Source organism: Lacerta agilis, chromosome 17 (assembly GCF_009819535.1).
Source record: "Lacerta agilis isolate rLacAgi1 chromosome 17, rLacAgi1.pri, whole genome shotgun sequence".
Lineage (NCBI taxonomy): Eukaryota > Metazoa > Chordata > Lepidosauria > Squamata > Lacertidae > Lacerta > Lacerta agilis.
The window spans coordinates 10,690,481-11,176,703 of NC_046328.1; the positions used below are offsets into that span (position 1 = coordinate 10,690,481).

General features: G+C 46.3%; 1 protein-coding gene across 13 annotated transcripts; it reads left to right on the forward strand.

The window, feature by feature from the left end:
• Positions 1 to 18,089: 18,089 nt before the first annotated feature.
• Positions 18,090 to 470,207, forward strand: ARVCF (ARVCF delta catenin family member). 13 transcript variants are annotated; one of them, XM_033135996.1, is made up of 21 exons: positions 18,090 to 18,146; positions 158,385 to 158,465; positions 176,877 to 176,975; positions 187,674 to 187,918; positions 313,759 to 313,917; positions 328,022 to 328,626; positions 344,465 to 344,967; positions 364,025 to 364,208; positions 393,192 to 393,309; positions 396,122 to 396,293; positions 399,055 to 399,072; positions 405,082 to 405,153; positions 441,545 to 441,681; positions 442,492 to 442,642; positions 446,056 to 446,248; positions 450,207 to 450,318; positions 453,158 to 453,248; positions 453,899 to 453,952; positions 457,835 to 457,926; positions 463,796 to 463,909; positions 469,688 to 470,207. In XM_033135996.1, exons 4-20 carry the CDS (start codon positions 187,703 to 187,705, stop codon positions 463,895 to 463,897), a joined length of 2,979 nt encoding a protein of 992 aa, XP_032991887.1. In that variant the 5' UTR covers positions 18,090 to 18,146; positions 158,385 to 158,465; positions 176,877 to 176,975; positions 187,674 to 187,702; the 3' UTR covers positions 463,898 to 463,909; positions 469,688 to 470,207. The 13 variants fall into 13 exon arrangements, with proteins under 13 accessions (XP_032991887.1, XP_032991890.1, XP_032991889.1 ...); XM_033135999.1 differs by having other exon boundaries at positions 441,545 to 441,672; XM_033135998.1 differs by having other exon boundaries at positions 344,468 to 344,967.
• Positions 470,208 to 486,223: the final 16,016 nt, after the last annotated feature.

A 486,223-nucleotide genomic window follows, 5' to 3' on the forward strand; every position in this document is an offset into this window, starting at 1 on the left:
AGAACCTGATAAAAATTCCAATAGCATTTAAAAAAAAAACCCCAGCGAACATTGCAACTGATGTGATATCAAACGCAGAAGCATATAAATGAAGCAAACAAAATTTTTCACAAGTTTGTGAAAACAATGCGATTCAAGATTTAGTACAGTATTTCTATGCATGCATGCCCCTAGTACAGTGGTACCTCCGGTTGTGGATGGGATCCGTTCCGGAGCTCCGGTCGGATCCCGAGGTTTTTGAAACTGGTGGTGCCTGTTCTGCATATGCGCGTGGTGCGGTAGAGCGCTTATGCGCATATGCATGGCACGGTAGAAGATTTCCGCGCATGCGCGTGGCGCGGTAGAACGCTTCTGCGCATGTGTGCAGCAAAACCCGGAAAAATACTTCTGGCTTTGCTGTTTGCGTATCCCAAAGGATATGTAACCAGAGGTGCTCGTAAGTAGAGGTACCACTGCATATGCATTTTGTGCTTGCATTACTTGTCTAGACAACAGCATTGCATAATTTGGCGGAGTGTGAATTCCAAATGATAGCCAACTTTTCTTTTTACGTATTGATCTGGAAGGCACACAGTTGGTGGCTCTCCTTTAAATGCGAACTGCATCCGATTTCCGACCTCTGTCCTCGGATATGTGCAATGCTTTGAAACCTTGTCTCCTTTCCACAACTCTGCCCCCCCTTGGTTCTCCCTCCTCTCTTCCTCTTCAGAAAAGGAACCAAGGATGTGTTGGTGTGGCTGGCACACCCTCCCGCTGCCTCCCCATGTCCCCTGCAGTGCTGAGGATGCTTGTTTTTAATGCCGAGGACGAGGCAGCCCTGTTGCGCTTCATGCTCTGCAGCAGCACACTAGCTGCACACAGAGCGAGGCAGAGCAGCAGGCTCTGGAGCCCCCGTGGGCATCTGTGTGGCGCTATTGGCTCTCTGCATGCTCCTGTCTGCTGAGAAGGAGGCTGAAGGGGAAGCAGGCAGAACGCATGCAGGGAACGGCGGTCTTGGGCCCACAGCTTCCCTCCCATTTCCCGCAGCGTCCGGCTGCTGTGAAAAGCCATCTTCCATCATCGTCAGCATTGATTAAATTTTGATCCATCCCGGGAGCACTAGAGTCTAATTCGGCCGCATTGTCTCCGTGAGCCCAGCTCCTTGACCTGATTGCAGAGGAGAGAAACAGGGGGCAATTTCTGCAAATGGTTTCTTTGTGCCGCTGGATCTGGGAAAACGAAGCCCTCCTCCCTCGGGTGTGTGTGTGTGTGTGTCGGGTTGCGTTAGTGCAGCGTTGCGGTTCGTGAAATCTTGCTCCCTTCTTCCTTTCTGCCATGGACTGGTTGGACACAGAGGAGTAAGCTGGGAGAGTCTGTGGCAGAGAGAAGTCCAGCATTGGAGGCAGAAGCTGAAGCAGGCGAGTGGGATGAAGGAGGCAGAGATGAGTTAGGCTGGTGCAAAGCCACGAGTGTCTCCCCCTCTTGCTGCAACACGCTTTCCTCTCCCCTGGTCTCCCAGAACCAGAAGAGGTATGAAGCGGGAGGAGCAAAGACAGGCACACAGGTGCAGTCTCTGATTGCTTGGGAAAAGCCCTTGAGAGAAGGAGACACAGACAGCAGTGGGGAGGCGGGGCCCTTTAGTCTCAGCAACTGATCCATGAGGCAAGATAGGGATGAGTTCCTGTGCTCATGAGGCCTAACACTCCACCAAGTCTGTGCAGGTCATGTTCTTGCCAAGAAAGAGTTAACTTCAACGTGCACGGTGTGATTTACTGCTGGTTCAGTCCTGCAGCTTTCTGATCCACTCCCCACTGCAAGATCTCCTTAGATCATCCTGTCACCCTTGGGGAAGGGCCGTAGCTCAGTGGTTAGAGCATTTGACGTGTGTGCAGAAGGTCTCAGGTTCCATCCCCGAAGATGTCTTCAGGTAGAGCTGAGAAAGAACTCTGCCTGAAGTTCAGGAGAGCTGCTGCCAGTCAGTGCAGAACTGAACTAGAGAGACAAATGGCTCTCCATGGAACACACTAACTCTTACATTTATTACTGTGCACTAATTTATTTATTTCATATAATTTATACGTATACCACTTGATTGTAAAAACCAAAACCAAAACCCGATAAAGCAGTAAAATTGGGGGGAAATTACAACCCTACTGCAAAAGTTAAAATACTAAAACAGATTAAAATCGTAAGCATCTGGGTAGGCTTTTAATCTGGTGAACCGGCTTCGATTCCCCGCTCCTCCACTTGCAGATGCTGGATGACCTTGGGCTAGTCACACTTCTTGAAGTCTCTCAGCCCCACTCACCTCACAGAATACAGTGAAGGCACCTGCTTGATTTCAATAGGCAGGGAGTTCCAAAGTTGCAGGAGCTGCCACACTAAACAATCGAGTTCTTACATGTGGGATAAGGCTATCTTGTAGAATAGAATAGAATTTTATTTACGGCCATAGGCCCATACAAATAAAAAACACATAGAAAACAGTTTGTGCAAGTGGGAACAACAGCCGCTAAAACCCCACAGTAACAATAAAATACAATAAAATAGAATGGCAAACTAAGCCTTAGCTAGCTTGTAGTGCTCCTTGGCGTCGCTTTTGGGTAAGAACAGCGACCCGGAACCAGGCTATCTTGTAGGTAAACTGGTCCCAAGTTGTTTGGGGCTTTATATGCTAATAGTAACACCTTGAACTTGACCCAGTAACAAATCACCATGGCTGATCTCTGAACACAGGTGTTAATATGTTGACAAGGCTTCACTCCTGTCAACAACTGTGCTGCAGCATAATAAAGAGGATTGGCAAAAATCCTCTCCCTTTTGTGTGTACTTCACCCCTTTGGGGACACCCCACCCCAGTTTAAGACACTGCACTGGTCGTTAGGACACCCCTTCATGTGCAGATTCTCTTATCAGGGTATTTTTCTTAACTAAGCGAGAAATCAGTTTCCTACTCCCCGTGATTTCCTCCTTCGGAGAGGGTTTGGATGCATACCCTGCTATTACCTAGCAACCGCATCACTGCTTTCTGCCACATGCTAGATCCAAGATGGTCCTCCTCGGATGAAGAAATGCAAATGATCTTAAGAACTTGTGCGCACCTCCGGTTCGGAAAGGTCTGCTCTGATTCAGTACTGTTTGCGCTTCTTTTGTTCTGTGAAGAGAATCCTATTTGGTGGGCCTGGTTTCCCCTTTGCTCTCCTTTCCAGAGGAGGAATAGGTTGACTCTCTGTGAGTCAGCTAGCTCAATATAGTTATCCTTGTCTTTGCAGCATCTCTGCAGGGATTCAAATCGACCGTCTTTCCCATCTCTACCTTGAGATGCCGGTGATCGGACCTGAAACCTTCTGCCAGGGGTGTAGCAAGGGGGGGCATAGGGGGCGGCCCCCCATGTTCCATAATGGAGGGGGTGAGAAAATTATCAAGGAACAATTACTGCCCTACTAGGGTGGTTCATAAAAAAACTCTTTTTTTTTTTTTAAAATGCCTGCTCTGAAGGTCTTATCTTACTATACTAGGGATTATATAGCCATATATGAAATTTCATGCATATCGATTAATATCTTGACCCTCCTCCACCAAAATAGCTGTTTACTTGGCTGTTTTCCTATGTCGTGAAGGCTGAAATTTCTGTTCAGTGGAGCACTTACTGTTCCCAACCCTAACCCTCTGGAAAGCCATCTATTTGATTTTGAGATGTTTTTAGGAGGTAATTTAATTACTGTTTGATTTTATATCAATGTTATGTATCTGATGTTAGCCACCCTGAGCCCGACTTTGGCCGGGGAGGGTGGGATATAAATAAAAGTTTTTTATTATTATTACTTGTTATTATTCCTTTGTAAGAAAATATGAAATAATGTAAAACCATTTTTGCAGGGGGGAAATCAATGGGGGGGTGACAAGAAATTTTCTGCACCAGGTACCACCTGACCTTCCTACGCCTCGGGGGGGGGGTTGACAATAATTTTTTTGCCCCTGGGTACCAATTTACCTTGCTACGCCCCTGCCTTGTGCATACACCAGTGGTCTGACTCTGCATAAAGTAGCATTTCCTGTTCACTCAGGATCCTTGATTAGTTCTGGGGTTATGTAATTACACATTGTAGATCATCTTTATTGATGGATATGTTAAAGATTTGTTTCTTCGTTTTTATTACACGCAGCTGAATTTGTCCAATTATGTTCTTCAGAGGCCCTGCAGTGAATGCTGCTGTCATATGAGATTTGCTGGGCTATTTTGGTTGTGCTACACACACACACACACACACACACACACACACATTTACAAATATTGTAAATGTATAGAGTCATAATACATAAGATATAAATTTATATATTATATGCATGCAATTTCATGCAAGCGTGCAATGACTACATGCAAATCAGTGTACTGTATATTAAGAAGGCTTTGATTGAGATGTGACCCAGTTATTTATGGAATATCAGTTGTACATCTGAAGAAAACTGCTTTGCTGTTTTTAGAGTTCGTTTGGATGCTTTTATTATTAAGAGTTTCTTGAAATGATTTTTTTTTAAAAAGTGTGTGGTTTTTCTGCTTTACTTTGGTGTTGTGGCCTTGGCCCAGCATACCTGAAGGAGTGTCTCCACCCCCATCACTCAGTCCGGACACTGAGGTCCAGTTCCGAGGGTCTTCTGACAGTTCCCTCACTGCAGGAAGTGAGGTTACAGGGAACTAGGCAGAGGGCCTTCTCAGTAGTCGTGCCTGTCCTGTGGAACACACTTCAGATGTCAGGGAAATAAACATCTGAAGAGAGCCCTGTTTAGGGAAGTTTTAAATGTTTGATATTTTACTGTGTTTTTAATATCCTGCTGGAAGCTGCCCCAGATGGTTGGGGTATACTGTAAATAAATAAATTATTATTATTATTATTATTATTATTATTATTATTATTATTATTATTATTATTTTGCTTTTAGCATGTATACTGTTTCCATGGCTTTATGCTCCAAAGCGGTCTATAAATTTGTATAATAATAATAATAATAATAATAATAATTATTATTATTATTATTATTATTTCGTAAAAATTATATAACACTTGACTGTAAAAAACCCCATCAAAATGGTTTACAAAAGGATAAAACAATAAAACTGAGACAAATTCACGACTGTACTTTAAAACATATAAAAGTTAAAGTACGGAAGCAGATTAAAATAATAATGTAGCGTCATCTGTGTGCGTGGGGCTTTACAGTGTACAAGATGGCAGGCCCCTGCCCCAAAGAGTTTACAATCTAAAATTTAGCACAGAGCAGACAACAGATGCAGCGGGGAGACAGGAGGAAATAGCTGTATGCCAATTGTTCTGGTCTCTTTGCTTAGGTTGCATTCACACAGCAATTTGTTCCATTTCAGCGACGTTTCCCTAACTGTTTGTTTCTGCAATATATTTGAGCTTTCACCTAATGTGAAAGCGGCTTCCAAAAAAACCTAATGGAATATAGTGCATGTTCGGCGCTCATTTCCATGCTATTCGATTCCAGAGAAAGATCCATTCGTAGCCTTCTTAACCTGGAAAATTGTCGGAGTAAAATGATGAAATTTGGGGTGTTGTCTACAATTCTTTGCTGCTCTTTTCACCGGGGGGGGGGGGGACAGAAGCACACATGTGCAGAAAGGTTGGGGGAGCCGTGACATTGCCCAGTAATGTTCACTGTTGTGTCACACCATTCCCACTGGTGCGAATGAAATCAACGCAGCCAATTTCCATAACATCACAGGAACGGCAGTGTGAAAGCAACATTGGAAAATGGGACAGAAGCACAGCTCAGTTGGTTAGAATACGGTGCTTATAAACACCAAGGTTGCAAGTTTGATCCCCATATGGGATGGCTGCATAGTCTTGGATTGCTGGGGGCTGGACTAGATGACTCTTAGGGTCCCTTCCAACTCTACAATTCTATGATACAGTCGGGAAAACTAGCACAGTATTCCCCTTGTCTGAATGCACCCTTAGCTATGAGCTGAATGACTATAGCCCAAGGATAGGAAACCTCAGCTGCATGCCAGCCAAATGTGGCCCTCCAGGGCTGTTTATCTGGCCCTTGGGTTATTCCCAGGCCATATCCCCTCACTGGCCCTTCATGCCCCCCCCCTGAGTGTTTTTGCCTTGCTGGCATGCAGATTTGAACTCCAATAATGCCTCTTCCTTGCTTGGATGTAGGACAGAGAGTGCATGTGTTGAAAGTGTGCACAGATTTGCCTACTGTAAAAGTAAAGGTAAAGGGACCCCTGACCATTAGGACCAGACGCGGACGACTCTGGGGTTGCGGCGCTCATCTCGCTTTACTGGCCGAGGGAGCCGGCGTACAGCTTCCGGGTCATGTGGCCAGCATGACTATGCTGCTTCTGGCGAACCAGAGCAGCGCACGGAAACGCCGTTTACCTTCCCGCCGTAGCGGTACCTATTTATCTACTTGCACTTTGATGTGCTTTCGAACTGCTAGGTTGGCAGGAGCAGGGACCGAGCAATGGGAGCTCAGCCCGTCGCGGGGATTCGAACCGCCGACCTTCTGATTGGCAAGCCTTTGGCTCTGTGGTTTAACCCACAGCGCCACCCGCGTACAAAGGTAAAAATGGCATCCAGCCATCCACCTGCCTTTGCCTCTGGCCACACCCAACACTGGAATGTGGCCCCCAGAAGCAAGCCCAGAAGGGAATGTGGCCCTTGGACTCAGAAAGTCTCCCTACCTATGAATTGGAAAATTGTAATAAAATAAAATAAAATAAATTGCAATGTGGGCAGAACGCCTGGGAGCATTCCAGAGTTATAAAGTGCTTACAATTCCAGAATACACCTTTCGGAGAACTGAAGGTTGGGATTTATCTCTAGCTTAATGGAGCTTATGCCCTTTACAGTTTTGTGCTAAGTCTTTTTATGTACTGAGGGGTTTCTTTCTTTCTTTCTTTTTTCTTTCTTTTCTTTTTCTTTTTCAAGACAGAGAACCTGGCAGGTAGAGTGCTTTAAAATTATGAGGCTGGACTGTGAAGTGTATGGTTTCACGTACCAGGTTTGATGTGCTCTGTGAGTCTTAAAACGTCTGCAAGGATGCCGCAGAGAATCGAGGAGGAAATGAATAGGGCATTTAAGAGAACTCTTTACCTGCCCAACCGGAATCTTGAGTTTCAGTTGACTGGTGGCTTGCCTTTCGCCTGGATGATATGGATTTCATGCCAGAATGTCAACAGGAAAATTTCGTGCTTTCAGTCCCAAATAATCAGTAGGCCGTGTTGTTGGGTGTTTGCCTCATAAGCCTGGCAGGGATGACTTTTGAGTCTTTCCTTGCTGAGGATCCATGCAGTGGCATAGCAAGGTGAGGTGGTACCCGGTGCAGAAAATTACTCGCCACCCCATCCACATTGAAATTATTAAAAGAAGGAAAAGTAAGATACTTACAGATGCAAGTGTTATTTTCTGGTTTATTTACTTAACATTGTGAGTATAAGAACTTAAAACTTTTTTTTCCGCGATGGGAATCTCTTACGAATGATTTTTTTTTTTTACTTAATTTCGCTATTTTGCAGCTTTGGCTTAATGTACAAATACAAACAAATTGCATGCATCATATCGTTTACGTTACTTACCAAACTCAGTATCATAGAGAAGAGGACGATCACAATGAATCAATGAACTAAGAAATGTAACAAAAATAAATTCAGCACGGCACTTATAAGCTTCAGGTATAAAGCATAACTAACTAACCCAGGTGGCGCTGTGGGTTAAACCACAGAGCCTAGGGCTTGCTGATCAGAAGGTTGGCAGTTTGAATCCCTGTGATGGGGGGAGCTCCCGTTGCTCAGTCCCTGCTCCTGCCAACCTAGCAGTTCGAAAGCATGTCAAAGTGGAAGTAGATAAATAGGTAATGCTCTGGCGGGAAGGTAAACGGCGTTTCAGTGCACTGCTCTGGTTCGCCAGAAGAGGATTTGTCATGCTGGCCACATGACCTGGAAGCTGTACGCCAGCTCCCTCGGCCAGTAATGCAAGATGAGCGCCGCAACTCCAGAGTCGGACACGACTGGACCTAATGGTCAGGGGTCCCTTTACCTTTACCTAACTCAACAGAATGATGTGGGTTGACTGACCGGCACGGCAGAAGATAGGATTGGTTGCGGGTTGAGTGATGATGAGTCACTGGTTGTTTACGCCTCACTCGAGTACAAACTGCAGAGACAGACTTTGGCGAATTGGCAGGAAGAAACACCCTCTCCCCTTCCTTATTCATATGCTCTCCACTACACTGTGTTGTGTTCAGCCGCGTTTCGTTGCGTTTGTTGACTGAACTAAAAAGTTTCAATACATATTATGTTGACTTGTTGAGGTTAATTAATTGTCAGACGAAGTTATTAAAACTCGTTTTAAATAATATTATTGTTTCAAAACTAAGTTTTGTGAGCTCCCTAAATAAAACAGCACCCTAAATAAAACAGTTAAAACCCCATCCCTATTAAAACAATAATTTTATTTCCTGGGCATATTAGTCATTGCCACTGAAGTGACTTGCATTAAAAATAGAAACATATTATGCCATAAAAGAAAGGAGAGAGGAGAAAAGTGATAAAAAAACACGAATCTCTCTCATAATTCAAAACAACCCTTCCTAACATTGGAAGCATCTTGTAAAAAGCACAGATCAATTTATTGGTGGGACTCATCCTAAAGAACTTTTGTATATGATTAGAGAAAGGTGTTGCCTATGACATGCAGCTTCCAGTGGGATAGGGAACTTCAAGCCAAGGGGCCAAATGTTGGCCTCCAGGCATCACCGTCTGGCCCTCAGAACCCCTTCCTAGGGTGCAACCCACTGCCCATGCCACACTCTTCATTGGCCCTGTTGGGTCTCCTCCTTGAGTCCTTTACCTGGTCGGAAGCTGTCCTTGAACTGAGATAATGCCTCTTGCAAAACCTCTGGTTTTTGCATGGCTGGAATGTAGCCTACTATACAAAGCTGAGAGTTGCAGCTATTAACTTTGGCCCCTGATCCCATCCACCAATGGCATGTGGCCCCCACACTGCAAAAGGTTGGTGGCAGACAGGAGAGCCTCTCCTGAGACTACAGCTCCCATCAACCCTGACAATTGACCAGGCTCACTGGGGCTGATAGAATCGTAGTCCACCTGCAGCATCTACACCAGTGTTTCCCAAACTTGGGTCTCTCTCTGTTGTTGGACTACAACTCTCATCATCCCTAGCTAGCAGGACCAGTGGTCAGGGATGATGGGAACTGCAGTCCAAAAATAGCAGGAGACCCAAGTTTGGGAAACCCTGATCTAGAGGGTCACAGTCCCCTGCTGCTACAGTCAACAAGGCCTAGCAACTTATGAGCTGGGCTTTTGGCGTAGTCGCCGTGTGACCGATGAATCTCAGGTGTGCTGATGCAGCACACCTGTTTGTTTGGGGAGGCCTACTGCCAGCAAAACGGAATCAGCAGAACGGGATTATTTTTTTTTTTTACAGAAATGCAGAGTCACCGTTTTATTAAGTAAAGGAATGCAAAATCGTAGGCACAAAAGTGCTGTCGCTGCAGCCATGCCTGTGAAGTTACAGCACACGCAGCCAAGAAGGCAGAAGGAGAGAAGCAAAACCTTGTTAGGTGTGCTTTCCTGGTTGTTCACCCAGTGTTGTCAGGAATTGCCCATTGAGACTTTTGGGTCTAAACCACCAAATCATGAGAAATCCGCTCCACTTACCTGTGGGGAGGAGTTGCGGTGGACCGCGTGGCCGCCCTCTCACTTCTGGGTGAGCGGGGGACTTTGTCCCTCGCTGCCCGGAGGATTCGCGGCCGTGTCAGCAAGCAGCCGGCCAATTGGCTGGCTGGGGAGGGGGCGTGGCCGGGACCCACCTTTAAAAGCAGAAGCGCGAGCCAGAGGGCTTCCTTTCGGCTCGCTTCCTCAATCTCCCACCCTCCCTCCCTGCTTGCAGGTTTTCCTTCAGTGGCCTTGCTCTGGACTTCAGTTGGTCGCCTGCCCTTGTCAGGGGCCTGGTAGGAATTTTTCCACTTGGCGGAATGGCTTGGCCATGTGGTTTTTGCCTACCACTTAGCAACTGTCACAGCTTTGTAAGGTGTTGCAGTTAGACCTTATGATGGGGGAGGGGAGGCCTGGCCATCGCCTGCCCCTCCAAACTTAAGGGTATTCTGTTAAAGGAATCCGGGGGTGTGGATCTTGTCCGAAGCCCGGGGTGGGGCTAGGGCCATGCCATGACCCCTTGGGAACCCAGGGGGAGCTCGAGTTGGTCTGAATCGACGGAGCTCCCCCTACCATTGGTTTACCCTTACTTGACTTCCTGCTCTGCAGGCAGGAGTCAGATATAGTCAGGTCCACTCAATGCCTAAGCCAATCCCGCTCACATTCTGTAACCAATAAAGTTGTGGCCAAATTTTGCCCAATAACATTAACCTTATATCCTGTTTCCTTGTGTGTTTATTTCATCCTCGAGGGGGCGGCCACGGGGTCTCGACATGCAACGGATAGTGTCTCATCCCTCATATACCCAATTGATCGCTGGTTTCTGCAGGAGAAGGCCTCCTGCAGGTACCATCTTCTCAGGAGGCCTGTTCCATACAGTATAGGAATTGAGCCTTTAGCTGGGCACCAGCCATCCTTTGGAATCCCCTCTCTTTACATCTTAGCCAGGTGCCATCTGTTGTCTTTTTGACACCTAGTGACAACCTCCTCCTCCTCCAGCAAGCTTTTTAAGCAGAGATTGTTCCCAGTCCGTGTCTGTTTTTTATCGTTTGTGTGTTTGACACCCTGGGCTCCTTTGGGAGGAGCAGCCTGACACAAATTCAATAATGGACTACCTTGGCAGGTTGTGAACTCTTGCTTTGCTGGAGGTTTTTAAGCAGAGGTTGGATGCAGTGTTTGAAATTCTCCAGGCACCAGGCACATTTTGCACCTGGCTATTAGCCACTTGTGACCAAGTGAAGATGCCCGGGTGCCAGGATGAAGCCTGACGTCTCCACCATCTGGAGGTACATGCCTGGGGGACCTTGGATCTTGACTGTTTCCTCGCATTGGCAACGCATCCTGTGGAATTCTATCCATTGTATTTTATCTGCACAATCGGAACGAATTTCAGGAACCAAAGATTGTATTGAAAAATACGGCTTTTGAGTGGTCTGGCCCCGAAATGGCAACTAGGCATTCCGTTTTGGCAAATGTAACCCTGGTTTACCTTGTCTTTACATGTATAAGACTAGGGTTTCCCCCCTAAAAAATAAGTGTCCAAAATTTGGGGGCGTCTTATACACGGATAGATCTTCCCTCATTTTCTTAAATTGGAGTCTCCCAAAGCAGGGGGCGTCTTATACATGGGGGCGTCTTATAGATGAAAAAATATGGTAAGTAGCCATTTGATGCCTAGCTTATACCTGTATATCTGAGTTTCTAACCCTGCTTGGATGGTCATCTGTCATGGATGCTTCTTTACTTGAGATTCCTGTATTGCTGGGGGGGGGGGTTTGGACTAGATGACCCTCGGGGTCCCTTCCGACTCTACATTCTATGATTCTTTGAATAAAATGCATCCACCCATTCCTGTCCAACAAAAGAAGCTTTTCTCTCTCCCACACACAATACTTGAACCCAGTGAAGCTGAAAGTTGAATGAATCAGGACAGACAGAGGAGAGAGAGAACATCACACAGTCTGTTGTTCATTTGGTCCCAGGGATTGTAGCATTGCCCACCAACTTCAGTGAGGGAGGATGAGAAAACCCTTATGGGAGGATAAGGCTATCCATGGCTACTAGCAACAATGGCTGCGCCTCTCATGTCGGAGACAGTATGCTGGGGATCAGAAACAGGGAGAGTGTGGTTGCCTTCTCTGCTTTTTCCATACGGTGCATAATTTTATATGCCTCCACCACCACCCCCTCCCCTCAGTTCGCACTTTTGTAAGCTGAAAAGCTCCAAACGTACCCTTCCACACACACCCTGATTCTCTTTAGCTGCCCTTTCCCACCATTCAGTTCAGAACAACAAAAGCATTTAAGTACAGAATTCTGTATGATGTAGCTACGTAAGCTTGGCGCCGCTGTTTCTGCAGCGTTAACTGCCCACCGGCTCCCTTATTCTTCCCATCTGCTGTTTGGGAGCTAAAGTCCCTTCCTGCTTAGGCTGATAAGAGTCTCCTGTACATCTGTCGATGTCTGTTTCTGAAGGATAGCTCTGAGTGACGGCCCCGATGACCACGTCTGGCAGCTCCATCTTCAGGCCCTGATTATAAATACGCAAAGCTAACAGGAGAGTCCACGAGTTCCATATTGGCAACATCAAGGGGGCAGGACTGTGTTTCCTCGCTTTGCTTGCAGAACGTGTCCAAGCTTCAGTTCCAAGGAGCAAATGATGGGGAATGCTTTGCTTCAGATGCTTTAGACTAGAGTAAGGGCAGTAACTCAGTGGGATAGCATCTGCTTTACTTGTGGAAGGTCCCATGTCCAGTATCTGGCATCCACCAGGTAGGGCTGGGAGAGGCCCCGTCTGAACTCGTGGTGGACCACGGCCAGTCAGTGTAGACAATGCCCAGTGCCGGATTTACGTATAAGCTAAACAAGCTATAGCTTAGGGCCCCACTCTCTTGCCCCCCCCCCAAAAAAAAATCAAAGGGGGAAAAAGCTGGATGTACATTTCCAAAATATAAGATAAAAAACAAATAAAATAAAACCTACATACAGCAAATGGGATGCGGGTGGCACTGTGGGTTAAACCGCAGAGCCTAGGGCTTGCCGATTGGAAGGTCGGCGGTTTGAATCCCCGCGATGGGGTGAGTTCCCGTTGCTCGGTCCCAGCTGCTGCCAACCTAGCAGTTTGAAAGCACGTCAAAGTGCAAGTAGATAAATAGGTACCGCTCCGGAGGGAAGGTAAGCGGCGTTTCCATGCGCCGCTCTGGTTCACTAGAAGCGGCTTAGTCATGCTGACCACATGGCCCGGAAGCTGTACACCGGCTCCCTCAGCCAGTAAAGCGAGATGAGTGCCGCAACCCCAGAGTCGTCTGCGACTGGACCTAACGGTCAGGGGTCCCTTTACCTTTTTACATACAGCAACAGTGTTTTGTGTTGTGTACGCTCCTATGATGGGCCTCGCCTGCTAGCCTGCTCCCTAAAATATCACTGGTTTGCTCATTTCTATATATAGGGTGCCTACATTCTGCATGGACTGGTTGCATGGCAGCAGGTGCAAACAGCTTTAGATACCTATTAGGTTCATAAATTACCATATAGCATATACTCAGCACAAAAACAGTGACAATTTGTTGTTGACAAAGGACAGCTGGACATACTGGACCTTCAGTAGCTTAGGGCCTCATCAAACCTAAATCTGGCCCTGACAATGCCTGATCCAGTAGGGTTTTTTTTTTTTAAGTTTTTTATGAGACTCTGGAGAGTTGCTGGCAATGACAGCTGAAAATTTGGCTGGGTAGTCCAATTGGTCACCACCTCGCATTGCATTATGTCAGAAGAAGAAGAAGAAGAAGAAGAAGAGTTTGGATTTGATATCCCGCTTTTCACTACCCGAAGGAGTCTCAAAGCGGCTAACATTCTCCTTTCCCTTCCTCCCCCACAACAAACACTCTGTGAGGTGAGTGGGGCTGAGAGACTTCAGAGAAGTGTGACTAGCCCAAGGTCACCCAGCAGCTGCATGTGGAGGAGTGGAGACACCAACCCGGTTCCCCAGATTACGAGTCTACCGCTCTTAACCACTACACCACACTGGCTCTCTGTCAGGCTTTCTGGTTTGCCGAGCACAAAGAGCTGGCTGGCACCTGCTCCAGCCTTTTGCTCCTTCCTTGCCCACTGCATTGCATCCAAACCAGGGGTTATGGTTTGTTTCTCCCCAACTAGCCATGGCTGCAAGGCAGCCTTGAAGCCATGGTTTGTTGTTGGCTACCTGGTTGTGGGTTTTGAAAAGCGACACGGTGCTTTAAATGTATGGCGTGAATATGGCTTGAGAGTCCGCAGAAGAGCACATGCTTTATCAGAACGAAAGGTCCTTCTGCTTCCAGCATTCCATTCTCCCTGCGGCCAACCAGACCCCCCTGGGGATTATCCATGCAGGCCGTGAGCATAATGGGATGCTATCGCCAACCGCAGGAGATAATATTGGGCAAGATGGTGAAGCGGTCTGATCTCACATCTCATTGTTGCCATAGCTCTGAGCATCAACCATTACTTTAGCACTTAAGGGGGGGGGCAGGAAATAAGGCGCTATCTGAAACTGTTCTTGTTGTGCAAGAATGCTACACAGTAATTTGCAGCAACAGATAAAAAAAATAAAATAAAAGAGGGGGTGGAGAGAGAAAGAAAAGGTAAACAAGCATTTTTAATCCTAAAATCCATGAAACGAACACATTAGGCATGTCGTTTTTTGTATACATAGATTTGTTTTGCTCTTGAACTGGTAAATGAGGGTTGTTTTGGTCCGAAGCCAAATAATATATTGAGGCAATTTCATGCCTCATGAATTATAGAAGAGAATGCTTGGTACGTGGAGCTCCAGTCTCGGCTCGGCTGGCTCTCTCTCCCCCCCCCCCAGCTCCCCCTTTTGGTTTAATCCCTTTGGGAATCTCGGTTTTGAACCGCCTTCCAGAGCTTGTGCGATGCTTCTGAAAGCCGGCAGACTGGCCCGACAGAATGGAAGGAATTCTAAATATGAGCCCCTTCCCCCCCTTCACTGGAGCCTTCTCTCCCACCCCTTTTATTTTGCTAACTCCCAGATGGTAGCAAAAATGCTTTGATCTTATCATAATGGTCAGTGCTGCTTGCAAAAGAAAAGCACTTTCCTGAACTCTGAGCTCTGAAAGACAGCCTGGGCACGATGCATTTTAAAATTCCTTCTGGGCTTTTTGGAAATAAAAAAAAAATGCTGCTTGCATCTTTTTCTTTTTCTTTTTTTTTAAGCTGCACTTTGCTTTCTAGGAAGGAAGACTGAATTGTTTGGGCTTCCTCGTTAAGGCGGAGCCGCTCACAATTTAGGATCCTCTGTCTTGGGGTTGAGCAATTTGCTCAGCGCCCAGAGCAGGAATAGATCACAGACCCCAGAGGGCTGCCCCTAATTTGCATGCCTTAGTTACAAGTCATTAACTGAACCTGCATGTTGTTCCAGACTTGCTGGATGTTTTCCAGACTTGCTGGATGTGGAACACTGGCTGGTGGACGTGTTGCATGCATTTTGCAAATTCCAAAAGGAGCTGCTGTGTTAGGCTGTTGTGAGGGCAGAATGTGCCGCGACAATATAGGGATTAATCCGCTTCTAGTGGCATGCCATAGATCTGGAAGCAACCTCATTCTTTTGTGTATACCAGAGTGCATACCAGAACGTTAGATTATTTCCATTGGGTTTGTGGCTGCTGACTTGCGACAGGGCCTTTTCCGTGGTGGCTCCTCAGTTGTGGAATGCCCTCCCTAGTGAAGTGCACCTGTCTCCATCACTATTACCTTTCAGGAGGAATTGGAGTGGAAAATCCTATTTACCCAGGCATTTGGTAGCTGAAGAATATACTGTTCCTGGCAACCCCAAGGGCATTGGATGGAATAATGATTTTAGCTGTAACTGGTTTTTGAAAACTTTTTAACTGTAACTGCTTTACAGTTTAAAACTGCTTTAAAACTGTAAATGTTTTAAAGCGGCATTATTTTGTTTTTAAGTTGTGGGTCTGCTTACCACCCTGGGTTCCTTTGGGAGGAAAGGAGTGATATTAATTCAGTAAACAAACAGGTAAATAGGTTAAAAGGTAAAGGACCCCTGGACAGTTAAGTTCAGGCAAAAGGCAACTATGGTCTTAAGGTGCTCACCTCGCTTTTCAAGCTGGGGGAGCCGGCGTTTTTCCACAGACAGCTTTCCAGGTCATGTGGCCAGCAAGACTAAACCGCTTCTGGTGCAACGGAACATTGTAACGGAAACCAGAGCGCATGAAAACACCGTTTACCTTCCCACCACAGTGGTACCTATTTATCTACTTGCACTGGCATGCTTTCGAACTGCTAGGTTGGCAGAAGCTGGGACAGAACAATGGGAGCTCATTCCATCGCAGGGATTCGAACCGCCGACCTTCTGATCGGCAAGCCCAAGAGGCTCAGTGGTTTAGACCACAGTGCCACCCGCTTCCCTTAGTGAATAAATACAGTGGGTTTAAAGCACTCGGTCACCACAGTGCAACAAATCCACTTTTCAAAAAGAAGCAAACAAGTCCCAGACTTTTTGTGGTTTGGAAAGTGATGGGGAAATACATTGAAATGTGTGGGGTGAATGGATGATTAATGGAAAGAGGTATAAACTCCCAATGGATTACATAGAACCATAGGATGAGTGCAGTTTGTATGTTTGCTGTTGCAGACCCTCCCCATCATTCCATAAATCAAAACGGGTTTTTTTCCGAGCTTCAAAATTTCCGGAAATTTTACATCTCTATCCCCGTCACGTTGTAACTTCCCTGCATGTCACATTCCTCCACCCCCAAACCCCCTGCTGTTTAGCTCTGCAGCTCTGCAAAAATATATATTGCATATATATAATGCAGTTTAGTTATTGTAAAGATCATGTTTCTAAAACTTGCTTCCAGTCCCTGAGGACATTCCCTGGTACATTTTCAGATACTTTTTTTGCATCCCTTGGGGACAAAAGCATGCTTGTTTTTTTAAAAGTGAAATACTAGATTCTCTGAATTACAAGAAAAACCTGCTTTGGTGTCACAAAAGTACTTTCATGGAAGTCATCAGTGTGGAACCTTTGACCCGCTAGACTTTGTTGAACTGTAACTCCCTTCATTCCTGGCCATTGGCCATGCCCGCTGAGGATTATGGGAGTTGTAGTTCAGCAATACGGATAGGGCCAAACATTTCCTACACCCAGGGCCGGCGCGTCCATTTAGGCGAACTAGGCAATTGCCTAGAACGCCAAAATGGAGGGGGCGCTGGCCAGGCTTGGGCGGGGTGGGCTAGCAGCAGCTTCTCCGCTGTAGCGGAGAGGTGCTGGTTGCCCCCTACACCACCACCCCGGCTCCCGCTAAAGCAGGCTTTGGCGGGGGGCGGGACGGGCGAGCAGCAGCTTCTCCGCTACAGCAGAGAAACTGCTGCTTGACTCTCCACCACCCCCACCTCCCGCTAAAGCAGGCTTTGGCGGGGGGCGGCGGCGGGGGCGCCATAAGGTGGTTCGCCTAGGCCGGAATAAGCCCTAGCACCGGTCCTGCCTACACCTGCTCTTCTGATTTTTCTTTAAAATAATAAAAAAAGAATGAAGAATGAAGAGACTATGGTGTTAAAAAGTGACTCTCCCGCCCTAAAAAACTGGATGAAGGAGATTTTAATTGCATTGATTGTGAAACTAATTAAGATACTGAAGTGTCCAAGCTAAGAATGTTACATGGAAAAAATACGAGAGGCGCATCGCACATAACCTTTGTAAATCAAGAAAATCTTTAATTAAATTTTTTTTAAAAAAAGAATGTGAACAAGGAAATTCCAAACTCAAAACTGACTGCAGTCATGAACTTACTAGGTAGACTGATGCAGACTTCCTATGATTTGCAATAATCAAAACAAAGCAAAAATGAGACAAAGTCATGCCAAAGTGACGTCACATTTTGTACCATCATCAGTTCAAAATATTGGGAACTGTCATGCTGAGTTTGGTGATGTTCTGTTCAGAGGTGGCCAAACGTCTACCAAAAAATGAACCAGGTCTCCCTCAAGTGATGTTTCAGTCCACCATCTTGCTTCAAAATGGTGTCTGGCATGGCATCCAGACATCAACAAAACCTGCTGCCCCCATATTGGGGGTCCTTGTGCTGAGTTTAGCGATGATATCTCAAGAAGCATCCAGACCTCTTGGGGAACAAATGGATGAACTGCTTCCCAAAAGTTATTGTAGATTGCTGTAACAGATTTCTTTTAACTCTGTCATTAGTTATATTGGCTGCCTATATTTTTCAAGAAGCGCAGGAATGGGGGAAGATACAAGGTGTGCCAAATTAAGGAATAATGATGTCTGTGCTGCTGCAGTTTGAAACATAATGCATAAAATGGGGAAAAAAACCTATTCGCTTTCTCTGTTTTAGGCTAATGGCATTGTTGTTTTTTTAACTTGTCATTCCAGAATTCTCCTCCTCCATCTCCTGTGGAGCCAGTCTCAAGTTAGAAATCTGATAAGGTAAGAACATTTAGTATGTTTCATTAACAGTAAAGACAAGACAATGAGTTTGGAGTGAATGGTGCCTTTGGGAGAGATCATAACTCAAGGTCATGCTCTAAGAAGCGCCTTCATGGACTCAGTCCAAAGAAGGTAAAGTCTTTTACCAAAATACTTAGGCAAGAGTTCAAGGTGTGGTGTAGTCTCAACAAGCCAAGGTCAAGCACGGAGAATCAGTCTTGGTCCAAAACATAATCCAGAAGTTGAGGTCAAGAAACAGTCCAACAACAACACCACAGGAAGAGCTCCTTGCCATAAAAATAGTATATAAATGTACCATATTTTTCCGCTGCATAGGGCGCACCGGACCATAGGGCGCACCTCGTTTTTAGAGGAGGAAACAAGATTTTTTTTTTATTAAAAAAGCCCTGTTTGTTTTGAGGATCAGCTAAAAGTTTTGCAGCTTTTTTTTGCAAAGGGAAAAGCCCTGGTTTTTTGAGGATCAGCTAAAAGTTTTGCAGCTTTTTTTTGCAAAGGGAAAAACCTTGTTTTTTGGGGATCAGCTAAATGTTTTGCAGCTTTTTTTGCAAAGGGCAAACAGCAAAGCTCCTTTTGCAAAGGGGGAAAAGCAAAGAGGAAAAGCCCCGTTTTTATGGGGTTCAACTCACATTTCTGCAGCTTCTAAAGGAAAGGGAGCCTTTTCTATAGTTTCTAGACAGATAATCTAATCAGCCAGACACATGTCGCTGGGGAAACAAACAACCTCCCTCTGCAGCACATTCCACAATGGAGGCCTGGGCAAGAGCGCGGGGCTGAAAGGGAGCCGGGACTCTTATCTCTCTCCCGATCTCTTGCTGATCAGGGTCCTTTCAACACCCCCCTTTCTCTTTGTAAAATAAAAAGCATGATCCTCTTTTGGCCCCTGGGCAATTCAGCTCCAGGGACCACCATTCGCTCCATAAGACGCACAGATATTTCCCCTTACTTTTTAGGAGGAAAAAAGTGCATCTTATGGAGTGAAAAATATGGTAATAGCACAACGCAAATAAAATAAATAAAATAAAATAAAATAGTTCTTCAAGGACTCCGTGTCTGGAGCCAAGTCAGGGCTAGGTGTGATGCCCACACATGTTGCCTGCAAAAAGATCATTCGTTCAATCCCTGGTATTGCCAGTTAAAAGGATCAGGGAGTGTGTGATGGGAAACAACCTTTGCCTGCAGCCGTGGAGAGAGGTTGCCAGTTGCAGCAGATAATACTGAACTAGGCTGACTAAGGTGTCTAGTTTAAGGCAGCTTCTTACGAGTGGAGAAGCCTAGGCAGTGATGGGGCATTTGTAGAGGAAGGTCCATAGCTCAATGGCTGAGGACACACTTTGCATGCTGAGGGTCCCTGGGTCAGTCCCTGTATCAGGTAGAAGATATTGACAATGGGCCAAGCAGAGCCACTATACTGTTTCAGAACGCCTGCTGGAAATGTTTCTGTTTTTGCAGGCCTACTCAGACAAACGATTTAGTTGACCTTTGTTTTAAATGTTCTATTGATTTTATCTTTGCGTTTAACGATGGGTTTATGTATATTTGGCTCGTATCTGTTGCTTTTGTACTCGGAGGAGAAATTAATGCACCTAAGTTAATCACATTGGATGCAACCCTTTGCTTTTCATTGCTCTGTGCATTTTCATTGTGTTTGATATATAACTGGACTTGTACACCACTCAGAGATTTGTTTTGTGCAAGTGGTTAATAAATGATATAAATGACTGATGTGAAAGACTTCTGCCTGCAAGTCAGATTAGACAAAGTGGGGCTCGGTGGACCCAAGATCTCAGGGCCAGATGGCTTATTATGCTTCACAGAGGGTAAGTAATTTCCATCCATGGAAGGGCTTTCGCTAGAGTTTATTACAAGGAAAGTTAAAACTACAGTGGTACCTTGGTTCTCAAACTTAATCCGTTCTGGACGTCCGTTCCAAAACCAAAGCGTTCCAAAACCAAGGCATGCTTCCCCATAGAAAGTAATACAAAATGGATTAATCTGTTCCAGACTTTTAAAAACAACCCCTGAAACAGCAATTTAAAATGAATTTTACTATCTAACGAGACCAATGATCAATAAAATGAAAGCAATTATCAATGTACTGTACTATAAAATAAATAAGACAGTATTGTAGATGATAAAAAAATCAAAATTATTATTTTTTCTTACCTGCGCCAATGATAGCTATTGTTTGGATGGGGGGCTTTTATCCATTTTCGCAGTCAATCAATCAATAGCTAAGATAAGAATAAGATTTAGGATTTAGGATTTAGAATATGTTGATTATAATTGTAAGACTAAGATTAGATGCAAGAAAGTAGATTTTTCAATGTTTCAAAGTTACTAAAGAAGATTAGAAATGAACGCAAAAGAGAGGATGTGAGGAAGTCCCAAGCGTAGGATTATAAAGAAGATAAGGATGAGTAAATAATTGTGTCGTTTATGTGTATTTTGTGTGGTTTTTGTAGTGTATGTATTTGTGTTTTGTGTATTTCTGTTATTAAAATCCAATAAATTCTTTTGGGGAAAAAAACTGGGTTCCACACAATCACAAGAACAAATTAACCGAAAAAGCCTCCAAGACAAAAACGCAAAATAAATAAATAGCAATAGCAAAAGCGCCAAACTTAATCCGTTCCTGAAGTCCATTTGACTTCCGAAATGTTCAAAAACCAAGGCGCAGCTTCTGATTGGTGCAGGTGCTCTTGAAACAATAGCTGACAGCCACATTGGATGTTCGGCTTCTGAAAAAAGTTCGAAAACTGGAACACTTACTTGGGGGTTTTTGGCGTTTGGGAACCAAGGTACCACTGTATATCCAACAATGTTTTCCCACTGGCACGCCAACTTATGCAAGCAGACACGCTATAATGGATATAGGGGTTGTATCCAATGTGGTGCTAAGTCGAAGTCCTTTAGTCGTATATTTGTTCCACCAGCGGAATGTTTCTATGCCAGGAGAGCATAGTTGCGCAGAGGAATGCATAAGCAGTTTGCTGGTAAATTTGTTGCATAATAGATGGCGCAGTCTGTTGCATGATGAGTTTCTGCTAGCACAACTATCTTTGCGCCAGCAGACAAGAGAATGAATGTGGGATGCAGCTTGCAGAATCTACCTGTTACAAATAGTGAGAAATGGCCTGATTCCTGTCCCATCATATCATCAGTGTTCCAGCTTTAAAAAAAAAGGTTAGGAAATTCAAAGAGGGTAAAATGTGCTTGATTGTGTTTCAAGGCATAATTTAGCAGGCACGGAAGGAATTCTGCGTTGCAAAAGAAATAACCTAGACTTAAATAAAGCACAAAAAAGGAAGTTAGCTAAGTTCCAGGTGCTGAACTTGCTACTTTCAAGGACTGGCTTCGGTGCAGTTCAGAGGGCAAGGGGTCTTCTCAGCAGGCTAGATGACTTACATTTGGCTCTCTTGTCTCTCCTCCAGGGTTGGCAGCAATGCACATTATGAATTGATGACATGTGTGCCTGTTATGAATTGATAATAAGTTGCATCTAACAGCTTGAGCCTTAAATGTATATTCCCACAGAGTAAAAACATGATGCAACTAGGGATGGAAGGATCCGTCCATTTCGGTTCTGGCTGTTTCTCATTTTGCGGTCTCCACATTTTCTGCAGCAGTTTTCTTCAAAAATAAATCTTCATGGAAACCCTTCAGCATTTCAGTGCAAATTTCTCCCAATAATTTGTAGGCAGTTTTGACTAATGTAAACACAATTTCAAGGAATTTCTCCTGATGTCATGCATATCTGTATGGCTGTTTTAACTAAACTGTTCATTTTTATCCACACTTTCCCCTAATAAGATGCATGTGGGGGCCGGTGTTGGGAGCAAGTCAGCAATGACACACAAGGTGCCAGTGAAGTTGACTATTCAAAGAAACCAAAGCAGTGCAGGCCTAGTGAGCACAGCAGCTCTTCCCAGTAGGTATTGCCCCAATGAGGCAGTTGTGAGGACTGAAGGTCCCCGGCTTCCCACCTAAGGCTCCTCTTCTCCTGATTCCTTCCCAAGCAATCTGAGACTCCGATGTCTTGTCTTTCTCTGCTCGTCCCTCTTCATGCCTCTTCTGGTTCTGGGAGGCTTGAGGGGAGCTGCTCACAGTAGGTGAGGGAGACCCCCTGTCGTCTTCAGCAGCCTGCCTCCACTTTGCCTCTAGAACCCCCTCTGCTTCTGTCTTTGCTTCTGGACTGCTCTCTGCCACAGCCTCTCCCTGCTCACTAAACCCTGTTCCCTCTTCAGCTTCTGACATCTCCTCCTCCCAGTCTGCTCCCTCTTCTCCCTCTGACCACTCATCATCGTCCCACCCAGGGCAGGATTTAGGTTTGATGAGGCCCCAAGCTACTGAAGGTAACGGGTCCCTTTATATGTCCAACTGTCCCAAATTGTTGCTGTTTTTTGTGTTGAATATATGTGATATGGTAATTTACGGACCTAATAGGTATCTAAAGCCATTTGCACATAACAAAATATCAATTTATCAAAGTAATCGTTGAACTGAAATACAGTTTTAGGGAGCAGGCTACAGGCGCCGCCCATTACTTACATCACAGGTGCCTACACAACACAAAACACTGTTGCTGTATGTAGGTTTTATTTTATTTGTTTTTGAAGCAATGGCGCCAGGTGCGGAGCACACTCCGCCTCAGCAAGGGTGACAAGGGATGGCCACGGGGCGAGAAGCAAACTTCCGTCCACAGGCAAGTCGGAGCTTGACCACGGGGCGTGAGGCACACCTCCGCCCACCGGCAAGCCAGTGGCTGTCTTGGCTCATGCCCTCTTGTCTACCCTTTTGCCTTGTCTGAGTGCCATGGCCTCTCTCTCTAACCTCTTGCTCTCTCAGTGGTCTTCCGTGCCCTGTCGGTGACCCTCGCCTCCTTTGCAGAACTAAGGAAGGGGATATGTAGGGATGACCCTCGGCTGACCTGGGTAGGCCTGTCCAGTGCGTCACACTCATGTCTGTGACCTTCGCCGCCTTTGCAGAGGCATGGCTCACTTTCCACTGGGAAGGAACATGACGTGGTGGAGCAGGTCTCGCAAATGTCAGAGGAAACATACGTGTCAGCTCATGGTGTAAACTTGCTAAAGGTCAAACTGTTCCTAAACGCGTGCACAATCTTGCTAATAAAAAGAGCCTCTGCCAAGCTTTCACCTCGCTCTGGCGCAGCTCACCTGCAACCAACTCCTAAGTGTGCCTTCACTTCAGTTTTTTTATCTTACATTTTGAAAATGTACATCCAGTTTTTCCCCCCTTTAATTTTTTTTTTTGGGGGGGGCAGCTGGCACCTCCCACCACATTCAGCCAGCCCACGACAATGCATTTCTGTAAACGTCGGTTGCAGAAATCCATTGCAGAATCCTGATAAGTGCAGGTTTGGAAGTATCACTGTTTCTCACATTGTTTTGGGAAGGTGTAGACTTGGTTTTAAATAACACCTGAATCCAGTTACTCCCAGGTCCCAAAACAGAGCCTCTTTGTTTGCTTGGCCAATGTGCAAAATTCACCCACCCCCAATAAAACAGTAAAACTGTTGCAAACACACCACCGGCCGGTTGGTTCTTCTGACAGAAGCAATCCTTCAGCTGAGGTGGGCTGGGCGGCGGTTGCCTACATGTCTCCTCGCATCAACGACCCATCAGGAGAATTAAATCACTTTTATTGCCTTTATTGCATTATCTCAGGCCAGTATATGTCTTGCTAGCATTTATTGCCCTTAAAAGTGCATCAGCTTCAAGGTATTTAGGTTAGGAGTCAGTCTGCCGGGGTTTCTTTGTTGCTAGGCTCAGTTGGAGGGATTCCATGTTAAATGGTAGCGATGGATCGTGAATTATGATTCATGGAGCAGCCTGTGACTTTATAGCTTTTAAGCTTGGAGCTCTTCTGTTGGTGATGGATTTGTTTGGGGCCTTCCCAGTCCCCGGTGTCATTTCGGCTCATCACGTGCCTTCTATTTATTTTTTCAACCAAGGCTCCTTTCCTTGGCATATCAATCCCATTTGCTTTCTAGTTTATCCACACTGCTTCTTTTTGAAATCTGACTTCCTCTGCAATCTCCCCTTTGCCGTAAGAGCAGCCTCTGCCAGCCTGATGCCCTCTAGTTGCTTTGGACAACCGCTTTGCCCCATATATGCCCACTCGGCCACTTCGATCTGCAGAATCAGTGCTCTTTTGGGTGCCACAGAATGCTCATTCTGTATTTGTAGGAAATTGTTCTTTAAGTGTGGCAGCACCTACACTTTGGAACTCCCTGCCTATTGATGTCAGGCATATGCCTTTGCTGTACTCTTTTCAATGCCTACCAAAAACATTTTTCTTTAAAACAAAATAAAAAAATTCCTTCCAGTAGCACCTTAAAAAGGCAAAGGGACCCCAGACCATCAGGTCCAGTCGTGTCCGACTCTGGGGTTGCGGTGCTCATCTCGCTCTATAGGCCGAGGGAGCCAGCGTTTGTCCGCAGACAGCTTCTGGGTCATGTGGCCAGCATGACAAAGCCGCTTCTGGCGAACCAGAGCAGCGCACGGAAACACCGTTTACCTTCCCGCCGGAGCGGTACCTATTTATCTACTTGCAGTTTGACGTGCTTTCCAACTGCTAGGTGGGCAGGAGCAGGGACCGAACAACGGGAGCTCACCCCGTGGCAGGGATTCGAACCGCTGACCTTCTGATCAGCAAGCCCTAGGCTCTGTGGTTTAACCCACAACGCCACCTGCACCTTAGAGACCAACTAAGTTTGTTCTTGGTATGAGCTTCCGTGTGCATGCACACTTCTTCTTTAAGTTATCCTTCCCAGATACCGGTATGTAGAATGCCAATGCGTGTGTTTTAATATGATCTTTAGCTCATCGTTGATTTTAATTACAGTATCTCTTTAATGCTTTAAATAGTCGTTTTTACTGCTGTTGTCATCGTGCGTGCGTTTCTGGTAAAACCCTTCGACGTCTTTTAAAAAACGATCAAGCAATATATAAATCTTGTGAAATGAACAACAGACTTGCAAAAACTCTGGCATAACTCTGATCATGCAGTTTGGGGCCTCGGTCTGTAATCTCCAGAAATGGTAAAGAATTCCACGTTCCCGCTGAGGCCAAGGGCCCCATGACAGTCAGCACCACAGAGGTGTGCAGCTAGGGAGGAGGGATAGAAGGAGCTGTCAATTTCCCCTGCTCCATAAAACGAGCTGCTCTGCTCTGATTGCTTTCGCGGATCTTATAGCCAAGGCTGTCTCTGAAAGCGCCAGATGAGCAACTTGCCGCCCTTTCCTCTTGATTGCGCATCATATAGCAGGCCACGGAGCATGTCCCATTGCACTCCGTTGCTTCTCCCTGAAAGGAGTACAGATGGGAACTGCCGCATTCAGCCAATGAATTGACCAGATTATAATCGGTTAAAAGCAGTTTGAGCATATATATTTTTTTAAATGTACCCTGCATAATCAGGGATCATGGTTTCCGAACCAGTTATCTATCATTGTCATTTATTTGTGTGCTGCCTTTCAATAGTTAAACCATTCTCAAGGCGGCTTGTGTCAAAAGATTTGCATAATCACACACAAAAATGCCACAATATTTTGTCACAAACTATGAACGAAAAAGCCCCAGTAAGTATAAAATTAAATTAAAACAATCCCAATAAGTCATAATAAGTTATATAACAATAATGATGCAAAAACGTAATACCAATAACAGCAGAAGTTAAACATCTCCAAAATTTAAAACTTCACTCCAACGAAAAAGCTCCTAGGTGTTGGGATACTGTCAGTGGCTCCCGGCTGGTTGCCCAGGAAAGTATAAAGACAAGGAAAAGTTTTATTTCAATCATTACAGAGGGAGGTTATAGAACCCAGCCTCTTGGATAATGGCATTGTCCTGAGTGAATCTGCACCACCCTTCTCTCCCACTTCGTCATTCTCATCATCTCCTCTACTGGTGCTGCTATGTGCCCTCTGTCTTTGAGCTCTTTGCTCTCCTACTTTTAAGGCTCGCCGGGTTCTGGGAGATGGAGGGTCTGGGGTGCTTTCTAATGACAACATGTGAGCCAGGTGTTGTTCTGGCTCTCCCATGATTTCCCAGCTTTCCCCCTCATCTGCCTCTGAGCTGCGACCTCCCTGAAACCCCTGTTGTCAGTCTATACTGTCTTCTTCTTCTTCTTCTTCTTCTTCTTCTTCTTCTTCTTCTTCTTCTTCTTCTTCTTCTTCTTCCTCCTCCTCCTCCTCTGCTCAGTCCCTGACACTAGTAAAAACACCAGGCATGCGAAGCTGCGGCGGCCATTTTAGGTGAGGGCACTGGCGACCTTAAAGAGCATTCTCCCCCACCCCAGTCCCAAAATTACCCAGTGCCAAAATCACGCACCCCAGCGACACAATCCTCTCAGAGCTGGTCTTACTCAGTGCGACCTCTCAGGCATGCCTCCTGCTCCGTGTTGCTGTTTTTTTCTCAGAGCATGCGAAGCTGCGACGGCCATTTTAGGTGAGGGCACAGGCATTGTTGCTCTGGCCAGGTCTGATGATGTCGACGGGCCATCAGCCTTTCTATTGGATGCTGGTGAGGTATAATAGGCGTGCCATTTTTTTGCCTTTATTCTATATTTTAGGCATGACAGGTGTGGTTTTTAAAAATTTTTTATTATGCCAGAGCCTTCCTCGATGGTCATGTTACGCTTTGTACTAATTTGATGCTGTTTGGTGCAGTGGTTACGGAGCAAGGTGGTGTCACACGCGCACGCAATGGGAACATTTATATAGATATATAGATATGCTGCCCACCTGATTGGGGTGCCTCAGTCATTTATATAGATATATAGATATGCTGCCCACCTGATTGGGGTGCCCCAGTCATTCTGGGTGGCTTCCAACAAAGTATTAAAAACACAATAAAACCATCAACCTGTTGTCCCCGCTGGTGCGTTTCCAGCATGTCAGTTTCCCCTCTGCTCCGCCTCCCTCCTGAAAAGCAACAAGGTCCTGCCTGCTGGGCACAGTAGTTCCACCCCAACCAGAATGATGTCTTCTGCCTTTTGCCTTTGAAGACAGGGGACCCCTTCACATGGAATCCTGCCATGTACACTGGGCTCAATTCTTTGTGTTAATTTTTTTCCCCAAAGGAGACTTCTCATTCAGACTAATTTAGCATGACAGGACCAATCATTCCACACACACCCCTTTTAACCATACCTTCTCTTAATTAGCAAAAGAGACACATATTTCAAGCTTTATATAGTACCCTGTGGTTCTTCTGCTAACTTTGATGATTTGGGAAAGTGCCTGTTTTTTTTTTTTTTTAAATCTTCTAATTGGGAAGCCACTGAATGTTGAAACTAGCCTATTATGCAGAGCACTAAATTCCTCAATGCTCTGAAATGTAAAATCGTTCAACGGACATTAAGAAGGGATGGGACAGAGGTCAGTTCCTCCCTTCCCTTTGACAAGGAGAGAGATTTAAGAGGGCTTCTCTAAACATTTTGCTCATAATGGATAATAATGGTTCCCTCTGATAGCAAACTCAGGTGGCTGAGTGCCGACCAGTTTGGGAGTGAAACAGTGCCAACCCTCAAAAGAAAGAACAGTGGTACCTCGGGTTAAGAACTTAATTCGTTCTGGAACCTGAAATTGTTCTCAACCTGAGACACCACTTTAGCTAATGGGGCCTCCCACTGCTGCTGCGCCACCGGAGCACGATTTCTGTTCTCACCCTGAAGCAAAGTTCTTAACCTGAGGTACTATTTCTGGGTTAGTGGAGTCTGTAACCTGAAGCGTCTGTAACCCGAGGTACCACTGTAGTGGCTATTTGCATACTTAAGGTATACAGTGGTACCCCGTGTTATGTATGCAGTCCGTTCCGGGTCGCGCCACGTAACCCGGGCGTACGTAACATGAATGAACCAAAAAGAAAAGAAAAAACCTGGAAGTTTGCGAGTTTTTGCGCTTCTGCGCATACGCGAAGTGTGCAGAACACTTTTGCACACCCGTGCTTTGCGCGTGCTCCGTGGAGGACTTCCAGGTTGCGGAGGTCCATAACTCGAATGTACGCAACACGAGGTATGACTGTACGCCCTTTGCATGCAGAAGTAGCTAACTTTGTGAATTAAAAAGAGAGTTACATTTTTAAAACAACTGTCCATCAGAAACCTAATGATGTTAAGGGCAGTTTTTCTTGGCGCCTAAAGGTGTATAATGAAGGCCCCATCTGAACCTCCCTGGGGAGAGCATTCCACAAACCGGGGAGCCACTGCAGAAAAGTCCTGCTCTCGTGTTGCCACCTTCTGGAGAAGGAGGCATACAAAGAAGGGCCTCAGAAGATGATTTCAGGATCTAGGTAGGTTCATATGGAAAGAGGTGCTCCTCAACCAGGACCATAGAGAGTACTGAGCTTCCTACCTTGTGGAACTCACTGCTGCTAGCACACCGGCAACAACGAGTGTTCTCAGAACATTGCCATTACCTAATTGCCACCACCTCTGCCTTTTGATTTGCTTAACACATTTTTATACAATGCTTCAATAAGAAGTGTCTGGGGCAGTTTACAGTAGCTCATAATAAGACGCAGTTAAAGCAGCGGCAACCAAGAAAACAGTTGGCTGCAGTAAAACCCGGTGCTGAGAACAACCACAGAAGAAATAAGAATATGCCAGAGGTTAGAAGCCGTGGAAAATGAATTCTCAGAGGGTGAGCTGCATTAAATCTGTTGCAAAAACAGCAACAGTCTTTGCGGCATCTTAAAGGCCAACCAATTGCATCATGAGATAAACCGGGTTAGCCAACGTGACTTTTGTTTTTGTTCCGGCTTTTGTCTTTGTTTGGCTGGACTACAATTCTCACCATTCCCTGCTGTTGGCCATGCTGGCTGGGACTGATGGGAGCTGTAGTCAGAGGCGGATGTAGAGAAGTGGGACTGGTTTGCCTGCACTGGGTGCTGAGCCGAGAGGGTGAGCTGCAACAATGAAGAACATTTTGGTCTTAAAAGGGGACTAGATACTATACATTTATGGAGGAGAGGACTATCAAAGACTACTTGCCCTGATGGCCATGCTCCGCCTTCACAGCTGGAGACAGAAATGCTTCTGAATGCAAGTTGCTGGAAACCTCAGGACAAGAGAGTGCTCTTGTGCTCAAATCCTGCTTCTGGGTTTCCCATTGGGGGGCGTCTGGTTGGCCACAGCAGCGACCAGAGGAGGAAAGACTGCTGGGAGGAGCACAGAGAGGAGCAATGCCATGGTGCACCTGTAGCAGCAAAACCGTACGCCTTCATATGCTCCCAGTGTGAGCCAGTGTGGTGTAGTGGTTAAGAGCGGTAGACTCATAATCTGGGGAACCGGGTTCGTGTCTCCGCTCTTCCACATGCAGCTGCTGGGTGACCTTGGGCTAGTCACACTTCTCTGAAGTCTCTCAGCCCCACTCACCTCACAGAGTGTTTGTTGTGGGGGAGGAAGGGAAAAGGAGAATGTTAGCCGCTTTGAGACTCCTTCGGGTAGTGATAAAGCGGGATATCAAATCCAAACTCCTCCTCCTCCTCCTCCTCCTCTTCTTCTTCTTCTTCTTCTTCTTCTACTTCTTCTTCTTCTTCTTCTTATTCTTCTTCTTCTTCTTCTTCTTCTTCCCATATTGGTCTCTACAACCACAGCAGGTGCTGTAACTCTCGAAGGCTCACTCTTCCATTGTCTCCTGAGACAGACAGATGCCAAGATCTGGTTAGCCACTGTGAGAACAGGATGCTGGATTGGATGAGCCACTGGCCTGATCCAGCAGGCTGTTCTTATGATGCCTCGGGCCCTTTCAAAGGGCAGAGAGGCCCCATTACTTGTTTGGAGAGGAACCTTGGGATTGGGGAAATGGATGTTGCCCTCTTAACCTCTCTGTTTGACTCCTGGGGAATCTCCCAAGGCCATGCCCCCTCACCTGCTCTGCTCCAGGTCCTTGAAGGCTTTTGGCTGGCTGAACTTGCCTGATGGACGATGGGGAGGTTGTGTGTGTGTAGAATCTTTGGGCTTCTACATTGCTGCAATATAGACTTCTCTTCCATTAATGCTCTATCTAATTTTGTCTGTGGCCCCGTTCGCCTTCTTCTCTCTGATCTCACCCATCGCTGGCATGTCGCCCCTGGAATGTGGCTGCCCCCCTCACCCCCGAGTCTCTTGCAGGTCCCAGGATCCTGTGAATTCCGCTCTTAAAACCCAAGAACTGATTTGCTGCATTGGAAGGCTAATCAGCATTTAGTTTATAGCTATTAGGATAATTAGGCGGCTCCCCTCCGTCATGAAAATTTTTGGTTGTCAGTTTGGAACCAAGTGCTGATTAGTTTTATATTCTTCTCCCAGCGAAAGAATCTGGAGTAATGAATGCTTTATGAGGAAAGCATAAATTGTAAACGCTTGCGTCAGAATCATTTTACAACTTTGCTTCTCTTATTGCCGGCTGATATAAACTCCATCCCCATCCCTTTGGATTACATTCCTTCCAGTCACCCCTGTTTTGGCCTAAAGTCCTCATTAGTTTAGTAGTCTTGCATCTCGGCATTTGCATAAAAGCAAACCATATAAATTGGTGGGGGGGGGGGGAGAGGAGAGACAAATGTAGGAATATCATGTTCTGAAATGAGCCCCTCCACAACCTTTGTAGCCTCCTACTGTTTGGAAATTAAAGTTGCAATTAAAGTGTCATATTTTTCCCCCAAGGGATCCTACTCCCAGTAATCTGTTTTGATTAATTTTGCAGCAAAGCCTTGCCTCTCCCTTTGCCCCCCAACCCCCACTCCTCCAAAAGGCTCATTATATTCTGTAACTGACACAGGGATGTGATGCCTAAGAAAGGAGCCTTCCTCCTTTTTATTTGTACAAAGTTGAGTAGTGCAATTTTCATATGCATCTGAAATACCACAAGTATATAAATTCAGCCAGGCATTAGGCACAGCTTGACAGTGATTTGTAAAAAGTAGCATTTTGCAGAGAAGTACACAGGAGCACAGGAAACTGCCTTACACTGAATCCATCTAGCTCAGTATTGTCTGCACTGTCTGACAGCTGCACTCCAGGATTTCAGGCCTGGAGTCTTTCCCCAATCCTGTCTGGAGATGCTGGGACCTTCTGCATGCAAGGGCATATGTTCTGCTAATGAGTGATGACCTTCCGCCCTAAGTAGGAATACAACATGAAGTTAGAAGTTTGACCGGTGTATAGCACCATGCTCAAGAGTAGGTGTGGGGAACCCTTGGCCCTCCAGATGTTGCTGAACTATAACTCCCATAATCCCTGGTCATTGCCCATGCTTGCTTAGGGCTGATGGGAGTCTCAGTCAGCAGCATTTGGAAGGCCAAAGGCTCCCCACTCCTGCTCAAGAGGGATTGAAAGCCCCAGTTAGGGTTGCGACAAGAAGAAATCCAACCAGGGTTTGCATACTATGGGGTTTGCAACCAGGGTTTGCAACCATAGGACTATGGCAAGTTGTTTCAAGTGGATCCTTCCAGCTTAGCATTGGTCACAGTGACTGGCAGAGGCTCTCCAGGGTTTCAGACACAGGTCTTTTCCAGTCGTACCTGGAGAAACAAAAGATTGAACCAGGGCTTTCTGCATACAAAGCGTTGGTGTTCCACCACCAAGCTGTGCCATTGCTCTCATAGGAAGCTACCTAACTCCAAGTCAGACCATTGGTCCATCTTGCTCAGTACTAGCAGTGGCTTCCCAGGATTTCAGACAGGGGACATTCTTAGCCCTGCCTGGAAATGAACCTGGGACCTTCTGCATGCAAAGCAGATGCTCTACCACCGACCTTAGGAGTGCAGGCCAGAGGTTTACAGGAAGAGTAAGATGAGATTGCAGCCGTGTTTCTCAAACTTGGGTCCGCAGCTGTTGTTGGACTGCAACTCCAGTCATCCCTAGCTGGCAGGACCAGTGGCCAGGGGTGATGGCAGTTGTAGTCCAACAGCAGGTGAGGACCCAAGTTTGAGAAACCCTGGATTACAGAGTCAACTAGGATTAGGTAACAGGAGGGTGCCAAGCCCAGAAAGTTATAGACATGGCGTAGTCTTGACTCCTTATAAGAACATACATGTACGTTGAGCACTGCTGAATCAGACCAAATGTGCATTAGTCCAGCCTTGCAAATAAGACCACAAGAGTTACTAGCCTGCTGGGGTTGGCAGAGAAGAAACAGAATGCTGCATGTCCACTTTGGACCCCAGTGAGGTGACTTCTCTAGCAGCCCACTTGGTTTCTATGCTGGGCACAGAGGAAGGGTAGAGTGCACCGTTCTTCCACCAGCCCACTGACTTTTGTCTACATGGAATCCTATGCAGTCCCCTGTACCTGGTCAACAGGCCAGCACTTAAATACAAGGGGGATTGAGTCCAATATTCTGATTCCCACAAATTTGTTTATTCCCACTTTGAATCCGTGTGATAAGATTGTGGCCATCTTAACATCTTGCCAGATGTATGGCTCCAGCGTTTATTCTATTACATCTGAAGAAGTGTGCATAAACTCGAAAGCTCATACCAAGAACAAACTAGGTTGGTCTCTAAGGTGCTACTGGAAGGAATTTTATTTTTATTTTTATTTTGTTTATTCTGTTACATGTTCAGTAAGAACTGCATGTTGTGCCATGGTGTTACTCACGTTTGTCTGTCCTGAATCTTTCAGTAGTAGAATTCCAGTATTGTTATCGTCTACTATCGTCGCTGTTATCGTCTACTGTTGCTTACAGTAGGAGTGGTCGGCAAGGCAAGACAAGGCAGATCAGAACCCTGAACAGCTCCCAGTGAGCCCCGCTGACCGAACCATCAAAGATGTTGCTTCAACAGAGACCCAGAATCATATGAAGGTTGGGTTCCAGTGGCTCTGCTTTCCTGGGAGAGCTGTTCCCACAGCTGATTCTGAAGCCACATGCTCCTGCCTGGTTGTGGAGAAGGAGTCAACAGGGGAGTCAACCACAAGTCCAGGGATTATGGGAGAACCTTGGGCTGGGCCAGTGGGGCAGTGTAGAAGGGAACAATGAGGTTTCCACCTGAGTCAAATGACCTGCGAGTTGTCTGAATGTGAGTCCTCCATGGAGTGACACTGGGGCCAGCATGCAAGCGTCATAACAGTTGCACCCTTGCCTTCTTGGTTGTCTGCAAGGTGAGAATTTCCACCTAAAACCTGAACGGATCTGGATTTTCTACCCTCGACATTCTCCAATGATCTTTTGAAATATAAAGAGAGTATTATTCCAGAACTTTCTTCAGTGCCCCGAAGCTTTGTTTATTTTTCAAGGCAAAGAAAAGGACCTCCTGTTTTAATCAAAATGTATGGAGATAAATACCTCTTCCAAAAAATGAGAGAGAGCTATTTTTTCTTTTTCTTTTTGCCTTGCTAGGACTCAACAGCTCTATCTATATTATCTAGATTTACAGATCTTTTCCTGTTGCAAGCTGCTAAAAAATAAATAAAAATTGGCTTGTTTGTCTTGGCTGATGATTTTCTAACCTTGTTGTGAAGGTCATACTGCAAGTTGGCAGGACAGTCCACCTGCAGTATTTAAGTTATGGCTCCAGCGTTTATTATATTACATGTTTTTGATGCATGATGGTATGATCATCCAGTAAGCTCACAAGGTGATTCATGGGACCAAATTTTATAGTGCTTGCACTGCTACCAGAGGCAGTATTATGGTCTTGGCATTATGTGTTATGACTCTACCTTAGAACACAATTCATTTTCATCTGAAACATAGTCGGGGTATCTCTCTGTGTAAGAAAAAGACTGGGCTTGGGTTTATGACAGAGCTATGCTTCAGTCTTCACTGTTAGATTGGAAAAAGAAATGGAAAAGCAAGAACCTTTCAAACCTGAGGAAAGAACTTAAGGTGCATTATGAAGCTTCAGCATTCTTACATGTTGTTACAACAGTACGTTGCACAATCTATATCTGGGGAGTGATGAGTCAGTTGTGACTGAAGGCTATGCCTTTCCAGGTCTACTTATTTAGATCTGAGTCGTGATCAGCTGCAGGGGCGTAGCAAGGTAAATTGGTACCCAGGGGCAATTTTTTTTGTCACACCCCCCCCCCCCAGGCATGGGAAGTTCAGGTGGTACCCGGTGTAGAAAATTTCTTGTCAACCCCCCCATTGATTCCCCCCCCAATGGTTTTACGTTATTTCATATTTTCTTACAAAGGAATAATAACAAGTAATAATAATAATAAACTTTTATTTATATCCCGCCCTCCCCGGCCGAAGTCGGGCTCAGGGTGGCTAACATCAGATACATAACATTGGTATAAAATCAAACAATAATTAAATTACCTCCTAAAAACATCTCAAAATCAAATTAATTAGATGGCTTTCCACAGGGTTAGGGTTGGGAACAGTAAGTGCTCCACTGAACTGAAATTTCAGCCTTCACGACATAGGAAAACAGCCAAGTAAACAGCTATTTTGGTGGAGGAGGGTCGAGATATTAACTGATATGCATGAAATTTCATATATATCTATATAATCCCTAGTATAGTAAGATAAGACCTTTGGAGCAGGCATTATTTAAAAAAAATTGTTCCTTGATAATTTGTCACCCCCTGATCAGCTGTTGATTATGTGGTACAGCTGCTGTGGGTCGACCCTCCTTCTCAGTTCAGGTGGGTTCCTTTAGCTTGAGGAACTACAAGAGCTGTCTGACAGTGATTCGAATGGACTACCCCAGAAGGGGGTGGCATCTCTTTCATTGAAGGTTTTTAAACAGAGGGTGGGTGGCCACCTGTCTGGGATTCTTCAGCTGGGATTCCTGCATTGCAGGAGATTGGACTAGATGATCCTTGGTGTACGGTCTAGGGCTGGGCGATATCTGGTTTTCAACATCGTGATATATCACCAGTTAAACATTGCAATGTACCGATATATCACAGTGTCTGAAATAAGGATGGAGCTACGTAGAGGCATTGGCTGGCTTCGTGGTTTTCCCCACATTGTGATTTTTGCGTAGTGTGTGTGCACGCACATACACACACATCATGATTCACAATATATTACTGGGTCAAAAATTATGAAACCGTTATCACGATATGGTCTTCAAACCAGTTTTGAATGATATATCGATATATTGCCCAGCCCCAGCCCCTTCCAACTCTACAGTTCTGTGAGTACTTGTATGAAAAATTTATTGTGTGTAGAAAGCTAGCACCTCAGTCTACCTTTTTAAAACATTTGGCAGATCAAAATGGTTTCTGCAAGGTGAAAGCAATTCTACCCCAAACATTCACTGTAGGAGAGTGGGTGAGATAATTAGCAAGCTGCATTTATACCAAAGTAACCCCATTTCTCAGGTTGAAAGAAACAGCAAAGGAATACAATAGCAGAAGCTTGCACACAACAGCCGATTCTTCTTCTGTAATCGGTTGCACAGCTATCTTTGGTAATGTACTTGTGTTCCACCAGTGCAAAAGGAAATACTGACAAGTGACGTTAACGTAGTGCTAAATTGGACATGACCTTATGGTTTTAAGTGTGTTTAGGGTTTCAGCTGCAGGCTATTGGAAGCATGCCCCTGTTTTCATTCATGGAATGTTGCGGGGCATGGGACTGTTTTCATGAGGTCTAGTTGCATGTTCTACCAAATTGTACAGGGAAATGCCTGGTAGATGCTGTGAGCCAAGGCAGCTTACAATATAGCTTGGAAGACTTCCACAGCACATAGCTCTGTGCAAGAGAGGTCCTTGTGTTTATTTGAGGGCCCCAGACAATAGTTTGTATTGAATTCTTCAGCTCTTTCAATATGGACTTGGCTTGCATGCATTTGTAATTTTTAATATATATTTTTAAATAGAAATTAGGAAGCTGTTCCTGGTTACCGCTGAAAACACTTAAACTGAGCACATGGATTTGTTTAAAGCTATGCTGCTCACCCTTATGGTTCAGAATGTGGATTTAATTTGGAGCTGTGTTTGATTGCAGAACATCTTAATCTGTGAAAACAGGTAGAAGGCAGCAGTTGATGAGGCTTTGGCGTCGGGTTCCGTTTGCCTGTCTAATACAAACACGTTTGGCATCCTGTTAAGCTCTAATCCTTGGCCTGCTATTGCTGGATGAGCTCCAGATCAGGAATTCCTCTGTAATCCCTTGTATTTAACGGCCACGCGCCATCGTGTGTGAGTAATATATGGCCTAATTATATGCTATTGGTCATTGTCTCATGGTGCAAATTCAGTTTCCTAACCTGGTGATACTTAACGACCCTAGAAAGATGCCTTATGCTGAATTAGACCATTGGTCCCTCTGGCTCAGAATTCCCTCTGCACTGATTGACAATGGCTGTCCTCCAGGGTGTCACTGTAGATGTTTCCAATCCTATCTGGAGATACTGGGGGTTGAACCCCTGACCCCCTGCATGCCAGACAGATAAGCAGATGCTCTACAGATGCAAATAATAACATTTCAAGTGCATTATAGAATTGTGACACTAGATGGCAATGGTGAGCTTATGGCAAATTCAATATATTTTTCAAAACTCATTTTCATAGCGGTTTTTTTAATATGTGTCTAGATTCCACCTAGGGACAGCCAACCTAGCAGTTCGAAAGCACGTCAAAGTGCAAGTAGATAAATAGGTACCACTCCGGTGGGAAGGTAAACGGCATTTCCGTGCACTGCTCTGGTTCGCCAGAAGCAGCTTAGTCATGCTGGCCATATGACTGTACCCCGGCTCCCTTGGCCAATAAAGCGAGATGAGCGCCGCAACCCCAGAGTCGTCCGCGACTGGACCTAACGGTCAGGGGTCCCTTTACCTTTACCTAGATTCCACCTGGAACTTGCATAAAATTTTACAGAGGAGGAAGGAAAAACTAATGCTTCGAAGGCTTCAGTGGTCGGGGATGATAGGAGTTGCAGTCCAGCAATGTTTGGAAGACCACTGCTTCCCTCTCCCCCCATTATAACACATAGAATATTGCAATGGAGCCCCCAGTATGCATTTTTGAAGTTAGTTTGGGAAGAGGAGGTGTTGGAAGCTGAAGAGGTAACATGGTGTAGTGAGCTGGGAGAGTGTGTGACAGAGAGAAGTCCAGAATCAGAGGCAGTAGCTAAAGCAGGCGAGTGGAAGGAAGGAGGCCAAGAGGCAGAGATGAGTCAGGCCGGTGCAGAGTCAAGGGTGTCTCTCTTTCCTGCGGCGACAATATCTCTTCCCCCACCCGTCTCCCAGAACCCAAAGAGGGCTGAAACGGGCACAGCAGCCAAACTCGTACGGTTAAAGCAGTTATGAAACGTAAGTCTAGGTTATTGCCTACTTTTGTCTCCGACGTCACCCACCACTGGGATGTGGGTGATCAAAAGTTGTCCAGTGGAAATGTGGTCCTCAGACTGGAAAAAGGTTCCTCACCCCTAGTATGCATGAAATCTGTTTGCATTTGGTGATAGGAATGGTTTGTTGGACTGGTCATGTTGTTCGGATGCCTGATTATCGTCTTCAAAAGCAACTACTCTATTCTGAACTTAAAAATGGAAAGCGTAATGCTGGTGGTCAACAAAAGAGGTTTAAAGACTCTCTCAAGGCAAATCTAAAAATATGTAGTATAAACACAAACAACTGGGAAACACTGGCCTGTGAGCGCTTCAATTGGAGAACAGCCTTTACCAAAGGTGTCGTGGACTTTGAATTACAGGTAGGTAGATGCTCAAACTCAGGACGAAAGGGAGAAACGTGCTAAGAGGAAGGCACGCTTGGCAAACCCTCACCGTGATCAACCCCCGCCCAGAAACCTATGTCCCCACTGTGCAAGGACGTGTGGATCCAGAATTGACTTCCACACACACCTCCGGACTCACTGTTAAAACCGTGTTTATGGAAGACAATCTTACTTGGCTACAAGTGATCGCCAAAGAAGTAGAAAGAAGGTGATGGCAATATCCTATTTGCAGATTGAGATGCATCACACCTTCCTTTTTGTAAGAGTCGCATAAAAACACTGACAAATACATGTGCTCCAAACTCACAATACTGATTGCAGTTTCTGTTTATTTTTCTGTTTAACTATACATGGTGTGAATAAGTTTCTTGGAATTTCATTTTGCCAGGAGTTGAGAATTATGTTTTCCTATGTGCCCTGAACTGAGTAGGGCATGCCACATGTTGTTGTTGTTGTTGTTTTTAAATGAAAAAGCTGTGATATGTTTTGTCAAAAAGCTTTTACATTTAAAAAATATATATTTTAAAGGCATGCTTCTTTTGCAATTGGTAGCAGGGGGATGCAGTTGTGCAGATGAGTTTGCTTCTGTTACATTCCTAGAGCTGCATTGACCTTACCTGTTTCTACCTGGAAAATTATCTTCAGCTGACAGCAGGGTTCAAGTTAGTTTTCATAATGGTGAACTGTTCAAAGCAATAATACAGATAGGGAGGCTTTATGTGGAATGGATGCCTTTGGAAACAGAATTAAGGTAGCCGAGGAAGCTTTCTAGACTGCACATAGGGAAGGATTAAGACAGGAATTGGCAATTGGGGGGGGGGGAGAATAAGGACTCCATCTGGCCCATCTATTTATTTACTGGCTCACTTAGTATATTGATATACATCACCTTTCTGCCAAAGCAATTAAGAACATAATGACATGCTTTAATGAAGAGCAAAGGTGGTTGCAGATTCTATACACCAATTCATGTCACCTGGACTGGTACATGTTCTGTGGGAGATGCCAGCAGCTATTTGTTGGACCAGGGAATCCTAGCAGAATAGAATTGTGTAATAAAGATAAGGAAAACAGGGCAATGCAGCAGGAAGAGGAGTATCGGATTCAGATGGAGCTCAACCGTTACTTAAGAAAATGTTCCTCTTCAACCAGGCCTTCGGCTGATTAACACCCTTGAGAGCAGTACATGTGAAAAGGATCTAGGAGTCTTGGTAGACCACAAACTTGACATGAGTCAACAGTGTGATGCAGCAGCTAAACAAGCCAATGCAATTCTGGGCTGCATCAATAGGAGTATAGCATCTAGATCAAGGGAAGTAATAGTACCACTGTATTCTGCTCTGGTCAGACCTCACCTGGAATACTGTGTCCAGTTCTGGGCACCACAGTTCAAGAAGGATACTGACAAGCTGGAACGTGTCCAGAGGAGGGCAACCAAAATGGTCAAAGGCCTGGAAACGATGCCTTATGAGGAACGGCTAAGGGAGCTGGGTATATTTAGCCTGGAGAAGAGAAGGTTAAGGGGTGATATGATAGCCATGTTCAAATATATAAAAGGATGTCATATAGAGGAGGGAGAAAGGTTGTTTTCTGCTGCTCCAGAGAAGCAGACACGGAGCAATGGATTCAAACTACAAGAAAGAAGATTCCACCTAAACATTAGGAAGAACTTCCTGACAGTAAGAGCTGTTCGACAGTGGAATTTGCTGCTTGCAAGGAGTGTGGTGGAATCTCCTTCTTTGGAGGTCTTTAAGCAGAGGCTTGACAGCCATCTGTCAGGAGTGCTTTGATGGTGTTTCCTGCTTGGCAGGGGGTTGGACTGGATGGCCCTTGTGGTCTGTTCCAACTCTATGATTCTTACCCCTTTTAAATTAGTTTGTGGGGGTGGGGTGGGGTTATTGTTTTGTTTTGCTTTAATATGCATTTGGTTTTTTTACCTTGTATTTTTATGCTGTGAGCTGCCCTGAGCTCTATGGATGAAGGGCAGTGAATAGTAGTAGTAGTAATAGTAATAGACTGCGCTTTGGGATAACATTCAGCATAGGAGCAGACTCCTAGGGGCTGTGGGGGCTTTGGCTCCCACAATAAAATATTTGAGGAAGCCGGGCCCCCATAAAGTTGTTGGATGTTCCCATTGAAATGGTGTGTACGCACTGCGTCATGTTAATGCTCTGGCAATAACTCATACACAGATTCCCTTTCCGAATTATAAAGGTTTATAAAAGTGAAAATATTCCCTACCTGTGAGTTCAATTCCTACTAAGAATAAAGGTTCTACATAGGCTTAAATGAGCCTGATATTTGCATATACTGATAGCACTGAGTGACCATGTGTATCATTATCTGTATAAGAGATAAAATCATGCCATATATGGTGTGTGGGGGAAACCCCAGTCATTCAGGGTCTGCCCTTTAGATACTTTCAGTTTGTGAAACATCTCCTCCTCCTCCTTTTTGCTGCATGTGAGTAAAGCACGATTTGGGACCATGTGTGAACCAACTCAAAGAATCTATGGGCACCTTCAATCAGGGGCGGAGAAAGGGGGTGCAGTGGGTGCGGACCACTGAGGGGGGTGACAAAATGCCGGGTGGCACTCACCGCGGGGCCTGCAGCTCGCCCAAGCCACGTGTCTCTACTGGGAGAGACACGGTGGCTTGGGCGCACGCAGGCTTCGCGCTGTCCAGACGGTCTGCCCGCTGCCTCCCCCCCCCCAGCTGTAGGGCAGCTGAGTGGGAGGAGGCAGGCAGACTCTGTAGGCCCCGTGGTGCACCCCACCCCTATGGGCAGCTCGCCCCGCCCCTGGGCGTGCCGCCCCAGGTGCCCGAGCAGCTTCCTCCGCCGCTGCCTTCAATCCTAACAAATCTATTGTTGCATATGCTTTCATAGCTTGTGCTACAGTAAACCTGTCTGTCTCCAAGAGGCCACCGGGCTCAGAGAACAGTGATGATAAAAAAAAAGTTCTTATTGATTAGTATATTCTTGAACAAGAGTCATGCATATTCCATGTCGATTGGACCATCCTTAAATTAAATCACAGTTGAAGAGTTGAGAAGCGTCTTTCGCAACACTCCTAATTAGCTGTATCAGTAGCAGTGGCTAAGTTCAGTGGTTGCCTAGGAAATGTCTCTGTTTCTTTCAACCAGCCGCTTTGACACCTCTACAATAAGATAGTAGGTTTGCAGGAAGAGCTGGAATAATCACCCTTCGACAGAGAGTAAGATCTTGCCGACTGGATGCAGCATCCAATTTAAGCAAACTTTGATTGCAGCAGAGGTAGATCTTGGACCCTCGACAGAAGCTCCGAGCATCCTGCAAGCCTTTCTGTGAGTGAGGTCTCAAATGTCGCGCTGTAGGTCAGGCCGAAATCAGGAGGTTGTGGACCTTTAATATCAGACATAATATGAATATATGGCCAAGGCATATAGATCCAGTTTCGCCCTCCTCCACACTTCAGCTGTTGACCTAGAGGGATGCTGGCAAACAGAACTGAACAGCTAAGAGGGATAACGAAACAACTGTGTGAAAGCTTCGTTTCCCCATTCAAAGGACAGGAGGAGAAGGAGAGGTGTTTCAAAAAGACACTGGCCTGTCTTTAGGGATGATTGTGAGTGGCAGAGGTGTGGAGGTGCATAATAAGAAGAGGGCTTTGACAGATCTGTTGCTCTTTGGGGAGAGAAGTGGCTTAAAAGAGCTGTTTGCCTGGATTTAGGCTTGCGGAGCAGCGGAATCAGTTGAACAGAACTGCTGTTGCTGGCCTGTTGTCCCTCATTCATTCATTCATTCATTTATATCCCATTGTTTCCCTCCGAGGAGCTCAAGGTGGTGTACACCGTTCTCTCCCCTCCCCATTTTATCCCCACGCCAACCTTGCAATGTAGGGTTGAGGGGCAGTGACTGGCCCAAGGTCACCCAGTGAGCTTCATGGATGAGAAGGGGCCTGAACCCTGGTAAATTATCTTTGGACTGGGCCAGGAGTGTGAAGGAGCAATGCAGAGTAAGAAGATGAACGGCCGCTAATTAAATCTGGCAAGAGGCTTTATTTGAGAAAAGACTTTGTCCATAGCTGTGTGCCGAGGAAGAACCCCAGAGTGCAATTTTAATGGCAAAGATTGGCCATGTTAACTGGGGGTTATTTATAGCCGCAGCCTGTATGCAAGTTGGTGAACAGTGGAAGGAATGGAATGTGAATTGACCTTGTAAACACTGCAGTGGACTGAACAAAGGAAGATAGCAATTAAATCTCCCAATACACCAGGTCTGAGAACACCATTTATGAAGGGTGGAAAGGAACACGGGTGGCATTGTGGTCTAAACCACAGAGCCGAGGGCTTGCTGATCGGAAGGTCGGCAGTTCAAACCCCTGCAACTTGACCCGGTAGCTGTCTGCGGACAAACGCCGGCTCCCTCAGCCTGTTGAGCGAGATGAGCGCCACAACCCCAGAGTCGTCCGCGACTGGACCTAATGTTCAGGGGTACCTTTACATTTACACATGTGGAATGGATTTTTTATTTATGAGAAATAACAGAGGTGCTGTATGTAAGGAACAAATAATGGCAAGCTGCGAGAATGAACTAACATCAACTGAAGGATTAAGTGGATATTAAAGAAGAGATGAAGTGGCTGCAGGAGGAAGTGATGTACATATGTTTGCAACAGGAGTGGGAAAGCTGATTTAAAAAAAAGAAATTGTATTAAATTAAAGTAAATTTGGTCTGATCTGTAATAATTTGGAAAAACTATACACACACAAGAGAGAGAGAACCCTGGTGACCTTCATGACTTGAGTAGGAGCAGAACCACTGCAATACGGTGTCCACTACTCTGAACCCACCAAGTTGCTCTAGCAAGAGACTGTGGTTGAGAGTGTCAAAAGCTGCTGAGATAGCGGGCAAGAGCAACCAGGGTCTCATGCTGCAGGTCCTTTTGTGGTAAAGATAATTTGTCAGGGTGACCAAGGCCAAACCAGGCCTAGAAGGTAATGCAGAAGCTTTCTGTGTAATATTCAAGAGCCAGTGTGGTGTAGTGGTTAAGAGCGGTGGACTCGTAATCTGGTGAACTGGGTTCGCGTCTCCACTCCTCCACATGCAGCTGCTGGGTGACCTTGGGCTAGTCATACTTCTTTGATGTCTCTCAGCCCCACTCACCTCACAGAGTGTTTGTTGTGGGGGAGGAAGGGAAAGGAGATTATTAGCTGCTTTGAGACTCCTTCAGGTAGTGATAAAGCGGGATATCAAATACCAAACTTCTTCTTCTTCTTCTTCTTCTTCTTCTTCTTCTTCTTCTTCTTCTTCTTCTTCTTCTTCTTCTTCTTCTTCTTCCTGCTGGCTTGCGGTCCCAGATCTTCCCTGAAGAAAATCTATAAATATATATATATTCTGACCTAACATATTCCACATCTGTACCTCACCAGGGAGCATTCCAGGAGCCTCCTGTGGAGAGAACTGCTAATTTGGAAGAAGCTGTTTGCTTTCTTTCTGTTTTTGCCTCTCAAAGGGTTGTGTGTGCGTGTGTGTGCGCAGCTCATCATCTTGAGTATTCCTACGCCAACAGCAGTTGGTCCCATGACAGTCATTGCCTCATCTCTCCTGCATTTCCATTTCCCAGGGAAATGGCATCCCGGCAACATCCTGCGTTCACTGCAAACCGGCCCTTTCCCTCCCCCCCCCCTCTGAGTTTATTAAAGAGCTTTTGATAAATCGCATTTGCATGAGCTGCCGCTCTTCGCATAGCGCCGGAGCTATTAATAGTTTATGTAGCATGAATAGGTAGAGAACAAAATATTATTACTAGAACAAAAATGTTTAGTGTGTTTATCATTTTGGCTTGATAGCTGACAGCCAACATAAATCAGAATAATTAAATAATACTTGGGGAGGAACGGCGGCTGCACTGACATTTCCTCCTGATTTGATTTGTGCCTTGTTGTAAGGAAGTGTGATAAGGAGTTTCAAACTGCTGCGCTGTAACCTTTCTGCAACTTTTATCTGCATCTCCTGATCCTGGAAAAATAAATCCACTACCAATACCGCCAGCCTCCTTAGCGGCGGTTGCAACAATCTGATAGTGAAATCCAATACTGTTTTGCTGCACGGACTCTGTGGGTGGCCAGCCCACACACAGAGAGAGATTGCTGCCGCTGGTCTCCGTTTCAAGTGGTGTGGGTATTGTACTGTGAGCTGAGCCGAATCTCCCAAGAACTGGTTCTCCTCTTTAGCCCTCTGTTCTTTCTCCAAGGCGGTTCTCACTCTGCCAACTTACAGAATGATAGGTGTGCCCTGAGAAGTGGTTGTAGAGCAGGGGTAGCCCTGGGGTCAGATGCGGCTCAATCGCTTTCTCAATCCAGCCCGTGGACGGTCCGGGAAGGTAAATGGCATTTCCGTGCGCTGCTCTGGTTCGCCAGAAGCGGCTTAGTCATGCTGGCCACATGACCTGGAAGCTGTACACTGGCTCCCTCGGCCAACAAGCACCGCAATCCCAGAGGTTGTCCGCGACTGGACCTAATGGTCAGGGGTCCCTTTACCTTTTTTTAACAGTCCTGGTATAATACTGTTTTCTGCCAAAGAATCTGGCATCTTGGAAGACATTAGATCAGTCTGATACAGGGCACTGGTCCTCAAGGGTATGGCAAATAGCCTTTCCTGAAAAAAATTACCACAAATGAAAAGTATCCAAAGGGCAGACCACAAACTTGCCAAACTCTATCATTTTATTTCCTTTACAGACAAGGAGACACAGGGTAGGCAAGTTCCTTGGATATATGCTAAGGCAGGGGTCCCCAAACTAAGGCCCGGTGGCCGGATGCAGCCCAATCGTCTTCTCAGTCTTGCCCACAGACGGTCCAGGAATCAGCATGTTTTTACATGAGTAGAATGTGTCCTTTTATTTAAAATGCACCTCTGGGTTATTTGTGGGGGCTGCCTGGTGTTTTTACATGAGTAGAATGTGTGCTTTTATTTAAAATGCATCTCTGGGTTATTTGTGGGGCATAGGAATTCGTTCCTAAATATTTTTTTCAAAATATAGTCCGGCCCACCACATGGTCTGAGGGACGGTGGACCGGCTCATGGCTGAAAAAGGTTTGCTGACCCTGTTGTAGAGGTAGAACAGGACAAGATGCCCTTCGTGCATTGCTTGCTCCCATCCTTGAGTGGGGAAGAAATTATCACCCCCCCTCACCCCCCCGGAACAGATGGTGATCTCTTCTGGGGAGGAGTTGGAGGAGGCCCATGTCCAAAATGTCAGCCAATCACGGAAATGAGAAGAGCAGGCTTTATACGCCTGGCTCCTCCCCCAATATTTCACTTTTCTCTTTGGAGCACCCTAACGCCTGCCTGCCCTCTGCAGTATGGGCTTTGACTAGTTACCCATTTGGGAAATGAGTAGGAACTTTGAAGGGAGCCCTAATCGGCCCTTGGGACTCCTCTTTCCCACCTACTCTAGACTGTGCCTTGCATTAGAGGGTGTCACTGGAGATGCATTGGGGTGAGCACCAAGATGGCAGGGCCACTGTGCACTTGTCAAACTGAAGGTTCTCAGATCAGGGAGGAAGTACCGGTATTCTGTCCAATCCTTTGCTCCGAGGCTGCAGGTATCGCCTGTGAACATGCCCAGGGGTGGGGAGTGATTGCAGGTGGTAGGTCATGAGATTCTCCATCTCAGGGTCAGGCAAAAGATTCCTGCATTGCAAGGGGCTTGGACTAGATGACTCTTGTGGTCGCTTCCAACTCTACAACTCTATGATTCTATGGTTCCTCTTGTCTTAGGAAACATTTCTGCCTGCACTATATTTTGATTTGGCTCGTTCTAATTTGGTTTGCAGGTCCTCTACGTTGTTCTATTAATAAACATAACCTTTTCTCTCTCCCTCTCCATAATTCTGTGTTCTGAGTTGTCTTCTGAGTGTGTTGGGAATGACCAAATGCATGAATTTCTTTTGAAAAGGAAATTACAAGTGTGGGGGTCCCTGATCTGGGCCCTGCGTGGCGGGGCAGTTAGGGTGATGTTAAATTGTTGTGGTCCTGTTGGATGTGGCCAAGGCCCATCGAGTCCAGCATCTTTTTCCCTCACTGTGGCCAAGCAATGCCTGTGGAAAGTTTGCAAGCAGGACCTGAGTGCAGCAACACTCTCCACATTTGTGATTCCCAGCAACTGGTATTCAGCGGCATACTGTCTTCACCACTGGAAGTTGGGAGCATAGTGTGGGATATTTGCAATGCAGTCCAGTCCAGTACCACGGGTGGCACTGTGGTCTAAACCACAGAGCCTAGGGCTTGCAAATCAGAAGGCCGGCTGTTCGAATCCCAGCGACGGGGTGAGCTCCCGTTGCTCGGTCCCTGCTCCTGCCAACCTAGCAGTTCAAAAGCATGTCAAAGTGCAAGTAGATAAATGGGTACCGCTCCAGCGGGAAAGTAATGGCGTTTCCATGCACTGCTCTGGTTTGCCAGAAGCGGCTTAGTCATGCTGGCCACGTGACTCGGAAGCTGTACGCTGGCTCCCTCGGCCAGTAAAGTGAGATGAGCACTGCAACCCAGAGTCGTCCGCGACTGGATTTAATGGTCAGGGGTCCTTTACCAGTGCAACAATCTATGTTTGCTAGATAGGCACTTGATAGGAGCTGAAGCTCAGAGAGTTTTCCTGCAGAGAGAACCTCTTAGAGCCACTTCCACTGTGCTCTGACGGGGAGAGTATAGCTATTCACAATCTCCTCACCTGGCTGGGCACTTCCTCTTTGCCCTTTGGCCCCTTTTCACTCTTATGTCTCCATCTCTCACCAAGCCAAGAAACGTGAGAAACATTTGCATTGTCTGAGCTCCATTGCTCAGATGCCATCTTATATCCTCTACCTAGCATTTATACACATGCCCACAGATAGCCATCATGCTAGTAAGCTATAGATAACTTATCCTCCATGAAATCAAGGCCCCTGCACCTTTCATTGGGGGGGGGAGCTTAATAGGGGATTTTTTCTCCCTAATGCAGATACAAGCAGAGTGTGGAGCAAATGCTGAAAGTCATTCTACCCCTACACAGGCCACAGTCTCAGCCTAGATCACGGCCCCCTATGCCTAGAGCTGACTTTTCAAAAGCCATTCCAACAAGTGTTAATTGTGTGGTGGTTATCACATTTCACATGGTCCTTTACTGTTTGCTCTGCAAGAGGTTTGAGCCTCTCCTGGAGTGCACTTGACAGTTCTTAGAGACATCCAATCCTGCACAGGAGTGTTTGACCTTCATGCTTGATCTCTAAAGTGGGAGTCCCATCTCTTTGTGAATATGGAACTCTGTATGCCTATTTGTGTGATTAGCTTTTTGGGATTCTTCATGTGGAGGGCAGTGCCATCTTTGTATGAGGGTTTAGCTGCCACTAAAGAGATGTTGGGACACGGGAGGCGCTGTGGTCTAAACCACAGAGCCTAGGGCTTGCTGATTAGAAGGTCGGCGGTTCGAATCCCCGTGACAGGGTGAGCTCCCGTTGCTCGGTCCCAGCTCCTGCCCACCTAGCAGTTCGAAAGCATGTCAAAGTGCAAGTAGGTAAATAGGTACTGCTCCGGCGGGAAGGTAAAAGGTGTTTCCGTGCGCTGCTCTGGTTTGCCAGAAGCGGCTTAGTCATGCTGGCCACATGACCCGGCTCCCTCGGCCTATAGAGCAAGATGAGCGCTCAACCCCAGAGGACGTCCGCGACTGGACCTAACGGTCAGGGATACCTTTACCTTTACCTAAAGAGATGTTGGCCGTACTCCAATGTATTATATGGCAGCGTTGCCTGATCACCTATGGCAGGCATGTCCAAAGTCCGTTTCAGGGGCCTAATCCAGCCCGCTGGTTGATTTAACCCAGCCCCCGTGGCAGTATAGTTCCTGCGGTAAAATCCTCACACCATGTTTCACTTCATCAAATCTGGCCCTCCTTGGAAAAGGTTTGGGTCCTATGGTGAGTAATAGTTGCCTCCAGGCAACCAGGCCTGTTATTGCTACTACAAGGATAGCAACTCCCCACATGAAGCTACCACAGCACTGGCGCCGATCAACTTAGGATTGTGCTATGGAGGCTAGGCATACATGGCTTGTTCACTATGGTTGGCTGAGGCTGATAGCAGTTGGAGTCCAGCAACATTGAGAGGGCTACCTGTTCCCCACCTCTGCACCAGAGCATCTGCTTCATAAGCTCGAAAGGAGATTCAGCATCTGTCCTAGCGCTGGCCTCTCTTTAACTTGCCAAGTTTAACTTGGCAGCGTTACGGATGCTGCATGCATGACTGGCTCAGGATGTGCGTACGGAACCAGCACATACAAAATGCAGATCAGATGATGGTGATTGTGTTTAATATTGTGTGTGCCTGTGTGACGGCTTTGTTTGCTCCTGTTTGTGTAAACATTTCACCTCCCTAAACGCTGATATTAAATATGCTCGGGTCCATAGGGCTTGTCCATGAGCGTGTTTTAAGGACAGCATTCTGGAAAGAGTCCCAGGTTCGCAAGCTATTTTTTTTTGGGAAGACACCTGTCCGGGTTAAACCACTTCAAAAATTAAAACAAGGAAGTTCTGTAAAGAGGAAGAAGAAAAAACCCTTAATATCTCGTGATGGTGTTTTTTTGTTTTTGTTGTTTTTAAAGACTCAACCTTCAAGTCAATATGAGTGGAAACATAAAAGTGTGACTATTTAACATTTTAGATTTGATGTGACAGGTACCATATTTCAGGTACATATGTACAATGCCTCCAGAATCTAAAAAGTTTTAAAGAAATGAAAAGGAGCTATGATAGGAGGCAGGACAGGATCTCCCTCCTGAGAGATTTAAGCCATTTAAAATGGATTATATTCCTCTGCACGCCATCACTGACAAGGGCAGCTCAACCCCTTCGCTGCATTGTGTGCTGCAGAAATGCAAAAGAAGGTGATGAAGTTTCATGAATATCGTTGAGCGAAGCTCCTAGCATACAAATGAGTATTTTCCACTTCCTCTCTCATTCAGGTTGACTGGTGGTCCCCGATCCAGAAAACATTAGCATCTCACACTTGAGTTATGGGTGGGAACCACAAGAGCATCACACTAATTTTCTCTGGATTGGGGCCATCAGTCAACCCACAGAGAAGAAGGAGGTTGATGATTATTTATATATCTACACACACACACACACACAGGTGAAACTCGAAAAATTAGAACGTCGTGGAAAGGTTCATTTCTTTCAGTAATTCAACTTAAAGGTGAAACTAATATATGAGATAGACTCATGACATGCAAAGCGGATATGTCAAGCCTTTATTTGTTATAATTGTGATAATTATGGTGTACAGCAAATGAGAACCCCAAATTAACAATCTCAACTTTGGGGTTTTCATCAGCTGTATTCCATAATCATCACAATTATAACAAACAAAGGCTGACATTTCTCGCTTTGCATGTCATGAGTCCATCTCATATATTAAACTCCAGTAGCTAATGAAAACAATTGTTTACATAAATGGACTTTTCCACGATATTCTAATTTTTTGAGTTCACCTGTGTGGTGTGTGTGTGTGTGTGTGTGTAGCCTTATCCCCATGAAGCCACCCAAATTGGTGGCCCTCACATCCTCATTTGAGGAAGAGGAATGGGACTCTGCAGAAACCTCCACCCTCACTGGGTGACAGTCAAGCAACCCACGTTGTCCAGCCTCCCTCCCATGACCCTGGACAATACACCTGGATCCTCATCTTTGCACCAAACACTCTTCCTTCTCGCCCTCCCTGCCTCTGAGTTTCGGCACTGGTGAGTAGTCCAAAGCCAGCAGAGGAGCAGTTGCCGAGAAGCTAGCAGGATTCACTACTATGGGTCTATTCAGAAGAGAGATAATAATAATAATTTTTATTTATACCCCACCCTTCCCCGCCGAACCGGGCTCAGGGCGGCTAACACCAATAAAATCACAACAAAAACATAAAACAATTCATTAAAATACAGATTAAAATACAATTTAAAATTTAATTCAGACTGCAGCCTCATTTTTAAGTAGCCCACCAATCACACCAAAAGAATGAAACATCAGGGTTAAACTGAAACCAACCAAAGGCCAGGTGGAAGAGCTCCATCTTGCAGGCCTTGTGGAAAGATGCCAAATCCCGCAGGGCCTGGTCTCTTGTGGCAGACTGTTCCACCAAGTCGGGGCCAGTACTGAGAAGGCCCTGGCCCTAGTTGAAGCCAACCTAGCACCCTTCTGGCTCGGAACCTCCAAAAAGTTATATTTGAGGACCTTAAGGTCCTACCCAGGACATACCAGGAGAGGCGGTCCCTTAGGTACGAGGGTCCTAAGCCGCATAGGGCTTTAATGGTCAAAACCAGCACCTTAAACCTGACCCTGTACTCCACCGGGAGCCAGTGCAGCTGGTAGAGCACTGGATGAATGTGGTCCCGCGGCAAAGAACCCTGTGAGGAGCCTTGCCGCGACATTCTGCACCCACTTGCAGTTTCTGGGTCAGCTTCAGGGGCAGCCCCGTGTAGAGCGAGTTACAATAATCAAGTCTGGAGGTGACCGTCGCATGGATCACTGTGGCCAGATCAGGGCGAGAGAGGTAGGGGGCCAACTGTCTAATACGGCGGAGATGGAAAAATGCCACCTTTGCTGTAGCTGTAACCTGCGCCTCCATAGAAAGTGAGGCGTCAAAGATTACACCCAAACTCCTGACAGAAGGCGCTGGCACTAATTGCGCCCCCGCAAGAGATGGGAGTTGGCCCCCCAACCCCATGTCATCTCGACCCAGCCAGAGGACCTCTGTCCTTCGAAGGATTTTAACTTCAACCGGCTCCCACGCATCCATACAGCCACAGTCTCCAAGCACCTGGTCAGTGTTTCCGGGACCGAGTCAGGGCAGCCTTCCATCAATAGATAAAGCTGGGTGTCATCAGCATATTGAAGACAACCCAGCCCGAAACTCCGGACAATCTGGGCGAGAGGGCACATAAAGATATTAAAAAGCATCGGGGAAAGGATTGCGCCCTGTGGAACTCCACACACCAAGGAGTGTCGCGGCGATAGAGAAACCAGAGAAGAACCAGATGTGCATTAGGACCCATTAAATTTGTGGTAGCCAACATGGTTCCCTCTAAGTGTTGTTGGACTATAGCTGCTTCCATCCCTAAACAACCTGACCTATGGCTATGAATGGTGGGATTTGTATTCCAACTGGAGGGTCCCACATTGGCTACTCTTGCAGTAGATTATCTGGAAGGGGGAGGATCTGCCTGAGCCGATGTAACCTCTCATTCGGGTTCCTGTAGCATCTGAGCTCCCAGCTCCAGGTCACCCCCCTCTCATGTATGGGGCAGTACTGATGGGCAACAATACGGTCGTACCTTGGATCCCAAATGCCCTGGAACTCGGACGTTTTGGCTCATGAACGCCACCAAACCGGAAGTGATTTTTCTGGTTTGCGAACGTTCTTTTGGAACCCGAACATCTGATGGGGCTTCCGCGGCTTCTGATTGGCTGCATGAAGCTCCTGCAGCCAATCAGAAACCGTGATTTGGTTTTCAAACATTTTGGAAGTCGAACGGACTTCCGGAACGGATTCCGTTCTACTTCCAAGGCACGACTGTATGTATCAACATTCACCCTCAGTCCCCAGATGGAGAACTAGGATATGTTGGCCAACTGCAAAGTATTACTCTATGCGCACACACAGACATTGCAGAAATGGATTTCACTGTTGTTGGATGTGGGTCAGTGTTATCAAAGCCACAGAGGATCCAGAGCGAGAGACTAATTTGATCTGGCATGAATAGCCATCTGTCACAAGCTGGAACTTCATGCTTCAGTTAACAATCCTCCTTTAACTACTCCTGTAACCAGAAAATAAACTGCATCAGTAGTATGGTGTAGTGGCTAGAGCATTTGACTAGGACCTGGGAGACCAGGGCTCATATCCTGACTTAGCTATGAAGCCCACTGAGTGACCTTGAGCATGTTGCTTATCTCTGAGCCTAACCTGCCTTGCAGGGTTATTGTGAGGATAAAATGGCTAGCGGCAGAGGCATATACACTGCCACCTTGAGCTCCTTGGAGGAAAGACTAGGATGTTAATGTATGAATAAAAAATAGACTTAGAAATGACTTCTGCGGACACGTGTGTGTGTGTGTGTGTGTGTGTGTGTGGCTTTCTGGTTCTTGTAATTGCAGAGATGACTTTGCAATTACAATATGTGTCAAACATTCAGCAGCGAGAGAATAACAGGGAATTCCATCTCTGCAGCTCTAAGAATAGCAATCCCGTGTGGCAGCTAATAGCCTTTTTAACAGAGAATCATGACATGTTTTGAGAACCTCAATCTCCATTTGATTTTATTGGAGAGCTGGAGGCTGTGTGGCTGCACTTTCTACAAGGAGGAAATCATTTTAAAAATTTGGTGAAGGCTCTTGACGGTAGCCTGGGTAGCATTAGAGTTGATGCACCCCTGTATTGAGATGACAGTGGGATGCACTGGTCCAGGCTCCGGATGGCATTGAATGCTGCTGTTCTGCAACTCCTTGCAAAAATGGCTGATGCAAGTGAAAAATAAGATGCTATAAATAGATCTGTATTTACCTGCTGGCAACTGTGCTTACAACTAAGCTCCTTTTGCTCCGCAGGTAAATGAAGGCTGCCTTTTGGAACTGGGGTGGGTGGTGTGTGAGACTGAGGATTCGGCAGATCTCTTCCCCCCCCCCCCTGAATTTCACCATTTTGCTCCTGTACATGACAGGAGGTTCCAACTATTATTCAAGCTTCAAGCTTAATGGCACCTTCAGTTAATGAAGCAAGGACTGTTTTGACAGACTGCTCTGCCGAGTCAGCATCCGGGTGTATTTGACCAGTCATTATGGAATAGATTAACTCTCCAGAGGGTAGTAAGATTGAATGTTAAGCAGGTGAAGTGACAATTAAAACTTTGGTGCCTAAAGCTGGAACGCTAGAAGGAGCTCATCTAGGTGTTTTTTTTAAAAAACCCTTCTTTGAGCTTGTTCAAATAAGGGGAGTGTTGGAGCTCTGACATCCACATCCCTGCTAGATTTTGAATCCATAAGAAATGAAATCCCTTCTATGCACCCCTGTCCCAGTTGTTCTTGTATCTTCCTGCCCCTTTGGCCTGTCTGCTTCTCTTCACTTCTCATTAACAGTAAGGTAAAGGACCCCTGACCGTTAAGTCCAGTCGCGAACGACTCTGGGGTTGCGGCGTTCATCTTGCTTTACTGGCCGAGGGAGCCGGCGTTTGCCCGCAGACAGTTTTTCCAGGTCATGTGGCCAGCATGACTAAGCCGCTTCTTGTGAAACCAGAGCAGTGCACGGAAACATCGTTTACCTTCCCACTGGAGCGGTACCTATTTATCTACTTGCACTTTGACGTTCTTTCAAACTGCTAGGTTGGTGGGAGCAGGGACCGAGCAACGGGAGCTCACCCTGTCGCAGGGATTCGAACCGCCGACCTTCTGCTCGGCAAGCCCCTAGGCTCTGTGGTTTAGACCACAGCGCCACCCGCGTCCCACACATTAACAGTAAACATCCCCTATTGCCCTTACCTCCTGTTTGAGGTGCCCCTCTAGCCTTTATCCTGTTCTGCTGGGTCTTGGGGCTTACAGGGGAAGTGGCAGTAATTTTCAGCACCTATTTCAGGACCCTGGAGAGCTCCCAGTGGGCCTGCTGGTGGAGCTATGGAGGAGGTTGCCTCAGCAAAGGACTCGGACTTGTCCAAAGGCTCAGGGAGGCTAGCAGGGTCTTGTATTCCAGTGGCTCTGCCCCCCCCCCTGGGGCGGGAGCTGTCTGTAGTCCTTAAAGAGACTGTTTTTGATTCTGCAGTTGCATGCTTCTGGATAGCTGTGGAGTAGGAGAAGCTACCAGGGAGTCATTGTTTGAATCTTGGGATGGTGGGATACCGTTCCTTCAGACCAGTACAGTGCAGAAAGTGATGCCAAGGACTCTTTGAACCCCAAGCAGAATTTGAGTCCTCCTTGAGGCAACAGTGGGACTCTGAAGCAGGAGACATGGCAGTCTTCTTTGTCCAACTTTTTTCTCCCCACACAGGTGTGGAGCCACAGAGCAACACACATAGATGAGAGGAGGCTGATCAGGCACATAGTCAAGGTCGGGCAAATGGGCATGTTACAACAGGCAGAAGGACAAAGAGTAGGCACCTGTATGACTACTGTAGAGATGAGCTGCTCAGAAGTAAGCCTGAAGCTACTGCTATTTAACCCTTGCTAGTCTTCTATTGGCTTCCTAGGTCACTTGGTTCTGCGGGGCTGATAACCTTGAAGTAGTCCCCAGGGACTAGAAGTGCAATCTTTTCTAACAAAAAGTTTGGATTCCCAGAATGTCAACAAGATACTTCAGATTGGACCAGGGGTCCCCAACCTGCGGCCCATGGGCTGGAAGCGCCCATGGAGGCCATTTAACCAGCCCCGAGCTACTCCCGAACCGAGCCGCCCACTTGGCGAGTCCCTGCGCGCTACGTTAAACCAGTGCAGCGAGGCGCAGGGACTCTCTTCTGTGGCTCTGGAAATCGCTTCTGTGCATGCCCAGACACCGGAAATTGCATCTGCGCATGCCCAGATTGCCGAAAATCGCTTCTGCGCAGGCACAGTTTCAGCAGAAGCAATTTCCGGCGCCACAGACACCCATAGACGCAATTTCCGGTGTTCCACAAGAGTGATCTGGCCCATGCCCAGTAAGCCTTGCCGACCCCTGGATTGGACCAAAGGGGCTTGTGGTCATGTCTGTCTTGCTGAATCTGTGGAATAGCAGTGCTATGTTACTGTCAGCAATCATTAGAAATCTTTGCCTCTTCATGCAGCTGTCATTTTGGAGCATCATCTTGAGCAGTATTCTTAGGCTCTAGAGCAGCCACACCCACTCAGGCTGGCCATTGTTCCCTTCCAAGCAGGAGGTGCTAGAAAGCATCCTGTCCTTGCTGGGTTTCAAGGTACCTCCCAGGTAACAGTGTTACCATGGACGCAGACAGCAGCATCATCCAAGGCCAGTATGAGGTCCAATCCAGGCAAGCAGAGGTCCAAGCAAGGGCTCAGGCAGGAGGCAAGCTATGGGCATTCTGGCATCTAATTCCAGGCAAACAGAGAATCATATGTAAGGCACAATGTTCGTAGAAAGACATTGTTCCTGCCAGGTACTGACACTTTCGAGCTGAAGCAATGCCAGAGCCAGTGTGGTGTAGTGGTTAAGAGCGGTGGACTCGTAATCTGGTGAACCGGGTTCACGTCTCTGCTTCTCCACATGCAGCTGCTGGGTGACCTTGGGCTAGGCACACTTCTCTGAAGTCTCTCAGCCCCACTCACCTCACAGAGTGTTTGTTGTGGGGGAGGAAGGGAAAGGAGAATGTGAGCCGCTTTGAGACTCCTTTGGGTAGTGATAATGCGGGATATCAAATCCAAACTCTTCTTCTTCTGTTTCAGTCTGTTACCTCCGAGGATGTGGACAGGCTGCTTGGACGAGTGAAACCAACCACCTGTCTCCTTGATCCTTGCCCATCCTGGCTTATAAAAGCTAGCTGGGAGGGGCTGGGCGATGGGCTGCGCGGGGTGGTGAACGCTTCCCTCTGTGAGGGAGCCTTCCCAGCCCCGCTGAAAGAGGCGGTCATTAAACCGCTTCTTAAAAAAACATCTTTAGACCCGGCCAATATGGCCAACTATCGCCCAGTCTCAAATCTACCATTCTTGGGCAAGGTGATTGAGCGGGTGGTTGCTGAACAACTCCAGGCACGCCTGGAAGAAGCGGACCATTTGGATCCCTTCCAATCGGGATTCAGGCCTCATCATGGGACTGAAACCGCCTTGGTCGCGCTGGTCGATGATCTCCGGCGGGCTAGGGACAAAGGTGAGAGCTGTTTCCTAGTTCTGCTGGATCTCTCAGCGGCCTTTGACACCATCGACCATAACATCCTTCTAGACCGGCTAGAGGGGTTGGGAGCTGGAGGCACTGTTATACAGTGGTTCCGCTCCTTCCTCCTGGACCGTGTTCAGAAAGTGGTGGTGGGGGATGAGTGTTCAGACCCCTGGGCTCTCACTTGTGGGGTGCCTCAGGGTTCTGTCCTCTCCCCCATGCTTTTTAATATCTATATGAAGCCGCTGGGAGAGATCATCAGGGGGTTTGGGCTGGGTGTTCATCAGTATGCGGATGATACCCAGCTCTACCTCTCTTTCAAATCAGAACCAGTGAAGGCCGTGAAGGTCCTGTGTGAGTGCCTGGAGGCGGTTGGAGGATGGATGGTGGCTAACAGATTGAGGTTGAATCCTGACAAGACAGAAGTACTGTTTTTGGGGGACAGGAGGAGGGCAGGTGTGGAGGATTCCCTGGTCCTGAATGGGGTAACTGTGCCCCTGAAGGACCAGGTGCGCAGCCTGGGAGTCATTTTGGACTCACAGCTGTCCATGGAAGCGCAGGTTAATTCTGTATCCAGGGCAGCTGTCTACAAGCTCCACCTGGTACGCAGGCTGAGACCCTACCTGCCCGCGGACTGTCTCACCAAAGTGGTGCATGCTCTGGTTATCTCCCGCTTGGACTACTGCAATGCGCTCTATGTGGGGCTGCCTTTGAAGGTGACCCAGAAACTGCAATTAATCCAAAATGCGGCAGCTAGACTGGTGACTGGGAGTGGCCGCCGAGACCACATAACACCGGTCCTGAGAGATCTGCATTGGCTCCCAGTACGTTTCCGAGCACAATTCAAAGTGTTGGTGCTGACCTTTAAAGCCCTAAACGGCCTCGGTCCTGTATACCTGAAGGAGCGTCTCCACCCCCATCATTCAGCCCGGACACTGAGATCCAGCGCCGAGGGCCTTCTGTCGGTTCCCTCACTGCGAGAAGCAAAACTACAGGGAACCAGGCAGAGGGCCTTCTCGGTAGTGGCGCCCGCCCTGTGGAACGCCCTCCCATCACAGGTCAGGGAATTAAACAACTACCTGACATTCAGAAAAAACCTGAAGGCAGCCCTTTTTAGGGAAGTTTTTAATGTTTGATATTTTTGTATTTGGTTTCTGTTGGAAGCCGCCCAGAGTGGCTGGGGAAATCCAGCCAGATGGGCGGGGTACAAATAATAAATATTCTTCTTCTTCTTCTTCTTCTTCTTCTTCTTCTTCTTCTTCTTCTTCTTCTTCTTCTTCTCTAAGTCACCCTCTGAGGACTTCCTGTTTGGGCTGGGCCCTTTTCTGAGCAAACGTCTTTTAACCCCTATCTTTTCACCTTTGATTTGCTGTCAGACCGCTGCCTCCTTCATGATAGTTACATAACAAACTAGCAATGCAAAATTGTACAAAAACAGTTTCCCAGATTGACTCATTAAGTTGGTGTGTGTGTGTGTTTGCCCTGCTCACATATTTGGAAATTTATTTTTTTTTGCTACTGAAACTCTTATTAACAGTGAAAGCCCGAAGCCTTAAATATGACCATAGCATTGTCTGTGTAATAAGACGTATAAGTGCAGCCTCATAAAATGGAGTCAGCCTCGCAGCCATTACCACTGCGTGCATCTATTCTTGTGCCTCAGCAGATAATTTGCCTTTTAACTGGCTGTGAAGTGTATTTGCAAAGATTGCAAAGCTATAGGCCCTGATTATTCGGGTGAGTCTGTGAGAGGAAGGGCAGATTTGGCAGACAAACAGGTTTTGAAGGGTCTGGCTGAAAACAGTTGCCTCTTATTTAATTACTAGCTGGCCCAGCCACGCGTTGCTGCGGGTTTTTTTTCTTTTAAAAATTATCCTGACCCCGAGAGTATTCTGGAAGCTCCTGTTTTCATTCTTCCCTGCCCCTTTAGAGCAGGGGTCAGCAACCTTTTTCAGCCATGGGTCGGACCACTTTCCCTCAGACCATGTGGTAGGCCGGACTATATGTTTTGGGAAAAAATGAACTAATTCCTATGCCCCACAAATAACCCAGAGATGCATTTTAAATAAAAGGACACATTCTACTCATGTGAAAACACCAGGCAGGCCCCACAAATAACCCAGAGATGCATTTTAAATAAAAGGACACATTCTACTCATGTAAAAACACACTGATTCCCATTACATAAAAGAACACATTCTACTCCTGTAAAAACAGCACGGCGGCCATTTTAAGTGAGGGCACTGGAGGCCTTAAAGAGCATTCTCCCCCACCCTAGTCCCAAAATTACACACCCCAGCAACACAATCCCCTCAGAGCTGGTCTTACTCAGTGCGACCTCTCAGGCAGGCCTCCTGCTCCGTCCTTTTTTTTCCCCTTAGCGCATGCGAAGCTGTGACGGCCATTTTAGGTGAGGGCACTGGGGACCACCCCAGCCCCCCCCCCCAGCATTGCTCTGGCCAGGTCTGATGATGTCGACGGGCGAACCGCTTTTCTATTGGATGCTGTTGGAGTCTTCATTCCTTTTGCTGGTGAGGTATAATAGGCGCACCACTTTTTTGCCTTTATTCTATATTTTAGGCATGACAGGTGTGGTTTTTTTTGAATTTTTATGATGCCAGATCCTTCCTTGATGGTCAAGTTACGCTTTGTCCTAATTTGATGCTGTTTGGTGCAGCGGTTACGGAGAAAATAGGTTTCCGGCGTACACACAATGGAAACATTTTTATATATATAGATGTTGCAATAACCTACCCAAGCAAAGCTGTAATGTCAAAAATACCGGGGGTGGGTGGGGTGGGGTGGGGAGGTGGGATGTTTTGAAAATGACCATGGAGTGAGCTTTGCTGTAGCATATGTTTCGTGAAAACTCTCTCAGTATTTTCTCCCTGTTAGCGACAGAAAGTGCTATACAAAGCGTCTGGGGAGAGAAAAGGAAAGCCTGCTATTCTTGGACAGCTCTGTCTAAATACTGTGGTGAGAATAAAAGAGAGATGATCTGCAAGCTTGCAGGGGAAAGTATGTGATGCAACTCTCTGGAACTGTACCACTTTGGAATGTGAAAGGGGGAGGGGTGCAGCTTTTGAAATATGTAGAGGTAGAAAACTGGAAGAGCAAGGAGTCTGGGCTAGGACTTTCTCCCTGATGTAGGCTTTTTTGTTTTGTTTTTGTATACCTGAAGGAGCGTCTCCACCCCCATCATTCAGCCTGGACACTGAGATCCAGAGCCGAGGGCCTTCTGGCGGTTCCCTCACAGCGAGAAGTGAGGTTACAGGGAACCAGGCAGAGGGCCTTCTCGGTGATGGTGCCCGCCCTCTGGAACGCCCTCCCATCAGATGTCAAGGAAATAAGCAGCTATCCTATTTTTAAAAGACACCTGAAGGCAGCCCTGTTTAGGGAAGTTTTTAATATTTAATGCTGTATTGTTTTAAACACTCGATTGGGAGCCGCCCAGAGTGGCTGGGAAAACTCAGCCAGATGGGCGGGGTATAAATAATAAATATATCATCATCATCATCATCATCATCATTATTATTATTGTATTTTGTTTTTCTGTTGAGGTCCATTCACCTTATTCCATTTATTTGTGTCACAAAATGCATACACCCCTTGATTGGGTACTCTGTGGCGGCTGAAACAGTGGCATGCAAATTTCACATTTGTGGCTGCCTCTGACATGTGGCACTCGGAAGGTTGACCAGAAGCAGGGGCATAGCGTGGAGAGGGCCAGGGGGGCCGTGGCCCCAGGAGCAGATTTATGAAATGGTATTGGGGGGGCACAACCAGGCACCCCCACAACAGGCTCCCTCACTCACCAAGCCATGCCTGGGTTGGGTTGGACCTTCAGGGCTGGGGCAACAGTGGCGCCTCCTTCTCCTGCTCATGCCCCACCCCTGGGCAGGCCGAGAGGGAGGGAGGGAGAAGGTGCCACTGCTGCTGCCCACCAAGGAGAAGCAAGAGGCTGTGGCAACCACCTTCTCCTTTGCGAATGGGGCACCACAGCCTTCAGGTCTGCTCCCGGTGGCTTTGAACCCCTTTCTCCCTTGCTTCACTCACTGCCTGCTCAGACTGCCGTGGCTCTGTTAGCAAGGAGGGCTTGGGCTGGCACGGCCACCCTCTGCGCCCTTCCCCCTGGCGTGCACACCCGGGGTGTCTTACCCATAGAGGATAGTGGGGTGCCAGGTTCTGGAGGGCTCCAGGGAAGAGGCGGAGGGTGGACGCGGTGCCTCCCAGCATCAGCTCGCCGCCCTCACCTGCCTCCGCCATGCCGCACCCAAGTAGTGCCGCCCCCGGAGCCTCCGTCTGCCATGGCCACTGCGGCACGAAGCAGTCAGCTGAGCTGGGAGGTGCCGCGTCCAGCCTCTGCCTCTTCCCTGCCGGAGGAACCGCCCTCCAACCGCTGCCCTCCTCCTCCAGCCACACCGGCAGTGTCATCCTCCCTAAAAAAAAAACTGGGAAACGGGTGTGTGTGTGCCGGAGGGAGCTGTGCACCGCAGTGCCGGATATGCTTAAGATGGCCCTGTGCACACCTGCATCCCAGGCACTGAGAACCTGCTCTGCGCCCCTGCCCAGAAGGGCTGTAAAACCTTCCCAGCCCTGCCATACCTGGCAGCTTCAGCAAAGTGCTGCTGTTTTGAGAGAGTGCCTCTGGACTGCTTCAGGTAGCATGTTCCTTAAAACTAAAATGGCAAATAGCTGAGTACAGCATGAAGACTTTCCACCTTGCCTGTGTGACGCTTTTGCAGCGAGAAGCCGGCCTTATCAGTTTTAACAGATTGGACCATAGCCTCTGAGAGATGAGATTTTTATCTCAGGAATGAAAGGAAAGGGAGGTGGGAAGGATGAAAATGATGTGGATTTTCAGATCTAAAGCTGACGCCAAACAATGTCTTTTCAGTTGCCAAAACAGTAACTACATGTTTTCCCCTTTACAAAGAGAGAGAGAGAGAGGAAGAAAATGTTAATTAGAAAAATGCACATTTCAAAGGAAGCCCTATTGGTTTCATTATGCAGCTCCCAATTTATTTTACTTCCCATTGATTTATAATTAGCTGGGCCAGATTCTAGGCTACACTAATCAGTACTTCAGGAATCCTAAATTACTCATTTCTTTCTCTCAGTGGAAAGTTAATCACTGCTTCAGGTTCAGTTTAACCGATTGCAAGGAACACCCGGTGTCATTTGGGAAAGTTTGAGACAATTCCCTAGTCCCCTTCGGCCTTACGCCCCTCTTTGAACTCGATGTGTCTGAATCCCCTTTTGCAGAATTGCAGATAGGTATGTGACATTATGCCTGGAATAATTTTTGTGGGTCTCTTTTTGTTGGGAGGCGAGCACAGAACTTCATACATGCAAGGCAGGGTTAGTAAAAGAAAAAAAAAGAAAACACCTCTTACTCATTGTAGGGATGAGCCTTTTCAGTGTGTTTGTGGGAGGGGGAGATTGGGTTTTTGTTGTTTTTGTTTTATTATGCATTTTGTGTCACCATTTCGCATTTTTTTATGTTGTTGTAAGGACGCTTAGTGGTTGCTCATGAGTAACAGTCCAAGGCAAAGAACTTCTAAAAACTAAGTTCTTTATTGTGCAAGCTATATACAGCAAAGCAAAGTCTCAAACGTCCTTTCCCTACTCATCAGTGTCCAGGAATGAACTCTTTCGGTTTCCCTTCCAACAAAGCAGCTTTGGGAGCCTAAAGCCCCTCCTTCTCCCCCTCTGTGACCGACCACGTAGCGTGGGAACTTGACCTCTATCTCTGCTTTCCCCGTGGTGTTCCGGCTCTCCGACCCCTTCCAAGCCTTTGCATCGCCTTTCTGTCTCCCCCTTTCCTTCCCCGCCTGAGGAATGTGAAGCATGCGAGCTCCCAGTGGGGGAGGGGGAGGAGGAGCTCGTAAAAAACGGAAGTGGGTCTCTGTACTCTAAAAGCTCCTGCGATGCCGGCCACAGTGCCGGTCGCAGTGGGGAGGGGGCTTTCCTGACAGTTGTGAACCGCCCTGTGATCTTGAGATAAAAGGGTAGTACAGTTGTACCTCGAAGCCAAACGCCTTGCGAGTCAAACATTTTGGCTCCTGAGTGTTCCAGTTTGCGAACATTCTTTGGAAGTCGAACGGCTGGCGCGGCTTCTGCAGCTTCCGATTGCATGCAGGAAGCTCCTGCAGCAAATCGGAAGCTGCGCCTTGGTTACTGAATGTTTTGGAAGTCGGACGGACTTCCGGAACGGATTCCGTTCAGCTTCCAAAGTATGACTATATATCAATTTAATAAATGCTGGTGCTGATGATGCTAGGTGGTTTGGAGTGCTTCCCATGCTCTGCCCCGGAAGGAAAGTTAAAAAGAAAAAGAAGATTTAAGAGAGGGAGGAGATAGGAGATTCAGAGGCTCGCAGAAAAGATCTGGGTTTCTACATGCACACACAGAGAGACACGTGCACACACACCAGAACTCAGCAAGAGTCAAGCCCAGGTAGTCAGTTGAATGAAGTTCAAAAATCCAGAGATACTATACCAGAAAGTGAATTTTGGTGCAGAACTTGGAGTGATTTCTAGTACATCTTTGCATGCACCACCAACCCTGTTAGGAGGCCTGGATTCTTAGACCACATTTCAAAAAAAGGAAGTCAAGCACAGGGAATATTAAATTGATTTCATCTTAGTGGTGGGGTGATTCCTTCCTTCCACATAGGGCCTCTATAGATGGGTGGCTGTGTGAACATATCTAGAGTTACTGGCTCATCTTAGCTCAGCTAAGAGAAATCAGGGGTATTGTTTTGAGGTGACCCAAGAGTCCCAAGTCCTAGGGTTTTTCCACAAGGCCATGAATCTCCTCCCCTTCCTCCCCCTTCAAAAACTTGATTTGTTTTTAAAGCATTGCAACATTCCCTCTGAAAGTTGGCCTGAATTTTGAGCTATGCATATAAATTAGTTTCCGTAAATTTTATGCAAATCCAAAATATGGTCCTGTGTCCCAGATTTTTTTAAATTAAAAAATAAATAAATAATGGATCTAGCAGCACCCCTAGGCAAAATAAACTGATGTTTGGGAAAGAGAAGGAGATGCAAACATCTGAAATCTATCTTGTAGGCTTAAGTTAAAGGTAAAGGGAAAGGGACCCCTGACCGTTAGGTCCAGTCGCAGACGACTCTGGGGTTGTGGCGCTCATCTCACTCTATAGGCCGAGGGAGCTGGCTTACAGCTTCCGGGTCATGTGGGCAGCATGACTAAGCCTGAGCAGCACACGGAAACGCTGTTTACCTTCCTGCCGGAGTGGTACCTATTTATCTACTTGCACTTTGATGTTGGCAGGAGCAGGGACCAAACAATGGGAGCTCACCTCGTCCAGGGCTTCTGATCGTCAAGTCATGGGCTCTGTGGTTTAACCCACAGTGCCACCCGCGTTAAGTTAGTTAGAGGGGAAAGCAGGAAGGACAAGTTACAGATATGTGGGATGCCTTCTTGCATTATGTGGCTAGTCAGACAGGGGTATTAAAACCACCACTTTTTCAGATTTGATTTTTTATTTTTTTTGGTTCAGTTTATTACTGAGATATCTCTGTGGCTATGCAATTCCTGATGGTCTTTGCTAAGTGAATGTATTCTGTTGCTTGTGAATGTTTTCTTTTAACACATAGTAAACTGCCTTGTTGTTGCTATGGTTGTTGTTGCTGCGGTGATTTATTACCCACCTAAGGTCCCAAGATGGGTTACCACATTAAAACACACACAACATTAAAAGCAGTTTAAGAAAACTTACAGCCACAGAAATAAGGTTCTATAAAGTTCTTTTGTATAATTATGTATTGCATGGTGTTGTGATGTCGTGGATTGGCAAATGAATTTTTAAAAATAAATTATCTAGGTCAACCAGTTGTGCACATCGGTGGAGATGCAAAGGAAGTTCTTCCACTCAACAGACATTACCAAACTGGTTTGTTTGTTATGGACAAGATGAAGAAATTCCTGATTTATCAGCGGGAAATATCCCTTGTCATCCATAATCTATCACTGTTGTTTACACACAGAGGGAAAAGTAGCTCAGTGGTAGAGAATCTGCCTCACATACAGAAGGTCCCAAGTTCAATCCCAGGCATCTCCAGGTAGGGCTGGGAGAGAACCCTGTCTAGAACCCTGGAGAACCACTGCCAGTCAGTGTAGACAGTCCTGAGCTAGATGGACCAGTGATCTGACTCAGTATAATTTCCTATTTTCAGGAGGAGCAGCTGTAAAGAGGCTTAAAAAAGAGAGAAAGAGAGCGGAAAAGGCAATCGAACGGGCTGTTGGTTTGCACGAACCCTAATTGTGCCACTAATCTAGGTTTCATTATTCCTGAATGTCTTCAGTTCAGCAAATGACAAGAGGGCTGGATGTGAAAGTCATGCCAGACCACATCCCTTAGGAGATTATTGCTGACACTAGTGATAGTTCATTGATTTTCGTGTAGGAGTAATGCGTAAACAAAAATGCATTCCATCAAGATTTAAGACTTTCTGTCGATATTTGTGAGATCCCAGTGAAGAAAATCTGCCTGGCTTTATTGTCTTCTCTATCTTATTATCCTCTCCGGAGCTTGTGGGTTGTATCCAGCTAAGTCCTACTCGGAGTAGGCCCACTCAAATTAATGGACCGTGGAGCAACCCCATAGTTTGTTTTAAAGCAATGTATACTCTCAGGTATTAGGCCTGGGTAAAAGTTGGGATACATGCCATAATAAATCTATGCTTCTCTGCTGGGTTCTGGGATCACATGGCTGAAAACTTAGGTAACCTTATATCAGGTATAGTCTCTTCTGGTAAGGTCATGCAGGCAAAATGTTAGTAAGGAAGTGCCACACCATGGAAGGTTTCAGGAAGCTGGGTCAGATAAGGTAACATCAGGTTCTGGAGAAGGTAGTATGATTGGGCCAGATATGTCTAGACTCGGGTAGTTCTTTAAGGTACCATGGACAGCTCATTGTGAGCTTTCCTGGCTGTAGTTGTCCCTTTGTTGTAGATAATTGGGGGTGCTATTAAGGACCACAGAGAGCTGCCAGTGAGATCTGTGGGATGTAGCTCTCCCTCTGTTATAGCTAATGGATGAAGTAATTATGGACCCTGGAGAGCTCCCAGTGAGCTCTATGGGCTGCAGCTACCCCTCTATTGTAGGTAATGACGGATGTTGTCTCAGTAAAGGCTGATCCTTATGATGGCTGCAGTTGGACTCACATCATTGGGTGTCCTCATTAAAGGGCTCCTGTGCTACTCTGTAAATGCTGGTGTTTACAAGGTGGAGCAGACAGAAGTGTTGTTGAGGACTTTTCTTCAGAGTCCAAGGAAGGCAGGAGAACCATGTTGTAGGAACATAGGAAACTGGCTTAGACTGAGTCCGACAATGGGTCTACCTAGCTTAGTATTGTCCACACTTGCTGGCAATTCTTCGAGCCCTCCCTGGAGACGCTGATGACTGACCCTTCTGCATGCAAAGCAGATGTGATAACTCTATGCTACAACCCTCTCCCTTCCTTGGGTTCCTCCTCATTTTTCTTGGGGCAGTGCAGAGCACTGTGGCAGGATGGGTTTAGCAGCCATGACAGTACCACAGTGGTGGTTGTAGTTGAGAGGAAGAATCAAGGGTAAATGGGATGAACCAAGGCAGGACAGAAAAGGCAATGAATGGCAGCAGGAGGACGTGAAGGAGAGGTGAAAATTATGAAGTATGGCAGATCAGATTTCCTACCTTGTTGCCCAGGATGTAGGATTTGAGTAGTTGCCAATCAGAAGGTTGGCGGTTCAAATCCCCACAACGGGGTGAACTCCCGTTGCTCGGTCCCTGCTCCTGCCAACCTAGCAGTTCAAAAGCATGTCAAAATGCAAGTAGATAAATGGGTACCGCTCCGGCGGGAAGGTAAACGGCGTTTCCGTGCGCTGCTCTGGTTTGCCAGAAGTGGCTTAGTCATGCTGGCCACATGACCCGGAAGCTATACGCCGGCTCCCTTGGCCAATAAAGTGAGATGAGCGCCGCAACCCCAGAGTCGTCTGCGACTGGACCTAATGGTCAGAGGTCTCTTTACCTTTACCTTTAAGTTGCAACACCTGTAAGTATTGGCTGCCATGTGATTGCATGCTTTTGAGTGCAGAAAGCCCCAGGTGCAATCCTTGTCAGCTTCAGGGGAAAATTACTATTGACTTTTTTTTCATAAGAAATTTATTAGATTTTCCAATAAAACAAACAATACAAAATACAATAAAACAACAACATGCAAAAAACTACAAAACCACAAAAATACAAAACTACAAAAAATACAAAAATCTAACTATCTTTTTCATATTCATCACATTATATTGGGACCTCCTCACATCCTCTCTTCTGCGTTCATTTCTAATGTTCTTTAGTAACTTTGTAACATTATAAAGTCTTATTTCTCACCTAATCTCAACAATATGAACCTTAATCCATATATAACTCTATTATATACCTAATAAAATCCACACAACATAATTCTAACTACTTCTTATATCCTATTTTAAACTAACTTCTGACAATACTGAAGCCTTAAATGTCCTTCTGATTTCAATTTCAAAAGTCTATCTTTTCACGTCGTTTCAAATAATCTATTGACTTTTAACTATTTGTTAGTTAACTCTCTAGAGCAGACTTTCTCAGTCTTGGCTCTCCAGATATTGTTGGACTAGGGATGATGGGAGCTGTAGTCCAACAACATTTGGGGACCCAAAGGTTGAGAAAGGCTACTCTAGGACCACCTCACTTGGAATGCCTTGCTCTGAGGGAGGACCCTCTTCCTCTGAGGAAAGAGAGCATTGGCACTGCTGATACATCAACACCAGCAATTTTAAACCAGGGTAGTTGAGCAGAGGAAGACAAGGAGGAGTGGGGATACCAGCAGTGCTCCTCTTAGTTAGCACAGTCCCCTGTGCTGGTCCTGTTCAGGGGGCCATCCTGATTTATCATGTGCTGGGGGCAACACTAGTGCTCCCACCCCCGCCAAATGCTTCTGTAAGAAACACATTTCTCTCTGAATGTGTGGCATGACTCACAAGGGGGTGTGGGTTTAGTTGCCCCAGATTGCCAACATACCCCCCCCCCCGTGATTTTGCTACCCATTTTGGTTCAGCCTGACCTTTACAAGCAACTTTGAAGAGAAGAAGAAGAGTTTGGATTTGATATCCCGCTTTTCACTACCCTAGGGAGTCTCAAAACGGCTCACATTCTCCTTTCCCTTCCTCCCCCACAACAAACACTCTGTGAGGTGAGTGGGGCTGAGAGACTTAGGAGAAGTGTGACTAGCCCAAGGTCACCCAGCAGCTGCATGTGGAGGAGTGGGGAAGCGAACCCGGTTCACCAGATTACGAGTCTACCGCTCTTAACCACTACACCACACTGGCTGCCAATCAGGCTAGACAAGGTGCAAGGAACCTAAACTGTGCAAGGGCAGGACCAATACTGTGTGAGAACAATAGCTGTGTTTCTTACCTTTATACCATAGGTCAGGGGTTACCAACCTGTGGCACATGGAGCACCGGTGTCCTGCAAGCATTCAGTAGCCATTGCACTGAATGATAGTATTGATTTTTAATTGCATTTTTATTGCTTCTTTTATTTCTTCCATTGCATTTTATTGTATTACAGTTTGAATTCCGTGGAACACAATAAAAATCCAACGTATTAAAAAAAATAAAAGAAGCAATAAAAACGCAATTAAAAATTATGCAGCATCTAGCACAGTGCGTTACAATTGCTGAAGTGGGCAGGGGAAAAAAAAACATTAAGTGGTCTGACTAGATCCTCAGCATTTTTCAGGCGGTCCGTGCGGGGGTGTGTGTGTGTTTGTTTGGGAACTGCTATTGTGGGTTGCATTCTGGCTGTGCAAAAAAGCAGAAGCTTCTGCACCCCCACAACACACTGAAATTTCTCTATCCTCTATCAAGGCAACAAGAGGTACATTCCAGCCAAGCCAAGGCACTCAAGGAGAACACAGAGCAGACCCTGTGAGGGGCGTGTCCTGGCAGAGAGGGGGTGTGGCCTGTGGAGAGTCTGGTGGGGGCGGTGGCAAAAGTGTAGGCTCCCCAACCCTAGTCCACATCGTCCTGAGTTAGATGGGTCAATGCTGTGACACAGGCACGATGTTCCTATGTAGGTGTTAGGGCGCCAACAAGTTGGCATACTGAAGTGCAGCAGTCAGTCAGATAAGCCGAGGTCGAACAATCCGAGTCAGAAGCCAGCTGAAGTCAGGTATCGGCACGGGGTCAGGAGAAGCCGAAGTCAGGAACAGTCCAAGTCAGGAACCAGCCAAGTCAGTCAGGAACAAGCCAAGGGTCAGGAACGGAACAAGCAAGAGCAACCACGCACTCAGCACAGCAGTTGCAGGTGCTAGCAAAGGGAGCAGCCAGCCTTTCTTAAGTAGCCAGCCTGTAACCACGTCTCTTACGAGTTGCAGCTGCCTCCAATTGTTCCCCGCGTCTCTCAGCTCTACGCGCTACAGCTGAGAAAGGAGGAGGGGAGGGGCCTTGCTGGTTTCTCTCCTCACAAGGGCCTGATTCTGGCTCGACTTCTTCCTTCTCCTGCTCTGGTCTTTCCCCCTCTCCATCTGACTCTTCCTCTTCCGAGGAGTGCCGCCACCAGTCTTCTCCAGGTATGAACTCCTCCATTTCCCCAGGTTCTTCCATGGGTGCAGCCTCGCCAGGGGGGGCTTGCCACCACTCCTCCTCATCTGGCTCAACCCTGACAGTAGGCATGGCTGCAAGAGCTCAGGGAAAGGCTTAGCACTTGTATGCATGTAGAGTTGATCAATATGCTATAGAGCAAGGGTCCCCAAACTAAGGCCCGCGGGCCGGATAAGACCCGAGGGACTTGTTTATCTGGCCTACGGTGACCCCTGCCGCCCGCCGGAAGTGTGCCGGAAATAGTGTGTGCGCATGCATATGGGCGTGTGCTCCCCTGCCCTCCGGCCCGCCGTGCGATCGACGCTGGAGACACTGACCCAAGGCACGGTAAGTTTGCTGACCCCTGCTAAAGAGCCTCGTGACTTCATTTATAGCAGGGGTCAGCAAGGTTTATCTTGCCTGGGCTGGATCGGTCCCACGGAAATCCCTCCGTGGGCTGGATCGCACACATGTTCATGTGATTTCCGGCATCTGCGCATGCGCAGACGCGATTTCTGTTGTCTGCGTGTGCGCAGACACGATTTCCTGCCCCACAGAAGCGAATCCCCGCACTGCGCCGGTTTAGTGCAGTGCATGAATGGGTGTTTCGGTTCGGGGGTGGCTCGTGGGCAGGTCAAATGACCTCCGCGGGCCGCTTCCGGCCTATGGGCCTTAGGTTGCTGACCCCTGATTTATAGGGAGCCTGTGGTTCTATACTGCTGAACTTCAAATCCCATCAGCCCCAGCCAGCATGGGCAATACTCAGGGATGATGGGAGTTGCAGTCCGGTAAAAAAAAAAAAAAAACAACCCCACCCACAACTGTATTGTATTGTAGTTCCTCAGTTTCATAGTGTGCTACACATATTGGTGTTTCTTATTTCGTCAGCCGCTTAGAGACTGTCTTCAGCATCAAGCAGCATAAATAGACAATCTCACCAGAGAACAACAAATATGCAGGTGGACGCATCATTACAGTGAAAACCAAAATGCCAAATGCTTTCAAAGTTTAGCGCGATAATCCAACAAATAAGTCAGGGTGATTATAGGCAGAGTTTCGAGGCATGATATAACAAAGTGCAAATCTTTAAGACCTGCCTATCAATTAATGGCAAATATAATAAACATTCCAGGGCAATTGCATGTCAGCGATAATATAACCAGTCACCACTGCAATGGCAGTGCTTTACCAAACGGTACAAAAAATAGCAAAGTGTATTCAAATTTTAATAGAGGTTAATTTTTTTTTGAATACCAGTAACTTGTATCTTATGTGATCATAGCTTTGCTTGGGTGGGGGCTGGATAATAATAGTAATAATAATAGTAATAATAATAATAATAATAATAATAATAATAATGATAATAATAATAATAATAAAAATTTATATCCCGCCCTCCCTGGCCAAAGCCAGGCTCAGAGCAGCTAACATCATACAAGTAAGACAATGCATAAAAACAAGCGATCAATAAATTAAGATACATCCCACAATTAATTTAAACAAATTAAAATTAAAACTGGACACGTGGCAATCTTCAGGTTAAAATTGAAGGCTGTTACCAACTGTTTCCACTGATATTATGAGCACCTGTGAGCAGGCTAGGAACCTCCTTTGTGCTCGTTCTTATACAAGGAGAAAATGAGTCAGACATTTTATCAATTTATCAATTTATTTATTTATTTATCCTCTCCTGGTATGCCCCATGGAGGACCTTACGGTCTGCAAATAACAACATCCTAAAGATTCCGGGCCCCAGAGAGATCAGACTGGCCTCAACCAGAGCCAGGGCCTTTTTGGCAGTGGCCCCGGCCTGGTGGAACAGGTCTGTCTTGCAGGCCCTGCGGAAAAATGTCAAGTCCCGCAGGGCCCTAGCCTCTTTTGAGAGAGCGTTCCACCAGGCCGGGGCCACTGCCAAAAAGGCCCTGTCGGCTGCCTCCTCTTTCGTCTCCGTGTTGCCCTTATGCAACTCAGCAGGGAGGAAGAGGATGGGGGCCAGACTGGAATTCGTCAGCTCTATCATTGGTTCTGGCTCCCTCTACTGTTGGCCTCCCTTGCCACCTGCCCCACCCATCTCAATGGGCACCATCTGCCATTGGCGCAATGGATGAATCTCTTGTCTAAATGTTTCCGCTTCAGCCGAAAAGCTGCACCCGAGAGTCCAAAGGATTAAGCTTCGTTTCGTCACCGCTATCTGTAGAGTACAGCATTTGGGTAGCCTCAAAAGAAATGCGTCTGCGTTGCAAAGAATTAGATTTCAAATGGTGTGTTCTGAGCTTTCCCCCCAACCCCACCCTTCAAAATAACCACAGCAAACCCTGAGCGTCTGTAGCGTACAGTGATTTTTTGCATTCATTTTTAGTCAGGTTATCTCATTTGAACCAGTGGGGAGAATCTTTTCTCCTGAGAAGTTAAGCTCGTTGCTATAGCTACTGAGCTCTTTTCCCCTCCCAACTTTCTAACGTAAATGGTTAAATAGTACGGTTCTTATTGCCTGTAATATCTGGCATTGGGGATACTTAGAGATGCTTCTCAGAGCTAACGTGGGATTGCATGCATGTAGCCCATTTTGTATTATCCACACAGGCCGGCCGGCCGACATTTTAATGCAAATTTGTAGGTGAGCAAAAAATGCAAACTCTTAAACATGCATTTTTTTTTTTTAGAGGGCCATCACAAAAAGCAGGATCAGTCAAAGTCTAAACCAGGGGTCAGCAACCTTTTTCCAGGGGTCAGCAACCTTTTCCAGCAGGGGTCCACTGTCCCTCAGACCATGTGGTGGGCTGGACTGTATTTTTTTTTTTGGGGGGGGGGAGAACAAATTCCTTTGCCCCACAAATAACCCAGAGATGCATTTTAAATAAAAGCACACATTCTACTAATGTAAAAACACCATGCAGGCCCCACAAATAACCCAGAGATGTATTTTAAATAAAAGGACACATTCTGCTAATTTGAAAACACACGTCTGCGGGCCGGATTGAGAAGGCGATTGGGCCACATCTGGCCCCCGGGCCTTAGGTTGCCTACCCCTGGTCTAAACGTTTTCAGGGTTTCTGCAATGTGCAAGACTAGGTGGCGTTATTGGAGGATCAAAGGCCAGGTGTGAGTGTTAGCAAGAGCTGTTTTGGGGTGGTGCCACTGTAGAGATTGTAACCTGGGCAGGCTGGGCACCTGTCAAGGCCCACAACCCAGCAAGGGGCCTATTGCTGACCCTTTAAGATCCCTTTGTGTTGTGCACACTCTGAGCAGAAAGACATTGGCAGGCAACAGCTATCAGGGGTTCAGGTAGGAGACTCTCCCAGTCCTGCATGGAGATGGTGGGGATTCCACCAGAGACTTCTGTATGCAAGGCAGTTGCTCTTCTGCTGAGCTATGACCCTTGCTACTGCTCCCCCTTTAATATCAATAATCAATAATCAATAATTTATTTATGCCCCACCCATCTGGCTGGGTTTCCCCAGCCACTCTGGGCAGCTTCCAACAGAATTAAAGCCACAATAAAACACCAGTTATTAAAAACCTCCCTAAACAGGGCTGCCTTCAGATGTCTTCTAAAAGTCAGATGGTTGTTTATTTCCTTGACATCTGATGCGTTCCCTGTAACCTCGCTTCTCGCTGTGAGGGAACTGCTAGAAGGCCCTTGGCGCTGAACCTCAGTGTCTGGGCTGAACGATGGGGGTGGAGATGCTCCTTCAGGTATACTGGACCAAGGGGGCTGTTGCTTCAGTTCATCGTACACTGCTTAGACATATTTTAAATATGTTAAGCGGTCTAGAAATTAAATATATTTTAAAATATATTCATTAAAAATACTTGCAAATTAACAAAAGTTGCTCTTCAGGGCCTCAGGTAAGGGTGGGAGTGAAATTAATTTCCCTTTGCATTTCAAGGGAAACTTAGCTAATTTGCACTTTCTGGGGTGGGGATGGGGGTGGGGGACAAACAAAACAAAACACAGCCATCCTTGGAAGCGGTGTATACATTTTGTTACTAAATAAACGCTGATCAAGATGGACAAATAGTCTGATCTTGTATAAGGCAGATTTATCTATCCAGTTCGACGTGTTAGTGTGTTGCAGAGGACGGTCTGTGCCCAGACTGGTCTGGAATACTTTTATGGAGGGGTCTGTGTTAAAAGGACAAACAGTGATGTAGTAGTTTTGAAACTTTTTAAAGAAGCCTGCGTCGTACTTTATCAACAGCCCATATGTCTGGACAGATGGCTTCTGAGGAGAAGAAAGTAAGCAGTCTGGATCTTTTGGCCTTCATGTTTTTGACAAGAAATAACATGGGGGTCTTTTTTTTTTTTTTTTTACTTCACAAGCCATTAATCTTGTGGCTGTGCTGTTTCTCTCTCTCTCTCTCTCTCTCTCTCTCTCTCTCTCTCTCTCTCTCTCTCTCTCTCTCTCTCTCTCTCCCTCTCTCCCTCTCCCCCCCTCTCTCTGAAACACAATTATTTTGTGTCATGAATATGATTTCAACGCTGTTCTGTTAAAAGACCATTGTGCAGTTCTGCAGCACATCTAAATGTGGTTCTCGGAGCCAAAAAATAAAAGAGAAAAGTTTCTGTCAGAGCCTTCTGATAGACCTCTGCTCCCCTGTTCAGACAGAGTGTCTAATTTCCTGCTCTGAAGCTTTGATTGGGCAAACCACTAATCTTGCAAATTATTTTTTTAAGGTTTTTTTTTTTTTTTTTGCCTAGGCCTTCTTGTATCTGGATTGTACTACTCCCAGTTGCGGGCAATGACTCACATGACAGAATTCCTCTGCACTTAAAAAAATAACCATCCTCCATGCACATAGAAAGTTAGCATGTCAGGGATAAGGTGAGGGCGGAACCTTTCCTCCTGGTAGGCTGCTGTTCTGCATGCGTAGTATTTTAGGTAATTATATTTTAGTATTTTAGGTAGAGTATTATGCAAGTTTTCCACCTCAGAACTTCATATCAGAATCATATGTCTGCTTCAGAATATCTGGGCTAGGCGACTCTTGCCTTTACAGAGTAGGGCTGATTTCAAAATATGTTTGGGTCTTTAATGTGCATAGTTGTCTTCATGAGACGTGGGTAGACTTTGAGCTTGTTGGATCTAGTTTGGGTTTCATTTGTTTTTAACTAGAAAGCAAAGCTCTACCAACCAGAGCCAAGCGCTAAGGGCATATAATTTGAATTAGGCTGTGTACACATCGTATGCTGAAAGGACATTGCTTCCCCCCAAAGAGTCCTGGGAACTGTAGTTTGCCCCACACAGAGTTACGCTTCCTAGTGCCCTTAAAAAACTGCAGCACCCAAGACTTTTTGGGGAAAGTCATGTGATTTTGAAGTATGCAGCATGAACAACATTAAAGAGCACATTGTGAGCCTAAGAATTGGTTTTCAGGATCAGAACTGCACTGAGCTCACTGTCTATTCACACAAAAGTCCATTCTTGTTTAACTTTCTTCATTTCAGTCACCCGGTTCTATAACAGTATAGGGGAATATATATATATTTTCCAATTTTAAACAAATTACAATACATGATTAAATTTTTCAAACTCCAGCAAAACAAATCACACACCCCTCCCACTGGGGGATTTTTCAATTCTTTCCCAATTTAACCAATTAGCCTATACATATCATCTTTATAGACTTCCCTGACCCCCCCCCCCCGTTGATCCATATTAAACCCTGTTTCACAGTTATTGCCAATTAACTCCATATTACTTATACTTTCTAACATTCTCCTTTAAGCTCTTTTGCCAAATAATTATTCATCTATTATACCTTGTTTATGAATTTAACATATCCTCCGCTTCACAATATTTCTGAGTCTTCCACTGCCTAATTTTTTAATTTCAATTAACCAACAATCCTAATTAATTTCCTTTTAACTCTTCTCCCACCACTCCTTCCTCCGATCCCCAGAATTTTGGCATTTAATTCTAATCCTTAACCATTATCCATTTCCGTACCATCTGTCTATGCCATAAAGGGGAAGAGGCATATAGTATAGTGGAACCTCGGTTTTCGAGCGTCTCGGAAGCCAAATGTTTCGGAAGCCGAATGCCTAAAACCCAGAAGTAACTGCTTCCATTTTCGAGCGCGTCTCAGACGTCGAACGGCTTCCACTGCACGTTTTTCTTTCTTCTCGACCGCCGACCGCCCATTGCTCCTCGGTTTTCGAACGTTTCGGAAGTCAAACGGCCTTCCGGAACGGATTACGTTCGCAAACCGAGGTTCCGCTGTATAAAACTGGGTTGTTGGCATCTGTCTGTTTTGAGAAACAATGGAGTGCACCTCTCGGGGTGAAGTCAAACAGCTGTGTTAGCAGTGCTGAAGTGACCTCCTCAGGGTGCAAGCCTAGACAGTGCGCGTATGGAGGTCCTGGGCTGCCCAAACGGCAACACCTCTCTCTCTGCCTTGCTGATGTGGTCCGAAGGAAAGCAAAACAAAGCATTTGGCAGCAAAATAGAAAATTCTTTCCAGTAGCACCTTAGAGACCAACTGAGTTTGTTCTTGGTATGAGCTTTCGTGTGCATGCACACTTCTTCAGATACACTGAAACAGAAGTCACCAGATCCTTAAATATAGTGAGGGAGTGGGGAGGGGTATTACTCAGAAGGGTGGTGGGAATGGGTGATCAGCTGATGGGTGTGGAAACCCTGTTGACGACTCTTAACGGCTGCAATTAGTCTTGCATGGAAAGGCAAGGGGTGAGATGGCTAAAGATAGCTTTGTTGTGTATAATGAGATAAGAGTCCAATGTCTTTGTTCAGACCAGGTTTCTCCATGGTTTTAAGTTTGGTGATTAGTTGCAATTCAGCCACTTCTCTTTCCAGTCTATTTCTGAAATTTCTTTGTATTAAGACAGCTACTTTGAGATCTTTTATAAAATGTCCCGGGAGACTGAAGTGTTCTCCTACTGGTTTCTCTGTCTTGTGATTCCTGATATCAGATTTATATCCATTTATCCTTTGGTGTAGGGTTTGGCCTGTTTGTCCAATATAGAGAGCTGAAGGGCACTGTTGGCATTTGATTGCATACACAATGTTGGAAGATGAGCAATTAAATAGTCCTGAGATGGTATGTTTGATGTTGTTGGGACCAGTAATGGTGTTGTCTGGGTTTGGCAGCAGCTTGGCTGCAGGAGTTGACGGAAGGAGGCATTCAAGGGGCCACCCAACCGTCTTAGGGACTCCACTCTGGATTTGTGTAGGGTTTACTCCTTAGCCTTTTCTTCCTAGGTGAGTCCTACCTTCCCTGGATGACGAACCCCACCTCCCCCTCGCTTCCCTCTATAGCAGGGGGTGGCCAACTCCCAAGAGACTGCGATCTACTCAGAGTTAAAAACTGGCAGTGATCTACCCCTAATTTTGAGGTTCAGGTCAAAGTTGTTGAGCTTTTATTAGGAAGGAGGAAGACCCATTTTTTTGGGGGGGGCGGTTCGGGTCAAAGTGGTTGAGTTTTTTCAGGGAGTAGGTAAAATGTTGAGTGTTTTTTTTTTAGGGGAGCCACAGATGTTCAGCTACTTTGGTGGGAACCAATGATCTACCAGCGATCTACTGCAGACGTCCAGTGATCTACCCAGTAGATCACGATCTACCTGTTGGACATGCCTGCTCTATAGCAGGTGCTTTCTTGAAGCTGCCAGTAATTTGCTAGCATTGATTCCAGGCCCCCCCAACCCTTATCAACGTACGAAGCTGTCATTTACGTTCTTGTTCCGGCGCCAGGTTTTCACAACGAGCTCCACCCACGTGAAATGGGTTTCTTGGCTTGGAGTGAGCTGGAGAGGGGAGGAAAGACCTTGGGAACCGATTGTAAAGCATGCTTAACGAGAGGATATTTTTACTGCTTAGGCTAATTGGTAGGAAACACACCCCAGAGGGAGTATGGTTGTGTTCCCCCCCCCCCAGACGTGTCACTGCTGAAATGACCCTTATTGATTCCCTCTCTGCTTCATCTTGGAGACTTGTTGCAGCGCAGGCTGAGCTACGGGAGGGGCAATTTTAAACAAAAACAGACAATGGCAAGGGTCTGGGTTTCACACTGTAGATTCATAAGATGTTTCTTTGCTAATCATAGAAAAGCTCGTCTTGTTAGATCTGACAGCCTGGCAGACTAGGATAGAGGGCAGTAGCAGAAATGATGTTTGAGGAAAAAATGGAGAGGACAAACAACAGAAGAGTGGGTGGACAAGGCCTGGAGATTTGCTTCAGTGGCTAAAAAAAACACCACTTTGTACTTTAGAAGAAGAATAACGATACAACTTTATAATAAATTGAATTTTATTTATTGGTTATTGCAGAAATAACTTGCTGCTTCCAAACCTCCCCTTTAAGAGAAAGATTCTCAATCTTTTAAAATTCATTAATGGCTTGAGTTTGTTTTTGTTTCTTTTTTCTCTTTGATAATGGTATATATTACTGTATTATTCACCGATATTAAGCTATTAACAGAGCTTATTTATTACACTGACTTTTTTTATTTGTACATGCAAATATTTATATTCCTCTCTTAGTTTTATTCGTTTGCTAGCAGCCTCATACCTGCCATTGCTCAGAAACTCTTGAGAAACCGGTGCAGTTTTTAGTATCGGCAGTTAGGATCAGTGAAGTTCTGAAAGGTTCAGTCTGCCGTATTGATTCGAAATGGTGTCTAATTGTATCAAACCTAGGTGAACACATAGGCTCCTTGGTCTCAGGTACCATCATGCAAAAACTGGTTATTCTCTTTCAAGAGGTGTCCAAATGCAAACAGCTTTAGAAAATATGTGGCAAATGGAAGTTGGTGGATTTGAACTCGGCACCAGACTCTTTTGTGTTAGCAGTGCTGAATAATATTGCTGTGTGGAAAGGAAATTCTCCCAGAAGGCAGGTGGAAGGAAGGAATAGGACCCTGAATCTTCAGGACCAGCACAGTGGATTTCTTCCTATATGCATAAAAATGTAAAGTGGTGTGAGATCAGGCAGCCCAGGCGAAATGTTTAATGGAGGAGGAGAGCTGGATTTAGGGCCAGGAAGGAATTTTATCCCACGGGGCTTTTGCCTCCATCAAACCAATCGGCACCACTTTGTTGGCGGAAGAAGCACTGGGCTGGATCCTTAGGAGTGTAGGGTGGGGGGGCACCTTGTCCATTGGGAGCAGGCTTCCCATAAGTAATTAGGAAGGGCAGTCATTTCTGCCCAGAAGCCCAGATTGGCTGCTACGCTGTGCATGGGCCTTTAGTTAGCACTACCAGATAGAAATAATAATAATAATAATAATAATAATAATAATAATAATAATAATAATAATAATAATAATAATTTATTTATACCCTCGCCCATCTGGCTGGGTTTCCCCAGCCACTCTGGGCGGCTTCCAACGGAATATTAAAAATACATCAAAACATGTATTAAAAACTTCCCTAAACAGGGCTGCCTTCAGATGTCTTCTAAAAGTCAGATAGTTGTTTATTTCCTTGACATCTCATGGGAGGGCATTCCATAGGACGGGCGCCACTACCGAGAAGCGCATTGGGTGGGTGGGTCTGCCTGGTTCCTTGTAACTTTGCTTCTCGCAGCAAGGAACCATCAGAAGGCCCTTGGAAGTGGACCTCAGTGTCCAGGCTGAACGATGGGGGTGGAGACACTCCTTGAGGTATACTGGGCCGAAGCCGTTGAGGGCTTTAAAGGTCAACACCAACACTTTGAATTGTGCTGGGAAACGTACTGGGAGCCAATGTAGATCTCTCAGGACTGGTGTTATGTGGTCTCGGCGGCCACTCCCAGTCACCAGTCTAGCTGCCGCATTCTGGATTAATTGTAGTTTCCGGGTCACCTTCAAAGGTAGCCCCATGTAGAGTGCGTTGCAGTAGTCCAAGCAGGATCCTGACATGTCCAGCAGCACAGGAAGGGAGTGCCCTATTCCTTTTTGATAACAGTCTTCTCTCCATGTCAAGTGCTGTTTTGATGCCTCTGCCATTCTTGGGACTGTAGACTTTGAGTTTTGGGGGCAGTTGACTTCCTCCAAAGGGTCGGCTTAAAAACCTCCATGCTCAAGGCAAGGGAAAGGCTGTCCATGGGGACTTTGGTATTCCACCAAGTTTTTACGTTGACCTGGGCACCGAGTCCGTAGTGCAAATTTGATTCACCTTCCACGTCTTAGAGCTTCTTAAGTTTCCTTGTTTCGTTTAACATACTCCTTAAATAGACCAAATAAGAGCTTCAGTTCCCATGATTGCCTCTTTGGAGATGTCGCAGAGTATCCCAGCTGTACGAGAAGTTCAGCGCAGCATTAATTATGCACTAAAAAGATAATGAGAGCTCTTGACATTTTTCCCAGATCCGTATTGCATTGTCTTGTCGTGTTTTCGTTTTCATTGTCTCTATTGATTGGGGGAGGGAGGAGAGAGAGAGAATTTTGGAGCGCTACATTCTAATTTAATCCCAAGCTCGGGGTATTTCCCCTCCTCAGTAAGATCTGTTTTCTCATGTTCTGGCCCGTATGATACGATTGTTTAAATCAAGATCAGAACGACCCAAACCCTGTGTGACTAATTATATATCTGGTAATTACTTATTTTGCCTCCCTATTGTCTTTGCCAATCTACAAGCTTGCAAATAACACATTTTTGTACCGTTTAGGTTCGGTTTAGTTAATTGCTGATTGCGTCTGAGATGAGGCCAGTTGATTAATTAATTAATTAATTAATTAATTAATTGTATTTAATAGAATCATAGAACTGGGGGGGGGGGGAGGACACTGAGGATCCTCAAGTCCAACCCCCTGCAATGCAGGAATATGCAGCTGTCCCTTACGGGGACCGAACCTGCAACCTTGGCGTCATCCGCACCATGTTCTAACCAACTGAGCTACCCAGGCTGACATGAGACTTCTTCATGAAACAAACTTTCTAGCTGTGATTCTGCGCTCCTCTCTCCTGTGCCTCCTTCTCCACCAAGTAAAAAGTAGAGAGAGTGTATTTTGGGTGTTACCATGTAGGCAGGAGCGAAGTATATTTGCTTTATGCGCTTTTGGAGAGGGCAGGGGATGGGTGTCAACGCCCAGTGTGGTCAGAAGCAGCAACATCGGGGAGGGGCTGTAGCTCAGTGGTAGAGTGGGGGACTCAGCGGCGGAGCAAGCCAATCAGGTGCCTGGGCCGGCGCACATGCCCTGCGCCAAGGGGCGGGGCCAGCTGCCCGTGTTGGGGGCATCTGGGGCAGGATGCTCTGCGGGGCCTCCGAGGAGTCTGCCTGCCTCCTCCCACTCAGCCACCCTACAGCTGAGGGGGAGGCAGCGGGTGGACCGTTTGGGGGGTAGCACAGAGCCTGCGGGCACCCAAGCCACTACGTCACTCCCAGGAGAGATGCATGGCTCAGGCACACTGCAGGCCCGGTGTGAGTGCCGCCCGCCATTTTGCCACCCCCTCAGTGGTGACACCCAGGGCGCAGCGCCCCCACCAGACCCCCTTCTTCCACCCCTGGGTGGACTCTCCAATGTTGAGCACTGATTGGCTGAAGTTCGCCTCTTCACCTCCAATTAAAAGAGTTGGATGGAACACGCTCTAGGAACCTGGAAAGTTCCCTCTACATCAGGGGCAGGCAACCTAAGGCCCGGGGGCTGGATGCGGCCCAATTGCCTTCTAAATCCGGCCCGTGGACAGTCCAGGAATCAGCGTGTTTTTACATGAGTAGAATGTGTCCTTTTATTTAAAATGCATCTCTGGGTTATTTGTGGGGCATAGGAATTCGTTCACCCCCCCCCCCCCAAATATAGTCTGGCCCACCACATGGTCTGAAAGACGGTGGACTGGCCCACAGCTGAAAAAGGTTGCTGACCCCTGTTCTACATAGACAGCATTGGGCTAGAAGGACAATTTGTTGTACCTGGTATCGGTTGGCATTCTGTGCCCTCTTACAAGAAGAAGAAGAAGAAGAAGAAGAAGAAGAAGAAGAAGAAGAAGAAGAAGAAGAAGAAGAAGAAGAAGAAGAAGAAGAAGAAGACGAGGAGGAGGAGGAGGAGGAGGAGGAGTTTGGATTTGATACCCCGCTTTTCACTACCCAAAGGAGTCTCAAAGCGGCTAACATTCTCCTTTCCCTCCCCCACAACAAACACTCTGTGAGGTGAGTGGGGCTGAGAGACTTCAGAGAAGTGTGACTAGCCCAAGGTCACCCAGCAGCTGCATGTGGAAGAGCAGGGAAGCGAACCCGGTTCCCCAGATTACGAGTCTACCGCTCTTAACCACTACACCACACTGGCTCTCAAATGTCACTTTCCTTCCTCCAGCGTTTTATGCAGCCATCGTGCTTATATCACCAGCACCATTAATTGCCAAATTAATTGTTTGCCAATTAATTGTGAAAGAAAGGTGGGAGGTGGATCAAATGCAAGTGGAGGGAATCCCAGTCGATTGGAGACCCCCCCCCCCCCCCCCGAACATACAGGGGCACAAGAGGAGAGGGAGGGAAATTTCAGCTGTGCAAGCAGAAATCCATGCACATACAGGCACAACCCTATTATCTATCTGTAGAAAAATAATAGCTCCCAACTCTTTCAGATAAGTTTCCTAAGCCAATCTTGATTTAAGCGTGGGAAATTAGTGCTCTAAAGAGATAAGCCTTTTCAGAAAGAAGAGGTGCAAATTAGGGCTCATGGGGGCTTTATGCCACTGCTGCTTCTTACGAGGCTGCATTATTTGTATTTATTTGTAACAAAGAGCTTTGGAGTGGATAATTGGCCTCTAAAATGCTACAGCATTTGGGGACTAGCTGAACACTGCTAGGCGGCCAGCAATTGCCACTGTGATCATGCGGGATGTGAGGAAAAGGAAAAATTGGCCCTGGGTAGGTGGAGCCGCCAGGGATTGCATGCAGACATGCTCATGCAAGCGTAATGCTCTTGCACATTGTTTTGAACTTCTCCATCTTCGGATTCAATTCTGGCACTCCAGGTAGCCAGGAGCTGAAAGAGAGACAGAACAGCATGAGGCCCGTGACATTGTTTGTCCCTGGAACAATTTTCCGATTTGCTAAAAGAGAACCCTTAGCTGGCTCGGGTGGGGAATAACGTGCCCCTAATACGGGATGGGAATGAAGTCTCTTCAACCAAAACTAGGCTTCCACGAGATTACGGGCCTCAGATCTGTTTTCAGGAGCCTCAAAGTTTGGGGGCAACGCTGGCCAGGAAAAGCTGCTTTCAAGTCAGCGGGAACCAGAAACTAGGGAACAAGGACATATCCCCCCCTTAAAGCTTCTGGTAGTCGCAGGTTTCCTTCCCAACCGTATGCAAGTGCTCTCTGGATCAGTGATTCCCAAACTCCCACCCCTGCCCCCATGGGCCACTTGAAAATTGCTGAGCTTCTTGGCAGACCGCTTAATATTTTTTTCCAGCTTTTGTAGTAATTGCAATGTGCTGTACTGGATGCTGTTTAATTTTTCAAAATTGCATTTTCATTTATTCTTTTATTTCTCATATATTGAGATTTATTGTATTATAATAATAACAGCAGCAGCAACAACAACAATTTTATTAGTTGTACCCACCCATCTAGCTGGGTTGCCCCAGCTACTCTGGGCAGCTTCCAACACATGTAAAAATATCGAACATTAAAAATTTCCCTATAATTCTATTGTCAGGGAACTGCCACCAGCCACCTGTCCCGCTGATGGGAACGGAGGGTCCGTTAGCATACAGAGAACCCCGACGCCAATTGAGCAGCAGCACCTCTTCCAGTGGGGAAAGCCGCCACACCTCCAGTGGGGAGGAGAGGAACCAGCCTGGCGGGGAGAGGGCTCAGGAATGCCACTGAGAGCCCCAGCGCTTCTTCTAGCCAGGAGCTATAAACAGGGAGCCTGGCGGAGAGAGGGCTTGGGGATGTTGCTGAGACTCTGCGCTCTCCTTGCCCGGCTGATCAGGAGGGAGGCACACCATTTCCGTCGCCCCAGTTGCGCAGAGGGATGAAACGCAAGGAGGGTAGGAGGAGACTTGGGGTGCCGAAGTTATTATGCTGGGGGAGAAGCTGGAAGGGGCCACTCCTGGATTCTGCCAGCGACTGAGATAGACATGCTTTTTGTAGCTCTGCACTGTAAATAGTTTGCACAATAAAACTGCAGAAGACTGTTTTATTGTGCAAACGGCTCCTGCTCCGTTACTCGTGAAGCACCTTGACGCAAACCTCACATCTATGTATGTATGTATGTTGTTGTTATTTATTTACGATTTTCAATTTTATACATTTAAAAATATTTTACAATCATTTTAACATTTCAAAACTTGACTTCCTTCCCCTTCTTTCTGCAGTTCCTTAATTTTTATTTTTTAAAAATATTTTCTGCATATTCCAAATTAACTTCACTTACTCATAAAACTGCAGGTTATTACAATAATCCTGCCAATGTTCTTATCTGTTTACAATTTACTTGTAAATATTCAATGACTACTTATGTTATTTAGTTTGTAAACCAATAAAGCATTTATAAAAATAGAATAAAATAAACCATTTCCATTCTTTTATTTGTTATCTTCATTTCTTATTTTCCCGGTAAGTTTTGCCATTTCTGCATATTCCATAAGTTTTTTGCATCCATTCTGTGTATTGGAATTTGCAACCCATTCAGTTCCAACTGTACTGCATTGCAATGTGAGGAAGAAGAAGAAGAAGAAGAAGAAGAAGAAGAAGAAGAAGAAGAAGAAGAAGAAGAAGAAGAGTTTGGATTTGATATCCCGCTTTGTCACTACCCGAAGGAGTCTCAAAGCGGCTAACATTCTCCTTTCCCTTCCTCCCCCACAACAAACACTCTGTGAGGTGAGTGGGGCTGAGAGACTTCAAAGAAGGTCACCCAGCAGCTGCATGTGGAGGAGCAGGGAAGCAAACCCGGTTCACCAGATTACGAGTCTACCGCTCTTAACCACTACACCATTAAAAACCAACATGAATGTTTAAGACGATGGATGCATATTCTCCCGCCTTCAACTACAAACCTGCTGACCTGCCACAGACCCCCTGAATGACCCCTGGTGCTTGTGGACCACAGTTTGGAAACTCCTGACCCAAAGGTTATTTTCAGAGATTTCATTTCTGTGTTGTGAAGGACTGCGCCGAGTCTTGCTCCCTGGGGAAATGGAGGTCAGGATTTCCCCTTCCCTATTTGCCCAACTTAGGCCATGACTGGCCATGGCAAAAACATTCCTCCCCCCCCCCCTCCTGCCCTGCAGTTGGGAATTACTGGTAAATAGTGTGAGGTGCTACTGAAAACGTAGGTTATTGATCCTGATGTAATTCTTCTTGGCTCCCTCAAAGAAGCAGCCATATAGAAACATAAATACTTTTATTACTCATTTTCTGGCAGCAAAAAGAAAAAAGGGGGAAAAATTCTTGCCAGATATAGGCAAGCTCCTACTATATCAAATGGCTTTAAAAGGCTTGAGACAGCAGCCTCTGTGGGAATGCAGATAGCAATAAGACATGTAAGTGAGACCGGCAACAGAATTTGTTTATTTATTCATCGCATCTGTAAGTCACCCCATAATAAAAAGTTAACAGGGTGGCTTGCGGTCCATATAAAAACACTTTTAATTTGAAGCGAAACATAGAACCATGAGAATTTGCAGTGTCTGCTGGCCGGCTGGCCAGCCATAACCTCTTTCATTTTACTACAGTCCATTCACCTTCCCCGATTTTCCATTTAAGAGCACAAGAAGAATCCACTGGGCAAGGCCAGTGGCCGATCTAGCCCAGCACCCTGCTTTCATGAAAGCCTGAAAGCAGGGCCTGAGTGCAGCAGCACTCTCCACATTTGTAAATCCCAGCAATTCAGTATCCCAGCATACTGCCTCCAACATTTGAGGGCCATAAGAGCCACTGTGACTAGTTCGTTATATCAGGGCTGTCTTAAGCATTTGCGGTGCCGAGGTGCAAAGATTCACCCGGTGGCCCCCCCCCCCAGGTTGCCCAGTCCCAGGCGTGCAGGAGGGCAGAGCTGGCTGGCCGCCTCAGCGCCCCGCTGGCTCAGTCGCCCCCGAACTTGCGGCACAGAGCCGCCTGCAGCAGAAGAGTCCGCTGCGTCGCTCCAACCGACGGGCGGGCGGGCTCTTCCCCAGACTCAACTCTCGGGCCCTGGACTCTCGGCCTGGTTCCCCTGAGAGCCCAGCGCCCGGTTGCCCTGCACCCCTAGTGCCTATGGATAAGGCGGCCCTGCATTATATATTGTTTCCCAAAATTCCACCACATGTGGATCATGGTGCCTTCTGCCTCCCTGCATCTCCAACAGATGTTTGATCTAGATTTGCACATTTTGGCCAGTTTTACAGGTGTTAAGTACCATCTGTAGAGCATTTTCATGAAATTCTCTTTCAATTTGTAGCACCCTACGCAAATCCAGAGAGACGTCCCAAGGTGGCTAGATGGCGCCTTGTATGCCTGTTTCCGGCAACTCCTGAATCCACATCTCGGCAGCCCAGGACCTCAATAAACACTGCCCAGGCTTGCACTTATGGAACTTGCTCATGTAACATTTGACTTTTATTTGTAGATCCCTTTTCATAAACACACACAAAAGCAGTAATAGAGTCTTTACCTTGAGCTAGTTTTGCTTCATGTTTTCCTTCAATGCATATTGTTTCATATTGAGCCATGCACATCATATCTATCTATCTATCTATCTATCCATCTATCTATCCATCCATCTATCTATCTATCTATCTATCTATCTATCTATCTATCTATCATCTATCTATCTATCTATCTATCCATCTATCTATCTATCTATCTTTGGAAATTAGGTCAACGTTGCTAAGGCATATTTCCTATGCACACGCCCGAGCATGTTGCATTGTCCAATTTTCTGTGCAAATCTGGGTGTAGGTCACATTTGCCTTGTCCCTTTTTTCCTGCATAAAGAGTTGGGTTGCCAGCCTGTGTATATTTATTATTTTGCTTGTTTATCAAATAGTTGCATACTGTCTTTCGCCCACAGAATCCAAGGCAGTTAACAGCATAACAATAAAACACCATGGAAACAGCAGCTAGAAAGAAAGAAAAATAACATGCAATTGCACAACTAACAGCAGTAGTTAATAAAGAAATAAAATTTGTGCTCCCTCCCTCCCTCTCTCCATACATCCAACAAGTTTTTAAGGTTGGTGGACAAATTAGGATTTCTGAGTGAGTGCTGTAGGTGCCACAACCTTTGGTCACTACTCTTCCTCAGGTCAGTCCTCCTCCCATGCAAAAGACCGAAAGATAGAAATTGCACACACAAACACACACATTTCGCTTTCCCAAGGGATCTAGATAAAAACTTGAGCCAGTAGAATTAATCTGAGCCTTGGAAAGCACGTATAGTGAGATAGGAGAGCTGAAAATGCCAATATATTTCACCTCTGGCAACCAAAGCATCCCTTTTGTTTCAGACAGTACATGGGTTGTTGTTCAGTTGTTCAGTCGTGTCCGTCTCTTCGTGACCCCATGGACCAGAGCATGCCAGGAATGCCTATCCTTCACTGCCTCTCGCAGTTTGGCCACACTCATGTTAGTAGCTTCGAGAACACTGTCCAACCATCTCATCCTCTGTCGTCCCCTTCTCCTTGTGCCCTCCATCTTTCCCAACATCAGGGTCTTTTCTAGGGAGTCTTCTCTTCTCATGAGGTGGCCAAAGTACTGGAGCCTCAACTTCAGGATCTGTCCTTCTAGTAAGCACTCAGGGCTGATTTCTTTGAGAATGGATAGGTTTGATCTTCTTGCAGTCCATGGGACTCTCAAGAATCTCCTCCAGCACCATAACTCAAAAGCATCAATTCTTTGGCGATCAGCCTTCTTGATGGTCCAGCTCTCACTTCCGTACATCAATACTGGGAAAACCATAGCTTTAACTATACGGACCTTTGTCGGCAAGGTGATGTCTTTGCTTTTTAAGATGCTGTCTAGGTTTGTCATTGCTTTTCTCCCAAGAAGCAGGCGTCTTCTAATTTAGATGAGCCTAAAAAGGCAGGGGCACAAGTTTTCACAACCCTCTAGCAGCTATGGTGGCTCAGTTACCAGAAGTCATGTATTTAGTGTTCAGTGTGGAAGTGTGTGCTCAATTCTGACCAAGTTAAGCCCCCTAGAGCAAAATATAGACCAGCTGTTCTAACATTCTATGGCCTTTCAAATGTGTCTGTGGGAGGCGCCTTATTGGTTGCTTTTCCTTTTCCTTTATGATGTATTCTGCGTTTTCATTTTGCATTTTTTATGTTGTGAACCACCCTGTGATCTTCGGATGCAGGGTGGTGTGCAGATTTAATAGATAGTGTGTTGTGCTGCTTACTGTCTAATGAACAAAAGTTAATGTGAGACCTGTTCTTGTTGCATCTCTTGGGAGCGCAGGGTGTCAGCCAGAGGGTGCATGGAGCAGTGGTGTCAGAAGTGGTGTAAAAAAAGAAATGAGACACACGTGGTGAGTGGTTGCTAAGGAACTTCAACCACAGGCTGGAACTCGGTCAGGGACAGGGAGTTCCCTTTGGTCCTAGGTTAAGCTGTTTCTCTTGACGCCAAAAAAAGAGAGAGATGAGGTTGAGATGAGGTTGTGGGAATGTTAGCAGAGTGAAATCCCCAGCAGGCCCACGCACTGCCCAGATATGAAATATGGGTTGTGAATCAGCTTTTTAGATGTTCAGAAGACATTCAGAGAACTGAACCATTTCCTTCACATTATTGCTGGAGTAGATTTACAGGTTATTTTGCCCATCTCTGCTTCTGAAATACGTGTGTGTGTGTGTGTGTTTGTGTGTCTGTGTGTAAATGTTAAAAATATACTTAATTGTATTCAGAATTGCAGAACCTTAATAAAGATGCCTTTGAAAATACAGTTTCGGTGATAAGATATATCCAAGGTTTCTAGTTTTTATGTATTCTTTGTTGCCCCCACCCCACCCCAGAAAGGCGCTTTTAAAGTGACTTAGAATGTTGTTTTGTAGTCCTAAACATCTGTAGGGCACCAGATTAGAGAAGGCCATCCTGTTATTGCCCTGTTGGAATCGGAAAGGAAATGCTTTCCAGTGTATTCCTTTTAGTTTTAAAAAACAAAATTGCAGCGCTTCTAGTAAGACAAAATTATATTTTCTTCTTTAGAATCTTCTCAGGGCTGATGGCAACCCACTAGAGAGATCTCTGAACTTTCATGGTTTTTAGCACTGTAACGCCCAAGAGGCCAAGTTTTCAAGTTTTACAGGCAACAATATTAGATTGTTGCTGTTGTTGTTTTTAGAAAAGCTCTGGAGAATAAGATGACCTCTCTGCATTACAGATTTAGGGAAGGGCCGTGGCTCAGTGGTAGATCATCTGCTCTGCATGCAGAAGGTTTCAGGTTCAATCCACAGCATCTCCAGGCAGTGGCGTAGCAACGGGGGACGGTGGGGGTGGTCCGCTCCCGGTGCCACATCTCTGGGGGTGACAAGGCATGCGGTTTGCTGTTGGCGGCGCTTCAGCGCTGTGCGGATGGTGCCGGGGTCCTCTGTTCACGACTGCAGCCATGAGCGGAGGATCCTCCGTTCGCCACTGTAGCGGCAACAGAGGGATCCCACCGCTGTCTGTGTGGCGCTGGGGCAGCAGCGCCAGACCGCTGTGTGCAGCGCATATGTGGCATCGCTACATGCGATACGTAGCAACGCCGCACATGTGCTGTGTGCGATGGGTTGCCGTGAGCAGAGGATCCCGGCGCCGTCCGTGCGGCGCTGGAGCACCACTGCCGGCAACCTGCTACGTAGCGCACATGTGCAGCATTGCTGCGTACGGCGGATGCCCAGGGTGCACATCGAGCAGCTCCCTACGCCACTGTCTCCAGGTCAGGATGACGCAGGGGAGGAGGAAGTAAGTGAGACCCATGCCACTGGAACAACAGCATCAGCAAGATGGATGGAGGAGGAAGAGGGATACAGGCATTGCTGTTTTTCTAGAACAAGAGGTGCCGGGACTCCTGCAGGTGATCTCAGTGATCGAGCTGGGATATAAGGGTTCAAGTGATCTTTAAGGTACTGTGGTTACCAAAGGACAGGATGGGCAACAGCATGGATCACTTTAAAAGTGATGATAGGGGTTGCTTGTGCAGAAAGTTCTGTTGGGGAAGTAGATCACCTGCCTTGCATGCAGAAGGTAGCAGGATCAATGGCAAGTATCTTCAGGCAGGCCTGGGATTGCCCTCTCTGTGAAATCCTGGAGAACCACTGTCAGTGTAAACCAGGTATCTTCAACCTTTTCAAGCAGAGGACCCACTTTTAACCCACTTTTAACAGACCCCCCCGAGCGTCCCTATTTTCCAGGGACAGTCCTGGATTTCTGACTTGATCCCAGAATGTCCTGTTTTTCCTTAGGATGTCCCTGTATAGGGAAGTTGTTGTTTTTATCAAAAAAAAAGTTTCATGTTTTACCATGTTCTTATATATTTTGGAAGCCACCCAGAGTGGGCCGAGTATGCATAATAAAATTGCTGTTGTTGTTATTATGGAATAGCGGGTAGCGCTGTGGTCTAAACCACAGAGCCTAGGGCTTGCCGATCATAAGGTCGGCGGTTCGAATCCCCATGACGAGGTGAGCTCCCGTTGTTCGGTTCCTGCCCCTGCCAACCTAGCAGTTTGAAAGCACGTCAAAGTGCAAGTAGATAAATAGGTATCGCTCTGGTGGGAAGGTAAACGGCATTTCCGTGCACTGCTCTGGTTCACCAGAAGCGGCTTTGTCATGCTGGCCACATGGCCCGGAAGCTGCCTACGGACAAACGGCGGCTCCCTCGGCCAGTAAAAGCAAGATGAGCGCCGCAACCCCAGAGTTGTCCACGACTGGACTTAATGGTCAGGGGTCCCTTTACCCCTTTACCCTTTATTCTCATTGGAGAAATGTTGACGGTTATGTTCTTTGCGTGTTGCTGGAGCTCATATTTGCTACCCACCTTGGACCAGGCTGTGACCCACCAGTTGAAGGTCTGTGCTGTACAACGTTGAGTTAGATGACTTCATGGTCTGACTTCCAGTGTTCCAGTTTCAATCCCTGACATCTCTAGGAAAACACAAATGATCAGGCAGTATGTGGTGGATCAGGCCCTTCTCTCCTAAGAACCCAGAGAGCTGCTGCCTGTTCCAAGTAGACACTGTTGGACCAGATGGACCATTATTCTGTTCCGTTGTGAGGCGGCTTCCTTGCTTCCTACATCTCCCAACTCTGCTCCACCTGACGTCTGGCAAAATGTTCCATCTTGCCAACTAAACACGTCCTCCTTCCTCGTAATCAGCTTGCTTACGGGGAGAATGAAGGGCACTCTCGCTGTAGCCTGGTGTTTCTGTGTCGCTCTTGTGAGGAATCAATCTCCCGCGCTCAATAGGTTGCCAGAAATAGATACAGTGCAGGGAGTTAGAGAAGCTGTGGGCTTATTTTTCTTCCGCAAAGATATCGTTTCCTTTAACCTGGGCATGTCTTTGGTTGTGAATAATGAAGGGTTGGATAGCAGGGGGTTGTTTTGTTTTTGCAAAGGTGCTGGAGGCAAATTTAACGCGAAAGGCATCAGGACACGCCCGCGGTGTGTTTGGGTCAGAGTGAGAATCTTCATTTACTTTGCTGCTGTTTCACACAAATACCTGGCTATTCTTTGTTCAAGCAGCAATACAGAGAAGTCTCTTAGGAACACTTGTACAGTTGTGTCTGTGATTTTTGTGTGGCAAGGTGGACAGGAAGACGTTTTTCTTCCTCGTAATGCAAGGACCTGGAACCACTTGAATGCTGGACAATTCAGGACAGACGAAATGGAGGCATTCTTCACAAGCACAGCTAGGACATTTGCTCCCACAAGATGTAGCGATAGCCACTGGCTTGCATGGCTTTAATCCGAGACCAGAGGGAGGAGAAGGTGTCGCAAGATTGGAAAAAATTTAAGGACTATCTAGTTAAATCTGAAAAACTAAATATTTGAGCAGAATTAAACAAAAGATCGGCTTTAGCAGGTTAATGTTAGATAAAATTGCTTAGAAGGAATTCTATTTGCGAATGATTCAATTGACGAAGAATTTTTTTAAGGAATTGTGTTTAAGCTATGATTTATACCTGATTAAGTAAATTTAAAAGTATTAAGAAATATGGTAAATGTTAATGGAAAGAGATATAAAGTTACCTATAACGTATATACGATTCTGAAGGCAGTGGAGGGAACGGGGGAAGTCCCCCAATAGAGAAGTTAAAAACAAGAAAAGTACAAAGATAGGTGTGTGTTAAGGTTTGTATATGTTTTTTCTTTCTATGTTGATATTGTTATTGTTCTTTATTGTGTTTATGTATTGTGTTTTATTGTTAATGTTTATATTGTGTTTTTTTCTTTTTTGTTCTATTGGAAAATAATAAAAAACTTTTAAAAAAAATAAAAAATAAAAAAGAGAATTAGATGAATTAATGTAGGATAATGCTCAGTGGCTAATAGTCACGATGGCTATGCTCTCCCTCCACTATCAGGGGCAGTTGGGAAGCTGTTGGGAATCACAGGTGGGCTAAATTCTGTGTCCAGGGCAGAATGTATCTGCAGGTCAATTCTGTGTCTACCAGCTCCATCTGGAACGCTGGATGAGCCCCTACCTGTCCGCACACTGTTTTGCCAGAGTGCTACAGTTCAGCATGTTGGTCTTCACACCCATTGTTCAGCCCAGGAAACTGAGGTCCACCTCCAGGGGCCTTTTGGTGGTTCCCACACTGCGAGAAGTGAAGTTACAGGAACCAGGCAGAGGGCCTTCTCGGTAGTGGCGCCGTCCCTATGGAACACCCTCCCGTCAGATGTCAAGGAGATAAGAAACTACACAACCTTTAGAAGACACCTGAAGGCAGCCCTGTATTGGGACGTTTTTAATGTTTGATTATGTTTTTATATGTGTTGGAAGCTGCCCAGAGTGGCTGGGGAAACCCAGCCAGATGGGCGGGGTATAAGTATTATTACCATAGAATTATAGAGCTGGAAGAGACCCCAGGGGACACCTGTCCCACAGAGGACCTTACGGCCTGCAAATAATAATATCTTGGAGGTCCCAGGCCTCAAGGAGATTAGATTGGCCTCGACCAGAGCCAGGGCCTTTTTGTCTATGGCCCCGGCCTGGTGGAATGCTCTGCCACAAGAGACGAGGGCCCGCTGGGATTTGACATCTTTCCACAGGGCCTGCAAGACGGAGCTGTTCCTCCAGGCCTTTGGCTGGGGTCCAGTCTGACTCCCCCTCTCTCCTTATAAGAACTTGCATGAAAGTGCCCCCCCAACTTTTCTCACAGGCTCATATAATATCAGTAGAAACAGTTAGACCAGTGAGCATTTAAGTTCCCCAACACTAATTTGGAGGTTGCCATCTGATTGGATTTCACTTTGATTCAGATTTGATTTTAGGATGTATTTTAATTGATTGCTTGATTTTATGGTAATATGTTATATATTTGATGTTAGCTGCTCTGAGCCTGGTTTTGGCCGGGGTATAAATAAAAATTATTATTATTATTATTATTATTATTATTATTATTATTTAGTCCAACCCACTGCAGTGCTTAGTTCCTGCTTGCAGGCTTCCCACAGGCATCTGGTTGCCCACTGTGAGAACAGGATGCCAGACTAGACAGGCCTTTGACCTGATCCACCAGGAAAGGGAGAGAGAACGACGCTGGAGGAGTCTTGAATGGGGGCTGCCAGCAGTCAAGCTCTGCCCCCTTCCTTCCATCATCGCCATTGCTCTTCCACAGTAACCCTCTCAGACCCAGGGAAGGCCATCATTCATTGCTGGAACAACTGCTTCGCATGCAGAAGGTTTCAGGTCCAATCCCTGGCCTCTCCAGATAGAGTCGAAAACACCCCCTGTCTTAGTATTGTTTACACTGACGGGCAGCAGCTCTTTGGGATTTCCAGCAGGAGTCAATCCCAGCCCAGAGATGCTTTGGACCTTCTGCATGCCAAGCAGGTGCTCCACATCCCTGAGCTTACAGCCCTTTGATGTAAATGTTTGAAGCAGAAAGGTAAAGGTAATGGACCCCTGGATGGTTAATTCCAGTCAAAGGTGGCTATGGGGTTGCAGCACTCATCTTGCTTTCAGGACGAGGGAACCAGGGTTTGTCCACAGACAGCTTTCTGGATCATGTGGCCAGCAGGACTAGACTGCTTCTGGCACAACAGGACACCGTGACGGAAACCAGAGTGCACAGAAACGCTGCTTATCTTCCCGCCACAGTGGTACCTATTTATCTACTTGCACTGGTGTGCTTTCAAACTGCTAGGTTGCCAGGAGCTGGGACAGAGCAACGGGAGCTCACCCCATCGCGGGGATTTGAGCCGCTGATCTTCTGATCGGCAAGCACAAGAGGCTCAGTGGTTTAGACCACAGTGCCAAGCGTCCCCCCTTTCGAAGCAGAAAACAGTGAGAAGACTCTCTTCCTGCCGAAAACTTTGCAGCCTGTGAATATCTAGACACAGACGGGGTGAATGCGAGTTTGCTCTTCTTACTGCTCAGCTCAGCTCCCCGCCCCCGTTAGTGCTTGACAGATGTAATGTAAGGATATGACTATTTCTTTGCCACTTTTCCAACTCCAGTATCAACACTAAGGAATTAAAGGTGACAGGCGGAATTGGAAATATTCAAATAGAGTGGCACGTTTTTATTTTATTTTCCTGCAGTTCATCTCTCTTTCTCTCTGTCTGTTACTATATAATGATGGTATAATGATGGAATTGATTTGTTTCTTGATTTCACCCATTGGTTCAGCCTAAATAACTTTTCTCTCTCTCTTGTCTTTTCTTAAATTGCACCCGAGGGAATTTCAGTGCTGGCGGGGGGGGGGGGGAGGGTCAGGAAACCAAAGGTGGGATGAAAATGCATTTTCTTCCTGGTGCTGTTTCCCAGTGTGCAATCTCAGTGCATTCTCCTCCTTTCCGAAAGGAGTTAAGGCATGGGTAGGCAAACTAAGGCCCGGGGGCCAGATCCAGCCCAATCGCCTTCTAAATCTGGCCCGCAGACACTCCGGGAATCAGCATGTTTTTACGTGAGTAGAATGTGTCCTTTTATTTAAAACTAGTGGTTTAAGCCCGTTAAAATAACGGGCGCTAGAACATATGGGTAGCCGCTGCAAGAGCAACAACATCCCGGCTGGCGGGGAGGGAGAGCCTGCGCCTCGAGACTGGACTGAGGCGAGCAGGTCCGGGTGGCGTCGCCGCCGTCGCCGCCGCCACGTTGTTTGCGTGAGGGGTTGAGGAGGCCGAGCAGCAGCAGCGGCGGGTGTCTGCTTGCCTCCCTCTCCGGAGTCGCCACAACTTTCGGAGACGCAGGTTGTGGGGAGGAGAGAGAGCGGGAGCGATGCGGCTGCTGCTGCAACAGCTTGTCTTCACTTAGACCCGGTGGGGAGGGAGCAGCCGCTGAGGTGTGCGCGAGAGCGGGACTGTGAGCCAGGCTCATGCGGGGCAGGTGAGGGGCCGAGTGGGAGGAGGAGGAGGACGACGACAACAGCCGGGAGCCTTTCATTGGTCGCCGTGCGCATCTGGCGCCTTGGGATCTCCGCGGGTGTTCGTGCCACGAGAGGCGGGTGCCTAGGAGGGCCCGGAGCGCCGAAAGGGGCTGGCGGTTGCCATTGACACAGGACTTCAGCGATGGGGCAGTGAAGAAGAAGTCGCCTTCCATCCCTCCTCTTCTCTCCCTCCCCTCCTCTATTCCCCTCTCGGCCAGGTTGGCGCCGGAGAAGGATGGCTTTGGGCTGCTGCGGCCCAGAGCGGAGTCTGCAGGGAAGGAGGGAGGAGGGAATTGGGTGCGAGGGCAGGGAAGGGGTTAAACTTTCCACCCACCGAGAGGAGAAAGAGGGAGCGCTGCTGGCCCGCCGGCTGGCCGCGTGGAGCCTGAGTCGCCTCCCTCCGCTCTGCGGGGCGGGCTGTTCTGCGCCGCTCCCTGGCCACTAGTCCTCGGGGCCCTGAGTCAGATGGCGGCTGCAGCAGCTGTGGCAGTGCGGCGTCTCTCTTCAGCCTCCGGAGCGTCGACGCTCCGCGGGCCGGGTTGCTCTGGGCCACTAGGCCTTGGGGCTCGGCTTTCAGTGGCGAGAGCGGCAACGTGGCCTCCCTTCTCGGCCTTCCCTTGTCCTCTGGAGCGCCTACGTTCCGATTCAACCGCACTGCTGTAACTGCCGCCGCTGCTCCCGGCCCGATCTCTCTGCTCCAATCCCTGTGTCCGTGGGGCACATGCGCAGTAGCGCAAACCCAGAGACACAGGGACTGGACGCAGAGACACTTGGGTTTTTTATATATAGATGCATCTCTGGGTTATTTGTGGGGCATAGGAATTCGTTCATTCCCCCCCCCCTTCAAAATATAGTCCGGCCCCTCACAAGGTCTGAGGGACAGTGGACCGGCCCCCCTGCTGAAAAAGTTTGCTGACTCCTGAGTTAAGGGTTCACAGCACGACGGGCAAGAGGGGCCTTATTGTCCTTGGTGCGGATTTCATCCCCTCCCCCTCCCAGTCATTCTTCCCTGTTCTCTGCTCTGGAATCCCACTGGGTTTGCCAGCTCAGCAAAGCTCCAACTCTTGAATATATAAACCACCAGGTGTGGTGGGAACTGAATATTTTAAGCCAGGCAGAAAAAAAGAACGAGTGAGCAAGCAAGCAATGGAGAGAGAGATGATTGTGTCTCACGCATCTGTTAACCTGTGTATATATATATATATATATATATACAAGGTTGCACATTCAGCACACAAAACAAATTTATTTATTTTTTTTGGCACTGATTGGTTATTATACCGTATTTGTGGTGTTTGTATGTTGCGCTTTAGGGGGGGGAAAAACGTTCTCAGAGCAGCTAACAAGAAAAAAAATACGTATTGAGTCGATCTCTGCCCTCAGACACGCAATCTTAAAAAGATACAACACACAACTAACAATAACAATAACAATAACAACTATTTTTATTTTTATTTATTATTTGTACCCCACCCATCTGTTTGGGGTTCCCCAGCCACTCTGGGCGGCTCCCAACAGAATATTAAAAACACAATAAAACATCGAACATTGAAAACTTCCCTAAACATGGCTGCCTTTGGATGTATTCTTAAAGTTGTTTATTTCCTTGACATCTGATGGGCGGGTGCCACTACCAAGAAGGCCCTCTGCCTAGTTCCCTGTAACTTCGCTTCTCACAGTGAGGGAACTGCCAGAAGGCCCTCGGAGCTGGACCTCAGTGTCTGGGCTGAACGATGGAGGTAGAGACACTCCTTCAGGTATACAAGGAAGAGGAAGGGTGAAAGCAAGCTTAAGCACAAGTTTGCAGTTTCAGCTGACCTCAGTGGTGGTTCTGGCTGCCTCATCCTTGATGAAAGGAAGTCCCTTTCTTGAACACACATAAACACACACACACACACACACACACACACAAACATGATCAGATATCCAGGACAAAAGCTGACATTGTCCAGGACAGTTACAGGTAGGTAGCCGTGTTGTCTACCTACCTGTAACTGTAACAGATCCTGAAGTTGAGGCTCCAGTATTTTGGCCACCTCATGAGAAGAGAAGACTCCCTAGAAAAGACCCTGATGTTGGGAAAGATGGAGGGCACAAGGAGAAGGGGATGACAGAGGATGAGATGGTTGGACAGTGTTCTCGAAGCGACTAAAATGAGTTTGGCCAAACTGCGGGAGGCAGTGAAAGATAGGTGTGCCTGGCGTGCTCTGGTCCATGGGGTCACGAAGAGTCGGACACGACTGAACGACTGAACAACAACAACAGCCGTGTTGGTCTGCCATAGTCAAAACAAAATAAAAAATAAAAAAATTCCTTCCAGTAGCACCTTAGAGACCAACTAAGTTTGTTCTTGGTATGAGCTTTCGTGTGTATCTGAAGAAGTGTGCATGCACACAAAAGCTCATACCAAGAACAAACTTAGTTGGTCTCTAAGGTGCTACTGGAAGGAATTTTTTGATTGTCCAGGACAGGAGGAGATGGCAGCTCCTGCCACAAAGTTCTTCTCTCTGGCTTATGGCACCCAAACTACTAAACTTTGCAGCATGTTGGGCATCTGTGTGTGTTGCTGTGCTGTGGTTCAAGAATATGCAAAAGTCTCCCTTGGAACATTTCTCCAGATTTGTTTACTAGAGTGATGATCATTCATCCAGATTTAGTTGCATACTGGTTATGCATCTTCCCCTTAACCATCTCATGCTTTGCAATGTGTCCCCCCCCACTTCCCCCCCTATTTGCAAAAAGTCAGAGGTTTTCCCCACCCTTTCTTTAAAAAAGAAGTGGTGGATTTGTTACGGCAGAGTGCTCTAACCCACTCTAATTGTGCAAACCTACCTTTCCAGCGTGCCCTTGAACCCGTCCCGCAAAATGATGAGGCCCTGAAGGTGGCCCAAGTCCACAAGTGTCCCAGTTGCAAAGCTGAGCTCATCAATTAGGGTGAGATTGATTCATTTTTTGGTTGGCGCTCAGTAATAGGAGTGAGGACGGGGTCGTTTAATACAGTCGGCTGGTATGACGAATCCGTTAGATAAAGAATTCAGACTGCAGAATAGCCGAGTCTTCGTGCCTGATTGATGATAGCGGTAAGCAAATGACTTATCACCCTTACTGGTAGCTTCCTCCGTCCTACTAGAGGGAAGAGATGTCCTGCCTTGTGCAATAGATTTACTTTGGACTGCACAGTGTTGGTCTCCCTTGCCTATCAGGAGAGTGAAAGAGAAATGAGCTCACATTGGATGGTTCCCTGCGTTTCTTCACAAAGGCGCTGCAGTGCCCAGGGCTGTGTGGATAAGGGCTTGTTTTCTGGTTTGTTCCTCCGTGCTTATCGGGGAATGTAGAAGCTAATCTCCCAACGACCTCGGCCACCGAGTCTGTTTTGATAAATCAGCCAGCACAGAAGCAGAGTGAATAAATAGGGATGGTGGCACCTCTGTTCCAGACATCAGCGACACACTCGATCACTGAGCTGACGAATGGCACATAATGGAGCCATTAAGGACTGGGCTGAGCAGTGGTGCAGAACTGCGCCGTTGCAGGACAGGATAAGTCGGAGCTGCAACAAAATGTTGCAGTATGGAGTGCTGCTGTTGAGGACTCTGGCTACTCCATCCTTCCTCCTAGTCTCTCCTCCGAAACAAAATAATCAGTCAGTGTTCTATGGTCCCCGAGCATGCTCAGTCCTCATTGGGTTGGTTTTATTCTACCTTGAGTTATTTTCTTTATAGGTACCTTTTCTGGTTCTGTAAAACCTTGGGGTTTCCCAAATTCCCTATTTTGCATGGGTGGAACCACATGAGCAATAGCACTCAGTTCTGGAACGCTGGAAAGGTATGCAGCTGATAACATCTGAGCTGTCCTGTGGGAGTGCATTGGAGTGTATGCATTTATCGATTGTTTACATAAAATATGATGGAAGTGCAACAGCAGGGATCTTTCAGTTTGTAACTTCATCATCATCATTCTTTATTCGACCGTCAGTCAGAAAAAAAATACATTTATCCATACAAAATTAAAACATCTAAAACATCTAGAGGGACTTAGTTTGTAACTTAAGTTTTAATTCTGTTTTAAATAGGGTGGTGGTGGAGGAGGAGGTGTTGCTTAGAAACCAGGCTGGGTGACCTGGTGTTTGCCGCCGGCATAGCGCTTGCTCTGATGATTGACTATGTAGTTCTGAGGGAGTTTTCCCTTTGTATGTTTAGTTCATCTGGCCCTCCAGATGTTTGGGACTACAGTTCCCATCATCCCTGACCACTGGTCCTGTTAGCTAGGGATGATGGGCATTGTAGTCCCAAACATCTGGAGGGCCAGAGTTTGCCTATGCCTGGTTTAGTTGAATGTCTTTCTGCTGCATACATACAAAACTTGAAGTAACGATGGCAAAAGCTCTCAAATTATACACTGGGTTTTCTGTCAAGATTCGCTTGCTCTGGATTCTGCTATTTAAATGACTTTGCTAAGTGTGTGTGTGTGTGTGTGTTGTATCGTGCTGTTCAGCCCCTCAGGATCCTCAAGGTGGCAAAGAGCAATCCAAAACCACACCATAAAACAATTTTCACAACCATTTGCTCCCAAACTACCGTTGCACACTCCAAAAGAAGATATCCCATTTTCAAGTGGCCCCGGAGGAGGTTAAAAATATAGAGCAATTGCCTGCCATCTTACAGAGCTTTGAAACCCTCCCATACAGAGCAGAGATTTTCAGCTTGCCTGGAGAACTGGGGCACCTCTAGATGACCTGTTCACTGAGCCTTCGCCCTGATTTGTTTGCACACGACTTGCGTGGAAGCTATGCTAAATCTAGCTTTTATTGGTCATCTGTTCTGGTTTTTGTGTGTGGAGTGAGCAAAAATCACCCCACATTAATCTTGATCTGTTTGCAGATTGCTTGCCTTCTCGCTCCGTCGTTTGTTCACCCCACAATTTTCACTGCATTTGCCCATCACTTTCCAAATTGCAAAGAAGTCGATTTGCCGCACTGGAGTGCTGTGGAGTGTAAGACTCGAACCAGTGGCTCGAACCATTACGGGAAATGAGATTCTGACCAGACCTATGGAAGAGCTTTCTGGCAATAAGAGCTGTTCAACAGTGGAACAGTCTCCCTCAGGAGTTTGTGGACTCTCCTTCCTTGGAGGTTTTTAAGCAGAGGTTGAATGGCCATCTGCCATGGATGCTTTAGCTGAGTTTCCTGCATCGCAGGGGGTTGGACTAGATGACCCCTGGGGTCCCTTCCAATTCTACAATTCTATGATTCTATGACAGGAGCCTGGGTGCATCCACACCACAAACTTAAGAAACGTGTGAAGCACTTCTGCTCTCTTGGCTTGCCTTAAAGAACTTGGGGCATTGTAGGTTTATTGAGACAACTTAGGGGCTTTTTTCTGTTAAGAGACTTCTACCAAGGTGTAGTGTCCTGGGGCCATGGGGAGGGAGGGTTGGTTGAAGACCTGTTACTATTTCTGCAGCAGGTTTCTAGCAGGGTCCCTGTCTCCAGTGTCCCTGAGTCGCCCTTTTGGCATGAAAGGGGAACTCTGTAGCCACTGAGAAGAAAACTTCTCACCCAATGTACTGATCAGAGCCAATCGGAGTGAAAGGAGTTGAGTCGGCCACTGAGGATCGGCTCCCAGGCTCACTCTGGAGAAGGGGTGCATGAAGAACAGCAAGGATGATTTGTTCTATATGCCCCAAAGCTAAGCGTTTAGTAACACCTGAAACACACGACACTTCAGTTTCATTAGGATGGTGAGCAATTTCCGTTACGTGCAATGGAACGTCAAGTAAAACACTGCTTAAGTCACTCTGAAGGAAGTTATTGGACCACTTCAAATCATTTGCCCGTGTGTATGTACGGAAAATACATCTAGCCGAAAAACAACACATGGAGATCTGCACTGATCATTGCAGTGCATCCCTAATTACAGTGGAACCTCGTGTTACATACTGTCCTCCTTTCAAACGCTGTGGGTTATGAGCTCCGCTAACCTGGAAGTAGATGCCCCTTGTTGCGAACTTTGCCTCGGGATACGAGCGAAAGTTGCATGCCAGTGGCGCAGCAGCAGCAGGAGGCGCCATTAGCGAAAGCGCGCCTCGGGTTCTGAACGGTTTCGGCTTAAGAACGGACCTCCGGAACGAATTAAGTTCGTAACCGGAGGTACCACTGTATTGTTATTGTGTAATTATAAGACTATTGTATAATCTTAGAAGATCACATAATCTTAGAAGGGGGCATAGCTGTGAGGGAGTGCAGCTGTCTGTCATGGAGGGACCCGGCACTACTGAATTTGCCACTACACTCCTCTACCCAGTGGCATAACGTGGGTTGTCAGTGCCCAGGGCCGCATGGAGGGCGAGGTGGGGGGGGGGAGTAAATGGATGGCGTATGTATGCACGTTCAACTGCCTAACATCACCCTGGTCACCCAGTAGATTGCAGCCACAGAGATAAGAAAAGAAGAGTTGTTCCGTTGTCTGGAGAGGTCACTTCCTGGTTTGCATGGAGAAGCTGTTTCCAATAGAGCCCAGTGATGGAAGCACACAGCTGTATTGAGGCAGCACCGGGTGTTGAAATATGGGTCAATTAATAATTTTGTGCCCGGGGCAACTGCCCCTGTGGCCTCCCACACACTGTACCACTGCCTCTACCACCTTTGCCGAGTGATAGTCCCTGAGGTTTAAGTGTTCTGTGCGGATGCTTCCAGGGCCCATTGATCCACTTCAGTTACACAGACCTGCTATGCATTTCAATCCTATCACAAAATACTGACAGCCTGGAGGCATACAGTGACTGACCCAGGCTCACCTGGCAAGGCTGGGCATTTGAACCTAACACTTTAAGCATTATACCACGCTGTCTTGCTAAAATTAAACTTCCTCTCCCCTAGCAAAAGGTAAAGGTAAAGGACCCCTGGACAGTTAAGTCCAGTCAAAGGCGACTATAGGGTTGCAGTGCTCGTCTCGCTTTCAGGCCGAGGGAGCCGGCGTTTGTCCACAGACAGCTTTCCAGGTCATGTGGCCAGCAGGACTAAACTGCTTCTGGCACAACGGAACACCATGACGGAAACCAGAGCGCACAGAAACACTGTTTACCTTCCCGCTGCAGCGGTACCTATTTATCTACTTGCACTGGCATGCTTTTGAACTGCTAGGTTGGCAGAAGCCGGGACAGAGCACCGGGAGCTCATCCTGTTGCAGGGATTTGAACCGCCAACCTTCCGATCGGCAAGCCTAAGAGGCTCAGTGGTTTAGACCACAGCGTCACACGTGCCTCTGATTAGGAAAGGAGCCCACCATGGCTGCTTTGAATTGAGTGTCTAGGAGCCAAGAGATGAAACCCTAGATTTCCCTTGCCATGTCTGCTTTGAGTTTACTTGCCCGCTTGCAGATAAAAGAAGTATGGAATTATGAAATACACATGATGGAACATTTCCCCTATTGCATGATAACAAGTGATTGCTAGTCCAAGTGTATGCACAGTGTATAGCAGGAAGGGACTTCCCCCCTCCTCCCTTCCTCTCCTGGTTTCTCACATCTAAATTATTCCTGTAGAGCTGGAACTGCTGGCATGTGTGTTGGAATGTGAATCTGCTCAGGGGTCTAGAAGCACACAAAGCACGCATGCATCTACTTGTGGAGGAAGTGTGGCTGCAGAAGGATTGCAGCCTCGAGGCAATTTTTGTAGCAAATGGAGATTGGAAACGGACTCTCACTTTCTCCTTGCAGAGGCTGCATCTGGTTGGGAACTTGGAAGGCGTGAAGAGCTGTGTGCATTGTGTACATGATTGTGCATTTGGGTTGGGTAACTTCACCAGCTGTTACATTACCTATTAAGAGCAATAAGAGATAAACCAATGTTGCAGCGTAGAGCACCTTCCAGGGGCTGAATGCCAGTGGTGGGCAGTGCCAAAGGCAAAAGTGGGTGGAACAATGAATGTAGATTTGTCTTTGTCCAGTAGGCTATTGTCTACACATATGCACATATACAAGGACACATTCCAGCCAGGAAAAACACTTTGGGCCAGGGAGGTATGTCTAGCCTGGGGGAAACTCCGGGGGCCAGATATAGAGGCAGGGAGGGCCGCATTCTGCCCCCAGGACCTGCAGTTCCCCCTTCTGAGGTAGGTGGAGCATTGCACCATTTCCCTCCCTGGTCAGAAGCAATTACCCGTGTCTTGCTTCCGTCTAGCATCTTACAGTTTTGCAACTTAGGCATGTCTCGAAGACGGTTCTGAATGGTAAATTAGCTTAACCTGATACCTCTGTGATTGAGTTGGCCTTCTGGGGCTTATAGATCAAAACAATTGATATCTAGACTGTTTAAAGTTCAAACACATCTGCGCTCTTGGCTCCGTTGAGCCGTTTCTGGCTGCGGAATTCTGCAGGAGTAGCAGGTAACAGATTTGCAGCGCGGCTGCCAGGATTGGAGAATCCCAGTGGCTTGGCAATGCAGTTTGGGCATTAGTCCGAGGGACAGAGATCACTTAAAATACAACATTAAGAGAATGAAAGAGGTGAGGGGGAAATGCTTCCCAAGGTCACAAGCATTTAGTTAGACGGGAGAATCCTAACATGCAAGAATAAGTTAGTAAGCCTGGGTGGGTGGGTGGGAGGGAGCGGAACTCTATTTTGCTATTATTTCATTTTTAGGTTAATAACGTCTAGGATAAGTGTAATTGCAATGCGTTAAGTGTTGCACAGGTGGCAGTAAAAGCCCTAGTTCAAGGCTGGGGGAACTGTGGCCCTTTCAGATTTTGCTGGACTACGAGCTCTATCAGCCTTGTCCATTGGCCAAGCTGGCTGGGGCTGTTGGGAGGGGTGCCACACCTTCCCTATATTATGGAGGGGCAGGGATGATCTGAAGAACCAGCCCCGCTGCTGTGTTTGAGAGAACAAGGTTCAGCTAGCAAGCCTATTACAGTTGCATGCAATTGGTGCTGTTTGGCAGATGGTTTCTTTTGAAGATGTGAGACAGCGGCAAAGCCTGTATTGTCAACTCCTAGTTATCTGAGCCCTGCACTCAGCTCTCATCTGTGGCTCCTAGAAGCTGTCAGCATGTGACAGCGGCCACAACCCTGGAACAGCTTTGGCCGGCCAACTAAACCAGGTGAGGGAAGCTGATGGGTCTCAAACCCTCAGTGAATTAGGGACCTCCCCTCCATCTGAAGACAGGCTCCTGTGGATTGAGCAGTGGATTCAGTGATTAAGAAGGCAGTTTCTTTTTTTTATTATTGAAGATTTTCTTGATTTACAAAAGTGTGTGCAATGTCTCTCTCGTACTTTTTCCATGTAACATTTTTACAAATCGATTTTGGTTATTGAGACATTAGGGAGAGAAGGGGGAAAGAGGTGGGTGGGTTGGGGGGGATGGGTGAGGTGGGGTGACGATGTTTCTATTTTCCTTAATATATGTAGGGTTTGGTGTCAGCGTTGATTGTGTAGGTTCTCTGTTGTTCGCTTGTGTTTCTTTGGAGGTGAGAGAGGTCGGGATTTGCGTAGGGTGTGATTGTTCATTTGTGGTTGGCTGTGGTGGTCTTTGGTTTCCTGTGTGAGTGGGGTGGGTGAGTGTTTTTGGTCAGGTTAGCCATATTGATTTGTATGCTGTTGGTAGATTTTTGTCGTTGTCTTGTTGGGCTGTATGTGTGAGATGAAGGGGAACCATACCGGGGTGAAGGTATCTTCTTCTGTTCGTCCCCGTGTCAGTTTCAGGTTACTGGTTAGTTTTTTTAGTAGGGCTGTTTCCCATAATACTTGGTACCATTGGTCCATGTTTACTCCTGACAGGTCTTTCCAGTGTCTGGTTGTGATGTTTCTGGCTGCTGGGAGTAGATGGATTATGAGTCCTTTGTGTTGTAAGTGGGTATTATTGTCTTGGAAGATGTTTAGTAAGACCAATTCTGGGGTGGTTTCTAACACTTGCTTGGTTATTTTACATATTTCTCGTGTGGTTGTTGTCCAGAATGTTTGGATTTTGGAGCACTCCCACCACATGTGGAAGTATGTGCCTGTGGAGGTGCACCCTCTCCAGCATTTTGTTGAGGTTCCTGGGCGTATTAGCGCTAATTTTCTTGACGTTAGATACCACCTGTAGGTTAGTTTTAGGGTGAGTTCTCTTCTTTTTGTTGATATGGATTTAAAGGGGGGTTTAGACCATATTCTGGTCCAGAAGGCAGTTTCTCAATGTGCTGTAGAGGGAAGTTAGGGGGCTCTTCCACCTGGGAAGGTAGACCATCTAGGACAGGGGTCCCCAAACTAAGGCCTGGGGGCCGGATGTGGCCCAATTGCCCTGTAAATGCAGCCCGTGGACGGTCCGGGAATCAGCATGTTTTTACATGAGTAGAAGGCCACTTCCGCATCAAACAGGAGGTGGATTTGCGGGCATCACAACCCAATCATGCGCGGAGGGGCTGAGCACAGCCCCTGCACAATTGGTAGAATTTACCCCACACGCCTCCTGGAGGAGCGATGGTCTTAGCATTTATTTTATTTATTTCATTTCTATACCGCTTTATATTTTGAAGAAAACCTTCAAAGCGGTTTACAGCATATTAAAACATCAATAAATCAATCAAGAACATTTCTGAAGAAAGTCCAATATAGCGTTTACAGTCAAAGCAAAAACAGAAAACTAAAATATTATCCTAAACATTTCAAAATAAAACATTGCAAAGGAGGTCAACCACAGAATACATATTTAACATAAACAAAGTTAACGAAAAAAATCTTAAACGTTTCAAAAAACAACAACAGCCCACCATTGCTAAGTGAACTCAAATATAAAATGCACATTTAAAACAGCATAATTAACAAGAGAATAAAATATGATAAACAAGACACGGCTGTTTGGCAGGCACAAAAAGATGGGGCCAAAGAATCCAATAGTTAGGGTTTGTTGTCAGGCATAGCGATGTCCCTCTGGTCTCACCAGGAGCCTCTTTAGTAGAGTTGGTGAGTGTGGGCCCCGCCACCTAGGCCAGGTGGAAAGAGCCTTGCAGGCAGAGGTGAAGCAAGCCGATCGGGCACCTGGGGTGGTGCGCATGCCCTGTGCCCATGGGTGGGGCCAGCTGTCTGTGGGGCGGGGCAAACCGCTGTGAGGCGGGGCCAACCAAGGCAGGACGCTCCACTGGGCATCTGAGAGGTCTGCCTGCCTCCTCCCACTCAGCCACCCTACAGCTGAGGCATTTTGTCACCCTCCTCAGTGGTGACACCCAGGGCTGACGCCCCCCCCCACACACACCCTTCCTCCACCCCAGCTTACAGGGAGCAGCCTTCACGACTCTCAGCTGGGCAATGGCATTTAATTCCACCCAAAGTGTCCGGTTTACTATAAATTACAAGGTAAATTACCATGTGGTCTTTAAAATGACTTGCCATGTACTTATTGTACCCCACCGTGGAATCCATTGGGTGAAGGGTGGCTTGGAAATGCTTTAAATAAATTAATGCAATCAATTCCTATTGGTGGACTAAGTGCTTGTGACGCAGTGGTTCTCTGGCCCAAGGTGGTGTGTTGCAATTTGTCATAATAACACTGCCTTACTACTTTTGACCTTCGTCGTTGGAGGACGGCAACATCCATTTGTATTCTATAACAAGGCCCAGAGGTTTCCCAACGACTCATGATTTCCACCTTGCGCTTAAGTTTCCGAAGTTCAAAGACCCCCTTTGGAGATGGGGAATGTTAAGGGCACTGAAATGCCAGAGGCTGGCCTATGGGCAGAGTTTCAGTTTTGCAGCACACTTGGGGGTGGTGAGGGCACTTGGGGGGGGGGAGTCTGTCCTTTGATGCTAGATGGCTCCAAGGAAAGGATCGGTCCAAATGGAACGACTAGGTCACAGATATTTAAGCTCTGTCCAGCATATGCTGTAGCTCCCAGATGGGCTATATTGCTAAATGTCCACATCTGGCTAGTTTGAGAGGGTGCACACAGACCGGAATCTTATTATACTATTGCTGCAAATCTCAAACATGCTTATCAGATGGTAAATCCCACTGAACTTGACCCGTAACCAGACATTTTATGCTTGTGGAGCATAAGCGTTTGCTAGGCATATGGACATTCTATAAAAATTTAAATCGAAAGGAGTCTTAATATATTGAGATGTTTTTAAATTATAAAATAATTGTTATATGATACTTTTAAGGTACGCACACACACACACACAGAGTACTTTTATAGTTATAGTCTTTTTCTCAAGAAAGAGAAAGGGGAAGGGAAAAAATAAGAACAGGGTTAAGCAATTATAAACCCATTACTTAGGATAGTCGTGCCAAACTTTTCAAGTTAAATATATAGCATTTTATTTGAATTGTTTCAAAACAAAATTACAGCTGCATTCACATGGCTCAATCATAAAAACCCCAAAGTGGTTTACAGAATACTAAATATACATTAAGATTCTTGATTAAAACTCAAAGTTAAAAACAAGCTAACCTAAAAAAAAAGTCGAATGCAAATAAAACCAACAGTTAGAAAATATAAAAATATGATAAAATCACACATATAAAGCTGGCATGTGTTTTAATATCTGTAAACTTGCCTAAGCAGAAAAGATTTTAGCATGCACCAAAAACAGCACAGCTGCTTAATATCAATGGGCAGGAAGTTCCAGAGGGCAGCTTCTGCCATGCTAAAAGGTTGATTCTTTACAAGTGCAGAATGAATAAATTATCTAAATAACTGCTTTGGGACCACATTTATCAGGTGCCTAACCTAGGGATCATAGTCTAATCCTCCCCACATACCTATATATCAGGAGTGGGGAACCTTTAATCAGAGTGAGTGAGTGAGTGAGTGAATATATATATATATACAGTATATATATGATACCACAGGTCCCCACGGTCAGCATTTTCTGGGAACAATTGAATACATTTTTGTTCTGACAGGCTTGCTTTCAGGAGCTGGTGTCAGGAGCAGGTCAGCAAGAAAACAATTGGTGTCAGTGAAGTTATGTCTTTATTCAAAGAAACCAAAACAGCTGCCCCAACAAGGCAGTTGCGAGGACTGAAGGTCCCCAATTTCCCACAGTTGCCTAAGCCTCCCCCCAATACGGGTGCTTCCCAAGCAATCTGAGACTTCGTCTACATGTCTTTCTCTGCTCCCCCCTCTTCATGCCTCCACCAGGGATGCGGGTGGCACTGTGGTCTAAACCACTGAGCCTCTTGGGCTTGCTGATTGGAAGGTTGGCAGTTTGAATTTGCACAATGGGGTGAGTTCCTGTTGCTCTACCCCAGCTCCTGCCAACCCAGCAGTTCTAAAGCACGCCAGTGCAAGTAGATAAATAGGTACCGCTGCAGCGGGAAGGTAAACGGCATTTCTGTGTGCTCTGGTTTCCGTCATGGTGTCCCGTTGCGCCAGAAGCGGTTTAGTCATGCTGGCCACAGGACCCAGAAAGCTGTCTTGAGGACAAACACTGGCTCCCTCGTGCCTCTAGCCTGCCTCACCTCTGTCTTCTGTCCCCCTCCTCTCCTGTCTCTGAATCTGTACCACTTTCTGCCCCAGCCTCGTCCTGCTCACTAAATCCTACTGCCTCTTCAGCTTTCGACACCTCCTCCTCCCTGTCTTCACCTCCTTCTCCCTCTCACCACTCATTGCTGTCCCACCACCAATCCCCTGGCTCTGAGCCGTCTTCCCTTGGGGGTTTCCCAGCTGGTGCCCCCCCCCAGTCTTCTGCATCCAGCCCATCCACGACACTTGCGCAGCTGTATAAATGAACTTTTACCACGAGTATCCATTTTGTTAGGGTTTATTTTTTTTAAAAAAAGATATATTTTACTAAGTTTTACATAACAAATTTAAATTCAAACAAAACATCCACATCATCATTTAGAATTCCCCGAATCCTTCGACTCCTCTCCACCCTTCCATGGTTACCATTATCAATCCCACCCTGCCCCAACTGCTTCAAATCCTGCCAAGGTTTTAAGTTTTTTACAGTGTTCTCTTAAATACATTATAAATTTTTCCTATACCTTCTTAAAATTATTCTCTTCCTGGTTTCTGATTTTCCCAGTCAATTTCGCCATTTCAGTGTAGTCCATCATCTTCATCAGCCGTTCATCTCTGGTTGGAACTTTGTCTTCTTTCCATCTCTGGACCAGTAGTATCCACCCTGCTGTCTCGAATTTTGTTAGGGTTTTAGCCTTGTTTTAACTGTATTTGCTGCTTTCATGTTTTTAAATGTTTTTAATTGTCTGATGTGTAAAGTGCCTCCAGGGGCGTAGCAAGGTAAATTGGTACCCAAGGGCAAAAAAGTTTTTGTCACCCCCCTCCCAGGCATGGGAAGGTCAGGTGGTACCCGGTGCGGAAAATTTCTTGTCAACCCCCTCATTGATTCCACCCCCCCCCCCGCAAAAATGGTTTTACGTTATTTCATATTTTCTTACAAAGGAATAATAACAAGTAATAATTAAAAAAACTTTTATTTATATCCCGCCCTCCCCGGCCGAAGTCGGGCTCAGGGTGGCTAACATCAGATACATAACATTGGTATAAAATCAAACAATAATTAAATATACCTCCTGAAAACATCTCAAAATCAAATTAAAGTCTAATTAGATGGCTTTCCACAGGGTTAGGGTTGGGAACAGTAAGTGTTCTCTGAACTGAAATTTCAGCCTTCATGACATAGGAAAACAGCCAAGTGAACAGCTATTTTGGTGGAGGAGGGTCAAGATATTAACCAATATGCATGAAATTTCATATATAGCTATATAATCCCTAGTATAGTAAGATAAGACCTTGCTTGATAATTTGTAACCCCCTCCATTATGGAACCCGGGGCGGCCCGCCCCCTCACCCCCCCTTGCTACGCCCCTGAGTGCCTCAAGATGGTTGTTTATAAGACGATTAATAAATCGAGGATGATTATGGTGATAATAATAATCACATTCTCAAAATTGCCACTAGGCAACTTATCTACAAACACACTTACACACGTAAAACCCCAACAGAGGAAGGTTATGGATTGATTGAAAATGATCAATTTTTATCCAATTTACTAAATTTCAATTGATGCCAAACGAGATCTGTTTTCAGCCTGGTGTTGAATGTCTAGAATATTTTTAGCGCTCCAGCCTCACCAGATTCTCTGTCTGGCAACCAGAAGAGCTGTCTGCCCCCAGTAATGGCTCTGGCCTGTCAGGCCCCTTATATAGCTAGCTGGAAGGCATCCAACTATAGCATTCAAAGGTTCAGAAAGACAAACTGTTCTCAAAATAAAATGGAAGTTTCTAGGCTCTGGTTGCCAAAATAGTTTCACTCCCACAACACATGAAGGAGAAACAAAATTTAGCATCCGACAGAGCTCAGCTGAATCCATCACATCCAACATCCTGTTTCTCACGGGCGTCATGCAGAGGCTCAGGGCTTGAGGGCAACCAGGGCCGGCCCACCCATGAGGCAAGGTGAGGAGTCTACCTCAGGTGGCAGGATCCCCAGCAGCAGCAGATCCGGTCCCGAATGAATGCATCGCCCACGAGGGTGACTGTCTCTCCAATAAAATAAAAAATGTGTCTCCTGGTCTTCTGAAGGTTGTTGACCCCCCTGCTGGTAATGTTGCAACCACGCTGTTTTAAATTTTACCGGGTTGTTAAGTGGAGCTTTTTTTTCTTTTTTCTGATAAAGCCGTACAGCATTCTGAATTATGCCATCACCTTTTCAATCTTCACCTCCTGCTCTCCTCCGTTAACGTCTGCTCGTGCCGTCGCACGGAAAGCTGTAGAGCTTTCTTCAGATTGTTAGGGAGTGCCTTGGGCAATCTACAAATTAGATGATGGAAAAGATGCCCTTACCGTGAAGAGGGTGAGATAGAGATGAACCCTATGGAACAGCTCCAATGTTTAATTTGAAATATTACAAACAAAGACACTCACTTGTTATCTCCAGCGTCCTTGCTCCTCTGGTGGAGGTGCAGCTAGTTCTGAATACCTGCAGAGGCGTAGGAAGGTCAGGTGGTACTCGGTGGGGAAAATTTCTTGTCACCCCTCCATTGATTCCCCCCCCCCCGCAAAAATGGTTTTACGTTATTTCATATTTTCTTACAAATGAATAATAACAAGCAATAAATAATAATAATAATAATAATAATAATAATAATAATAATAATAATAATAATAAAATTTATTTATATCCCGCCCTCCTCTGCCGAAGTCAGGCTCAGGGTGGCTAACATCAGATACATAACACTGGTATAAAATCAAACAATAATTAAATTACCTCCTAAAAGCATCTCAAAATCAAATTAAAGTCTAATTAGATGGCTTTCCACAGGGTTACGGTTGGGAACAGTAAGTGCTCCACTGAACTGAAATTTCAGCCTTCATGACATAGGAAAACAGCCAAGTAAACAGCTATTTTGGTGGATGGAGCCTGTTAAAGTTTGTTCCTTCTTCCTCCTGGCTGAGTTCTGCAAGGGAAACACTGAGACAAAGGAGGAGGAAGCTGACAGGCAATGCCACCCCTTTGCCTCTGCATTCATTGGACTGAAACAAGGCCAGGAATGTGATACCACTCCAACAAAATAGCTCAGAGGGCTGTGGCCACATTGACCAACTGAATGACTACCGGATCAGTCGACTGCAATGGACAGTCAACAACCTGTGGAAAGTAGCGAAACAAACAGAAACCTATTGAGATAAACTGCGAATGGTTTTTTTTTCCCCCTTCACTCCACGTTACGCTGGACACTGGCAGGTCTGTTTTGTGTAAGGTTAACAGCTCGGCAGGTCCGCTGACACGAATAACAGATTCTTAATTGTGCATTGTATTAAATTGCCAAAGTGGGAGATAATAATAGGTCTTGACATTACAAATATTTTGCATCACAGGGGGCAGGTAGCTTTAGTGAAGCGCCTGTGATGAAATGCCAATCTGTGTTGGTGGGTGTTGAATAAGATTGACTATTTCCCCCACCCGCTTGGTATAACCTGTAACTTGTTTTGACTGGTTGGACCCACTCACTGAAATGACGTTAGGGTTGTGGGCAGAATAGTGGTGGCTGATTGTTGAGAGAAAGTAGCCAAGAAGGCTGCACGGAGAAGAGCTTAATAATACTAATACTGTGGTGTAGTGGTTAAGAGCGGTAGACTCGTAATCTGGGGAACCGGGTTCGCGTCTCCACTCCTCCACATGCAGCTGCTGGGTGACCTTGGGCTAGTCACACTTCTCTGAAGTCTCTCAGACCCACTCACCTCACAGAGTGTTTGTTGTGGGGGAGGGAGGGAAAGGATAATGTTAGCCGCTTTGAGACTCCTTCAGGTAGTGATAAAGCGGGATATCAAATCCAAACTCTAATAATAATAATAATAATTGTACCCTGACCACCTGACTGGGTTGCCCCAACCACTCTGGGTGGCTTCCAGCATATACAAAGACATAATAGAACATTAAACACTAAAAACTTCCCAATACAGGGCTGCTTTCAGATGTCTTCTAATAGTCAGATAGTTGTTTACTTCCTTGACATCTGATGGGAGGGCGTCCCTGATGCGAAAATGTGCCAACCAGGACCAGTTGGACACTGCAGAGTACGCGCAGACTTTCAGGAAGCTTTCTGGTGCAGGATGTCGATAAACAGGATGACGCAGGAACTCACTGCCACTAGTAGCTTAATAACTATGTACAGCTTTATTGGTAAAGCACAGCTTACTCAGATTACTATATACAGACTTGGATCTTAGGAAAAACAATAAACAAATACAGGAACAAATCCTTTCCTCTCACTATCTCTCTCTTCTCACAACCTACCGGTATCTCCACCATACCACTTTCACTGTCTCAACACAGTAGCATAGAACACATGGTTACTTCTGCCTATATGAAACTCTCAGCCAATAACAATGCTGTTGCTGAGATTCATATTGCCAGGCAGGTTCTTGACCTTCAGCTAACTCCTAATTGCTTTGTGACTAGCTGCACGTAGGCAGACTGAAACTTCCAACAGTTCCACAGGGCGGGTGCCACTACCAAGAAGGCCCTCTGCCTGGTTCCCTGTAACCTCACTTCTCGCAGTGAGGGAACCATCAGAAGGCCCTTGGAGCTGGACCTCAGTGTACTGGCTGAATGACTGGGGTGGAGATGCTCCTTCAGGACTAAGGACTAAGGAAATTGGTGGAGTCCTGCAGTTAAAGCAGTGGCCAGCAAGGGGATGGGTCAACTTCACAGGGAAGGATCAGAGGCAGGATGCCTTTGAATACCAGTTGCTGGAAAGCAACTACAAGAGAGCCAGCTATTGTTTCTGTGCCCATATTTATTTGTTTGCTTGCTTTAAAATTTACATCCCCCTCTTCCTCCCAAAGGAGCCCTCGGTGGGAAACATGTCAAGAATAAAACAATGGGTGGTTTCCAGCGAAGGTGTCCTGCCACTGCAAGGATGTTGTTGTTGTGTTGTTGTTGTTCAGTCGTTCAGTCGTGTCCGACTCTTCGTGACCCCATGGACCAGAGCACGCCAGGCACGCCTATCCTTCACTGCCTCCCGCAGTTTGGCCAAACTCATGTTAGTAGCTTCGAGAATACTGTCCAACCATCTCATCCTCTGTCGTCCCCTTCTCCTTGTGCCCTCCATCTTTCCCAACATCAGGGTCTTTTCCAGGGAGTCTTCTCTTCTCATGAGGTGGCCAAAGTACTGGAGCCTCAACTTCAGGATCTGTCCTTCTAGTGAGCACTCAGGGCCGATTTCCTTGAGAATGGATAGGTTTGATCTTCTTGCAGTCCATGGGACTCTCAAGAGTCTCCTCCAGCACCATAATTCAAAAGCATCAATTCTACGGCGATCAGCCTTCTTGATGGTCCAGCTCTCACTTCCGTACATTACTACTGGGAAAACCATAGCTTTAACTATACGGACCTTTGTTGGCAAGGTGATGTCTTTGCTTTTTAAGATGCTGTCTAGGTTTGTCATTGCTTTTCTCCCAAGAAGCAGGCGTCTTCTAATTTCGTGACTGCTGTCACCATCTGCAGTGATCATGGAACCCAAGAAAGTGAAATCTCTCACTGCCTCCATTTCTTCCCCTTCTATTTGCCAGGAGGTGATGGGACCAGTGGCCATGATCTTAGTTTTTTTGATGTTGAGCTTCAGACCATATTTTGCGCTTTCCTCTTTCACCCTCATTAAAAGGTTCTTCAATTCCTCCTCACTTTCTGCCATCAAGGTTGTATCATCAGCATATCTGAGGTTGTTGATATTTTTTCCGGCCATCTTAATTCCGGTTTGGGATTCATCCAGCCCAGCCTTTCGCATGATGAATTCTGCATATAAGTTAAATAAGCAGGGAGACAATATACAGCCTTGTCGTACTCCTTTCCCAATTTTGAACCAATCAGTTATTCCATATCCAGTTCTAACTGTAGCTTCTTGTCCCAAATAGAGATTTCTCAGGAGACAGATGAGGTGATCCGGCACTCCCATTTCTTTAAGAACTTTCCATAGTTTGCTGTGGTCGACACAGTCAAATGCTTTTGCGTAGTCAATGAAGCAGAAGTAGATGTTTTTCTGGAACTCTCTAGCTTTCTCCATAATCCAGCGCATGTTTGCAATTTGGTCTCTGGTTCCTCTGCCCCTTCGAAATCCAGCTTGCAAGGATGTGCACATCTGCAAACAGATCTTCTCCCCTTCTCCCCTTCCTTCACATGCCCTGTGCCCTCCCCAGAGGCTTGAGGGATCTCCTAGAACAGATTTAGGAGGGAGAGGGGGGAAATATCCATTGCCCAAGCAAAAAACCTTGACCTGGCAAACACAATGTGTTTCAAAAGAATGGTGTGCATATTCTATTTCCTGAAACTTCCAGGAAATCACAACTTGAGCCATTCTGAAATAAGATACCGGAGCACTCCAAATTATTTGCCCAGGCGGGTGCACAGAAAATACTAGATCTAGCGGAAAGGCAGCACATCGTTGCAAAGCATCCCTCATATTTATCACTGTGGTACCTCGGGTTACAGATGCTTCAGGTTACAGACGCTTCAGGTTACAGACTCTGCTAACCCAGAAATAGTTACCTCGGGTTAAGAACTTTGCTTCAGGATGAGAACAGAAATCGCGTGGAGGTGGGGTGGCGGCAGCGGGAGGCCCCATTAGCTAAAGTGGTACCTCAGGTTAAGAACAGTTTCAGGTTAAGAATGGACCTCCAGAACGAATTAAGTTCTTAACCCGAGGTACCACTGTATTGTATAATTATATGACCATTGGATAAGGCTGCATAATCTTAGAAGTGGGCATGACTGTCACTATCACAAAGGGACCCTGCACTTCTTGACTTGCCAGTACACAACTGCACCCAAATAAATGTCAAATCAGGAACACAGAAAGCTGCCTGATACTGGATCTCAGGCCATTGGTCTGTCTAGCACTGTATTGTCTGCACTGCTTGGCAACAGCTCTCCAGGGTTTCATTCTGGGGATGTTCCCAGTCCTTCCTGGAGATGCTGGGGGAGCAAACCTCGAGCATGGAAAGCAGCATCACTCAGTGACAGCCCTTCCCAGTCCTTGCAGTTCGGATCTGGACCGTGGTCTGCTAAGCATTCATTGCTGCCTTACTTTTCTACTAGCTTGGCCCAAGATGCTAAGCCGTGTTCCCTGTTTACTGAAGTGTTGGGGCAGTTGGGTGATTAGTGAGTGACACGGTAGTGTATTCCTTGCGTTGCATCGGGGGGGCTCTTTTCAGATTACGTTGTGGCTGTTCAGGGCTCTCCCCCTCCTCCTTAAGCACCTGTGTTTCCTTTGCCTCATTACCTTTCAAGGTATGCTTAGAGAGCTGCAAGTGCCAATTTGTTTCCTGTGCTGGCCAATATCCAAAACACATTAATTTAAGTTGGTTGCAGGCAATACATGCTTTGTCAAGAAAGCTCTCTTGAGTGTAAAAGAAGAAAGCCAACTGTTCTTGCAGATTGGAGGTAATGGGGGCATAGTAAAACTCTGCTGTAAGTTCCCTTTAGGATGCTAGAATGCTAACATGGCACCTATGGGCACCTGCATGTCTGCCAGTACCTCTTACAGCACTTTGGAAAGGTTTCAATAGATAGTCCCTCAAAAATCCACAGTGCTCTTCCTGCTCCATTTCCTGTTTGCACTGGCTCAGTCTCTCTGACATTGAATGTTGTTGTTGTTGTTTAGTCGTTTAGTCGTGCCCGACTGGTGATGTTTGCTTCTTCCAGTACACTGGCATTAGTTCGCCTGTCTTCCCAAGTGATGTGTAATTTTATTTTATTTTATTGGATACACCGTTGATGGAATCTTTCAAGAATCTTTCTAGCTCATTATTGTCTACAATGACTAGCTCTCATGTTTCAGGCAAGGATCTCCCCCAGCCCTGCCTGGAGATGCCGGGGATTGAACCTGGCACTTTCTGTGTGCGAGCAGATGCTCTACCACTGAGCTGCGGTCGTTCCCCAGATCCCAATGCTTAGCAATCACCAGAGTACAAGGGGGGTGGGGAGTGAGACAGAGCAGAAGTTTTATGATTTCTCCCAGTACTGTTTAGGGTACATTTGACCCCACCTGTCCACAGTGGGTTAAACAGTGGTTTGTATCCAATACTAGCCCTACTTGGAGTAGACCCATTGAAGTTAATGGAACTAAGTTAGTCATGGTCCTTAATTTCAACGGGTCTACTCCAAGTAGGACTAGGATTGGACACAACTCTGTACGAACCCACCGTCCTGCACTTCTGGTTCAGGAGGAAGACACTACCTGGTCGTAAACATTTTTTTCTCACTCTCAGGTTTGGAATAAAATGTGTGTGTGTGTGTGTGTGTGTGTGTGTGTGCGTGTGTGCCTAGTTATTAAAACTGTGTTCTACTACTCCAGTTAACACACATTTTGTGCCTTCCTTCTCCCCCCACCCTCCGGCTCTCTTGATTAGGAATGGTTTTCGCAGTCTGATTTATTTGTTTATACACAGGGAGGGAAATCTAATTTCGGAAGAGAATCAGATTATGTGATTTTATTCATTTCTTTCGGTTTGAGAATCGTACGAGCACACATATAAATCAGGAAATATATTTTGCGCGCGCGGGGGAAATGGCTGAGTTGCACGGTATTCGGAAAATGGGACATCTCCATCCTCGTGTAGTCCTTAAAATGCTAATGACTTTTAGCATTGTGCTGCAGCAAATTGAAAACACAGTGCACACATGTATATTTATCTGACAAAGCTAATGCAGAATTATGCACTGCATAACTATTTTACTCGGATATAGTCGTAAAATTCAGGGAGATTGGCCGTTGCTTGTACCTCTTGAGTGCAGGCATATGGCATACTCCATCAAAGATTAATCAGGCCTGGTTGCTGGGCCCAGGCTTTTCAGACGATCCTTTGAAATATCAACCAGAATCGCATGCCTGTTTTTTTTGATGGGTGTAAGAAGCCTTCACGGCTGATTCTGTTTTGGCATGCACGCAACACTATCATTTATTAATTAAACGGCGAGCTTCAATATACGTTTTGCTGATGCTTTCTCAACTCTTACTTCTGCATTAATTTAAAGCATAGCTTTTAGGTGCTGGGCACTGCCAATACATGCCAAAATTCTTGGAAAGACTGGCAGCTACCCTTGCTTGTTGCAAATGGAGAAGCTGTTTAATGACCTACCCAGCAGTGGGAAGCAGAGTAATGTGTGTGGGGGGGGGGGAGGGAAGAGATTATATTAATTTAGATTTCTTTAGTTGTATCTATTCATTCACTTATGACAATCACAAAACAACAGTTCAGCAGTATTCACTTACTGATATCATTTTCAAAACAAAACAAAATAACAAATTCCTTCCAGTAGCACCTTAGAGACCAACTAAGTTAGTTCTTGGTATCAGCTTTCGTGTGCATGCACACTTCTTCAGATGCACACTTCTTCAGATGCACACTTCTTCAGATACACACTTCTTCAGATGCACACGAAAGCTCATACCAAGAACTAACTTAGTTGGTCTCTAAGGTGCTACTGGAAGGAATTTTTTTTATTTTATTTTGTTTTGACTATGGCAGACCAACACGGCTACCTACCTGTAACTAATAGCATTTTGTTGTTGTTTAGTCATTTAGTCGTGTCCGACTCTTCGTAACCCCATGGACCACAGCATGCCAGGCACTCCTATCTTCCACTACCTCCCGTAGTTTGGTCAAACTCAAGTTAGTAGCTTCGAAAACACTGTCCAACCATCTCGTCCTCTGTCGTCCCCTTCTCCTTGAGCCCTCAATCTTTCCCAACATCAGGGTCTTTTCCAGGGTGTCTTCTCTTCTCATGAGGTGGCCAAAGTATTGGAGCCTCAGCAGATATCATTTATATCCCACATATTACTCCAAGGACCTCATGATGGGTTGTCCTCTCTCCACATTAATCTTAACTACAACCCTGTGCGGCAGGTTAGGCTCAGATCACTTGATGAGCTTCATGACTGAGTGGGGATTTGAACCCTGGTCTCCCAGGTCCCAGTCCGACACTCTGACCACTACGCCACACTGGCTCTGTGTACAAGTAACTTCAGCTAACATTAGTAGTTGCTAACTCAGACAGGAAGAAATTGAAACATAAACAAACTTAACATAACAAATTTCCCTGGGAGATCACAATACGTCCCTTATTTTTTATTTTATTTTTTTAAAAAAGGGAACCACTGTTCCTCTTTTAACGAACACTAAATTGAAATATTGAAATAAAATAAGATGGGATGGGAGAAATGGAATTTATGCAAATCTGAATAAAATTATGTAAAACACAAATGAATAAAAGCATAAAATAAATGTAAAATCCTGAACCTCATTGACAAGACTCGCCATTTTCTGGGTTGATAGCTTCCCATTTATCTTGTCCTTCCAGTAGATAAATTATAGGCTCCCTGGTTGAACCTCCCCACCATCTCTCTCTAAAATTGTGTGTGTGTGTGTGTGTGTGTGTGTGTGTGTGTGTGCGTATGAGAGATAGATAGATAGATAGATAGAGATTTGGGTGTTGGTGTTCTTTTTTAACCTCTTCTCCCATCAACAGACCCACAGCACTCATATATTAATTCATTTCATTAACACAATTAATGCATTTATATACTTCCTTCCTGCCCATTGCCGGCCCAGCATGTTTTACCGCTGCTTTTTAATTACCAAAGTTTCTAAACAGTGTAGATTTAAAATATTTAAAAAGCAAGCAATGGATATAAGTGAATTGAGGTTAATTATAAAAACATATGATATTAAGCAAAGTTCATTTGCTCTTCCCTTGTAATTTGGGGAAGTAGAGTAGCATATTCAGATGTGCATAATTTGTATAACTCAGGTTGCAGAATGTGGATTACTGTGTTTCAGGTCTTGGATGAATCATCCTCGAATTTGGCTTTCTATCTGGGGGCTATCCTTGATAACCTTTGGACCATAATTTTCTTATCCCTCAAGCACATGAATGTTGTTGGAGGATGGATGGTGGCTAACAGATTGAGGTTGAATCCTGACAAGACAGAAGTACTGTTTTTGGGAGACAGGGGGCGGGCAGGTGTGGAGGAATCCCTGGTCCTGAATGGGGCAACTGTGCCCCTGAAGGACCAGGTGCGCAGCCTGAGAATCATTTTGGACTCACGACTGTCCATGGAGGCACAGGTCAATTCTGTTTCCAGGGCAGCTGTTTACCAGCTCCACCTAGTATGCAGGCTGAGACCCTATCTGCCTGCGGACTGTCTCGCCAGAGTGGTGCATGTTCTAGTTATCTCCCGCTTGGACTACTGCAATACACTCTATGTGGGGCTACCTTTGAAGGTGACCCGGAAACTACAACTAATCCAGAATGCGGCAGCCAGACTGGTGACTGGGAGTGGCAGCCGAGACCACATAACACTGGTCTTGAAAGACCTTTAAAGCCCTAAACGGCCTTGGTCCAGTATACCTGAAGGAGCATCTCCATCCCCATCGTTCTGCCCGGACACTGAGATCCAGGGCTGAGGGCCTTCTCATGGTTCCCTCCCTGTGAGAAGCCAATTTACAGGGAACCAGGCAGAGAGCCTTCTTGGTAGTGGAACGCCCTCCCATGAGATGTCAAAGAGATAAACAACTATCTGACATTTAGAAGACATCTGAAGGCAGCCCTGCTTAGGCAGTTTTTAATGACTAATGTTTTAATGTATTTTTAATCTTTGTTGGAAGCCGCCCAGAGTGGCTGGGGTATAAATAATAAATTGTTGTTGTTGTTGTTGTTGTTGTTGTTGTTGTTGTTGTTGTTGTTGTTGTTGTTATCATGTGATGATGTCCACACAAGGGGTGCCCTCTTTTTTCTGCCATGCAAGCAGATAACCCACTATGTGTGCATCCACAAGATGAATTTTCTGGCACTTCAAGGCTGATTGTTTAGCATGAGCTGGAGGTCAGCCGTCAGATGCACGAAGCGTTATCATCTTCACGGGGCAAACAGTCCCGTTCGGCGCTATATAGAAACCAAAATTGTAAATGGTGGGAGGAAGAGGCGTTGAAATGCAATAAGTACACTCCGAGTGACATTTTGTATGCAAAGCTGTAACGGACTAACACAGCTGTCTCTGTGGAATTTGTCATCGTATGGGAAGCGGCTTTACGTCTTGAAAATGCTCTGAGATATGAACACCCCTTGCAGGAGTGATCATGCTCTGGCTTGCAGTCCGTCAGTCAATTCACACCTAGGCCAAAAGCAGGCGTCTCTCCTAATGCCAATTGGCAACTTGCTAATGTTCCGAGCTTGACAACACGAGGGGGTAATTAGCTGCCTGAGTTATTTGTCAGGCTCTCCCGTCCAGCCCTATGCAGGCGGCTGTCAGAAATCCAAGTGCTAAAAGGTGAATGTTGCCCTCTTTAATACAGTGGATGATACTGCTTTGTCACATGTTGGGTGAAGCAATTGTGCAGCCCGTGGTGAGAGCAGGAGGTATATTAATGCATTGGAACCAGGGATGGAGATAATAACCCACATCTGTGCCATCTGCACTATATGTTTAAAGTGGTATCATGCCACTTGAAGGTAAAAAAGGTAAACTACCCCTGGATGGTTAAGTACTGTCAGAGGCGATTGTGGCGCTCATTTCGCTTTCAGGCTGAGGGAGACGGCGTTTTCCACAGGCAGCTTTCTGGGTCATGCGGCCAGCAGGACTAAACCACTTCTGGCGCAATGGGACGCTGTGACAGAAGCCAAAGTGCACGGAAACGCTGCTTACCTTCCTGCCACAGCAGTACCTATTTATCTACTTGCACTGATTTAAAGGGAATTGTGGATGACTCGAACGAAGCCAAACTGAGATACCTACTGAATGATGAAGACCCTCCAAGATCACTTACGGTTGCCAGATTTCTGATCACCGTCCTATCCCAAAAAAAAGAAAAACGGACTTCTGGGCGGATTGGACATTCCTTTTAAATCATGACTCAGGATGTAATTATGTGTTACCTTAATTGATGTTTTTGTAATTTTTACAGTTTTTATAATTTTATAAATAGGGGGTGATGTTTTATGTTGTAAATTTACTGCTTAGTCTGTTACTTTAAAGTCCTTTTGAAGTTCTAAGTAGAAAGGCTAAGTATACATATGTTGTTTGAAAAATTGTGCGTGATGGGCCAATGGCTGTAATAATAAATAAATATCTATCTATCTATCTACTTGCACCGGCATGCTTGGTTGGCAGGAGCTGGGACAGAGCAACAGGAGCTCACCCCACCACTTTAAACAGTCATGGCAAGCCCGAAAGAATCCTGGGAATTGTCATTTGTAAAGGGCACTGACGTGTGTTAGGAGACCCCTTGCAGCAGAGCTACAATTCCCAGAATTCCCTGGGTTGGTTGTTAAACCACTCTGGGAATTATAGTTCCATGGGGGGCTCTTAGCAAACTACAGTTCCCAGGAATCTTTAGAAGAAAGCCATGACTGTTTAATAGCGCTATATCACAGTGCTCTAAATGTATAGTGTGAACGCAGCCAAATTCCTTTCTCTGTTTGTGTGCAAAAGAAAGGATGGTCTTTAGGGGTTAAATATAAACTTCTGGCTAGGAAAAGGATCGAAACCTCCTCCAATTACTTGTTTGTATAGCGCTAAGGATAGCCCACTTGGCAAAGGCCGCTCATGCCACATCCTGGAGTATGTTTCTGTTTATTTTATAATTTGGCTTGGAAGAGAAACTCTGCAGCAGATTGCACAGAGGGAGGCTTCCCAAAATAGCTAAGAGAAGATGACTCCTCTTGCTGTTAGTGGAGACGGAAAAGTTAGCCAGGGAAGAGATGATTCCTGAAGTAGGAGGTGTAGACAATCCTCAGTGGAAGTGTGAGCTGTTCTTTGACCTCTCCTCCTGTGCATCACAGTCAGGCCAAGATCCCATCTTAGCCCCTCCTTTCTTTCCCCTTGTCTTCCAGTAAAGGATGGGTGATTCTGCCACTTTCGTTTTTTCTCAGCCCCTCATTTTTCCAGTTGTAATGTTCTCCACATTTCCAAATCAGTCTGTAATTTTTTTTAAGTCTTTGTGAAAATTCATTAACATTTTAGTGCAAATTTCTCCTAATATGCACAATTCTTCTTAATATGCACATTTTGTGCAAAGCAGTTTCCCCCTATATGATGTGTATTCTTATTTTCACACATATGTGCATTTTAATGCACACGTTACCTTAGTATATGTCTTTTTTGGTACACATTACTTGGCTGCAGAACTGTGTTGCAAAAATCAGAAAAGTGCAAATCTCGAAGGATGGCTCCATTTTTGTTTGCATACTATTTCAAGAAGGGAAAATTCGGTTAAGTTTGCCTTTAAATGTGAACTGAATTGAACCTCACCTCCACCACTGCTTCTGAGTCAGCAGGTTCTATGTTTCTTAAGGGGCTGGGAAGCTTTTTTGAGTCCAAGAGTTGTGCAAAAGCAGGTGGAACAATGGATGCAACTCTTACCCTTTGTACAGTAGGTTACATTCCACCTACACAGATGTCAGAAGTTTCCACTTCTTCTTCTTCTTCTTCTTCTTCTTCTTCTTCTTCTTCTTCTTCTTCTTCTTCTTCTTCACCTCCTCCTCCTCCTCCTTGTACTGAGTGTCAGGATATCTCTGGACACTTTGAAGCAGGGGTGGTAAACTTCTTCCTCTGCATACGCGGACGACTCTGGAGTTGCGGCACTCGTCTTGCTTTACTGGCCGAGGGAGCCGGTGTACAGCTTCCGGGTCATGTGGCCAGCATGACTAAGCCTCTTCTGGCGAACCAGAGCAGAGCACGGAAACGGCGTTTACCTCCCCCCCAGAGCAGTACCTATTTATCTACTTGCACTGTGTGCTTTCGAACTGCAAGGTTGGACTACAATTCCCATCTTCCCTTACTTGCTGTTGTGTGTAAGTGTGCGTGCGCATGTGATAATGGGAGTTGGAGTCCATAAATATTGGCTGGGTGTGGGCACAGGTTCTGCATCTCTGCCTTAAGCATCCTATGTTTCCTAGTAGAGACGAGCAATTGCCTCCTTCTACCCTGAGGCTTTTCATGTGCTCAAGTCTAACACTTGACAAGTCTTAATGGGATTTGCAGTTAACAGTATTTGTTCCAACTCTTGAAGATGCCCTGACAAACCTGCATTGCATAATATACCAACACTGGTCAGTGGAACAATTTACCATGGTCAACCTTTAAGGCCCCAAATGGCTGTGACCCTATATATACCTAAACTCCACCCACATTGTTCAGTCCAGACACTGAGGTCCAGCTCCAAGGGTCTTCTGGCGGTTCCCTCATTGTGACAAGTGAGGTTACAGGGAAACAGGCAGATGGTCTTCTCTTTAGTGGTGTCCGCCCTGTGGAACACCCTCCCGTCAGATGTCAAAGAGCAATTACACTCTGAAGGCAGCCTTGTGTAGGGAAGATTTTAATGTCTAATGTTTGTTGTAACAAAATAAAAAAATTCCTTCCAGTAGCACAAAAATGGTTTTAAGTTATTTCATATTTTCTTACAAAGGAATAATAATAAGTAATTAAAAAAACCTTTTATTTATATCCCACCCTCCCCGGCCAAAGTCAGGCTCAGGGTGGCTAACATCAGATATATAACATTGGTATAAAATCAAACAATAATTAAATTACCTCCTAAAAACATCACAAAATCAAAGTCTAATTAGATGGCTTTCCACAGGGTTAGGGTTGGGAACAGTAAGTGTTCTCTGAACTGAAATTTCAGCCTTCATGACATAACAGCCAAGTGAACAGCTATTTTGGTGGAGGAGGGTCAAGATATTAACCGATATGCATGAAATTTCATATATAGCTATATAATCCCTAGTATAGTAAGATAAGACCTTCAGAGCAGGCATTTAAAAAAAAATAAAAAAAAAATTGTTCCTTGATAATTTGTCACCCTATTATGGAACCTGGGGCGGCTGGCCCCCCCTTGCTACGCCCCTGGGCACAAGTGCATCTACCCTTGAAATACCTGGATTATTCACCCCTGTGTGAGAGGATTTATTTTGATAGCTGGCATTTGGTTTTTTGCAGACAGGATCCACTTTACTGCACTGGTAAAGTAAACAAAGACGGAATCATCTTATATGAACCTCCAAAGTCTAGAATCACCTTGTTTCACTCATGGACATCCAATGAACCTGAAAGTTGGAAAATTTAGGACAGGCAAAAGAAAGTTCTTCTTTATGCATTGGATTGAAAACAATGGAATTCATTCCCAGAAGGGATAGCAGACTCTTGACTGGGTTTTTCCAGCCACCCTGGGCAGCTTCCAACATATATACAAACATAATAAAACATTAAACATTTTTTTTTTAAAAAAACCTCCCCTATACAGGGCTGCCTTCAGATGTCTTCTAAAGGTTGTGCAGTTACTTATCTCCTTGGCTCGAGGGTCGCATAACTCCTTACCCTCCAACATTTATCTGATGAAAATAGGGATGTCCTAAGGAAAAGTGGGACATTCCGGGATCAAATCAGAAACTGGGACAGCTCCTGTAAACTGGGATGGTCCCTGGAATATAGAGACACTCGGAGGTTCTGAGATAGTGATGGCCACCAACTTGGATAACTTCAACAGAGGATTAGACAAAAACCATGGAGGATAAGGCTGTCACTGGCTAATGGTCAAAACGATTATGTCCTTCCTCTGTCGGGAGGCAGTATGACTCTGAATGCCAGTTGCTGGGAATTGAAAGAGGAGAAAGAGTTTATTTCCAGGGGTATCTGGCTGGCCACTGTGAGATCAGGATGCTGTGTCTTGATGGCTTTTGGCCTGAACCAACAGGCCTCTTATTATTAAACACCCGTCCTTCCCATTTCTGCATTTTTCTCCCACTTCGTATTGTACACCGAACATTATTATTTTTGCTCTCATTTGGAATAAAAATATTATTGATCATTCTGACAAATGAGCCCCTATTGTGTAAATGCTCTCCATTTTTCGATAGCAATATTACTTCTCCTCTAGCGTGCAGCTTGTAGAAAATCCAATTAAATTTTGGAAGATGAATATTCATGCCCCCTTTTGGGGGGGGGTTCTAGTTCTGAAGCATTGTGGTGGGCCTGAATAAGCCCTGCTGATGTTTCACGTTTGCCCAGTGAAGTTCACGAGGTTTGTTATATCCCAAGGTAAAGATGTTCCTTTTGAACACACACACAAAAAATGACAACTCAAGATTGTCATGAAAATAGGGCACATCCTGCATCCTGCTAGCTAATGAAGAATGCTTCTTCCTTTTCTTTTTTTTTTAAAAAGGAAGACTCTTCATATTTAAATCTTTTTTTCTTTTCTCCTGGCAGAACACACTGCTTCAAGCAACAGGGCCATTAACTGTGATTTCATTCAGCTTAAATTATGCAAACTTGGCAGTTTTAATAAATTGCATGAGCTACGTTTGGTTTTCTTTCCCCATAACCCCTTTTTGCAGCTGAAATCCTGAGTCGTTGGCATGATTCTGGGTATCCATAGCAGCAGGGTTGGAACGGGACTGCAAGCAGAGATCTCCGGGAACCACTTTTTTTGCTTGCAGAAGGTTCCAGGTTCCCTCCCGGGGATTTTCAGTTAAAGCAGGAAAAATTAGCAAGGGATGGGAAATACCCTTCTGGGTTTGAGACCCCCAAAGGCCCTAGGGCCCATCCATGGAATCTCCTGATAGGGCTGAGAAAGAACCCCTTTCTGAAACTCTGGAGATCTGCTGCCTGTCAGTGTAGACTGCACTGTAGTTCAGTAGGTAGCTCTGAGCTAGATCTAGGTGAACTACAATGGTGCCTCTGGTTACAAACTTAATTCGTTCTGGAGGTCCGTTCTTAACCTGAAACCATTCATAACCTGAGGTACCACTTTATCTAATGGGGCCTCCCGCTGCCACCGCGCCACAACCGCACGATTTCTGTTCTCATCCTGAGGTAAAGTTGTTGTTGTTGTTGTTGTTGTTGTTGTTGATTTCTGTTCTCATCCTGAGGTAAAGTTGTTGTTGTTGTTGTTGTTGTTGTTGTTGTTGTTGTTGTTTGTACCCTGCCCATCTGGCTAGGTCCCCCAAGCCACTCTGGGCGGCTTCCAACAAATATTAAAATACATTAAAATGTCACAGATTAAAAACTTCCCTAAACAGGGCTGCCTTCAGGTATTTTCTGAATGTCAACTAGTTGCTTATCTCTTTGACCTCTGATGGGAGGGCGTTCCACAGGACAGGTGCCACTACCGAGAAGGCCCTCTGCCTGGTTCCCTGTAGCTTTGCTTCTCGCAGTGAGGGAACCGCCAGAAGGCCCTTGGCGCTGGACCTCAGTGTTCTTAACCTGAGATACTACTTCCGGGTTAGCTGAGTCTGTAACCCGAAGTGTTTGTAACCCGAGGTACCACTGTAATGGTTTACCATAGACCACATCCACAGCATACGCTTGAAGCACTACGGCACCACTTTAAACCGTCATGGCTTCCTCCACAGAATTTTGGGAGCTGTAGTTTGTTAAGGGTGCTGAAAGTCGTTAGGAGACCCTCCCAGATCTAAAATTCCCAGAATTGTGTAACAACCAGCCTCTCTTCACAGGGAACCCTGGGAAGGGAATAGGGGTCTCCAAACAACCCTCAACATCCTTAACTACACTCCCCAGGATTCTTTGGGGGAAGTCATGACTCTTTAAAGTGGTGTGATACCGCTTTAAATGTATGTTGTGGACATGGCCCCAATGTAAGGTGGCATTCTATTTTCTGTGGTTGTCAGATGAACCAAGAAAGCCCCTCCTCTCTGTTCATCAGTGTGTCAACCTGTGGTCGAGTTCACCCATCACCCTAAACTATGGTTTATAGCTATGTGGATTAGCCTTACTTAGCCTAAGGGAAGTTGTCTTCTTCCCCTCCTCCTGTGCATCCAGAAAACCAATGTAAAATCAGTGCTGGCTTCCGCTCCAGTCTCCCTTGCCATCTGCACCCAACCAGTAGAGTTACCTTGGAAAGGAGATCTTTTTTGTGGGCACATGGCAATAGGGGCCGCAGGCAAAGGAAGTCCACCATTAACAACCAAAGAGGCTCATAGAACGACCAGTTGTGTTATTAGGCCCTTTGTGTTAGAATCTGTTCCCATCTTCACTGCTTTGGTCATTATTAAGATAAACTTATTAAGATATAAAGCAGACACCCCCAAACTTGGCCCTACAATTCCCATCATCCCTGACCGCTGGTCCTACTAGCTAGGGATCATGGGAGTTGTAGGCCGAAAACACCTGGAGTTTGAGGAAGCCTGATAATAAAGCAACTCTGGAGCAAGTCACCTAGCCATGTTCCCCATGACTTTCATTTCTCCTCACCACAACCCTGTCAGGTAGGTTAAGCTGAGCACGTGTGGCTGGCCCAAGAGGACCTGGTCAACTCCAAGGTTGAGTGGTTATACAAACCCTTTGAGGAAAGCTCAAAGATCAGTGGTGGAACATCTGCCTTGCATGCAGAAGGTCCCAAGTTCAACCACTGGGATCTCCAGGTTGGACTAGGAAAAAGTTTGATGCGTCACTGGACTGCAGCCCATGTCTGCCCTACTCAGAGTAGACCCATTGAGATGAATGGACATGACTTAATTTCAATGAGTCTACTCCAAGTAGGTGGATAAAAGAAGAGCCTGCGGAATCAAGCCACTGGCCCAACTAGTCCAGCATCCTGTTTCTACAGTGGCCAACCAGATGCCTGTTGGAAACCCCCAAGGATGACCCGGGTACAAGAGTGCTCCCCTCTCCTTTGGTTTCTAGCAACTGATATTTAGGAAGAGCAGAGCTGTTATGACTAGTAGCCATTCATAGCCTTCTCCTCCATGGCTTTGTCATATCTTTTGAAGCCATCCAAGAGGCTCCAGTGGGAGTGAGTTCCGTAGTTTAACTATGTGCTGTGAAGAACTCCTTTCTTTTAACTGTCCTGAATCTTCTGACATTCAGCTTCATTGCATGTCCATGAGTCCTAGTGTTACGGGAGGAGAAGAAGTTTTCTCCATCCACTTCCTCCATGCCATGCAGAATCACGACCCTTCTTACTTACCTAAAGTAAAGAGAGCCAGTGTGGTGTAGTGGTTAAGAGCGGTGGACTCGTAATCTGGGGAACCGGGTTCGCGTCTCCTCTCCTCCACATGCAGCTGCTGGGTGACCTTGGGCTAGTCACACTTCTCTGAAGTCTCTCAGCCCCACTCACCTCACAGAGTGTTTGTTGTTGGGGAAGGAGGGAAAGGAGAATGTTAGCCGCTTTGAGACTCCTTTGGGTAGTGATAAAGCGGGATATAAAATCCAAACTTCTCCTCCTCCTCCTCCTCCTCCTCCTCCTCCTCCTCCTCCTCCTCCTCCTCCTCCTTCCTTTACTCTAAATTAAAAACTCTAATGGTCTGACCTGGTATACGGCAGCGCCCTATTTCAAGTTCAGCTGTGTATTTGCTACATACATGCTCCCCCCTCCATCCTTACATGCTGCCAAACCAAATTTCATTGTTTGCAAAGGAAGTGGATTGATTGCCGGAGAGAAGCTGAGAGCAAATAGTTTTATTCTGATAGCGTGGGATTGTGTGTGTGTGTGTGTGTGTGTGTGTGTTTCTCTAAGCCGCTCAAGCCCTGTCTGCCCACTCACGCAGGGGAGTGATTAACATTTATTTATTTATTTCGGAGGAGCAGGTTTTAAAACATAATTTGCCGGGATGATGGATGGCAAAGTGCCCGTTGAGTAGATTTAGTGCTAGGGGAGCGGCGAAAGTTACCTGTCAACTTTTGCAAGTCTTTTCTTTCTTTTCTTTCTTTGCAAACCTCATTAAAGTGCCGTGCTGATTGTAACGATATCCATTTCACTCTGCGCTGGTTTTATGCTGATAACAAGGGCAACGAGCTCACTCTAGCCATTTGCAATCACTCCCTTTCCCCTTTTCCTGTATGTTTTCTTTGTCGTTGTTCATTGAAGAAGCGGTAGCCCAGGCGATCCTGAAACCACCCCGCCCCTGGACAGAGGCGGTATCATCACCGTCAAGTTAAATTCATATCCTGCTCTTCCTAAGCCCTATACGGCTTAATTCCTCGAGAGGTCCGGAGTGTGGCAACACGAGAACAGGGCCTTCTCTGCAGTGGCTCCCCGCTTGTGGAATGCTCTCCCCAGGGAAGTTCGCCTGGCGCCTCCATTATGCACCTTTAGACACCAGGCAAAAAACGTTCCTTTTTAACCAGGCCTTTGGTTGATCTGATTTACATCCTATGCCCTTTTAAAATGTGTTTTGTATGTGTGGAGGGGCTATTGGGTTGTTTTTGTTTTTATTGTGTATTTTGTGGTTTTATATCTTGATTTTATTCTGTGAACTGCCCTGAGACCCCTCCCCAGGTATAGGGCAGTATATAAATTCAATAAATAAATAAATAATAAGTCCAAGCTATCTAAAAGACCATATTCTCTCCTACGAGTCCATCTGGGTTTTGCTATCTTAAGGGGAGGCCCTTCTCTCAGTCCTACCACCCTCATAGGCACACTTGGTGAGGATGCTGGAGAGGGCCTTCTTGGTGGCTGCTCCTAGGTTCTGGAACTCCTTCCCTGGAGAAGCTAGGCTTCTTGTTGTCCTTCTGCCGGCAAGTGGAGACTTTCTTGTTCCAACTGGCTTTTGGGAACCAATGAAAGGGCTGGCACTGTTTTTATTCTAGTTACTTGTATGCTTTTTATAGATTACAACCAAGGAAAAGAGTATAAAATACTCAGCCGTGACAATCCCTAAAACGAGGTGAAGGTGTAGTAAAGATATAACCCAAACTTAACTAAATGCAACTCAAAAAATGGGGTGAGGGCCCCTAAACAACTAAGTGGAATTAGACAAAAATATATACAACTCAAATGAAAACCCTCATAACTTAAACCCTAACGAGATGCCGGTTCTTCCTCGTTTCACTGGATAAGAGTCTGTTTCCTCAGAGGGAAATTAATTGTTAGAAACTACAGAAAGCTATGAAAGTCAAACCAAAAGAATAAAGAGCAGTAGGGGGAGAATCCTCCCAAACTCTTTCATGTTAGTTGAACTCAGGTTAGCTAACCTAAACAATTCTGATAACAAAACTCATTACTTTGAAAAAACGAAGCCGCACGGGCTCCTGTGACGAGATGCTACAAAAACATGATTAAGACTGCTCCTGGTAATAATGCCTAGTTCCTGGTTTATATACCTGACTAAAATGTTTTCTTAAAGGGATAGGGATAGTTCCTGGTGTTGGGGCTCACTCAGCCTCGGTTGGATGACCTTTTACTGGAAGAGGAAATGGCTCCCCGGACTCTTCTCAGGTCATCCCTTCACTGGCCTTGCTTTGCCTCCTCAAGCGTTTTTGCCTGTCCTTGAAAGGGTGTGTAGAAAGTAAGTGACGGTAAAGGGTAAAGGGACCCCTGACCATTAGGTACAGTCGCGGACGACTCTGGGGTTGCGGCGCTCATTTTGCTTTATTGACTGAGGGAGCCAGCTTACAGCTTCCGGGTCATGTTGTCAGCATGACTAAGCCTCTTCTGGCGAACCAGAGCAGCTCACGGAAATGCCGTTTACCTTCCCGCCGGAGCTGTACCTATTTACAGTATCTACTTGCACTTTGACATGCTTTTGAACTGCTAGGTTGGCAGGAGCAGGGACCGAGCAATGGGAGCTCACCCCATTGCGGGGATTCAAACTGCCGATCTTCTGATCTATAAGCCCTAGGCACCCACTGCCGATCTTCTGATCTATAAGCCCTAGGCACCCACAGTGCCACCCGCGACAGTAGAAAGGTAAAATTTACATTTGTTGTTCTGCCCAGTTTCACCCTGGCCCTGCCCAGCTGCCGGCATGCGGCCCCCAGAACAATGGAATGTGGCCCTTGGGCTGAAAAAACTTCCTCATGCCCCCTCTCTTAGGTAGACTCTGGTATCTTGGTTCATGGGCCACCTGGGCATCCAAACCAAGGTCCAATGTGTTTTGTCCAGAGATTCCTAACTCCTGTATGGCTTTAGAACTTATTATCCTCTTCCTGCACAATTTCCTGTAACAGCTGCCTGAGACAGAGAAATGCCCTCGGAGGGATAAGAGCTGCGGTGAAATGATTCAGGGCCTTTTCTTGACACGGTTTCTGTTTTTAGCTCCAAATGCATGCTGGCACCTTCTTGCCTTGCCAGCTCTTCACTTGGCACGGCTGCTTCTCCTGACAGAGTGAAAATGTGGGTCCCTTTAGGTTCGTTCCCTTGCCGGCTTTATTTTTTATTTTATTTGTTTTTATTTTGCTGCATCCTTCCTTCCTTCCTTCCTGCGTTCTGAATTTGGAGTCGGCAGGTTTCAGAGGCACGGCCTTTTCTCGACTCTCCCAAAGTATCTCTTGCTTCTGCACAGAGCGGGTGCTAAGATGGCTGGGCCAGGAAAGTGTCATGACCCTGGGGTCAGATTCCCCCCCTCTTTCAGGGGATGAGGTCAAAGACTACAGAACTGAACCCATCCCTCTTGAGGATGCCATCTTTCCATCTTTGGACACAGAAGACTCCACTGCAGAAACCAAAGGACAACCAGCGTCACCTCCAGGATGGTCATGGATGATGGGAGTTGTAGTCCAGCCACACAAGAAGGTTGCATCCACCACCATTTGGACAGTATTGGCTCTCCCCCAAAATCCTGGGAACTATAGTTTGTTAATGGTGCTGCTGGTTATAGCTCTGTGAGGGTCTCCTGGCAACTGCTTAACAGACTACCGTCCCCAGGAGGGTTTGGGTGAGCCATGGCCTTATATAAGAGTGTTTTAAATGTATAGGGTGGATGTGAACATAACTTCCTCACCCCCATAATAGCAGAGATGCAGCTGTGAGGACATTCTCCCATTTTTCAGCAGGTGTTGTCACTTTTCTAGGGCTTATCCTAAGCATCTTTCAAGGTGAGAACTGCCCCCCCCCATTACAGTACTGCTTACTACTTCCAATGACACTCCATTGCTTATGATACTCTGCTGGTGTGATGGCCTGGGAGTCAGACTCAGATGCTGAACTTGAGGGATCCCAGCCTGCACAGGATTCCCCGCCTCCAGAACCAGCTGAGCCGGGGCCAGGGCTTGAGCCTGAAGGATCCCCACCTGTGCTGGATCCCCAGGTGGAGGCATCAGCAGAGTCTGCTCTGGCTCCTGATGGGAGGGAGGACCCATTGCCTGCAGGTGCTCCACTCCCAGCCTCATCAGAGGAAGCTGAGGCAGCCCCTGGGTCCAGTAACCCACCAGCCTCTCCTGAGCTGCAGAGGCTCAGGGCAGAGAGGCGAAGAGAGCTAAGTGCTTACAGGAGGAGTGCTCACCTCCAGGCCCGGAGGAGAGGCGAGTCTCCAGAGGACCGGGGCCGCCCTAAGCATAGGGCCAGATAAAAGCCAGCCAGCCCCAGCCCAAGTTGCCTGAGCAACTTAGCTGCGAACCGTATGCTTGACCTACAACCTTGTGCCTGCACCTGCCTTGGACCTTGACCTGCTCCCTGCCTCGCTCCCCGCCAGACTGACCTCCTTTGGACCCCTAGACCCAGGACCTTGCTTCACGAACAAACCCCTGGGGGCAGCACAGCTGGGCTGGACATTCTTTTACAACTCACGGAAGTCTTCCTTACGGGGAGAGGGCTATTGTGCGCATGCCCTGGTTGCAGGCTTCCCATAGACATCTAGTTACCTACTGTGAGAACAAGACGCTGGACCAGATGGACCATTGGCCTGATTAGGCACACTTTTCTTAGCTCCTTAGCCCACTTAATCAACCTGAATCACTTAATCAACCCGAAACCCATTAACCGTACCGCTTTGGTGGGCCAAGCCATTGTCGCAAGGTGGGAGCAAGATGACACCAGCCATCCTTGACTGACTTTGGTGCAGATTTCTCTCAAAATCTCATCCGTGCCGCAGAGCAGGGAACTTAGTGAGCGCTTCTGTTTTACAACTTTGTTTCCCGGGCCTCCCAGTTCCTACTGTTTCTTCCCATATGGCGCAGAGCAACCCGTGGCTTTGATCTTTCAATTAGCAATTAGGGATTCTGTTTTTGTTTTTGGTGTTTAGAGGAAGCCGGCAACCTGACAGATGGGCTGAATTCTATAGCTAATGACCCTCCCAACCTGGAAATCTGCTTGGGATTTTACACAGCCTCTTTTCTCTGTATATATCCTTTCCTTTCCTTTTCCCTTCTGCTAGTATGTAATATGGTTGTTCAATCAATAGCAGATGATAGCAGGTGGTCTCAGGTGCAGTTATTTTCATGAGCTGGACATAACTGCATGCGTTCAGGAGTTAATCGGATTTTGTTCTGCCACAGAGGGTATCCATGCAGAGCTGGGTTTGCAATGTTAGGATCTCCTACTCACAAGTAGGACCCTGGCAGAGACACATGCCCGACTGGCATGTTCCCTCCCTCCTGGGCAATAGTTAAGGAGCTTCAAAAGCTTTCTTCAGCCCCGAACATCACAGCGACTGATGTCAAGAAACAGAGTTTGTGCAGTTGTGTAGCAGAACTCATCAACTCAGCATTTTGGCTAATCTACTTTTATTTACATATAAACACACACGGAGCACTGCAACATGGTTCCCTCTCTCTCTAGCATCAGACAGCAAAGAGAAAGAACAAAATACAATAGTCCCACTTCAGGAAACACAGTAACACAAACATCCTGTCTTTGTCACTTCCCACTGTAGAATGAAAACATACACCATCATGTGATAAACAACAATCCCATGACAGCAGACACGGGGAATGAATCTTCAACATGCAACCAGGTTGTTTTGGGAACTGAGAGCCACTGAGAAGGTTTGTTCCTGGCAGTGGGTTCCTGGATGATGCAGATGTGTCTGGGATGGGACATTTCACTTTGCAATCTATGGCTGTCCCAACCTTTAGACTAGGGATGGGCAACCGCTGACCTGCGGGCCAAAGTTGGCCTACCAGTCCTCCCCATTTAGTCATCAGGCCACTTTTATGAAACCACCCACACCTGCCTCATACATTGTGGCATATGTGTGGGATGTGATCCATGAGAGGCAGTCAAGTACAACATACCTTGTAATGCTAGAGAAGACATGCAAGGGAATGTTTGGTCCAGCCAGTCAAAACTTCCTGTTCCTCCTGGATGGAGCATCCTTCCCTTTGCATGTGATAGAAGGTGGGTGTGACCTAACCTGTCCAGGTAACAAAAAGATGAGTCACGCAGCACACTTCCCTATTTTTGCCTTCCTTCTTTGTTTGACCAGCTTTTAGCTAGGACTGCCCTGCTAGCTCTTAGCTAGCAGAGGCACTGGGGTTATTCCCCCATATGGGGTAGATCCACATGTACAGATTTGTAACTAAGTCTGCCTTCAGGGATCCAACTGTGAACTGTCGTAAGTAAACTTCTTTTATTGACTTTGAATAAGATTGTGGCGTCTCTATTCTTTTAAGAGGGATTCAAGGTTGCTTACCAGGAAGGTGCAATTCAATCTTAACAGACTGAATAGTGAGAGGCTCACACGAGCCTGCAACCAGCTATCTGCTGTGTATGTAAAAAGGGGAATGTAAACTCTGCAAAGTAAAGGAACTTGCTAGCGCAAGTTAGAAAGGATATTAATAAACAATATATCTTCTCCTGCCACCCTAAACATTCCCAAAATATATGACTTCTGGTGTGGGGCAGGTACAGAGGCAGCTGCAGAAATCAAGACTGAACCTCCACCTGGGCACCAGCTGATGCACAGGGAGTTCAGTTCTGCTCTGTTCAGGTGCTTCAGCCAGTTCATTCTGAGAATTGGCTGGCATGCCCTAACCCTGCACTAACCAGGAATGACCTCCCCTTATACCAGGTGTTCCACGGGCAGTTCGACCCTGTGTAGTAAGTATCTCCCCCGACCCCAGCAGACCAAGTTTGACAGATAGGTGGGGCAACGTATCTGTCAATCACCAGGTGTCAGTATTTATCCATTTTTAGGTATACATCTTAGGGTGATTGATATTTTTAGATATACATCTTGGGTGTTACAAGCATATGTGCCCATATATTTTTGCAGTTATGCATATTTATGCAGTTACACAATTTTTATAGTCTACATTGGGACAAATGTCTCAATGCTTCGCGCATAGAAAACTGCCAGCAACTCGGTTAATCCTAATTAAAGTCCAAATCTCAATAGTGCAACAAAGGAGAACCAGCAGAATCCACTTGATTTGTTTCTCAGAGGCAAAACGGAACAGCAGAATGTTTTACCTGCTTTACATACCCACAGAGGAACCTATATTGTGCGACGAGAAATCTGTTGTGAGTCAATGCGGTGTTACGGTTTGAGTGTTGGGATTTAATGGATTTAGACAACTCCTTAGCCATGCAGCACACTGGGTGATCTTAAGCAAATCTCTTATTAACAAAGCCCACATCACAGGGCTGTTAGGAAGAACACACCAACCTGAGATCATTGGGATAGAAGGATTGTTAGTCTTCCAGGTGCCACACACACACACACACACACACACACACATATATATATATATATGCTTCCAGGTGATCATTTGAGCATTCATCCTGATCTGTTTGTAGGGAGACTAGATGACATCACCTATTTAATTCATTCATTCTGATTTGCTTGCAGGGAGATTGTGTCAATTCAAGTTTTTCCTACACTTTCCCAGTGCATTTCCCTTTCAATCAACTATAATTGCAGAAACTGAATCTGCCGGTACGAGATCAAATCCCACCTGAAACTTTTGACGGTCTAAAAGGCCATTTCTTGTTTTTGGGAATGAGCATGTGCCAATAATGGGCCAGATGAATCACTTTTAAATAGTTATTACACCATCCTGAATGCAGATGCGATGTTTAATGGTAATAACTGTTTCTTTCTGTCAGGGAAAATATCAGAGGCAAATGATTTATGATTTGGAAAGGCAGGCAATTTAAAATGGGTTCCTTGAATGAAAACACAGGTTCCGATTCCTGACTTGATAACGTTGGTGGCGGTTTTTCCCCTTGATCTTTATGGAAAGTTGCATTGAACAGATTGTTTCACCGCTGAGCCAAATGCACCGGACACTTTCTCAGGTGGCAACTCTGAGTTAATCCTAATTAAAAATCTATTATTATTGGTTGAATGAACTATGCCTCCTAACTGAGAACATGGAGAGTTAACAGGTAACTAATTAGTAGCAGTAGCCTAAATATGCGTCCATTTTGAAAGTGGGAGGCAGGAGGTGCAGAGACACATGTCACAAAGAACACCTGAGGACCTATCCAACATCTGTTTAAAAAACCTCCAAGGAAGGAGAGTCCATCACCTTCCCACAGAGTCCATTCCACAGTTGAACAGCTCTTACCATTAGAAACTTCTCCCTAATGTTTAGTTGGAACCTCTGTCCTTACAGTTAAAGCTATGATTAAAGCTTTCCCAGTAGTGATGTATGGAAGTGAGAGCTGGACCATAAAGAAGGCTGATCGCTGAAGAATTGATGCTTTTGAATTATGGTGCTGGAGGAGACTCTTGAGAGTCCCATGGACTGCAAGAAGATCAAACCTATCCATTCTTAAGGAGTGCTCACTGGAAGGACAGATCCTGAAGCTGAGGCTCCAATACTTTGGCCACCTCATGAGAAGAGAAGACTCCCTGGAAAAGGCCCTGGTGTTGGGAAAGATGGAGGGCACAAGGAGAAGGGGACAACAGAGGACAAGATGGTTGGACAGCTCGAGATGGTTAGACCAACATGAGTCTGACCAAACTATGGGAGGCAGTGGAAGACAGGAGTGCCTGGCGTGCTCTGGTCCATGGGGGTCACAAAGAGTTGGACATCACGTGACTAAACGACTAAACAACAACAACAAAATCCTTACAGTTTGAATCCATTGGTTTGGGTCCTACCTTCTAGAGCATTAGAAAACAAACTTGCTCCATCTTCCATGTAACATCCCTTCAGATATTTGAAGTTAGCTATCATGTGACCTCTCAGTCTTGTCTTCTCCAGGCTAAACATCCCCAGCTCCCTCAACTGTTTCCCATAAAGCTTGGTTTCCTCATAAGGCTTTTGTGCAAAGCACTGAACGTATCCTGGGTCATTTTTTTCTTTGCTTGTGCTCAAGGTTGCACGCATAGTTCTCTCTCTCTCTCTCTCTCTCTCTCTCTCTCTCTCTCTTTCTCTCTCTACGTTGGCTCCCAGTACGTTTCCGAGCACAATTCAAAGTGTTGGTGCTGACCTTTAAAGCCCTAAATGGCCTTGGTCCTGTATACCTGAAGGAGCGTCTCCACCCCCATCATTCAGCCCAGACACTGAGGTCCAGTGCCGAGGGCCTTCTGGCGGTTCCCTCATTACGAGAAGCCAAGCTACAGGGAACCAGACAGAGGGCCTTCTCGGTAGTGGCACCCACCCTGTGGAATACGCTCCCACCAGATGTCAAAGAGAACAACAACTACCAGACTTCGCTTCTCGCAGTGAGGGAACAGCCAGAAAGCCCTCGGCGCTGGACCTCAGTGTCCAGGTTGAACGATGGGGGTGGAAACACTCTTTCAGGTATACAGGGTCAAGGCCATTTAGGGCTTTAAAGGTCAGCACCAACACTTTGAATAGTGCTCAGAAATGTCCTGGGAGCCAATGTAGGTCTTTCAAGACTGGTGTTATATGGTTTCGGTGGCCGCTCCCAGTCAGAGGTGTGGGAAGCTGCTTGGGCACCCGGAGCGACAAACATGACATGTCTGATGAATTATTGTATTTTAATATTGTGTTGGAAGCCGCCCAGAGTGGCTGGGGAGGCCCAGCCAGATGGGCGGGGATATAAATATATTATTATTATTATTCAGGGATCACATCGCATCTTGTGCTAATGTCCTCCCATAAGCCATCATTTTGCTCTGTGTCCCTGTTTGTGCTTTCCCAGTAAGGATTCCTAAATGTGGAGCGAACTCTGGTATAAATTATTAATTCTTTCTCACAAGTCTACCCAGTCAGCTTTCTCTCTCGTGTACCTGCAGGTTACAGCTTGGGAGAAGCTATTTTTATCTCTCCCTCTCTCTTATCTCTGCAGTGATGCTACCGCAACACCACCGTCCCATGTCAGAATGCCGCCACCTTTCTCCTTTAATTTTCACCTTTCCCCCTCTTAGAGCGTTTGTATTAAGCGATCTTAATCTATGCTAGTGCAATGCTGGTCTGCAGGTGTCTTAAGTGCACGGGAGGGAAGGAGGAGCCCCTTATCTTCCTTCGTGTTTGAACTTCACCTTTTGCTTTCAGATCGATGCAGATAAACGTCGGTCTCTGGAACCCAGGTCATTTAGGGAGGTAGAGCTGACCCTGGGGAAGCGTTTTCTTTTAGCGATGAATTCAGAGGCATCTTCATGCCACACACGCCTTCTCCTTCCTTTTTGGCCTCTTCACATCTCTGCTAGGAATTCGAAAAGCTGGGAAGAATATCATTCATTCTAATATCGAGCTCAGGTGGTGAGTGTCAATAGGACTGGAGCAAAAAAAGAAAAGGAAATTGAGATGCAATAAAGGCTTGTTTTCAGAAACCATCCATGTGGGAACTACATCTCTCACCATCTCAGGCTGTGCTTCCCAAGGCGGTTGGGAGTTATAGTTCAGCAACAGCTGGAGGGTCAAAGAACCTGCGAAGGCTGCCTTTTCTCTGCCTGCGGAATAAAAACACACACACACAAACACAGAACGCAACATATACACGGATTTTCTTTTAATCTGTGACATATTTTTAATCCTGAATATTCTTCTGTAAATCATGGATGAGGAACGGGTGTCTTTGCAGATGTTGTTCTGCTGTGACTCCCCACATCCCTAGCCTTTGACTGTGCTGGGTAAGAATGATATCAGATGCTATCTCTTATTTAAATGGTTTCAGGTTGTCATTACAGCTCTAGAACAGCAGTTTTGAAATAGCTAAAATACAAAATTATAAAAGTTGGATGCAGTAATTATAAAAGCAAACCAGAATAAGAGCAGGAAGACAGGAGTCGCTGACCAACAGGTTAAAACAGGCATAGGCAAACTCCGGCCCTCCAGATGTTTTGAGACTACAATTCCCATCATCCCTGACCACTGATCCTCTTAGCTAGGGATGATGGGAATTGTAGTGCCAAAACACCTGGAGGGCCGGAGTTTGCCTGTGCTTGGGTTAAAACAACTAAAATGGTAACTATTACTATTTCATGTATGGTTGTGGTGAACAGCTGAGAAAGAGGGAGAGATGAATAGTGGCATACACACTAGAAATAAAGGAAATAAAGAAATCCTCTAGATTGTGCACAAGACCTTCATTTCTAACTGGGTCTCCTGGAAAACTCATTTCTCCAGAGAGCCTGCAGCAGGAGGGTGGAATGAACTTTTTTCTGGGGGGTCTTCCCCAAGATCAGCAGAGAGGCTATAGGTGGGCAGTGTAGTGGTCAGAGGGTTGGACTAGGACCTGGAAGACCAGGGTTCAAATCCCTGCTCAGCCATAGAACTCACTGGGTCACCTTGGGTCGGTCGCAGCCTCTCAGCCTCACCTCCCTCACAGGACCAAATGGGGATGGAGAGAACCATATACATCACTGTGAGCTCCTTGCAGAGAAAAGTGGGGTATAAATGCCAGAAATAATAAGCTATCAGGCTCGTGCCATGGGGTGTTGGCAATCCAGGGTGCTTTCTCAGAGCTTCCATTTAAAGAAACTCCAGAAATCCTGTTCCAAGCCAATGTTCCACCAGACCCATTGGGGAGAAATCGCTCCTCTAATTCTGCATATTCCTGCAGACAGATCTTTTCGATGAAATGCTTTTAATGGCCTGCTTGTTCTGTGCTTTCTCGGTGTCCTTTGGGGGCACACCGATTCTTTTCACTCATGAAAAGGGGGCTTTTCAGGGTACATATGTTAGGAAAGAAGTGATGCATTCAGCTCAATAGCTAGTGGTTCCTACCCCCGCCCCCCACCTTTCTCTCTCTCTTGTTTTGTTTTTGGAGTTCGAGATCCTGCCAGCTTAATTGCTCAGCCGATGGATACTAGCTACTGGCAGCGTCCCATTGTCCTGCGTAATTAAAATTCGAGCAGAACGTCTGCTAAGCACGGAATCGTTTGACAGCGTCAGGTTGCAGAGTGCTTCTGGTTATTGCAATTATAACCAAATGGCTGCCGTTCTTGTTTGAGTGTGTTTATATAGTGGCTAATCTCTGTGTTTGTAAGGAATACAATCAAGAATGTTTCTTGGGGGGGGGGGGAATAGCGGGCTCCTTTGTAAATTCACAAAGTGTTGGCATCGGTTCGCTTCTTGGAGTTGTTGTGGTTCCCCCCTCCCTTTAAACTGTTAACAAAAACAATTCAGATTGCTTTGAAGAGACTGCATGGCTGTGGCATAGGGCAAGTGTAGGATCCTTTGCCGTTTTCTTCTTTGAAACCATTAAGCATTGGGGAGGAGGAGTGGGGGAGCCAGTATATAACGGGATCAGCAACCAGTTCCTCTGGAGAGGTACGGCTGAGCTGTGTTGAAAGGGAATTGGCGGCTATAAGAGGCAACTTCCAGCCTTTCAGGATACGGATTGCTACTTGAGGCTTCAGGATCACTCAAGTTTCAAGTCTCTCTGTATTCTCCTCCTGCTACCTGAGACAGAAAGCAAATAAGATTTCTGGAAACGCATTGCAGCAAGGAATCCACCTTCAAGATATTTTCCTGGCACAGGCTAGCAGGCAGGCTGCTCACGCTTATTGTGTTGTGTAAGGGAAATGAAGCACTGCAGGTGATGTAGCTTGGGCAGGTGCCTTCTAGATGTTGCTGGACCTCCAACTCCCATCGGCCCCAGCCAGCATGGCCAGTGTTCAGGGGTGTAGTCCAACATCATCTAGAGGGCACCGTATTGGCTACCCCTGAGCTAAGGTGAGACCTTGTGCTGTTCCAAGCTTACCCCAAATGTGCTTTCATAAAGGGTGAACCAGCCTGGTCTTAGTGTGGGAGGATGAGCTGTAGGCAACTGTCAAGTAGGAGCCAGACTCGGGTCAGAGCAGAAGGGTTCAGTCCCAGGAACACACCAAGAGTTGGAAGAATCCAGAAAGACTGGATCATTGCCAAAGTGAAATTCCAGTCCAAATCAGATAGAAGGGCCTTAGCTCAGCAGTAGAACAGTGGAGTGGAGTGGTTAGAGCATTGGACTAGGACCTGGGAGACCAAGGTTCACATCCCCGCTCAGCCATGACCTTGGGCCAGTCGCTCACTCTCAGCCTAACCTACCTCACGGGGTTGTTGTGAGGATCGAACGGACAGGAGAACTTGAGCCCCTTGGGGGAAACATGGGATATAAATGCAACAAACAAACATCTGTTTTTCATGAGGGAGCTCCAGAGTTCAACCCGTAGCATCTCCAGATAGGACCAGGAAATAATCCCTGTCTAAAATCCTCGAGGGCCATGCCAATTAGTTTAGACCAGGGTTTCCAAAACCTCCAGCTGTTTTTTGGACTACAGTCCCCATCATCCCTGCCCACTGGTCCTGCTAGCTAGGGATGATGGGAGTTGTAGTCCCAAAACACCTGGAGACCCAAGCTTGGGAAACCCTGATTTAGACACTGCTGAGCTTGGTAAACCAGTGGTTTGGTTCAGTATTAAGCAGCTTCCTAAGTTCCTAAGAAATCTTTTACACTCCTTTCCTTGGAGGACAATCAGTGATCAGTTTGGATTGGGGGGGGGGAGCCATTCCTGTACCTGGGAACTATTTCATTGCTCGGGGAGGTTTTCTCACCTGTAGCCTGGGGGCTGTGGATGGAGTTGAAGATTGTGGGTTGCAGCCCCGGTAGCCCTAGCAAGAAGTTCCTATAGCGTTTGAGTATAGTACGCACTTGCCACCTGCAGTTTTTATTGGTGCTTACTTTTAAAAATACATATTTTTTAAAAAGAAATAAATATGCCACCCAAGTTAATTGGATGCACCTCTTAGTCAATTAAAATGTTCTAATAATAATAGTTAATCATTTTATCATTTATACCCCGCCTGTCTTGGCTGGGTTTTCCCAGCCACTCCGGGCGGCTTCCAGCAAAACACAAAAACACAATAGTTCCAATAGATTGATTGAGATAATTGCTTAGCCGATTAAACGCTGCATCCTTGCTTTTTTATTCTTCCTATAGTACACATATTAACATAATTCACACAGAGAAATCCAAATCAACCTCCTTATTATTTCAGCATAATAATAATGCTGATAAAATCACATCAAACTTTTTTTTCATTTTTGTTTTAAAAGCAAGACTCTGTTTAAAAGCATGAAGAAAAAGTTGCTAGGCAGGAAGAAGAAAAATTAAACCTTTCATTTTTGATCTCAGAAGCAACGAATTAATGCTATTGATTGAATAGCTTTCCTGACCAAAAATAGAAAAAAGGTGGCATCCTTTTGAGAATGTTATTGGAGTGAAGAACTGATCTCCTACTGTTTTGTTGTTCAGCACGACAATCATTTATAAAAAGGCTGGTTATGGCACACCCTTGCAGCCTTGACTGCTGCTTCTGTTAAAAAGAGAACATACATGGTGTTAACATCTTAGGACAGCTTCATGGGAGATGTCATCCAAAACATCTGGAGGTCACCAAGGTAGGGTAGCAAGACCTCCAAAGTTGACCTGAAGTCTCCAGGTTTTTTTTGCCTCTTCCAGGGTTGCAGTGGGAGGGCTTGAATCTTCAGTTGTGGTGGTGGGGGGCGCGAGAGTGCCTTTGCTTTTTATTTCTACCAGCTCCATCTGGTACACAGGCTAAGACCCTACCTGCCCGCGGACTGTTTCGCCAGAGTGGTGCATGCTCTAGTTTGGTGCAGAGTGGTGCATGCTCCCGCTTGGACTACTGCAATGCGCTCTACGTGGGGCTACCTTTGAAGGTGACCCGGAAACTACAACTAACCCAGAATGTGGCAGCTAGGCTGGTGACTGGGAGCAGGGGTGGAGCAAAGGGGGTGCGGTGGGGTGGGCCACCCTGGGGCAGGGTGACACTTGGCGCACCCCCCGCGACTCCCAAGCCTACAGTGAGCAATGGCCATGACGGCCCATTCGGGCCGCTGGCAAAGCTGCAAAGCTCTCCCCTTTCCTCAGACTCGCTGGTAAAAAGCCTCACTCTGCAACTTGCTCGCTCACCTGCTTGGCGCTTTGCTTCCTTCCCGCTCGGACTGTGGGCAGAGGTGAGGGGCGGGCCAGTGAGGGGCGTCAGCGGCTCAAGAGAAGCGTCCACTCCTTCCCTGCCTCTCCCCTCCGCCCGCAGCCCGAGCAGGAAGGAAGCAAAGCGGCAAGCAGGTGAGCGAGCAAGCTGTGGAGCGAGGCTTTTTACTGGGCTGTGGGGCAACGGCGCCTCCCAAGCCGCTTTGCTTCCTTCCTGCTTGGGCTGCGAGTGGAGGCGAGGGGTGGGCCAGGGAGGGGTGGAGGCGGCCCACGAGAAGCATCCCCTCCCGCCCACCCTTCGCCTGGTGACTGGCCTCCCTCCTTCCTGGCTCTTCTTCGGTGCGCTCCAGGTGCCACGTCTCCGAGGGTGACAAGGCATGCGGTTTGCTGGTGGTGCTGCTCCAGCACCGCATGGACAGTGCCGGGATCTTCTGCTCGTGGCTGCAGCCACACATAGAGGACCCTCCATTTGCGGCTGCAGCCACGAGCAGACGATCCCAGCACCATCCATACAGCGCTGGAGCGCCGCCGATAGCATCCTGCTATGTAGCACGCATGCGCAGCATCGCTACATAGTGATGCATGTGTCGTACGTAGCGACGCTGCACATGCACGCTACATAGTGATGTGACGCCCCCAGGTGCATGTCATATTTGTCGCTCCGGGTGCCCGAGCAGCTTCCTACACCTCTGGCTGGGAGCGGCCACCGAGACCATATAACACCAGTCTTGAAAGGCCTGCATTGGCTCCCAGTACGTTTCTGAGCACAATTCAAAGTGTCGGTGCTGACCTTTAAAGCCCTAAATGGCCTTGGCCCTGTATACCTGAAAGAGTGTTTCCACCCCCATTGTTCAACCCGGACACTGAGGTCCAGTGCCGGGGGCTTTCTGGCGGTTCCCTCACTGCAAGAAGCAAAGTTACAGGGAACCAGGCAGAGGGCCTTTCTTACTAGTGGCGCCTGCCCTGTGGAACGCCCTCCCATCAGGTGTCAAAGAAATAAACAGCTGTCTGACATTTAGAAGACACCTGAAGGCAGCCCTGTTTAGGGAAGTTTTTAATAACTGGTGTTTTAATGTATTTTTAATCTTTTGTTGGAAGCCGCCCAGAGTGACTGGGGAAACCCAGCCAGATGGACGGGGTATAAATAAATTGTTGTTGTTATTGTTGTTGTTGTTGTTGTTTCTTAAAGAAGACTACACATACAGCATGGTCAATGATCAGTGATGATGGATGTCATAATCTAGCAATATCTGGTGGGCTGCAGATTCCCCATCTCTGACATATGCTTTGTGAACAGAAGGTCCCTGGCGTTGATGGTCAAAGACTCCCTGGGATGAATCACTGCCAGTCAGAGTAGACAACACTGCAGTTCAGGGACACAGTGCCTGAACTGGGATAGGCAACTTGCTTTGTAATACTGGGTTGAAATCATTTTAGCTCCAAGACACCAAGAAGTGATTACAAATGCCAGGTGAAGCTGGTCTTAGTGTTGTCCTTTTAGAACTCAGCTGGGAGGAGGTTGAGGGGGAAAGTAGAATTAGTTGTTTCTGCCTGTCATTGGCTCCAGTGCCACCTACTGTTGGCTCCCTGCCTTCTGCCAGTGTGGTGTAGTGGTTAAGAGTGGTAGACTCGTAATCTGGGGGACTGGGTTCGTGTCTCCGCTCCTCCACATGCAGCTGCTGGGTGACCTTGGGCTAGTCACACTTCTCTGAAGTCTCTCAGCCCCACTCACCTCACAGAGTGTTTGTTGTGGGGGAGGAAGGGAAAGGAGAATGTTAGCCGCTTTGAGACTCCTTCGGGTAGTGATAAAGCGGGATATCAAATCCAAACTCTTCTTCTTCTTCTGCCCCACCAATCGCAACGGGCACAAGCCATCACTGAGAAATACTGAACTAGAGCAGGAGTCAGCAAACTTTTCCAGCAGGGGGCTGGTCCACTGTCCCTCAGACCTTGTGGGGGGCCGGACTATATTTTGAAGGGAAAAAATGAACGAATTCCTATGCCCCACAAAGAACCCAGAGATGCATTTTAAATAAAAAGCACACATTCTACTCCATGGGTAGGCAAACTAAGGCCCGGGGGCCGGATCCGGCCCAATTGCCTTTTAAATCTGGCCCCCGGATGGTCTGGGAATCAGCGTGTTTTTACATGAGTAGAATGTGTCCTTTTATTTAAAATGCATCTCTGTGTTATTTGTGGGGCCTGCCTGGTGTTTTTACATGAGTAGAATGTGCGCTTTTATTTAACATGCATCTCTAGGTTCGTTGTGGGGCACAGGAATCCGTTCATTCCCCACTCCTAAAAAAATATTGCCCGCCCCCCCCCCAAGGTCTGAGGGACAGTGGACCAGCCCCCTGCTGAAAAAGTTTGCTGACCCCTGTTCTACTCATGTAAAAACATGCTGATTCCAGGGGCTGGATTTAAAAGGCAATTGGACCGGATCTGTCCCCCGGGCCTTAGTTTGCCTACCCATGGACTAGAGGAATGACTGCCATTTTGATAAAGAGAAAAAGAGGCTGCCACCATCTGATGGACTTCCAGGGAGCCTATTGTGCTATTCCTGAAGAAACTAGAGTCTCTTAAACTTAATTCATAAGCTCTGATGTTTAATGTTGCAATGATATAAGGAGCAAGGTGGCGTGTTAGGGCGAGGGATCCTGAAAACGAGATCTCCCTTCTCTCTGATTGCTCTGTAAAGAAAGGAAGAATTAAACTCTTGGCTTGGAGTCTGTTTAATGGACTGGGCAGCACAATTGGGTAATTCATCATCTAAAGGATATGAAACTCAATATTAGCATATAATGTAATAAACCCCTTTAAAAATTTGCATAAAAGGTGATTGCGTGTTGCATTTTAATTTAATTGGGTCCAATGAACCCTTGCACATATTAGGTTTTTTAAAAAAATCAAATGATGGCATTTCGTATTGGTTTCATGGCAAAATAAATTCCAAGGAGAGGCTCTTCTGTTGGCAGATAGGAATTTTAGGTTTGCCCATAATTATTTCTACTTGCCTATTAGAAAGTTGTTAATGTTCCATGGGCATAGTGCAAGGAACACTTGCTTGTTTCCCTTCCACCCTCAGTTTCTACGTGTCTTTTATTTGTAATTGGAAAACCGTACAAAAGGTAATGATCTCAGCTTTTCCACAGCACCTTCGCAGAAGAATTATGGTACATTAGCTTTAAGCAGTCAGCGATGTATAATTCAAGGGGGCTCAGTGAGTTTTGCAAATCTCCCGGCTGTGTACAGCTGTTAATTTGCAGAGTTCGTTGGAAAACAAATTTCGGATGTGCTGCGGCTTGATGCTGAGTTTCCATTGCGATGGTAGCACAGTTGGAATTGAGAGGTTCTATTTAGTTTGCATTTAAAGGTGAAATTACTTAATTTACGCTTTTCGAAAAGCAACCCCGAAACACAGCCATCCTTCAAAATTTGCACTTCGCTGAATTTTGCAGTGCCATTTCCCTAGCCAAGTAATGTGTACCAAAAATGTATATCCTAGGGTAAAGGTAAAGGGACCCCTAACCGTTAGGTCCATTCGCGGACAACTCTGGGGTTGTGGCGCTCATCTCGCTTTACTGGCCGAGGGAGCCGGCGTACAGCTTCCGGGTCATGTGGCCAGCATGACTAAGCTGCTTCTGGTGAAACCAGAGCAGTGCACGGAAACGTCGTTTACCTTCCTGCCGGAGCGGTACCTATTTATCTACTTGCACTTTGACATGCTTTTGAACTGCTAGATTGGCAGGAGCTGGGACCGAGCAATGGGAGCTCACCCCGTCGCAGGGATTTGAACTGCCAACCTTCCGATCAGCAGGCCTTAGGTTCTGTGGTTTAGACCACAGCGCCACCCACATCCCTCATATCCTAGGGTAGTTTGCACAATAGTACAAATATTAGTGAAACTAACACAATACTGTAAATGTATCATAAATGGTCTTGCAAAAATGTTTCTGTTAGGCAAAATTGCCTACAATTGTGTTTCTTAGGATAAATTTGCACAAAAATGCTGATGAATTTTCGTGGGGACTTTAAAAGTATGAATCGTTTTCCTTCACTCCTCATAAGAAACCCTTTAAGTCTGGGCTAGTATCTGCCCTAGCTTTTAATAAATTCTACTTAAATAACCAACAAAAACCTCTGGCAGTAACTTTGATATCCCAAATTAATTGAAATGATTACTTTCTGTTGAAATGAACTCAAAACATGTGCCTCACATCTGCTGTACCATAGCTTGAAGGAAGGTTTCAAAGTGCAACCTTTTAAAATATCTATCTATATAAAAGTATAAGCAGTGTGCTAGCCACTGCCTTTATTTATTCTCTTTTATGTGAATTAATACTGGAGAACCTCTTGAGAATATAAGAGCCTGCTGGATCAGGCCAATGGCACATCTAGTCCAGCATTTTTTACTCACGGGGGCCAAACAAATGCTTGCAGGAAACCTGCAAACAGGATTCGAACACAAGACCACTCTCCCCTCCCCGTCTATGGTGGCAGTGTGGCTTCAATGGCTGTTCCTTCTCCTCTTCTTTCTCCTGCCACCACCACCATCCACGGTACTGAAAATGTGCTTGGCCTTACTATCTGCCAAGGCCACAATAAAAACTAGGTTGTGGGACATTGAGCGCCAAGAACTCATAGCGGCAGCAGGCAAAACATGTCCCCCTCTTTATTTTCATCTTCCGTGGGCACATGAAACAAATTGTAATTATCTTGATTTTCTACTGAACCCCCCAGAAAGAAGGGCTTTTTCGTTGGCCAGGTTCAATGCAAATCCATCGAACTTCCTATTGGGAAGGTTCTCAGGCAGGGTGGAGGGTGAAAGGATTTGTCCATGCGATGACCACCAGGTGGAAAGCCTTGTTCATATGGTTTTTCACTGCAAACTTTACGACGATCTCCGCTGCCAATTCCTGGACCAGCTCTGTATCCCTAGAAGGAGACCAGAGTGGGAAGTCTTACATTTCCTACTAACGGGGACTGACCAGGAGCTTACCAAATTGGTAGCTCAATACCTACATTTGCTCTTTTCTCGTTGTAATATTCTGCAGTCGTCTGAGTTATCAGGAGTCCCAGAGATATGATCGTGGACAGCGGAGTCTTGTTTCTTTTCTCTTTTAACATAGTTTGTCCCACTGTGAAAGTATTAATCCGGTTCTGTTTTGTATGTATGTTTATTTGTTTGATGCCAATAAAAGGTTGATGATGATGCTTGGCCCTGATATTTTCAAATACTGCGGGGTGGGCAAAAGGGTTGGGTCCCTAGTAGCCTGTGATAGTCCTCTCCTCCATATGGGACATTGGCCTGATCCAGCAGTCTCTTCATATGCTGTTATTTATTTTTTTAAGGCTAGGGATGTCCCCTCCTTGATACCTGAGAGAGCAGCATTTGCTTGTAGAGCCAAAAGTACCATTACTGGGAAAGAGCAATAGCCAGGGGCGTAGCAAGGTAAATTGGTACCCGGGGGCAAATTTTTTTTTGTCAACCCCCCCCCAGGCATGGGAAGTTCAGGTGGTACCCGGTGCGGAAAATTTCGTGTCAACCCCCCATTGATTCCCCCCCTCCGCGCAAAAATTGTTTTGCGTTATTTCATATTTCCTTACAAAGGAATAATAAGAAGTAATAATAAAAAAACCTTTTATTTATATCCCGCCCTCCCCGGCTGAAGTCGGGCTCAGGGTGGCTAGCATCAGATACATAACATTGGTATAAAATCAAACAATAATTAAATTACCTCCTAAAAACATCTCAAAATCAAATTAAAGTCTAATTAGATGGCTTTCCACAGGGTTAGGGTTGGGAACAGTAAGTGCTCCACTGAAATGAAATTTCAGCCTTCACAACATAGGAAAACAGCCAAGTAAACAGCTATTTTGGTGGAGGAGGGTCAAGATATTAACCGATATGCATGAAATTTCATATATAACTATATAATCCCTAGTATAGTAAGATAAGACCTTCGGAGCAGGCATTTTCAAAAAAAAAATCCAAATTTTTTTGTCACCCCCTCCATTATGGAACGTAGGGCGGCCCACCCCCCTCACCCCCCTTGCTACACCCCTGGCAATAGCTCAATGCCTCCAGACGGCGCCGGGTTCAATGCCCACCATCTTCAAGTAAGGCAGGGAGAGATCCTTTTCTGAAACTTGGGAGAGCCGTTGCCCATCAATGCAGATAATATGGAGTTACCTGAATGCAACCGTCTGATTTAGTTTCAGGTAGCTTTCACTGTTCCTATGGTCTACTTAGATGAAAATTACTACAGTCATACCTTGGATCTCAAACGCTTTGGCTCCCAAACAGATTGGCTCCCAAACGATCAAAACCTGGAAGTGAGTGTCCTGGTTTTCGAATAATTTTTGGAAGCTGAACGTCCGGCGCGGCTTCTGATTGGCTGCAGGATGCTCCCAAAGCCAATTGGAAGCCGCACCTTGGTATATGAACGGTTCCGGGAGTCGAACGAACTATCGGAACGCATTCTGTTTGAGAACCAAGTTACAACTGTAGTTAAAAAAAACAAAAACAAATAAAATTTTTAAACAAGATTTGTATCCCACTTCATAATAACAGGAATAATACAAATCTATAGATAACATAAATCCTTAGCATCTGCTTCTGAAGGAAACTAGCAAGCTCCCTTAGTCAGAGAATGAGCCACTGGCTTTCTGGTAATTTTTCTAGACTTCTACTGCATCTACTGCATCTAATCGTTATTCGTTTTTTAGAGAAAACAAAATCATTTTTAATTTGCAGCAGTCTTCCCCCTCCTCAATCACCATAGGATGCTAAATGAACATTATCAGTTACAAGCATACCTTTATGGAAGGGGTTCCATTTAGAAAATAGGGCTTACTGTTTTGAAGCAATTCATAATAAACCAGTCTGGAATCCTGAGCGATAATCCACTTCTTAAGCACATAGCAAACCACCGGCATTTGATGGATGGGAGTCAGTGGGGTGGCCATGCTCTGGGAATTGATCCAATTGGGGCAGAAGCAGTTGGCGACTTCTGAACAAACCCCATTGGCATTGCTGCTGGAGGCAAATTCACAGTGTATCCGCTTTCAACCCCTGGCATCTCCCTCGAGGAAGAAGGCAATGCACTCAGGCAGCTGGCTCTAGTAAGCCACAGAGGAGCAGCCATGACAGGTTGGGGCATCTCCTCAGCAACCATCCAGCTCCTTTGCTGCCCACTGCTTCTCACCCTCCACTTCTGAGGTTGAAACGGTTTTGTAAGCGAGATGGACAGCAGAGCAGGATGGATGCTAAGGAGTTGCCCTGCCCTGGCTGTTCCTCCACAGCTCCCCTGAGCTGTCGTTCATGAGCCCTGTTCAGTTGTCCTGGAAGGGATGGTTGGATCAGGAAGAAGGAGGGAAAGGTCCTGAAGAGCTAGAAGGAAGTGATCTTGGGAAGGGTTTCAGCAGGTTCAGACCAGGGCAGGATTTAGGTTTGATGAGGCCCTAAGCTACTGAAGGTAATGGGGCCCTTTATATGTCCAGCTGCCCTTTGTCAACAACAAATGGTCACTGCTTTTTGTGTTGAATATATGTGATATGGTAATTTATGGACCTAATAGGTATCTAAAGCCATTTGCACATGTTGTCATGCAACCAGTCCATGCAGAATGTAGGCACCCTATACCGTGGTACCTCGGGTTAAGAACTTAATTCGTTCCAGAGGTCCGTTCTTAACCTGAAACTGTTCTTAACCTGAGGTACCACTTTAGCTAATGGGGCCTCCCGCTGCTGCTGCACCGCCGCACGATTTCTGTTCTCATCCTGAAGCAAAGTTCTTAACCTGAGGTACTATTTCTGGGTTAGCGGAGTCTGTAACCTGAAGCGTCTGCAACCTGAAGCATCTGTAACCTGAGGTACCACTGTATGTAGAAATGAGCAAACCAGTGATACTTTAGGAAGCAGGCTAGCAGGCGGGGCCCATTACTTACATCATGGGAGCCTAAACAACACAAAACACTGTTGCTGTATGTAGGTTTTATTTTATTTGTTTTTTTATCTTATATTTTGGAAATGTACATCCAGGTTTTTGTTGTTGTAGTTTTGTGGGGCCCCAAGAGAGTGGGGCCCTAAGCTATAGCTTGTTTTGCTTATATGTAAATCTGGCACTGGTTCAGACAGACAGACAGGCTTCATCTGATGTCTCAGATTTGGCAGAGGGAAAGGCGGTAAATCCTGGATCTGGATCCTGGGGAGAGGCTGTTAGAGAAATCAATAAAGTTTGGCTTCAGGATTAAGGATGATGAACTTTGCTCTGGCCAACAATTGAAGTGTGGATGTCACGAAGGATAAGGGGCTGAGGGTGGCTCTAGTTTCATTTTGCTCTAGCTACTGAAGATGTGCAAAGACGTTCTAACATGTTCAATGATCACAGGCTGCGAGCAGAGCAAAATAGCTGCTAGACGAGCAGATTTTAAAAGGGCAAACCTATTTTAGTCAGTTGTTGGAATCTTCTTGCAACTTTTGCCGTTTTTCACTTTTGCACATTCGAGGAAGCAGCTCGCGTGCTTGTTGCGTGTCATCTGCCATGTAGACATTTTGCACTTTGTGCAATGTTCAGAGCCCCTCATGGCACAGATGGGCAAGGTGGCTTCTTCTGATGGGCATATCAGAAAAGGAAAGTGATGCTGCTGGCCCTTGTTCCAGGTGATTATCTTGTGGTCTAAACATTGTGCCTGCCCCTCCTCAGGAGCAAGGTGTAGGGGAGGGATCACTCATTGACTCAACAACTTAACTTTCTCGATGGCCATGCACACAACTTGCTGTGCCCTTTAACCCTTGCCTTGCTCATGTACCATACCGAGTTGAGCTTTAAAGGTTGTGGCAGAAGCCGTAACTCGAGTTTGAGTTCTTCATCCCATGAGAGACCAGGAAAGCCACCCACTGCCTCCCACCTCTGCTGCTGCGATGGTCTAGAACAGGGGTCAGGAAACTTTTTCAGCAGGGGGCTGGTCCACTGTCCCTCAGACCTTGTGGGGGGCCGGACTATATTTTGAAATAAAAATAAAAATGAATGAATTCCTATGCCCCACAAATAACCCAGAGATGCATGTTAAATAAAAGTACACATTCTACTCATGTAAAAACACCAGGCAGGCCCCACAAATAACCCAGAGATGCATTTTAAATAGAAGGACACATTCTACTCATGTAAAAACACGCTGATTCTTGGACCGTCTGGGTGCCGGATTTAAAAAGCGATTGGGCCGGATCCGGCCCCCAGGCCTTAGTTTGCCTACCCATGGTCTAGAAGCTCTCACAATACTTTCATTGCACTGCAGTTCACAGCGCCATCTGTTGGCAGGTGGCAATGCAAACTGCAGTGTGACGACAGCCTTAGGGAAATATACTATAGGAGAGAGTTAATTTATGTGGCTAGTAACCATTGATTAGCTTATCTTCCACAGATTTGTCCAATCCTCTCTTAATCACGTTTTTGAGGCAGGAAATACAGATGTGGCATCTTCACTAGTATTTTTCAGTGGGTGTGAATAACTGATCTATGAAAAATGCAAGTGCCACTTAGTCTGAATCCATTATAACACTGATTTAGCTCTTGGCTGCATTCCATTGTCCGGATAGTCTTTAGAATATGTTTCTATACAATGTATTGTACTGTGTGTGTGTGTTTTCTGGATCAATAAAGTGTTTTTTGGGGGATAACTAATCTAATTCTCTCTGTGTGGCTCCGGCTTCTTATGAAGCAGGCCCAAAGCAAATAGACTTTTTCTTTTCTTTTTGTATTCGTAGTGTATTACATCTGCAATACAAAGAAGAAAAATTGTACTCATGACAAACACTAAAAACTCTATTTAAAAGATAAAAAGTATTTAGGATCATACTGATCTGGGAAATTACAGTCCCAATAGCAAAGAAATGGTTTCCATGTCTTCTCAAGGACATTATGTATACCAGTAATTTCATACATTGCAATTTTTCCATTTAAAAATCTTCCTATTAGGTTTTTAATATATAACAATATAGCCAACAATTACACAGCTCTCACTCTCAGTCTCTCTCTAATGAAATCCTATGTATAATTTCACCGATGTTTTTTTTTTAATGAATTGCAGTTTTCTGAGTTTTTGTAAGCAAGGGAAAGTTGCAAAGGGAATGATTACATTCTGTAGCTGTTACCTGGCAGAGGAAAATAAAATAATGGAAAACTGCATACAGTATTCCAATTTTCTATAGGCTTCTGATATTTTATTGCAGCCTTTGATGGAGGCATTTAATGAGTGCTGAGAGATGTCTAGATGTGGGAGTCAGATGGGCAGGTGACCCTCTCGTTAACTTCTTCCTCCGAAGAAAAGTATTTTATTTTTAATTTCAGTCGCTTTGCGTCTTCTGAGGGGTTATTCCTGATTTGTGTTCATGTGTGAGGGAGGTGATAATTAGCCGATTGGGGTCGATTCAGAATTCTGCAGGAGTGAAGCATGCTATGATCCACATCCAGGTAGTTTTTGCATGGTAGTGAAATATGCCAGTTAAACTATTATAGTATGTTCTCCCTAAGTGCAGAAACAGCTCAAGGTAACTCCTTAGGGTGACATGCATAAGGAAAGGAAAATTGGGCACTTCCCATATCCCCATGAGCAGGAAATCAGCAAGGGTGGTGAACCTTTGGCCTTCCAGATGTTGCCAAACTACAACTCCTGTCATCCCTGTTCATATGTAATGCTAAGCCAAGCTATGGTTAGGCATAAATGTCCAAGCATGCTGGCACTTGCAACAAAACGGTTGGTGACTTTTGTCCTCCTCCAGCCCTCCTGCTGCTGTTCTACCCAGAGCTAAACCACAATTTGGTTTATCATTACGTCTGAACCTGAGCTCATGGTTTGTCTCCCGCGAGCAAACCATGAGCAAGAAACCAAAAACAAGCCATCGCTACAAGCTTGCAGTTTGACTTGTGCTTGGAAATGGGCTGGAAGCCAGGGAAGTTACAACGGTACTTCGGGTTATATTCACCTCGGGTTATAAACACTTTGGGTTACAGACTCTGCTAACCTGGAAGTAGTACCTCGGGTTAAGAAATTTACCTCAGGATGAGAACAGAAATCGCGCGGTGGCGGCGCAGCGGCAGCGGGAGGCCCCATTAGCTAAAGTGGTACCTCAGGTTAAGAACAGTTTCAGGTTAAGAACGGACCTCCGGAACGAATTAAGTTCGCAACCAGAGGTACCACTGTTTTTCGATCCCAACAAGATAGGTTTCCACCAGCTGACCCCCAGTCAACCACCGGGTGGCTGTACTTTGAACTAAGTGTAGTGTTTAAACAGTCTTCAAAAGCAGGAGCGTGTACAACACAGCACAGGAGTCAACCCTAGATTCCCGCAAAGTTATGGATAACTGTGGCCATATCCCCTCTTTTGAACGATGAAGAGGCCGAGCAGAGTATTGGGTCTTTGTAGCTATCACAAGGCAGAGACAAAGGCACCTAGTTGGCCACTATGGATGCTGGACAGTTGGCCTGATCCAGCAGGCTTCTCTTATGTTCTTGTTAGATATGGTCTACATGACATGTGTCATGTTCTGCACAAGATGGGGGCCTTCTTTTCTCATGCATTTTGGCTGCTTGAGGGATTTTGATCTTGCAAAATTTTATTGTCAGAAAATATCTCTTCACATTAGTTGCTAGAGACGGTTGTCACCAGGATGGCTTAATTGTGCCTCTCCTTTTCATTTCTCTTAATGCTTGAAGGTATGCTTCAGTTGAATGAGTGTTACAAAAGAAAGAGCCCCAGAAACTGTACAGGAGTATGATTGGGGTAATTAGTTACAAGTGACAGAGAACAAGCAATTAGAAAAGCCATTACACTCCCCCCCAAAATCCTTTTTTCACATTCACCTTTTTCATCTGAGAGCTGTAAGATATTTGATTAAAACCCATGATAAAAGTATATCATTGGAAAGAGAGCCATGTTTTACAATGAAGTACAGGGTACAGTTTGGATTTTATTACATGTTAGGCACACAGCATCTCCTCCCCTTTTCTATTTTGCTCTGGTTCAGGTCATCAAAATGGACAGCAGCCAGGAATGGGGGGAAATGGGCACAGTATAATCAGCTTCATGCAATGCCGGAATCTCAACTAGATCATACATGACAAATGGCCACCCAACTTCTGCTTAAAAACCTCCAAGAAGGAGAGCCCATCACTTTTCATTCGAGTTTGTTCCACTGCCGAACAGTAGAAGTTCTTCCTGATGTTTAGTCAGAATCTCCTTTCTTGAGTCTATAGGTTTTGGAGGAGCAGAAAACAAACTTGCTCCATCTTCCACGTGACAGCCCTTTAGATATTTGAAGATGGCTGGCCTATCTTCTCTTAGTCTCCTCTTTTCCAGGCTAAACATACACAATTCCCTCAACCATTCCTCATAAGGTTTGGTTTCCAGATCCTTGTTAGGCTTGGTCGCCCTCCTCTCCACACATTCCAGCTTGTCAATACCCTGCTTAAACTGTGACACCCAGAACCGGACACACTACTCTTGGTGTGGCCTGAGGACGGCAGAATAGAGCAGTTCTATGACTTCCCTTAAGCAGGACACTAGATTTCTGTTGATGCAGCCTATAATAGCACTAGATTTTGATGCTGCATCACACTATTGACTCATGTTCAGCTCGTGGTCTACTAAGACCCCTTCTTACATGTACCACTGATAAGCCAGGTGTCTCCCAGCTTACATTTGTGCATCTGGTTCTTCCTGTCTAAGTGTAGGACCTTACCTTTGACCCTATTGAAATTCTTTTTGTTAGTTTTAGCCCAGTTCTCCAATCTGTTAGGGTCATCTTGAATTTTGTCCTCAGTGGCATTGCCTACCTCTCCCAGTTTGGCTAGCCTTCTCCTTCGTGAATCTGTCTAATCCTATCTTAAAGCCATCCAAGTTGGTGAGCATCACCACACCTTGCAGGGTGGTGAATTTTATAATTTAACTCTTACACCTCTTTCACTGTTGAAAATATACTTTTTTGGGGGGGGGGGTCTGTCCTAAATCCTCCAACATACAGCTTCATTGGATGTCACGGATTTCTAATGTTAAGAGAGAAGACTATCAGTGTCTACTAGCAATGGTGGCCATTCTCTGCTTCCACAGTTGGAGGCAGTGGTGCTTCTGAATACCAGTTGTTGGAAACAGCAGAAGGGGAGAGTGCTTCTTGTGCTCAGGTCCTGCTTGCATCTGGTTGGCCACTGTGAGAATAGAGGATGCTGAAGTAGATGGGCCATTCTCAGCCTTCTCTTCTGCAGGCTAAACAAACCCAACTCCCTCCATCATCTCTAATAAGGCTTGGTTTCCAAATACTTTAGCATCCCTTTATCTTTTCTTCCGCCATTTTGTCCTTCTTTCTTTGGCGATCACTCGTAGCCAAGTAAGATTGTCTTCCATAAACACTGTTTTAACCATTCTGGATCCACACATTCTTCTGAAATGGAAAGCGTAATGCTGGGGGTCAACAAAAGAGGCTTAAAGACTCTCTCAAGGCAAATCTAAAAAAAAATGTAGTATAAACACCGACAACTGGGAAACACTGGCCTGCAAGCGCTCCAATTGGAGAACAGCCTTTACCAAAGATGTCATGGGCTTCAAAGATTCTCAAACTCAGGATGAAACGTGCTAAGAGGAAGGCACACTTGGCAAACCCTCACCGTGATCAACTCCTGTCCGGAAACCTATGTCCCCACTATGCCCCACCTTTGGCTGCAACGACATCATTACCACCTACAGTTCCCTTTCTAGGGACCTTTTCGATAATCCTTTTGATGTTGGTGAAACCATGGAGACTGCGGTTATAAAAAGCAAAGGTTGTCTGTATAGAAGGGAGAAGAGAGGGGAGGGGAAAGGAAGAATGCCCCCATGAATCAGAGGCCGAGTAGTGTATTAAACGTTGGTGTTTAGATAGCGGTGTTGAGAATGCACAGAATACACTTAGGCTGTTGCGATGGGTAGAAGGACCAGAAAGATGAACGGAATCAAAAGGAACATTAAGTGAATCTGAAGGCTAATGAGATTTCCCTCCAAACTTGTTCCAACATCAGAGAACTCCATTCTTTGCTGTAGAAGGAAATTATGCGGAGACATTTCAGAGAGGATCCTAGTAGAAGAGACAGTTTGATTGCTGGACATGTTCCTCAGCCAGGGCATCAAGATCGTTTAGCCTTTTCATTGGCAATATGTGTCAATTATACCTTTCCCTTAAATTCTGAGAAGCCTCTTTTCACTTCGTTTGTCTGCTCCCCTCCAATGATGTGCTGGTAAGCTATAGTACTTCAGGAGGGAAGTTACACTCAGTGCTGATACAGCACTCATTACGGCTCTATTAGGCATTGCCCAAGGGTGGCTTGTGGCCTGGGCTTCTTCATTTAGAAACCACCCCACACTCTGCAACCTGAGCCAATGATGTAGACATGGCAAGGTGGATTGACTTGAGTGAAGTGTTCTAACTTGAGATGGATTCGCAAGTGTTTTATGTTAGTTTTATTCTTCTGGATTTCCACCTGAATCAGCCTTGCCAAAGCCTGATGATTATCGGTTTGCAGTTATGCGGAGGTGGGCTTTTTCCACCGGTGTCACTATTGTTTATGGGAAGCTCTCCCTGGCGAAATACAAGAGAATGCCCATCTGTATTGGCATTCTGCCAGCTTTTGAAAGCAAACCTGCTTGTATGGGCATTCCCTTGATCTCTTGACCTGAGCATCCTGTTTTAATTGCTGTGTTGTTCTAATGGACCTGCTTCATTGCATATTTTAAATGGCAGGTGTTTACAGCCGTACCTCAGAAGTCGAACGGAATCTGTCCAGAAGTCTGTTCGACTTCCAAAACATTCGGAAAGCAAGGCGCAGCTTCCGATGGGCTGCAGGAAGCTCCTGCAGCCCATCGGAAGCTGCAGAAGCTGAGCTAGATGTTCGGGTTCCAAAGAACATTCACAAACTGGAACACTCACTTCCGGCTTTGTGGCGTTCGGGAGCCAAAACGTTCGACTCGCAAGGCATTCCAGAACCAAGGTACGACTGTATTTTTTAATGCATGTGTCAGGGAACTATCCCCGACTCAGTGCACAGTGGTGCAAGGGCTCTCAAGATGTTACAGAGAGCCCCAGTCCCACCTTGCCAGCAGTACCTCCTCTAGCAGCGGGAGGAGTGGTGAGGCATCCAGCGAGGAGGGGGAGGTCTCTCAGGGGGAAAGGAGCCGAGGCTCTGGGGATGCACGAGAGACCCAGCACTCACACAGTTCAGCGGGCGATACAGGGGGTGCGCAGCTTCCATCACCCCAAAGGCGTCTTGGGGTGAAACGAAAAGATGGGAGGTGGGGTTTTCATATCCCTAAACTCTTTTGTTGGGGTCAGAACCGGAAGGGACCATTCCCGGATTCTGACACTGCTTGATACATACATGAACTTTTTAGCTCTGCACTGTACATAGTTTGCACAATAAAAACCTTAAAGGAAACAGCGGAGTTCTGGCTGCTTACTCATGAGCAACTAATTGAGTACCTTACAGCATGTGCAACCGATTTTTATGCTTGTAAATAACTTAGAAGTCTATTTTGGCATTGGCCAGTATATAGAGGATGAGATGGTTTGACAGTGTTCTCGAAGCGACTAGCATGAGCTTGGCCAAACTGCGGGAGGCAGTGAAAGATAGGCGTGCCTGGCGTGTTCTGGTCCATGGGGTCACGAAGAGTCGGACATGACCGAACGACTGAACAACAACAAAATATATATGGAGAGAGAGAATGGCTAGTTTGTTTACATGCTCACACACTCCTCTCCTGGGTAAGCAAGGAACATTATCAGAAGGACACATTGTAGGCAGGCATAAATAGTCAAGGAAGGTACCAAGCAGGGCTGGTGAAAGGTGTGAGCTCCGAGCATCCAAAGGGTCAAATAGACAGACCTGGAGGGCAACATTTGGCCTCTGTGCCTGACGATCCCTACCCTGGACCACATTGGTTCTTCACCTGTGAGAAATCTCCCCAGCATCCAGGATAGCAACAATGAAAGAAATCCTTTGTTCTCTCTCCCCCACACAGCGTTGTGGTTTTGTTTTGTTTTGTTTTTCTGTGAAAGTTATGCTAAAAGCTTAGGATCTTTTATTGCGGAACTTTTGCCCACTTTTGTAAACATATTCATTCCCTTTGCGTTGTTGTGTTATTGAAGGTGTCTTTCTTTTCCTTGACAGTTTTCATCAAGCTAGGAATTCCCTGGGCTTAATATCAAGCAGGAGGATTCAGCTGTAAGGAGAGGAGCCTTCAGAAAAGAGGTATTGAACTCCTGCACTTGATTCCATGCTCTGTTCCTCCTGTGATGCTCTGTTCCTTTGATATTACATAAAAAAACCTTTTTTAATTCACAGAAGTCCTTGCTGCTTCCTGTGTTCCAATTAATTCTTGCTGTAATTAATTGGATTCCCCATTTGCTACTGATCATCAGCCCGAAGTGTGTGGTGTTTGTTGCTGCAGCTGATTCTCCATTGTGAATGGAAGGTTGGGATGGGCTGAGTTGGAAGGGCAGAGCCTGAGAGCTTTGAGATATAATGTCAGAAACTTGACGTTTCCAGCAGGACTGGAAATTTGCTGCTAAGTCTGCTGGGTGGCTGTGAAATGGGAACAAGGCAAAGGAGCTTTTTGCTAGCAAAATTAGCATTCCAAAGTATTATTTGAGCTTCACTTTTCCATGCCATTTGTGAGGAAGGGGTGTCTGTTGCTCAGTGGTAGAACATCTACCTGAAATGCTGGAGAGTAATTGTCTTCTCTCCTTGGTGATCACTCGTAGCTGAGTAAGATTGTCTTCCATAAACACAGTTTTAAAAGTGAGTCTGTAAGTGACTGTGGAGGCCAATTCTAGATCTACACATCCTTCCACAATGGGGACAGAAGTTTCCGGTCAGGAGTTGATCACGGTGAAGGTTTGCCAAGCGTGCCTTCCTCTTAGCACGTTTCTCCCTTGTGTCTTGAGTTCGGTTGTCTTCAAAGCCCATGACACCTTTGGTGAAGGCTGTTCTCCATTTGGAGTCCTCACAGGTCAGTGTTTCCCAGTTGTTGGTGTTTATACTACATTTTTAAAGATTTGCCTTGAGAGAGTCTTTGAACCCCTTTTGTTGACCACCAGCATCACACTTTCCATTTTTAAGTTCGGAATAGAGTAGTTGCTTTGGAAGACAATAACTGGGCATCCAACACTAGTGATCTTTGCTTCTTCTAGTACACTTCGCATTAGTTCTTCCCAGGTGATGTGTAACATTTTTTTTGAGACACCGTTGATGGAATCTTTCAAGGAGTTGGAGATGGCGTTTATAAGTGGTCCACGTTTCAAAAGCATACAATAGTACAATAGCTTTGCAAACAAGCATTTTGCTTTCCCTGCAATTGTCCCAGGCCTCCAACACTCAGACAATGTTGAGCTGGGCGGACCAGTGATTTGACCCAGCGTAATGAAGCTTCCCATGAAGTTCACTGTCTACGTCATCACTTGCAGGGCTGGGCCACTCATGAGGCCTTTCCCCATATGAAACAACCCAGACCCTGTGGTCATCCTCTAAGGCCCTTTGTTGTATGCCCTTTCCACAAGAGGTCTGGATGGTGGCAACACAAGAATAGGCCTTTTCTGTGGTGGCTCCCCACTTGTAGAATGCTCTCCCCAGGGAGGCTTGCCTGGCACCTTCATTACATATCTTAAGGCGCCAGGCAAAAACATTCCTCTTCTTCCAGGCCTTTGGCTAATTAAACAATCTATGACCTTTTAAGCTGCTTGTGTGTGGGGGGTTATTGTTTTGGATTGTTATTATGGTATGCATTTTTGTGTTTTCATATTGTAAACCCCCCTGTGATCTGAAGGGCAGTATAAAATGTTAATAAATAATAATACTGAATTAAATGTGTTCAATCTGCTTTTGACAGGGGACACTGTGGCTGAACAGTCACATTTTTAAAAAAGCCCTTGCAGAAAATCTAATGCAATGCTAGTTCTTATTTGTTGAGAGAGAGAGAGAGAGAGAGAGAGAGAGAGAGAGAGAGAGAGTCTTGCTCTCTGCGTCACATTTCGTGTGCAGGTGGATTTAGTCCTTACTTCAGCAGCTTTCAGTCATTTATTCCTGATTTCCGGAAATAGTTCCTTTTGCTTCTCAAAACAACCCAAATCAAATTTTGTACATCAGTGCTACTAAGCTCTTCCCATTGTTGCCACCGAATGTCTCCGATTTGGCACCAAAGTTGGCAAGGATGTGCCATATACACAAATGTTTATTTTAAATTAGACTTTGCCTGTCCTCATCCTTGGAATTCTGCCTTGCAAAGTTTCTTCATATTTTGCTAAGCTCTCCCAAGTCCGTTTTGCCCCTTCCTACTCTCCTCCCTCTGCAATCCTTTAATCTCATTTCATTCCTTTGTTGCTTTGTTTTGATGGGCAATTCTGTTCTCATAAATGGAAATGTTCAATGGTATTCCGCTGCAATTCAATACAGTTGTGTTTTTCGACTGGAGAGTTTTGTATCAAAAGGTTGGGTACTGCTTTATGCTGCTGCTGCATAGGATAAAGGGATGGAGTTCATTTTGTCCTAAGCACTTTGATCCTGTTGTGTACAACTCTCTGGTTTATGTAGACTTTTGTTTAAAGGAAAAAACAAGTTTTTCATTATGGCTAAAAGCTATTCATGTTTTGAAAAGTCGGGATCTGGGGTTTAAGAGTGAGAGATATTTATTTTTAAATGTTTTATGAGGTTAGATAATAAAAAGACTATAAAATCTTTCTTTTCCTGTTTCTAAGCAATAAGCAACAACAGAGTAGTTGTCTCTGAACAAAAAAAAAGGTAAAGTCCCCCTGGATGGTTAAATCCAGTCAAAGGTGACTATGGGGTGCGCCGCTTATCTCACTTTCAGGCCGAGGGAGCCAACGTCCATCCACAGACAGCTTTCTGGGTCATGTGGCCAGCAGGACTAAATAGCTTCTGGCACAATGGGACACGGTGATGGAAACCAGAGCGCACGGAAACTCCGTTTACCTTCCCACCACAGCAGTACCTATTTATCTACTTGCACTGGTGTTCTTTCTAACTACTAGGTTGGCATCAGCTGGGACAGAGCAATGGGAGCTCACCTCATTGTGGGGATTCAAACCGCTGACCTTCATATCTGCAAGCCTAAGAGGCTCAGTGATTTAGACCACAGTGCCACCTGCCTCCCAGTAGTTGTCTCTGGTATACCCCGCCTTAAAGCAGGCAATGTGGAAACCAATCTTCCTAGACAATCTATAGTAGCTTGCACCAACCTGGTGACCTCTGGATGTTTAGGACGGAGCTGGGAATGGTTCCCAAATCCTGGACTAGAGCAAATGTGGTGCTCGCTCGATATTGGCAGACTCCAGCTCCCACCAGCCCCAGTGGGCTTGGATGATGGGAGTTGGCTAGAGTGCCACCATGCCTAAAGCAATATCTTGTGCTCTCTGCTCAATTCTGGAGCTGCAGGTGAATGCTGACTGCATCAACCCCGAAATAGAGCTCGTTTGTATGCATGGAGTCTCATAAAGCCTTTTTTTCCTGTAGCACAAATGTCTCCGGCGTAACAGGCGTAGGCTGCAAAGCTATTTTGGGCTTCTCTTGAGCACCTGCTGTGCTTTGCTTCATGGCAGGTGTGGGGCATTTTCCTAGCCTGGAAGAGAGTCATCATAGCCTGTTGTCAGCCTGGTTCTTTGGACCAGAACTGCAATTATCCGCTCTGAGTTCAGAGGTGTTTTCCATGTACCTTGGAAATGTAGGAAGCTGTGCCTTATACTGAGTCAGACCATTCAGGGGCAGAGGAAGGGGGGTGCGGTGAGTGCAGTGCGCCCTGGGTGTCACCGCTGGGGGTGGGTTAGACAAAATGCTCAGCGGCACTCACTGTGGGGTCTGCAGCATGCCCAAGCCATGCGTCTCTCCTGGGAGAGACGCGGTGGCTTGGGTGCACACAGGCTCTGTGCTGCCCAAACAGTCCGCCCGCTGCCTCCCCCCCCCAAGCTGTAGGGCAGCTGAGTGGGAGGAGGCAGGCAGACTCCGGATGTCCCGGGGTATGCCCTGCCCCTATGGTGGCTAGCCCCGCCCTCACCCCGCCCCAGGTGCCCTTGCAGCTTCCTTCGCCGCTGAGGCTATTGGGCCCATCAAGCTTAGTATTGCCAATTCTGACATTCCCCAGTGAAAATAGGGGTATCCTATTTAATAATAATAATAATAATAATAATAATAATAATAATAATAATACTGTTTATACCCCACCCATCTGTCTGGGTTGCCCCAGCCATTCTGGGTGGCTTCCAACATATATAAAAACATAATAAAACATTAAACATTAAAAAACTTCCCTATACAGGGCTGCCTTCAGATGTCTCCTAAAGGTTGTATAGTTGCTTAACTCATTGGCTCGGGGGTCGCATAACTCCATACCCTCCGGCATTTCTGCGGTGAAAATAGGGCCGTACAAAGGAAAAGCGGAACATTCTGGGATCGAATCAGAAACTGGGCTGGCTTCTGTAAGTCTGGGACTAAAATAGGGACACTCAGAGAGTTTGCAGTTGCTCTCCTGGGTCTCAGGAAGGGAATCTCTCCCAGTCCTACCTGAAGATGCCAGGGACTGAACTTGGACCCTTCTGCATGCCAAGCAGATACCCTACCACCGAGCTACTTCCCTCCCTGAAGGGCTGTAGCTTTAGCTTCACTTAAATACAGTACATGCCCCGCCATAAGGAGGCAGCAGATTGTCGGGGCTGGGCTTGGAAGATGATGAGCCTAAGCCAAGACTGCTTGGTTTCTCCCACCCCAGAGTTGCGAAGTTAATTGGCGGCTCTCGAGATTCCGCTGCCGGTGCTCCTAGTCAGGCAGCGACGCTCTGAAGCGGGAGGCAACAAAGACAGTTCTGTTTGGCAACGTTGCCCGAGACGTTTCCATGCCAGAATCCATCACTTGGGACGATGGGCCTCTGTGAGAGTCGTCATTAAAATGTATCTGTTTCCCCTTGCCTTTGAATGAAGAGACTGATTATTCCCGACATCCAGCGAGACCCGGTGCATTTGCTTCTCGCAGATATTGCTTATTTGTGCTGCGAGACGGGTTGCCTTGCTTTTTCTTGCATTAGAGAGGACTTTTCCTGCGGAGTTCCTCCCTGCTCCAAGGGCAGGAGACTGATTTTCAAAGTCTGAGGCTAGAATTGATGGGTTTCAATCGATATGGAAGTGAACCTTCTCGAGCTTTTGTGCATAATGTTTCCAGGTGGGAGCAGGAAGGAAGGAAGAAGAATAAAGTCCCGTTTTCAGTGACTGCATTTGGATTATCATATAATGCAGAGATGAGGAACCTCCAGCCAAGGGGGTGGGGGAGAAATGCAGCACTCGAGACCTCTTTTTCGGGCCCTTGAGACTCTCCTCAGGCCACACCCCTCAATAGTCCTGTTTCATGCCCCACTTTGGAGTTTTTGCCTGGCTGGAATGTGTCGTTGAACTCCAATAATGCCTCTTTCTTGCCTGAATGGAGGACAAAGGTCTGTGTTTATGTGTGTGGAAACTACCCTACTGAACAATTGGGGGGGTTTGCTCTGTCCACATTTGCTGTTCTTCCCACTTTGGCCCCCTTTGGTATCTGGCCCCCCAGAATGCTGCCTAGGAAGGTATGTGGCCCTTGAGCTGAAGTTTCCTTGCCCCTGATATATTGGCTTAATAAGATGAGATACAAATGAGCCTTTCCTCTTGTGTGTGAACTGGGAAACGTTGGATAATGACTGGACATCCATGGCTTCAAAATCTAGCCTGGCTTGGTCCAATGGATCAGCCATTAAGGGAAACCATTGTGAACTGAAGACCTCCTGGCATGATCCTCATCTGACAGCTGTACTTTCCTAGTTCAGATGAAATGGGAAGCCACTGACCTTGGGTCATCTGGAAGGGAGATGAATGGGACCCTTAGATTCAGGACACAGCATCTTCTGGAAACTGTAGGTGGCCACAGTGTCCGTTCCCCAGCTCACAAGGTACCATTTTAAATCCCACCAGTGTCCTCCATGCCTGAGGGCATTGTGGGAAATGATGGTTTGCAGCTGCCTGCCATCACTACTTGGTAAGCCCGGGGACAAGTCCACCAGTGTAGGAGGACTCCTGCTAGAATTAATTCTGCAAAAGGGCTCTTCAAACCTGGAGCCAACCCCTGCCTGGCTTATTACCCAATATCTGATCCCGCTGCAATTTGGTGGGAAAACTAGCTGTTCCTCAGGGCTGTAGGGCTCCAGAACAGGGTTTCCCAAATGGGTCTCCAGCTGTTGTTGGACTACAACTCCCATCATCCCTGACGGTTGGTCCTGATAGCTAGGCATGATGGGAGTTGTAGTCCAACAACAGCTGGGGATCCAAGTTTGGGAATCTGATCTAGAAAGAAGGGACTGAATGTTTAAACTGGACATTGGGAAGATTCAGGACAGACAAAAGGTGGGTCTTCTTCACACAGTTAACCTATGACATTTGCTGCCACAAGATGTAGTGATGGCCGCCAGCTTGGATGACTTTAGAAGAGGCTCAGATAGATTCATGGAGGACAAGACTCTCAGCGGCTACTAGCCACGTCAGCTGCCATTTTTGATCACAGTCGTACCTCAGAAGTCGAATGCCTTGTGAGTCCAACGTTTTGGCTCCCGAACGCTGCAAACCCGGAAGTGATTGTTCCAGTTTGTGAACGTTCTTTGGATCCTGAATGTCCGTCACAGCTTCCGATTGGCCGCAGGAGCTTCCTGTAGCCAATCAGAGGCTGCACCTTGGTTTCTGAACGTTTTGAAAGTCGAACAGACCTCCGGAATGGATTCCGTCTGACTTCTGTATGACTATATTTATTTCAACAATTTGCATTCCACTTAATCATAGCCATCTCTAAGTGGTGTGCATGAGACCCAATACAATAAGACTAAAAATGAGTTGAAACTATAAAATCAGAATTCAGTTAAGAAGCCTGTTGGAAGAAAGGTCTTCAGGAAATGTCAGACATTCAACAGGGGAGGGGACTTCAACTGGGAGGGAGTCCCACAAACTAGACCCACAGGACTGAAAACACTTGTAATAGAAGCCGTGCATCCAAGCCATGGGGGGAACCACTAACAATGATTCCCCCAAATACATCAGGGATCAGAATGTAAATAATCAAGTCATCCCTGAGTTGTCCTGGACCCAAACCGTTAAAGGCTTTGTAAATTAACACAAGAATTTCAAACCTGGCCTGGTAGCGTATGCACAGCCAGTGCAAGCATTTGAATAAATTCTGCCTCCACTCTTAGATGCAGGAAGCCTCTGAATACCAGTTGCTGCGAATCACAAGTGGTGAGATTGTTGTTGCACCCAGGTCCTGCTGGTGGGGTTTCAAGAGGCAACTTGTTGGCCGCTGTGATAACAGGATGTGGGACCAGATGGGCCACAGGCCTGATCCAGCAGGGCTCCTCACTGGTTCTCGTAAGAGTAGGAGAGTTTGCAGAGAGCAGGAACTGTTCAGTGTGTGCATTTCTCTCTAAGCTCTTGAGAAATCCCATGCAACAAGCTTGTTTTCAACTCCATACAATACTTTATTCTTTTTCTCTCACAGTAAGAATTTGTTCACAGCAGAGTGGGGGGGGGGAACACAACCCCTAAACTAATAACCCACCACATGGCAGATATTAATTGTTTGATTCAGGCATATCCATTTTGCTTTAATGCGTTTATTCATGTTACTCCCTCAAAGCGGGAATGAACATTGTTCTCATAAATCCAGAGAGACACAGAGAGAAAAAAGCATGCCCCGAAGTCGAACAAACATTTTTTTGGGGTTGCAGAAATGTAGCTATACGGTGGTGTGTTTGCATGTGTCTTTTTTTTTTTTTTTTAAACCCACCCGAAAATGAAATAATCAGGCCTGCAGAAGCTTTCCTCCGCACTCCAATCTCTAGACCTAATTAGCTCTCTGCAATATGGCACCTTCCCAAACAATAAAGGCAGAGAAGTCTCCCAATAGCCTGAAATCAAATTATTTGACTGGGCTAATTGACATGTAAAATAACCAATCCCTCTGCCTCTTTTTGCTCATCCAGCCAGCGGCAGATCTTCCCCATGAATTCAAATCCATGTAAGTGATTAATCACATGGCTAGACGGTGCATTTTAGATCGTAGCATTCAGTCGCTCCGTGTTCTCAGTGTCTGTGCAATACTATTTATAGCATCAATTAACTCCTCATCTTTGGAATATGCCGTTTGACACATCTGTTACACAGCCCACACAGATACTCAGCTGCGAGCACAAATTCCCTATTGTTTCCATCAGGGCTTTGTTATGGACAGGACCCACCCAGCCATTGACACTGGGATTGTTTTCTTTCCTCTCCTGAAGCCTCGGGGCTCAATTCTATAATCGGAGTACAAAGAATCAAGAAATCATTGCCATAGCCTTCTAACTTGCCATCAAGGCCCAAACCGATAATCTCCGGAGTTAATCCAAAGTCACTCATTCATAACTACATTGGATTGCTTAGCTTGGGAAGCAGCTCAGAAATTCAGCGTGCCTGGCTCTGGGTGTCACGTTGAGGAAGGACTTTGGGGTCCTCCAGACAAGCATTTGTCTTGTTTCGCTTGCACGAGGCTTAAATTGAGGTTAGACTGTGTTGGGGGGATATTATTGAGCATCCGTTTTGATTTGTTTGTGGAGTGGTTAGACGCCAATGAGCTGTCCCGACCCCCCGTGGTAAAATAATGACACATGACACAATATATAAGGTTAATGGGCAGAAAAAAGGACACAACTTTATTGGTTACAGATGATGAGCGGTATTGGCTTAAGCATTGGATCTAACCGGTTATATCTGACTCCAGCCCATCCGCTGGGAGTCCGGGAGGGGTTAACCCCCAGTAGGGGGAGTCCTGCTGATGCATATCAACTAGGAGCTCTCCCTGGGGTCAACGATAGGGGTCGTGCCTTAGACCCTAACCTCCCTAGGCTTCGGACAAGGCCAGCCCCCCCCCCCATTCTTTAATGGAATACCCTTCAAAATGCGGGGCAGGTGATGGCACAGCTTCCCCTCTTCACTTCTATAGAAAATATCCGAATGCCTAACAGCCAAAACCAAGAGTTGTGACGAATTGCTACGAGGTAGGCGAAAAGCAAATGGCTGGTGCCAATTTGCCAAGTGGAAAAATTCCTACCAGGCCCCTCAACGGCGACCAACCGAAGTCCATAGCAAGGTCTGGAAAAGAAAACCTTGAAAGGTGGGTGGGTGGGAAAACCGGAGCAGCTGGAAGCCGGGAACAGGAAGACCCCCCGGCTGCGCCCTGCCTATATAGGGCAGGCCACACCCCCAGGTAGACCGGATTGGTCAGCCTGGCATGTGACGCAGCCGGGATTCCCCCTATTGCGCAGGGGCTGGGAACCCACCCTGCGCACACGTGGGGCGGTCGTGACCTCCCACAACACCACCTCCTGCTAAAGATGGAAGTGGCTTTGTCTTGTTTCGCTTGCACGAGGCTTAAATTGAGGTTAGACTGTGTTGGGGGGTATTACTGAGCATCTGTTTTGATTTGTTTGTGGAGTGGTTAGACGCCAATGAGCGTTCATCTTGCACCCATCCCTATTTGCTTGCACTGTGTTTCTTTGTTCTTCCACGAATCATTTGTTCACTTCACACTTTTCACTGCATTTTGCTGCCACTTTCCAAACTGCAACATGTCATCCTCTTTGTTGCTCTAGGGCAGTGATGGTGAACCTTTCAGAGACCGAGTGCCCAAACTGCAACCCAAAACCCACTTATTTGTCGCAAAGTGCCAACACTGCAATTAAACCTGAATGCTGAGGTTTTAGTTTAGAAAAAAAACAACTCCTACATTAACATCTTTTGTCTTAAAAGAAAAACACAATAACAGAGCTTTCAATGATACAAACAACTTTTTATTGAAAGGTAAAAGTTTGCATTTGGCGTGCTTTTGAACAATTAATGTGAATTTTGCAGTTGTACGCATGCTGATAATTTGCCAGACCTTATAAACTCAAGGCGGCTTACTCCTGAGTAGGAACTGGCAGGAGGCCCTGGCGCATCAAAGTCGATGCCTGCTCAGCCCCATGCTCGCTCGCCAGGGTTACCATGGCTGTAAATGCGCCCGAGAGCAGAGCAATAAGGTGGGTTGGGCACAACCAAACTTGATGGCAGGGAGGTGGAGCCAGCTCAGAGGCAGCCGTCAGGTTTGGTTGCAGTGGGCAGATGGGCTTGGTCGGTGACTTGCCCTAGCAGTGCTGGTACTGTGCTGAAAGCAGCCAGGAGCCTCCTGGAGTGCTGGAGCACCAGTTTCATCCCCTAGCTACGGCGATGGCGCGCGTGCCCACAGAGAGGGCTCTGAGCTCCCCCCCTGGCACATGTGCCATAGGTTCGCCACCACTGCTCTAGGGTCACAAGAGCACTTTAAGGCTCTTTACTTGTGCAAGCCTAAATCTGCAGGTTGTGCTTGAATTGCTACTGCAGAAGAGTGACAGCCCAGAGGCACCCATTGACAAACTGTTGTCTGTCTATCGGAGAGCCACCTGGGTGGTGAGACGCCTGGATGCTATGAGCTATGGGGGAATGGCTGGAAGAGTTGAGCATGCCTAACCTGGGGAATAAAGGGTGAAGGGGAGACACAGCTGCTGCCTTCAGCTGTCTTTTGGGGACTTTTTAGTTTCAAGAAAAGTTGAGTAAGAGGTGACACGGTAGAAGCTTATGAAATTATGCATTGCCTGGAGGAAGTAGATAGAGAAAAGTTTTTTCTCCCTTTCTCATCACACTAGAACTTGTGGGCCTCCAATGAAGCTGAACATTGGGAGATTTAGAACAGGTGTAAGAAAGGACAATGGGGTGATGGGAGCTGTAGTTGAACAACACAGAGAGAAGCAAAGGTTCCCTAGGCCTGATCTAAACTGAGAGAAAGAGTTATGCATAACTCAACAGCTTGCACACTTAAATTTTTAAAATAAAAATGGCCAAGCTAATAAAAGCATGGTGTTATTGACCCTAAATGTTGTACCCTAAGACTGAAGAGCCAGGATCCAGTTTGGATGGGCACTATAACCAAAGCATACCTATTCGTTTCTAAAAATTCATGTTAGTTTGTTGGTTTGTGTGTGAAGAATCCGTATAACAAAGGGGGGTGGGGAAAGATGCAGTGTAGGAATTAACTTGCTAAATAAGAGCCGTGAGAGGTCAGAGTAAAAAAGTGAAGCCTATTTCTATATGGTTCTGTTTTGTGGAATACAGTTGCACCTTGGAAGTCAAACGGAATCCATTCCGGAAGTCCATTTGACTTCCAAAATTTTCGGAAACCAAAGCATGACTTCTGATTGGCTGCAGGAAGCTCCTGCAGCCAATCAGAAGCCTTGGAAGCCCCATTGGACGTTCGGCTTCCAAAAGTACTTCGCAAATCGGAACAGTCACTTCCAGTTTTGCGGTGTTCAGGAGCCAAAACATTTTTAAACTAAGCTGTTCAAAAACCAAGGTACTCTGCTGCCCTCTTATAAATGTCTATAGTTGGCTTAAAGATTTTCTCACTTTGTTATTTGGTTTCAATATTAACAGAGTGGGCATATCCTCCGGTTCCAGTGAAGAATTTTTGTGTGTGTTAGATTATGATGAGGAGGATATGATTTATATAATTGTTTTCGATCCTGATTCCTTCTTTTAGTTATGCACCACCGATCCAGTTATTTGTACTAATTTGGCTCTGTTTTCCTTTACAATATGTTTTGGGTTGATGTTGATTAATAAAATAAAACATTTTTTAAAAAAAGATGCACTTTCCCAGAAAATAACAGACCACTAAGCAGTAATAATAATGATGGTGATGAACAAACAACACTGAATAAGCTTAATTGTGTTTTGTTTGTTTGTTTAATAGAGAATTACAAAATTAGGGAACAAACGCATTTTAGCAGATGCGGAGAGCCTTTAATTTTCAGCAGAGCCCTTGAAACGTTGTCTTCAGCCTTGTTTCAAAATAAGAAGAAAAAATAATAATTACATTTGGATTAGGCGAGAGAACCCCAGCACCCTGACTGAGAGAGCTGGTCTGGTGACTATGAAGCGAAGGATATTGGCATGTTGACAGCACTGAGCTGATGGGGAGAGGATTAATGGGGAGCTGGGCCTGATTTATACTTATTTCATTCAGCTCTTGATGGCTCAGAAATAGAGACAAGGAAAACTAGTGGAATTTTTTGGCCTTTTCTTTCGCTGGGGGCAGGAGGGAAAGTCTCTAAATGGTGTGGTGTTGTAAATACCAGTGACTTCAAAATACAGTGGTACCTCTGGTTACGAACTTAATTGGTTCTGGAGGTCCATTCTTAACCTGAGGTACCACTTTAGCTAATGGGGCCTCCTGCTGCCGCCGCGCGATTTCTGTTCTCATCCTGAGGTAAAGTTATTAACCCGAGGCACTACTTCCGGGTTAGCGGAGTCTGTAACCCGAAGTATTTATAACCCAAGGTGTTTGTAACCCAAGGTACCATTGTACGGTGCTGGAGGTTACAACCTTCTTAGAAAGTGGCCTTTGTTAGCCTCGTGGCGCCACCCCCACCCCCCACGTTTGGGCTGTAGCTTTCATCAGTCTGAGGCAAAATGGGCACCAGGTTGGCAAAGGGGAGGAGTTGGAGGGTTCCAAACCAGAAAGGGAAGGGGTGTGCAGGATCAAACCCAGAAGTGTGGCTGCCCTAGAGGATCCTGTGGGGCCAGTGTCAGCTTGCTGCCCCCCCCCACTTCGCCAGAGGATGTGGCACTGCTATCCTCAGACTCGGGGGACTCAGTGTTACAAGAAACTCCCCTCACTTCATCTCAGCAGGAGACAAATCCTTTCCTCCTCAGCAGGAGGAAAGAATGATCTATCCTCTGCTTGATGATATTCCTCATTTGCTGACTTCTTCTGTGCTAATCTGTCACAAGCAAAACTTGTAAGCCTCCTTATCGCTTCATTCACTTGCTAGAGCAAGGGGGGGCGTTCAATCAGTTCCACAGAGCACCATGACATCACTTCCGCTCTGAAAAAGACAACCCTGGTCTTAGATTGCCTGTGTTAACCTCCACAACCCCGCTGGCTTTTAATACATGTATAAAACTGCGACACCCGACAGATTTGTGGAAGAGATGCAAGCACATGCCTGAAATTTAGGTTTGCCTAACTGAAGTGAATCGAACCACTCTGCTTTGTTTGATTTGACTGGGAATCTGGTTTGATTTCCAATGCTGCTGTTGCTGGTCTGCTAGTGCAGATAAGTATCTCAGGGCTCCCCTTAGGCTTAAATCAGATTGAATTGATTTCTGTCAAGTGGGGGGGGGGCATAATGGTGTCTGGGTCCAGAAATGCTTGCGCATGCTGATTGGATGTATCTGCGTATTGTTGTTGTTGTTTAGTTGTTTAGACATGTCCAACTCTTCGTGACCCCATGGACCAGAGCACGCCAGGCACTCTTGTCTTCTACTGCCTCCTGCAGTTTGGTCAGACTCATGTTGGTAGCTTCGAGAACACTGTCCAAACATCTTGTCCTCTTTTGTCCCCTTCTCCTTGTGCCCTCAATCTTTCCCAACATCACGGTCTTTTCCAGGGAGTCTTCTCTTCTTATGAGGTATTGGAGCCTCAGCTTCAGGATCTGTCCTTCCAGTGAGCACTCAGGGCTGATTTCTTTAAGGATGGATAGGTTTGATCTTCTTGCAGTCCATGGGACTCTCAAGAGCCTCCTCCAGCACCATAATTCAAAAGCATCAATTCTTCACCGATCAGCCTTCTTTATGGTCCAGCTCTCACTTCCACACATCACTAATGGGAAAACCATAGCTTTAACCATAGCTTTAACTGTAAGGATAGAGTTTCCAACTAAACATTAGGGAGAAGTTTAGAAGAATGGATAGGTTTGATCTTCTTGCAGTCCATGGGACTCTCAAGAGTCTCCTCCAGCACCACAATTCAAAAGCATAATTCAAAATCTGTCTATATCTGTATGCAATTCAATGTGTACATGTGCATGCAGTCCAGCGAGGGAGAGGAGTTCGTGCACAGTTCCCTGGACCTGAACAAAGAATCTAAACAATGTGGGAGTTTTGGGGGTATTTTTATATTGTGAAATGCTCTGTGATCATTGGATGACAGCCGATATAGACATTTAATAAATCATAATAATAGTGTCATGCTTTCTCCTCATTTCTGCAGCAAGTCTGAGGAAGTTCCATACGCTGTAGGAAACTGATAAGTCACTTGTCAGTTTCACCTGCACAGTGAAGACGCTTCTCTTAGGAAAGAGGGTGTCAGTTTCACCACTGTTCTTGGTAGCCATTGTGCAAGGAATCACTAGATGATGCACAATCAGTGCTGAAAATGAGAGTGATACAGCAAGCTTCCAGCACTACTGTGCGCTAAGTACATAGGATGACGTTTGGAGTTCCCCGTGTAGAGCAATTGATTGTTCAACCGCTCTGGGAATTGTAGCTCTGTGAGAGCGGTGGTGGTCTCCTAACAACCCTCAGCACCCTTAACAAACTGCAGGTCCTAGGTTTCTTTGGTGGAACCTGTGACTATTCAAAGTAGGTAAGGTAAGGTAAGGAACCCCTGGATGGTTAAATCCAGTCAAAGGCAACTATGGGGTTGTGGTGCTCATCTCGCTTTCAGGCCGAGGGAGCCAGTGTTTGTCCACAGACAGCTTTCCGGGTCATGTGGCCAGCATGGCTAAACCACTGCTGGCACAATGGGACACCGTGATGGAAACCAGAGTGCACGGAAATGCCGTTTACCTTCCCGCTGCAGTGGTACCTATTTATCTACTTGCACTGGCGTGCTGTCAGAGGAACGGGAGCTCTCCCCATCCCGGGGATTTGAACCGCCAACCTTCTGATCAGCAAGCCCAAGAGGCTCAGTGGTTTAGACCACAGCGCCACCCGTGTCCTTATTCAAAGTAGGATCATAGTGTTGTCAGTGTTGTGGCCAAAGAAATTTCCTTCAATTGGAGAATTCCCAACAACAGTGTAACCATCCACACCTCCAGAAAGGGAGTGTTCCAAACTGGGACACCACAATCACTATGCTAAAGCCCCTTGGGTCTTCCTTTTCTCCATCTCGGGCTCCCTAGATTGACACTCTGTTAAGGTTCTTTCCGTATCATAGTCAGATTGCTTACACTCAGCTGAAAGCCACAAGTCAAGAGGTCTTTGACTCTTGCCAGGCACCAGATTAACTGTACCTGGGGAGGCAGGAGGGGAACCATAGTGAAGAGGAAAGGAGCCAATGCAGGGGACATTCTACTCCCTTGTAGGGTCTGGGTGGAGCTGGGATGAAGAGGCTGCAGGTGCTATATACTGTCTGGGGCTGAATGTCCTGACACCAAACCACCTGTATCTTTTCTGGGGATTGTCCGAAGAATGCAGAGTGGAAATGGGGGTGACTTGGTGGAAATGGGGGTGACTTGGTGGAAATGGGGGTGACTTGGTGGAAGATTCAGGAGGGATGAAAGAAAGCAGCTTATAGTTAAACGATGAAACTCGCTCCTACTTGCAGGCAGTGATGCCCACCAACCTAGATGTCTTTAAAACAGGATCAGACAAATTCATGGAGGGGAATGGCTACTTGTCACAATGGCTATGCTCTGCCTTTACAGCTGAAAGCAGCAATGCTTCTGAATACCATTTGCTGGAAACAACAGGAAGGGAGAGGACACTTGTGCTCGAATCCCGCTTGTGGGTTTGCCACAAGCATCTGGTTGGCCATTGTGAGAACGGGGTGTTGGTCAAGAGGGACCATTGGCCTGATTCAGTGGGGCTCCCCTGGTGTTCTGCATGAGAGAGGCATGCTTTGCACATCTCCATATTGCCAGTTTGTTTGGCATATGTGACTTTTTTGTGAATTATCACTTTGCTATTTTGTTCTTGGAACGTGAGTTTTATTAAGCTAATTGTTAATTTAAAAACACTGTGGGACTCCCAGTTTCCTTAGCATTGTGAATATTAAATTCCAGCTCGTGGAATCACCGAGGGCTCGGTCGAGGCTGCCTGATTTCTAAAATCTTTACAGAGACAAAGTGAACAAAAGCCGTGAAAATCTCTAGAATGGGTAATTATAGGAAAAATACAACAACTAAACGTTAAATTGCTTAACGCAAAAAATATAAAGCCTTAATAAGGAGTTAGATAAGGATTTTCCTGAACGAAAATAAACCTAGAAAATAAACCTGATGGGTTGCCGGCTAAAAAAATCCCGTTTCACTGAGACTATCAGTTTCCTCCCCGTCAGGTTTATTTTCTAGGTTTATTTTCGTTCATTGTCTCTGTAAACATTTTGTCCCTGTTTTCTTACTAATTTCTAAAATCAGCAGTTGTAATCTCACATTGAAGTGTTACTCTTTCCTGTCCTTTTTTCTCCCCCTGCTGAGGCACAACTTTCATTGACCTACCCGTAGAGTTGAAGCTTTAAATAATTCCAGAATTCCTTCTGAAAGGAATGTCTAGTTAGGGAGCATTTCTTTCTCTGGATGGCATTTCCTTTTGCACTCATTTCCTCCTTGGCTGAGCTCTTCGTTTTACAGGTTGCTTTTATTTTTCTTTGTGCTGAACAAAACCTCCTAACCAGCCCTATTTTTGTTTCCTCTGACACCAGCACACTGTGCCTGCCTCTCTTGCGCATACATTGAAATCACCTTCTTTGTCTGCTGCTTTTTGTTGGCATGGGATGGTGGACAGCGAGCCAGATTGGAAGTTGGCCAACCAGAGCCAGGCTAGTTGCGTGGAAGAAGCATCCAGCTCGGGTGAAACGAGGCAAGGCAGATCTCAGGCTGGGTGTATGGTGGGCTTCAGGCTGTATACAGGACCAACTGAGGTGAGACAAGGTAGAGAATGCCAGCCAGACTCAGGGCTCTGATGTTGCATCAGCAAGGAACAAACTGACTCTCAGTCCTGTATAGCAGCAGCAACATGTGCACCCTAATTGTCAGCTGAGAAAGGTCCCCCATGCCATGATCCACAGGGATGCCCACTATCAAAGAGAGAATTCACCCAAGGGGAGGGCAGAAGTTCCTGGTTCTCTAAGCAGGACAGCAAGGCACCATGAGTCAAGACAAAAGTCATCACGTTGGAGGAACATAATGGTGTGGTTTCAGGACCATGGACAGTGGTCCAGCAGTTGAGACGGAGCATTCAAGTTGTTTCAGCAAGGTCCAGGAGCACCTGGCTGAGTTTTATAGCAGAACTAGTAGACCCGGCCACGCGTTGCTGTGGCTCATTTTGTGGAAACAGCCCTGAGACTCCCCCGTCACCTGTTGTTTTTTCCTCTCCCGTTCCCCCCTCCCTGTCCTCTCTTGTCGCGGACTCTCTCTCTTTTTAGTTTGTGCATGGCTTCCCTCTGACAACCTCCCCTCCCTCCCTCTCCTCTCTCCTCCTGGGCTGCCTGACCCCCCCCACTGGAAGGAGTCCCCGTTTTCGCTTCCCTCCCCACAGTTTCTCCATTTGAAATACTGCCTGCCTCAGGTAAAAATGCTAGCTCCGCCCCCTGCACACACGACCCCGCTTTTGCCTACCAAAGTTGGGTTGGTTCTCCAGAACCAGCAATGGTGTCCAGCATGCTTTCAGCTTTTCTACGTTCCCCTCCCAGTTTCTGGGCTGTTAGCAGAGCAATTTTAGCTATTTCTGAGTCACTCATGTAGCAGGAAGATGGTCTGTGTGTAAAGGAGCTGCAGCAATAAATCTCTCAGGAGCCGGCTTCTTCCTTATGTAGAAGTTTTATTATTTACAGCACAAATGACCTGGCATGGCTAACTCCCAGCAGAGCAGAACAGAAAGAGAAAGCGTCCCAAACACTGACTCACAGAAAAACAGCATGTCATGTGATCAGAGCAGTTTTAACCCTGTAAGCTCTGAAATATATCACAGCCTGTGGTCTTTGATGTCTACTGGAGGGCACTGGTGTGTTTTTTTGCACAAATTCACGGATTTACCAGGGAAAGATGTGATATTTTTGCAATCTAGGTACCTAAGAACCTTCCCATATGGCCAAGGAATGTTGTGTCCAAATTTGAAGGCAATCGGTCAAGCGGTTATGGAGCATTGCGGCTACATCAAACAACCCATATTGAACGTTTATATATATATATATAGATTAGGTAGTTACTGACTGGAAGTATGTCTCTAGTCCACATAGTTGTAAGAAAAAAACTTAGGTGTAGCTAGGGATGGACGAATCTGATAGTCTTACTTTCTCTTGGTTTCTCATTTTCCCACTCTTTAAGTTCAGTTCTCCACATTTTCTTATCAGTTCATGATTTTTTTTCAAGTCCTCATAAAAATTCACAAGTATTTCAGTGTGGATTTCTTCTAATACACACATCTTTGTATGTAGTTGTGCCTAAAACACACACTTTTGCAAAGCAGCTTTCCCTAATACTTTTTGGATCTTAATTTGCTTAATACATGCATTTTAATGTGTGCATTTTTGTACCATGCTATGTGGCTAGAGAACTGCATTGCAAAATCTTGGATCTGTGAATTTAGAAGGATAGTTTTGTTACGGTTCACGCAGTTTGGAAAGTGCAAATCAGGTAGGTCCTCTTTTTAAATACAATTGGATTTAATTTCTCCCCATCACTGTGTCTACCAAAGAAGGATACTCCAGTTACTAACCCCTCTAGAACTAACTTTTCTTCTCTCCTCCTCTCTTCTCTTGCAGTTGATTCGGCTTGAGGCCTTCTATGGGTTTACTTTCCTCTAACTTTTAAAGTGCGATGCCCCAGCTTCATTGACACAAAGACGTTCCTAATCTTATTGGGTGTGTATTGCCTGGTTTTCAGTGCATGCTTTCCAAATCTGCATGAGAAATCACATGCCCTTGAATGCCGTTTGATTACTGTGTCATCACATCAAACCTGCTCCATGAGCTATCAATTTCATTGCAAAGAGGATGCTGTCTTTGCTCCTTCCTCTTCAAGACGCTCTTCAAGTGTACAACTCTACACCCTGCAAAACATTCTAGGGGTAATAATAATAATAATAATAATATTAATAATAATAATAATAATAATAATAATAATAATAATAATAATAATAATAATTTATTTATACCCCGCCCATCTGGCTGGGTTTCCCCAGCCACTCTGGGCAGCTTCCAACAGAATGTTAAAATACAATAATCTATTAAATATTAAAATCTTCCCTAAACAGGGCTGCTTTCAGATGTCTTCTTAAAGTCTGGTAGTTAGTTTTCTCTTTGACATTTGGTGGGAGGGTGTTCCACAGGGCAGGTGCCACTACTGAGAAGGCCCTCTGCCTGGTTCCCTGTAATTTGGCTTCTCTTAGTGAGGGAACTGCCAGAAGGCCCTCGGCACTGGACCTCACTGTCCGGGCAGAACGATGGGGGTGGAGACACTCCTTCAGGTATACTGGACTGAGGCCGTTTAGGGCTTTAAAGGTCAGCACCAACACTTTGAATTGTGCTCGGAAACGTACTGGGAGCCAATGTAGGTCTTTCAAGACCGGTGTTATGTGGTCTTGGCAGCCGCTCCCAGTGACCAGTCTAGCTGCCGTATTCTGGATTAGTTGTAGTTTCTGAGTCACCTTCAAAGGTAGCCCCACATAGAGCGCATTGCAGTAATCCAAGTGAGAGATAACTAGAGCATGCACCACTCTGGCGAGACAGTCCGTGGGCAGGTAGGGTCTCAGCCTGAGTACCAGATGGAGCTGGTAGACAGCTGCCCTGGACACAGAATTAACCTGTGCCTCCATGGACAGCTGTGAGTCCAGAATGACTCCCAGGCTGCGCACCTGCTCCTTTAGGGGCACAGGGAGTCCTCCACACCTGCCCGCCTCCTGTCCCCTAAGAACAGTACTTCTGTCTTGTCAGGATTCAACCTCAATCTGTTAGCCACCATCCATCCTCCAACCACCTCCAGACACTCACAATGCTAGGGTTATGCTCAATGCTAGACCTTCTCAATGTAGACCCATTGAAGTTAATCAACAATTTAAGAAGGATATTGACAAGCTGGAATGTGTACAGAGGAGGGTGGCCAAGATGAGAAAGGGCCTTGAAACCAAGCCTTATGAGTAATAGTTGAAAGAATTGGGTATGTTTAGCGTGGAGAATGGAGGACTGAGAAGTGATATGAGAATCACATTCAAATATCTGAAGGGATGTCACATGGTGGGTGGAGCAAGCTTGTTTTCAGCTGTTCCACAGGGCAGGACCCTAACCAATGGATTCAAATTACAAGAAAGGAGATTATGAATAAATGTTAGGAACAATGTTCTGATGGTTAGAGCTGTTCAACAGTGGAATGGGCTACCTGGGAAAGTGGATGACATTCCTTCATTGGAAGTTTTTAAGCTGAGCTTCAATGATCATTTTTCAGGGATTCTTTAGCTATGATTTCTGTATTGCAGGGAGTTGGACTAGTTGACCCTCGGGGTGTCTTCCAACTCAACAATTCTATGACTAACTCAGGCCCTTTAATTTCAGTGGGTATACTCTAAGTAGAACTTACTTGGATACCACCGCCTGCTCTGTTTTCTTGCATTTGTGCACAGCATGGAATAATTGTTAATTTGCTATTCAAATTAAGTCTCTGGCCCTCCTTGTTGACTGACCAAAGATGCTTCACTAAAATGCTCCTCTCCCAGAGACTCTCAGGATGGTTGCATCCTGTAGTGATGGGTAGAGAATAAAAAATTATGCAAGATCTGGCTCGTGCATAATCTTTTGACTTTCTGTGGCAAGTGTTCATCTGTCACCAGTATTGTTTATGGGTGGTGTTTTTCAATCCAGTTCCATTTTTACTGCAAACAATGGCAAATTTGCAAATGGCAGCCCATTTTAACTTCATGAATTGGCACTGTAGCTGGATAAAAATTTGGAGATTCAGTTAACTGAGGCTGTAAGGAGGAATAAGGAGCGCAGTTTGCCCTCGACCCCAACAGTTTCTCTCCAACACACACTTTCGCTTTCTCTCACAACCATCCAGTCCAGATGCTCTCGCTTGAGAGTAAGGAAGAGATCTTTAATGAGACGGAGAAGACATACACGCACAACGACAGGTGATACACTCCAGCCAAGCGACAGGAAAGGCGAGGTAATCCGAGATCAGGGCAGGAAGATCAGAACTGCACAGAACAATGGAGTTGTCCCAATGGGGTGGCATGCCCACCTGCCAGGCTGTTAAAGACAGGGCAAGGCACATTCACTCGCAAGACTCTTGTGCCTTGCAAGACTGCTGAGCATGCAGACATTCACAGCATCAGGGAGGCTGATGGGAGTGCCGCCGGTTCTTGGCCACCAGGCTGCACCCTCCGCTTCTGACTCTGCTTCCTCCACCGCCGGTAATAGGCTGACACCCTCTTTTTCCTTTCCCCAGGAGGGAAGAAGGCAGAAGGGAATCCTGGATCCGGATCTCTGTTCCCCGGCTTCAGCCTAGCCCCCAGGTCACCCACGTGTTTTCCCCTCCTTGTCCACACGCATTTGATCACATGGGGCATGTTCGCACATGTGATCACACTGGAAACGAGTGTGGTGTACGTTTAGAGTGTTGGACTAGGACTTAGGAGACGAGGGTTCAAATAGCCACTCAACCATGGAGCTCACGAGCTGACCTTGGGCCAGTCACTGCTTTTCAACCCAACCCACTTCACAGAGTGGTTGTGGGGTTTAACTGGGGAGAAGCATGCATGCCACCTTGAGCTCTTGGGAGGAAAAAGGTGGGATAATACTGCAATCAATCAATCAATCAATCAATCAATCGAATACAAAGCATCTTTTGGAGCAAGTGGAAGAATGCTTCTGTGCTGCAAAGCAATGTGCCTCTTTTTTGCAGAGAAATAAGCTCCCCCCTGAGCCAAACACATAAGGCCTCCCTTCTCCACGCTCACCTTGGCTTGGATTGAATGATGAGCAATCCAAGGGAAAGACCCCCGTTCCAGAATGGAATCCTATGACCCCCTTTTTTGATTGCCCATTACGCCATTGTCTAGACACCCTAGCTTTAATCTCTGCCTTTTCAATCTCCACTTATTGCAAAGCACAAAAGACACAGCAACGAAACAAAAGGCCTTGAAAACGAGAGTTCTCGGAGTTCCTTTAATGGGTGCCTTAATTTGCAAGGAACCGTAAGTGGCATCTGAAACAGGCCTCGGTGGTTCCTGAATTCTTCATGAGCACTTAAGAGGTCCTGAGTGGGCTATTCCCCACCGACACCCGTCTCTGTTCTTAGCCCCTGCTTACAATTGGGAGCTGCCATAGTGCATTTAATACGCTCGGATACACGAAGATAGTGGAGCCTGTGGGTTTAGCCTCCCATTGGCCCTGGAAGAAGCCTGGGGGTGGGGGTTGGGAGAGAGAGAGAGAGAGAGAGAGAGAGAGAGAGAGAGAGAGAGAGAGACCCTGTACAGCTTCAGTCTTTTAAATGGGCAATGGAGCAGAAATATCCGGGATTCCTCCTGGATAGCCAGCCATAACCCAAGTCTCTCCATGCCTCACGGCTACAGAGCTATGCAGGCTTCAAAAAAGCACCCAGCAGTGTAGAATCTATGAAGCAGAATCAAGGGCCCTATTGTAAGATGTTGGAAAAGAGGGAGGGGAGACACATAAGCTTATGATGATGGGGAGTGGAGGGAGAGAGGTTTCCCTGCTCTGTCTCCAGTAGACGGATTTCTGGAAGGGGAGGGGTGTCATTCCTCCCTAAAGACCTTTTCTTTCTGCATATGCAAAAGGATCTGGGGTTGCTACTTAGTCGGTCGGCGTTAGAGCCCGAAAAGTCTTCTCCTTTCTCCTTTTTTGTGATGGAGGACAAAAGGAGCTGCAGGTCAAAGGCTTGGTCAGGTAAGCGTCCTCTGATTCCGATGCCAGCCTAGAAATAGAAGAGAGGTTGTTGCGGTTGTTCAGTCAGCACCGGGACTCTATGAGGACAGGTGGTAGAAAGTGAATGGAGCCCCTAGATAACACTAGTAGCATTTTGAGCAGAGGTATAACACTGGTGATAGATGCAGCACAAATGGGCTCCTGCTAGGGGTCTCTGCATCCTAATTCTAGTCTGTAGACCAGCAAAGCTGTAGCTCACTGGTAGAGCACATCCTTTGCTAGGAGATTTGCTGCCAGTCAGAGTAGGCATTGCTGGGCTTAGATCAGCCTTCTCCATCCTGGTTCCCTCTTGATGTTTTGGAGCTCAGAGCATCTGTTTTGCACGCAGAAGGTCCCAGGTTCAATCCCCGGCATTGGCTGGGTTTCAGGAAGGGAGTCTTTCCCAGCCCTACCTAGAGATGTTGGGCCTCTGTATGCACACGTTTCTGGATCTCAGGCCCATTGACCTCTGCTTACCTTCAGGAGGGTAATTAAATCACAGCGGGGATGTTGACATTCTCCTCCACCCTACCAAGATCCCAATGCAGATAACATCCGCATTCTGTGGCATGCAGGCCACAGAAGTGGTCCAACCACACCAGGAACCCCAGTTCATCCCAGAAGTCAAATACAAGATGCTCATGTTGCCTTTTCCTATACTCTGAATGACGACTTTGCTCTGTCTGACTTTGCTGTCCGTATTCTGAGTGAAGCTCCGCACTCTTCAGTGGAGCTCCGTATGCTTCCATGTGTGTGTGAAGCTCCCTGTGTTTCTTCTGTCGAAGCTACAGGATCCCATTCTTTTCTTCATCTTTTTTCCAACTTCAGAGAAAAGAGTCTCAGTTAAAGCGCCCAGCCATCTCTGCACATATATAGTATCATTTTGTAGGAACCATTTCACTTTGCAGCAACCAAGCGCCCTTGCCGGGTCAATGCAAAGTTAATTTTCACCCTGCGCCTCTGTGCAGGTGAGGATTATGCACCAATCCTTTCTGTGGTTCCGCTGACATTCCTTTGAAGAGGGATCAGAAAGATATTCCTTTGTGTGGCTCCTTGCTTTCTTCCAAATCATTTGATATACTCAGCAGCCCCTACATTTCCTTTGCGGGAGTCGATGGCCACAGTGTCCTCTGCTTAACCATGTTTCAAAGCAGGCCGCTGCATGAGGTTCTCTTCCAGCTTGTGACAATCCTTGGTGATTAGCTTGTGCATGCAGACGATCTGCTAATGAGATGTGAAAGAGCGTGCCAAGATAATGCCATTCTCCAGCAAGCTTACCTTGTCACCCTGCTCCCCAGATTTCTCTTTTCTTTAAGGAAACCAACAAGAGGGGTCACAACCGGAATTCACCTCCCTCTAATCATAAGAGACTGTTAGAGTAAAAATTCTGCAACCAGAAAAGCTGGGCTTTGTGACCTCCATGAAATATTCAGGCGCACATCAATTTTGAGATTTTATGCTGCTGGGATGTGAAAAGGAGTTGAGGATTGGCTCTGAGGCCATCCCTCTGGCAGCTGAAAATCTATTCAGCACTTCCTCCGCTTCTGAGATTTTCAGCACGCATTGCATGCAAACCATTTAAGCATTGTATGTGTGTGTTCATAATGGCTAGAAACTTTATTTAAGCAGAAGCTGAGATTCTTCAGAAGGTGAATTGTATACCTCACATTTGTGCAGAATTTCAGCTCCAACACCCCACCCAAAATAGTCTGATAACCTGGAACGGCCGTATCTTTCTCTTTCACTATTGGCTTTTGATGTCAGGGTTTGTGTGCATGGAAGCATGCTTAGCCTCTCTGCAGTATGTCAATTGTCTTATTTACGACATCTGTCACATCTTGCAGTGTACATTGTGCTGTTATCCTCTCAGTAAGGGCTAGTAGTGGCTCCCAGTGTAAATGCTGCAGCATGGGATATTTTCAAACACATTTGTAGGTTTTTTGCTTAGAAAAGAAAGAAAGAAGAAGAAAGAAGAAAGAAAGAAAGAAAGAGCGTCTGCCACGCTACAAGGCAAAACACCACACCTTGAATTAGGAGAGCCCGCCCACATTGGAGGAACCCTACTTTGGGCTGCCTCAAACCTGGAGCTGGCCCCTATGTACCAGGCAGACAGCACAAGAAGGAATATATCAAAAATTAGGTCAACCACCACACATTGCTAGCAAGCTGCATTTGAGCTGTTCATGAGCATCTATTCCTCCTGGATTATGTGAATGAGCAGATTTGAGCTTTGGGCTCACACACTCCCACCTTTCCTGCCATGACTTCAGAAAGATATCAGAAGCATCCTTTGCCCCTTTAGCTAACAGCAGCTTCTTGTTAAGTCTGAATTGGAGGAAACTGTTTGTTTATGCTTTCTTGAAGCATGCCAGGATGGAGCTGTGCTTGATCTCAAGAACATAAGAAGACCTCCATCTAGTGCTGCAGCATCCTGTTCTCACAGTGTCAGCCAGATGCCTAGCGGGAAGCTTAAACCATAGTTTAAACTAACCAGAGTCCCTCGGTTCAAATGCATCAATAAACTCTGGTTAATTTCAGCTAGGAAGGAGATGCTTCTTCCATGCTCCTGAAGGAGGGAGTGCATGAGTCGATGCTCGTTCACATAGCACTGGAAAGCCACTTCTAGCAGTCCATCAACCCTCTGCCAAAATAGGGCGCCTCTTCTTAGCTTGCAAAATCACGTCTTCTCCCTCTGCTGGTGGACCATTTCCACAAGGACTCGGAGACGCAGGAAACAGGAAGGACAGTGGGGCAGGATTCCTCTTTCCTTTTATTAATCTAGATTTCTGAATTTCTGAACCCCCAAAGCTGTCTTGCAATGGCACCACACCAGACTGTGAGAAGAAAGAAGGGGAGCGCTTTCTTTCCCATTGCAGTGCTGGGCTAGGCAGAGAGAAAAGTCTCCTCTCTTCCCAGTGCTGCAGTGGGGAGGGGAGGCAAACACACCCCTCTGCTTATGGCAGAAGAGTCTGTGCAGGGTTGTCTTGAATAGTGTGCATGTCTATATGCGCCTGTCAATCAATTCAACTTATTGTATATAGCCCAAGGCCTTCACAGCAGAAAGCAAGACATCAAACAACACAAAGTCTGTAACTTGCAGCATAAAAATTTAAAATCACAACGCATCACCACAACTGGAGCGAAGCTTCTTAGCTGCCAGAGAAAATTTGGCTACCAAATGTGTCATTTGTATTGGCTAAGAGTTCAACTGTCACTTCCTGGGAGAACCAATAGAAAATTGGAGATAACCTATTTTCCCCCCCTCCCCGATCTGTATATAAAGGGAAAATCTGCCTGTCGGTAGGTGCGCCTGCCTGTTTGTGCCTCTTTGCATGTTCATTTACCTGCAATCCACCTGCTCAGGGCTGGCTTAGGATCATAGCTGTCAAGTTTCAGATTTGAAAATAAGGGATCAGCACACCCTCACCTGTCCCAGGGACAGCCTACGGTTCTCAGGGACAGTCCACACCGCGGTAATCCCCCCAGGCTAAAAATTAATTTACACCAGGCTACACACCACCATCTTTCCTCACCTCATGGTCTCTTTTCCAGGGTGTCTTCTCTTCTCATGCGATGCTTCAGGATCTGTCCTTCCAGTGAGCAGCCAGGGTCAATGTCCTTTAGAATTTTCAGAATGGACACCACCCCTATCTAAAAGGAAAGGATCCGCAGGCCCTCCCTCCCGCCCCCGCCATCCCCAGGAGCAGCCAGGCCCGCGTGGGAAGGAACAACACCAGGCTGCATGATGCGACGACCCCCGCCCGCATGGGGAACTTAAAAGGGGTTCCTCTTCTAAAAGTAAAGGATCCCGAAGCGTTCCTCCCCCATGTTGTGGGGGGGGGTTTAAGGCCAAAGGCCCCAGGCCTACTTTGTCCATAGACGAAGTCCAGGGATGTCCTCTTGGTAGAAGCTCTGGAGCCGATCCAAAGCTCCAGTGGGGCTTCATAAAGGAGCTCTAGGAGGGACCAACGAGTGGCAGCCGAGGCGGCCAATGAAGGCTCAGCTAGGTGGGGGTTTTTTTTGTTCTTGTTCTGCTCCCCTGGCTTGCAGCATCCAATCCTTAAAGGCAGGAGGCGGGATTTCTTCGCTGCAGCCTTTAACCCTTCATCGCCCGTGACTTGTGAGCCAGGCAGAAAGCAGAACTTTGAAAACCCGGTATTATACGGGTTTTTCAGTCATCCGGGAGAGCAGCGGGAAACGCATTTAGAAATGGGAGAATCCCACCCAATACGGGAGACTTGGCACCTCTGCTTAGGATGTTTTGCCACTCCAGGCAAACTGGGGGGAGTGGGGACTGGAAAAAGGCTGCCCACCCCCCACAGCAACCCTTGCCTCCTCTTCCTCCTCTGCAAACCTCCAACAGTTGGGAGAGGTGGCCCTGGCAGTGGGCTGGCGAGGGACAACTGGCTGGCATCTGAGTGGGCAGGGACTGCAGCCGCACTGCCCCTCCTAGCTCTTCAGAACCTGCTGACTTGAAGCAACCTCCTCACCACGCCTTACGGGTGTGCTGGCCCTTCCTGCCTGTGTCCTGTGTGCACAAGGCAATGCTCATTGGTCGCTTGGGCCACGCCCACCTCTGTGGCCCTTGTAGGGTTGGCCAACCCTCAGTGCAGATCTCAAAACACATGGAGGGAAGATCCACTCCCAGTTTTGTGCAATGCCCAAGCCATACATGTTTGCACAAATATAACATGCACTGATCTGTAGGTGGACATGATGCTTTTTGGTTCTATTTGCGTGGGGAAGCAGAACCCCCATTGTAAACATATACGAAAACATGTGTTAGAGCAGCTCGGCCTTGGGAACTCCTCTCCCAGCTGTTTTGTGAAGTCACAGCAAGTCTCAGCCAACCTTGAAGCTTCATCTTGCCGCTAGCAGTCCTCTGGTGCGGTGCTTTTGCAGCTTAAAAGAGTTAATTCTGGTCGATCTATTAAAAGGAAAGGCGTCAGATGTGAATGAAAGTTATAGAAATAATTGGTCGGCCGGGAAGTGGGGGGGGGAGAGAAGAAAATGGGAAGCTATATATTCTTAAAAGTACATTATTGTTTGCATAGTGAAATTACTTTCATGAAAAGTGTGAGAATCGCTTGTCAGACAGAAAGCTTGGGGTGGGGGTGGGAGTGGAAACCGTGCCTGTTGAGATAAATCTAAATTCTGTTCAAGGTGTACATAATCTTTTTTTAAAAAAAAAGATTTGGTGCAATGCCATTAAGTTAAGTGTCTGGAAATTAAACCTTTTCTAAACAGTATGAACAAAACAACCACTACCTTGGGTTTGTATCCAGTGCTGATCAGAAACGACACATTGAAATCATTGGACATGACTAAGGACCTGTTCACATCATATGTTTAAAGCATTATGATGCTACATTAAACACTGGGTAACATCTGGACCCATGGTTCATTTTACATATCATAGATCTCTGCATATTTTACAGAAATGATACCATTCAGTGTTCCATTATTACATCTATCATAACTTTTTTAAGCTTTTGAATTTACCTTAATGCAGCCAGTGTTTTCAGCTGTACACAATTATTTCCCACATATTCAATAAACGTTTTCCAATTTTCTCTAAATGTATGTTCTTGTTCTCTTATTCTATATGTTAAGTCTGCAAGCTGCACATATTCCGTCAGCTTAAGTTGCCACTCTTCTTTGGTTGGGACCTTGCTCGTTTTCCATTTTGGGCTAACAAAACACGGACCGCAGTAGTGGCAATACATAAATAACCTTTCCTGACACCTGGGAATTTCAGTCTGAATTATTCCCAACAGAAAGGACTCTGGTTTTGGGGAAAGTACTTTTAAACACCCCCCCCCAAAAAAAATCATTATGGATCATTTCCCAATACTCTTTTTCCCTTTTACAAGTCCACCACATATGAAACTGGGAACTGTAGTTTGTCAGGGAAATCTGGGAATCACAGCTCCATGAAGTTAATAGGGGTCTCCTAAGGTAAAGGTAAAGGGACCCCTGACCATTAGGTCCAGTCGCGGACGACTCTGGGGTTGCGCCGCTCATCTCGCTCTATAGGCCAAGGGAGCCGGAGTTTGTCCGCAGACAGCTTCTGGGTCATGTGGCCAGCATGACAAAGCCGCTTCTGGCAAACCAGAGCAGCGCACGGAAACGCTGTTTACCTTCCCACCGGAGTGGTACCTATTTATCTACTTGCACTTGACGTGCTTTCGAACTGCTAGGTAGACAGGAGCAGGGACTGAACAACGGGAGCTCACCCCGTCACGGGGATTCGAACCGCCGACCTTCGGATCGGCAAGCCCTAGGCTCTGTGGTTTAACCCACAGCACCACCTGGGTCCCTAATAGGGGTGTCCTAGCAGCTCTCGAAACCTTTAAGAAACTACAGCTCCCAGAATTCTTTGGGATATGCCATTGCAGTTTAAAGTGGTATCGCAGTGCTTTCAGTGTATGGTGTGAATGTGTCCTAAGCTATGCCCATTAATTTCAATGCGTGTGTTCTGATTAGAACTTAGCTGGATCCAGCCCTTTGCTTTTGAGCATTAATATGATGTCGCGGACTAATTAACCTTTGCCGTTTTCCTTTTCCTTCTCATTCCTGACCTCTGACCTGTTTCTCCTTTCCCCCACCCTTTCCCTGACCTTTGTCATTGGCCCATATCAGTGAACAGGCAAGACAGTCTGAGCCCAGTCATGGAGGACTATGATATCAGGTCTGCTGCCAGCATTTTGGCATCCGTTAAGGAGCAAGAGGCTCGTTTTGAGCGCCTCACCCGGGCCCTCGAAGAAGAGCGGCGCAATGTCTCCTTGCAACTCGAACGCGCCAATCAGCCCTCCGACCGAGTGACCATGTGCAACATTGGCAGTGCTCAGCCCCTGGCAACCGCCTGGCAGCAGCTGGTCCTGCAGGTAAACTGCCTGCTCTTATTGCTTGTCCCCTCTGCGTTATGCATCACCCCCACCCCTGTCTCCATCACCAACGTCCATTTAAATACGAAAGACATTTATTCGTGGATCATGTTTTGTACACCAGCCATCTTTTCCATTTTGTCGGGAGTTTCCCGAACCAGCAGGGGGCAGTAGACGGAAAGGCATCCTCTTCTTCCCTTACCGATTCCTTCTTGAGTAACTTCCTGTAGATTGTTTTCTCTCTCAGGCTTTACTTCCTTCCCACTGCTTGTTTGGTGTTAGTGTTGGAGCTTCCTTTTTTCCGTTAACCTCATTACGCCATGATGGCCACGAGTAAGCCTGTACTCAGGATGGCTTTGTTTGCTAGAAGGAATAAACCTTAAGTTTCATTATCGTTTCAGCCAACGGTCTTAACCAGGCTATTTATCAATGCACTCTGCTGATATATGTGTTATATCTAACATCCTCCAGAGAGCTCAAGCTTAGGCCTGGTCAACACATGTTGGAAAATGAAGTTGTTGGATGTTGTGAAATGATTGGAATGGACTGCAAAGGCAGAAGCTGCATCTATTGCAAGGTGACTGCCTGGAGTGCCAGACTTGGGCATGTGTTTACATATGAGTGTGAGGCTCAGGGCCCCTAAAACCGAGGATTGTTAAAACTGAAGGGAGACCTAGAACAAATCACGGCAACGAAGAATGCTCATGTTCAGAGTTTCAGCCATATGGACACACTCCTCTCCAGGATACTCAATTCGCCACCCCAGTTTCCTGTCCCCCACCTCAACAGTCATATAGAAGTGTAGGGTTGGAAAGGGTCCCAAGGGTCATCTAGTCCAACCCCCTGCAATGCAGGAATCACAGCTAGAGAATCCTTGGCAGATGGCCATCCAACCTCTGCTTAAAAACCTCCGAGGAAGGAGAGTCCATCACCTTCCAAGGTCGTTCATTGGATCAGGACTACAGTTCTTGCATCAGGAAGTTCTTCCTAACATTTGGTTGGAATCTCCTTTCTTGTAATTTGAATCCGTTGATTCAGGACAACTGGCATTCTTTGCCCATTGAGCATGCTTATTCTACGCTGGGTTGCTTTTCAGTTCCTCCCCTGTTAATCCCCCCCCCTAGAGTGTCCATTCTGAGCGTGTCCAATTGATGCACATCATTTTTGGCCCCAGAAGGGGGCAAGGGTGGAGGTGGAATTGGCCTATGCCCAACCACTGATGTGCACAATGACCTGGAACCCAATTGTGTATTGTTTTTAAACTGCCCTCACCTTTTGGGGGGGTACTATTTGTAAAAGCAATTTTAAAAACATATTTCTAGCTGTTTTTATAGTTTGTAAATTGCCACAGGACATATTTTAAAACTAATAATAATAATAATAATATAATAATAATAATAATGCATAGCAGGAAGATGGGTATCTGATAGAAGCTGCTTTGCGTGGTCAGAGACTTAGTCCATCTAGCTCAGCCATAGGCAAACTCTGCCCTCCAGATGTTTTGGGACTACAACTCCCATCATCCCTGACCACTGGTCCTGTTAGCTAGGATGATGGGAGTTGTAGTCCCAAAACATCTGGAGGGCAGAGTTTGCCTGTGCCTGATCTAGCTCAGTATTGTCCACTCTGACTGCCAGCATCCCTTCAGGGTTTTAGACAAGGGGTTTCCCTAGCCCTACCTGAAGATATCAGGGATTGAACTTGGGACCTTCTGCATGCAAATCACTGAATTATGGCCCCATTTCCAAATAGAAACAGCTGTGGGTTTTCTGTCTGCAGCATGTTCAGTAAATGGTCAATCCACCTGCAATCTCAGGTAATGCAGTCTGTTCTGCTACCTCATATTGCTGCATGTATAGACTACTGGGCTTTTAGCCAGCTTTTTATTGTATAGCATGGTGGGTGTCCTCCCTACCTTGTTACTTGGGGTTCCTGGGCTCCTTCATACTCCAGCAGTACATTCCAGACCGACTCCTGTATGCAGTACTATTGTAAATTGGAGCACCTCTTGGTGCTAAGATTTGGTTTTTAGTGTGCATTCTGTTCCCCGAGAACATAATTTGAGTAAAGTCAACAAAATGGGAGTGGCGGATAGGCTTGTGTCAACTTCTCCAAAGGTCTAGATTTTGTTTTTGGGGACACCAAGTGCTCTGGGTACTGGCTGAATTGAAATGGGTGTCCAAGACTTTTCTGCAGAGCAGAAGTGAAGGCTTGGTTTCTCTTTGTGAGCATCTTGTGTTGTGATATTTGCAATTGGCCTCATGTTGATCTGGGTACAGTGTTACATTGGGGTCCAGTGCTGGAAGCCCATAGAGAAGGAGGCAAGGTTGCTCAGGGATTACAGGACCACGGATAGCTCCAAGCAAGAGAAGGTGAGCCTCTGAAACAGGGTGGTCCAACTTTTCATTCCAAGTTGGCCGCAGAAGTATAGTACTGTACTTGAACATGGAACCTGTGGGGCACACACTGCCTTGTTGCTTGGGGGGTGGGAAGCGAGGCCAAATTTTGACCCTCCTAGCCCTAACAGGTTACATCTTGTTTTACAATGTCCTCCTCCTGCTTCACTTTCAGACCTCAAGATGATACGTCCTCTATATTGGTCTTCTGATGGAGTAAAGGAACAGGAATGGGTGCCCCATTTTTCTCTAGACAGACCAGAACTAGAAACTTTTCTACCCAGGTTATGTGTTTCCTTCAACAAACAACTTCATTGTGTGTGGTTTTGCAAGTATCTTCAGACCTCTATGTGGTGTTGACACTGGCAAGGGTTCCATCTCGGGTGCAGAGAGAGTCACTTGGCACTGCAGTAATCAAATGCCAAGCATACATGTGTGAACTAGGCTTTATTTTCAAAGGCAGACCCAGAAACTGCTACTGAGAGTTTGGAAAAGACCCCGGTTGTGTTAGGTGACAGAAACTGGGCAAAAACACTACTTGGGTTTTTCTCTTCTTTGTGGATTAAGGGGTTTCTGAGAATTCTGCTTTGGGACTAGGACTGTTCCTGTTGGAGAACTATTTTCAGCAACAGTAGTTGGAAAGGACCATAGCTCTGTGGTAGAGCGTCTCTCTGTCTCCAGGTAGGGCTGGGAGAGCCAGCCTTGCCTGAAACTCTGGAGAGCCACAGCTGGAATCATCATAATTGTAAAGTTGGAAAGGATTGTGGGGTCATCTAGTTCCCCCTGTAATGCAGGAATCTTTTGCCCAATGTGGGGCTTGAACCCATGGCCTTGAAGTTAAGAGTCTCATGTACTATGAACTGAGCTATCCCAGCAATCATAGTAAATAAGACGGAGCTATGGCAGTTCATATGACCCTGTTGAAACCAGCCCTTTGTTCAAAACCATGAGGACTATAACCTTACTATGGTTTAGAGCAGAGGCCGTAGCTTAGTGGTAGAGCATATGTCCTGCGTTCAAAAGGCCCCAGGTTCAATCCCTGGCATCTCCAGGAATATCTGGTGCTGGTCAGAGTAAACAGTGCTGAGCTAGACAGACCAAAGGTCTGACTCAGGAGAAGGATTATTCCTATGTTACAATTTTATCTTTTCCTCTTTCTGTTTATACAAGGACCAACCTCCGAGGGAATCTGACCTTGCAACTCTTTCCCCCGCCCCAAATTTCCCATTGCTTTTGGGGAATGGGGAATTAAATAATAAGTTTATTTCTGTTCCAGTGGCCAGTCTTTTCCCTAAGGAAACCCGTGACCCGAATATTTAAGCTGTGCTGGCTCTTTCCTTCGGCAAAATGTAGATTCTCCATTTCTCACACCTAGCAGGTCAAAGGGGGTAGCTGCAGATCAATCAGTCTGCCGAGGTTCATGATCTGATTTGGACTCTGTAGGTGTTGGTACTGTTATACCGATTTCCCTTTGAGCTGTGAACCTCTTGCATTTGAGATCACACCCTGTGATAGACCTTGTTGTGATTCTTAGGAAGAGTCCCTGTGCCCTTTAAGATGAAAGGGCCAGGCGATATGTCGAAGTGTCCTTGCAAACAAAAACAGATGATCTGCAATGCTCTGCACACTTTCCTGGAGTAAAGGCACAGTTTGGTCTGAGTAGACCTGTGGATGGTTAGACTCCACATCTGCTGAGATAAAGCACCTCTAAGTGACTTCAAGGAGAATCACATCATATTCACAGACTTTATTAGGATTCTGGAAAGCCCCAGGGGTTGTGATAGAGCTTAAGTCAGAGAGACAGAAAGAAAGAGAGAGAGACGCCCATCTGCACTAGACATTTCAAACAGTATCATATCCCTTTAAACAGTTATAGGTGCTGGGAGTTGGTAGGAGACCTAAAGTTCTGAGTAGTTTAATAATCAATCCCTCTTCCCATGAAAATCTGGGAATTGTAGCTTTCTGAAGGGAATAGTGGAGGAGTCTCCTGACAACTCCCAGCACCCTTCACAAACCACAGCTCCCAGAAGCCATGACTATTTAAAGTGGTATGATACTGTTAGATGTTCGGTGAAGATGGGGCCAGAGATAGAGATAGAGAGATAGACACACACACACACAGAGAGAGAGAGAGGAGAGAGAGAGAGAGAGAGAGACGACGAGAGAGCGAGGAGAGGGAGAGAGGGAGATGAGAGAGAGAGAGAGAGTGGAGAGAGGAGAGAGATCGGAGAGAGAGCGAGAGAGGGGAGAGAAGGAGAGAGAGAGAGAGAGAGAGGTGTGGGAGAGAGAGGAGAGGAGAGATGGAGAGAGGATGAGGAGAGGAGAGGGAGAGAGGAGAGAGAGATGGAGAGGAGAGAGAGGAGAGAGAGAGGAGGAGAGAGATAGAGTGAGGCGGGGAGAGGAGAGGCGCACCGAGAGGAGAGAGGAGAGGAGAGGAGGGAGAGGATAGGGAGAGAGAGAGATGAGAGGAGAGAGCTGAGAGGGAGAGGAGGAGGAGAGAGGGAGAGAGAGAGAGAGAGAGAGATGTTACCTAGAGCAGTAGCTTCCAAACCCAACTGTACATAAAATTTATAAGGGTCTTGGAAGACCACTTGATTATTTTTCTGCCCATTGCCTGTGGACCCAGGTGCAGTTGTGCAGTGGTTGTGCAGAGCAGGTGGCACATGAAGACCAGGAGAACCAGTCACCAGATTAAACCATAATAGCAGTTGTTTGGAAGGTTGTATTGCACTGCATGCGGTGTGCATGGTGAAGGTTGTTAATGGTTCTTGCTTGGCATATGTCCGCAGCTTCGTAGCGATGGGAACCCTTGTTTTTGAGCCATCTTTGCTGGACCACTGGAAAGCTTAAGAAAGAGGATCTTGGGGTTTATGGTGTGGTTTACAGGACAGGATGGCACTGGAGAGAGAGAGAGAGAGAGAGAGAGAGAGAGAGAGAGAGAGATTAAATAGGAAATCAGAAGCCTTGCCTAATGGAGCGACAATAGATTGTTATATGTTTTTCAAGGATGTGGGAGAAGCTATTTGCGACCGTCAAGTCAAGGGTCAAGGAGGCAGACAATTTATTGAGCTGCTTTGAGGGGTGGGGTGGTGAATCCACTGCTGGTGGGTAGGGTGGGGAAGAGGTTAGACCTTTTACATTTTTTCATCTTGAATTTCTGAGAAGGGAAGAGCTAGTCCTCTCCTTTCCCTGTGCAAGCCTAATGTGAAGAGAAACGGGAGCTCTTCAAAAACATGCTGGGAAGGAAAAGCAGATCTTAAAAATGTAGCAAGATGTCTAGTTCAGTAGTGTCTACATAGACTGGCAGCAGCTCTTCAGGGGCCTTTCTCAGCCTGATGTGGAGATGCAAAGGATTTAATTTGGCGCTGTGGGTTAAACCACAGAGTTTAGGGCCTGTTGCTCGGTCCCAGCTCCTGCCCACCTAGCAGTTCGAAAGCACGTCAAAGTGCAAGTAGATAAATAGGTACCGCTCCAGCGGGAAGGTAAACGGCATTTCCGTGCACTGCTCTGGTTTGCTAGAAGCAGCTTTGTCATGCTGGCCACATGACCCGGAAGCTGTACGCCGGCTCCCTCGGCCAGTAACGCGAGATGAGTGCCGCAACCCCAGAGTCGGACACAACTGGACCTAATGGTCAGGGGTCCCTTTACCTTTATTGTGCTGTACCACCAAACTATGGGCCATGCCCTTAAGAGTTGTATTGGTTGCTGCCTTATACTGACCTGGTTCATAGGTCATAAGAAGGTAAGAAGAGAGTTGCTAGGTGAGGCCAGTGGCCCATCTAGTCCAGGGGTAGGCAACCTAAGGCCCAGGGGCCGGATCCAGCCCAATCGCCTTCTCAATCCGGCCCACGGACATTCCAGGTATCAGCATGTTTTTACATGAGTAGAATGTGTCCTTTTACCGGTATTTAAAATGCATCTCTGGGTTATTTGTGGGGCATAGGAATTCATTCATTTTTCTTCTTCTTCAAAATATAGTCCGGCCCCCCACAAGGTCTGAGGGACAGTGGACCGGCCCCCTGCTGAAAAGGTTTGCTGACCCCCGAGTCTAGTCCAGCCTTCTGTTCTCACAATGGCCAACCCGATGCATACGAAAAGCGTGCCAGCAGAATCTGAGTGGAAGAGCAACCACCCCACCTGTGATTCCCAGCATACTGCCTCCGACAGCGGAGGTCCATCTAGCTTAGCATTGTCTATCTGTCCATTATTTTAACCAAGTACGTTCCCAGCCTTACCTGAAGATGCTGGAGGGGGGTTGGCATGCAAAATGTGTTCCCTACCACTGGACAGCAAGGGCCAGTCGTGAGTTAAGCATGAGCCCCATGTCTGCACATGCGCCGTAACGGATCCCCTCGGTCTTCATTCCCCCCGTGACACTTCCTTGCTCCCCTTCCTTCTGTGAATTTATTCCCACGCCTGTGTGAATTTATTCCCTTCGCCGTCTATTTTAAGATACCATTTGCGAATTCGTGTCTAGGTGGGAAATGCCTCTTCCAGCTAAGCACCATCATATTGCTACAGCTTGAAAAGAATATCTGAGCAGCTGAGATTTGCTTTGTTTTAAATGAATTAAAAGCACAGGTCTTTTCTACAAGATGTTTGTAGTTGTAGTTGTGGGATGGAGAGAGGAGAATTGACCCCCCCCCGTCTTTATTATGCTGCTTAGTTTCTGGTGGTAGAACACAAATAGAACACAAAATAGTCCAGATGCACCCTCTGAGAGTGTTTTATTTGAAAGCGAGAAGTCGGGATGAATGGTCTGGAAATGCTTCCTCCCTCCCCGCGATGCTTGTCATTTGATTGATGCAATCAGCACGTGATTACTCCAAACAGAGGAAGCATTTTCTAGGAGAGGCTGGGGGTGGGGGCGGCATAGGAGACGCTGGAAATGGGAGGAGGCAGAGAGAGAGAGAGAGAGAGAGAGAGAGAAGGATGAAAGAAGGGAGCTTTGCAGTGTGAAAATGCCTTCTCTAAAAATAAGCAGCAATCTATGTGACCTGACTTCCGGATTTGGCTTTTTCCATTGTTGAAGGCTGCGTATCTCTATCTCCCACTTGGCAAGGGAGAGTGTGGGCCTTTTGGACCCCTTAGCTAGGCTCTCACAGGTCTTCAGGATTCAGGACATTTGCACCCCACTCTTCCTCCGAGGAGCATGCATGGGATTGTCCCATTTTCTCCCAGCACTAGCCCCGTGAGGTAGATAAGACTGAGACTGTGTGACTTTTGACCCAAGCCAGCCATGAGTGCCGTGGATGAGAGGAGGGAAACCTGAGCTGGAACTCCCAAAATTCTGGTTAAAGACTGGCTTGCAGTTGGGGAAAAGTTAGTTTAGGCACGGAGATCTGCTCTACATCTTCTGCTGGGAAGATGCAAGTAATCCTCTTCTTTTCCTCCTTTAGCACAATATTGACTTCCTTGTCATCCAAAGCTCCAACCGTCTCCTTAGCCAACTTCCTGCTTATAATGTATTTAAAGATTTTGTTTGTTCGTTTAAAGGTGAAAGGGTTATCTGAGCTGAAGAGAATCTAGAGCAGTGGTTCCCAAATAACTAATTACTGAGGAACCCCCTATTTTTCAAAAGCCAAGCCACAGACCCCCTATTTTGGAAAATTTTGATAACTCTGTTGTAGTTAATTGTGCAAAGCATTTTTTTGAAGAAAATGTGGGGTATGATAAGCATAGAATTTTAGGTATACTAAAAAAAACAACCGACCATAAAAGTTGTGATATTACCACAAATTGTCTATCCCCAGACAGTAGGAAAAACTTGTCTCCATTGCTCTACCAAACATAATAATAATAATAATAATAATAATAATAATAATAATAAAACCAATTGTATCCCTAACTTGCAAGTGTTCTATATGCAGAAGGTGTTTTCGTATTCAAACGTGCTATTCCTTACTTGTAATCTGAGATGGTACATTTTAGCAAAACGTTGCAGCATATGGTTCTGCTAACTGAGGGATCTTGCACCTTCCAAGATATAGGTGAAGGCTTGGTCAGGGCTTGATAAAGTATTGGTGAAGACTGAGTAGAAAATAGCTGAAATTTTGTAATGTTTGTAATAGCAGCAGCAGCAAGAACAACAACAACAAAACAAACAAACAAAGAAACCTGAAATTTTTTGGGGATAGCTATCCTGCTTCATTTCCAGTTGTGTTGGTTGGCATTGATTCATGCCAGGGCCTCCTCAGTGGTGGTTCCCTATTTGCGGAATGCCCTCCCTGCTGCGGTGCATCCGTCTCCCTCATTATTGACTGTCAGGAGGGATTTGAAACTGTTTCTCTTTAGCCAGGCATTTGGTGGCTGACAGATACTGTTCCCGGCAACCCTGGAATCATTGGCTGAGAGAATGTGAATATTTTTAGACAATATTGTTATATGTCCTTGGCTCCTTTGAGCAAAAGAGTGAGATATAAATTGAATGAATGAATGAATGAAAGAATCATAGAATCATAGAGTTGGAAGAGACCACAAGGGCCATCCAGTCCAACCCCCTGCCAAGCAGGAAACACCACCAAAGCATTCCTGACAGATGGCTGTCAAGCCTCCACTTAAAGACCTCCAAAGAAGGAGACTCCACCACACTCCTTGGCAGCAAATTCCACTGCCAAACAGCTCTCACTGTCAGGAAGTTCTTCCTAATGTTTAGGTGGAATCTTCTTTCTTGTAGTTTGAATCCATTGCTCCGTGTCCGCTTATCTGGAGCAGCAGAAAACAACCTTTCTCCCTCCTCCATATGACATCCTTTTATATATTTGAATGAATGAATGAATGAATGAATGAATGAATGAATGAATAAATAAATGCTGTGCAGAGCACCCTTCTAGGGTGGCAAGAACACCAAGGAAGCATCATAAAGTGGAATGGTTTCTGGAAGGGACCATAAAAAACTAGTTCTGTGACCCTATCAGTGCGCTTCTAGATTTCTTTCTCTCCTTTTTTTTAATCCGTTATTGTCTGCTTGCATTTCTTTAGAAGCCAAATGTTCACCGGCACTTCCACCTCTGACACTTTAGCCACCCCTCTGCATAGGTTTCCAGTAAGAATTAGGAGAATCCTGAGGGTTGGCAAAGAAATCTGAGCAAAGATATTATAACTTCATCCAGAAGAGGCTGGCCAACAGATTCCGCCCTCCGGCACCCAGAGATGCTTTGACTGTTATGAGATCTTGTTTGTTTATATGGAGAGCATCTCCGTGTTGCAGGGGCGAGAGTGCGTGCACTGCATGTGTGACATCGCATGATGTCACCGCACACATGCCGCATGTATTCCCCTGAAATACATGCAACAAGACAGTGGTAGATGCAGAGGTGTAGGAAGGTCAGGTGGTACCCGGTGTGGAAAATTTCTTGTCACCCACCCCCCCCCCATTGATTCCCCCCCTGCAAAAATGGTTTTACGTTATTTCATATTTTATTACAAAGGAATAATAACAAGTAATAATAATAAAAAACTTTTATTTATATCCTGCCCTCCCTGGCCGAAGTCAGGCTCAGGGTGGCTAACATCAGATACATAACATTGGTATAAAATCAAACAGTAATTAAATTACCTCCTTAAAACATCTCAAAATCAAATTAAAGTCTAAATAGATGGCTTTCCACAGGGTTAGGGTTGGGAACAGTAAGTGCTCCACTGAACTGAAATTTCAGCCTTCACGACATAGGAAGACAGCCAAGTAAACAGCTATATTGGTGGAGGAGGGTCAAGATATTAACCGATATGCATGAAATTTCATATATAGCTATATAATCCCTAGTATAGTAAGATAAGACCTTTGGAGCAGGAATTTTCAAAAAAAGTTTTTTTTTTTAAATGAACCGCCCTAGTAGGGCAGTAATTGTTCCTTGATAATTTGTCACCCCCTCCATTATGGAACATGGGGCGGACCGCCCCCTACGCCCCCCTTGCTACTCCCCTGGATAGATGCTCTTCATGGGTGACTTCGTAGGTGTACCCAGGTACGAAAATTAACGTCCCTGGAGAAGCTTTTGGTGTTGTTTGCAAGTCCCCGAAAGAGGATAAATGCGCCAGAAGAGGTCGCAGAGGAGGCAGGTGTGCGGCACCTGTTGCTGGTGTTGCACCCGGTGTTTCCCCTTGCCTTTCAAACTGGTATGTTCTCAATTCCTTTAGAAAGAGAGTGAAATTTGCTTGTCTGGCTTGTGTCGACGCTGTCAGTGGGGTCTGCCGTGTGAGCCGATCGTGCCTCTCTGGAGCGGCTGGCTGGCTGGCTGGGTGTGGCCAGAGGCTGCTGTAGTGGAGCTTCCAGCTGTGACTGTCAGTTTCCGCCCCCTGAAGAGGACGGGGAGAGTTTGCACAAGCCACAGCTTTGCTGCGAAGATCGGCACTCTCCAGAAGCAACAGCATAGGAAGGACACCAGTTTGGGGCTTTTCGCCACCCTCTCCTGCTCCTCCCTCTCCCCCCAGGAATGAAGAAAGGCGGGAGGGAGTGAAATCAAAAGCATGTGAAGAAGACCCCCCCCCCCTCCTTCCTTTCATTCAGAGCAGGTTTGATTGGGGGGCCGGCCGTTTTTCTCCTTTCCGGATTGGTTCTGCTTCCCGTCTGGATCGATTTGAGGGGCTCTCCAAATACTAGAGAGGGAGGGAGTGGATAGAGTCCATTGCCTGCCAGATTGTCAAGGCAAGAGGGACGGATCTCTTCCCTAAAACACCTTGCCTGCAAACCGGATTGATTTGGGACTTAATGTATTTTTTTCCAATTATAAATATCTATTTTTTAAAAAATATTTTTTGCCCAGTCGGAACTACAAAACTGATTCCTTGCATAAATGCCTGCAGAACTCAGACAGGTTAGTAGATTAACTTGACACCTGCTTTTCATCGCTGCCTGCCTTTTCAGGTTTTTGGGTGTGTGTGTGGAGAAGGTGTTTGATGTTGATGGCGCCTAATTTTATGTGTGTGCATGTAGTGTTTTCCTGTGTGAGAGAGGGAGAGCTGGAGAAAGGGCGAGCTGTTTTTCTTCTCTGAGAGAGAGAGAGAGAAGCAAAGAAAGCAGTTTTAAGTCGCTTCACCTAAACAGCTTTTCGGAGAGAGGGAGGGTGATTTTGCTTTTTGTCCTTTGCCGTGCTAAGAGTCGAGGAGAAACCGGCTATTGTTTCCTTTGACCTTCCAGCTCTGCTCAGTAAATCCAGGGAAACTCTTTGAGACCTGAAAAGCTGGGAATGAGGTCTGTTGGTCCTGCTGTTGCTGCTGTGGCTTTTGCCCACGCACGTTTCGTTAGGATGTATAGAAAAGGAAAAATGTTGGTGGGGATGAAAGCAAAAGTTTAGGCCAGGGGAGAGACCCCCTGCTCCTCCTTTTTGGGGCAGGGTGCATGATAGTCTTGTTCAATATCATGGGAACACTAGGGAGTATGGAGGTGCTGAAATACATTTCTGCCTTAAATCTCGTAGTGAAGTTATGCACGTCCTGTTAAGAATAAATAAATGGGAAAATGTGCTCTTCTGCAATGAATGTTTGCCTCACTTACCTTTGCAGATGGAGGGAACTCTGATGGAAAAGAACAGAATCTAGTCAGCTGCGAAATGTGAAGCCCCTGTGTTTTTCCTTCTGTTTTTAAACCAGGCTGTGTTGCTTTCAATCTTTGCACCCTGAAAAGGGTAAATTCTGTGCGGCGGGGGTAGTAAAAGTTACTTGCTGGTGCTTTGAATCATGCGTGCATCTTTTAATTGGAATGTGGCAGAGAGCCTGTCCTGCTTGATCTTTAAAGGTGCTCAGTGTATACCGTACCTTGGCAGTGAAAAGTTGAACAAGGCTTTGAAACCCGGGTCGCGCCGACCCGGTTAAGAGACGGTGTGCGTTGAGTGGTTTCTGTTCCTTGAATTGGTTGCCCCCCCCTGATAAACTGGGTCACGGGTGAGCTAAGATGTTAGGCACGGACGCTGATGCATGAAGGTCTTGTCTCGGGGGCCAAAGGAGTGATTGGGTGACCTTCAGCTCCGTTGCAAAGCTTGACGTTCATCTGTTAGGAATGCACCCCTGCCTGCCACAATGCATGGTCTGCTTTTGCGGGAATTATGAGTTTGGTGTCCTGCTAGTGGGTTAGTAGGAGTTCTTAAACAGCAGCTTTGACCCTGACATCGTATATACTATATATACACATATTCCTTTCCTTGTTAAGTGCTTTCTCGTGTTTGCATTCCTGGAGGAGTGTGTGTAACACCTGTGGATGTTGCAAGAAGTGAAAGTCTTTCTTATCGCCTATTGTGCCGCTTCACCCAAAACTATTGCAGCTGGTCTCCTTGCATGCAGTCAGCTGCTGATGTACACAAAATTAGGAACAGAAATCTGTCTCTTCGAATATTTTTCTACTGGGAAGGAGGACCCCAGATACATGCAATAACCTTACAGGTAAGGAGGAGAATGTTAAGGAGGATCGCCACGAGCAGTGTTAACATCCTCTTAGATTCTAAGGGGGGGGTAGCCATTGACAAAGGAATGTGTAGTGTATTCTGGAGAATGATTATTGTCTCAACAGTGTCGGAAATAAATTTTCCCATGCCACCCTTAATTTTTCAGGCTGAGGCAGAGAGAGATAAGTGTTATGGTTTCGGTTTTCAATGGACTGTCAGCATTTAGGAGAAGACAGATGTCTGTTTTGCTTCCTGTGCTCTTCTTGGGGGGTGGGGGCGGGCGATGGCACACAGGACTAGATTAATTGAGGCTATTTTTCTAAAGTCTGAATTCCTCATGTGTCCCCGGACTGTCAGTGAGTGCAAGAGGGGCCTTCCTTATAAGGACAATGGTGGCTCCTCAGCTCGATGCTGTCAAAGGGATTTATTTTCCGACAGCAGAAGTTTCACAGACTGGGGGTGGGGGTGGAGGGAGAACGCTTATAAATCCACCCCTTCCTCCAATCACCTCACAATGGCTGATAGCATAAAATTGGCAGAGAAGAAGGGACCCCTTGAAACATTTAGCCGTTTCAGTTGCACACCTCAAACGTGAAGCCTGAAGGCCAAAATGGATATGGAGTGGGAGATTTTTGATTGGATCTCCTGGAGGGAGTGTTTAACCCTTTCTTCTTGCACCATTTCCATGATGAAATCGCAACCCCCCCCCCTTCCCGGAGCTGCTTTAGCCTCCCCGAGGGTAATAGACAGAAGACGATAACAGAAAGCATCAAGCAGATCTGTGATGGGCAAGATGCAGTCCTCAGGCCTGATTTCATGGGGTGGGGGCAGGTTAAGAAGCGAAAGAACAGGGTTGAAATGGGGTGGCCGAAAGAGGGAGAGAAAACAAGTCCATCCCCATTCTGGGATCCGGTTCCATTTGTTGCTGGTTCTGCTCCTGCCAACCTCTTGAGTGAATGTGCCCCCCCCCCCATGGCTTAAAGGTTCCTCAACTCCTGGGAAATTGCAGTGTTACAGTCGTCTACAGGTTTTCCCACACCTATCAGCTGATCACCCATTCCCACCACCCTTCTGAGTAATACCCTCCCCACTCCCTCACTATATTTAAGGGTCTGGTGACTTCCGTTTCAGTGTATCTGAAGAAGTGTGCATGCACACGAAAGCTCATACCAAGAACAAACTTAGTTGGTCTCGATAAGGTGCTACTGGAAGGAATTTTTTATTTTATTTTGTTTTGACTATGGCAGACCAACACGGCTACCTACCTGTAACTGGAACCCTGGGGAAGGTGGTTTCACTTTTGTTCAGGAAAAATTGTACGGGGCGGGAAGGCAGAACTAACTCTGGTGTCACTGCCCTACTCAAAACTGAAAACTCTCCCCACAACTACTTTTCAAAGTAAGTAAATAAATAGAAAGGAGATCTAATCATGGACCTCCTGTGGTCATGCCTATTATGACTTCCAGGTTCTGAATGTTTAGAACAGCTTTCCGGGTCATGTGGCCAGCAGGACTAAACCGCTTCTGGCGCAACAGGACACTGTGACGGAAACCAGAGCACATGGAAACGTTGTTTACCTTCCTGCCACAGCGGTACCTATTTATCTACTTGCACTGGTGTGCTTTCGAACTGCTAGGTTGGCAGGAGCTGAATCACAGGAGCTTACCCTGTCGTGGGGATTTGAATCGCCGACCTTCTGATCAGCAAGCCCAAGAGGCTCAATGGTTTAGACCACAGCACCACTTGCGTCGCTGCTGTTGTGACCCACCTTGGATCAGACTACAGCTCGGTGTAGGTCCCAACCCACCAGTTAAATACCAGTGCCTTGCAGTATTTAAAAGGTCTTGACCTGGCTCCTCAAGGACACTGATTTTGTGCCTCATGAAGGTTTTGCTGAGTTACTACCAGCCACCAGGTCACCATCAATGAGTTCACCACAAAGGTCCTTTCTCTACCTGCCTCTCACCCAACCTCCCAAATGGAACTTGAAAATCCAGTCCGTTCCTATGGGGAAAGGGGTCCTTCAGATCTACTCTCTGATCTCCGCAAACACTCAAACTGTTATCCTTGAAGAGCTCTTCATTTCCCTCATGCCACATCAGTTTTGGCACGATGTCTGCTGCGTTCAGGTGGGTTCACAACAGCAGTGCTTTTGCAACTCAGCCACTGTGGCCTATTTCAACCTGGGACTTGTCATCCACTTTTGGCTGATAGCAGCAACGCTCACAAAGCTCTTTTTGTGAGGACAGAACAACAGTCTTTTTTGCTGGAGCCTGAGGAATACGGGCCTGCAGAACATGGATGTGAGGTTTTTTTTGTGTGTGTGTGTGCATTTGTGTTTTAGGAGTGCAAACTCCAAATTAAGGACAGCAGAACAAGGCAATGGCTGGGGAAGGTTTTTGCTGTGGTTGTAATGAAACCCCACACCTTAGCAACTTGTACGCTTTCTCTCCCAATCATGCCCGGCTTGCGGGGTTGAAGCTCTTGTTCCAAAAGAATAAAGGCAGCTCTATAGAGTTTGCATGCAATTAGTGGTGGGTGTCTGTTCTTCACTAAAAGGGTAAGGAAAGGTGCACCCACCTGGCTAATCTGTTATTTGCAAGCGTACCTGGATCAAAGGAACGTTCTGTTTGCTTTTCGTGGCCTTTTGTGTAAGCTGGTCTTTACAGTGGGTGCTGTAACTCAATACCCTGGGAAGTACATATTAAAGTCAGGTGATTCCTCAGGGCTTCATTCATGCACACCGCCTTAAAACATTAATATCACAGCTTTTTTATTTTATTTTATTAAGCTGCATCACTGGACAATTCTATTCAGGGAGGGCTGACGCATTAGGGCAAATGGGGAACCTTCTCACCAATGCTATTCTACCTGACCTGCCTGCCTTCATATTTAAATCCAGGAGGCTGTCCTGGCTGTCGGCTCCCTCAGTGTTGCCCTACAAAAATCAGGGTCGGCTCTGCCTGTCGCTGGCTCTGGCGCCACCTACTGTTGGCTCCCCTGCTTTCTGCCCTACCAGTCCCAAGGGGACTCTGCGGCCGCTGGTTCTATCCCGTGTCAGGTTTGTAATACAAGTTGCCCAACAGTCTGGTTTTTTTTTACCAAGTTTGTAAAATACACCCGCGCAACTGATGTCTCCGAAAGCAAAAAAGGTATTTATGGCAGAAAAGCAGAATTCTTTGACGACCGTATCGAGAACATCGGCATGAAGCTGAATGATGGAAGATTTGGGACCTAGAAAAGGAAGGGAAGGACCTCTTCTCGGGGCATGTGCTTAAACATAGGGGATTTTCTCTCGGAAGAAGTAGTGGTTGCCACCAACTTGGATAGCTTTAAAAGAGGATTAGACAAACTTATGGAGGAGAAGGCTATCAGCCCCGACGGCTGGTTTCAGCTTCACTGTCAGAGGCAGTATGTCTCTGGGTACCAGTTGCTGGGAATCACAAGTGGAGAGGTCGCTCTTGCTCATAGGTCATGCTTGCAGGCTTCCCATAGGTGTCAGGGTGACCACTGTGAGGGCATGATGCTGAACTAGGTGGGCCTTTGGCCTGATCCAGCAGGGCTCTCAGACATTGGCCATCTAGATTTTTTTCTGGAGAGCCCAAAAGAAAGCCATGAAGGTAGAAGCACCTGTGCTGGTGTTTGTCCCCCAGTAATTTGAAGCTGTTTTAATATTGAATTTTAAATTTCTTGAACCTGCCCTGGGAGCTTTTGGCGAAGGGTGGGTAAGAAATCTAATGTCAGGGACTGGGATGAGGGGGACTGGACTGAGGAGGAATGGTGGAAACCGACCCCCCCTCCTCCTCCTCTTGAAGCTTCCAGAGGAAGGCAGTATTGATTTACAACAGTAGTTTGAGGGAGGTCACAGCTCAGTGAGAGACGAAGAGAAGAGTTGGGAGATAATGGGAGAAGAGAAGGGAGAGACAGAGACAGACCAGCCAGCTGACATGTTATCACTGGAAAGCATTCCTGACCCCCACCTCCCAGAGCCCGGCATGCATTGAAAGTGCAAGAGCAAAAGACTCGGAGACAATTATCCCTTGGCGGCCACCGTAAAGGGAAATGCTGTTGCTGGGAAGGGAGGGGGAGGAGCCCAGTTGGAGCAACAACATCTGTGCGGTTGCACCTCCATATCTCTCTGTGATTCTTGAATAATAATAATAATAATAATAATAATAATTTATTATTTGTACCCCGCCCATCTGGCTGACTGTTAACGACTGCTATAGCCATCTCACCCCTTGCTTTTTCCTGTAAGACCAATTGCAGTCATTAACAGTTGTCAACAGATTTTCCACACCTATCAGCCAATCACCCATTCCCACCCCCCTTCTGAGTAATTCCCCTCCCCACTCTCTCACTATATATAAGGGTCTGGTGACTTCTCTTTCAGTGTATCTGAAGAAGTGTGCATGCACACGAAATCTCATACCAAGAACAAACTTAGTTGGTCTCTAAGGTGCTACTGGAAGGATTTTTTTTTAATTTTTAATTTTGTTGTAACAACAACAACACCCTCAGGATTCCTCTAGGTGTGCTGATATCCTTTGCTTCACAGTAGCCCCTTTGGGCTCTGATGCTGTCGGGACTCACTACTTAGGTTTGCAATAAGAGGGAGCCGTCCTGCCTTTAAGCCATGGAGATTCCATTGTGAAAGACCTCTTGCTTCCGAACTGGTGGTGATCTCCACATCTTGCAAAATTCCTGAAGAGGTGTGAAGAGGTGCTTTCTTTTATCCAACCTGATTCCAGCGGTTGTTGACCTTGAGTTCTACTGTTTATGGGAGAGGAGGAAGCGATGCTTTCAATCTGCTTTTAGGAGTAAAGCTTTGGATTATGAACAGGCTAAGAGTACCTGCCCACTCTTACTGTTTTAGCACCCAGCTGATCTAGAAGGTGCAGGGCACGTTGGAGCTACCAAGCAGCCTAATAAAAGCAACCGAGCAATAACAAAACAACCATATAAAAACCACATCCCAAATTAATAGAAGTCCAGCTTCTCAGATGTTTCCCGTTGACAGTCACCACAGCAAGAACACCAGTCCCAGCTTCTTAGCTCTCCTAAAAAAGCTACGTGGCTCATGGCTTTGACCCCAACTCCAAATGCCCCCTGAAACAGATGCATCCTGATTTCAAGGGATGATGCCAGATTAGTCTCAGTCCACCCTCAGCTAGCCCTCACTTGCTTCCCTTCTTAGTTACAACCAGCCCAAGGGGTGGGTCCTGGCTGCTGGATTCCTCCTTTCCTGGTCTTAGGTTTTGCCCTTGTAAAACTCAACAGGGAGGAGGATGGGGACAAAACTAGGATTAGTTGGGTTTGCCTGTCATTGGCTCTGGTGCCCTCCCTTCCCTCTTCCCTACCAGTCCCAATGGGTGTCATCCACCACTGACCTGCACACACTTCAGCAGGCAAAGAAGCAGGGAGCTGTCTTAAAAGCCAGTTGCTGTTGTTGGCATCCGTCTGTCTCGAGTAGACGGATTTGGAGCTGGGCTCAAAGCCAAGAGACAATGGAGGGTAAAGTCAAACCTCTGGGTTTGCATCGCCAAAGTGACCCCGCACCCGGGGCACAAGCCTGGGCAGTGTGTTTGGAGGTCCTGGCCTGCCTAGACATCAGGTCCCCCCCCCCCCGGTCTTGCTGATGCAGTCCAAAGAAAAGCAGAGCAAAATGTTTGGCACCGGCTTGGCTGCAGGAGTTGCCGGAAGGAGGCGTACAAGGCACCATCCAACCGTCTTAGGGACCCCACTCCGGATTTGTGAAGGGTTTGCTCCTTAGCCTTTGAATGAATGAATGAATGAATGAATGAATGAATCTTTATTTGCGTCAGCCATCGGCCTTAGCAATGAAACAACAATATGATATGCAAAGAATAGAAATAAAAAGCCAATTGTATAAAATACATTTTAGGGTTTTGAATCAATAGTCTTATTTTGATTGCCCCAGCTAAAAACCTTGCAACCTTTGCTGTCACCTGCTCATCTTGATCTGCCAAGAGAAAGGACCCCCGTGCTCCTTAGCTTTTTCTTCTCCCGAAGATGTCCTGCAAGGCAGTTGGTACAGATTTCCCCACAGGGTTTACTTCTCTTGCATGTATCCCACAAGCAAGCGGATGTTTAGAACCAGAGTTTTCCTTCTCCTAGGTCAGTGGTGGCGAACCTATGGCACGCGTGCCAGAGTTGGCACGCAGAGCCCTCACTGCTGGCACGCGCACCATCGGCCCATCCATGCTGTTGTCGTCGTTTTTTCCCCAGGCTTGCGTCCGCTGTTGAAACCTTGAACTTTTTTTTTTTTTTTTGCTAGTCGCTGGAGATTGTGTTCGGCGATTGATCTCAGCTTTTTGCTCTCAGGCTCTCTCATCCAGCAGCTTTCCCTGGCTGGGAGGGGGGGTGACACTCTCGAAGCTGGCCCCACCCCCGCGATCAGCGAGGCAGCCAGAGCCAGCTCAAAAAACCTTCCACAGCGGCCCCTCCTTGCTGGCCCACCCCGTTCCGCCCAGGGCCCCGCCCCAGCCCAGCAGGAAGCGGGAGGGACTTTGCAAAGCGTGGGCCGGCAGAGCAACAGGCAGTCACACTCCTCGTGCTTCGTTGCCTCGGCGTACGCAAAACGCAGCCGCGTCTCGCCACCGGAGGGAGGGCAGGGATGGAAGGAGGGAGGGAGGGGATAGCGAGGCAGCGGGGAGAGGACCAGCCCAGCGCCCTCCTGCCTCGGACTCCCCTCGCTCCAGCCTCGGACCGCCCGCTCGCTTGCCTCCGACCGAGAACGCACGGAGGAAGGGATCAGGTCTGCTCAGACAGAAACAGAGCAAAACCGGGGGGGGGGGATACAGAAAGAGGATCCCCCGCAAGCTCCGGAGCATGTGTAGAGAACAGCTCTCAAAACATAGGAGAGCAAATAAGAGGAAGCTGCAGAGCCTGTGCAGAGTGCGTGCCCCCAAAATAACAGAGGACATGAGCAGACTCTTCTTTATAGGAGAGTGTATGTGAGAGGGTGGAGGGGGGACGGAGGTAATCAGGGCTGGCTGATCCTGATTGTTGGGTTAACTCCTGTAGTTCTGCAAAGAAGCGAGATTTGCTCAAAGCTTCGTTAAAAAATAAAAGACAAAAAACATTCTGCTTCTGCTGCAGAGCAGCATATAAAAGTAGCACATTGAAAATGAAAACAAAAAAACCATTAACGAAGCAATTACTAACTGGGGAGGGGGTAGCTTTTCCTCTCCCACCAGACACTAAGTCGTACCCTCGTCCAACCTTCCCAAGAATTTACACAGGATAACCCCCCCCCCCGTGGATTCTGCTCTATTTCAATATGTGGGGAATAAATTAAGAACCCACTGGGGGTGGGGGGGGTTGGAGAGACTGTATTGAGGAGGGGATTGTGTCATGAATGAAGTGTCTGCTTGTGTGTGGGCACTCCCCCAAAAGTGCTGCCACTACTGGGGTGCCTTTTGGGGTGTCGCGGAGGCAGGGGGTGCAAAGAGGAGGCCTGAAGCACCACTGCAGCCCTCCAGGGGTCCAGATATTGCCTGCATTTTGGCAGCCTGCAGCAACTGGCTCTGCAGAGCTCTTATTGAAGAGGGCTGGAGGGCCTGGCACTACTCGACTCCCTCTCCCCAGTCCACACACACTCCAACCAGGTTGAGTGCACATGAGAAGCTGACTCAAGGAGGTATTGGCCTTTGTTTCCTCCTTGCCATATCCTGATGAGCAGTCAGCCCTCTGCACATGCCAGGGGGTACCCTTTCATTTCTTACAATGGACACGGGTGGATTTTCTCAGAGCCATGCACTCTTCTCCCTGCACAAAGCTTGGCCCCTGACCATGAGCAACTGGTGCTTCCTCCGAGATGAAGAAGCAACAGAATGCCTCTGAGCACATACAGAGTTCCTTTCCCACACATCTGCAAAAAAGGGGAGCTTTTGAGAAAGCAGTTGTGGCTTCGAACAGGTTCAAATCTGAGAGCCTTTCCTCTTGAGATATTACGCACCGCTGCTGATCAGACATGGTGGTTTTAGCTTTATCTGTGCACAGCGCCCCCCACCCCCCAGGAACATGAGCTGATGTGGAAGTGTTTAAAGAGTTGTAGCAATTTTAGTTTGTTTCAGTCAGTTTTATTGCGGTTTTAACCTTCTGCGTGTTTAAATCACAGTTGTAAAGATTTTAGCGGTAATTTCATTGTTTTATCATTTCTATAAAACTGCTTTGCATTTTTTCCTACAATCAAGCAATATATAAATTTTATGAAATAAACAGAAGAAATAACAAAGGGCTGGTGTTTCACCCCTCTGCTGTAAACCATTCCTTCTTGCCTGAGAGGCTTTGGGAAGGGGGGAGGCAAGAGGCATGGCTTTTGGACTATCCTGAGAGGAGGTCCTCCTTTCCCACCTCCTGCCCAGCCAGGCTGAACGTAACCCATAGAATCAGGTCTGTAGAGTTGAAAGGGACCCCCAGGGGTCATCTAGTCCAAGCCCCTGTGAGGCAAGAATGAAGATCCCTGACAGATGGCCCCCCCAACCCATGCTGCTGGGTACCACCTGACCTTCCCATGCCTGGGGGGGTTGACAATTTTTTTTTGCCCCCGGGTACCAATTTACCTTGCTACGCCCCTGTCTCCCCCCCAAAAAAAGCTCAGTAGCTTTGGGGCACCCCCCCCCCAAAAAAAGCAAAGCAAGTTTTGTGCGACACCCCCCCAAAAAAGCTCCAAAACATTGGTCGGCAGCTCCCCCAAAAAAGCTCAACAAGTTTGGGCACTTTGTGATAAATAAGTGGTTTTTGGTTTACAGTTTGGGCACTCGGTCTCTAAAAGGTTCGCCACCACTGTCCTAGGTGGGCTACCTTCTCAAGTTGAAGAGTCCCATCTGCCCCTCGCTTCCCTCTACAGCACGTGCAGAAACCACCTACTTGACCATTGGACCCACTATTGGTCTCGTCCACTCAATCCGCCAGATCCTAACTTCGCATGCAGGGGAAACAAATTCACCTTGGCTTATTAGAGAGAACCAAACCTTGACCCCCTGACTTGGATGTAGCACTGAGCTTGTTTGTTTGCCTGTTTGCAAAAGGCGAGGAGCAGAGGAGGAGATTTCAGGCTGTGTGCACCAGCAGGAGGCCTGCGCACTGTGTGGTTCATCCAGCCAAAGATTCTTGGCTTACTGTTATGTGCGAACGTAGTCAATCAAACAGATTGACAGCGGATTCAGGGCAGACAAAAGAGAGCCCGCTTTCGCACAACGTGGAATTATTTTTACAGAATTCGCTATTGCAAGATTGATGAGGCTGTGAAGGGAGATTAGAATTTTTTTTGGAAGATAAATCTAATCAAAGGCTACTAGCCAAAACAACAGAATGAAACCTCTTGGGTTCAGAGGTATATAATTCTGAAGAGCAGCTGCTGGGTGGGGTGGGAATAGCAGTCTCCATTCCTTGATGTGGGGAGGGAGGGCCCTTCCCACTGTGCGAAACAGGAAGCTGAGCTGAATGGACCTTCGTTTTGATGTAGCAGTGCTCTCCTAGCACCAGTGCATCTGTTGGATACTACAAGGTAAAGGATGCCGTGGTAGCAGTCTACACACACATTCACACACCTCTGCTCTCCATCCCAACGAGAGTCCACTTCTTCAGATGCACTAAGGGCATCCTCAGTTGATGAAAACATACACATGATGGAGAGTAGATAGACCAGAGATTACCATATTTTTCCCTCCATAGGGCACCCCGGACCATAGGGTGCACCTCGTTTTTAGAGGAGGAAACAAGAAAAAAAATATTTTTCTGGTTTTCCTCCTCTAAAAGCCCTGTTTTTTTTTTAGAATCAGCTAAAAGTTTTGCAGGTTTTTTTGCAAAGGGAAAAGCCCTGTTTTTTTGAGGATCAGCTAAACATTTTGCAGCTTTTTTTGCAAAGGGGGAAAAGCAAAGAGGAAAAGCCCGGTTTTTATGGGGTTCAACTCACATTTCTGAAAAATCTTAAGGAAAGGGAGCCCTTTCTACTGTTTCCAGACAGATAATCTAATTAGCCAGTCACATGTAGCTGGGGAAACAAAGAACCTCCCTCTGCAGAACATTCAACAATGGAGGCCTGGGCAAGGGGGTGGGGCCAAAGGGAGCCGGGACACTTATCTCTCTCCCGATCTCTTGCTGATCACCTGCTGAGCGGGGTCCTTTCAACACCCCCTTTTCTCTTTGTAAAATAAAAAGGCACGATCTGGTTTTGGCCCCTGGGCAATTCAGGTCCAGGGACCACCATTCGCTCCATAAGACGCACAGATATTTCCCCTTACTTTTTAGGAGGAAAAAAGTGCGTCTTATGGAGCGAAAAATACAGTAGTTAGATTATCAGTGTTTCTCAAGACTTGAGTCCCCATCCGTTGTTGGACTACAACTCCCATCATTCCTAGCTAGCAGGACCAGTGATCAGGGATGATGGGAGTCCAGCAACAGCCAGGGACCCAAGTTTGAGAAACACCGGATTAGATACATCTGGACAGCCTTCCAAGGGGTGGGCAGAGGCAAAAGTGGGTGGAGCAACTTTACCTTTGTTCAGTGGGCTCGTTCCTACACACATTCACACATCCCTCTCTATTCCCCCATCCAGGCAAGCAAGAGGCATGATCAGAGTTCAAGGACACACCCCGTGGTTCAAGGGCACATTCCAGCATGGCAAAAGCACTTGGGGTGTGGGAAGCAGGACCGGTGAGAGGTGTTGCCTGGGGAGATGGTACAGGGCCGTGGCCAGATTTAGAGGACTAGAAGGTCCTCACCCCTGCAACAGCGTATTCTCCCCCCTCTGATGGACTGAGTTTTCATATGTTTACAGTGATTCCACTTGGAAAAATAATAAACACCCAGGCTAAACATTAAAAAGTAAGGTGCCTAGAGGTACCCGGCTACTTCCTGCACACATCCACATGCACCTTCCTGTTCTCCAGCCCGACAAACAAAAGACACCAGAGCTCAAAGATATATTCCAGCCAGGCAAAAACACTTGAAATGCACATTGCTCCAAATTTTGCAATGTCGTCCTCCAGTCAAGTAATGTGTACAAAAATGCATATACTGGGGTAAAGTGTGCTTAAAAATGCATATGACATAGAATGCAACATAGAAAAGTACACTGAACTAGTTTGGCGGACAGTTTCAAGGCCCCTGCTCTCCCCCTTCAGAACAGATGCAAGAAAATACAGTATGCAGCACATACTGTAGTTAAAGTTTAGACGGTGGAACTCTCTCCCACAGGAGCCAGTGGTGGCCACCAACACTGCTTCTCACTACAGATCTTTATTTGAACACCGAAAGAACTAGTTCTCTGTGGTCTGCGGTGCTTTGAAAAGTGATTATAGTTTGGGTGTCGCAGGGGGTTGAACTTGATGACTTTTGGGGGTGTCTTCCAACTCTCCCTCTCTCTATATATATATGTATATGGCTTCAGCAGCCATCTGGCTATCACCTTCTGAAATTCCTTTGTTATAGTTTTGATCTTGTATATTCTGTATTCCCTCAGCAGCCCTGCAAAAAGAAAAACTTGGGTGCAAGCTTCCGGTCGTGAGTGAGGGCTACCTCAGAGACCTTCCCATGGCTTCATAATCTCTTTATGGACAATAATGTGATTATCTCCCCACTTCCTTATTACATCAACCCTTTTTGCAGATAACCCATGAATATACTTACTATGAAAAAAGCATTTTAAATAAAGGGGGTGGGAAAGCAGTAAATATTCATCCGACTGGCCTTTTTGCCACCTAAATATTTCTGCGAAGAACGGGTTTCTGTGGGTGTATGAAAACAAGAACGGGTTTCTGTGGGTGTATGAAAACACTCGTTGTTGGTAAATCCAACCTTTTGCCAAGTTTTAAACAAATTTAGATCTCTGTATTATTATTTTTAAAAACCCTGTAATATATTATGTCAGTACATTGACTCATTTAGTTCAGTATCACCAGTTTGTCTGGGGGGGGGGAGAGAATGGGGTTTGAAGCTAGTCCTTGGAGATGGGGGAGGGATTGGGTTCATTTCCCACTATTATGCAGATGTGCCTAGTTGCCATTTCCCAGAAGAATATGTTTTCAGAAACACAGCAATCTTCCAAAATTCACACTCTGCTGAATTTTGCAACACAGATCTCCAGCCAAGTAATGTTTGCAGAAATGCATGCATCAGGGTAAAGTGTGCATTAAAACACACATATATCCGTATGAAAATTAATTATAAAAATGCTACGCTTTTTGAGGGGGGAGTGTGTATATTAGCCCATGCAGAAATGTGCATGTTGGGTGAAATTCGCAGTAAAATTGCTTACGAATTTTCACAAGGACTTTTTCAAAGCAAAAATTGCCAACTGGGGTGGGAATGTGGAGAACACGGGGAGCCCAGAAGCAGGACCTGAGCACAACAGCACTCTCCCCTCCTGTGGTTTCCAGCAACTACTGTTCAGAAGCATAAAGCCTCTGACCATGGAGGCAGAACGTGGCCATCACAGCTAGTAGCCACAATTTGTCCATCTCTACACACATGCAATGGTTGTATTTGCTGGGGGAGAAGTGTTGCCTCCCAGAAATTGAATTCAGTGACATGAGTACAGGTGAATGACAATTCCCTGACAATTCCTGCCCTTGCTGGGAGGCCATATGATAGCTGCTTAGGGCACCTAGAAAAGGATAGTGTTTTTGAGGGGTCAACCCTAAAAGAAGTTGGGTATAAAATAAAATCTTACATCACATTCACAGCATACATTTAAAGCACTATGATACCACTCCAAACAGTCATGAATTCCCCTCCAAGGATTCTGGGAGCTGTGATTTGTTTCAGGTGCTAAGAGTTATAACAACAACAACAATAATTTATTATCTCTACCCCACCCATCTGGCTAGGTTTCCCCAGCCACTCTGGCCGGCTTCCAACAAAATATTAAAATACAATAGTGCATCAAACATTAAAAGTTTCCCTAAACAGGGCTGCTTTCAGATGTCTTCTAAAAGTCTGGTAGTTGTTTTTCTCTTTGACATTTGGTGGGAGGGCGTTCCACAAGGCGGGTGCCACTCTCGAGAAGGCCCTCTACCTGGTTCCCTGTAACTTGATTTCTCGCAGTGAGGGAACTGCCAGAAGGCCCTCAGCGCTGGACCTCAGTGTCCGGGCTGAACGATGGGGGTGGAGACGCTCCTTCAGGTATACTGGACCGAAGCCGTTTAGGGCTTTAAAGGTCAGCACCAACACTTTGAATTGTGCTCGGAAATGTACTGGGAGCCAATGTAGATCTTTCAAGACAGGTGTTATGTGGTCTCGGCGGCCGTTCCCAGTCACCAGTCTGGCTGCTGCATTCTGGATTAGTAGTAGTTTCCGAGTCACCTTCAAAGGTAGCCCCATGTAGAGCGCATTGCAATAGTCCAAGCGAGAGATAACTAGAGCATGCACCACTCTGGCGAGACAGTCTGCGGGCAGATAGGGTCTCAGCCTCCATACCAGATGGAGCTGGTAAACAGCTGCCCTGGACACAGTTGTTAGGAGGCCCCTATTCCCCTGTTTACAGACCTACAATTCCCACAGTTCTCTGGGAAAGACGGATTGACAGTTAAACCATTATGAGAATTGCCGCTCGAGCGGTGGAGGTAATCGTGGTCTCCTAAAATTTTAAGCACCCTTAATTAACTACAACTCCCAGAATTATTTGGCTTCTTGGAATGGTATCATACTTTCAATGGTATCATGCTTCTGTTTTTCATAATTCCTTAATAAAAAGACCATGTGATTGTGTTTCTTTGCGGGGGAGGGCTTTGGAAGAATGAATTGCTTCTATTCTGTGTTGATTGGTTTGTGTGTTATCAAGACTTGGCTGTTTCCTTTCGAGTTGATAATACTCCACAATGCTGACATTCAGCCAAAGAAATATATTATCCGACTTGCTTATCACCTTCTCTTCCCCCCCCCACACACCACACACCCTGCTTATTTTATTGCTGCCTCATTTTATACAGCAGCACTGTAAATCAGTCTTTGCAAAGAAAAGGCTTCTGTATCTCACCAAATTGTGTAGGGTCCAGAATATTAGTGGAAGAGAGAGAATTGGACTGAATGGGGAAGATAATATTTCTCCTTAACGTGTGCTAGCTTTTCAATAACCCGTCGAGCTAAACCGGACAGAGAACAATTGGCTCAATGTTATAAAGACCATAGCATGGTCAGAGGCACTAGAATTGCTTGCAGGTGCAACTGAATGAAGATTATCACTAGCTATGAGACTGTGATATGCACAGTTTCATAGCTAGTGCCTGTAAATGAAATTTTAGGAAGAGGTCTGTTTTGCAGGAGAGCACAGCATGAGAAGGAAATGGTTGAATCTTTTTTGGTAGCTCATGCAACACACCACTGTGCATATTGGCAAAGAAGTAAATTAAGCTTACTCACAAGTAAGGAGTATACTGATGGTAATTGGAGCAGAAATTGCTGATGTTCACTTATTTGCCCCATTTCCTGAATGGAAATCTATCCAGTGATTACAATTTGCAGTCACTCTCGTTGTTGTTTTTAGTCCACAAATGGTATGTAATTGATAGATCATTTTCTCTAGTTTGCATTGCATCTCTTTTGCTTTGAAATGAATGGTGTGGAATAAATACGTAAAGATTTGCCACATTGTGGAATAACATAGTTTTCGTTGGAAATTGATCTGCAGCAGAACAGAAACAGCACGGCATGGGTCAAAATGGAAATTGATGCCTCTCGATATCTCTGCAACCCCAATGCATAGCTACTTAGGCATAAGCTCTCCACTGTCCAGAGGCTTACACCCTATGAAGTACTGTATATTCTGGCATATAAGACTGCTTTTTAATCCAGCATAATCTTCTCAAAAGTCGGGGGTCGTCTTATACGCCGGGTGGAGAATCTACTGTCAAGTATATCTCAAACTCTGTATTTTAACTGGAAAAGTTGGGGGTCGTCTTATACGCCCAGTCGTCTTATACGCTGGAAAATACGGTATGTTGAAGATTGCAGCCTTAAGGCTGGTAAAACAGACATGCAGTTTTGTAAGACTCGCAGACGCCTTTATCAGGAATCAACTTGTAATTAGCTATCAGGGATTCAAAAGTTGAAATATGCGCATGCCAATTGAAACTCGGAAAAGACCACTGGAATTTGCAGAGCTGTAGCACCCCAGAATGGAAGCCACAGCAGTGTGTTGGACCAGAGAGTCTCCAAAAGAAAAGAAAGTTCAAAATCATTGTGCTACAGAATATTTCAATTCGAACGGCACAGGAAACAGTTGGAACAAATCTGCAAAAAAGATACACAAATGATCATCTATGTTGAGGAAGCACAACAAAGATTGAGGCACTACATTTTGACAGGCCTGCCATATGTGTAACTCAACTTTGCAAAAGTTTGCAAGCATTCACAGGCTGACTCCAGAAAGAAAGAATCTGCATGGTGCAAACAAACAAACAAACAAACAAACAAACAAACAAACTGGAAATGTTTGTGGTACCAGAGCAGGAGCCTTTTTCTTGAAAGTCTGTAAGCAGCATCAGTATATAGAGCAGGGTCAACCCACGGGGTGGGGAGAGACGACCTCCAGATGTTGTGGACTACAACTCCCATCACCCCTAGCCACTGACCACACTGTCTGGGACTGATGGGAGTTGTAGTCCACAACATCTGGAGAGAACCTCATTGGCTATCCTGATCTAGAGTCTGGAGAATTGCTCAAAACCTAAAGGGAACTGTGTTAGATCTGCACATGTGGCTGGATTTTAGCTATCATGGAATGGTGCACATTTGGGCAAGGAAATAAGTATGCAGCTGAGTGCCACATTTTGGAGGAAGAATGCAAAGAAGAAATGCAGATATTTTCTACTTGCTCTCCTGCTACCCACAACAGAATATTTTAGAAGAGCTATACTTCCTATCGCTTCAAGACATATTAGGATTTATTTATTTTTGCTTAATGCTGTCTAATGTCATCACAGTGATTTTGCAAATTTAAATATAGTAGATGTTTTCTGGGCGCACTTCAAAAGAGATCACATAAGCATATGGGGGGGGGGAACTTGTCTTGGGTTAGAAGCTTCCCCCTCCCTTTCTTCTGAAAAATTCAACACTTTTGCCAGGTAGCTTGGTGGATAGTTATTTGCAAGCAACATTGCATCTCAGCCCATACTGTGAATCTTTTTAAACGTCTTCCTGTGCAGGAATGTAAGATAAATATCAGGTGCAAAGTCAAAACAAAACAAAACCTTCCTGGGCTAGAGGTCAATTTTCACAGCCATCCAAGTGCCTTAGCACAGGGGTCAGCAAACTTTTTCAGCAGGGGGCCGGTCCACCATCCCTCAGACCTTGTGGGGGGCTGGACTATATTTTGGAAAAAAAAAAAACGAACGAATTCCTATGCCCCACAAATAACCCGGAGATGCATTTTAAATAAAAGCACACATTCTACTCATGTAAAAACACGCTGATTCCCGGACCGTCTGTGGCCTGGATTGAGAAGACGATTGGGCCGCATCCGGCCCCCGGGCCTTAGTTTGGGGACCCCTGCCTTAGCATATATCCAAGGAACTCGCCTACCATGTGTCTCCTTGTCTGTAAAGGAAATAAAATGATACAGTTTGGCAAAAAAGAAAGTCTTTTGTGGTCTGCCCTTTGGATACTTTTCATTTGTGGTAAAAAAATTTCAGGAAAGGCTATTTGCCATACCCTTGAGGACCAGTGCCCTGTATCAGTCTGATCTAATGTCTTCCAAGATGCCAGGATTCTTTGGCAGAAAACAGTATTATACTAGGACTGTTAAAAAAAGGTAAAGGGACCCCTGGCCATTAGGTCCAGTCGTGGACAACTATGGGGTTACGGCACTCATTTCACTTTATTGGCCAAGGTTGCCGGCGTACAGCTTCCGGATCATGTGGCCAGCATGACTAAGCTGCTTCTGGCGAACCAGAGCAGCGCACGGAAACACCGTTTACCTTCCCACCGGAGTGGTACCTATTTATCTACTTGCACTTTGACATGCTTTCAAACTGCTAGGTTGGCAGGAGCTGGGACCAAGCAACGGGAGCTCACCCCGTCATGGGGATTTGAACCGCCGACCTTCTGACCGGCAAGCCCTAGGCTCTGTGGAGTAACCCACAGTGCCACCCGTGTCCCTCGAGGACTGTTAAGATGGCATAATACAGTGTTAAATGTAAGGTGCAGAGACATATCCGAGGAGCCTGATTGCATCCACTTTTTGCCCTTAACAGTGTGATCTTATCACAGCCCCCACCCCGTTGGTCTCCTGGCATTTATGATACATCCCACAAAGCCAAGGTAGTTATCGTGTGTTTTACGATGTGATCTTATCACACTGCTGTCTCAGTGTTCTTCCCTGCTCAAATTTTCATCCATCAATTACAAGTCCAAACACCAGCCAATGGCACAGTAATGTCAAGGTTGTGTGTGAAGCGGAGCTTCTAGGCATTTATTTTATTTTATTTTATTTTTTTAAAAGAATTGTACCTTGTTTTGAAGGTACAACATTTTCCCCAGCAGGTTATTTCTGGGGGGGGGGGGAACCATTTGAAATCGCGCTGAAAATGCTCAGCATATCCATCATCTCCCTTCACTGCTTCCTCCCCCAAAGGGGGAGATTGTGGCTAAAAAGAGGCGTGCAGATGGCACTGGTGAAGAAAATAAGAAGTGACATTTGACAGTCCTCCTCTCTTTATTGTAAGATTAAAAGGAGGCAGAAGGCAATGCAGTTTCTGTTATTTATTAAGTGTCAGGAATGACCTTCACATCTGGAGTTGCAAAATCCCTGGCGCAGAATCTCATTATTTTAATAGCCATCAACATTATTTACTGTGTTTTAGCACCTTGCTAAAACAGTAGGGTGATGTCTTACATCTGTGTTGGTCGTCTTGTACCTGAAGACACAACAGTGCCTTTAGTAGGCAGCCATAGAACTGCAATCATTTCCTTCTGCTCTCCCGCCCCCCAGCCCAGCCAGTTTTGTTGTATTCAGAAGAGTTTGGATTCTGCCATCTTCAAATTACTCTCCTGGCTTCTTCTTTTTTTAAAAAAAAAAAATGTGCGTATTCCATTTGGCTGTTATCCACCATGCAGAGTGCAGAATTTGACACTGCTAACAATTTCCTCTTTCATAAGAATCCCAGCCCTTGTAGCTGGATTGAATGCATTTTAAAAATAGGGTCGTCTTTGTTTCAGATGGAGAAATAGGTTGGGGAACGTTATCTCCACCTCTCCCCAGCAATTCAATATCTCCCCTCCCCTCCCCACCATTCCATATTCCTTATGCAGCAGAGAAAGACTTTGTAAAGTGTTGCAGAAGATGCATCATAGAATATTTAAGGGAACCAGATTTCTGTGGCTGCTTCATTTTTATGTATGAAAGGTGCTTGGATCAACTGTTGGAGCTACAACAGCAAATGGCAACTTAAGGGTTAATTCCATTGTCACTGTTTATGGGGTGTTAGGGGACGTGGGTGGCGCTGTGGTCTAAACCACAGAGCCTAGGGCTTGCCGATCCAAAGGTCAGCAGTTCGAATCCCCGCGACGGGGTGAGCTCCCGTTGTTCAGTCCCTGCTCCTGTCTACCTAGAAGTTCAAAAGCATGTCAAGTGCAAGTAGATAAATAGGTACCGCTCTGGCAGGAAGGTAAACGGTGTTTCCGTGCGCTGCTCTGGTTCGTCAGAAGTGGCTTAGTCATGCTGGCCACATGGCCCGGAAGCTGTGTGCGGACAAACGGCGGCTCCCTTGGCCAATAAAGCGAGATGAGCGCCGCAACCTCAGAGTCATCCACAACTGGACCTAATGGTCAGGGGTACCTTTACCTTTAGGGGAGGGATGGTACCTCTGCTGGAAGATTGATCATGCTCCTCCTGGGGTAGTTTGTCCTCATTTGGTCCTCACCCTGCACTCGGCTCTCATCTGTGGCTCCTAGAAGTTGCCAGCATGTGACAGCAGCCACACTCCAGGAACAGCTTTGACTGTTAACCAGGTGAGGGTAACCAATGCATCTCAAACCTTCAATGAATTAGGGACTTCCCCGGCATGTGAAGACAGGCTCCGGCGGATTGAGTGGACAAGATCAATAGCAGGTCCAACATTTAAGGAGGCGGTTTCTGGATGTGCTGTAGAAGGAAGTGAGGGGCAGACGGGGCTCGCCAACCTGGCAAGGTAGCCCGTCTTGAAGGAAAACTCTGATCCTAAACCTCCACCGCCTTTGGGAGAATAAAAAAGGCTATGCAAATCCAAAGTGGAGTCCCTGGCAGTTGGCTTGTACCTTGCCTCCTTCCTCCTGCAGCCAAGCTGGTGCCAGACGTATTGCTCTGCTTTCCTTTGGACCACATCAGCGAGGGCGAGAGGATGGTCTTGGCATCATAAACACCGCCCAAGCTTATGCCCCGGGGAGGTCACTTGAGTGCTGCAGCAATTCGACTTCACCCCTGGAGGCACACTCCATTGTCTCTCGAGACAGATGGATGCCGACAAATTAAAGCCAGCAGTCCAGGGAAATTGGTGGAGGTATTACTTGGCAACCAGCCATTGGCACAATGTTTGCTGAGATAGGAAGTGCTCTGATTGGCTGTGCTGCTGTGAGGGAGTTTTCTGGTGAATGTTAAGTTGGACCTAACCCTGCCCCCCGATTAGACCTGCTCCTCTCTGTTTCTTTATCCTCAAACTATATACTTTTGGGAGGGTTCAGTTTCCTCTGTAAAATGCCACCAGGATTTCTTTTGTTTCTAGACTCCTGTGTTATGTAAGTGACTTTGCTAACACCAACAACTGCAGTGTAGTCATAGCAGAGTCACTTATTCCAGGTGATACAGGGCAAGGATGAAGTGCCAACTCTTGGCTCCTATGTTTGTGTAACCCCGTGTACACATTCTGTAGATCTGTAGTCATATCCCATTTCTTTTTATCTTAGAAACTGATAAACCACTTTTCAGACGCACATTTATGAATCTCAGAGTGGTTCATGATACACATAAAACATTCAAATCCATAAATAACAATAGTTTAAATGTCCAGATGGGATCGGGAAGTTTTTAATGCTCGATGTTTTATTACATTTTTATATACAGTGGTACCTCAGGTTACATACGCTTCAGGTTACAGACTCTGCTAACCCAGAAATAACGCTTCAGGTTAAGAACTTTGCTTCAGAATAAGAACAGAAATCATGCTCTGGCAACGCAGCAGCAGTGGGAGGCCCCATTAGCTAAAGTGGTGCTTCGGCTTAAGAACAGTTTCAGGTTAAGAACAGACCTCCAGAACAAATTAAGTTCTTAACCCAAGGTACCACTGTATGCTCTAAGCGGGGTATAAATAATAAAATTATTCTTATAGTTTTTATTATTATATACTTTCAGCAACTACAGCAGCCAGAACTACAACAAAAAGGAATCAGTTCAATAGCCAGGAAGTACTAGAGTAACTCCAGAGGTCTCTAGCTGTCTGCAAAATAACCCCACCATCACTGCTTGCCTTATTGTTTTACCGCTTATGTATTTCCCACCTTGTGCTTCTTGGGAGGAAGGCTGGGAGATAATTTTAATTAATAAACACACTTATTTCATCTGCATAGTCTGATCTGAGTTTGGGTCTGGTAGTTGTCAGGAGTGAGCCAGCAGTAAATCACACAGAGTGGTTGACATTAATTCTTTATTAGAAAACAGGATCTGCAAAGGAGTGCTAAGCCTACTGAGCACATACTCTTCTTCGGTAGAGACAATTGCGAAGATTGAAAGTCCCTGCCTTCCCACAGCTGCCTAAGTGCCCTCCTCTTCTAGGTTTTCTCTAAGCAATCTGAGACTGCGCCGGTGCGCCTGGATATGCTCCTGCCGCTTCGTGCCTTTTCTGGTTCTGGGAGAACATCAGGGAGGGGAGACAACCGGGACTCTGCACCAGCCCGATTGAACTCTGTCTCTTGGCTTTCCTCATCCCACTATCCTGTTTCAGCTTCTGCCTCTGAGTCTGGACTGCTCTCTGTCAAAGACTCTCCCTCCTCACTAAGCCCTCACTGTTACCTCTTTAGCTTCCGGCACCTCCTCTTCCCAGACTTCTCCCTCTTCTCCCTCTGACTACTCACTGTTGTCCCACCACCAAACTCCAGGCTCTAAGCCTTCTTCCCTTGGGGGTTCTCTAGTTGGTTCCCCCCACCATCCCCCTGCGTGTGAATCATTTCACCTTTAAGCAGGAGGGTGGACTAGGCAATCTTTGGTTGTTTCTATATCTTTCATTTTCTGCTACTCCAAAGAACTGACTGCTTAAGTAAATCTAGTCCTGAGCCACTTCAAAGGTGCTGATAAATACCTTTGATCTGCCAGGTTGGGATTGGAGGATTCTAATCTCCCTAACCAACATGGTATTACTTATATTTTTCTTTTCTCGTGTGGCTTCACATTTTCTCCCTTTGTGTTCCGTCCCCCCCTCCCAGTTTGCTTGTTTAATATAGCTGAGTTCAAAAAAAGGGGGGGGGGTTAAAAGCAAAAAAGAAAAGAAAAAAGCCAAAGGCCCAAAGAAAACTCTCCTTCAATCTTTGCTCCCCCCCCCAATCAGTCTGTACCAGAAGCTTAGCAAATACCAAATTACCCCCCTCCCCCAAGATCCTGGCTGGTGTCCAAAACCCTTCCAGAAAAGGAAACATTGATAAAATCAACATCTGCCTTGTACAACAAGATAGCCGAAGAAAGGCTTGTGCCTTTGGTGGTTTGGCTGTTGGAGTCTGTGTATAATCCATGTTGTATTTTGAACTGCGGGTGCCTGCCCACAATTGCAGCTCTCTCGCTGCTCAAGAAACCTGGCCAAAGTACATTGTGCCGTGATCGTTTTTGTTGGTTGCTTTTGCACAGCAAAGGATTCCTGCAAATAAAAAAAGTCTTTAACTTCTCTCTCTCCTTCCTGTTTTGATAAGAAAATCATATAACAAGAGTTGAGTTCCTTCTTTACAAGGATGAGAGCCAAGACTTTTTGTTGTTGATTTAAGGAAAAGGACTCGGCATTAGGTTTCCAGTGGGAATAAACAGTGTATAATTTGAGATCTGAACCGACTCCCTTGCTAAGATGTATTTTGGGACACGTGGAATAATAAAACTCGCCTCTTGTTCTATATTTGAACTTCAGTGGTATCCAAGGTTTTTTATTTCATCTCCAGGCCAAGGCCAGCTCTTTGGGGGCCTTTGGGCAGCTTGGCTGGGGTGGGGTGATGGCTTTACATATCTGGGGAGTAGGGCTACACAGGCTGGTGTAGGGAGACAGTAATTTACATCCTGTCCTGTGTCCTGTGGCAATCAAAGCTGTTTCCATTCTACTACAGTTCACCTTCTGCTAAAACCTCCTCTACAGCCGGAATGAATGTATTTACTGCAGAAAAATCAGCAAGGCATTTAAATGGAAGGGAAATGTTAAGAACTGGGCAGAAAATAATGTAATTATTTATGTAACATTCATGGACACAAACATATTAGCCGGTACCGCTCACATTTGCTTGCATGATTTCCGTTTATGAAATCGGGCGAGCATGTGAATTGTGGCTGACGGAATTCTCCAGAGTCCCTTGACACAGCTAATTGGGGCTGAAAAGAAGTCAGACAGGTGAGCTGAGGACCTGTTCACACTATTAGACTAGGGTCTAGATAAGGCATAGGCAAACTCGGCCCTCCAGATGTTTTGGGACTACAACTCCCATCATCCCTAGCTAACAGGACCAGTGGTCAGGGATGATGGGAATTGTAGTCTCAAAACATCTAGAGGGCCGAGTTTGCCTATGCCTGGTCTAGATGAGTTAGGAAGCAGGTAAGTGCCCATGCCAAGAGAGAACCAAGATGGCAGCATTGAGTCTTATTTGGTGGGTCTGGGCATGGCGACTGCCCACCTGCACCTATGAGATATGAAAACGCTGCTTGTACCTTGCTTTACTCTGCCGTATTTGCATCTGTGCATGCTAGAATGTATGTTGTTAGACTGGTAAAGTTGTGGTTCCTGCATTGTAGGGATTGGCCCTTCCAACTCTACAACTTGGTGATTCTATGAGAAACCTTACTTTGCCGCTGAAAATTAGCCTGATGAAGCCAAGTGACTAATACACATTGCAGCAATGCAGCATGTACTGGGAACTGGTCATTTGAATTGAGACCATTATGCATGCGATATACCAATGGCAGAGGAACAAACAGGCTCTGACCAATAACAGTGGAGGGCATTTTGTTACAGGATTGGTGTGGGGGTCTTTCTGCATTGCTTGAACGCTGAGCATCAGACCTCATGGCCAAGTGCCAGATCAGACCCAAAACCTATCAGCCTTGCCCAGTCAGAAGGCTCTCTAGATCAGCATGCTTTTCTCCATAGTGGCTGACCATTGTGGCCATCTTTTCTTATATGTGAGTTTGAGTTAGTTAATTCAGGTAAACTGCATACCATAAACGGTTCCTTTGCTCTAATTAAACTCTTAATTAAATTAAGAGAAGCAGTTGTGCACCAGAAGATTAACGGCGATCTCAGAATGAAGAAATACAGTAGTAGTAATGTTTGTGGCTGGCTGGGATCCTGAACAGGAACAGTCCGCAATGCAACATTTTGTTGCAGATTTCGGTCGTCTCTCTAAATGCACCGCTCTTAGGTCTGAACTGTGAGCTTTCCAGAGGCGTGTGGTTCCTTAAAAACAATTCACTGAAGTGGTTGGATGGTTTTCGCTGTCCAGTGTGCAGATTCCAATCGCCTTCTCTCACCCTACCCCCAGCTTTTCTTTCTTTTCTTTTTTTACTCCTCTGAAAAAGCACTAGCCTGAGCTGCATGTGAACAATTTCTGTGCAGTAAATCCACAGCCTGTTTTTGGGCTTCCAGAAGCATTAGTTGAATTGTTTGAATCAAGGGCACAGTGGAGACTGTTCCATTCAGCGCCCATGTGTTCATCCTGATAGCCCTTTGTTCCAAGAGTTGTAGGGCTGCAGAGTTTTTGCTGATCAAAGTGCAAAAACAGCTGCTTTTGTTTTTTGTTTTAGCAGCTCTCTAAGATCAAGCTACTGTTTGTAGACCTCGGCAGACAGTTGGAATGCATCCTCTGTTCACTGGCTTTGCACAATGCAAGCTTGTGACCTCTGCCTCTGGCTGCTGGGTATCTGAAAGTGTTGACGTCGAAGACTGTGCAAAAGTTTAATTATGTTGAGTGGATGTGGATGGCAGAACTGACCGAATGCTTCTCTGGAAATGCTTCCAGACATTTATCACAGAAGCTGTGGCATCCTAAATTGAGTTGTTCCAGGTGGCCGCCATGTATTGTAAGCAGAGAGCAGGGGGCTATGGGCCAACCCCCCCCAAAAAAACAACAAAAGCCTGGTGTGCCAATTCTAGACCTTCACCATCCATGACCTACCAAATTGAATGTATTTAGGGCAAGGTGCTTCCCAATTTCTATCTTCAAAAGCATAACCACTGCATTTATCTAATAGGAACTCTTCTTTTTCTTTTTCTTTTTTAAAATGTTTTTATTAAAGATTTTCTTGATTTACAAAGGTAATGCAATGTCTCTCTCGTATTTTTCCATATAACATTTTTACAAATCGGTTGTTGTTGTTGAGACATTAGGGAGAGAAGGGGGAGAGAGGTGGGTGGGATGGGGAGATGGGTGGGGTAGGGTGACGATGTTTCTGTTTTACTTCATAAGTGTAGGGTTTGGTGTCGTATTGCAGTCTCCCCCAACCCGGCTGCTATGCAGAAACTCTGCCCAACAAACTGGGGGAAGTCTTTAGAATGCAGAGAACAAGTTGTACATAACCATGAACAAGGGTCATTTTTTTTTTTTTAAAAAAAAACCATTTTGGAAGCGCATAGCATCCACATCATACTGTCCTGGCCCTCGGTGCCGGATGAAGAACTTGTTCTCCCAGTTCAGTTTCTGCCAAAGGCTTTAATGCATAAATCAGATTGGAGCACAGCCAGGGCATGGGTTACAAGGTGCAGCTGGCACAAAAATGTTAGATGCATAGCTATGTGGAAGCTAAGATATTGATCCAGCATGCCCCGTACATCTTGCTTTTGAAGAGTGGGGCAGGCACAGCCTTAGTGCAGTAAGCAGTCTGTGCTGGGCCCGGGGGTAATCCAAGAAACGAGGTCCAGGTCCGGTCCAGAATCCGAAGGTTCAGCGAGGAGTCAGTCCGACAGAGCCAAGGCAAGAAACCAGGCAAGGACAGGTACAGGATCTCGGGCAGGATCTGGCTTATAGCAATGTTGCTCCCACAACCTGGGGCGGGGTCCAACAGCCTTTTATCTTTGTCAGGGCAACGGCCGGTCTTGATCCCCCGGCGACTCACCTCCCTGTTTCGCCTGAAGGCGAGCACTCCTCCTGCGAGTACTCAGGTCTCTCCTCTCAGACCTGAGTCTCTGCAGCTCAGGAGACGCCGGTGGGTTACTGGACTCAAGGGCTGCCTCAGCCTCCCCTGACCAAACCGGCAGTGGATCGGCTGTTAGTGATGGCCCAGCTGAAGGCAATGAGGTAATCTCCACATCTGGAGCCAGAACAGGCTCAGACCCCTGACTTGGCCCAGCTGCTGTTTGCTGCAGGGGAATCTGTGCAGACTGGGACTCTTCAGGATCAGGCCCCGGACTTGGTTCAGATGATGTCTGAGGCAGAGGATCTGGTGCAGACTGAGACTCCTCTGGTTCCGAGTCTGAGCCAGAGTCCCAGGCCATCACACAACCTGAGTTTTGGGACCAGGCAAGCATACAGGTGCTCCTTTGATGTGGTTGGGTTTGTGAGGTCTGTTTGCTCCTGCGCTGGTTTCTCCATGTGCTTGGAGATGAGGGTGCTGCTGACACTGACTGGCATCTGATTTGGTTGCCTCTCCAAAAGAGAGAGGCTTTTCACTGATAGGGAGAGAGGCAGGGAGCACAGCTCCACAGCAGGAGGTGGCTAAGGGTGTCTGATGTCCTAGGGGTGGAACAATCCTTTGCCAACCCACTTGAGCCCTCCATCCTCATGACTGATGGCCTCCCTTGCAATCTTGATTTCACCTCTCCCACCCTCCTAGGACCCTTCCCTGGGGCATACAACTGCCAGAGTTCCTCCCACTCCTCCTCAGGATTCAGACATCCCCTCCAAGAGAGCTCCACAGGGTTTATGGCACACACAGAGAGATTTCTGCATTCTGGGCAGTGCAAGCTATCTTGGTGATGCTCAATATTTTCCCGACACAGAGATACCCTTGTAATGTTGTTGCTTTTCTTAATTTTCATAGTGGAATATAGACAATTACCAGCTGAGATATCTGTGTAAGGTTGGTTGGTCTAATTGATTTTTCTCCACTCAGAGGCATCCATGCACGCTGTAGGTATTTGGTACTCTGAATGGACATTTAATGTACATTGCAGCAGGGAGACCGACATTTAGGAATCAGGGAGGTAAAATACAGTTATCTCATTGTTCTGTTGCCAAATCACTCTTGAGGGAGAAACACAGAACTGTATTATTAAAAAAAAAGCTTCTTGAAAATTCTTGATTGTGCCAGTCCCTTGATAGTATGTAGTCTGGGGTCTCTCATTGTCTCTCTTTTTTGGGGGTGAGGCTACACACCGAGGTGTTGGAGAATTCTGACGGAATGAAATATGGCAATAGAAACTGCTGGTGTTCATGTATTTATCCTATGTCCAGAATGGAAATCAATCCAGTGAATAAGAGCAATATTTGTTGTTGTTCCTTTCATTCTGCAAATTATATGTTATTGATTGCACCCCGCTATTTGCATTGTGTTTCCTTTGCATTGAAATGAATGGGTTTAGTAAAAACCATGATGACAACGTACTTTACATAAAAATTGGGTAATTTATTTAACGTCTAATTTCACCACAGAGGACAGTGAGGAAAAATAAGTGTAGTTTTTGGAAGAATCTGAACTGCAGCAGAACAGAAACGGCGCTGCGTGCAACAAATACAAGGCGGAATAAGAGATGGGAAACAACATTATGGTGCCACATAGCTTAGTGAAAGCTAGCTTGGTCCTAGACTGCTTTTTAAAGAGGTATTATCCCTCCTATTCTTTTGCACAAATAGAACTGAGAAAGCAGGTCCTTTTACCCTCTTTATATCCCTTTGGTTGCTGGTTATGTATGTCTTACTCCAGATAGCAACTAGTTAGAAGTTTTCTCTAGATAATGTACAATCTGCCAGAGAAGTGAGAAACTGACAGCTCAAGGCAGAAGCTTCTTCGCTTCCTTCTTCCTTTCTGCCTGGAGACAGAATCTTGAGGTCACTGTTTATTGGCCACGGTCATCAAAGTCTGCTTGGCCGGCTATAAATATGGGACGCTGAGGCAGGACAAGCTGTTCCATTAGTTAGTAGGCAATGACCTGCCACCGTCCAAATTAGGGGAATAATTCTATCTTTAGAGAGCTCAGCTAGATGAGGTGGCTTCCCACCAATTGCTTCACAGCCGTAGAACGGCTGATGTTGTGGTTTATTCATTTATATCTGAATATTCAAAGCACTGTTCTTATTCATGATTGTGTGCTATTAAAAGTTCTCTTAAGGCTGTATCCAGTGTTCTCCATCCATTAGCACAAGGGATCTTGCGCTAAAGAATGGGCGAGTTTCAACGACGCGCAACAGAGGAATCCAGTGCTGCAGTTGTACAGCCGGAAACATCTTGCACAACAGATTGCTCAATATGTTGTGGAACAACATTACCAGAGGCTGCTTATGCATTCTCTTGCACAATAGTGTCCCACTGGCACAAAACAGAGAGAACCATTATGCTGCTAAGTGACTTTAACTTCGAGCCACATCGGCTACCACCCTCAGTCTGTAGCGACGACAGATACACTGCTTGATCTTACCTGTTATGATAGGAGGTACATGCTACCCTGCATAAAAACAATAATCTGTTTGTGACCCCATTTTAAGATTCAGGCTTATGAGGTAATGTCTCAATCAGGCTCAGACATCCAATCCTTGAAAAGGGGGGCTTGCGGGAGATTGTCACCACAGTATTGTACCTTTCCCCCTGTTAACCTTAGATGGCAATCCACACATATTATAAGCCGTCCAGCTCCCTGCTGGAAAGAACTAATACCCTTGGATTTCTGGCACTTTTGTGCTGGTCCCGAGGGTAATGCAAGAGGCGAGGTGCAAGTCCGGTCCGTAGTCTAGGGAGTCAGTGAGGGGTCAGTCCGATGAAGTTGAGGTAGGGTGCAGGGCAGGATCTGGCCAGCAGCAACATTGCTCCCGCAACCTGGGGCGGGATCTGACTGCCCTTTTATCTCTGACGAGGTAATGGCCGGTCCCGATCCCCCGATGACTCACCGCCCTGTCTCACCTGAAGGCGAGCACTCCTCTTGCGAGTACTCAGGTCCCTTCTTCTCTCAGCCCTGAGTCTCTGCAGTTCGGGAGACGCCGGAGGGTTACTAGACCCAGGGGCCGCCTCAGCCTCTAAAGGCCCAGCTGAGGGCAATGAGGTATCTTCAGCACCTGGAACCAGGACAGGCTCAGGCTCCTGACCTGACTTGGCCCAGCTGGTGCTTGTTGCAGGGGAACCTGAGCAGACTGAGGCTCTTCAGGAACAGGCCCCAGACTAGGTTCAACTGATGCCTGCAGCAGAAGATCTGATACAGACTGAGCCTCCTCCGGTTCTGAGTCCGAGCCCGAGTCCCAGGCCATCACAACTTTGAAGTGGGAGGTAAAATAGTTACCCAATTTGGTTATTTCAAACAGGTCATTAAATGAAATCCAGGGTTAAGGAGTAGCAACCCTTGCATCTCTGGAGACAGGGTTGATAAACAAAATAACATATAGTTAAACCCTCACGTTTTACCTTTGTGTTGCTTAAAAATGGGGTCAAAATTCAATTCATTTTGCCTCTAATGGGAATCCCATGTATTACTCTCTTTCTGAAATCATATGCGACCCAAGACACAGTCATCCTCCAGAATTCACATTTGTTTGAATTTTGCAATGCAATTCTCCATCCAAGTAATGTATACAAAAATTCATATACCAGGCTGAAGTGTGCATAGAAACGTATATGTTCATGAAAATAACATCTGAGAATGCATTATATTTGGGGACATTGCTTTGCCCAAAGAAGTGACTAATAGGCGAAATTGCATACAAAAAGTGTATATTAGGAAAAATGTTCTCGAAGCTACTAACATGAGTTTGGCCAAACTGCGGGAGGCAGTGAAGGATAGGCGTGCCTGGCGTGCTCTGGTCCATGGGGTCACGAGGAGTCGGACACGACTGAACAACAACAACAACAACAACAACTTTAATTTAATTTAATTTAAAAAAATGTTATTATTGGAAACTGAGGTGGAAACATGGATAATTGAATGGAGGCCATTAGTGAACTACCTATTGAATTATCATTCTTATGTGAAATCCCCTACAAAATTTGAGATATGAGCAATGGGAGAATGTAGAGAATGGATATTTGGGGCTTAGAAAATAAATGTAGATGTGATTTAATGCAGCTGTTAAGGGGGTATAAAGAAAAACATCAGGGAAGGAGGGATGGGAAATCAAGAAGCAAATGTGTAAAAAAAAATGATACATGTGATTGGAATATGTAATAAAAAAAACCGTTGTAAAGAAAGAAAGACATGTGGAGAACGATAGGGATTTAAAATAAAAACAAGAAACTGAAATGGGCAGATTCACATGTCAGTAGTTGCGGCTTAAAATCTCCCCCCCTTCACACACACATAGAGAGACACACGAAGGGCACTTACAAATTTTCACTTCATTTTGTTGCAAATAAATTGGCTTTCTTTACCTGCTCTCTCTGTCAAGGAGGAAAAAGCCTCCTCTTGAAGAAGGCTGTCAGTGAGAAAATAATAGAAGGTGAAGAGCCCTGAGGGAAAGGGGATCAGTTTGACACAACTACTCAAGGGCAAGGTGCTTGTGTAAAAGGAGGAAATGGCAAGCAAGTAACAGCTTGAGGAAGCTGCACACGGACTGCTTTTGGGTGGCACAAATTGCATCACAAAACTGCAGAAGAAGAGGGGTTTGCAAAAGCTGGGGGGGAAGAGCATCACCTCAGGCAGATGGGGGGGGTCAAGAGTGAGGTGATAAAACGCAGAAATCAAATTGACTGATTCACAGAGGTGAACGGCCAGTTCAAGGAGCTGAAGGCACAGAATTTCCATTTGGAGAAGGCATTGATGGCAAAAGGCAGCTCTGGGAAGAGCTTTAGCGCAGCTCAGGCGAGGGAGGTGAAACGTGAGGTGTCTCAACACCCCACACCCTGGCAGAGGAAGAACCCTGCGGGATCAAGCCAGGGGCCCGTCTCTTCCCTCTGGGAAGCCCACAAGAAGAACCCCGGTGCAAATTTATTTCCTTGCTTGTGATTCCCAGCAACTGGCATTCAGAGAGACACTTGCCTCTGACAAGAATGAGGGAGAAAGGCTGAGGTGAAGAAAGGGAAGTAAAAGAGACTGGCCCAGCCTCCAAGAAGCTACTCTGTCACTGAGGGGAAAAGGAACAACAACAACAACAACAACAACGAAGATTCAGGTGAAGGCACCTGCCTGGTATCCATAGGCAGGGATTTCCAAAGTGTGTGCTTCCACCCTGGAAAAAAAAATCTATTTCTTCCAAATGCAGAACGGATTATTATGTGGCAGTGCCAGTCCCTCAGACTGAAGTGCTGGAGTGGACCTGTGAGGGCTAAGGCAATCTTGCTAGCCGCCCAGAGTGGCTGGGGAAACTCAGCCAGATGGGCGGGGTCCAAATAATAAATAAATTATTAATATTAGTAGTAGTAGTAGTAGTAGTAGTAGCAGTAGTAGTAGTAAACTGTTCCCAAGCTGTTAAAGGCTTTATGTACTAATAGTAACACCTTGAACATGAGTCATCAGTGAGTCTTGCCCTGATGGTATAATGGCATGGTTGGAAAAGTGTGCTGGGTTTTTTAAAAATAAAATAAAAATAAATCCAAGTTTAGTTTGCAGATGCAAGAAGAAGAAGAGAAGAGTTTGGATTTGATATCCCGCTTTATCACTACCCAAAGGAGTCTCAAAGCGGCTAACATTCTCCTTTCCCTTCCTCCCCCACAACAAACACTCTGTGAGGTGAGTGGGGCTGAGAGACTTCAGAGAAATGTGACTAGCCCAAGGTCACCCAGCAGCTGCATGTGGAGGAGCGGGGAATCGAACCTGGTTTACCAGATTACGAGTCCACCGCTCTTAACCACTACACCACACTGGCAAGCAGAGTTTCTCGCTTTGGATCCTTTGGTGCCTTATGTTCTACAGGATCCTCTGGTTTTGGGATACCGTGTAGCTCAGGGGCAACACTTTCTGTCATTTTGCATTGCCAGTTGCTGGTCAAAATACAGATGCGAATCCTCTTCTAATCTTCTCCTCCACTCCCTGCTGTTATGCTTCTGAGCTGCTCCTGTTAAACCCTGGTGTGTTTCTTCTGACAGTACAATGGCTTCCTTTCCCACAGTGTCATAAATCTTACATTATAATCTTTATGATCCTTAATGATTGAATAATAACATTTTCTTGATGGTAACCTGCATCTCCTTTCTCTTTGATAACCAAAGCAACATGTGGTGGTTTTTTGTTTTGTTTTTAACTAACACTGCTTTAATGATAAAAAAGAATCACTTTCATCTTTAAATCACATCAATTTACTCGCATGATAGTATATCCCACGTATGCCTAATCCTCTCTCCCACCTCCCTTTAATCTTGGCCTGATTTACAATTTATCTTAGGCCTTTCGCTGTTTCGTGTAAAAACTCAATTGCTTTCTTTTAATCTTTTAGTAGATTATCTCATATTAGCAAAGGTATATTCTGGAATGAATAAAAAAACAACTGTGGCATTAGATTAATTCATACTATGTTTACTCATCCAAAAGCAGGTGGCTTCTGGTTGAGATGAGGCTTGTACATTTCTGGTAACCTTTGAGAACCGGTTTGCCTTACAGAAGGTTTTGTGCAGGTGTAAGGAACCTAAAGTCTTCCAGATGTTGTTTCACTACAGCCTCCATGATTCCTGGCCGTTGGCCATGCTTGCTGGGACTGATGGGAACTGTAGTTGAGAAACACTTGGAGGCAGTGGCGGAGGAAGGCTCTGCGCTACCCGGGGCAGCAAAAGGAAACACCCTGCGGGCAGGGCATCGTGACATCACATTGTGATGTCACGACAGAGTGTCACCGCCACTTCCGCAGCCCCCTTTTAAGCCGCAGAGCGAAAAGGTGGCTCAAAAGGAGGCCGCGGAAGTGGCGGTCCGACGGCAGAGTGCGCCTGCGTGAAATGTTGCGCAGGCGCACTCCGTTGTCGGGCCGTGCGCTTCCGCTCCCAGGGTGACGGAGGGAGCGGCGGCGCATGGGAATGGCGGGAGGGGCTGCTGCTTGTCACCCCCACATGCCGCCGTTCCCTCCGTTGCCCCAGGAGCAGCAGCACTGCACGCTGCTGCTCCCGGGGTGACGGCGCAAGCGGCGGCGCATGGGGGTGACAAGCGGCGGCCCCTCCCACCACTCCCCACGCACCGCCGGTCACCCCGGGAGCAGCAGTGCTGCACGGACGGGGTGCTCGCTCAGCCGTGCGCTGTTGCTCCCAGGGTGACGAAGGGAGCGGCGGCGTGTGGGAGTGGCGGGAGGGGCCACTGCTTGTCACTCCCACCCTCCCCTGTCACCCGGGACGTATCTCCCCACCGCCCCCCCAGCAACGCCCCTGCTTGGAGGTTCCTCACACGTGGTCTTGGATCTGTATCAACTTGTGTGTGTGTGTGTGTGTGTGTGTGTGTGTGTGTAACTTTTACTATACCAGTTGAGAGCCTCTGCTCTTTATAGGAGGTCATAGAATCACAGAATTGTAGAGTTGGAAGGGATCCTGAGAGTCATCTAGTCCAATCCCCTGCAATGCAGGAATCTCAACTAAAGCATCCATTGAACCTCTGCTTAAAATATTGTGACGGATCACGTTTAGCCTATGCCGGAGGAGGGAGCATAAGGGACGTGTGTGTTTTTCAGAATGCAAATGCGCCATGAAAATAACCCTACAGAACCTTGCATCCTAACACTGGGAAGAGTTCTCCTGGGCAAATGCTTTTCACAATTTCCAGTGGCTTTTCTTTGGGTTCAGAGCTGCAACACACTGTTTATCCAAGCAAAACACAAACCCTGGAGTTCTTCCCAGTTTGGGACCTACAGGGGGGCACAGGAGGTCTTAGAATTTGGGAATGAACTGCTCAAAGAGCAGAGCGAAAGAGAGTGAGGGGGAAAGTGGGATTCCAACCCTGTGCATGCAATTGTTAACACCCTGATTATTTCAGAATTTTCTGATTTTCTTAAAAACAAAAACAGAAAACAAAATGTTTGCCAATTTAGGAACAAGTGTTTGCTGAGGTGATGTCATAATTCTCTCTCAGATTATTTTGGGCATAGCTGAAATTTATGACTTTGAAACAAAAGAGAAAGCTGCTTTATATAAAACACATTTTATGTTGATTTAGGGATAGGCATTTGCTGAGGAAACACCCAATTGTTAGCACCCTGATTACTTCAGGACTAGATGGATTTGTTTTTTAAAACAAAAAAAGTTCTTTAAATAAAACAAAATAAAACTATGTGGCTAATCATCTGTGTATTTTAAATTATATATGTCAGTTATTAGGTAATAAAGATGGGGGGTGGGGAATGAATTTTGAAGGGAAAGGGTGGTCCTTTGTTTTCTCCTCAGTGTTATTCTTAAATTGAATGCTCCGGAAAGAATGTTTATTTTATTTATCTGTAGCCTATTGTTCAGGAATACCACAGTTAATGTTAATGGGGAAAACACAAGTTTTCCTAAACTGTTTGTTCTGGCTAGCAGAGCAACGCTCCAAATCTCCCAGCACACGGAGCTAATTCATATACAGTGGTACCTTGGGTTAAGTACTTCATTCGTTCCGGAGGTCCGTTCTTAACCTGAAGCGTACTTAACCTGAAGCACCACTTTAGCAAATGGGACCTCCTGCTGCCGCTATGCCGCCAGAGCACAATTTCTGTTCTTAAGCGGAGTTCTTAACCTGAAGCGTACTTAACCCGAGGTACCACTGTATCCAATTCCCAAGCTGCTGCTGCTGCTGTTTATCTAAACAGGATGGAGCGGCAACAAAATGTTGCAGTGTGAAGTGTTCCAACAAGTGACCAGGGATCTATTTCCAGGATGCCCCACACCCCTGCTGCCCTGATTTTTTGTCCAATAGGCAGTATTTTTAAAGCAGTATTATAGCACATTAAATGACAATGGCCTTTCCCAAAGAATCTTCGGAACTGTAGTTTGTTAAGGGTGCTGAAAGTTGCTTGGAGACCATTATTCCCTTACCAGATCAGTTTAATAATCCCTCTTCCCAGAGAACCCTGGGAATTGTAGCTATGAGAGGGGGAAACGGGTCTCCTAAGAAGTCTCAGCCCCATTAACAAACTACAGTTCCCAGGATTCCTTGGGGAAAGGCGCAAGTGCTTAAAGTGCTATGGTACTGCTTTAAATGTACAGCACATATGGGAACTTAGCCACAGAACATGCTTACTGGGGATATTGTCCAGTTTATATGTGATAAGGCTGATAGCCAAATTTCCAAGAAAATAAACTGAACCGGATCTGCTGAAAGTTTTTGAAATTTCCAAGAAAATAAACTGAACCGGATCTGCTGAAAGTTTTTGACAAATGGAGTAGGCTGTTCTCAACTTAGGAAACAGCAGAGCTGGCCTGGCAATGAGACAGGGAGAGGCGACCCACTTTAAGCAGCAGATTTGGGTGTGTAATTAAAATGGAGCAAATAGTCTATTGTTTAGTTTATTAGAATGCCTTTACCACCATGTGGGTGCAATTTGGATTTTTCTCTTGCAAGAAGCAGAATGATCTTGGACAGTTGCTGGGCCTGTGGAGATCTTATATTCTTGATGTATCGTGTTGAGTATATAGTAGTATGGACTGAAGAAGCTGTTGCAAAACCTGCTTAAGATCCGGAGTACAGGTCTTCTGATCAATTGTACTACTTTCGCCGAGGGATGGTGAGGAGGTGCTCATCTGCGACCACTATTCCCGTATGACCCCTGCCTCTACATATGGCTATGTGAAGAATCCTTTCTTGTGACCATTCCCACTTATGTGACTTTGCGCTTCCAGTAGAGAACTATCTGAAGAACAATTTGCTTGCTTGCACTGTGCTATCACACTATTATTATATGCATTATTGGCAGAGTTGTGCCACTAGTTGACTGTTTTGTCTATAAGTATCTCCAGGCTTTGACATGCACATTGCACTTTAGTGTGTTTAACTAAGTAAAATTGTCCTTTATATTTGCAAGCCAGTTTGGGGTTATGGTGTTTTTTTTTTTAGTATTATAATTGTGGCAGAGCTATCAGCAATTGTACCCCTGTTCTCTCTCTCTCTCTCTTTGGCATAATGGTTTTATGCCAAACTGCTCTTACGACTGGCTACTTGCCGTTCCCTGTCTCATTTCACATTTTGACCATTTCCTGGCGAGCTATTGACCTGAAAGTATGAAGACACTAAATGCATTTGGTACACACCTCTCTGTACCTGCTCCCTATATTTGTTGCTGATAATCCCAGCCGGGGAGAGTTTCTGTTGAATTCAGGTCTTACTGAAGGCATCTGGTTGGCTACTGGGAGAACAGGATACTGGACCAGTCTGATCTTTTTGTCTGATTCTGTAGACTTCTTATGTCCTCACACTTCTGCACAAGTTAATAGTTTAGCTTGAAGATTCAGAGCTGTAGTGGGGGCTGCCACCTCTTGTTTGCCAACCCCATCTCTCCCTTTGCCAACCGGCCCTCCATTTACACCTCAACGTCACCCATCCCCACACAGCTCAGCCCACCTTTCCCCCCAAGCAAGCATGTAAACTGCAGCATGATGACAGCCTTACATTTTTATGTACCGGTATATGGAAAGATATAAATTGAATTTCTGTAGGCATGTAGTTGCACATAAAAACTTTTATATAGCCTTTTGCGGTCTGCTTAAAGGGCAATGCTCCCTTGGCCTTAACCTCCGGACATCTCTCTAGAAACAAATCAAATTAAAATCTCCATTCAAGGTGCAATTCGGCTCTGTGCGCAGCACCACACCCAGGCTCATTAGAGCTGATTAGTTCCTGAAAATGCAGTGTGATATTCTAATCACCAACAGTAGACTTTGACACAATTCTATGTCTAACCAGGGTAGATATGTTTCTGCATCAATCTCCTCTTGTCCTTCCCCATTTAAAAATGTGTGTGTTATCTTCGGTCAGTGCACATTCCTTTCAAGAACAGGCTTGTAAATAAGGTTGCTTTCCTTGGCGAAGAGAAAATGCTTTGAAGGCAATGCAAAGGAGCCCTTTGAGACTGGGAGGGTGAGGAGCTCTTGGTAAATTTCCTACTTCTGACCCCTTCTTGCTTCTTTTGTTTTGGAATATGTTTGCACTTTCTACCTCTCAGAGGGACCTTTGAAGCACTTACAAAGACAGGCAAAACAACTCTCCCCCCACCCCCGTTCAACTCAAAGAGGGAAGTGCCCGATACCTTATGAGGGAATTTGCTTTCTAGGGTTTCCTGTGTTTAGAACATGCTTGGCAGCCCATTCAACGTGAGGAGAGCTGCAGTATATTAGAATTATGGCCTGAGCGAGAAGGCGGTATGTGGATACTTGCAAGATGGGGCTTTGGGCAGCAGCAGGGGATTTCTGGTAACCCTGTCAGAAGGTAAAGGCAAATGTGAGGTTAGAGAATAACCTACAAGCTGGGGATGGGGCAGGGGGGTGGGAGGGAGAGCCGCAACTCAGGAAAACAGGAGAAGCAGGTGGTTAGGAGGCAAACAGGCAAATTTGTCTTGAGTAGTTCAAAAGACTTACATTGGTTTATCAGCCTGAAATTGCTAGAGTGCTCTTGCACTCAGGTCCTGCTTGCAGGCTTTCAGTAGGCATCTGGTTGGCTACTGTGAAATAGGTAAAGGTAAAAGGTAAAGGACCCCTGGATAATCATCCAGTCCAGTGAAAGGCAACTATGGGCTTGCGGTGCTCATCTCGCTTTCAGGCCAAGGGAGCCGGCGTTTGTCCGCAGACAGCTTTCCAGGTCATGTGGCCAGCATGATTAAACTGCTTCTGGCGCAACGGGACACCGTGCCAGAAACCAGAGCGCACAGAAACGCCGTTTACCTTCCCGCTGCAGTGGTACCTGTTTATCTACTTGCACTGGCATGCTTTCAAACTGCTAAGTTGGCAGGAGCTGGGACAGAGCAACGGGAGCTCACCCCGTCGCGGGGATTTGAACCGCCAACCTTCTGATCGGCAAGCCCAAGAGGCTCAGAGGTTTAGACCACAGCACTGCCCACGTCCCCTGTACTGTGAGAACGGGATACTGGACTAGCTGAGCCACTAACCTGCTCCAGCAAGTCTCTTCTTATGTACATATCTAGGTGGATGTTGAGGCTAAGAAGATAAGGTGCTGAATGAAATTAAACCAGAGTTCCCCCTTTCTTTCAAAAATGTTTTCTGTGCCCCTTGGCAAAGCAGTCAGGGCATGGGAAGGCGTTTATGGAACATATCATCTTCCTGTCTTTCCATCAAAGCCGGGGAGCAGTGGGTGATGGAGGCTTTGTTACGGCTGCTTGCTAATCTTGTTGATACTATTCTTGTCACTGGTGCAGATGAGCTTCTGAGGCTGAGGGAAAATATTTGAAAAATTCATTCCCTTTCCCCATAGAGAACCACAGAAATTGACCCTTGCTGGGAGGTCTGGAGAAAGGACGGTGTACTTTCTGCCTCTTTTCTTTAGAGCTGTTTGTAGTAAAAGAGGCCCTCCTCCCTTACTCATATATAACTCATACATTACTCACAGAGCTCTTCTTCCCGGGGAGGCTGGAAAGGGAACAAGAACAATGCAATGGATGTGGGAGATTTTACATTGTGTTTGCATGAACAGATATCTTTTGCTTTGTGTGTGAATGTAGCAGGGTGAGGCTAGGAAGTTACCTGCCGATAGGGATGGATTCAGTATGCATTTGAAGCCAAATCTATCAAATAATGCACTTTCCAAAACAATACGTGAACCAAAACATAGCTATCCTTTGAAATTTGTGATGCAGTTCTACAACCAACCAGTGTTTCCCAAAATGCATAGATTAGGGAAATGTGTGCATAAGAAGGAAGCTGTACAAACTGAATCTAGTCCCCCACCACCCCTAACTGAGATATGAGATATGAGAGCCAGTGTGGTGCAGTGGTTAAGAGCGGTAGGCTCGTAATCTGGGGAACCGGGTTCGCGTCCCCGCTCCTCCGCATGCAGCTGTTGGGTGACCTTGGGCTAGTCACACTTCCCTGAAGTCTCTCAGCCCCACTCACCTCACAGAGTGTTTGTTGTGGGGGAGGAAGGGAAAGGAGAATGTTAGCCGCTTTGAGACTCCTTCGGGTAGTGAAAAGCGGGATATCAAATCCAAACTCCTCCTCCTCCTCTTCTTCTTCTTCTTCTTCTTCTTCTTCTTCTTCTTCTTCTTCTTCTTCATGGATGCTTCCTCCTTGCTAAGACGCCATCTGCACTAAACATTAAATCAGTATCATACCACAGAGTGGTTTAATAGTCCATCACTCTTCCCAGGGAATTCTGAGAATTGTAGCTCTGTGGCGCTGTGGTCTAAACCACAGAGCCTAGGGCTTGCCGATCAGAAGGTCAGCGGTTTGAATCCCCGCGACGGGGTGAGCTCCTGTTGTTCAGTCCCAGCTCCTACCAACCTAGCAGTTCGAAAGCATGTCAAAGTGCAAGTAGATAAATAGGTACCGCTCCTGCGGGAAGTTAAATGGCGTTTCCGTGCGCTGCTCTGGTTCGCCAGAAGCGGATTAGTCCTGCTGGCCACATGATCCAGAAGCTGTCTGCGGACAAACGCCGGCTCCCTCGGCCAGTAAAGCGAGATGAGCGCTAAAACCCCAGAGTCGTACACAACTGGACATAACGGTCAGGGGTCCCTTTACCTGTACCTGTAAACAACTCTCAGAGCCCTTAACAAGCCACAGTTCCCAAGATACTTTGGGGAAAACCATGATAATTTAACATGGCAGGATACTGTTTTAAATGTATAATGCAGCTGGAGCCTAAGATGCATATTATATTCCAAAATGCCCAATGAGCATAGAGTTGCAGGGTATTATGGGAAAAGAGCAAGGAGCTCTGCTTTTCCTGTTGCAACTTCAGGTGCTTCACCCTGTGGCATTGAGAAACAGCTGGGAGTATCCCAGCCTTCTGTTCTTCTTGACATCCTCACAATTAAAATCTGGTACTTCAAAATTTTCGGAATTTTCCCATGCTCAGCTGGTGAGTCCAAGTCCATCCAGTGGCACATTTGGCTATGAATAGACTTGAACATGAGGCAGTGCCCAAATTCAGCTCTCCATCTATTGATCCTCACTGGCCAGATGCTTGTGTTGTGGTATAATTGGCACGATTTCAGAGCCCGTACAAAGGCTTATTTTTCCTGGTGTCCTAATGTGTCTCTTGCAGGAGAAGAGCCTACTGTTTAATGCACAGTTCTTTCCTTGAAGAGACTAAATTAAACAAGGCCACTTTTCAAAGGGGGGAAAGTGTATCAAGATTTATTGAGAGATGAAACAAGGATGTATGAAGTAGCTGAAATTGGAGGAGGGGCGGCCGCTGCTCAGTATGAAATGGTAATTCGCACATTTTTTACCTTTGCTAGGTTTGTTTGCTTTTTTTACAGATTATTTGGATACGCTTCTGTGAAGTGAGAACAGAGATATGGTTGAATTTTTAAAACACTTCTTTTACAATATTTATACCTTGCCTGATAACAAAGGTTCTTTGGGCAGCTAACAGCAAATAATCAAAATGTCACATTGCTTGATGAAAGCCAGCTCTGCAGAGACGAAAAAAAACTATATGCCCTTAGAGCTCAGTAACAAAGAAGCCTCGGTTGAGGTTTTTGAACTGTGGCTGGGGGCCAAACCTCACTTTGCAATCTGTGACGGGCTCTTCCCATGTATTTTCCTTTGCTTTAAAGCAACTACAGAGTAGAAGGAGGCGGCAGATAGGACTGTGGCAGCCATGTTAGAGGAAGATTCCCTGCCCATCGAAACATCATTTCCCTGCCACAATGTTCCTGATTAAAATAACCTCCTTCACCTGAACTGTTAGAGAGAGAGGTTTGAAAGACAGATTCTTACTCTCTCATAGCAGGGTCACCACAGTGGTGATTGCTCCAAGCACATTAAACCTTTGTTAGATTTACATCTGCCTTCATCCACCTTTAAACAAACGCTCCCTACAAAAAAATACTTAGGCTAGAATAAATCACAGACACCTCGCTTTGCAAATAAGTGGAGATTTTACTCACAGTTACAGCAAACAAGTTTCCATCCATTGGCAGTAAAATAAAGAAGAAAAAAGGTTCCAAACAACTTAATAAAGAAAATAATGTCGTTTCCTTAGAAAAGAATCATGCAACCTTTGCATTAGGAAAGAAGCAGGCTGTAAAAATCTCCTTTTGGAGAGATTAATTAACTTGCAGTCAGCTTCTTCAAGGAAGTAGAGAGCAAAGGAAGAAGCAATGACGGTTGGGAGCCTGCTGAGCTCCTTCTACTGGTTACTTGAGCTCAGGGCTCAGGTTAACCCTTTCATGCATGCAAATGTGAGTCAGTAACTGTATATTACAACAATCCCTTCTGGGGGTGAGTGGAAGGGGACTGGTATCAGTAATGGGGGTAGATGAGGTATTGTTTTATGCTTAGGGTCACATCCACTCTGTACATTTAAAGAAATCTTATACCGTTTTAACTGTCATGGCCCCCCCCACAAAGAAACCTGGGAATTGTCCTTTGTCAAGTGTGCTGGAAATGGGAGCTCTGTACAGGGGACGGGGTGTCTCCTAGCAACTTAACAAACTTAAGATTCCTGAATTCTTTGGTAAAGTGCTATAGGAAAATTTTAATCGTATGGTGTAGATGTGACCAAAATATGTGTATTGAGTGGTTTGCTGAAACGAGTCTGCACTTTTATTGTTTATTATTACTGCATTATGTATTATTACATATGCTTTTTTGCAAGATTTTTGAGATATCATAAGCTCCCTTGGGAAAATAATTGCATTTTGTGTTGTATCTTGAAAGGCAGACAACACATTTATTAAATAGAGAAAAGCATTGATATTGTAGCCCTCATTTTCCTTGCTGCTTTAGTGTGTGGAATATTTTTTTTTTTTTTTACAATTTATATACTGCTTAATTACAGTCACCTCTAAACAGTGTGTGTAATAAGCTTAATAAATACAATACAATTGGTTGAAAGCTATGAGATCTAAAATGCTGAAATAAAAAGATATTCACTGGGCACCAGAAGTTCAACAGGGAGGGTTGCCTACTCTCTGAGATTTCAGGGCCGAAATCTGATAAAACTGGGGCAGCCCCTGGTGGTATCATTTGGGGGTCTGGAGACAGAAGGTAATTGGGAGACAGGAGCAGAGAAGGACAGACCTCCCCTTCCCCCTGTCTATGTTCCTGCTGGGCTGAAACTTGCATGCACAATCATATATATTGCAGTGCTATTTTTTCCTAGAAAAAGAGGTGCCAGAACTCTCCACAAACACCTCCCTCGTTCTCTTAGAATGGGAATGGTGCCCACCTGAGAGGTGCCAGCACGTTCTGGCTGGAATGAAGTGTGTGTGTGTGTGTGTGTGTGTGTGTGTGTGTGTGTTTGGTGTTCTTGCCCACCTGGCAAGATTCAACCCCTCCACCTCCCACCTAGGGACTTCAGGTCAGACCTGGAGATCTGGGAACCCCAACTTGGGCAGCTTCTATCATGCACATCCCAAACTGACCCTCAGCTGGTGACTTGCGGAGGGTCCACAGAGTGTTATGTCTTCTCAGTAGTGGCGCCCGCCCTGTGGAACACCCTACCATCAGCTGTCAAAGAAATTAACAACTATCTGACTTTTAGGAGACATCTGAAGGCAGCCCTGTTTAGGGAAGCTTTTAATATCTGGTGAATTATTGTATTTTAATGTTTTGTTGGAAGCCGCCCAGAGTGGCTGGGGAATAATAATAAGCCAGATGGGCGGGGTAATAATAATAATAATAATAATAATAATAATAATAATAATAATAATAATAATAATAACCATCTAGCCTCTGCTCTGCTTCTCTCTTTTTTAACTCATCTGACCTTCCTGTGGAAAAAAGAGACTGTTTTGTGATTTCATTTCAAACCTCACATCCCTTTAGTCATAGTTAAAGTGTTTTACAATCATGGCTAAGTGCCAGAAACGGAGAGTTCAGAACCAGTAAAGATGTTCCCTGAGAAGTGGCATCAGAATTAGCCCTTGAACTCAGCTTGATTCACGTCTGCAATGTTTTCAAGTGTTACTCGCTGCTGTTTCCCACTGATTATTCTCTGACTAGCCCGTTTACCGTTTTCCATGGGACACTCTTTTTGTTCTTGGGCAGGAAAATGCAATCTGACTTAATTGGTACTAAGACAGTGGCTAGGTTACTATTCCATGCTTCTTTTCCTTCCGCATATACCCAGTTCGTTAATTTTTTTTTAATTTCCTGAAGCAATCGGTAGGGATTCCGCTTGTAGCTGTTGGTTTGAAAATATCACGTGAAGTCCCATTAGTGCCCTGGGTTTCTCAAAGTGGTTTGGGGGAGCTGGCGGCGAGGGAGAAAAGCAAAAGATGTATGGAAAGAAAAGTATAGGGTGGTGTTATCCCCGGGGATCAGAATAAGCTATTGCAGAACTGGCGAAATGCAGGTGTTATATTTTCCTGGTTATGAGTTTTATGGGTGTGTGAAATTACTTTCTAGTCCAGCAGAGGAAGAAATGGACACTAATCATCTGGGAGCAGCGGCGTTTTGGACTGACTTGGAAACATGTGTGAATGAATGAAATGAAATATGTAGACACCCTACCATATTCTTCATGCTTTATCTAGAGTCGAAAATAAAATAGCTCCAATAACTTGACGAGGATTCTGCCTTTCTTGCTTACCCAATCATTTTAATCACCTGAATTCTTTCTCCCCCCCTCGCCTTCTCCTATCCTTCTTTTTTCTTAAGTCAAAACTACTCACGGTTCTAACAGAAAGCAACAGTTGGGTGTCATTCTAGAGTGAATATTTGGAATACTTTATTTTATGTAACTGGCAGACAGAAGGTTGGAAGTCCTTTTTATTTTTTCCTATTTTCTCTCTCTTTTTGTGTGTGTTTGTTTTCTTTTGGTGTTTTCTCTTTCGGTTTTTATTTAGGTTAGTTTCTTTTCCTTATTGTATTATGAATAAGCTTTAATAAATTCTTTTTTTTAAAAAAAAAACCTTTAAAAAAAACTATTCACTGTTCTTTTGGCAGTACCAAAAACTTTTTTCCTATTTTAGTTTAGTTTAGTTTAGTACTTCTTGTGGAGATACCTGCCTCTTTGTTTACACTGCCTTTTCTTGCCCTCGCTTGCTCCCTCAACTGACTTCACTTGACCTTGCTGATATTGTGGGTTATGATATACAGCAGTGTTTTTCAACCACTGTTCCGCGGCACACTAGTGTGCCGCGAGATGTTGCCTGGTGTGCCGTGGGAAAAATTGAAAAATTACTTTATATATAGTCAATATAGGCACAGAGTTAATTTTTTTAACATTTTCTAATGGTGGTGTGCCTCGTGATTTTTTTCATGAAACAAGTGTGCCTTTGCCCAAAAAAGGTTGAAAAACACTGATATACAGCAATGTTTTTGTTAAGTTCAGAATATTTTAAAAACATTTCAAAACAATGCAATCATAGGTAATTTACCAAGACTGTGCAATCGTAGAATTGGAAGGGATCCCAATTGTTCAACTAGTCCAAAAACTTGCAGTGAAGAGGTTTTTTTTTGGGGGGGGGGGTATAAATTTTTATATTTCCACCCCACCTTTCTTCCAAGGAAAGGTCTACACATGGTCATCTTCCTCACAATCACACTGTCAAGTAAATTAAGCTGAGATATAGTGACTGGCCTAATGTTGTTGTTAATATCACCTGGTGAGCTTCTAGTGACTGAGGAGGGATTTGAACCCTGGTCTCCTGGGTCTTAGTCCTGTTGACAGTGTGATGAGTGTGATGCAGCAGCTAAAAAAGCCAATGCAATTCTGTGCTGCATCAATAGGAGTATAGCATCTAGATCAAGGGAAGTAATAGTACCACTGTATTCCACTCTGGTCAGACCTCACCTCGAATACTGTGTCCAGTTCTGGGCACCACAGTTCAAGAAGGATACTGACAAGCTGGAACGTGTCCAGAGGAGGGCAACCAAAATGGTCAAAGGCCTGGAAATGATGCCTTATGAGGAACAGCTTAGGGAGCTGGGTATGTTTAGCCTGGAGAAGAGAAGGTTAAGGGGTGATATGATAGCCATTTTCAAATATATAAAAGGATGTCATATAGAGGAGGGGGAAAGGTTGTTTTCTGCTGCTCCAGAGAAGCGGACACGGGGCAATGGATTCAAACTACAAGAAAGAAGATTCCACCTAAACATTAGGAAGAACTTCCTGACAGTGAGAGCTGTTTGACAGTGGAATTTGCTGCCAAGGAGTGTGGTGGAGTCTCCTTCTTTGGAGGTATTTAATCATGGGTTCCATGATCACTGCAGATGGTGACAGCAGTCACGAAATTAGAAGACGCCTGCTTCTTGGGAGAAAAGCAATGACAAACCTAGACAGCATCTTAAAAAGCAGAGACATCACCTTGCCAACAAAGGTCCGTATAGTTAAAGCTATGGTTTTCCCAGTAGTAATGTACGGAAGTGAGAGCTGGACCATCAAGAAGGCTGATCGCCGAAGAATTGATGCTTTTGAATTATGGTGCTGGAGGAGACTCTTGAGAGTCCCATGGACTGCAAGAAGATCAAACCTATCCATTCTCAAGGAAATCGGCCCTGAGTGCTCACTAGAAGGACAGATCCTGAAGTTGAGGCTCCAGTACTTTGGCCACCTCATGAGAAGAGAAGACTCCCTGGAAAAGACCCTGATGTTGGGAAAGATGGAGGGCACAAGGAGAAGGGGACGACAAAGGATGAGATGGTTGGACAGTATTCTCGAAGCTACTAACATGAGTTTGGCCAAACTGCGGGAGGCAGTGAAGGATAGGCGTGCCTGGCGTGCTCTGGTCCATGGGGTCACGAAGAGTCGGACACGACTGAACGACTGAACAACAACAAAGCGGAGGCTTGACAGCCATCTGTCAGGAATGCTTTGATGGTGTTTCCTGCTTGGCAGGGGGTTGGACTGGATGGCCCTTGCGGTCTCTTCCAACTCTATGATTCTATGATTCTATGACTCTAACCACTACATCATACTGGCTCTATGTGTCAGTAATTAAGTAAATGATAAGGTAGTAGCTACATGTCTTCGCACATACAGAAGCACATTTTGCACCTGCCACATTCAGGGAGAGAAAAGGCGATGGACTGATTAATATGTTACACCAGTTTATGGCCTGGTTGTTTTTGCATTTCCGTGTGCATGCACACACACAACACGAAGGTGTTAGCGATGTCTGAGTCATATTCTTTCAATCAATGATTTCTGGATTGCCAGGAACAATATCTTTCAGGAAACAAATGCCTGAGTAAACAGGAATGTTTAGATTTCTACTGAGGGTCAATAATGAGAAGACATACTTCTCCAGGAAGAGCATTTCACAAACAGAGAACCACCACCGAGAAGGCCCTGTCATGGATCAACATATTAACCAGATATGTTGTCACAGGGTGGCTCCTTCTGCAACAGTACACAAACACAACAAGGCCTAAAATAAGAGGCTGTGGCGGTGGCTCATCTTGCCATTATATTTCCATGGTGGAATCCATGAAATGCAGGGTGTGGGGTGCACATCCTTGTTTTATAGCATGTAGCATGCCTTGCTGCTTAAGCATTCCCTATATTTCACGAGCCATCAAATCATGACCTCACCTGGAATACTGTGTACAGTTCTGGGCACCACAGTTCAAGAAGGATACTGACAAGCTGGAACGTGTCCAGAGGAGGGCAACCAAAATGGTCAAAGGCCTGGAAACGATGCCTTATGAGGAACGGCTTAGGGAGCTGGGTATGTTTAGCCTGGAGAAGAGAAGGTTAAGGGGTGATATGATAGCCATGTTCAAATATATAAAAGGATGTCATATAGAGGAGGGCGAAAGGTTGTTTTCTGCTGCTCCAGAGAAGCGGACACGGGGCAATGGATTCAAACTACAAGAAAGAAGATTCCACCTAAACATTAGGAAGAACTTCCTGACAGTAAGAGCTGTTCGACAGTGGAATTTGCTGCCAAGGAGTGTGGTGGAGTCTCCTTCTTTGGAGGTCTTTAAGCAGAGGCTTGACAGCCATCTGTCAGGCATGCTTTGATGGTGTTTCCTGCTTGGCAGGGGGTTGGACTGGATGGCCCTTGTGGTCTCTTCCAACTCTATGATTCTATGATTCTATGAGCTTTTAACAGCCACTCTGGAGCTGTTCTGTCCCATAGGGTCACTGTGGATTCTTTCGATAGCGAGGTCAGTTGGAGTTCAGCCTTGAACTCCTTTACAAACCCATAATTTGTCCTGAATTGCAGCGCTCTTCCCATCTTAATTCAATTTGAAATTCATAGAACTAAATTATCCAAGAGAAAGGATTGCTTCAGAACAGAAATGGGCTATCTAGAATGATTTTTAAAATTTTATTTTTTGTTACTCTGTTTCTTGTGTTCTTCCTATTCTTTAAGGGCAGTGGTGGTGAGTATCTGCCGCATCTTGTTCCCCATGACCAGGTGTGTGTGTGTGTGTGTGTGTGTGTGTGTGTGTGTGTGTGTTATTTAAATTCAATTACGGCAAACAGTTCACCCACAGTTTTACATGTTAGCAAAAAGACAGCGAATTTCTGTGTGTATGTGACATAGAAATGTCATTATATTGCTATCTTCTGCACATTCAGGAATAGCAAAGGGTTCACTTCCAAACTGCATTTTAAGGGGATCTTTCAAGGAAAATATTTATCTACCTCCCACGTCACCAGAGACCTCACATTTGCCATGTGGATGGCTTCAATGTTGTGAAGCACTGAGTGCTAGGGGGTGATTTCAGTTGAAGCTGACTACCAAGGAACTAAGGCCCCATCTGGACTTTACATTTAATATCATACTGTATGTAGCTGTGGCTTCCCCCCAATGAATTCAGGGAAATGCCATTTGTTATGGGTGCTGAGAGTTGTTAGAGACCCCTATTTCCCCTCCCAGTGCTACAATTTCCAGAGTGGTTTAACACTCAGCCCCCCTTTTCCAGGGAACTCTGGGGATTTTAGCTCTGTGAAGGTCTCCTAACATCTCTTGGCAGCCATAACAAATGGCACTTCCCAGGATTTTTGGGGGGTGGGGAAGCCATGACCATTTAAAATTGTAGGACACTAAATATATTGGGACACGGGTGGCGCTGTGGTCTATACCACTGAGCCTAGGGCTTGCAGATCAGAACGCCGGCGGTTCGAATCCCCACAAACGTGGTGAGCTCCCGTTGTTCAGTCCCGGCTCCTGCCCACCTAGCAGTTCGAAAGCATGTCAAGTGCAAGTAGATAAATAGGTACCACTCTGTCAGGAAGGTAAACGGCGTTTCTGTGCACTGCTCTGGTTTGCCAGAGTCGGCTTCGTCATGTTGGCCCCATGACCCAGAAGCTGTCTTTGGACAAATGCCGGCTCCCTTGGCCTATAGAGCGAGATGAGCACCGCAACCCCAGAGTCGTCTGCGACTGGACCTAATGGTCAGGGGTACCTTTACTTTTAAATATGTCATGCAGATGGGAATGAACTGTAGCCTGCTACCTGGTGTCAGCACAGTGTCCTGCGACTTGCTCCAAGTTGGTTCTCTCTGGTTGACCTTAGTCTGAATGGGCTGCAGCTCAAGATGTACATTAAAAGTCCCTGAAAAGTGATCTAATATGAAGCTTGTAAGTCGCTGCAGAAATATTAAGTGTTTATAAGCACATCTATTCCTGCATTTAACAACAGCCCATTGGGCAATTTGGGTACATTTTAATATCTAGCAATCAGCAGGTCATCATTTTTGTTTTATTTTTGCTATAATTGTTGCCTCCTCAGCAATTTTACCCTGACATTTTATTACTCAGTTCTTGAAATAGCCCTGAATGGGCTATTTGATTCTCCTTGAGTTTGCGGTAGCAAAGGAACATCTAAGAAGCTTGTTAAACGTGCAAAGTTGGTTCTTAGCTTCTGTGAGCAGGCCTACACTGAGTAAGGCTTCAATGTGGGGGCAAGAGATATGGACCAAGGGTGCATTCAAATGTTGCATTAGTTTTCCTGATTTGGGAAAAGCCATGACTGTTAAAGTAGTATTTTTTAACAGTTATGGCTTTTCCCAAAGAATCCCGGAATTGTAGCTCTGTGAGGAATAAGACAGTTCTTTGGTGGAACATATTTTAAAAGCTATCCTAGAGAGATTCAGAAGTTGAAGGCTGACAAACAGTTGAAACATGTATAGTGTGTGTGTGTGTGTGTGTGTGTGTGTGTGTGTGTGTGTTAAACACATCCTCTGCCCTGTGAGAGCCAGTGTGGTGTAGTGGTTAAGAGCGGTGGAATTGTAATCTGGGGAACCGGGTTCGCGTCTCCGCTCCTCCACATGCAGCTGCTGGGTGACCTTGGGCTAGTCACACTTCTCTGAAGTCTCTCAGCCCCACTCACCTCACAGAGCGTTTGTTGTGGAGGAGGAAGGGAAAGGAGAATGTTAGCCGCTTTGAGACTCCTTCGGGTAGTGAAAAGCGGGATATCAAATCCAGACTCTTCTTCTGAAAAGAAACAGGTAGGGGGGTGTTTATGAGCTCACCTGGGAAATGGGGGTTAGGACAAAAGGGCCTCTCATTTGTCTCCCCTCTCTGACAGAAGAAAGAAGTTGGAAGTTCGAGCAGTGCTGTTTTGATGCAGCAACATGTTCTGCAGAAGCAAAGACAGGTGAGAATTGAGCAGTATGATTACAGGACGTATAGGGTTGCCATATTTTGAAGAGCAAAAAAAGAGGACATGTCCTTTTAAAATGTGTTTTTTGGGGGGGGGTTATTGGGTTGCTGTTTTTATTTTTGTTAGGTATTTTGTGGTTCTATATCTTTATTCTGTGAGCTGCCCTAAGACCCCCAGGTATAGGGCAGTATATAAATTAAATAAATAATAATAAAATAATAAATTTGCCAACTACTACCTGTAACTATGGATCGCTATGACGACTCTACCCATGAGGACATATGGAAACCCTAGCTGGGGTGCATGGACCACTGTTCTGATGTGCTGGGAGGCATGAGCTATTTCATACTGTGGGGCCTGGTATATCAAGAATGGTGAGGGAATCTGCAGAGAGTCTGGCAAATGGGTTAGAAGCAAATGCCCCTGCCAATCTCTGTACGCATCCTGGCAACTTTTCTTCACAGCACACCAGATTGAGTCTTGCAAAGTGTCCCCACCCCACCCCTCAGAAATGACCATCCTCTTGTTTTTCTCAAGTTAACAGAATGGCAAACACCACTCATCCGTAGAGAACTTTCAGAGTCTCTGTTTGTCTAGTCCTCCTCATATTTTTTAGGATGAGCCACGGAACTCCCTCTGACATGAGTGGGAGACTTAAATTGATTTGTAATGTGCAAAACCAACTCTGAGCGCCGTGTAATCTTGTTCCAGAGTCTCTTAATGCAGCTTGTGAAAGTGTTCCAGCTCTCTTGAGCTCTGCCAATGGATGAATGTGAAAGGGAGAAGAGAAAAGAGGCCTGTAAGATGTTTTCGACAGGGAGTGGCTGGGTGGTAATTGCAGAACAAAGGCTTTTGATAGTTCAAGAGGGCAACGGAGCACTTGCCAGCGTTTGAACTGCGGTGGGCAGATCCTGCTAATATTTCCAGATGCTCTGGGGATGGCCAGGATAATTGTTGGGCCAAATTTAGAAGAATCGTGGTTGGAGGCGGAGTGTGTGTGTGTGTGGGGGGAGAGGACTGCCCTTCCCCTCTAGATTTCTTAAATTGAAAAGAGCACCCTGAGACTGAGGCCTTTTCATGTGGGACATGCTGCCAAAATGCTTGTTTCTATTCCAGGGACTGATGTGAGCTTTCCATGGAACAATACATATTTTGTGTGCGCCTTCTGACAATCTGTGCAGCTTGTGGTTCTTAACCTATGATAGGCTCCTGCTCAGAGTTCCACATCCTGCCAGCTACATCCATCGCCAAGATTCTCTGCACACCTGGGGGCTCAGTCAGGGCAATTCCATCTTCCTTGAACCTGTGGGTTCCTATGGCTCCCTTTCCCCCAACCTAGAAAAACCTTCAATATTATCTGGTGGAAGCTGGTGCAATGGGATAAATGGGGCACTCCCCACAAACCTCAGTCTGCCCTCAGCCAGCCCCCACTCTCCCTTGTCTTCTTACTTACAACCAATCCAGATGCTAACCCGGGAGCTGTTAACTTCCCCCATCTTGGCCCCAGTCATGCTTCTGTAGAACTCAGCAAGGAGAAGGATGGTGGCAATTGGCTCTGGCGCCACCTACTGTTCGCCTCCCAGCCTTCTGCCCTACCAGTCTCAATGAGAACTAGCCACCACTGAATCTATCAGTACTTTTGCTCTCACAATAAAATTAAGGTTAAAGTAATAGTCTTCATGGGCCCTTTTAGTGGTGCCCCCCCCCTTGTGGAATGCTCTCACCATGGATGCATGCCTGGCGCCGTCTTTATTGATCTTTAGGCTCCAGGTAAGGAACTTTCTCTTTACCTGGGCTTTTGGCCCTTAATTTTAATGGTGGCAAATCTTTTAGTTGCACACCTGTGCTTTTAGGGTTTTTGACTGTTCTTGGTTTTTTCCAGTGTCAGTCACTTTTGGTCACTATGTGTAAAAAGCGACTAACAAATATAATGAATGATAATCCCTCCTCTTTGTCCTGAAATCTCAGCAGTATATTGAGGATGTGTACAAACAATGAACAAAACAAAACAAATCCTTCCAGTAGCACCTTAGAGACCAACTAAGTTTGTTCTTGGTATGAGCTTTCGTGTGCTTGCACACTTCTTCAGATACCTGAAGAATTCTTCAGAATTCAGATACCTTGACCCTTCCAGGGAGGAGGAAGAGGAAGACAGCTTAGAATTACAACAGGGGTTTGAGGGAGGTCACAGCTCAGAGGCAGATGAGGGGGAAAGTTGGGAAATAATGGGAGAGGAGGAGGGCGACAGCCGATGGACACAGTATCTTTAGGAAGCATTCCAGACCTCCCCCCTCTCCCAGAACCTGGCAAGCCTTGAAAGTAGGAGAGCAAAGAGCTCAAAGACAGAGGGCACTTATCAGCACCTGTAGAAGAGACAATGAGATTGACGAAGTGGAAGGGGGGGGGGAGTGTTCACTCAAGGAAATACCATTATCCAAGAGGCTGGGTTCTATAGCCTCTCTCTATAAATACTGAATAAAAAGCGAACAGTAAGAAATATTTCCTTGTCTTTGTACGTTCCTAGGCAACCGGCCATGGGAGCAGCCTGACAGGTGGGCCAAAAATTCCCACCCACCCCCCAGTGTGCCAGAGATCATTACCATGTTTGGGTACCAGCAGCTGATGGCTCACAGATTGGTACCAGTCCATGGACTGCCACTTTGAGTAGCGCTGCCTTAAGGGACTGGAAGGAACTCTTTATGTCTATCTGTGCAAATAACAGAATCCAGTAGCTTTCGTTATGTCCACCATCCTCCAAAGACACTCTTCCACAGAAACAAGTGAGTCTCTGTGCAATGAACTACTGTTCATGGAGACAAATTTAGCATTGAAAAATTGCAACATTCAGAAGCCAGTCCCCCAGGACATTCTGCAGCAATTTTTTTTTAATCACCATAGTTCAGCCAAAAGACTTCAAAGGGAGATTCCAGTGCATGAAACGGTTGAATCAGAATCCACCAGCAAATTTGATTCTGTTCATTTTGGACTTAACTGGAACGCTGTTCCTTTCCCACTCTTTCAGTGTTCAGTTGGCCTAACACACCTAACAGCGACTACCACTATGAATTGAGCACTCTGTTTTTAATCTTGCGTATATGTAGGCTCTGGATAGAAATATTTATTTACGTGTACTATTAATAGCTTGCCTTTCCTCCCGAAGGAGCTCGTTGTGGCAAACACATCAATAATACAAATTGATGATTTCAGTGTTGCCAGGAACAGTTTCTTTCAAGCCACCAAATGTCTAGGTAAACTGGAAAGTTTCTAAAATCCTCCTGAAAGTCAATAATGAGGGAGAGAGGTGTGCTCTCACAAGAGGTGGGCATCGCACAAATGGGGAGCCACCACCGAAAAGACCCTGTCATGCATGGGTCAATGCCAATGTTCCCACACCCAACTGTGGCACCACTACCAAGGCCTCACTGACTGATGTAGGGTCCAAAATGGTTGATATTGGAGAAGACACTTTTTAAAGTCCTTGGGTTCTGAGCCATTTGGGGCTTTATATGCTCATACTAATACCTTGATTTTGGATCCAGTAGCTCACTGGCAGCCAGTACAGTGCTTTCAGGAATGGTGACACATGTTCCCATAAGACAGCTCTGCTTAATATCCTAGCAGCTACTTTCTGCCATACTTGCAGCCTCCAAACTGTTAAGGGCAGCCTCACCTTACAGCACCTTACAGTAGTCCAGATGGGAGACCACCATAGCATGGAAAACTGAGGTCAGGCTATCCCAGCCTTGGGATATCACAGAGCAAATGCTACCATTTGAAATTCATGAGCTTTTGGCCTCATTTTTTTTTACATTTATTCCATCTCTCTCTCTCTCTCTCTCTCTCCCTCCCTCCCTATCCCCCCCTCTCTCTGTGTTTATGTCCGTGTTTCCCAAACTTGGGTCCCCATATGATGTTGGACTGCAACTCCCATCATCCCCGACCACTGGTCCTGCTAGCCAAGGATGATGGAAGTTGTAGTCCAATGCTTAGTTTATGTGAATGACACATACACACACTGATTTTCTAACTGAGCATAACACTTTGTGCATCTCATATCGTAGCATCTAGTCCATTAAAACCTTTGCCACAATAAATTCTAGGGGTTCTAAGATTCTTCATCATTTCTTTGCAACAGCAAAACATGAATGCAGTGGTAAGGGAAAGGGAAACCAAGCCAGAAGTGACTCGCTGCTGAACTTTTCAAATGTCCTCCTTCCTCCCTCCTATTCTGTTGCGCGGATTAGGATGAAAGCTAGTTTCTTTTTAGCAGACTTCTGTCTGTCAGGGTTTGTCGCTAGCTGAGTCCTCATTCTGTGCTTTACAGTGAAAGAGGTGGAGAATCATTATTTCCATCCTGGCGAGTGAAACCAAGGAGCACCTGAACCGAGAACCTCTCTCTTATCTGCCCTGCTGGGATGGATTGAGTGCATAATGGCTCATCGTAATGGAGGATCAAACGACTGGGAAAGCGGGCCAGTGTGGGCACAGTAAATGGCTCATCCAAGCAACTTGGCGTTGGGTCTGAAGGGCTGTCAGATTTTCCACAGCTGTTCCCAAAGCTGCCAGGGGCATCAGATGCCCACAACACGCTAGGGAAGTTGTGGGCAGTAAAAAAATCCAGTGACCCATCTAACTAAAGCATCATGCAGTAAGCAAATTTCGCCCACAGGCTGCAGCTGTTGACAGGCTTAGAAGTCACAGGGAAGCAAGATCTCTGTGTCCTTAGGAGATTGTGCCACATCCATGAATGGTGGGTGGCGTCAGCCTTTTTGCACCTGAAATTAAAGAAAAGCAAAACAACAACAACTCCTTTCTGAGATTAAATATAATGCTAACCAGGTGTTGTGGGTGAACATTTTTCTCTGCACAAACGAAGGTCCTAAATAAATGAAAAGGGAATGCATTCCAACCCATATCTTTTAAAAACTGATTATTATTTGTTTGCTTGTGCTTTTGGGTTTGTGAATATATTTTATTTAATTTCATAAAATGCATATACCAATTGAATGGTTGGGTTGTTTTTTAAAGAAAACTCAGAGCTGTTTACAAAAAAAAAACAACACTGAAAAGTTGAGAAGTTAAATCAGTCGAAAGGAACAGTTTAAAACCCCTGGAAAATAATGAAAATCAATGATAAGTGGAAAAACCAGATTAAAATGCATGCCAACATCCTATATGTGTATTACGCTTCTTCTTAGCAGATATGTGACCCAGCCAATGAGGGATCACGCAGCCACAACACCATCAGACTTGGCAGCATGACAAAGCCAATTCAGTGTAAGGGACAATGCTTCCTGCCCTGGTTTGGAATGAATGGAACTGCTTCAGGTTGCTTTGCGATAAATCCGGCCATTGAATGTAAAAGGTATTCATGGCACTCCCTCCCTCCCCGCAGTCTTCACGAGGCTAAGCAAGCTGCAAAAACAAGGGATTCTCAGACTTCTGATAGGCCACTTTTTTGTTTTGTTTTGTTTTGTTTTATGGGCTGCATGGCTAATTGTTCAGGCCTGGTACGGAGGTTTCCTGTTAACACATTACCTGCAGTGGATGACTAACTAGGGGGAAATACACTGGCATTCTGACTCTGACTCATGAGAAGGACGCTGCTAGAGAAGAACAGAAGTCCATTGTCTTGCTTTGTACAGTGGCTGCAGGAAATACACAGTCAGGGCATGGGATGCAACAAACTTGGCTGGCTTTAAAAGGAAATCAGACAAATCCATGCAGGATTGCTAAGACAGCATACATTTTTATGTGCATACAAAGCTCGCATCTTCCCCCAAAGAATCCTGGGACTTGTAGTTTGTTAGGCGTGAGGGGAAACTGCAGTTCCCAGAAATCTTTGAAAGAAGCCGTGTGCTTTAACGTGTATGGCGTGTGTGCAAGTCATAGCTATCCTGCTCAAATTTGCCTTTTCAATTCGGCTAAGCCGTCGCCACACCTAATGCCAGCAAATTCCATACTGGCTTTTCAACGGTGGTAGTGTTTTTTTAAAAAAAAGATGTATCCCAAATGTGTTAGGTCTTGCAACATGTACAACTTTTTGTACGTGTGAGAAACGTCTCGCTGGCACTACCTAAGAGGTGTGTGTAACAAAGCTCCTTTTGTGTCTGGCTCATTCTCTCACATTACCAGTGTGATTACAAATAATTTCTGTCTCTCGCATGTGCCTTGAAGCTTGATGCATGATGATCATGTTGTAGACCAGGCTTTTCTTTTCCCCTCCCAATGCTGGAAATTTGGGTGGAACTCAGCAAACAGAAATGAGTTTGGGGTTTAAATAAACAGAGCAAGGGACTGGTAGATTCCCAGGCGATCCCTGCACCAGCTATTTATTTATTTATCTATCTGTTTCATGAAATTTATACACTGCTTGAATGTTAAAAACGAAAACAAAAAACCCTCAAAGCAGTTTACAGAAGATAAAACAGTAAAATGAATAAAAAAATCACATAGTTTAAAAACGTACAAAAGCCAAACTTCTAAAACACATTAAAAGAAACTCAACTTTCTAATTACAGGTGGGTAGCCGTCAGATACACTGAAACAGAAGTCACCAAATCCTTAAATATAGTGAGGGAGTGGGGAGGGGTATTACTCAGAAGGGTGGTGGGAATGGGTGATCAGCTGATGGGTGTGGAAAACCTGTTGACGACTCTTAACGGCTGTAATTAGTCTTGCAGGGAAAGGCAAGGGGTGAGATAGCTTAAGATAGCTTTGTCATGTATAATGAGATAAGAATCCAATGTCTTTGTTCAGACCAGGTTTCTCCATGGTTTTAAGTTTGGTGATAAGTTGCAATTCAGCCACTTCTCTTTCCAGTCTATTTCTGAAATTTCTTTGTATTAAGACAGCTACTTTGAGATCTTTTATAGAATGTCCTGGGAGATTGAAGTGTTCTCCTACTGGTTTCTCTGTCTTGTGATTCTTGATATCAGATTTATGTCCATTTATCCTTTGGTGTAGGCTTTGCTCTCTAAGGTGCTACTGGAAAGAATTTTTTATTTTGTTTCAACTTTCTAAGCATTTGGATGGCATAGAGTACAGTCGTACTTTGGACCTCGAGCGCCTTGGCTACGGAACAAATTGGCTCCCGAACGATCGAAACCCGGAAATGAGTGTTCCAGTTTCCAAATGATTTTCAGAAGCCGAACATTGGCCGCGGCTTCTGCGGCTTCCGATTGGCTGCAGGGGTTTCCTGCAGCCAATCAGAAGCCGCGCTTTGGTTTCCGAACGTTTTGGAAGTCGAACGGACTTCCGGAACGGATTCCGCTCGACTTCCAAGGTATAACGAAGGCACCTGCTTGATCTCCATTGGCTGCTGTCCTCCCCATCCTTATAAGTTTGGACTGATGCAGCTTAGGTTGCATTTTGTTTACACCTTCCATTTTCTCTGCACCTCGAGGCACAAGGTCATCTTGCTTGCATCTTCTGGAAACGGGCAAGCATGACTTCTTTGTTTATCCAGGTAGTTAGTTAGCTAGGGCTACAGAACTCCTTCCTATCAAGAATGCACTTCCCTTAATGAACATTTGCTTTTTCAAGTCTCGGTCGGAACACCTTACAATTACGGGTGTGCTCCAAGCAGGGATTCAATTTGCTAAAGTTAACCTCCTCTGTTGCATATAAACTCTATATGCCATGCAAGCTCCAACAATCCCCAGCACCCTTGGTTTTTTTCCAGCTTGGTGCAATTGTAACACTTCCTGTCAATTTCATGCCTGGCTGTCGGCAAGGAGCAGATAAGCTAGGGAGGGCGAGGATTGAATCTTTGCCTGAAAAATCTGGTCGGAGTCGATTCGTTCTCCCTCGGCGCTGCTGGGAAAGATCCCATCAACAAGCCTATCTGTGGCGAATGGAAAACATTGCTTACAAGCCCTTCCCTCCTTGTGGAGCCTCATCGCTAACATGAGGTTGAATGCCTAGTAACTTTCTGTTCCCACCCCAGACTTTCTCATGGAAGCCAGATGATTATTTCCTCCCAGTGCTCTCTGTCTTGATTAGGTTGGAAATGTGGCCTGAATATTGTGTGGCGGTGGTGTTTCCCTCCCGCCTCTGTGTAATAAACTTCATTGATTGTTTGAAATTGATTAGCCAGGGGTGCTATTCCTGTATAATAGAATTTGGCTTACTACACATTCTAACGCTCTTGGCGGAGGCTGAATGGGAGTTACTCAGCTGTGAATTTCCCAATGACATACAGGATTGAGACTTGGCATTGTGTGTCTTGTTTGTTAGAATGAAGGGGATTTACTGGAATATGGCAAAGCGACAAACCTTCCTGGCAGAGGAAGGAGACGGAGCTTTGATTCTCCCCCATTCTCTCACACAGTGTTTTATTAATAGGAGGCATGCCTTTCCCATTAATAGACGCTTAGGTAAGCATTTTCAGATGGTTGTAGAATCGTGTTATCGCCAATGAGCAACATGAGGAAGAAAAGGTCATTTTAGGGAGTTAGCAGGCTGCCCTACATTAAGTCAGACAACCATTGATCCATCTAGCATTGTCTGCTAGGGATGAACAAGTCTTTCAATTTTTTTATCTCCAAGTTTCTCTCCCGCCCCCCTGGCCAGTCTTCAGTTTCCTGCATTTCTGCAAAACTTTTGTGATTGTTCATGAAAATTCACATGGCATTTTTCACGATAATATCTCGTAGTAAACCTATTTTTGTATGAAGTTTTGACGAATGTGCACATTTTTTTAGGATGTCTCCTCTAAGGCAAGACAGTTTTGTATGTTACTTTCACTAATATATACATTGTATACAATATATACATTGTAGCGCACAATTTACCCCAATATATGCAATGGCAACCTTGATGGCAGAAAGTGAGGAGGAATTAAAGAACCTTTTAATGAGGGTGAAAGAGGAGAGCACAAAATATGGTCTGAAGCTCAACATCAAAAAAACTAAGATCATGGCCACTGGTCCCATCACCTCCTGGCAAATAGAAGGGAAAGAAATGGAGGCAGTGAGAGATTTCACTTTCTTGGGTTCCATGATCACTGCAGATGGTGACAGCAGCCACGAAATTGGAAGACACCTGCTTCTTGGGAGAAAAGCAATGACAAACCTAGGCAGCATCTTAAAAAGCAAAGACATCACCTTGCCGACAAAGGTCCGTATAGTTAAAGCTATGGTTTTCCCAGTAGTAATGTACGGAAGTGAGAGCTGGACCATAAAGAAGGCTGATCGCCGAAGAATTGATGCTTTTGAATTATGGTGCTGGAGGAGACTCTTGAGAGTCCCATGGACTGCAAGAAGATCAAACCTATCCATTCTGAAGGAAATCAGCCCTGAGTGCTCACTAGAAGGACAGATCCTGAAGTTGAGGCTCCAGTACTTTGGCCACCTCATGAGAAGGGAAGACTCCCTGGAAAACACCCTGATGTTGGGAAAGATGGAGGGCACAAGGAGAAGGGGACGACAGAGGATGAGATGGTTGGACAGTGTTCTCGAAGCAACTGGCATGAGTTTGGCCAAACTGCGAGGGGTCACGAAGAGTCGGACACGACTGAACGACTGAACAACAGCTGTTCAGGAGACTTATTTTCTGCTATGGCAGTGGACTTGCTGAATGCTTACCTCCTGTCCCCTGTTCCAGTAGTTTAAGACGTCTAAAACTACATCACATCGGCAGTTCCTTTGAACCACAAGCTGAACCCCTTGTCTCGTTGGGCATTTCACCATCTTTAAGCAAAGAGACTGCTGCGGACCTTCTGCAACATGGAAGATAATTCACCCAGTTTATTGGGTGACCTTGTTCTCCTAACATCTTAACCCATTTCTAAGGGAAGCGTGGCCTATTTTCAATGTGTCTCTCTTCACCCACTTCTAAGTGGAGCTATTTATGTTTGGAAAAAGGGCCTTCATATGCAGCGTGCCGTTCCGAGACTCTTGATTAATAACTGATATAAACTCAGGAAAGGCTGTTGACCTTAGTGCAGATTACTTGGGCTTTGTTGCGTTTTAGTTTGATAAACCATTCTCCCCCTCCCCCTCCCCTTAATGTTATTTTTCTTGCGTGGCTTAATTAGGTTAATTTCCAAGCTCCTTGACATGCTGATTTATGCCTTTTCCTTCTCCCACCCCTCAAAGCTCTGATTGCTGAGAGTTGGCATGAATGAGATCAGAGAATCCCCTGTGGTGTCTTGGAATTCTGCCAGCAAGATTCTTTTCTTGAACGAGGGTCTCTGTAAAGTGGGGACTTCATAGATCTATTCAAACGCTGCTGCTTCTTTTTCTTTGACAACATCCAAGTCCTAAGGCAGCTTGAATCTGGACTCTGGCTTGCAATTATTAAAACAATAATGCTGGTTGTTGGTGCTTAAAAAAACAAAACACACACCATGAATTAAAAAAGTTAGGCATTGGTCATGTGCTACTGTATTCCTTTGTGGCTGTCCACAAAACAGGCCAAACAAAAAGGAAGGAAGTCCCAACAAGCCAAGGGAGGTGATTACAAATGCCTCTCTACCGGAGGAAAAAAAAATCTAGGGATATAATAACTTGATATTTTGGAGCAGCAGTACCCACACTTCTGAACTGCCTGCCTATTGATAGCAGGCAGGTGTAATTATCTCTGGCAGGCAAGCAAGCCCCGATAAGAAGTAATGACTCTCTGTCTGTTTCATGCATGTTTATTTTCAAAAAAATACACCCAGACCATGGCTTCTCGCCTGCTCACATTGACAATATTTGGTCAGTCTGAATCCTCACTCCTCCCACAGCAGGACGCCAAACTTCCACCTTTCCCCTCTTGCCCTTCCATTGCCCTCTGATCTTATCCAGTCTCCTAGAACGAGGACTGAGAGGCTGGCCTTTGCCCTCCGCACTTTCACTTGACACAGTCTCAGACCTCTGCTTGTCTGCTGATTGCCTAGCAACGCTCTGGCTACCTTCCAACTCTTCCTCTTCTTAAGAGCTAACAGTGTATTCCTTGAGAAGTTAGGTCGAACTGCCCTTTCTTGACTCTTGTCAGCCAGCTCTCATCTGCAGTCGGTCCCTCCTTCACTTACCTCAAATTCTGAGTCTGATTCTTCCCCTGCATACTGGTGAGCAACGTTCCTGACAGCAGGCCCCTTCCCTGTTCAGAAGGTTAATGTGAGTTTTCATCTGTTTTTAGTCTATTGCTATTTTAAGTTTTTGAAAGCTTGATAACGTTACTGTTTTATCAAACAGTGGCGGTTCCCTCACTGCAAGAAGCAAAGCTACAGGGAACCAGGCAGAGGGCCTTCTTGGTAGTGGCACCCGCCCTGTGGAACGCCCTCCCATTAGGGGTCAGAGAGATAAACAACTACCTGTCATTTAGAAAATACCTGAAGGCAGCCCTGTTTAGGGAAGTTTTTAATTTGTGACTTTGTATTGTATTTTAATATTTAATGGAGGCCGCCCAGAGTGGCCGGGGAGACCCAGCCAGATGGGTGGGGTATAAATAAATTATTATTATTATTATTATTATTATTATTATCAAATGGCGTATACAGTGGTACCTCGCAAGACGAATGCCTCGCGAAACGAAAAACCCACTAGACGAAAGGGTTTTGCAATTGCAGTGGTGACTCGCAAGACAACTTTTTCTATGGCCATTTTTCACAAGACGAAAACGTTTTGCGTCCCCCCCCCCCGCACAGCCATTTCAATGCAAGCCGCGCTTCGCAAGACGACACTCTCGCAAGACGAAGCGACTCGCAGAACGAATTAATTTCGTCTTGCGAGGCACCACTGTACATTTTTAATGAAATAAATAAAATAAATGTCAAAGAATTCCACCAGAAATGGACTGGAAATTGCTACAGTTCACATGGTCTTCATCCAAGGTCAGGAACAGAAAGGATGCACACAGTGTTGCCTGTCTCCCCCTCCTTTTTTCCTTTTAGTCTATCACAGATGGCGAGATGAATAATGTAAGCCTTGGCAGAAACTGAATTGTAGCGGAATAGAAACATCACTGGTTGCAACGAACGCAGGACAGGGCAGAAATCATTGCCTCCCCATGTCCCTTGTAGCAACCTCATGGCTTGTTTCCAACTGTATTTTCAGTGTTTCTGACTTACGGGTCTGTCATGGGGGGGGGGGGGCTCCATCAATGGCTCACCCTTTAATAAGAATTTGCATTATTGTTTAGAAGCAGGGAACTATCCGCCATATTGGGTAGACTTCATTTTGTTTTATTGATTCATGTTATGTTTTGTTGGTTTATAATTGTTTTATCATATAATTGTAGAATTGGAAGGGACCCCAAGGGTCTTCTAGTCCAACCGCCTGCAATGCGGGAAACTCAACTAGATCATGCATGACAAATGGCCATCCAATCTCTGCTTCAAAACCTCCTTACTAATTTAGTTTGTAGGTACTTGTCATGTTCTGTTGATAATCACCTTTCTTGGTGTTTATTCCAAGTAAGTGGCAATGAAAGTGTTTATGTACAGAACTATCTCTTTGGATCTTAAGAAGCTGCAGACCATTGGTTCATTTAGCTCATCTTTGCCTACCCTGAATAGCAATGGCTTTCCAGAGTTTTAGATAAGAGTACGCAGTACTACTTGGAGATGCCGGAGATTGAAACTGGGACCTTCTGCATGCAAAGCTGATGCTCTAGCACTGAGCCACAGCCCTTCCTTTTAAGTAGCAGCTGGAAGTGATATCCAGGAGTTCTCGAGACAAGGCCATAGCTGCTGTACCAAGTTCCACATAGCTCTGTGGCTTTAAAACATTTCTGTTCATTCTTTTGGCTTTCTCCCAGGGGGTGGTCGCGGTGCAACGTGAAACAACAGTAGCTTTTCAGAGAATGATTCAACTGTTTGCCTGTAGCAGCGGCAGACAGAGGACAACCCATTTAATAAATCAGCCGAAGCAAGAAAGCTCCATAAAAAAGGTTCAACTAACCTTTCTCTGAACCTGCCAGCTTCAATTCTTTCTCAGTTTTATTCCCCCCCCCCCAGATTTGCATATTTTCTCTGTTGCCTAGCTTGCTTGACAAAGAATCCCGAACCTGGTCTCCTAATCACAGGAACATCTCCTGCCTCAAAAGCAACTGTTGCTTCTAGGGAATGCTAGATACATTTTTTTCTTGGGGGGGGGGGTAGGACCAGTTACTGGCTGCTGCTGCCCCTGCCTTGCTGTGTTGTATGTTTTCTGAATTCCTTATGATATTGACCTTGGGCTGTTGCTTGACTTTGGATCATGTTTGGATCTGGACTGCTTCTCCACGCTTGACCTTGGTTCGTTTGGACTGTGTTGCATCTGCAGCCCTGTGATCCTTGGTGAGTTATTTAGCGAAGGCTTGTATCTCCTGTAACTGGGATGGGAGCCTTGGGGTGGGGGGCATCTCCTGTAGTTGGACATTCCGCTTGACAGTTGTCTGTATTGGGGAATGTACACAACAGGATGGAAACCCAAGACTCCAGGGCCAGTACCTGAAGGCAAAGCATAGAATCATAGAACGGTCGAGTTGGATGGGACCACAAGAGTAATCTAGTCCAACCCTCTGCAATGCAGGAATCACAGCTAGATGGCTACCTGATCTGTTTAAAAGTCTTCAAAGGAGAGCACGCCACCTTCTGAGATCCCATTAGGACCTAGATCAGATTACAAACATGCTTGGCTCTGAGCTGCAGGCATCTTAGACCAGAGCTGGTAAACCTATGACCTTTCAGATGTTGTTGAGCTCCAACATCCATCAGCCCCAGCCAGCATTGTGCAAAGCTCTCCCTCCTCACCTCTGTATTCCTAAGAGTTGCCAATGTGCCCCTTGGCCATTTACAATATACTTTTAAAAAAACCCACCCATATATGTAGTTGTGGCTGCTCCATTGGGGTGAATGGGAAACTGTCCCACCAACTTCAGCCAGCCCTTGCCTGCCCTGCCTTCTTGCTTACAACCAGAGGTGGATTTAGGGCAACCTCAGCTGTGCGGGGACACTGGCCATGCAGCCAAGGAGGGTCCTTTCTCAAAGCCCAGGAAGCGCTTACCAGCTTTGGGAAGGAGGTGTGATGGCTCTGGCAGGGTCCTAGATTCCCCCTCTCCTTCCCAAAGCCAAGCAAGCACTTACTGGGCTTCGGGAAGGAGCAGGAGGGTTCTAGGACCCTGCCAGAGCCTTGTGACAGCTTCTCCAAACCCAGTGACTCACTTAGCTGGCTTTGGGAAGGCAATGCAAGAACTGGGGCCATCAAATGTTGGCCTTGCACAGGGTGGCATATTACCAAGGTCGGCCCCTGTTACAACCAGTCATGGGGGAGCCTTGCCTGTCATTGGCTCTGGCTTCACTTACTGCTGGCCTCCCAGCCTTCTGCCCTACCAGTCCCAATGGGCACCAGCTAACACGGCTGCATTCACCCCAGTTAGTTTGTCCCATTTTTTTTACAGTATATAGATATACTATAGGAAGCACCCCTGTGAATTGCATCTCCATGGTTCTGGGGTGCCATGATGAACCTGGAGGCTGGGGGAGACAGCCCCTCTTTCTGTACTGGTGAAAGCAGGAGATGGATTGCAGTCATGGGACTCTGCAATACTCCACTTATTATCGGAAGGAATGAGGTTCCAGTGTTGGTAAAATCAGGGGATGGATTGCAGAAGCAGGATGCTAGTTTTCAGTTGCCAGACCTGGAAAGGCTGAAGGCAAGGATGTTCTGGAAGCGTTTCAAGGGATAACAGCTGAAGCAGTGCTAAAATGGTAATATGTGATCAGGTTGAGGATTTCAGGAACGAGAGATCAAGCTACAATCCAGGACAGCTTTCGCCTGCAGGAAAAGGATAGAGTAGGAGGGAAACAACAAGAAGGAGAAGAAAAATCCTGGGCAGGATTACCCTGCTGATAAATCAAGGAAAATCTTTGGAAAGCAGGACAGGGACCTAAGAGATGCTCTCGCTGCATACCAGATATGTAGAACAGCAGCCATGTAAATCAAGGCTGGGTTTCCACCCCTTCTTCCTCTGCTAAAGGGAATTGTGGAGAGTGTTAATCAATTTTGCATGTAAATCCCTGCACATCTAATCCCTCCGATACGAAAAAGCTGAGCAAAATGTTTGCATTTCAACAAAGGGCGTCTAAAAGTGATATGCAACATCTGCATTCAGCATTTCTGAAATTGCTTACAAATGAGTTCCAGCGGGACGCTGCTCTAATTCTTTCCTCCTTCCCTGTTCTGGCATTTTCTTTATCTTTAAAAATGTCACAGGACACCAAATCCTGGCAACCCCATCGCCCCCAAAACTGCTCTTCCCCTGCCCCACTTTATAGCCATGGGGTTGTAGGCGTGGTGTATCAGGGGCGGGTGACAGGAGCAGGTCAGTAATAACTCACATGGCATCGGTGAAGTTAACTCTTTATTCAAAGAAACAAATAGTTCAGGAGGCCAGGCCTAGCACAGCAATTCTTCCTGGCAGATCTTTCCCCACTGAGGCAGTTGCGAGGACTAAAGGTCCCTGCCTTCCCACAGTTGCCTAAGCCTCCTCCTCACCTGGGTCCTTCCCACACTATCTGAGACTCCATCAGCGCTTCTGTCTTTGCTCTGCCCTCTTCATACCTCTTCTGGTCCTGGGAGAGCAGTGGGGATGTGAGCTGGTCACAGCAGGAGGGGGAGACCCCCTGGCTTCTTCAGCAGCCTGCTTCCACTCTGCCTCTAGGACCCCCCCCCCTGCTTCTGTCTCTGCTTCTGGACTGCTCTCTGCCACAGCCTCTTCCTACTCACTAAACCCTGTTACCTCTTCAGCTTCTGACACCCCCCAGTCTTCTCCCTCTGACCACTCATCACCATCCCTTCACCACTTCCCTGGCTCTGAGCCTTCTTCCTCTGGGGATTCCCTTGGGGGTTCCCCAGCTGATGCCTCCTACCACTCCTCGGTGTCCAGTCTGACACATGGCTAATAATAATAATAATAATAATAATAATAATAATAATAAATTTTATTTGTATCTCGCCCTCCCCTGCCAAAGCCGGGCTCAGAGCGGCTAACATCATATAAGTAAGACAATATGCATAATACAATATACAATATGCAATTAAAATAGCATTCAACATTCATTAAAATAATATAGAATAATATTAAATGTCAGCATTTCAAAATTAAGCAGAAATCCACTCTTAACAGTTACAATAAGTAGTTTCTAAACTCCAATCAATAAAACAACAGCAAACCACAGTGCCCAACATAATACAATACAAAATGAGAAGCAGAGACTGGAGGGTGGGGCAAGGCAGGTGGAAAGAGGCCTTGCCTGATGGAGTCTCTCTCCTCCTAGTCCTTTTCAGAGCAGACCACTGAAATGAATTGGGTATAAGTGGATTATGTCTATTAATTTCAATGGGACTCTACTCTGAGTCGGACTAGTATTGGCCACAACCCATGCACATTCCATAAGAATCTCAGAAGAACCTGCTGGATCAGGCCTGCGGCCCACCTAGTCCAGCATCCTGTTTTCACAACAGCCAACCAGATGCCCCCATAGGAAACCCACGAGCGGGATCTTAACCATTCACAGACACTTAACGTTGGGAAGCTGCCGGTCAGGAAGTGACGTTCCCTGGCGATTTGGATCTGTTAAGTAGTTGGTTAGGGCAAGATTCGTTGAGAATGTTTGTTTCTAAGTGTAGCACTTTTGGGTGGGTGGAAGAACTACAGCTCATTTGCATGTTTTAATTGATTCAAATACATGCGGACTCAAAATTAAAGGTTAGTTAGCTCTGAGACAGAAACAAGGCGAACGAGGGAAACATTTTGGAATCGGGGTGCTGAGAGTTGTCAGGAGATCCCTGATCCTGTCATCCCTTTCTGGCTAAGGAATAAAAGGATTTGGGAATGGAACCAGCACCTGGCAAGGACCAGGTTGGCTACCCCTGCCCCAGGGTCATTAGCAGAGCAGTATTTCTCAAACCTGGGTCCTCAGCTGTTGTTGGACTGCAACTCCCATCATCCCTGACCACTGGCCCTGCCATCTTGGGATGATGGGAGTTGTAGTCCAACAACAGCTGAGGACCCAAGTTTGACAAATACTGCTGTAGAGTCATCCCCATACTTACTGGGTATGTGTTGGTATATTCCACATCCTATATACAATAATTTGAAGGGGTCTTACAGTACGCTTCATGCCAGGAGCTGGAAACCTGATTTCCTCATTGTGAACCTTTCGGGGGCCACATACCAGTGGTTCATGGGGCCAGAGGCAAAAGCTGGTGTAGCAATGGCCATGGCTATTGCCTGTGTGCCATAGGCCACGTGTAAATTGGAGGTGTCGATACACACCTCGCATCTTTCCATGCTCCATCCAGCAAGGAAGACGTACCCTCGCAGTTCCAGGGTTTATTCCAAGTGAGTGAAAGTTCTCAGAGATGGTGGAGTGAAGGTTTGTGGCCTAGGGAGGATTCTGGGGGCCAGAGAGAGGAGCCTAAGGTTCGTGCTGCCCTGTTACATAAGCTTTCTGCCGCTCCCACTCTTGCTTGCTCATTTGCTCCTCTCACTGTGCTTTCTCAGCTTTATACTGCTTCACATCTGACATTGTAGTTTATTTGGCGGGGGTGGGAGAGCTTATCTCGTTTTCATTATGGATGCAGCATGAGAAGAGGGAGAAAGCGAGCTAAGCTCTCTCTCTCTCCCCCTCTCTTTCCCTTCAGCTCTGTCACCTTTTCCTGCAGCAAGTGGATCAGAGGATGAGATGGGAAGCTCATGATTGAATTCCCCACACTTTTGTTAGAAGTTTGAAACAGCCACGGGGACAGGGGGCACAGACTAACCCTCCTCCTGCAACCTAAATTGCCCCAAAGCTCCTGTTTCCTTTTGGGGGAGGATGCATAAAGGGGTCCCACTGTCCTCATCTCTGCTGAAATATTCAGGATGGAGTACTGCTTCAAGCAGTGCATGGTCAAACTTTGGAATTTGCTTCCCCAGCAGGTGTCAGGATGCTGTCAGCAGCTCCTGGCTGGTTGCCCAGGAAAGTATAAAGAAAAGGGAAAGTTTCTTACCGTCCTTTTTTATTTCAATATTACAGAGAGAGGATATAGAACCCAGCCTCTTGGATAATGGTGTTGTCCCGAGTGAATCTCCACTCCCCATCTCTTCCACTTCCTCATTTGTTGCATCTATGGGTGCTGCTATGTGCCCTCTGTCTTTGAGCTCTTTGCTCTCCTACTTTTAAGGCCCTCCGGGTTCTGGGAGATGGAGGGTTTGGGATGCTTTCCAATGACAACGTGTCAGCCAGGTGTTGTTCCGGCTCTCCCATGATTTCCCAGCTTTCCCCCTCATCTGCCTCTGAGCTACGACCTCCCTCAAACCCCTGTTGTCAATCTATGCTGTCTTCCTCTTCCTCCTCCCTGGAAGGGTCAGGATGGGGAGGCGGTCTCCACCATTCCTCCTCTGCCCAATCCCTGACATCAGGCAGTGATGGGCACCGACTTGGATGACTGTAAAAGAGGATTAGACAAATTCATGGACGAGAGGGCTATTGGTGCCTACTAGCCAAGATGGCTATGCTCTGCCTTCACAGTTTGAGGCAGGAAGTCCTCCAAATGCCAGTTGCTGGAAGCCACGGAAGGGGAAAGGGCTCTTGTTCTCATGTTCTGCTCCCTGGTTTTCTGCTTAGCACCTGTGAGACCAGGATGCTGGACTAGATGCAGGCTATTCTTATGTCTTTATGTTCTGGAGCTTCTTTGCATTGAAATAGAGGGAGATCCCCCTCTCTTCTGCCATCTCATTGAATTTGCCCTGATGCTATGGTTGCTTAGGGTACACTACTACCCACGTAAGCTAGGTGTGTGTGGTGTGTGTGTGTGTGTGGTGTGTTTCAGGCGGCAGAGGAACCAACCCCCACGGCAGTTTGCCAGGAATGGATAAGACAAGGAAAAGTCCTTACCATCTGCTTTTATTTAGTATTTACAGAGAGAGGCTTGGGAATGCAGCCTCTAGGAACAATGGCCTTGTCCTGAGTAAATCTCCACTCCCTTTCTCTTCCACTTCTTCATTCGTCAACAGCACCACTCCCTCTACGGTTGCCGCTTAAGGTCATCTGTCTTCGAGTTCTTTGCTCTCCTACTTTTAAGGCTCGCCAGGTCCTGGGAGATGGAGGGTCTGGAATGCTTGTCAGCCAGCTGCTGCAGCTCTGCCTTCCCCTCTCCCAACTTTTCCTCTCATCTTCCTCTGAGCTGTGACCTCCCTCAACCCCCTGTTGTAATTCTGAACTATCGTCTTCTCTGGAAGGGTCAGGCTGGGGAGGCGGTCTCCACCCATTCCTTCTCTGCCCAGTTCCTGACAGCCAGAACGCACAGCTCTGTGGCCAGAAACCCAGGTTCAACCCCACCCTAGCATTGCTGATTCAGTAGCAGGGAACTGGTGCTATAGGAGGTGTCAGGAGTGTGTGCCGGGGTTAGGCCCTAGAACCAGCAGGGCTTTGCAGGACTAGGGCCTAGTCGGCTTGTTCTAAAGAGGCACAGGTGAGGCTGCTTGATAACTCACTGTGGCTACACAGGTGAGGCTGCTTGATAACTCACTGCACCTGGTGGCAGGAGCTGGCAGGGATATTAGGCCAGCTTTTCCCCTCAGCTCTTTGCCACAGCAACGCATTCCCTGCCTCGCTGCGTGCCTCCTTGTTCTTTGCTTGTGACCTCGTGCCCTGACTCTTGGATGGTGACTTTGTGCCTTGACCCTTGGACCGTGAGTTTGTACCTTGCCTCTTGGACTGTGACTTTGTGCCTTGACCTTCGGATTGAGACTTGTACCTCATGCTTCCCATCCCCTGGACCTCAGCTCCTTGGACACTCTTGCCTACCAACTTGCCCCTGGACCGTGACAGGGGGATTTCTCCCTTGGGGACTCTGGAGAGTTAGTACCATAGAACTCTAGGGTTGGAAGGGACCCAAAGCGTCATCCACTGTAACTAGGTATCACAACTAATTGCTGCCAGTCAGCATGGATTATACTGGGTTATGTGCCATCTCCCTGTGTTGTGGTGATGGTGGGAATCCTTCCCCATACATGAAAATGGGTAAAGGACCCCTAGACGGTTAAGTCCAGTCAAAGGCGACTATGGGGTCGCAGCGCTCATCTTGCTTTCAGGCCGAGGGAGCCGGCGTTTGTCCACAGACAGCTTTCCTGGTCATGTGGCCAGCATGACTAAACCGCTTCTGGCGCAATGGGACACCGTGACGGAAGCCAGAGCACACGGAAACGCCGTTTACCTTCCCGCTGCAGCGGTACCTATTTATCTACTTGCACTGGCATGCTTTCGACCTGCTAGGTTGGCAGGAGCTGGGACAGAACAATGGGAGCTCACTCCTTCACGGGGATTCGAACCACTGACTTTCTGATCGGCAAGCCCAAGATGTTCAGTGGTTTAGACCACAGCACCTCCCGCGTCCCTTCCCCATAGGAACCAGCTTGGACCCTGCAGTCTTCATCAAATGCCCTTCTCTAGGTGCCCCATCTGAGGGTGGTGTTGAAGGTGGCCACACAAGAATAGGCCTTTTCATTGGTGGCCCCCTAACCTCTCGAACGCTTTGTTCAGGAGGATGCACCTGGCACCTTCCTTCTCAGTGTTTAGGTACCAAGCTAATATGTTTTTGTTTGCTTAGTCCTTTGGTAATTAAGCCACCTCCTACAGCTCAGTTGGTAGAGCATGGGTAGGCAAACTAAGGCCCGGGGGCCAGATCTGGCCCAATCGCCTTCTAAATCCATCCCACGGATGATCCGGGAATCAGCTTGTTTTCACATGAGTAGAACGTGTCCTTTTATTGAAAATGCATCTCTGGGTTATTTGTGGGGCATAGGAATTCGTTCATTTTCTCTCTCTTCAAAATATAGTCCAGCCCCCCACAAGGTCTGAGAGACAGTGGACCGGCCCCCTGCTGAAAAAGTTTGCTGACCCCTGTGGTAGAGCATGAGGCTCTTAATCCTGCACTGCAAGGGGTTGGACTAGATGACCCTCGGGGTCCCTTCCAACTCTACAATTCTGTGATTTCTAATAATCACTCTATCATGGCATTCATCTTTTTGTGGAGTGGGTAGAACTTGCCCTTCATTAATTTGTTGCTGGAGGAACATTTTATTATTATTATTGTTCGTTGAGTTAGGTTTTTGTTCAAGATTGCTTGTATCTGTTGCGTTTCATCTTGCCAAGTTCCTTTGAGACTTTTCCTTTTCTGTAAACTGACTGATAAACGTTGATGGTGATGATAACAATTGTTCCGGTTATGATGTAGCATATTAAGAGGTGGAGTTGGGGAACGAAAGCTCAATTCTTTTTTTTTATCCCCAAATCTTGCAACATGATTCATAAGAGGGTTTCTTCCCCTGAGCTTGTTGACACAGCCATACCTGGGAGCTTTTATTGCCTGTCCGCAGCTATCCCTATCAACCACTCTGAGCTACTCGTCTTGGGATGGTGGATGGGCAACGAAACAATATCCCTTCTTTCTCTCTTGGGGAGCAATCAGATGTTAGGGAAGTTGTGTTGGCTTCCATGGTTATAATGCTGGCGTTTCTGTCCTGTTTTCTAATGTTCCTTTCATGCTGCAGTACCTGTTGTGTTACAGAACTGTGGCTTTTTTGTTTTTGTTCACCGAGACACCAGCGTGTCAGGCTAAATTCACTCGCACCAGCGAGTGTGGTGTTACCAGATAATGTCTCTACGCCCCAATGTTTCCTGCATGCATGTGCTTCTGTCCCCCCCGGTGATTCTCCAATTTAGATACGAGGCAATCGCTGGATGCCGGTATACCGCTCTAAGTTTCATCACTTCACTCCCACGATTTTCCAGATTAAGAGGGCTGCAAACGGATTGTTTCTGGAATCAAATAACACGGAAATGAGCGCTGAACATACACTATAGCCCATTAGATTCCCAGAAGTGGTTTTTGCATCATATGAAAGCTCAACTATAATGGGGAAATTACCCTTTTCGGAAAACATCAGAGCAGTGGAATAAACCACCCTGTGAAACTGCATCCTTGGCTGTTAGCTTCCATGTTTCTCAGGAGACAATGGAAGAGTGTGCCTTTGGGGGTGAAGTCAAACCGTAGAGGGGAGGAGACAGATAGACATGTTTAATTGCAGCTGGGACAGAGGGAGGAGTCTGGTTTTGCTGCTGCAAGGGCACTATGGTGTCCCCGTCCCCCCCACGCTCCTCCCAGCAGTTGATGCTATGGCTACGTGACCTCTCTGTCTCCAGGCACTGCAATTGTCTGCAAGGGATTCCCACACAGTGGGCTTAATGTTGCCAGCCTTCAGGAAGCTAATGCAAGAGCTCTGGCATACCTTGCTGCTGCTGCTGCTGCTGCTGCTGCTGCCACCCAGGTGGACTCCTGTGCTCAGTGCCTGAGGGCACCAGTCCTGCCACTCACCACCTGGCCTAGGGCAGGGAATGGCAGGCTCCATAAAGGACTGCTGCTGCTGGACAGAGAGGGCACCCTTTTTTGTTTTTTGTGGGTTTTTTAAATTGCTATTGCTATTTATTTAAATTGTTGGTTTTTTTACCTGTGTGTTATTAATGCTGCATTCTTAGTTTAAGATTTTGATTTATTTGGAAATTGTTTTCCATTTGGTTGTGTATTTTTGCGGTTTATTGTTTATGACTTTTGTAGTTATGTAAATTTTGTCATGTTGTAAGCCACCTTGAGCATTGTTTTTAACTGGGGAAAGGGGGCATACAAATAAAACAATGATGATGATGAAGAAGAAGATGAAGATAGTGATAGTAAGCCACTTCTGGTTTCTGGGCACTTTGGCAAAGGCTTGCAAGTCTTGGGGTGGCTCCTCAATGACACCTGTGCTGAGCGGTGGCTGCAAGTGCTGTAGGAAATTGCAGCGGGTCCTATCTTGTCTCGGGTGGCAAAACAGCTTGGGCAGATCAACCTGCAACCAGGGCCCTAGGTAACAGGTGCTGCCACGGGGAGAGTGTGGTTGAGCCAGGCTGGCTCCAGATGTACTTAAAACTGAGGCTGCATATCATCAGCTGAACCTTTGATGAAAATCAGGCATTTTTCCACTTAAAAGGAAGAGGATTATATATTAAAGAGAAGCACTTCATAACGTAAACTCACCCAACCCAAGAAGCAAGGCCGAGCATTTCCTCTTTGAAATGCGGAGCGTGACAGTGTCATAGCTTGGGGGTGTTTTAATATTTGAGGCAGTGTGTACTCGATAGCAAAGCTGAGCCGTGTGGTGGGTTTAATCCAATCAAAATTTTGTTCTCCCTCCCCCCACTCCTGATGAGTTTTTACCCCTAAAAAAAAAAAAGTCTCACAGTACCGAATTCTGTGATACACCTCCAGGGTTAGTAGGCTTCTGTTGTTTTTCATACAGCTGGATTCTGTGGACTCTGTGGATTTTAGGAGAGGGAAAGTTTGCATCACTTGCTAACGTTGGGCAGCAAAGATAGCATCTGGGCAAACTTGGGACCTGAAAATTTCTATACAGTGGTACCTCGGGTTATAAACGCTTCGGGTTACAAACGCCGCTGACCCGGAAGTAGTTGCTCCGGGTTGCGAACTTTGCCTCAGGATGAGAATGGAAATTGAGCAGCCACGGCAGCGCGGCAGCAGCAGGAGGCCCCATTAGTGAAAGCACGCCTCAGGTCAAGAACGGTTTCGGGTTAAGAACGGACCTCCGGAACGAATAAAGTTCGTAACCCGAGGTACCACTGTACATCTTTATGGTCCCATCTGTACTATACATCTAAAGCAATATCATAGGGCTTTTTTTTTTTCAGCTGGAACTCAGTTCTGGCACCTCTCAGGTTGGCGCCATTGCCATTCTAAGAGAATGGGGCATTCATGGTGAGTTAGGGCACCTCTTTTTCTAGAAAAAATAACGCTGATTATCCTACTTTAAGCAGTCATGGCTTCCCATGACTGGGAAGAGCCAGTGTGGCTGGAGAGCCAGTGTGGTGTAGTGGTTAAGAGCGGTAGACTCGTAATCTGGGGAACTGGGTTCGTGTCTCCGCTCCTCCACTTGCAGCTGCTGGGTGACCTTGGGCTAGTCACACTTCTTTGAAGTCTCTCAGCCCCACTCACCTCACAGAGTGTTTGTTGTGGGGGAGGAAGGGAAAGGAGAATGTTAGCCGCTTTGAGACTCCTTCGGGTAGTGAAAAGCGGGATATCAAATCCAAACTCTTCTTCTTCTTCTTCCCCAAAGAATCATGGGAAGCGCAGTTGGTTAAGGGTGCCCAAAGTTGTCAGGAGACCCCTCACAGAGCTACAATCCTCAGAATTCCCTGGGAAGAGGGACTGTTAAACAGCTGTGGGAATTGCCGTTCTCTGAGGGGAATAGGAATTTCCTAACGACTCTCAGCAAACTACTCCTCCCAGGATTCTTGCAACCCAACGTTGTAAAGAAGAACACTGGACAAGGCAGCTCCAGCCAACACCCTCTTCCTTACCGCATGTGCATTTTTTCTGCTTTTTTTTTAAAAAAACCAATTGCTTTACAAAGAAGGTGCTGGATGAGGCAGCTATAGCTCTGGGCATCACCAAGCATGCATTGGGGAGTCCCACCAGGGGGATCTTGTGGAGGCCCCAGAGAGCATGTTGTCCTGGGCCCCATCATGCCTGGCATCAGTCTTATGCCTTCCCTTTGGGGTACAGGATGAGGAGGGCCGGGCCTGTGCCATCGAATGGCCTTGATGTAAATGACACGCATTGTCTGTTTCCAGGAGCCTGGGACTCATTCCCTTGCAAGGAATGATGCTCAACCAAGATCTGTAACAGCTCGCTTCCATCTTTCTCTGCTCCATGGAAGGTTTCTGGACCTTGGGGCAGGGAGTGATGGATTGCTTTGAGAGCCCCTGCCAGGATTGGAATCAAATGTTTGCAAAGGCTTGGCCCTTTTAGGGAGAGCAGTGGGATGCCTGAACACCTCAGTTGTCTTGCATTGTTAGCCCTTTGATGGGTTTTGGATGGAATGGTAGTTTGATTTGTTGCAAATTCAGCATGGGCTATGGGGAATACTGGTTTTAGCTACCTCCCAGAGATGATCTGATGCCTGCTTGTACTTGCTAAGAAACATAGTGCCCTTTTGTCTGATCTGAGGAAATTGTTAATGTGTTTGTGAAAGAGAGAAGTGTGCTTATTTATGACAGAAGGAGGAAGACGTATACTGGTGAATTTGTAGGGGACAGACAATTGCCACCATACATTCTTTAAATCTCCCATAAAATGTTGTTGTTCCTTTGCAAATACCTTCTCCAATAGCCAAGCAGGTCACTTAGCTGTTTCTTCCATTACAGTTATAGCTTCCCTTCTCCTTCCTCATAAATACTGGCATTAACATCCTTTGTGCCTGTAGGAGGTAACGATCCGCATCGTCTCAGGTGTTCGATAAAGTGCCAGGAGTAAATTGTCCTCTGTAGTAAATGTGGAGGATTTAAAACAAACATCATTGCTCTCGTAATGTTGTAGTTGATTACGGAGAGAGGAAGCTTTTATTTATCCAATGTAAAGAAGGAAAAGTTACATGTGTTTTCCTTTATTGGTATTGGTAATTACATTGTTCTGGATGCAAACTTGCTAGATGCTCACTGCAGGTCTCTCCTACATACTCATTACCTTGGTGACTGCTGCAGATGGAGGACTGAATATCTTCCTACAACTTTTTAACTCTGCCACAGTTCATTCCCAGTGCTGAAAAGCAGAACGAAACAGTTGAATTCTTTGTCTTCAGGAACGATTTTGACCAGGATGGGCAGCAATTTATCCTGCAACTGAATTCAGCACTTCTCCATGACTCCATGACTATTGCTATTGCAAGCCTAGTTGAATATTGCAACTGTCATGGATGCAGTGTGAGCAATGGTTTGGCAAGAGTTAGGAGCCAGGATCAAAGAGCAGGCCAGGATCCCAAAGGCAGGACCAGAGAACAAACCGAGAGTCTGGACAGAGGAGCAATGGGGATGCAGAACTGAAGCCAAGAGTCAGAATTGAGAGCCTAACTAGAAATGCAAGATTCGCTCAGGTAGACCTGCTTGCTGCAATTAGGCGCTCATCATGTGAGGCAGCGATCAGCTGTTCTTGATTAGGGATGGGGTGAGACCTACAGGTGAAACTCGAAAAATTAGAATATCGTGTAAAAGTCCATTTATGTAAGCAATTGTTTTCATTAGCTACTGCAGTTTAGTATATGAGATAGACTCATGACATGCAAAGCGAGATATGTCGAGCCTTTGTTTGTTATAATTGTGATGATTATGGCATACAGCTGATGAAAACCCCAAAGTTGAAATTGTGGATTTGGGGTTCTCATCAGCCGTATGCCATAATCATCACAATTATAACAAATAAAGGCTTGAGATATCTCGCTCTGCATGTTATGAGTCTATCTCACATATTAGTTTCACCTTTTAAGTTGAATTACTGAAAGAAATGAACCTTTCCACGATATTCCAATTTTTCGAGTTTCACCTGTATGTTTCAGTTTGCATTTAAAGTTGGGCATCCTAATTCACACTGCCTGAAACAATACACGAAATGAAAGATGAGCTTTCTTCAAAATTAACAGTTCTCCGAGTTTTGTGGTGCTGTCCTCCAGTCAGATACAAAAATGCACATACTGGGGTAAACATGCATAGAAAGCTTCTCCTGGTATGTCCCGTGTAGGACCTTAAGGTCCTCAAATAATAATCTTTTGGAGGTCCCGAGCAACAAAGATGCTAGGTTGGCCTCAACTAGGGCCAGGGCTTTCTCAGTATTGGCCCCAACTTGGTGGAACAGTCTATCACAAGAGACCAGGGCCCTGCGAGATTTGGCATCTTTCCGCAGGGCCTGCAAGACGGAGCTGTTCCACCTGGCCTTTGGGTTGGTTTCTGTTTGATACTTATGCTTCATTCTTTTATTAGTGGGCTATTTGAAAATGAGACTGCAGTTTTAATTTTGAATTTTTAAATTTGTATTTTAATCTGTATTTTAAATTGATTGTTTTTTGTTTTTTGCTGTGATTTTAATTAGTGTTAGCCGCCCTGAGCCCGGTTTTTGGCTGGGAAGGGCGGGGTATAAATAAAAAATTATTATTATTATTATTATTATTATTATTATTATTATTATTATTATTATTATTATATTGGTGAAAACAGCATATTCGGATAAATCACAGCACTATGGTTCCCAGATTTCCCTGTGAAGAGGGTTTGATAGTGGGGGTTGTAACTCTGTGAAGGGAATGAGGAGTTGTCCCCTAACAACTCTCAGCACCCTTAACTGACTATAGTTTTCAATATTCCATGGCTAAACATGGTGCTTTCAGCTCTGATGATTGCAGAGAGAGGTAAACAGAGTGCTATATTAGTGCTTTAAAAAAAAACACAAACCAGAATATTTCAGAAGAAGTGCCGCATGTCTTCCAATTGTTGTTTGACATCTGCCGTGTTTAGAAAAATGATAGGCAATTGTGCTAATTACATGCAAATGAGCAGCCGCTTTCTAGCTCACGGTAACCAATCTGAAGTAGCCCCCGCAGTGCTGTAGAAGCTTGCCTCCCCTGTTGGAAAAAAATATGAGTGTACATTTCTCATCTAGGCAGCGCACTGAAAGTTATTTTGCAAACAGTGAATGATCTTGGCTGCAAGAACAAATGGAAAGGAAGTCTGATTCCCTTTGAAGAGCCCCAGTCTCCTAACATTGATTTTCATTACGGAGCTGATGAATGCATTGGTTAAAGGCAACTTTATCAAATGGCCAAGAATCCCTCTTCTCTCTCCCCGCTCCCTCCACACTGCGATGCTTGGCATGTTTTTGGCTCATTTTTCAGTAGTCTCTTTTCAAAGGTTTTGTAGTATGTTTTTTCTGATGAAAATACGTCATTAACACTATCCGGGCCAACACTCTAACTTCCTGCATGGCTTCTGTTTCTAAGGGTGAATCCCCTTCCCAGCCCAAGATGTCATCTGTGATCAGAACCTCTTAGCTGGAAGGACAGCTCAAGGGGGGGGGGCAGGTCCTGGGTGTTGCAGATATGGATTGTTTTGGAGTGTGGGTTGGGCGTCTGGGCTTGTTTGATCTGTTTTTGGTGCCATGCTACTGGGGTGATCTTGGAGGTCTCTAAGCACAGGAGCAGGGTGCAACACATCTCCAAGACATTGCACTTCCTATTCATTGCTCGAAAGGAAAGAAGCAGAAAGAAGCAGGTCTTAGGTCTCTTCCAGATCTTAGTGTTGTTGTTTTTCTGCCTGATGGCAAAGTTTAGGTTCTGGCCTGGGTCCCCATGTAAGCATGAGATGCCATGGTCTTTAGACACATTCCTGATAGAAAACACCACACACACACACACTTGCCAACTTGGGATAATGCTCCATGCATCTGAAGAAGTATACTCAGTGCATGAAAGTTTAGGCCAGGGGTTCTGTTATAAGAAAAACCACTCCCTTTCCCGTATAGAGTCCTTAAGTGGGTTCCCTATTAGTAGGAGAAAACATAGGCCAACCAGAGTATACTGAGAAGCAAAGCTGCTAGTAAGCCAGATCTTTATTAAAGGAACTGTTGCAATAGGGTCTCCACTCAGCCACACGCAGGAGGGAGGAGAACCCCGAACAATGGTGCACAAGCCCTTATATAGACTCTTGAAATAGCCCACACTGTAGCCCAAGACCAACCCCCCCAAAAACACCATGCGTACATCACAGAAGGAGGCTGTCTACAGCAGAAACCCTGTCTGCCCAAGATACCTGATAATGGTCACTGATTGCCTTACCTGGGCAGCCTGGCCATTCTTTTGCGATGGTTTGTATATTAGTTCCTGAATCCAGGTCACAGGCTCACCCTATTCATGCCCTTAAGACAGGATTTGTAAGCGGAAAGAGAATGGGAATGCTTTCCTCCCTTACTGCAGAGGAATATTTGAAGTCACTGGGAGAGTCAAAATGGCTTCAGGGTTGCTCTCCCATACTATTTCAGACACACGGTTCAGATATTTAGATATGTATGCATTTATGAATGTTTTTTTTTTCTATATTTGAGGCCTTAACATTCTTATAACAGTACCCAACATGGTGACCTCCAAGTGTTGTGAACTGCAACTCCCATCAGCTCCAGCCAGCATGGCCAATGGTCAGGGGCGATGGGAGTTGTAGCCTACAGTTTCTGGACTGGAAGACACCACAGTTGTTGTTGTTGTTCATTCGTTCAGTCGTGTCCGACTCTTGGTATCCCCATGGACCAGAGCACGCCAGGCACGCCTATCCTTCACTGCCTCCTGCAGTTTGGCCAAACTCATGTTAGTAGCTTCGAGAACACTGTCCAACCATCTCATCCTCTGTTGTCCCCTTCTCCTTGATCTTTCCCAACATCAGGGTCTTTTCCAGGGAGTCTTCTCTTCTCATGAGGTGGCCAAAGTATTGGAGCCTCAACTTCAGGATCTGTTCTTCTAGTGAGCACTCAGGGCCGATTTCCTCGAGAATGGATAGGTTTGATCTTTTTGCAGTCCATGGGACTCTCAAGAGTCTCCTCCAGCACCATAATTCAAAAGCATCAATTCTTCGGTGATCAGCCTTCTTGACTGGCAACCCACTCCAGTATCCCTGCCAAGAAAACTCCATGGACAAAGACAACAGACACCACAGTAGCCATCCCTAGCTTTTGCCATAAGAAGCTGGGTAGTCTTTCAGTTGCCACAAACCTCTTCGTTGCTTTAGTTTAAATAGATCTGATTACAGGCGGGGCAAGACAGGTTATTCCTCCCCCCCCCAATTGTTCTCTAAAAGGTGTCAAGGTTCAGACTTGGAGCTGCAGAAGAATCTTTTACTTGTGAGTCTGATGAGGCATTTGCTGTGCCTGTAAATCAAAACAATCCTTTGTGTTCTGCATTATAACCTTGGAGAGTCAAGAGATTGCGCTGGAAATGGAAATGAAAAATGCCCCAAGATTTTGCTCCCGTGGTTCTAACTCTTCAGGTGAAATTAGAATCCCTTCTCCATTTTCCTTGACTTTAATAAAAGAGGGGGAGAGAATCCTTTGTAGGGGCTTGTGGCATCTGTTGTGCATCCCTTTCTACAGATGAAACCATTATTGTTTTTTTTAAAAGTATTTTTTTTATTAAGGATTTTCTTGATTTACAAAGGTATGTGCAATGTCTCTCTCGGATTTTTTTCCATGTAACACTTTTACAAATCAGTTTTGTTTGTCGAGACATTAGGAAGGAAAGGGGGGAAGAGGTGGGCGGGACGGGGAGTTGGGTGGGGTGGGGTGACGATGTTTCTATTTTACTTAATATATGTAGAATTGCTATTATATTTCAACCTGTATGCTACTTTGCCAAACCAATTAGCCACCCCGAACAGCTCATAATGTAGGAACAACAACAACAAAAACCCCACCATTAAAACTCCTAGCAGTAAAATCACACTTAATTTAGAAATTAATACATTGGAATTAGAGTAAATTATAAACTTATTAGGTTTAGATTTCCCCCCTAATTTTCTAGCATTTTTTTTTTATAAATCACAATAACCAGCCTAATATCACCAAGTCGCAAGAGCGCCCCATTCCCTCCAGGGCATCTGACCCCAAACACATCAATCTCCAGGCCTCCTGCCAAGTGTGTATTGCAGCTGTAAGCTCTAATGTTGGCTTGCAATGGCATTGAAAAGGTGTTACTCCTTGCAATCCTACTTCTGCTCAGTTTCCAGCGCTGGTGTTCCCTCCTGCTGTTTCCACTAACAGAGCCATGGGTTGCCTTGAGACTGTCAGTGTCTCCTTGGACGGATGCCAGAGAATACTGGAAATTTAGCTTTGCACAATTAAAGTCGCCTCCATCGCCCTGGTGCAGGCATAGGCAAACTCCGGCCCTCCAGATGTTTGGGACTACAATTCCCATCATCCCTAGCTAACAGGACCAGTGGTCAGGGGTGATGGGAATTGTAGTCCCTAACATTGGAGTTTTGTCTATGCCTGCCCTGGTGTAACAAATCCACTTAAAAAACAACAACAACAACAACACCTCTGTACTTTTTGTGGTTAGGAATGGGATTTTAGACCCTAACCTGAAGTGAAAATTTCTTGGATTTTCCAAATTAAACCAATTACAAATACCCACACCACATACATAACAACACAATACACCCATTACATACAAAACAACACAACTACTTAAAAATCCTTCACTTCTTTAAAATCCTAAGCTTGGGACTTCCTCACGCCCTCTCTTGTGCATTCATTTCTATTCTTCTTCAGTAACTTTGTAACATTGTAAAATCTAATTTTCTTACAACTAATAGACCCTAACCTGAAGAAGTGGCACTTGGCTGTCAACATGAGAGATTTGCTCCTCTTCGGCAAGACAAGATGCCAGGTCGGGTCAGTGGTGGACTTTGGGCTTTAAAATTTCAGCGCCACCCTCTGCACCGCCAAAATTTGGTGCCCCTCCCCGCCTCTCGCCTTCAGTTGTTTGCCAGCTCCGCTCCCTGAGGTGCCCTCTTGGCTCAGCACCCAGTGAGGGCCAACCAGTCGCAGTCCCCTAAATCTGCCTCTGATCAGGACTCATAAGGCAGTGAACTATTCAGAGCAAGTTAGGCTGAGAGACTGTGACTGGCTCAAGGTTAAGTTTCACAGCTGCGCCAGGGATTTGAATCCCTTCTCTCGTAGCTTCTAGACCAACCCTCCAGCCACTACACCATACTGCCTCTCTTTGCTGGTACTCTTTGCGGGTGACGTGTTATACAAATCTTGCCTTCTCACCCACACCCTGAGCCGACTGAATATCTTTCTTTTAAATTAAACCTGTTGTGCAGAAAGGAGCCATCGTGATTAGGGGGGAGAGAGAGAGAGAGAGAGAGAGAGTTTTGACTTGAAAATGCAAAATCGAGCCTCTTCTTTGACCTCCTTCATTTCTGGTGAGTCCATGACCTGCTGTGCTTCTCTCGGTAGGGGAGCTTGTTTCAAGCACGTTACATAATACATACATTTATTTTTGGAGCACTTCAACCTGATCGCCTGCAGCAAAAACCCCTCTTGGAGGATCAGAGGCTCGGGGTGCGTCTGATATGATGATCCTTCAAAGAGAGAGAGGGAGGTTTTGTTCCATTCAAATCCAAGAGCCTGGCTGATCTCGGTCCCACTGTCAAATTAAAAATAAAATAAAACGCTATAATTTCTTGCTGAATCCATAAATATGAAAAGTTCAGAGGAGCACCTGGAAGAAGTTTCAGGGAGGTGGAGAGGTTCGTTGTCAAAAGAAAGCAAGGCGATTTTTATTTTTATTTTATGAATATGAGAAAGATCAGGAGGAAATTCTGAGAGGATGACAAGCACCAGGAAACTGGGACGAAGTTGCCTTAGACCGAGTAGCTCAGCGTTATCAGCACCATAAAGACAACCCTGCTGGATCAGGCCAATGACCCATCTAGTCCAGCATCCTGTTCTCACAGGTGCCAATTAGATACCTGTGGGACAACAGCCATCTCCCTCCCTGTGGTTTCCAAACCAGGGAGGAGGGGAACCTGTTGCAGCAGGAGGAGACACCTGTGATTCTTCACCAGCCTGGCCCATCTCTGCCTCTTGCCCCTGCCCTCCTCTCCTGCTTCAGCTTCTGGACTGCTCTCTGCCACTGACCCTCCTGGCTCACTAAGCCCTGTTACCCCTTCAGCTCCTAACACCACTTCCCCCCATTCTGCTCCCGGTTATCCCTCTGAACACTCGTTGTCCCACCACTACTCCCCGGGCTCTGAGCCTTCTTCCCTTGGTGGTTCCCCAGCTGGTTCCTCTGCATCCAACCAGCTCATGACGCCAACATGTACTCTTCCACAGAGTAAGGGTACCACCTCTGGCTTTTGACACTTGAGATGCGTATTTTAAAGGCCCACCTCATTTGTGTAAGTTGGTGTTGTTTGTAACTAATAATAATAATAATAATAATAATAATAATAATAATAATAATAATAATTTTTATTTATACCCAGCCCTTCCCCGCCAAACCGGGCTCAGAGCGGCTAACGCCAATAAAATCACAACAAAAACGTAAAACAATTCATTAAAATACAGATTAAAATACAATTTAAAATTTAATCTAGGCTGCAGCCTCATTTTTAAGTAGCCCACCCATAAAAGAATGAAGCATGAGTATCAAACAGAAACCAACCCAAAGGCCAGGTGGAACAGCTCCGTCTTGCAGGCCCTACGGAAAGATGCCAAATCCCGCAGGGCCCTGGTCTCTTGTGACAGACTGTTCCACCAAGTCGGGGCCAGTACTGAGAAGTCCCTGGCCCTAGTTGAAGCCAACCTAGAGTCCTTGTGGCTCGGGACCTCCAAAAGGTTATTATTTGAGGACCTTAAGGTCCTACCCAGGACATACCAGGAGAGGCAGTCCCTTAGGTATGAGGGTCCGTGTTTTAAGATGAATGCTATGTTTTGGTTGTTGTAATCTACCCTGTGACCTTAGGGTGAAGGGCAGGTAATAAATTGTAATAATAATAATAATAATAATAATAATAATAATAATAAATGGCTGCGCTTTGTCCTGGACCTTAGAGAGGTTAATTGAAAAGTCGTGCTTTTCTGGCTCAACAACTTTCAGGGTGTCCTGGCTTTTACTTTTTGAAGTATAGCAACCTAATAATAATAATGAGGAGGAGGAGGAGGAGGAGGAAGTGGCCGTGCTCAGTTTTAGAGCGTTTCCTTTGCTTTAGCGAAAGGTCCCAGGTTTCGAGTTGGACTTCTGCTGAGGTTGAAGGAGGGAGACAGTTGGGTTCTCCTAACTTGTATTTGACGGGGATCTCTTCCTTTGCCAGCTTGTGCTATTTTTGCTCTTGCTGTTAGCGAGCTAAAGGCCCGACAGCAAGGGATGAGGCCAGGCGGTTAAGAAATCATGTAGGTAGGAGAACCTCCAACTCGTCACAGATGGAAATAGGAACATGCTTGCAACGCTCTCCTCCTCATACCAAAGTCTACAGCCTCCCACCGCTATGACATGTGGCTGAAAACCTGACTCTGCCTGCTGAATGCAACATTTTATTTATTTAGAAAATGTATGAAACTGCTTGCTGAGGAAAAAAAGAGAAGTATCCAATTATATATAAAGCAGAACTAAAACACACAAGCCAATTGAAAACAAATTTGCATAAGACCATAATTAAAAAGAAGCATAAAGCACTTAAGAGGAATGTAACGAAATCATGTGTTTGGTTTTCAGCAGGCGTCTTAAACAGGACAACAAAGATGCCTGCCAAAAATCAATAGGCAAGGAGTTCCACAGGATAGGTGTTAAACTACAACGTTAAACATTAAACTACAAGTATTATTCCAATCCTATGAATAATTTTAATTGTTTACATTGATTTTTGAGGTAAATTATATATTTTCCCCATTCCTTATTAAAGTTTTGGTCTTCCTGATTTCTGATTCTTCCGGTCATTTTTGCCATTTCAGCATAGTCTATCAACTTAATCTGCAATCCATCTCTGGGCTAGTAACATCCGAGCAGCAGTGGTCACGTACATAAACAGTCTTTTGTAGAGTAATCTAACAATCAATACCTCTTTACAATACCAGGCACAGGGCCTTCTCAGTAGTGGCACCCGCCCTGTGGAACGCTCTCCCATTAGATGCCAAAGAATAAACAACTATATAACATTTAGAATAGATCTTAAGTCAGCCCTGTTTAGAGACGTTTTTAATGACCGATGTTTTAATGTATTTTTAATCTTTTGTTGGAAGCCTCCTAGAGTGGCTGGGAAAACCCAGCCAGATGGGCAGGGTAGAAATAATAAAGTATTACTACTACTAATACTACTACAACAAACTCTGGGAACTGTAGCTCTGGGAGGGGGAATAGGGATCTCCTATCAGCACCCTTCACAAACTGGAACTCCCAGAATTTTGGCGTGGGCGGTAGCCATGACTGTTTAATTTGCACAAAGTGGTGTTGTGGTGCTTCAGGTGTACGTTGTGAATGTGGCCTGACTTTGTTGTTGTTGTTCAGTCGTTCAGTCGTGTCCGGCTCTTCGTGACGCCATGGACCAGAGCACGCCAGGCACGCCTATCTTTCACTGCTTCCCACAGTTTGGTCAGACTCGTGTCAGTAGCTTCGAGAACATTGTCCAACCATCTCGTCCTCTGTCGTCCCCTTCTCCTTGTGCCCTCCATCTTTCCCAACATTAGGGTCTTTTCCAGGGAGTCTTCTCTTCTCATGAGGTGGCCAAAGTACTGGAGCCTCAGCTTCAGGATCTGTCCTTCCAGTGAGCACTCAGGGCTGATTTCTTTAAGGATGGATATGTTTGATCTTTTTGCAGTCCATGGGACTCTCAAGAGTCCCCTCCAGCACCATAATTCAAAAGCATCAATGGCCTGACTTAGGTGGAGTCTTTTCCATACCCCTTGACCTTGATCCATGGATATAATAGCCTGCTGTCTTTAAAAACATCTCCCCCACTGAAAATGCAATAAGAGACGAGAACTGCATTTATAGGTTGTTGTTTTTTTTGCTCTTCTCCTGCTCAAGCCCAGGCACATAGCCACCTTAGCAGTGGTCAAACATCTGCTCCTTGGCCAGAACAGCTTGCTTTTGACAGCATGTTATTATGCCAGTAAAAACGGTAGCAGAAAGCTTGGAAAGTGATATGCTTCCTTAAGCAAGGGAACAATTTTCTGCCCCCTGGAATGCCAACATTAAAATAGATATGGATGGAAATTAGAGGGGAGTTAGAGGGAGAGGCCGACCATCGTCCTCGTTTATGGACACTGCTAAGGTTCAGACCTGCCAGCTCAGCCCCTCTGGATTAGCACAGCCTCAGTCAGACGGAGTGATTTGCACTTGTAGCCAAACGAGTCACATATCAAGGGTTGCTGGAGCAAGAATCAACAACCTCAGGCGTTGTGCAGAGCTTCACTGTGTGGTAAGCCACCAGTCACACATGTTGGATCGTTTCCTAGTTTTTCCAGCTGCTGGAAACTGTAGGAGGGGAGCATTCTGCTTGAGGCCTCCTTGCGGATTTCTGACAGTCCTCTGGTTGGCCATGTTGAGAACAGACTGCTAGGCTGGATGGGCCATTGGCTTGGTCCAACAGGCTTCCTTATGTTCTTAAGTGCTCATTGCTTATGCCCACTTAATCAACCTGCATCACTTAATCAACCTGAATCCCAGGTCAGCTGAGCCAGTGCCCCAAACTGGAAGCCAGATGGCACCACACCACCCATCCTTGATGGACTCTGGTGCAGATTTCTCTTAAAGCCTCTCCTTATATTCCAGTTAAGGGTTTGCTTGTGTTTTTTTTCTTTTTTAATAAAAAAAAACAAGTTTAACAAAAAGAGAGGAAGAAAAACAAGTCAGAAATAAAAAAGTGAATATTGGCTCACATTTAAAATACAATGACTAACATATCCATCTCAGTTTGAGCATAAAAGTCGATTTATGCCACCCACAGTCACTTTAGAATCGTAAGAGCTTGAAGGGACCCCAAGGGTCATCTAGTTCAACCTCCTGCAATGTAGGAACCCATGACCCAGAGATTAAGAGTCTCATGCTCTAATGACTGAGCCACCTCTCTCTCTTGGAGGTGGTAGTGATTCTGAATATCAGCTGCTGGAAACTATAAGAGGAGAGAGTGCTGTGGTTTTCCCATTTTGTTGGCCACGGTGAGAACAGGCTGCTAGACTAGGCAGACCATTATCCTAGTCCAGAAGGCTTCCTTATGTTCTTAAAGGCTTGTTGTTCCTGATTTTATGCCCACTTAATCAACTTGCATCACTTAATCAACCTGAATCCCAGGTCTTATGTTCTTAAGGTATAAGAAAGTGTCGGCATATGCTCTAGCTGTGCCTAATTAACCCTCTTTACAAACCTGTTGATGGGTGAATTTAGCCAGAGTTAACAACGCATTCTGCCCCTTCCACAGACAAGGTTGCTCCATCAAAGCAGGTACGGCGAGATCCATGCCGCTCTAGGCCATAGAACTTAATTTAGTTAAGATCTCTAATTTCAAGCTTCCCGCATCCTGTGTCAGTCATACCCTTTCCCTCGGCATGAAAAGAGAGGAGACATTTAGACATCCAGATGGTGCCCTTGGCGGATAGGATCCCAAAGCAGGGATGCTGTATGAGCCCTACTCAAAACGCGTGCCAATAAGGGCTGGAATAAAGGTGCAGGACTGTCCAGATCAAGCCAAGGCCAAGCACAGATAACCAGTCCAGGTGCCAAAAGCAATCCAGCCCTACCTTGAGATGCCAGGGGTTGAAACTTGGACCTTCTGCATGCAGAGCAGATGTTCTGTGGCCTAAACCACTGAGCCTCTTGGGCTTGCCGATCGGAAGGTTGGCGGTTCAAATCCCCACGACAGAGTGGACTCCCATTGCTGTTTCCCAGCTCCTGCCAACCTAGCAGTTCAAAAGCATGCCAGTGCAAGTAGATAAATAGGTACCACTGTGGCAGGAAGGTAAACGGTGTTTCCGTGCGCTCTGGTTTCTGCCACGGTGTCCCGTTGAGCCAGAAGCGGTTTAGTCCTGCTGGCCACATGACCCGGAAAACTGTCTGTGGGCAAATACTGGCTCCATCGGCCTGAAAGCAAGATGAGCGCTGCAACCCCATAGTCGCCCGTGACTGGACTTTACCGTCCACGGGTCCTTTACCTTTTTTTTACCTCTACCACTGAGGTTAAGGACTGATGCGAGCTGTACTCCAAAATGTCTAGAGGGCACTAGGATGGGGAATGCTGAACGAAGCCCAATATTGTCGACTCTGACTCGCAGCGACTCTCCAGGGTATCAGGTAGTGGGTCTTTCCTATAATCAGCAACCTGATTCTACTTTAACTGGAAATGCCAGGAATAATAACAACAATATTCCAATTTATAGTACACCTTTCACCCCAAGGCCCCAGGGCGGTTTACAGCCATTGAAACACAACATTTAAAAACAGTTTTAAACAACGTAATATTACAAAAACAAGGTGGGATCTAAAAATAGGTGGGACCCCGAGTGCCAAAAAGCCAGAGTAAAGAGGTGCGTCTTCAGTATTTGCCCCAAAGCTGTATAATAAAGGTGTCAGATGAATGGATCTTGTAGCTCTTCTACAAGCGCAGCAGCTGTTCTGCTACTGAATACCAGTGCCTCCCAAAATCACCGCTTCACAAATATTATCTGCATTCAACCAGGGCCATTGCCAGAAAGGAGAGGAGAGTTACGGTAGAACTTTATTTTTTTTACAAAACAAAGCAATTGGCCGCCCTAGGATTCTTGCTGTTCCTTCACACAACAGCAACAGCCCTCGAAGTGTGGATTTGTTTGGATTTGTTTGGTTTTATCCTCACATCTCTCTGCTCTTTGAGACAATCCTCGGAGCCACGGAGGAAGAATTAAAAAAACCCAGTAAACAAAGCCAAAACCTGCAGCCCAAGCGTTTAGGCGAGACCCCCGAGCCCACAGGCGGTAGATGAATCCCACCCTTGTTTTATGTTTTTAATTTGTGAGCAACATTTCCAGGGAGTGAGGGGGGAGGGTGGGTGGTGGAAGTTAGCTCCAGCCAGTCAGCAATTCTCTCAGCCCCCCCCCCCCACCTGGCCTGACACAGCACGATCGATGAAGGAAAACTCCTGCTTCGGGAAATGAAAGGAGCCTTGGAGGCTGCCAGCAGACATGATGAATGTCTGGTGACTATAGAGGCATCCCCTGAATGAGATGGATGGTTCTGGAAGTGATGTCACAGCGTGTTCTGCTGCCACGTGCTACAGCAGACCAAAAATACTCCTCTCCTCTTGGCTTACACACCAGCGACTGGGAGGATGGCTGGGAGTTTGAGAATACATTGAATTCGGGGTTTAATAAGGTGCAAGGGCCGAGACAAAATGCTGCAGTTTTCAGGGTTCCTGTTTAGGATGACAGCAAGCCATACTCTTTTCCAGGATACTCCATTCTTTTCCTCTTTCCCAGTAGCCAAGTCAACATTAAGTAAAGGTAAAGGGATCCCTGACCATCAGGTCCAGTCGTGTCCGACTCTGGGGTTGCGGCGCTCATCTCGCTCTATAGGCCTAGGGAGCCGGCGTTTGTCCGCAGACAGCTTACGGATCATGTGGCCAGCATGACAAAGCTGCTTCTGGCGAACCAGAGCAGTGCACAGAAATGCCGTTTACCTTCCTGCTGGAGCGGTCTCTATTTATCTACTTGCACTTGGATGTGCTTTCGAACTGCTAGGTGGGCAGGAGCTGGGACCGAGCAACGGGAGCTCACCCTGTGGCAGGGATTCGAACCACCGACCTTCTGATCAGCAAGCCCTAGACTCTGTCGTTTAACCCACAGCGCCACCTGGGTCCCCTAAGTCAGCCTTAGGGATGGGCTAATCTGTTGGTTCTCCACATTTCCACATGTGTCTTGCAAGATTTTTTAAAATTATTTTTTAAAGAGTCCCTGTGAAAATTCGCCAGCCTTTTAGTGTGAATTTCTGCATGTTTGCACACAGGTTAGCCTAACATACACACTTTTGCAGTGCAGTTTCCCCTGAAATAAGGCATTTTCTTGCATGCATGCATTTTTCATGCACACTTTACCCTAGTAAAATGCTTGTTTGCTTGGGTGGAGAATTGCACTTCAAAGTTCGAAGAAGTGTGAATTTCAAGGACGGCTGTGTTTTGGTTCATGTATTACGCTTCGGAAAGGGTGAATTGGGTAGGTTTGCTTTTAAATGCAAACTCAATAGAATCTCGGGAAAAGTGTATTCTTCCTTTACCTGCTATCAGATCCTTTCAACTGAGAATTAAACCTAGAACTTTCTGCACACCAGTCATGTAGACCACAGGCTTAACTGGAGTCAGCAGTGTGATGAAGCAGCAACGAAAACTAATGCAATTCTGGGCTGCTTCAATAGAAGTATAGTGTTGATGAAGGGAAGTCATCGTCTTGCTCTATTCTGTCTTGGTCAGACCACACCTGGAGTCCTGTGTCCAGTTCTGGGCGCCACAATTTAAGAAGGATATCGACAAGCTGGAACGTGTGCAGAGGAGGGCAGCCAGGATGATCAAGGGTCTGGAAACCAAGCCTTTTATGAGGAACGGTTGAGGGAGTTGGGTACGTTTAGCTTGGAGAAGAGAAGAACTGATATGATAACCATCTTCAAATATCCGAAGGGCTGCCAAATGGAAGATGGAGCCAGCTTCCAGAGGATAGGATCTGAATCAGTGGGTTCAAATTTACTAAAAAGGAGATTCCAACTAAACATCAGGAAGAACGTTGAAACAGAATTCTTCAGGAGTTGATCAACTCTCCTTCCTTGGAGGTTTTTAAGCAGAGGTTAGATGGCCACTTGTCATGTACACTTTAGTTGAGATTCCTGCTTTGCAGAGTGTTGGACTAGATGACCCTTGGGGTCCCTTCCAACTTGACAATTTTATGGTCATATTTCCCCTGCCACTGAGTGGTGTCCCCTCCCCATCATAGTGGTGCCCGGCGTCAGTTCTTCTCTATGCTTAATTCAGTTTCGGTGGTGCCATACATGAAAAAGTAGACAGCACCTGGGAGTAACGGTGTATTAATCACCATTTCAGTTGTTTCCGCTGCTGTCTCTCAGCAAGAAACAGATTCTGATGATGGGAAGGATAATCAGCCTACTTTTGAATTCTGTTTTGCAGTATTTGACAGTGCAGATCAGGAAAATGTTTTACTGCCTATTCTTCAAAGTTAATTGCTTTTTTCCTTGCTTTTTTAAAAAAGAGGTCTCCTCTGTAATAATCATACACAAGTGGATTATGAAGCCTATTTTGTAAATAGCCATTGGTGAATTTTTAACCCAATGGATTGGAACAGGGAAAAAAGTCCAGGCCATGTTCAATGCCTTTCAGTAAAACGGAGAAGAATATATGCAGCCCGTTTGTGATTGATTTCTGGGTTGTAGCCAAGTTTTCCTGCTCCCCTTCCCCCCACCTGACACAAGACACACCAGCCACTATTGTAATATGCAAGCTCCTTGGTACTTGTTTATCATATTTCCTGATGGGGCCAAGGTAACAAGGCGAGTGTTGGAATGCTAATAGGCCTTGGTGTTGCGAGATCACTTTCAGTCCATATTTGCATTTTTGCTCTCTTCCGTTCCCAAAGGGACTTGTCCCTCGGTACCACCGCAGGCACAGCAGGTTATGGATGGAAAGCAGATGAGATATCTTAAACATGGGCCATTAGAATATCTTGCCAAATTAAGCTTTGGATTTCAGTTGAGGGTAGTGGGATTCTCACACAAACCACCTCATCGTGAATAGGGTCCTCTTCGTGCCTCAGTTGCTCAGAGCTGATCTAGATGGGCTGGTCTTGGTGGTGTCCCTAATTTAAGGATATTCAGAAGCCATGTAAAGGCACACCTTTTTTCGTCTGGCTTTTGGAAATGACCTTATTGTTGTTCATCCTCTGTTAATGGATTTATTGCTGTAATGCTGTTGCAGTGATTCTTTTATTAAGCTATAACTTGCCGAAGACCTTTGCAGACCTTCCAACTGTCCCTCTTTTTCCAGGCACAGTACCGGATTCATAAAACCTATCTCTGTTTCTGATTTGATCCCAGAATGTCCCGCATTTCCTAAGGTTGTCCCTATTTTCATCGGAGATATGTTGAAAGGTATATGACTCCTGAGCCATCTGAAGGCAGCCCTGTATAGGGAAGGTTTTTTTTTTTTTAATGCTTAATGTTTTAGTATGTTTTTAAATATGTTGAAAGCTTCCCAGAGTGGCAGGGACAACCCAGTCAGATGGACAGGGTATAAGTAGTCAAATTATTATTATGGGATTGTTGTTGTTTAGTCGTTTAGTCGTGTCCGACTCTTTATGACCCTATGGACCAGAGCACACCAGGCACTCCTGTCTTCCACTGCCTCCTGCAATTTGGTCAACTCATGTTAGTAGCTTTGAGAACACTGTCCAGCCATCTCGTCCTCTGTCATCCCCTTCTCCTTGTGCCCTCCATCTTTCCCAACATCAGGGTCTTTTCTAGCAAGTCTTCTCTTCTCATGAGGTGGCCAAAGTATTGGAGCCTCAGCTTCAGGACCTGTCCTTCCAGTGAGCACTCAGGGCTGATTTCCTTCAGAATAAATAGGTTTGATCTTCTTGCAGTCCATGGGACTCTCAAGAGTCTCCTCCAGCACCATAATTCAAAAGCATCAATGCTTCAGCGATCAGCCTTCTTTATGGTCCAGCTCTCACTTCCATACATCACTACTGGGAAAACCATAGGATGTCCCTATTTTCATTAGAGAAATGTTGGAGGGTATGCCTTTGGTGAAGGGTAAGAAATTTATGTGTCAAATAAATAGCCTAGCACAGGGTTGGGGGAAACTTTCGACCTGGTTCCAATGTGGCTCAAAAGACTGTTTTCCCCAAAACGGGACCACCTGCCCCACAGGTGATGTCATATGTGATGTCAGGTGTGGGGCAGGTAGAGATGCCGCTGGATTCGCACATTGGGAATCTTGGGCCATGCAGCCGAATCCTGAAGGAAACAGCTTTGCCGCCCCTGTGCTTGGGGTGTGGGAAGCTCTCAGCTTACAAAACCTCCTGCCCTGCGGTTCTGAAATGTTTGACACCTGGTTGGCTTTCCGGCGCTTGGGAAACTCTGCACAAGGGATTTTGACATTCGCTGGGACAGCACACATGTCAGTCACTTGATGTCATAATGATGACAGGTGGGTTGTACCATCCACTAGTCAAATTCTTCCCCTTTCCTGGCCTAGCAGTTTTTAAGCATATTATAAACACTGAGCTGAAGGTCCTGAATTCAAATGCTAGCTCAGACCAGAACCTACTAAATCACAACCCCAGTCCCCCTCCCCCTCCCCCTCCCCCTCCCATCAGCAATATGAGTTTTTCATTCTGTTGTACTCTGTAAAAAAAAATTACTGAATGTCGACACGTTTTGAGCCATCAGGGAAATGGCAATATATAAATATTTAACAGTTATTACTGTTATTGTTTCCCAGACAGTTCTGACACATTGCATGCATCCGTGCGTCTTTTGTTACTGTAAGATCTCCTGTTTAACTGAAAAGATATTTACAAGCATTTATGTATTTGGAATGTTTCGTATGCTGTTTTTCAACAAAAGGTTCTCAAAAGAAGGGTGTGCGGTGCGGGGGCGGGGATGGGCTACAATTAAAACATTCTGGAAAAATACTAATCCTGGGTTGTATCCAGTAGAGTAGACCCACTGGAATTAATGAGTGTGCTTAACTTAGATCCAGTAATTCCAGTGTGGGTCTACTTGGTGTGTAGAATTCAGGTGGCTACAAACCAATGCAGTATTCTCACATTGTAAATATACCATTCTCTTTTGTGTGAGATCTGTATGTGATATCCAATGGATATAATTCAGTGGTGATATCCAACAGACTTAATCTGTTAATTTCAATGGGGTCCAGCTTCCTGCAGGCTATCACTCTTTCTCTGTGAAATCTGCATGCATACTGTGCACAAAAATGTTTGCTAAGCTGCATTTACAGGTTTATTATATCCCTATATCCGGGAGCACCTTAGCTGTGGAAATTATTAGTTACCCAATGATAGCTGTTGAAATGATTTCATAAAGTCAGCAAAAAGGGGCTTTTCTTCCAGCCAACAGACCAAGCAGGTTTAACACACTTGGACAAACTGCAGCACTCTGCAAAATACTATGTATCGAGAGAGAGAGTATGTGTACAAATTAAATATGCCCATGAGGTATGACGTGTCTTGAAAGATAATAACAGAGAAAGAATGACAGTGCTAGATTGTGGAGAGCAGGTTTGTTCTGTTGCAGCAGGAGCAGGTCTCTGTTTCTATAATGCTGACAATGGATCTGTTTCAAGGTTCTTGTTCATGATCTTAAACAGAACGACCGATTACCCTTTCGGATTTCCTTATGGGCTGCGTAGGTGTGAAATGGGGGTTCTGTGCTCCCCAATGATGCCTCCAAACAACCTGTTTATTCATCATTCATCCAAATTTGCTTGCAAAGAGATCAGACGACGTTGGCTATCCGTTGAGCACTCATCCTAATCTGTTTGCGGGGCGATTAGATGAGGTTGACTTGTTTACTGAGCACTCGCCCTAATTTGTTTGTAGGGATATTAGACGACGTTGGCTATTTTTGGAGCGTTCCTTCTGATTTGTTTGTGGGGAGGTCAGGTGATGTTGCGTCAAATTAAGCCTCATTCCGTACTTTCCACTGCATTTTCCAGTCACTTTCCATTGCAAAAAGTTCTCTATGTGGGTTTGTGGGTTTGCGTGTATGCACAGGTTCAAGACCTTGCGATCAACTGCAATTGTTCCACTTGAATTTGCCAGTTACAGGTAGGTAGCCGTGTTGGTCTGCCATAGTCAAAACAAAATAAAAAATAAAAAAAATCCTTCCAGTAGCACCTTAGAGACCAACTAAGTTTGTTCTTGGTATGAGCTTTCGTGTATCTGAAGAAGTGTGCATGCATGTGGGGATAACCAACGTCTGGGACGACCTGAAAACAGCGACAGTCTGAAAGCCTTCTGAGTCCCATAGTCTGCCTCTGGCAACCCTACCAGGAAACACATGCATGTTCAATTTATTCTTACCCCCCCCCCCCATCCTGACTTTCGTAATCGCATCCAACTCCTATCTATGCAGTTTTGTTTCACTTGGGGTGGTGGGGACGACAACAACCCACTCTTCCTTCTTCTGTCCCAACCTGTTGATGATTCACCCCAACTTAAGGGGCTGCATATCTGGACTTGACTGCTGTTCTGCTTTGATAACCAGCCCCTTCTTAAAAGTAAAGGTGAAAGGCCTTAGTGAAAGAATTTAAGCCCCTGATAACACGCTGTGGTGCTGACCTACATGCTCAGTGAAGGAAGTTTACAGAAAAGCGGCAAAGGAGGGTGAGGGGAAACATCTCAGAGAAGGTCAAGCTTGTTTATGTTGAAGCTCCCGTTCAGACAAGTCTAGCCTCAGGGAACGAGATGTAGCTCAGTGGTAGAACATCAGCTTTGCATGCAGACAGGGCCGGATTTAGGTTTGATGAGGCCCTAAGATACTGAAGGTAATGGGGCCCTTTTATATGTCCAGCTGTCCTTTGTCAACAACAAATTGTCGCTGTTCTTTGTGTTGAATATATGCTCTTTGGTAATTTATGGACCTAATAGGTATCTAAAGACATTTGCACATGCAGAATGTAGGCACCCTATATGTAGAAATGAGCAAACCAGTGATATTTTAGTAGAGTTTGGATTTGATATCCCACTTTATCACTACCCTAAGGAGTCTCAAAGCGGTTAACACTCTCCTTTCCTTTCCTCCCCCACAACAAACACTCTGTGAGGTGAGTGAGGCTGAGAGACTTCAGAGAAGTGTGGCTAGCCCAAGGTCACCCAGCAGCTGCATGTGGAGGAGTGGGGAAGCGAACCCGGTTCACCAGATTACAAGTCCACCGCTCTTAACCACTACACCACACTGGCTCTAGGACTTTAGGGAGCAGGCTAGCAGGCCCATTACTTACATCACAGGAGCCTACACAACATAAAACACAGTTGCTATATGTAGGTTTTATTTTATTTGTTTTTTTATCATATTTTGGAAATGTACATCTAGGTTTCCCCCCCTTTACATTTTTTTGGGGGCCCCCAAGAGAGTGGGGCCCTAAGCTATAGCTTGTTTAGCTTATACGTAAATCCAGCACTGCATGCGGAGGGTCTCAGGATCAATATGTAGGGTTGGGAGGGAGCCTTGGTTGAAACACTGGAGGGCTGCTGCCAGTCAGTGTACTGCAAGATAGAGCCTGGTGGACCAAGCTTCTGACCTACTATAAAGCAGCAGGTCAGTTCTAGCACAGGAAATCTGGAATGCAAGTTTGAAATAAGCGTGAACGGCTTGGGCTGTGCTGCTGTACTCTGAGCTAGTGGTGGATGTGATGGGGGAAACTTTGGTTCAGTATGCATTTCTATGCAAAGCTACCTAGTTTCTTCTTCCTGAAACTATGTCTGAATGGAAACGCAGCTGTTATTTGAAACCAGGGTGGATAAAAATCAATGCTAAAAACGCCCCTGGCCCTGCATGAAACTCTGGAGAGCTGCTGCCAGTCAGTGGGATGCAATACTGAGCTAGATGCAGCATTGCTCTGACTCCGTATAAAGCAGCTTCTTCTGCTCCTATGTTAGCTAAAGTCTGGGCTTTTTTCAGCGGAAACTCGCTGGAGCTCAGTTCCGGCACCTCTCAGGTGGGCACCATTGCTATTCCAAGAGAATGAATGAGTTCCATCACCTCTTTCTCTAGAAAAATAGCACTGGCTAAAGTGAGTTGTATATTTCCAACATTCAGGCTGCGGGTGCTGTTGCTCGTTTAGTTGAAACTGCACCATCCACAAGAGGGAATTGTTGCCAGACTTGTGGGGTGGAGTGAGGAGGGGAGAAAATTCAATTCAGTTTTGCTTTTATAAGTGAACCTCCCTAATCCACTTTCAGAAACAGGGTGCGAGCAGAAAAGCAGCCATCCTTTGACATTTGCACTCCTCCAAATTTCACAGTGAGGTTCCCCAGCCAAGTAACACGTGCAGCGTTGCCTATAGCAGGGTAAAGCGTGCCTGCAAATCCATCTCACTAGGGGGAATTGCTTTGCAAAATTTGTGTATTGCATGCAAACGTGTATACCCTACGATAAATTTGCAGATGAATTTTCGTGAGGATTTTTAAAATGAATCAAATTGCTAACTGATGTGGAAATGTGGGGGGTTAAATGTAAGGCTGGGGAAACCGAGAAACCGAGAGACACTGGAATTGACAGACTTGCCTGTTATCTGTGGGGCGGAGTTTGAAGAAGTACAAAAGCACTTTAGCGAAAGAAACTCTCAAAAGCACACACCTCCCCATGGTTCAATGAGGACTTCACGGAGCATGCTCAGTGGGAATAGAATGTTGAGGGGATGTAAAACTGTGGGGTAGGAGAAGGGCCACATTCCCTTGTGGGCAACGTTGTGAGGGCCGCATGCTGTTAGTGGTTGGAGCCATGAATGCAATTGTTTTCCTTTGGGGAGTCATCTAAGCTTCAACAAACCCCTGTCTGCCCCCCATCCAGGAAAGCAAGGGGCATGATCACAGTTAAGGACACATTCCAGGCCAGGAGGGGGGGCACTTGGAGTGTGGCCTAGGGATAATTTCAAGGGCCAGGTAGAGAGACCTGGGAGCCACACCTATGATCTCCCCACCCCACTCCAGCTCTGAGGTTTCTCACTCCAAACTGTAAGGATTTTAAAATTCCTGTAGAGCACCCCTGCAGCACCTCCTTGATAGGACTTTAGTTTCTTCTCAAATGAAAAGCATTCTTGCCTTGATCTGGCTTCCCAGCTTAGCTTGGAATACAACTGTTTCTCTCTCTCTCTCTCTCTCTCACACACACACACACGGATGAAACAAACACTGATCCAATTGAAAGGGGCATGATTTCCACTCTAGCAACCTGAGTGAACATTTGGTGATGGATTTCTTGACTCCCAGCTCCTAATTTCCTCCTTTTCCTAGGGAGGCTTTTTGCTGTTATCTTTTACTGTCCGGTTTAATACCGAAAGAACATATTGAGTGACCCAGCGCAGCTCTTGGAGACGAGAATTTAGATTGGTTCCTTAGGCACAAGCACGGGCCTGTTCTTAACCTTATCTGTCAAACTCTTGTTATCCGGGGCCAAAATGTAACTTGAGCGCTGCAGAAGCAATGAAGTGTAGAACAGGCTACTCAGGGCTAAACTGCACACGAAGCAAGGGATCTGTGCTGTTTGTCTGAAAGCAAAAAGGCAGTTGGGTAGAGTTTTAGATCATAGAATCATAGAGTTGGAAGAGACCACAAGGGCCATCCAGTCCAACCCCCTGCCAAGCAGGAAACACCATCAAAGAATTCCTGACAGATGGCTGTCAAGCCTCTGCTTAAAGACCTCCAAAGAAGGAGACTCCACCACACTCCTTGGTGGCAAATTCCACTGCCGAACAGCTCTCACTGTCAGGAAGTTCTTCCTAATGTTTAGGTGGAATCTTCTTTCTTAGGTGGAATCTTCTTTCCATTGCCCCGTGTCCGCTTCTCTGGAGCAGCAGAAAACAACTTTTCGCCCTCCTCTATATGACATCCTTTTATCTATTTGAACATGGCTATCATATCATCCCTTAACCTTCTCTTCTCCAGGCTAAACATACCCAGCTCCCTAAGCCGTTCCTCATCAGGGGTAGGCTTTAGTGGATTGGGTATCAATTCTACCCAACCCTGCTCCATCTCCCTGGTTTAAGAGGAGAGGAGGACAACACTCAGGACTCTTGTCTCTTAGTTTTTTCCTCTCTGCTGCTGAAAGCAGCTGTGCTGGAGGGGCAATTTGAGCTGGAGGAACTGTGCAGAGGGAAAGCGTACATTGGCTCCTGGTACATTTCCATGCACCATTCAAAGTGTTGGTCAGGGGCGTTCCTAGCCCCTTGGCTGCCTGGGGCGGGAAGCCAAGAGGCACTCCTGGGGGCGGGGGCATCGGGGGATGCTGGGTGGGGGCTTTGGGAGCCTCTGCGGGCTGCAAAGAGTCCCGAAGCCCCTGCCCGGCATTCCCCGGGGGCGGGGTGTCGCAGTGTGTTCGTGCGTCATGACATCATGACCGGGGGCGGGGTGTCGCATCCCTCTTCGCTGGCCTGCCCCTCTCCTTGCCCCGGCTCCGCAAGCCAGCCAGCGGCGCAAAAAGCCGCTGGAGGGCGGGACCTATTTTCGGCGCTGCCGGGGCAGAGCCACAGGGGTGGCCAGCGAGGGGGGTGACACCCCGACTCGCTGGCGGCCCCTGCGGCTCCACCCCGGCAGTGCCGAAAATAGCCTAAAAAGAATTTACAAAAAAAGTAATAAAAAAAAGCCCTGTGGGCGGGGCCACCCCCTGATGTGTCACCCCCAGCAGGGGCGCTGCCCGCCCCCCGCCCCCCCGCGACGCCCCTGGTGTTGGTGCTGACCTTTAAAGCCCTAAACGGCCTCGGCCCAGTATACCTGAAGGAGCGTCTCCACCCCCATCATTCTGCCCAGACACTGAGGTCCAGTGCCGAGGGCCTTCTGGCGGTTCCCTCACTGCGAGAAGTGAGGTTACAGGGAACCAGGCAGAGGACCTTCTCAGTAGTGGCGCCCGCCCTGTGGAACCCCTTCCTGTCAGATGTCAAGGAAATGAACAACTACCTGACTTTTAGAAGACATCTGAAGGGAGCCCTGTTTAGGGAAGGTTTTTAATGTTTGATTCTATTTTTAATATTCTGTTGGGAGCCGCCCAGAGTGGCTGGGGGAACCCAGCCAGATGGGCGGGGGTGTATATAATAAATTTATTATTATTATTATTATGAATTAATTAATTACCCTGCATTCTGGAGGTCTCAGAATGTGGGTTTCAGAATCTGCAAGAGGGTGCACTGGACGCTGGATCATAGAGCCACCCTCACATCGGCTTCACTTTGATTCCTAGACTTAGAGAGGGCAAAGGCATGACTGACAAAGGAAAGAATTTGCAAATGATTCATTTGGTAGATTTTTTTTTGTTTGTTTTACACATGTCTGTTGGCAGGCATGATGTCAGCAGCAGGTGGAGAAAGGTAGGGGAAAATTCCCTGTTAGGAGATTGTAGTAGTCACCGGCATTTCGTAATCCCAACCAGTCTCTTGTGGCGTCTTTTGCTCATATGTTCCGAAGCTGCTTTGGGAAAAGCGAAAGCTCCTTGAGGTGTTTCTGGAATGCCACGAGCGGCAGGTAAGGAGGGCTGCTTCTCAAATGCGAAGTGTGTTTTATTTGCAAAGATTCTGTTGATCCAGGGAGACTCGGGACATTTGCTCCAGCAATGCTGAGCACTGGACTTTGAATCTTATGTCAGTAATGCAGGAAAGGAAGCAAAAAGAAAAAAAGGGGGTCGGGGTTGAATCTTGTTTTTCTTCCAAGATCAAGGTTGCATTCTAAATTATCATCAGCATAGCTCCTTAATTCAGCTTATATGTTTAGGGGGCAAGGTAGCAGTTGTTTTAAGTCTGTATCCTGCTTGCCCCCCCCCCAACTGCTGCCAAATGAGGGGTTTAAGTTCTAAGTAAACATTATTATTTTTTTTACAAAAAATATTTTATTGTTTTTGCTAAGAAGTGCAAGCACAACAAAAAGAGAGAAAACTACAGATTAAAAAAAATGTACACCTTAGAGTGTCACAGCGTGGAAGGATGAAAGTACAAAGGAGTGGCTCCGCTCCAAAGGAATAATAAAGTATTGACTCATACAAAGATTCCCTTTGCGAAATAACAAAGATATGTAAAAACGCAAGTCTTCTCCACCTGCGAGTTCCATCCATTATTGAGAATAAAGGTTCGGCAGAGTCTTAAATGAGCCAGACATTTGCATATTCTGGTGGCGCTGAGCAACCGTGTGCCTCCATATTCATATAAGAAATAAAATCATGTCATATAGGGGGGGAAATAGATATCTATCATCAGAGCTCTGTCCTTTAGATACTTGTAGCTTATGAGATACCTGTTCTGGGAAGGCAATAATGCAACAAACTTCTGTGATAGGGGCTGTCCTTCTTTAGATCCTTAAGCTAGCATAGACCAAGGGAAGGTAAAGGGACGCGGGTGGCGCTGTGGTCTAAACCACTGAGCCTCTTGGGCGTGCCGATCAGAAGGTCGGCGGTTCAAATCCATGTGACGGTGTTGAGCTCCCGTTGCTCGTTCCCAGCTCCTGCCAACCTAGCAGTTCGAAAGCACGCCTGTGCAAGTAGATAAATAGGTACATCTGTGGCGGGAAGGTAAACAGCGTTTCCATGCGCTCTGGTTTCCGTCATGGTGTCCAGTTGTGCCGGAAGCGGTTTAGTCCTGCTGGCCACATGACCCAGAAAGCTGTCTGTGGACAAACACCAGCTCCGTCGGCCTGAAAATGAGATGAGTGCCACAACCCCCTAGTCGCCTTTGACTGGACTTAACTATCCAGGGCCCTTTACCTTTTTACCTAACCCAAGGCAGCAATCCTATGCCAAGAAACTACCCTAAAGCAGGTCTGCGTAAATTAAACTGGTGCGAAGTGACATCAGAGCCAAACCCTGTCAAGCAGTGGGGTGCAGCTTTACCTAACCCTCCAACAGAGGGGAAACGATCCTGTAAAACAGTCTTCTATGCTGGGTTGCTAGGTCATGTGTCCGAGCTGAACTGAGTTCAGATCCAGGCTAAGTCTGCCCTCACCATGCCTCCAAAATTGCCGTTTTGGGGGACTTACATTAACCCCAGCTGAGCCAGCTTGCTGAGCATGTTGCAGTGTGGTAGCTCCAGCTGAGCTGGGTTTGGGGACTTAATTCTAGCTGAGCCAGACATCCACTGCCCCCTAAGCTGCACATCCTGTTGCAGCTCATCATAGACTTGCCCGCTAAGTGTATCCTCCTCAGAGATATAGAGTAGAGTAAGTATGTTTCTTTTTTTTCTTTTTTTTAATTAAAGATTTTCTTGGTTTACAAAATGTCTCTCGCATTTTTCCATGTAACATTTTTACAGATCAATTTTGGTTGTTGAGACATTAGGCAGAGAGGGGGAAGGAGGTGGATGGGATGGGGGGGAGGGTGGGGTGGGGAGGCGATGTGTCTATTTTCCTTAGCGTATGTAGGATTTGGTGCCAGCGTCGGTTGTGTTGGTTCTCTGTTGCTCGCTTGTGTTTCTTTGGCGGTCAGAGGTCGCGATTGGTGTAGGGTGTGCTTGTTCCTTTGTGGTTGGCTGTGTTGATCTTTGGTTTTCTGTGTGAGTGGGGTGGGTGGGTGTTTTGGACCAGGTTAGCCATATTGGTTTGTATGCTGTCGGTAGGTTTTTGTCATTATCTTGTTGGGCTGTGTGTGTGATGAAGGGGGACCATATGGGGGTGAAGGTATCTTCTTCTGTTTGTCCCCGTGCTAGTTTTAGGTTGCTGGTTAATTTTTCTAGTAGGGCTGTTTCCCATACTACTTGGTACCATTGGTCCATGCTTGCTCCTGACAGGTCTTTCCAGTGTGGCGCTCAGTTCTTGGGTTCGGCTCCCGTTTTGCACGCTTCCCGTAGGAATCTGGTTGGCCGCTGTGAGAACAGGATGCTGGACTCGATGGGCCATTGGCCTGATCCAGCAGGCTCTGCTTATGTTCTTATCCCCCGAGATAAATCAAAACTTTGCTTTGGTGCTTCTTTGTGATCGAGCGTTTTCAGCTTATTCCTTTTGCACCCTGTCTGTCTAGCGGGAGCACAAGGAGAGAAAAACAAACTCTTAAGTGAGCCGAGGTGCTGGAGGAGCCCCGAGAGACATATTTCTTGTCAAAATGACAAACTGCTCTTTCTGATCCTCGGGGGCGGTTTGTGTGGCAAAAACGCACGAGGCATTAGCCTTCATGTAATGGAGAAGGAAAGAGGAGCATCAGGTTATTTCCACCTCCTCCTTGATTATTATTTTCATCATCTTTTTTAAAAAAACAAGCAAACTACCGGTACCCTTCCTTTTCTGAAGCATCTTTCCAAAAGGTGACACTCTGCCCCTCCTTCACATTTCCCCCTGTTGCTTTCTCTCTCCTCTGTGCTGCAGTTCCTGGAGAGGGACCTATGACCTCTTGCAGCCCTCTGGGTTTTGTGGGGAATGAGTTCAGCAGGTCGACTGCATCCATCATTCCAGCCCATCAGAAACAGTTGAGCGCCAATTGCACTCCTCTTCCATTAGCGGAGACGCTTCAGATTGTTAAAATGGCGTAAAAGCCCTCTTTGCCAACTTGGTCAGATGGTGCTGATTTCCACGTTCTAGTGAGGGGTTAATGCTTGGCTGAACGCAGCCCCAATGATTCTCTCAGAGCAGCTTTGAGAAATATCACCTGGGCCTTTCCTTCCTTCTAATAAATAGCGCTTGGTTGTCTGTCAAGGCCCCCAAACCACCCCCAGGAGAATAAAGACACAAGGACACAGAAGTTTAGGTTAAATGTTAATGGGCAAAATTTAGGCCCCAACTTTATCGGTTACAGAATGTGAGATTGGCTTAGCACTAGCATCAACAGACTATATCTGACTCTTGCCCGCCTTGCAGGAAGTCTGGTAAGGGAAAACCTTCAGTAGGGGGAGCCCCACTGATGCGGATCGACTCGAGCACCCCCGGGTTCCTGCTGGGGTTGTGGCATGGCCCTAGCCCCTTCTGGGCTTTGGACAAGATCCACAGCCCCGGATTCCTTTAACGGAATACCCTTAATCATGGAGGGGCAGGTGATGGCCGCACCTCCCCTCCCCCCCCCACATCGCTATTCCAATGCCTAACCGCCAAACCTTACAAAGTTGTGACAATTGCTACAAGGTTGGCGAAAACCAAGTGGCTGGTGCCAATTTGCCAAGTGGAAAAAGTCCTACTGGGCCCCTCAATGGCGACCAATCAAAGTCCACAGCAAGGCCAATGACGAAACCTGGAAAAAGGGTAGGAGGGCGGGAGATCCGCGGCGCAAGGCTGAAAGAGGAAGCCCCAGAGTTGCGCCGAGGCTTAAATCATCCCCGGCCACACACCCCCAGGAGAGATGATTGGCCACCTGGCATCCTAATGTGGCTGGTGTCTCCCCTAGCGTGATGTGGGACACCGTCCAGCCCCGACACTGAGGGGAGTGGCTAGGGGGCCAGACCGCAACCCAGCCCCACCAGGAAGTGGACCCGATATAGGGCTGCCTGCCATGCTGTATAATACGGGATCGTCCCATATTTCAGTGTAAAATGCTACGCATGCAAGTAGGACAGGTGTGAGGAATCTGAGGTTCCCCAGAAGTTGCTGAACAACAGCTCCCACCATCCCTGGCCATTGAGTATATTTGCTGGGACTGATGGGAGCTGTTGCCAAGCAACATCCAGAGGGTTGAAAGTAAGTAGGGTTTTCCCCTTTTCCTGGTCTATAATTCCAAAATTGACAACCCGTTGCACACACACTGCTGATATTTCCTTTGTGCCACCAGCAGATGCTTGGGAGAAATGTCCACCTAAGAACTTGTGTTGATTTAGCCGGTTCTAATTTGACAATGTGTCTCCAATATCTCTGGGTTATTCCCCTGGGTTATTCTCCTCCAATTTATCTCTGGACTAAAGATCCAGCTCCCAAGAGTCCCTCGGGAAATCTGAACATACAACACAGAAGGGTTATTCTCTCTCTCTCCCTCCTTATAGCTGCAAAGCATTAAAAAAAAAAAAAAAGCTGTGCTCAGGTACCAGCAAGAAAACAAACCTTTCCAGCTGTGCTTGTCTTTTAAAATGGATGGGCAAGCCAAAGGCTATGACAGCTGAATCCTGCCCATACTTCAACCAAAAATAAATAAGGGTGAGACCTGAAACAAAATTTGCAGTGTGGAGTACCCCTGCTCAGGGTGCCACCAAGCCAGCCATGCCCATTTCCTGACTACTCCATTTCAACCCCCTTCCTTCAGTTTCCCATTTTTCTTCCCTGTCCAACACTGAGAATTCTGCAGCCACCAAGCCTTGCTCAATGCTCATCGAGTTGTTTTGCCACCCTTCTCCTGCCCCAAAGTTTTTTCTGTAGTTCAGCGAACCTTGGCGTTACCCTCCCACTGTGTTCACCCTTCCTGAAGCCTCCTTATTTTACATGTTGCTGATAGGTAGCCGTGTTGGTCTGCCATAGTCAACACAAAATTAAATATTATTTTTTTTTAATCCTTCCAGTAGCACCTTAGAGACCAACTAAGTTTGTTCTTGGTATGAGCTTTCGTGTGCATGCACACGAAAGCTCATACCAAGAACAAACTTAGTTGGTCTCTAAGGTGCTACTGGAAGGAATTTTTTTAATTTTTATTTTGTTTCTTTTACATGGGCAGTGCCGTTTTAGCTTTAAGTGCTGGCATGCAGGGAACTGAATTCACAATTGGTACATTTAGGGGAATGATTGTAATTTCACAAACCTAGAGTGTAGTAAGAAGCAAAACACGGAAAATCAATTATCCCCCCCCCCTTTCTCTCCAACTTACTTACACCCTAGATGTTGACAAAGAGTAGCCTTCTGTACTTAAGGTTATAAATAATTTTCTGCTTTGAGGGTTTTTTTCCTAGGTATGGGCATCCACAGAGATTTTTCCAGGCAAAACACTCGGCAGGGCAGGGGAAGATCAGGCCAATGTCTCACAAAAATTTAGAATAATAGCGTCCGTACATTTTCCACATCTCAGGTTCTACAAATGAAGGAAACCAATAAAAAAATTGTTTTAAAATGCTGGAAACTTACTTTCTCTGTTGTTGTTGTTGTTTTAAGAAAGAAAGAGCCAGTGTGGTGTAGTGGTTAAGAGCGGTAGACTCGTTATCTGGGGAACCGGGTTCGTGTCTCCGCTCCTCCACATGCAGCTGCTGGGTGACCTTGGGCTAGTCACACTTCTCTGAAGTCTCTCAGCCCCACTCACCTCACAGAGTGTTTGTTGTGGGGGAGGAAGGGAAAGGAGAATGTTAGCCGCTTTGAGACTCCTTCGGGTAGTGAAAAGCGGGATATCAAATCCAAACTCTTCTTCTTCTTCTTCTTCTTTTGATTTCCCCAGACACCCAAAAGCTTAGATTTGAGGCTGGGAATGTGTTGAGCTAGCTGTGTCCCACCATTGGAATTTCTGGAATTCCAAAAATCCCCAATCAGCCAATGTTCTCCCTGATAACTCTCTCTTATCTTAACTCCATCTCTTTTACACTAGAGGTTTCCAGCAGATTCTGTCCCTGGAGATACTAGACTCGGATAAGCCATAACTCACATGCTCTTGACAAGATAGGCATTTGGCCAAGTGACTGGCATACAAAGAGTCTTTCAGTCTATGGCCATGCCACTGAACTCTAACTTGGGATTCCAGCATTGTGTGTACTGGCTCCAGAACATAAACAGAGTGCAGATGAAAACACGAACAAGCTATACTGAGAAAACTGCCTCCACCTGTGGGTGAGATAAGTTTTAGCAAAACACATACTACAAATCCATCACTTAATATTATCTAAACAAAATAAAAAAATCTTTTTTATTTTATTTTGTTTTGACTATGGCAGACCAACACGGCTACCTACCTTTATTGCATTTTTGTTTGCTACTCTTCCTAGCATTTTACACAGAATAATAAAATTGCAGAGTAGGAAGCGACCCAGGGGCTATCTAATCCAATCACTTTCAATGCAGGAATCTGCTCACAGCTGTCCCTCTGTGGGCTCGAACCACCAACCTTGTGGTTAACAGCTAGACACACTTATCCATTGTGCAACTGTTGGCCAATCTACGCTTTGCATTTCTTGTGAATTTATGTACACTTTTCTCACCTTGAATTGCAATGTTTGTTAGTAGTGTGAATTTTGAAGAATAGCTGCTTTTCGTTTCATATATTGTTTCTAAAAAGCGTGAACAGGGTAGATTCACCTCTAAACATGAACGGAATCAAATTTCTCTCCAATCCCAAACTCCCTCACTGTTCTGTTCAAAACAAACAAACAAAAACCCATAAAGATCTTTTCCACATCACAATCGAAACTCAGCCATGAACAGACTCTTGAGTGGCAACAGTTCATTAATTAACACGTCCTGCGATTCAAATAACTGAGCTTGGCTCCTATTTTGGATACCAAAACAAATCTCGTTGGAGTGACTCCTCTCCAACTTCCTGGGTAAGAAGCCAGTTGAGCCTTGCAAGCGGAGAACATGTTGTGGAGTTTAAATCTAAGCCGCTCTGGTATGAGAGATGATTCCCTTGTCCCCAAATCCATCTTGTGCCATAATGAGGTTCTCTGGCCAGCTAAAAATTATCTGTGTCCTTCACATGCCTGCCGAAAGGAATCGCTCAAGAACAGCAAGCCTTGCGAGAGTTACGTGGTCATGTCAAGGCAGTAGCATAGTCGGGGTGGGGGGGGCATGGCCCTGGGTGCAAATTTATGAGGGGGCACCACCAGGTACACCCACGACAGGCCCGTTCATTGAGGCTGGATATTCTATTCCTGGGGTCGGCAAAAAAAGTAGCCGGGGGCTGGTCCACTGTCCCTCAGACCTTGTGGCCAGCAAGAGCCGTGGCACAGGGAGGGGGCTGGAAGAAGAGGCGAGGGGGGCATGTAGTCCTCCTCCCCACCCCCAGCCCCAGCCGCTGCGCTTACCTTCCCTGGGGCTGCCACCGGCGGTGCCGCCGCTGCTGCTGCTGCTTCTCATGGGTAGGCAGAGCGAGCTCATCCGCTCCGCTGTCTGGCCCACCAGGGCGGCGGCAGAGGGAAGATGAGCGATGCAAAAGGGCTGGCTCCGGAGAGGGGCTGCTTAAAATGGCGCTCAGCCAGCTCAGCCCAGCCCCCTTCCTCCTCTAGGCAGGGCAGGGAGAAGCCAGGAGGAGGTGCCGCCACGGTGTGTGTGTGTGGGAGGGGGGGAATGGAATGGCACGGGGGGGATGGCACAGCCCCAACGAACAGAATCCCCACACCAATCCACGGACAGTCCGCAGGCTGGATCCTGAAGGCAATTGGGCCTGATCCGGCCCCCGGGCCTTAATTTGCTGACCCCTGTTCTGTTGTTGTTGTTGTTGTTGTTATCATCACCCCACCCGTCTAGCTAGGTTGCCGCAGCCACTCTGTGCAGCTTCCAACATATATAAAAACATAATAAAACATTAAACATTAAAAACTTCCCTATACAGGGCTGCTTTCACCTGTCTTCCAAAGCTTGTATAGTTGCTTACTTCCTTGGCTCGGGGGTCACATACCCTCCAACGCTTCTCCAATGAAAATTGGGATGTCCTAAGGAAAAGTGGGACATTCCAGGATCAAATCAGAAACTGGGATGGCTTCTGTAAATCTGGGACTGTCCCTGGAAATTAGGGACACGGGGGGGGGGGGTCTGCAGTTTTCAGAGTCTTCAGGGAAGAGGGATTGATTGTTAAACCACTTTGGAAGTTGTCTCTCTGCAAGGCAAACGGGGGTCTCCTAACAACTTCCATTGCCCTTAGCAAACTACGGCTCCCGTAGCTGCTTGAAATCGTATGAAACTGATTCAAATGTATGGTGCAGATGTGGCCTAAGGCAGGATATTCTGGTTACCTCAAATAGCAGTAAGATAGCAGTGCCATCCCAACTCAGCCTGGAAATTTGCTCTTGAAACTGTGACATCTGCATAGCGAGCCAAGCAGGAATTTAATCTTCCAATTTTTATTTTTTTAAAAAAAATAATTATTATTTTTTTGATGGGAGACCATCTCTTCCAATGGATAGTGAGCTATTTTAGGAATGCAGATCCATCCCGAAAAAGCTCTCGGGACTCACATTTCCAAGACAGTCGCTGGATAAAAACACTAGCTCACCAGTGCTCATTTAAAACCAGCATGCTCCAGTTTTGCAGGATGCTTATGTCTAAGTACCAGGCTTTAAAGATTTGCTTTGCCCACAGGCAAGCCTGAATACAAAATGTGAATTTTATTTTCATTCTAAACACGGTGGATTTTCTTTTGGGGGGGTGGGGTGGGGAGCAGAGAGAGAGAGAGTCACAAAAAGTGCATGAAAAGAGCAGGAAAAATATTCCTTTCCTTGCTGTTATTCTCCCTGGGTTTATTGTCACAAAACAGTTTTACTGCAGTGGGATTTAGAGCAAAGGATGAAAAGATTCCCAGCCTAGTACGCCTCAGAATGGACCCTGATTTGGAAGACATTAGCACCTGTAATATAATCAGAAATCCAGAGCACTCATATTCCAGAAAATTGGGAGGATGCTTGGTGGTGTTGTCAGCAAGACATGGAATTTCGGGATGTGAAATGCATTGGAGAGCCTGTGCGGTGTAATGGTTAAGGTGTTGGGCTAAGACGTGGGGGACCAGGGTTTGAAGCCTCACTCGGCCATGACTGGGTGACCTTGGGCCAGTCACTGTCTCTCAGCCTAACCTACCTCACAATGTTGATGTGGGGATTAATGGAGAACCAATATACGCCACCCTGAGCTCCTTGGCGGGAGGAAAATGGTGGGATATAAATGCAATAAATAACTAAAAATATACTGGCCACTTTCAGATTGCCTCTTTCCTGGGCACTCGTCCTGATTTGTTTGCACAAAGTTTTGAAGGGAGGAAGATAGGAAAGATGGCCTTATCGAGCCATCTAGCTCAGCTCTGCTCACACAGTGTCAGGAATGAGCCAGCTCCAAGGGAAGGTTTGCAGCCAACTGCAGAAAGCAGCCTCTCGGAACAGGGAGGCTTTGATGTTAGGCAGACAGGGGAAAGCCGGCGGCTGCAGACTGCGGCTCCTCCTGACCTTGATGGGCTGGCTGATAAGGCTGTAGCTCAGAGCAGGCTCAAACACAGCCAAAGCTCACCGGAAGCACACACAGGAGTGAATAACAGCTTCTCAGAGCAGGAAGAGGTTGGGGCTGACCCACTAAGTCCAAGGAGTCGGTGAATGGGAGGGCTGATAAATAGGAAGTAAATTCAAGTTCTTCTGTCAATGCCCGAAGGACTCTTTAGAAGGGTCTTCTTGAGTAATGATGCCGGAGGCTTTGTTAGAGCCATCTGGAGCTACCTGTTTGTTTTTGCAATAAATCCTCCTTTTTAATTATCTACGCTTACTGTGTTATCAAGCTGGCAACTTGGACTCCTGACACACAGACTGGTAGAGGCTCTCTCAGGATTTCAGGTATTCCCAACCGTACCTGGAGATTCCAGGGATTGAAACTGGGAGCTTCTCCATGAGGAGCACGTGCTCCTCCACTGAGCCACAGCACTTCCAGAGGTTAGATGATGACAGCAGGGAAGTTTGCTGGGAAGTTAGGCACCATTGCATCAAGGGAATATTGAGAGTTGGTAGGAGAACCCTATTCTCCACACAGAGCAACAATTCCCAGAATTCCCCTGGGGAAAGGGATTGGCCACTGAACCACTCTGGGTACTGTAGCTGGGTACTGTACTGTAAGGGGAATAATAGGGGTTCTGTGAACAGCTCTCAGCATCCTTAACAAACTGCACATCCCAGGATTCTTTGCAGGGGAGCCAGGACTGTGCTTTAGGAAAGAATGAGACCGGGGATGGGAGGTGGGGAGCAGCGGCGGAGCAAGCCGATCAGGCGCCTGGGGCGGTGGGCGGTGCCAGCTGGCCAAGGGGGCAAGGTGAGGTGGGGCAGGACGCTCTGGCAGGGCCTCTTAGGAGTCTGCCTGCCTCCTCCCACTCAGGGGGAGGTGGCGGGTGGACAATTTGGGGCAGCGTGGAGCCTGCGGGCACCCAAGCCACCACATCACTCCCAGGAAAGACGCGTGGCTCGGGCGTGTTACAGGCCCCGTGGTGAGTGCCACCTGGCATTTTGTCACCCCCCTCAGAGGTGACACCCGCCCCCACTGCACCCCCTTCCTCCGCCCCTGGTGGGGAGGCAGGAAATAATAATAAATATGCAATAGTTGCTGTGCAGAAAGAGAAACTTTTTTTTTAATGGGAATGTGAGCACAACAGATAGAAAGCAAATGCGATTTTCAGAAATGAATTCTGAAAAGGAGTGCTGGGTTTAAATAACAAAAACGACCGGAGCAGTAAAATGGTTGAGGGGGCGAAATCCCATTTTTCAGTCGTGTGAGCAGCATAGCTGAACAAACAGGATCCCCTTCCTTTCCTGGTTGGAATCTGGAACTGACAGGTGTTCTGATCCATCTGTCCCCCTGGCCTGCATTTGTGGGTTCCTTCGGAGACATATTTTAGGCGCCACTGTCTTCAGCTAAGACAGCGGCGCGCCAAGATTTCACGATGAAGAAGCCACATCTTAACGGATTGTTATTTTCCTTCCTGTCCAATTTCCGATTCCAGGGGGCAGGTATGGAGACAGAACAGGCCTCATTAAGAGAAGGGGGTGACTTTGTGTGCGTCCCGGTGTAAACAGGGCAAGCGCCTATTGAAGAAGGTTGGGAAGGCTTTGTGACTGGGTTTATTGTTTGAGCTGACTGGGAGCTAAAACTGCCTGCAGGGTTAAACTCCAAAGCCCTTAATTGCGACACTCAGTATTCTTCCAAAATGTCAGTCTGTAGCTGTAAATAAAACTGTCCGGAACAAGGGCACCTTAGCCAGTTTTGTCTCAAAGGAGTTTTGAAAACCCACGTGAGGATTAAGAGCAGCGTTTTCTTCCCATGTGCTTTAACAAAGAGCATTCAAAGCTGGCGTCTCTGTTCGGCTGCGCAAAAAGACAACTTTGTTGCTGCTGCTGCTGCTGCACAGCAATGGGTAGGCCTTACCTGTTAACCCCGCAGGGCTGCAAAATGAGGGACGAGGTGGGGATCCGTCAGGGGATATAAGGGCAAAGCACCGATGAATGAAGGACGTTATCAAACACGAGAAGACGATATCTAGTGGAGAGAGAGCATCTGCTTTGAATGCAGAAGGGCCCAGGTTCCCTAGCATCTCCAGGAGAACCTTGTCTGGAATCCTGGAGAGCTGCGGCCTGTCAGTGTAGCCAATACTGGGCTAGATGAACGCGGGTGGGGCTCTGGTATAAACCACTGAGCCTTGACTCATAGAAAGATTCCCTTTGCGAAATAACAAAGATATGTAAAAACGCAAGTCTTCTCCACCTGCGAGTTCCATCCATTATTGAGAATAAAGGTTCTGCAGAGTCTTAGATGAGCCAGGCATTTGCATATTCTGGTGGCGCTGAGCCACCGTGTGCCTCCATATTCATATAAGAAATAAAATCATGTCATATAGGGGAAAAATAGATATCTATCATTAGAGCTCTGTCCTTTGGATACTTCTAGCTTATGAGATACCTGTTCTGGGAAGGCAATAACGCAACAAACTTCTGTGATAGGGGCTGTCCTTCTTTAGATCCTTAACCTAGCATAGGCTAGACCAAGGGAAGGTGAAAGGGACATGGGTGGCGCTGTGGTCTAAACCTCTGAGCCTCTTGGGCTTGCCAATCGGAAGGTCGGCGGTTCGAATCCCTGCGATGGAGTGAGCTCCCGTTGTTCTGTCCCTGCTCCTGCCAACCTAGCAGTTTGAAAGCACGCCAGTGCAAGTAGATCAATAGGTACCGCTGCAACGGGAAGGTAAACGGCATTTCCGCGAGCTTTGGTTTCCGTCACGGTGTCCTGTTGCGCCAGAAGTGGTTTAGTCATGCTGGCCACATGACCCAGAAAACTGTCTGTGAACAAACACCAGCTCCCTCAGCCTGAAAGCGAGATGAGTGTCACAACCCCCTAGTTGCCTTTGACTGGACTTAACTGTCCAGGGGTCTTTTACTTTTAATTTACCCTTTGTTGTTTGGAGAAGGGGTGTAACTTATTATTAGATCTTCTGCCTTTTATACAGAAGGCCCCAGGTTCAATTTCTCACATCTTCCAGTAGGGCTAGGAGTGACTCCTACCTCATACCCTAGAACAGGGGTCAGCAACCTTTTTCAGCTGTGGGCCGGTCCACTGTCCCTCAGACCATGTGGTGGGCTGGACTATATTTTTGGGGGGAAATCAATGAATTCCTATGCCCCACAGATAACCCAGAGATGCATTTTAAATAAAAGGACACATTCTTCTCATGTAAAAACACACTGATTCCTGGACCGTCCGTGGGCAATTGGGCCGCATCTGGCCCACGGGCCTTAGGTTGCCTACCCCTGCCCTAGAAAGACAATGCCAGTCATGGTAGACAATAGCGAGAGATTGATCCAGTGTCCTGGCTTGGAATTGAGCGGCAGCTCTTTCATCTCTGAAACGCTAGGACAGCTCAACTAGTGGACTCTGGTGCCTGTTTATTTAGGTTGCATTTTTGGCTGCAAAGCTTGGTTAGCCACATACCAGGACAGGCTCCTTCAGAACTTGGTTTTCTGCTCTTGGGATTTGTCAAGGCACATCAGTTGTGGAGGACTGAGCCCAACGAGCAACATTCAAGGCAGCCCATTCCTTACTTACAGATGCTTTAAATAAGAAGGTAAAGGTAAAGGGACCCCTGACCGTTAGGTCCAGTTGCGGACGACTCTGGGGTTGCGGCGCTCATCTCACTTTATTGGCCGAGGGAGTCGGCGTACAGCTTCCGGGTCACGTGGCCAGCATGACTAAGCCGCTTCTGGCGAACCAGAGCAGCGCACAGAAATGCCGTTTACCTTCCCGCCAGAGCGGTACCTATTTATCCAATTGCACTTCGTGCTTTCGAACTGCTAGGTTGGCAGGAGCAGGGACCGAACAATGAGAGCTCACCCCCTCGCGGGGATTCGAACCGCCGACCTTCTGATCACCAAGCCCTAGGCTCTGTGGTTTAGTCCACAGCGCCACTCGCATCCCTGCTTTAAATAAGAACTGGTAGGCTTATTGTGAGCAACAAATAACTTTTAAATATGTAGAAATGGCCTTTTGTAAATAGGTAATAAATGACACCTTTGAATGAACTCCACTTACCGGTGTTATTTACAGCATCTGCAGGGTGGCCTCTGCAGGCAAGCTGACCCTCTTTTCTGTTCAGTTCAGTTCCTTTCCTCCCCACTGTCTTAACTATAATGTAAAGTGATTTATGTTTGCAATCAAGTGCTACAAAAGAAAGTAAAGCTATCGCCATAATTAAGCGAACAAAATTAAACCAGCCCATTGCAATTATTTTTTAAGTGAATCGGAAATATGCCTGGTTTTTATTCTCCCTGCTCTGTGCCTCTTTGCGACCGATATAGAGTCAGTCTCCCTGTGATGTGTCTTTACTTTAGATTTAAAAGGAGTGTACCGGTGAGTCTGCTCACCTTTTCTGGTGGGTGGCATTGCGACCGGGCATCTGGCCCTGCAGTGATCCAGCTGGGGGTGGAGATCAACCCTCTCTTTGTTGTCGCCCGGCCGAGTCACTGGTGCTGGGCGGGGGTCCTGCCCGGGGGAGGCCCTGTAGTCCAATAAGCACTGACAGGAGGCATGGCCACTGGAAATTTAAAGCATGGCACGGCCAGGAGCCATCCTCTCTCGTCCTTCGCTAGATCCTGTAGATGCACCCCTGATTTAATTGTTGGGTTGTGATGGTGCAAACTCCATACTGAAGATGCAGCGCGAGTTTGCCATGTGACCAGAATGCCTTCCTTGCTAGGGGAGACACAACATGCACGATTCAATACAGGAGCTAAAGCCTGGTGATGGGATGCCTGGGGTTGTGCATTTATCAGGAACGACTCGCTTCTCCTAATGGATCAGGAGGGTCCACAGAGGTTGCTGCTGAATCGGTGTCAACATGGGGAGCACAAAAGGGGTCTTTGAAGGTCAAGGAGGCACCTGAGTCTTACCTGCATGTGGGTGTTTCTGTGCGGTTGTGACATCCAGTTCTGTCCCAGGATTGACACGATTCATCCTTTCTTCTATAGGAGCAAAGCCCCAGCAACCAGACGTCAATAGCAATGATGCAGGAGCCCCAGGAAATGGTGGAAGAGACTGTAACTGTGGAGGAAGACCCTGGAACCCCGACGTCCCACGTTTCCATTGTGACTTCAGAAGACGGGACCACGAGGAGGACCGAGACCAAGGTAGGAACCATCGGTTTTGGCCTTTTCTCTGCCAAGACCTCTCAACAGGGTGTGGAGAGGTGAAAGGAGTGCAGTTTTATCTAGGGTTTTTTGTGGTTTGATCTGAAGCTTCTGGAGCGTAGTGTCCTTCTCAAGCAGGCAATGAAGAGCTGCAGATCTGCCCGGGGGGCAGGAGCAAATGCAGCCCTCCAGGTCTCTTCATCTGGACCTTGGAGCTCTCCCCGGGTCACACCCTTCCCCAGCACTCACTGGCACTCTGAACATCTATCTCTGGGTGGAAGGTGTTCACGGACCCTGAGAACGCCTCCAGCTTCCCTGGGGGTGCAACAGAGAGGGTTGTGCAAGAGTTTGCAGAAGCTGGCAGACTGCACAAGGGCAATCAGAAACATGCATTGCACTGCATGCTGTGGCCTCCGGCCCTGGCCGTCACTGGTGTGTGGCCCTGGGAAGGTTGCCCAGATGGGACTGCGGCCCTTGAGGTGGAGAAAAGGTTCCCTGCCCCTGGATTTAATAAGCAAAAAAAGCAAAAGCAAAATGCAGACAGCTCAGGCAGGTGACCAGGGGGAAAACAGAAATGTTCCTGTTCTGAAAACAGAACAGAAACTTCCACATAACTGGGCTCTCCTTGCTCTTGAGTACTTGAGAATACACTTTTACTGGCACCCCTACTTGGGCATTTGTGACCCTCCTGCCTGGGATGCCACTGGGGGCTGGGCTGGTTCCCAGAGCCTGTCAAAAGCTAAAGGTAAATCGCGTATATCATCACCAGGCGTTCATTGGATAGTTATCGGAGCAACTATAGTTTGGTGGAGTGCATAGGTTGCTGGTACAAGGGGCCAGGTTCGATTCCCTGCACCTGCCATTAAAAGAAACAGGTAGCAGATGATCAGAGGAACCTATCCCTGCTGCCAGTCAGAGTAGGCAGCATTGGACTAACTGGACTAATAACCTTGCCTGATAGAATGCGGGGTCCCATTTCCCCGTTTTTGCACAGCCGTGGATCTGACAAACCTTTTCTGACTATTTCAAACATATTTTATTTTGCGGGGAGAGGGGGAATAAGATGTGGGAATAATAGCAGAGGTTAGACTTGGTGAGGCGGACGGGGGGTGGGGTGGCTGGTGCCCCTTGGAGCCCCAATGGTAGGGGGTGCCAGAGCCAACGGCCGGCGAGCCACCTAGCTGCTTTTGTCCCCATCCTCCTCCCTCTTGAGTTGTACAAGGGCAATAAGGAGACTCAGGAGGAGGAAGCTGACAGCCAGTGACTCCTCCTGGACTACTTGCAGGTAGGAAAGCAGGCAGGTGGAGGTTGGAGGGGCAACACTCTATTTGCCCTAACGGATCAGCCTCTGCCAGCTCCTCCTTAGGAAGGGAGAAGGAGGAAGGGAGGATCAGAACTGAGGTGCTGTGTTTGATGAGGCTGCACCATAAGCCTTGCAGGGAGATAAGATGGAGGATTGAACTTTAATGGGCATTGTGCTTCATGGAACTAGCAGGGGCCTCCGCCGCACGCTAACTGTTAGATAAAGAAAGGCAGGCACACGGATGACAAGAGTTTGCCCAGAATAGTCATACCACTGATAAGAAACATATTTGCGGTTGATAGCGAAATGTATATGATACCTGGTATCTTGTTCCCAGCAGGGGAGCAGAGAAATCATTTTAAACAAAGGCGGACATCCTATTCCGGAGGGGCCCAGAGCTCAGCGGCGGAGCACACATGCATTGCAGTCAAAAGGCCCCGGGTTCAATCCTTGGCGAGGGAAGATGCCCGGTGGAGACTCTGCAGAGCTGCTGCTTCTGAGCGTAGACCAAGGATGGAGAGCCTGTGACCCTCCGGTTTCCATCAGCTGCAGCCAGCCTGGCCCATTGGTTAGAGGCGAGGGGAGTTGTAGCCCAGAAACATCCTTGCAGTAAAGGCTGCACACTCAAAAGCCACATTGTACTGTTTCTCTGAGGCTCCTGGGGGAGTTTATCTCCTCTTCCTACCTGCAGGTGACGGGGGATTGAACCTGGGACCTTCTGCATGCAAAAATTGGTTCTCTGCCACTGAGATCTGGCCCTTCCCTTAAGACACAGGAAGCTACCTTCTGCTGAGTCAGACCATCGGTCCACCTAGCTCAGTATTGCCTGGCACTGACTGGCAGCAGCTCTTTGGGGTTTCGGGTAGGGGAATCTCTCCCAGCCTTTGCTGGAGGTGCTGGAGATTGAACCTGGGGCCATCTGCATGCAAGGTGGGTGCCCTACCACTCAGCCATGCTCCTTTTGCAATGGGCACTATCCACCAGTGCCTTAATCCTGTTTCGAAACCTGGCAAACGTCATTGAGTTGCAGGCACGGGCCTTCCCCCATATGGGGTGTGTGTGTGAGAGAGAGAGTGTGTGTGTATGTATGTGCACACACACACAAAGAGAGAGGGAGAGAGAGAGCTTCTGTGAATAATTGCTTTTCCAAGCTCCTGTTTTGCTCCTTTCATCTAATGTGCCTTGGCAGCTAGGACCCTGCGCAAGTATCATTCAAAGCACAAAGGACTCTTTCAGAGGTACCACTCGCCAATCTTCGCAATCGCTCTTGAAAGCCAAACATTTTAGCATGTTAAAACAATGAAGGTCACCTTGGACAGGGAAGGCACAAACCGTTTACCTGCCCCGCCTCCCTTCAGCTGACTAATACTGTGGCTGATTAAAAGGAGCCGGTGGTTGGTTGGTTGGTTGGTTGGCTGGTTGTTTTTAAGGGCTGAGGAATCTCTGCATAAAAAGGTGTCTGGTGAAATCTGCTCTTTCTGAAATATGTCTCTTACACTCTCTCACTCTTCTGTATCTTTATCGTGATCTGCCTTTGCTGCAGTGAACATAATTAATCTCTCCCCCTCCCAGGCCTGTTCTTTCTCAAATACATACAAGCAGGGGCGTAGCAAGGGGGGTGGTCCACCCCATGTTCCATAATGGAGGGGGTGACAAATTATCAAGGAACAATTACTGCCCTACTAGGGCGGTTCATAAAAAACTTTTTTAAAATGCCTGTTCCAAAGGTCTTACCTTACTATACTAGGGATTATATAGCTATATATGAAATTTCATGCATATCGGTTAATATCTTGACTCTCCTCCACCCAAATAGCTGTTTACTTGGCTGTTTTCCTATGTTGTGAAGGCTGAAATTTCAGTTCAGTGGAGCACTTACTGTTCCCAACCCTAACCCTGTGGAAAGCCATCTAATTAGACTTTAATTTGATTTTGAGATTTTTTTAGGAGGTAATTTAATTATTGTTTGATTTTATACCAATGTTATGTATCTGATGTTAGCCACCCTGAGCCCGACTTCGGCCGGGGAGGGTGGGATATAAATAAAAGTTTTTTATTATTATTACTTATTATTCCTTTGTAAGAAAATATGAAATAATGTAAAACCATTTTTGCAGGGGGGGAATGTTTGCCCCCGGGTACCAAATTACCTTGCTACACCCCTGCATACAAGATATTTGTTCTCAGCCTTTGCCCAGACCTCAAACTTGAGGTCTACTCAGAGGAGGAGCAAAGGAGTCAGGACCCTTGCCTGCCCTCCCCCATCTGATTTCCAGACTTCCAGTGGCTTCAAAGTGCCATTCAGTCTGGACATCCTTGCCCCAAGACTGGGAACCCTTACCTGGGCTCATGGCTGGCTATCAGATCACACACCTCACCTCCTCCAGGGCCACAGGAGCAAAGGAGTCAGTGAGCCAGGCAAGAACTTGAGGGCTACTGGAAAAGTGCATGGCTCCCTGCATGTGAGGCAACTTGGGAGGAGAAGGAAGTACCTGGAAGCACCTGCCCAGGTCAGGTTGTGGCTGAGGTCACATCCATTTGAAGCACCTATGGATTCCCCCAAAGAATACTGTGGACAAGTCAGGTCTCTGAAGCAGATCTCAGAATGTGGGAAGAAGGCTAATATGGGTGCAGGCAATCCCTTCAAATATACGGAGCCTACCCTCGAGATGACCTATTTATTGAGACTTCATCCTCATTTGCTTCCACCAATCTTAACAAGGGGGTTAGATTATCCCTGGTCTTTATCGAATCTTCATCTCAAATTTGCTTGCAGGCTGTTCACACATCTTCCCGTTAGTTCATCCAGCACTTTTTAGTGCGATTTCTTGGTCACTTTCCAAAGCCCGGAGGTCATTCTTCAAAGTGCATTAAAGTTCTTGGGTGGGTTTATTTGCACAGAGCTATATTTCCGGTATGTTCCTGAATCCCACCTGCAAAATACTGGCGGTCTGGAGGAACCAGGAGTCATCCATCCACCTTCTGATCAGGCCACTAGGTCTCGGTGAAGGCAAGCAATGGTGGTCCCCTCAAACCACAGCTGCCCACCTCGTTCAGGTTTCCGTGGGAAGCAGCCTTCCTTGGCCTCTCTCGGAAAAGCTCCGCCACTTTCAGCGTAAGTGGACATTTGGGAGAGAAGCTTGACCTCCCCATTTCATAGCCTTCTAAAGGGTATGTTCTTTCATAGCCTCCTGTTAACAAGGTAATGGCTTGTACCTTTTCGGCCTGGTAATTTTACAGTCCATATGTCAAAAGTAAGCTCTTGGAAATGTCAAAATGCTTTTATACTTGAGTGCTTTCTCCTTACTTATTTTCTGTTTTATGACACAATTTGGGGTGGAGAGCGAGAGAGAGAGAGAGAAACTTGTTCCAGTTTTGGAAGTTTCTATAAATTATTTAAGTCATCTCAAGCTTTAAAAGGAGTGGGGGAGGGGAGCACCCTTCTTTCTTACCCAACCATACATCCTACTTAGAGTCTGATGTCTTCATTTGAGCAGAGAAGAAACTGGTTCCGTCTTGTTTGGCATTCATGTTTGTGTTTCATGCACTTGAAGAAATGAATGTGGAGTATTATTATTATTATTATTATTATTATTATTATTTTGCTATTTACACCCGCCCATCTGGCTGGGTTTCCCCAGCCACTCTTGGCAGCTCCCAACAGAATTAAAGCCACAATGAAACATCAAACATTAAAAACCTCCCTAAACAGGGCTGCCTTCAGATGTCTTCTAAAAGTCAGATAGTGGTTTATTTCCTTGACATCTGATGGGAGGGCGTTCCATAGGAAGGGCGCCACTACAACCTCCCTGCAACCTCACTTCTCGCAGCGAGGTAACCGCCAGAAGGCCCTCGGAGCTGGACCTCAGTGTCTGGGCTGAGCGATGGGGGTGGAGATGCTCCTTCAGGTATACAGGGCTGAGGCCATTTAGGGCTTTAAAGGTCAGCACCAACACTTTGAATTGTGCTCGGAAACGTACTGGGAGCCAATGTACCAGTAGGTCTTTCAGGACCGGTGTTACCGTATATTGTCTCGCCAGCATACCCACTCAATCATTTCAGTGGTTAGGACCAGGAAGGTAGGTGTGGAGAGCATTTATATTATCTGTTTAATGTAGGGGTGGGGAACCTTTTGCACCCCAAGAGTCACGTTCCCTTCTGGGTGCCAGATGCGAGTGGTTAGAGAGGAGCCCTGCCCATTTTGGCCTTCAAAACAGCTTTGAAGATACAGGTAGGTAGCCGTGTTGGTCTGTCATAGTCAAAACAAAATAAAAAAATAAAAAAATCCTTCCAGTAGCACCTTAGAGACCAACTAAGTTTGTTCTTGGTATGAGCTTTCGTGTGCATGCACACGAAAGCTCATACCAAGAACAAACTTAGTTGGTCTCTAAGGTGCTACTGGAAGCTTTGAAGATGTTTAAAAAAGCTTTAATTGAGATTATCTTACAGAATACGTGGTCGTTGTGGTGGCTCGAACTGTATTTTTAAATGGCTTATTGTCAATTGATCAGTTTTTGATGACATTTCGAATGTTTTTAATTTGTGGATTGAAACTGTGCTGTATTATTGAACTTGGCGCTTTCGCGGTTTGTGTTTGTTGGAAGCTGACATGGGAAGATCTTCCCCAAAAGGTGGCCTAGCCAATTACAAATAGATATATCATTTTTCTTTAAATATATGTTTTCTTTTGTAATTATGTCTCTGATGAAATCAGAGTGAAAGAAGTTGCAGTAGCTGCAATTCCCACCATAAAAAAACCCTAAAATGAACCATACTCGGGGGCTGGGGTACCGAAGGGCAACTCACAGCTGAGGAACTTTGGGGCAAGACAAGAGGCTCTTCATAGGAACACAGAATCACAGAATCGTAGAGTTGGAAGGGACCCCAAGGGTCATCTAGTCCAACCCCCTGCGATGGAGGGATAACATGAGTTGGACCATTGTTCAATACTAGCTCAGTACTGTCCACACTGACAGGCAGTTGCTCTCTGGGGTTCCAGGCAGGGACTCTTTTTCCAGTCTTGCCTGGAGATGCCACAGATTGAATTTGGGATTTTCTGAATGAATAGCAGGTGCTCTACCACTGAACTGCGGACTCAAACACAGCACACACGCCAGCATTTGGGGGCTGCAGCGTTTTATAATCATCCTCAGTATTTCAGCCACATCACCACACAGTTGTTGCTGTGGTTGTTTGCCAAGCAAGTGAAAAGATTAAAGCAAACCCTCTTTTTTAAAAATGTTATTAGATGAGTTTCGCCTAGAACGTCCCCGCAAAATGCGAGATTCCAGGGATGTTGTTGAAGGGGATTCATTAACCAGCCCGGCATTTTGCAGAACAGCATTGAGCAAGGAGGGTTCTGTCTCCTAGGAAGGAGAAACGGCCTTTTCTTGCGAGGGAAACCTAGCAAGAACCGGAGCCCCACTGAGGGATGGTTCTGGGATGCGATTTGACTGGTAGCAACTGTTTCCAGGGCATTTCATGGGGAACAGCTGGTGTGGGCACAGTCTGCCCGCTCCAGGAGGCCTTCTGTATGCCAAGAGCAAATGATGAAAAGCTTGTCAAAGAACCAACTCCTCTGCAATGGTAGAGCTCTCGCCCCCTTTTAGCTATTTTCCTGCGTTTGTTTCTTGCCTTTCCACCATCAAAGAACCCGAGATGAAGAGAATATGTAGTTCTGGATATGTCGCCCATCTAAGCCCGGACCAGGAGCAAAGAGGAAGAAGTGTTGCTTACGGATTGGAGCTTCTGCTTTGCACGCAGAAGGTGATAAGCTGTCAATCCACTGCATCTCCAGACAGGGCTTGGGGAAATCTCCTTGTCTGAAACCCTTGAGTGCTGCTGCCTTTCCACCCATATGTGCTTCTGTCCCTCCATGATTCACCCATGAAAACAGCAGGGGAGAATTATATGCCAATACACCTCCCCGTGTTTCATTGTTTTCCTCCTGTGATTTTCCAGGTCAAGGAGGCTGCAGACGGTTCTTTTCCTGGAATAAAAAGCTACGTTTGTTGTTGTTGTTCAGTCGTTCAGTCGTGTCTGACTCTTCGTGACCCCATGGACCAAAGCACGCCAGGCACCCCTATCCTCCACTGCCTCCTGCAGTTTGGCCAAACTCATGCCAGTTGCTTCGAGAACACTGTCCAACCATCTCCTCCTCTGTCGTCCCCTTCTCCTTGTGTCCTCCATCTTTCCCAACATCAGGGTCTTTTCCAGGGAGTCTTCTCTTCTCATGAGGTGGCCAAAGTACTGGAGCCTCAACTTCAGGATCTGTCCTTCCAGGGAGCACTCAGGGCTGATTTCTTTAAGGATGGATAAGTTTGATCTTCTTGCAGTCCGTGGGACTCTCAAGAGTCTCCTCCAGCACCATAATTCAAAAGCATCAATTCTTCGGCGATCAGTCTTCTTTATGGTCCAGCTCTCACTTCCATACATTACTACTGGGAAAACCATAGCTTTAACTATACGGACCTTTGTCGGGCAAGGTGATGTCTCTGCTTTTTAAGATGTTGTCTAGGTTTGTCATTGCTTTCCTCCCAAGAAGCAGGCGTCTTTTAATTTCGTGACTGCTGTCACCATCCGCAGTGATCATGGAACTTATTTATTTAATTGCATAAAATTTATACGCTGCCTGAAAGAAAAAACCCTCAAAGCGGTTTGCAAAGAGAATAAAAAACAATAAAATTATCAGCAACAAGTGTTAAAAACAGCTACAGTGATACCTTGGTTTTCAAACGCAATGCGTTCCGGGAGTCTGTTCGGAAACCAAAGTGCAGTTTCCCCGCCAGACATTCGGCTTCCGAAAATTATTCAAAACCCGGAACACTCACTCCTGGATTTTGATCATTTGGGAGCCGATTTGTTTGGGAGTGAAGGCGTTCAGCTTCCAAGGTACGACTTAAAACATTTTTTAAAAACTTAAAATCGGTGACACTTTCAAAGACACTTCCAAATTCTACATGTCTGGGTTGTCTTACCAAATATGTTTTTTTTTTGAAGGCGACAAAAAGAGTACAGGGGAGGTGCCCGCCTGATGTCAATAGGCAGGGAGTTCCAAAGTGTAGACACTACCACACTAAAAGATGGATTGAGTATTAAGTGGCGCTTGTAACTGAGCCAGTTCCAGAGATCAAAGTGGCTGAGTAGGAATATATGGGATAAGGCGATGCAACAACGTAGAAATGAGTGCGAAACGTGCAGTATTCCATCTGGTTTCTGCAAGTGGCTTTTGCATCTTGTGAAAGCTCAGCTACAGTGCAGGAATTGGCAGCCAGGTTAAATGGAATGCATAGGTCAGGCATAGGCAAACTGAGCCCTCCAGATGTTTTGGGACTACAATTCCCATCATCCCTGACCACTGGTCCTGTTAGCTAGGGATCATGGGAGTTGTAGTCCCAAAACATCTGGAGGGCCGAGTTTGCCTATGCCTGGCATAGGCCTTTCCTCCTCCAACCCCCCAACCTGTTCTCTTTTTTGACCTCGTTGCTGACCTTAAAAATGCTACGCTTGAAATGTGACCAACATTCCAGATCCTTGAATCTGCTACGGCTGTCCTAGGTGTGGCTCTCGCTCATCGGTATAAATTATCCCGAAACAGTTAAAAGAAAGAACAGACTGGCGCTGCCGAGGAAAGCATAATTGCTGACGAAACCCCCTTGGGGCACAGCGAGTCCTTTGTAGATCTTAAGGTAGTGGAAGACACTGTTGCTGCTGGTGTAATGCGAGGTTGGCTCACGGAGTGGCTTAATTATTCCTCCGGCGGGGGATCTCGACTTGCAGCTTTTTATGGACTTTGCGGGACCTCATTAGGCAGGAGTATCATTCACTTGCACATGTCTTGGGGGAAAAGATGCTCGCTGCTTGGGGTGGCTTGTTCCTCTGTCAACACAAAGCCGGAGCCGAGGACATATGCTTCGTAGCTTGCTCTAAAAACAGCACGCTCTAATTATTTCATGTTATTTATTTATTTATTTATTTATTTATTTATTTCATTCTGCCGCGACTTGGCTAATCTGTTGCCTGATCAATATTTTTTTAATCAGTCGCTTTAGGTCACAAATGCATCTCTCCCCCCCCCCCCATCGCTTTTAACTTCCGAACCACTGAGCACACCATGCGCAGATTTACCAGCTGAGCACTGATCTTAAGATTCGGACCGCAGATGGACCGGCGCTCGTCGCGTTTCCAAACGCATGTTGATTTGTAAAGCTGTCGTTTTTCAAAGGGATGGGGGGGGTGGAAGCTCATAAAAAGAGCATTTAATCTCCTTTTTTCAAGATTGTTGGCTTCTTCTCGGCTCGTGGAAGCTAATATAATCTCTCGAATGGAGAAGAAATTAAAATAGCTGTGTTTTGCTCCTTTTATGGACAAACCTCCAGCATGGATAGTGGCTAAGTATTGTGCGGTAAAAAAAAAAAAGTACTTGTTATTGCTACTGTAAAGCCCTGTGGAATTTTCTACTCCCACCCTGGGTGGGACAATGAAACGTTTTGTAGTCAAGGAGTAAAAAAAAAAAAGCTGCTTTGAGACTCAAGCCAAGGAAACTGAATGTTGGAAGCTTCGGGACAGGCAAGAGAAATTGCTTCTTCGCACAGCACATATTTGAACTATGTAATTTGCTCCCACGAGAAGTACCGATGTCCACCAACTTGGATGAAATTGTGAAGGATAAGGTCATCATGATGTTTATGTTCTGCTGCCACTGTGGCAGGGGATATGCTTCCAACTACCACTTTCTAGGGATATCAAATGGGGAGAATTCCTGTTGCTCTTAGGCCCTACTAGCAGGCTTCTCATAGGTATCTGGCTGGCCACCGTAACACCAGGATGCTGGACTAGATGGGCCATTGGCCTCATCCAGCAGGGCTTGTCTTACGTTCTAAGCCAATCTCTACTGGAGACATGAAGGAGGGAGACACAAAATATCGCCCTTGGGACAGATGAGCTTTTATAATTACCGTATGTCTGCTGACTGCTGCTTGTCTCCAAACATCTAGTCTCAATTCGGTCATAACTAGGGCTGGGGGAGAAAGTCGGCTCAGTTCACAACAAAGGGTTCCTGAAACAATGCATGAACAGAGACGCAGCCATCCTTTGAAATTTGCACTGCTCTGAATTTCGTAATGCGATTCTCCAGTCCAGTAACATGTACTGGAAAAAAAAGAGCATATTAGGATGAATTGTGCATGAAATGCATGTTGTTATTACCTTTAATTACTGAAAATGACATGCATTGCATTAGAGGAATTTGCTTGCAAAAGTCGCATTGTTAGTGATGCAAGGAAGTGAAGTGACACTGCTTTCCACCATCTGATAGCCAATATGGACAAGGCACTGGAGATCTGGGATTGGCTCTCCCAGTGTGGCAGGGAGAGAAGGTATTGCCTTGGGGCAGGTGGCTGGCACCTACAGAAGGGTCACAGCTCAGTGGTAGAGTATCTACCTCACATGCAAAAGTCCCAGGTTCAATTCCTGGTATCTTCAAGTAGGCTAGGAGAAACCCCAGTCTAATAACCTGGATAACTCCTGCCAGTCAGTGTCAACAAGGCAGATGTAGGTGGAACAGTGGCCTGAATTCGCTGTGTTCTTACATTGTTGTTGCTTTAGGTGGTGGTGGTGGGGAATCTTTCTCCTCCAGTTTTCTCCTCCTCTAGTTGCTCTTCGTTCCAGTAGGAAAAGCTTACAGTGCACCTTTACGTTTATCCTTCGGAGAGTAACTCTCTCAATGGCCTCCTGTTCTGATGGTTATATGGTGCCTCCAGCCTCAGAGGTAGTTTGCGGGTGGCGCTGTGGTCTAAACCGTACAAGCCCCTTGGGCTTGCCGACCAGAAGGTCAGCGATTCGAATCCCCATGACAGAGTGGGCTCCCATTGTTCTGTCCCAGCTCCTGCTAACCTAGCAGTTTGAAAGCACACCAGTGCAAGTAGATAAATAGGGACCGCGGGAAGGTAAACGGTGTTTCCGTGCACTGGTTCGCCAGAAGCGGCTTAGTCATGCTAGCCACATGACCCAGAAGCTGTCTGCGGACAAACGCCGGCTCCCTCGGCCAGTAAACCAAGATGAGCACTGCAACCCCATAGTCACCTTTGACTGGACTTAACCATCCAAGGGTCTTTTACCTACCAGGCTGCTGCTTTCATTTTCTGTTTGTGGGTTTCCAAGTGGCCTCTATCTAGTGGGCAACTGTGGAAAATTGGAAGCTGGATAGACCTTTGTCCGTATGCAGCAGAGCCCATATGTTCTTATAGACACAGGGAGCTGCTGTTTACCAAGTTAGACCATTACACCTAGCTCAGTATTGTCTACAACAGGCATAGGCAAACTCGCCCTCCAGATGTTTTGGGACTACAACTCCCATGATCCCTAGCTAACAGGACCAGTGGTCAGGGATGATGGGAATTGTAGTCCCAAAACATCTGGAGGGCCGAGTTTGCCTATGCCTGGTCTACAAGGACTGGCAGAGTCTCTCCAGGCTTTCTGGAAGGGGACATTCTCAGCTATACCTGGAGATGCCAGTGATTGAACCTGGGACCTTCAGCATGCAGACCCTCCAAGTGTCCCTGTCTTCCAGGGACGTCCCTGCCTCTGTTTCTGATCCTGGAATGCCCCCCCCTTTTCCTTAGGATGTCCCTATTCTCATTGGAGAAATGTTGGAGGGTATGGAGTTATCTGACCCCCGAGCCGTCTGAAGGCAATCCTATACAAGGATGTTTTTTTAAAAATAATGTTTAATGTTTTTTTATTATGTTTTTATATATGTTGGAAGCTGCCCAGAGTAGCTGGGGCAACCCAGTCAGATGTGTGGGGTATAAACAGTAAAATTATCACTATGGAATGGAACGTCCCTATTTTCATTGGAGAAATGTTGGAGGGTATGTCCATGCAAGGCAGATGCTCTGCCGTTGACCAATGTCCCTTCCCTTCATTGCACTGCATGTATCTCTGTACCTGGCTGTTGTTTAAGCATGCATGTTAGTCTCTGTTTGAGCAAAGGTCTCCAACCCCGACACAGAGACAGAACGATTACCTGCCATCTTTATTAGGTGACTGCCCGTGTCATTGGTGTGCATGGACTGTACTGAATATTCTGCTGCGAACCACCGTTGCCGTCCTTGATAAATTTGCTAACAGGCCTGTTTAAAAATAAATAAAAGAGATGGGTCTTGAACTCCGGTGCATGAAATCAACAAATTTGACTCACGGCGACTACAGAAATTGCTTTTGGCAGTAAATAGGACGCGGCTGTGGCGTGCCCTGGAAGCAAATTATCTGCACCAATATTAAAAGTCCATTCCTCCCTGCCCTGCTATATTACACCACCGTGAAATGGTGGAGCCTTAAGGGGGCATTGGGTGAGTAATAGATGTCCACAGGAAAATGTTACATTATGTGATTTCTGGTGGCCTTCGCTTTTAGGTGCTCCGATGATCTTAAAAAGTGTGGGGGGGGGAGTTTTGTTGATGGCTTCACTACGGTTTACTTAGATGTCGCTTTTCCATAATGAGCTGCGCCCAAAGTGGCTTAGAGCAAACATTCAAAACATCAAAATACAAATATAGCAATTGTTCAGAGCGCGCCAGCAAATTCAGCAAATTAACAAACGCAGAATAAATTCAACATTACAGACTAAACCCACGACAATCTAGGTTTAAATACAGGAATACAAATCAAAGGAAGGGTTAGGTTTCTGGCCGTCCTGCACCCAAAGGAGCCTGGCTTAAACGCAGTTCAGAAAGGAGGGGTGCTGTCACCAGGCTAGATGACATACAACTGACTCCTGTATCCTTACTCCTGAGGAAAAGAAAGAATGTGAGCGTTCTAAATGGGAGGAGCTAGAGGGCCTGTGAATGGAGCAAAAGGATGAAGCTCAGGGGGTTTCATTCACTTGGAACGAACTAGTTCAATGAATCTGAAGAAGTGTGCATGCACACAAAAGCTCATACCAAGAACTAACTTAGTTGGTCTCTAAGGTGCTACTGGAAGGAATTTTTTATTTTATTTTGTTAGTTCAATGAAGACCACGCAATTCATTCTAAACAATTTGACCTACCCATGAAAGTAATTCCCAAAACAGCCAGGTGAACTTTGCATGAATTAAATTCATTTTGGGGGTGAACTTTGAATAATGTCGAGTTCGTCCACAAGTTCATTCCCTTACATGTGGTGTGTGTTTTTTTCATTTATTATTTAGACTTTCTGGGTGTTTAAGCTTAAAAATCATAATTGCTGGTGAAAATAAAGAATTCACGTTCTAGTAACGATGTGTTGGTGTTTCCTTAGTCTTCTTAAGTACACTTTATACTTAAGTATATTTTAAACAGGCACAGCAGCTTGTAACATTCTGGATGCTGGTGGGGAATTGCTAAGGATCATTTGGATGAATTTAAATCAAACTGTGAACCGGACAAACTGGTTTTTAATGAGGATGTAGGAAGCTGTTTTATACAGAGTCAGACCACCTAGCTGTGGATTGTCTACACAGAATCATAGAATTACAGAGCCGGGAGCGACCATGTGGGTTATCTAGTCTAACTCCTTTCATTGCAGGAATCGTTCATTCAATGTAGGGCTCGAACCCACAACCGCGAGATAGAGGTACAGCCTCATGCTCTACCGGCTGAGCTATATCTACCTCTGAGCGATGGCCCCTCCGATAAGGTGGAGGGTTACCTGCAGCTCCCAGGTGAAGGTGCTTTGTGTGATCGGGTGCACTGTTAAAATGGTTTCAAAAGTGGGCCCAATCAATTGTGTTTCCAAGGCAGGAAAACGTTCATGGCTCTATCTTTCCTCTCTGTTTCCCAGGTGACGAAAATGGTCAAAACTGTCACAACCAGAACTGTCCGGCAGGTCCCCGTTGGGCCTGACGGGCTCCCTGTGATGGACGGATCGTCTCCCATGGGCAGCTACACTGACTCCATAGACAGGAGACACATGAAGAATGGGGAGCGGTACATCACACCGCAAGCTTCTTCCACCTTGACCCGCTCTTACAACAGCTACGACTCCTACCCCGATGGTCACGACAGCCAATACCGCCCATTCATGGGCCACGACGGTTACGGGGACCTCCCCGACAACTACGGCAGCTTGTCCCGGGGCGTCAATTACCGCCCGCGCTATGGCTACGTCCCCGGGAACAGTTACCGGCCGGAGGATGGTAGCTTCACGTTGCCAAGCAGAAGGGATAACTACGGCCCGCTGCCCCAACCCCAGGTCCCGACGGGGAGCAACGTGGACCTGAACCGCTCCCAGCCAGAACGATTCCAACCGGAGCCATACGGGCTCGAGGATGATAACCGCAGCCTCGGGGTTGACGACGAGGGGTACGAGCTGGATCCGGAGTATTCGACGGTGAACCGTCGGACATCGGCCGGGATGCCTGAGAGAGGAAGACCTCACAAGACAAGGTAAAGGCTGTATATTTGCTTTTCCCCTACCTATCTGCTCTTACAGGTCATGAAAACAGGTACCCACAAGGGACGGACTTTAGTAATACGTTGCCCTGAGCAAGGGTAAACTTTGGCACTCCCCTCCCAAAATTTGTTTATTCTTTTTTTTTACTTTAATTCACTGTTACATGTATATTTGTGTGTGTGTGTATTTTACAGTGAATTAAAGAAAAGAAGAAGAAAGAGAAAAGGGAAAAAATAAAAATAAAAAAACATTTTTAAAAGCAGAGGGAAACAACAATAACAGAACAACCCCAAAATATTATTAAGGTTACAAAACAGTATAGATAAACTTACTGTTTCCGTTGAGTATACATTGGTTCGTGAGTCACTATGGTTTCGATAAATACGTCCCAAATATGATTAAATTCATCCATACATAATCTTCGCCTGTAAACAGTCCGTTCATGGGTTGCAAGAGTTGTCACGTCGTCCATCCATCTATCAAAGGGGGCCATGTTATTGTCCTTCCAATCTATCAGTATCAATCTTTCTGGAGATTTAAGGGCAAATGATTTTCACAAGATTGCCTTTTGGTACAGTCGCCCTTTTATGGATCCTCTCAGAAGGTACCCATATAAATATAGCTTTATCATTATTGTTTTGCACCCTCTGGCTCGTCGCCCTGTGCAGGGGAACCACCTGCACTGCCCTAAATCTGGCACTGAACCCAGAGCAGGAGAACAGTTCTGGCTTGCTGGCACCTGCTGAATGGCTGGCTATCCTGGAGGGATAGTATATATGCAGGGCTGCCAGTACACTGTACAGCTGCCAGCATCAGAGGCGCTGTGCTTCTGGGCAGCAGATGATGGGGAGCCACTGCAGCAAAGGCCCTGCTTGTTGGTTTCCCAGAGGCATCTTGTTGGATTAGATGGGCATTTGGTCTCATCAAGTGAGGCTCCCCTCAGGTCCCCGGCTGATGCTGCATCCTTGTAAGAAATGGATGGCAACTTTTCAGAATTACGTGACAATTAAAACAACTTGAGTCTCCTAGTACCTATACAATTGCATCTTTTAAGAATCGTAAGCATCTCTTTCTGGCGCATTATTCTTTGGCAACTTGCTCACGAGGATCCCCCTCCCCACTTTGCATTTCTTCTGTTGTTTTTTTTCCTATATTTAAATACAACTGAGGAACTTTTGACAAGCAATTTAATTTGACTGCAGCTTGTAGAAGCATAATAAAGAGGCACGTGCCAGGCCTCCTCTATAAGGCAGCGTTTCTTGTTGTCTTAAAAAAAGAGGAAAAAAATATTCAAAGCCATTTTTGCACAAATAAATTAGCCTTCGCCTTTCATTTCCAAGGAGCCTTTGACAATAAATAATGCCTTCTGCTTAATGATGAAACTCCACAGTAATTACCCTTTGATTGTGGGCTGGCCTTAGTTTTGTTTCTGTTTCGCTCCTGAGCTTTTCTTCCTTAAAAACAGATTTGGCATTCAGTTAAAGGCAGTAGGTTTGATGACACTTGAAACCAATGGAAGAAATATGACTGTTGATACACTTCAGGTGTCTTACTCCATTGCAGCCTCCCCTTCCTCTTCTGCCAGTGGCAGCTGTGCTCCTTTTCAGGATATGCCATTCGCCTCTAAACTCCAGTTCAGAATGCTTCTCTGAGCTTTTGAATTGGTGTGATCCAGTAGTTAGAACAACCTGCCCTTGGCTTAGTTCCTTGCAGGGGACGACGACATGGAAAGAGAGGAACATGGGAAATACAACAGCCTTTGGAAAAGGTTATTCATGTATGCATTTATACGAAATATTTGTAAACGGCAATTTCATAGGAATACAGCAAGGCAGTTGGCAACGTGCAAAATCACAGTAAGATAAATAAAAACATCATTCAATAAAGAAATTCACATTGCAAATTCCTTTCTGAGCAACAGAGCTCTTACGGGACAGCTAAAAGAAAGCAGGGATGATTCCTCCCAAACTTCTACTGGCAGGGAGTTCCACTGGACAGGACCTGTCACACCAAATACTCAGCCCTTAGTAAAGAGCAGCCAAACCTTAGGGGCATGGGTTAGGCTGAGAAGCTACAACTGGCCCCCAAAACACCTAGCAAGCTTAATGGCCAAGTGGACGCTTGGACCCTTAGTCTCATTGACTAAAGGCTATGCCACACTGGCTCTCAGCTTCTAAAGTGACTCATTTGTTGTCCCTACATGGGATGGGTGGCTTAGGGCTCCCAATGAGAAACGGGAGCCTGCGGCAGCTTTTGCGACTGATCCACGATGAGACTTCTCACCGATAGCATAGTCGAAAATTCAGTGCAGGGTCCCTTTACGATAGTTACTGCCACGCCCCTTGTAAGATGATAAAAACCCCTAAGATTATTGTGCAGTAATCTTTGAAAAATACAAAAATGATTAGGAATACATTGCAACAATCAGTGGAGATCTACTGTTTTCTGTACACCTAACACGGGCAAATGATCTGGAGCACTCCTTCTTTCAGAGAGACAAATTGCTCTTTCCTTGAAATTCCGTTGTATGTAACAGAATTTGCACCCCATTCTCTTGAAACTGAAGCACCCAGTGTTTTCAGTGTTTCCCACTCCTACTTTTCCGTGATGCTTTTCCCAACAGGCATTCTGTAATGTCGTCTTCTTCTTCTTCTTCTTCTTCTTCTTCTTCTTCTTCTTCGTCTTCGTCTTCGTCTTCGTCTTCTTCTTCTATCACTCATAGATTGTCTTCCATGAACAGGGTCTTAACAGTGAGTCAGGGAGGCAAATTCTGGATCCACACATCCTTCCACAGTGGGGACAGGTTTCCGGGTGGGGGTTGATTATGGTGAGGGTTTGCCAAGCATGCCTTACTCTTAGCACATTTTCCAGCTTTCGTCCTGAGTTTGAGCGTCTTCAAAGCCCATGGCACCTTTGGTAAAGGCTGTTCTCCAATTGGGGCGCTTGCAGGCCATAATGTAACCACTCATTGGCTGCTTAGGGATACCCCTCCCTTGGCAGGGATGGATTTTGGTCTTTCAGATTTTGGTGGTGCCTTGGGCAAAGCCAACATTCAGCATCCCCTGCCTCTCGCCTTCCATTCTGTGCATGCACTATGTCATAGCTGGGGCAACTCCCTTGGCCTGGTACCCAGTACAGGGGAACCGGTCGCGTTCCCTAAATCTGCCCCTCTCAGTGCCTCCATCTTGTGCATGGCCGATTCTGTTTTGACTACGAAACTCATGGTACCGACACCCAAACACTGGAAATTTAGGGGATGGGTATACCAAACCTGAGACTCATCTTTTCAACTCAACCTGCAACTTGGGACCCAACCGGAATGTTCCATAGCACTCTTCCATTGACTTTTGAAAGTACCCTTTATAATTATAATTATAATTTATTTGTACCCCGCCCATCTGACTGGGTTTCCCCAGCAACTCTGGGCAGCTTCCAACGAAAGATTAAAAATACATTAAAATGTCACACATTAAAAACTTCCTTAAACAGGGCTGCCTTCAGACGTCTTCTGAATGTCAGGTAGTTGTTTATCTCTTTGACATCTGAAGGGAGGGTGTTCCACAGGGCGGGCACCACTACCGAGAAGGCCCTCTGCCTGGTTCCCTGTAACTTGGCTTCTCACAGCGAGGGAACTGCCAGAAGGCCCTCGGCACTGGACCTCAGTGTCCGGGCAGAACGATGGGGGTGGAGACGCTCCTTCAGGTATACTGGACCAAGGCCATTTAGGGCTTTAAAGGTCAACACCAACACTTTGAATTGTGCTCAGAAACGTACTGGGAGCCAATGTAGGTCTTTCAGGACCGGTGTTATATGGTCTCAGCGGCTGCCTCTTTAGAAAGGCTTCAGGTCTCGAGACACCACTCGCTTGGCCACATTTCTGCAGCTCAGCACCCCCCCCCCCCCGCCAACTATTTCTCCACTTAGTGACATGTTGTGCTGATTTATTGTTGCTTCCCCCTAACCCCCCTGACCCCCCCCCCACTCTCCCATCCTGGTGTAAACAACTATCCCTCAGAGATCGGACATGAAAAGAGAGCCTGGCGGCTTCCTTCCCACTTAGAAATGAGTGCAGGAATCGATCTTCAATAAGTCTTGAAAGGTTAATAATTCTGGCGATAAATGAAACTCGGCCAATGGACAAACAATGCAGCTGGCAACAGGTGGCTAAAGCAGGTGTTATTGTAGCATTCAGAAACCAACCAAGCTGCTGAGTGTTCCTCTGCAGGAACTGGACTTTTAGCCACACTGGCATGACACGGTTATTTCCTGCCTTGAAAACCACAATTGCCTGGGCAGCCTCTGCCTCTGTACGGCTGCCATGCCGACTTCTATATGAAGTTCCGAATTCAAGTGTCGTCATACAGAACAGATATAATGGGCTGTATCCGATGTTTCCCATCTTCCGCTAGGGTCCTCAAGCTCCCAAATTCTAGTTCAGCACTCTAGCCACTATCGCACCCTGGTTAACATCATGCCCTCCAACATTTCTCCAACAAAAATGGGGATGTCCTATATTACAGTCGTACTTCGGCTCCCAAACGTCTTGGGAGACGAACGTTCCGGCTTCCGAACAATCAAAAATCAGAAGTGAGTGTTCTCATTTTTGAACATTTTTTGTGGAAGCTGAAGTCCAGTGTGGCTTCCGCTATTGTTTCCGGCGCGCTTGCGCAATCGGGAACCAATCAGAAGCCGCGCCTTGGTTTCAAAACTTTTTGGAAGTCGAACGGACTTCCAGAACAGATTCCTGTTGACTTCCGAGGTACGTCTGTATTATTATATTAATTAATTCGTTCATTCATTCATTCAAGTGTATACCCTGCCCATCTGACTGGGTTTACCCAGCCACTCTGAGTGGCTTCCAAAATATATAAAAACATAATAAACATTAAGCATTAAAAAGCTTCCCTATATAGGGCTGCCTTCATGTGTCTTCTAAAGGTTGTATAGTTACTTATCTCCTTGGCTCAAGGGTTGCATAACTCCATACCCTCCAACATTTCTCTGACGAAAATAAGGATGTCCTAAGGAAAAGCGGGCCCCTTCATGGATCACTGCCTTGTCGTGTCGAAGAGGCTTGAATAACTCCAAAAAGCTATGAGCTATGCCGTGCAGGGCCACCCAAGACGGACAGGTCATAGCTGAGATTTTAGACTAAATGTGATCCACCTAGAGAAGGAACTGGCAAACCACTGCAGTATTTTGCCAAGGAAACTCTGTGGACATAAAAAAGGAGAAGCTTTGGGAAGAAAGTGAGAGTTTCCAAGGCATGCTCTGGTCCATGGGGTCACGGAGAGTCGAACACGACTAAGATGGCTAAACAACAAAGGAAAAGTGGGACACTCCGGGATCGAATCAGAAACTAGATGGCTTCTGTAAATTCAGTTACAGGTGGGTAGCCGTGTTGGTCTGCCATAGTCAAAACAAAATAAAAAATTCTTTCCAGTAGCACCTTAGAGACCAACTGTTCTGCCAAAAGGTAGCTGAGGATATCAGGACCAAAGGAATGCGGAGGTAGAAGGGGGGAACAAAACAGCTTTATTACAAGACTAATACAGAATAAACAAACATACATATGACACAAATAGACAAACATACATCTGCTTTCAGGAGCCCCTCAGGTCGTCCGTCAAGACGCATACAGTACTCTGGTCCTGGGTCTGCGGTGAGGCTCCCTCCCCGTCCCCACAAGCCTGCCTTTTATTGAGGGCTTGATTTTGATGAGCAAAAGCTGTGGCCAGACAGCCCAGCTCTCTTAAAGGGACACCCACACAAAGGCTGAGTTTGGGGCGTGGCTCGGACATGGGGATAACTCGAATACATGCCACTATCTCCTCGCCATCTTCCGGGTTGTTCCCATACACCAACTAAGTTTGTCCTTGGTATGAGCTTTCAAAGTGTGCATGCACACGAAAGCTCATACCAAGAACAAACTTAGTTGGTCTCTAAGGTGCTACTGGAAAGAATTTTTTATTTTGTTCTGTAAATTCAGGACTGTCTCTGGAAAACAGGGACACTTGGAGGGTCTGTGGCATGTTCATGTTGACTTATAAGACCTTCAGCAACAAGTGTAGAAACCAGAGCTCAAAAAGGAGGAGGGAGGGAGGCTGATTTTTTGATGGCTCCTTGTAGCAATCGGTCTAGTGCTGCTTTTTCTTCCTGGACCGGCGCTACAGCGTTCTCCGCGTACCTGCCGGCGATTCCAGCAGATGGGTTAAACCTGTAATCCCTTTGCTAATTGTCAGTTGCCTGGTCCCTTGCATATCTGATTGGACAGGTAGCTGGCTATTTGCTCTGCTCCCTCTCCCCCCCCCTCCCCTCTCACTGCTGACCCAATTTCAGAACGCTCGCATTTGAATATAGATTGGAAAGCGGGGTGGCGGCGAAACGGAACGGCACCTTCTGAGAGCGCCTTCAAATGCACAAGAAGCAGATTTTCCGTCCGTCTGCACACCAATGTGCGTCCATACGTCTTGTGCTAATTTTTGTCAAGCCGTAACAGCAGATGATGATAAGAGCCCTGCTCAGCCAGACGAAACGCCTACCTAGTCCGGTATCCTGTTTTTCCGGGGCATGGCATGGAGAAAGTGAATAGATTGAGGTTGAATCCTGACAAGACAGAAGAACTGTTCTTGGGGGACAGGGGGCGGGCTGGTGTGGAGGACGCCCTGGTCCTGAATGGGGTAACTGTGCCCCTGAAGGACCAGGTGCGCAGCCTGGGAGTCATTTTGGACTCACAGCTGTCCATGGAGGCACAGGGTTAAACTGAAACCGACCCAAAGGCCAGGTGGAACAGCTCCGTCTTGCAGGCCCTGCGGAAAGATGCCAAATCCCACAGGGCCCTGGTCTCTTGTGACAGACTGTTCCACCAAGTCGGGGCCAGTACTGAGAAGGCCCTGGCCCTACTAAATTTCTAAACTACCTAAAAGAGGATGCCTTCAGCCCGGTGTGGCTCACCTTCTGTTACATATACAGCCCAAACAAAATAAAAAAAAATTCCTTCCAGTAGCACCTTAGAGACCAACTAAGTTTGTTATTGGTATGAGCTTTCGTGTGCATGCACACTTCTTCAGATACTTCTGTGTGCATGCACATGAAAGCTCATACCAATAACAAACTTAGTTGGTCTCTAAGGTGCTACTGGAAGGATTTTTTTTTAAATTTTGTTTCGACTACGGCAGACCAACATGGCTACCTACCTATATACAGCCCAACAAGACAACAGCATAACCCCCCCCCCAACAACATCATACAAATCAACATGGCTAATTCAACCCAACAACCCTTCACCCCTACACACACACACAAACAAAACTCACTGTGGTCAACTGAACAAAGACAAACTAGGAACCAATCCCTGTGATGCTGACACAAAACCTCTGCACATAGACTAAGCAACAGAATGAAAGATCATTGTTCCCTCTCCTTTCTCCCCCCCTTCTCCCCAATTTACGCCGCTGAACCGCATAATGTCTATGACAGCAGGGTCTCTCCCTGAATGTAACTGCCCTGTAGAAAGGAATCTATGAATTGAAAACAGAGACATTGTATGTACCTGTGTTATCCTTGAATTCCCCCCCCCCGATAAATACAATTTTTTAAAAAGAGAGGTCTCAATGGCTACTAGCCACAATGGATATGTTCCACCTCCACTGAGTACCAATTGCTCTGGAATCACAAGCGGGGAGAGGGTTGTTGCGTTCCAGGTCCTGCTTTCAGGGTCTCCATAGGGATCTGGTTGGCCACTGTGAGAAAAGGATGCTGGACTAGATGGGCCATTGGCCTGACCCGGTAGGATTCTTCTGACATTCATAGTCTAAAATGTGGCAGCGAGGATTCTGTTGGGAGCATTAGGCTGTGGCCACATTGCCCTCCTTTTGAAACATCTGCACTGGTTGCCATTTTTTTCTGGGCCCAATTCAGAGATATTTTAAAGGCCCAAATGGTCCGTGACCCAGGTACCTGAAAGAGCACCTTCTCCAATATTGACTCACCTGTCTCCTTAGCTCAGCAAGTGTGTCCCTCCTTAATGTTCCCTGCGTAGGATGAGATGTGAGGTGCAGGGGGGCGAAGAAGAGCCTTTTCAGTGGTGGCTCCATGTATATGGAACTCCCTCCCCACTCAGATGCCTCTTGCCACTTCAATTTGTTCTCTTACATGAGAGGTTATGAGGCACACCTCTTCGGCCAAGCTTACAAGGGTTTGTGTGTGTGTGTGTGTGTGTGTGTGTGTGTGTGTACGGTGCTAAGGATGAATGCCCCCCCCCCGGTGTGCTGTTGCATTGATGATGAAGCTTCTTTATGTTGTTGCTGTTTTCATCCGGTTTTTTTTTTTTTTTATTAAGTCTGCCCTTGTTTTATTTCCGTGCTTGCCACCTGCTGCGACCACAAGGAGAAGGGCGATGTGGAAATATTTGTGCGACTAATACACACACACACACACACACACACAAAAACACCATAAGGTTTGAACCTTTGAACAAGTGAGCCGTTGGAGAAGGGAGGTTGGGGGATTAAGCACAGAGGTTAATCTCTTATATCTAAACAGTATATGGAAAATTGGATGCATTCATCATTCCCTCGGCTTTGGTGTGTGCTGCTGTTAGCCGAATCCTAGCTTCCTTCCTTCCTTCCTTAACCTTTGGTGAGGCTACTTTGAGGGCTGGGAAACCTCACGTTTCTGGGCCAAACATGGCCCTCCAGTCATGAGTGTCTGGCCCTCAGCACTCTAACCAGCCACATCCTCTGGTGGTGCTGTTTTGCACTCTCCTCGAGTGCCTTTGCCTAGATTCCATGTGTCCTGGAGCTCTGAAAACGCTTCTTGCTTGCCTGGATGGCATGGGGAGAGGGCGGCATTAAGAGCATGTAGAAACTAGCCTAGTGAACTGAGGTAACAATTACCTATGTCAGACCCTCCAAGTGTCCCTATTTTCCAGAGACAGCTCCAGATTTACAGAAGCCGCCCCAGTTTCTGATTCGATCCTGGAATGTCCCGCTTTTCCTTAGAACACCCTTATTTTCATGGGAGAAATGTTGGAATGTATAGAGTTATGTGACCCCTGAGCCAAGGAGGTACATAACTATACAACCTTTAGAAGACATCTGAAGGCAGCCCTGTATAGGGAAGTTTTTTTAAAAAAATGCATAATGTTTTATTATGTTTCTATATATGTTGGAACCTACCCAGAGTGGCTGGGGCAACCCAGTCAGATGGGCGGGGTATAAATAATAAGATTATTATAATTATGGAATAGGACATCCCTATTTTCATCAGAGAAATGTTGGAGGGTTTGCTATATTGTTCCACCCACTTTGACCTGTGGCCCCACCCATCACCGCCATGCGGCCCCAGAAGGTTGTGCAGAAGAGAATGTGGCCCCTGGGCTCAAAGAGGCCCCCCCATCCCTAGACCAGGGGGGATCCCATCACCTTCCCCCCCCCCAGACTTACTGTCTTTGCATTTTCCTCTCCATGTTTTCTCCTGTTTCCTTCTCCATCAGTCAGCGGCGCCTCTCTCTCCCTCCTGCCTTCTGTCAAACTCACTCTGCACTTTTATAGGGATGTCTTTCCTGTGGTCATATTTCTTAAATCTTTCTGCTAGCTTTGCCAGGAATCCTTCATCCTCTCCCTCACTCCTACCTTCCCCAGAATGTCCATTTGTTCAGCCTTGTGGCCCATCCATCTCACTCTGAATATTACTCATCTTCCACCCACTGAGCTAAAAATAAACAAGCCATCCCTCTTTTCGTTTGTCTTGAGTGAATAGCTGCTGTTTGGGCTTCTCCCTACACTGCCCTACTCCTGTGGTGATATTTTCATTTGTTTCTTTTTCGATTCCCATTCTCTCTCTCTCCTCCCGCCCTCCATTTCCATCATTAATCTACCTTTCCTTCTAACAACAGCAAAGGCACTGAATCATCTTCATTTGTTTGCTTCTGGAATTGCCCAGCTGAGCCAACAAATTCAAGATATTAATTCTGTGCCCCCTTCGTAACTTTGATTGTGTGAGCTTTCTCAATCTGCATTTTCATCAGGAATCCTGAAGGCCACCAATCACAGCAATTCCTCAGGATGCTCCAGAAAGACATTAAACTGTCTTCGGTTTGGAGCTTCAAGTGCCGTAACATTGTTTGTAATTGTTTAGTCATTTAGTCATGTCCGACTCTTCGTGACCAGAGCACGCCAGGCACTCCTGTCTTCCACTGCCTCCCGCAGTTTGGTCAGACTCATGTTAGCAGCTTTGAGAACACTGTCCAACCATCTCGTCCTCTGTCGTCCCCTTCTCCTTGTGCCCTCCATCTTTCCCAACATCAGGGTCTTTTACAGGGAGTCTTCTCATGAGGTGGCCCTCCTTTATAGCATAAGCCTGCCTTCCCCAACCTGCCATCCTCCAGCTGTTTTGGACTACGACTTCCATCTGTCCTGACCAGCAACACTAATGATCAGGAAAGATGGGAATTGTAGTCCAAAACATCTGGAGGATACCAGGTTGGGGAAGGCAGGCTTATGCTATTCCTGGAGGAGATCAAGATGAGGAAAACCTGGCTTACGCAAAGCAGAAGTCAGTGCATAGCACACTTTATTCCTGCAGAGGTTTGCAATGGGCAAATGTCTAAATCAGGGCATTCCCACTTTTCATACCAAGGGTGCTGCAAGAATACTTTAATGCAGAAAACAGACATTCTTGTGCGGGGGGGCATGAGGCCAAAATTTGATGCCCCCCAGCCCTCACACTACTTTCTCAAAGCCAGCTAAGTGAGACACCAGGCTTTGGGATGATCCTAGAGCCCCCTTCCTTCCCAAAGCTGGGAAAGCACTAACTAAGCTTTGGGATGGAGGGGGGAGGACTCTAGGACCCTGTCAGAGCCCTCACACCTCCACCCCAAGACTCAACACCTCACTTGCCTGGTTTGGGGGAGGCAGTGCAAGCGCTGCGGGGAGCGTCATAGGTTGCTGAGGGCCACTTAAAAATGGAATGCGGCCCTCGGGCTGCACATTGGACCACCCTTTTTGACATGCTTTTGAACTGCTAGGTTGGCAGGAGCTGGGACAGAGCAACGGGAGCTCACCCTGTCGCGGGGATTCAAACCACCGACCTTCTGATCAGCAAGCCCTAGGCTCTGTGGTTTAGACCCACAGCGCCACCTGCGTCCCCATCACTACTTAGATCAAACCAAAAGGAAAGCAAGAAAGCTCTACCACAGGAAGCAGAGGCTGAGGGTTATTGCCTGCTTATACCATCCATCTGTTACCCTGGATAAATGCACATTAGAAGCATCTGGCCCCTTTCCATGTGGACCACTCTTATTCTATTTCTGCATCTGGAAAAGGGTAGCTGTTCAAAGCAGAGAACATCCTTATTGGTTGCTCCTTGTGTACTGTAGCTTCCTGGGAAAGGTTTCCAAAGTGTTAATCTCGTTGTGAAGGCTAGTGGCTGTAAGAGCTAATGGGATGGCGGCAGGGTCTGTAATCCTGTTTGTTTTGCAATAATGGGCTCATTGAGGAGGCTTTGGTTGGAAGGGACAAAGTCCGAACAAAGAAGGCCTTAGACACAGTTTAATAGTGGTGGAGTGAGTTATAGGAACTCTAAGCCAGTGTTCCACTGACTCCAAAGACTATGATTCCTCTTGTCAATATACTGCTTCTCTTTTGACGATGACAACCAACCTGCGAGCTTATCGGATTCCTCCAGGCTGTGTCTGGATAGGCAAAAGAAGATATCGGTAGGTATAAAAACAGGGGTTAGAGAGAATGTTTGTGTGTGTTGTTTGTTTTCCACAGAAAAGGCACTTCTACAAGTGCCATATAATGTTCCTTCTGCACTTGCGAGAAAGCGATCCTTTAGTATACTTTGGAACTCCCTGCCTGTAAGGTCCTTGGATGGTTGCTCATGAGAAACCAGGCAAAACTCCAGCCATTTCTTTAGTAGTTTTCTTGTACAGTGCAGAGCTAAAAAGTTCATGTCTGTATCAACCGTCTGCAGAATCCGGGAGTGGCCCCTTCCGGTTCTGACCCCAACATAAGAGTTTCGGTATACGAAATCTCCGCCTCCCCTCTTTTCGTTTCACCCCTCTGCGTACTTGGGGTGATGGAAATAGCGTGTCTCCCTCCTCACCCGTTGAGCGAGAGGAGTGCAGGGTCTCTCCAACATCCCCAGAGCCTCGGCTCTCCAGCTCTTGAGCTGTCTGCCCCTCCCCACTGGAGACCTCGCTGCTCCCTCCTTTTTTGACATCTGTCTGCAAATTACTGATTGCATTTTAACTTATTTTTATGTCACTTGTTTTTAACGTTTTGGGTTTTTTATTTGTACCTTTGATTAATATTTTGGACTGGCTACTGCAAGCTGCTTAGAGGTCTTTTGTTCTAGGGAGCAGCATATACATTTTGTTGAAGAAATGAAGTGGAATGGGAACGCCCACAGAGCCCCAGAATCATTCTCTTAACACCAAGGATTCTGGAGGATGTGAACAAATAGGCAGTGCCTCTGAGCATGTGAAGAGTGCCTTAACCCTCAGCATTGCATAACCGTAAATGGCGCTGAACCTTGAATGTGACTTCTCAGCAGACTTTAGTTTTGGTGCCTCCCAGGTTCAGAAGTTAACCAGAGAATGGGAGAGCTGCGTAGCTCATATTTTCCATGTAGGGAAGTGGAAGAAATTTGATTTGGTTTGCACTGAAAGGCGACTCTTACCCAATTCCCTGAAATAATACGCAAACAATGCGCATAGCCATCCTTCGAAATTTGCATTTCTCCAGATTTTGCACGGCTGTTCTCCAGCCATTTAAATGTGGACTGAAAGGCATACATTAGGGGGAAGTGTGCAGATGTTCCCTGCCTGGAATGTCACAGCCAGAGCAGCCATCTTGCATGGGGAAGTCTCTGTGCTCATTCCCTGGCATCTCTATTTAGGGCTGCCCTGTGGATGCCCACTGCCTGAAGCCCAGGCACCATGGAGCCTCCACCCCACACAGCATACGAGATCCAGGAACCACTCGTGATGACATTGTTTTGGTTCACATTAAGCCGCAACTTTATTGATTACAAATGTAAGGGGTTGGGGTTTAGGTCTTGGGTATAGCCTGCATCGGAGGGACATGGGTGGCACTGCGGTCTAAACCACTGAGCCTCTTGGGCTTGCCGATCGGAAGGTCGGCGGTTCGAATCTGCACAACGGGGTGAGCATCCATTGCTCTGTCCCAGCTCCTGCCAACCTAGCACTTCGAAAGCACACCAGTGCAAGTAGATAAATCGGTACCACTGCGGCGGGAAGGTAAACAGCGTTTCCATGCACTCCGATTTCCGTCACGGTGTTCCGTTGCGCCAGAAGCGGTTTAGTCCTGCTGGCCACATGACCTGGAAAGCTGTCTGCAGACAAACACCGGCTCCTTCGGCCTGAAATCGAGATGAGCGCCACAACCCCATATTCACCTTTGACTGGACTTAACTGTCCGGGGGTCCTTTAGCTTTTTACCTTATAGCCTGCATCAACCGGCCCACCTGCTGGTTGATTCTTTAAGGGGCTCGAACCAGTGGCATACCCTCAGTCCTGGAATTACAAAAGCCATACTGGCATCTGAACTGATCCCGGAATGTCCCTTTTTCCCCTACCAGTGCCACTGCTGCTGAGCTCGGGGAGGAGAACGAGCCGGTGCTTCTCCCAAGTGACAGCAGCAGATGTGAAGGAGCACCCCGTTGCCTCCCCATGGCCTCCTCATGGCCACCGCTGCCAGCCTCCTCCCTTGGGTGGCTTGTAGCAGCTGCTGTAGTACGGGCGAGGGCGAGGCCTCAGATAGGGTGTCCTGGAGAGCCACCTTAGAAAAAGAAAACCGGGGGCCTAAAGGTCTCTGTCCCAGTTTGGGGGTCATGAGGACAGTAGCTCTGGCTGTGCTGGTTCCTTCTGCCTGGAGCTGAGAGCAATAGCATTGGGAGCGAGTGCGAAACACCTGTTTGCACCATGTGCAAAGAGGGAGAAGAGAAACCCCTGCACCTGTGAGTGGCGTTTAGGCACTCATTATCCCTGCTTCTTACAAGGAAAAATATTGATGTGAATGTAACATTATTATCTTCCTTTATGCTGTGGAATGGAAATAGCTCTCCTGCATAAAAGCAGACATAATGGCTGTTGAGACAGTGTAAATTGCAGCCCTAAAAACTAATGAATTATACATATTCCAATAAGTGCATCAATAAAAGGGTCTCTTGGTTTTTTTCTCCCCCCCCCCTTTCTTTTTTGGCTTTCCCATGCTTACCCAAATTCTTCAGGCTTTTTCTGTTTATTGATTTCTCCAGCGGCTGAATATAATCATACGGTGGAAGTGTTTGATAACACTAGCATTAACTGTGGCATCGAAAAAGGCTAATTTGGAGGATTGGTCACCCTGATAGCCTAACCTCCTAATTTGGTTCAGTCCCTGATTGGATTATATGACCCAGGGGTTAATTAAGGGGTTTGGCCCTCCAGACGTTCTTGCACTACAAGTCCCATCATTCCTCACCATTCATCATGCTTGGTGGGGCTGATGGGACTTGTAGTTCAGCAACACCCAGAAGTCCCGCTGGATCAGGCCAGTGGCCCATCTAGTCCAGCATCCTGTTCTCACAGTGACCAACCAATGGGAAGCATGTAAGCAGGAACCAAACACAAGAGCCCTCTCCCCTCCTGTGGTTTCCACCAATTCCGCCAATCCTCACTGTCACTAATTTAAAAATAACAAGAGAAATTAAACATAAACAACTAAACCTTCCATGGCTGGCCTTGCTGCTCATTGCTCACAGGCTTCAGCCAGTGTGGTGTAGTGGTTAAGAGCGGTAGACTCGTAATCTGGTGAACCAGGTTCGCTTCCCCGCTCCTCCACATGCAGCTGCTGGGTGACCTTGGGCTAGTCACACTTCTCTGAAGTCTCTCAGCCCCACTCACCTCACAGAGTGTTTGTTGTGGGGGAGGAAGGAAAAGGAGAATGTTAGCTGCTTTGAGATTCCTTCGGGTAGTGAAAAGCGGGATATCAAATCCAAACTCTTCTTCTTCTTCTTCTTCCTCTCCTGTAAAATGTGAATATTAATGGGTCGTCTTTAAACAAGTATTTGTGTAACTCTGCTGGCCAGTTTTAGAATGTTGTGCTTAAATCTCTGATCTGTAGTAACTCAGATGTAACAACAACAACAACAATTTATTATTTATACCCCGCCCATCTAGCTAGGTTTCCCCAGCCACTCTGGGCTGCTTCCAACAGAATATTACAAACAAGAAAAAACATCAAATGTTAAAAACTTCCCTAAATAGGCCTGCCTTCAGATGTTTATCTGTTTCACATCTGATGGGAGGGTGCCACTACTGAGAAGGCCCTCTAACTTCACTTCTCACAGGGAGGAAACAGCCAGAAGACCCTCAGAGGAGGACCTCGGTGTCCGGGCTGAATGATGTGGGTGGAGACGCTCCTTCAGGGATACTGGGCTGAGGCCATTTAGGTCAGCACCAACACATTGAATTGTGCTCGGAAACGTACCTGTAGGTCTTTCGGGACTTGTGTTATATTGTCTCGGCAGCCACTCCCAGTCACCAGTCTAGCTGCCGCATTCTGGATTAATTGTAGTTTCTGGGTCACCTTCAAAGGTGGCCCCACGTAGAGCGCATTGCAGTAGTCCAGGCGGGAGATAACTAGAGTATGCACCACTCTGGTGAGACAGTCTGTGGTTAGGTAGGGTCTCTCTAATATATGGATGGGGTGGGGTCTGGCTTAGCATTCCTGGATGACTCTCCCAACATGGCACGTTTAAAGGCACGATTCTTGTTTTAAAATCAGAACGCCTTCCAATATCTCCCCCTCTTTCTCTTAGCAGGGGTTACGATGACCCGATTGAGACCGAGATCGTCGACGAGAGGATCCCCTATCTGCATGGCAGCTATGCGGCGCCCTTGGCGCAGCCCGAACGGGGGAGTATGGCCAGCATTGACCGCCTGGGCAAGCGCTCTCCTTCCATTGACAGCATCCGCAAGGACCCCCGCTGGCGGGACCCTGACCTCCCAGAAGTCATTGCCATGCTCAGCCACCCCATCGACCCGGTCAAGTCCAACGCGGCAGCATATCTCCAGCACTTGTGCTATGAGAACGACAAAATCAAGAAGGACGTGAGGCACCTCAAAGGCATCCCCATTTTGGTGGGCCTGTTGGACCACCCCAAGCCCGAAGTGCACCGCAAGGCTTGTGGGGCGCTCAGAAACATATCCTATGGGAAGGATAATGAGAACAAGGTGGCGATAAAGAACTGCGATGGGATCCCGGCTTTGATCAGGTTGCTGCGGAAGACGAACGACATGGAAGTTCGGGAGCTCATAACAGGTCAGCACCTCTGTTTGTACCTATGGGGATATATTTATTCTTATGGAAAGCTTTTGCTTACTTCGGCACCAGTCTGCAGAGTTTGCCACGGAAGTAGGGGCCGTGGTCTGCCAACCATTTGGTCTGAATTTATTCCTTGATTTATTAATCATTTAGGTAAGGTACAAAGGTAAAGGACCCAGTCAAAAGCGACTATGGGGTTGGGGCGCTCATCTCGCTTTCAGGCCAAGGGAGCCGGTGTTTGTTCACAGACAGCTTTCTGGGTCATGTGGCCAGCAGGACTAAACCTCTTCTGGCGCAATGGAGCACTGTGACGGAAACCAGAGCGCACAGAAATGCCATTTACCTTCCCGCTGCAGCGGTACCTGTTTATCTACCGGTAGTCATACCTCGTGTTATGCTTGCTTCACGCTGCAGCTTTTCAGGTTACGAACATGGCAAAACCGGAAGTGTTTACTTCCGGATTCGCCCCATGCGCATGCTCAGAAGCGAACTGCGCACTTTGCGCATGCTCAGAAGCGAACTGCGCACTTTGCGCATGCTCAGAAGCGCTCTATCGCGCTTCATGCATGCGCAGTGGCAGCGCTCTACTTACAGACTTTTCGGATTGCAAACGGCACCCCAAAATGGATTGCGTTCGTAAGTAGAGGTACCACTGTATTTGCACTGGAGTGCTTTTAAACTGCTAGGTTGGCAGGAGGTTAATCATTTGCTTGTTGTTGTTTTTTTCGGCATCTGTCTGTCTCAGGAAACAACAGAGGAGTGCGCCTTTGGGGGGTGAGGTCAAGCTGTTGGAGGGTTGCAGCGCCCTGCGGTGGCTTTAGAGACCGATGCGGGAGAGACATGTCATTTATTGATCATTTATTGATGTACATAACACCCTTCCACCCAAAGGAGCCTAAACACACACACAAACACACACACACACACACCAAAAAATATCTAAGAAGTATCAGCAATGAAACTCTTCCAGCACAGTTTTGAGCTGGGGCAAGGATCTCTACTTAAAAACCACGTTTTGTGGTGGGTTTGCTATTACATTTCTATCCCACCTTCCCTCCAAGGAGCTCAAGGTGGTGCAAGGAGCTCTTATTTGCAGGTTTCCCATAGGAATCAGGTCGGTCCCTTTGAGAGCAGGGGTGCTGGACTGCAGGGGTCATTGGCCTGATCCAGCGGGCTCTTTTTTATTTTTTATTTCATCAAATTTATATACCGCTTTATGGTACAAAACAAACCAACCGTCAAAGCTGTTTACAAACTGTGTGTTAAGTTTTTGGAGCTCCTTCTCATTGTACCAAAGGCAGGCGGCCAGACCCTCTTCTGTGCCTCTTCCCTGCCTCCCCCCACATCAGTCACCCAACATTTGACGGTCACTGGGCATGCTCAGTCTTCTTTGGGCTGCTTTTGGATTTCTGCCGGTCCCCCCCCCCGGTTCCACCCCCCTCCCCAAGTTATTTTTGTTTCCCCAAGTGTGGTGGTGCCCCTCTCTTGGTGATATTTTGACTACATCAGGACCAGTACTCAGAGTTTGCTTTTAGTATATAAGGTGTTTGTTTTTTTAAATTGTATGGATTGATTGCTTCAGTTCCTGTATTATTTTGCAGACATTTCTTTAAAAAGGTTCTTTTTTCTTCTTTTTTAAAAAGAGTGAAATCCATTTATTTTTCAGTAGTAATTTGTCAGAGAAGATAATTTCACAGAAATATGCACGTTTCCTTCCTCGCCCCCCCCCTTTTAAGATTCAGAAATGGAAAGGCTGGCCCATAATTTGACCTGCATGGATAATATTTTAATGTTAAATGGTTACCAGGCTTCTCTGCAGTGACAGAAACGCGTCCGAGTTTGCCCTTTCCCCTGCTGAAAGGGGTGGCTGCAGCGGCTTTGAATCTTTGATTAATGGATTCATTTTGTGCTTTGAACATGTGCTGTTGGGATTGGGGCCAAACTAACGAAGACACTAGTCATGCTGTCAGGAAAGGCATTAATGGCTTTTAAAAAGCTAAACAGCAGACCTGGAGAAGGATGCCACATTTTGCACTAAGTGCATAAGACCAGTTCAGCTGGATCAGGCCCATGGCCCATCAAGTCCATGTTGGCTAATTTTTCTGACTCATGCAGAGTGATGCAGCTGTTTCACCCTTGAAGTAGACTCCCTACACAAGTGTCAGGAAACCGCCCTTGCCAGAGCTGGAAGCGGTCCCGGGGCTTTTTCAGTATCGGGAACCCCCGTCTCAGCTGAGCAGCTCGGGAAGAGGGGGAGAGGGACCCTTTCCGTCACCCCGTTTTAGCAGGGAGGAAGGACGTAGAGGGGGGAGGCGGGGGTTCAGGATCCCATGCCTTTTATGTTGGGCAAAGAACCAGAAACGGACATTCCCGGACTCTGCAGAGGGATGAGCAGGACGTCTTTATTTTAGCTCCACTGTAAATCTCTGCACAATAAAGAGCTTAGTGTTTAGAAGTTCTGCGTTTGGCTGATTTCTAATGAGCAACCACTGAAACTCCTTACAACAAGACTTTGAAGATGACTCTTTACTTGCAGTATCATCCTAAGAGCAGTGCAATTCATTTCACTCTCTTGAGCCCAAGAGAGGGTCTTCTTGCTTCTAAAACTCCTTTGAAGCAGTCCCTAAATTATACCTTTGTCTATCCTCACCAACTCCTCCAGGTAGCATGTTCTTGGAGTCTCCACGCTCAACAAAACAATGGCAAAACAACCAGCCAAACACCAACCTCTGCCCCTCCTTATCTAAGACACACACAAACACACACTTTTAAAGGGAGTTAACCCATTAACAGAGCAACGGTTCAGCGTTTCTGTGACCTTAATTGGAGCCACAAGATTTTGCAGATTTTGCATTACATTATGTAGGTTTACTTTTCCCCAGTGCACTTTATGCTTTGCAAAAATGCATTTTCTAACAAATACAGTACGAATACCAACAGTCCAGCATCCTGAACTCACAGTGGTCAAGCAGATGCCCCAGAGGGAAACCTGCGAGCAGGACCTGAGCACAAGAGCTCTTACCCCTCCTGTGACCTCCAGCAACTGAAAGCATTACTGCCTCTGACCGTGGAGGCAGAAGATTGCCATAATGGCTGGTAACCATTGATAGCCCCATCCTCCATGAATTTGTCCAATCCTCTTTTAAAGCAAACCAAGTTGGTGGCCATTGCTGCCTCTTGTGGGAGGGAGTTCCACAGTTTAACTGCATGAAGAACTTGCCCCGAATGTGCCCTGAATCTGGCGATGTCAGGAAACCCCCCTCGCCCAGGCAGGTAGCGTTCCCGGGGCATTTGCGATACAGGGAACCACCATCCCCGGTATGCAGTTCGTCGTCTTCCTCAAGTGGAGGAAGCGACCGATCCTCTAGTGGGGAGGGGGAGATGGAAGCAGGAAGTCGGGGCAGGGGCTGTTGCAACGTCGGAGAGCCTCAGCACCAAGCAGGAGGTGGGGGACAGGGACCTTTTCCCGTGCCCCGTTTTCGCAGGGAGGAAGGACGTGGAAGGGGGAGGCGGGGGTTCAGGATCCCGCGCCTCTTATGTTGGACTAAAAACTGGAAACGGACATTCCCAGACTCTACAGAGGGATGAGCTGGACATCTTTACTGTTACTCCACTGTAAATATCTGCACAATAAAGAACTTAGTTTGTAGAAGTTCGGAGTCAGCCTGTTTCCTCAGGAGCAACCACTGAGAGTCCTTACAGGCAGCATTCAGCTTCATTGCTTTCTGGCCCCAAATCTAGAGTTGTTGTATGAGCCGCCTTAGCCTCAGCAATCTCACAGTATTTATTTAGGCACATCTTGGAACTGAGCTGCAACCAGCATCAATCCTTTTCCTTCTTCTTACTTTACTGTGCTTTCTCCCCTGCTCTCCTCCCCCCCCTCCATACTGTGACTTGGATGTGATCTCTTGGGACTCACCCCCCCCCCACGTTATTTCTGTAGACCATTCTCTCATCCTCAGTGTGGAGAAGAATGAGGGCAGGTCTGATAAGGGAAGTAATATGTTGTGATTTGGCAAGGCTGCAAAAGGTCTTATTTTATCGTGAGTGATAAGGCTCGGCGCAGAACGAATGTTCCCCATCAGAGATACAGGATGTGCAGCTTCTATTATGTGGCTCGGACAGGCAAGCAGGAGTTAGGGGCTTTTAACGAGCTTTTCCGTCATTGGGTACTTACCGCAATGTAATTTGTGTGGATTATTTGAAAATGCTGCAGTACTGTGGCCACGGGGTCTGGTATTCTCTGCCAGACAAATCCCTAATCCTATAGACCAGAAACTCTATTTCTGCAAAGAATTGATTCTAGCTCGCCTTACCTGCAGAGCAGGGTTTACACAGCATTTTTTTTATATAAAATAACTGGGCTTTGTGTCTTTAGTTTCCAAAGAGGCTACTGCATTGGGAGCAGATTTCTTGCCTGACCTCTTGCAGCTTAGGATGTGTGAGCTTCCATTGGTGATGGTGGGGAAGGTTCCCGTATTTTATATCTCCCCCCCCCACTCCCAAGGAATGGCTGCATGACCAACTTGCTGTCAGAGTTAGGTCACATTCACACCATTCATTTAAAGAACTATGATACCACTCAGGGCCCGCCTGCCCATGAGGTGGACTGAGGAGGCTGCCTTGGGCTGTGAAATCTCGTGAGGGTGGTACCCCTGAAGATGCTTAACCCACCCCTACTGCCACCGGAGAAGCGAGGAGAAACGGCGGCTTCTCTGGTGAGATCTCACGAGAACTCGCAGAACTCTCGTGAGATCTCACAGAGATTGTGAGATGTCACCACTGCCATCGCTTCTCCTCGCTTCTCCCACCACTGCCACCAGAGAAGCAAGGAGGAGAGGCTGTGGCTTCTGGCGAGATCTTGTGGGCCTCTTGCAGGACCTGGAAGCCACAGCTGCATGATCCCAGTTCATACCCTCCAACATTTTTCCAATGAAAACAGAGATAATTTTACTATTTATACTCCACACATCTTATTGGGTTGGCCCAGCAATCTGGGCAGCTTCCAACATAAATAAAAACATAATAAAACATAATAAAACATTAAACACACACACACACACACACACACACACACACACACACACATGGCTTGGGGGTTGGATAACTCCATACTCTCCAACATTTTTTCAGATGGCTTGAGGTTTGGATAACTCCTTACTCTCCAACATTTTTTCAGTGAAAATAAGGACATCCTAAGGAAAAGCAGGACATTCTGGGATCAAATCAGAGACCGGGACGGCTTCTCTAAATCAAGGACATCCCTGGAGAACAGGGACACTTGGAGGGTCTGCCTGTATGCAGGACTTGGTGGAGGGCTGACGTTGGAGTGGCAGCTGCTTCCCGTTTTGCCTCAGTTGGCAAAAGAGGATAGGCCACCCCGCATACCACCTTGACAGTCCTGACAGTCCTAGGAACTGTCATTTTTTAAGCTTGCTAAGAATTGTTGAAGGTAAAGGGTAAAGGGACCCCTGACTGTTAGGTCCAGTCACAGACGACTCTGGGGTTGTGGCGCTCATCTCGCTCTATAGGCCGAAGGAGCCAGCGTACAGCTTCCAGGTCATGTGGCCAGCATGACTAAGCCGCTTCTGGCGAACCAGAGCAGCACATGGAAACGCCATTTACCTACCCGCCGGAGTGGTACCTATTTATCTACTTGCAGTTTGACGTGCTTTCGAACTGCTAGGTGGGCAGGAGCAGGGACCGAGCAAGGGGAGCTCACCCTGTCACAGGGATTTGAACTGCTGACCTTCTGATCAGCAAGCCCTAGGCTCTGTGGTTTAACCCACAGCCCCACCCGCGTCCCTTATTGTTAGGAGGCCCCTATTCTCCTCCCAGACCTACAATTCTCAGAGTTCCTTGTGAAGAGGAATCGACTCTTAAACCACTCTGGGAACTGTAGCTGTAGGAGAGGAACAAGTGTTCTCCTAACTCTCAGCACCCTTCACAAACTATGTCTCCCCCCCAAAAAAAAATTTGGGCAAAGGTTCTCCTGTACTGTATCCACTTCCACATAAAACATTTAAAACACTATAATACCACTTTAAGCAGCCATGGCTTCCCCAAAAGAATCCTGGGAGATGTCAAATTAGCCTCCAGGGACCGTGAAATAATCCAGGTTAGATTTCAAAAAATAAGTGGTTGTCATTGTTCTGAGCCCCCCGCCCTTTTTTTATTTCGTTTTGTTTATTTAAAAAGCTCCAAACCTTTGAAAATGAATTCTGCGAACAAGCCCCTGGCCATGGGGCCTGCAAATTTAATTGTTTGCACATAGAGAACTTAATACGGCGTCTTCTCCTTTCTCAACCATGCGGAGTAACCGTAATCTCCTTTGAAAAGAATAAACCTTTATTACAGAAGCCAGTGTTTCATGTTTACAATAGCTGATTTGTAAATGTGTTGAGCTGGAAATCTTCAGCCAATTGGGACGACAAGTTTGCCAAGAAATCAAAAGAAGATTTCCCGATTGGTGTGCGAAAAAGAAAAAAAGGAAAGGGGCGGGAGAGGGGGAGGGGGAAAGCCCTTTGGCACATCTTTGCAAAAACTAATATGTATGATCAAGATAATGTTTAAGCTGGGTAGGCACAGACAAGAGAACATTCCACCAGAAGAGCCCTCTTTTCTGTAGAGGGGAAATGTCGGTGGATAAAATTATTTCAGCATGGATGTTGCACGAGGTTTGCTTCTAGGGCGCGTTGCAGGTTTTTTTGTTTTTGCAACCCCCCCACCCCCACCCGCAGTGACAAGGGGATGGAGCAACCCATCTCTCTGAGGACAGGTTGCAACGTTTGGGACTTATTAGTTTAGTGCAGGGTCCCCCAAACTTAGGCTTCCAGCTGCTTTGGGACTACGGTTCCCATCATCCCTGACCACTGGTCCTGCTAGCTAGGGATGATGGGAGTTGTAGTCCAAAAGCAGCTGGAGACCCAAGTTTGGGAAACCCTGGTTTAGAGAAAACGAGGATGAGAGTTGACGCGGCAGAAGTATTTAAAATTATGCACGGCACGGAAAGTGAAAAGTTTGTCTCCCTCTCTCATAACACTAGAACCCATGGACTAGATGGGCCACTGGCCTGATCCAGCAAGCTCATCTGACGTTCCCTAACTGGTGAGGTAGTACTTTTGTGAAGCATCCTAGAATTGCAAGCTTGTGTTTCATTCTTGCATGCTAGCGGGTGGCTGTTGCTCACCGGGCGGGAGAGGCTGAGATGGTGCAGAGGTTGTCGCGGTGCAAGCTTCTCAAGTGTGTTTGCTCTGCCCTTGAACTCCCCACTGCTTCGCCCCTCTGCCATGTGGCAAGTAACAGTGACCCATCTGCCAGGATGCTACCATAGCAGCTCCATCTCCACTGCTTATGCACGCTGGTCCCCCACCCTCTCTCTAACATACAATGGGAATTATTATATTCTGCATAAGGCAACCTCAGGCTCTCTGTGGTCTCGGGCAAAGATATTTCCTAGCTTGTTGCCTGAGATCCTTGTAAAACTGGAGGTGCCAGGGATAGAGCCTGAGACCTTTTACTGGCAAAGCATAATACTAATACTACTAATACTAATATTGTTATTACTAATAATAATTGTCACGGCAGCTCTTGCCTTTGATGTTGCTGTGAGTAACGGCCGGCTCCAGCGTTGAGCTTAAAAAGCTGTTTATTAGACATTGGTAATTACAGAGTGATAAAACATGACTACTCTCCTAGCTAACAGATTTCCGGACTAGAGTCTTCGCGCCTTTTCCAGCAGAGGAAGCCTCTAGTCGCCCTGAAATGACGTCTGAGCTTACGTCTCCCCCTTTGTTCCTTCCCCTGTCTGCTACTGACAGCGTGAGGGCTTTCTCTTTCTTCCTGAGACGTCTGCTGATGGGGGCTGGGGGATGAGGAAGTATCTGTACTTATTATTGGTAATTGCTCTCCATATTTACGCTCCTCCCCCTGACTGGCAGAATCCCAATTTTCTCTCTCTCCCCTTTCATCTATGCTCTCTCCCCTCTTATCCCGAGCAATGCTTTGATCCCTGACAATAATAATAATAATTTATTTATACCCCGCCCATCTGGCTGGGTATCCCCAGAGACTCTGGGCAGCTTCTAACAAAAGATTAAAAATACATTAAAATATCAGTCATTAAAAACTTCCCTAAACAGGGCTCCCTTCAGATGTCTTCTAAAAGTCAGATAGTTGTTCATTTCCTTGACATCTGATGGGAGGGTGTTCCACAGAGCGGGCGCCACTACCGAGAAGGCCCCCTGCCTGGTTCCCTGTAACCTCACTTCTCACAGTGAGGGAACCGCTAGAAGGCCCTCGGTGCTGGACCTCAGTGTCTGGGCTGAACAATGGCGGTGGTGACGCTCCTTCAGGGATACTGGGCCGAGGCCGTTTAGGGCTTTAAAGGTCCGCATCAACACTTTGAATTGTGCTCGGAAAAATACTGGGAGCCAATGTAGGTCTTTCGAGACCGGTGTTACCGTATATGGTCTCGGCGGCCACTCCCAGTCACTAGTCTAGCTGCCGCATTCTGGATTAGTTGTAGTTTCCGGATCACCTTCAAAGGTAGCCCCACGTAGAGCACATTGCTACCCGCTGCAAAACTGTTTTTATCCCTCCCTTCAGCAGCAAACAGGTGGTGAAAGGATGGGAGCCAGAAACGAGCCACTGAGAATCAAGAGAGGAGGAATCAACATGCTCAGCAAGACCTCAAGGACTGCAGATGTGCAACATCTTTTATTTTATTTTTTTTAAACAGAATTTATTAACATTTTCATAATATAACATAAACCCAACCCCACACCTACAAATAGAAAAACAACTACAAATACACATAAAGTCAGGATTCTTCTTCTTACTTGTAACCTTACAAAAAAAAAAATTCCTAGTTCTGAATCTTGACGTTTGACTTCCCCCGCCTTTTCACCTTCGGTTTTAATTCAATATACTATTTCCTTAACAACTTTTCTCTATAAAAACAATTTAACTTTACTTAAAAAAAGAAAACATACTTATCTCCAACTTTGCATTATACCTTAAATCTTAACCAAATATTCTTATAACTAAACTTATTTCTTCTGTCCTTTATCATGCTGCTTTTGACTTAAAATTCAATATCTCCTTACTTATTTAAAATAAACTTATCATTAACCGACTTCGCACTCCGACTTCGGATACCATGGCAGACCATTTAGATTATACATTTAGTTCTTCAACCCACTCCTCCTCTGTCCATTGTCTTTTCCTGTCTTTCTCCAGCGCCAAATCTCCCATTGTCTTGCTCCAAGTGTCCACAGGTCCAGGCTGCATCCACAGCAAACCCCGCATCGAGCCTCAAGGCGTTACTCATCTGCGTTCTGGGCTCCTCCGTTTCTTTTGCTTCTTCTTCTTGTAAAAATTCTAATTCCATGTCCCTCGCCCCCGAGCTGCCACCTCGGGGTCTGGATGTTGTAAGTTTTCCCATTTCCCGTTGCTTTTCCCGGTTTTGCCCAGCCATCTCAGACCATCTTTCAAACGCCTCTCTCAGCTCTTTGCCAAGGCATGATTCCATTGTATAGAACTTTTGAAAAGCCTCCTCTGTGGAAAGTAGATCTTTTTTATAAATGATTCCACTCAAGACTTGTAGTTTCCGATCAAGCAATTCCATCTGTAAAATAGTGAGCTTTTCCTCATCCTTTAAATATGAGTTCGATACCAGTGTGAGCGCGAAGTCCAGCATTTTGAGAGAGAGGGTGAGTGTCAGATTTCAGTTCCTGTCTCTTCCTTCCTTTGTTTCAAATTTTTCCTACGACACTCCAAGTCGCCGCCATTTCTCCGAGGCAGGAGTATAAAGACCAAAACTTCAAACGGAGATATTTTTCCCCCAGTTAACCCCCAAAGGGAGGTCTCAACAGACTCAGTTTTCAAATTCCAAATACTTTCTAATGATTGTTGTGGCAGCAGTCACTTAAAGAGTTAATTTCTTTCAGCAGCCGAAGGGAGGGAGGCGGGCTGCCTTTCTTCTTCCCCCAGAGCATTCCAGGAATACAAAGAGTCAATCAATTACTCACAGCCTCCGGGTTCTTATCAGCTCCTTAATGACAGGTAGAACTTAGACGCTCATCACAGGCTTTGCCGCCGCAATTTCATCCCGGTTGGGGCTTCTCCCCTATGGCCCGGCTCCGTAGTCCCTTCACCCCCACTCCCCCTTTACAGGGGGTGCGGGGGAAGGGTTCGGAGCCACAACGGGCACAGCCGGGGAGCCCAGGGCACGGGACGCTCTTCCCGCACCCCAACCGGAGCCCTGCTATGCGGTTGCAGGGCTCCTGACCCCCGGGATGAACTGGGTGCTTCGCAGCCGAAGCGACCCACGACCACCCATAATGGCGTCGCAAGCGGAAGTCAGATGTGCAACATCTTTTAAAATCCTCAAGGGGGAATCTGGTCTGTCGGGATAACCATTGGTTGGGATAACCAGCCGTCTGAGAGCCTGCTCCGGCCAGTTATGATGGTCCGCTGGTTATGAGGGTTTCTTGAGGGTCGTGAGGAGTTTTCGGGAGTTGCAAAGGGTCTGAAGAGGATAGGATAGGCAGCAAGAAGCAAAGCAAAAGGTGTGGCCGAAAAAGCAGAAAGGAGGCCAAATAAAGAGACTGCAGTCGGCTGTTGGGTTGCGCTCTCCCAACTACTCTCTGTGCGTGTTCTTTCTTTCTCATGTCTCTCTTGTTTCTCTTTCATTTCTCTCACCGCTTACAGAGAGCAGGGGCCATTTATTAACAAATCATACAGCGTCATCAACTTAGCATAAACCAATCACAACATAGTAATAGCGAGTGTTTCTGGGCGGGAACCCAGCCTTGCAACCGTTACCTGGCGCGCTTTCGGGGAGGCGCGGAGGGATCCAGGCACCAGTCTCCGGCCGGATCTTCTTTCCTTCTGCGCAGTAGCGCGGAAGGATAAACAAAGCGGCAAACGCGCGGGAAAACCCCAAAACGTATTCCCACACTGGTCCCCCACAAAGAGCAGCCCTGTGGGGACAGAGGGTGCTCAGCAGCCACAGAATGTTGAACGTTGGCTGGGTTTGAGCCCCACGTTGGGCATTGCAGGGGGTTGGACTAGAAGGTCCCTTCCAACTCTGCCATTCTGTGATCCCATGAAAGGGGAAAAGGCTGGGCTAGTGCAGGGGTGGAGTACCTCTGTAGGCCAAATTTGGACCGGCACAGATCCCAATTTGGCCATGACATGGTTTCAGTGACCATAGCTGTCAACTTTCCCCCTTTTTAAAGGGAAATTCCCTTATTCCGAATAGGATTCCTCGCAAGAAAAGGGAAAAGTTGACAGCTATTGGTTTCACCCAAATGATACCTGCCCCACACCGTATGTGATGTTAGCTGATTGGCAGATAAAGATGTGTCTGGATCAGCTGCCTGACCAAGTTCCCTGGGGAGAGATCTCAGTTGGGCAACTGATCCCTTTCGAAAGCAGGCTGGAAGTTACTGCTTATCAGCTGATGAGAGATAACTTCAGGCCTGCTGATTAGCGTTCTTCAAAGCAGCATACTCCAGGCCCTCTGCAAGTCCTGTGTGGTGCTTTGAAGTCCTTATGGTATTACCTGAAGACGAGGGAAGATACAGATCTGGCCAGATCAGTTTCCCTACCCCTGGAAACCCAACAGGAAGGATGCCCTGCAACATTTTATTGCAGACCCGCTTGTTCCTGGTGCTTGAGGGCCTTTGACAAGTTTTCTCATGCTCATACTCACAACTCCCTTGCCGGACAGATTGCAGATCTTCTAGTTTTAATGGAACTGGCCTTACATTGTTTGGCCGGTATATAAATAGATGCTTCATAGCAAAACTAGCACATTCTGTGAAAATACCGAAAATAACGGCTCGTTGACTGGGATCGCTGCGCTTAGGGAAAAACAAAACAAAACCCTTCATCTCGTAATGGATTCCGGATTAATTACTCATTTTCTTGTTCTCAATGGCTAGCCGTCAGGAGCTAATTTATTCTTTTTTATTTCTATTATATTAATTTGTTTAAATGCTAAAGCGACTTGCTTTTTTTTAGAAAAAAAAATCCATATTACTATAATTACTGCTGTGCCTTGTGTGGACATAAGCTGTAATGTAGTGAGTGAAGTGAATCAAGGAAATAAATACAGTGATTAATGTCCCTGCTGGCAGTAAGTAGCAAAAGACTCTTGGCAGCAGCTTAAAGCAACGCAAAGGAAAGGGCAGGTTGCAACTGATTATCGGAGTCAGAAAGTTTAGATTATTGGAGCCAGGAAGTAGGGTGTTTGTGTGTCCCACTTGGCAAAAGGCAGTCCTCTATTTGCAACTCTTTAGTTTAGAGAAAAAATGACCGTGGCCACATATGCACCATACATTTCAAGCATTACAGTATCACGTGAAGCAGCTTCCCGCCAAGGAATTCTGGGAGCTGTAGTTTGTTACTGGTGGTGACAGTTGCTAGGAGAACCCTGTTCCCACACACCCACCCACCCAAAGCTACCCAGAGTGGTTTAACATTAAGTACTTCTTCCCAGGAAACTCTACATGCCATGAGCAGTGTGGTTACCACTGCTGGCAAATTCACCCGTTTGAACCCTTATGGATCCCACTGCCCCCAAAATCGCCAAAATGCTCCCCCCAGATTCTCACCGGGGATCCAGTCACATACTGGCAGATCCAGGTTCTGCGATTAAGGTTGACCTGGAGGTCTCGCTCAGCGAACCCATCTGTTGGATGCCCATCTGTCATGGATGGTTCAGCTGGGATTCCTACAACTCTACAATTCTATGATTCTGCGAACCCGTTTCCTCCAAATATTGGGCTCTTTGCAACAAGGAAAGTGATTGGGAAATATGCTACAAAGTGTGGGATAACTATTCCTTTAACACGTCATCTAGCCTCTCTTCAAATGTGTAAGAGCGAAGGTTCATAAAATAGCCAGTGTCAATGAACTGCCCTGCAGACAAACTGGGGTGAATGTTCAATAAACAGGGCATCTAGAACCACCTAAAGCCAGAGCAGGGAACATTTGGGCCTCCAGGTGTTGCTGAACTACAACTCCCATCAGCCATAGCAAGCATGTCCAGTGGGCAGAAATTATGGGAGTTGTAGTTCAACCACTTTCAGTGGGCCACGGATTACCCACACCTGCGCTAGAATGTCAGGCTAAGGAGGAGGCAAATTCAGCATTGATCCTGCACATCCTTTTCCCACTGGCCACTCTTAGCCACCCTATGTGGATTTCAGGATGTGCGCTGAGCAGAGCTAATGTGCAGCAAACTGCCCCCTTGGAAATGTACACCTAGTCACTGTATCCTATACCCCAAAGCAGCTAAATGGACGTGGTTGGCACTGTGGTCTAAACTGCTGAGCCTCTGGGCTTACTGATCAGAAGGTTGGCGGTTCAAATCCATGTGACGGTGGTGAGCTCCCGTTGCTCTGTCCCAGCTCCTGCCAACCGAGGAGTTCAAAAGCACACCAGTGCAAGTAGATAAATAGGCACCGCTGTGGCAGGAAAGTAAATGGCTTTTCCGTGCGCTCTGGTTTCCATCACAGTGTTCTGTTGCACCAGAAGAGGTTTAGTCCTGCTGGCTACATGACCCGGAAAGCTGTCTGTGGACAAACGCCTGCTCCCTTGACCTGAAAGCGAGATGAGTGCCACAACCCCATAGTCGCCTTTGACTGGACTTAAGCATCCAGGGGTCCTTTACCTTTTTCTTACCCCAAAGCAGGGCGCCAGCAAAATCCCAACCCGGATGCACCAAAGCTGTTTGGCTCAGCTAAATTTAAAGGAGCCCCTTTCAGAGGTCACTTTGCAGGGAGGAATGTTTTAAATCACCAAAGATCTGTTAGTCATCCGGGTCTGTTAGCCTATAGCTGAAGTGCCACTTAAGCGCTGGGGAGCTGGGAGATAAAATTCCTGCTGGCACATACTGCCTACCTAAGAATGGCCCTAAAAGGATTGCAGCCTAAAAGCAGATGCCCTTGGGACGTGTGAAGCCACAGACAAGTAGCGACAAATCACCAGCTATAGATTCCAGGGAACTTTTGGCCCAGCAAATGATGTTGGAGTCTCAGCTCCTATTGCATGTTTAGACCTTTTAACCTCACCCCAGATAAATTCAGACAGGACTCAAATTTTGGTTTGGTTTTTGGCAGAATTTAGGCCACAACTTTATTGATTACAGCTAGTGATTGGTTGCATAGGCTCTGGTTCGACTAGCTCCCTGCTCTGCAGGTAGCGCTGACCCAGGGTTCCAGCATAGGTCAGCCAAGGGTGAACACCTAGATAGCGGAAAGCTGGAAACCTGCTCTATCTGCCACCCAAATGTCCCACTGGAATCAGGCACGGGCACAACCCCCTCTTAAGGGTTGACCAAACCATTGAGTCCCTGGATTCCTTTAACAGAATACCCGTCACATAGGGATGGCGAGAGCGTTCTCCCAACCTTATCACTGAACCAGAGCCTATCCTATCCGCAACCTTACAAGTTGTGTCAATTTGCTATGCGGCAGGCACCCAAATGGCAACAGCCCATCAGCCAAGTGGGGGAAATTCCTGCCATCCCCCTGTCCCAACGACAGACGAAACATGACAGCATAGCATGGTCAAGCACACAAGTCCTAAAAGTAGGGAGAGGTGGGCGGGTGTTTCAGTGCACGCACCGAAAAGGGGAAGCTCAGGGTCATGTGCATGGGTCTTTATAGGTCCCTCAATCCATTTAGCTTGCGTCCCATTGGCCAGATTGAACTCTGCATCGAGGGACCTACCGATTGGGTGTTGTGGCTGTCAATCACTCCCACCCACAACACAGGGATTTGGTTGCCAGGTCTCACTGCAATATGTGCCCTCTTTAAGGGAGGACCCGATTTGTCCCTGAGCATGCAGAGTTGGAGTCCAGCAACATCTGGAGGGCTGAAGGTCTCCCGCCCTTGACATCAGTGTCAGCTCGGTCCAACCAGTTTTCTTTCCCTACTGGTTCAGGCAGATTGTAAGGTTGGTTGGTTGGTTTCCTGGCATACCAATCACAACATTGCATAAACTGTCGTAATTTTTCCTGACGTCCTCACAGATGCTAAAAACAAGAATATTGATCCTTAAAATAGGGTTGCCATATTCACACTGAGGCATAGAATCATAAAACTGTAGAATTGGAAGGGACCACGAGGGCAGGAATCTTTTGCCAGTATAGGGCTCAAACCCATGACCATGAGATTAAGAGTCTCATGGATTACAAGCAGCTAGTTATGGCTAAACCACAGAGCCTAGGACTTGCCGATCAGAAGGTCGACGGTTCAATTCGGGGTGAGCTCGCATTGCTCGGTCCCAGCTCCTGCCAACCTAGCAGTTCAAAAGCATGTCAAAGTGCAAGTAGATAAATAGGTACCGCTCCGGCAGGAAGGTAAACAGCATTTCCGTGCGCTGCTCTGGTTCACCACATGACCCGGAAGCTGTCTGCGGACAAACGCCCGCTCCCTTGGCCAGTAAAGCGAGATGAGCGCCACAACCCCAGAGTCATCCGCGACTGGACTTAACGGTCAGGGGTCCCTTTACCTTTAGCTATGGTGCATTTAATCGAAAGTGTCAGCACTCACGCACAGGAACTCTCTGCCTATTGACATCAGGCAGGTGCCTTCTCTATAGTCTTCGAGTTCTGAAAAAACTCAAAAACTGAGGCACAAAGGGCGATCTGCGAATTCAGTGGAGAAAATTGGGGGGGGGGACTCAGCAGAAGCCGTTTGACTTCTGATGTGCGTTCGAAAATGGAAGCATTTACTTCCGGGTTTTTGGCGTTCGAAAACCGAAATGTTTGGCTTCCGAGGCGTTCAAAAACCGAGGTACCACGGTAGTTGATTTTAACTGTTTAGTAGGCAAAAAAAAAAAAATGAGAATTACTATTTTGAAAATAGAAAATACCTGGCAAGTAATGACTTGATATTAGCTTTGGGAAAATGTGAGGCCTTTTGGAAAGGGTACAATTCTGCCTGGCCTGCCCCTAGGAAGTTTTAAGCTGCCATCTCCGATTAGATTTCCAGTTGGCCACTTAGGTCTCAGGTACATAATTCTACTGAGAGTTTTCTCTTTTTTTGCAGGGTGTGTGTGTGTCCCTGCAGCATGCTAAGTAAAGAAATGAGGGATTTCAAAATGGAGAGTTTTCACTTGGGATGCTTCTGGGTATTGCTTAGCATTTATATAGCAATTTTGGGGGAGGGGTGGCCTTATTACTTTGCTGTCTCTCCTTCCTTCATCCTGGCAGTAACTCTGGGAAGTAGATTATTGTTATTGTGCTGTTTTACTGGGGTGGAACCAAGCCTGAGAGAGTGTGACTCTCGCAAGCATCTAATTCTCTTGCTTTCCCTCCCTACTCCAATCTCACTGGAGGCAGTGCGTTTAAAGCGTTTACATTTGCAATCTTGATTCCAAGCAACAGCAAAGAATTAAATGGGGATATGGGAGGAAAGTATAGCCCAGGATCTGCTGGGAGTCAGTTCTGGCCAGTGGGTCAGATCCTTTCATGAGTCAAAGGTGACAGGTGGGTGGGGCCACCTTTCAGTCACCTGATGCCACAATGACGTCAGGTGATGATCGTCGAGACTTCAAAGCACCACGTAGGGCTAGCGAATTGCCCTGAGCTGTGCTTTGAAGCACCGTTGATCACTAGATGTCCTGGAATGAAGAACTCGAACTCAGTTGAGAACCAGTGTGGTGTAGTGGTTAAGGAGGAGGAGGAAGAGGAGGAGGAGGAGGAGTTTGGATTTGATATCCCGCTTTATCACTACCCGAAGGAGTCTCAAAGCGGCTCACATTCTCCTTTCCCTTTCTCCCCCACAACAAACACTCTGTGAGGTGAGTGGGGCTGAGAGACTTCAAAGAAGTGTGACTAGCCCAAGGTCACCCAGCAGCTGCATGTGGAGGAGCAGGGACGCAAACCCGGTTCACCAGATTACAAGTCTACCTCTCTTAACTACTACACCACACTGGTTCTCATCACCTATCAGTTGGTGGGCAATAAATCCAAGCCTGGTTTCTGCAAAGATTGGCTGAGGGTCAAGTTCCCCATGGAGAACCTGGCCATGCAGCTGATGCAGCCGATGTGACATCAAGTCTGGTTTCTGCAGGTCTTGCTGGGCAATCCAGCCGTGTGTCTTCCTGCTCCACACCTGATCGTATACGATGTCAGGTCTGGGGCGGGTGGGGGCGGTTTGGGGAAAACAGCCTCATGGACCAAACTGGGACTTGTGTTAAGACAACGTTGGCCCACAGGCTGGAGGTTCCTCATCCCAATTTAAGGGTTCATCCTGTCTTTCCACACAATGATGCCTGAGGTGGCGAGCAATAAATAAGGTAAAGGAACATGAAACAATCCTATGAAAACACAAGCCAGTTGCCATTGGTGGCTTAGACTGGGGTGGCTAACCTGTGGCCCTCTCCAGAAGTTGTTGAACTGCAACTCCCATCACATCAGACTCCTGGCCATGCTGGCTGGGGCTGATGGGAGTTGGAATCGAACAACTTCTGGAGAACCACAGTTTAGCCACCCCTGCAGAAGGCAAACAAGTCAGGGATGCTTGACAAGAAATTTATTGTCTGTCCTAAAAAAAAAGAACAAGACAGAGACAGGCCTACCCAAAGTTGGTGTGCATTACAGCTTCTTGATATTTACACCTTTCAGTCCTCCTATAAGCTTAGAGAAAACTGATGGGCATTTCTTTGCTTATATACAGCAGGAATAAACACAGATTTACAGACCTATGCATTCAAATTTATTGCCTTATATGACTGGGATAAATCACACATGCAGATTGAGCATCCCAGTCGTGGAATGAGATGCAAATAAACAGGAAGGTAATCAAAAACCGAAGAAGGGAACATCGGAAGCTGCCTTATCCCAAGTCAGTCCATTGTGGCCTATCTAGTTCAGTATTGTCTACACTGATTGGCAGCAGCTCTCCGGTGTCTCTCCCTGCCCTACCTGGAGGTGCCAGAACTTGAACCTGTGATCTTCTTTGTGCAATATAGATGTTGCACCATTAAAAAATGGTCCTTCCCCATAACATTTGGAAGAGGGCGAGGGGAGAGGGAATGAGAGGGGTGGGAATGAATTTCAGAACTCACTAGTTCTAAGCACCTTCAACCCAGACTTCAGTTTACTGTAGATTTGTTTTCATTGTTTCGTGAATTAACGTTGACAACTCTTACGTACACCCATGCTCAGTAGGGAATGTTGGCTCCGGGGCCAAATGCAGCCCTCTGTGCCTTTCTGTGTGGCCCTTGGGATTCTCCCCAGGCCACACTGCTCACCGACACTGCTTTGTAGCCCTCCTGGAGTGGGTTGCTGTTGCTTTGGCCTGCCTGGAAATTGTCCTTGCACTCCAGTAATGCCTCTTGCTTGCCTGGATAGAGAACAGAGAGGGCTGTGTGCAGAAGCTAGCCTATTTTATAAAGGCAACATTTACATGTGTTGCTCCGCCTACTTTTGCACTTGGCCCCGCCCACCACTATCACGATTGCCCGGAATGGAATGCAGCCGTCAGGATGAAAAAGGTTCTCCATCTCTGCTCAAGGGGACCAAACACTAGGGCTGGGCGGTATATCGATATATTGTGCTAAACTGGTTTGAAGTACATAATCGCGATATCACTAATCATGATGTGTGTGTGTATGTGCTATGCAAAAATCACAATGTAGGAAAAACTTCACAAAGTCAGCTGGCCACTGCCTCTACATCCTTATTCCAGACATTGTGATATATCATTATATTGTGATGTTTAGCTAGTGGTATATTGCAATGTTGAAAGCCAGGTATCTCTCAGCTCTACTGAACACCTGCCTGGATACTTACACTTATGCAGTGCTGTTAACACAGGTAAGACAGCGGCAAACCAACGGTTAAAAGATCAGAAAGGCAGCAGTCCCGACAAACCAGTGAAATGTTGCTGTTACAAAACATAATCGGTTGAAACACGGTTTTGGTTTCTCTTGTAATGCTTGAACCAGATTGCGCTTGAACAATATTCTCCACCGCCACTTGGCAACACAGGTTCCCATGACTCTCCGCTGCCATTTTCTCTTGTTCAAGGCACCCTCTGGAACCTGTCCTCCTACGAGCCCCTCAAAATGGTGATCATTAACCACGGTCTACAGACCCTGACCAACGAAGTGATCATCCCCCATTCCGGCTGGGAGAACGAGCCAAACGAAGACTCGAAGCCTCGAGACGCCGAGTGGACAACCGTCTTCAAGAACACGTCAGGATGTCTGAGGTGAGATTGGTGCGGGGCGATCGCAGAGCAATTGGGGTGGGGTGAAGAAAGCGGGGAGGGGGGATGGTTAGGAATTCGCATTTGGCCCAAAATCTGCATAGGAGCAAAAGGAGGTTGTAATGAAACATTAAAAAATGACTTGGCACCTGTTACACCTTGAGTTTTCCATTCTACACGTTCAGAAATGTTGTGTTGATAATACAGAGTCCTGAACGACCTGGATCCAGGTTTACCTGTAGCAGCTGCCGGAGCCTTGATACCCTGGTTTAATAGCTAAGGTCACCCCAATGAGCACTGTTGGCCATCCCCTGTGTCACAGAGGCCTGACCAGCCTTAAACAGACACCAGCAATTTATTGTTGCCAGTTCCGCTGCTGTACAACACTCAGTCTTACCGGCAGAGTAGAAGAAGAAGAAGAAGAAGAAGAAGAAGAAGAAGAAGAAGAAGAAGAAGAAGAAGAAGAAGAAGAAGAAGAAGAGTTTGGATTTGATATCCCGACTCCTTCGGGTAGTGAAAAGCGGGATATCAAATCCAAACTCCTCTTCTTCTTCTTCTTCTTTATCACTACCCAAAAGGAGTCTCAAAGCGGCTAACCTTCTCCTTTCCCTTCCTCCCCCACAACAAACACTCTGTGAGGTGAGTGGGGCTGAGAGACTTCAAAGAAGTGAGACTAGCCCAAGGTCACCCAGCAGCTGCATGTGGAGGAGCGGAGACGCGAACCCGGTTCACCAGATTAGGAGTCAACCGCTCTTAACCATTACACCACACTGGCTACACAGAGATATGGAAGCCACCTTTGCATGGGATCTCCATGCATCTCCTGAAGACCTCTTCTTCTTCTTCTTCTTCTTCTTCTTCTTCGATTTTACAACTCAATTCACATTCATAATAACACAAGATTCTTCCGAATCTCAAGACTCCCCCCCCCCGTGGGTTCTTTAAGTAACTTTTGAAACTACGTATTGTAAGTCCATCTAATTTACAATCCTCCATTGTATCCAAAGTCTGTGTAGCATTGCAAGAGCTATTTAAAACGTGCCAAAGAGTTCAAGTGTTTACAGTGGTCTGTCGAATATAATGTAAATTTGTCCCATTCTTTGATCCTCCTGGATCCTGAAGACCTTTTCATGCAGCCAAAAGGTCTTTGCTGCTGTTTCAGACTTCCTTGACTGGCCAGTCATTGTTTCGGACTGCTTTTAAACGTCTTTTATTGTGTGCACATTGCCCTGCACTGCCCTGATAATTTTAGATAAATACAAGCGTCGTCGTCGTCGTCCCACTTATAGGGGGTTATATTCCGGGGCCCCGCACACATAACTGAAATCACGTAAAGTGAGGAACATGCCCTGAAAAGTCTCCACACGCCCTTTCTCTCCAACTCTCACTCTCCTACTCTATCCCCAATCCAGATCAAAATATCTGGATTTGAAGCTCTGGGTCCGGCTGGAGGCTGCGACTGCTGCGGCTTCACTTGTCTGCGCATCAGCTGTTACCCGAGGAGGCTGAGCAGCTGAAACAAAGCGCCACTGCACCTCCCGTCGGGGCTTCCTCTGCCCTCACTGATGTCCTCTTTGGGTCTCCTCGCAAGTCACAGGGACTCCCCAGCTCTCTCCCTCCATTTCCAGCTTTGAATGAAATTTATTTGCTTATTTCCCGGTGCTGCCCGTATACGCAGTCATGTGTGTGTGTGTGGGGGGGGTGCCTGTACTTTTACAAATAAAAGCAGTAGATTATTAAATTTCTACCCCTGCCTTCCAGAGAAGCCCAGACGGAATGTGTGCAAAACATTTGCCTACATTTTTGAACTCCTGCCTCTCCATATATGCCGTTTTTAGGTTAGGTCAGTTTTTATGAATGATGTGTCAGGAGCTGCCCTCGCAGTGGGGCAGAGCCACAGTGAAAGCTTGCCGGCAGTGGGGTCGAGGCAGCCGTGAAGTCAGGGTGCTTGGATGCACTGGTGGAGTCAATTACCCCCACTACGCTCTGTGCCATTGCTGGTTTGAACTGTTGAGACTTGCCCCACCATGTCTGGAACAGAGTGGACTTCAGTGGCTAGCTAAGGGTATTTTATTTAATTGGTTACTGCATTTATATCCCGGTTTTTTTCCATCAAAGAGCTAAAGGGGACGTACCAGGTTCTCCCTTTCCTCATTTAATCCCCACAGCAACCCTGTGAGGTAGGTTAGGCCGAGAGGAGGAACTGACTGGCCCAAGGTCACCCAGTGAACTTCATGACCAAGTGGAGATTTGAATCCTGGATCAGGATATTTCATACAGGAATTCACAAAAATCAAATTCCCCAAGCATCAGGAAACAGACCTGTCTTTTCCTTATCTGTAGCATTTCTCTGCACATGCAGGATAGAGTCTCAGCACAAAAGAGTAAATAATAATAAAGCGATAACACATAAAACATTAAAAACTTCCCTTCAGGTGTCTTCTAAAAGTCAGATAGTTGTTTATTTCCTTGCCATCTGGTGGGGGGGAGCGTTCCACAGGGCGGGTGCCACCACCAACAAGGCCCTCTGTCTGGTTCCCTGTAACCTCACTTCTCGCAGTGAGGGAACCTCCAGAAGGCCCTTGGAACTGGACCTCAGTGTCCGGGCTGAATGATGGGGATGGAGACGCTCCTTCAGGTATACTGTGGCAAGGCTGTTTAGGGCTTTAAAGGTCAGCACCAACACATTGAATTGTGCTCAGAAACGTACTGGGAGCCAATGTAGGTCTTTCAGGACCGGGGTTATATGGTCTCAGCGGCCGCTCCCAGTCAGCAGTCTAGCTGGAAGCTTTCTCACTGATGTTCATTTGGACTCAGAGAGCAGAAGCCTGGAAGGGCAACAGTAGGTGGCGCAAGAGCCAATGAGCAACAGAACGATCCACAGATGGATTGTAAAGGAAAAGGCAGGCAGGTGGGTATTGGCTGAGGACAGGCTGGGGTTGATGGGGCACTGCTCCAGCTGGCCATGATGGTCCAGCCTCCACTCAGTTTTTGAATGCAGATATGGCAATGGGCTGTCTACGCTTCTGTGGTGTCATGGATCGATGCCTGCGAGGCTTTCAATGCCTCCCTTAATACAGTAGTACCTTGGGTTACTTATGCTTCGGGTTATGTACTTTTCAGGTTACAAACTTGCTAACCCGGAAGCACAACCCGACGTGCACGCGCAGAGCGTTTTTCGCGTTTTTTCCGGTTATTCTGGGTCATTCCAGTCTGCATGCACAGAATGAATTGTTCGGGTTACGTCCTTTTCGGGTTACGTACTGTAACCCGGAACAAATTAAGTACGTAACCCGTACTGGCTAAAAGGAACTTGCGCTGCCAACAAAGTGTCCTATTTGGGGCATCGTGTCACTGCAGGTCACACCTTCCTAAACGGAGAAGTTGCTAGCGCAGCAAGTCTTTTTTTGAGATTTAGAGTTTGTGCATCCATGATATCATGGGCGCGTCACTCCAAGGCAAAGAAATGTTAGCCCGGAGACAGCCTGGAGGCTTGCTGGTACCTAGAGATGATTTATGCAGCAGTTATTTCTTGGTACAGCACATAAATAGAACAGCCCCACTTGCCTGCAAGCCAGCTGCTTCTTGCACCCATTGGCAGTTTGTTGGAACGGGTGGGTTAACGGTCGGTAGAGCCGGCCCTGGGAGATGGTGTCTTGTTGCGAATGTCCACAGGTGAGCAAGATTTCTCCGAGCAGCTGGTGCGATCTGGGAGAGTTGGGCTTTTAGCATTTCCGGGGCCTGGGAAGCTTTTGCCATAAAGCAAAAGTCCATAAAAAGCCAAAGTGTTGTCAGTTGTTGTTGTAGTTGTTTTTGGCTGTGCTGCAAAATCGTTCGGTTTTTACGGCGAGGGCTAATAAGTTCGTTCAAGGCTAATAAAAGGAGCTGCGTTGCGCCTTGTAGGGCGCCTGAGAGCTCTTCAGCCCCGTTGCTGCTGATTAACGCGGACCTCCAGAACGTTTCCTTCATTTCCGTTGCTTGGGCTTGCGATCTCCGCATTGCACTCCGCTGGTTCCCCGGAGAGCCACTTTCTGAATGCAGAAAGTAATGGAAAAGTGGTGTGAGAGGCCTCATTACTGAAATGATCATCGGTCCCGGAAGAGACGCGGGGGATTTTGAGTGGGGTCCAGGCGCGGCCATTTATTTGTTTATTTATTTATTTTGTTAGTATTTGTCCCTCCCTCCCTCCCTCCCTCCTTCCCTCACCACCACAGCGCAAGACCTTTTTAGATGTTGCAGGGCGAAAAGGTTTATGGGAATAGGCATTAAGATTCCCCCGGATGCTGCAGAAATATTAAGCTGATCATTAATAGGTTGGCTTAATCTTCGCTGCGGTATTTCTTTCCCTGCCCTCCCGTCAACAGGGCACCTCGGTGGTTATGGTCTAAGCAAAGAATTTCCCTTGTGCTGCAAGCAATCTTCGGCTTTCTGTTTGGAAGACCACCCTCCCACAGCCCACCCACAGCCCAAGACACAAAAGGGATGGGTAGTTCAAGCAGAATTTCCTTTTCTGTTAACGTGGGGCTTTGGGGGGGGGGGGTTGCTGCAACCGCAGAGGTCTTTGGTTTCTTGAATTTGATGTGAAGGGTCTAGTGTGAGGAATAACACGTTGCTTTCAAATACACATGCCTGGCGCTGAATGTGGAGCTGCAAATCTAGGCAGGTTTGCATGTTGTCTCTTAAGGATTGGAAAGAAGCTTCGTGTTTGTCCGGGAAATGAATTGGGCCATTTGAATATTCCAGTGGTGAGGGACTTCAAGGCCTTGGGCCAAATGCGGACCTCCAGACCTCTCTCCGTGGCCCTCGAGCTGCCACACCTTCACCAGCTCTGCTCTGTGGCTTTGTAGGTTCACTCACAGCAGAGGGCAAGGTGTGAAGAAGCGTCTCCACCCCCCATCGTTCATCCCTGACACTGAGGTCCAGCTCCAAGGGCCTTCTGGCAGTTCCCTTACTGCAAGAAGTGAGGTTACAGGGAACCAGGCAGAGGGCCTTCTCGGTGGTGGCACCCGCCCTGTGGAACGCCCTCCCGTCAGATGTCAAGGAAATAAACAACCATCTGACTTTTAGAAGACATCTGAAGGCAGCCCTGTTTAGGGAAGTTTTTAATGTTTGATGTTTTATCATGTCTTTGATACTCTGTTGGGAGCTGCCCAGAGTGTCTGGGGAAACCCAGCCAGATGGGCAGAGTATAAATAAATTATAATGACGATGATGACGATGACACAACAATGAATGTCATTGGACAACGTTGCTTCTCCTCCACCCTTTCTGCAAATGCATCATTCTGTTCCCCTATGGTTCCCCCATAAAAGCAGCAGAAAGAACTGCACGCTCATGTACCGCGCCAAATTCCATCCCTTTCCTCCCACAATTTTCTGAGTTAAGAGAGCTGCAAATGGATTCCCCCACCCCACCCCCTGAAATCAAATAACACAGAAATGAGCACTAAACAGATTCGATTACTTTTCTGGAAGTGGCTTTCACTTTGCGTGAAAGCTCAGATATAATGTGGAAATGAACAGTTAGGGAAATGTCGGGGAAATGGAATAAACTGCCACGCGAATGCAGCCGTTGTTCCTACGAGTGAATGGGCTCTTCCCTATCGCTGGGATCTTGGGTTCACCTGAATTCAATCGTCAGGGCCTCATTCCACCTTTCTGCAAAATGGGGGCAGTTTCTCCATTCCCTCGTGCTTTGGTTTGCAAACACAGGCTGCTGTTGCCTACAAGGGCTTGAGATTATTAAGTCTGTTGATGCTGATGACGGCCTGGTGAGATAAATAAGCCTCTCTGTCTGCTGTGCGACACAAAGCCTGCCACCAGCATGGCGAACACCAACAGAGAATAAATTTTGCAGCCATCTGTCTGACTGGCTTGCGTGTTAAATTTCCCTTTTTACCATTTCTGGCATGGAGGGTAGACCCAGGAATCCAATCTTTGATGAATGACACTAACTTCAAATTACAGAGCATGCTCCACCTTTTTTTAATAAAAACAAAACAAAACAAAACTGACATGTTTTGATCTGTTCCTTTTCTCCTCCTTGATTTCTCTCCCACTGGAGGGACGCAGTCTTAATGGAGGGGGGCTGCATTAATTTTATTGCACCAGGGAAGGTGTTTGGAGGGGAGGGGGAGAGAGAAGAATAGGTCTGATTGTTCAGAATTGCAGAATTTTAAAATGACTTGGATCTCAGCAGTGCCAGCTCACAGCACGTCTCTTTCCACAATCACAGATACTTTTCATTTCAAATTATTATTATTTTATTTCTGTTGCAATGTTAACGAAATTTGCCCAACAAGTCGTGGCACGTGGGCAATGGCTGTCAAACTCCTCGCAGCACTGTGCAAATTAGCTGGATGTGCTCTCTCTTTCTCTCTCTCAGCTAGGGCAAAAGGATCCAAGGCACAGAGGATCTTAAATGAATGAATACATTTCTTTATCTAATCCCAGTCAGAGCAGTGGCACAAAGGGATGCGGTTTAAAACCGCAGTCCCAACAAAAAAACAAAAACAAAAAACCAAGCGTTTGCCCTGGGAGAGAATCTCCCATTCGCTTTGTATTTATTTATTATCTTGGGCCGCATGTGTGCTTTGATGCCCTGGGAAGAGGGATTGTGATTGTTAAACCACTCTGGGAATTGTAGTTCTGTGAGAGGAATAGGGGGTCTCCTAACAACTTGCAGCACCCTTAACAAACTACATTTCCCAGGATTCTGTGCGGGGGGAGCCACAACTGTTGTATCATAGTGCTTAAAATATACTATATAGAGAATTCCAGTTCGCTCCTTATTTTCGAGTCAGCCTCCTCATTTCACACCCTCTTGGATACATGAATGGATCAGAATGCTGATCTATGGATTAAGCTGCATAATCAACTGAGAAAACTGCGCATGGATCTGAAGGAGGTCTAAGGGCTGCCTCTTCCTTTCCTTTCCTTTTATTTTCTTTCTTTCTTTCTTTCTTTCTTTCTTTCTTTCTTTCTTTCTTTCCTTCCTTCCCTTTTAAAATGCTTCCTGGAAGTGACTGTAGATAACAACATCATGTGGTCTCTTCCTGGGGAATTGTATGCCGGGGGGGGGGCAGAATGCTCCCCCCCCCCAATGTCCTCATGAGGATTCCTTAAAAAGTTCCAAGAATTCTTTGGGGGAAGCCATGACTTGTTAAAGTCGAATTGCTGAGTTTAAATGTATTGTGTGGGTGTGGCCTAACATTGTGTGTGTGGGGGGGGGGGTTAATACTTGAGGACATAAGTCCTCTCAGCGTAAAACCAGACACAGCATCCTTAATAAAAGCCAGTAAAACTGAAATATCCAACCAACCCAGAACAGAATTACACGAACACAGGTTAAAAACACCCGTGACTGGACTCATCTCTGCCTCTTGGCCTGCCTCGTCCCACTATCCTGTTTCAGCTTCTTCCTCCGATTCTGAACCGCTCTCTGGCACAGGTTCTCCCAGCTCACTAAGCCCTGTTGTCCCTTCAGCTGCTGATATCTCGGCCTAGTCTTCCAGACCCTCCAAGTGTCCCTATTTCCCAGGGGTGTCCCTGATTTAGAGAAGCCATCCTGGTTTCTGATTTGGTCCTGGAATGTCCCACTTTCCCTTCGGGTGTCCCTATTTTCATTGGAGAAATGTTGGAGGGTATGGCGAGATATCCCTGTTTTCAATGGAGAAATGTTGGGGAGTATGGAGTTATCTGACCCCCGAGCCATCTGAAGGCAATCCTGTATAGGGACATTTTGTGTTTGATGTTTTATTGTGTTTTTATATATGTTGGAAGCTGCCCAGAGTGGCTGGGGCAACCCAGTAAGGTGTGTGTGATATAAATAGTAAAATTATCATTATGGAAGGGGCGTCCCTATTTTCATCGGAGAAATGATGGAGGGTTATGCTCCTCTCCATTTTCTGCCTTTGTTGTCCCACCACCACTCCCCAGGCTCTCAGCGTTCTCCCCTTGATGGTTCCCCAGTTGGTTTGTCCCACCATTCTTCTGCATGCAAAGCAGGTGTTCTTCCACTGAGCGATGACACTCTCTGGCACAAGGCTTCTGTACTGATCTGAAACAACAGCTCTCATTGTGTTTTCCTGTGCCTTTATCAGACACAACTTTGCCCTACCAGCAAGTGCCTCTGTTGCGATCAGCTTCATCCATGTGCCTCAGGCTGTGTGCCAGGACGGAGAACGTGCTTTGCCTGCTAGGGTCCTGGGTTCGATCCTTGCCACGTCAAGGATCTCAAGTAGCAGGACTTGGGAGGGGAGGGATTCACCCTCAGACCATGGAGCACCACTGCTGGTCAGAGGAAACTGTGGTAATGTCTCAGTGTCGGTGCTGAAACAGAAGGTGGGAGTCCAGAGGGATGGGGTGGAATATAACTGTGTCAAAATATTGAAAAGCGAACTTAGTGATTTCCTTCAATGTTTAAATTACATGGCATATTTTATAGAAAGCAGTCCATTTTGTGTGTCGTCTTCCCTGAAGAGTTTTTACCCACAACTTTTACCCGCAACTTCTCAGCATGGTGACTCAACATAGTCATTCTTCAGCCCATGTCGGAAGCGAGCAGTCAGGGTACGACTGATAACGATGACTCTGGGTGCCATGCAGTCCTCCCGTCAGTGAAGGATGTTCCATATGAGAATGGCAGAAGCCAGTGTGGCCAGAAGACAAGCCCCAATGTCCAGGTAGCAAGACCAGGACGGGCTGGTATAGGGTCCAATACGATAGAAGGTCACCAACCCAATGACCAGAATGAAACTGGCAAGCTGGAACACCGTGGCTATGGCTTCTTCCAACCACTGGGTATCCTGGGAGATAATGGGCAGTTCTACCAATCCCAACACAAAGAGGAGCTGGCCAGCTGTCAGAGCCACTGTGGCAACCATGTTACAGGCTCGCATCATGCTTTGCCTGCTAGGGTCCCGGGTTCGATCCTTGCCACGTCAAGGATCTCAAGTAGCAGGGGGGGGGAGGGATTCACCCTCAGACCATGGAGCATCACTGCTAGTCAGAGGAAACTATGATAATGTCTCGGTGTCAGTGCTGAAACAGAAGGTGGGAGTCCAGAGGGATGGGGTGGAATATAACTGTGTCAAAATGAGCGAGCCACGGTCCCTGCTTGCCTATTAATCATGATTAATGTACAGCATTTCTCCAAAGAAAAGTGTTTGGGAATTAGAGCTTTCAGAATGAATTACTCTGTAAGCTTTCTCCCTCTCTCTCTTCCCCCATCTTTCAGGCGTGATAATAGCACACGGTAACAGCCGCAACATATATCCTCTGCTGCCTCCTCCCTTGCAAATCCTCCCCCTGGTGCGATGCAGGGGCTGGGTCTCCAAACTGACAGGGGGAGGGCGGGAGTGAAGCAATAAATCTTTGGCTTTGAGGAAGAGAGCTGGCTGGGTGAGCGTCTCCCGATTTAGCTTGTCTGGTGGAGAGAAGAGGCATAGCCTGTGTGTTTGCGTGCTTCTTCAAACTTTGCCAGGAGAAATCTTGGGTTTATATTCCTGCTTCAAAGCAAAGGCAAATCAGGGAGAAAAGTACTCGGAGTGCCGAGGGCTTTATTTAAATGGCATGAAAATTTAAACAGGTTAAAATGAAGGGTGTGCAGAAGCTTTTTTTCAGCCAGAGGGCTGCATTCCTTGCTGAGGGCCGCATAGTAGTTGCGGCCAGGTCAAGAGCTGCTCAGACCCTGAGATTTCAGGGCCAAAATCTGAGACCTAGAGGCAGTCCCTGGTGATGTCGCAGAGGGGAGGCCCAATGATGTCATTATTAAGACATCATTATATCATTGCCAACCTAGCACTCCTGACAACCTAGCAGTTCGAAAGCACGTCAAAGTGCAAGTAGATAAATAGTACCACTCCAGTAGGAAGGTAAACAGCGTTTCCGTGCGCTGCTCTGGTTTGCCAGAAGCGGCTTAGTCATGCTGGCCACATGACCCGGAAGCTGTACGCCAGCTCCCTCAGCCAATAAAGCGAGATGAGCGCCGCAACCCCAGAGTCATCCATGAGTGGACCTAACGGTCAGGGGTCCCTTTACCTTTACCTATGATATCATTATGTTTTAATATGTGTTGGAAGCTGCCCAGAGTGGCTGGGGCAACCCAGCCAGATGGGCATATTATTATTATTATTATTATTATTATTATTATTATTATTATTAACGAAACATGAAACATTAGCCACAGTTGCTGAGAGCATGTCATTCAAATGAAAAAGATGAAGTCTAACAAATGAGCATTCAGGTAGAATTAAGGTAGAAACTTTAGCTAAAGGGAGTGTTCCCAGGTCCACCTGAAATGAAGGGATCATCAGTGGTGGACCTATGTTTTGGGAGGCCTGAACCCTGAACTGTTATGAAGGGCCAGCAAGGAGGTCTGGGTGACCACTGTTATCTTCCTCATTTGGGTTGTTTACAACAACCTTTACAACATCTGTGCTATTGACTCTCAGACTTTGGGATTGTTGAAATACTTACAACAAAATATTAATCAATGTGAATCATGCAGCTCAGATTGTGTCTGCTAGATCCATTTTTAAGAATCAATGTGGTGTGGGCTGAATTCGCTTTGGGGGCCCTTCTGGAATTAGGGGCCCTGAAGCTTAAGCTTCATTAGTTTCATAGCAGGCCGGCCCCTTGGGATCCTTCCTTCTCATCTGTTTAGGGAGCCTGGGTAGGGAAGGTGTTCTCCCCCACCTGGAGATTCAAGCCCTCTCCGTTGCCACCTGGGGGTTTGTGTAACAGGCAAACATGCAGACCTCGGGTCAACCTTGAGGGTCTGACAACCGGGCTGGGAAACCTCGGGTTCAGGGGCAGATAGAATCATAAAATTGTAGTCATGGAAGGGACTCTTAAGGATCAATTCTGTGTCCAGGGCAGCTGTCTACCAGCTCCATCTAGTATACAGACTGAGACCTTACCTGCCCTCAAACTGTCTCACCATAGTGGTGCATGCTCTGGTTATCTCCCGCCTGGACTACTGCAATGCGCTCTACGTGGGGCTACCTTTGAAGGTGACCCAGAAACTACAATTAATCCAGAATGTGGCAGCTAGACTAGTGACTGGGAGTGGCCACCGAGACCACATAAAACCAGTCCTGAAAGTCCTACATTGGCTCCCAGTATTTTCCGAACACAATTCAAAGTGTTGGTGCTGACCTTTAAAGCCCTAAACGGCCTCGGCCCAGTATACCTGAAGGAGCGTCTCCACCCACATTGTTCAGCCCAGACACTGAGGTCCAGCTATGAGGGCCTTCTGGCAGTTCCATCACTGTGAGAAGTGATGTTACAAGGAACAAGACAGGGGGCCTTCTCGGTAGTGGCGCCCGCCCTGTGGAACACCCTCCCATGAGATGTCAAGGAAAGAAACAACTATCTGACTTTTAGAAGACATCTGAAGGCAGCCCTGTTTAGGGAAGTTATTATTGTTTGATGTTTTATTGCTTTTTATTATTAATAATAATATTCTGTTGGGAGCTGCCCAGAGTCTCTGGGGAGACCCAGCCAGATGGGCGGGGTATAAATAAATTGTTGCTGTTGTTGTTATCATCTAGTGCAACCAATATGCAGCTGCCCCATATGGGGATCAAACCTGCAATCATTGACATTATCAGCACCATGCTCTAACCAACTGAGCTATGTGGGCCTCTCTATTTCACCCTTCGGACCTCTCTCTAAGCCTTACCTCTCCCTGATCCTGCTCCATGTGTGTACTCTTATAAGTGTCCTAAGAGGGCCACCTCCTTTGTTGACTGAGAGTTGTGTGCTTGGGAGCCTCTTGACGGAATGTAGCCTTCTGGCCAAGGACAAGTTCCCCATCTGCTTTTGCCTCCGGCTGCACCATCCCTGACACACACACCACAAAGATGGTCCCATGAGAGGATATGTGCTTTGCAGGAGAAAACATATATATCCCCCAAGCCTGCAGCAGAGGATGGCGGTGGGGAGGGGTGCGTTCCCCCCCACCACCACCGAGGAACACAGGTTGAATGAGCTGGTGCTTCTCAGGAGCTGTAATAAAGGAGGCTGGGCTGGAGGAGATGCTTAATTAGCTCCCAGATCCTGGATGGGATCAGGGCAGATGGCTTTCCCCAGGCTTACATCATGAGCAAGGGAATGTAATTCCTGCCACTGTTGGAATCGTTCGAGTTCAGGCTGACGGCGCCTGATGTTTAGCTTGTAATAGCGGTACATTATGCATTGCCTTTTTTTAACTGCAGAGTCACAGCCTGAGCCCACGTGCCCCTTTTATGCTGCACAACCTGACTCCAAAATGCAGGTTTAAAAGCCGCCCTGCGGCTCGTCACCTTCTGGCGTCCCCTCGGAAGTGAATGTGAGCCCCTTACTTCTTGATCTCCAGATGCAAATGGCCCGCTGGCAAGGGCCTCTGCCCCAGGATTTCATTTTTAAAAAAAACCTGAACGGTGTCCAAGCTCTGTTGCTACCCAGTTGTCTCACCTCTGGCAAAGGACCGTGTCTTTCACCCTTTTATCTGCTTCCAGTCTTACGGCTTGCCTTTGCATGTGCCAACTCAGTATGGAGCTCGTGCACCTCAGTGCCTTCGTGGCCTAAGTATAGCAATGCCACAGTTTCTGGAAAGCACAGGAGGGGAGAGGGCTCTTGTGCTCGGGTTTCCCACAGGGATCTGGTGGACCACTGTGAAAACAGGATGCTGGGCTAGATCCAGCAGATTCTTCCTACGCTCTTGTACTCTGCAGGGTTTCAGACAGTGGTCTCTCACAGAATCGTCGAATTGTAGAGTTGGAAGGAACCCCGAGGGTCATCTGTTCAACCCCCTGCAATGCAGGAATCTCAGCTAAAGCATCCATGACAGATGGCCACCCAACCTCTTCCAAGGAAGGAGAGTCCATCCCCTCTTATGGGAGTCCGTTCCATTGTTAAGCAGAAAGTTCTTCCTGATGTTTAGTCAGAATCTCCTTTCTTGGAACTTTAATCCATTGCTTTGGGTCCTGGCCTCCAGAGCAGGAGAAAGCAAGCTTGTTCCATCTTCCATGTGACAGCCCTTGAGATATTTGAAGATGGCTAGCATATAAAGTGGGACCATGACGTCCCTTGATCAGGACACTATATTTCTGTAGATGTAGGATAGCATTAGCTTCTTCTTCTTTTCTGCTGCTGCATTATCACACTGTTGAATCATGTTCAGCTTGTGGTCTACTAAGACCCCTAAATCAGTGGTGTCCAAACTTTTTTCAAAGAGGGCCAGTTGTTGAAATTTTTGGGGGGTTCTTTCTCCAACAGGTTGTTTTTTTTCCTTTTCTCTTTTCACAAGTTGTTGCTCACCAAGGGGTACGTAGGCAGGCGAGAGTGGCTGCAAGAGTCCACAGGCAGGCAGGCAGGCAGGCGGGAGAGCGAGCTGCACAGGCGTGAGGCCAGCAGACACAATAGAAAGCCGCACACAGGGCGCCTGCGCGAGACAGCCAGCAGCCGGAAAAGAGAGCAGGGAGCATGCGCGAGCCGGTGGGTGGGCGGTTCCAAGAGTCGCACAGTGAGTGGCTGCGAGAGCCAACTGGCGGGTGGGTGAGCAAGCCACACCGCATAACCACCCACTGGGAACATAACCCAGTCCCCCGCCCCTGGAACACAACTGCCTCTGGGGGCTGGATTAAACCAACCAGATTAAACTGCCTCTGGCAGGCCGGATTTGGCCGGGGGGGGGCGGACTTTGGACATGCCTGCCCTAGATCCTCTTCACGTGTACTACTGGCAAGTCAGATGTCCCAAGACATTTTGGGACCTCAAAATGGCACCACTCCACCAGGGAAGAAGAAGTGAGTGAAGATGTACATTAGGAACAAGGATGGAGGAGACCAGCAGCACTTCTGATTCACCAAGAAGGGCTTTGAGTGGGGTGTGCTGAGGGGGCAACAGATCTGACCTCCAAGGAGTAGACTACTGCAGCCATCACTGCTTACTGTGGCAGCTGCAGCAGTAGACAAAGTATTCCTTGTAGGCTGGACCTGCTGCCCCTGTGGATTCTGCCATCTAAGGCAGATGGTCCCTCTCCCTCAGACCTACCTGGAGATGCCGGGGATTGAACCTGAGGCCTTCTGCATTCAAAACAGATGTTCTTCCACTGAGCTATGGCCCTTGCAGTGCTAGATAGAGTTTGCAGATCTGTCTGTCTGTCTGTTTCTCTAGCTCTCTGTGCCCACGTTCCACCAGACAACTCTAAATTTCTGCAGGTTTTCTTCACGTTGTTTCAAATGCACTCAGCATCTCAAGCAGCCTCTCCGCATGGAATAATAATTTTTAAGTTGAGCAGGCGCCAGCTCTCTCTCTCTCTCTCTCTCTCTCTCTCGCACAGCAGGCCTCTGAACCGCTCAGCATGACAGTAGCAAGGAGCGAAACTCCTGCAGAAAGGTCACCTTTAAGGTGACCTGCAAATGTCTTTAAAGCTTTTTTTTTTTTAAAGTAGCTGCATGCAGTTTTATCTGCTGAATTGTCTCCAGTGACAGGGAGGCAGCTGCAAGTCAGCTTAGCAAGTCTGTAGAGCATGGGTGTGTGTTTCTTTGCAGGGGGGCCTGTATCTGTGTGCAGAAAAATCTGAGGATTTGGAGGGTGTGAAATTCATTTTCTTTAGGCCGTGGAAGGTGCCTTTTCATTCCTATCTCCTTTTCTTTGCTTCTGCCCGAGCACGTTGCTATCATCCCCTTGTAGAGATGGGCTAATCTTTCTATTTCGGTTTCTCTCAGTTCCTTGTCTTTCCAGTCTTGCATTCCGTTCCTCATGTTTCCACACTGCTCCATGCTTTAAACCAGGCATGGCCAAACTTGGCCCTCCAGCTGTTTTGGGACTACAACTCCCATCACCCTAGCTAACTGGACCAGTGGTCAGGGATGATGGGGATTGTAGTCCCAAAACAGGGCCGAGTTTGGCCATGCCTGCTTTAAACCAACCAGTCATCATGAAAATTCATGAGCATTTCAGTGCGGAATTCTAATAAATGTAAGTCCCATTATCTGCATGCTCATTATCTGAAAATTCACTTACCTGCATGTAAAGAATTATGCCCAAACCTCATTATCTCCACAGATTCACTTATCCAAACAGCCAACTCCCCTGTCAGTTTGTGCTCTGCTGGTTAGTGGTGGCCATTTTCAGGCAGATGGGTCGATATCTGACAAATCAGGGAGCAGGAGAGATCAGTGTTTCCCCTTGTCCTTCTTTTGCTGATTGGTTGTGGCCATTTCAGGAAGAAACCATTGAAAGGGGGGGGGGGAGAGATTGGACAAATCCCACATTAGAAATATTTCCATTGGAAAAAATGGAAACACTGGACTCGTTATGTGAACAAAAGGTTTCCATGGAACACATTGCGCTTGGTAAGCGGGACCTGCGTACATACCCATTCAGCCTGACACCCACCATTTTGCAATCAATCTCTCCCAATATAATTCATTCCTCATGCCTACTTTACCTTGGTGTGTGGATTTTTGCATGTGTTGTTTGACTTACTCGGCTGGAGAACTGCACTGCAAAATTAGGAGAAATGGAATTTCGAAGGAGGACTCTTACCAGTTCATGTATTGTTTCAGAAAGTGTGGATTCGGTGTGTCAACCTTTCAGTGCAAACTGAATTTGATTTCTTCCTCACCCACATTCCATTGTGGCTTTCTAATATGCTGTGCACACCCAGAGTTCCCTGGGAAGAGGGATTGATTGTTAAACCACTCTGGGAATTGCAGCTCTGTGAGGGGAATGGGTGTCTCCTAACAACTTACAGCACAAAGAGCAGACTATAGTTCCCAGGATTCTTGGGGGCGGGGAGCCATGATTGTTTAAAATGGTATAACACTGCTCTAAATGTATGGCACCGATGTGGCCTAGAAGACCACTGGCTTCACTTCCCATCCTTTGAGATGGTCTTACCTAATGTCAGAGCCCCCTCTGCTGTTGACCTGCACTCCGCTGCCTTCTCTTTTTTTATTATTATTGAACAAACATCACATACAAAAAACAAAATAGAAAACAAACAAATCTTACTGTCAGATCTTCGTTGTGGTTGCTCACAAGTAACCAGGCATGAGTCTCAACTGTCTTTTAACAGTTTATTGGTGCGGACTATCAGGGGCGTTCCTAGCCCCTTGGCTGCCCGGGGCGGGAAGCCAAGAGGCACCCCTGGGGGCGGGGGCATCGTGGCACGTGTGTGCATCATGATGCACAAACACGCTGCAACGCCCTGCCCCCGGGGGATGCCGGGCGGGTGCTTCTGGACTATCTGCAGCTCGCAGAGGCTCCCGAAGCGGCGGCCCGGCATCCCCGGGGGCGGGGCATCGTGGCATGTGCGTCATGATGCACGCACACGCGGCGGCGCCCCGCCCCCGGGGGATGCCAGGCGGGGGCTTTGGGAGCCTCTGCGGGCTGCAGAGAGTCCCGAAGCCGCTGCTGTAGCACAAAGGGGTGCCAGGCTGCGGCTTTGGGACTCTCTGCAGAGGCTGCTGCCCGGGCCCCCTCGCGGGAGCACAAGTGGGGCAAGGAGAGGGGCGGGTCAGCGAAGAGGGGTGTCACTGGAGGGCGGGGGCTATTTTCGAGCCGCAGGGGTGGCCACCACAGAGCCGCAGGGGTGGCCAGCGAGGGGGGTGACACCCAGACTCGCTGGTGGCCCCTGCGGCTCCACCCCGGCAGTGCCGAAAATAACCTAAAAATATTTTTTTTTAAAAGTAAAAAAGTAAAAAAAAAAAACCAGTGGGCGGGGCCGCACCCAATGTGCCTCCCACCCCCCCCCCCTGCGATGCCCCTGCGGACTATTTACAGTGCAGAGAACTTGAAAACATGACCGTCCTAGTGACTCGCAGAATCCGGGAGTGCCGGTTTCCAGCTGTGACCCCAACATAAGAATTTAGGCACCCCAATGCGCCGCCTCCCCTGTCTCCTTTTGACCCCTCCGCGCAACTGGGGCAACGGAAGTGGCGTGCTGCCCTCAGAGCGAAACTCATGAGGCCTGCTGGGCTCTCAGCAGCATCTCCAAGCCCTTGTCTCTCCTGGCTGCTTCCAGCTTGCCCCTCCCCACTGGAGGAGGAGCCGCTTTTCCCGCTTGAAGAGGTTTCACTACTCAGGAGGTGTCGGGGCTCTCGGTACATCGACAAGACCTCCCACCCTGCCGAGGGCAGTTCCCTGACACTTACATTAGATTTTTCTAGACTTAAAATAGTTATTACAATATACCATGTTTTCCCGAAAATAAGACATACCCCGAAAATTAGCCATAGTGACGCGGCGCCTCCCTTAAGACGGCCTGGATAGGCATGGTTATGCAGCGTACCGACGCGGAGCGGTTAAAATAAGACATCCCCCGAAAATAAGCCATAGTGTGTTTTCCTGAGGGAAAAAAATTAAAAGACAGTGTCTTATTTTGGGGAAAACATGGTACATAATCAAATTGTCAAGAGATCTAGAATAAATGTGTATTATATAAAAGAATTAAAGAGATAGAGAGAAAAGAAAAAGAAAAATGCACGACGACAAAACCGAAAAATTAACGAAACTAAAACTACCTATCAGACAAAAAGCAGTATTTGGTTAATTCAAACTGGTACCAGGTTATTCTGCTCACAAAGTCCCTGGTGCTGAATTGAATCCCATTTTTTAATTTGTTGGTTTGTTGACTTCCGTCTACTCCTTGCGGTTTCAATTCAGCCATTTCTGTTTTTGATCTGTATTTAGTTATTTGTCTCCATCTTGTGATACCTCTTGTCTGCGAAATTAGTCTACACGCAGCCAAGTGTTATTATTGGAACCATAATTATTCAAGTAATTTTTAAAACATTCCCATTCTTTCTTAACTTTATCTATCGATTGATTGCTTATTAACTGCCTTCTCATCAAACCTCCTGCGCTCGCATTCCACTTTGTTCCAGGCTCCTTTTCCCCTATTGCCCAGATACCTTCTTGTTCCCCTGCCTGCTATTATTCTATCTGCTTTCTCTGTGTCAGAATTCAGACTGCTTTGCTATTCAGCGAAAATGCCTTCCTTCTCCCTCTCCGCTAGCATTAAGGGGAGGGGGTGGGGAGAAGGCTTTTTCGTTTAAATCGAGTTAATGTGCAGATGGTGGCACTCAACATCGGGGGGTTCTTTTGCCACATCATGGAAATGCCCCAAATAAAATTCAGAACATGCCTGGTGATGTTCTTTAATGTTTATGGGTCACCTTGGGCAGGCTTCAAGTCGGGAACTTTAATAAGAAGAGACTGCAGGGCTGCAGCTGAGAATTTTAGCAAATGCACCAGGGCAGGAGGTAGAGTTAATATAAGCATACTGAGAATCTTCTTTGCAGAGGACACTCAACAACTCACTGTGTTTTCCGCAGTCAAATGAAAGGAGTCCATAGCAATAGATTTTTTAATGATGGTGATGGGCCCAATTAATTAGGCTCATCTAAGGACTCGTCTGGATCAAAGCGGAAGGGCCATAGCTCAGTAACAGAGCTTTTTCTGTGCATGCAGAAGGTTCCAGGTTCAATTCTTGGTATCTCCCTTTCCCCCGAAATAATTTTTATTTGATTTTATAACAATACCAAATATACATCCATATTTAGAGATTTATCTGAATCTCCAAACTTCCCACCACCCCCTCCATGGGTCCTATTATTGTCAACATTTTCAACTGCATATTATTTCATCGTCCATATTTTATATCTCTCCATATTGTCCATAAATTTTGCTACGTTGCAAGTGTTATTGAAATCCTGCTAGTGTTTTCATCTGTTTACTGTGGTGTCCTAGATAATTTATAATTTTTCCCCATTCTTTGTTGAAGTTTTGGTCTTCTTGGTTCCTGAGTTTTCCAGTTAGTTTTGCCATTTTGGCATAGTCCCAGCAGCTTAATTTGCCATTCCTCTTTGGTAAGGACTTTGTCTTCTTTCCATCTCTGGGCTAGTAACATCCGCACGGCTATTGTCGCATACATAGAATCATAGAATCATAGAGTTGGAAGAGACCACAAGGGCCATCCAGTCCAACCCCCTGCCAAGCAGGAAACACCATCAAAGCATTCCTGACAGATGGCTATGAACCAGCTCCCAGGGAAGAGTTGCAGCCAACTGAAGAAAGCAGCCAGGAACAGAGAGGGTTAACTGCCATGCCGGATCAGCATCAGCTAGTGCCAACTCCCCCACCCCTTGGAATACCGGTTGATAAGGGAATGGCTGAGAGCAGGCATAAAAGCTCACTGGAAGCACAAACAGGCGGGAAAGAGTTAAGAGACAGCCTTTCAGAGAATGCGGAAGAGGCGGGGGCTGACCCACTCAGTCCAAGGTCTTGGCGAATGAGCGGGCTGCAAGACAGGAAGCAAAACAAAAGACATATGAAGCGAAAGTTCAGTTGCTTCTGGTCACGCCGAAAGCAGTCTTCAGAAGGGTCATCTTGACTGATGATGGTGGAGGCTGTGCTAAAGCTGCCTGGAGTTATCTGTTTTGACAATAAAGCATCCTTTTTTTAATTAACTACGCTCACTGTGTTATCAAGCCAGGGACTGGACTCCTGTCACCTGGTCAGAATCCCTGGTGTAGACAATGGTGAGCTGGATGAATCGGTGTAAGTAAACTTAGTAAGTTCCTAGCTTGCTGGAGCAAGCCAAGGGGCAGCAATGGCAGCTGTGATGAAAAGGTGGCTTACTCACTGAGGCAGATGCGGTACTCATAGCATCTTTCCACAAACTCCCTCCAAACCTGGACCAGGTGGGAGTGCTTACGACGTCTTGTCCTGCTCTCCTTAATAGTGTCCCAGCTCTGTTGCCCCCTAGTAGTATGCTGCAGCCCTACCTGGAGATGCTAGGGATTGAACTCAGGACCTTAGATGCTCTACCGCTGAGCTACGTATGGCCCTTCTGTAAGTATTACTTATGGTTGATGGTTGGTCCCGAACGCCTCTCCGGATGCCTTTGCCTCCGTACGTGAAATCAAGAAGAGATTCCTAACATCTCTTCCACCACTCTCCCTCCCCACAATGCTAACAGAACACATTCCCCGTCGGATGGGTTTCTCCAACGATCGGAATTTACTTTTCTTTTAACATTTACTCATGGCTCCTCCGTTTTGTTTTCCTAAGGAAAGCAGAGATTTCAACAGCCAGACAAATCCCCTTCACATCATTTCTGCCTCCAGGTTGGCAAGGTGGTTGGAACTCGAGGGGTGAATGGAGGTCATTCTTCCACTCTTGAAATGTTCCGCAGCGACGGTGGTGCGTTTGCCTTCAAAATGAGTGTGCAATTTTGTATACCTGTGTAAACAAACAGTACAGCTGTGCACTCATACAATTGCTCGTGTGTAGCGTTCTGCGAGGATGTGCACCATAGCTGAGCTGTGCAAATCAACAAGTGTACACGCTTTCACACAAACATGTTTTTTGAGATGCTCTGTTGAGTGTAACGTCTGAATAAGCCCATAGTGTTGGGCTGAGACTTTGGAGTGGTGCATTTGAAAACTGGGACATACTTGTGTACTGCTACTGTACCAAATATCACCTCCTGAGCTTTGGAGCTTTTTCTCGCCACACCACGCCACTGTCCTCCGCTTCTGACATGGTGCAAAAGGCTCTTTCCTACATTCCGAGTGACGTATCCATTTACTTTGTGGTGGCCTATCCTCTGAAGCAGCTGTGTTAGTAAACTGATCATAATCCCCCTTCGAAAAAATATAACCTCAAAAATCCTTTAGAGAACATTTAATCTCACAATGGATCTGGTTTTACTTATTCCACAGTTTACGTGAAATCAAATTCAACTAGCACAAGATGCAATTTGGATAAGCAAGTGTGTGTGTGTGTGTAAGAATAGCTAGTTCTTATACAATCTTGACCGACCTTCTTGGGTGTTCAGAGCTACAGAGGGGGCCCTGTTGGTAGTTCCACCACCCTCAGAAGTGTGATGAACAGTGGCCCCGGACCTTATCTGTGGCAGCTCCTAAACTGAAGAATTCTCTTCTACACGGAGGTGCTATAGCACAGGGCAGGCCAGATTTTCACACAAAATGGGCCATGCAAATACTTTGACTGAGAACCCACAACATGCACACTGCCTTGGTGAGCAGGCTGGGGAGCAAAGCCAAAATGTGATGCCCCCTCCCCCAGCCCTCATGCTGCCTTCCCAAAACTGGGTAAGTGAGATGCTATCAGCAAGTTGTAATAATAATAATAATAATAATAATAATAATAATAATAATAATAATAAATTTATTATTTGTACCCCGCCCATCTGGCTGGGTCTCCCCAGCAACTCTGGGTGGCTTCCAACAAATACTAAAATACATTAAAATATCACAGATTAAAAACTTCCCTAAACAGGGCTGCCTTCAGGTATTTTCTAAATGTCAGGTAGTTGTTTATCTCTTTGACCTCTGATGGGAGGGCGTTCCACAGGGTGGGCGCCACTACCGAGAAGGCCCTCTTTCCTGTAGCTTTGATTCTCGCAGTGAGGGAACCACCAGAAGGCCCTCAGCGCTGGATCTCAGTGTCCAGGCTGAACGATGGGGGTGGAGAGGCTCCTTCAGGTATACAAGACCGAGGCCATTTACCATATGTACCATATTTTGAGTCTAGGGATGCTCAGGTCTCTCAATTGCAGTTTCTAATTTTTCCCATCTTAGCTTCTGCTCTCTACATTTTCACATCAGCTTGCAATTTATTTATTTATTGAAAACATGCGAAAATTCGCTGGTGCTTTGGCGCAAAGTTCTCCTGGTGTATGTATTTTTGAAAGCCATGCTTTCTAGTACGGTGCTTTCTTGCATGTTATTTTTCACATGCATGCAAGTATTACCCTGGTTATACTCACCTTTGTACACGGGACGTGGCTGGAGAACTCCACTGTGAAATTCTTAGACGTGTGAATTTTGGAACGACGGCTGTCTTTTGGTTCACGTATCATTTCAGAAAGCGTAAATGAGGTGGATTCGACTTAAAATGCAAACTGGATCTAATACCTCCCCCCGTAAGAACACAACAAAAGCCTGTTGGAATTGGGGCAATGGCAAACCAGAAGGAAACGTGCAAGCAGGACCTGAACACAAGACCACACTCCTCTCCTATGGTCTCCTTCTGTTCCATGAATTTGCCCAATCCTATTTTAAAGACACCCCAGTAAGTGACCATCACTGCCTCTTGTGGCAGAGAGTTCCATAGCTTAACTATGTGCTGCATGAACAAGTTCTTTCTTTTATTGGTCCTGAATCTCCCAATGTTCATATTCATTGGATGTCCATGGGTTCTAATGTTATGAGAGAGGGAGAGAAGCTTTTATCTATCCACTCTTACTTTGCCATGCATAATTTTATACAGTTCTGTCACAATTGCGCTCATTTCACACGCTATCAAAGTTATGCTTAAAATTCTACAAGGCAGGCTTAACCTATATGTGGACCGAGAACTCCCAGAAGTGCAAGCTGGATTTCGAAGGGGCAGAGGAACCAGAGACCAAATTGCGAACATGCGCTGGATTATGGAGAAAGCTAGAGACTTCCAGAAAAACATCTACTTCTGCTTTATTGACTACGCAAAAGCCTTTGACTGTGTCGACCACAGCAAACTATGGCAAGTTCTTAAAGAAATGGGAGTGCCTGATCACCTCATCTGTCTCCTGAGAAATCTCTATGTGGGACAAGAAGCTACAGTTAGAACTGGATATGGAATAACTGATTGGTTCAAAATTGGGAAAGGAGTACGACAAGGCTGTATATTGTCTCCCAGCTTATTTAACTTATATGCAGAATTCATCATGCGGAAGGCTGGACTGGATGAATCCCAAGACGGAATTAAGATTGCCGGAAGAAATATCAACAACCTCAGATATGCAGATGACACAACTTTGATGGCAGAAAGTGAGGAGGAATTAAAGAACCTCTTAATGAGGGTGAAAGAGGAGAGCGCAAAATATGGTCTGAAGCTCAACATCAAAAAAACTAAGATCATGGCCACTGGTACCATCACCTCCTGGCAAATAGAAGGGGAAGAAATGGAGACAGTGAGAGGTTTTACTTTCTTGGTTTCCATGATCACTGCAGATGGTGACAGCAGTCATGAAATTAAAAGACGCCTGCTTCTTGGGAGAAAAGCTATGACAAACCTAGACAGCATCTTAAAAAGCAGAGACATCACCTTGCTGACAAAGGTCCATATAAGTTAAAGCTATGGTTTTCCCAGTAGTGATGTATGGAAGTGAGAGCTGGACCATAAAGAAGACTGATTGGCAAAGAATTGATGCTTTTGAATTATGGTGCTGGAGGAGACTCTTGAGAGTCCCATGGACTGCAAAAAGATCAAATCCATCCATTCTTAAGGAAATCAGCCCTGAGTGCTCACTGGAAGGACAGATCCTGAAGCTGAGGTTCCAATACTTTGGCCACCTCATGAGAAGAGAAGACTCCCTGGAAAAGACCCTAATGTTGGGAAAGATGGAGGGCACAAGGAGAAGGGGACGACAGAGGATGAGATGGTTGGACAGTGTTCTCAAAGCTACTACCATGAGTTTGACCAAACTGTGGGAGGCAGTGGAAGACAAGAGTCTCTGGTCCATGGGGTCACAAAGAGTCGGACACGACTAAATGACTAAACAATAACAAATAATGTTGTCTCATGGTCAAAACCAAATTAAAAAATTCCTTCCAGTAGCATGTTGTCTCATGTTCGCCTGTTCTCTAAACTGAAAAGTCCCATGCCCTACAACTTTCTTCATCCCCGAACAAAATGAATCAACTTAGATTACTGCTTGCACCATCTACTCCAACTCTGGGCAAAGTCCATTTGTGTCCAGCATAAGATGTAAGCGGTGCTTCATTGCCAAATTTTGCTAGTCTGATCTCTGTGTTCTTCCTTGTCACCCAATCAGAAAGTACATTCATGCTAATGCTTACTAATGTAAGAAAATAAAAAAGAACAGCGTCATCTTTGCGTTCTCGGACCGTTAATATATCTGCAAAATGGACACTATTAGAAGTGTAGTTGCACTAAAAGAGCCACTTAAAATTCTGTTCGGAATAGGTGGCAGGAAATTGGCGAGGCGGGAATTGTCTGTGGGAAATAATCTGATCATTTCTTCATTAAAATTCTGTCCAGTTTCCCTTAAATGAAGGGCGCTTCAGAATGAAAGAGAATTAAAATGTATAATAAAAAGGGGTTTTATTTTTTTTATTTTTAATAAAAAAATTACATGTTGCTCCAGGTGGTTCATTTTCATTGCAGTGGTGTCGCCCTCTGAGCTTTAACTAAAAAGAAACAAAAAACCCTCTTCTATTTTTACTAAAACGTACTTGAAGGTGGAGCTCCGACTGTTATTACTGCAATAGCTGCAAGGCGTCATCAAGAGTATTCGGGTCCCTAATTTCCATTTCATAAAGGGCTCAGCTTTTAAAAATTGGTTGCCTGGCCTGGTTCCCTATTTTAGTGTAGCACACAGGTAGCCAGCAAAGTTTCCTTCAAAAGTTGTTGGACTACAACTCCCATCATCCCTGACCATGGGCCATGTTGGCTGGGGCTGATGGGAGTTGGAATCTGACAACATAATGGAGAGTGCCATGTTGGATAGTACATAGATTTTTTTATTTTATTTTAAAGGCACTCCGCTTGATTAGAAATGGTTAGCTGAGACTGCATTGGAGAGATGAATCAACCATTGTGTCCCGACACCCTTTATTCGCCAGGAATCTGTGCACTGTTAACGTTGTTGTAAGTTGGACTGTCTTGGTTGGCGTGAAGGACTTGGACAAAAGACTGCTCATGTGTTCCCCCTGCAAAGAGAGTGTTGGTTGTTGGAAGGCTGTGTTTCTAGTTTTGAAATGGGTGAGGTGTGTGTACAGTGAATGGATGTGTGGCTAGGAAAGGCTTTTGCTCCCTCTCGCATAGGCAAACTCCGGCCCTCCAGATGTTTTGGGACTACAATTCCCATCATCCCTAGCTAACAGGACCAGTGGTCAGGGATGATGGGAATTGTAGTCCCAAACATCTGGAGGGCCGGAGTTTGCCTGTGCCTGGTTTAGAGCTCAGGATCGTCCACTGAAATTGAACATTGAAGGAAGTACGTCTTTATGCGGTGCGTACTTAAACTGTAGCATTCGCTCCCGGGAAATGTGGGAATAAGCTAGAGCAGGGCTAGCCAGCCCCAGTCTGCATGGCCAGGGATGATGGGATTTGTAGTCCACCAACACTAAGTGAGTCTGGATCAGTTGTGTGGAGTTTGCTCCAAGCAAACTTTGGATTTCACTTGTCGGAACTAAGGAAGAGGATGGCCCTGGGATATGGCTGCTCTGCGGCTGATATCTCCATCTTGTGGTTCTGTTTTGGAGGACTGGCACTCCAAGAGTGAGCCTGCAAGCGTGAAGTCTGCACATACCCCTGCCCTAGATGTAACAGCATGTCCCTCCTGATCTTTTCAGGAATCTTCCAGCGCTCGCTAAGGCCCTTGTGCGGCACAGTGTGACTTTCTGCACGCCGTGCCGGAAGATTAAAGGGAAATATAAAGCAGCGCTGCGGTTTATTTCCTTTGATCTACATATCCAGAAGACATTTCCATATCGGTCTCTGTGTTGTTTGGCACAGGAACTAGGGAGCTCCCTGAAGATGTGTTAAAAATAAATGGAAACAAGGCTCATCACACACACACACACACACACCACGCCACACCGCCCCATCTTTCTCAAACAAGTTGGCAGAACCTTAAAGTTGCACAGGTGCTGATGTGCAGTTAGCTTCCGAGAAGGCCGCTCCACTTCCCAGGGGGGCGGTGTTTGCAGGCAGGTCATGTGCTCTCCCCACGTTCAGCAGGGGGTGTGGCAATGCCGCCCGCATCGCAGGGAGTCCCAGCCGCGTCACGCCTCTGGACGACCAATCTGGTCGACCGGGCAGCATGGCTTGCGGAATTTAAACAGCCACGCGGCTGGGGGTCCTCCCTTCTTGCTTCCGCTTCATTGGATCTCCTCCCCTCCCACCCTATTTTCATGCGTTTGCCATCTTGGCCTTGCTGAGGACTACGGTTGGTCTCCTGTTGAGGAGGCCTGGTAGGAATTTTTCCACTTGGCAAATTGGCACCAGCCATGTGGTTTTCACCTGCCTGGTAGCAATTGTCACAACTTTGTAAGGTTTGCCGGTTAGGCGTTGGTAAAACCTGGTTTATGGGAGGGGAGGTTGTGGCCATCACCTGCCCCTCCTCTTTAAGGGCATTCCGTTAAAGGGATCCGGGGGTGTGGATCTCGTCCGAAGTCCGGGGATGGGCTAGGGCCATGCCACGACCCCATCGGGGACCCTGGGGGAGCTGTCAGTTGATGTACATCAACAGGGCTCCCCTACTGGTGGTTGACCCATACTGGACTACCTGCATGGCGGACAGGAGTCAGATACAGTGGTGCCCCGCTAGACGAATGCCTCGCTAGCCGAAAAACTCGCTAGACGAAAGGCATTCGCTAGCGGAAGGCTGCCTCGCAAGACGAATTTTCCTATGGGCTTGCCTCGCAAGACGAAAAAAATGCCGATTTTTTTTTTCTTTTTTTCGTCAAACTGCTCTTCCCCCGTTGGTGCTTCGCAAGACGAAATTTTCGCTATACGACAGCACTCGCAGAACGAATTAATTTCGTCTTGCGGGGCACCACTGTATAGTCGGTTCAGTTCCAGTGCCTAAGCCAGGGGTAGGCAACCTAAGGCCCGGGGGGCTGGATGCGGCCCAATCGCCTTCTCTATCCGGCTTGCGGACGGTCCGGGAATCAGCGTGTTTTTACATGAGTAGAATGTGTCCTTTTATTTAAAATGCACTTCTGGGTTATTTGTGGGGCCTGCCTGGTGTTTTTACATGAGTAGAATGTGTCCTTTTATTTAAAATGCATCTCTGGGTTATTTGTGGGGCATAGGAATCCGTTCATTATTATTATTTTCAAAATATAGTCCGGCCCACCACATGGTCTGAGGGACGGTGGACCGGCCCACAGCTGAAAAAGGTTGCTGACCCCTGGCCTAAGCCAATACCACTCACATTCTGTAACCAATGAAGTGGTCGCCTTAATTATCCCATTAACCTAAAATACTGGTTTCCATGTGTCTTATTATTCAAGAAATAGGGGGGGGGGGCTCGGTGCCTTGACGTGCAAGACGGAAGCAGAGTGAACTACCTGTCAGGATGCAGGTTCCAGGCAGAACAGCACACAACCTGTTGTTAAGCCAGCCACGACGTATCTGTATCAAATATCGTTCCAGAGAATCAGCTGGTGTGTGGAGATGATATCTGGCCAAATAGAAAGAGGATGGGCTGGACCGCCGGCTCCGTTGACCCAGGAATTACATCACTTCCACTCATTGTTCCTCCATTCCCTTCGCCAGCTCCCTCGTCTCCCTTTTACTGCTTTTGCATTCTCAGTCTCAAATGTATTTTTACAACCACGAGGACTAGCAGCTTTAAAGGTTGTGGGCACTCAAAATCCTACAAACCAAATGCTTCTTACCATTGGGTTAGGCTGCCTAAAACTTAACATTGGCTGCCGGCTTCACCGTGCAGTTTAGATCAAGGGCCATCCAATTGTTTCTAGAAAACACACACTGTATGGTGTCTTATTCTCCTCCTCCTCCTCTACTGTGGAAAAATGTGAAATTGAATGTGGTGCATTCCACCATTCCCATTAGACCAGGCGTAGGCAAACTCTGGCCCTCCAGATGTTTTGGACTACAATTCCCATCATCCTTGACCACTGGTCTTGTTAGCTAGGGATGATGGGGGTTGTAGTCCCAAAACATCTGGAGGAGAGAGTTTGCCTATGCCTGGTCTAACGGGAATGGTGGAATGCACCACTTTCAATTTCGCATTAGACTCAATGGTACATAAGTGTGCTTTACTATGTGGTGGATTTCTGTTTTATTCTGTATACTGTATTACTGATGACTGATTTCCACCATCTATTTCAGAGTATATTTGGATTATAAACCATAGCCTGAATGGTACATAAGTGTGCTTAACTATGTGGTGGATTTCTGTTTTATTCCGTATTCTGTATTACTGATGATAGATTTCCACCATCTATTTCAGGCTATGTTTTATAATCCAAACTACAGATTCCTTTTCGAAACGAGTAAAACAAGATGGCTATTTCTTTTGGGGGGGAAAGGTCATCTGCTAATGTATTCGTTCCCAACCTGGTGCCATCCAGACAGTTTGGACTACAACTTCCATCTACAGCAGCTAGCAAAGCGTTGGTGCCTCAGGCTGATAGGCATTGTATTCCAACCCACCTGAAGGTCACCTGGCTAGGGAAGGCTGTGCCAATATATAGAGGGTCTCTTGCATTTAACATTGCAACAACACCCTGTTAAATACTTCTGCTATTACACTTATTTCGGGGAACTCTGGAATTTTACAGGATGAGAGCATGGGAAGCTGCGTCTAATCCAATAAATATTCATGCCTTTCAGCCACAGGCCATTGCAAATACAAGAAAACGCTTGTTGGCAGAGACATAAAACATGGATTAAAAATATACTCCCATTTAAAATGCAGCCGAAATGAAAACAAACCCGAAAGCTTCCTGGGGTTACTCTTAGATTTAGCTTGCTCAAGTCAGCAAGTCACTTTTACCGAACCACCACTGAATTCAGTTCAAGATTTTCTCTTGGGTTTTCTTGAGAAGGGTGGGGTGGGGTGGATAAAGATACACATCAGGGAGAAGGAGGGAGTGAAGATCTACACCGGGAGGCCGGATCTGCTACCCCTGCGGTTTCTGCTGCCCAAGGCAGTTTCCTCACCTTGTCTCACGGGTGGGCCAGCCCTGCCAAGAGCTCCTGGGTGCAGGCCAGAGCTGCAAGCTGAGGCTCTGCTTATCATGCAGTACAGAAGCTGTGGTTCCCTGTCGGTTCGCAAGATGATCTTTTGTGTGCGTCTTGGTTAATTCAAGATCATTAGGTTCTTAATGTCTGTAATTGACGCAGGAGGGTGTGGGGGCTTGGCTTAATTCTGCTACGTGGGTATTATGGCTTGTAACGTTTGCCTACCTCTCATTTGCAGGAATGTCAGTTCGGATGGAGCGGAAGCGCGCAGGAGGCTGCGGGAATGCGACGGCTTGGTAGACGCCCTCCTTCATGCCCTGCAGTCTGCGGTGGGCAAGAAAGACACGGATAACAAGGTGATTATGCTCTCTGGTGCTGGTGTGAATAGACACTCACTGTGGCTTAAGCAAATGTGGGTTTCTTGATGTGGGGGAAGTACGGGATGTGTTGAAAGTGAGGGGGCGAAGTCTAGCTGGGAACATCTGCTGGCTCGAAAGATGCTTGGGTTCACAGATGCTTAAAAGGCAGCCAGGCCTGCTAGAGGAAAGCATATATCTTGAGTGCAAGCTGGTCCATTAGGAGGAATCGGGGCACTGACCCACCTAGCTCGGTCTGCCTGCAGCCAGCCCCCACATACTGGCTTCCTCCATACTGAAAGAGTGTCTCCACCTCCATCGTTCAGCCCTGACACTGGGGGTCCAGCTCCGAGGGCCTTCTGGAGGTTCCCTCACTGCGAGAAGTGAGGTTACAGGGAACCAGGCAGAGGGCCTTCTTGGTGGTGGCGCCTGCCCTGTGAAACTCCCTCCCATCAGATGTCAAGGAAACAAACAGCTATCTGACTTTTAGAAGACATCTGAAGGCAGCCCTGTTTAGGGACATTTTAAATGTTTGATGTTTTATCGTGTTTTAATATTCTGTTGGGAGCTGCCCAGAGTGGCTGGGGTATTACTACTACTGCTACTACTACCAGTCCAGGGTGTGTGTTGGCAATCAGTTTCCCCCTGCTTCTACCCTCTGCTTCTCTGTAGGGTAGGACCCAATCCAGTGGATTCAAATCACAAGAAAGGAGATTCTGAGTAAACATTAGGAAGAGATTTCTGACGTCAAGAGCCTGTTTGATGGCGGAACAGGCTATTTTGGAAGGTGGTGGGTTGTCTAAGCAGAGGTTAGAGGGCCACCTGTCATGGATTGTTGAGCTGTGATTCCTGCATTGCAGGGGGATAGACTAAACAGCCCTTGGGGTCCCTTCCAGCCCTACAATTCTGTGATTCTATGATTCCTCCTCCTTAGTCTCTGTGCTGCCCTTGTAGAGCTCAGCAGTGGGGAGCAGGGAGACATCACAGATGCTTCAGTTGAGATTCCTGTGTTGCAAGACTAGATGACTCTCGGGGACACCTCCAACTCTACAGTTCTATGATTCTATGAAAACTAGAAAGAGTTGGCTCTGCCTGTCATTGGTTCTGACTCAATCTACTGTTGGGCTCCCTGCTTTCCACCCCACCCATCCCAATGGGCACCAGCCACCACCAATGAATACTGGACTGCTGTTATTGACAGACATAAATGTATTTTCTTCCCAAACAGTGGAGTTTGGGAGGTGCTTCCACCCAGGGCCGGATTTAGGTTTGATGAGGCCCTAAGCTACTGAAGGTAATAGGGCCTTTTATATGTCCAGCTGTCCTTTGTCAACAGCAAATTGCCTCTGTTTTTAGTGTTGAATATATGCTATATGGTAATTTATGGAACTAATAGGTATCTAAAGCCATGCAGAATGTAGGCACCCTATATATAGAAATGAGCAAACCAGTGATATTTTGATGAGCAGGTGGGGCTCATTATTTACATCATAGGAGCCTACACAACACAAAAGACTGTTGCTGCATGTAGGTTTTATTTTATTTGTTTTTTATCTTCTATTTTGGAAATGTACATCAAGGTTGTTTTTTTTCCTTTTAATTTTCTTGGAGCCCCAAGAGAGTAGGGCCCTAAGCTATAGCTTGTTTAACATACGTAAATCCAGCACTGCTCCCACCTACCCTACCCCACCCCTCACCCCTGGCAACAGCTCTCCGCAGCATCATACAGAGGTTTTTTCCCAGCCCTGCTTAGCAATGCTAGGGATTAGAATCACAGAACCATAGAATTCTACGAGACCCAACCCCACCCCTGCAATGCAGAAATATGCAGCTGTCCCGCGCGGGGATCGAACTTGCAACCTTGGCATTATCAGCACCATGCTCTAACCGATGGAGCTATGCAGGCTAAAGCTGGGACCATCTGCATGCGAAGCAGATGCTCTGCCACAGCCCCAACCGCTGGCTGCTGTTGGTCATTGGCCTCTGTGCGGAAGGAACAAGACTAAATAACATGCTGAGTCTCTCTTTTTCCCAGCTAGGGCATTCAGCGGAGATTTGGTTGCATGGGGTGGGTGGGTGGGTGGAGGAGCCCGTTTCCGGGTGCGGGGGGGGGGGTACCCTATGGGATTTTGATGCTCTTTTTGCTCTTCCTCGATTCCTGCCAAGCCCCTGATGAATGACCCCGCTCTGGAGTCTGAGGCAGTGGCCTTTCTGCCTCCCGAGAGACTCATTAGCTGCAGACTGAAGCTAGGGGGCCTCTTGCATAAAATGTAAGCTTTCCATCACTGAGCTGCAGCAAAAAAAGGGGGGGAGTGCTTAAAAATCTGCAAGTGACTTCCCTTGATGAGGTTTTGTTCCTTAGGGGAAGGAACAGAACTCAGTTGTAGAGAAGCTGTTTTTCACGCAGAAGGTCCCGGGTTCATTTTCCGGCATCTCTGCTAAAATGGAAAAAAAAAAAAAGATTTAAGGATAGGAATGGCTCCGTTTCTCCCTGAGAGCCACGGATTGTGTCATGCTGGCACAGCCCTCTCCAACCTGGTGCCCTCTAGATGTTTTGGACTACAACTCCCATCAGCCCCTTCCACATTTGCTGTGGTTGATGGGAATTGTAGTCCAAAAACCTCTGGAAAGGCGCCAGGTTGGAAGATGGCTGATGTACACCATACTGAGCAAATAGTCTCACCTGGTTTAAGCAATTTCCTATGTGTGCTTGGTTTTTTTCGCCTCTTTGGTGGTGTAAGGTAATTGCTTACCAGTCTGATGGCTTTCCCTTCTTTTCTTTTCCCTTTTTTGGGCAACCGCCTTGCCTCAGTCTGTGGAGAACTGTGTGTGCATCATGAGGAACCTCTCTTACCACGTCCACAAAGAAGTCCCGGGAGCTGACAAATTCCAGGAGCTAGAAGCAAATCAACTTGGAGGCCTGGGAGGAACTCAGAAGAAGAAGAAGGACGACGCGGGCTGCTTTGGAGGGAAGAAGGCCAAAGGTGTGTGTCGCTGCAGCCCTAAAGGAATGGAGGCTGCTCCATCGGGGCAAACAGGGCACATCCCCACCAACCTCTCTTGATTTCTCCAATCCCACCTTCTTGTTTATGGGTCAAGGAGTGGCACTTACTTGTCATCTCCTTCCTCCTCCTTCCTTCGCAATGTTGCTCTTTCAGAACTCAGCAGGGAGGTGGCCCATGTGTTTGTGTGTGTGTTTGTGAAAAACTAGAATTGGTTGGCTCAGCCTCTCATTGGCTCTGGCGCCACCTACTGTTCGCCTCCCTGCCTCCTGACCTACCAGTGGATACCAGCAAAATGCTTGTGTTCACATCATACAACCCAGCTTGTCGAAGGGCCAGCCTTTTGCACTTGGATCCTGGTGTGTGTGTGTGTGTGTGTGTGTGTGTGTGTGTGTGTGTGTGTGTCCTGCCCTGCCCTGCCCTGCCCTGCCCTGCCCTGCCCTGCCCTGCCCTGCCCTGCCCTGTTTGAAGAGGCACTTTTGTCTCTTTCTTCTGAGCCTTCCAACAGTCAGCTTTATGGGACAACCCGTGAATCTTATTCACCTCTATCATGCCCCGGCTTACTTGCCTTTTATTTCTAAACTAAAAAGTCCCAGGTATCATAACCTTTCCTCCTAAGGGAGTCAGTCACCCCAATCCCTTGATCATCTTGGTTTCCCTTTTTCTGAACCTCTCCTTCAGTAAACGTTTGGAAGCAAGGTGACCAGACCTGTATCCTGTATTCCGAGTGCGTCCGGCCATAGATTAGTGTAACAGCATTATGATATGGGCGGTTTAATGAATAATGGCATAGAAGATAATGAACTAGAGGCTGGGGAGTGGGGAGCGGGGGGAGGGTGAGGCTCATGCGAGCACCAGTAACCCAACACTCAGGAATCCCTGCACACCTGTTTGACCAGGTTGGCCCAGCATATTAAAGGAAAGAGAAAACACACAATAGGAGGTGTGGTTTGCATAACACATCTAAATCAGGGTCAGTCTCTGGTACGTCACAAGCTTTTAACCTAATCTGTGCTGGTGGCTACCGAATGTTAAGAATGTTATACAATAAAGATCCATTGGTATGCAACACCCATGTATTTCCATCCCTCCGTCACCCGGAGCCTTTGTAAACAGCTGTTCTGTGTCTCTGATCCATGGGCCTTTTAACCCACTGACTCTATTTCTGTTGTGTGGGGGTATATTGGCCCTGAGTGTGTGCGTACGTTTGAGCACAGTTGTGTTAAAGGGTGAGAGGGAAGCAGGTGGGAAAGATTTGAAGGCAGGAATCCAGGATCAGAAGCAGCAGGTTGCAGTTGGGAGCTCACACAGAGCCTAGAGTTGTATCCAATATAGCACTAGGTTTATGATTTGATTTCTTTATTTAATCTATTGATATACACTTTAGGCAGTCCCATTAAGCAGGCTGCAGAATAGCAAAATAAAATATACACAACAACGGAACTGAGAAACTAGGATAGAATGCAATGCATCGCAATATTAAATAAAACTGTGATTGAAACAATATATTCCTAAAAGCTGAAAACAGAGCAGAGCATTTTGAAACGTCTTTAGAGTCATGGATCCCTTCCTGCTTCAGCCTCCGTCTTGGCAAAGCACATTGTGGCTCATGAAACGCTACGTGTCACCCCCAAATTCTGCCTTACATATACTGAAATTGTACAGTGCTTATGACTCATTCCGTTACCACTCTTCCTATTCTACTCCCACACCTCACATGCACCCACCGGTATGCACAAATGCGGGTGGCACTGTGGTCTAAACCACTGAACCTCTTGAGCTTACCAATCAGAAGGTTGGCAGTTCAAATCCCCGTGACGGGGTGAGCTCCCGTTGCTCTGTTCCAGCTCCTGCCAACCTAGCAGTTTGAGAGCACACCAGTGCAAGTAGATAAATAGGTACCGCTGTGGCGGGAAGGTAAACGGCGTTTCTGTGTGCTCTGGTTTCTGTCACGGTGTTCTGTTGTGCCAGAAGCAGTTTAGTCCTGCTGGCCACATGACCCAGAAAACTGTCTATGGACAAACGCCGGCTCCCTCCTCCTGAAAGCGAGATGAGTGGCGCAACCCCATAGTTGCCTGTGGCTGGACTTAACCACCCAGGGGTCTTTTATCTTTACCTTTTACCTTTTTACAAACACACCATTCACCCAACCACTCCAGAATCTCCAATTCTCAGCCACTAACCACGATCACAAGTCTCTCCTTTGACTCAACAAAACAATTCACTGCAGAAACGGAGAGGAGAGGACAGGAGAGGGTTAAAGTCCTTTAGTGACATTTGTTCTTGTTCTGCTGCTTGTGCCCTCCAGAACTTGTTGCACCACAACTCCTGTCAGTCCTGATCATTGGGTCATGCTCGCTAGGGCTGTTGGGAACTGTGCCGCAATCACATCCGGAGGAAACCACACTGACTTTCCCTGGCATGGGAGCTTAGCCATACTGCTTGACCCCCACCCCAAACTCTTTCTGATGTTTGTACAAAATCAAACAGAGAAAAGTGGTCTAGGGTCGGACTCTCCTTCTTTTTGCAAGTAACGAGTGTGGCATACACCATGGGGGCAAGTGTGTGTGTTTCTCCTCTTCAGGAATTCAGAGTTGCTATTTACATGTAGCTCTCGGGTTTTGAACCTGTTCTGTGAAAATCCTGCAAATGATTGTTCGTCTGTTCTCCCCACCCCCCGCTTTTCCTCTTGAAAACTTCTGTTTCTTTTTTCTTCTTCTTTGGCTGCTTTTGTGGTTATTAGAGGAGTGGTTCAATCAAGGTGAGTCTTTTCTACATTTCTTCTCTGGCATCGCTGTCCTTTCCCCTTTCCTCTTCCCGTATATAGAGGCGGAAACTGGGAGCAGGGGTTGGCTCCGCCCTGCCGCCCCTCCCTGGTTCCCAAGGTGTGTTGCTGCTATGATGCCCCATATCCCACTTGTTTGCTTCTGTTGCTGCAGATTGCAAATTGCTGTGATGAATCCGGACTGCTTTGAATTACTTTTCTAGTGTGATAAGAGCAGGGAACGGAGGAGAGCTAGAGCGAGATGAGCACGCAACCCCAGAGTCGTCCGCGACTGGACCCAACGGTCAGGGGTTCCTTTACCTTTACTCTTAGAAGACCTCCCCATGGCTGGTCCATTAGGGCAAGTGAGGCTCTGCTTCCTCCAAGCAATAGTGTAGTGGCAAATCCAGAAATACAGGGTCCCTCCGGCATAGTCTCATCCACAGCCCCTAAATAAGCTTCTAATTCTCCAGTAATAATAGCTGGGAAGGCATTGCAATGATCATTACAGATCTCCCAACCCCATGCCCTGTGCCAGCAGTGGGAAGCTGCCTTTCAGCTAGATTTCTGTGCACGTACATGGGCAAATGATTTGGAGTGCTGCAATATCTTATTCCAGTGTGACTTAAGATGTGTTTTCCTTGAAGTTCCATTGTACATAACAACTAGCATGCCATTTTCTTGAAACTGAAGTGCCTTGTGTTTTCAGTGTTCATATAAATGCTTAGTTTTGGAGCATTCGGTACAAGTCCTCCTTGAGATTCTTCCCACGCGGCTTCTCCAGAGTGACCCTAGGAGCCAATCCTCAGTGGTTAGCTCACTTCATTTTACGCTGATGGACTCCGATCAACACAAAGTGTGGCAGTACCTCTTCTCAGTGGCTAAAAAGCTCCCCCTTTCATGCTGATTGGATGGCTCTAGGATGCTGGAGACAAAAGAAACTACTGCATAAATAGTAATTGGTCTGGGCCACTACACCTCTGCCTCCAAACCTTCTGACTTGTTACTTAGATCCAGTCCAGAAGCTGTCCTTGGCTGTCAGTGCCCTGGGACAGGTATGGAGGCCTGGAAGACACATTTGGCCTAGCCCAAAGCTTCCCAGCCCTGGCATAGGGCATGGGGTTGGGAAGCACAAGACAGGAAATGGCCCTAGTATCCTTTTGCATGCATGTCCTCCCAAAACTTGAACCCACACTCTGCATAGTTCCCCACCACCAGTGGGGTGGGGAGCTTTACTGCCAGTACCAGCTATTGTGAAATGCTGGCATGGGAGTGTTCCATGTGGTAGGCAGAATCCATACTTTGAACAGCATTGTGCTCAGGTCCTGCTTGCATGCTTCCTGTGGACATCTGACTGGTAACTGTGAAATGGACCACTGGCCTGAGGAAGCCAGGGTCTCCTTGTGTTCTTGGTGCCATCCATTGGTTTGAGATGCACCCAGATGTTGAAGCCATTCCTCCAGCTTCTGTGTGGTGTTCACCATATCATCCTGTTAGATTCCAATGATGTGACCCTCCAGATGTTGTGGGACTCCAGTTCCCATCAGCCACAGCTAGCGTGGCCAGTGGTCTGTAGTTTTACAACATTTTGCGGGCCACCGGTTTCTCTGTGAGCATGTATATCTCAATGCGAAAATCGGAGCTACTGCCTTTTTCTGGATTTCTTGGTTGAAAAGGTTTTGTTTTACTACTAAAAGGTTAGAACTTCATTTGTAAATTCAGCCTTTCTCGTCTTTTCTCAGTGGCCAGGGCAGGGGATAATGAAAGTATGGCGATTGTTTATATGCTAGGAATCAGATGCACTCGACAGCCCCCTGTTTCAGAAAATATGGCGTTCAATAAGCTTTTAATTTCACAGCTTGAGAGATTGCAAATCGTTTATTATACAAGCAAGTTTCCTGTCAGGCAGCCCTTCCTGTCCCCAAGGTCTTTGCCAGCTCTGATAGCCAACTCCCATAAAGTAGGCCTGTCAGCTGCCATCTTAAAAGCTGTCTTTCTTCTGCTGAGGGCTTGAGCAGCGCTTCTTGTCTGAAAATATACCTCTATCCCCTTTGGGATGGGGCCCCTGGGTGTTGTCAGATGCCACTTGATGGCGGGGAGAACGAGAGGAGCGAAGAGGAGGAAGAGGGTACACTGTAAAGACAAATCTGATGTGCCAGAACTTCTGACAGCTGCTGAGTGCCACAGAGGTTGTAGGCCTGCCATTGCTGAACTCTGAGGTAAACCCAGGGCAGGGGCAGGGGGAGAGAGAACAGCCCTGGATTTCCCTAAACTTTTCCTCGGGAATTTAAAAGTCTCTAAGGCTGCTGATATGTTGGTCTTCTTCCAAAATATTACATCCTGAGGTGCAGTTAGGAACCTTTATCTTGCTGAGGCCCTCATTCCCTTATGGACAGTTTTCCAGGGGTGGGTGGGGCCTGAGGGAAACATGGATGCCGCAATGGGTGTGAACCTTCCTTTTGTACATTAGGCTATATTTCAGCCGCGCAAAAGTCACTTGGTTCTACACATACACACATAGTGGCATAGCGTGGGTTGCCAGTGCCCAGGGCCACACAGAGTAGTGGTTGGGAAATGGATGAAGTACGCATGCACATTCAACTGCCTAACGGCGTCCGCATCACCCAGGACAGAGATAAGAAAAGAAGAGGCATTCTATTGTCTGGAGAGGTCACTTCCTGGTTCGCACGGAGAAATCATTTTCAATGGAAGTGTGCAGTGGTACTGACGCAGCACCGGGTGTTGAAATTTTGCACACCTAAACATTTTGCGCCCGGGGGCAACCGGTCCTCTGCCCCCCATGCTACACTACTGTACACACACTGCCTCAGCACAGCTGCGCACTTCGGTTGCAAGAGGCATTATTACCATTCCAGAAAAGATTCCCTACAGGCAAAAACACTCACAGATGGGTGGTAAGGGGCATGGTTTATGGAGAAACACATGCACCAGGTATAGAGACCAGCACGGTTGCATTTGGCCCACGGGCCTGAAGTTCCCTACCCTTGAGTTAGGTAATTTTAAACTCTGGGTTGAATGGTCTTATGGGGTGGTGGTCTTCACTTGCTTCAAATTGTCTTCTCTTCTCCATGCCCCCCCCCAGTAATGTGTACCATTTTACTTGCTTCAGTATGTGGTGAGCAAGTCCAGCTGCCTTTGCGTGACCCTTCTGCTCATTCTGCTGAGTGGGGGTCCTGGACTCCTGCCCCACATCATCGCTTATTGCCTGCATCTGCATTCCAGCTATGCCGCTCTGCCCTCCACCTCCTGCGATCAGGCCCTAGCTGAAGACCAAGACTGGATGGGACATTAAACCCACCCAAGAGCTGCTGTACATTTCCCGGCAGTAGAGCACAGGGAAGGGATATCTGTGGCTTTCCGTGTGTTGCTCGACTTGCAGTTCCTATCAGCCTGCATGGCCAAAGGCCGGGGATGGTGTTGGGTTGTCACCCAGCAACATCTGGCGTCCCACAGATCCTACACCCCCTGCAATTAACTATGTAAAATTCCACCCAAGTGGACAGCGTAGCTTTTGCTGGAAGCCAAATGCAGCAGAACAGAAACAGCGCTGCATGCAATGAACATGGGTTGGAATGGAAATCAGTGCTTCCTCGCCACGCACACCCTTAACAGGGAGCAAAGGCATTGTCATGGGAGTTGAAACAGGGCAGGTGTTGAGGCAGAGGAAAAGGAGCATAGGTATCTGCAGGGCAGTAATACCAGGCAGTGTTTTGTGGAGAAAACAGAGTGTGTGTTTCAGGGAGAGTGTGATGTTCTCCACTTTTGCATTCTAAGTTCTTTCTTTCTTTCTTCCTTTCTCTCTCTCTTTCTCTCTCTTGCCTTCTGCCATAAATTCTTGTCATTTCCGAAGTGACAAGTTAAGAGTCCTCTTCTTAGAGAAGCATATGGGCTTAGCTGTCATGGGGGAGGGGGGGAGAGATAGTGGCGTTCTGTCCCAGCAGCTGACATCTTGCCTCTTTGCTGTGCTGTTTGTCTCCCAAAGCAGGATGCTGCTGTCTTGTTCTGAGTAGTCTAAAAGAAACAAAAACAAATAAGAATGAAGGATCTGGGAATCTTCTTCAGATTGCTATCATTGACCCTAGCCAAGTTTTGTTTTTGTTTTTTGTCAAAAAGCGAGTAGGAGAGGCCAGTTGGGTGGAGAAGCGACTTTGGTTTTGACATTGAGCCTGTTCTGTCGACAGACACAAACAAACTCTGTTAGCCAAGTTGTCTGGTTAAAAAAGTGATGGTTGGATTTAACGGGTCTTGGAACCCGACAGCTAAAGTGTATGAAATACTGAAAATCTGTGATCAGACCTCCTGTTTCCATGGCAGAAAAAAGGCAGAATATACAGGTGAAACTCGAAAAATTAGAATATCGTGGAAAAGTCCATTTATGTAAGCAGTTGTTTTCATTAGCTACTGGAGTTTAATATATGAGATAGACTCATGACATGCAAAGCGAGATATGTCAAGCCTTTGCTTGTTATAATTGTGATGATTATGGCGTGCAGCTGATGAAAAACCCCAAAGTTGAAATTGTTAATTTGGGGTTCTCATCAGCTGTATGCTATAATCATCACAATTATAACAAATAAAAGCTTGCCATAGCTCGCTTTGCATGTCATGAGTCTATCTCATATATTAGTTTCACCTGTTAAGTTGAATTACTGAAAGAAATGAACGTTTCCACGATATTCTGATTTTTCGAGTTTCACCTGTAAATGCAATAAACTATTACATTTTCATGATAATATATCAGAGACATCATGCAAGCAGGGAGATGAAACCCATTCTCCCCATGAATGCCCCCACATTAGATGTTTAACATGAGATATTTTGGTCAAAGATCTCTACCAGAATTCCCCCAAAGTATGTCCTTCCCATGTGTTAGGGGCAACGACAATTGAGCCAGTTTGAAACTGGTTTATATTTGTAGTGTAAACATGCCCTGGAATCTGATCAGACCTGCACGTTGACATTTGTCAATTTCAGATTTAAAACTTTGCTCTTGCGAATAAAGAATACACCAATACACATTTACAAAAAAACACTTGACCTGTACTCTGGAGATGTTTGGGGGGAACTGGTTGCTTTTTTCTGCGTGTATCATGTTATTTAAGTGGAAGAAGAGGTAACGTTTAGCTTTTTCTTCCTGGTAGCAAAAATATTTGGGGTAAGCCCCCCCCCCCCTAGAAGGTGTGGGTTCCCCCCACTTACTCTTTGAGACCCAGATAATGGTCACTGATTTTCCGAATAGTTGTTTTATTTTGTTTTTTGCTGCGGCCTTTTGTTTTTAGATGTTTTTATTGTTTTTGTTAAGTAGTGGGTGGACACAGCAGACGACACAGTGATTTCCAAGCAGCTCTTGTTTATCCTCAGGCTGGAACAGAAGTGAGCTGAAGGGCTCAGCAGCCTGCTTATATAGAACTCAGCTACAAAGCAACAGTAACAACTTTCTGTAGTTACCCAATCCCTGAACGTCGCTTTTCAATCCCTCATTTGCATGTGCGGACCTGAGTGAAAACTGCAGCAGAATGAACTATATACACACACACCCCTAGTGGCCTAGGGTGTGAACTTCAGTACATAACAGTTTTGGTGGTGGTGTGTTTGCCACCTGGGTTCATTTTTGGAAGGAAGGGCAGGATTTAAAAAGAGAGAGAGAGAGAGAGAGAGAAAAGGACGAATAAATAACTAACTTTTAAAATAAACAAAGTGAAACAAATTTAGGATTAGGCCCGGTGGTTGACATTGCAGCAAGTCTCACCAACCAGTACATAAAAATATGTGTTTATTACCTTGGAATGTGAAGCCATGACAAATGTTCCCTTGCATGCCTGGAACTCTCTTGCAAATGGTGCACGCATGTGATGATGTTGTGTAATGTTGGGCTCTGTGCCCCCATTTGTCCTCTTTTCTTCTCTGGACGCGACAGTGACTGATTTAGGTTTATTCGTGTGCTGCTGATTCCTTTCATTGCTCATTCTTCTGTGTCGTGCACAGGGAAGAAGAACGGAGATGTGGACAGAAACTTTGATACACTGGATTTACCTAAGCGGTCTGAGTCAGCAAAAGGTAATGTGCATATGCTCACGGGCGTGCTTTTTTCAAATATCAGCAAGGGGCGAGGGAAGAAGCATGCTCTTGAGGGGTCTTGCAGAGGGATTGAAAAACGCAACATTTATCCTCATCTTTCATGCTTCTTTAATTTCACTATTAAATGAGCGTTCAACGGCCGGTTCTGTTCCCGTCTATTATTTTGCTTTCTGATTGAATTGGTTTGGAGAAGATATAATGAGAGCTGAAGTCTTCTTTTGCAAACAATGTGCATTTTCCACACTGCTTCCTACAGCAGATTTAAAGGAGTCCAACAACATTGCCTAACGTGTGTGTGGTGTTACAAATTTTGTGCATTTCTAATTTAATTTAATAGTGAGGAGACGCCGTCTTTGCTATACATCACCCAAGGGCAGCTCCAGGGGTGGGTGCTGTTTGTGTACCATTAGTCAATGTGTGGTTTGAGCTGTATGTTCTTCCTTCTGTTGGGGTTTGGCAGGTTGAAAGGATTACAAAACTTAAGGCTTATTATCGTGGCAAGCAGAGCCATTCTGCGTACAGGCTTTGAAAGGTAAAGGGACCCCTGACCATCAGGTCCAGTCATGTCCGACTCTCAGGTTGCGGCACTCATAGGCCAAGGGAGCCGGCGTTTGTCCGCAGACAGCTTCCGGGTCATGTGGCCAGCATGACAAAGCCGCTTCTGGCGAACCAGAGCAGCGCACGGAAACGCCATTTACCTTCCCGCTGGAGCGGTCCCTATTTATCTACTTGCACTTTGATGTGCTTTCGAACTGCTAGGTGGGCAGGAGCTGGGACCGAACAACGGGAGCTCACCCAGTGGCAGGGATTCGAACCGCCGACCTTCTGATCAGCAAGCCCTAGACTCTGTGGTTTAACTGGCCAAAACAGAATCACAAGAGCATGCTAAAACACACCGTACTTTTCCGTGTATAAGACTAGGGTTTTTTTTATTCAAAAATCATGTTAAAAATTGGGGGTTGTCTTATACATGGATGGTGCATTGTGGGGATGTGGGATTGGTTGCTGCTGCGAGTCGGAGATTGTTATTGCTGGCAAGGGCTAGTGTTGATTGGCTGTTGCTGTGGCAATTGGCGGGAGATTTGCTGCTTTTGTCGGTGAGGGAACAGAGGGCAGGTGGCATTCACGACGTGTGCGAGTGGCATTTTTGGTGTGGCGGGTGAGCGATTTTCGGCCATTCCACCTAAAAGAAGCTCAACAACTTGGGGGAATTCCCCTCCCCTCATTTTCTAAATTTTGAGTCCCCCAAAATAGGAGTGTCTTATACATGGGGGCGTGTTATACACAGAAAAATACTGTACTTTTTTTTTCTTCCTAAGGAGGTGATTTGAGATGGGTTGCAAAAGCTTCAAATGTTGAGGCTCCCCCCCCCCCAAAGAGTGGGGCAAACATCTCTGGAGGGGAGTACAGGCGCCGATCAGTGGAGGCAGCTGTTTTCTTCCTAGGCAAGAAGGTGTCTAGGGACTCAGCTGCATTAGTAAAAAAACAAAAAAAACCAACAACAACAACGGTGTTTTGAATGTACTATAAACATGCAACACCAGATGGCACTGGAGAGCAAAAAAATTTTTAATGCGGTTTTCTATAGCGATTTTTTCTTTTGTTATAACGATTTAATTTCCGACTTATGTATACCATGTGTGTTTTCCCTGTGTGTGTAGATCCACTCTTGGTAAGGCAGCGAAACAGAATGCCAGCCTTTGTGTCGATCAGGGTTTGATGAACAGACAGCTGCATTTCTTGATGCCTGTTTTAAAAGTTGTGGCAACTGGTGTTTCCCCTTGGAGCTTCTAGGGTAGAAAGCAGGAAGGCCAACAGTAGGGGGAGCCAGAGCGAATGATGAGCAGAGCCAACTAATTCTGGCTCTGTGCCTGTTCTTCTCCTTGATGAGTTCTAAGAGGGTGACCCTGAGACTAAGGGGGAGGAAGCTGACAGCTAGGGTCACCCCCTGGTTTAGCTGCAAGTGGGAAGGCAAGCACGTGGGGGCTAGCTGAGTTTGGTGGAGTAGCTGCCCAGTCTCCACTGCCGGGAGCCCAAAGCATTCATCCAATTCCGGTTTTTTCCCCCATTAGTGAAAATATACAAAGGTTAATATTAAATATCCAATATCCAATATCTTTTAATCAAAGATAGAAGAAACTAATCTAAATAAAAATGCAGACACAAGGGAGGGCAGGGAAGAGAAAATATAAAGGAGAGTTTCTGATCCTTCGTCTGTCAGCTATATACAGAAAATTGTTCAAAGCATCCACTTCAAGATAACACACTACAATTCCATTTTCTACAAACCAATATATTCTTCAATCCTCAAACCCAGATATCATAAGTTCATTTTCTTTTTCACGCAAAAAGCCTATAAGGGGTTTCCAGTCTTTAGCAGATATCAACAATGGTTTTTCTCTGATTAAACACGTCAACTTTGCCATCTCTGCCAAGTCAAAAAAATTGTAACTACCATTCCTCCAAGGTAGGAAATGATGACTCTTTCCATCTTTGTGTATATAAAAGTCTCGCCGCTGTGATCAGGTACTGAAATAATGTTCCATAATCAGTTTCTAATTGTATATCCAACTGTATTTCCTAGCAGGAAAATTTCTGCTTTCAATTGAGTGTTCACATTTAAAATCTTCTGCATCAGTGTTTCTATTTGTATCTGAGATTTCTTAGCTTTTTCCACCGAGCGTGATAAAATTTTCCTTTATATTTTTCACACATCCAGCAAACATTTAGAACACCTTTATACACTCTGAATAATTTCCAATAAGGTTTTAGTGTCTATGATCATAACTGGAAGCTCTTCTGATTAGAAGTTGGTTAGAGATTGGTGCTGATAACACAAAGTTCCCAGGTTATACAGGGCCCCCAATAAAATACTTGAGGGGGGGGCAGTTGTTGGGCATTGCAATTCAAATGACATGTGAGCGTTGTGTCATGGGATTGATCATGCGGGGCAGGGCTTACCAGCCCCCCCCCTTATTTTATTCAAGTTGGCACCCCTGATGCCAGGTGTCTCCTCTGAGGGAGGTGCTATGGGCGATTTCAGTAATGACTCCCCATTTGTGGCATGCTCTCCCCAGGGAAGCACCCCTGGTACTATCATGGACAGCTTTAGGCACCAGGTTAAGACACTTTTGCTTACATTTGGGCTGTAAAATTGAATTGTACCGAGATATGACTTCTGGCCTATTTTACGGTGTTGATCTAAGATCCATTGTTTTTATGGTTCTTGATGGGTGAGTGTGTTGGGGGTATTTTGTTCCATTGTTTTATATGCTTGGTTTTAATGCTTGTTATGCTGTGCCTGTTTTATGAATAGACCTCTGCTGGGCTAGATGATAAACAAAATAGTGGTGTGCAAATGGGAGGAATGGCTGGTGTTAGAACCCTGGATGGAGTCAATATTTAATTACAGTCTTAAACTGGAGAGTAAGGGGAGGTAGCTAACATTCAAATGAGGCTCCATTGAGTTGCTTTGCATACTTTCAGTTGCAGATAAGACTAATGGGAAGGACGTACATACAGTAGACCCTCGGCTTATGTTACCCTTGGGTAACGTAAACTTTGGGTTGCAAAAGCGGCAAACCCAGAAGTATTCTTCTGGGTTTCGCTGCTCGTGCATGCGCAAAAGCGCTTTTCGCGCCGCGCATGCGCAGAAGTAACACCTCTGGTTGCGGAAACTTCGGGATACAGCCAGAACTCTGGAACACATCCAGTCCGCAACGAGAGGTACCACTGTATTACGCTTGGTTCCCCATTTTGGGGGGGTGTGTCGTGGAAATGCATCTGTTAAAATCCACCCATTCTTATGAGTAAGACACATGTTTTTGTTTACCAATTAGTCTGATGGACAGTTCTGGAGAATAGCAATCAAGGCCTAATAAAGGAATTGCCCTAATGTGGATTTTGGATTTTAGCTAGCTCTCCAGTTCCTTTTCTCCTTCAAAGCAGGTATCTGGCCAAAGCAGCCAGCGTGCATAGTTACTTAACGTTATAATGAGAGTGCAGCAATTTGGAATTATTAGGTGAGATAAGCAGAAGCAAAATGGCCATTTTCAAAGTCTTCGCCTCAAAGGTCAGATCCGTGGCACGGAGCTTTAATTGGTTCTGATGAGATCAGTTGCCAAGACCAAAAAGGTCTTAATAATCACATGAATTTGATTTGAGTGACATAAGGTAGGGTTTTCCCTTTTAAAAAAATTGAATAATTATAGATTGATCTCTTTCAAATGAAAGCATATTTTAGTTTCTGAATTTTATTTTATTTTTAGCAAATGGCACTGCAGGCGCCGTCAGAAAGGCTCATGCAAAGCTTGAAATTATTCTGCCCTTGATTCTGTCCACCATTTAAGATTGTTTGGCTTTCCACATTTATAAGAGGTACAGCGGATTAGAACACAAGACAGGGCCTTCTTTGCAGCTGCCCCTTCTGATCTTGTATGTTTCACCTTCTGTTTGTTGATCTTTATTCAATGACTGCTTAATTGAATCATGGCGAAGGATCATGTCCCAGGACCTTGATGCTCTACTGAAGTGTGTGGTGTTTTTTGTGTGTTTTTTTAAGAAATCTACACAAACACCTGCATTTAAATACGGGTTTGCAATTTCTTTTTGAGTAAAATGTGCATTTCTAAATGTCACCCCCCCATCCAAGTACACATGTCTAAACATGCATTTTCATATGGATTTTGCTTTACTTTTGAGCTAAGACCTCCCTCACAAAATTTGGAGAAGGGTGAAACTTGGAGCTAAGTGCCCTCCTGTGGCTCAGTGGGTTAGTGCGTCTGGCTATTAACCAGAAGGTTGGAGTTTCAAGCCCACCCAGGGATGGCTGTGGGTAGGATTCCTGCATTGTGGGGGGTTGGACTAAATGACCCTCAGGATCCCCTCCAACTCTGCAATGCTTTGATTATATGATAAGAATAACTTTGTCCTGATCTGTGCATTAGCCCAGGAGGTGCAGATCAGGTCTGTTATTTTTTGAAACTAAAGGTAAAGGGACCCCTGACCATTAGGTCCAGTCGCGGAGGACTCTGAGGTTGCAGCGCTCATCTCGCTTTGCTGGCCGAGGGAGCCGGCATACAGCTTCCCGGTCATGTGGCCAGCAGGACTAAGCCGCTTCTGGCAAACCAGAGCAGCGCACAGAAATGCCGTTTACCTTCCTGCCAGAGTGGTACCTGTTTATCTACTTGCACTTCGTGCTTTCGAACTGCTAGGTTGGCAGGAGCAGGGACCGAGCAACGGGAGCTCACCCCGTCACAGGGATTCGAACTGCCGACCTTCTGATCAGCAAGCCCTAGGCTTTGTGATTTAACCCACATCGCCACCATTCCCAGTCCCTAGCTGTTAAAATGGTCCCTTTGATCAGTCCCAGGAAGTCTGTTTTGAATGCCAAGATTCCAAACCCTAGAATGTGAGAAAGAATATAACACGGGAGAGTGCTTCAGAGCATGTGCAGAATCTCTGGCTCCCTCGCCACTAAACCGCATCACATCTGAGGAATGTAGAAGCTCACATTTGCGACTTGCACACCGATTAAAGAATGGCCCATATCTTTGCCGGGACTGACAGCTGCTAATTACACAACAGCCAGGCTGAGCAATGCAAAATCGTCCCAGGCAATTTGAACCTGGCCTGTGGGAACCTCAATTAAGATACAGTTTGATTAAGCTTAACTGCTCTACGTGGAGCTGCCCTTGAAAAGCATTTGTAGGCTACAATCAATTCAGAATGCAGTGACCAGGTTGTTAAGCAGAATGTGCTCCTCTGAGTGTCTCCCCTCTAGTGCTGAAAGAGCTGCACCAGCTTCTAGTTTGGGGGGGAAAAAAATACAACTCAGCTGCAGTCATTTATTCCTCATTATTATTATTACCAGCCCTTCACCATAAGGTCCCACAGTCAAATAGTTCTAACAACCTACATCTCAAACTTCTGAGGGCTAAAAAAACTCCCCCTTCTGCTTATCTTCATGCCCAAGAGGGTCTGTAGGGAAGGAGGCAGCCTTTAAGATACTGTATCTGAAATGTAAGAGAATGCCTTTTCATCTTGAATTCGGCCTGGAAATGAACAGGCAACTAAAGATCTCAACCTATGCATTTCTAAAACTATTTAATCCTAAAATATGCATTTGTTAATGCCCTTAAGATATGATTCCTGATCTGAGAACTGTTATCACAAGCTGAGAGCTATGTTGCAAAATTTGAAAAAAAGAGTGAAACTGGAATGTTTCCCCTCAAGATGAGCTTGCCCTCAACCTACCTACCTGTCTTCATCTTTACTTACAACCAATCCAGGGGGTTTGTCCTTTCCATCACCTTTCTCCTTCTTTATCTCAGTGTTCCCATTGTAGAACTCAGTGGAGAGAAGGATGAGGACAAAACTAGAATTAGTTGGCTCTGCCTATCATTGGCTCTGGCGCCACCTAGTGTTAGCCTCCTGCCTTTTACACACACACACACATACACACACACACACACACACACCCCTCAATCCCAATGAACACCAACCATCTCCACTGCAAGGACGCTATTGTCTTTCCCTTCCCTCTCTGAATGGCTCCTCCAGAGACGTCATGTCTTGGCAGGTATGCAAGTAGTAGGGCCTGTGAAAACCCACCTCCGTTTGAAACGCCTTCTCTTATTAAAGCTGCACTCTTTTGAGCTGAGAAGCTTCGATCCGGTCGTGATCCTCTTGTAAAGTCTTCAAATAAAAGAGGTAGTTAAGTTGAGCCGATCTAATGTTCATGACGACCTTGGGGAACTGGAATCGGTGCACGTCCTTTTCTCGCTCCGGAAAGTCAAACTGTTCTCCATGGGACTTTAATCACAAGGGTCTTTTGTCTAATAGGCAGTGATATGTGCCGTTTAAACAATTCTGAGTTTAAAGCACCATTCGTTCCGAGCACTGGGTTTGAAACAAACCGAAAGATGAACTTTTGTCTCTCTTTCGCGAGACACAAAGGGAAGGAAGATCTGGATTGCTGCCTGGCAGTCTCAAAGCATGTTGTGCTCCAGGATATTTTAAATGGTATTATATCCACGAGAGAGCTGTTGGGATGCAGAATGAGCCTGAGCTGCCGAGGCTTCTGCTATTATATATTTACTCTCATGGGGAGAAAAGCAGCTGGGGGTGGTTTTTTTAGTAGGAAAACAGCTTGAGAGGAAGGAATGATGCAGGCCGTTCTCTCCCCATTCCCACCACTCAGGAGTGTAGTCTTGTGACACCCCTCCCCCCCAAAAAAAACCTCCATTTAAATCAGGCATAGGCAAATATGACCCTCCAGATGTTTTGGGACTACAAATCCAATCATCCCTGACCACTGGTCCTGTTAGCTAGGGATGATGGGAGTTGTAGTCCCAAAACACCTGGAGGGCTGAGTTTGCCTATGCCTGATTTAAAGCAATGACATCCCACTTTAAGCAGCCAGGGCTTCGCCCCAAGGAATCCTGGGTAGTTGGTTAAGGATGCCGAGAGTTGTTCGGAGAGACCCCTGTTCCCCTCACAGAGCTACAATTCTCAGAGTAAATTGACAATTAATCTCTCTTCCAAGTGGGAATTGGCGCTCTGTGAGGGGGAATTAGGGGCCTTCCCAACAACTCTCACTTCCCAGAATTCCTTGGGTGGGAGTCATGACTGTTCTATGATAATGCTCTAAATGCATTGTGCAGATGGGGCCCCGTGTTTCATCAGCAGCGATTTCGCCACACGTTTAGGATGCTTCCCCTCAGAACCTGACCCAGTTTTAACAGCCAGCCATTTTCTCGCCGGCAGCTTCTGCTTCGGCGACGTCTGACCTGCGCTCGAAACCCGCCAGATCCAGCCGCTGGTTCCCCTGGCAAGATCTGTCATGTCTCTTTGAGGAGAAGGCAGGGCTGCTCCCTCAGACGTTTCCCGCCATGACAGGAACATTCTAGACCCTGTCGGAGGGGATTGTTTTCTTTTTATGTGGGTCAGCTTCCTGAAGACAAGGTGTCGCTTAAACCACAGCAAGCGCATGACTAAGCAGCCTCCGTATTGGAAGCGGTTTCTGCTCAACTTATAAAAAAGGAAATATGCCGGGACTGACATCTGCCAGAAAGACCCACACTCTGTGCTGGAAGTCTTGGTCACATTGACACCACACATTTTTAAAAAATAAATAAATCACTCATGCCATTCTTAACATGCAGAGCTTGCCCCCCAAGGATCTTGGAGAGCGTAGTTTGTTAAGGGCGCCAAGAATTAGACCTGTGTGAGGGGTCTCCTGACACCTCTAATCACCCGTAACAAACTACAATTCCCAGGAGTCTTTGCGGTTAAAGGAGTACTTTAAACGTGTGGTGCGGTTGTGACCTTTTGCTTTCTCATTACCGATACGGAAGGATGGAAGAACTGAGGCGAAGCAGAAATAAGATCCAAATGGGATCGTGCACCCAATGGCGTCGTATGCAGCTGTGTGAATCGTTTTATGAAACGTCACCAACTTCCCTCATGAATGCATATGCCTCAGATTTTCAGTCAGCTGCTTCAAGTACTTCTTGATTTTACCACAATCTTTTCTCTGTCCTTTCCTTCTGTTCTTTGCAATTAAGATTGAATTCTTGCTACTGCATGCAGGTGGCCCAAACCAGTGGCTGTGTAATTTTTGTTTGTTTATGTCCATTTATATCCCTCATTCAAGGACCTCAGGGTGGAATATATAGTTGTCCTCCTCCCTATTTTACCCTCACAATAACCATGTGAGGTAGGTTAGGCTGACCCAAGGTTCACCCAGTGAACTTCATGGCTGAGGGGGGATTTGAACCCTGGTCTCGCAGGTCATAGTCTGACACTCTAACCACTACACCACACTGGCTCTCACTAGTAGTTGACTACTAAGCAGCTCCACCTCCCTGAAACCCAATACTTCCTCACTTAGAAGCTGTGTAGCACAAATGGCCCACAGGTCAGCAAGGAGCCACCAACAGGAAGGTCCTGTCTTGCATGCAGGAGGTCCCATGTTCAATCTCTAGGTAATAATAATAATAATAATAATAATAATAATAATAATAATAATAATTTATTTGTATCCTGTCCATCCGGCTGGGTTTCCCCAGCCACTCTGGGCAGCTTCCAACAAAGATTAAAAATACATTAAAATGTCACACATTAAAAACTTCCCTAAACAGGGCTGCCTTCAGATGTCTTCTAAATGTCAGGTAGTTGTTTATCTCTTTGACATCTGAAGGGAGGGCGTTCCACAGGGACGAGAGGGCCACTACCGAGAGGGCCACTACCGAGAAGGCCCTCTGCCTGGTTCCCTGTAGCTTTGCTTCTCGCAGTGAGGGAACCGCCAGAAGGCCCTCTGCGCTGGACCTCAGTGTCCGGGCAGAATGATGGAGGTGGAGACGCTCCTTCAGCTATACTGGGCCAAGGCAGTTTAGGGCTTTAAAGGTCAACACCAACATTTTGAATTGTACTTGGAAACGTACTGGGAGTCAATGTAGGTCTTTCAGGACTGGTATTATGTGGTCTTGTCGGCCTCTCCCAGTCACCAGCCTAGCTGCCGCATTCTGGATTAGTTGTAGTTTCCGGGTCACCTTCAAAGGTAGCCCCACGTAGAGCGCATTGCAGTAGTCCAAGCGGGAGATTACTAGAGCATGCACCATTCTGGCGTGACAGTCCGCGGGCAGGTAAGATCTCAGCCTGCGTACCAGGTGGAGCTGGTAGACAGCTGCCCTGGATACAGAATTAACCTGCACCTCCATAGACAGCTGTGAGTCCAAAATGACTCCCAGGCTGTGCACCTGGTCCTTCAGGTAGGGCTGGGAATGTCCCTTGCCTGAAATCCTGGAGAGCCATTGCCAATCATTGTACTGGGCTAGATGGACCAATGGTCTAACTTGGTATAAGGCAACTTCTTATTAGGGGAAGGCCCATAGTCCACTGCTAGGGCTGTGGGGGCCCTGTCTGAAATGTCAGGGAGATGCTGCCAGTCAGTGTAGACAATATGGAGCCAGATGGATTATCAGCTGTGACTCAGTATCAGACAGCTTCCTGTGTTAGAAAGTCTTGCAAGGAGGGCCACGAAGGGGTCCCCTGCCATCTTGAATCCTAGCAAAGTAACTAGGGGGCATGATCCTCCCCCTCAAACACCATGAAAGGCATTAATTTAATTTCTAAGTAAATTATCAAGGGGGGGGGGAGTGAAACACGATGGAACAAGAAGCCAACGCATCTATTCCAGCTGAAGCTGAGAAGCAGCCAGCTGGTACCCAGAGTCTACATTTGTGATGGATGAGGAGAGGTGAGAATTTAATGTACTGAGCGGAGGGCGGGCGGGGGGAGTTTGCCACATGAAAAGATCCGCAAGGGAAAAATCTCCTATCCAAGGTAATAAAGTTCTGCCGACACGAGACACTGCAAGACAGATGAGCAATCCTTAGCTCCTTTGTAAATTATGACCGCCACAGGGGATTGCGATGAGCAATGTACTTAGCAAAAACCATTGAAATATGAGAATTCTCACCATTGCATACCAAATGCTTAGTGGGTGATAATGCACTAACATGTGCTTTGGCTTTTGTGGTTGTTGTTGTTGTTGTTGTCTTGGGAGAACATCTTGCAATGGCCATTGGAGAGGAGGAGAGGTGTGACCGGTGCTATTAGCCTGTTAAGGGGCACACAGAGGTGTAGTGGTCTGAGCTTGCAGGGGAACGAAGAACAGGTGCTGTTTCTGAAGCATGGTCCCAGCCGGTTCTACCGAGAAGGTCCTCTGCCTGGTTCCCTGTAACCTCGCTTCTCGCAGTGAGGGAACCGCCAGAAGGCCCTCGGAGCTGGACCTCGGTGTCCGGGATGAACGATGGGGGTGGAGACGCAGTTGGGACTCAACTGCACACGTCTGTGTGTTTCATATAAAGGTAGAGGTAAAGGTACCCCAGACCATTAGGTCCAGTCGTGGACGACTCGTGAGGTTGCGGCGCTTATCTCGCTCTATAGGCCGAGGGAGCCGGCGTTTGTCCACAGACTGCTTCCTGGTCATGTGGCCAGCATGACAAAGCCGCTTCTGGGGAAACCAGAGCAGCTCACAGAAATGCCATTTACCTTCCCGACGGAGCGGTACCTATTTATCTACTTGCACTTTGACGTGCTTTCGAACTGCTAGGTTGGCAGGAGCAGGGACCGAGCAACGGGAGCTCACCCCATCACGGGGATTCGAACCGCCGACCTTCTGATCGGCAAGCCCTAGGCTCTGTGGTTTAGACCACAGCGCCACTCACGTCCATGTGTTTCATATAGCTGGACCATTAACCAAAAAGGTCTGCGTATGACTTTTCAGCAGGGTGTGCATTCTCCGAAGCTGCTTCCCTCCATGGGAGGAGAGCCTCGTTGCTCCACAGATGTTGAATAAAAGAAAATCATTAGCCCAGCTCTTCAAAGCAAAGCTGCTCCCCTGTCACTTTCATTCACAGAATACATGCTGAATAGTTTGCCCTTTGGAGCACATGTGACCCCAGGATGACCTCCTTTTCCCCCCATTCGCAGAGGAGGCTGTAATGCTAGCTGTGTACAGTATTTGAGCACCCGTCAAAGAAAATATGGAGCTTTATTTGAAATAACTATTGCATGGCGTGAAAACAGCAGCTTTCAACCCTGGGAAGGAAAAGCAGTTTGAGGAACACAGGAACATGGGAACCTGATTTATAACAGGTAGACTATTGGTTCATCTTGCCCGGTATTGTCCACACAGACAGGCAGCAGCTCTCCAGGGTTTCAGACAGGAGATTTCCCCCACTCTTGCCTGGATGTGCTGGAAATTGAATCTGGGCGGCCATATTTTGAAGAGCAAAAAAGAGGACACATCTGCCGACTTCTACTTTTAACTATGGATCGCTATGATGGCTCTAACCATGAGAAAGAGGATGTGTCCTGGAAAAAGAGGACATATGGCAACCCTAAGATTCTGGGGCCTTCTCAAGCCAAGCAGATTCTCTATGACGGAAGCTGGCCCTTAATGAGTTAGGCGATTGGTTACTCCAGCTCAGTGTTGCCAACACTAACTTGATTCACAGAATTGTGGAGTTGGAAAGGACCACTAGGATCGATCATCTAGTCCAACCCTCTACAATGCAAGATTTTCCCCGCAATGTGGGGGGTTGAGGGATCTGGGGGAGCTTTTGCAGTGAGATTTGGAGGTTTCCTATGCTGGCCCTCTTAACTATTGCAAAATAAAATTGATGGGTTTTTAAACATCTATCTATCTGCCTGTCTAATTAAGGAGTTGGCAGCCTGAAAATAGATGTTCCTCCTGCCTCTGCTCATTCTATGACCAGTGGCTTTCCTGAGGCTATGAAATATTTTAGTTTCCTAGGCAGAGCTGAAATCTGTTGTGCCTGAGGGATGACACCCGAGAATGCAATTAGGCAAGGACTGTAGCTCAGTGGTAGAGCATCTGCTTTGCATGCAAAAGGTCCCAAGTTCAAACCGCGGCATCTCTAAGTAGGGCTAGGAGACACCTCTGCCTGAAACCTTGCAGCGCTGCTGCCAGTCTGTGTGGAATGTACTGAACTAGAAAGAACAGTGGTCTGACTTGATATAAAGCTGCTTTTTATACTCCTGTGATCTTGGTTGCTAAACAATGGCATTTTTTTTTGCAAAGTATGGATCTTGGGTAGCACACTGCCCTCCCCTTTCCTTCCAAAACTTCTGTTCAGTGTTATGTGTCTGCATTCCAACTACTCTTCTGTAACCTCCAATCCCAGGGCCTGATCAGGGGCACAGCCATAGAGCGCCCGTTGTGTGGTGGTGGTGTCGCTGCTGTTAACTTTATTGTATAATTATGTAATTAAACTGTTTACATAGTATGCCTCTCTGCCGCAGTGTCTAAGGCGGCTCGGGGCAGAAACTGAAACAGCAATATTATCCAAACACAACAGTTGCAAAATGAAATTGAAACTAAGCATTGAATTGAGGTGTTTGGGTTTTGTTAAGCAGTCAAATTGAAAACAGCAGCAAAGTTTTAAAGCAAGATAGGTAATGGTAAAGGGACCCCTGACCATTAGGTCCAGTCGTGGATGACTCTGGGGTTACGGCGCTCGTCTCGCTTTATTGCCAAGGGAGCTGGCGTATAGCTTCCGGGTCATGTGGCTTCTAAGCCACTTCTGGCGAAGCAGAGCAGTGCACGGAAACACCGTTTATATTCCCGCCGGAGTGGTACCTATTTATCTACTTGCACTTTGACATGCTTTCAAACTGCTAGGTTGGCAGGAGCAGGGACCAAGCAACAGGAGCTCACCCTGTCGCGGGGATTCAAACCGCCGACCTTCTGATCGGAAAGCCCTAGGCTCTGTGGTTTAATCCTACCAAAAGCCTGGATGAGTAACACCCACCCTCAAGCTGATGCCTTGATTTGAAAAGATCACGGAAAGTTGCCTTATATCAAGGCAGATTATTTCTCCATCTAACTTGGCATTGTCTACTCTGATTGGCCACCTGCTACTAGATGCCATTAACCTCGAAGGTGGGGAATGTACTAACATTTCAAAAGTGGGCAAGAAGGCTGCATGAGCTAGATCTGGCCCACAAGACGCCAGTTGCCTACCCCTGTTTTAACTGGAGATGCTGTTGGGAACTTTCTGCATGAAAGCATGAACTGCTCGGCTACTGAGCTATGAGTTTCCACCACCTCCACCGTAAAAGAAGGAGCCACCAGACAAAGAGCATAAGAAGAAAGATGCTGCTGGATGAGGCCAAAGGCCCATTGAGTCCAGCATCCTTTTCGCAGAGGCACCAACCATATTTCATCAGGAAGCCCGCAAGCAGGACCAGAGCATGAGCACTCTCTCCTTCCGTGGTTTCCAACAACTGGTATTCAGAAGCATACTTTTTCCAACAGTGGAGGCAGAACATAACCATGAGGCTTAGTAGCCACTGATAACCCTATCATCCATGCACTTATCTAAAGACAAATGGGCATCAGAAGGGAGTTCCATACATATCCCAGTATGGTGTAGTGGTTAAGATCGGTGGACTCATAATCTGGTGAACCGGGTTCGCGTCTCCTCTCCTCCGCATGCAGCTGCTGGGTGACCTTGGGCTAGTCACACTTCTCTGAAGTCTCTCAGCCCCACTCACCTCACAGAGTGTCTGTTGTGGGGGAGGAAGGGAAAGGAGATTGTTAGCCGCTTTGAGACTCCTTAGGGTAGTGATAAAGCGGGATATCAAATCCAAACTCCTCCTCCTCCTCCTCCTCCTCCTCCTCCTCCTCCTCCTCCTCCTCCTCCTCCTCTTCTAGTGGCCACTCTCCTCATCTCAAATGGTGGATTTTGAGTTCTGAGCAGGGCCTCTGATGAAGATCTGAAAACAGCTTCAGCAATGCTGCAGCATCAGATGTTCCCAGACTGCCCTAGGAGAAAGGGGGGGGGAACCCACAGCATTTTTAAAAATAAAACCCACAGCGTTGTTTTTTTAAATGCAATTTTCAAAGAGAACATCGTCGGATTCAAACAGTGCAAACCCACTTGTGTAATAAAACAGCCCGCGAGAAACTGCACGGCAGGCTTTTTTCCAGCTGTGCTGAATTATTAGAGGAAGCCGAGAGATCTGGGGGAGCTTTTGCAATGGGCTTTGGAGGTTTCCTATGCCGGCCCTCTAAGCTGTTGCATCGCTGAGTGTGTCCACGGGCAGATTACCTAACCGGGAGAAACGGCGCCTACGCTGAGCTTGACGGATGCCCCCGCTGTTGCTGTTTTGCTGGCAAAGTTGGCTGCTGGCACGTTTCTGTGGCCATGCCTTTGAACCCTGTTCCCAGCAAGCCAAGGCGGCAGGATAGGAAGCAAAGGAAATATTTCCAGCTCCGTGTTTTCGACTGGAAAAGCTATTGCACGGTTGGGGAATCTTAATAAAACACCCCCTGACCAACAGCCCAGGTGCTGTGCATCGCAGCTGACGCCGCTCTTGAGTTTCCAGGGGGTATTGTTGAGAACTGATTAAGCTGTTCCGCGCTTACATAGGCTGCTTTGATAGTGTTGAGCGTTATTCTTCTATAAGCATTTTGTACAGATAGATATTTTAATAGGGCAGGTGTCAAACCGTTTCCCTTCTAAATCTTCATAGATAGGGCCCTGCGCTTTGCTATTTATGAGCCTCTCCATTAAATATACATCTGCACCACGTAGGGAGCCTCTAAATAAAAATTATAGATCTGCTGGGAAGATTGGGCTTGTCTGGGTAGAATGCTGAATCTTTGCTCACCCACGAGGGAACGGTGAGGCAATTTCTGTGCAGCTCATGTTGTTTTGAAAGGATGAGCCACTGATGGCTGTTTTATATTTTGCTTTTTGCTAAAGAAGGACTGAGATATCCGATAATAATAAAGAATGATCAAGGGTGTCAGGTAACCGTCAGTTCCCAGCGGGGAGGGGCAGGGGCTGCCAAGGGAACCGTCAGTTCCCAGTGGGGCAGTGCAGGGGCTGTGGAAATACAGAGAGCCCCAGGGGACAGCAGCAACACCTCCAGTGGGGAAAGCAGGGTGTCCTGTAGCAGGGAGGAGAGACAGGAAACCAGTCAGGCAAGGAGGGGGCTTGAGTATGCTACAGACCCCCAGCGCTCACCTCGTCAGGCAGGCAGAGAGGAAAACGAGACGCTTCTGTCGCCCCAGTTGCGTAGAGGGGTGAAACGCAAAGGGGGAGGGGGAGGCTTGGGGTGCCGAAGTTATTTTGCTGGGGGCGCTCCCGAAAAGCGCCACTTCCGGAATCTGAGACTGACTAAGCAGGTCGTGGATTTAGGAGCTCTGCACTGTACATATTTGCACTATTAAACTTGTAAATAGAAGGAACGGAGTCCTGCCTCATTACTCTCGAGAAACCACCACCCAAACCTTACAAAATAGTCAAAACAAAATAAAAAAAATCCTTCCAGTAGCACCTTAGAGACCAACTAAGTTTGTTCTTGGTATGAGCTTTCGAAAGCTCATACCAAGAACAAACTTAGTTGGTCTCTAAGGTGCTACTGGAAGGATTCTTTTATTTTTTATTTTTTATTTTGTTTTGACTATGGCAGACCAACACAGCTACCTACCTGTACTTTACAAATAGTTTGCCAGCTCTGGTGTTTTTCCCATTGTTTCCTTGCTCTCTTGCTCTGAATATAGGAGGATTTTTAGGGGTGCTGTTGCTGTTGCTGTAGTTGTGTGTGGGCATGCACACTCCTGTTCCTTTTCTCACTATTGTTGGGTGTGTTTTTTTTCAATTTGAATTTTTTTTTTATAATTTGGAATATTTTCTTCCTGCCTTTTCGGCTCAAAGAATTTCCAAGATGCCTTATCAACAATCAATCAGTTCAAGGCAACATGATAGAGAACAACAGGCTACAAGCATGTGAAACATTTAGAACAGCAGGAGCAGGATAGAAACAGCAGCAGGGACAGGGTTAACAACAAGCAGCATTTTTTAAAGACCCTGACACCTAAAAATGAGTGCACTGTCGTCAGCATTCTCTGTCCACTAGTGAAAAGGCTCCAGCAAGGAATCCTGCACTAGTGAATGGGTGAGTTTTAATATCGCACAGCAGAGGAATCTAGCACAACAGTAGCAGAAGAAGAAGCTTGTGCAACAGATTGTGCAATCTGTTATGCAGCTCAGGCCCTACCTGCACGATACATTTAAAGCAGTATCATGCCACTTTAAAAAGACATGGCTCCCCCACCCCCAAAATCCTTGCAAACAAAGGATGTGTCCCATTCTCCCACCACCAAGAAAGAGGCAAAGTATTTTGACCCCCACCATCCTTAAAATTAAAACCCTCATTTTGGAGGTGGGGGGATTTTTATCCCTCTCATTTCAGATGAGTTTAGGGAAGGGTTTGTGGGTCTGTATCCATGTGTTTGCATGATCCCTTTAGAATTTATATTCCCCTAGCAATTGTGTCAATGCCTCTTTGTGTGTGTTTTTTTTTTAAAGAAAAGAACTGACTGCCTTATGGAGCCTAGTTCATTACCGAACTACAGTTGCAGAGCGCGTTTGTCAAATGAGCACATGCCAAGCCAGGCAGATCTGCCAGGGATGAGAAGCAGAAGTTGGAGTGGGACGTGGTTTTTCCACTTCGCTGCGGCTGGCTCAGTCTTGGATTGGAGCGGATTCCCGCCATGCTGTTTCTCTGCTATTTCAGCTAAACAGCATCACGTCCAGCAGCAGCAACAGAATCAACTCTCCATGGAAGGCCCGTCAAGCCAGCACAGATTTCAAATAGGCATGCACAACATCCTCTAATGCGTGCACACACACACACACACACAAAACAAAGGAAGTGGAAGAACTTCAATTCAGCTTGCATTTAAACACAAAGCTACAGTGGAACCTCAGTTGTCGAACGTAATCCGTTCCGGAAGACCATTCGACTTCCGAAACATTCGACAACCGAGGCGCAATTGCCGGTCAGCAAAATTTGTTGAAAAAATGGAGAAATGCACCTCGGAAGCCGTTCAACTTCTGAGGCGTGTTCAAAAATGGAAGCATTCGCTTCCGGGTTGTCGGCGTTCGAAAGCCGAAATGTTCGACAGCCGAGGTTCCACTGTACCTGAATTGCAGCCTCAAGAGCATCATGTGAACCAAAAAGCAGCCATCCTTCAAAATTCACACTTCTCCAAATTTTGCAGTGCGGTTCTCCAGCCGAGTAACGTACACGAAATGCATAGATTAATGTGCGTTGTTGCGCATTATCATATGCGTGCATAATTAGAAGGTAAAGGACCCCTGACAGTTAAGTCCAGTCGCAGACGACTCTGGGGTTGCAGTGCTCATCTCGCTTTACTGGCCGTGGAGGCCTGCGTTTGTCCGCAGACAGTTTTTCCGGGTCCTGTGGGCAGCATGACTAAGAAGCTTCTGGCGAAACCAGAACAGTGCACGGAAATGCCGTTTACCTTCCCGCCAGAGTGGTACCTATTTATCTACTTGCACTTTGACGTGCTAGGTTGGCAGCAGCTGGGACTGAAAAACAGGAGCTCCCCCCATCGCAGGGATTTGAACCGCCGACCTTCCGACCGGCAAGCCCAAGGCTCAGTGGTTGACACCACAGCGCCACCTGCATCCCATAATTAGTGCATAATTAGTGAAAATAATAATAGGTTGGAGTTCATGATTCATGATGGACAAGCAGCCTGAGTGGGGAGAAGAAGGCAGCTTCCTTTGCCCTTGTGGACGTATCAAAATCCAACCTCAATTTGCTGATAGCGACCAGCTTCTGAATACCTTGCATCTGGATCAGGGACCTGGCATTTTGTGGATGGTATTCAGGACTGCAACCACTATGTTCCTCCTCCAGACCTCTGTTGCCTGCTAGGTACATTTCTTACCAGCTTCCCCATGGCATAACTACCTAAAGAACAGAACGCACTCTCAATAGTTCAATCCAATAATTCAGTTCAAGGCAAAGAATAGAGTCGTAACTCACAGTGGAGTTAAATGCTTCATGTGTGTAAAGGCCCCAGATTCATTCCCCAGTTTTTCCAGCTTCAAAGGATTGAGATGGGGGTGGGGGTGGGGATTTAATTCAGTTTGCATTTAAAGGCTAACCTTCCAAACCTTACAAAATGATATGAGTACTGAAACACAGCCTTCCTTCGGAATTTTCACTGCTCTGAATTTTGCAATGTCCACTCAAATAATGTGTCAAAAAAAAAACCATACAGTGGAACCTCTGGATGTAAACGGGATCTGTTCCGGAGCCCCGTTCGCATCATGAGCAGAACACATCATGAAGCGTCGCGTCTGCACATGTGCGTGACGCAATTCGGCGCTTCTGCGCATGCGTGCGATGTCATTTCACACGTCTGCGCATGCGCGAACCGCCAAACCCAGAAGTAACCCATTCCGGTACTTCCGGGTTCGGCGCATTCATAACCCACTCCGAACGCAACCCACAGCGAACGCAACGCAAGGTATGACTGTATATATTAGGGGAATGTGTGCCTTAAAATGTGTACATATATCGCTCAAAATAACATACAAAAGTATATTATATTAGAGGAAATTGCTTTGTTAAAAAAACAAAGTATATTAGGCAAGATTGCATAGCAATGGGTATATCAGGAGTTATTTGCACAAAGATAGTGGTGAATTCTTAGAAGGGCTTGTGCAGAGGGTGCAAAGAAGAATCACAAGCTGCTGTGGGAATGTGGAGAACTGAACTTTAGAAAATGAGAGGCTGAGAGAAACCAATATTGACAGATTTGCCCATTCCTAGTGCTTTGCGCTGAGACCAAAGGCAATTACACACACACACACACACACACACACACAGAGAGAGAGAGAGAGAGAGAGAGAGAGAGAGAGAGAGAGAGAGATTTGCTGCACAAAATTAGGGGTACCTTGGCAGTCCATCAAAATCACTGCAGCACACTGTTTTGCTGACGCAGAGGACAAGTTTGGAGAATGGCAAAAATTTCCAGGAATGGCTGAGGCAGAACAAGTGACATGAGATCGTTCCCTTAGGGCCTGTGCTTCGTTGCTGAAAACTTCCCGCAGTTGAAACCCTTTTAAAAGCCTGGAAGAGATGCCAAATTCTCTTCCATAGCTTGCTCCGGATGGAGACATTGGATGGCTACTTGTATCCTTCCATTCCTGTGGTCAGGGCTTTCTAGGAGAGGGCATACTTAATGATTCCCAAGGAAATCAGAAATGTGTTTGTTAGTCCTTATCCCCATACCAAGGGCCACAGGTAAAGGCCGTACTGCAACTACTGTTACATTCTGTTGTTAAAGGCTCTGAATGTAAGAATACAAGAATAGCTCAGGCCAAAGGAGGCCTATCTAGTCCAGCTTCCTCTTCTCATTGTGGTCAACCAGATGCCTGTAGGAGACCTCCAAGCACCATTCGAGCGGAAGAGCACGCTCGCCTCCTGCACTTTCCAGGAACAAGTATTCAGCAGTGCTGCCTCCAGCTGTGAAGCCAGAGCATAGTCAGCAGAAGTTGATAGGCCTCTCCTCCATGAATCTGTCTAATCCTCTTTTGAAGTTATCTTAGGTTGTGACCATCACTGCCTCCTGTGGAAGCGAGTTTCATGGTTTAATGATGCGCTGCATCCTGAATTACTTCATTTTATCTTCCGACGCTCAGCTTCATTGGATGCCCACGAGTTCCAGTGTGTTATGAGAGAGGGAGAAGAGCTTTCCCCCTCCGCTTTCTCAATGCCACGCCTATAATTCTGTCCACTTCTCTCTTACTTGCCTTTTCCCCTGAACTAAAAATGCCCAAACGCTCAACCTTTCTTCATAGGGGAGTTGCTCCTTGATCATTAATTGGGTTGCCCTTTTATGGACATTTTCCAGCTTACAATTTCCTTTTTGAGGTGCATATAGGAGCATGATAATAGCATCGCTGAATGGAGACAAAGGGGAACCACACTCGGGCAGCAACTTTTATTAAACCCTCAGAAACGCAGTTGCATGTGTTACTCTGCTCCAGTTCTGCAGAGCATGCATTGCTCTCCCAGCGTTGTCTTCTCATAGTTGCTTGATCTAAGTCTTGCAAGTAAGTCCGCAAAAATCGCTAGCCCATGGGAAATGTGAGTAGCCCAGTCTGCCCCGTCCTACCTGTTTGGATCGCTTGTGGCACATGGATGGCTTGAAAGGAAGAAAAGGGGAAATGACCAACTCTTACTTGCTTTTTTCCCAAAAATGTCTTTGCCTGGAAGACCCCTTTTCTCCACAGACAACCAGGGGGCACAGTGGCTGTTGACAAGCGTGGTTCAGTGTAGATGCAACCTACATTCTAACCCAGTTGTAGTGCAGAAATGTAGTTTTTCTCAATCCGGAGTCATTCACGGTCGGCCTCAACACACCACTTTCGATCTAGATTGATCCTAGCATGATCCTGCCGCCCACAAGGGTGAGTGTGGCTGCTTGGGCTAGTCACACTTCTCTGAAGTCTCTCAGCCCCACTCACCTCACAGAGTGTTTGTTGTGGGGGAGGAAGGGAAAGGAGAATGTGAGCCGCTTTGAGACTCCTTAGGGTAGTGATCAAGCGGGATATTAAATCCAAACTCTTCTTCTTCTTCTTCTTCTTGATACACATTTGAAAATGCTCCCCTTGATTAGTTACAGGTAGGTAGCCGTGTTGGTCTGCCATAGTCAAAAAATAAAAAAAAATCCTTCCAGTAGCACCTTAGAGACCAACTAAGTTTGTTCTTGGTATGAGCTTTCGTGTGCATCCATGAATCTGAAGAAGTGTGCATGCACACGAAAGCTCATACCAAGAACAAACTTAGTTGGTCTCTAAGGTGCTACTGGAAGGAATTTTTATTCCCCCTTGATTAGGTTATTCTGTGAACTGCCCTGAGACCCCCTGGTATAGGGCAGTATATAAATTCTAACAATAATAATAATAATAATAATAATAATAATAATAATAATAATAAAAAACAACTAGCCTAGCATCCTGTTCTCACATTGGCCCCAATGGGAAGCCCACGGTGACTCTCCCCACTTGTGATTCCATCTGAGAAAAGGGGGGGGGACAAAACTGTGGGGATTCTTTGCTGACGCTTCCCGTGTGCAAGACGAAGTTGGCCTCACACGGGGCACCAGTTACGGGGATAGGCAGTCTGCGGACGGGACGGCCGGTAATTCCGGAGCCTGCTCACACCGCGCCGTGGACGAAAAGAACCGCTGGCTGCAATCTGAAGGTTTCGAGTTCTGTGAGTTTGTGAAGATTGCCTCGTAGATGATTGCGAGCGTCTGTCTGGTCCAGAAACTCCGAAGAGGAAAATAAGGCTAAAGGTGGCCAAAATTGAACGGCCAAATGAAAGACTTTAAAAGCAAAATTGAAAATAAAACCACGAAGACTGCAGTCTGGAGGGAAACGGCTTTAGCTGCCCTGCGTGGATGGTTTCGCTTTTGCTTTGCCTAGGCTTGTCACGAGCAATGCAAAGAAATAGAGGAAAATAACAGAATGGGAAAAACCAGAGATCTGTTCAAGAAAATTGGAGATATGAAAGGAACATTTCGTACAAAGATTACCACAATTAAGGACAAAAGTGGAAAGGACCTAACAGAAGCAGAAGACATCAAGAAGAGGTGGCAAGAATACACAGAGGAACTATACCAGAAAGATATAGAGGTCTCATACACCCCAGGTAGTGTGGTTGCTGACCTTGAGCCAGACATCCTGGAGAGTGAAGTCAAATGGGCCTTAGAAAGCCTTGCTAACAACAAGGCCAGTGGAAGTGATGATATTCCAGCTGAACTATTTAAAATCCTAAAAGATGATGCTGTTAAGGTGCTACACTCAATATGCCAACAAGTTTGGAAAACTCAGCAGTGGCCAGAGGATTGGAGAAGATCAGTTTACATCCCAATTCCAAAGAAGGGCAGTGCCAAAGAATGCTCCAACTACCGCACAATTGCACTCATTTCACACGCTAGCAAGGTTATGCTTAAAATTCTACAAGGCAGGCTTAAGCAGTACGTGGACCGAGAACTCCCAGAAGTGCAAGCTGGATTTCGAAGGGGCAGAGGAACCAGAGACCAAATTGCAAACATGCGCTGGATTATGGAGAAAGCTAGAGAGTTCCAGAAAAACATCTACTTCTGCTTCATTGACTACGCAAAAGCATTTGACTGTGTCGACCACAGCAAACTATGGAAAGTTCTTAAAGAAATGGGAGTGCCGGATCACCTCATCTGTCTCCTGAGAAATCTCTATTTGGGACAAGAAGCTACAGTTAGAACTGGATATGGAATAACTGATTGGTTCAAAATTGGGAAAGGAGTACGACAAGGCTGTATATTGTCTCCCTGCTTATTTAACTTATATGCAGAATTCATCATGCGAAAGGCTGGGCTGGATGAATCCCAAACCGGAATTAAGATTGCCGGAAAAAATATCAACAACCTCAGATATGCTGATGATACAACCTTGATGGCAGAAAGTGAGGAGGAATTGAAGAACCTTTTAATGAGGGTGAAAGAGGAAAGCGCAAAATATGGTCTGAAGCTCAACATCAAAAAAACTAAGATCATGGCCACTGGTCCCATCACCTCCTGGCAAATAGAAGGGGAAGAAATGGAGGCAGTGAGAGATTTCACTTTCTTGGGTTCCATGATCACTGCAGATGGTGACAGCAGTCACGAAATTAGAAGACGCCTGCTTCTTGGGAGAAAAGCAATGACAAACCTAGACAGCATCTTAAAAAGCAAAGACATCACCTTGCCAACAAAGGTCCGTATAGTTAAAGCTATGGTTTTCCCAGTAGTAATGTACGGAAGTGAGAGCTGGACCGTCAAGAAGGCTGATCGCCGAAGAATTGATGCTTTTGAATTATGGTGCTGGAGGAGACTCTTGAGAGTCCCATGGACTGCAAGAAGATCAAACCTATCCATTCTCAAGGAAATCGGCCCTGAGTGCTCACTGGAAGGACAGATCCTGAGGCTGAGGCTCCAGTACTTTGGCCACCTCATGAGAAGAGAAGACTCCCTGGAAAAGACCCTGATGTTGGGAAAGATGGAGGGAACGAGGAGAAGGGGACGACAGAGGATGAGATGGTTGGACAGTGTTCTCGAAGCTACTAACATGAGTTTGGCCAAACTGCGGGAGGCAGTGAATGATAGGCGTGCCTGGCGTGCTCTGGTCCATGGGGTCACGAAGAGTCGGACACGACTGAACGACTGAACAACAAGGCTTGTCACGCAACGTTCTTCTCACTGGGCTTTTCCGCGCGTTCTCCACCACTAACTTAACTAACTCCAAGCAGGGAGCGGCAGCCTTTTATTGAGAAGAGTAAGCAACGTCATCATCAATATATCAACCAATAACAACTCTGTTGCTGCCCTAAAAAAGGTGGGAAGAAGATTAGCTGAAATTCAAAGTTGGAGCCTTTTTGCCCTGCGGATTGATCCAGACAGTAAATTGCCTGCTGGATCTTACTTTCACTTTCCCTTCCAGAGTGGAAGGATACAGTAAACATAAGCATAAATAATCCTAAATAAAACATATTCCCAAACATATTCCCACACAAAACAAAACAAAAATTGGAATACAGGCATGTAGCATTATGTCTTGTAAGAGACATCCAAAACCACCTGTTAGAACATTTTTTAAAAAATCTCTCTTCCTGCCTGCTGGCTGGTTGCACCTTTTGGAAATCAACGACAGTCCAATTTCTAACTTTACTTTGGTGCTGATTAGCTTTTGATCATTCCTTCTATTCCTACAGAGAGCAGCAGTTTCCTCAATAGAGTGCATGTTAATGTTATTTTCACTAATCCAGGCCTCTTTAAGTGTACTTTGCTAATCTATGTGTTACTGTATGCTTTACTTGGTTGTAAAACTGCACTGAACAATTCAGAGAAGTACCAATTTCGAAAGGTAGCTGTGTTTCAGTTCTCATATTGTTTTATAAATTGCAAATTCCATTGGTTCACCTTGAAATGCAAATTGGATCCAACTAATGCTGACAGGGAACATCTCATGTAGCAAATTCCAATCTGGAAGTGCCTTGAAATCACAAACTTCAAAGCAGTGATATCAATTGAGCATATAATTACAACAGCGACCTGCCAAGATCTTTAAAATGGAGGATGGAGGGGAAAGCTTCTCTAATGGCCTTTTGCCTTGTGATAAATTCTGAGGTGAATTTTTATTTAAAAGGAATATGGAATGGATCAGAAGATAGGGACATACATGGTTTAGATCAGAGTCACCAGTCTTTTTGAACCGATACATACATTCAAAACTTTGAGTGTTTTGGGGGTGCCTGTCACAAAATGGCTGCCATGGGGGATATGACGTAATACAAAATGGCTGCAGTGGGGCATGGAATAACACAAAAAGGCTGCCATGGGGATCTTGGCATCGTAAAAAATTAGAGAGATCACACACACACACTGCAGGAAGTTAGCTACTTCCTACTGGTACTGATTGTGGAGATCACATAGTGTAGGCCTATCTCTCTCCCTCTCTCTCTCTCTCTCTCTCTCACACACACACACACACACACACCAGTAACAGAAGAAATATAGGCCTACAAGGTGGTCACATAACACTCACCCCCATTTCACAGTTTGACCCATAACTTTCTTTCTTAAAAGGCTGGAGACATATTTTTAAAATAATAATAATTATAATAATAAAGTGGCACCTCGGCTTATGTTACCCTCGGGTAAGGTAAACTTCGGGTTGCGAAAGCGGCAAACCCGGAAGTGTTTTGCCGCGCATGCATGAGCAGAAGCGCTCTACTGCACCGCGCACATGCACAGAAGCGGTCTGTCACCATGCGCGCGCAGAAGCGGTCTGTCACCATGCGCGCATGTGCATAAGTGGTCTGCCGCCGCATGCGCGGAAGTGGTCCCTCTGTTTGCAGAAACCTTGGGATCCGACCGGAGCTCCGGAATGGATCCCATCCGCAACCAGAGGTACCACTGCAAGGCCAGGGACACCCATGAAAGTTTTCATGGGTGCCATGATTTCCATCAAGCTCAGAGATTGCATCCTTTTGACTTCCCTGCAGTAGGGGTTTCCTCTTGCCATCTTTTAGATGCTGCAGGCTTTGTGTGTACCCGGAGGATATTGCAGGAGCAGCTGCAGAGCCTTGCAGGGTATGTGTATGTGTGCGCGCGTGCTCAAGGAAAGCAGTGAGCAGATGCTCAAAGCCAAGATGAGTACCAAGGAAGGGTGTGAGGTTTGCATGCTTAAGTAAGAACCCCAGGCCGTGTTTTTGCAAGCAAAAAGGGTATATTAAGAGCATGCAACCTAATCAGCCATGCTCAATTAAATCCTGCCCAATCCAGGAAAGGAGCGTTCTCCTTTGGGATGCAGCTGGTAAATAAAAGTTTAACAGAGGTGGATGCACATGATTAGAAGATCTGAACAAGATTGTTCGCGGCTCTGGGCGCCTTTCTGCCGTCCACCGCATTCTTAATTTCATTAAGCTCTCCGCAGACAGAAACACACTGTGAGACTTTTGTTCTCCATGGGAAGAACATAAGAAGAGCTTGCTGGATCAGGCCAATTGCCCATCTATTTTTATTTATTTTATTTTTTATTGATTTATTGTGCAAATACAAAATGATGGCAAAGCATACATACATCTGGCAAAAAGAAAGACAAAAAGAAAAAGAAAAGAAACACACATACCTACATACAAACAAAAACAAAACAGGTACAAAAATAAATACGAAACGAAAATGGAACAAATTCAAAGAATATAAGCAGCAAAGTAAATAACTAGGAAAGACATCCCAGGGTGCCATTTCTCTGCTGAGGTAATGGGTTTTCTGGGATGGGTTCCCTTTGCTTATTTTTTGGTTTTGGTTTTGACTTCCGTCAATCACACAGCAGTTCATTTCCTGTCGCTAAGACAGTTTCTCTGCATTTCATTATATTCCTCATCTTGGTATGAGGAGTCATATTCTCACTTACTGGTTTATTCTAAACACAGCCAAATCCTGCTTGTTGAGCCTTGATTCGATAAATAAGTATTTAGGCATTCCCATTCCTTCTGGATAGTTTTGTTACACTTATCCCTTAAGGCTTCGGTTAGCTTAGCAAGTTCCAAGTACTCACTGAGGTCAATGGCCCATCTAGTTCAGCATCCTGCCCTCACAGTGGCCAACTCGATGCCTGTGGGAAGTACGCAACAAGATTTGTGCAAAAGCGCACTCTCCGGCCATTTTTTGCAACTGGTGTTCAGAAGCATTACTGTCTGCAACCAAAACAAAATAATAAATAAATTCTAAGTTTGTTCTTGGTATGAGCTTTCGTGTGCATGCACACTTCTTCAGATACACTGAAACAGAAGTCACCACCAGACCCTTATATATAGTGAGAGAGTGGGGAAGGGTATTACTCAGAAGGGTGGTGGGAATGGGGGATTGGCTGATAGGTGTGGAAAACCTGTTGATGACTGTTAACGACTGCAATTGATCTTACAGGGAAAGGCAAGGGGTGGGATGGCTAAAGATAGCTTTGTCATGTATAATGAGATAAGAATCCAATGTCTTTGTTCAGACCAGGTCTCTCCATGGTTTTAAGTTTGGTAATGAGTTGCAATTCAGCAACTTCTCTTTCCAGTCTATTTTTGAAATTCCTTTGTACTAAGACAGCTACTTTGAGATCTTGTATAGAATGTCCTGGGAGACTGAAGTGTTCTCCTACTGGTTTCTCTGTCTTGTGATTCCTGATATCAGATTTATGTCCATTTATCCTTTGGCGTAGGGTTTGGCCTGTTTGTCCAATACAGAGAGCTGAAGGGCACTGTTGGCATTTGATGGCACACACAATGTTAGAAGATGAGCAATTAAATAGTCCTGAGATGGTATGCTTGATGTCGTTGGGTCCAGTAATGGAGTTGTCCGGAAGGGAGAGTATGGTCATCGTGGCTAATAGCCACCGGTAGCCTTGTCCTCCCACCAACCTGTCCGGTCCTCTTAAAGCCACCCAAATTGGTGGCCTCCTTCTGGAGACAGTTCCATAGATTAACTATGCTTCGTGTGAAGAAGTGCTTCCTGTTACCTGGCTTGGTCCTTCCTTCACAGGATGTCTGTGACTTCTGGTCCTGTGAGAGAAAGCGAAACAAACTTCAAATTGGCACACCCACAAACCCATGACTACCAGTGAAGTCTGGTCCATTCGGGCAAATGGAGGACTTCCTCACCAACCCCACACTTACAAGCATCCGGAAAAGGGGGGGGCATGAGTGGCACTGCCTGTTAATCTCCTGCTGCTGAGCCTCAGTTTACCCCTATCAAAACTCAGGAGGGTGGGACAAAACTAGCTTGCTCTGCCTGTGATTGGTTGCAGCTCCAACTACTGCTGGTCTCTCTGCATTCTGGCCCACGAATCCCAACGGGCAACAGTTGCTGCAGATTGTTTCGTACAGTGGTACCTCGGTTTACGAACAGCCCTGTTTACGAACTATTCAGTTTACGAACTCCGCAAAACCGGAAGTAGTGTTCCGGTTTGTGATCTTTACCTCAGTCTATGAACGGAAGCCAAATGGTGGAAGGGCTTCCGTTCGCGGGAGGCCTCATTAGGGAAAGCGTGCCTCAATTTAAGAACGGATTTGTTTCCATATTTAATATCTTTCCTTGTTTCTTAAATCTTCTTTAATCTTTAATTACTTCACGCCGAGTGTTAAATGACATCCTTTACGTCTTACACACCTTGTCAAAGTAATCCATAAATTTTCCCCATTCTTTCTTAAATGTTTCTTCCCCCTGCTGTCTGACTCTCATTGTGATTTTTGCTATTTCCATGTATTCTGTAATTTTCTGTTGCCATTGCTGCACAGTTGGTACTGTTTTTTGCTTCCAGACCTGCGCTAAATATGGAAACAACAAACTGTAATCCGATAAGGAAACATTTTAAGTGGGGTAAGAAGAGTTGATGTGCAAAACATAGATATATGATATAGAGAAGACATAAGAAAGAAGAAGGGAAGGGAATGAAATTTGAAAATGTAAAAGATAAGAGTGGTATAAATTTTGGAAATTTAAGTTTCTGTACTATTTGTTTCTATAAGTTTTATGTTAAATTGTTTGTTAAAATTTAAGGAAAAACCAATAAAAAATATTTACAAAAAAAGAAAAAAAAGAACGGATTTGGTTTAGGAATGGACTTCAGGAACGGATTAAATTCGTAAACCGAGGTCCCAGTGTACTGAGGAAGGCTGCATTCTCTCTGTTCTGTGTTGCAGTCGCTTGTTATACAATAGCTGGTGTCGATTTAATTACCAAAACATGTCAAAGGCAGTAAAAAGGTAAAGAAACCTTGGACAGTTAAGTCCAGTCAAAGGCGACTATGGAGTTGTGGCACTCAACTCGCTTTCAGACTGAGGAAGCCAGTGTTTGTCCACAGACAGTTTTCCAGGTCATGTGGCCTGTATGACTAAACCGCTTCTGGCACAACAGAACACTGTGACGGAAACCAGGGCGCACGGAAACACTGTTTACCTTCCCGCTGCAGCAGTACCTATTTATCTGTTTGCACTGGTATGCTTTCGAACTGCTAGGTTGGCAGGAGCTGGGACGGAGCAACGGGAGCTCACCCCATCGCGGGATGATCAGCAAGCCCCAGGGGCTCAGTGGTTTAGACTGCTTGTTATGCAATAGCCGGTGTAGATTTAAAGACCTAGACATGTCGAAGGCAGTATGCCTCTGAGCACACCAGTTGCTGGGAATCACGGGGTGGAGAGCATTTCCACCAGTAGGGTTCATTGGGTGATTTTTGCCAATTTATTATTTTTTTTTGCCCCGCCCCTCCTGTCTGTATCCTGTATCCATTATTATTATTATTATTATTATTATTATTATTATTATTATTATTATTATTTATTTATTTGTACCCCACCCATCCTTAGTCCACATTGTCTTATAGAAACTAGCCTACTGTACAAGGCTTGCTCCGTTTTCCATGGGACAGCCTATTAGAGTTGTTGTGCGTTGCCCTCCTGACCCAAATGTCCTCTGAACAGAATGGCTGGAACTTAATTGGAAGTGCTTTGAACTCTCAAAAGCATGATGCAAATGCTGTCATTACTACTACTACTACTACTACTACTACTACTACTACTATATCAGAATTACAGATGATACCCAGGCACCTTTCTTAAACCCCTTGCCAAACTTTGGAGAAGCAATAAGCACAGATCTCGCACGGCAGGGAAGGCTGGGTTGTGGACACATTAAGCAAGTGCTTTCATCATTCACCTGGAGATGAGAGGACTTATCTCTGCAAAGTCTCCTTCCCTGCATAAGCCCTTCTCTTTGCTTCCATCGCAGAGGCTTTTCTCTTTGATCTGCATCCTTTGAAGGGAGACACCTGTTGCGCTCGGAGAGCCTGACAAGCACCTTGTATTCTCCATTCTTTGGCACTGACCTGACAACAAATTCAAGAGAATCAGGAGAGGGTTGGTTTTTTTTTTTAACTTTTATTTTTTTTTTGCTCCCGTTATTTCAGAGCTGTATGAATAGTCTCCCTGACAGCACTGCGGCGGATGCAGCCAAGAGGGATTTAGAAGTCCTTGTGCTTCCGCTGAAGACAGGCGACAGCTTTTCGAATGCTAGGAAGAGCCCAAAAAGGAAGCTTTGCCAAGAGAGTTGGGGTGGGTGGCTGGGTGGAGATGCTGGCTAATTAGCACCATCAAGTAACAAGGGTGGAGGGTGTTTCTAAGTTACGTGTAGCGAGACAGGAAGACAGGGCAAACTCCTGTATTCCTTTCTTCCTGCAAGCAGAACCACGGGTCTCCCACAACCCAGTGCTGAAAAAGAATTAAAAACAGCAGGATTTCTGCCAGTCTCCTGGCATCCTGGCCATTTCAGTTTATGTTTTCTTGCTAAAACTAAAAGGTGTTTTTTTCCCTTTGTATGCCTGAGCTGAAAAGGAAGGGGTGAGCTTTGTGAAACAATTTGCCTTCTATGAAATTTGCTTCCTTCCACCTCCCAGGAGGGGGTCGTGGACTGAGATAAAAAACACCCCCCTATCCAGAGAGAGGGTAAATAAGCATTGCCTTCACTTTGAGCTGGCTTAGCGCTCTCTCATAAGGAGATGGCCTTTAGCACTTTACCCCCTGCATGGTCTTCAGAAAACAGAGCGGCTATGGGTTCTATTTCACAGAGACCAGTCTGCTACTTCTAGAAGTGCATAGGCCAAGAATAGGGAACCTTTACCCTGCAGGCCAAATTAGACCAGAGGCAGAGGCAGTTTTAGGGGTAGCGTGACCAGTTTGGCCACACTGGAAGCAGGTTCTGCTGCAGGGGCCCCACAATAATGATCTAGAATGGAGCGAAAGAGGTGGGGGGGCGATGAATTTTAGTGTTGCACAACGCGCCATTGAAATTTGAGAGCCCCAAGTCCGCATTGTGAGAGGTCACAAGTTTTGTCTGCCAAGGATCTTGCAAGGCTGGTTTTCCTCCAGCCATGTCCACCTTCCTCCCGCTGTTGGGATTGGTTCCACTCAGGAGCTCCCAGCTAGAGTTGGCAGTCAATGTGATATAGAGCAGTGTTTTTCAACCACTGTTCCGCGGCACACTAGTGTGCCGTGAGATGTTGCCTGGTGTGCCGTGGGAAAAATTGGGTTTATTTGATTCCTATTCAAGAGAATTACTTTATATATAGTCAATATAGGCACAGAGTTACATTTTTTAACATTTTCTAATGGTGGTGTGCCTCGTGATTTTTTTCATAAAACAAGTGTGCCCTTGCCCAAAAAAGGTTGAAAAACACTGATATAGAGTGTTGGACTAGGAACTGGGAGGAACCCGAGTTCAAATCCACATTCAGCCATGACTCCCATTGGGTGACCTTGAGCTAGTCACTTCTTCTCAGCCTATCCTCCCTTACGATGCTGTGAGGATAAAATGGGGAGGAGGCAATCTATGTAAGGCTCATTGGGCTATTCGGAGGAGCGGTGTAGTATTACAAATGGTAGTAGTAGTAGTAGTAGTAGTAGTAGTAATGTTTCCAATTTGAGTGAGTCCTTGCAGGAAGAGGCTCTTGCTTTTAAATTTGGTGCCAAATGCAAGTATGGATCAGGTCAGTTCGTATCGAGAGTTCACCAAGTTCTGCTGCTATTCTGTATTGCTATCATTCTTTAATTGGCTAGGAATTCACATGGCTAAGAATGGCTTCCAAGGTACAGTCGTACCTCGGCTCCCGAACGCCTTGGGAGTCGAACGTTCTGACTCCCGAAGGATTGAAAATCGCAAATGAGCGTTCCAGTTTTCGAACATTCTTTTGGAAGCGGAACATCCGACGGGGCTTCCTCAGCTTCCGATCGGCTGCCAATCAGAAGCCACACTTTGGAAGTCAAATGTTTCAAAACTCGAACGGAATTCCGGAACAGATTCTATTCGATTTCCGAGGTACGACTGTACTGGACCACTTTAAAACTCTGACCCTCTGGTGTACCTGTCAAGCCATTGTTGTTTTTTTAAAAGGAAATGTGCCCAGGTATTTTGTGTCTGGCCTCCTCCTTCTTCCTCTGCCCCACCGGCCTCCTCCTTCATCTAGCTTTGAAGTGGGATAATTTGTCACTGCAGCTGAATAAGTAAATCGGTAGCCCCGTCGGACTTTCGGCTTCCAAAAATAGTTCACAAATCGGAACAGTCGCTTCCGGGTTTGCGGGTTAGTTTGAGAACTAAGCTGTTGGAAAACCAAGGTACGACTGTATTATTATTATTTATTAAAATTCCATTCAAAGATCACAGGGTGGTTTACAACACAAAAACACAAAGTAAATAACACAATAACAAAACAAAAAAACCAAACCAGGCAATAATCCCCCCAATGAACACTAGTTTACATCTCTTTCCAGTTTGCAGAACAGTGAACTGTATCCCTCTTTGCAATTGAAGTTGCTAGTGCTTCATCTGGGAAGAAACAGGAGCCCAAAATTGGCTAAGTTTCCTTCATGTTTGTGGTTTTTGTTGATGTTGTTTTTAATAAAATGGGATATTCTTTTGCTTTTCGACTCACGTTTTTCTAGTTGCTTAGGGTTTGCCTTCTCGTAGGGCTGCCATATGTCTAGAATTTCCCAGACATTCGTCTGTTGCAAATGGTGTCGGGGCATGAATTATCAAAAAGCGGCTATAATATCTGGGGAAACCCAGGCGTATGGAAGCCCATATCGGATTTGTCGTTTTTTTGGTGATTCCCCCCCCCCAAAAAAATAGGTTTAAAAAACTTCAAATTTTGGGGGGAGATTTTGCAAAAAAAAAACAACCCAAACTTTGGACCTCCCCCCTCCAAATTTTACTTTTTGAAATATGGCAACCGTACCTTCCCTTCGCAAAACATGCTACTCTTTCAGTATATATGTGACCTTGCAAAAAGAAGAACAGACACCTCTGCTTTTGGATTCCCTGACTGCCATCTGCTGGTTGTCATTTGGTATCTATTCAGTCCGAGCTTGAACTATAAACCTCAATAATAAAACAGACATTCTTTGTTACGGTCCAAAGACCTGCAAAACAATTTCGAAAGCAAAGTAGAGCAAAAATGTGGAAGAGACATTACTAAGCAGTCACAGTGTTTTGTTTTGTTTTTTTAAAAAATGGGTAACCATCAAGCTGCTAAACTTCGGGGCATGTGCCGTTAACCATTTCAGACCCAAGGCCCACCTTTCAGCCCCAGCTTTCAATATGGGGCCCACTTTTATTTTATTTTTTACTTTTTTACTGAATTGCCCTTTTCTCGTTCTCATTTTTTCCTCCTTGGTCCAATCATCACTTATCTCTTAAAGGCTTAGGAGAGCCAGTATGGTATAGTGGTTAAGAGCGGTAGACTCGTAATCTGGTGAACCGGGTTCGCTTCCCCGCTCCTCCACATGCAGCTGCTGGGTGACCTTGGGCTAGTCACACTTCTTTGAAGTCTCTCAGCCCCATTCACCTCACAGAGTGTTTGTTGTGGGGCAGGAAGGGAAAGGAGATTGTTAGCCGCTTTGAGACTCCTTCGGGTAGTGATGAAGTGGGATACAAATCCAAACTCCTCCTCTTCCTCTTCTTCTTCTTCTTCTTCTTCTTCTTCGGAAAAACAAAAAAAGGCAACCTTTTCAGGAGCTCAGCCACGGCAAAGCTGGGATCAAATTAGCCCCATAACTCGATCAGTTGGGTGTTTACCGTTCTTATAACAATCCAAAATCAATTGGGCTGATCATGTATGCTTAAAATTAGTGGCAAGCCAGATCCTCACTCACTTCAACCCCCAACCCCCCCCCCCCAAAAAAAAATCACTGCTAGCACAGGACAAGACCTCAGTAAGCCACCTTGGAGGGGAAATGGGATAGAAATGCAATAAAATATTTTTAAATTAATAATAATTAATGCATAGTGCTTTCAAAATCTTGGGTGCTTCTTCTTGTTGTTGTTGTTGTTGTTGTTATACCACCCTTCATCCGAGGATAACAAGGCGGTTTACAATAGTGTAGTAGCAGGTTATTAGTAGTAGTACTAGCATTCAAGATATTTATATATCACTTACAATTAGCATTTCTGTTTCTGCTAATAATTCTAGTAGCAGAATTATTATTATTACTACTACTACTACTACTACTAGCCCTAGCAGTTATGGTTGCTAGACTTGTGTCCTGTGAGATACTTTACATGCGCCAGACCTACCTGCATTTCAATTGCCGCAGCCGCCATTTGAAAAAAAACCAAGCAACAGAGCAATTAGCATTTTGTTGATTTCTTTTTTCTTTCTTTCTTTTTTGTCTCATTGGCTCATTAGCGGCATTGATTGACCTTTTTGTCTCTTCAAAATTCCACGGCGCATTAAAAAAAAAAAAAGACACGAAACAGAAAGCGGCAGCAGACAATTAGCTATATATCACACAAAAAGTAGTGAGTACGGCAGGGGGGAAAATAATTAAGATGATTTTGAAATTAAGGAAATGGGTTTAAGGAGAGAAGCAGGTGCTTAATGGGAGCCAGAACAGCTGTGCCTTGCAAGGATCTGCTGCTGAAGGTACTTCAAGGAAGGGTTTGACGGCGCCACACACAGCTGGAAGAACCATTGCAATAATTAAATAAAAATCCCTTCCGCAAATGGGGCAGCTGGATTGATTAGAGAGGGCGATGGCGCCTAAGGAGTCGGTGTATGTATGCGCCCACGTCTTTGGTTCGGTTTGGGATCTGTTGCGATACGTCCAAAGGGAGCATTTGAACCAGGACATCTAGTGGTATAGCCTCGGCAGGAAATTGCTCATTGGCAAGCGTGAGACTCCCTTTCCGTGCTGGAATAGGGACTGGGGTGAATGGTTGCTTTTCATGTTCCTCTCCCACACGATCCTTTTCAGTGGGGCAGTATGTCAGTTTGCATTTCTCAGTGCAGAAAGTATTGACCTGATATGTTGAGTTCTTTCCTATTCTAATTAATTCAAGAGGGTTCTGGAAGCTTCTAGAAGCTTCTCTGTGTGAATTAAACAAGCAGAAGGTTCATGCTTCCAAAAGAGCGCTCAAAAACCGGAACACTCACTTAGATCGTTTGGGAGCCAGTTTGTTCAGGAGCCAAGGCGTTTGAGATCCAAGGTACCAAGGTATCCAAGCAAGCCAGTTCTCCTGATCCTAATGATGACTGGGTGGGCCAAGGACATCTGCCCTGAAGTCCTTCCCTGGTGTTGACACTGCTCTTTAAGAACCCCTCCCTTCCTTTAGATTTGCATGGAGCAACCACATGACTGATGCCTGCGCTGGGTCTACTTTATCCTGAGGGGTATTAATTCAGCGGCTTTCTCTCTCCGCTGCTTACAAGTGTCTCTGTCTATTTAGACTGCAAGCCTGCAGGCCCAGTACTCTTTTTTTTTTTTAAGTGTTTTGCCGTGCCCCCCCCCCCTTCGTTCAGCACCTTGTTGGTGTCGCCGGCTGGTTTGTTTTCTGCACCTCCCTCGGGCACCGAAGAAATAATAAACGTTGCTATCAAAATCTTACACCGCAGAAATCTAGCAAAGTGTGCCTAAAAACGTTATTATATTGTTTAAGGCAAGCCGACCCAGACGTGGAATTTTAATATGGGATTTTATTGTGTCTATCTGTTTTACAATGCCTGAATTTATCATTTTTTATGAATGTTTTAAGTCCCTTTGCTTTTAAGGTTTGATTTTTATTGGTATTATTAAAATGAATATTTTGTGCTGTCTTACAGAAACCACTTAGAACCGGGGGGGACGGGGGGACGATCTCAGACCCTCAGGTCTATCTAGCCCCACCAGCCCTCCCTATTTAGACTGTGAGGCCACTTGGGCAAGTCACGGCCAGCTGCCCTGTATCCAGACCCTCCAAGTGCCTCTATTTTCCAAGGATATCCCTGATTTGGAGAATCCGCCCCAGGTTTCTGATTTGATCCTGGAATGTCCCACTTTTCCTTAGGATGTCCCTATTTTTATCAGAGAAATGTTGGAGAGTATGGAGTTATCCGGCCCTCTGAGCCGTCTGAAGGCAATCCTGTATAGGGAAGTTTAAAAAAAAAAAAGTTTAATATTTTATTATGTTTTAATATATATTGGCAGCTGGGGCAACCCAGTAAGATGTGTTGGGTATGAATAGTAAAAATATCATTATGGAATGGGCCGTCCCTATTCTCACTATCATCAGGTAAAAGTAATAATAATAATAATAATAATAATAATAATAATAATACATTTGTTTGCTTTTAAGACACTACAAAGTCACATTCCATATCACACACTTATAGCATATAAAAGAATCGTTGGAACTGTGGCTTATTAAGGGTCCTGGGAATTGTTGTTCTGCCAGGGGTGAACTACAGTTCCCAGGAATCTTTGGGGGTTCGCGTGTGCTTAAAAATGCCTGGTGTGGATTTGACACAATACCCCTTTGTTGTCTTCGAGGCGACTGGCCTCCCTCTCTTTAGCAGCCTTACAAATCTAAATGTGGTTTTGTTTTGTTTTTTGCCTTCTCTGCTTTTAGGTTTCGAGTTGCTCTACCAGCCCGAAGTGGTGAGGCTTTATCTGTCGATTCTCACCGAAAGCCAGAATTTCAACACTCTGGAAGCAGCAGCAGGAGCTTTGCAGAACCTCAGTGCCGGAAACTGGACAGTGAGTGATGTGTGTTCTCCTCCTACCCTTACTGTCATTTAAGTACTTTATGGTGAGAGGCATATATACCTGCTTAGGTTTCATCTTGTTGCCCAATTTTGCTTTGGAAAGATGATCTGGCCTCCCCCCACCCTCACCCCCCCCCCCGGTTTCTTGTGAGGCTCATTTATGCCTCAGGCGGGAAACCTTTTTGACTCCAGGTGTCAACTTTTGACAGTGCTCAGTATTCGCAGTTATCATTTTTCAGTCTGCAACTGATACATAATTGATTACTCTCCCACTGTCTCTCTCTCTCTCTTCCCCCCCCCATACTTTAATTGGTGTTTCTTTTGCACTGAAGTTAATGGAGTGGAAATAATTATGTCATTGATTCAGTTAAATCAATTAACTTACATAAATCGTGTGCATAGTTATGTAAATTACATGAAATGGAGAGGACCGCAAGACAAATGGCATGGTACCGTATTTGATGGAAACTGAAATGCAGTGCAATGAAAACAGCGCTGATTGTGACGAAGCCAGGCTGGATATGGACCCATCCAATGTTTCTCAGACTTGGGTCCCCGGCTGTTGTTGGACTACGACTCCCATCATCCCTGATCACTGGTCCTGCTAGCTAGGGGTGATGGGAGTTGTAGTCCAACAACAGCCAGAGACCCAGGTTTGAGAAACACTGCATTAGATCAACCTTCTTAAAACGCAAAATCTATTCATTTATTTATTTATTTTAAAAAATGTTTATAGAAACATGGGCCTTAGACTTGAAGCCCCTCTAAATTTTTTGAGTGTTGTCCCCCCGCCCCATTTCTTCCTGGTCAGTGGTCCACGTATATCCGGGCGACAGTGCGAAAGGAGAGAGGCCTTCCAGTCCTCGTGGAGCTCCTCCAGTCCGATTCTGACAAAGTGGTGAGAGCCGTGTCCATCGCTCTGAGGAATCTCTCCATGGATCGCCGCAATAAGGATCTCATAGGTATGTTCCAAATGCTTCCTACAGCAAATGAGTAGGTCTCTGAAACGAGGCACAGAGGATGTCTTCTGCTGGAGATCTATCCACACAGGCAATGTTGAGGTGGAAAAATATTTTCTCCCCCTCCGTCTGTGGTGACATTAGAATGTGAAAGAGCCCTGACTAGATAATGCCAGTGCTTGGCCAAGTAACATGTACAAAAATGCTTACAGGTGGCACTGTGGTCTAAACCACTGAGACTCTTGGGCTTGCCGATCAGAAAGTCGGCGGTTCGAATCCCCGCGACGGGGTGAGCTCCCGTTGCTCTGCCCCAGCTCCTGCCAACCTAGCACTTTGAAAGAATACCAGTGCAAGTAGATAAATAGGTACCACTGCAGCAGGAATGGAAACAGCGTTTCCATGCATTCTGGTTTCCGTCACAGTGTTACATTGCTCCAGAAGCGGTTTAGTCCTGCTGGCCACATGACCCGGAAAGTTGTCTGTGGACAAACACCGGCTTCCCTCAGCCTGAAAGCAAGATTGAGCGCCACAACCCCATAGTCACCTTTGACTGGACTTAACCGTCCTTTACCTTGACCTTGACCTTACAAAAATGCTTATACCGGGGTAAAGTGTGCATGAAAATGGATACATTTGGGAAAACAACATTAAAAAATGCATTACATCAGGGAAAATCACTTTGCCAAAACATATAGAATCCCACAAAATTCCACATGCACACGCGTATATTAGATGAAATCCGGACTAAAATATGAATGAACTTTCGTAAGGACCATTAAAAAAAAATCAACAAAGTGATGCGGAAATGTGAAGAACTGAACTTAAAGATTGGAAAAATGAGAAACTGAGGGACGCCTAAGCTGGAGTGTTGTGTCCATTTCTGAGCCCTGCAATTTAGGAAGGATGCTGACGAGCTGGAATGTGCCCAGAGTAGGGCGACCGAGATGATCGAGGGTCTGGAACCCAAGCCTTATGAGGAACAGTTGAGGGAGTTGGGTTTGCTTAGCCTGGATAAGAGGAGACTGAGAGGAGATATGATAGCCATCTTCAAATATCTAAAGGGCTGTCACATGGAAAAGGGAGCAAGCGAGCTTTCTGCTGCTCCAGAGGATAGGACCCAGACCGATGGTTTCAAATTACAAGAAAGGAGATTCCGGCTAAACATTGCGGGTTGGACTAAATGCCCTTTGGGGTGTCTTTAGACTCTACAGTATTACAATAAACTGCTGTTTGCCCATTCCCACTTCTTACTGAATGCATTACATCCATTAACACCCACAATCGCAGTCCACTCAGTTTTATATCCACGGCCTCAAGTATTAAAACTGAGAAGCAGACAAACTAAGGCCTGGGGGCCGAATCCTGCCCAATCGCCTTCTAAATCCGGCCCGCGGATGGTCCGGGAAGCAGTGTTTTTTTTTTTGGTTTTTTTTACATGAGTAGAATGTGTCCTTTTATTTAAAATGCATCTCTGGGTTATTTGTGGGGCATAGGAATTCGTTCATTTCCCCCCCTTCAAAATATAGTCCGGCCCCGCACAAGGTCTGAGGGACAGTGGACCGGCCCATGGCTGAAAAAGTTTGCTGACCCCTGGGCTTAGAGCTTCATCCTGCTGAATGGCAAAAAAGAAAAGAAAAAAGAAAAAGGCATTTGGGGATCCTAAGCCTTAGTCTGCTGAAAGCATTCACAATAATATTAACATGAAGGATATGCACACCTTGTTCAGGGCTGGGCTGAGAAGATGCAAGGCAGCACTCTTTGTGGCCCTGTGGGTCTCTTCCGAGGACATCTTGAGAGTAAACTGTTTATATATTGGCATTAAAGCACGGCCTAAGCAACTGTTCCCCTGTGCCTGTGTGATGGAAGCTGCAAAGGGTAATATATGACAGCAATGAAATCTGCAGCGAAGGAATGCAAACCCCTGTGCTTTTTCCTGATGACCACAACTTTTCTTTTGCAGAATGTGCTCACTTTGGGCAATGAGTCTCCAGAAAACTTTCAAGCGAGAATCTGAAGCTTGTGGAAAGGCTCACAAAGATCTATTGATAGCCCCAAATTACAAAGAAGAGCCTTAGGGCCAGTCAGAAATGGCTTTCATGTCTATTTAATCTCGTTTATAAACAGGGTGGATAAAAATCAATGATTAAAAAAAAATAAAAAATCCGATTTTTTAAATTTAAATTGATTTTTTTAAATTTAAATCAGATTTTTAAAATATCGATTTAATGCTTTGGGGGGGTGGAATCTTTCTAAAAAATAGTTTTCTATTTAGGTTACATTACAGTCCAAAGGCTATTCATCTGGAAATAAACATTTCTTTAAGTTTTTAAACAAACTCAGTCTGTTTTTTTTAAATCGTTTAACCACATCAGTTAACAAACATGGATACATATGCTATGATGTTATTGTTTTAGTTAAATAAATTGTTTACATTATTTTTCTCCTTCCAATAAAGTATAGCAGAAAAGTTGTCCAAATATAAACAACAATTTCATAATTATCTGCCTATGTATTTCTAATAGTATAACCAAATCAGTAATTTTTTATATAACTAAAAACTACTCTGAAAACTTATTATTCCAAAAATGAAACCTTCATCTGGTTGTAAATATTAAGATTATACCAGCAAGAATTAGTCTTTCTGTAAAAAAAAAAAAAAAGATTTAAATCAAGTCTTACTGACTAGTGGTTTAAATCGTGATTTAAATCAATTTGATTTAAATCGTGATTTAAATCAATTTGATTTAAATCGTGATTTAAATCTATTTGATTTAAATCAAATCCACCCTGTTTGTAAATATATGGTGTAATTTTATATCGAAAGAGGAATGTGTGTACCCACAGGAGCATAGAGAGCTGTCCTGTACTGAGCCAGACCATCTAGCTCAGGCATAGGCAAACTCTGGCCCTCCAGCTGTTTTGGGACTACTGTTCCCATCACCCCTAGCTAACAGAACCAGTGGTCAGGGATGATGGGAATTGTAGTCCCAAACATCTGGAGGGCCGGAGTTTGCCTATGCCTGATCTAGCTCATAGAATCATAGAACTGTGGAGCTGGAAGGAACTCAGAAGATCATCTAAATCATTTAGATGCTAAAAACATTTTTTGTTTAGACAAGCCTACCCAGATACGTAGAATGCTAGTGTGTGCTTTTATTTGTTTATTGCTGGTTTTCATCTTTTTGGGTGGTTTTCAATAGCTGCTTTTAACTGTTTATATGGATAACTTGTATTATTTTGTTTATTGATTTTTGTGACGAGACCTTATGCAATCAAGCACCGCATACTGTATGTTTTATAAAAACAAAACAAACAGAATAATACAAAGCATGAACTCCCGGCTGAGTTGTAACCCTGTTCTTTTCCTTGAATTGAACGATCGGATTGTACTAACGAGAGCCCTTTCTGTTCCTCAGGTAGTTATGCCATGGGGGAGCTAGTGAGAAATTTACCCAGCAAGCAACAGAGGTCTTCGAAAAACCTGGAGGAGGACACTGTGGTTGCAGTCCTGAATACCATCCATGAAATCATTACCGACAGCGTGGAAAATGCCAGGTCCCTGATCCAGACGCAAGGAATTCAGAAGCTGATTGCTATCAGCAAATCGAGGTTAGTTTTTCTTTAACATGCCCGCAAGGACAAAGGATGCTGCCTTCTACCTACTCAGACTGCTGCTCCATCTTGCCCAGTGTTGCCTGCTCTCGAGCGGCAGATTCTCTGGATCATTTCAAAGGATCCTTCCTGTCGCCTGCTACCTGCTCCTTTTCATCTCTCGCTTGGACTACTGCAATGCGATCTACGTGGGGCTACCTTTGAAGGTGACCCGGAAACTACAACTAATCCAGAATGCGGCAGCCAGACTGGTGACAGGGAGCAGCCGCCGAGACCACATAACACCGGTCTTGAAAGATCTACATTGGCTCCCAGTACGTTTCCGAGCACAATTCAAAGTGTTGGTGCTGACCTTTAAAGCCCTAGACGGCCTTGGTCCAGTATACCTGAAGGAGTGTCTCCACCCCCATCTTTCTGCCCAGACACTGAGGTCTAGCTTCAAGGTCCTTCTGGCGGTTCCCTCGCTGCAAGAAGCCAAGTTACAGGCTACCAGGCAGAGGGCCTTCTCGGTAGTGGCACCCGCCCTGTGGAATGCCCTCCCACCAGATGTCAAAGAGATAAACAACTTCCAGACTTTTAGGAGACATCTGAAGGCAGCCCTGTTTAGGGAGGCTTTTAATGTTTAATAGATTATTGCATTTTAGTGTTCTGTTGGAAGCTGCCCAGAGTGGCTGGGGAATCCCAACCAGATGGGCAGGGTATAAATGATAAATTATTATTATTATTATTATTATTATTATTATTATTATTCATCTGGCAGTGCTGGGTTTGGAACATGCATGTGCTCTGCTGATGAGAGAGAGGGTGCAGACAGGAGAGGGTAGCTCAATTTGGAAAGAGGCCTTCAGATAATGAGTATTTGTAGAGAATCATGGGAGGGCAAATCCTGTTTTTCTCCCCAATAATTCCAAATGCACTTGTACATAGCTGTCAACTTCTCCCTTTTCTTGCGAGGAATCCTATTCGGACTAAGGGAATTTCCCTTTTAAAAAAAGGGAAAAGTTGACAGCTATGCTTGTATTTCTGATTGTACTATATAAGTGCCAGCTCCTGGTTTCAGAGGGCCTTGGGTAATAATAATAATAATAATAATAATAATTTTTTAAAATATTATTATTATTACCCCACCCATCTGGCTGGGTTCCCGCAGTCACCCTGGGCGGCTTCAAACATAATACCAACCACAACAATAAAAAAGCAATAAAATATCAAACATTTAAAACTTCCCTAAACAGGGCTGCCTTCAGATGTCTTCTAAAAGTCAGGTAGTCGCTTATTTCCTTGACATCTGATGGGATGGCATTCCACAGGGCGGGCGCCACTACCGAGAAAGCCCTCTGCCTGGTTCCCTGTAACTTCGCTTCTCGCAGTGAGGAAACCACCAGAAGGCCCTCGGCACTGGACCTCAGTGTCTGGGCAGAACGGTGGGGGTGGAGACACTCCTTCAGGTATACTGGGCCGAAACCTAGGAATCTGTCTTATACCAAGTCAGATCGATCTTTCATCTAGTTCAGTCTTGTCTACACTGACTGGCTGGAGCTCTCCAGCATTCAGAGAGGCGTTCATTACTGCCGTCCCTGGAGATGTTGCAGAGAGACCTCAAGGCCTTGCTCCACGTCCCTTCCTCTTGGCCCCCCCACCCCACCCCTGTTGCCACTGCCTGTTGGCTTCCTTTCACTTTGAACCCAACCAGCACCACCAATCAAAGAGAAAGAGGACAAGTTGGCATGGAGAGGTTATTTGCTCCTTGTTCTTGTGTTGTTCTCTCCTCTGACGCCAGCTGTGCTGGAGACGCCCGACATTTCACTTCTTTGGTCCATGTCCTGGGCATTAACGTTAGCTCAGACAGCATTTGCATCGAACAAGGAGCATACTGGAGGACGTCCTTTGTGAGTGTGTGTGTCACTTGTCCTAGGCTAAGCTAAAGAAATCATGAAAAGCACAGGTCGAGAGGATAGGTTGCTAAGTCTGGGCTGGTGGTGTGGGCTGTTTGGGTTAGCACACTGCTTAACCCCCCAAGACTCAGGACTCACCATTGGACTTGCCCAGGCACCTGTTTGCTGAGTTAAGCATGAGCGCTAACTGGTATATTGGACTTAAATATATATTTGAGCTTTAAAGATCACTTCCTGTGCATCTGCAGGGACTCATTTTCTGCTCCGAGCCAGAGAAGGACTTTTTGGGGCTCTGGTGCTCACCTCCTCTTCAAGGGAAGTGTTAGGAGCATCACACTGACCACCATATTTCTAAAGCAGGGAATAAAATAACTCTGGGACATCTGTGGCTTCCAACTTTGGCGTTTCATCTTTTGGTTGCGCAGCTGGAGCGTTTAATGCACATGCCGTAACTGCTTATCGTAAATCGCCGCCCTTAATAGGTTGAGTTGACTTCAGAGACAAGATCAATAGAACGAAACGATCAGTCATCTCGGGACAGATTCCCTTGTTGCCTGCTCTATTCCTCAGCATCAGGCATGCATTTATCAGGCATCATCATTTAAGGAAATCCAGACATTTATTGGCAGAGTGGGAGACGTTTGTCCTTTCACAACATTCCATTATATGGATGGCAATGATAAGGCTGTTAACAAAATAAACTGGCCCAATGTGCAACGATCGTAAGGAGATGGGCAATAATCTCAAATAGCTCTCATTTGCACCACAACAGTGCTAGAGAGAAGCTGCCTTTTGATGGCGGGGTGGAAATATTTTATTATTTTTTTGCATACTCTAACTCAAGAATAGGCAAACTTGGCCCTCCAGAAGTTTTGGGACTACAACTCCCATCATCCCTAGCTAACAGGACCAGTGGTCAGGGATGATGGGAGTTGTAGTCCCCAAACATCTGGAGGTCTGAGTTTGCCTATGCCCGCAGTCTAACATTGTTGGTTTTTTGAGGGGGCATTTGCTGAAACCTTTCTCAGGTGCCATAGGAGGTCCTGGTGGGCACACTGGTGCCCGTGGGTGCCAGGTTGGCAACTACACTTATTTGTCTTGAGTGGAATTGCCACCACTACCTTTCCCTTTTTGAGGCAGCTAGTAGGGAAGCACAACTAAGTATTGCAATGAAATAATTGCTGTGAGTATAAGTGTTTGGTCTGTTATTTTGGCCCTGAGACCATTCAGCTCCTCAAATTACTCCATAGGAGAACCTTGGTCGTACATGGCCAACTTACAAAATGCAGGAAAAACCCAAGCAAAAACAAGCAGATGTATAGTGACTAGTTTAATAAAGGAAACAGAAATATAGGGAGAGAATAAAAGTATTAAGAATTAATGCCTGAAGTGTAAACTTTGTCTTAGGCTATGTATTATCTGAAGCCAAGATCCTTAAAGCATATTTGCAGAAGCCACGATCCTTAAAACTTATTTGCAGAAATGCTGGTCAGAAGCTGCTTTCTTCTGGCTTACAATTCCAGGGCATGGCATGGATGCAAACATTTCTCAAACTCACCACAGGCAGAAGTGAGTCAGAAAGGGGAAAGCCACATTCCAGAGCCTTAGCAAGCAAGACAGGTGAACTGTTAAATGTGAGAAATTATATTTAGGGTTTTATGAAAATCCAGGAGTTTGGGTGGGCTAAGGTGTTTCTACCTCTTCCTTACACCTCAGTTACATCCAATCCCATTTGAGGCATTGCTTGTCCTACAGTGCGCAAGTACCCCAAAATGTTTTGCAGGCACCAGCAGTGTTAAAAGCAGTTGAAAGTGTCACAAGCATAAATAATCGTGCCTGAGCAATAAAAAGGATATATGCAGGAACCCTGAGATAAATGTACCATGTCATAAACATGGTCGTGAGAACTGGTTTCAGATTCAAGAGAACGGCTTACCGGTCCCTCCAGATGCTTGCATTTGTTAATGACTTAAATTGTCAATATCTGAATTTGTCTGACTTACGACGTTTGCTTCTTTGCCTGCCTTCTTCTCCCCACGCCCCGCCCCCTCCAAAACCAGCCAGTCTTCCAGGGAAACGAAAGCAGCCTCTCACGTCCTTCAGATGACCTGGAGCTACAAAGAGCTACGGAGCGTTTTGCAGAAGGAAGGCTGGAACAAATCCCATTTTCAGGTGAAGGCGACCGCAGAGGTCTGCTCAGGAGCTGTTGGAGCAAATGGGGTTGGGAAGGCGAAAAGCGAGCTTAGCGGTTGCATGAGGTTAGGAAGGGAAAGCTCTATGGGATTAATGCAGGGGTTGTAGGAGGTTGCGAGTGGAGGAAGCAGGGATGCAGCTCTAATAAATAAAATTTGTGAAAGCAACGTCGTAGTCAAGTAAAGCACCACACCACTTGTTATGTACTGAGTTGAATAGGATCCAAAATGCAGCAGTCTGATTGGTCCTAGAACAATAGGATTGAGATTGCAGCAGTCTGATTGGTCCCAGAACAATAGGATTGAGATTGCAGCAGTCTGATTGGTCCCAGAACAATAGGATTGAGATTGCAGCAGTCTGATTGGTCCGCAGGAGCCACCCAATCCAGCTCCAGGTGGAAGTGAATCCGCACTCCGATTGGCATACAGGAGTATCCCGGAATTAGCCAATCACGTGGGGCCCATTGTGTAAATAGTGTATATGAAGCAAACGTTTTGGGGGAACTGTATTCCTCACTACTATGAGCTGAATAAAGAGCATGAAATTCACACTGGACTCCGAGTATATTTCACCACTGCAAATTAAATGTTGTCATGGACTTCCACTCAATACTGATCCAGAGCAGAACTCCAATGTATAGTTAGCAGAGTAAAAACTTAAAACACGTTGCAGTAATTCCCCCCAAAACAGACCAGAGGCAATTAATATTTCATCCAGCAGAGCTTTACTGCTACTGAAGTACAAATGAGCATAGTGGTCACAAATCCAATACAGTCAGGATTGGCACTGTCCATAAAAAATCCAGTTACGGCAGACTTAACTTAAATTTACAGTAACTTACAATAAGACTTAGGGATGCGGGTGGTGCTGTGGGTTAAACCACAGAGCCTCGGGCTTGCTGATCAGAAGGTCGGCGGTTCAAATCCCTGTGGCAGGGTGAGCTCCCGTTGTTCGGTCCCTGCTCCTGCTAACCTAGCAGTTCGAAAGCACGTCAAAGTGCAAGTAGATAAATAGGTACTGCTCCGGCGGGAAGGTAAACGGCATTTCCGTGCGCTGCTCTGGTTCGCCAGAAGTGGCTTAGCCATGCTGGCCACATGTCCCGGAAGCTGTACGCCGGCTCCCTTGGCCAATAAAGTGATATGAGCGCCGCCAATCCCAGAAGAAGGGACCTAATAAGACTTAACCTTAACACTATATATAGAACACCATACCAGAAGGAAGAGAGATAGGAAGAGAAAGTGAAAGACAGGCTCCTTCTGGCCCTACTTTTATAGTCGGCTTGACCTTGACAGAAAAGATAAGAGAACCAGTTTAAGCCAGCTGTACTCAGCCTGTCTGAAGGAATAATCCAAACATCATGAACCTTCTGTTTGTTTGTTTCAGACAGACAGGGTTGCCAGGTGTCCACTATTTGAGTGGACAGTCCACTTTTTTCACATTATGTTCTCTATTTTTTTCCACAAAATAGTGGACATTTTTTTTATTCAAAAGCTTTATGATGAAATGATATTTTAATACGTGTTAAAATGTTTGTAAGAAAATATATAATTTAATTTAATTTAACCCCCACCCCCCGCTTATCCACTATTTTTTGGAAGCAGACCTGGCAACCCTACACACAGAGAAGCTTCCAGAACCCTCTTGAGTTAATTAGGATAGGAAAGATCTGTACACGTCAGATGAATACTTGCTGCACAAAGAAATGCAAACTGACAAATTTACGGGGTCCACCTACAAGGTTTCTAACGCTGAAACAATTGTTGTAAGTGCAACTATCAGTACAGGCTGGTCCAAATGGGGCACTGCCCCACCAACCTCAGCCAGCCCTCAGCCAGCCCCTGACTGACTGCCTTCTTCTTTACAAGCAAGCCCAGGGAGTTGCACTGCCTGTCAGCTTCCTCCCCTTAGTGTTGCCTTTCTGGAACTCGACAGGGAGGAGGATGGGGAATGAAAAGAGCATTTGTTGGCTCGGTCTGTCTTTGGCTCTGCCTTCACATACCAGTCGGGCTTCCCACCTTCTGCCCCAGCCAACCTCTGACAGCCACTTAAAAACTAATTTTGGAAACACACAGGAAAACCACAAGTGTTCAATTGCTGCGGCACAACTCCATAGTGCCCCAGCCAGAATGGGGGTACATACATCTCTAGATGGAGTGGAGATGCTATGCTTAACTTTTCATTAATAAAGCCGGAGTTCTTATTACAAAATACACTGAAATAAATACAAGTTTCAACCAAAAAGATGTGTTTACTCGTGTGTACATACAAATATAGTATCAATCCTGTTAAGAATTACAGTCTTAAATGAAGAAATAGTTTCACATTGAAAAATCCCTTGAAAAATCAACGTGAAACTATTTCTTCATTTAAGGCTGTAATTCTTAACAGGATTGATACTATATTTGTATTTACACACGAGTAAACGCATCTTCTTGGTCGAAACTTCCAGCCAGAGTTCTTAATTATATTTATTTCAATGCTTAACTTCTCGGCAGGTTTGTTGCTGCTGGGAGGTCCCCTGCCCCTCCTGGTAAGGAACAGTGATTCACCTGCCAGGAAAGTAATAGAGCAGCATTGTCGCACCTGGAAAACCGCTTCCGTCCTCCCATCCCAGTAAGGCCATAAAGCACACAAGCTGGAAAAAATGAGCTCTCAGTATGCCGACTTCTTGCTGACTACCGCCATACTAAAAATAGGAAGTAGGACGCAGATTGGTTTTGTTGGAATGAGCGTTTTATGATAACTTTCTGAAGCGGGTTTTGCTTTCTGCCCTGTTCCCTGCAAAGCTGCTGACTCTGGCATTTCCCTTTCTTTCCAGTCTGCGTCTGCGACTCCTAAGGGATCCAAAGGCACCTCTTGCAAGTCTGGCTATGACGACAGCACCCTGCCTCTCGTGGATAAAAGTCAAGGTCTGTGCTCATCCCCAGAGGGGCCCGTCTTGAGCTGCTTCTAGCAGTCGCGTGAAAACGAGAAGATACTGGGGGTCAGGCTGGACGCGATGCCAAGCATTCATTCTAACATGTTCATTCAATAAATATATATTCCACCTTTCCTCCCAAGGAGCTCAAGGTGGCACAATAACCCTGCGGAGTAGGTTAGGCTGAGAGACTGGCCTCATACCAAGCAGTAATAGAATTGCAGAGAACAGTTTCAATGATACCTCTGTAAAATTGGATCAACACTTCCTGGGGCAATTTAAATTTTCTTAGTTGATGCAAGAAGTACAACCCTGTTTAGGGAAGTTTTTAATGTTTGATGTTTTATCACTTTTTATTATTTATTAATATTCTGTTGGGAGCCACCCAGAGTGGCTGGGGAAACCATATGGATGGGGTATAAATAATAATAATAATTATTATTATTATTATTATTATTATTATTATTATTATTATTATAATTACCTTAAGTGGATTTGGAAGTCACCAGCCTGTAAACATTTGCTTTTAGCACATGCTCCCTCCACTCACAAAATTCTTGCCTCCTTCCCACTCCCTGTGGATTGTGAGGCCTGATCCACCTCCCCAACAGACCAACTAGTTTCTATTCTTCTCTCCTGTAGATAACGAGAAGACCGGAAGTCGGGATATGATTCCTATGGATGAACTCGGGCCAGGTAAATGCAGTTATGGATCAGCCACTTCTGCCATTCTTCCATAGTAAAGCCTTTCCCTCACAAGGGAGTTCAGCTTCTCAAGAAATAAGTGCTTTCAAGCGTCTGAACTTGAAATTTAGAGCTGATTTTTTCTTTCTTTCCAAAATATCTGTAGTATTTTTAAGTGTGCGTGTTTGTAAAAATGTAAAGAGGCAGGTAGAAATATAGATATGTAGGTGTGGGCAGCTCAGTCTAATTTTATGTGGCCCTCAAGATAGGGATGGGTGAACCTGACAATCATGGTTTCTCAGTTTACTAATCTTAGGTTCAGTTCCCCACACTTCCAACATCAGTTTGTGCTTTTGTTTTCTTTGCAGAGAGTCAGCACTTCAGTGCGAAGTTCTCCTGATATGCAAATTACTGCATGCATTTTTGTCTAATATACATATTTTTTGCAAGCAATTTTCCATAAGATACTGCGGGTTTTTTTGTGGGCGAGTTTTGTATGTTGTTTTCACTAATGTGTGCAATTTTGCACACACTTTACCTAGTGTATGAATTACTTGGCTGGAGATCTGCATGGCAAAATTCAGAGAAGCACGCATTTCAAAGGAGGACTGCGTTTCAGTTTGCATATTGTTTCAGGAAGTGCAAATTAGGTAGATTTGCCTTTCAGTGCAACTGAATTTGAATTGAATTCAATTTCTCCTCCATCCTTACCCTTGGCCTAACTTCAGAAATGGCCTGGAAGCAAACTGTCCTTCCCTTAGCTGCCCACTGGGCTTGGGAGGAAGAGTGAGACGCAGTGGCATAGCAAGGGAGGGGCGTAGGGGGCGGGGCACCCCGGGTTCCAGGGGAGGGGGTGACACTCCCCAGCCACTACCCCGCCACCCGGCACCCCGTCCGTGCTTCTTTACGGATGAACGGGGCAGCCCCACGAGCCACCGCTCACTCGCCCGGCTCGTGGGGCTGCCCCATCCATAAAGCAGCACGGCCGGGGCAGCCCCACAAGCTGCCACTCGCTCACTGGCTCACCGCGGGAGTAGCAGCGCCACCCCGGAAATTCCGGGCATGCGCTATGCATCCGAGTCGGCGCTGCTGCTCCCATGGTGACTGAGTGAGCCGGCGAGCAAGCAGCGGGTCGTGGGGCTGCCCTGTCCGTAAAGCAGCATGGACGGGGCAGCCCCACGACCCGCCGCTCCCGAGCCAGCTCGCGGTGAGAGCAGCAGCGCCGGCCCGGATGCACTACGCATGTGCAGTGCATCCGACGCATGCGCAGTGCATCCGATGTGCGTCGTGACGCCCCGCCCCCAGGGGGTGCCTCTGCTGCGCCGCCATGGGCGGTGAAGAGGCTTCCTCTGCCACTGGTGAGACGAAGGGCTGACAGAAAAGATGTGTGAGAGAAATGGGGACGGGGGTGTCAGAAAGAGAAAGAGGAGTTAGGGTGGCAGAAGGAGAAGGGAGAAGATTCTGGGTACCACCACTTTGGGGTCTGGCTTCACTCACTGTTGGCTTCAGCCCCAAGCACAATTGGCAAGTGAAAACAGCCCTCCACAGGAAAAAGAAACATCTAGGTTTGTTCTAGGTATAAGCTTCCATGTGCATGCACACTTCTTCAGACCATTTTTAAATTTTTAATTTTGACTGCGTCAGACTAACACGGCTACCTAACCTGAATCTACTTGTCAGTAAAGCATGATTATTTAATTGCATTTTCTGGTAATCTGCTCTTATGGTCTCTTGCTCCAGCTTGTGGAAAATCACAAGTTTGAAAGATCCCAATGATACAGCATCATTCTAGAGGCATTTTGGGAATTGCTGGGGGGGGGGCATTGAGAAGGAAACAGGATTGTACAGGAATCCTACAAAAAAAAAGATGAAACAGATGAGTTAAGGGGCAATTGTGGGGACTGCTTTCACGTGTAATTCAGAGGGTTTAAAAAATAATTATATTAATAAACAAAATAAGCCAAAGAAAAAGACCATAAAGAAAAATACTTTTACAGCAGGTTGAAATCAGCATATGGTTGGACATCATCACTGAGTAGTTTGCAGATTTTTGAACTAGTTCAGGGAACTTGGTTAAGTTCCCTGAATTAGTTCATTCCAAATGACGTTCATTCCAAACGATGGCCACTGGTGTTTACTGCAGATAATGCTAAGCTAAAGGGTATGGCTCCATTTACAGTTGATTCCTATGTTTTAAGTCTGTGCTGATAAAACCCAACATCTAAGAGTTTCGGATTTGCATGTGGAATAAAAAGCATTTAAAAATAAATGTTAGATCCAGCTTTCTCATCTATGAGAAGGAAGGTTGCATGCGTTTTTAAAAACCAAGTACAGCTCCTCTTGGAACCTAAAACTGTAACAACAGGAAGAAAAAAGATTCTCTTGTGTTGCTTTCATATCCCTCACTTCAAACCTTCCAGCCGGCATGAATAAGATGTCAATATGTTCCTTGCTCAAGGGAAAGCTCCGATATACATCCTCCCGGTGGGAAGAGATTCACTTCAAATGAGAGCGCACAACAGGGTGACCATGTATTAACCAGCCTGGCAGTGTAAAGCTGAGCACCAGAAGCTCCTTTGCTGGAACACATTAGTTATGTACCCAGAGTAAAAAGGGTTTTCCATCGATCGGCGTGCATTGTGAATTTAAGAAAGACGGGGGTGTAGAGGGAAACTGGATCTCAAAAGCAGGCAACGGCAGACGATAGGATTAAGAACGCCATCACAGAACTATTAGATGAGGCCGATGGACCAAGCTAATGGCCCATCCAGTCCAGCATCCCATTCTCACAGTGGTCAACCAGATGCCTGTGGAGAAGCCTGCAAACTGCCCGTCTGCAGTTCTCGGCAACTGGTATCCAGAAGCACTATGCCTCTGGCAGTGGAGGGGGTACATAGCCTACATTGACAGTCTTGTCCTCCGTGAAATTGTCTATCTTCTTCTAAAGTCATCCGAGTTGGTGGCAACCACTGCCTCTATCGCGCTCGAGGTGGCATATGTGGTTTTTCCACCTCCCCATTTTATCCTCTCCTCCCTGAGCAGAGGAGCAGCCTGAACTCCCTCCTCATCTACATCTTCCTTAGGGTAGTGTGAGGGGTTGTGACAGGTATTTGCAGAGGTGGTCCTTCAGGAGAGGGGCTAGAGATCTGTTACCTAGGAGGTATTCACCTCTGGAAGTTAGGGGTGTCCGGAGCAGGGCTGCCAGTGGACATCTGAATAGCTTGGCAGGTTTGTGGGGCAACAGCGAATCCTCCATTATTCCCAAGTCCTCAGGTACCATAAGAGCATAAGGATGACAATTGGTACCCTTTGGAAAGACCTTACAGGTGCTCACCTGGCATCATGGGACCAAAGGGTGTGGCAGCACTTTTAAATGATAAACTTGCAAATAAATTAAGAATAGCAGGAGGAACCAGACAGAGACACATTTGTGGGATAATGATGGAATTCTAGTTCGTTTGCGAATAATCTAGATAACAAAAGACAGGTCCTTGAAGTCTATTCTTAATATACAGACATTATAATATTTTAGTTTCATTGGACATTACATTTCTGCAATCCAGGGGGAAGATTTTCTTTTCAGCTAAGGCAAAGTACCTTGTCGATTCATTGTGGGTTTTACAGTATGTTTTTATTCTATATTTTTGCTGCATTGTTTGGGACAATTTGTTCTAATATATCTAGAGAAACAATTTTTTGAAAAAATACCTACAGATGCTAGCAGTGGAACAACGTCTTTGTATGTGTGTGACCATGTGTGCTAGTTTTGGGGTGGGGTAAAGGTTTGTATCCACTGTGATGCTGTTTTTGATACGGTGGAATGGGCACCCATTTAATTCCATGCTGCCATTGATGCCGCAGCTTCGTTTATGGCCTCCTGTCATACCTCTGCAGATGGCTACTCGACCATCGATCACCGGGAGAAAGAGCGAAAATACAAAGCCAACGACAACATGGGGGACGCGTCAGAGAAAGAACCACTAAAAGTAAGCTGTGTTCTTCCGAGTTGCACATCAGGCATTTGCAGTGTCCCCCCCCCCATTTTAATGGAGTTTTGTGGGCCAGTGTAAGACAGAATTAATTTGAATTGTTCTATATAGAGGTGCAGACCTCCCCTTTGAATATCCCCAGCCATCATGGCTCTGATAATACCATCTGCTCATCTATGGAGGAGAGGATACTAGGCCTCAACACCTTGCTTTTGGCCTCTGTGTTGCTGCCGCTGGTGTCTTATGGTTTTCAGTAGCACTGAAGATCAGGGAACCTGCTGTATTCATTAGCAGTGAAGATCAGAGAATCTATTGTGTTGTTGGTAGTGAAGATCGGAGAATCTGTCGTTCCCCTCTGTGGTGTTCCCAACCCTCATACAAGACACCGTGCTTCTTAGAAGCCGGATTTTCTGCAGTGGAAATTTTGATATAAAGAATGGGCGTAAAATAAACACCTCGGTGTTGGCCCACCCTCCACACCACCTGCCCAGCCTGTTGGGATGGCAGGGGGAATTCCTGTGGGCCACTGTCTTCCAAGGACCTCTGCTTCCCTTTACTCTCTTAGAATGGCCCTTCACCCTTGCGGTTCTAAGAAGAAGGGATTGTGTCCCCTCGCTACGCATCTTGAGGCCATTTCCTTCACAGGAAGTTTGAGTGGAGGAGGAAGAGCTCTTAGGTAGGGCAAGGCATTTCTGTGAAAAGCTAAAACCGAGACTCGGGGTGACAGCGGCAGCCATGTTTGATGGGGTCCTGGGCAAAGTGTGTTCTAGCGAGCCCCCTTCCTCTTTTGGTTTTGCCTGGCAACATTAGTTGCTAACACTGGGTGGCAGAGGGCCACTCTTTTAATGTCCCTGGGAGACGTTTCCTCCACATGATGCTGCATCGAGAGTTAAAATGGCAGCTGGACTCAGCCACCTGGTTCTGCTCAGACCACTGAGTTGGAGAATAAAAGCAAAGGGTGGACCTCCATGGTGGGACCTGCCAGGATTTTTTGAGCCAGTGGTGCCATCGGGGCAGGAATTTGGGGACTAAAGTCTAGAGCCTCGTTCAGCCAAATGAGCAAGAGAATCCCTCAAATGAAGCACTGCATGAAGTAACACATATGACCGTCTGTGGAGAGCTTAGGATACCCCTAAGACAAGGGTGGGGGACCACAGGTCCCAGGGGCCAAATGTGGTCCTCCACACCTCTCAGTTTGGCCTTCTAAACTCTCCTCAGAACACATCCCCCAGGCCACACCCCTCACTGATCCTACCCCAAAACCCCACCCAAATGTTGTTGTTTTTTCTGACTGGAAGGCGTTCTTGAACTGTGGCAATGCCTCTTGCATGTCTGGATGGAGGACAGAGAGGAGTGTGGGTAGAAACTAGCTCATTGCATAAAGAGAAAATTCACATTGGTTGCTCCTCCCACTTTTGCCTCTGGCTCCACCCACCCACCACTGACTGACATGCAGCCCTCAGAGGTTTGCCCAGAAGGGAATGCAGTCAGTGGGCTGAAGAAGGTAAAATTTACATTCATTGCTCCACCCAGTGAGAGTCCTGAGGTCCAGATAGAAATACATAGAGGGTCACATTGAGCTCCAGGGCCTGAGATTCCCTGCCCCTGATTTAGCAGCTCCTTACATATAAGGCATACATGGTTCGCTTTTGCTCTTTGTTCTGTTGCTTTCAGTTCCTCCATTTGGAAACCAACCCCAACCTTAAAGTCTATAGCTGTGCAGGAGACTTTGTCCTGAGAATAGTCACTACCAGCACCTCTGCTCCCTTGTGGTTTACGTGGTGAGAAGAACTGGAAATGTGTGCGAGTGTTTGTGCAAACCTAGGCGAGGTCTACTCCGCAGGCTTGTGCTCAGATATAATCTGGTTTCCCATCCATCCAACTTACTGGTGGACATGGAACAACATGAACCCATCACATGCTGTGGACCCATGTTACAGGTTCCAGTGTCCCTGGGAAGGGCCGTAGCTCAGTGACAGAGCATCTGCTTGCTACCAGAGAAGCCAGGGACTGCACCTGGAACATTCTACATGCTAAGCAGGTGCCCCTAACGCTGACCAGCAACAAATCCATATGGCTTCTGCCTTCGGAAATCTCCCTTTATCTGGGCCTGGAACATTCTACATGCCAAGCAGGTGCCCCTAACGCTGACCAGCAACAAATCCATATGGCTTCTGCCTTCGGAAATCTCCCTTTATCTGGGCCTGGAACATTCTACATGCCAAGCAGGTGCCCCTAACGCTGACCAGCAACAAATCCATATGGCTTCTGCCTTCGGAAATCTCCCTTTATCTGGGCCTGGAACATTCTACATGCCAAGCAGGTGTCCCTAACGCTGACCAGCAACAAATCCATATGGCTTCTGCCTTCGGAAATCTCCCTTTATATGGGCCCTCAGTCCTCTCCCAATATGTCAAGCTGCGCTCCTCATCTTTTTTCCCCCTTTTTCTTTTTGGTCCTTACGGTTTTGTAATTAGCATCCTGTCCTGGGGAACTTTGTATTATTCAAGTTGCAAGGATTGTTTCAGCTCAGCAATTTTGTCAGGGACTTTTCAATTTTCATCCGCCCGCCTCGTTAGGGTAATCCCTCGTCTTCCCAGCCACACTCCCAGTGGCAACTCCAGTAAGCCGCATGCTTTATTTAGCTGTGCTCGAGAGCCTTAAAGCTGTGGTGTGATCGAAAGACCCACTGCCCTCTTCACCCGCTGCTCTGCTTTCCATATGAAGTTCCACTGGGCAGCACTGTTAGTAGGTGAAGATTACAGCTGTGCGTGGATGATGAGACCTCAGTGACCCTTAGAGCTGGTCCTGCCACAAGGACACCATTGTTGTTGATACCCATTTGGCCTGACTGCATCCTTCTCCTAAGCCTGTGCTTGGCCAGGAAAGGGGACTTACTAGCTATCCCCTTTTGGCCCAGGTGAGCAGCACACAGATTGCACCTGCCTTTTGTGCCAGTTGCACAAAAGATAGGAGAGGAGAGGGTTATTATTTTTTTGCAGAGCATTCTCACCTTGCGCCCTCAAGTGATGGTGGTGTCTTGACTGAGCTGTAGGCAGCAACCTGTGGCAAGCCAGCCCCTAAGAACCAAGAGCCAGGAAGCAAAGCAAGCACTCGGGTCTGAAGGGTGAGTCAGAACTAAAGGACAAACCGCGAGGCAGGATCCAAGCTGCAAGTGAGAAGTCAGGACACCAGAGCAGCTTGCAAATGATTTCTCATTCTCTAACCTGCTTGCCGGTAGAGGAACCAGGAAGGTGTAACCACTTGACTAAATTTCCCGAGGGGAAGGAAAAGTTCTCCCAACAGTTTCTCAAGAGGTGGAGCTCCCTATTAGCAGTAGCACAGGTTCCTGCTCTCCTCCCTCCCTACAGGTATGTGTGTGTTCTGGGGCGGAGGAAGCCTCTTGGCCGCCCGGGGCAGCAAACGCCGCGCAAAGGAACCCCCATGGGGGCGGGGTGTCCTGACACGTGCGTCCTGACGTCACGGCGCATGTCATACGGACTGCGCATGCGCGGAAATGCCGCGCATGCACAGTCCATCTGGGCTGGCGCTGCTGCTCCTGCGGCAACCGAGCAAGCTGCTGAGTGAGCAGTGGGTTTTGGGGCTGCCCCAGCCGTCCATAAAGCAGCACGGACAGGGTGCCAGGCAGTGGGGCTCGGCTTCGGGAGTGGCGGGAGGGGCCTCCGAGTGTCACCCCCCCCTCCCCTGGAACCCAGGGCGCCCCGCCCCCATCACCCCTCCCTTGCTACGCCACTGTGTGTGTTAGTGCCATATTGGATCAAGGTGGGCAAGTGTTTATTCTGTTGCAAGGTGAGAGATAGGCCCCATTGCTCCATGGGCTGTATACTGTAGAACAAGAATAAGGCACATGATTCTAACAATGCAGTCCTAGACATGTCTACCCATTGAGTTTAATGGGATATAATTTCTAGTCCTGTATGCTGTCTGCTGAGCAGCAGCCATTGGGTACCACAAATCAATACACACAGAGTCATCCTCATAGCTAAACTGGGCGTGATGCAAGATATTGATGGAATGGCCTGGTGGATGTTGCTTTTACTTTGAATGCAGCTGTGGGTGTTCTGAATTTTATCAGAGTAGTAGCCACGGGGTGGTTAATCCTTCCTTTGTGGGCTATCTTTCCAATCAAAATCTCCTCCTTTCCCCTCCCTGCAAGTGCTTTCTCAACTACAAGGGGAAAGATACTGGTTCTAGCCGTATTTCTCCCTGAAAGGAGAAAAAGATGCTCAGGAGAGGAGCAGCTGGCAGCTAAAGGATTAAGCACTTCTGCTCCAATCAAATTCAGAGCCTCCACAACTGCTGTTGAAAAAAATTAATTTCAAAAAATAAAAAAGCCAACAGGAGACACACCAAGTGTCACTGGTGTTGTTTTATCTATTTATGCAAAAAGAAATTGATTTTCCAACAATGAGAACAATCATAAAACGGTAGAAAGCAGTAGAAGTGTGAAAGCTCCCCAGTCTTATTCCTGCAAATTTAAGTATCCAAATGTTGCAGGTGCCGAAATGTCTCTGCCTTTGTGGAAGTTGAAAGCCAGTGCTTCATCTTGGGCTGCTGGACGTGTGCCTTGTGCCATTTAGGTGCTTGGTCGCTTGATGTCTTAAGGCTTAAACTAATAAGGCATTAGACTTCTGGTAGGTCTCTGTATTTTCTCTGAGGAAGCCATTCTTGACCCCAAAATGTCAAGGAGCCCAGCTGGTCCGTAAGGGTGCAGGGTGAGGTCCTTCTGCTGCTCACTAGTCAGCAAGTTCCGCTTTGTATTCTTCAAAAGCGTTTGCCGAAGATGTGGAGTTCTGTTCATATTAGCAAAGCAAAACGAGGTCATATACACAAGCTGGATATTTTGGCTTCCCTGTTCTCTCTCTCTCTCAGTTCAAGTCCATGCTTTTACTTTTTCTCTCAGGCTCAAACATGAATCAACACAGAACATGGATCAAGGAAGGAGAATGAAGTTTTCTTCTAATGCCTTTCCCAAGTTCACCTTATTTCTTGTCTGTTCCCTGACTCCGCCTTCCTATAGGAAGGTTCATCCCCCCCCCCCTTCTAGGTAATGTGGACAGGCTGTGTTACTTTGCCACACTCTGAGCAAGCCAGTAGCAGCCACTGTTGGAATGCAAAGCAATACATCATTGGGGAGGACCTATGGCCCAGAGGTAGATTGGGAGCCGCAATACTAGCTTCTAGAGAGCAGAGTTCTTGCCGCTTACCAGGAAGAGAAGGGGACAAAGCAGTGGGGAGGTTGGTGCAGTGTTTGCACGCTGGCAGGATTGCCAGATTGGCTCTGCTGATGTGCTTGCACTGCATTAACCTCCCTGCCACTTTGCCACAGCTCCCCTGCTGGGAAGCTAACACTCTGTCCTAATCCTGCCCTGGGCAAGTCGCTTCCACTGGGTAGCCCTCCAGATGTTGTTGTACTCCAACTCCCATCAGCTCCAGCCAGCTGCCATGGAGTGATGGGAGTTGTTGCCCAGCAATTTCTTATGGGGCAGGGTGCAGATTCCCTACCCCTGTAATGCAATATCCTCCTCTCCTCCAAAGGCAAGGTGTGTGTTGGTCTCCAGTGCTTGCAGTTGATTGGCTCAGCTGCTGTGAGAGCCACTTGTCGTGAGCTACATTGATGCATCCAGCACTGTCTTCCTAGTGCTCACAGCTATTGTTGCTGGAGTTTGGAATGAAGCATGCTTTTTACTGATTCTGTCTCTCTCCCTGTTTCTCTCTCTCTCTCTCTCGTTTTCTTTTCTGCACTAATGCTGCCTTGCAAACCTTTTGAAACGGCAAGTTTGTTTGTCTGTTTGATTAATCTGCTCTGTTTTGCCTTTTTAACGCCTCACCCTGTCTGCTGCAGAATGACACAAATAGGAAAACCATTAACAGGAGTAACAGGGCTTCGGTGACTCTGGTGGATGCCCGTGACCCTAAACCCCAGCCTGTTGACTCCTGGGTCTAATTTGCATGCATGGTAGGTCCTTTTCACGGTAATTGGTGCTCGTGATTAACTTTTCTTGTTTGCGCATGATGTTGCATCGCTGTGTGTTCTCTCTGCCTGCCTGGCTCATTGCAGGCAGAAGCAGATAGGAAATTGCTTTCTGTGTGTTCTGTTTAATATATATTTCACTCATCACTGTTTGATAAAATGCTGCAATGCACTGCTGGTGGAGTCCATTGTAACCCATACGAAATGTACGTGAAGCTAAGCAACTGGTTGCAAAACTCCCTGCCATCCCCTTTTGAAACGGAAATCCCTGATAAAAAATTTCCTGAAAAGGAGGTGAATCTGTGTTCTTATATGTGCAGCCAGAATGCTTCCAGTCCTCAGTGTATTTTCACTTTTATTAGCAGCCTGATGTTGAGGGTCTTCTTTGGTGCCTTCAAGGATTTGCTGATCAATCCACTACCACAAAACTGAGAGGGGAGAGGTGGCCACGTAACAGCTGAGATCCAAATGAGGCAACCCTTAGTATCCCGAGCCAAAATTGCAGGAGCTCTGCTTACCATACCCTGAGTGATGCTCAAATCCACTCCCATATCAACAAGCTTAATCCAAGGCAATCTGGAGCAAGTGGGTGTCTTCCCCTGGAAAACGGGCACAGTCTTCTGAATCCTAGCCCTTCCTCAAACTCAGCCCTCCAGATGTTTTGAGACTACAATTCCCATTATCTCTGACCACTGGTCCTGCTAGCTAGGGATCATGGGAGTTATAGGCCAAAAACATCTGGAGGGCCGAGGTTGTGCTCTTGCCTGATCTGGTTATTGGCCAGTCCAACCACAGATCAACAGTTCCATTTCTTGCTGCAATCCCAACCTGATAGGCTCACTTTTTCTTCTACACTTGCTTGCTTGCTTCTTCCATGTTGATTTCTCACACATATTCTCTTTGATCTGCTCTGGCCGCAGCTAGTCTGTGGTGCAGTTATACCCTTGACCCAGTTTGGCTTCCATTTTAGAATTTGCCGCGGTTTGTCAGCTATGGCGTTGTGTGGAAGCAGTGTGAACCTCACTGCTCTGACTTTTGAGTAGTGAAACTGTGCTTTGCAGCCATGGCGGCCAGCACAACTTGGGTCTTCCTGTCTCCAACATTTCAATAAGCAAGGACCTAAGCTCTGTTCCACTGGTTCGAGAAGCATCTGTCGGGAATACAAGGGGATGCTGTAGTGGGCAGCATCATGGCAGCTGGCTTCACCCCTCCATGTTGAAAGTAATGATAATGATAATTTATAATATAATATAATATAATATAATATAATATCATATAATATCATATAATATAATATAATATAATATAATATAATATAATATACCCCGCACATCTGGCTGGGTTTCCCCAGCTACTCTGGGTGGCTTCCAACAGAATATTAAAAACACGATAAAACATCAAACATTAAAAATTTCCCTAAACAGGGTTGCCTTCAGATGTCTTCTAAAAGTCAAAACAAAATAAAATAAAAAATTCCTTCCAGTAGCACCTTAGAGACCAACTAAGTTTGTTCTTGGTATGAGCTTTCACCAAGAACAAACTTAGTTGGTCTCTAAGGTGCTACTGGAAGGATTTTTTTTTTTTTTTTTACTATGGCAGACCAACACGGCTACCTACCTGTTTCTAAAAGTCAGATACAGTGGTACCTTGGTTTAAGAACAGTCCTGTTTACGAACGATTCGGTTTATGAACTTCACAATACCAGAAGTAGTGTCCCAGTTTGCGAACTTTACCTCGGTCTAAGAACAGTATCCGAATGGTGGAAGGGCACCGGTGGCGGAAGGCCTCATTAGGGAAAGTACTCTTGGTTTAAGAACGGTTTCTGTTTAAGAACGGACTTCTGGAACGGATTAAGTTCGTAAACCGAGGTACCACTGTAGTTGTTTATTTCCTTGACATCTGATGGGAGGGCGTTTCACAGGGCGGGCGCCACTACTGAGAAGGCCCTCTGCCTGGTTCCCTGTAACTTCACTTCTTGCAGTGAGGGAACCGCCAGAAAGCCCTTGGAGCTGGACCTCAGAGTCTGGGCTGAACGATGGCGGTGGAGACGCTCCTTCAGGAAAGCTAGGGTTGCTGCTTGCATACTGTCAAAACAGAGGGCACATATTAACATGAAATGCCCATATGCTAATACAGTGGTACTTCTGGTTACGTACTTAATTCGTTCTGGAGGTCCGTTCTTAACCTGAAAATGTTCTTAACCTGAAGCACCACTTTAGCTAATGGGACCTCCCACTGCTGCTGTGCCGCCAGAGCACGATTTCTGTTCTTATCCTGAAGCAAAGTTCTTAACCTGAAGCGTTATTTCTGCGTTAGCGGAGTATGTAACCTGAAGCGTATGTAACCTGAAGCGTATGTAACCCGAGGTACCACTGTATATGCATATAGATGGGAAGTTTAGAAAGAATTGCTATAATTCAAATGGTAAATTCCCTCACTGTAGAGTGGGAAGACTGTGTTTCAGCTGAGCTGTGTGCTTGCTTAGTTTGCTGTCCAGGTGCTAATAGCTGGCAAGCAACCTTCAGGCTGCTGCTGTTCTCCCTTGTTAACATTTTCATCTTTAAACTGGACTTGGAACAAGTGGCCATTCAAATAGACACATCCTCCAAATAAAGGATTGTGCTTTGTAAAAAAATAAAAAATAAAATACATACAGGCAGTCTGCTGAAATCTCAATTACAGTGGTACCTTGGTTTTCAAACGGCTTAGTTGTTGAACAAATTGGCTCCCAAACGCCACAAACCCGGAAGTGTTCCTGTTTGCAAACGTTTTTGGGAAGCCGAACGTCCGACGCGGTTTCCAATTGAGTGCAAGAAGCTCCTGCAGCATAGCTGTCAACTTTTCCCTTTTTTAAAGGGAAATCCCCTTATTCCGAATAGGATTCCTTGCAAGAAAAGGGAAAAGTTGACAGCTATGTCCTGCAGCCAATCGGAAGCCGTGCTTTGGTTTTTTTTTTTCTTTAAATATATTTTTATTAAGGAATTTCTTGTTTTACAAAGGTATATGCAATGCCTCTCTCGTATTTTTCCATGTAACGTTTTTACACATCAGTTTCGTTTGTTGAGACGTGCTTCGGGTTTTTGAACGGTTTTGGGAGTCAAACGGACTAGCAGAATGGATTAAGCTCGAGAACCAATGTACCACTGTATATGCACAGTCACACTGTTCAGGCATTTAGTTGAAAACATATAGGTCAGGGCAGAGCATGTCACCCTGGGCCAGCAGCTTCCACAATGCTTTCCCCTCAGTGGGACCGTTTCACACACCCAAACAGGAGTGGCACAAGTGCTTGCTTAAGTATAGTCAGCAGGAAAAGATTTTGTGCCCACTCTTGGTGGCATCCCTTCTCTGCACAAGAGGGTCACTTGAGTGGCCATGATGGAGCAAGGATCTGAATTTAAGCCTCATCTTTGTGAGCACAATCCCTTCAAATCCCACTATCTGCTCCTTTGTGTAGGGGTACTTGTTGGTTCCTGTCAAGCCTAGTCGAGGTCTAGTCAAAAATAAAAAATAAAAAATCCTGTTGAAGCCTTGTTGAGGACTAGTTTGAAAGGATGGAAAAGAATATATCTCCATTTTGCCTGCTCTCTCGGGCAGGCAAGAGTTTGGGAGAAACAAGATGGTTCTTCTGAGGGCTAAGCTTGTTGTTCTCCAGTTGTTCAGTCGTGTCCGACTCTTCATGACCCCATGGACCAGAGCACACCAGGCACCCCTATCCTCCAATGCCTCCCACAGTTTGGCCAAACTCATGCTAGTCGCTTCGAGAACACTGTCCAACCATCTCATCCTCTGTCGTCCCCTTCTCCTTGTGCCCTCCATCTTTCCCAACATCAGGGTCTTTTCCAGGGAGTCTTCTCTTCTCATGAGGTGGCCAAAGTACTGGAGCCTCAACTTCAGGATCTGTCCTTCTAGTGAGCACTCAGGGCTGATTTCTTTAAGGATGGATAAGTTTGATCTTCTTGCAGTCCATGGGACTCTCAAGAGTCTCCTCCAGCACCATAATTCAAAAGCATCAATTCTTCGGCGATCAGCCTTCTAAGGGCTAAGCTAGTAGTTACTAAAGGACTGAGCTACAAACCAGGAAATCCCTTGTTTGAATCCCGCCACTCTTTCTGACCACTTTACTGGGTTGTAAAGTAAAAGGGAAAAAAGATTACAGGGTTGCAGTGTAGATCACAGCGAGTGAATGGGTGTGCCGTGCTTTGAACGCTGCATTAAAGCACTACTTAAATGCTAAATATTATTAATGTTACTTTCATTTATCCCCCTTGCCTCGTTCATTCTCTAAAGGGAGGGGCGGTCTGCATGGTTCCTTCCAGACGTTGCTGGTCTGCAGCCCCCCATCTTCCCTGACTGCTGGCCATGCTGGTTGAGGCTGGTGGGACTTAGAACAACTGGAGGGCACCGTGTTGGCAACCTTTGTTCTAAAGCAAGGACCTGTTTCGAACCCCAAAGTGTGTTATAGCCGGGATTATTTAAGGATTTTTGCAGAGGGGCTGCTCTATGCAGTTCTCCTCCAACCATGTAGATTACCCTGGGGCAGAGTTTTCCCTAATCCTTCCTCTCTTCTGTTCCTTTAGAATAATTCGTTACCCTCCAGTTAGGGTTGGGTGGCCTCCTTCCTATTCACCTCAATAGGAGCGGAGACGTTTCAAGTTTCCCAGTCAAGATCGCCAAAGAAAAAGCCCCTCTAGTTCCCACCATCTCCTCTGTCACAGATTCCCTACCCTGACTCAGGACTGGCCCAAGGCATTTTGCTACCTGAGGCGAACCACAAAATGGCATATGCGCCCCCCCGCCCCACCAAGGAAGGACGTGTGAGTGAAGATCTACACCAGGAACAAGGGCAGTGTCAAGATCTGCATTGGGAACAGGGGTGGGAGTCATATCTACCTTACCCAACGATTGAAATGGGAATCAAAGGTCGTCGCAGGAGTAAAAGGGGCCCGCTCTGAATAATGCTATGTGGGTGCAGAGCCCAGGAGACCCCAGAGGGAAGCCCCTGCCATTTCCTCCCTATGGGTGGGGAGGAGACCAGCAGCGCCTCCTCTTCATCAAGAGGCCAATGTAGAGGCGGCATGGCGTGGTGGGTTGGGGTGGGGGTGGCAGATCCACGTGGCAGACCTGCCACACACACACACCCCTTGGTAGATTCTTGGTGGCAGATCCAGCCTCCAAGGAGTGCACCACAGCTACCGCTGCTGCAGCAGCAGATGTGTTCCTTAGAGGCCAGATCTGCTGCCCTTGTGGATTCTGCCGCCCGAAGCGTTTTTCTCACCTTGCCTCTTGCATGGGCTGGCCCTGACGCTGAGCACACGCACACACACACCCCCAAAAAAACTTGAAAGAGAGGTGGCAGCAAGCACTTCCCCCGGGGAGAAGCCCCTGTGCCAATGCAGTCAAACCTCAGTTGTCAAACGTAATCCATTACGGAAGACCGTTCGACGTCCGAAACGTTCGACAACCGAAAACTGAAAGCAGAAGCCTTGATACAATTGGGAAACTCAAGATGGAAGCCGCATAGCACATTTGGCTTCTGAAAATCATTCGAAAACCGGAACAGTTACTTCTGGGTTTTCGGCGTTCGGGAGTTGAAACGTTTGACTATGGAGGCGTTTGAGAACCGAGGTTTGACTATACCTTGTTTCAATTTTCAAGGCATCCTTAATTTCAGCTGCTCTTAGAACAAAACCTATTTGGAGTTCGTGGCGCCTCCGTGCCCCATTACCCCTATTAATTAACTCTTGCTTTTCTTTTTTTTAGGGCTAAAGTCCTGCCGCTTGTTTTGTTATTGTTATTATTATTTTTCCTCAACTAAAAAAGAAGAAGACGACTCAACAAACAGGATCTCATTAATTAACCATCACTGCCATTCAGATATGGAAAAGCCTTGGCGCTTGCGTCGGTGGAACCAACCAACCAGGCTGCAGATTCTCTATGGGGCAGGGACAGGGCGACGGACCATCAGCCAATCCCAGAGCAGCATGCCTTACAGCAGGGACCGTTCTGCTTTTTAAGAACCAATCACATTCCCGCCCAACAAATCTCCCTGCCCTTTCAAACTTCCGCACAGAAAGGCGCAAAACAGTTCCTCCAAGCTTATGTCGGACAGGTTTGGTTCTTAGCTGACTCTTCTATGTGGATGGTGCCAAGTTACGAGTTGAAGGTCATGAGATGGGTAAGGAGAAGAAGAATGAGAAGTTTTTAAAAAAGAGAAAGAATTCACATGTGGGAAGAAAAAGTGCAGAATATTCGGAGTATATCTTAGGTATAGTCATAAAAACAACTTAGCACTTTTTCCTTTCTTTTTGAACTGTGATTTTTTAAAAAAAAAATTGTGGCCTGTTGTTGAGGTTTTTATTCTTTGATCCAGTGGAAATGCAGAATTGTGGAGTTGAGTTGGATGGATGGATTTTGACGAAAGGAGAGAAAGAGTTGGGGAAATATCTTGGTGGACTGGCTTGGAAAGATGGAGGCTGAAATTGACGTGGGCTGTATACTTTGCTCTTGAAGTAAATGATATCACACTGTGCTGCCTATATTATCATTAGTGCTCCATTCATCTGCCTTTTGACTTCTGTAATGGCTCTGTTTATAATTTCCAAACATATAAACGATTCATTCAAGGTTTTGCTGTCCTCCTTCAGGGAAAAAAAAGAAGTGATACGATATCCCCTGACCACACAGACACGTTTGACTTTTTGTCGTTGCTAATGAGTGCTTCTTAAATTTTCAGCCTGCTGATGTTGAGTTGACGGCAACATGGTTGTCAGCATTGCACCCTCCCCCCCCCCATAGTATTTAAAACTTTTGGAAAAAGTGGGATCTTCCTTGCAAGGAAGATGTTTCAAAATGCATTATAAACTTCATATGTCTGTTCTCTTTTTTGCTGGTAAAAAATGTTAAATAATCGCCACCCACTGCTGGATCTCATGTATGATTTTGGCTACGCTATTAACAAGAGTGCTCCAAAGGGAACTATAATACGTTTCGAGCCACCCATGTGTGGATACATTAGTTTGTAATTAATTAGGGTTGTACACTCGAGGAATGACGACATCCTATTTATGTGCAAAGCCTTATTATCTAGGATCTCTGTTGTTATGGGTCTTTGGCGAGATGTTTGCCAGTGGTGCATATAACCATATCCCTAGTCCCGTGCATTGTGTACAATGATGCTTTGTGCTTTAACCACATTAATTTCTTTCAGGTTTGTTCTGTTGTAGAGAGAAAAACGGAAGCAGAACCTTTAACCGTGCAATGCTATGCACGCCCCTGAAAAGTAAATCCCATTAAGGTCAATGTGTCTTACTCCTCAGAAGTCAGGCATAGGATTGCAGTCCGAATCTTCAATTCCACTTACTCCTGCCTTCTTTCTCTCTCTCTCTCCCTTGTCGCTAAAATTAGTTGGTTGCCATATTCACTTAAATGATGTGATTGGAAAGCACTTTTTGTTTTTTAAAAAAGTAATAATCCAGCAAATTCGGGGCGGGGGGCGGGCGGGGGGCGGTCCTACTGTTTCCTTTGTAATTTAAAATGAAGGTGGGGGTGGGGTGGGGTGGGGTGGGGAGAGAATAAAATAATAAAAAATGCTGTATTAGTTAAACATCTAACTTTTTGTAAAAAAATAATAATAATAGTAGTAGTAATAATAATAAAAATCCATAAAAAAGAAAGAAACAAAGAAAAAGCAAGCATCAATAGCTTTGTATCTTCTGGAATATAAAGAAAATAAAATTTGACATGAATTACATATATAAATATATATCTCTATCTATATATTGTGCAGAAAATAGGTTGCCAAAACCGTGTGACATTTGTAGCAGGAAAGCATTTTGAAACAATTCAGGGAAAAGACTGGTGTCAGAAGCTATTTGGCCATGTACCTGCCCCTCTCTGCCCCCAGTCTCTTGCCCCCTAACCCATCACAGTCACATAACTGGGGTTACCTCTGAGTCTCTTTATGGAAGCAGAGGCACATGGCGCCAGTGACCTCCAGGAGGGAGGCCCATGCTGGCCAAAGATCTCTTTACTGGCCAAAGAACACATGACAGGTGGATCTACTTTGGATTCTAACTGGAGACCTCTTTGCCTCCGTGATCTAAACAGTGAAGGGTGGAACAGGTTCAATATCTTTTCTTGCTTCTAACAATGGTGCTCTTTTCATACTTCTACTCTTGATAAGTGAAGACCCTTTTAACCGGGCTGTACATTTTTATATCATCTATATACGAATTGTATGTAATTCCTTTTTTTTTTTGTATACAAGGGTTTTTTTGTTTTGTTTTGTGTTTTTTTAAAAGAAAAGAAAAGCTCGTCTGCAAGTTGTAACTAATCGAGTCTGCTGCTCTGTAGTTTTATTAGACACCCCCCCCCCTGCAAGCGAATCGTCTCGATCACCCTGGCTTCATTCTATGTTCTGGACCTGCCTTTTATTTACCAAAAGAAATGGGAGTCAAATTGCTACTTGGGTGGGTGGCATGGGGGTGTAAATCTCCCCCATTTGTTCACGCGTCTGCCCTTTTCCTGCTGACCGCCCCAAAGATCTCTTGAGCCTTCCAGGAACATAGGAAACTGCTTTATACTGAGTCAGACCCACTGGTCCATCCAGCTCAGTACTGTCGACACTGACAGGCAGCAGCTCTCTGAGGTTTCAGAGAAGGAGCCCCCTCCTAGCCCTACCTGGAGTTGCTGGAGAATGAATCTGGGGCCTTCTGCATGCAAAGCAGATGTTCTACCACTAAGCTATGCCTCTTCAAATATTTTGAGGCAGAGAGATCCATAATCCGAAGGTCTAATTTCCACTGGCAGGTTAATATAGGCAGGAAGAAATGGCAGGGAGGGGAAGGGGAAGGTGGCCGGCAACAGGGACGCCTGGAATGCGGAAGCAAGCAATTGGCACATGTACACTGCAAACTTTCCCAGGGCTAGGTGCTCAGTGGGTGAAATTAGGGGGGGGGGGAGCAGAGCTACTAAGTTTTCATTAGCCAGAGGGAAAGCTTCGTTCTTCTGCTCAGTCATGGTCGCTCATTGGACCTGCTACCTATGGAATGCAAAACCACAATAAATGCAAATATTTGCATCCTTAATCTGCGTAATTGATTTTGGCTGCAACATTCGGCTCTGTTCAGGGTGTGTGTGTGTGTGTGTGTGTGTGTACCCTGCTTAGGCATTTAATCCTTCTCAAGGGCTCTGGAGAGTTTCGCTTCTGCAAGGCACTTGGAGGATTAATTTTTGATAAACTGCTTATACAGAATCAGACCAATGGTCAGCCTGTCCCTGAATTGTCTTGTGAATATTCGAGCAGGGGGCGTTCACTCAATGATCGCAGGTAGGATCAATTTGAGCATAGCTCAGTTTGTGGCCAGCGGTAGTCTCAAACCTGCAAGCTGCCACCATCCCCTTCTACTAGGGACAAGGCAGTGCAGTGGAGATTCTCAGATTAAAATGCTGGCAAGGGATTGGCGCTTTTTCAAGGGTGGTAAGAATGCTCAGTCAACTGTTTTGTTGAATCTTGTTGTCAGTGGCTCTCCAGGGTTTCAGGCTGGGATGCTTCTTGGTCCTGCTAGCCAAGCTGGAGGTGCTAGGGATCAATCTTGGAACTTTCAGCTTTCAACACATGTGTTCTACCCGTGAGTTAGGGCCCCTCTCCAAAAGGCATTCTCCAACCCAAAGACCATTCTGGCAGTTTCAGGATTCCCTTGAGTCAAACTGCAAGCCATACGACTCATTTGAAACATGTTGAGATGGTGCTCTCAAGTATCATAAACTTAGGCTTGCCATTTGTCATGAAAATTCCTGACATGTCCTGGTTATCGGGTGTAAAAATGGTGTCAGGGAAAACCCGGGGAGGACAACAGCTCGACAATTTAGGGGTCTTCCTAAAAATAAAGCTCAACGGGTGTCAGGAATTTTTGAAATATGGGAACCCTACCTAAACCAGATCCAAAACATCAGTGTGGGGAACCTTTGGGCTTCCAGATATTGCTGAACTACAACTCCCCTCGCCCCTTGCAAGCAAGGCCAATGGCCAGGGATTGTGGGAGTTGTAGTTCAGCAACATCCGGAAGGCCAAAGGTTCCCCACACCTGCTCTGCACAAAACACATCGCTGATCTTGTAGTCTGAGCCAGGATTAACACTTAACAATGCCATCGGGCCAGCAGTGTCTATAAGGACCCAAATGAAAGGACATTTGAAAAGTCAGATGGTGATCCAAAAGGATTCGTCTATCATTCAGGAGCTTCTCACCAGGGACCAAACTGGCTGCTAGGATCACTTGCTCCTCTTGAACCACCCACCCACGGGGTCTGTTTCTTAGTATTTGTATTGGCTGTCTGTCCCTTTAGTATGCCAGAGCTTCTTGTTGCTGATCCTCACCAATATTAGCTGTCTGTGAGACATAAAACTGACAGAGAGAACCTAGGCAGTGTGTGCCAGAGCTGTCAATAGGACTCTAAATGGCTCCTCCTTCTGTGTTCTGTCCAGTGACAATTTTTACTCTGCTTGTGTGTAGGCATTTAATAGGTCAGTTGTAGGCATCTTAGTCAGCACTGCTACCTTTCCATGGAGAGTGACAAAAAAAAACCACAATCACCGCCCCTTATGTTAACCCTTCTGTTGTGAATGCCACCACCTGCTGGCTTTGAATGCTCAAAATAGAGCCTCCTAATTCAGGAGAAGTATTCACTTATTATTTGTAGATGCATTGTGGCCAGCTAGAGGGCGTAGGAAGAATGAACTATCTGTAGCCCTCCAGATATACCGGTAGTTGAAAATGGACAAATCGTGTCAGTTTCAGTTTCTCTCCGTTTCTCCTTTCCCCACACTTTAAGTTCAGCACTTCACATTTCCACATCAGTTTGCATTTTTTTTTTAAAAAAAGTTATCATCAGCATTTTACTGCAAATTTCTCCCGATGTACTCGTTTTTGTATGCAATTTTGCCTAACGCACTCGTTTTTTTGCAAGGCAGTTCCCCCTAATGTCATGCCCTTTTGTATGTTATTTTCACGGGTACATGCTTTTTTAATGCACACTATGCCCTAATATATGCATTCTTTGTACACATTACTTGACTTATATTTGGCTGGAGAACTGCATTGCAAAATTCAGAGCAGCGCGGATTTCAAAGGATGGCTGTTTGCAGATTGTTTCGGAAAGCGTGAATTAGGTAGGTTCGCCTTTAAATGCAAACCGGATCCTATTTCTCCCCCTAGATATGATTGGGCTACAGTTCCTATTATCCGTGGCTATTTGGGTATGCTGGCTGGTGTTGTTGGGAGTTGAAATCTCTTCCCCTTAGGTAAAGCTATGTCCTTTGTGGCCTGTACATCCCCAGGGCAGTTTGCTGTGGGACCAGATTGATGTTGGTTCTTGTTAAGAAGTTCTCCGTGGTCCCTTCTTCATTGCTCCTGCTTGCATCATGGGTGTCCTCACTGACCCATGGCAGAGTTTGAATGTGCTACAAATCCCCTTGGTTCCCCTGCCCCCTAGATAGCAAAGTCAAGATAAATTACACCAGGGGTGGCCAACTCCCAAGAGACTGTGATCTACTCACAGAGTTAAAACTGGCAGTGATCTACCCCCAATTTTGAGGTTCAGGTCAAAGTTGTTGAGCTTTTATTAGGAAGGAGGAAGACCCATTGGGGGGGGGGGTTGGGTCAAAGTGGTTGAGTTTTTTCAGGGAGTATGTAAAATGTTAAGTTTTTTTTAGAGGAGCCACAGATGTTCAGCTACTTTGGGGGGAACCAATGATCTACCAGTGATCTACTGCAGACGTCCAGTGATCTACCAGTAGATCACGATCTACCTGTTGGACATGCCTGAATTACACCACATGTGCAAATATATGTGTAAGGTCCATGGGGTGGTTGCTCGCGAGTAACCAGGCAAGACTCCGACCTGTCTTTTTACAGGTTTATTGTGCATACTATTTACAGTGCAGAGCTACAAGTACATGTCTGTATCAGTCACTCGCAGGATCCGGGAGTGGCCCCTTTCAGCTGTGACCCCAACATAAGAGTTTCGGTATCCGAAATTTCCGCCTCCCCTCCTTACGTTTCACCCCTCTGCGCACTTGGGGCACCGGAAATGGCGTGTCTCCCTCCTCTCCCGCTGAGTGAGGGGAGTGCAGGGTCTCTCCAACATCCCCAGAGCCTCTGCTCTCCATACCCGGAGCTGCCTGCCCCTCCCCACTGGAGACATCGCTGTTTCCTCCACTGGAAGAGGAGGTGCTGCTGGTCAGGTGGGAGTGGGGCTCTCTGTAGCATCCCGAGAGCCCTTCCACCACCCTGCGCTGAACCGGGGACAGTTCCCTGACAATATGAAAATGAGCTTATGTCACATGCTGTGCGGAACTGACATAATACTATTTTCTTGGCACAGCGTTGTTTTGACCCGGCCTTGCCTGTGGCACACTCTTTGGCTGTTGTATTATGCTCCTATTTCACACAATTGCCAGTGTAGTAGCATCAAGGCAAGAGCCTTCCTTGTTTACCTAGGCAGGCGACAGTATGGCCACAAGGTTCTCCTTGCCTCCTTGCCCTACATATGGGCTTTTATGTGGGGATTTGATTGGCCACTGTAGGAAATGGGGTGCCGGTGTAGCTCAAGAGTAGCCAGAAGTTGCTGGACCACAATTCTCATCATCCCTGACTGTTGGCCATGCAGGCTTGTGATGGAGCAGAAATCTCATCCAGAAATATCTGGAGAACCCATTGGACTAGATGGGTATGCCTCTGGGTGCTATTTACACAAGCGAGGAGAATGCTGTTATGCTCAGCTCCTGCATTCAGGCTTCCCGTAAGTTTCTATGAGAACAGGATGTTGGAGGAGATGGGCCACTATCCTGGTGCTGCAGAGCTGCTGCAGCTGCTGCTGTTGTTCTTCTTAGGATCTTTGGTCTAATTCGACAAGGTTCTTCTTAAGTTCTTAACAGTCATGGCTCAGTTTTGGCACTGTGGTGCTCTCGTTCTATTGGCCTTCGGTCACAAGAGACAGGCCAGGGTTGAACCTATTGTGCCAGATTTCCAGATTAAGCCAACCTGCTCCATCAGTCTGAGCCGCCATCCCTGTTCTGTTAGTGATGGATGGAGTTGGTGGAATACTGCTCTGGACCAATAACAGAACAGGAAGGAGAACCTGTGGTCCTTCAAGTGTTGCTGGACTATAGCTACCATCCTCCCTGATCATTGGTCATGGTGGCTGGGACTGATATGAGTTTGAGTCCAACAGCACCTGGAGGGCCATAGGTTTCCCATCCCTGGTTTAAAGGGTGGCACAGAACACAATGGACCGATGCTTGACCCATGAGATCACGGTGTGCTAATGCTGATGGGATATGAGCTACTCGTGGATGTCAGGCATAGCCTTTTCGTCTCATTCAAGCAAAGCTTCTGCACAACTCTCAGACCACTAGGATGCTCAATGCAACCCTTTGTCACACCTTGGCTCCATTTGGTCAGTATCAGATAAGCCTTAAGATACCAAAGAGAGGCAGGTGTATTGGTAATACCTGTGCGGAATAAGCTGGGGCAATGGGATGTGGAATGTGTGGCCCAACCATGATAGTGTGTGTGTGTGTGTGTGTGCTCAGTTTGGCCAAACTACTGCATTTGGGCAGAGGATGCTGTCTGTGTTCCCAGAACTCTTGTAGGTAGTTTTGGACAAGGATACCTCAGAAATCTATAAGCAGATAGATGGTTCCCAGACAGTTTGAGTGAGATAGTGGTTAATGGAACGAAGTGTTGTGGTTTCAAGAGGCAGCCGCATCAGTGCGTCTCTCAAGATCATACCTGGAAGATGATCAATGCTAGAGCTGACCCCAAAGGACCTTTCAACTTCTGACTTGAAAGTGAATTGAGGAGGGAGATAAAGTTTCAATGACACCCACCCAATTCACCTTTTTGTTGTTGCCATCTCCTGTTTCATCACCTTGGTGTTGATGGAGTCCCTGCTACTGGTGGGCATTAAAAAATTTTTTTAAAAACACCCACAAGGCTATGGAGTGAGGGGTCAGGAAACATTTGTCCTAACTCTGATTGGGCTTTGTGACTATTCCAGGTCCTTATGTAGCAGCAACGTGAAGTAATCTGAGTGAGGGCTGTGCTTCATTTCCTGATTGGTGCATTGTGGGTCAAGGATAGGACGCCCCCTCCAGCAGCTGGGGATACTATCAACACTGCTGGTGATCTGCACACTTTGGGCCCCTACACATGCCCCCTCAAAATCAGTGAAACCTCCTCCAAAGAACAAAACAAAAGCCTGAAAACAGGGTGCAGCCTGAAAACAGGGTGCATTTGAGTTCAGCACTCACTAACACCCATAAACCACAATGTGTGTTTTCATTTACCTGGTTTGGGACTATTGTATATTAAATAACGTTCAGGGCAGACTTCCTTGATTGGGTGCCCTCCAGCTGTTGTTGGACTCCAACTCCCATCAGACCCAGTCAGAAATGGTCAGAAATGGTCAGAAATGATGGGAGCTGTAGTCCAGCAACATCTGGGTGGCATCAGTGTGGGAAAGGCCATGGCATATGAGAAGGTTTAGCAGCACCCCATCACTGTTGGAGTAAGTAATGCCTTTGAATAGCAGTTGCTGGAAACCAAAAGAAGGGAGAGGGCTATTGTGCTGGGCTCCTGCTTGCAGATTTCCCACAGGATGCTGGACCAGATGCACCATGGACCTGATCCAGAAGGCTCTTCTTGTGTTCTTACATTCTCAAGATGAGTGCATTCTGTTCCTGTTACCTTGTTAAATCAGAACCAGTGTGCAGACACACCTGGTGATTGCTGCCTCTCGTTCTCCACATGAAGATCTCTGCTAAGCCTCTGTTGAAAAGCATTGTGTCGCAAGGCAGAAGGAGACCTCTGCCTGTTGCATATGATGTATTGTGGCTCTTTCATCTCAACGAACAGTGCAACCCCAACCATGTCATCTCATAAATAAGTCCTGTTGACCATGGGGCTTACTCCTAGGTAAGAGCTGCAGCCTTAGCCACCCTCAGAGCTCTTGTACTCCCAGAGTTCCAGTAGCAAAATGAGGTGGTAGAATCTCTGAGCAAAGAGTGGACAGGACCACCTCAAACTGTAGTCACCGCTATTTTGTTGAAATGCTGGTGCTTGAGTAAATGGATCACATGGATTTGCCACGTAAGCAGAAATCGAGCACATCCGGTGGAAAGATTGAGGCCCAAGTTAACTGTCCCAAGGCAACCCAAGCATTTCAACCAAAAAAAGATTATAAGGGCAAGCAAAACAATGAAAACACAAATGCTTGCATGTCAGATATGGGAGGTCGTTTAGCCCAGAGTTCTTCAACATCTAGGCCCCCAGATGTTGCTGAACTGCAGCTCCCTTCATTCCTGACCTATGGCTAAGCTAGCTGGGGATGGTGGGAGTTGTAGTAAAAAAAAAATAATAATCTGTGGATTCCAGATGTCAAAGAACACTCATCCATTCCAATCTCCAGCTCATGCACGAAATTTATGGCTCCGGCACCAGAGGTGGATTTACGGCAGCACAACCGGTTCCGTCGCACAGGGCGCCAAGCCTGGGGGGTGTCTCAAGGTGTCACCGCTATGATGTCGTGAATTGAGCAGGACAGAAGACCAGAGGCGTGTGTGTGCGCGCACGCCAAATTGCGGCCTTTCACGGGGTACCGCTGACATTTGAAAGACCCAGGGCCACCTCTGCCAGCATCTCTGATAGGTAGACGTTCCAGCCTCTGCTTCTAGCAAAGGTAGAAAGATTCTGGCCCAACTTGCTCACTCGTTTCTAACTCGCAGGAAGTGAGTTTGTTTTACACAGACGAACGTCGCCAACGTTGCATGGGCACTTCCGACCCCTTCTTCCTTGAGTCCAACAGCACATGACCATGCTACATGCAGCGAGTTGTGAAGCAATGAGCGCATCGGTGCACGTGTGTGTCAACTTGACCTTAGCAGTGTGCCTCATCTATGTCCCTTTGTGGCCACCACCTTTGCAGTCCAATTCATGCTTCTGAGGCACCTTCTGCCACAACAACAGGGGGGTCTCTTTCAATCGCCACCCAGCAGTTTGGGCTTTTGTGTTTTTGGGACATAAGATGAGGGGTGCGTTAAGCACTTTTGGGGGTAGGCAGCTGTGGCCCAAGAGTTTTAAGTGGATGTAAGATCGTTGTGTCGCAGGGGGGACAAACATAGAGGCCAAGAGTGTGTGGATCCCACAAATCTAGCGGAGGCCGCTTTCAACCCCAGCAAGTTCCTGGCGAATTAGTAGCCAGTGTGTTTGTAAAAAATCATGTGCCTTAAAATTTTCTCACGGTGGGGTGGGGTGGGAAGGAAATAACCCAAACCCTTAAAAAGAGTGGAATTTAAAGAGAGAGAAAGAAAAGAAAATTAAAACCAACAATGTGTGCTTCTGTACTCTTCCTCAATATGGTCGCTCTGGTTTAGAATTGGGGAGGGCGGTCGCAGGGCTGGGGCCGGGGAGTCCTTTTGCATTATATTTACACTGTACTATAAACAGACTGGTTTGGTTTTAAGATTAAAGAAAGGGAGGGGTGGGGGGGCGGATTATATGCTTTACAGAACCAATGTTTAACATAACCCGAATGTATTAATATTATTCTAGGAACTTTCCGTAACACAGACAAGTAGAATGCTTGTTGGAAGCAGGTGTGTAGGTTAACAATTTGGTGTGTTTTCAATAAACAATGCCTGGAACGAATTCCCGTGTTCTCCGTTATTTTGCTTTCAGTCTGTGCGAAATCTTTGGCCTCGGATGCCTGTAGTGATTGGTGGGACAGCATCACTTCTGGTGCTCCTAGCTAAGGAATGGGCAAATCTGTCAGTTCCAGTTTCTCCAGTCTTAAGCACAGTTCTTCTCCACATTACCACATCCGTCTGGGTTTTCTTTTTTAAAGCCCTTGTGAGAATTCATCAGCATTTTAGTGCAAATTTCTCCGCAGAGAGACATTTTCTTAAAATGCAACTTTGCCTAACATAAAAATAACAACAATAGTAATTTTTATATGTTACGTTCACAGATATATGCATTGTTATGTACACTGCTGTAACCCCTTTATTCCTTAGTTCTGTTGTTTATTTCCTACAAGTTCCTGTCTGTTTGCTTTTTTTCCCCCTTCCCAGTTTGAAAGGACACGACATTAGTGAGAAATAGCTGTCTTGTATGTTTCCCGAATCATGAGTTTACCTTTGGAAGAAGATTATATTATGTGTACAAACGCCATTCTTTCATACCACATGTTATTATATAAATTTAATAAATAGATAAAATAATTAATATTCACTGGTGGGACAGGATTAGTGTGCTGATATTTACATTAAGTATTAGGTCGGGAGGACTTTTATTCATCTCTTCCAGGTTATGTTTAAGATAAAGACCAATACCATGGTCAAAATTGTTCCATGTTGCGGAGTCTTTTTTTATAGCAAGTTATGCCACGATCCACAGAAATAAGCCATAGAAAAAGTTCACATTACACAGCCCAACAAGACAATGACAAAAACCCACCAACAGCATACAAATCAATATGGCTAACCTGATCCAAAACACACACACCCCACTCACACATGAAAACAAAGCCCACCACAGCCAGTCACAAACAAACAACCACACCCTAGGCCAACCCCAACCTCTCCCGCCACCAAAGGAACACAAGCGAACAACAGAGAACCTGCCCAAGCGATGCAGACACAAAACCCCAGATATATTAAGTAAAATAGAAACATCGTCACCCTGCCCATCTTCCCACCCCACCTCTTTCCCCCTTTTCTTCTTAATGTCTCAACAAATGAAACTGATCTGTAAAAATGTTACATATGGGGGGGGGAATACGAGAGAGACACGTTGCACATACTTTTGTAAATCAAGAAAATATTTAATAAAAATACATTTTAAAAAAGAAGAAGAAGAAGTTCAGATTGGCACGCTTGCTGAACATCTTCAATGTTCTGCTCCACTGGAGGGTTTTTTCCAGGGTTTCTCCACCTTCTTCCCAGGTGGACTAAAATGCCCATAAGCCATAGATGCTGCCTGAGAGCTACGGAAGTGAAATAAATTGCAGTATTTCTGCGTCTTGACCTTTTCCAGCTGTCAGAACTGCTTCATTCAGAGCCCATCACAGACTGAGCAAATTGGAGAATGGAGTCCCAAAGGTCAAAGGTTATCCTGGGAACCGCGAGCATGAAATATAAGGGTCCTAACCTTATATTAGGGGTGGGGATCTAAAGGAATCAGCCGTGTGCTCCAGACGTAGTCACTGGAGTAGCTTTGGTTTCTCTTGTGAAGGGAAAACTTTTGTGTTTCAGAATTGTGTCTGAGTCGCAGCTTGCATTTCCTTTCATGGTTTGTTTGAATTTGGTCACAACAGCACTATTTAGAACACTGAGATGCCACTTGTAACAGCCATGGCTTCTCCCAAAGAACCTTGGGAACTCTCACTGTCAGGAAGTTCTTCCTAATGTTTAGGTGGAATCTTCTTTCTTGTAGTTTGTATCCATTGCCCCGTGTCTGCTTCTCCGGAGCAGCAGAAAACAACCTTTCTCCCTCCTCTATATGACATCCTTTTATATATTTGAACATGGCTATCATATCACCCCTTAACCTTCTCTTCTCCAGGCTAAACATACCCAGCTCCCTAAGCCGTTCCTCATAAGGCACCGTTTCCAGGCCTTTGACCATTTTGGTTGCCCTCCTCTGGACACGTTCCAGCTTGTCAGTATCCTTCTTGAACTGTGGTGCCCAGAACTGGACACAGTATTCCAGGTGAGGTCTGACCAGAGCGGAATACAGTGGTACTGCTGGGACTGCTGATTACAACGGCTAGTTTGGTTCTGAAAGACTGAAGGGTTTGGAAGGCTGCTTCCTTTTGTTCTTCTTTTGCAATTATTGACTGAGAACAGTGTCTGGCTCCTTCTCCTTCCTCCTGATGCAGCTTATTAAAAACCACATCTCGAATAAATGAGAAGTAGGCAAGAAAATGAATCGGCCATTGACCCAATTGTTTGCTCTTGTGTTAGCAGATCATTAGCTACTGGGCCCAGGCAATATATCTTGTTTGGCTAATTGATCTTAATTAGGCCTAATTGTTTGAAATCAACTTGTCTGAAACACACACACACACACAGCTCCCTTTGGTGTGGGGTGGAGTGTTATTTTGACCTTGTTTTCAATCCATCAAAGGTGCTTTGCTTATTGACAGCTTTCCCTCAAAAGAATTGAAAACAGATCCAATCCATAACTCCTGGGCTGCAGAAACCATGCTGTGGGTTGTCAGCTCAGAGAAAAGTACTAACCTGCGTACTTAGAAATTGCCTTCGCCTGCAATGCATCGTCAAATAGCTGAACAGCTGCTGCAACGAAGAGGGCAAAGGTTTGTTCTCTGCTGCCCCAAAGCGCAGGGCTGAGGTTTTGGTTGAACACTAGAGGAACAGCTTAATGTTGTGAGTGGTTCAGCAGTGGAGACAGTTGCCTGAGGACGAAGTGGGTGGAAGGGTGTATCTAGATCAGTGATGGCGAACCTTTTAGAGATCCGAGTGTCCAAACTGCAACCCAAAACCCACTCGTTTATCGCAAAGTGCCAACACGGCAATTTAACCTGTATATCTCATTTTTTTCCTGTGTGTTTCACATGTCTTCTTTATGACTGCTGTTGTAATAAATAATCCTTCATAAAAGTTATTGCATTACATTCTTCGTTAAATTATCTTTCCATTGATGTATAATTTTATGGTATAGGCTTTTTTCTTTACAAAAATGTTTAGGGGGGGTACTCTCATATTGACTCAAGAAAATCACCACCACCGAGGGAAAATACAGTTCAAATTGGGAAAAATAAATACGGTGAATTTCTTCTCCTGTTAAATTCACAAAATGTTTAGGGGTGTGCCCACAGGGGAAAAAAGCACTGGTATTACTCCAAAACAAAGTGGGGTTATGAGCCATGAAACCTTGGAAATACATTTTTTTCCAGAAGGTTCCACAGTTTTGGCCACTAGTGTACACTGGAGGGCTGTACTAAGAGCCACCCTCTCCCAATTTTTAATATGAGATAATAATTATTGTCTGTGTGCACACATACAAATAAATATAGATAACTAAATAAACCCAGCCAGATAGGCAGGGTATAAATTATTATTATTATTTGCTGTTTCTTCGGCTGCCATTTGATTGCAGCCTCCATGGAATGAATATCTCTGTTGGCTTCTGTGGCAAAGCCCAGCGAACATGTAAACCCATCAGCCCCTTCTTAGGTTGCCATCTTTATATGCTTACTGGCCTGGGAGTTTCAGCCCTGCTGAACTCAAGGTGGCTTACTCCTGAGTAGGAAAAACAGACTGGCGCATCGAAAGTCAATGCCTGCTCAGCCCCTCGCTCGCTCGCCAGGCCCTGGTGCCACAGCCTCCTCTCCTCTCCTCCTCACGTGACCACAGAGAGGCCTCTGAATGCCCTCCTTGGCATGCATGCCATAGGTTCACTACCACTGCTCTAGGTGGAGACTTAAAAAAAAAAAGTCTGGGTAGCCACATCTCAGTGAGACTCTTTACTCTTTACTCTTGATTCCCTACCTCAGGTAGGGGATTGGGTTTGGGTCACCTACAATACCAGTATCTGATTTTGCCAGATGCCTGGACTGGACACCCATTCTTCCTCCTGTTTGGAACAGAAGAGAGGAGCAGAGAGCTTTTCATCGTAAGCGAATGCAGCCATATGTAGGTGTGCCTTGTCTACTTTGGTGGAGGTGTGTTTTGTGGCCCTCTTTTTATGCTCCTTTAAATGTGGCAGCCATTTTGTGTTATGCCACACACCTGACCATAGCGGTCAACCTTTCCCCTTTTTTGCGGGAAATTCCCTTATTATAGCAGTGGGGAACAACAGGGAGGGTTGACAACTATGCACCTGACAGCAGCCATTATGCAGTTATGCCACACCCCCATGGCAGCCATCTTGTGAGCAGCGACCCCAGCATCTTCTCAAAATTCCTCATTTGCCCACAGGCCCCGAAAGGTTGGCGACCCCTGTTCTGATAATCGTTGGACACCCTCTAGGTTGATAGCACCCCATCTAGGGAATTCTTCCCTCAGAGAAAGCTCACCTGGTCCCACCTGCTGCTATCTTTACAGTGCTTGGCAAATACTTTTTAAAAAATCCTCAGGGTTTTAATTCTTAACCAATTATGGGGTCCCCCCAGTGGCTGTTCTTCATCTTGCTAATAATAATAATAATAATAATAATAATAATAATTATTATTATTATTATTATTATTATTATTATTTGTACCCCGCCCATCTGGCTGGATTTCCCCAGCCACTCTGGGAGGCTTCCAACAGAAATCAAATACAAAAATATCATACATTAAAAACTTCCCTAAAAAGGGCTGCCTTCAGGTATTTTCTGAATGTCAGGTAGTTGTTTATTTCCTTGACCTGTGATGGGAGGGCGTTCCACAGGGCGGGCGCCACTACCAAGAAGGCCCTCTGCCTGGTTATAAATTTTAGTCCGTTTATGATTGTTATATTATGTACCAATCGTTACTACTGTGTGTGTATATATACCCTCAGGGATAGGTACATCTTTAAAGGCAGTACGGAAAGAAATGAGACAAGTGCGTGATATATAAGAGAGTCTGTAATAATGTCGAGAATTTATAAAAGAGTACAGGCGTGAGTGATGCAAGAATGGCAAATTACACAAACGGTTCTCTTTGGGTGGGTGGGTAAATCTATTTTTTATTTATAAATCTGAATTACATATGCCCTTTGGGACCTGCAACAGGGAGTACATAGCCAGGGGGTTTATTGAAAGCTTTGAGGAAAGGCATCATCACTCTCTCTGCACCTTCGGAAGTGAGGAGATTACTCAGCAGTTTTACAGTGCAGAACACAAACGACAGCTCAACCAATGGGAGCACGACTATCTACTGCAGCAACATGAATTCCCCATGGATCATTCCGGAAGGATTCCCTTGGTTTACAAGCAATGTCCAAAGAGATAAAAATGGAGAACAGCTACACCTCCATCAAGGTCTTAGTCACCTTGCACATTCTGGGCCTTTAGTAGAAAGAAGCGGCTTCTCTTTCTGCAATTACTACGACGTTGTAAGAATCCATAGAATTAAAGAATTGTAAAGTTGGAAGGGACCCTGAGGGTCATCGTCAATCAGTTCAGATGAAGGACCCACCATAAATCCAAGCATTTCTTTTTTTTCATTTAATCTGTTTACAAGGCAGCAGTATAAGCTCTCCCCAGATGTCGCTGGGCTGCAACTCCCATATTCCCTGACCATTGGGCATG

What these genes read in the sequence shown, in the direction of transcription:
- ARVCF (XM_033135996.1), top strand. Translation starts at nt 187,703, where the DNA reads ATGGAGGACTATGATATCAGGTCTGCTGCCAGCATTTTGGCATCCGTT. An exon ending in GAAACTGGACAGTGAGTGAT is followed by an intron (nt 441,682 to 442,491) that starts GTGTGTTCTCCT and finishes CTTCCTGGTCAG; the next exon opens with TGGTCCACGTATATCCGGGC. An exon ending in ATTGCTATCAGCAAATCGAG is followed by an intron (nt 446,249 to 450,206) that starts GTTAGTTTTTCT and finishes CTCCAAAACCAG; the next exon opens with CCAGTCTTCCAGGGAAACGA.